Source organism: Bombina bombina, chromosome 4, assembly GCF_027579735.1.
Source record: "Bombina bombina isolate aBomBom1 chromosome 4, aBomBom1.pri, whole genome shotgun sequence".
In the NCBI taxonomy this organism is placed as follows: domain Eukaryota; kingdom Metazoa; phylum Chordata; class Amphibia; order Anura; family Bombinatoridae; genus Bombina; species Bombina bombina.
In genome coordinates, this window is record NC_069502.1 from 327,160,603 (window position 1) to 327,613,092 (window position 452,490).

Consider the following 452,490-nt stretch of genomic DNA (forward strand, 5'->3'; position numbering starts at 1 on the left):
GAATCTTCTAATGACGTCATGATATTATTAACCTGCCTATGTAGTTCTGAAATCCTCATTGTGTTGTTGTATTGTGCTACATTGTTATTGTGTGCTGAATAAAATCTAAATGTATGCTTTGTGGTTGCGTGATGGGTGATGCGTGTTATGTACATGTACGTATATATTGTGATTGTGTCCCACATATGCAGACTTCTATATAGCGGTCTGGCATTGTTGCTCCTTCCCATAAAGTGACATCTGTAATCTGGTGTACTGATGTTCTTGTTGTACGTAATTCCTAATGTTTTCTGGTGATGGAATCATGATGTTAAAAGTACAGTAAAATCCATATGTTGTGTTTTGTGATTCCTCTAGAGAATGTAATGTGTTTTTCCCCCATCATTTGAATGCACATGTATGAGTGAATGTTAAAAGTAATGTATGTGCATCCATGAGTGATCATGTGTTAAGCCTATGTAGATATGCTGTTGCTGCAAGCATATGAGTTGAATAACTGAAATGCAATAATAAAGGTAAAAGAGAATTGTTTCCCATTGTGTACTGTTTGTGAATCCTGAAAAGTTGACATTATTTTTGTGTCCGTTTAAATGTAATATTTTTAAAACAAAAATGTTGTTACTAGTGATGTTGATTTGTAGTTGATGTAATATAAAAGTCTGAAAGAATTTAATGGTGTTGTGAATATTCAAACAGTAAAATCCATAAATCCACCATAGGGAAATAGTCATTTCTTGATCTATTTATCATAGCTGGGTCTAACGCATGAAATCATGTCTTTTCTAGCGCTGGTATTTGGAGTTTTTCTGTCTACGCTATTTGCGTGCGTTAGGGAAATGAGGGTTTCGCGTGCACGAGCACGTCTTCCCAATAGAAGTCAATGGAGGCTCTAAAATTTGTTCTTGTTTTTTTTCTAAGACTGGTTTTCCTCGTAAAGTGAATGACGTCATGAGCTTTTGTGAAAAAGTAACTAAATCGTGTTCTTTTTGTGATAAATAAATATTTTGGGTATGTCATGTGGTGTATATTGTTTGTATGCATCGATGAGTGTATGTTTGTGATAATGTTATTAGTTAGATGTAGGTATATGAGGGTCTTTTCCCGTGTGTCAATGTAAGTCAATGGGAAAATGGATTTGTGTTGTTTTTTTTCTAACACCCGAGATCTCGCAACTTTAATCCTTTGTATTTTGATGAAAAATTATTAAATATTAAAAATAAACATAGTGTAGTGTTTGTATGACTGTAAGTGTAGTTTGTGTAATATTTTTTATTTGATTCGTGGATCTTTTTTTTGTCGGTATATGTTTACTACTGGGTCTGAGGTGTCGGTAGAAATGTGAGCGTTAGGTTTTTTTTGAGTGTCGGTAACTGAACTCTAAATACCGGAGTCCGTAAGAAACCCGCGTTAGGAGCCTCTAACGCTGGTTTTCACGGCTAACGCCGAACTCCAAATCTAGGCCATTAAAAGGTGATCTGTGGTACTTGGATATCTGTAGAAGAAAGGAGCTCTTACCACCCGTTTGGAAATCAGGGTGTCAAGTTCTTTACCAAATAACATATCACTTTTAAATGGTAAGTGGCGTAACCAAAGTACCGTTTTACCAAATTAGCTGTAACCCTGGATTTTGCAATCAATTGTAGCATTGTGCTAGCTGCAAACATCCAAAAAAAAAAAAATAACGTTTGTCAGGTCTGAAAGAAAAGGCATGAAAACTTGGGCCCCGGGCAAAGCAGGTATTGTTTGCATTATATTAAATCAACTCTCTGTGGTTTTAATAACAGAAAAATTTGCAAATAAAAGATGAAACATGCTTCTTGCAGCAGAAATAACTTTTTGAGATTTTGTTCCATTTTTTCTACATGATATCTTTAAAAGCTGCAGAGTCATCAACTGGGAAAATCATCTTTTTTGTTAATCTAGTAATAGCGGCATCAAATTTGGGTGAATTTGAAAAAGTAGTATGCAGAGGAATTGGAAAGGACTTATACATATTTTCTTGAATATTTAAAAGGGATATAAAAGTCCACATTAAACTTGCAAAAATCAAGAAGAGCATGAAATTTTCAGACACTTTTAAAATCACTTCAATTTTCAAATGTGCTTTGTTCTCTTGGTATCTCTTGTTGAAAATTATTTTGCCTATATCCTATACTAGTGGGAGCTAGCTGGTTTTTGGCGCCTGCATTCATATGTCTCTTGTGATTGGCTACCTTTATGTGTTCAGCTAGCTACCAGTAGTGCAATTTTGTTCCTTCAGCAAAGGATAACAAGAGAATTAAGCATTTTTTATAATAAAAGTAAATTTGAAAGCTGTTAAAAATGTTATGTTCTATTCGAATTATGAAAGAATAATTTGATGTTTCCTGTCCCTTTAAGACATGTCCAAAAAAGAGTTTCTCACACAAATGTGTGTTTTCAAATCTAGTTAAATAAATAAAAATAATCATGATATTAATTTTTTTAGCCCATTACAGTCTAATATACTAAGTCCCATGATTGAGACCTCCACATAAAAAGAAATTAGCACATACAAATTTTAGTCAATTCTCAGAAAATTGCTGCTGGAAACATGGTTGGTCTCAGGTTCACCATCGATGAGAGTGCAGCATTGGTCTCTACCCTTGAGGCCCATTTTCGCAGGCTATTTGGGGATCAGAGGAGATTGATGAGTTCTGCATCAAAAGAGAACATCTGGGAGTCTATCACAGCAGCTGTTAATGCTGCTAACCAAAGGACCCTCTTTCAGGTGAAGAAGAGATTGGGGCCTATTTATGATGGTGCGAGCGGACATAATCCGATATTGCAGGTCATGTCCGCTGCACATCGATAAATGCCGACAGCATACGCTCTCGGCATTTATCATTGCATCAGCAGTTCTTGTGAACTGCTGGTGCAATACCGCCCCCTGCAGATTTGCAGCCAATCGTCCGCTAGCAGGGGGTGTCAATCAACCCGACCGTATTCAATTGGGTTGATTTCTGCCGATTTCTGTCCACCGCCTCAGAGCAGGCAGATAGGTTATGGAGCAGCTGTCTTTAGACCGCTGCTTCATAACTTTTGTTTCCGGTAAGCCTTCAGGCATACGGAGCTTGATAAATATGCCCCATTAAGTTAAGGGTCCAACATAAAGTCAACCTCATTGGCCAGAGGGATGATAGCCGTGGGAGAGGGAGACAATCACGGCCCCCAGAACTATGATGTGACTTTATGTTACCTAATTGGCTTGGCAATCCCTTCCTTGCCAGCAACATGGTCCCCTTCTGCAGAATTCTCACCCTCCTCTGGATCTCCCTCCAGGCCCAGGCACGAGGCCAGTGCTTCGCCTGGGGGTGACCTAGGGCCACAGCCTCAGCAAGAGACTGAACAAGGAAAATTATATAATTTTAGTGTACCTGGGTCAAAGTACTGTGTTGCACTATTTCATCTTGTCACCTGGGTCAAAGGACTGAGTTGCACTACTTCACTTCTTTACCTGGGTCAAAGGACTGTTTTTCACTATTTCACCTTAAACCTGGGTCAAAAGACTGTGTTGCACTATTTCAGCTTGTCACCTGGGTCAAAGGACTGTGTTGCACTATTTCACCTTGTGAACTGGGTCTAAGGAATTTATTGCACAATTTCACCTTCTCTCCGTGGTCAAAGGACTGTGTTGCACTATTTCCCAATTTCACTTGGGTCAAAGAACTGTGTTGCACTCATTCACCTTTTCAAGTGGGTCAGAGTACTGTGTTGCACTATTTTACCTTGTCACCTGGGTCAAAGGACTTTGTTTCACTATTTCACCTTGTCACCTGGGTCAAAGGACTGTGTTGCACTATTTCACCTTGTCACCTGGGTCAAAGGCCTGTGTTACAGTATTTCACCTTGTCAACTGGGTCAAAGGACTGAATTGCACTATTTCACCTTGTCACCTGGGTCAAAGGACTGTGTTACACTATTTCACCTTGTCAACTAGGTCAAAGCACTGAATTGCACTATTTCCCCTTGTCACCTGGGTCAAAGAACTAAATTGCCTGTGTTGCAGTATTTCACCTTGTCAACTGGGTCAAAGGACTGAATTGCACTATTTCACCTTGTCACCTGTGTCAAAAGACTGAATTGCACTATTTCACCTTGTCACCTGGGTCAAAGGACTGTGTTACACTATTTCACCTTGTCAACTAGGTCAAAGCACTGAATTGCACTATTTCCCCTTGTCACCTGGGTCAAAGGACTAAATTGCACTATTTCACCTTGTCACCTGGGTCAAAGGACTGAATTGCACTATTTTACCTTGTCACCTGGGTCAAAGGTCTGTGTTGCACTATTTCACCTTGTCAACTGGGTCAAAGGACTGTATTGCACTATTTCACATTGTTACCTGGGTCAAAGGACTGATTGGCACTATTTCACCTTGTCACCTGGATCAAAGGACTGAATTGCACTATTTGACCTTGTCACCTGGGTCAAAGGACTGTGTTGCACTATTTCACATTGTCAACTGGGTCAAAGCACTGAATTGCACTATTTCACCTTGTCACCTGGGTCAAAGGACTGAATTGCACTATTTCACCTTGTCACCTGGGTCAAAGGACTGAATTGCACTATTTCACCTTGTCACCTGGGTCAAAGAACTGCATTGCACTATTTCACCTTGTCACCTGGGTCAAAGGACTGTGTTGCACTATTTCACCTCATGACTTGGGTCAATGCATTGTTTATTTTTCTAATAAAAAATATAATTTAATAAAATTCTAAATCACAAAATAAAGCTCAAATAGTAAAAAGTAAACTCACTCATTTGGAAATATATAAAAAAATATATATAAAACGTTGACTCATTGGGGCCTATATATCAAGCTCCGAACGGAGCTTGACAGCCCGTGTTTCTGGCGAGTCTTCAGACTCGCCAGAAACACAAGTTATGGAGCAGCGGTCACAAAGACCGCTGCTCCATAACCGTGTCCACCTGCTCTGAGCAGGCGGACAGGAATCTCCGGAATTCAACCCGATTGAGAAAGATCGGGTTGATTGACACCCCCTGCTGGAGGCCCATTGGCCGCGAGTCTGCAGGGGGCGGCGTTGTGAGCTGCTGGTGCAATGCTGAATACGGAAAGCATATTGCTCTCCACTTTCAGCGATGTGTTGCGGACCTGATCCGCACTGTTGGATCAGGTCCGCAAGACATTTGGTAAATTGGCCTCATTGTGTTCTTTATTTCAAAGTCCTTTTTATTTAATGTTTTCAAACAATTATATTGATAAAAACTTTAAAAAGAAAAAAAAAACATAATAGTAAATATTTAAAGATGCTTACATCTTTTTTTAAATATTAAATGTAGAACAGGGAAAGAAATGTATTATTATTTATTTCAGTATTCAGATATAGCATACAATTTTAATTTTTTTTAAAGGGATAATAAACCTCCAAATTTTCTTTCATGATTTGGATAGAACATACAATTTTAAACAACTTTCCAATTTCCTTCTAATATCAAATTTGCTTCATTATCTTGTTGTCCTTTGCTGAAGAAACAGCATTGCACTACTAGCAGTTAGCTGAACCCATCTAGTTAGCTAATCACAAGAGACAAATGTGTGCAGGCACCAATCAGCAGGTAGCTCCCACTAGTGTAGAAATTGTGTGTATTCTTTTTTAAGGGATATCAAGAGAACAAAGAACATTTGAAAATAGAAATTAATTTAACAGTGTCTTGAAATTATATGTTCTATCTGAATCATGCAAATTTAATTTTGACTTTCCTATCACTTTAACATTAGCTTATAATATGTATTTTGCTTTGTTCTCTTGTTGAAAAGCATACCTAGGTAGACTTTGCTGCTGAATGGTGGCTGTACACATATGATTGTGGTCATTTGGCATAGGACCATCTAGCTCCCTGCAGTCCTTTGATGCTCCTTTAACCCCTTAACGACCGACGACGTATGCCATACGTCCTCAAAAAAAAGCACTTAACGACCGAGGACGTATGGCATACGTCGTCGGTTAAACAGAGCACTGGAAGCGATCAAAATCGCTTCCAGCTGCTCTAACAGTATTGCAGGCTTGCCTTGAGGTCTAGGCATCCTGCAATACTGTTCCCGAGTGCCGGGACCGGATTGATCACTCCCCCACGAGTGATCACTTCCGGTTTCGCTCCACGTGGAGCCCGGCAGTGTTTCAGAGCATCGGAAGCGATCGGACACGATTCCGATGCTCTGCTTGTGTGCTAAGTGCCTCGGTGGGTCGAGGCACTTATTTAGTTATAAAATAAAAGTAAAAAATTAAAAAAAAAAAAAAATGTATAAAATAAAAAAAAAGCCCTAAATAGCCCCCCCTCCCCCTTCACTAGGCATCCAAGATGGCGATGCCCAGTGCATCATGGGGCCTCTGGGGGTGTCCCTAGCCTGCCTCATCATAGGGGCAAGCTAGGGTCACCCAATCTGAGCCTCCCACCCAAAAAAAATAAATAATAATAAAATACCCCATTTGTCTGATCATGTCAATATTTGTAAATATTGACACTGATCAGTGTGGATCTCCCTCCCTCTCCTCACTTGCCATTTTGTTGGAGAGAGAGAGAGACCTGTTTTTTTTGCAGAGAGAGATTTAATTATTTTATTTGTTAAAAAAATATAGAACCAAAGGCTCTTTTCAGAGCCATTAACCCCTAGCTTGCCAGTGATCACTATAAATCACTGGCATTAGCATAGCTGCACTTTTTTTGCTGTCTGTGCATTTTTTTAGGGGTTAATTTTTGTTGTTGTAATTTTTTAAAAATCCAGAGGCTCTTTTCAGAACCATTTAGTTAATTTAATTTAATTTTCAGAGCCATTAACCCCTAGCTTGCCAGTGATCGCTATAAATCACTGGCAGTAGCATAGCAGTACTTTTTTGCTAGTTTATTTGGGCCTAGATTTGGAGTTTTGTCGGTAACGACCCGAAAAACTAACGCCGGCTTTTTTCTGGCCGCACCATAAAAATAACTCTGGTATTGAGAGTCCACATAAAGGCTGCGTTAGGCTCCAAAAAAGGAGCGTAGAGCATTTTTAACGCAGCTTCAACTCTCGATACCAGAGTTGCTTACGGACGCGGCCAGCCTCAAAAACGTGCTCGTGCACGGTAACCCATAGGAAACAATGGGGCTGTTTGAGCTGAAAAAAACCCAAACACCTGCAAAAAAGCCGCGTTCAGCTCCTAACGCAGCCCCATTGTTTGCTATGCGGTAACCCTTCCTACGTCTGCACTTAACACTCTAACATGTACCCCGAGTCTAAACACCCCTAACCTTACACTTATTAACCCCTAATCTGCCGCCCCCGCTATCGCTGACCCCTGCATATTATTATTAACCCCTAATCTGCCGCTCCGTAAACCGCCGCTACCTACATTATCCCTATGTACCCCTAATCTGCTGCCCTAACATCGCCGACCCCTATATTATATTTATTAACCCCTAATCTGCCCCCCACAACATCGCCTCCCCCTGCCTACACTTATTAACCCCTAATCTGCCGACCGGAACTGAGCGCTACTATAATAAAGTTATTAACCCCTAATCCGCCTCACTAACCCTATCATAAATAGTATTAACCCCTAATCTGCCCTCCCTAACATCGCCGACACCTAACTTCAAACATTAACCCCTAATCTGCCGACTGGAGCTCACAGCTATTCTAATAAATGTATTAACCCCTAAAGCTAAGTCTAACCCTAACACTAACACCCCCTGAAGTTAAATATAATTTAAATCTAACGAAATTAATTAACTCTTATTAAATAAATTATTCCTATTTAAAGCTAAATACTTACCTGTAAAATAAATCCTAATATAGCTACAATATAAATTATAATTATATTATAGCTATTTTAGGATTTATATTTATTTTACAGGTAACTTTGTATTTATTTTAACCATGTACAATAGCTATTAAATAGTTAAGAACTATTTAATAGCTAAAATAGTTAAAATAATTACAAATTTACCTGTAAAAGAAATCCTAACCTAAGTTACAAATAAACCTAACACTAGACTATCAATAAATTAATTAAATAAACTACCTACAATTATCTACAATTAACCTAACACTACACTATCAATAAATTAATTAAATACAATTGCTACAAATAAATACAATTAAATAAACTAGCTAAAGTACAAAAAATAAAAAAGAACTAAGTTACAAAAAATAAAAAAATATTTACAAACATAAGAAAAATTTTACAACAATTTTAAACTAATTACACCTACTCTAAGCCCCCTAATAAAATAACAAAGCCCCCCAAAATAAAAAAATGCCCTACCCTATTCTAAATTACTAAAGTTCAAAGCTCTTTTACCTTACCAGCCCTGAACAGGGCCCTTTGCGGGGCATGCCCCAAGAAATACAGCTCTTTTGCCTGTAAAAAAAAACATACAATACCCAAGCCCCCCAACATTACAACCCACCACCCACATACCCCTAATCTAACCCAAACCCCCCTTAAATAAACCTAACACTAAGCCCCTGAAGATCATCCTACCTTGTCTTCACCTCACCGGGTATCACACCGATCCGTCCAGAAGAGCTCCTCCGATGTCCTGATCCAAGCCCAAGCGGGGGGCTGAAGAGGTCCATGATCCGGCTGAAGTCTTCATCCAAGCGGGGCAGAAGAGGTCTTCCATCCGATTGAAGTCTTCATCCAAGCGGCATCCATCCGGAGCGAAGCGGCAGCATCCTGAAGACCTCCACCGTGGAACATCCATCCTGGCCGACGACTGAACGACGAATGACGGTTCCTTTAAATGACGTCATCCAAGATGGCGTCCCTCGAATTCCGATTGGCTGATAGGATTCTATCAGCCAATCGGAATTAAGGTAGGAATATTCTGATTGGCTGATGGAATCAGCCAATCAGAATCAAGTTCAATCCGATTGGCTGATCCGATCAGCCAATCAGATTGAGCTTGCATTCTATTGGCTGATCGGAACAGCCGGGGGGCTGAAGACTTCAGCCAGATCATGGACCTCTTCAGCCCCCCGCTTGGGCTTGGATCAGGACATCGGAGGAGCTCTTCTGGACGGATCGGTGTGATACCCGGTGAGGTGAAGACAAGGTAGGATGATCTTCAGGGGCTTAGTGTTTGGTTTATTTAAGGGGGGTTTGGGTTAGATTAGGGGTATGTGGGTGGTGGGTTGTAATGTTGGGGGGCTTGGCTATTGTATGTTTTTTTTTACAGGCAAAAGAGCTGTATTTCTTGGGGCATGTCCCGCAAAGGGCCCTGTTCAGGGCTGGTAAGGTAAAAGAGCTTTGAACTTTAGTAATTTAGAATAGGGTAGGGCATTTTTTTTATTTTGGGGGGCTTTGTTATTTTATTAGGGGGCTTAGAGTAGGTGTAATTAGTTTAAAATTGTTGTAATATTTTTCTTATGTTTGTAAATATTTTTTTATTTTTTGTAACTTAGTTCTTTTTTATTTTTTGTACTTTAGCTAGTTTATTTAATTGTATTTATTTGTAGCAATTGTATTTAATTAATTTATTGATAGTGTAGTGTTAGGTTAATTGTAGATAATTGTAGGTAGTTTATTTAATTAATTTATTGATAGTCTAGTGTTAGGTTTAATTGTAACTTAGGTTAGGATTTCTTTTACAGGTAAATTTGTAATTATTTTAACTATTTTAGCTATTAAATAGTTCTTAACTATTTAATAGCTATTGTACATGGTTAAAATAAATACAAAGTTACCTGTAAAATAAATATAAATCCTAAAATAGCTATAATATAATTATAATTTATATTGTAGCTATATTAGGATTTATTTTACAGGTAAGTATTTAGCTTTAAATAGGAATAATTTATTTAATAAGAGTTAATTAATTTCGTTAGATTTAAATTATATTTAACTTAGGGGGGTGTTAGTATTAGGGTTAGACTTAGCTTTAGGGGTTAATCCATTTATTAGAATAGCGGCGAGATTCGGTCGGCAGATTAGGGGTTAATAATTGAAGTTAGGTGTCGGCGATGTTAGGGAGGGCAGATTAGGGGTTAATACTATTTATTATAGGGTTAGTGAGGCGGATTAGGGGTTAATAACTTTATTATAGTAGCGCTCAGGTCCGGTCGGCAGATTAGGGGTTAATAAGTGTAGGCAGGTGGAGGCGACGTTGTGGGGGGCAGGTTAGGGGTTAATAAATATAATATAGGGGTCGGCGGTGTTAGGGGCAGCAGATTAGGGGTACATAAGGATAACGTAGGTGGCGGCGCTTTGCGGTCGGCAGATTAGGGGTTAATAAGTGTAGGCAGGTGGAGGCGACGTTGTGGGGGGCAGGTTAGGGGTTAATAAATATAATACAGGGGTCGGCGGTGTTAGGGGCAGCAGATTAGGGGTACATAAGTATAACGTAGGTGGCGGTCGGCAGATTAGGGGTTAAAAAAAAAATTTTGAGTGTCGGCGATGTGGGGGGACCTCGGTTTAGGGGTACATAGGTAGTTTATGGGTGTTAGTGTACTTTAGAGCACAGTAGTTAAGAGCTTTATAAACCAGCGTTAGCCCAGAAAGCTCTTAACTACTGACTTTTTTCCTGCGGCTGGAGTTTTGTCGTTAGATGTCTAACGCTCACTTCAGACACGACTCTAAATACCGGAGTTATAAAAATCCCATTGAAAAGATAGGATACGCAATTTACGTAAGGGGATCTGCGGTATGGAAAAGTCGCGGCTGGAAAGTGAGCGTTAGACCCTATTTTGAGTGACTCCAAATACCGGCGGTAGCCTAAAACCAGCGTTAGGAGCCTCTAACGCTGGTTTTCACGGCTACCGCCAAACTCCAAATCTAGGCCTTAGTTAATTAATTTAGTTAATTAATTTAATTTAAAAAAATTAGTACATTTTCTCTGTGATAGATACAAAAATGTCACAGAAAATATATAGTGCTGAGGAGGCGTATGCCATCCTTGCGTCAGAGTCAGATGCCTCTATGTCTGACTCAGACCCCAATCCCAATTTTGACCCTGCCATATGCTCAGATACATCACTAGATGCAGTATCAACTGATAGTGATGTATCTGTGGCTGCTAGACCCCCTACCAGCCCCCCTGCTAGCCCCCCTGCCAGAAGGAGGCGTGTTGCTGCCATTGCTGCTGAAGAGGCCAGATATCCCACCCTTCACAGCAAATGCTGGCATAAATATAGATGTGGCAGGTTTTAGCCCCCAGCAGTTTCTGGAAGTGTTTCTGGGCGATGATGTATTGGGGAACATTGTCGCCCAAACTAATTTATATGCCTATCAGTTCCGTGCTGCAAAGCCTGGAACATATTTGGCAAAGCAGCAATGGGCCCCCATCAATGTGCCAGAATTAAAAAAATTCTGGGCATTGACCATGCTGATGGGCATCATAAAGAAACCCTCCATTCGCTCCTACTGGAGTTCTAGCCCCATCTGCTCTACCCCCATTTTCTCCCAGATGTCGAGGAAGAGGTATGAAATGATTCTGCATTTCATGCACTTCAGCGACAACAGCCTTTTCCCCCCTAGGGAGCATCCCCAATTTGACAGGCTGTATAAAATCCGCCCCCTGATTACCCACTTTTCTGCCAGGTTTGCAGAGGCTTATACACCTGGAAGGAATATATGCGTTGATGACTCCCTAATGAAGTATAAGGGAAGGCTGGGATTCAAGCAGTTTATTCCTTCCAAGCGCTCCAGATATGGGGTAAAGGTGTATACGCTCTGTGACAGCGAGAATGGGTATACTCAGGGCTTCCGGGTGTATGAGGGAAAGGATAGCCACCTTGACCCTCCAGGTTGCCCAGAACATATGGGAACCACTGGCAAGATTGTCTGGGACCTGATATTACCCCTAATGAACAAAGGGTATCACTTGTACTTAGACAATTTTTATACAAGTGTCCTTTTGTTCAAGCTACTGTATTGCTTTGATACAGTAGCTTGCGGTACAATTAAAAAGAACCGCGCAGGTTTCCCAGGACAGCTTGTACGCACCAGGCTACGAAGGGGGGAGACCTCAGCTCTGCGCCAAGAGGAGCTGTTGGCACTTAAGTACAGAGACAAGAAGGATGTATACCTTCTTACCACCATCCACACAGAGAGGACGGTGGCGGTTTCTGTACGTGGCAGAGCTGAGATCATAAGGAAGCCAGTGTGCATCAAGTCTTATAACCGGCATATGGGTGGGGTTGATCTGGCTGATCAGCTGCTGCAGCCCTACCTAATTATGCGGAAGACAAGGGCCTGGTACAAAAAGGTTGCAATTTACCTAATGCAGATTGCAACCCACAACGCTTTTTTGTTGTTCAAAAAAGCAAACCCCAGAGTTAAAAAGACTTTTTTACAGTTTCAGCTCCAGATTATTACGGGGATTTTGTACCATGATGCACCTGCTCCCCGGGCGGTGATGGGAGAGAGCAGAGTTGGGGCTACCCATTTTATTTTTAAAATCCCCCCTACTGCCGCAAAGCAGAAACCACAAAAAAAATGCAGAGTCTGTACCAAGAGGGGGAAGAGAAGGGACACCATATATCACTGTCCTGATTGCCCTGGACAGCCTGCACTCTGCATTGGGGACTGCTTCAAGCGGTACCATACAATGGTCAATTTTTAAAAAAATAAATACATTTGCTGTTATATATATATATATATATATTTTTTTTTTTTTTTTTGGTTATGTTTACAGTTAGATGTTTTTTTGTTTTTTTTTACTTTTACTGTGCCAGATTTTTACATTTCACTACTCTATTTTTTTCTAAAATTGGGCCTGTTTTTTTTTAACCAAAACCCCTGTCAAACCTATGCATGGGGGACATAGGTGTTCTCAGGGTGCCTTGCAGAAAACAACCTGAAGTATGTTTTTGTAATAACTTACAACAGTCTCTCCTAAATCATAGTCAAAAAGCAATGTGTCTGTAAAAATGAAAATTGAAAAATTACCACCATACACTTTCTCCAATTTTTTGGGCTAAAACGGTTGCTTCAAAGGCATCAAAGCACACCATATACAATACCTTGGGGTGTCAACATTTAAAAAATATACACTTTGAATGCAATAAATAAAAGTGGGGTATGCGATAGGCCCCAAACTAAAGATAGGCCTATCAGAAGAAATACTCTCATTTTTAAAAACTAAAATCACAAGTCATAAAATTGTAACATAACCTTCCCAAAATCCTGGCAAACCTATGCATGGGGGGCATAGGTGTACTCAGGGTGCCTTGCAGAAAACAACCTGAAGTATTCTTTTGCAATAACTTACAACAATTTCTCCTAAATCATAGTCAAAAAGCAATGTGTCTGTAAAAATGAAAATTGAAAAATTACCACCATACACTTTCTCCAATTTTTTGGGCTAAAACGGTTGCTTCAAAGGCATCAAAGCACACCATATACAATACCTTGGGGTGTCAACATTTAAAAAATATACACTTTGAATGCAATAAATAAAAGTGGGGTATGCGATAGGCCCCAAACTAAAGATAGGCCTATCAGAAGAAATACTCTCATTTTTAAAAACTAAAATCACAAGTCATAAAATTGTAACATAACCTTCCCAAAATCCTGGCAAACCTATGCATGGGGGGCATAGGTGTACTCAGGGTGCCTTGCAGAAAACAACCTGAAGTATTCTTTTGCAATAACTTACAACAATTTCTCCTAAATCATAGTCAAAAAGCAATGTGTCTGTAAAAATGAAAATTGAAAAATTACCACCATACACTTTCTCCAATTTTTTGGGCTAAAACGGTTGCTTCAAAGGCATCAAAGCACACCATATACAATACCTTGGGGTGTCAACATTTAAAAAATATACACTTTGAATGCAATAAATAAAAGTGGGGTATGCGATAGGCCCCAAACTAAAGATAGGCCTATCAGAAGAAATACTCTCATTTTTAATAACTAAAATCATGTAAAATAACCTTCCCAAAATCCTGGCAAACCTATGCATGGGGGGCATAGGTGTACTCAGGGTGCCTTGCAGAAAACAACCTGAAGTATTCTTTTGCAATAACTTACAACAGTCTCTCCTAAATCATAGTAAAAAAGCAATGTGTCTGTAACAATGAAAATTGAAAAATTACCACCATATACTTTCTCCAATTTTTGGGGCAAAAACGGTTGCATCAAAGTCATCAAACCACTCCATGTATAATACCTTGGGGTGTCAACTTTTTAAATATAATCACATTTATGGAAAACAAATAAATTGGGGTATGCTAAAAGACCCCCAAAAAAGACGATAGGCAAAGAAAATATGTTAAATGTGAAAAAAAATCACAAACACATGTCAGACATTTGGCATTGCACCGCCCAAACAAGCCACCAAACCTATGCATAGGTGGTATCACTGAACTCAGGAGATGCTGGTGACCACATATTGGTGTCTTCTTTGGTAGTAACACATAACAGGAGCTGTGAATCCATGTCTAAAGTACAATGTATGTGAAAAATAACACAAAAAAATGAATGCCCAATAGTTTGACAAAGACTAGTGGTTGAATTAGTGTATGGAAAGTGTTAAAATACCTGCATTTGAAATACCCTAGGATGTCTACTTTTCAAAAATATATGGTTTTATGGGGGTAAATTACATTGGCCGGCTTCAGAAATGTCTTAAATAGAACATGGATGCATGGGATGTGAAAATGGGAAGTGTAAAAAATGGAATGCGCTTCCTAAAAATAAGGCCTTCTAGCCCCCAGAGAACCCAACACACCTATACATGGGTGGTATCACTGTACTCAGGAGATGTTGTTGAACACATATTGAGGTGTTTTTTGGCAGTAACACATAACAGGAACTGAGAATCCATGCCTAAAGTACAATGTGTGTGAAAAATAATACAAAAAAATGACTACCCAAAAGTTTGACAAAGACTGGTGGTTAAATAAGTTCATGGAAAGTGTGAAAATACCAGCATTTCAAATACCCTAGGGGGTCTAATTCTCAAAAATATATGGTTTTATGGGGGTAAATTTCATTGGCCGGCTTCAGAAATGTCCCAAATAGGACATGGGTGCATGATGACCGATGTGAAAATTCCAAGTTGAAAAACTGGAATGCGCTTCCTAAAAATAAGGCCTTCTAGCCCCCAGAGAACCCAACACACCTATACATGGGTGGTATCACTGTACTCAGGAGATGTTGTTGAACACATATTGAGGTGTTTTTTGGCAGTAACACATAACAGGAACTGAGAATCCATGCCTAAAATACAATGTGTGTGAAAAATAACACAAAAAAATGACTACCCAAAAGTTTGACAAAGACTGGTGGTTAAATAAGTTCATGGAAAGTGTTAAAATACCAGCATTTCAAATACCCTAGGGTGTCTACTTTTCAAAAATATATGGTTTGATTGTGTTAAATTCCATTGACCAGCTTCAGAAATGTCCCAAATAGGACATGGGTGCATGATGACCGATGTGAAAATTCCAAGTTGAAAAATTGGAATGCGCTTCCTAAAATTAAGGCCTTTTAGCCCCCAGAGAACCCGACACACCTATACATGGGTGGTATCACTGTACTCAGGAGATGTTGTTGAACACATATTGAGGTGTTTTTTGGCAGTAACACATAACAGGAACTGAGAATCCATGCCTAAAGTACAATGTGTGTGAAAAATAACACAAAAAAATGACTACCCAAAAGTTTGACAAAGACTGGTGGTTGAATTAGTGCATGGAAAGTGTTAAAATACCAGCATTTGAAATACCCTAGGGTGTCTACTTTTAAAAAATATATGGTTTGATGGGGTAAATTCCATTGGCCAGCTTCAGAAATTTCCCAAATAGGACATGGGTGCATGATGATCGATGTGAAAATTCCAAGTTGAAAAACTGGAATGCGCTTCCTAAAATTAAGGCCTTTTAGCCCCCAGAGAACCCGACACACCTATACATGGGTGGTATCACTGTACTCAGGAGATGTTGTTGAACACATATTGAGGTGTTTTTTGGCAGTAACACATAACAGGAACTGAGAATCCATGCCTAAAGTAAAATGTGTGTGAAAAATAACACAAAATAATGACTACCCAAAAGTTTGACAAAGACTGGTGGTTGAATTAGTGCATGGAAAGTGTTAGAATACACGCATTTGAAATACCCTAGGGTGTCTACTTTTCAAAAATATATGGTTTGATGGTGGTAAATTCCATTGACCAGCTTCAGAAATGTCCCAAATAGGACATGGGTGCATGATGACCGATGTGAAAATTCCAAGTTGAAAAACTGGAATGCGCTTCCTAAAATTAAGGTTTTTTAGCCCCCAGAGAACCCGACACACCTATACATGGGCGGTATCACTATACTCAGGAGATGTTGTTGAACACATATTGAGGTGTTTTTTGGCAGTAACACATAAAAGGAACTGAGAATCCATGCCTAAAGTACAATGTGTGTGAAAAATAACACAAAAAAAATGACTACCCAAAAGTTTGACAAAGACTGGTGGTTGAATTAGTGCATGGAAAGTGTTAAAATACCAGCATTTCAAATACCCTAGGGTGTCTAGTTTTAAAAAATATATGGTTTTATGGGGGTAAATTCCATTGGCCAGCTTCAGAAATGTCCCAAATAGGACATGGGTGCATGATGACCGATGTGAAAATTCCAAGTTGAAAAACTGGAATGCGCTCTCTAAAAATAAGAGCTTTTAGACCCCCGAGAACCCGACACACCTATACATGGGTGGTATCACTGTACCCAGGAGATGCTGCTGAAGACATATTAGGGTGTTATTTGGCAGTAACCCTTAATATTATCAGTAAATGTATTCTTAAATTGCTATTTTGTCAAAAAATCTAATTATTTTTTTTTCCCCCAAACTTTGGCATAGATTGGTGGTAACATGGTTGCATGAAAAAAGTCAAAATACCCCAAGTTTAATACCTTAGGTTGTCTTCTTTTAAAAAATATATACATTTGAAGGGTTATTCAGGGATTCCTGACAGATATTGGTGTTACAATGTAACTATCGCCAATTTTGAAAAAACATGGTTTTGAAATAGCAAAGTGCTACTTGTACTTATTGCCCTATAACTTACAAAAAAAGCAAAGAACATGTAAACATTGGGTATTTATAAACTCAGGACAAAATTTAGAAACTGTTTAGCATTGGTATTTTATGGTGGTTGTAGATGTGTAAGAGATTTTGGGGCTCAAAGTTAGAAAAAGTGCATTTTTTTAAATTTTTTCCTCATATTTTATATTTTTTTATAGTAAATTATAAGATATGATGAAAATAATCATATCTTTAGAAAGTCCATTTAATGGCGAGAAAAACAGTATATAATATGTGTGGGTACAGTAAATGAGTAAGAGGAAAATTACAGTTAAACACAAACATCGCAGAAATGCAAAAATAGCCTTGGTCCCAGATGGTCAACAAATTGAAAAGTGGTCTGGTCACTAAGGGGTTAATAAATACCAGGAAAATTAAGTTACTTTGACACTAAAGTAAATGGAAATTTGATTAACATATCTATGCTCTATATGAATCATAACTTAATTAATTGTTAAATTATGTCCATTTAACAAATTAGATTTAAAAATATTACAAATATCTGCAAATCTAATCTCAAATATTTTTCAGGAACTAAATAATATGGTGTTCATGTTCAAATATATATATATATACAGTACATCAATGTGCCCTTTCTTTATATTACATATTATGTTAATATATCATTTACTAAAACATATATTTAAGTGTTTATTTTTATATTAGAAATGAAATTTCTCAAAAATAGCTGATTAAGGTCGCTCTTCACAGGCAGTGCTCCTTTAAACTGTTGCTTCATTTAGAGCCGCCGTCATTTTTGCAGTTGAAGCGTTCTTGGTGAGAAACTTGCCTGGGGATATGCTTACAAGGTGAGGCTTGTGCCGATATGCTGCCTCCCCTTGTCAGCGCTGTGGTGAATCTGCAAGCGCAGTGCTTATTGCAGGTCTTAGTAACTAAAAGACTGGATGCGTCTGTGCACTGCTTAGATCAGCTTGTGATATCTAATCATAAACTCTAATACCTAGCTTTCTCTGCATTCATGAACCCACAGAGTAAATAGTAAGCGGACACTTAAAAAGTTGAATTACTTAAATGATGGTAATTACTGTATGTTGTTGCATGGGAAGGGCAGTAATTGTTTTAAAGTGTATTCTTCTTTCCCTCCCTTCCTCTTCTCTCTCTTCTTTCCCTTTCTCCCTCCCTTCTTCCCTCAACTTCCTTCCTCCCTCAACTCACTCCCACCCTCAACTCCCTCCCTTGCTCCCTTCTTTCACTCCTTTCTTTCCCTCCCTTCTTTCCCTCCCCCTTTCCCTCCCCATTTTCTCCTCTCCCTCCCCACTTTTCTCTTCTCTCTCTCTCTCCTTTCCTTCTTTCCTTTCCCTCCCTTTTCTCCCCTCCCTGCTTCTAAGCTTCTAAGTAAGTTTGTAAACAGTTTTATACTAGATTTTTATATCGGTATCTGTGCATCTTATTCTTTATAGTAGTGTCTATTAAATGCAGTTATATGAAAATGAGTGTATACTGTCCCTTTAAGAATACAAATAAGAATAAATCAGCAAAACAGAGAGACATTTTAAAGAGCATTGATATTGGGATTCCTAACGTGTTTATTTTAGATTTGTTACATTGGGCAGCTACTCTGTCCCTAAAATGGAAAATATCCCACATACAACATCTGTTTACTAACTGTAACAACACACCACAAATTATACAAGACGCTTAATGAGATAACACTAGATTTGTTACATTGCGCGGCTACTGTGTCCCTAAAATACGACATGGGGCGGTTGCAATATTCAGATGTCACAATATTGCAATTACAGTATTCATGTCATAACATTGCGATCACAATGTTGCATTTGCAAAATTCATATTTCACAAAATTGCAATTATGATGTTGCGTTTACAATATTCATATTTCACAATATTGCAATTATGATGTTGAGTTTACAATATTCATATTTCAAAATATTGTGATGGCGATTGCGTATTCTCAATATGAATATTGAGAATTCATTATAATCTTAAAATAAGTAAAAAGCACACAATAGAAGATTAGTACCATCACTCTTACATTTTACATACATATTCTAAAAATATACTATACAATCTTAGGAATTAACACCAGCTCAATAACTTATTAGCTTGTTCTATGGTGATTTACCACCTGGATGCAATTTCTTTTATCCCAATTGAAGTATATCAGTCTAATCCCTCCTAACAAGGTCAGTCCAGCCCGAAACACCAGGCAATCCCTCTCTGAACAAGGAAAATGGCGACCCCAGATGATCGTTTTGGCCTCTATCAGGGTTTGTCATCGAGTTACCTATAAACAGGTAAATGGGCAGTGGTCATTTCTGTGCACGCCCTCAGAATGATAAGTATAAAAAAATAAAACCGAAACAAAAAAAGTCACTTCAGATAGATAGGAATGGGGGGCACAGGGGATGAATGCATAGTTATAGGGACAGTTCACCCAAAAACTTTCTCCCCTTTAAATTATTCCCAATAATCCTTTTTACCTGCTAGAGTGTATTAAATTGGTTGCAAGTAGCTCCTTTACTCATATTTTGGCATTTGAAATAGCTGATTTAGCCTGTGGTTTCCCAACCTATACTGAAAGTTTTGATACTGGCGTATACACTATTGACAAGCCTAAGTAAACACAGTCAGCAGAAGGAATTAAACTCACAGTGGGGGGCAGGATAGTTAAGTAATTAAATGATAATTCTCCATTGTTCTCTCTATGTATTGAGCTTTGGTGTTCCAGACAAATATAAGATAAGGAAGCAAGTCTGTGTACACAAAGTGATAACATAATGAGATCTGATATTACCTGAAGCTCAACCCATTGTAATAGGCTGTGGTTTCAAAGAACAAAACCAGCTACTTCATATACACAAATAAGCATGAAAATGGAATTTCTCAAATATTTTATACTCTGCAGTTGGTATAACAAGTCATTTAAATTACATTTATCGAAAAACAATTTTACAGTGTACTGTCCCTTTAAAGTCAGCTCCATAACAGCATTGTACTACAAGGATTTAGTTGAACACACCTGCTTATCCAATAACAAAAGCCGTATATGTGTAGCCACCAGTCACCAGCTAGTTCCCAGTAGTGCATTGCTGAAACTGAGTCTACCTAGGTCTGCTGCTTAACAAAACATACTAAGAGAAAAACAAAAATGTAATAAAAGATGGAAACTGAAATACTGCTTGTTCTATCGTAACCATGAACGTTTAAATTCAACTTTCATATCTGTTTAATATGTCATTGTATATTAAAGTCAGTAGCAGATTCTATCCACAGTATTTCTTGTTTAGGAATAAAGGAAATATTTTATAGCACATCATTCTTAAAACAGAATATTCTTTAGATATAGCAGACTTTGAAAGGGATTTTCTAAACATGTTTTTAGCGAGCATCTACCAGCATCAGAAATTTAATCACAGACAGTAAATTATAATTGCACATCACACCTCAATAGCACATTCAAAAAGCCCTAAATATGGTTCTTTGACACAGATGATCCATTAAAATGTATCCCAATTCACAACAAACCGTGTCTTCTTTGGGACCAATACAGTAATAATTAAGATATGTGACCTAATTATGATAATGTAATAATCAAAACAAATATATGGACAAGTCTAGTGCTAACCAACTCTATACACATAATTGTCCTATATATTATAAATAGAATACTTTAATTTGTGCTTAAGCTTTTCCACCAATGCTTGTTGTTTTGAGATCATGTTTGTTTATGTTTGTTTTTATAATATTATATTATGGCTTCTTTGTTAAATACAAGGTGTGTGCATTTTAAGCCGTAGGGTGTTTCTTAATTTCCATAATTTGAATATAAACTTAATTGTTGCTGGTTTTACTTCAAGTAACAGCTTGAATATTCTGTCCATGAAATGTTTTTAATTATGTAATTGCCCTTCTTGCTTAAAGAGACAGTGTACTGGGAAATTAGTTTCTCCTTAATGTGTTCCTAATTACTTGTTATACCAGCTGCAGAGTTTAAAGTGCATGGAAAATTGTTCCTTTAGCTATATTTATGTATATGAAATAACTGTGTCTGCTAACTGAAACCCCATCCCAATACAGTGGGTTGATATTGGGCCAGATTACAAGTGGAGCTCAAGCAATAAGGGGTTTATTGCGGGTGATTGAGCTCGTTGGGCTTACCGCTGGTATTGTGAAACGGGATCGCTTGAGCATAACTGTGATTTACGCTACAATGATTCCCGCGATTTGAGAGCTCTAGTTTACTGTTTGGCAAAACTAAGAAGTTGCACAAAACACATAAAAAACATATTACAAAGTACAGTTACACATATAATAACACTATCTAATAAAAATGATTTAAAAAAAATATTGCACACAAAAGTTATAAGGGCTCAAAGATATGAGATCCCAGGTGTTAGAAAAAAAGCCACGCAAAGGGCTTTAACATAGACATACATACATATACATGTCTAAAGATGTATACGTACATATATATATATATATATTTATATATATATATATATATATATATATATATATATATATATATATATATATATATATATATATATGGAAAAACCGAAGAGGGAAGGGTGTATATAAACAAGAATCCTCTCTGGTGTAGTATGTAAATTGCAAACAAAACAATATATAGAAAGTGCCAAATGAACACTCACGTTTAAATATAACACATGAGGTATTGTAACAGCAAGGGGGGCATTAAGCCTCTATCTCTGTGGATTCAAGTCCTCGCTTTCCCAGTTGCAGGTTCCTCTCCAAAGGAATATCCACGCCTCTCCTACAGAAGATAAACTGTTGTAGAGAGGGGTTCCTCAATCCTGTGAAATGCTCATATGCAAGCAGATGATCAGGGGAAACGTACAGGGAGTGCAGAATTATTAGGCAAGTTGTATTTTTGAGGATTAATTTTATTATTGAACAACAACCATGTTCTCAATGAACCCAAAAAACTCATTAATATCAAAGCTGAATAGTTTTGGAAGTAGTTTTTAGTTTGTTTTTAGTTATAGCTATTTTAGGGGGATATCTGTGTGTGCAGGTGACTATTACTGTGCATAATTATTAGGCAACTTAACAAAAAACAAATATATACCCATTTCAATTATTTATTTTTACCAGTGAAACCAATATAACATCTCAACATTCACAAATATACATTTCTGACATTCAAAAACAAATCAGTGACCAATATAGCCACCTTTCTTTGCAATGACACTCAAAAGCCTGCCATCCATGGATTCTGTCAGTGTTTTGATCTGTTCACCATCAATATTGCGTGCAGCAGCAACCACAGCCTCCCAGACACTGTTCAGAGAGGTGTACTGTTTTCCCTCCTTGTAAATCTCACATTTGATGATGGACCACAGGTTCTCAATGGGGTTCAGATCAGGTGAACAAGGAGGCCATGTCATTAGATTTTCTTCTTTTATACCCTTTCTTGCCAGCCACACTGTGGAGTACTTGGACGCGTGTGATGGAGCATTGTCCTGCATGAAAATCATGTTTTTCTTGAAGAATGCAGACTTCTTCCTGTACCACTGCTTGAAGAAGGTGTCTTCCAGAAACTGGCAGTAGGATTGGGAGTTGAGCTTGACTCCATCCTCAACCCGAAAAGGCCCCACAAGCTCATCTTTGATGATACCAGCCCAAACCAGTACTCCACCTTCACCTTGCTGGCGTCTGAGTCGGACTGGAGCTCTCTGCCCTTTACCAATCCAGCCACGGGCCCATCCATCTGGCCCATCAAGACTCACTCTCATTTCATCAGTCCATAAAACCTTAGAAAAATCAGTCTTGAGATATTTCTTGGCCCAGTCTTGACATTTCAGCTTGTGTGTCTTGTTCAGTGGTGGTCGTCTTTCAGCCTTTCTTACCTTGGCCATGTCTCTGAGTATTGCACACCTTGTGCTTTTGGGCACTCTAGTGATGTTGCAGCTCTGAAATATGGCCAAACTGGTGGCAAGTGGCATCTTGGCAGCTGCACGCTTGACTTTTCTCAGTTCATGGGCAGTTATTTTGCGCCTTGGTTTTTCCACACGCTTCTTGTGACCCTGTTGACTATTTTGAATGAAACGCTTGATTGTTCAATGATCACGCTTCAGAAGCTTTGCAATTTTAAGAGTGCTGCATCCCTCTGCAAGATATCTCACTATTTTTTACTTTTCTGAGCCTGTCAAGTCCTTCTTTTGACCCATTTTGCCAAAGGAAAGGAAGTTGCCTAATAATTATGCACACCTGATATAGGGTGTTGATGTAATTAGACCACACCCCTTCTCATTACAGAGATGCAAATCACCTAATATGCTTAATTGGTAGTAGGCTTTCGAGCCTATACAGCTTGGAGTAAGACAACATGCATAAAGAGGATAATGTGGTCAAAATACTCATTTGCCTAATAATTCTGCACTCCCTGTAGAGGGAATGACTGGGCCAGAGTGGGGTATAAACACAATATTTATTGCAACTAAACAGATCAAATAAAATACTTACATACCAAGTAGCACATAAACTTATATAGCTATAAAAGCTCTCTTACATACAAGAGAGTAAGTAAAATCGTGCCGTAGCACAAACAGTGTGAGCAAACAAGTGAGGGGGCGTGGTCGCTTCATCAGAGGTAGGGAACGCCCCCCCCCCCACTCCTCCTATTTATATCCATCTTGTGTTTTGGCTTCTATTAAGCTGTTAAGCTATACTCCATCTTTGTTGTGGGTTAGTGGACCCCCTACTACGACATAACCACTGCCTAATAACTCCTGCTGCAGAATTAAAATACAAACAATTACAGATCCGTTTAGCTAAAAAAAAACTCTAGCTTGTATACCCTATATATTGTTTTGTTTGCAATTTACATACTACACCAGAGAGGATTCTTGTTTCTGTGCGCCCTTCCCTCTTCTGTTTTTCCAGATTTCTCTTGGGATCTCCCCTGCTTGGGTGTTTTCCCATCCCCCTCTGGGATTAGGCTGCGAGTTTACTTAGAACCTCTTCTCCTCCCCACAAAGAATTACATCTGTTAGGGGTCAGAACTGAAAGGAGGACTGTTAATTCAGGTTTAGGACTGGTACACATTGTTTTTGGGACTCTATACTCTATATAGCACTGTATTTTTCTGTGTGATATATATATATATATATATATATATATATATATATTTTAGATCCAAGCACTCACTGTACGTTGAATTGCCTGGGTGCACTCTATGGTAGATAGGTAGAAACTTTTCATGTAGAGAAGAGGCACACACAGGACTTGATTAACAGGGACCTTTGTCAAGACTGTTCTCCGTAAGAGGCTATGCGAAGCAGTCAGCGGTGACTGCTTCGCATAGCCTCTTACGGAGAACAGTCTTGACAAAGGTCCCTGTGAGGACCAAAATGTTGACTGAATTAATAAAAACTTATGTTAGTCAAGTCATGTGTGTGCCTCTTCTCTACATGAAAAGTTTATATATATATATATATATATATATATATATATATATATATATATATATATATATATATATATATTTATATGTGTATACAGTGGGGGCAAAAAAGTATTTAGTCAGCCACTAATTGTGCAAGTTCTCCCACTTAAGAAGATTAGAGAGGCCTGTAATTTTCATCATAGGTATACCTCAACTATGAGAGACAAAATGTGGAAACAAATCCAGACAATCACATTGTCTGATTTGGAAAGAATTTATTTGCATATTATGGTGGAAAATAAGTATTTGGTCACCTACAAACAAGCAAGATTTCTGGCTCTCACAGACCTGTATCTTCTTCTTAAAGAGGCTCCTCTGTCCTCCACTCATTACCTGTATTAATGGCATCTGTTTGAACTTGTTATCAGTATAAAAGACACCTGTCCACAACCTCAAACAGTCACACTCCAAACTCCACTATGGTGAAGAGCTGTCGAAGGACACCATAAACAAAATTGTAGACCTGCACCAGGCTGGGAAGACTGAATCTGCAATAGGCAAGCAGATTGGTGTGAAGAAATCAACTGTGGGAGCAATAATTAGAAAATGGAAGACATACAAGACCACTGATAATCTCCCTCGATCTGCGGCTCCACGCAAGATGTCACCCCGTGGGGTCAAAATGATCACAAGAATGGTGAGCAAACATCCCAGAACCACACAGGGGGACCTAGTGAATGACCTGCAGAGAGCTGGGACCAACGTAACAAAGTCTACCATTAGTAACACACTACGCCGCCAGGGACTCAGATCCTGCAGTTCCAGACGTGCCCCCCTGCTTAAGCCAGTACATGTCCGGGCTCGTCTGAAATATGCTAGAGAGCATTTGGATGATCCAGAAGTGGATTGGGAGAATGTCATATGGTCAGATGAAACCAAAGTAGAACTGTTTAGTAGAAACAGAACTCGTCGTGTTTGGAGGAGAGAGAATGCTGAGTTGCAACCAAAGAACACCATACCTACTGTAAAGTATGGGGGTGGCAACATCATGCTTTGAGGCTGTTTCTCTGCAAAGGGAACAGGACAACTGATCCGTGTACATAAAAGAATGAATGGGGCCATGTATCATGAGATTTTGAGTGCAAACCTCCTTCCATCAGCAAAGACATTGAAGATGAAACGTGGCTGGGTCTTTCAGCATGACAATGATCCAAAACACACCGCCCGGGCCACGAAGGAGTGGCTTCGTAAGAAGCATTTCAAGGTCTTGGAGTGGCCTAGCCAATCTCCAGATCTCAACCCCATAGAAAACCTTTGGAGGGAGTTGAAAGCCGTGTTGCCCAGCGACAGCGCCCAAAACATCACTGCTCTAGAGGAGATCTGCATGCAGGAATGGGCCAACATACCAGCAACAGTGTGTGACAACCTTGTGAAGTCTTACAGAAAATGTTTGACCTCTGTCATTGCCAACAAAGGATATATAACAAAGTATTGAGATTAACTTTTGATATTGACCAAATACTTATTTTCCACCATAATTTGCAAATAAATTATTTCCAAATAAGACAATGTGATTGTCTGGATTTGTTTCCATATTTTGTCTCTCATAGTTGAGGTATACCTATGATTAAAATGACAGGCCTCTCTCATCTTCTTAAGTGGGAGAACTTGCACAATTGATGGCTGACTAAATACTTTTTTGCCCCACTATAACTTTACAATTCAGATTTGGTCCTTTCAATATTATTACATTCAAGATTTGCACTTTCTATTTTATATGTTAATACATTTTTATTTAAAACCAGCATTGATTGTACAAATTCTGATTATGCTTTGAAAGTTTCTCTGTGAGTTAAACAAATTAGGATCATAATTTGTATATTTCTGTGTATTTTTTACAACTTGCACTTGGTATTTTTCTCTATTGTAAAATAAAACACAGCTTCAGAATGTGGGAGGGGTAGTGGCAATGTATATCCAACGAGTGGCAATGTGTATCCCATAGAAAACGATAGGGATTGCGGCTTTAGCAAAAGTCCGCCAACATTGTTATTCATGTGCAATATCAGCAGAGGAGGGGCTGTATTTGAAGTGTTCCTATATAGAACAGACAGTGCCCTTGCTGAAGCAAAAAGAGTTTTCTGTGTAGGAACACTTCAAATAATGTCTTACTTTTACTGTACATATACTACATTCCCCACACTGGAAAGTCTTGCCACTGAAAACCTGTACCTAACCTGTAGGGCAGTGCTTGGAATATATTGCACTACTGGCAATGTTTCCCAATTAAAACGCCCAACTAACTCCCACTGAACGCCTATATCTACATCATGTCTGCGATTTACCTTGCTAATAAAGACAAATAAAAAAATATCTATAAACTATAGAAGCTATGTCGATACATGTATATACAATGTTTCATGTATAATATTTATTTTTTGTTAGGTAAATTTGTTATAAAATTTGTTATAAAAGACAGTAGCGGCAACTTTATAGATTTACATAACTGCATAATGTTTAACATTGCAAAATTAAACAAATGCAGTTATGTAAAAATGTAAAGTTGTGTCTACTGACTTTTATAACATCTTTATATAATGAAAACTAAATATTTTTTTATTTTTTTAAAAAGCAAAAAAAGCTGTTTAAAATTAAAATAATATGCATTATACAAGAAAATGCATATGAATAAAACATTGTATATACATATAATGTGCCTCTAAACTACTTATGCAGCCTCAACCCCAGCACAACCTAACCCCACTACAATATTAGCCCCTAATCTTAAGCCCCCGTCGCTACTAAACCCTTAACCTATTAAATCTCTAACCACCACAACCCCCATCACAAACTACTACTAGACTACTAAGCCCCCTAACATATACATTTATATAGAGTTGCATATCACTGTACCATTCATCTCTTGCCACATCGAGGTCCATGGTGATGGAAACCGGCATGACAAAATTGTCTTCGACAGAACAAGGAAATGAAAATGAAAAATATAAATAAACTTCTGTTATGTCACTGAGTTGCTATGACGCGATTGCTAGATGCAGTTGCTATGCCAGGTCATACTTTTGACATGCTGTGACGTGCAACGTTTTGTTTTGTCACATGTTCTGTACTCCTCAAGTCATGTTTTTTCATGTGTGGCTTCATTTTCATCATGTCCTCTGCTCGACTCGTGTTTGTGCTGTTATTCTTCAATTTTAGATATTTGTCTTGACCTGTTTCCTCCTCGACTATTCTTCTGCCTACTGATTTTGTTCTGTTGTTTGCCTGTCTGGTATTGAACACGGATCTTCTCTGACTATGAATTTGGATGCTGTTTTGGTACTTCTGCTTCCTGTCTGGTACAGATTCTGGCTAGTCAACTCTGCCTTGATCTGTCTGGTCATTTTTTGATAATCAACTATCAAACTATAAGACTATGCTCTATACCTATCTCCTAGGTCCTAGTGCTATTTCAATTTAGAGATATATCTTTATCAGTCCACTTGACGCCGGTATAAAGAAGACTACTGGCCAGGATTGGTTTGATAGAGAACTAGGTCAGAGGCCTGACAACTCTCTCTATATATCATTCAATTCTAACATATGTAAAAAAAGAAAATCAGAAAACAGATGAAGTGAAATAAAGGAAGAATAATATGAGACAAAATTCAGCTTTGAATGGCAGGAACATCCTTTAAAGAAACTGTGAAAAATATTGGTGCAGTGCTGCATAATGAGTCTCCAACATAAGAGGCCCCTCAGCAACCTCACAAGCATCTATAAATCTATCTCTAGGAGATCTCTTAGGTGATGCAAATTCATCGTAAAATAGCAATGTATAGTTTACTATTTTTTAGTTGTGAAAATACACTGTTTTCTAAACCACAAAAAGTATGGTTTAATGTTAACATTTTTTCTTTATACTATATCATTTCATGAACAATGAGCTCCTGCTTGCTATTTGAAGGAGATGTAGATCCATGAATGTCCAAGAGTGACAGCCAATGGTGTCTGTTTTAGAAAGGCTGCTGTGTTAAATATAAGCATAAGGATTCACGTGATAGACTCTTGGGGTAGATTCATTAATAGTCAAGCGGACATGATTTGCTACATTACGCAAGCATTTCTAATTAAATGCTTGTGCAATGCCGTCCCCTGCTCACTGGCGGCCAATCAGCCACTAGTATGGGCTGTCAATCATCCCGATCAGATCGGATTGGGATGATTTTAATCTGACCCCTAAAAGGTGGAAGACAAGTCTTATGACCGCTGCTTCTTAACTTCCTTTTTAAGCGAACATGAAATGATGGGGCTCTGAAGCAGCATCCGCTGATTAATAAATGGAGCCCTTGATGTCAATCAGACACTGTTTTTAGATGATTGGCAGCTCACATTGCTGCATGTGTTGTCACTGTTATTATTATGTTTAAGACATTTTGCACCCTCCCAAAAAAAACGAAATCCTACCAGTCGCTCATACATAGATTATTTATTTATAAAATATTTTACCAGGAAGGATACATTGAGATTTCTCTCATTTTCAAGTATGTCCTGGGTCCACAAAATATTGCATTGATACAATAAAGTACAATAAAATACAAAAACAATAATAATAATACACAATATATGCTTTCTATTTGTATTGAGGCACGCTAAATAATGTGCTGGTACTGGATCGGGGGTTATAGGAGGTGGGAATAGCCAGGGAGAGCATTCTGCTCAGGTAGGGTGGGAGCTTCCCAGAAAAGCTCTTAAACACAAGGCTGGAAAGATGGAGGGTGCGTCTGGATTCCAGCGACAGCCAGTTTAGTTCATTTAGGATGTCACAATGGTGGGTTCTGTAATTACATTGTAGCACAAAGCGGCAGAACGAGTTATACAATGTATTAAGTTTATTAAGGTGAGTTAGTGGTGCAGGTGCATATACTACATCTCCATAATCCATGATTGGCATAAGCATTTGTTGTACAATCTTTTCCTTTACTGTAGGGCTTAGGCAGGATTTGTTTCTGTACAGGGCACCTAGTTTTGGATAAAGTTTAGATGCAAGTTTTTCTATGTGGAGGTCAAAAGATAGATTAGGGTCTAACAACATACCCAAGTATTTGAAAGAGTGGACTGCGGTCAGTGTGCAATTTGATTTTGTTTTTAAGCATAGATGGGAATTTTGTAGTTTGTGTAATTTAGGTCCCGTTCCAAAGATCATTGTGACAGATTGGTCAGTGTTTAGGAAGAGTTTGTTTTTCGATTCTTGGTAGGTCAGCAATTATTCCCTTTTGGAGCAGTTAATCTATGGTCTTATGCTTAATGCAAAGATTATGTCCAAGTATTCCTTTGTATTCATGAGTTTTACTTTAAAAATTATGACCCATCATATCCTCTTTGGGTCATGGATAATTTACCCCCTTTTATTTGTACTAATAATAGTAAACTATGTGCTGACCATAAGCTGTTAATGAAAGATCAATTGTATCTGTGTTGTTCAACTAATAGAACATTTGGCCAACATTAAATTGATTGATAGTGTTAAGAGAAAGGATGAAAGCATTTTTGCAGATGTTTCCTCTATGAGAGTTCATCAGTAGGGAAGTCACTTTGCATCCCTTAAACACACTGAAAAAGACACTGAATGATACTTACAAACTCAGATGATGTAACACCATCAAATCTCCATAGATAGTATACACAATATCAAGTAAAAAAGATAGATAGCAGATCAAATTTATCTGAAACATATTCATACAAATGCTCACAATGTGTTGTATAGCCAAACTTTATTAGTGCTGAATTTTGGATGGGCTTATTGTGACTCAACTGCTACCTATCTGTTTTACTTGATATTGTTCATGTATTTATGTGTTTATATGTATATATATGTCTGTAAATACATATATACACATATAAATACATAAGTACTGCACATATATACACACACACACACACATATATATATATATATATATATATATATATACTGTATATATATATATATACATATATATACTGTATATATATATACATATATATATATATATATATATATATATATATATATATATATATATATATATATATATATAGATATATATATATATATATATATATATATATATAGATATATATATATATATATAGAAATTCAAAGAAGACAAGCACTCCAGAAATCAAGTATTTTGTATGTCTGAAGAAGGGGCTAAACCCCCGAGAACGTTCACATATTTGGAATAAATTTCTGAAAAGTCCTGGCGAGTGCACGCCTTCTTTTGTTTATATATATATATATATATATATATATATATATATATATACATAGACTTTTTAAAGATGTATATGTATGTATCTCAATGTTAAAGCCCTTTACCTGTGATCTCATATCTTTGAGCCTTTATAACGTTTTTGTGCAATATTTTATTTTAATATTTTTTATTAGATGGTGTTATTATGAGTGTAAGTGTACTTTGTAATGTTTTTGATGTGTTTTATGACAGTTTTATTTTTTGTGAAACAGTTAACCAGAGCTCTGAAGTTGTGGTAATCATTCTAACGTAAATCGCAATTGCGCTCAAGCAATTGCGTTTACTTTCAACTTGTAATACTAGTGGTAAACCCGAGGAGCAAACTTTTGTGCTCCACTTATAATCTGGCCCTAAATGTGCAGGGTTCTGCAGTTCTAGTGCAGTTAGAGAATATACCCCTTCATACTCTAAGCAATCACAAAGTAGCCTGTAGCATGATCAGGCAAACTGCATTATGCATCATGCCTTTAGCATCTCTGTGAGCAGTGTGAACAACACATTTTACTACACTTCCTTAAACATTTTTATGATATTTATTATTGGGTTTAAAAGTGTGCATTATTTTATGAATGCCTAGCAAGAACTCCTATTTCCAATCGACTGCATTTCTCTCTTATCTTTGTTTACAAGCTACAGAATATTAAATGTATTGGAAATTGCTGCTTTCGTTAACCACAAAATGAAAATGTTACTACCTAAGTGCTGGCATTTATTTATAGATACTCTAAACAGTTCTGCTCGTCCTACAGGCTCAGTCCATTTGAATGGGCATGTTAAGTTGTGGTTCCAATAAACAAAAAGAGTTATAACACAGACAAAAATAAATTGAAATTTATCATACATTTAATCCTTTGCAGATGGTATAACAAGTCTTTGGAAACACATTAAAGAGAAGAACATTTGCAGTACAGTGTCCCTTTAAATTTAATGTTTATATCTTTTCCAGACATATGTATAGTGATCCCTGCAAAAGGTATCAAAACAATGTTTACTTTGGCCTAATTAGCTATTTCCTTTTGTTTAATCACTGACAGAAAAGATATGAATGACTTGGAATCGTTCTTTAAATGCCAGAACGTGTAATGATTCTGGTGCAGCAGAAAAATAAAATCTAATATCATGTTACATCTTCAGCCTACAGCTTTAAAACTTAATTCCAATTTCTCATCATGATCATGCACTAACAACAGTAACAATATTTTTTGCAAAAATACCTTGAGATCGCTGAATTCCAGGGATCGTTGTCTTAATATGCTAAAAGATTACTATAGACATTTGGGTAAATTCTATCCCAACAGAAAAAATATATCAAAGAATTTGTGTAAAAAAAATCCCCTAGACTTTAAAGAAAATTTTTGTGGGAAAATATTGTAATATGAAAAAAAAATTGTAATCAAACCCTCAATTGGAACATAATTTCTCACTTAACCGTTATGATTTTTATAATGAGAAAAGGAAATTGATAACTAAGCTAATGCTACTGTAAAACAAATTTACCTCACATACATACTTGTGTCCACCATAAAGATAAAGATGAAATAAATTCAGTTTTGTCTTAGATAAAAGCAAATTGACATTTACAAGGAACTGAAATAAAATAAAAACTTTGTATTCTTATTTGAATAAAATTTACAAAAAAATCATGTATTTGTATAAATATATTTTAAAATAATAAAAAGTATTGGGGTTTTCAGCTATTGCCTTCTTTTTTTATACTGTAAGAAAAATAATTTATACTATTTAGATTTACTCTCCTGACTGCTATACATAAACATTAAAAGAACAAAAATGCTAAATTAAACATTCATGATTTAGATAGATCATCTGATTTTAAATAACTTTCCAATTGACGTCCATTATCAAATTATATAGAATATGTATTTTATAGTTGCAGTCTTACATATGTGTACAGTAGTATAAACAAGCAGGACATGATTTCAAATTATTTTGCATAGATAGATTAGCATTAAGATGACAAAGTTATGTCACAATAGAAAACACATTTGTTTTATGAACATTTTAGACATACTATGTAAAAAGCAATATGTTACTGATATTAGGTGCTGTCTTTTTAATCAACTCAGAAGAAAGATAGTCTTCCAGCTTGCTTCTAAAATTTGGCAGTCTTTTTAAAAAGAAACAAACACGTCATGTAACTTCCTCCGATTATGGAGGTTTTACTTCAGGAATCTGAAGGATAGTTGCCACATTTGTAAAAATATGTCAGCACTGGAATGCAGTGAAAGCTAGAGGGAGGTGGGGAATTGCCTGAAGACTATATTTATAAAATATATTTTATGCTTAATGTCCCTTTAAAGGAAGTTGAAAATTAAAGGGGTAGTCCTGTTTACAAAAGCAAGCTGAATTTGCATGATCTAATTTTTTTTTTAAATGTTATATGGATCAATGACACACTGCATTTGTTTTTAGCATTAGCCCTGTTTTTTTTTTTTACTAGTTTTCTGTTCTGAAATACTTCTTTACATAAAGAATGTTGGAGGTGGCCAATTGCTCACAGTTCGGATGCACTAGACCCTACTGACAGTAGGAGCTCCCAGTGTATTCATATATAAGTCTGTGATTTGCTCATGACTGTCACATGATACAGGGGGCAGGGAAATGGAGGAAAATGTAAAATTTGTCAGAAATAAACTACCGCTCCAATTAAGACTAAGGGGCAGATTTATTAAACTGCATATGTATGCAGAAGTTAGCCTGCTGCCACATATTTGAGATTCAGAAACTACTTATTTTTTCCTCTTCACCACCTCAAAAGTGGTGAGATCAATCACTTGACACTCCTTAGTTCATGGTGATTGACATACCCCCTTCTCTAGCGCATTTGTTAGCTCCGGAACAGGGGGCGGCAGTGCACAAGAATAATAAATTGTGCCAGGCAATGAAACATCGCAAGTGGCGATTGCAGGCGGAACTTCTCCACCAGCAGGATGGTAAATTTACCCCTAACAATTACTGCACTGTCTTTTTATTATGCATTTGAAAATTGTGAATTTAAACGCTTGTTTTTTCTAGCATACTTTATTTTTTTTTTTACTTGTTTTTTTTTTTTAAACTCTAAAATGATTGTTGATTTATCTTAGGGAGATACCTTTTGTATATCTACTAGTTAGCCAGCAACCAACCGTCTCTTTTATTTTCTATTCGTAAAAACACAACACATCTGTTAGAACCAATATATGACATCTGTTTGGTATTCAGAGGTGAACAACAAATGCTGAAAGAAGAAACACTGTGTCTTGTACACCAAACAAGAAAAATGGTAAATTCATAAACAAACAAACTATAGCAGGAAAGCCAAAAACGATGTTCTGACTCAATGAATAACCCTGTATGAGTTATAAAGACTATTTTAGCTGTATGAGAAACATACGTGATGTGACTAGATTCAATTATTTTGTTTTCCACAAAGTCAAACAAATCAAAGGAAGTTAAAAAAAAATCTGAAACGTCAACATATTCTATTGGGCACATATAATGCATCTTTTTAAGCATTACTAACAATGTAATGAACAAAATAAGTGATCAAAAGTGTAAATTATTGTCTACGTTTTATCCCTACTCTCTTCAGTTTTCATTCCTCAAACCTTCTAATATATTTAAGTATAAATCTCTTGCGTTTCCTTCTAACATGTAAACATTCTTCTTAAATGTAGACAGAATTATATCTGTGGGTGCAATAACAGTTCTGTTCCAATCATTTGGATTGTTTTTTATATCATTTTTTTTCAACTGCATAAAAATCTCTTTATTTGCACCTTCTTAAAAAAGACTCCTTCCTGGTGAAAGTGATGACTACCCAGTAAAGCCCACCTATATAGTTTTATTTCATCAGTTCTAATTAATTGAAATAATTAAATAATGTGTCACTATAATGGCCCTTTACTCATGCCTAGAGTTAAAGGGATACTAATCCCAATCTTTTTCTTTCATGATTCAGATAGAGCATGCAATTTTAAGCAACTTTCTAATTTACTCCTAGTATAATTTGTCTTTGTTCTCTTGCTATCTTTATTTGAAAAGCAAGAATGAAAGCTTAGTGTCATGAATTCACCGTTCATCGCCGTGTCGCCGCGGCTCCCGGATCTCTTCTGGGTTTCTACGTCACGTTGCTAGGCAACGTGACGCATTCTCTGACAACCCCTATGACGTGGCGGCCTCTCTCTGCCTTTAAATCTCGGCGGGAGATTTACTCGGTGCCCGTTTGTTCTCTCTTCTGCCGGTCCCTGTCTGAGTGAGTACATTCTTATGAAATCTGACCCTATCCTCCTTGACTTTGTTTTGCCAATGCCTCTTGCTTCCAAATCTTGTTTGCGGACACCTGCTTAAAGGGACATTATCTTTGTTTGCTTTAATCCTGCTAATAAGGACATTATCATTTGTTTGCTTACAATCTTGCTTAAAAGGACATTATCATTTGTTTGCGGACACCTGCTTAAAGGGACATTATCTTTGTTTGCTTTAATCCTGCTAATAAGGACATTATCATTTGTTTGCTTACAATCTTGCTTAAAATGACATTATCATTTGTTTGCGGACACCTGCTTAAAGGGACATTATCTTTGTTTGCTTTAATCCTGCTAATAAGGACATTATCATTTGTTTGCTTACAATCTTGCTTAAAAGGACATTATCATTTGTTTGCTGACACCTGCTTAAAGGGACATTATCTTTGTTTGCTTTAATCCTGCTAATAAGGACATTATCATTTCTTTGCTGACAATCCCGCTTAAAAGGACATTAACATTTGTTTGCGGACACCTGCTTAAAGGGACTTTATTTTTGTTTGCTTTATTTCTGCTAAAAGGACATTATTATTTTGTTTGCTAACAACCTGCTTAAAGGGACATTCTTAGTTTGTTGCAAACCTGCAAGAAAGAAGCATATTCATTTATCCACTATCAACCTGCTTAAAGGGACATAAGCTTTGTTTGTTTCTATTTTCCTGAGAAAGGAACGCTATCTCCTGTAAATCAATTCTATCCTCAAGAAGATATTTTGAATTAATATTCTTTTGGGAAGTTCTGATACCCTGCTTATTTTGTTTCCTGAGTGGGTCACGTCCTGGATATTTCTCAGTGTGCTAGCGTGTGTTTTAATATCCACGCTAGCAGTTGGGTTAAATCCTGAACTGACTAAATACGGCTGACATTACAAACGGGCCATAAATGGACCCCACTGAATTATCCATGGCCGTGACTCACCAGGGACAGTTACTGGGATCTCATGCTACCCACTTGCAATCCTTGGATACTAAGCTGGATCAAATCACTACATTATTACAGAGCTTGGTTGCTCCTATTCCTCCCAATCCTAACATTGAGGCATCTCCTCCTCCTATTCCCAACAACCAATCGCAAGGACATTTGAGTCCTAGGATTCCTCTTCCAGATAAATATGATGGGAATCCTGAAGATTGTAGGGGTTTTTTGAATCAATGTCGACTTCACTTTCGTAACAGTCCTACCCTTTTTGCTACTCCCTCATCTCGGATTACATTCCTTATTTCCTTAATGAAAGGAAGAGCTTTGGCCTGGGTATCACCTCTGTTAGAAAAAGATGATCTTATACTTCAGGATGTGGATGCTTTTCTTTCTGTTTTTTCTAACGTGTTTGACAAACCTGGAAGGACTTCCGCAGCTGAAGCTTCTCTATTAGACCTACGTCAGGGTGGTCAATCAGTGTCTCAATATGCCATTGAGTTCCGCACTCTTGCATCTGAAACTAATTGGAATCAGGGAGCTCTTAGAGCAGCTTTTCGCAAAGGACTTTCAGAACGTCTCAAAGATGAATTGGTGTATCGGGAACTTCCAGACTCCCTAGAAGCCTTAATAAATCTTTGCATCAGTCTTGATTCTAGATACCGTGAACGCCAACAAGAAAGAGAAAGAAATCAGAGGTCCTCAACTCGAACTCCTTTTCGTCTGGCTCCTCGTTTTTCTAACCCGGTAACAACTGCCTCTCCTGATCAAGCTGAACCTATGGAAGTAGGAACCATAAAATTAACCGAAACTGAGCGTTTGAGAAGACGTTCTCTTGGCCTGTGTCTATACTGTGGCCTTAAAGGGCATTTATTAAGGGATTGTCCTACCAGGCCAGTAAAAGCCAGGGCTTAACTTCTGTCCAGGGAACTAAGTTAAGCCAAAAACAAGTTCATTCCCTCTATAATAAACTCTTTGTTCCTGTAACCCTTCAATTGGGTGATAACAAAATTCATACCCAAGCTCTTATTGATTCTGGTGCTGGAGGAGTGTTCATTGACTCCACTTTTGTGTCTACTCACACTATTCCCTTACTAAGAAAGAAGTTTTCAGTTTCCGTCTCTACTGTTAGTGGAGATCCTTTGGGTTCCGGACTCATCCAGTTTACTACTATACCCATACTTTTTTCTGTCGGAGTACTTCATTGTGAGAGGATATGTTTTGATGTGATTACTACTCCTCAATTTCCCATAATCCTGGGTCTTCCTTGGCTTCAGTTACATAATCCTACCTTTTCTTGGACCCATGGTGAACTCACCTCCTGGGGATTATCTTGCCATACTAACTGTCTTCAACCACTTACTAAAATACCACTCACTATTGCTCTTACTACCGACACTTCTGATCCTCTACCTACGCAGTATCAAGATTTTGTCGATGTCTTTTCTAAAAAAGAAGCAGAACGTCTTCCTCCTCATCGTTCATTTGATTGCCCTATTGATCTTCTCCCTGGAGCTCCTTATCCTCGAGGCAAAACTTACCCACTTTCTAGGCCTGAAAATGTAGCCTTGGAAGAATATATCAAAGATAATTTGGCCAGAGGATTCATTCGACCCTCCTCTTCTCCTGTAGGGGCTGGGTTCTTCTTTGTGGGAAAGAAGGATGGCGGACTGCGACCTTGTATCGATTACAGAGGGTTAAATCAAATTACCATCAAGAACAGTTATCCTTTACCCCTAATACCTGAATTATTCACATATCTTCAAGGATCCACCATTTTTACCAAGCTCGATCTCCGTGGAGCATACAATCTTATCCGTATGCGCAAGGGTGATGAGTGGAAGACAGCCTTTAACACTCGATTTGGGCATTATGAGTATCTTGTCATGCCGTTTGGGCTGTGTAATGCCCCTGCTGTTTTTCAACACTTCGTGAATGAGATTTTTCGGGATTTCTTGAATATTTTTGTTATCATTTACCTTGACGATATATTAATTTTTTCTCAAAACTACCAAGATCATATACATCACGTCAGGAAAGTACTTCAACGTTTAAGAGATAACCATCTATTTGCCAAACTGGAGAAATGTTCTTTTCATCAAAGGTCCATTCCCTTTTTGGGATATGTAATCTCTGAATCAGGATTTGAAATGGATCCAACTAAACTCTCTGCCATTTTGGAGTGGCCTAAACCTGATTCTCTTAAAGGTCTGCAACGTTTCCTGGGATTTGCCAGTTATTTCAGAAAATTCATCAAAGGTTTTGCTACTATAACGTCACCTCTTTCGTCTCTCACCAGGAAAGGACAAAACTGCAAAGATTAGCCTCCTGAAGCTGTTGAAGCTTTTGATTCTCTCAAAAAAGCTTTCTCTTCTGCACCTATCCTGCGTCACCCAAATCCGGATTTTCAATTTATTCTTGAAGTGGATGCTTCATCAGTTGCTGCTGGGGCTGTCCTTTCCCAACGTATACCTGACACAGGAAAGATCCACCCTGTGGGATTCTTCTCCAAGAAATGTTCTCCTTCTGAATTAAATTATGATGTAGGTAATAAGGAGTTACTTGCTATTAAAATGGCACTGGATGAATGGAGGCATTGGTTGGAAGGCACTTCTTTGCCGTTTACTATACTCACAGATCATAAAAACCTTCTCTATCTTCAAACGGCCAAACGACTGAACTCCAGACAAGCACGTTGGTCTTTGTTCTTCTCACGTTTTCATTACAATCTGTCTTATATTCCCGGTTCTAAGAACATCAAGGCTGACGCCCTTTCCAGACAATTTCAAGACACTTCAACTCCTGAAACTGGTACCATACTTCAACCTCATAAAGTCTTAGCCCAGTTATCAACCTCGTGGTTACATGACTTACAATCTGCTCAAAAGGATCTTCCTTTGTCTTGCAAACCTCCTGTTGGCCTACTCTTTGTTCCTAAACGTCTTCATTCCAAGATTCTATATTGGGCTCATGACAGTCCTCTCTCTGGACATCCTGGCATCAGTAACACCGCTCGAAGGCTCAAGCAACATGTCTGGTGGCCTACTCTGTCTCAAGATGTTACAGATTATGTCTCAGTATGTACACAGTGTGCCAGCAATAAGACTCCTCGTCAACTTCCCTCCGGTTTGCTTCAACCGTTACCCATTCCTCATCAGCCTTGGACCCATTTATCCATGGATTTTATTACCGATCTTCCTCTTTCAGCTGGAAACAACACTATCTGGGTGGTTGTTGACAGGTTCACTAAGACAGCTCACTTCATTCCTTTACCTGGTTTACCATCTGCCAAAAGACTTTCCGAACTTTTTCTCTTACACATTGTGAGATTACATGGCTTCCCTCTGAACATTGTTTCGGATAGAGGAGTACAATTTGTTTCTCGGTTTTGGAGATCACTCTGCAAACACTTTGGAACAACTATCTCTTTGTCTACTTCACATCATCCGGAGTCTAATGGCCAAACCGAAAGGGTTAACCAGTGCCTTGAAACTTATTTGAGGCATTATGTGGATCATCATCATTCTAATTGGACTGGTTACCTTCCACTAGCAGAATTGGCTCATAACACACGTTACAACTCCTCTCTTCGGACCTCTCCTTTTCATGCAGCCTATGGATTTCAACCCAGAACGTTTCCTCTACACACCTCTTCCACTGAAAATCCTGCTTCTGATCTATCCGCCAGGAGGTTAACTCGTCATTGGAAGAAAATACGCCTTCTTCTTTCCAAGGCTTCTGAACGTTATAAGTTCTATTCTGATCTTCGGCGACGGAGGGCTCCCAAATATCGGCCTGGCGATAAGGTTTGGGTTTCTTCACGTCATCTTCGCCTCAAACAGCCTTCCACCAAATTGGGACCACGATATGTGGGTCCTTTCCGAATACTGGGTCAAGTATGTCCTACTGCTTACCGAATTGCTCTGCCCAAGACCCTCAAAGCCCATCCAGTATTTCACGTATCTCTTTTGAAACCTGTATTATCTAATAGGTATTCTAAACCTCTGCTCAAACCTCCACCTCTTTTGATTCAAGGCCAACCTGAATTTGAGGTCAGTCACATCCTGGATTCCAAGCTTCGTGGGAAGAAACTGTATTATCTCATTCATTGGAAAGGTTATCCTGTTACGGAACGATCCTGGGAACCTGCCCGGCAGGTGCGTGCCCCTGCCTTAATTAAGGCCTTTCACAAGTTCCACCCTACTAGGCCTGGTCCTGTCCCCCGGAGGGGTCCTTGAGGGGGGGGTGATGTCATGAATTCACCGTTCATCGCCGTGTCGCCGCGGCTCCCGGATCTCTTCTGGGTTTCTACGTCACGTTGCTAGGCAACGTGACGCATTCTCTGACAACCCCTATGACGTGGCGGCCTCTCTCTGCCTTTAAATCTCGGCGGGAGATTTACTCGGTGCCCGTTTGTTCTCTCTTCTGCCGGTCCCTGTCTGAGTGAGTACATTCTTATGAAATCTGACCCTATCCTCCTTGACTTTGTTTTGCCAATGCCTCTTGCTTCCAAATCTTGTTTGCGGACACCTGCTTAAAGGGACATTATCTTTGTTTGCTTTAATCCTGCTAATAAGGACATTATCATTTGTTTGCTTACAATCTTGCTTAAAAGGACATTATCATTTGTTTGCGGACACCTGCTTAAAGGGACATTATCTTTGTTTGCTTTAATCCTGCTAATAAGGACATTATCATTTGTTTGCTTACAATCTTGCTTAAAAGGACATTATCATTTGTTTGCGGACACCTGCTTAAAGGGACATTATCTTTGTTTGCTTTAATCCTGCTAATAAGGACATTATCATTTGTTTGCTTACAATCTTGCTTAAAAGGACATTATCATTTGTTTGCTGACACCTGCTTAAAGGGACATTATCTTTGTTTGCTTTAATCCTGCTAATAAGGACATTATCATTTCTTTGCTGACAATCCCGCTTAAAAGGACATTAACATTTGTTTGCGGACACCTGCTTAAAGGGACTTTATTTTTGTTTGCTTTATTTCTGCTAAAAGGACATTATTATTTTGTTTGCTAACAACCTGCTTAAAGGGACATTCTTAGTTTGTTGCAAACCTGCAAGAAAGAAGCATATTCATTTATCCACTATCAACCTGCTTAAAGGGACATAAGCTTTGTTTGTTTCTATTTTCCTGAGAAAGGAACGCTATCTCCTGTAAATCAATTCTATCCTCAAGAAGATATTTTGAATTAATATTCTTTTGGGAAGTTCTGATACCCTGCTTATTTTGTTTCCTGAGTGGGTCACGTCCTAGATATTTCTCAGTGTGCTAGCGTGTGTTTTAATATCCACGCTAGCAGTTGGGTTAAATCCTGAACTGACTAAATACGGCTGACACTTAGGAGCCGGCCTATTTTTGGTTCAGGGTTGCACTTGCTGATCGGTGGTTAAGTTTAGCCACCAATCAGCAAGCACTATCCAGGGTTCTGAACCAAACATAGGCTGGCTACTTAGCTTAGATTCCTGCTTTTTCAAATAAAGATAACAAGAGAACAAAGAAAAATTGATAATAGGAGTAAACTAGAAAGTTGATTAAAATCGCATCCACTGTCTGAATAATGAAAGAAAAAAAAATGGGTTTAGAATCCCTTTAAATGGTCTTTACTGGGTAGTCATTACTATTACCAGGAAGAAGTCTCATTTGGGGAGGTACAAATAGTAGATTCATTCAATGAAAAAAACAAAATGATTTTGATGCAACTGAATAAAAGTTCTGAAAATAAAATAACTAATACTAATTAAAAAAAAGCCTTTTGCAAATAGCTGGTACAATCACTCATAACTATAACCTATAACACCTGTCTGACTACTGCATCTCATTTGCTATGTGTAGAATCTGTCTTCTCACATAGATTACGAGGGGAACGGTAACAGTTATGCGTGAGCGATAAGAGGTTTATCGTGGAAGTTTGCGCTCGTCGGGCTTACCGCTGGTATTACAAGTTGAAAGTAATCGCTATTGCTTGAGTGCAATCATTATTTACGCTAGAATGATTACGGTGTCCTCAGAGCTCTGTTTAACTGTTTCGTAAAACAAAAAAGTGACACAAAACACATCAAAAATACATTACAAAGTAAAGTTACACTCATAATAACACCATCTAATAAAAATGATTTAAAGAAAAAATACTGCACAAAAAAAGTTATAAGGGCCCAAACATATGAAGTCTCACATGTTAGAGAAAAAAGGCAAAGTGATTTAATACAGAGATACATACTTATATATTACTAAAGATGGATATGTATATATAATATATATATATATATATATATATATACAGTATATATATATATATATATAGATAGATAGATAGATAGATAGATAGATAGACAGATAGATATACAGGGAGTGCAAAATTATTAGGCAAATGAGTATTTTGACCACATCATCCTCTTTATGCATGTTGTCTTACTCCAAGCTGTATAGGCTCGAAAGCCTACTACCAATTAAGCATATTAGGTGATGTGCATCTCTGTAATGAGAAGGGGTGTGGTCTAATGACATCAACACCCTATATCAGGTGTGCATAATTATTAGGCAACTTCCTTTCCTTTGGCAAAATGGGTCAAAAGAAGGACTTGACATGCTCAGAAAAGTAAAAAATAGTGAGATATCTTGCAGAGGGATGCAGCACTCTTAAAATTGCAAAGCTTCTGAAGCGTGATCATCGAACAATCAAGCGTTTCATTCAAAATAGTCAACAGGGTCGCAAGAAGCGTGTGGAAAAACCAAGGCGCAAAATAACTGCCCATGAACTGAGAAAAGTCAAGCGTGCAGCTGCCAAGATGCCACTTGCCACCAGTTTGGCCATATTTCAGAACTGCAACATCACTGGAGTGCCCAAAAGCACAAGGTGTGCAATACTCAGAGACATGGCCAAGGTAAGAAAGGCTGAAAGACGACCACCACTGAACAAGACACACAAGCTGAAACGTCAAGACTGGGCCAAGAAATATCTCAAGACTGATTTTTCTAAGGTTTTATGGACTGATGAAATGAGAGTGAGTCTTGATGGGCCAGATGGATGGGCCCGTGGCTGGATTGGTAAAGGGCAGAGAGCTCCAGTCCGACTCAGACGCCAGCAAGGTGGAGGTGGAGTACTGGTTTGGGCTGGTATCATCAAAGATGAGCTTGTGGGGCCTTTTCGGGTTGAGGATGGAGTCAAGCTCAACTCCCAGTCCTACTGCCAGTTTCTGGAAGACACCTTCTTCAAGCAGTGGTACAGGAAGAAGTCTGCATCCTTCAAGAAAAACATGATTTTCATGCAGGACAATGCTCCATCACACGCGTCCAAGTACTCCACAGCGTGGCTGGCAAGAAAGGGTGTAAAAGAAGAAAATCTAATGACATGGCCTCCTTGTTCACCTGATCTGAACCCCATTGAGAACCTGTGGTCCATCATCAAATGTGAGATTTACAAGGAGGGAAAACAGTACACCTCTCTGAACAGTGTCTGGGAGGCTGTGGTTGCTGCTGCACGCAATGTTGATGGTGAACAGATCAAAACACTGACAGAATCCATGGATGGCAGGCTTTTGAGTGTCCTTGCAAAGAAAGGTGGCTATATTGGTCACTGATTTGTTTTTGTTTTGTTTTTGAATGTCAGAAATGTATATTTGTGAATGTTGAGATGTTACATTGGTTTCACTGGTAAAAATAAATAATTGAAATGGGTAGATATTTGTTTTTTGTTAAGTTGCCTAATAATTATGCACAGTAATAGTCACCTGCACACACAGATATCCCCCTAAAATAGCTATAACTAAAAACAAACTAAAAACTACTTCCAAAACTATTCAGCTTTGATATTAATGAGTTTTTTGGGTTCATTGAGAACATGGTTGTTGTTCAATAATAAAATTAATCCTCAAAAATACAACTTGCCTAATAATTCTGCACTCCCTGTATATGCGTACATATGTATTTATGTATTTATATGTGTATTTATGTATTTACAGACAAATATACACATATAAGCACATAAATATATATGTACACAGAAATAGACATTTATATAAGTGCATTGGAGCCCTGTGCAGTTAAGTAGATGTAAAGATGTAAAATCATATTTATGCAATATTCATATTTAATAAAGTGGTATACTGTGCATTTACTGTAAATATTTCACATTCCAATGTTCTGCACATATTTTAAATATATATATATATATATACACATACACACACACAGAGGCGTAACTAGAAACCTCAGGGCCCCGGTGCAAGAATCCATGAAGGCGACCCCCCCCCCCCTTAAACTTTTTGATTTTTATACATTCAATTTTTCTCTTTTTTTTTTTTTCAACTTAAGGAGAGAAAGAGGGATTGGAGGTAGGGAGAGAAAGAGAGATGGGAGAGAGGAGAGAGAGAGACAGGGAAGAGAGAGACAGGGGGAGAGAGAGAGAGAGAGAGAGAGAGAGAGAGAGAGAGAGAGAGACATGGGAGAGAGAGAGAGAGAGAGAGAGAGAGAGAGAGAGAGAGAGAGACAGACAGACACAGGGTAGAGAGAGAGAGAGAGGGAGAGACACAGGGGAGAGAGAGACACAGGGGAGAGAGAGAGAGAGAGAGAGAGAGAGAGACACACAGGAGAGAGAGAGAGACAGAGGAAAGAGAGAGACAGAGGAGAGAGACAGAGAGTGATGACATCACAATTCTAAGACTGCAATCTGTCTCACACAGATGATGTACACCAGTCTGGTCATAAGAGGGCATGCAGGAAATGAGCAGCATCACACACTCTGTACCAGATTCAGTAAAAGGTGAGTAAAATGGCTGCCAGCAGCACATGTCAAACAAATCAGGGAAAAAACTCTGACAGTACCCTCCCCTCAACGACCCCTCCCCCACGGGAGGACAAAAAGCTTATTGGGGAAACAGGCATGGAAGGCGCAGAGAAGGGTGGGAGCATAAACACCAGAGGAGGGAACCCATGAATGCTCCTCTGGACCGTAGCCCCTCCAGTGAAACAAATACTGTACATGGCCCCTGGACATACGAGAGTCAATAATGCTGCTGAGATAGGACGGGGACGAGGCAACACAGTGGTAAACCGATTACAAACCGATGGTTTCAAGAGGGAGACATGAAAAACATTGGAGATGTGCATTGCAGGAGGAAGGCCAAGAGCGTAGGCCACAGGATTGACCCATCAGAGTATTTGAAAAGAACCAACATAACGGGAAGCCAGTTTATTAGAAGGCACACGAAGGTTCAAGTTGTGGGAAGAAAGCCAAACCCTCTCACCAACCTGGTAGGAAGGCGTGGGCAGATGCCTACTATCAGCCTGGAACTTTTGGCGCTGCATAGAACGATGAAGGCAATACTGAATCTGCACCCACATCGAATGGAGTTGCCGGAGATGCTCCTCCAAAGCCGGAATACCCTGAGACATGAATGAATCGGGCAACAAGGATGGCTGAAACCCATAATTTGTCATGAACGGGGATAACTGGGAGGAAGCATTAATAGCACTATTACGAGTAAACTCTGCCCAAGGTAACAGTTCAGACCAATTATTGTGGTTATCTGAGACATCGCAACAGAGGAACTGTTCCAGAGCTTGATTAGACCATTCCACAGCCCCATTGGATTGAGGGTGATATGCCGAGGAGAAGGAAAGCTGGATGCCCATTTGAGCACAAAAGGAACGCCAAAATCTGGAGACAAACTGGCTACCCCAGTCCGAGACTATCTCCTTGGGTAACCTATGTAAACGGAAGACCTCTCGGGCAAAAATTGAAGCAAGCTCCTGAGCGGTAGGCAGCTTCTTCAAGGGAATGCAATGTGACATTTTAGAAAAATGATCAACCACCATTAGGATAACAGTATTGCCATTGGAAACAGGGAGCTCGACAATGAAGTCCATGGAAAGATGTGTCCAAGGACGCTCGCCATTAGCAATAGGTTGAAGAAGACCCACAGGAAGTAGTTGAGGAGTCTTATTCTGTGCACAAACTGAGCAGGAGGCAACATATGCAGCAACATCAGAACAAAGACCTGGCCACTAGAATTGTCGAGTGACAGACTAAATCATTTGGTTTTTGCCCTGGTGACCTGTAGCTTTAGGATAGTGGTAAGTGTGCAAAAGTTTAGTTTGAAGATTCTCAGGAACAAAGCACTTACCACTAGGTTTCTCAGGAGGTGCATTGGTTTGTGCAGCCAGGATCTCCTCCCCCAAGGGAGAAGTCAAATTAGTACGTATGGTAGCCAAAATATGGTCAGGAGGTATAACTGGAGTAGGTACAGACTCCTCCTTAGGTGTAAGCTTTAATTGTGATGATATATGAAGAAGCAAATTACTGTTGGAAAAACAGTTTAGTTAACTTTATGTACATATTGAGAGTGCGAGCGGCATGCATGTGCAGAAAAAGCATAGAGATTTGCTACCTACCCGTCAAATTTTGCTACCCCTTTCTGTGCGCATGAGCGCACATACATCACCGCCTTCCACACATTCTTTACAACATATGTGGAATGCAGAGACGTAATGTGTGTGCATGCACAATGAGAGGGTAGCAAAATTCAACAGGTAAGAAAAATCGACAAAACACCGGCACATTTCTGGAGCACTATATGACAGCAGTTTTGCAAGCATGTTATCCATTTGCAAGAGAACTAGATGGCAGCATTATTTCCTACCTAGGTTTCTCTTCAGCACAGAATAACAAGGGAACAAAGCAAATTTGATAATAGCAGTAAATTGGAAAAAAAAAAAAAAATTGAAAGCTCTGTCTGAATCACAAAGAAAATGTTGGTACTGTGGTAATAGTAATCACCTGGCATGTGCATTTATTTGAGTACAGGCTCATGGGATCCCCTATGTACAGATCAAAGAGATATGCCCAAAGGTCCGTTTATCTATTTATCTACGGATACATTTTTCACAATAGAGTTTAGAAAACATACACAATTGGGAACAACCTTGTTTATCACAAATTTAATATATATAATTCACACATTTTGTTGTACAACTGTCACATGTTATGATATATACATAAAATAATGGTATAGTCTGAATCTGATAGGTCTGCTGAAAAATACAATACATAATTTGGTGTTTTTCACCAAAAAAAAATACCTGCTACAGTAGGACTTGTGTGAGCAGCACATACAACTCCAAAACAACTTAGCATAGGGGTGGAAATGGCTCAGCAATTAAAAGGTTAAATTATAAAAATAACTTTTGTAGGATTCTACATCACACATTTTGCCACTAGAGGGCAGTAATTCATAGGACAGACAGAAGCAAACTAGTTCTCACAACTCGAAGCTATGATTATAGTCTGGAACCCGATTAGTATTGAGCAGCATTTAACAGAGAGTTTCTTATTCTGGTTGTTTACTTCGGTCAGTAGGTGGATGTTTTCATTGTGCAACCTGGGAGACCAGATCCATATCAGTTTTATGTCATACTCAGTTTGATTAAGACATTTTGGACTCTGATCTTTAATGCCTGTGTGTTCCCTCCCATTGTGAAGCCGGAGGCAGCAGTCCCAGCCGTCCTGGCTTCCAGGCAGGTGGAGCTGCGCCTGTCACAAACTGACCTCTTCAGCTGGCGCCCACAGACAGTCGCTGATCCGCAGCTTCCCATACTGCAGTGTCCTGGTGCCACCAGGAGGGACAAGGCAGCTCTGTACAGAGGGTCAGAATGTAGCGTGACATCTCTAGACTCAAGTAAGTTACAACGCATCAAGCTGGTTTCTATAAGTGACATTTTCCGCAGATTACTTAGAAATACTTACTAAACGGAAAAAAGAATTACATTCCCTGTATGTTTTAAAGACACGTCTTCTGGTCGTTAATATATATATATATATATATATATATATATATATATATATATATATAGCATTTTACTTTGTTCCAACTTTACTATATGACACACCGCAGATTAGCTTTTAAATGTGTTCAATATATAGAAAAATACAATTTACATCACTTTATATATTGTTCAATTAATTGTATGCATGATCCTGAGATAAAACTAGTTAATTCCAAAATTCCAAAGCAAGTTGCAGTCATTAAACATATTTTCAACAGCAGGTGTGCAAACGTAACCATTACTGCAAATGGCTTGACTTGGCAAAGGTGGAATTAATTAGGACTGTAGTTTTTACTCTCTTAAAATGTATATTGTGTGTCTATGTAAAAAAATGCTGATGATTTTTTTTAATGATTAAAATCAATTGTTTGTTGCTTTTATTGTAATTACTTACAAATGTTGCACTTTCCTCTGTTGTTTTATAGACACAAGAAGTTACTGCTTTCGTGTTTCCATAAACTTTTTTAATTTAATGACAGATCAGTTGTCTTAGCTGCCAGATAGAAACTGGAGTATCTTGAAGTTAATTGAAATGCAGTGGTTCTTACCAAGGTTGTGTGAGAGAATAATCCTATTAAGCAACAAGTGAAAGCTTTTAAAACCCGCATACCAGGAGATTTCAGCAGTGATGTAAGAACTAAAGTGCATGTGTGTTTAAATAGCTTTAATAGATTTTCATATTTCTGGGATAAATATCGGCTCTAATATAATTTGACAGTGAGCATTTAGATTCTAAAGTCAAATGTACTAGCTGACAGGATATTTTAAACCAGATTGAAATTTAACATAAATGTGATGCTTATTAGTTGTTGGTGCATTTTTGTAGTAAGTTTTAGCTTTTTTATTGATCAAGGTTATTATTTTTTAATTGTTATTAAATATTTGCATGTTGAATATAGTGCTAATAAAATTGTGTTGTTCATTTACAAATCATTTGGGTTAGTCTCTGGTTGTCTTATTAAGGAATACAAATATTTATTACTCTGATCTGTGGAATGTGACATCCTCTTTTTCTAGGCATGACACAGGGTGGTTGGATCATTCCTGTCCTTTGCTAGGTTTGGTGGATTATTCTTTTTTAGAAGGAAGATGAGCAGACGTTGCTATGGAAGCAGAAAGTGAGGTGGAGTTTTCCAACAATGATGTCAAGTTCATTCCACTGTGGAGGAAATCAAATGCTCACTCTCATCAAGCAGAGGGACATTATTACAGCCACAACCCAAGACCCAGACCTCAGTCTTATCAGAGCCCAAATGGATTGCTGGTTACAGATTTTCCTGTGGAGGACAAGCACTTTTTTACAGTAACACAGCCTGCAGAAAGGATTACAACTTCTCCAGAAAGCAGGATCCCTCAACAAAGGGGGGCTTTATACCATAATTCCAATGGCCGACCACCCTTACCTTCATCATTGTCATTGTCATCTCTGGAATATACAGCAAGGTCACCAAGTAGCAAACGATCTTCTCAGGTATTAAAGGTGGTTTCAAATAATTCTATTACTTTTACTGCCAATGGAAACCTGACATCCCCAAACCAAAAATCAAAATATTCAAACAGGATAACTCATAATGTTAGTTTAACACCTGACAAAGAACAAATTGTTTTTGGGTCCAATTCTGGTTTTTCAGTTAATGGAATGGTGGCGAGCAATAGCCCACCTCTGCAGATGCAGGCCAGGATGAGTACAGCAAATGACCAATCAGATTCTTTATCAGTTTCTCCAAAATCTGTTTCTGAAGAAAAAACAAAGCTCCAAAGGACATCTTCTAATCCCTCTACTTTGACGGAAAAGCAGTCCATAATATTAAGCACAAATAGTACTCCTGCCCTCAAAACAGGGGTTCAACAAATCATCCCCAAGAGTCTAGCTTCAGGAGTAAAAGTGGCCAACAAATCTAGTGTACAGAACAGTCAAAATACTGAGCCTAAGAGAAGGGTTTTAAAGACTCGAAGTATGGTGGAAACCAGCACAGCCCCTTTGGTGGTGGTTGCTCCAGATGATGGAGATGCAGAAGCTGATACAGAGAGTCCAGGAGCTTTGAGGAGAGGGCTAAGGTCTACCTCTTATCGCAGAGCAGTTGTGAGCGGTATTGACTTCAGTGACCAGACAGAGAGAAAGAAAAGCAACAGGATGTCTCAGCCAGTGCTTAAATCGGTTGTAGAGGACAAAGAGAAGTTTTCTAGCTTGGGAAGGATAAAGGTAAGATTGATTCCCCTAATATTGTGTGTCATTAAATAGCAAAACATTATAAGTTTGCAAGATTTTGTTACAATTTGCATCTTTATTTAAAAACATAGTGTGTATACCCATAGAGTACTTGTCTTGTTATTACAAGAACGTATTATTCCCATTACTTCTTTAATTAGTTTGGTTTGGTAAATTCAGCAGTTCATACTTAGATTTGTAAAAAAAAAAAAAAAAAAATATTCTAGATTTTAAGCATGTAGTTTTATACAACTTTCAAATTTTACCTTTTATTACGACACATGGTTTGTTCTTTTTGTATCCTTTTGTTACAGAGAAAACCAGGTTAGGCTTCTAGGAGATGGAAAGCATGCATGTGACTCTAGCAGTCTATGGAAGCAGTGTTTGCAAGAGTGTATAACATTGCTATAAACATTGTTGCAAACACTGCTGCCATAGAGTTTTTAAGACGTGTGCACGGCCCTTGGGCTCCTATCAGCCCATGTAAGCTTAATCTTCAACAAAGCATACAAAGAGCAGAAAGCAAATTTAATAATAGTAGTAAATTGGAAAGTTGTTTAAAACGGCATACTCTTAAGTAAAATTTTGACTTTACTGTCACTTTAGGTACAAATTAGGTTATAAGTATGACAAAATTAACATGTTTACTTGTGAATATTTTTGTGCACACATTTTATAATTTTCTGGTGTTCTTATATTAAAAGAAAAATGGCAAAGCACTAACTAAAAGCTTCAAATGTACTACAGGTATCTATAGACTTACTCTCCAGTACTAATCCTGCATTTATACTCTGATTAATTTACTACACATTTATTTACACACCATTGCCTTGAACAGCCAATTAGAGGCTGCTTAAACTTCGTACAAGGCTATATTGCTCAGGTGATTCAGCCTCTTGATTTAGTTTACTGAATAGAGCTGCCTAAAAATGTATAAAAATCAACCTAAATGAGGGGTAAAGATTAGGAGCAACTACTGAAATAAATGGGGATTTGAATAAGATAAGGTCCACTCTCTCGTTTTATTGCAACAACCCAGGAGATAGGTACACCTCCCCTAAAGAAGCCCAAACAAGCTAAAAAGAATGCCTGGGGTTAGCAAATAGATGAATCCAAAAAATTGGAAGCCAGAACTAGCTGGCCCCTGGATTTGCAAAGCCTGGGGTGAAGAGGTTGTCCTATAAAAAGTCAATGCTCATACCCCTTAAAGGGACATGAAACCTACTTATTTTCTATCATGATTCAGATAGAGCATGAAATAATTTTCCAATTTATTTATATGATCTAATTTTGTTCGTTTTCTTTTTGTATCCTTTTGTTCAAAAGTATTTATATTTAGACTCAAAAGCTGCTGATTGGTGACTGCACATACTGTATATACATCTTATCATTGGCTTTCAGCTAGCTCACAGTAGTGCATTGCTGCTCTTTCAGCAAATGATACCAAGAGAATGAGGCAAGTTAGATAATAGAAGTGTATTGGGAAGTTGTTTAAAATTGTATGCTCTGTCTGAATCATTAAAGAAAAAATGGATTTCAAGTCCCTTTTAAATATTGTTTTAATGAATCACATCATTACAAAAAATACTCTTACATAAGTGCAGTGCTTCTTTTACACTAAATATGTTCATCATAAAAAGTCCTAAAGGTAACTAATTTGACAAAACACCCAGTGTAAACTGCAGAGGCTGGAGAAACTGCTATGTGTCCATGTAAAGAAATAAAGCAGATGTGTTCCTGACTGGAACTTCAGCAGTGGTTATAAAATCAGGGCTGAATTAATTCCATGACTGGAAGTGAGAACTACAGGACATTGTGAAGTTGTGTTGTGGCCCTTTTTAGCAGCCAATGAGTTAATCTCTTCCAGTGGATATCTTTTGCCTGATGTAATTGGTTTCAATAAACATTTTGACAGGAAGCCTAAAATGAATGGCCTATGCATAAAGTTTTTGGGTTCAGGGAACATTAGTTCATATAACTTTCATTGTGCTGTTATTTACACATACTTTCTTAGAAGAATCCTGTTGTGGGGAATTGTCATTGCACAGAAGCATATATGAAATGTCTGTAGAACATACTGATTCCTTGTATAGCTGATGTGTTGTTTTAAATTGACATTGGAATGATGCATGAACTTTAATGCATTCCTTCCGATACTCTGAGGGCTACATCACAGGGAAGTATTTTACAGTATGCATGTTTTATTCATCAATAAACTATTCATAAATGTTTCCCTGTAATGCAGTGCTCATAGGAAATTGAAACATTAATACTTCTCCGGAATCTCCCATGTAGTGCCCAACAATTACTTTTAACTATCCCATACAATATGTCTGTGACTTAAAAGGATATTTAAGTATTTTTTTCTGTGTTGCATCTAAGACATGGTATTTTAAAGTATAATTATTTATTTATTTTAAATCCTATGTTAATTGGTGACTATGCACAAATTACTCTTCCTATGAGCTCACCGGCCATATGCTATTCATGGCAGAAGTGTATAGCTGCGCTGGATCAAACTTTAACTATGTGTTTAACCCACTATGCAGAGGTTAAACAAACAGTGCCATACCGGAATGTAACAGTAAAACGCCCTAGAGTATTAGAGCATTTTTACTATTACATTATTAATCCATTTAAGGCCTTCCGTTTATAATACAACTCTCCAGTGCAACTTATGTGGTACTCCATTTTCTCAAGTACATCTGCATGTATGTGCCTGTCTGGGTTTGATTTGCACCAGTAGTAGATGTTTCAGGACTTTGACCTTATAATAGCAATAGATGTTTTCATGCAAATATGTCCTGTTAGAGATATGAGGAAGGAAGAATATATAGAAGATCCTATGTATCTGCCAATGCCATTGCATTTCAAGGGTTAGATTTAGGGTAACTGTATATGTTCTTTGGTTGGTAACATTTTGAGAATTAGCTCCCTGGCCATACAAGTAAAAAATCAATTTTAGGAGCCACAGTGGTTCCCAGGCTTCTGGGTTTGTCAAGCCCTGCCATGCTCTCCAGGGAACTTGGTGCACAATTGTAGAAAACAGCATTTGGAAAGAAGTATTCAGTGAGGCAGATATTGAGAATTAATTAAATAATGCAATCTATCATAGATAAGGGGGTTTAACCCCTAAATGAAACCTTTTTTTTTTCTATGCAAACTAAACTATAGGAGTGCTTTTAAAATCATTAACATCAACCTCAGAATTAGATGTAAATACTAAGTACTCCTTTGCAAAAGCAGCTGTGTGTTTTCCAGTATCTCTTCTCATAATATTTTAGGCTCTGTCTATCCAGAAAAACAATTTTAAAATCACATTTGATCACAGGCTATATTTAAAGGGACATTATACACTATTTTTTTCTTTGCATAAATGTTTTGTAGATGATCCATTTATATAGCCCATACAGTTTGTTTGTTTTTTAAATGGATCGTTTTGCTTATTTTTAAATAACATTGCTCTGATTTTCAGACTCCTAACCAAGCCACAAAGATTTATGAGAATCCAAACGTATACCTACTCCAGCTTGCTTCTGTTTGTGTAAAGGGTCTTTTCATATGCAAAGGAAGGGGGAGGGGGTGTCTGCTATTTCCCACTTGTAGTGGGTGTTCCAGTAACAGAGCTAAACTGGAAGCTTCTAAGTAAGTTTTTAAATGGTTTTATACTGGATTTTTATATCCGTATCTGACTATCTGTGCATATTATTCTTTATAGTAGTGTTTATTACATACAGTTATATGAAGATTGGTGTATACTCTCCCTTTAAAGGGACAAGCAACTCAAATCTGAAATGCACATGAATGCATTGCAGGTTTGAATTGAAGTAAACGTTAGATTCAGTGATAGCCTTAGCTGTGTGTAGAGTGTATATATAAATGAGTTTTATGTACCTTTTAATTGCTGCCTTTTTATATGAATGATATTTTTAGTTTAAGTTTATATTGAAGTTTAATAGTTATCAATTTTTCTTTTTTTTTCATAAGAGGAAAATCCTGAGAGGACAAGGAACGTTTGATGGAGAAGGTAAATTACAAAATCTAATGGTAAATCTTGCCATATTATTATTTTTTAAATGTATTATTATTATTATTATTATAATATTAATATTTTGATGTCTTTAAAGAACAAAACATAGGAATGCACAAATGGCAGCCAGGTGTACACCCTATAACAGTTTGTTTAAGGAAACTTAAGGAAGTAATACATTAACTACAAGGCTATAGGTACAGGACTCTAGACCATTTAGGAAGCAAGGTCTGAGTTTTAAAATGTTGTTGTTCATTAATTCTGTTCCACACTCTGCTAACCTGGAATGGAAAGATTGACAGTGCTAATGACTTTCTGTTCACCAGCTGGTTAAAGGGATAGTAAAGTAAAATTTAAATTTAAAGTTTTGAGACAGTGCATGCACTTTTAAACAACTTTCCAATTATCTAATTTGCTTTGTTTTCTTGATATCCTTTTTTTAAAAGCATACCTTGGTAGGCTCAAGAGCAATGAAGCACTACTGGGAGCTGGCTGATGATTGGTGACTTCACATATATGTCATGTCATTGGCTCAACTGATGTTTTTATCAATCTCACAGTAGTGCATTGCTGCTCCTTCAACAAAGGACACAAAGATAATTAATAACATTTTGGTCAGATAGGGCATGCAGTTTTAAGACACTTTCCATTTTACTTCCATTATCAATTTTTGCACAGATTTTTTATATGCACACTTTCTGGGGAACTACTGAGCATGTGCACAAGCTCACAGGTTATATGTATACAAGGCTGTGATTGGCTGATGTCTGTCACATGATACAGGGGCTGAAAAATGGGAGATAAAAGACATTTGTCAGAAAAAAATCTGCTTATTTGAAATTGAGAGTAGGTGTTAAATCCTTGTCTTTTTATTAAGCATGTGTTAATTATGCAATTCTACTTCATTGAGTGGTCCTTTAAGTAAATTGGAAGGTTGTTTTAAATGGCATGCTCTGTCGAAGTTATGGAAGAAAAATGTTGGGTTTCATGTCCCATTAATGCAGATTATATTGCGTTAGGATAGCACAAAATATGTTGGTGCGTACATTCTATATCGTACAACATTTTATATTGCTGTAGAGGAAAACCTATACTCTTACAACAACATTCTAGGACTATTTTAAAATTTCAGCATTGAATTTCAAATTATATTAGCATTATTGTTAAAATACTCCAAACAGAAATTTGAAATGTACTACTGCACATTTCACAGTCTACTAGAATGTCTGTATAAAGATAGTCACTGCTTCTACCAATATACTGAGGTGTGTCCTGTAAAATGTTTCTGAATTTTATTGATATATGTACACTTAACATTACTCTGCATTTTTTAGAAAATAGACAACAACATACAATATTTCCTTTTCTCTTAAACTTTGAAAATAAGACCCGTAGAAGGAAAAGAAAGTTGAATGCTATCACTTGTTTGGGTTGAAAGTGTGATTTCCTATGAAAACAGGCCTTCATTTTTATTTTTACTTAAAGGGACAATCTATACCTTAGTGTTCTTAAAGGGGCATTAAACACTTTGAGATGGTAATATAAAATGATAAATTGTATATAATAAAACAATGTCCTCTTTGCCTGTAATCCCATTCTGAAATTGTGAGCTTTTCAGTTCCTGTTAGAAATGGAAGTGCAGAACACTGTTAAATCCAGCACAACCATTGGCTGCACACTCTAGTGTCCTATTTATAACTGACCCTAATTGGCCACAGCAGAGAAGGTAACACAAGTTACAACATGGCAGCTCCCAGTGTTTTATAGACACTAAAACTTTACACTTTTTTTGTCACTTTTTAAACAACTAATGAAACTTTAATAAATACATCTACATGTTAGTCATGGACTAATCTTTTCTTTGAATGCATCATTCTATCTAGCATGTATTTAGTGTTTAATGTCCCTTTAAAGTCGTACCTTCGATTAAGCTGCAAATAGCCTCCTGCACCTTTTCTGTATCATGCAGCATGAATGGTAAAAAAAAGTTATTTAAATTGAATATTGTTTCTGGCCACTTTGAAATGGCTGCCAAGCTCCGCCCACTAATGATGATCTGGGCTGCATATGGCATCCAATTACAAAAGGCTCACTAGTTTGATTCAACAGATTGCCGATGCTATTCAGCAGAGTGGCCAGAAACAATATTCATTTCAAAATAACTTTTTTACTGTTCCTGCTGCATGATATAGAAAAGGTGCAGGAGGCTACTATGGACTATAAAGCTGTGATACTGGGAATAAAATATAGTGGCACAAGATTCCTGAGGTCAGTGCAGTGCACCTTCTCTGACATAAAATCAGTTTTGACTAGAATGTCTCTTTAAAGAAAGTTTCTTCTTGTAGACAAAGGTTTGCACCATGTTAAGCAGCATATAAGATGAAAGCATTAATTATTTTTATAGCAAAAATAACAAACCTAATATAGAACTGATGTTTAAAAGCCAGCTGAGGGGAAGAAACAGTTGTGAAATTTAAGATGCCATGACCCCAACTTCATTTAGTGCATTTACAGATGAATCTGAGGAATATATATACACAGAATGACAGATAATAGAAAAAGTACACACCAGGGACGTGCAGTCATAGGAGGCAGGGGAGGCACTGCTTCCCCTGCCATATGGGGCCAAAGTTTAGTTAAATTTTAATTAAGAAAAAATTGTAAAAAAAAAACAAAAAAAAACTAAAAATTTTTCCACCCATGTAATGCTATGGAGAGGCATAATACAGGACTGCATCTCTTCATAGCAAAACATGGATACATTTCTTCAATAGCAGCAGCGCCACCCACTGGTGGTAACTTCAAACTACCTGAAGAAAAAATAATGACCAATAGGAGGCATCCCTCATGATGCCTCTTAGGGAGAGAGCCAATCAGAGAAGTAAAACTCTTCTTGGCATGATTAGTTATGCAGGATGCAGGGCTGGCCCTGTCTGATGTTCACTTCCTGTTACTGTGATCCAGTCTGGGACCCTCCCACTAGCACAGGCTTCATTAGAAACAAGAGGGGAGAATAAGGACTGCAGGAAGAAGTGCACAGTAAGGGGTAGGGTTTATAGCTTTACTCATTCTGTTAAATGATAGTGTTAATATTAATGCTTTTATTGTGATCTGTAAGCTTTCTACTTATTAACAATGTTGACTGTTGTGACTGAGGAGTGCTGGTAATGATTATAGCTTCCCACATTTTGCTGGCAGTTTATTTTAACTTTTTATTGCGAATATTTTGTTTTTAATGTGATCTGGTAATTTGCTGCTTTTTAACCAGTTAACAACATTGACTGCAGAGCATGCTTTATTACTACAGCTCTCAGTAAGTGTTGTCACTAGCTGGTGCCCTTGTGCAAAAAAGGAAATGCTAGTGCCTTTTTTATGCAGGAACCTCTCCTGGTCTGTATAATAAATGATGCTTTATTACTACAGCTCTCAGTAAGTATTGTGTTGTCACTAGCTGGTGCCCTTGTGCAAAAAAGTAAATGCTAGTGCTTTTTTATGCAGGAACCTCTTCTGGTCTGTATAATAAATGCTTTATTACTACAGCTCTCAGTAAGTATTGTGTTGTCACTAGCTGGTGCCCTTGTGCAAAAAAGGAAAAGCTAGTGCCTTTTTTTATGCAGGAACCTCTCCTGGTCTGTATAATAAATGATGCTTTATTACTACAGCTCTCATTAAGTATTGTGGTGTCACTAGCTAGTGCCCTTGTGCAAAAAAGGAAATGCTAGTGCCTTTTTTATGCAGGAACCTCTCCTGGTCTGTATAATAAATGATGCTTTATTACTACAGCTCTCAGTAAGTATTGTGTTGTCACTAGCTGGTGCCCTTGTGCAAAAAAGTAAATGCTAGTGCTTTTTTTTTATGCAGGAACCTCTTCTGGTCTGTATAATAAACAATGTACATTCCCTCCTGTAAAACAGTCAGTGCTGAGTACACTCCTATGTCACCCAAGATATAAGGTGAGATCTACTGGGTCTAGACACTTCTGAGTATCTTAGTTATGTGCACTGAAAACTAAAGAGAACAAAACTGTGCTGATTTTGTTTCTATGTATGTGGATTAGATAGACTGATTGAGTTAAGGTCAGTACTTCACTCTGTCATCCTAATGTTGTTTTCCTTCAATAAATACAGTTTTTTTACTGCAGTTTCCCATGCTTTGGGGTTTTCCTGTTTATAACACCTCATCTCATCTGTCTGTCATTTATTAAAAAGCATAGTTTTTATATTTTTAGTATTAAAAAATTATTTTATATGATATATTATTATTATTAGTGGTTTTCATATTAAATCCACAAGTGAGCTGTGATATCTCTCAGTGAATGTATGGGGACAAGGAGTCTTGCATCTTGTCTGGTATATTGTGGCATTTAGCTGGCATTCATGTGAGTAGGGGAACTGATTGGCAGATTTAATATGGTATATGATGAGTGGCATAAATGAGGGAAGGGAGTCATGTGGCAGAAAACTGTAATAAGTGGTTGTAAAAGGCCCTTAATCTTAATCAAATGTAGTGTATTACTGGCACACAGTAAGTAGGAGCAGGGGGGCACTCCATCTTGTCAAGTACAACTGGCATATAATATTAATAAAACATTTTATTCAACTATTATATATTTAACTCATGTAAAAGTCACATGGAAGTGTGTATGTGTGTGTGCTTGTCTGTATATATTTGTGGATTAGCCAGCCTCTTAGTGTGTATTCCTGTGGGTGCTTGTGTATGTGTGAGTGATGATGTATGTGGCTTCTTGTCTGTGCTTTTTGGGTGCCTGTTTGTGTGCATGTGGTGCCTGGTTTTGTGTATGTTGTTTCCTATGTGTATATGGTATCTGATGGTGCTTGCGTGTCTGTGCGTGTCTGTCTGTGTGAGTCTTCTTGTATATTTCTGTGTGTGATTCTGTATGTGTCTGTTTCTGTGTGTGTCACTGTGTGTGTTAGTGCCTCTGTATGTCCTAGTGTGTTTCTGTGTGTATGTGAATCTATGTTTGTGAGTGTGTTTCTATGTATGTGTGGGGGCCCTGAATAATGGTTTTGTAAGGGGCTGTACAAGGATGTCAGTAGTATGTTAGGACTGTACATGGATGTCAGCAGTTTTCTGGAAATGTACATGATGTCAGCAGTATGCTAGGGCTATGCATTGATGTTAGAAAAAATAAATATATATGTTTTTTTCCATTAAAAATCTTTTTTTATAGCCTTATTTCTATCATTTTCTTAGGTGCTTTACTTCCCTTGTAATTTAACTATTAGATATAGAATTTCATAGTGGGCAGGGGTTTAGTACTTGGGCCACTGAATTGTACTCGCCCCCTGGTTCCAAAATTGCCAGTCATCCCCTGCATTTTTATGCATTAGTTGCATTAGGGAGTTTCTGGTTTTAACATGTGGTCAGATTGTTTGGAAGCCTTCTTTGTGTGCTTGCAAGTATTTCATCCTGCCTGGGTCAGAATTCAGTCTACACCAAAATCGCTATTATTTAAAAAGATAGATAACACCTTTATTACCCATTCCCCAGCTTTGCACAATTAACATTGTTATATTAATATACTTTATAACCGTTTAATCTCTAAATTTCTGACTGTTTAAGCCACTACAGACAGCCTCTTATCACATGCTTTTTTATTAGCTTTTTTACAAAAAGAGACTGCTAATTTATGTGTGTCATATAGATAACATTGTGCTCTCTCCTGTGGGGTTGTGCAGGACACAGCACTAACTGGCTTAAATGCAAGTCAATAGATAATAAATAAATAAATAGCCCTGAGATAAGGGGACTGTCTACAGAGGCTTAAATACAAGATATTAGATAATATTCTAATCATCATTGTGTAACCGGCTAATTTAATCGTAAATTTAAGTTACCTCTATTAGGTTCATATATGTGCTTCTCAGGCCTATCATAGCCACTGCCTCACTAGCCTCTGAGCTCACTGCACGTCACTGGTACACACAGATGTCAAGTGAGAGTGACATGATCAAAAAAAATTATATATATATATATTATATAATATATCATTTGAAAAAGCAACAGAGATCCAGTACTCACTTTCAAAAACCAGCTGCCAGGGTGCAATTTAAATCATAACATAAAAGCCAAAAAATCCAGGAAAGCATTCGCCGTTACTATTAATTAGTTTATTAACGTGGTAAAGGTTTTCGGGGTCTCCCCCATCCTCTGACTGAGGACGGGGAAGACCCCGAAAACATTTTCCACGTTAATAAACTAATTAATAGTAATGGCAAGTGCTTTCCTGGAAAATATATATATATATATATATATATATATATATATATATATATATATATATATATATATATATATATATATATATATATATAAACATGGAAGGGAACTGCACTCCAAGACCGGATCAGGTACACATCCTGTGACTCAGCAACATCCAGCCCTGGGTGCTAAATAGCACTCCAAAAAAGCTGTGATGTCACCAGAGCCACAGGCAGTTAACCCCAGTCCGGAATGGGTGCAAGAAACAAGGGGGATTACAAATAAAAAGGTAATACAAAACATCGAAACACCCAGCACTCACCAGCTAGCTCACAGCTAAGATAAAATCACAACTGGAATGGTTAGTAACCGCATCTGGCCAAATGGGAAAGCTCAGGCACCAAGTCAAGGTCCTTTCCATTGCCTGAGTCCCTAACACAGCCACACTATCATGCGAGCTCACAAAGCCAAACAGACTGAGAACAAAGAAGGGGTGCACAGGTGGATGTAATCACCCATAGAAAATACAAAACATGGAAGGGAACTGCACTCCAAGACCGGATCAGGTACACATCCTGTGACTCAACAACATCCAGCCCTGGGTGCTAAAAAGCACATAAAAGCCAAAAAATCCAGGAAAGCATTTGCCGTTACTATTAATTAGTTTATTAACGTGGTAAAGGTTTTCGGGGTCTCCCCCATCCTCTGACTGAAAGCAAGTGCTTTCCTGGAATAATGAAGACAACCATCATTAAAACATATGATATTCCTATAGGTAAACACTTCAATATTCAAAAACCATCAGGAAACTAAAGGTGAATTTCAAAACATGCAAAGGAAGATAATGGGACTGTAAAATTTGATTTCTATGTGGATAAAAGTTGCTTCATTGTTTGAGTTCCTAAATACACTATTCCTGCCTAGATAAGACCCACTACCCACTCAATGCACGTTGTAACTCACTGGAATTTATTGCAATTCGTTTTTCTTGCCCCATTGTGTGCATGATCTAAGGTACAATAACAGTTCCCCGAAGGCCACTAGCCTCTCCACATATTCTTGTAAAAAAATTCCTTTTGATTTTGTTTTTTCACATAACGAATGCTTCCAATATGAATTAAATGTATATTTTTGTTTTTATACTGTATATGTCTGAGCATCATTTGTAAAAGTTCACACTTGTTTTTCTTCTCATCTACTAAAAAGCACATCACTTTTTTGTTATTTTTATTCATGTAGGTATTTATTTTCTGTCACTTTTTACATTTTCTTTGACTATATGTGTGGTTTGCTGCTACATGCACCTGATATCATATTTCACCACTGATTGGTTAAAGGTACATGAAACCCAATTTTTTTTTATCTCATGATTCAGTTAAAAAATACAATTTTAAACAACTTTCTTATTTACTTCAATTATCTGATTTGTTTTATTCTCTATTCTATATATATATATATATATACAGCCACCAATCAACAGCTAGAACCTAGGTTCTCTGCTGCTCTTGAGCTTGCCAAGATAAACCTTTCAGCAAAGGATAACAAGAGTATGAAGCAGATTAAATATTAGAAGTAAATTAAAAAGTTGTTTAAAATTGTATTCTCTATCTGAATCATGAAAGAAAAAATTTGTGTTTCATGTCCCTTTAAGAGTTAACAAATGTATATAAAGTGTAAAAAAACACACACAAAAAAAGTTAGGAGCCAGAAGTAAAATACAGACATCTGACGCTTATTGTAACTTATTCCGAAAATGGTTGCTATGACATTAAAGAAACATAAACAAGTTCCAGTTTGAGTCCCTCAGGGTCCTTAGTTTTCTGAGGGCATGGGGGTTTCTCGTGGATCCCCTTAGGAGGCCCACTCCATGGGAGATCAGATGGAAAAGTGAGTCTAAACACCCCAAACTTTTAACAATTCATTATAACCTTCTTTTATCAGATCTTACTCTGTGGGTACCGTGGCAATATAAAGCGTGGAACAGGGAAATTGGCACTAATTTCTCTGACCAAGATTGGGAAGGTGCTATTGTGTTAACCAAAAGAACTATACACTGCGTCACTATGTTGGAAGTCTACATCAAAGTGCTATTGAAGTGGCATAGGACTCCTGCAAGACTGGCTAAAATGTATCCCACAGCCTCACCGTTGTGCTGGCGAGGATGCGGTATAGTTGGCTCAGATTTGCATATTTGGTGGGAATGCCCAAAAATAGCCCCATTATGGAGAGAGATTAAGGGACTGTGTAACTCATTGAACCTTATCCTCGAGATCTCATCCGCCAACGCTTTGTTACACGTTTTAGGAAATGATACGCCACAGGTGTCAAAGAGATTGCTGATATATATATTTACGGCAGTTAAGTTGTGCATCGCACGAGCCTGGAAATCTCTTGAACCCCCTAGTCTAGTAGAAATATATGCAGTAATTGACTACATGTCCAATATGGAGAGATTTTTCTTTAATTCGATTGATCAGATGGACACCTACTGGCTAATATGGGATACCTGGTGCACAAACGTTGAAAATTCTTTAGGCCAACTTATTCTTAAAAAAAAAATAAGAATTATTTTAACCTCCCCACTCACCACCTCCCTCCCCCCCCCCCCTTTTTTTTTTTTCCTTCTTCTCCTTCCCAGCTCTTACTAATTTTCCCCTCTTTATCTTGCTCAGACCTCTCCAATTACCTATTACCTCTATAGGAAGATCCGAGACTTGACCTATTACTAGCCCATAGTTTCACAGAATTAAACTGCAAACTATAACTATGTTTTTCCTTCTTTTGTTGGACATATTACTAAATTATAGGGACCATGTGCTGTACCATAAGTATATAATATATATGTTTGATACCACCTGAAACAGTTGTGCAAAGTTTATATCTAAGGTTTATCTTGTATACACCTGTAATTAGAAACTATCTACACGGTTATTTATGATCTATATACATAAGGTTTGCTCATTATTTGTATTTTGATTGACACCATGTATATTTATCCACAAAAAGGTTTTATTCTTATCTGTATTTTGATTGACACCATGTATACAATTCTTTATATTGGTTCTTTGTATGACAATGAAAAATCATTCAATTAAAATTATTTGGAAAAAAAAAAAATGAAACATAAACAAACACTTATTTACTGCATGATGACTATTGATTTGATGTTTTCTCAAAGTGTAAAGTACAACCTTGTACTATTTGACATTGTCCAGACAAAAGCAGCTCTACAACCAAATCAATCTGTAGACAATACTAAAAAGGTTTTCTTTAGATGGACATTGTAGGGAGACGGTAAATAGCGTTGGCAATTAGTAAGAAAAGAACAAATATATGTTGAGGAGAGATTCATTGGAAATATATTTTTCTCAAAAAAAAAATGTTTTGTCAGTATGCAATAAAAGTAGATACCTGCATCAGCTGGCTAAAAAAGTGATGATCATATGTGTTTGGGAGTTGATGTCAAGAACTAAACATTGATTCATATAGAACAACTTTTCAATGTATATCAAGCTTTTTTTTTTTTTTTTTTTTTTTGGTATGCTTTGGAGCGTGCACATGTCTAGCATTCTAGGGAAGCAGTGTTTGCAACTATGTATTACATTGTTATACACATTGTTGCAAACACTGCTGTCAGATGTCTAAAGACGTGCATGCTGCTGAGCTCACCTAGGATTACACTTATCAAAATTGATAATAGAAGTAAATTTGAAAATTATTTAAAATTCTATGCTCTTAATTTTGCGTTTAATTCTGACTTTACTGTCCCTTTAAATGGTGACTAAACTCAGCATTTAATCTCCTATTATTTATTTCTGCCTGCTTTTGCTGTAAAATACCTATAAAATGTATGCTAGCTCCACTTACTTCCGGGTAGAATGTAATACCTAACTCATACTTAATAATGGTGACATTGACCTGCTCCTTGATTGATTGGGTGGGGTCATACCAGGAACATGGATTCCATCAGGCTTTTTAAAAGGTGTTTACCTGAAGTGCTCTTGATTTGCAAATCCTGATAACAAAATGAAAGTGTTAAAATGTTATAAGACATTCATTTTCCAGTGTAGTGCTGAGTTGCTGATATATTCTATAAATGTAAAGCCCCTTTCATACAGACTCTTGGCCCATGGGGGAATGGGCAGCGGAAGAGTTGTGTCCTGAAAATAAAACTAATTTATTCCAGTCAGGTTTTTTAAACATTTGTGTTATCGGTCGCAAGTGATGGCCCTTGTGCTTTTCTCCTGGGCAGAAAAATTATCTTCCATTCTTTACCCCCTGAAAAACACAGTCTATATTACCTGCAGTTCCTATTCACTCTGCTTTTTCTGCTTCCCTCTTGGTCTGGGTCATCTTTCTTGCATGTCAATGTGAGACGTCACTTTGTAAAATTGTGTTTTATTTTGTTAACAATCTTTTATATGTATAATATATATTTTTTTATTTTTTTGCAGAGAATGCTGTACTGTACCAAAACTATAAGGAAAAAGCTTTGGATATTGATTCAGATGAGGATGCAGATTCCAAAGAACAGAAAACTGAAGATAGAATTATTGTTGAATATAAACCTTTACGCTCAACCTGGAGTCAACTTTCAGTGGTATGTGTCTTGGAGTGTTATGGGTTAAATGTGCTTTAATAATAAAATATGTAATAATTTGTTGTAGTAGGTACAATTAGTTTCCCACATTACATTTTGTTCTGTTCAGACTGTGTGTGTGTATATTGGTATCAGTCTTAAAGATTAAATATATACTTCTTGTTTCATAGTCTGCGATCCATTATAGCAGGCAGTCTGTGAAACGGTAAAATCCTCCAAATTTTCTCCTAAAGATTTTGGGTTTTGAAGGATATAAAAACATTTAAGCCTAAATTACAAGTGGAGCACACACACATTTTTGTGCTCATATTACAACCCCTATTTTTTTTTTTTTTTTTTAAATATATATTTTTTTTTTTTCAAAACTTCATTGAAGAAGTTAAAATAAGTACAAGTAAATGCAAGAGATCAATGAAAGAAAACAAAATGTTCAGATAACAATATTGGCTAATTGAATACAAAAAAAACAAGTAGGATATTGAAGGCGAGAGTCACCTATTTTTTATTTTTTTATCACTCGAGATAGGGCTCCATTTATTAAAGGTGGGGCAGACATATGATTTGCTGCTGTGAACATATTCGCCGGACCTTGCAGCATACACCGGCTACATTTAACATTGCATAAACAATTGCTTGTTCAATGCTGCCCCCTGCTCACTGGTGGCCAGTCGACCACAAGCAGGGGCTGTCAATCATCCCAATCGGATCAGGATATTTTTACTTGGTTTGGGTCACCACTTTAGGTGGCAGAGAGGTTAATTAGCAGTGCTAAATTTTACAGCAGTATTTTGGATTGTGCTCGAACCAAACTCTTAACTCACCATTTGTAATTTGATAGTAAAGGGTTTGCTAAAAAGTTGGTTTCATTCAGATGCTGTTGTTAACATTTGTAAACATCCACTTGTAATACAATATTGTGTGTTCTTCTTAGTGTGAGATCAAGCGCAAGATGATGCACCCTCTATTTGTAATCTATATCTTATTCAGCATACTAGATGCATCATCTGTAATAGCCAGTTTGTTTCTTTAGAATTACATTGTCTGTCCTCTATCCATCAATACTAAGGAAACATACAGTTTAAAACCATTTTTCATGAATATAACTGTGTGAGGGTCAATAAAATAAATGTATTAAACTGCAATGTTCATAATAGCTGTGACCCTATATTATCAGTGTTTATTATTTTGTAGAGGTTTATTTTATTCCATGCTCCGCACCTATATGTGTACTACAGAATTAGCCATATCATTGTACTCTGTGCAAGTTCACTGTATTGTATTTACAAGTATTAACGCTGTTAATTTTCACAGCAGTTCCTCACAGTGACAGGTTTAATAATGGTGTACACTTTCCCTTCAAGCAACTAAATCTTTATCCTTTCCCTATACATGAAGCATTTTTCCCATCGTTTACACAGTAGAAGAGGGAATAGCTTGCAAAGCACCCATCTATTGTTTCTGAATACACAACAATGTAGATCTTTGTGGTTAGAGAAGTTGGGAGGGAGCGGCTCTGTGCTGTGGGAAGCTGTGAGGGAACCTTGGGAAGTAGCGTAGCTGCAGAGAAGAGTTTCAGTGTACGATGTTCAATGTGTGTAATGGTTTTTGTTAACGGTAATTGAAATGCGGATTTCTTTTGGATGAAGCTTGTGTTTTTGTTGAACCAAAGCCAGCCATTTCATTGAGTAAGGTTGACTCAGTAGGCAGCTAAGCTGTAGCTCTTCTCTGGGCTTAACAGTAGAAAAACACAAATTTATTTTATTATTATGAAATGATTTCTCTGCTTGTTGGAATTCCTTACTGTCAATAGATGGTGGTGAAGATGTGATGACATGTATGGGTTTTAATGTGTTCATACATGTTAGTTGTTTTTTTTTACAGCAGGTTTATGGTTAAAACATAAAAACATCTCTATCTTGAACATGGTTACACATTTCACCAGTCCAATCAAATTATTATTGTTTCTTTAAAGTCCTTTGTTTCATACTTTTGAAGAAAAAAAAAGTGTTAAGTTATCTTTACTGTCTACTGCTATCAAATGTAATCTTGCTCTCTCTTTGTAAATGAATCATAACACACACATATGCTCCTTAGATGTGCCTTAGTGAAGAGTGGGCTTTTAAAGGACCACTAAACCACAGAATGATTGCATAGTTTACCTGATAAAAAAGACAATGCTGTAGCACTTTGAATCTGAAATGAGCACTAGAATATATTTTCCTCCCCTGTATTAGGTGACAGCTGCCAGTCAATCACAAAATGAATATACATATATACTGTACATTATTGCACATGCTCAATAGGAGATGAGCCTAAGCAAGTGTGTATATAAAAGAATATGCAAATTTTATTAATGGAAGTATATTGGAAAGTTGTTTTTATTGCATGATTTATCTGAATCATAAAACTTTCATTTTGACTTTAGTGATTCTTTAAACTATGGGTGTCCAAAGCATTATTATGGTGTTAAGTTGAATAAAACACTTTTAATGGTTTCACTAAATAAAATAAAAAATGTGGAGAGTTTTATAATTAATTGATCAAGCTCAAGAGCTGATTGATATTAACAGGACAGTTTATGCTGTTACATATTGGCTGTCCTGTGAAAATTAGTAAAGTATCTTGTGATAGGAGGGGCTGAAATGAATGATGGTAGAATTTAATTGATGCTGTAGTTTTCCTGGGCATCTTTGAGGTCACAAAAGATCAATGCTAATATAGTGTGCTGTATACGTTAAGTGACATAATATGATTGCCCTACATTTTGCTTGCACAACACACCAAGCTGTGAAAAGTGAGAATCAGGAGGAGACGCATAATAGTAGAAGTTGAAATAGGGAGATAAGGAAATCCCCTTCCTCTTTATTGTCAAATTGTAATGCGTTAGAATCTGACATGTGATGAAAAAGTTATTGCAGAGTTTCTAAATGATTTACTCTCTTAAACGCTAAGAAATTGTATAGTTGTGTTCGGTGATCTTACTTGGATGAAAGTGTTGCTGAGACTTATACTCAATAAGTTGGCTTTTGTTGTACATATGTTGCAGTCTGATGGTTTATTGTGTGTGTAAAAAAAACTCAACCTCTTAAACTGTGTTCTTGTTAAAAATGTAGATTCAGGCCGTAAAAGTAATAAAAGTAGTACATGTACAATTTTACAGCAAGTTTAGAGCCAGATGCCATTTGGGATCAGTACCATGGTTTGTCCCATCCGGAAGTTTGCATATGAGATTCCAACCAGCACATTACTTGCAGATACTGTTTATAAGCTTGAGCTCGACTTATAGCTTGGATGGAATAGAGAAACTGGTCAAAATTGATGGTCAGATCAAAGTGGAATAAAAATACTAGTGTTAATTGGGGATATTACATTAACATTTGGTAGATATTACATTTAAAAATGTTTAATGGATCAATTCAAACCCTTATGTGTTAAAAAAGGTGCAAATTGTATCTATTGTTTTTTTTGTACTCAAACAAAACAAAAAGCGCTCCAGAGATTCAAAGTGTATATGAAAGAGAAAATTAGTTTCTTGTGCTTCTGAAAATGTTGTAATTTCAGTGGGCATAAACCCTTAAGAAAAATTAGGCTGTTTGGCTTCAGTACACTCTAAAAACATCCACCAACTATCAAAGTTAGTAGTAGTAAGTAAAAAATCCAATTTATTGTGAAAATGTGAACATAAAGATGAGTGAAGGTTGGCTAGCAATAGCCGACACATTAGAGAGAGCCATAATAATTTAAAAACTTTGCCCTATATTATTTTTATTATTATTACTATTATTATTATTATTACTATTACTTTAATTATTCCCTTATGTTTGTTTTAGTTCCAGTTGGGTATCTACATGCTTCTCAGCACTGATCTCAAGGTCTAAAAATACATCCTTATATTCAGGGTATAAACAGCCTTTTCTTTTTAGTATTAAATGCCCTTTAAATCTGGTTCTCTGTATGATGGTTTTGGCATTATTAGTTAAGCATGTATTCTAAAAAAATAAAAACACAAATCTCAGAAACACACATTCATTTATGGAAGAAAACAACAAAACCAGAGTGCTCTATCAAGTATGTTCTTCAACTAATGTGTGTTTCTGAGATTTCCCTTATCCTGGGTCTGTTTATGTAATGCTATTGACATAAATCATAATATTCACCAATATGTTTTATAATGTGCATGGGGAGACGATCTAAGGATTGTGTATAGGAGACAGCTGTTACACTGAATGTTTCCTTTCTCCTACTAGAATGGTGTGAATTACTCAAAGCCATTTTGGTCCCTGGTACCAGCTGAAGCAGATAAGAGCACATTGGAATCCGGCCAATGGAGACTTAGAGCAATTAACACAGTGTAAATATGTCATTATGTGCTTAGCATGAGGTGGACCATGAGCTGATAAAACTTTTATACAACAAGATGAGATACATTTGTCTTATAGTTTTATAACCCTGTTCTTAAAATGTTTTCAAAGCATCCGAATAGCACTTTAAATGTCACCATGATACTGTAGCTCAGTTTTACCATGTCAGGTAAATCACACGTTTGATGCAAAAGACAATAATATATAGCCGGGACCTCTGGGTGTGCATTACTGTATTGAAAAGTAAAGCTAGGAGCTCAGGAGTCTCTCGCAATCTATGGCAACAGCGTTTGTTTCCTACAATGTTGCAAGCACTGCTGCCAAATGGCTAAAGACATGTATGCACGTTTCTTAAAGGGACAGTACACTGTAAAATTGTTTTTCCATAAATGTATTTTAAATGACTTGTTATACCAACTGCAGAGTATAAAATATTTGAGAAATTGCATTTTCAGGTTTATTTGTGTATCTGAAGTAGCTGGTTTTGTGCTTTGAAACCACAGCCTATTACAATGGGTTGAGCTTCAGGTAATATCAGATCTCATTATGTTATCACTTTTATGTACACAGACTTGCTTCCTTATCTTATATTTGTTTGGAACACCAACTCAATACATAGAGAGAACAATGGAACATTATCATTTTATTACTTAACTATCATGCCCCCCCACTGAGGGTGTAATCTCTTCTGCTGGCTGTGTTTACTTAGGCTTGTCAGTATACGCCAGTATCAAAACTTTCAGTATAGGTTGGGAAACCACAAGCTAAATCAGCTATTTCAAATGCTGAAATATGAGTAAAGGAGCTACTTGCAACCAATTTAATACACTCTAGCAGGTAAAAAGGATCATTGGGAAAAATTTAAAGGGGAGAAAGTTTTTGGGTGAACTGTCCCTTTAACTCACAGAAGATTACTCTTTAATAAAGGATACCAAGAGAGCTAAGCAAAATTAATAACATTGTTCCTTCTAAGTATTGTATAGAGACAGAGATAAGAAAGGAAAGCATTTGAGTGATAAGGATGTCTGATCAGTCTTAAAGGACCAATCAACACAGTAGATTTGCATAATCAACAAATGCAAGATAACAATACAATACAATAGCATTTACTCTGAATTTCAAGTAAGTAGTAGATTTTTTTCCAACAAATTTCAAAGTTATGTATATTTCCACTCCCCCTTTACCATGTGATAGCAATCAGCCAATCACAAATGCATATACGTATAGTCTGAGTTCTTGCACATGCTCAGTAGGAGCTGGTGACTCAAAAAGTGTAAATATAAAAGAATGTGCACATTTTTTTTAATGGAAGTAAATTGGAAAGTTGTTTAAAATTACATGCTGTATCTGAATCGAAAATTTTATTTGACCTGAGTGTCCCATTTTGATGGGTTGTGGTTTCAAAGAGCAGGGGGGGTAAGAGCTGTTTGGGAGAAATCAGAGAGGTGGGAGGTGTCAGATGAGAAGGCAATTCTTACACTAGAATACTATAACCCTTGCTAGCAAACTAACCCCTTCACTGCCAATAATGGTAGCTGCAATTAGCAGGCTTCTAATTACCAAATAACAATGGCAAAGCCCTGCATTTATGCTATTTGTGACTAAAGGGGACCCCAGAGAAGCTTTTACATCCATGTGTGTTATAACTGCACAAGTGGCATGTAAATAATTTCAGTGAGAAACACAAAGTTTGTGAAAAAGTTAATGATTTTTATTATATGATCTAATTTGGCACCAAAACAGTGTCATAAAATATACCAAAATGGGTGTAGCTTAATACCTTGAGTTGTCTACTAGAAAAAATATAAAGTTTTGATAGGTAAATAAAAAAAGGCTCTAGTCTATTTCTGTTTAAATACAGTAATAGCAAAAATGCTAAAATTTCAGTGGTGTTTTGGGCAAAATAAATTGTCTAAAATTTCTGGTAGCAAAGGAGTTAATGTATGAAAACGTTGGACACCTGCAGTATACTGTTTCCATCTTCATATGCTAGTGTGTAATAATGAAATGTGAGCAAAATTTAACCATTAGACCAATCACATATGTGAATTAAAACTTCCGGTAAAGTTTGTGTTTTTTTTAACCTATTCCGTGGATCCTTTGTTTTATTTTCATGTGGATGTACCTATCCCTTCCGACCTTATGAATATATCTATAAGATTTGTCTGCTAAACGTCTTGTTTTTCAGATTGCGAGTATGTCTGGTGCTAGTTAATAATTCTTTATAATGAAAAATATATGCAGTACGCATAGGGTTAGTGCTGAATACATCCAACCTGTAGCAAAAAAAGGAACATATTTTTTTTTCTGCTGGGATTATATTGATAAGATTTGTACTTATGTACTTAAGTATATGAGTCACTTTATGTATCAGAAGCTAACACAAGGAAGTAAACATGAAAAATCGACATATTAAAGGGACAGTAAACATCTTGAAATTTTTATTCAAACAGTTTAGTTATGCAGAATAAAACAAATTTACAATATCATTTTTTTTAATTTAATTTGCCCCCTTTACATGTAGTTTAGCTCTGAAAATAGAGCAATTTCTAACTCTCCGCTCTTAAAATGCACCTGCTGACTTCTGAAGGCTATAACCATGTTACATATCTATTTGTAATTGGCTTTAACTGATAACCACTGCAAAACAATGCACTTTATACTAACATTATGATATTGGCTAGCTTTGTTGTCTGCAAATTAAATCCCTGATTGGCTCCTCCAAATAAAGCAAATGGTGGGTGGACTTTGGCTATTGAAAAATATTTGCAGTTAAAGGATGTTAATTTGTTTTAAAAATATTAAGACTTGGCTGATTATGTCTTTCTTTAGCAACACAACATAATCCTGTAATAACAAGGTGTTTACTGTCCCTTTAAGATGAGCTGGCTTTGCTCAAGGAATTTTGTTAAACAGGCTTTTCAGCATAGTACTTAGATTTAAATTTAAAAAAATAGCTTCCAGTCAGTTACAGCGCTATACTTGTTTAATAAAGCATTTGTCATAGAAGGGAATGTTATTCAACACTCACTGTTGATGATATATTTTTGTAGACTAGTGGCCGAGCCATGGTTTTCTGAAAATGTTAATATTAGCAGCACTTTTTATCCCTTTTTGAGAGTTCAGTAGGATTCCAGTTGTTATAATTCTTTTACAGGTATTATGTAGACAGGGCATGCAATTTTCAGAGACTTTTCATTTTATTTTATTGATCAAATTTTCTTTGTTTAAAAGCATATCTAGGTAGGTGCAGGAGCAGAAATGCTCTTTTTGGAGTTAGCTTGTGATTGGTGGCTACACACACACACACATGCCTATTGTCATTGGCTTAACAGATATGTAGTAGTGCATTGCTATGTGGAGCTGACTTTAAATATGTGTTTAACCCATTTCCAGAAGTTAAACTCATACAGAATTTTGTAATCCCATCATTGGGTGAATATAACAGAGCATTTTCTGTTTTGCATGCTTATGTCTTTTTAAAGGGACAGTCTACAATTTATTTGTTATTGTTTTAAAAGATAGATAATCCCTTTATTAGCCATTCCCCAGATTTGCATAACCAACACAGTTATATTAATACACTTTTTACCTCTGTGATTACCTTGTATCTAAGCGTCTTCTGACAGCCCCCTGATAACATAACTTAGTATTATCTATTGACTTGCAGTTAGTACTGTACTGTGTTTTAACTTCTTGGGCAGGAACACATTGTTATCTATATGGCCCACATAAACTAGCAATCTCCTGTTGTGAAAAGCAAATAAAATAGCATGCGATTAAGAAGCTGTCTATAGAGCCTTTGAAACGGGCAGAAATTTAGAGGTTTCAATGTTATAAAGTATATTAATATAACCATGTTTGTTATACAAAACTGGGGAATGGGTAATAAAGGGATTATCTATCTTTTTTTTTAAACAATTAAAATTCTGGAATAGACTGTCTCTTTAAGTGTGGAAGAGTAGTATGAGATGAGAATGGTGAGGGGGCTGATAAATTGCACTATGTGTCCCCAGGCTGTATATTTGGGGGGGGGGGGGGAATAAATAGAACAAATAACATTGTGCTAAATTACACAATTTCTGCATGTATCTCTGATCATGGGAAATCCATAATCAGTTGTTTAGTCTGTATGTGTATTTAGAAGACTGCATTCCAATCTAAACGTCCAATAACAAACCATCATGATGTTTTTTAGAAACATTTCTTCAAGAAACTATTAGATTCCCAGCACTGTAGCCAGCACGCAGTAGCCCTGCCACTCTCATAAAGTGAATTATAAACTTTTAACGGGAAATTAAAGCCTTTTGTGTAAAAAGAATGCTTTCTCCACACTCCCTAGAGAAGCTGAAAAGCAAATTCTATAACCCAGGTTTCCCTCAAAATGCTGCCTAAAACATCTATATAATAAAGCGATTGCATAGAACAGTGGACAGATTCGTTTACCACTAACTAGCCATTATTAAAGCGATTGTAAAGTTGAATGACTTACAGTGAAGGTCAATTTTCATGTGAAAGTGCCCGTTTTTAAAAAAAAAAAACTATTAATAACAAGGGCACTTTCATTCATGAAAATGGACATTTCAGCCGTTTTTTAAAATATACTTACCTTTTCTTCTTGAAGCCGCTCCAGTGCTTCACTAGCCCGTCGCAAGCCTCTTCATACGTCAGCAATGACGATTCTGGCATCCTCCAATCACGGCTTCCCTCCCGGGGTAATCATTGCCTGAGGCAACGCCATGATTGGAGGAAGCCGGTTTCGTCATTGCTGGGTAAGTAAACCAGGAAGAAGCAGGAGGGGCATCGTTTCAGAACGGCGATCGGGCGTTTCAGAAGAACAGGGTATTTTTAAAATACAGGTATACCTCACTTTACTGCGCTTCACTTTACAACGATTCGCTAATACAGCGCTTTGTGGAGCTGAAGTTCAACCTCCAAGCATTTTGAAACAGTGCTGTAAATCATTGGGAGATTGCGAGAAAAGTGACTGGCACCATTTTGTTATGCTTAGTTCACTCTGTTAACTGCATTACAGTGCAATCTGTGTCTCAGTGCTATAGTCTGGCAAATTTTACTACAGTAATTGTCACTATTTTACAGGTACAGTATTTATTGAATACTAATTGAATCCTTGCTGTGCTAGTGTTAAACTAAACGTAACACTATTGCACCCATAATATATGTTAGTTCAAACATGTTTTTAAGATTTTAAACACTGAAAAGAAAGCTAAAACTGCCTTGTTTCACTTTAAGGCGGTTTTCACTTTACAGCGGGGCTCCGGTCCCTAACCCGCTGTATGAGCGGGGTATACCTGTACAGTGCCATGTCAACTTTCATGAATAAAAGTTCCCCTGTTTTTAATAGTTTTTTTAAAAAAACGGGGACCTTCACATGAAAATTGACCTTCACTTTAAAGCCCATTATTTAAAAATACTCTTAAAAACATGGGCCGTTTAAGTCATTAAACTTTACAATTACGCTTCTTTTTTTAAATACTAACCTTTTTGTACTGTAAACTTACCGCCTATCCTCCGCCTACATCTCCTTCAGTATTTAGCATATGGACGACAATCCGGATTCGTCATCTATCTGCTCAATACTGAAGGAGAAGCGGGCGGAGGATCAGCGGTACGTTTACAGTTACTAAAAGGTAATTATTTTTAAAAAGAAGTGTAATTGTAAAGTGTAATGACTTAAAGTGCCCATGTTTTTAAGAGTATTTTTAAATAATGAGATTTAAAGTGAAAGTCAATCCTAGCGTTTTTGAAACGCTAGAATTGACTATTGAAACAAATAAAGGGGACTTTTATTCATGAAGTATAAGATACTTCATGTAGAAAGATCCTTTATTTGTTTCAACTGGTCGCCGTTCTGAGCTGCTATGGAAGCCCACAGCAGATCACTGTTTTGCTTAAGAGGTGACGCTTTCACTTCTTATCCAATAGCCGTGCGGTAAATCTGGCTTGGCGCCCTTGGGATTTACCACACGGCTATTTGCTAAGAGGTGAAAAAGTCACCTCTTAGCAAAAAATATTTTTTCCGTGGGCTTCGTTAGCAGCTAAGAATGGCGATCGGTTGAAACAAATACATTTTATACTTCATGAATGAAAGTCCCCTTTATTTGTTTTAATAGTCAATCCTTGCATTTAAAAAATTCTAGGAATTATCTTTTACGTTGTCATTCAACTTCACAATCAGTTTAAGAGATATTAATATATATTACTTTTGCAATTGACAGTGCCGTTGCTCCACCCTCGATTGACTTCCTGGTCAGTGCTCTATCCCATGTAGAAAGCGGCCCCACCCGCTTTCTACGTAAGCAGCCAGGCTCACTCCCTATTAACTAAGATGTGCGCATTGTGTTGAGCATGCGCTGTAGATAGAGGGGGCGGTTTGTCTACACTCGTGGCCGCCTAACGGCCAGGATGTCAATTGGATGCCGGCATTTAGGTCACCATAACAAAATATGTGACACAGAGCTGGGCATTCCGCTGGACTCTAGGATTTAAGGTATGCAGTGTCATTATATTGTTTAATAATCAAAATAAAAAAAAATGATGAATTAAACTTATGTTTATTTTTATTGATCTGTCAAATCCTTCTTTTCATATGGCGCAACTTTACCTTCACTTTAAGATGAATATACTTTCTAGCAGATTTTTTTTATTCTTCAACCATTAGTAAATTGTTAGTTGTAAATGATTTTAAATGTTGTATTTTAAATGCAAGTTGTTTGCAAATTGTGCTTAAAGGGATAGTCTGCTAAAAAAAAATGTATTGTTTAAAAAGATAGATAATGCCTTTACTATCCATTCCCCAGCTTTGGACAACCAACATTATTATATTAATATCGTTTATAACCTTTAAATCTCTAAAATGCCTTTCTAAACCCCTGCAGGCCACATTTATCTCCGTGCATTTGTATAGCTTTTCACAGCAAGACACTGTTAGTTCATGTGTGACATATATAGATAACATTGTGCTCACTCCCATGGAGTTATTCATGAGTCAGCACTGATTCGCTAAAATGCAAGTCTGTCGAAATAAGGGGGCAATCTGCAAATGCTTAGATACAAGGTAATCACAGAATTACAATCAATAACAATTAAACTTTCATTATTCAGATAGAGCATGCAATTTTAAACAATTTTCCAATTTACTTCCATTAAAAAAATGTGCACAGTCCTTTTATATTTAAACTTTTTGAGTCACCAACTCCTACTGAGCATGTGCAAGAATAAGTGTGTATGCATTTGTAAATGGCTGATGGCTGCCACATGGTACGTGTATGCATTTGTGATTGGCTGATGGCTGTCACATGGTACAGGGGGAGTGGAAAAAGACATAACTTTTAAAATTGTCATAAAAAAAATCTACTACTCATTTGAAGTTCAGACTAAGTGCTATTGCATTGTCTTATCTTGCATTTGTTGATTATGCAAATCTACTGTGTTGACTGGTCCTTTAATATAACCGTTTTGGTTATGCAATAAAGGGCAATGGGTAATAAAGGGATTATCTATCCTTTTAAACAATAACACATTGGTAGTAAACTGTCCGTTTAAAAGGATAGTAAAGTTAAATTCATTTTAAACAACTTTACTATTTCTTTTATCAAATTTGCTTCATTATCTTCTCTTTTTATCCTTTGCTAAAGAGTAACCCTAGGCAGGCTGATATGAGCTTAGGAGCATGCACATGTCTTTAGCAGTTTTTGTTACTGTGTATAACATAGCTATAAACATTGTTGCAACAACTATGGCCAGATAGCTAAAGACACATGCATGCTCCTGAGCTCACCTAGGATTACTCTATAACAAAGGATATGGCGATAACTAAACAACATTGATTATAGAAGTAAATTGGAAACTAGTTTAAAATTCCATGTTCTATCTAATTCATTCGTTTAAATTTGACTTTACTGTCCCTTTAATTGCTAATATGTATAATCATATATAAAAATGACTTCAGTTTCCTTTTAAAGTCCCTCTAGTTTGTAAACTACTACAATAAATTCATAAATTACACTTTAAAATACAATATCCGATGCATTATTGCTATGTAGCTGTATTTATATATTGTGACTATCGTTCACATGAATGAGCCATTGATCATCACCTGTGATCAAGCAGAGAGTTTTTTTCCATCATAGTGTATTAGCACTTGAGCACTGAGATCACCATCCATGACTTACGCTGTTGTATGGAGCTGGAGACAAATCAGTTATTTGTGTTAACTTGTGTGTAAAGTGTTAAAAAATAAAATAGAATGCTCTACTGTGTAAGAGTATTTTACTTTTAAACAAATTTCCTTTTTTTAAGTGCTTAATACCTGCAAAGAGGTTAAACATACAGTGATAGTCATGAATCGGTCGTACTTCATTGCCATTATGAGCAGAATTTGACTATTAATTAGTGGTTACACATGTATGCTGCTCCTGATTGGCTGAATGTCATTCTTAGTAGCGGCAAGGCACTGTTCCTCGGTGCTTGACTTTAACTACGCATTTCAGCCCTTTGCAGGGACTGATGGAAGTAAAACTGCAATAAAAAATACAAGAGAGATTCATTTGGTTTTGGAAAAAAACAAGTTTGTCCAAAATCATACCAAAAGTACATTATTGGATGAGTAACAACCGATTCCTTAACCAAATCGATTTGTTTATTCATTCGTGCCATGTTTATTTTAGTCATACGGGATTGTCAAATGAAGCCTGAAACTAACAAAGGTAGGTAGGAGACTAAGGGAAGTTCAGCCATTTGCAATCACGTGCAGTTGTGTGACTCATATGCTTCTGTGTGCTAGTCATTGAGTCAAATTCTATCAGCCAGTTATATGTTGTGTTAGCATTGAAAGAGAGGTTCTTATACTTGTTCCAATTCTATAATGTAAGTTTTTTTTTAAATTATTTAAATTCATTTATATATTTCCTGTTCCTATTGGAAATAATGGTAACAAATCCTCAATGAATATTCACCCAAACCAATGCCCACATGAACAAAACTCAGCCAAACCGAACATTGGGAAAAATCTGAAACAGATCTTTCAGACTGAACAATTTTTTTCCTTATGCATAATCTCTAGGAAATACTCTAATGGATTAGAGCATCCTATTACCTTGGATTGGCATTACATTCTGATGCAAAGCTGCACATGGGACTGTCATTGGCAGCTATGCATGTATGCTGCATGTGATTGGCTCATTGGCCTGTGTTCAGGTTAGTGTAAGAAGTGCATTGTTGCTCTGTAACTGACTTTATTAACTATGTGAATGTGTTGAACACATTGTTATTGGTGAGAGTGTAATAAGTGTATTCTCTTGCAACTTGGAGTATTTCCTTATTGCAGTTTCATGTCCCTTTAAACACCTAGGAAAACTGAATTAGCCCTTATTCAATTAGAGTATATTGTTTTAAACTATGTCCCTTTTTAAACGGATAGTAAACCACTAAATTTTATTTTTTGATTCAGATAGAAAATACAATTTTAAACAAATTTGCAATTTACTTCTGTTAGCAAATTTGCTTCACTCTTGTTATCCATTGCTGAAGAAACAGCATTGCACTACTGGCAGCTAGCTGAACACATCTAGTTATCCAATCACAAGAGACAAATGTGTGCAGGCACCAATTAGTAGCAGCTCCCACTGGTATATGATATGTGCGTTTTTGTTTTTTTTAACAAAGTATACTAAGAGAACAGAGCACATTTGAAAATAGAAGTGCATTTAAAAGTGTCTTAAAATTACCTGCTATATCTGAATCATGCACGTTTAATATTGACTTTCCTATCCTAGTTAAAGGGACACTCGATCAAAATTAAACTTTCATGATTCAGATAGAGCATGCCATTTTAAACAACTTTCCAATTTACTTCCATTAACAAAATGTGCAGTCTTTTTATATTTAAACTTTTTGAGTCACCAACTCCTACTGAGCATGTGCAAGAATAAGTGTGTATGCATTTGTAAATGGCTGATGGCTGCCACATGGTACGTGTATGCATTTGTGATTGGCTGATGGCTGTCACATGGTACAGGGGGAGTGGAAAAAGACATAACTTTTAAAATTGTCAGAAAAAAAATCTACTACTCATTTGAAGTTCAGACTAAGTGCTATTGCATTGTCTTGTTATCTTGCATTTGTTGATTATGCAAATCTACAGTGTTGACTGGTCCTTTAACCACTAATTCATTCAAGAGATGTCCTTAAAATCAGGTATGTCTCCACTCCTTTAGGATAAGCACTGGGAAACCCTAGACACCAGCTATGCCTGAAAGGCTCACTGGGATCCACAGTTAGATCTCTGTGAACTAATTAATCTGTCACAAGAATGTTATTTCTTTGTTTCCCTAAGACCACTAGTGATGAAATCCCTCAGGTTAAAACAAATGTGTAAATATTCTTTACAAGCTGGGGCACAGCTATGATCTCAAACAGAAAATAAGTATTGTGATGAGTATGTCCTTAATAAGACTTTGCCTATCACAGCAAGATTTAGTGGTTGCCGCACATTTTGAGGGGTAGTTCTATATCATTGTGCCTTCTCTCTACTATACTATTCAGATCTTTGATTTATTAATTTTATTAGCATTCACTTATTTAGCAGTAATCCTTGGTTATCAGGTGAAGGGGTTAAGTCTCTTCATAGATCTCTGTCCAACTGTGAGAACTATATCAGGCAAATGAAATTGAAAATAGTTATTGTGGGTGGGGTTCTGGTATCAGCAGATTGCCAGAAAATGAAATAAATGACTGATCACCCTTACCTTATAAAAAGTATTGCTATTTAATGCTAATAAGCAGCTTGTTTTGTGTATAAGACTTTTTTTATCTCCTGAAAATGATTTGTTCCTATTAATTCCTTTTAACTGTGCGGTTACTTTGATACTTTTTGTAACATTTTACTGTGAGTGGTGGCATTTTAGCAGGATTTCTAAAGCTTGGAAGTTATAAGCACTTGGCAAGACATGGAAAATGTCTGAAAAATGCTAGAACATAGTTAATTTATGTGTTTTCTTGCTATGCTTGGAGGCAGACAGTATGAAACTAAAAGGGGGAATAGAGTTACTGTTATTGTACTAAAGCCATGGCTGCTGATATTGAATGTAACTCTGTGTCTTACAAACAAGGATTGAATTGTAGACCACCATTGTGATGTCACTAGTGAAATATGCTTTTGATTTATATTTAAGGATTTAAATTATACTTGGAGGTGCTGTATGATGAGTGCTGGGAAGTCAAATCACTTTAGAACTTGCAAAGCGAAGCCAAACACTGTGTATGTTTTGTAGTGTCCCTCGTGTAGCTCTAACCGTGAGAAAATCAGAAACTCATAAGCTGACCCTAGGAAGATCTGCAATTAAGTGATGTAAACAGATCTTAACATGTCCAGTCCAAACACTCTCTAATCCAACAGACTTGAGTTGCCAATGAAGTGGGAATGATTATGATATTTTGATGTTTAAATCTGTATATACAAATGAAACACTGATGTGTAAAACTATTAGTTGTGTTTGCAGTGTCTGAAGATATTTCCCAGCTGCCAACTCTTAAAGGAAAAGTCTACTCCAGAATTTTTATTGTTTAAAAAGATAATCACTTTATTACCCATTCCTCAGTTTTGCATAACCAACACAGTTATATTAATATACTTTTACATTGTATCTAAGCCTCTGCAGACTGCCTCCTTATTTCAGTTATTTTAGCCAATCAGTGCTGACTCATATGTAACTCCACGGGAGTGAGCACCATGTTATCTATATGGCACACATGATCTAGTGCTTTCTAGCTGTAAAAAGTTGTCAAAATTTAGATGAGAGGCTACCTTCAAGGGCTTAGAAATGATCATATGCGCCTACCTAGGTTTAGCTTTCAACAAAGAACACCAAGTGAACAAAGTCAATTTGACGATAAAAGTAAACTAGAAAGTTGCATAAAATTGCATGCACTAACTGATTCATGAAAGTTTATTTTTGACTAGACTGTCCTTTTTAAATATAAGTCCAGGATTTTCCATCCAACCCCTGGTAGACCTTACATATAGAATTCAGGTCACTTTGACATGTTAAAAGGCCACTAAACTTTAAAGGGACATCAAGCACTAAGTATATTTTAAAAGCATAGTATTGATGTTATACCCTGCCGCCTCCTAGCCATGGGTGCCGCTATATTAACATCTAACTTTCACTGTATTCCAGTGCCGACATGTTTGCACATGTACAGAAGCTTTCCTTAAAAAAACCTTCAGTGAAACCTAGGTTTCAAAATGGCGACACCCATAATTAGAGAGGGGGTAGGAAATATATTTAATGTTTAATGGCCCTCTAACAATTTGGCAGTAGTTATAAAGTGACTGAAAAGTGATTTTGAACCAGCGTACAGCACTTTCCTCTGCTATTGCGCCAACTCCATAGTCTAAAGCTCACTCCTGTAGTCACTGTTAAAAAAGCATCGAATTGTAAACTGCCTATTTGAGAGTAGCTGCTAGACGTGTAGTTTTGTTCACTACCGAATGCAGAAGAAGATGGCCGCTTGTTGCATTTGGCTCTTATCGGAGCTGGCTTTCTTCTTCTGAAAGTGCAACACACGAAGATCTGTGGACATTATTTTATATATATTGACTCGCAGTATACACTGGCAAACCTTTAATATAAGCCTTTACATTTATGTAAATTTGCCTGTTTTATTACTTAAATCTGTGACTGTGTTTAGAGTAGGGAGGTAATGACATTAAATTAGTAGAGCAATCTGACACCATTTTGGTTTGCAGCTGCATTCCATTTGGCTCTTGAGCTTAAAGTGAAGGTAAAGTTTGAATCTTTTGAAGACATAAATTCATTACTTAATCTTAGCATAATCTAATCGCTAATTTAGAGTTTCTATTACTTTTAAAATTATCAATTTATATACATTTATCTAACGCTACGGTTTCGATAGTGACCCCTCCCTACCTCTATTTCCTGCTTTGTTGGTCTGTGACGTATAGAGCAGTCCCACCCGCTCTATACGTCTCTCAAAATCATGTGCACGATGATCAGATCAGATGCTCTGATCAACTGCACCTGGGCAAATCGGTGATTGAACTCTACTGTGCATGCAAAGCCTTATCCAAATGTGAAATGGGAGCGCGCAAGGGATTCCATATGAATAAAAAAGAATAGTGCATGCGCAGAGGATAAATAAAGGAGGCAGGTGATGTGGAGTGACGGCCGCCTAACGGCCAGATTATCAATTGGATAATCGAAACACGTGATAGAGCCAAAAGAGGATAGATAAAGGAGGCAGGTGATGTGGAGTGACAGCCGCCTAACGGCCAGATTATCAATTGGATAATCGAAACACGTGATAGAGCCAAAAGAAAAAAAAACGGGTTGAATTTGTGGGCAAACAGTAATTGATTTAGAACGTTGATAATTCAATTTACACTAAAAGTTATAATATTTGATAAATAAAAGTCATACTGGTTTTCAACAAAGAATGACATACTGGATCGGCATCAAGGTAAGTTTACCTTCACTTTAAAGTGATTGTAAACTTTGATAAATTAAAGCCCAGTGTTGAATCATAATCTTAAAAAAGGGGCACTTTAATACATTAAAGTTTACAAAGATGCTTATTTTTTAAAGTTTACAAAGATGCTTATTTTTTAAAATAGCTTTGCGTTATGGTAAACATCTCCTGCTTTCCTTAGCATATTTATGACGAATCTGGCTTCCTCCAATCTTTGTGTACCTCCTTTTGTGTCCAGCTTGTTGGGCACGCAGCGATTGGAGGAAGCTGGATTTGTCATCCATGTGCTAATGAAAGCATGAGATGCGGGAGGAGGATTGGCCTTATGTTTACCGTAACGCAAAGGTAAGTATTTTAAAAAATAAGCGTCTTTTTGTAAACTTTAATTAATTAAAATGCCCCTGTTTTTAAGATTGTTTGATACTGGGCCTTAATTCATTAAAGTTTACAATCACTTTTTAAATCAGTAATAGAAAAGAAAAAAAATAAAGAAAAAAATATTCCAAGTAACAGGTAGCTGACTTCGTTATACTGTAAGTGAATTATTGTTTTGAATTTGTGCACTTTTTTTTTAATAGAACTATTTTAAGCATTTCTACTTGTTTAATAAGTTTTTTTTTTTTTTTTTTTTTTTTTTATTAAAACTTGTAAAAATTAAAAATACATTTTCTATAGTAATTTAATGTGTAAACATTTTAGCCCTAGTTAAACAGATATGAATCTCTGTAACCGTAAAATTTAAATTTTTAACAATGTTAAACCAATATAAGAAAATGTTTGAATCGCATTACTGTATTCCATAGAGAACTTTCTGAGGTAAAATAATTACTCTGAACACAAGTGCACTTTGTTGTCTAGTACATGCTTAAAATGTGTCTTCTGTCCATCTCTTCATTTATACTATTGTATTCTTGTTAGACCAATATTATATTTGTCTCTTTCATAGCGGTTTACTGATAAACCTAATGTGAAGTTGTTGAACCATGTGGAAAATGACAGAGTGAGAAAGCTTTCTTGTGTCTAATTAAATATTTACTGACAAAATATCATTTACATAATGTTCTCAGCTTATGAGTGTTTACGGTTTTGTAAGTCTTGCAGTCCTTAACATAATATGCGAGTTGGGGCAAAGGGATTCTCTGTTCAGTATTAATCAGCAATCACAAGCTTTTTTTGTGTGGATAACTTGTTGAATTTACAGTAAGACTTGGCAGCAAATATAGAGAATGAACTAGCCTTATCTTCAGTTGCAGAAACTGCCTTAAAGGGACATGAAACTCAATTTTTTTTATTTCGTGATTTAGAAAGAGCATGCACATTTAAACAACTTTCCAGTTACTTTTAGTTTGGCTAATTTGATTAATTCTCTTGATATCGATTTGTTGAATTCATATCTAAATAGGCTAAATAGCTGCTGATTGGTGGCTGCACATAAATGCCTCTCGTGATTGGCTCACCCATGTGCATTGCAATTTCTTCAACAAAGGATATCTAAAGAATGAAGCAAATTGGATAACAGAAGTAAATTGGAATGTTGTTAATCATGAAAGAAAAATTTGGGTTTCATGTTCCTTTAAAGGGACAGAAACCCCAACATTTTTCTTTCATGATTCAGATAGAGCATACAATTTTAAACGGCTATCCACTTTGTATTATATCATTTGCTTCATTCTCTTGGTATTTTTTGTTGAAGGTGCAGCAGTGCACTACTGAGAAATAACTGAATGAATGAAAAAATGCATATATGTGCAGCCACCAATCAGCAGCTTCTGATCCAACCTAGGTATACTTTTCAACAAAGGCTTCAAAGAAGAGTACAACACATGTTAGATAATAGAAATACATGGGCAAGTTATTTAAAAATGTGTACTCTATCTTAATCATGAGAGAGAAAAAATGGATATCCCTTTTAGTTATGATGCCTGTTTCTATGCAAAGAGTACTCCAGATTCACTGTGATTTATTATTATTATTATTCTACAATATATGTATTTTCAAAAACTGATAACAACCTTTAAACGGACAGTAAAATCAAAATTAAACTCATGCTTCAGATAGAGAATGCAATTTAAAAAAAAACATATCACATTTACCTCAAATTTTTGTTGTGTTTTTGTTTTTATTTACTTATAGATTTTTTTGTATCCTTTGTTGAAGACAAAATCTAGTTAGGCTCAGGAGTGTGGATGGTCAGCCTGCCTAGCTTTACTCTTCAGCATAGGATACCAGGAGAAAGAAGTCGCTTTAATAAACTTGAACATTTAAAAAAAAAAAAAAAAAAAAAACACTCCTTTTTATCCATGAAACTTTAATTTTGACTTTCACTCTCCAGATGTTCGAAACATGCCAGGGACACTGAACTTAAAATGTTGTTGTTCATAAAAAAATTATATATTTTCCTTATTGATTTATGCCTGCATTTCCTGCAATTTAGTCATTAAAACTTTTTTTTCACTGCCTCCCATAGAGGCTGCAATTTATCTGCTGGATTCAGAATCTATTCCCGCTACTTGCTATCCAGTGATTGCTTGATCCGTGCAGGAGATTATTTACTAACTGGACACAGCAAATAAGATGCATAAATACTGCAGAAGCTTTTCAAATGTATTTTGTGTGCAGATCTTTTGTATATATATAGACACAGCTTTAATGTTCCTTTACATATAATCAGTTACACTTTATCTGTATGCTCATAATATAATCTGTTTATTATTTTTATTTGATTTAGATGCTGTATGTTAAACACATCACATATATTTCACAACATGATTGTTATGCTTAAGCATTGTTTTAAATAATTCTATGTTTATGTTTATCTTACACTGATGACGCACTGTGCACTATATATTTGTTTCTGTTTAGATTACTTTAATATCCCTTTTCTTTTAAAACAAATACATTGTTTCCTTTCTTATAATACAGGAAGTAAAGTGAGTAATCTTACCTAAGTATATGTGCATCTCACGTGATATTTATAAGCCTCTTCCTGATACTAAAGAATAGCATGCCATATCTACATTTGTACACAATGTAGCAGTGCAGCCAGTAAGGCTAGTCGAATACTTGGTTGCATTGGGAGAGGTATTAGTAGCAGAAATAGCAATGTTCTTATGCCACTTTACAGATCACTAGTTAGGACTCATCTGGTATACTGTGTACAGTTCTGGAGACCATATCTCCAGAAGGATATAAATTAAACTAGAAACCCTCCAAAGGAGGGCTACTAATACGGTATATAGTCTAAAAAATACAAAACATACAAAGAAAGACTCTATGATCTAAAATTCTATTGTTTAGAAGATAGAAGGTAAATAGGTGAGATGACCAAAATCTTCACAAATATATGAAGCGGCTTAATAAAGTGGAAGCTGAAAGCATTTTCCACAAAAAAAAAGAAATACTAAACAAGAGGGTCACAATCTTAAAGGGACAGTCTACACTGTTTGGATGCCACGCTACATAACAAATGTGATACGTTATGAACAGAAAGTTGCAGCAGGAATGTTTGGTACTATACAAAAAATGTTCCCTGGCACTTCTGCTATTGAGCTTACAATATTCCAGCACTGTGCATGTGCTATGGCTCACACACAACATTGTGATGTCATAGCACACACACTAGACACGAATATATTGGGGGTCGGCACTCTGTGGAAGGAGGAGGAGGGAGGAGGAGTTTATCAGCTATTTTAGTCACCAAGGTGCCTCAATAAAAGTTTAAAAATGTGTAAATTGTTAAACAGACTTTGTATTATGACACAGTGTAGAAGGATTGTCCAGTGGGAATATTTTGGTAACAGTATGTATGTATAAAATGCAGACGGTCCCTTTTTAAAGGGACGTTAAACCCCCACAAATTATTTCATGATTCAGACACAGAATACAATTTTAAACAACATTCCAATTATTATCTAATTTGCTTCATTCTTTAGATATCCTTTATTAGAGAAATAGCAATGCACATGGGTTAGCCAATCACATGAAGAAAATATGTGCAGCCACCAATCGAAAGCTACTTAGCCTATCTAGATATGCTTTTCAGGAAAGAATAGCAAGAGAATAAAGCAAATTAGATAACAGAAGTAAATCAGAAAGTTGTTAAAAATGGTATTCCTTATCTGAATCATGAAAGAAAAACTTTGGATTTAATATCCATTTAAGTTAGAGGGTAGCAGATTCAGGAGAAATGTGAGGAAATGTCACTTCAGCTGTTCCCTGGGACTTTATCATGTATGGTGTACTGTATGAGATCAAAGAAAGCTTCTCACCATAGGGACCAGAGCTTTAGGAACTGTTCAGTCTTACATAAACAAATTAATCTGACATCCTCTGTACTTTTGACCTGGCTACTTCATATGAGAAACCCATCTTCAGCTAGTGATATGTTCTCTGACACTTCAGCAACTAAAGCTGTCCTGCTGGAAATAGTTTACAAAGCAATTTTATTCTCAAGTTTACCTCTCAAATATAAAATACAAGAGGCCTGAAGGGGAAATCAGCAGACAGAGGGTACCCCACAACCTTACCTAAATCTGGCACCCTGTAGCACTGGAACGGTTTTATTTGTGTGTTTCATAGCCATACATTTATTTATGTGTGACCCTTAATGCTTTTAAAGTACTGACCTGCAGGCCCCATCTGTTAGGAAGTTGGCCATCACTGATTTAAAGCGATAGGGACATCAAAATTAAACTTGCATGATTTAGATTTTAGATAGATCATGAAATTTGTAAGACACTTACAAATGCACTTTTATTTTCAAATGTACTATGTTCTCTTGCCATCCTTTCTTGTTGAAAAAGAATATGTACATATCCATTCTACATTACTGTGAGCTAGCTGGTGATTGGTCGCTTCCCACATTTGTCTCTTGTCATAGTGCATTGCTTCTGTGGAGCTGTTTAATAGATTTTCAGGGGTTAAACACTCAGAATAGTGCAATAATATGTTTTTACCTATTAGAGCACTTGTTTATGCTTTTAAAGGACATAAAACACTGAGATTGTAATATAAAGTATTTAAATAATGTACAGTAAAAAAAACTTAAAATATAATTGAATTATTTATGTTATCCATTTTCTTAAAATGTTATTCAGAAAATTGTGAAATTTCTTTATAAGTGGAAGTGCAGACTCCATTTGGTAAATTCCTGTTAAAAGTGTTAGAGCACACTACAAAGTGCTGTTATACTTTACACTTATTTCAGTGGTCTCCACAAATGGCATTATAAAATAGCCGGATGGGGCAGTGTAACACTTTCTAATATCATAACATTTTATGTAATTCAAAGCACAAAATAATTCCAATTTTAATGTACAAACCTTTAAAGGGATAGTCAATGCCAGAATTTTTGTTGTTTTAAAAGATAGATAATCCCTTAATTACCAATTCCCCAGCTTTGCAAAACCAACACAGTTATAATTATACACGTTTTACCTCTGTGATTACCTTGCATCTAAGCCTCAGCAGACTGCCCCCTTATTTCACTTCTTTTGACAGACTTGCATTTTAGCTAATCAGAGCTGTCTCCATGGTAAATTCACGTGCATGAGCTCAATGTTATCTGTATGAAATACGTGAACTAATGCCGGGCGGTGTGAGGTTGTAGTGCGCTAAGTATAGGGTATCAAACACCTTAACTAAATAACAGATCCTTCGTTCTGTTAAATAAAAACGTTTAGGCAAAAAAAGGGAGGAAGTAAGGGTGCTGAAACGCTTAAGATACCTCTTATAAGCTGACAAATTATTAAATAAAGATGACTAGGAACTTTTAGATAGAATATATATGTATATTTAATACAACTTAAAATTAAACAAACAAATCTCTAAAAAACGGGACGTCTCCCTATATATTTTATAAGTGCACTTGCATAAAAAAAATGACAATTTAAAAATATTTCAACATGAATTTTTTTTTTTAACATGATAAAAAGTTCCAGATACCAGAGTTCAGTAAAGTGGTAGATACTGTATATTAGAGAGAGTTCACTCCTTAGAACATTTCCATTTATAGGATTAAGCGTCTGTACCTTATCTCAGATGTTACCGGTAGCCGGTCTGTATCAGGTTTATAAGATAAAACGTCTGTACCTTATCTCAGATTTTAGGTATACAACTTTACCGGTAGCCGGTCTGTGTCAGGTAGCCTTCGTGTGTGTTCCTCGGCGTCTGACGTCACTACTTCCGGCTTGGGGGCTCGTCTCTATCCAACCAACCAGAACCTCCGTGGATTCCTGTCAGTTACTCCGCTGCTGTCCGATCCAACTCTCGGTGATCACAGTTACAGTTGGAGATTGCTCTTAGTGCTGTGCACGCAACCTCTTTCTTGCTATCCGCCAGGGGATAAAAAAAGTCAAATTACAACCCGGGTTGGTAATTTTTCTTCTGTATACTGATGGTTGATTCTTAGAGTATTGTATATGGTACTAGTGTTTCTACGTGTTTCACTCCTTTCAGAGCTTTATCAAGATCTTGATAAAGCTCTGTAACTGTGATCACTGAGAGTTGGATCGGACAGCAGCGGAGTAACTGACAGGAATCCACGGAGGTTCTGGTTGGTTGGATAGAGACGAGCCCCTGAGCCGGAAGTAGTGACGTCAGACGCCGAAATTTCGAACACACACGAAGGCTACCTGACACAGACCGGCTACCGGTAAAGTTGTATACCTAAATTCTGAGATAAGGTTACAGACGTTTTATCTTATAAACCTGATACAGACCGGCTACCGGTAACATCTGAGATAAGGTACAGACGCTTAATCCTATAAATGGAAATGTTCTAAGGAGTGAACTCTCTCTAATATACAGTATCTACCACTTTATTGAACTCTGGTATCTGGAACTTTTTATCATGTTTAAAAAAAATTCATGTTGAAATATTTTTAAATTGTCGTTTTTTATGCAAGTGCACTTATAAAATATATAGGGAGACGTCTCATTTTTTAGAGATTTGTTTGTTTAATTTTAAGTTGTATTAAATATACATATATATTCTATCTAAAAGTTCCTAGTCATCTTTATTTAATAATTTGTCAGCTTATAAGAGGTATCTTAAGCGTTTCAGCGCCATTACTTCCTCCCTTTTTTTGTCTAAACGTGAACTAATGCCCTCTGGTGATGAAACGCTATCAAAATGCATTTAGATTAGAGGCGGCCTTCAAGGTCTAAGAAATTAGAATATGAACCTCCTAGGTTTAGCTTTCAACTAAGAATACCAAGAGAACAAAGCAAAATTGGTGATGAAAGTAAATTGGAAAGTTGTTTAACATGACATGCCCTATTTGAAACACTTTTTTTGACTTGACTGTCCCTTTAATGATAGTTTGTGCAATAAACATTGAAATATGTTAATATTAGTTCAGTATAGCTTTATATTGGCTAACATTTTAGCGATGTGGTCAGTAAAATCAGCTGGCTGGTGCACCCATTAAAAAGGTTATGGAGAGAACACTATATTTATTATTTAAACAGCGAATATAATTAAAAAATATATCTGCATATTATTCTCAGGGAAGTCTTTGCTTTGGACATATCATTCTATTTAGCTTTCATTTTATTTAGCTTTAACTTCTTATCTCTGATGGTAAAAGGTAAAAAGCCCTACAAATCCAGATATCTGTTCTAATCTTCTTCAGTGCTGCTGCACACCTTAGACAAATGTTCAACCATCATATACCATATGTGTTTAATCCACTTTACTTCTTTCTCCCACATCTGTAATCTGCTCTGTTTCAACTTCTTTATCCTTTAACTTCCTCTGTTTCTTAAAGGACCACTAAATACAGTTCAATTGCATAATTAACACGTATAAAATAAAGACAATGCAATAACACTCGCTCTGAATTTCACAAAAGCAGTAAAAAAAAATTTTAATCCCATTTGCCAGCCCCCTGTACCATGTGACAGACATCGGCCAATCACAGACTAGTATATGTATGCTCTGTAGGAGCCTCAAAAACTGTGTGTGTTCTGTCTGAATCATGAAAGTTTAATTTTGACTTGAGTGTCCCTTTAAACATCATCCCAACTCTACAGTTAATGGTCAAACTATTATATGTATGTATGTATATATAAATGAGATATATATATATCATTGGGACCTATATATATATATATCATTGGGACCTATTGACGTCAGACCAACAGCTACCATTTAAAGATTTCTCCCCACCAAGGATGGGATATAAAAGAGGACGCAACCTCCCAGATATGTTAATGATTACTGACCCAAGACACTCCTACATCAAAGATACATGGTTAAAATCAAAGAGACAGGGTTGTTTTAAGTGCTTGGGTTGCACAACATGCAACTCGATGATACAAAGCAAAACCTTCCACCATCCACACACCACCAAGAGTTTTAAGATCCAACACCATTTAACGTGTTCTACTCCGTTTGTGGTCTATCTGTTGAATTGTACATGTGGGAAGTACTATGTCGGCAAGACGGACGATGACATCAAGAAGAGGATGGCTAACCATTGGAGTGCGATCAGGACAGCAATCAAGGATGGTACATCGGAACAACCAGTGGCACGCCACTTCGTACAGATGAAGCACACGGTGAAGGATTTACGCTTTATACTGATTGATCATGTACCAATAATGCCACGAGGAGGTAACAGAAAGAACAGGCTCCTGCAAATTGAAGCCAAATGGATCCATAGACTTGGAACGGTACACCCGGGTGGACTAAATACAAGTCTGGACTGGCATTGTTTTTTATAAGTCCTGGTAGAATGGATATGATATATCCAGATATACCATTTAATGATGAGAGTCCATGTAATTCCATGGGTGCCCTGTTGGGCACATTGAGAGTCCATGTTGTCCATCCCATAGTAGGGGATTACTATGCTCCAAGAGATTCGAAATTGATTGAAGAAATTCTACCCTCCACTGCAGTAATAATCAGGAGTTAGAGCCATATCAGTACAATGTACTTTTGAGGTGAGAATATACTCTATCCAGTGCTTAGGGGATTTTGGATTTTAACCCTCCATCTAGAACCTCTGTTATGCACATTTGTATATCAGACCAATGTCTTATGCTAGCTGTGTAGTTACTGACCTAACCCCCTATTGCTCTGCCATAATTTCGGGGTTAATTTACCAAGGTACACATAGGGGTAGTATTCTATACCCATTACCTATAGCTAGGACATATTAAAGTGATAGGCGACTATATTCTTGTCACACTCATGCCCCCATGGCTCTAGATCCCTGATTAAGGAATATATTTATCATTTCATTCTGACAGATTATGTCCATTTGACCTCTTTTCATTTAACATGATTCTAATAGGATGTGGTGACACCCTGTATGTACAGAGATCGCAGCCTGACCTCAGGTAATAAATGCAGGCTGGTATACCTAATAGTTGCTAATTGAGCTAGCTCTCAGTAATCACGCCATAGTGTATGAGCATAATAATTGCTTTATAGGCCAATACTAATACCAGTATATTGCTTAGTCCTTCCTTAGGCTATAATTACAGTGTGTATATGCTATGGGGTTGCCATGGCAGCCTGCTGCTGTCATTCGGTTGTTAGCTTCGCTCTGACTAACAAGACAGACTGCGATAGGTTGCCATGGCAACGCATAACAATGCTCTATTCAGAGCGCGCTGATCCGGAAGTAACCCGGATGCTCACACGCCCCTCCTGTGACCACGCTGGATTCAGCGTTCATGGCGGTTTCTGTATTGTGTCTCACATCGCCCAGATTAGGCATAAACAAGTAAGCAGTTCTCTTACAGTTGTACTATATAAGCAATATATGCATCTTTTTTGTTCACGGTCGTTGCTGCAAAGTCAGATATTGATTGACACTGACTATGAGGTTTTTTGCCTAGCTCCATGTCCTTTTAGATTAATTATCACTGATATACACAATGGTGCCACATTAGATAATTTTTATCTGTACATATTTTATTGTTATATATTATGATGGTATCACACATGAATGAAATGTTGATTGTTAATTGACATCTGTTATGTACATCTCTTATGGATTTATATTGATGTATTTTGATTGGCTGATTATGTGATGGGGGAGGGGTTTGATGTGCTATATAACACTGTTTGTATCACAGTTTGGGTTGTCTGAGGAAGGGGTGAATGCCCCGAAACGTCACTACCAATAAATAGTTATTGTACTTAAATCCAGTGAGTGCTTATCCCTATCTTGATTGATTATATATATATATATATATATATATATATATATATATATATATATATATATATATACATATACATACATACATACACACACACAGTATATATATATATATATATATATATATATATATATACTGTGTGTGTGTATGTATGTATGTATATGTATATATATATATATATATATATATATATGTGTGTGTGTGTGTATGTATGTATGTATATACATACATGTATATAATGTAGTTCATTAACAAATCTAGACAGGCCACAAGGCTTGTTTTTTCCACAGAAAACCTCTGAATTACATTGTTTCCAATGGGTAAGATATGCAAATGAGGTTCACGATGACGCACACTTTGTTACTTCAAGTTTGCTTTTACGCAGACTCCCTTTACGCTATTGCATCGCTGTTCACACAGCTTATAAGCTTAGCTAGGGTTAGTGCAGTAATTCAGAATGATCCCAGGACAGCCTGTTTTGTGGTGTTAGCCACTCATTAGATAGATATATACTGTATGTATGTATGTGTGTATGTATATGTGTATATATATATATATATATATAGTTGCAAGAAAAAGTATGTGAACCCTTTGGAATTATATGGATTTCTGCACAAATTGGTCATAAAATGTGATCTGATCATCATCTAAGTCACAACAATAGACAATCAGTCTGCTTAAACTAATAACACACAAATAATGAAATGTTGCCATGTTTTTATTGAACACACCATGTGTACAGCCTGTATAACAGTGTAAATTTGCTGTCCCCTCAAAATAACTCAACACACAGCCATTAATGTCTAAACTGTTGGCAACAAAAGTGAGTACACCCCTAAGTGGAAATGTCCAAATTGGAACCAATTAGCCATTTTCCCTCCCAGGAGTCATGTGACTCATTAGTGTTACAAGGTCTCAGGTGTGAATGGGGAGCAGGTGTGTTAAATTTGGTGTTGTTGCTATCACACTCATGGCAAAAAACTCTCTAAAGATCTGGAAAAAAGAATTGTTGCTCTACATAAAGATGGCCTAGGCTATAAGAAGATTGCCAAGACCCTGAAACTGAGCTGCAGCATGGTGGGCAATACCATACAGCGGTTTCACAGTACAGGTTCCACTCAGAGCAGGCCTCACCATGGTCAACCAAAGAAGTTGAGTGCACGTGCTCAGCATCATATCCAGAGTTTGTATTTGGGAAATAGACATATGAGTGCTGCCAGTATTGCTGCAGAGGTTGAAGGGGTGGGGGGGTCAGCCTGTCAGTGCTCAGACCATACGCCGCACACTGCATCAAATTGGTCTGCATGGCTGTCGTCCCAGAAGGAAGCCTCTTCTTAAGATGATGCACAAGAAAGCCCGTAAACAGTTTGTTGAAGACAAGCAGACTAAGGACATGGATTACTTTAACCATGTCCTGTGGTCCGATGAGACTAAGATAAACTTATTTGGTTTAGATGGTGTCAAGCGTGTGTGGCGGCAACCAGGTGAGGAGTACAAAGACAAGGGTGTCTTGCCTACAGTCAAGCATGGTGGTGGGAGTGTCATGTTCTGGGCCTGCATGAGTGCTGCCGGCTCTGGGGAACTACAGTTCATTGAGGGAACCATGAATGCCAACATGTACTGTGACATACTGAAGCAGAGCATGATCCCCTCCCTTCGGAGACTGGGCCGCAGAGCAGTATTCCAACATAATGACCCCAAACACACCTCCAAGATGACCTTTGCCTTGCTAAAGAAGCCGAGGGTAAAGGGTGATGGACTGGCCAAGCATGTCTCCAGATCTAAACCATATTGAGCATCTGTGGGGCATCCTCAAACAGAAGGTGGGGGAGCGCACTGTCTCTAACATCCACTTGCTCCGTGATGTTGTCATGGAGGAGTGGAAGAGGACTCCAGTGGCAACCTGTGAAGCTCTGTTGAACTCCATGCCCAAGAGGGTTAAGGCAGTGCTGGAAAATTAATAATGGCCACACACAATATTGACACTTTGGGCCCAATTTGGACATTTCCTCTTAGGGTTGTACTCTCTTTTGTTGCCAATAGTTTAGACATTAATGGCTGTGTGTTGAGTTATTTTAAGGGGACAGCAAATTTACACTGTTATACAGGCTGTACACTCACTATTTTACATGGTAGCAAAGTGTCATTTCTTCAGTGTTGTCGCATAAAAAGATATAATAAAATGTTTACAAAAATATGAGGGGTGTACTCACTTTTGTGAGATACTGTGTGTATATATGTGTGTGTATGTGTGTGTGTATATGTATATATATATATATATATATATATATATATATATATATATATATATATATATATATATTAGCATCAACATGAACTTTGCATTGTTTTTCTTTCGCTAAGGAGTATTGGGGTATACTAAGTGAAGAGCATCTGGAGTATGTTTACTCTAGCTCCTATGTGTGTAAGGGACAGTCGACACCAGAATTTTTGTTGTTTAAAAAGAAAGATAGTCCCTTTATTACCCATTCCCCAGTTTTGCACAACCAACACAGTTATATTAATATACTTTTTACCTCTGTAATTATCTTGTATCTAAGCTTCTGCTGACTGCCCCCTTATTTAAGTTCTTTTGACAGACATGCAGTTTAGCCAATCAGTGCTCAGTCCTAGGTCACTTTACGTGCATTAGCTCAATGTTATCTATATAAAACATGTGAACTAATGCCCTCTAGTGGTTAAAATGTATTCAGATTAGAGGCAGTCTTCAAGGTCTAAGAAATTAGCATATGAACCTCCTAGTTTTAGCTTTCAACTAAGAATACCAAGAGAACAAAGCAAATTTGGTGATAAAAGTAAATTGGGTAGTTGTTTAAAATTGCATGCCCTATTTAAATCATTTTTTTTTGGACTTGACTGTCCCTTTAACAGGTAAAAATAAGCTCTTGATCTGGTCAAGAAATCAATGAGGAGTTTGTGGTGGTGGTGGTGGTGCTGGGCTCTGAATCCTGGGGAAAAAAACACATTATAGTAATAGTAAATTATTAGAACACCTGCAACATAAACTACAGAGGTTGATTACAAATTGTATTTATATATAAATAAATAAAAAATAATTCTGGTTTTGTTTAAAAGGACAGTCTAGTCAAAATTAAACTTATATGAATCGGATAGGGCATGCAATTTTAAACAACTTTCCAATTTACTTTTATTATCATTATTTATTATTGCTTTGTTCTCTTGGTATTCTTTGTTGAATGCTAAACAGTTTTTAAATAGTTTTTCACAGCTAGACAGTGCTAGTTCATGTGTTCCATATATATTACATTGTACTCACTCCGGGGGAGTTACTTATGAGTCAGCACTGATTGGCTAAAAAGTGTATTAATATAAGTGTTGGTTATGCAAAACTGGGGAATGGTTAAAAAAGGAACTATCTATCTTTTTTTAACTATAAAAATTCTGGATTAGGTTGTCCTTTCATGATTCAGATAGATCATGCAATTTTAAGCAACTTTCTAATTTAGTCCTATTATCAGTCTTTCTTCGTTCTCTTGGTATATTTTTATGGAAATGCAGAAATGTAAGCTTAGTAGATGGCCTATTTCTTCTATAAGGTACAACGAGTCCACGGATTCATCCTTTACTTGTGGGATATTATCCTCCTGCTAACAGGAAGTGGCAAAGAGCACCACAGTAGAGCTGTCTATATAGCTCCTCCCTTAGCTCCACCCCCAGTCATTCTCTTTGCCTACTCTAAGTATAAGGAAGGGTAAAGTGAAAGAGGTGATAAAATATTAGTTTTCTATTTCTCCAAGCAAGAGTTTATTTTAAATGGTACCGGTGTGTATTATTTACTCTCAGGCAGCAGATGGATGAAGACTTCTGCCTGGAGGCTGATGATCTTAGCATTTGTCACTAAGATCCAGAGCAGTTCCCACAGAATGGCTGAGGAGTACAAGAAACTTCAGTGTGAGGAACCCTTTCATGCTATAAGCAGTGAGGTATGTTCAGTCATTTTTTTTCTGGAGAGACTGTGGTATTTCAGAATTGGCTGACAGTATCCCCATGAGGGAGAGGGTAAGCAGTAATCCTAAAAGATATAGAGGGGTATTACTAAGCTTGCATAAGGGGCTAATAAAAAAAATGGTTGACACTGAGTTTGAATGTTTGTGGGCAAACGTTTAGTGAACTGGGAGTGCTGATAACGTTTTTGAAAACTGAAAGAGTTTATTTCAATAACGTGTTTTTTTTGTGACTTTATTGAGGGTACACTTGGCTTCTGGTTAGGGTTTTAGAACCCACATGGCTAGTTTGGAACCGCTCTGGTGCGGTTCCTTTAGGCTGTAAAAACATTGAGTGAGAGGGGCGGGGCCTATTTTCGCGCCTCAGTTGCGCAGTTGTAATTGCAGATCAAGCAGCAAGCTCCAACTCCGGTGGGCCCTTGTGGAAGTGTTGGGCCAAATCGAAGCTTTAACTCCGTTTTTCCAACCCCTGAGGGCAGGTAGGCGCCACAGCAGGGCTGTGGCGAGGTGCAGGGGGTGTTTTTGTCCGGATTTAGGCCTATTAACGATCCGGTTTTGCACAGTAAGGGGTTAACTGTACCTTTCTTTGTGGGGCAATCTCGGCTGCATTATTTGTATATCCGATCAAAAAATTGAAAGGATTGGTGTATTTTAAGGCAGTTTTGCAGAACGTGTATGCTTTTTTTTCTCTTAAAGGCACATTACCGTTTTTTAAGATTGTTATTTTTTCACTAAATAAAGTGTTTTCAAGCTTGTTTGTGGTCATTACTAGCCTGTTCAACATGTCTGACATTGAGGAAAGCCAATGTTCAATGTGTTTAGAAGCCATTGTGGAACCCCCACTTAAAATGTGTCCCTCATGCACTGAAAGGGCAATAAATTGCAAAGAACATATTTTAGCTACTAAAAGTATGTCGCAGGATGATTCTCAGTCAGAAGAGAATCAAGTTATGCCATCTAATTCTCCCCAAGTGTCACAACCATTAACGCCCGCACAAGCGACTTCTAGTGCGTCTAATTCTTTCAACCTGCAAGATATGGCTGCAGTTATGAATACTACCCTCACAGAGATTTTATCTAAGCTGCCTGGGTTGCAGGGGAAGCGCAGTAGGTCTGGTATGAGAGTAAATGCTGAGCCCTCTGACGCTTTATTAGCCATATCCGATGTACCCTCACAATGTTCTGAGTTGGGGGTGAGGGATTTGCTGTCTGAGGGAAAGATGTTCCCTCAGACAGACTCAGATATGACGGCTTTTAAATTTAAACTAGAACACCTCCGCTTATTGCTCAGGGAGGTTTTAGCGACTCTGGATGATTGTGACCCTATTTTAGTTCCAGAGAAATTGTGTAAAATGGACAGATATCTAGAGGTTCCTGCCTACACTGATGTTTTTCCGGTCCCTAAGAGGATTTCGGACATTATTATTAAGGAGTGGGATAGACCAGGTATTCCGTTTTCTCCCCCTCCTACTTTTAAGAAAATGTTTCCCATATCAGACGCCATGCGGGACTCGTGGCAGACGGTCCCTAAGGTGGAGGGAGCTATTTCTACCCTGGCTAAGCGTACAACTATACGTATTGTGCTTTCAAAGATCCTATGGATAAAAAATTAGAGGGTCTCTTAAAGAAAATATTTATTCATCAGGGTTTTCTTCTGCAACCTATAGTGTGCATTGTTCCTGTAACTACTGCAGCTGCTTTTTGGTTCGAGGCTCTGGAGGAGGCTCTTCAGGTTGAGACCCCATTGGATGATATTCTGGATAGAATTAGGGCTCTCAAGCTAGCAAATTCTTTCATTACAGATGCCGCTTTTCAACTGGCTAAATTAGCGGCAAAGAATTCAGGTTTTGCCATTTTAGCGCGTAGAGCGTTATGGCTTAAGTCCTGGTCTGCTGATGTGTCATCAAAATCTAAGCTTTTAGCCATCCATTTTAAAGGTAAGACCCTATTCGGGCCTGAACTGAAAGAGATCATTTCAGACATCACTGGAGGAAAAGGCCATGCCCTTCCTCAGGATAAGACAAATAAGATGAGGACCGGGGCGTGTCCTGATCACCATCATGGCTGCTAGCATTTTCTGCACTGGCAAAGAAGGATCCTAAAGATTTGCTTAATATCAACTATACACACTATTTTCAAAACTGGAAATCAGCATATTGTGCAGCCCACAGCTAATCGCAACTAATGATTCTATGTTCACAAGAATCAATGGTTCAGCAGACTCATTAGATCGGCGGACACATTTATGGAGGCCTTAACATCCTCACAACTAACGGAGTTAACTAAAGTGCTAATATCGAGTTGGGTACGAAGACTAACTATGACAATCAGCAGTGATGAAAGCTACTGGGCCATTCAGAAAATGTTAGGAGATCTGGCTCAGATGCTGACAATGCCTTATACTAACCCAGCTGAGTCCCTCACTATGCGAATGGAGGAGGAGGATAACGCCTATCCAGATCGGCAGAAGGATATGGCAGCGCTCACAGAACTCAGTTGTATCGAGGAGTCTGATACCCTAATAGCCGCGCCTCAGGTCCCGCAGCTTTTACATGGTGCCCCGTTCTGCATAAGGGGGGATGCGATCGGCCCTCCGGTACGTGACGCAGCTGAAAATTTAACAGAAGTGCAGGGCACCAAGCTACTCAAAGGTCTCGACCGAACTCTCTGACTCTTACTTAAGACGTTGATAGTGAAAGACTCGCCAATTTATGCTGACACAATGGGCCGGGGGACTCCGGCCTCCCTTCACCGGATCGGATCTTTGCTGAGACTGACAGGCCTGATACATCTCTCGCAGAACGGTAAATTGTCCTGTGAGACTCCAGATCTAAAGACAGACAAATACTAAGCCATGCGAGGATCAAGGAGCATAGCTATCTTTCCGGATCAAAACACCTGGACTTTCTACCACGATTTGCTGGCTATAGGCTACAGAGGACAACATCAGATCAGACATGGGATCGGCTAAATATACAAACACTTCAGGACTGATATCCCGGTTTGATTACCAGCCTTGTAGATGGGGTTATTATAATTCAGTATTGATATTGGCATAGACATGTTGATAAGGCCTCAAGTTAATCATACTATTATCTGAGTTAGGTAAACCTTAGTTTGGCCATATGCTCTATTGTTGGGGATGTTCAGTTTAGTTTATCTACATTGTACAGGTTTGATATTATCTAAGTTTGATCTTGTGGCCTCATCTGTGATATTTTGCTTTGCATTAACTATGTGTTTATACCTTTATCTCATCACTTCAGTACACCCTATTCATACTTCAGACTAACCTGTACTACAACCAAGGCCTTTTATGCGCTATTTATACTGCTCAGCACTACTCATGCCCCTTACAGATTAAGAAAACAGAAAATTCCCTAATTGGAACCTCTCACTTCCATAGGAGCCTTAGTTCCTTTAATATCTGGCTTAGCTACAATAACTCTTCACCTACAGACTCTTAACCTTACGAAGTTATACTATACTGGTCATTGTCACTCTCTAGTATATATCAGCGCCTCCGCTAACTAACTCTGACTTGATCTCTATCATTTTACCATATAGGCGCTCAAAATTGGTAGGAATATTAGTGCAGTTTTATGTGTATTTTTTTTTTGTTCTCAGACTGTTTGTTCAGAGTTCTATAATTCAATGATATACGCTATTGTGATTGATACAGAACTATACTCAAATATGTGTCTATACATATGTAATCAATAGCTGTTTGCTTGTGGTACCCTATTCTTCCCCTTAGCACAATATTTATTCACCAATATTTCAGTCCCCTTATATTTATTATTTATTTGAACCACAATATTTATGACATCCCCATTCCTACTTACCCATGCAAGTATGTGTTGTATTTATGTTTTATTACTACTAAAGGTCCTAAGCCATATTTTTGCATAATCCCAATCCTGCCACCCAGTAGCTTATCCTTATCTTAAGCTGATCCTAGAAGTTTTAGTATTAAACTATCACCATCCCATCCTTACTCCTACACGTTATATTTTTCAGACTCCACTTTTTAGTGAGCCTTTTACAAACTTCTCAGATATCAGACCCCTATAAATTAAGTATACTCCTATACCGTCTATCAGACAGAGGCCTTAGTTTACGACTATAAGCTCCACTAACATGTGGGTCTTAGCTCCTACATAAGCCTCACATATCTGCTGCCTTTAGGTACCCACAGTCCTTGCCTAGCAACCATGATTGCTGCCTACTCCTCGTTAGACTCCCATAATCTACCCTCCTGTAGGAAGATTGTCTCATTACGACAGAATGCCATTTACAAGATAAAGCATTATCCCTTATAAGTTAATCTCAACATATCTTTTCTACCTGTCTTTAGTTCCGTCATTATATCTCTCACTATAGAGTACCTCCTACTATTTTCTGAACGTATTCTCCATAAGCCCTAGAGGATGCCTTGTTTTGGCTTATTATGTCATCTCTGCTTAGAGGTCCATTTACTGTTGGCTTAAGAACATGTTTTTATACATTTGTCCCAGAGTGTAACTTCTCAGCTTGATCCTTATGCCCCCTAGGTCTCTTCCCGACTCCTATAGAGCACTACCTTTTAGGACCACCTACTTGGAATCAGCTTACCTTTTCACACGCCCTATATACATTAAATGACCCTATAGCCAGTCCCATTTGTATAAGCACACCTGAACTAATTCTTATAAAGCCTAAGATATCTATATAGCAATGCTTATAGCCTCCTCTAGAAGATCTCTTTTTCAGTATTACTAAGACACGCCCCCCACTCCCCGTCTTATTATATAAGTGGCTCTTGCCCACTGTACCCCTCCCCCTAATATCTTTTACAACAATAACCCTAAGTAACTACCATTTGACATAGCATTCACAGTTTATTTGGCCCAAGAGTGACCAAAGCAGTAGTTATTTTGCATCTCTAGATTAAGAGAAAAATGAGGTTCCATCACTGTTTGTCTAGTTACTGCGTTATTTGTACTTCTATATCAGATATTATAGATGTCATAAAGAATGTCTCATTCTCTAGTAAGTTATACTGTTATTAGCAAAAGCCTACAAGTGTTAATACTCTTATCTAAGAAGTCAATCTTATATGTCTGACAAACTTTGTATTTTCCTTAATACTGTATCACATAACAACCTCAATAAAAATTGTTTATCAAAAAAAAATAAAAATAAGATGAGGACCAAACAAAATAATTTTCGTTCCTTTCGAAACTTCAAAGGTGGTCCCTCTACCTCTTCCCCTGCAGCAAATCAAGAGGGGAATTTTGCTCAATCCAAGTCGGTCTGGAGACCTAACCAGACTTGGAACAAAGGTAAACAGGCAAAGAAGCCCGCTGCTGCCACCAAGACAGCATGAAGGGGTAGCCCCCGATCCGGGACTGGATCTTGTAGGGGGCAGACTTTCTCTCTTTGCTCAGGCTTGGGCAACAGACGTTCAGGACTCCTGGGCGTTAGAAATCGTAACCCAGTGTTATCTTCTAGATTTCAAGGATTCTCCTCCAAGGGGGAGATTCCATCTTTCTCAATTGTCTGTAAACCAGACAAAAAGAGAGGCGTTCTTACGCTGTGTAGAAGACCTATATACCATGGGAGTGATCTGCCCAGTTCCGAAAACAGAACAGGGGCAGGGGTTTTACTCCAATCTGTTTGTGGTTCCCAAGAAAGAGGGAACCTTCAGACCAATTTTAGATCTCAAGATCCTTAACAAATTTCTCAGAGTTCCATCCTTCAAGATGGAGACCATTCTGACTATTTTACCAATGATCCAGGAGAGTCAATATAATACCACCGTGGACTTAAAGGATGCGTATCTACACATCCCTATCCACAAAGATCATCACCAGTTCCTCAGGTTCGCCTTCCTGGACAAGCATTACCAGTTTGTGGCTCTTCCCTTCCGGTTGGCCACAGCTCCCAGAATTTTCACAAAAGTGCTAGGGTCTCTTTTGGCGGTTCTCAGGCCGCGGGGCATAGCAGTGGCGCCTTATCTGGACGATATCTTAATTCAGGCGTCAACTTACCAACTAGCCAAATCTCACACGGACATCGTGTTGGCTTTTCTAAGATCTCATGGGTGGAAGGTGAACGTAAAAAAAGAGTTCACTTATCCCTCTCTCACAAGAGTTCCATTCCTGGAAACTCTGATAGATTTGGTGGACATGAAATTTTTTCTGATGGAGGTCAGGAAATCAAAGATTTTAACTACCTGCTGAGCTCTTCATTCCATTCCTCAGCCGTCAGTGGCTCAGTGTATGGAGGTAATCGGACTAATGGTAGCGGCAATGGACATAGTTCCATTTGCTCGCTTGCATCTCAGACCACTGCAACTATGCATGCTCAATCAGTGGAATGGGGATTATGCAGATTTATCTCCTCAGATAAATCTGGATCAAGAGACCAGAGACTCTCTTCTTTGGTGGTTGTACCAGGATCATCTATCCCAGGGAATGTGTTTCCGCAGGCCAGCATGGGTCATAGTGACGACGGACGCCAGCCTATTGGGCTGGAGTGCAGTCTGGAATTCCCTGAAAGCTCAGGGTGTGTGGACTCAGGAGGAAGCTCTCCTCCTGATAAATATTCTAGAACTGAGAGCGATATTCAAAGCGCTTCAGGCGTGGCCTCAGCTGGCTTTGGCCAGATTCATAAGATTCCAGTCGGACAATATCACGACTGTAGCATATATCAATCATCAGGGGGGAACAAAGAGTTCTCTAGCGATGATAGAGGTTTCCAAAATAATTCGATGGGCAGAGACTCACTCTTGCCATCTATCAGCAATCTATATCCGAGGAGTGGAGAACTGGGAAGCGGATTTTCTAAGTCGTCAGACTTTTCATCCGGGGGAGTGGGAACTCCATCCGGAGGTGTTTGCACAATTGATTCATCAATGGGGCACAACAGAACTGGATCTGATGGCATCTCGTCAGAATGCCAAACTTCCTTGTTACGGGTCCAGATCAAGGGATTCTCAAGCAGTACTGATAGATGCTCTAGCAGTACCTTGGTCATTCAACCTGGCTTATGTGTTTCCACCATTTCTTCTCCTTCCTCGTTTGATTGCCAGAATAAACAGGAGAGAGCTTCGGTGATTTTGATAGCACCTGCGTGGCCATGCAGGACTTGGTATGCAGACCTGGTGGACATGTCATCTCTACCACCATGGACTCTGCCACTGAGACAGGACCTTCTCATTCAAGGTTCGTTCCAGCATCCAAATCTAGTTTCTCTGCGGCTGACTGCCTGGAGATTGAACGCTTGATTTTATCCAAGCGGGATTCTCGGAGTCGGTCATAGATACCTTGATTCAGGCTCGAAAGCCTGTCACTAGGAAAATTTATCATAAGATATGGCGTAAATATCTTTATTGGTGCGAATCCAAAGGCTACTCATGGATTATATTTTTTGATTTTAAACTTTAGTCACCTCTGCACCTTTTAGTTTCTCCTTTTTCTTCCTGTACCTTCGGTCGAGTGACTCGGGGGTGGAGCTAAGGGAGGAGCTATATAGACAGCTCTGCTGTGGTGCACTTTGTCACTTCCTGTTAGCAGGAGGATAATATCCCACAAGTAAAGGATGAATCCGTGGACTCGTCGTACCATAGAGGAAATTAATTTATCAGGTAAGCATAAATTTACTTTTTTTGTTCACCACCCTTAGTAATGCTTACTGATTGGTGGCTACATTTAGCCACCGATCAGCAAGCGCTACCCAGGTGCTAAACCAAAAATGGGCCAGCTCCTAACCTTACATTCCTGCTTTTCAAATAAAGATACCAAAAGAACAAAGACAAATTGATAACGGGAGTAAATATATTGATACACTGTAATTTTAAGGCACTGCAATAACATGATTATAACTAACTATGCTGTTTGTTTTACTGCTTTGCCAGTAGATCTCTTCTATGCTACTATTTTAACTTTGTATTATGTGCACAAGCCGGAATAGTTTAATACAGTTGTCAAAAACCCAGCAATGTTCCTAATCTGTGAGTGTGCACCACTTGACCATCCCTCACCTGTAAGGTGTTAAAATAAAAGAACAACTTTGAAGAGAGCAACAGGCGCAATAGTAACCATGCTATTGTAATTGTGCCAAGAAGTTTCATGTCCTTAACATTTAACATTCCCTTAGAATACTCTAACTATTCTTATAACATACATATTGGCTATTGGGGTAGGTTTGAGAATAACATCACAGTTGAGAAGCTGGAAAATCAAATTAGAAATGCCCAAGAGAAAAAGACAGGTATTTAAAGTTGGCATCACTGTGTAGTTACTGGTTCAGCATACGCTTTAAAAATCATATTTAAGACATAGATCTTAAACTACAAAATTAACCACCACCAGATCTTTGCTTGCTTCTCCATATGGTACTGTGATTGCTTACTTTGTTGGGTGCATGACCCACACTCTTCTTTTAAAGCTTTTTCCCATTTGTTATGGAACTGAATACTTTGTTTATTTAGCCTTCTGGCTTTAAGCAATTTATAAAGTTGATTTTTTTTTTTTTTTTTTTTTTTAAATGAAGTTTACAACTCAACGTGACTGTTTAACTGGTTCCCCTTTCACCCACAGGCATTCACACCTCTTTAAAAAGATCCAGTAGAGGCTGAGTCGTTCCTTATCTATCCTTAAAACACATCTTCCCTGGTTACAAGAAGCTCTTACCATGTTTATATTATGTTTTAGAGTTGGATAGCCTAACGGAAAAAGCAAAAGATGTGGCACCAGTTTCTGTGCCCAGCAGCACAACTTAAGGAGAAGATTAACATGCATTTGCCGGCAAACCTTCAACTGGCAAGAGTAGATGTAGTGGACCAGTTGCTCTTTTCTATTATAGACCATATTCATATATTAAGTAGCACCCTCCAACATATTTTGCAGATGTTTTTTATTGCTGAACAAAATCTTGAACTTTGTTATATTGAAAAGTGCTTTTGTTATTATTGTAATTATTATTATTATTACCATTTATTGTTAAAACTACAAGATATTCCACAAAACTGCCAATATGTCCATACTTATTATAGAATAATATTTATTGAAAGAGCTCATATTTTTTATATTTTCTGTTTTGTATATGTTTGCTTGCTTCTTTGGCTTATCATATAGCGCTGCGGAATCTGTTGGCGCTCTACAAATAACCGATATTAATAATAATAACATGGATAACAGTTCTTTATTATTTAACGATTAGAAGGTTATGATTTAATGTTATCAAACAGAGTGATAACACATTAATTTCTAGCTGTCATGTTCTAGGTGAGAAAGAATGGATTATCACAGACGATTGGCCAGGAGGAAAGAAAAAGACAAGAGGTATTTGCACAAACCATGTTAGAGTTGGTTGGCCATTTATATTTTTTTGTTTAAGGATGTTGTATTGAACATATAACATGCATGTTATTTTTGCACTATTTACTGTGAAACTCTATTTTCAGCCCCCCAGGAAAGGAGTTGAACACAAAGATAAAGTCCCACTCAGAAGCTGTAGAGTATTTTTGGCCAATTAGCAGCAGCAGCAGTTGCACCCCCTCCAATCACTGGCTTTGTTCAGCTCAGCAGTTTGCTGCTCTTGAATGGACCTTTACCATTTGGTAGTGGTTAAACACATGGAACTCCACAGTGAGTGGTGCAAAATTAATTAACAAATTAGAACATGTCATTTCTCAACTGCCATGTCCCTTTAAGTTATGCTTGAATTGTCATTCTTTGTTAAGGGCTTACCAGCATGTTTTTCTTGCTCTAGCTTTCCCTACTCTCCCCCACCATGGGCCCAGTTCCTTAACAAAGTTCTTTTTTCTTTTCTAGAACGCTGATACAGCCACTGATGGCTGCTTAAGCATTCCAGGAAATACCATGCTATCTATTTTTTGCAAGAATATATGCATTTTTACATATTATGTACAATCAATGGACTACTTTCATGATATTTTAAATAAATGATATGTACATTTAATACATGTTATTTTTTCCTCATAAATGGAAAGAGTCCACAGCTGCATTCATTACTTTTGGGAATTCAGAACCTGGCCACCAGGACGAGGCAAAGACACCCCAGCCAAAGGCTTAAATACTACTCCCACTTCCCTCATCCCCCAGTCATTCTTTGCCTTTGGTCCCAGAAGGTTGGCAGAGAAGTGTCAGAAATGTATGATTTGTCTCTTATGGAGGGTAGTAAGCTTTGGCATGGGACTGGAGATGGGATGAAAGTTTAGAGTCCGGAGATGCAGGGAGAGTCTTTCTGCGAAACCATCCCGACTAATTTTTAACAACTCCATAAGCAATCGGCGTTGACAAGTTTTGCTGCCTGCTTTCTTCTCTCAAGTCCATGACAGAGGCGAGGCTACTATCTGTCACACTTGAAGGGCCGTGTTCCCGTTCCACGGCGTAGATTCCGGTAAGATCGTTTCATTTTTCTTTTCGCATGATTGGTTTGTATTACAAATGTTTTCCCGATAGAGTACCACCTTGCGGGATCAACTAGAGTAATCAGGGTCTCAGTGAGGCTCCTTTTGTATCTTGGAATCAAGGGTTAATATCTCCTAAGGGGGGTTATATGAGCAGGGTAGTTTTTAATCATGTTTGTAATGTGATTCGACCTGCTTATGTGTAGTGTTACTTAGGCTTATAATTTTGTGGAACATAACGGCCTTGGAAGTGATGCAGCCTTTGCGGTTGGGCGTACTTTTTCTGGACTGTACGGCTTACCTTGTGACCGGGCGTGGTCACATTTTTAACTCTCCCATTCCGCAATCCTGACCATGTGGCGACTGAGAAATTCTGGTCCGCTTGTGTCTGGTGCATAGGAGGTGGTGAGTGCCCCAGCTATTGTGGGTGTAAGGTGCCGCTTAGATTTTTTTCAAATTTGGTCCATTTTTTGTATTTATATCCCAGTTATGAAGGATTCTGATGTTGAGATTGAAGTGGTCTCTGATTCAGATTCTACTTATTGTAGTGAATATGAATTGGCCCAGATGACACATGACAGTCAGTTATGTTCCATATGCCATGCTAGAGGGCTCAATTCCTCAGGATCATGGAATCTAGGGGCCGCTGAGCCATCTGCCTCTGGGTGTGCTTACTCAAGTGGCAAGTCCCCTACCACTTACTGTTGCTACACGTGCAGGTGACCCAGATTATGCTTATTCTTCCCTGGATGGGGGTTTGTTCCCTCTGGAGGTTGCGGCACATTTCCGTATTCAAATCTTGATGGCGATGGTGCAGCTGCAGCTTCCAGATGTCTGCTTAAGATTATGTTCGTGTCCAGTCAACTCTCCTGGGGAGCGACTGTTCCTGAGGCTCCAGTGGAAGTGTGCTGTGCTTTTCGTTATAGACTGGCGTGCCTTCGTGTTCTGTTACGGAACATTTTGACGTTGTTGGACGTTCCCATCCTTAATGGATGTAGGAGTTCTCAGTCTTCTACTTCGAATAGCTCACAGAATTAAATATAAGGGGATGAAGTAATCTTCTTATAGTCTGGTTATTGAGTATCCTTTCCAATCGAGGTTGGTTGAGCAGGGTTCCGTTAGGCTGGTCCTGCGGGTGTGTCTGTTCCTTTTAGGCAAAAACCTACGGGTTGCCTTTTCTTTTATTTAATCCAGTTAGGGTGACTTTTATTTGATTTCAAAGCTCATGTTTGATTTCATATTCCTTCGGGAGTTTTCCTTCTGGGATCGATACTCGTGATTTCTATATTGCACTGTTACTTCTGTGGAAGTTTTTCTGGGGACATGTTTTAGTCCTATGTGTTGTCTGTTGTTTTATTTCTCCATCCCTGAGGGCGAATATTGCGGCCTTAATAGTAAGAGCTCTGGTTCAGACTGGTTCTGATTGGGTTCAGCTCTTTCACTCTCGTGGCACCTGTTCTACCTGGCTGGTCTTGTTAAGGCTCTGAGTGATTGCTTTATTATTTTGTGTTTTTCTTAGCTTGTTTTACAAGTGTCTTCTAAGCATTCTAAAAGGACCTGTGGGTCCGGGGGATATGGTTCAGCCAGCTGGTTACTCAGCAACCCTTGAGCTGGTCATTTGGGACTCTGTGGAGTTCTAGTGTGTCACGCTCTGTTGGTTCTGATATCGTCGGGATTTGAGTGTTTCCCTCCCTGCGTGGGTTGAAGTTTGGAGGTGTTAGGGCCTCATTGCTGCCGTTATGTGCGGTCTTGCCCTTTTAAGGCTATTGGAATTTTCCTTTTGGACTTGTTCCTTTTTGAGGACTCTTCTTTCTGGTCAAGATCTCTGGACTTTGTCTGTTTCTCCTTAGAGGTTGACCTTGCAATCTTTTCCTACTCTGAGGGTTAGTCGTTCCTTATTAGGAATTATAGGCTATGTGGTTTCTTTATCCTGGTTCCTTCTAGGGGTTCCGGGGTTTGGGATGCTATGCATTCTTTTGCTTTGATGTAGTCCTCTGGTTTTGTACTCTGAGGAGATTATGGAGACTAGCCTTTATCTTGCTCTTCAGGTGACTTTGTCCCCGATGTTTCCCCTGGGGCCTGTTTGGCTTAGAATCTTAGCGGCTGTCACGGATTTGTTCAACATAGGCTTGTCCCTTTAAATCTTACACCTAGTATCGTCGGGATTTGAGTGTTTCCCTCCCTGCGTGGGTTGAAGTTTGGAGGTGTTAGGGCCTCATTGCTGCCGTTATGTGCGGTCTTGCCCTTTTAAGGCTATTGGAATTTTCCTTTTGGACTTGTTCCTTTTTGAGGACTCTTCTTTCTGGTCAAGATCTCTGGACTTTGTCTGTTTCTCCTTAGAGGTTGACCTTGCGATCTTTTCCTACTCTGAGGGTTAGTCGTTCCTTATTAGGAATTATAGGCTATGTGGTTTCTTTATCCTGGTTCCTTCTAGGGGTTCCGGGGTTTGGGATGCTATGCATTCTTTTGCTTGGATGTAGTCCTCTGGTTTTGTACTCTGAGGAGATTATGGAGACTAGCCTTTATCTCGCTCTTCAGGTGACTTTGTCCCCGATGTTTCCCCTGGGGCCTGTTTGGCTTAGAATCTTAGCGGCTATCACGGATTTGTTCAACATAGGCTTGTCCCTTTAAATCTTACACCTAGTACCCTATTTAAGGCCCCTCCTCTCTAAGCTCCCTGCTTGGTAATTTGATCCTGTTACTATACGTGACTGTTCTCTGAGACACCTAGCCCTTTCCTCTGAAATAGGGGATTACTTACCTTCACCTTGTGAATCTTTGCTGAAGTATTGTCATCTCAGCCTTCTCTACTAGAACATCAGAATCGGCTTCTGCAGTTACCGGATTCAAAACGGAACTAAAAGTTTTGCTGCAGTTTCCTTACTTTCGTTACTCCGGGTGTGTGTGACATCACACCCGGCACTTCAGCGTTCCTGCAGCGCCTGTACCGCGCTCTCTCACTCTCTCCTTCCAGGGTAACAGTATTAACAGCATTTGCATCCACGCTGTTCCTGGAGTACATCTTGGAATTGGTCTGTATACTCTTTCTTTCTTTGCTGGATACTATATTGACTTTCATGTTTGTTATTTCATCTCCATTACGCTAAATGACTGTTTGCTGCCTCCATAAGTGAATAACTTCATCACCTGCCATATCTCATTACATGCTTCTATGGATCTCTGAATTCATTGACTCGCTTACTGTTTGCATTTCATCTAACCAAATTGACTGTTTATGCTCATTATTTCATCAGACTTCCATATTAATGATATCTGCATATTCCAAATTAACTATCTGTTTATTACTAACTCCTCAAGTGTTGCAGCTACATACTGTGTGTTCATTTGACAAACTTTATACTATGATTTGATATAAACTTCAACAATCTCATTTTGCGCTAGTGCTCAATTAACCCCTATATACATTATTAGTCTGGCAAATCACATATACTTGGGGTTTATATTCTATGCCTATGCTGCACTTAAGTAATTGCATACTGAGTGTGTGAGTCTCTTATATATACAACCTGCCTACCATATATTGTAGCATTTTTCTATCATATGTACATTCATTTTATAACCTTTTGAGATAGTATTACCTAACATTAGATACATCTCTATCATCTTTATCTAATGATATTTCCCTATCTTACATTTGGTTGCGTGACAGCTCCGTTTTCACTCTGTACCCTGCAGTAGTGACCCTCAGTTCAATGAGCAAAACCGGATTCCTATAAGTTAGATCTGTGTGAATCCAAGGTTAGGTGTGAGGCTGAGTGGTCCTACAATAGTGGATACTAGGTACAAGAACTTTATACACCACTTGTTCTAATACACATCACGTATCATTACAGCGGCTCTGTCGGGCCCTAGCTCCTTTGGAGTTAGACCTTTATAGGGGGTGTTCTCTTCCCTTTGGGTTGGGATTTATCTTTAGACCCTTTTTACGGGTTATTCTTATCCCTTGTGTAGTCTGTTTCTATTCAGATGGGCTATGGTGTTCCCTGGGGTATTGATTGTCTAAAAAATTCTGGGACTCTGGCCATCGTTTGTCTGGATCTTCTGGGCCTAAGCCAGCTGGTCTATTTTGGTGGTTAGCCCCATGGTTCGCAAGCTTGATCCCGCTGTGTGTGGGCACTTTTTCTTCATGGCCTTATCTGGTATTTTTCTGGATTTATATGATCCTGTGGATGGTTCGAGAGCTCCATTTCTCCAGGGAACATAGACTATAACTTATAGTCTCACCAGTTTAGCTACTAGCAGCTTAGCCAGGAGTGCTGTGTACTTCAGCTCCTCATGACCTGCCTTGTTCTGGAACGGTATGTGCTTCCCTTCTTGTGGAGTTTCCTTTTTGTATTCATTAGTGGTGCCTGAATGGGTTTCATTTGACTCAAATTAGGGATTTGGCCTTGTGAGTGTGTGCGCTGATTATTTGTCTGTACTCGTCCATTGGGGGGGTTGTTTTGCCTTTCTAAGAGGTGGGAGTTTTCCTCACTCTGGAGTGTGGTGGTCCTGTCCTGTGTGCAGGTGGTTGCAACAGGGATTTATCCTGTAAGGAGAGCAGTTCACCTTTTCTGGGATTCTGTTCCATCTGTGGTTGCAGTCTCTGTTAGGCCTATATCTATGAGGTTCTTCTTGGGAGTACCTGTTGTAGGTGCTGTATTGAGACTGACATAAAGTGTTTTGGATGGCACCCAAGCTCTGTTGGGGTGTCTGAGACCATCCCTTTCCTCCCTTTGTTTGGGGTCCTTTTCTGTTCCCCTGTTTTTCTGAGAATTTTCTTCTCTGTTCTAATTTCCGGTATCAACCTTGTGGTTCTGTACTGTTTAGGGTTTGGGCGTTGCCTTCCCTTGTTTTCAGGAACTCTTAGGGTCTGTATGAGCTTGCCTCACTTTTTGGGGTTTTCCATTTTTTGGATCTGATTACACCCTGTTTAGGGTCTTCCCGGGAATCCTTGCTTGTTCCTCCATGTCCTCTTCCCTTTAGGAGTTTTCGGATGTTGTCCTCCTTTTTCTCTTGTAAGGGGGTCTGATTGAAGACCGACCTTGAGGCGATGGTGTCTCCTGGAGAAGTGTTGGCTCAGTTTGGTCTGTTCTGCTGTTTCTAGCAAGGCTTGTGGACTATCTGCGGATCAGTGTCCTTTGGGCCTTTTTTTTTTCCTTTTCAAATGTTTTCTTGGCTTCGGGCGAAGCAGGATTTTTGTTGCGTTGTGGTTTCAGGCCTGGTGCCCTCAGAATGGGCCGGCTTTTGTACCCTCCTGTTTTAGCATTCAGTGTCCTCTATAGCTTGGTTATCGTTTTCCCAAAAGTAATGAATGCAGCTGTGGACTCTTTCCATTTATGAAGAAAAACATAAATTATGCTTACCTGATAATTTTATTTTCTTCAGATGCAAAGAGTCCACAGCTCCCCGCTCGAATTTTTCTTTGGGGAGGCTGTAATTTTTGTTCTTCTGGCACCTTTTCACCCTGATATTTTTTCTACTGTGCCTTGATTCTCGGCAGAATGACTGGGGGATGAGGGAAGTGGGAGGAGTATTTAAGCCTTTGGCTGGGGTGTCTTTGCCTCTTCCTGGTGGCCAGGTTCTGAATTCCCAAAAGTAATGAATGCAGCTGTGGACTCTTTCCATCTGAAGAAAAGATCAGGTAAGCATAATTTATGTTTTTGATCACATGAGTGCTGTTGAATGCACAATAATATGGAAACTCATTTATTGCCAGAAACATATGCTCTATTCTGCAATCCTGCTGTGCTTACTGGCAGCACTAATTGACCTTAAAGTGATGGTAAACTCTCCCCTTTTTTAAAATCGGATCTGGAATGTAAGCGCTATTTTAGAAGGAGTTTTATTCATCATGTGCAATAAAGATGCGCTATAACTTAGTTATTAATATAGATATGAAATTCAAATACCCCACGTTACGCCGCCCACTTCAAAAGTCAATTTTCCTGTCAGCTAAATGATTGAATTACTCTCCAATCAATGCTCTAGCTACAACAAAAGTGCCATATGGGGAGAGCGCTGATTGGACAACAATTCAATCTGTTAGCTCACAGAAAATGTTACTTTTGAAGTGGGCGGAGGAGCATGCAGTATTTGAATTTCATATCTATATTAAAAAGCATGTTATACTGCATCTTCATTACAGCTAATGAATTAAACTCCATCTAAAATCGCGCTTACATTCCAGATCTGATTTTAAAAAGGGGAGAGTTTACCATCACTTTAATGTTGGAGCCAGTTGGCCTTGTCAGCTAAATTATTTTACTTATGCATCCTGCTTTTGGCCTTACTCAGGGTTTTATGTGAGTAAGAAAGATTTAGAATATGTCTGGGGCAAAAACTTTTTTCTCTATTGCATTTTACTATGCAATCTAAAATCATGGGAGCAAAGGGCATCTCCCATCTCTTACACATCTGCAGCATGATTCCTGGGTATAAGCAGTAAAAAGCCCAATACTTGGGGGCGGAGTTAGCCAGCCTAGGAGATGGCTGCTGTCTGACAGAGCTCTTAGGCCCCAACTAGGTGAAAATGTAACTGGCACTAGCCACCCTGCACTTTAGGACCAAACATTACTGGTCATGTAAACAGTTAAGATCAGGTACCGGAATGATTATACTTTAAGCCGACAGCTGCAAGAGACTGCCCGATTTATAATGCGCACGCTGTGTGCATGTAAGCATCACATCATAGACCTGGCTGAAGCCTAACCAGAAATCACCGGAGACCGGAGCCACTGTCACCGTGGGGCTATCAGAGAGATACCCCTCAAGCAACAAGCAAACTCACCTGCATACCGGTCAGATGTAACCCGGAGTGAGCCGCACCGGAAAATAGGGGTCGACACGGGCCGCAGCCTTAGCTGGAGTTCAGCTGCGCACATACAATTGTAAACGGCGTGTTAAGATCCGGCTGGAGCCTAACCAGAAATCACCGGTGACCGGAGCCACCTTCACCGCAGGGCTATCAGAGAGATACCCCTCAAGAAACAAACAAACTCACCTGCATACCGGTCAGATGTAACCCGGAGTGAGCCGCACCGGAAAATAGGAGCCGACACGGGCCGCAGCCTGAGCTGGATTTCAGATGCGCACTTCCATTTGTAAACGGCGTTAACGCTGCAGCAGAAGGGGACACCTAACTAAAGGGTAAGAGTGCCAAATTACATAAAGACACTGAGGCAATTAATATTGAAGTAGCCATAATCGAGAGAATAAACCCTTTACCCACAACAGTGACTAAGATATCGCTTGCCAAACAGAGTTCAAAGCCTAATAGCCAGCCTTCAATCACACAAGCGCTTGTTCATTCCCTCATACTTGGGATTTTAGATCTGGGACTTTTATACACTACAATATAATACACTGCTCAGGTGGCCAAAACTTTGGATCTGAAGCCTTTTAATAAGCGACTGCAAATAGCAGCAAAAACTCCCCCAATCAACAATAGCCTTCCTGCCAGCTTATTAAAGAAACAGTGTGGTTGAAGAAACAATAGCCACGCAACTATGTCTCCCAAAAAAATAAATAAACCAGGCAAAACTGCCAAAACACTAAAGACATCTGCACACTCAGTCAGCAGCTTTTTTAAAGCATCTGAGGCTAAAAACTTAACTCCAACAGAAGAATCCATTCCAGACCCAAGGTCTGACCACAGCTCATCTGAATCTGATAGTGACCATATGTCAGAAAACATCACCATTCCCACAGCTCTTTTTAAAACAATCCCATCTAAAAAAGACTTTTCCTCTCTTATATCACAAGTCAAGCAATGCATCAAGGAGGAAATCTCAGACCTCAAAAAAGACATCTCTGACATAGGTCACAGAGTAGAATCACTCGAAAACAGCCAAGACATCCACTCAGAAGCTATCTCAGACCTCCAGGACACCATTCAGAAACAAGACATAACTATCTCTGAACTAGAAGACAAGATAGACAATGTTGAAAATCGCAGCAGGCGACATAATATCAGGTTGCGAGGCATCCCTGAAACTATCCTCCCACCAGATATTGAACAATATCTTCAAGATTTCTTTAGCGCATTAAAAAAAGAGGAAAACCTCTCCAAAATCTCTATAGACAGAGCTCACAGAGCTTTACGCCCCAAACCTCTGGCTGGACAAGCACCAAGAGATATTATAGTTCGTATCACAAACTTTCAAGAAAAGGAAGAATTAATGAAACTGGCGAGAGAACAACAACCCATTAAGTATGAAAACATAGATATACAAATGTTTACTGATTTGTCTCAGAGAACTCTCACAAAAAGAAGGGAACTCAAACCGCTAACACAGTTATTGAGGAAACAAAACATCCTATACAGGTGGGGATTCCCCTTTCACCTGCTAATTCTATGGAAAGGAAGACGTATCACCTGCTCATCTACCAGAGACATTCCAGATATCTGCAAAGAGTTAGATATACCAACCCCTCAAGTGGAAGAAAATGCCACATCTCAAGACAGACGCGCAAGCCCAAGTAAACCAACTCCCCTACCACAAAGAAAAGAGTGGAACCAGGTCTCTCAAAAGAAACCCCGTAAATCTACACAACCTGCTTCTTCATCACCTGGGGATAAAGGATGACAACTTCTTGCTGCACACAAGAACACTTTTAGGCTGCGGCCGACAGAGACTTCTTACTGCAAGTATTATCTACTTTCCGGTATACATGTGGCCCTCAGGCCCATAGAGTTGCTAATATAAAAAAAAAAGAAAAAAAAAATATATAGAAAGAGTCTTAAAGGTTAATTGTTAACAGTTAACTGATGTTGACTTTGTTTTTTGTTGTTTTCACCTAGTCGGGAGATCTTTCTCCCTAGGACAGAAATATGTTGTTTAAATTTAAATCTGTGTTAAAAATATTATGTTTTAATATTTTTCTTATTTGCCTTTTTCTTTCTTTTTCTCTCTTCCCTCTACTTTACTGTCTTCTTCTAGAGCATAGGCCGTTAAATACAAACTAATTAATATACGAATGTGTTATTGCTTCTTAGATCTACCACTATCTATTTTCCATTATGACTAGTCACACACCACAAAACTTAAACATTTTCACGCAAAATGCCAAGGGACTCAATTGCCCAAACAAAAGAAGAATGGCCATATTAGACTTTCAAAAAAAGGGAGGACACATTCTAATGTTACAGGAGACCCACTTCAAAGGGAAAAATGTCCCCAAATATTTTTCTACACACTACCCTTTGCATTTCCACAGCACTAACCCGCACAAAAAAATCAACGGGGTTAGCATTTTAATCCACAAATCTATCCCCTTTGTTAAGACACATGCCATAGGGGACAAGGAAGGCAGATACTTATGTCTAAAGGGCCTCCTATATGGGAAACCAGTAACAATAATGAATATCTACACCCCAAATTCCCATCAAGATAGATTCTTAACCTCTGTTGTAGATTTACTCCTTAAAGAAGCAAAGGGATCCCTGATATTATCAGGGGATCTGAACCTCCCCCTAGACCCCACAGTTGATTGCTCAAATCCTACCACTAGAGCCAAAATCCCAAACCTTCATAATATATGGGGAAAATTCAAGCTTCTTGGCCTACATGATACATGGAGATACTTCAACCCACAAAAAATAGATTTCACCTTCTTCTCCCATCCCAACCGTAATTATTCTAGACTAGATTATATTTTAGTTGATCATCTAGTACTATCCCACACTATACATTCTTTCATCCACCATACAACATGGTCAGATCACTCCTTAGTAGTTTGCACTATAAAATGGCCAACAGCACCTTTAAGAGCCTTCCAGTGGAGACTGGAGGACTCATTATTACTAGATACAAAGCAGAAGAAGTTATTCTCAGAACATATAAGCTCATACTTCTCTATAAATAAGACACCAGATGTTAGTATGGCCACCCTTTGGGAAGCTCACAAGTGTACTATAAGAGGCGAGTTTATCAAAACTGCCGCCCAAATCAAAAGGAAAAATCGCGAGGAAATAAATCTTTTAGCCACAGAAATAGCAGACTTAGACTACAAACACAAATCTCACCCCTCTGACGCCAACATCCTAAGCCAATTGCAATCCAAAAGAGAAAAAATGAACCATCTCTTACATATCAAATCACAAAAACAACTCCTCCATATTCAGCAAAACTTTTATAGGGAAGGTAATAAATCAGGTAGACTCTTAGCTAGAGCATTAAAAAAACAACAGCAGAAAACTTATATTCACGCCTTAAAAAAGACAACAGGTACACAATTAGAAGACACAAAATCGATAGCTAAAGAGTTCAAAAACTTTTACCATAAACTTTATAATCTATTCCCACTCAGAGACCCTCAAAATCATACATTGCACTGTAATCAATATCTGGATAACCTACCCATCCCCAAGTTAGATCAGGACCAACGCACCCAACTAGACAGACCTATTCAGCCAACGGAAGTACTAGAGGCAATAAAACAAATAAAACAAAACAAGGCCCCGGGCCCTGATGGATTCACAGGGCTGTATTATAAAACTTTTGCTTCACTACTAGTACCACACTTAACATCCCTATTTAATTCCATACCAGAAAAACACCCATTTCCTGACACCATGTTACAAGCTAACATTTCAGTTATAGCTAAACCGGGTAAACCGTCAAACACCCCCGCACATTTTCGACCAATCTCTTTGTTAAATCTAGACCTCAAATTGTATGCGAAAATTCTAGCGGCCCGTATTAATCAAATTCTCCCCTCTATAATCCATCAGGACCAGGTGGGATTCGTCCCACGTAGAGAGGCAAAGGATAATACGGTTAAAGTCTTAAATTTATTGGAGTATATCACGCAGACCAAAACCCCGACTGTTTTCGTTTCGACAGATGCTGAGAAAGCTTTTGACCGACTGGACTGGACATACCTACGGACGACCCTACAACATTTCCACTTCCCAGACTCCTTCATTCAAAAAATCTTTGCTCTATATTCCAACCCCACAGCTCAGGTCAGAATTAATGGAGCCCTTTCGGAACCTTTTGAAATCCGAAACGGATCCAGACAAGGCTGCCCACTGTCACCACTTCTTTTTGTTTTATCCCTAGAACCCCTAGCTATCAAAATACGATTGAATAACCAAATTCAAGGAATTTCTATTGCCAATCAGACACATAAACTAGCCATATTCGCAGACGACATTCTCCTGACACTCACAAACCCCAAAATATCCCTCCAACAAGTGACTAATGAACTGACAAAATTTGGGACAGTATCAAATTTTTTGGTAAACATGTCCAAATCAGAATATCTCCCTATAAACTTATCTACTCACACCCTTTCCAACCTTAAATCTACATGCCCCTTAAAACAACAGACAAAATATCTAAAATACCTTGGTATCCACATTACCCCAGTTATATCAGATCTACGTAAATACAATTATGGAAACCTAACCACAGAACTTTTAACTCTAACATCTCATTGGCTTCCTAAAAACATATCGTGGACAGGTAGAATACAAGCAACAAAAATGATCTTACTTCCAAAAGTGTTATACATCCTACAGACAGTCCCTATTCCAAACATACAAAAAGACTTAGCTCACATGCAAAGGATAATAAATGAATATATTTGGAGTCGTAGGCCTCCGCGGATTAACCGCAATACTCTCTTTAAACACCCAACAGAAGGAGGCTTAGGCGTTCCACATCTCCCATCTTATAAACTTTCCATATCTTTGCAGAGAATTCAGGAGTGGTTCCGATTTGATGCATCTAACTATAAAAGTTGGGTGAAAATAGAAACTGACCTTTCCTTTAACCACGACCTAAACACTGCGAGCTGGAACCCTGCATACTTTAATAGATACACTATCTCAACATCTTCAATCTCCAATGAGACCTGGGCTGATTGGAGACATATTTGTAGGGTACCAAATAAAATTTCCTCTAGATACTCACCCCTTACAACACTATTAAACAATCCGGAATTCAAACCTGGTAAAATCACAGATCATAACTCTCTCAAGCTTCCAAAAACACTCATACCCATGTATACTATCACAGATGCGGATAAATTTATCAAAGATAAGTCCCAGCTTGACTTAATAGAACACCCGTTCCTATCTTCATGGCTCCGCATACACCAGACGAGGCACTACATAATGTCACATAAATATAGAAAAGATCTAACCAGATCTCCTACAGTATTTGAACAAATGTGTATAACTAAGGACGAGACAAAAGGAGTCATCTCCAAAATATATAAGATTATCTTAACACACACCTTTCAGGGACTCCCTACATACACTAAAAGATGGGATAACGAGTTGCAACAAACTACCCCAGCAAAAACATGGTTACACAGATTTTCTACCCTTCTACACTCCGGTCATTCCGCCCAGGCAAATGAAACCAATATTAAATTAATGATGCGGTGGTATCTAACACCAGCCAGAATCAAATATATATATTCACAAGCCTCAGGTTCATGCTGGAGGGGATGTTCGGAGGAAGGTCATTTATCCCATATTTGGTGGAGTTGCGATCATATTAAACCTTATTGGTCTGATATTTTCTCAAATATCAACAAAATATTAAATACCCAATTAACACCTAGCCCAGAAATTATAATGCTGAGACAACAGCCAGCAATCACATGTAAAATAAGACTACATCTATACCACATCTTGCTAAATGCAGCTAACCAGATAATACCAAGAAAATGGAAAACGGCAGTAGTGCCTACCACACTAGAATGGATAGAATTAGTCAACAGAAACTTGCTATTAGAAAGATTCTATCACCTCAAACTAGATCAGCTTTCATTACACCAGGATATGATGTTTCTGTGGGAATCATTTAGGTATAGAAAATAAGTTATTCAAGCAAGCCCACGTGTAAACATGTAGGATTAATGAGGAAAACATTCTCAAACTTTTTTGACTGACCTATGCTCTTATTCTCTTCTTATTTCTTATCTTCTTTCTCTTTTCTTTCTCTTTTCCCTCTATGTAATCTCAGTTTAATTTCCATAAGACAATTGATAAGATTTAGAATTCATACTAGAAATAGAAAGAACTAGATTTCTGGAGTCCTCCCTTAACCGAAAGTTGGAAGGCTTTTATACCACATACATCATCCTAGATTCCATGAGCCTACCACTACCACAGCGATACTGTGAAGAGAATTTTAAGCACGGGACAATTCAGAAAGACTTTAAGTAATATGTTTTGCATCATATTGTAACAATTACCTACTCTTGTGTAGGAACTTTGTAATGGTTTTCTTTTTTGTCTTATTGTTAAAGTTTTATGATAAACTTAAATAAAAATAATATATAAAAAAAAAAAAAAAAAGCCCAATACTTATTATTATTATTATTATACCCATGTGATGCGTAATTGTAAAGAAGAGAATGTGTTTTTTTACATGAGGGGGTCACCTGGTCATTTTATGATCAATGTCAATTATTTTATTAGAACAGGCTGATGAATCTGTGTCTCACACGAAATTGAATCTATACACCACATATAACCTTTATTTGAAAGAGAGTGGGTTCCTTTTACAGATGAGTGTTAGTGTGGCCTCCACAATAATACGGTGAATAATTAATCCTATAGACCAGGGTTCTTCAAACTTCTTCCCAAGACCCAGTACCATGATACCACATACCTTTTGTGACCCTATTTTTATGCTTGGTCTGAAAATTTCTGAAGTAATATACAAACAAAATAGCTGTTTTCTTCTGTTAAGTGTGATCAGTCCACGGGTCATCATTACTTCTGGGATATTACTCCTCCCCAACAGGAAGTGCAAGAGGATTCACCCAGCAGAGCTGCATATAGCTCCTCCCCTCTACGTCACTCCCAGTCATTCTCTTGCACCCAACGACTAGATAGGATGTGTGAGAGGACTATGGTGATTATACTTAGTTTTATATCTTCAATCAAAAGTTTGTTATTTTAAAATAGCACCGGAGTGTGTTATTATCTCTCTGGCAGAGTTTGAAGAAGAATCTACCAGAGTTTTTGTTATGATTTTAGCCGGAGTAGTTAAGATCATATTGCTGTTTCTCGGCCATCTGAGGAGTGAGGTAAACTTCAGATCAGGGGACAGCGGGCAGATGAATCTGCATAGAGGTATGTAGCAGTTTTTATTTTCTGACAATGGAATTGATGAGAAAATCCTGCCATACCGATATAATGTCATGTATGTATACTTTACACTTCAGTATTCTGGGGAATGGTACTTCACTAGAATTACACTGTAAGAAATACATAAAGCTGTTTAATAACTAGAGATTATGTTTAACGTTTTTGCTGGAATGTAAAATCGTTTTCATTTACTGAGGTACTGAGTGAATAAATGTTTGGGCACTATTTTTCCACTTGGCAGTTGCTTAATCTGTTTTTCTGATAGTTTCTGTTCTCCCTCACTGCTGTGTGTGAGGGGGAGGGGCCGTTTTTTTGGCGCTTTTACTGCATCAAATATTTCAGTCAGCAACTCATTGTATTCCCTGCATGATCCGGTTCATCTCTACAGAGCTCAGGGGTCTTCAAAACTTATTTTGAGGGAGGTAATTTCTCTCAGCAGAGCTGTGAGAATTATAGTTTGACTGAGATAAAAAACGTTTATTCTGTAATTTGTTTCCTGCTTTCAGAATTTGTTATCTTTGCTAATGGGATTAAACCTTTGCTAAAGTTGTGTTGTTTACAAGGATTGAGGCTATAACTGTTTCAATTTATTAATTTTCAACTGTCATAGATCTTCTGTGCTTCTTAAAGGCACAGTACGTTTTAATATTATTCTAATTGAATTGTATTTCCAAGTTGCAAGTTTATTTGCTAGTGTGTTAAACATGTCTGATTCAGAGGATGATACCTGTGTCATTTGTTGCAATGCCAAAGTGGAGCCCAATAGAAATTTATGTACTAACTGTATTGATGCTACTTTAAATAAAAGTCAATCTGTACAAATTGAACAAATTTCACCAAACAACGAGGGGAGAGTTATGCCGACTAACTCGCCTCACGTGTCAGTACCTGCATCTCCCGCTCGGGAAGTGCGTGATATTGTAGCGCCGAGTACATCTGGGCGGCCATTACAAATCACATTACAGGATATGGCTACTGTTATGACTGAAGTTTTGGCTAAATTACCAGAACTAAGAGGTAAGCGTGATCACTCTGGGGTGAGAACAGAGTGCGCTGATAATATTAGGGCCATGTCAGACACTGCGTCACAGGTGGCAGAACATGAGGACGGAGAACTTCATTCTGTGGGTGACGGTTCTGTTTCAAACAGACTGGATTCAGATATCTCAAATTTTAAATTTAAACTGGAAAACCTCCGTGTATTACTAGGGGAGGTGTTAGCGGCTCTGAATGATTGTAACACAGTTGCAATACCAGAGAAAATGTGTAGGTTGGATAAATATTTTGCGGTACCGGCGAGTACTGAGGTTTTTCCTATACCTAAGAGACTTACTGAAATTGTTACTAAGGAGTGGGATAGACCCGGTGTGCCGTTCTCACCCCCTCCGATATTTAGAAAAATGTTTCCAATAGACGCCACCACACGGGACTTATGGCAAACGGTCCCTAAGGTGGAGGGAGCAGTTTCTACTTTAGCTAAGCGTACCACTATCCCGGTGGAGGATAGCTGTGCTTTTTCAGATCCAATGGATAAAAAATTAGAGGGTTACCTTAAGAAAATGTTTGTTCAACAAGGTTTTATATTGCAACCCCTTGCATACATTGCGCCGATCACGGCTGCAGCGGCATTCTGGATTGAGTCTCTGGAAGAGAACATTAGTTCAGCTACTCTGGACGACATTACGGACAGGCTTAGAGTCCTTAAACTAGCTAATTCATTCATTTCGGAGGCCGTAGTACATCTTACTAAACTTACGGCGAAGAATTCAGGATTCGCCATTCAGGCACGCAGGGCGCTGTGGCTAAAATCCTGGTCAGCTGATGTTACTTCTAAGTCTAAATTGCTTAATATACCTTTCAAAGGACAGACCTTATTCGGGCCCGGGTTGAAAGAGATTATCGCTGACATTACAGGAGGTAAAGGCCATGCCCTGCCTCAGGACAAAGCCAAAGCTAAGGCTAGACAGTCTAATTTTCGTTCCTTTCGTAATTTCAAAGCAGGAGCAGCATCAACTTCCTCTGCACCAAAACAGGAAGGAGCTGTTGCTCGCTACAGACAAGGCTGGAAACCTAACCAGTCCTGGAACAAGGGCAAGCAGACCAGGAAACCTGCTGCTGCCCCTAAAACAGCATGAATTGAGGGCCCCCGATCCGGGATCGGATCTAGTGGGGGGCAGACTTTCTCTCTTCGCCCAGGCTTGGGCAAGAGATGTCCAGGATCCCTGGGCGCTAGAGATAATATCTCAGGGATACCTTCTGGACTTCAAATACTCTCCTCCAAGAGAGAGATTTCATCTGTCAAGGTTGTCAACAATCCAGACAAAGAAAGAGGCGTTTCTACGCTGCGTACAAGAGCTCTTGTTAATGGGAGTAATCCATCCAGTTCCACGATCGGAACAGGGACAGGGGTTTTACTCAAATCTGTTTGTGGTTCCCAAAAAAGAGGGAACTTTCAGACCAATCCTGGACTTAAAGATCCTAAACAAATTCCTAAGAGTTCCATCGTTCAAGATGGAGACTATTCGGACAATTTTACCTATGATCCAAGAGGGTCAGTACATGACCACTGTAGATTTAAAAGATGCTTACCTTCACATACCGATTCACAAAGATCATTACCGGTACCTAAGGTTTGCCTTCCTAGAAAGGCATTACCAGTTTGTGGCTCTTCCATTCGGATTGGCTACAGCTCCAAGAATCTTCACAAAGGTTCTGGGTGCTCTTCTGGCGGTACTAAGACCGCGGGGAATCTCGGTAGCTCCATACCTAGACGACATTCTGATACAAGCTTCAAGCTTTCAAACTGCCAAGTCTCATACAGAGTTAGTACTGGCATTTCTAAGGTCACATGGATGGAAGGTGAACGAAAAGAAAAGTTCACTCGTTCCACTCACAAGAGTTCCCTTCCTGGGGACTCTTATAGATTCTGTAGAAATGAAGATTTACCTGACAGAGGACAGGCTAACAAGACTTCAAAGTGCTTGCCGCACCCTTCATTCCATTCAACACCCGTCAGTGGCTCAATGCATGGAGGTAATCGGCTTAATGGTAGCGGCAATGGACATAGTACCCTTTGCACGCTTACACCTCAGACCACTGCAACTGTGCATGCTAAGTCAGTGGAATGGGGATTACTCAGACTTATCCCCTTCTCTGAATCTGGATCAAGAGACCAGAAATTCTCTTCTATGGTGGCTTTCTCGGCCACATCTGTCCAGGGGGATGCCATTCAGCAGACCAGACTGGACAATTGTAACAACAGACGCCAGCCTTCTAGGTTGGGGTGCCGTCTGGAATTCTCTGAAGGCTCAGGGACAATGGAGTCAGGAGGAGAGTCTCCTGCCAATAAACATTCTGGAATTGAGAGCAGTTCTCAATGCCCTCCTGGCTTGGCCCCAGTTGACAACTCGGGGGTTCATCAGGTTTCAGTCGGACAACATCACGACTGTAGCTTACATCAACCATCAGGGAGGGACAAGAAGCTCCCTAGCTATGATGGAAGTATCAAAGATAATTCGCTGGGCAGAGTCTCACTCTTGCCACCTGTCAGCAATCCACATCCCGGGAGTGGAGAACTGGGAGGCGGATTTCTTAAGTCGTCAGACTTTTCATCCGGGGGAGTGGGAACTCCATCCGGAGGTCTTTGCCCAAATACTTCAACGTTGGGGCAAACCAGAGATAGATCTCATGGCGTCTCGACAGAACGCCAAGCTTCCTCGTTACGGGTCCAGATCCAGGGATCCAGGAGCAGTCCTGATAGATGCCCTGACAGCACCTTGGGACTTCAGGATGGCTTACGTGTTTCCACCCTTCCCGATGCTTCCTCGATTGATTGCCAGAATCAAACAAGAGAGAGCATCAGTGATTCTAATAGCACCTGCGTGGCCACGCAGGACTTGGTATGCAGACCTGGTGGACATGTCATCCTGTCCACCTTGGTCTCTACCTCTGAAACAGGACCTTCTGATACAGGGTCCCTTCAAACATCAAAATCTAACTTCTCTGAAGCTGACTGCTTGGAAATTGAACGCTTGATTTTATCAAGACGTGGGTTTTCTGAGTCAGTTATTGATACCTTAATACAGGATAGGAAACCTGTTACCAGAAAGATTTACCATAAGATATGGCGTAAATACCTATATTGGTGTGAATCCAAAGGTTACTCTTGGAGTAAGGTTAGGATTCCTAGGATATTGTCTTTTCTACAAGAAGGTTTAGAAAAGGGTTTATCTGCTAGTTCATTAAAGGGACAGATCTCGGCTCTGTCCATTCTGTTACACAAACGTCTGTCAGAAGTTCCTGACGTCCAGGCTTTTTGTCAGGCTTTGGCCAGGATTAAGCCTGTGTTTAAAACTGTTGCTCCACCATGGAGTTTAAACCTGGTTCTTAATGTTTTACAGGGCGTTCCGTTTGAACCCCTTCATTCCATTGATATAAAGTTGTTATCTTGGAAAGTTCTATTTTTAATGGCTATTTCCTCGGCTCGAAGAGTCTCTGAATTATCAGCCTTACATTGTGATTCTCCTTATTTGATTTTTCATTCGGATAAGGTAGTTCTGCGTACTAAACCTGGGTTCTTACCTAAGGTAGTTACTAACAGGAATATCAATCAAGAGATTGTTGTTCCTTCTTTGTGCCCAAATCCTTCTTCGAAGAAGGAACGTCTACTGCACAACCTGGATGTAGTCCGTGCTCTAAAATTTTACTTACAGGCAACTAAGGAATTTCGACAAACGTCTTCTCTGTTTGTCGTTTACTCTGGGCAGAGGAGAGGTCAAAAAGCTTCTGCTACCTCTCTTTCTTTTTGGCTTCGTAGCATAATTCGTTTAGCTTATGAGACTGCTGGACAGCAGCCTCCTGAAAGAATTACAGCTCATTCTACTAGAGCTGTGGCTTCCACTTGGGCCTTCAAGAATGAGGCCTCTGTTGAGCAGATTTGCAAGGCTGCAACTTGGTCTTCGCTTCATACTTTTTCCAAATTTTACAAATTTGACACTTTTGCTTCATCGGAGGCTATTTTTGGGAGAAAGGTTCTTCAGGCAGTGGTTCCTTCTGTATAAAGAGCCTGCCTATCCCTCCCGTCATCCGTGTACTTTTGCTTTGGTATTGGTATCACAGAAGTAATGATGACCCGTGGACTGATCACACTTAACAGAAGAAAACATAATTTATGCTTACCTGATAAATTCCTTTCTTCTGTAGTGTGATCAGTCCACGGCCCGCCCTGTTTTTAAGGCAGGTAAATATTTTTTAATTTATACTCCAGTCACCACTTCACCCTTGGCTTTTCCTTTCTCGTTGGTCCTTGGTCGAATGACTGGGAGTGACGTAGAGGGGAGGAGCTATATGCAGCTCTGCTGGGTGAATCCTCTTGCACTTCCTGTTGGGGAGGAGTAATATCCCAGAAGTAATGATGACCCGTGGACTGATCACACTACAGAAGAAAGGAATTTATCAGGTAAGCATAAATTATGTTTTTTTTGTTTGTTTGTTTTTTTGAAAAGTGAGTAAAATTTGTGCATTCCTGATTATAACTAAACTTGAAAGTGTTGTAGAAGGTAATAAAACACACACTCTCTCATACAATACACTCTCATACAACAAACACACCACACCCTCTCATAAAACATACACACCACACACACTCTCATACATACACACACTCGTATTACACAGTCACACACTCTCATATTACACAACACACAGACAAGTCTTGACCCAGTAAACATGGTGTTACAACCAAGTAATGGGTTCCAACCCATAGTTTGAAGAACCCCTGCTATAGACAACAAGTCTACAAAAGTAAGACGAACATTTTTTATTTTTTTCGGCCAATACATACTTGAAAACTTGTGAAAGTTTAGAGTCTCCTCTTCTAAGTGATGGTTGATAAGAATGGCAATTATTTATCTTGCTAGATAGTTACTCCCGTAATAAAAGTGTGACAATTTATTGTATATTTTTGTAGTTACTGATATGGTGAAAATCTAGGATTTACTATTGGAACAAATAAAGGGGACTTACAGTCATGAAGTTTAAAATACTTTATGCTGAAAGCTCCTTTATTTGTTTTCAGCGTTCGCTGCACTGAATAGCAGAACGCTATTAGCCTGAGAGGTGACGTTTCCACCTCTTAGCCAATAGCCGTGTGGGAAATCTGGCGCCAGATGGCGCCAAGCCGGATTTCCCACATGGCTATTGGCTAAGAGGTAGAAATGTCACCTCTCAGGCAAATAGCGTTCTGCCGTAAGCTGCCTGAGCAGCTCAGTGCGGCAAACACTACAAAGTCCCTTTTTATTTGTTCCAATGGTAAATCCTAGTGTTTCACAAATGCTAGGATTTACCATTACTTTTAGAATAGCTCTTATGGTATACATGCACAGAATCTTGTTGGTTAATATATTACATCAATACGTAACCTTTATTATTTTACAGTGTTTAAAATCATTTGCAGATTTATCTTTTACACTTCCCCACAGGCAATGTTTGAAGTAATATCCTCTGAACATTCATATCTGCTCAGCTTGGAAATTTTGATCCGGATGTTTAAGAATTCCAAACAGCTCAGTTCCACCATGACCAAAACAGAAAACCATCACCTCTTCTCTAACATTACAGATGTCTGTGAAGCAAGTAAAAAGTAAGTTCACACAGAATCCAACTCAATTCAGCATGTGAAGAAATTCACTTAAAAATACTGAAGATAAATAGAAATATTGATCTTTGAAATAAGTGTTGTGATATAAATAAGTGTGGTTTTGGTTGAGTGTATAGATATTAAATCTTCTTCATTGCATTTTTAAAATAGCTTTTACCAAAAGCTGTTATTCAATTTGTGTCATTGTTGACAATACAATCTGCTGCTGGATTTCTAAGCAGGAGCTGTGTTTGAATTTGGGTGCACAAATCCTTAAACAATAAAAGCACTTGCTGAAACACTGGTAACGTTTACTAAAAGCAGTTTTGCTAACGCTTTTAATGTAATGATGTACATTTCAGCTTTGATTGTTATGTCCCTTTAACTCATTGTTTTTATAATTGTAAATCTAGAAACAATTATGTATTTGCATATTCTGTTTTATATTATATCTATAGCTGTTGTTGAGAAAAAATGTTTGGGCTGTATGTACCTTTAACAACATTTGCTGGTGACTGTATTATTCAGTCTGCTTGTGTCCACTTATTAAACACATACACTGGAAGCATATTTACATATTTCCTGTTAATTGTAGCTTTATATCTTTTACAAATATACATTTTTGAAAAATCCAGTAGTATAAATAAATAACATATATGGTATCAAAGTGTGCCCTCTTTGTGTTGACTGTACTGAAGAGATAGTCCTAAATGTTATTTTAATGCTGTTCAAATATTCTTCTGCATATAATATACTCAAAGTACATGTGGTCCCTCTTCTGATTCAGAAGTGATGACATCACTGGTAATATACAGCAGCAGGGATTTCCCTTTTACTAAATTTGTGGGGCTTTAAAAGCCCATAGCGCTCTCTCTCTTCAGGCCTCCTAGAGGAAAATGAGACTTCTCTTTTAAAGAAGAGTCTGCATCAATAAGGGGTCTCATACGCCTGTCATTAGTAGGTGATTACCATAAAAATGTAATTAATTTAACTAATGAACTTACTGTAAATAGTGCAATATCTCCAAAGGAACTAATATCCATTAAAGACAGCATACATCACAATCATAATAGCTCTCAGCTGAAAGAGGGGTTGTCTACTTTTAAATGAGGGTTCTCATGCCCCTTTACTTAACAGGTGATTGCCATAGAAATTGTGATTATATGTTTAGCAAGTGAATTTTATGCTATGGGCTTTTATAAGCCCCAAATAAGCACTATATTGGGGCAATTGTTCCATCTTTTGGAAGTGGAGAGCCCCTCTTTCAAATGAGGGGATCACATGACTAGTGGCTTGATTACAATGACCCCAGTGATAATTTGACAGAAACATAGGTGTATCTAACAATATGGGGGGGGGGGGTTTGGGTGTTAGAGAAACTTGAGACGCCTAACTTGAAAGCAACTCCTGCTCCTTCAATTGAGTAGTTCTGTGTCGATCCAGCTTTTAGGTGATTGTCTCAACAGTGACAAATACCTCACAGCATTCGTTTTATTTTGGGATTTTGATGATTTTCAAAAGGCCTTGCTTATTCCCACACCATAGCAATATAAGACATTTAAAAGTGTGAGGTCCCATGGTTTGCATATGGGGTGTCAAGTGTTCATCATAGTAATAATGATCATCTGCCAGCAACTGCTAGCCTCTTTTCGTTGTGGTGTTGATGACAGGGCTCATGGATCCATGTTTATCTGAACTAATAAAACAATACAGAAATCAAAATAAATGGGATAAATACAGTAGCTTTGCATAATGAACAAATGCAAGATAAAAAGACAATGCAATAGCACTTATTCTGAACTTAAAATGAGAAGTAGATTTAGTGTTTATTTCCACTCCTCCTGTTTCATGTGTCACCCATCAGCCAATCACAAATGCATATACGTATATTCTATTAATTTGTGCACATACTCTTTAGGAGCTGGTGACTCAAAAATGTAAATATAAATAGACTTTGCACATTTTGTTAATTGGAAAGTTGTTTAAAATTGTGTGCTCTATCTGAAACAAGAAAGTTTAATTTTGACTTGAGTGACGCTTTAAGAAAAATATGGTATTTTTTTTACATTTTATATAGGAAAATTTCTAGTTCAACTGTTACGAGTGAGTTTGGAATAAGATCTTGCACACACATTGGCCACCCCTTAAGAATATTAAGAATTTGATGCCATTTTATGGTATTCAATATGTTTATGGTTGGATATTTTATACCTTTTAATTTTCTGCATAAATTGCAAAATGATGAAAATAATACACTGTATCTATTTTCAGCTATTAATTTGTATTAAATATTATAGGTTAACATTCATTTTGGTGTGTTGTCATGGTGAATGTGGAACCATGAACTGTTTGTTTGAAATATCTAGGAAATAATGATTGTTATGGATGCTGTTTACAATGCAAACCATAGAAAATGACACTGATATATATTAAATACATTTGCTTGCATTTTATATGGTGACCTTTTCCAATATTTTGCTATTTCTGAAAACTTAAGTTATTTTCTAAAAATGCAAGGTTTAATTTGTGTTGGTACCTCACAAAAGAATACTGCATTTGATGTAGAAATGCAATGAGTTCCATATGACCTGTTGGGGTTACAAAAACAACAGTGAATTGTAATGTTGTTTCACTAAGATTAACAGAGATGATGCTAAAAAAAATTCCCATTTACACTATCTAGAGAGCTATGATCAGCTCTGTTGACCAAGCAAGCTTGCTTATTTTATGTATGTTTACTAAATTAGCTTTGCCATATATACAGGAGACTGGGAGCAGTCCTCTAGTGATTTTTATTGACTATACAGTTGTGCAAAAGTCTTTGTGTATTTTAAAGAGGAATGGATGATTTGGTTATATAATAGCAACATTTACTCCTCTAGCTTTTGATGTATTGTGATAAAGATGTAGGAGACAGACAATTAGAAGTGTTCCTATGTGGGTTTGTGGCTTATACCTTTTTGTTTGGGATTTGTGCCACACCAGAGTTGCTTATGATGCATTATGTTAATGTTAAATGTTTACAGGATGGTTTTGCAGTATACAGAGTGAGTTCTGTTGTAGACATTTGTGATTCAGTCATAATGTCATTTTTACATGTTGAAAAAAATATTTCTGCTTGCTTTTTTAAACTTTGGGGGGGTTCTATTTATGTATTGTATTTATTTTTGTGAAACCTTTATTCTTGAGACTGTTGAACAAGCAACAAAGGACTTCCTCTATCACTACCTTAAATACAGAATATAAACACTATTATATATGATTACAGTTTATTGACAAACCAGATGTTCTATTCTGATGTGATGTTAAACTTGACATGTTTTAAAATCAAATCCGGAATCTAACGATATTTTAGATGGACTTTAAATAATCACTTCTATTGAAGATGCAGCAAATTAGTTTAGTTAAGTTTAAATAAAAAAAAATAAAAAAAATCGGCAAATTAGTTATGTTAAGTTAAATTGTTTTTTCGGATCCATTTTTATTCATATGCATTATTAAAAACAATTTAATTTAACAACTAATTTGCCGGCGATTGCCGAAACAAAATTATTTAAAACCGCTGCCACCCACATTGCCAACACTAAATAAAGCCATTAACCCCTAAACCGCCGCGCCCCCAAATCACCAACACTACCTAAACCTATTAACCCCTAAACCACACACCCCATAGCCGACACTAAACCTATAAACCCCTAAACCATCCCCCCCACATCGCCGACACTATATAAACCTATTAACCCCTAAACCACCGTTCCAAACATTGCCGACACTAACTAAACCTATTAACCCCTAAACCACCATTCCCAAACATTGCTGACACTAACTTAACCCCTAAACCGCCGTTCCCAAACATCGCCAACACTAACTAAACATTTTAACCCCCAATTTGCAGTTCCCCGACATTGCCGACACTTACTAAACCTATTAACCCCTAAATCACAACAACAACAAAAAAAACAACTAACGCTAACTCCAAAATCGGTACTCACAGTTGCTGCACTCTGGCGAAAGATCTTCATCCCAGCGGCGAAGCATCTTCATCCAGGCGACTCCATCTTCATCCATCGCGGGACCGGCATCTTATTTATCCCTGTGGAGACGGAGGTCCATCGGTCTGACGTAGAGGCTGATTTCAACAGCCAATATGATTTAAGCTGTGCTCATTCCTATTGGCTGATTTTAATGTTTCAGCCAATAGGAATGCAACGGTACCCCAATATAAAAGGGGTACCTTGCATTGAATCCTCAGTGTGCGGCGGACGATCGCATGAAGAGGACCTCCAAGTCAGACCGATGGACCTTTGCCTGGGCCTCCGCACATCGACCGCTCCGCCTCCACAGGGATGATGAAGATGGAGCCGCCTGGATGAAGATGCTTCGCCACTGGGATGAAGATCTTTCGCCGGACTTCAGCAACTCTGAGTACCGATTTTGGGGTTAGCGTTAGGTTGTTTATTTTTTTTGGGGGGTGTTTTTATTTTTGTAATGTTAGGTTTAAGTGTAAGCTTAGGTTTTATTTTTATTTCACAGGTAAGTTTGTATTTATTTTTAAATAGGTGGTTAGTTAATAATTGTAACCAGGGCCGGACTGGGATGAAAAATAGGCACGGGTATTTTAAGGCAAATCAGCCCACTACCCCTAATTTTTTATTTAAAAGCCCACATACACACACTCATATCTACGCATACCACACATAGACCCACTCGTATGCACGCACACAACACACATACACCCACTCACATGCACACACACAACACATATACCCACTCAAATGCACGCACACACCACACATACACACACTCACATGCACCCACACACCTTACATGCACACACTCACATGCACACACATATATATTTTACAAAAAAATAACATATATATATATATCTATATATACAGTGTATATGTGTGTATATATATATATATATATATATATATATTGTTTAAACTAGTTTGAGGACAGTGCAAGACTTATGATTTCTCAACAAAGAAAAGTATTTAAAACCTTGCACTGCCTGCCTCTCCCTACAGTGCATAAGCACGGTACAATACATATATCAGAAACAACATATAGGCCTTATCCGTTTTTTCTCTGACACTGAGCTTAGCGAATATTGTGTAGCATGTTGCAGGATCACAGCAGCAATGTATTCAATGTACATTCAAGTTTTTCAAGGGACAGTGAAGAAAACTGTTTTTTTGGAGGTAAACTACAAGAAAATCTAGCAAAATAATGAGTCTGTTAAAGTAATATTTTAATTTATTTTTTATTAAGGATCACCAAGCAGTACATAGCAAACAAATTACAATGTAAGACACTGATATTTAAGCGCCAAATTACATACAATAATATATGTTTAACACCTTATCTTGCTACAAACCTTAGTACAAGTAGTCAATATTTCCAATTGATGGTACAACATCGGAAGGCCTTCTGAGAGCCACTTTTGGACCCTTTCAACCAACACATAATACCTATAGAAGACAAATGGTAAATAGGGGACCACTTTTGGATCCCATCCAGAGGTAGAACCTTATTTTTAATTATTTTTTTTTTGCTGTGAGGAAAACATGATAGGCCACTTATGGGCCATAAACTTAACTCTATAAACCAACTTATGCAGAATTATTTAAAGGTCCAGAATTCGTAAACATAAATAAAGAACAGTGCAGCTGAATACAATAATACAACAAGGTTACATAGGCAGGGCCTGAATGTCTTCAGAGCATCTTAAATCCTCATCTTTAAACTAGAGTGATAAAATAGTAACTGGAACACTGTTATGTATAGAGTTATAAAATACTGAGAAAATTCACAAAAAGGAGCAATCCTATTGTACTAGTTATGAAACTCAAATTGAGGTGTTCAAACAAACCCTATAAGTTTTCAAACAGGCATCAATAGTCAGTACATCAGATTTTGCAGACTTGCCACATGACAAGATTTTCATGCCAAAAGGTACAGTAGGTTCGAAGTACAATATTCTAGAGACACATCAAAACAATAGAAAATATTAGTACGGTACTTCAGAATGGGATGTTTTATGTAGAAAAGAACTTTTTTTAGCACACGATAAGAACCACAGTTTTTTTGTTTCCATAAATTATATTTTAACCCTCATATACAGTATAGGCCACCTCAATTCTCTCTTCTCTCTGATTTAAAGGCTTTAAATAGCGTAGGCCTCTTTTGGGCCTGGATATAAAGAAAAAAAAAGAAACTTTGAATTATCTAATGAACTATATAGTAATAACTTATATTGAACTAAAGGATTGCGCACGATATTCGAAGTCCGGCTTTTATCGCTCATCAGGTTAGCACACAAGCAAAAAAACACTTTACTATCAACTGGTAATACGAGTTTACGTCTAGTGGAGTTGCTGCACGAGCGGGAGTTTTAAATACCACTCCACTTGTAATCTGGCCCTAAGTGTTTAACACCTGAAAAGAAATTAAACACCTAGTTAAAGTCAGCTCCAGAGCAACAATACAGTACTTAAAGAGACACTGAACCCAAATTTTTTCTTTCATGATTTAGATAGAGCATGCAATTTTAAGCAACTTTCTAATTTACTCCTATTATCAATTTTTCTTTGTTCCTTTGCTATCTTTATTTGAAAAAGGCATCTAAGCTTTTTTTGGTTCAGTACTCTGGACAGCAGTTTTTTATTGGTGGATGAATTTATCCACCAATCAGCAAGGACAACCAAGGTTGTTCACCAAAAATGGGCCGACATCTAAACTAACATTCTTGCATTTCAAAGAAAGATACCAAGAGAATGAAGAAAATTTGATAATAGGAGTAAATTAGCAAGTTGCTTAACATTTCATGCTCTATCTGAATCACAAAAGAAATAATGTGGGTTCAGTGTCCCTTTAAGCCTAGCTGAACATATCTGGTGATCCATTGTCAAGAGGTAGATTTCCATTGCCACCAATCACCAACTAGGTCCCAGAAGTGCATTGCTGCTCCTGAGCTTATCTAGATCTGGTTTTATATAAAGGATACTAAGAGAATGAAGTACATTTATAATTCTCTAAATATTTCATGCTCTATCCGAATCATGAAAGTTTCATTTTGGGTTTTATGCCCATTTAAAGTGGCGATTGAAATGTACATAATTTTTGCACTTATAAAAGCATTTGCAAAAATGCTTGTGTTTCAAAACATATAGATGCTAGCTTAATAAAATATAAACGGTGTGTTGTCTCTTTGCGGATACAGAGAAGCAGCACTGATGTGCATATGTTACATGACATCACATGAATAATTGCCTCTGCTAGATTCATCCACCTAAGTCGCCGATCTACATCAGCTGCTTGGCTCTGCCAGTCTCTACACTGGCTCCCCATACACTCCAGAATACAATTTAAAGTATTAACCCTAACTTACAAAGCATTCAACAGTCTAACTCCCAACTATAATTCCTCTCTCATCGTGAAATATTCCCCATCCCGTCCTCTTCGATCAACCTCTGACCTACGTCTCTCCACTCCTGTTTTCTCTACGTCCCACTCCCACCTCCAAGACTTCGCACGTGCTGCTCCTCTCCTCTGGAACTCTCTACCCCGCTTCATAAAACTGTCTCCAACCTTCTATAGCCTCAGACGCTCCTTGAAAACCCACCTATTCAGAGAGGCTTACCATCTCTCCTCCATCTCTCATCCTAACCAAACTAATACATGAACTTCCTGACTCACTACTGCAACTACAACCGATGTGACAAGCTACCCCAACCTTATGTCTCTGCACCCTAAACCTGTAGACTGTGAGCTCTCCGGAGCAGGGCCCTCTTCCTCCTGTACTAGATTTGTTTAGTTTTGTTATATTTTGTATTTTATATCCTTGTCATTGTATACCCCTATCACTGTACCCAGCACTACGGAATTTGGCGGTGCTATACAAATAAATGATAATAATAATCGCATAGTCGTATCATCAAGAGGTTGAATTTTCATTATTAGCATTACTAACCTTTATCAGAAGCACAGTAGCAAATGCATAAATATTTCAAACGCATCTAATAGTGTTTTCTATTTCAAAAATACCTTTATGTATTTTGAATTGTACTTAGATACAGCGATAGAATTAGCCAACTGACAATCATTTGTAACTGACCTTCCTATTTTTTCCTGGTCTTTTGAAATGCAAACTGATTTTATCAATTTGAAGCTTGATTGAATTTTTTTCTTGCTTCATCTGGGCAATTAACTACTATTGAGCTAGAAAAAACAGTACAAATATTGGTATATAAACACCAGACAGGTTTATTTAGTAGTCGACTGAATTTAGTTAATAATTTTTTTACTTTTTGCTTTAATGTACACACACTTTACACATGGGAAGCTTTACTACTCCAGGCCATATTATTTCTTCAATATTTTCTGTATATTATGTAAGAACTACTTGTGAACATGCCAGATCCTTGGTTGAAAAAGTGATGTTATCCACATAGCTATGTGGGATTGTTTTTCTGCAAGTAAGAACAGCTATACTGCGTCTGGTATTTTGGTATGATGCTGCTTGCCTGCAGAAACTTATCCTCGCTTGAGATATATATATATATATATATATATATATATATATATATATAGTATATCTTTAAATGATAACACTGTAGACCTGACTCATTTAAAATTAGAATTCTTGGTAAAATTCAGTGATCTGAAGCACATGACAGATGTGACAGCTTGCATGTATAATTAACGTATGCAGTTTATTCATTTATCTAGAAGTGTGTTTCTAAATCATTGTGTTTCAACAATCACTCACTGTGCATGTGTGGGGTCAAAATCTACTCTATTCTTCTTCTTTTAAAGAGATCTAAAACAGTCTTTTTCATTGTAATAAAAAGCACTAAGCCGTGGGTTATACTTAACAGAAATCATTGCAATTTGTATTATTTATAATTTTAAAAGGATGTTGCCTTTTTTTATTTTTAAATTCATTTGTACAAGGTCAATTGCTTCCTGTCTCAGCCACACAAGGGGAATGGGGTCTCTACAGAAATGCAAGGTAGCAGTTGTTTCTTTAAAGTGTTGCTAATCTACCTGCAATCAGTTTATCCTATGTTCAGTAGAGGATTTTTGTTGCTGAAACCATGTGATAATAGAACCTAAGTTCTACTTGCTTATCTAGCTGTAGGCATGGTCTACAATGAGAATTTATAAGTGTTTATTTAGCAAAAAAAAATCTGTTTCTTTTTAAATTTACTTTTAACACATTTTTTTTTAATAAAAGAGCGCTGCTCATATCCCTTTAATGTTTGCTCAAAATTTGTATTAATTTGAGTGTATTGCAGGCTTGATATTTTGTTCTACTTTCTCCTTCAAGCAGGAAGGGATAGAGCTTCTGCTTAATGAAGCCTGTGACCGTTTGGTGTTTTCCTTTTGTGAACTTATTTCACTTGCAACCTTGGGTGACCCTGCATTGAAGAAGTCACATAGAAGCACTATAAAACACTAAACCTACTAGAATATATATTTAAATGATATAATAATGCAGTGATAAGTGATAACATGTTCTAATTTGTTGTTATTCATTATTATTGCATGTCCCAGGATAAGGGTGTGTTTATCCTCCGTAAAAGGGTTAAAGGGACAGTAAACTTTCATGATTCAGAGAGTATGCATTTTTAAATAACTTTAGAAATTACTTCTTTTATCAAGTTTGCTCTGTTCTCTTGGTATAATTTGCTGAAGTGTAGGCTCAGCAGCAGCAGCAGTACACTACTGGGAGCTAGCTGAGCAAATCTGATGAAACAATGTCATGACTAAAGACAAATATGTGCAGCCACTGTTCACCAACTAGCTCCCTGCAAGACTTTACTGCTCCTGAGCCTACCTGAGTATTCTCTTCAACAAAGGATATCAAAAGAATGAAGAAATGTTGATAATAAAAGCTCATTTGAATTGCATTCTGTATCTAAATCATGAAAGCTTAATTTTGACTTTATCCCTTTTGACTGTATCCCTTTAAACATAGTTATGCTGACATGCTGTAAAGTTGGTCCTTGGCAGGTGATTGCAGCTTCTGTTTCATCTGATTTGCTCTCAATATGTCTCATACTCCTAAGTGGTGTTGCCATAGCTGTGTGTTTAAGCTTCCTTTTTTAGTGCGTGTGTGTGTCTGTGTGTATGTGGTGTGTCTGTGTGTGTGTATGTGGTGTGTGTGTGTGTATGTGGTGTGTGTGTGTATGTGGTGTGTGTGTGTCTGTGTGTATGTGGTGTGTGTGTGTGTGTGTGTGTACTGTGGGTTGAAAACAGTTAACAAATTCAGGCAATAATAAAATGCATATTAGAGCACGTTATTATTGCATTGCCATGTCCTTTTAAGAACAATATTTAAATTATAAAAAATGTTGTTTAATACTGCTCGATTTGGTCTAGCGCTGGCAGAGACAGATACTTATAACAGTTGCCTTGTAATTCCATTCTATGATTATTTGATGAATGAAACGAATTGAAGACAGATTAGCAGTCAGTTTGTAGTGAATTACAAGACCTTGCCATAAATACATGCATATGTCACAGGCTCCTGAATAGAGTGGTCATCAATATGTGCTTAAACAAAGCTATCTTTGTGGTCTTCTGAATATAGACAGAATGCTCAGTCTCTTCCTGGATGCTCCTTGGAATCTTGTTCATCTTTACAAGAGGAGAGTGATTTAAACAGTTGGCTGTTCCCAGCCATGTGTATTTGTAGTGCCCTTCTCATACAATATATTTGTCAATGAGCATTCTTCAGCTTCCATGAAATTTCCCTGGCTTCTCCTTTATCCCCACAACCCCATTTGTGCATTCTTTTACCATTTACAGTGCCAGTGAATGGAAAAGCATAACACAATTGTATTTGTACTTTGTTCCCAAATCTTCCATCAGCTATGACATGATGTCCTAGAACATTTTAACAACAGATGTCTAATAGTTCCATGAAGGTGAGCATACACGCATACTCATGAACACTGTCTATTCAGTGGGTCTTGCGCTACGTAAAGCAAAATTTGTTTTCATTTTGACAAATGTTTTGCTTTTTTTAAGTGATAATAAACCCACAATTACAATTTTATAAAAAATTAGTTATTCATGCATAGAAAAAATGCAATGAATAATTTCCCTCCACATGCTTCACAGTGATTATTTGATCAGTGTAGGAGATCTATTATGTCTGCTCCCAGATGGTCGCAGCAAAGGAAATAAAACATACTTTTTCAAGGGGTGTGTATGTGGACTGCTTTAAAGCAGCAGAAAAAAAAGTGCAAGTTATGCTAACAAAATTTGTAATAATCAAGTATTTAATTATTACTTCACATCAACACATTTTATTTTTCAGCTTCTTTCATTACTCTGATACTTTGTTATAATATCTGTAAATCATAACAGAGCCATCTAATATAGTTATTTTTAATAGTGACATTAATATTACATGGACCACAATTTGTTTTCTTTTATGATTCAGTTAGACCACACAATTTGAAACATTTTCCAATGTACTTCCATTAACAAATGTACTTTGTTCCCTAGGTATCCTTTTTTACAAGCATGTAGGTAGGCTCAGGAGCATACCAGTGTCTTGAGCACTATGGGCTCGATTTATCAAGCCCTTCGCCTCTCTGCGACTGCAGGTTCTCACAAGAGAATCTGCAGTCACAATTTATCAAGCAGTAGTCATCAGACTGACTGCTTCCTAGCCAGTTCTCCCTCTCTTAGGTGGAGAATTTTAATCTCCCAGGTCTTGTCAGACCGGGGATATTGACAGCTCCTACCCGCGCATCATTGGATGTGCACGTGGCGGCATTGCACTCAAGCGTAAAATAGCACTTGCGTGCAATGTTATATTCCACAAGGGGAAATCAGTCCGCCAGAGGCGATCTGTGGGGAACAGGGGCGCATATGTACGCTCCTGTCTGCTCCTGTCCGCTGTAGATTGATAAATCAAGCCCTATATGGCAGTAGTTTTGCAATAATACTCTTAACAGTGTTATAAATTTGAAAGAGCACTAAGTGACAACAATGTATGCTGACATTAGGGTTGCACCGATACCATTTTTATAAGACCGAGTACAAGTACTGATACTTATTTTCTAATACTCACCGATACCAATTACCGATACTTTTTTATGTCCTGACAGTTTACCAAGCACAATACAGACTAATGATTTAAGATCACTTCTTTATAATTATGAACTGTATGGCAAAAGACATTTTGAAATAATAAAACAGTTTTATGTGCTTGTGGTCACAAGGTTTACAGAACATGTTTATAAATAAAAATATTATTATTATAACAGCTGCAGCAGCTAGGGCTTGAAAACTACAATTTAAAGGGGGGATTAATGGATGCAATTGGGTTGTGGTGTGCCTATATAAATCATCAATCTAATATTTGTACTTAATACAAAGTAATATAATTTAATTCTGAAAATAATATTGAGGAAGGAGTATCCCAGTAATCCTCTTTGAGAAAAATGGGGCATTTGCATTCTACTGACTCAACAGTAAATGGGGCTGGTCTTCATATTTTTCCAGGGCTGCTTTTTATTCCCAGTCCAGCCCTCGCTAAGGTTGTTCCTCAGAGTACAGTATGTTTTGAGCATAATTGTGCAAGAGGAGAACTAGTAGTATAACAGGCAATCTAGCAATTAGAATATTTTTTCAAAAGTTAGTGGAAAGTTCTTATTAAGGAACAGAAGCATCTCTGCATGTTCAGCTATAAGTCTGTTTCTGCTAACAGCAAGGACGTTTGACGCTAAGCTGAACAGTCTTTCACTTTTCACACTACTGCATGGGTTAGAAAGATATTTTTGGGCCATTAAATCTCAGTTTATTAACTGCCCAGTACTTCAGGGGTTTGTCTGAATGACTGCTCTGATGTACAATAATACAAATAACAGCAATTTGTATTGGCAGAACAATTTTTAGTTAAGTCTCCACTCAAGCTTAAAATGAAATGGGAACATGCAGTTTGAAAAATGCCACAAGATGGCTTATGGGTAGGAATTTGAGGTATCGGTTTAAGTATTGGTGCATTTGCACGAGTAGAAGTACTCATGCAAATACTTGGTATCGGCACCGATACCGATACTAGTATCGGTATCGGTGCAACCCTAGCTGACATGTACTGCTTAAAACAGGTGCATGCTACCTACCTAAGTATGCTCTTCAACAAGGAATACCATGATAACAAAAGACGTGATAATATAAATAAAATGAAAACTTTTTTTTTTTTTTTTTAATTGTTTGCTCAGACTGAACCATGAAAAATTGGGGTGCGATGTCTGTCTATATTATATATATATATATATATATATATATATATTGTAAGATTAAAAAAGGAGAGTAGATCAAAGACAGAAAAACTAATACAGATTCAGATCATGTAAGAAATTTATATTATTATTATTATTATAATAGCTGGTCAGAGTCTTCTTCTGAATTGAGATAGAAATATATTTTCTTTTTCAAGGATGTGTGTAATTCCAAGATTTAAATGCCATGGTCTAGGTTTCCATTAGAGGACTTTATAAAGTGGAATTATTACTACTGTGTGTGTGGTATGACATTTGGTATCTGAGGATAATGTAAGCATGAATAAATGCTGTAATTGGCTGTAACAATGAAAATCCAGTGATTATCAAGACATCAGTATTGGTGGTCTCTTTCACATACAGATTTCACAACTAGTTCTGTAACCACATTAGAATCATTTCTACTTGCAGCACTTGCGAACAGATTGCAGAAATAATATTTTATTTAAAGGGACAGTAAACCTTAAAAATAATGTTATATAATTCTGCACATAGTGCAGAATTATATAACATTATTTAGGTGCTATAGCCATAAAAGCATTTTTTCCTTTTATATTTTGCTAAAATACGGCGCTTTTACAGACCCGCTCTCTGCTGAGCGGGTCTGTAATATTCAGTGAGCGCATCGGGCCAGCTGTATAGTCAAAGCCTGGCCCGACCGCGCCATAAGACTAAGTGCTGCTCGCTCCTGTGACAGTCTGTAAAAGCGCCGTATTTTAGCAAAATATAAAAGGAAAAAATGCTTTTATGGCTATAGCACCTAAATAATGTTATATAATTCTGCACTATGTGCAGAATTATATAACATTATTTTTAAGGTTTACTGTCCCTTTAAAGCAAAGCATTTATATGTATGTCTCTATACGGTAATTTTAATCAAATAGGTACTCAGGCCCCAATGATCGAAAGTGCTAAGAGGCAGCGAAATATTCAAAGGGATTCACCGCTATGTTGAGCGAGCTTGTCGGAATATTTCAAGCTTCTGACATAGTAACATCGCAGAGATGCATTAACTATACATTTCATTGGTCGGCGATGCTGGCTTAGGCAACACCCAGCATCGCCGACCATATTGGCGAAGTATAGTAAAGGAACCCCTTGAATATAACTGCCGTTTGCCTAACCGCTAATCCTAATACCTCTAAACCGAAGTAACCAACGATCGCAAACTAACACTAAACTAATAAACATCTAAACCGCCACATACCCACAGTAAGTCGCTAACTATTAACCTCTAAACCACCACATACCCACCGCAATTACTATCCTATTAACCCCTATGCCGCCACATACCCACCGCAATAAACTATTAACCCCTATGCTGCTAACTATAAACTCCTATGCTACCATATACTCACCGCTATTATCTAACCCCTATGCCGCCATATACCCACCCCTATTATCTATTGACCCCTATGCTGCCATATACCAACTGCTATTATCTATTGACCCCTGTGCCACCATATACCCCAAATGCAAACTAACCTACCCCCCTCTAAACTAAACCCCCTAAGTTAGAAATTAGAAAAAAAATTGAAGTTAAAAAAATAAATTATAAACCTAAACCGCTAAATCCCCAAACGCAATCTAACCCTACTCTAACACCTAACCCCCTCTCTAAACTAAACCAGCCCTCTATCTACACTAACCCCACTAAGTAAAAAAAAAATTAAAAAAAAATTAATAATAATAAACTACAGTATCCAAAATAATAAAAAAAAAACATTATACCTAACGCTAAACTACATGGCCCATAAAATAAAAATCTTACCCCTAAACCCTAACACTAAAAAAAATTACAATAGCCATTAAAATGGCCTTTTGTAGAGCATTTTAGCTCTTTTGCAAAAAAATAAAAATAAAAAACTACAACCCCCCAAAATAACCAAATCTAACTTTAAAATCCGCCCCCTGCCAAGACTACAATAAAAAAAGAAAAATAACAACCTGCCCCAAAAAAGCCCTAGCCCTAAAAGTGTTTCTCATAGTTGATGTGGATTCTGGCTTATCTTCATCCAGGCGCCGGGGGCCCATCTACTTAGAGGTTGACTTCAGCGGCCTCTTCCGTCGCCTCCGCTTGGCAATCTTCGGCTCTGTTTGGGGAGCCCTGCTCTTCATGCGGCCGCTGCCGCCGCACACTGAAATCACAAGTGTGGAACCCCAATATATAGGGATACTACTTAATTCCTATTGGCTGATTTAAATCAGCAATAGCAGCAACTTTTTAAAATTAAAATTCTAGTCATCCAAAAGAAAAGGATAATTAGAATTTAAATTTAAAATAGTTATATAATATTATATGTATGTATATGTGTGTGTATATATATATGTATGTGTATATATATATATATATATATGTATATATACGTGTGTATGTGTATATATATATATATATATATATATATATATATATATATATATATATATATATATATATATATTAACACAATAACACCAGAGAGTAAATTGGTACTATACTTTTGGCTCAATTTTTATCAACTCCTTCGCTTCCCTATGACTGCAGGTTCTCATGATTTATCAAGCAGCGGTCATCGGACCGATGCTTCCCTACCCTCTTCTCCACCTCTTAAGTGTAAAATTTCAATCTTACCAGTTTCGTCAGACCAAGGAGATTGACAGCCCCTTTCAGCGCTTGATTGGCTGTGTGCCGGCAGGGGGCGGGATTGCATGCAAGTACAAAATAGCACTCTTGTTCAATGCTGAATTTCGCCATCGGATTGCTGCCTGCCAGAGGCGAGCTGCCTGGGACGGACATGGGCGAATATGTATGCCCCTTTCCGACCTTGCTTTATAAATCTAGTCCTTTATGTATTGTATGAATGTGATATTTAAACAAAGCTCTGCAGAAATACAAAAGTCTTAAATTTAGTTTCTAATGAGGTATTTGTTGGCCCTATAAATATATTTTACTATTGTAGTATCTGAGTCTCCTGCACTTCACGTTATAAAAATCTATGAACATTTATTAAAAACCCTCAGTAGTATACAAGGCAAATGCTACAGTTTTTCTGAAGTTGATGAATGGGAATGAATAGATTAAAAAAATAAAAAATAAAATAGTATTGAGGTTTTAGAAATGCCCTTTTGTGAATACCTAATGGGGAAACCCACTTAGTATTTGCTTCACAATTCTGCCTTACTACAATGCTGAATTTTTAATTTATTAATATTGGCAAATGCCCTGCATAGTTCAGCTGCTTTGTTCTTCAGTTTCAATGAAAAATAGTTATATAGTTAACAATTTATCGGATTCCTAACTCTCATAATACAAATTCTTCTTTGATTTAACTGAATATATTCATAATATATAGCTCCTTTTGCTCAAAGAATTCATCTGTCAAACCTGTGCCTAAAATATTAACTCTTCCGCTCATTCCTCTGCTGCAGAGCATCTCCCCCTCAATAAGGAATTCCCAATTGAACAGATATATGTAATGGTATTTATGTCTTCTGTACTGTTGGCTTGGAGCCTGGAATGCCTCACTGTAGGTTTTTTGACCAAAATATACATGCCTTTTTATTTTCATATATTTCTTTTATAGATCATTTTAATGTTAAATCCCTACTAGTAAACTATTTTCAAAAACTTGTAATACGGGCATGGAATTGGCATTATAACTTTAAATAGCAAACATGTTTGTATTGTAATATTTACAGTGGTTGCTAGACAAAAAAATGTATTAAGATATAAATTTTAAATGTTACATTTAGGATAGTTTATGGTTGCACTGAAAAGAAAAAGAAAAGAAAAAAACAACATTAAAGGGACATGAAACCCAAAAATTTTCTTTCCTGATTCAGATAGAACATGTAATTTTAAAAACATTTCTAATTGACTTCTATTATCAATTTTGCTTCATTCTCTTGCTAAACTTTATTGAAGGTGTAGCAATGCACTAATGGGAACTAGTTGAACACATTGGTAAACCGACAAAAAGTATATACTTTATCTGCAGCCACCAATCGGCAGCTAGCCAGCTCCTGAGCCTACCTAGGTATCCTCATTAAAGGATACCAAGAGAACGAAACAAACTACATAATAGAAGTTATTTGGAAAGTTGTTTTAAATTGTATGCTCTATCTGAATTTTTTAAAAAGCTTTAGTTTTAACATGATTTAACTTGATTTATGTGAATAGATGTTGATGTATTTGATTATGTATTTTTTTTTTTTGTATGATGACATTTGTAATGTTTCTGGCCTAACATGTTCTATTTTGGACTACTTTTATTATTTTTATTTAAAAATGTGCTCAAAGATAAATTAAAGAAGCTGAGAGGTACTGGGCCATGCTAGGTGGGGTTGAAATATTACTTTAATATGTGTATAGAGATGATGGGTTGGTTCAGATGACATTGTTATTGCCCAGGTGTGAAAAATAGATAGAAGTAGAATAAGCTTCATAATTAAAAAAACATATATTTTTTTAAAGAAGCATTCAAATGCACACATGAAATACTCTAAATCAGCAGAACATATTATTCTTGCATTACTGTTAGTTAACTTTGTCTTTTAATGCTTGCAAAGGGTTTAAACACATAGGAAAAGTTCCATGTGGTAGCCATAAACAGCAGCTACCAACTGGAATACTCCTTGTGATTGGTAGGTAGTGTGACTGCTATTGATTGGCTAACTATCCATATTCTGATGAGGACTTGCAATGCTTGCTGCCATTTGTTCATAAGAAATTCATTGTAAGGTATTGTATGTGGATTCATCTTCTACTGTTGCAGCATGGTAGAATATCTGCAGTTCTGCCTTTACAGTGTAAATCTGCTTTTATAGTCATTCATGGTGTATTTTACACATCAAAACCTTTTCTATAAAGAATGGTCTCGTCTAAAAGATTTGGCTTTGTGTGGAACCTCCATTAAAAATAGTGTATCATTATAATCATAATTGTATTATTTATACAGGGCTTTTGACGCTAAAGGAAGTCAGGTCACTTTAGAGCGTAGACGTGAGTTTAACTCATTAGCAGCACATGATAAATGATAGTCATCATGACCCAACTCACTAGTACTCAGATTATCAACCTACAACTATCATTTATTAAAAGCTGATTTGACCCAGACACAAATTTAAGTGGTTGTTAAATGCAGCTGACAATTTAATCAACAGACAGTATACAGCTTACCTGATACATTTCTTTCTTTCCGTGCATGGAGAAACATTCTAATTACTAGTGGGATATTCACTCCTGGCCAGCGGGAGGAGGCAAAGAGCACCCCAGCAGAGCTGTTAAGTATCACTTCCCTTACCCATAACCCCCAGTCATTCTGCCGAAGGGAAACGGAAAAAGAATATAACACAAGGGTATAGAGGTGCCTGAGGACTAGAAAAAAAAATGCAGTCTTAATTTGAATAAGGGCTGGTTGTGGACTCTCCATGCCCAGAAATAAATACATTTATCAGGTAAACATTCTAATTACTACTGGGAACCAATACCCAAGCTAGAGGACACAGAATGCATAGGGAGGGAGAACAAGACAGGCAGACCTAAACTGAAGGCACCACAGCTTGAAGAACCTTTGTCCCAAAAGGAGCCTCAGCTGAGGCAAAAGTATCAAATTTGTAGAATTTGGAAAAAGTATGAATAGAGGACCAAGTGGCCGCCTTACAGATTTGCTCCACAGAAGCTTCATTTTTTAAAGCCCATGAAGATGAAACAGCGGATAACCCTTCTCAACCATAGAGAGAGAGTAGTAGAAGTGGCCTTCTGACACCTACGCTTACCAGAGAAAACAATAAACAGGGCAGAAGTCTAACGAAAATCTTTAACACCACGCACAACATCTAAGTTATGCAAAAGATGTTCCTTCTGGGAAGAAGGGTTAGGACAAAAAGAAGGAACAACAATTTCCTGAATAATATTGCGATCCGACACTACCTTAGGGAGAAACCCCAGCTTAGTACGAAGGACTGCCTTATCAGCATTGGTAAGGGGAATCGCACTGCAGAGCCGAAAGTTCAGAAACTCTGCAAGCAGAAGAAATAGCAAGAAGAAGCAAAACCTTCCAAAATAGTAATTTAATAGAATGCATCAGCTCAAATGGAGCCTGCTGCAAAACCATAAGAACAAGGTTAAGACTCCAAGGAGAAGCAACAGATTTAAACACAGGCCCAATTCTGACCAAGGCCTGAACAAAAGACTGAACATCTGACAGACGTTTATGCAGAAGAAAACGCAGAACAGAAATCTGATCAAAGTACTGACTGGCAAACCCATCTCCAGGCCCTCCTGAAGAAAAGCCAAAATTCAAGGGACCCTTACTTTGTTCCAAGAAAAACCGTTTGAATCACACCAATAATTGGTATTTACACCATACCCTATGGTAAATTCTGTGAGTAATCGGTTTACGAGCCTGAAGCATAGTATCTATGACTTTCTCAGAGAAGCCACGCCTAGCCATACTTAGACGTTCAATCTCCAAGTAGTCAGCTTCTGAGAAACCAGATTTGGATGTAGAAAGGAACCCTGAAGTAGAAGGTCCTTCCTGAAAGGTAACATCCACGGCGGAAAGATGACATCATCACCAGATTCACGAACCAGATCCTGCGAGGCCATGAACAGAATCACATAAGCTCTCTCCTCTTTGATGCGAGCAATTACTCGTGGAAGCAACACAAATGGAGGAAACAGATATGCTAGATTGAAGCTCCAAGGAACCGCTAGAGCATCCACCAGAACAGTTTGAGGATTTCTTGACCTTGAACCGTACTTTGGAAGCTTGGTGTTTTGACGAGACGCCATCAGATCCAACTCTGGAACCACCCCACCTGTGAAAACCTCTGGGTGGAGACCTCCACCCACTCTCCGGGATGAAAAGTCTGCCTGGTTAGAAATTCCGCCTCAGAGTTGTCCACCCCTGGTATGTGGATGGCAGAGAGATAGCAATTGTGAGACTCCGCCCACTGGAGAATGTGAGACACCACCTTCATTGCCAAGGAACTCCGAGTTCCTCCCTAGTGATTGATGTAGGCATCCGAGGTTATGTTGTCCAAATGAAATCTGATAAATCGGACCAAAGCTAGTTGAGGCCAAGCTATTAAAGCATAAAAAATTGCTCTCAACTCCAAGATGTTTATTGGAAGAGACAACTCCTCTGGGGTCCACAAATCCTGTATCTTTAAGAAACTCCAAACTGCTCCCCAGCCTAAGAGGCTGGCGTTCGTGGTCACAATCACCCAGGAAGGCCTCAGGAAGCATGTCCCCCGAGATAGATGGTCCTGGGAAACCCACCATGAGAGTGAGACTGTTTTTGGAGAATCCAAATTTATCTTCTGCAAGAGATCTGAGTGGTCCCCGTTCCATTGACTGAGCATGCATAGCTGCAGAGGTCTCAGATGGAACCGACCAAAAGGTATATGTCCATGGAGGCAACCATTAGTCCAATCATCTCCATGCATTGAGCCACAGATGGACGAATAGCAGACTGGAGAGACAGGCAAGAAACATGAAGCTTGGATTTTCTGATGTCCATCAGAAAAATTCTTCATGGACAGGGAATCTAGGATTGTTCCCAAGAAACAAACCCTTGTGTCTGGAACAAGGGAACTCTTTCCCAGATTCACTTTCCACCGGTGGGAACATAGAATAGACAACAACATCTTGTATGAGATATTTCTAGATGAAAAGATGGCGCTTGAAATAGAATGTTGTCTAGATAATGTGCAACATCACTGCCAGAAGAGCCCCCAGAACCTTTGTAAAAATTCTGGGAGCTGTAGCAAGGCCAAAATGAAGGGCAACAAACTGGAAATGTTTGTCCTGGAAGGCAAACCTTAGAAACTGGTAATGATCCCTGTGAATAGGAACATGAAGATACGCATCCTTAAGATCTATGGTCATCATGAACTGACCCTTCTGGACCAAAGGAAGAATAGAACAGATGGTCTCCATCTTGAAGGACGGAACTTTAGGTCCAGAATGGGACAAAAAGTACCCTCCTTCTTGGGAACTACAAATAGATTTAAATTGAATCCTAGAGTTCCTCTAGAGGAACTGGAACAATCACTCCCAGGGTGATAGGTCCTTTACGCAGTTTAAAAATACCTCTCTCTTTATCTGGTTCACAGATAACCATGGCAGGTGGAACTGGCCCCTGGGAGGACAAGATTTAAATCCTTTTCTGTAACCATGGGATACTATATGGCCCAATGATCTAGAACATTGCGTATCCAAGCCTGCTGAAAAAAAGAAAGCCTGCCCCCCCCCCCCCCCACTTGATCCGCTACAGGATCGGGGGTGGCCCCTTCATGTTGATTTAGAATCAACGGAAGTCTTCTTAGCTTGCTTCCCCCTACTCCAACGCTGACTGGACCTCCAAAAAGAATTGGATTGATCCAACTTGGAAGAGGAAGACTTCTGTCCCGTAAAGTTATGAAAGGAACGAAAATTAGAATTCTAGTGTCCCTTAGGTCTACTCTTTTTATCCTGAGGTAGGAAATAACCCTTTCAATCTGTAATGTCAGAAATAATTCCTGCCAGACCTGGTCCAAACAAGGTTTTACCCTTATAAGGTAGAGATAAAAGCTTGGACTTGGATATAACATCTGCAAACCAAGATTTTAACCAGAGAGCTCTACGAGCTAAAACGGTAAAACCAGAAATCTTAGCACCCAACCTAAGAACTTGCATGTTGGCATCACAAATAAAGGTATTGGCTAGCTTAAGAGCCTTGATCCTGTCTTGGATCTCCTCTATAGTAGTCTCTTCTAGGATAAGATTAGATAAATCATCGCACTAATAAGATACTGCTGCCCAACTGTAGCACTACTAGCAACAGGTTGCCAGTGTAATCCCTGTTGAATGTACATATTCTTCAAAAAAGCCTCAAGCTTCTTATCCATGGGATCCTTGAAAGAACAACTATCTTCAATAGGAATAGTAGTTCTCTTAGCCAGAGTAGAGATAGCTCCCTCTACCATGGGCACTGTGCGCCGCAAGTCATGAATAGAGTTAGCAACAGGAAAGATCTTTTTAAAAACAGGGGATGGAAAAAAAGGAATCCCAGGTTTATCCCATTCTTGAGTTATAATATCTGCCATATGGTCTGGAACTGGAAATACTTCCACAGATGATGGTACATCATATACCCTATTAAGCTTAGTAGACCTCTTTGGATTCTCTGCAACAGATTCGGATTCTTCCAAAGTAGCAAGAACCTCCTTCAAAAGAACTCAAAGGTGTTCTAACTTAAATCTGAAATCTCCTCTGAATCTGCAGAATTTGTCACTACAGGATCAGAATCTGACATCCCCCTCAGAAGCCACTGAAGAATCATCCTCATTAGATAATAGAGACAAACTGACCAACGCAGCCTTAGTGGAGTCAGCCTTAACAACATCAATATGTTTAGATTTCCTTTTACGCTTACCAGAAACCGTTGGAAAAGCTGATAAAGCTGCAGAAACAGCAGAAGTAATCTGTGCAGCAAAATCCCCAGGTAAACCCCCCCCCCCAGGAGGTTGAGAGGAACCGCAACACGCTGCATGTGAAGCTTGGGAAGCTTGAGGGGAAATCTGAGGCATAGTTAGGATAACCGTATCCTGAGAGACAGGAGGCTCAGGGAGTGACATCTTATCTTTTAACTTTAAAGTTTTATTTAAATATGAACAGCAAAACTGTAGAGGAGGAATTATCTTTGCCTCCAAACACAATAAGCATTTTTCAAATGAATCAACTTCAGTATTAGTGTCCATAATTAAGTATCAGTTCACAATTAACAAAAAAATGTAAATGCCAAATTAAGTTTATTTATATTAAGCAATACAATATAAATACGCACTTAAAACCCTCTTACTCCTCCAGAAGTTGCAATCCCACTAGCGCAAAAAACACCTCCTTGTTACCGGAACAGCCCAAATCCACTTACCACTGTAGATAGAAGAAAATGCAGCCTCCACACTTGCCGCGGCAAACTTCGATCTGAACAGAGAAGCCGAAAACCGGAAGTGCCAAGGAGCGGTCACGTGACCACAATAAAAAAAAAACGGCTGAAAACCAACAGCAGCACAGCAAAAGTGATTGGGCCAAAAAGCTGAACTGAAAAGTGATTGCAACAAGTAAAAAGTAAAACAAACACCTGTCATACACTTCATACACTCTCCCATCTCTGAGCCCCCAATTAAAAATTATACCTCTTTTCACATAATAAAAGCAGTGCCCCTAAAACAGATTCAAATACTTTCCACAAGGATTTAACCCCTATAGTGCTGGTACCTTCAAACCTAGAAGGGAAAGCACTTACCTGTGGATCCTGCTCTGTCAGGCAGGAGCTGTTTTCTGAGGTGTGGCTTTCTATTATAGGGGTAGCAATAATGTTAGAAGACAGCAAGGTGGTCTTTGCTTAAACTTCTAACTGCTAATAGCCACCATTACTCTTACTAACGAGATTGACATGGACGCAGCATAGCCCCAATCCTTGCTTGCAGGGAAAAGTGCCCATTAAAAGGATTTAAATCTTCAGACACCATATTCGCCATCCACCCGTGATCAGAGGCAAAGAGAATGACTGGGGGTTATGGGTAAGGGAAGTGATACTTAACAGCTCTGCTAGGGTGCTCTTTGCCTCCTCCTGCTGGCCAGGAGTGAATATCCCACTAGTAATTAGAATGTTTTGTGGACTCTCCATGCCATAGGAATGAAATATTTAGTTAACAGGGTCGGATTTCAATATTTTCCTTTAATAATCTGTATGTCATTTTCGGTAAAGCACTTTTGTGTGTATAAGTAAAACTGCTTGTCAGAGAAATTAAATGGTTTGAAGGGATTATGGAGTCTGCAAAGGAGAGAGCATTAGACAGGACAGAACAGTCTTTTGAAAGGATTGCAAATGTAGACAAATATTATATTTTGGTGCTAATGACGGCTCATAGCCGTCACTAGCACTCTTCCACCTTGAGGGAGATCTGGGGGCTCCAACCCGCTCTTATCCTGGCTATAGAGTGACAGGCATCACCGGGGCTTCCCCGTTTTGTGTGGTGACATCACTGCGCAACTTTATTTATACTTAACAATGTTAGTATAGTAGCAGGGGGCATGCTGCTTAGAAGCCTGTATCTCAGGCATCTAAGCAGCTATAGACCCCCAAGACCCACCATTGGAAAGGTAATCGCCTAACCTTTCCAACAGTGTCTTGAGGGTCTGAAAAAAATAAAAATAAAAAAGTTAAAAAAAATTGTTCAAAAAAAAAAAAATCTTAGCACCCAGGTGGGAAAGTGCTTAGCACTCAAAGGGTTAAAGGGCAAAATATTATAAAATGAAAATGCTCCAATGTACTTAGAATTATTTTAACCTTTGAAAAGTGGGTTAAACACATAGTTAAATTCAGCTCCATAGCAGAAATGCACTACTGGGGGCTAGCTAAGCACATTAGGTAAGCCTTGTTCAGGGGAAAATTGCCTGGTATGTCAGGGCTGGACTAATCTTGTTAGGCGGAATCGGACTGATGTACTTCAGGAAAGTTCTTCTCTGTGAAACGCAATATTGGGCTTAAAGAGGCGCTCCCAGGTGGTAAATCGCCATAGAACAAGCTACTAAGCTACTGTTCATTCCTGAGAGAGCGCTTCTCTTTCTGTATGTATGAGTCAATGACAAGAGGCATGTGTGTAGCCACAAATTACCAGCTAGCTCCCAGTAGGGCGTTGTTTCACCTACCTTTAAACAAAAGGGAACCACACATGCCTAACAAAATAAAATTGATAACAGAAGTCAATTTAAAACTCCCTTAAAGCTGCATAATCTATCTAAACCATGTAAAATTGACTTTCATGTCCCTTTAATGATTATAGTTTATATTGAGCATTCATACTTGCTAAGTGTTCAAGAATCCTGTGAATATTTTAAACTCCCATTGGGTACTAGTTTTGTCCCTGCAAGAGCCACCACTCTGTCACAAGCATTTATTTCACATATGATGAGTCAGGCAGTACAGCCAATCATGAGCCTTACCACCTGCCACATTTTATTTCTTCAACTACTTTGTACCAGTTGATGCACAGACTTCTACACAGGATTATTATACCCATCGTCATGTACTTTTATCATCATGGTTTAATATGTGCAATTGTGCATTACTTACCTGTTGATAGACAGCAACCTACATGTGCAAAGACATGTTAAGAGTTTCAGTTTGTATTTAATATTCTACCTTTCTAGTTCAGGAACTGCTTTTTGCTATTTAAAAAAAAAAAAAAAAAAACTGTCCCTGTCTACTTGAAGCTCTTCGTTTCAATTGTGAGAGATCCTGTCAATTCCTTTTTGTCTAATTGTCACATTAGCTAATTTCTAGAAGGACTTGGCGCATTTTGCATGATTTTATTTTACTAATTGCGGATGACTGACACTGCAGTCACTTATCAGAAAATATCCTTTCTGCAGAAAGCTACTGTGCCTACCAAGGAATCCTTAATTATATCAGTTGGAAATGACTTATCGCTGACTTGTTGGCAGTACTTGTGCAAAAGCAAGGAAAGCCCTTCTCTCTCCTTTTTTTTAATATTTCTTTTGAAAACTTTCTGTAGTAAAAAAAAAAGTTATGCAATTGGTGTTTTGTTACTATGCAATACATTGTGGTTTTATCTGTGCCTTTGTAATGTCAAGAATGTTTCTTATATGTAAAGTTTCCATGTAACAGATTTTTGATTGATTATTGACTTTCACCAGCCAACTGTAAACATATGGAGCTCAAGGTCCTATTTCATGGGCAAGGTTTTTAAAGTAGGCTTGAGCTAACACAGATGTTTCTTCCGAGATAATGCTATCACACAGATTGCAAAGTACATTTTTTTTTATTTTTATCTGTTTGATACACAACTCAATATAAAGCAGGAGTGTTTAAAAGTACTAGTACATAGACTCTTCCCATAGCTAAACCTTAAAGTGATGGTACACTCTACCACTTCAAAACTCCTTTAGTTAGGTGAGATAACGGTTTAAACTGTTCTCCAATCAGCGCTCTCGCCTTATGGCACTTTTCTTGTAGCTAGAGTGTCAGTTGGAGAACTGTTTTTAAACCGTTCACTCACCAAAAAAAATGAGTTTAGAAGTGGCGGCCCAAGCACAGGGTATTAGAATGGTGAGGCTAGATTAAAAAGTTCATATTTATTAGAAGTGATCAATTTCCTTGTATAATATTGCTCAGATTCTGGACCTGATTTTAAAACATGTAAAGTTTACCATCACTTTAAATGACTATTAATTACAGTAATTGCATAATCAATGAATGCATTATAAAAAGTCATCACAATATCACTTAGCAGTAGATGTTTTAAAAAAATCCCCTCAATTTCTTTGCCCCTGTATCGTGTGACAACCATTAGCCAATCAGACTCATGTATACACTATGAACTCTTGCACATGCTCAGTAGGAAATAGTGTCTCAAAAAGTGTGTGTATGGTAAGACTGCACACTATTTTATAATAGAAGTAAATTGCAAAGTTGTTCAAACTTGCAGTATCTATCTGAATAATAAAACTTTAATTTGTAATGTAATGTAGGGTGTATTATATGCTGCAATTCATTTCCAATAAAAGATCCTATTGTATGTGCTCTTTCCCTTCCCTTAGCTGGACCCAAATGACATATGTGATAATTCATCTCTGATTAAAAAAAGTTTTATCAGGATTTAGTCCTGTTGTATGTCTTTTTTTTTTTTATTTATTTAATTATTTGCTTTCCATGTTGCTATATCTTTAAAAGAGACATATGAAGTTGCTTTGTTTGTGTTCCATAGCTTTGTCAGAGTATTAAGGTAGTTTTCTCCAACATAGGTGTGTCCGGTCCACGGCGTCATCCTTACTTGTGGGATATTCTCTTCCCCAACAGGAAATGGCAAAGAGCCCAGCAAAGCTGGTCACATGATCCCTCCTAGGCTCCGCCTACCCCAGTCATTCTCTTTGCCGTTGTACAGGCAACATCTCCACGGAGATGGCTTAGAGTTTTTTAGTGTTTAACTGTAGTTTTTATTATTCAATCAAGAGTTTGTTATTTTGAAATAGTGCTGGTATGTACTATTTACTCAGAAACAGAAAAGAGATGAAGATTTCTGTTTGTATGAGGAAAATGATTTTAGCAACCGTAACTAAAATCCATGGCTGTTCCACACAGGACTGTTGAGAGCAATTAACTTCAGTTGGGGGAACAGTGTGCAGTCTCTTGCTGCTTGAGGTATGACACATTCTAACAAGACGATGTAATGCTGGAAGCTGTCATTTTCCCTATGGGATCCGGTAAGCCATGTTTATTACGATCGTAAATAAGGGCTTCACAAGGGCTTATTAAGACTGTAGACTTTTTCTGGGCTAAATCGATTCATTATTAACACATATTTAGCCTTGAGGAATCATTTTATCTGGGTATTTTGATATAATAATATCGGCAGGCACTGTATTAGACACCTTATTCCTTAGGGGCTTTCCCAAAGCATAAGCAGAGCCTCATTTTCGCGCCGGTGTGGCGCACTTGTTTTTGAGAGGCATGGCATGCAGTCGCATGTGAGAGGAGCTCTGATACTTAGAAAAGACTTTCTGAAGGCGTCATTTGGTATCGTATTCCCCTTTGGGCTTGGTTGGGTCTCAGCAAAGCAGATACCAGGGACTGTAAAGGGGTTAAAGTTTAAAACGGCTCCGGTTCCGTTATTTTAAGGGTTAAAGCTTCCAAATTTGGTGTGCAATACTTTTAAGGCTTTAAGACACTGTGGTGAAAATTTGATAAATTTTGAACAATTCCTTCATGTGTTTTTGCAATTGCAGTAATAAAGTGTGTTCAGTTTAAAATTTAAAGTGACAGTAACGGTTTTATTTTAAAACGTTTTTGTACTTGTTATCAAGTTTATGCCTGTTTAACATGTCTGAACTACCAGATAGACTGTGTTCTGAATGTGGGGAAGCCAGAATTCCTATTCATTTAAATAAATGTGATTTATGTGATAATGACAATGATGCCCAAGATGATTCCTCAAGTGAGGGGAGTAAGCATGGTACTGCATCATTCCCTCCTTCGTCTACACGAGTCTTGCCCACTCAGGAGGCCCCTAGTACATCTAGCGCGCCAATACTCCTTACTATGCAACAATTAACGGCTGTAATGGATAATTCTGTCAAAAACATTTTAGCCAAAATAAACACTTGTCAGCGTAAGCGCGGCTGCTCTGTTTTAGATACTGAAGAGCATGACGACGCTGATATTAATATCTCTGAAGGGCCCCTAACCCAGTCTGATGGGGCCAGGGAGGTTTTGTCTGAGGGAGAAATTACTGATTCAGGGAACATTTCTCAACAGGCTGAACCTGATGTGATTGCATTTAAATTTAAGTTGGAACATCTCCGCATTCTGCTTAAGGAGGTATTATCCACTCTGGATGATTGTGACAAGTTGGTCATCCCAGAGAAACTATGTAAAATGGACAAGTTCCTAGAGGTGCCGGGGCTCCCAGAAGCTTTTTCTATACCCAAGCGGGTGGCGGACATTGTTAATAAAGAATGGGAGAGGCCAGGTATTCCTTTCGTCCCTCCCCCCATATTTAAAAAATTGTTTCCTATGGTCGACCCCAGAAAGGACTTATGGCAGACAGTCCCCAAGGTCGAGGGAGCGGTTTCCACTTTAAACAAACGCACCACTATACCCATAGAGGATAGTTGTGCTTTCAAAGATCCTATGGATAAAAAATTAGAAGGTTTGCTTAAAAAGATGTTTGTGCAGCAGGGTTACCTTCTACAACCAATTTCATGCATTGTCCCTGTCGCTACAGCCGCATGTTTCTGGTTCGATGAGCTGATAAAGGCGGTCGATAGTGATTCTCCTCCTTATGAGGAGATTATGGACAGAATCAATGCTCTCAAATTGGCTAATTCTTTCACCCTCGACGCCACTTTGCAATTGGCTAGGTTAGCGGCTAAGAATTCTGGGTTTGCTATTGTGGCGCGCAGAGCGCTTTGGTTGAAATCTTGGTCGGCTGATGCGTCTTCCAAGAACAAGCTACTTAACATTCCTTTCAAGGGGAAAACGCTGTTTGGCCCTGACTTGAAAGAGATTATCTCTGATATCACTGGGGGTAAGGGCCACGCCCTTCCTCAGGATCGGCCTTTCAAGGCAAAAAATAAACCTAATTTTCGTCCCTTTCGTAGAAACGGACCAGCCCAAGGTGCTACGTCCTCTAAGCAAGAGGGTAATACTTCTCAAGCCAAGCCAGCTTGGAGACCAATGCAAGGCTGGAACAAAGGAAAGCAGGCCAAGAAACCTGCCACTGCTACCAAGACTGCATGAAATGTTGGCCCCCGATCCGGGACCGGATCTGGTGGGGGGCAGACTCTCTCTCTTCGCTCAGGCTTGGGCAAGAGATGTTCTGGATCCTTGGGCGCTAGAAATAGTCTCCCAAGGTTATCTTCTGGAATTCAAGGGACTTCCCCCAAGGGGGAGGTTCCACAGGTCTCAGTTGTCTTCAGACCACATAAAAAGACAGGCATTCTTACATTGTGTAGAAGACCTGTTAAAAATGGGAGTGATTCATCCTGTTCCATTAAGAGAACAAGGGATGGGGTTCTACTCCAATCTGTTCATAGTTCCCAAAAAAGAGGGAACGTTCAGACCAATCTTAGATCTCAAGATCTTAAACAAGTTTCTCAAGGTTCCATCGTTCAAGATGGAAACCATTCGAACTATTCTTCCTTCCATCCAGGAAGGTCAATTCATGACCACGGTGGATTTAAAGGATGCGTATCTACATATTCCTATCCACAAGGAACATCATCGGTTCCTAAGGTTCGCATTCCTGGACAAACATTACCAGTTCGTGGCGCTTCCTTTCGGATTAGCCACTGCTCCAAGGATTTTCACAAAGGTACTAGGGTCCCTTCTAGCTGTGCTAAGACCAAGGGGCATTGCTGTAGTACCTTACTTGGACGACATTCTGATTCAGGCGTCGTCCCTTCCTCAAGCAAAGGCTCACACGGACATCGTCCTGGCCTTTCTCAGATCTCACGGATGGAAAGTGAACGTGGAAAAGAGTTCTCTATCCCCGTCAACAAGGGTTCCCTTCTTGGGAACAATTATAGACTCCTTAGAAATGAGGATTTTTCTAACAGAGGCCAGAAAAACAAAACTTCTAGACTCTTGTCGGATACTTCATTCCGTTCCTCTTCCTTCCATAGCTCAGTGCATGGAAGTGATCGGGTTGATGGTAGCGGCAATGGACATAGTTCCTTTTGCGCGCATTCATCTAAGACCATTACAACTGTGCATGCTCAGTCAGTGGAATGGGGACTATACAGACTTGTCTCCGAAGATACAAGTAAATCAGAGGACCAGAGACTCACTCCGTTGGTGGCTGTCCCTGGACAACCTGTCACAAGGGATGACATTCCGCAGACCAGAGTGGGTCATTGTCACGACCGACGCCAGTCTGATGGGCTGGGGCGCGGTCTGGGGATCCCTGAAAGCTCAGGGTCTTTGGTCTCGGGAAGAATCTCTTCTACCGATAAATATTCTGGAACTGAGAGCGATATTCAATGCTCTCAAGGCTTGGCCTCAGCTAGCGAGGGCCAAGTTCATACGGTTTCAATCAGACAACATGACAACTGTTGCGTACATCAACCATCAGGGGGGAACAAGGAGTTCCCTAGCGATGGAAGAAGTGACCAAAATCATTCTATGGGCGGAGTCTCACTCCTGCCACCTGTCTGCTATCCACATCCCAGGAGTGGAAAATTGGGAAGCGGATTTTCTGAGTCGTCAGACATTGCATCCGGGGGAGTGGGAACTCCATCCGGAAATCTTTGCCCAAGTCACTCAGCTGTGGGGCATTCCAGACATGGATCTGATGGCCTCTCGTCAGAACTTCAAAGTTCCTTGCTACGGGTCCAGATCCAGGGATCCCAAGGCGGCTCTAGTGGATGCACTAGTAGCACCTTGGACCTTCAAACTAGCTTATGTGTTCCCGCCCTTTCCTCTCATCCCCAGGCTGGTAGCCAGGATCAATCAGGAGAGGGCGTCGGTGATCTTGATAGCTCCTGCGTGGCCACGCAGGACTTGGTATGCAGATCTGGTGAATATGTCATCGGCTCCACCTTGGAAGCTACCTTTGAGACGAGACCTTCTTGTTCAGGGTCCGTTCGAACATCCGAATCTGGTTTCACTCCAGCTGACTGCTTGGAGATTGAACGCTTGATTTTATCGAAGCGAGGGTTCTCAGATTCTGTTATCGATACTCTTATTCAGGCCAGAAAGCCTGTAACTAGAAAGATTTACCACAAAATTTGGAAAAAATATATCTGTTGGTGTGAATCTAAAGGATTCCCTTGGGACAAGGTTAAGATTCCTAGGATCCTATCCTTCCTTCAAGAAGGATTGGAAAAAGGATTATCTGCAAGTTCCCTGAAGGGACAGATTTCTGCCTTGTCGGTGTTACTTCACAAAAAACTGGCTGCTGTGCCAGATGTTCAAGTTTTTGTTCAGGCTCTGGTTAGAATTAAGCCTGTTTACAAACCTTTGACTCCTCCTTGGAGTCTCAATTTAGTTCTTTCAGTTCTTCAGGGGGTTCCGTTTGAACCCTTGCATTCCGTTGATATTAAATTATTATCTTGGAAAGTTTTGTTTTTAGTTGCAATTTCTTCTGCCAGAAGAGTTTCAGAATTATCTGCTCTGCAGTGTTCTCCTCCTTATCTGGTGTTCCATGCAGATAAGGTGGTTTTACGTACTAAACCTGGTTTTCTTCCAAAAGTTGTTTCTAACAAAAACATTAACCAGGAGATTATCGTACCTTCTCTGTGTCCGAAACCAGTTTCAAAGAAGGAACGTTTGTTGCACAATTTGGATGTTGTTCGCGCTCTAAAATTCTATTTAGATGCTACAAAGGATTTTAGACAAACATCTTCCTTGTTTGTTGTTTATTCCGGTAAAAGGAGAGGTCAAAAAGCAACTTCTACCTCTCTCTCTTTTTGGATTAAAAGCATCATCAGATTGGCTTACGAGACTGCCGGACGGCAGCCTCCCGAAAGAATCACAGCTCATTCCACTAGGGCTGTGGCTTCCACATGGGCCTTCAAGAACGAGGCTTCTGTTGATCAGATATGTAGGGCAGCGACTTGGTCTTCACTGCACACTTTTACCAAATTTTACAAGTTTGATACTTTTGCTTCTTCTGAGGCTATTTTTGGGAGAAAGGTTTTGCAAGCCGTGGTGCCTTCCATTTAGGTGACCTGATTTGCTCCCTCCCTTCATCCGTGTCCTAAAGCTTTGGTATTGGTTCCCACAAGTAAGGATGACGCCGTGGACCGGACACACCTATGTTGGAGAAAACAGAATTTATGTTTACCTGATAAATTACTTTCTCCAACGGTGTGTCCGGTCCACGGCCCGCCCTGGTTTTTTAATCAGGTCTGATAATTTATTTTCTTTAACTACAGTCACCACGGTACCATATGGTTTCTCCTATGCAAATATTCCTCCTTAACGTCGGTCGAATGACTGGGGTAGGCGGAGCCTAGGAGGGATCATGTGACCAGCTTTGCTGGGCTCTTTGCCATTTCCTGTTGGGGAAGAGAATATCCCACAAGTAAGGATGACGCCGTGGACCGGACACACCGTTGGAGAAAGTAATTTATCAGGTAAACATAAATTCTGTTTTTGATACCTATACAACCTTTTTTTCAATAAACTATTGATAAATTGTTATTTGATTTCCATGTATCCATTAATCCAAATGTGCTATGGTTTTGACTTACTGTACTCTCTACAATTTTTGGATTTGTTTTTATATTCTGTTGTGTTTTATCTTTAGAAAAGCATGGTGTTTAGGAATTGTCTACTACAAGGATTAATACATAGGGGTATATTCCAATCAGTGTGAAGAGTTTGCCCCACAGTTTAGTGTGATAAGATAAGCAGTTTAAAAACTTGAAGCTATCTCAGTCAGAAAAACTTGTAAAAAATGTTTCACAAAACTTTGCACCACATTAAAGGGACAACATACTAATTTTGTATGGTTTATATTACACAACAACTTCTAAACATAGTAAATTTGTTTGACTACGTTTTTTTTTAGTATAGTCTGTTTTAATTTAAAACTACTTCAGCTATAACAGTTCAGGTCTTTGTGCTTAATCACACATGCTTAGGTCAGCTAAGTTAGCATTAGCAGGAAGCACCTGTCTGCCAATGAGCTTTAGCAGGACATAAATATTATCCAATGAGCCTTAGCAGGAAATACACAAGTCAAAAAGCTGTATTTCTTTCATGTTAAATGCTAACAACTTTTACCTCACGTTTGTTATTTTCAGTGTCTTTTAAAGGGACATGAAACCCACATTTTTTTCTTTCATGATTCAAATTGATCAATGAAACAACTTTCCAATGTACTTCTGTTATGTCATTTGCTTCATTCTCTTGGTATCCTTTATTGAAGAAGCAATAATGCACTACTGGGAGCTAGCCGAAAAGCAATAAGAGGTGTATATGTAGCCATCAATCAGCAGCTTCTGAGCCTAGTTATACATTTCAACAATGGATACCAAGAGAATGAGACAAATTAGATATAAATAAATTGGAAAGTTATTTAAAAAAAATGCATGCTCTGTCTGAATTATGGAATAAAAAAATGTGTTTTATGTCCATTTTAAGCCATTAGATGATTATGAGAACCTCATCAACCCTGCTGTAGTCTGCCAGAAAACACTATTCATGTAATTTCTCTGAAATATTATTCAACACCTTAACCATGTTTATGTTTAAATATTTTTTATTGAGTTTTTTACAGCATAAATATAACAAATTATAAACTGTTGCATGAGGTAAATACATCAAAGCCCCTTTAAGTGGGGGGAAGTTGCCGTCATAACATCGTATTAATACCTTTCATTATGGCATACAAACGAGAAAAAAGGGAGGAGGTGGGAAAGGAAAAAGAGGGGAAGGGGAAACCAGGAGGGGGAGGGATGGGACAGGGAAGGAAATTGCCCTGAGTTTTCGAAAAAATTAGAACTGAGTAACATATGGGCAGGGCTAGCCATATATCCATACATCAAAGAGATTAAGAGAGAAAAGAAAAAGAAAAAAAAAAAAAAAAAAAGAGAGAGAAGTAACTAAATCTCAAAACTAGGGGAAAAAAAAACAAAACAAATTTTGTACTCACATCAAAGTTGCATATATCAATATCAAATATTTTACGTTACGAAAGAAAGAGGTATTTAAAAATTGCTTTATAGAGGCTACTTACTCTTTCCCGAGCCAACACACCTCTGCTATTGTGTATATATTTTCTTCTGATCCACCCCCAGATCAAGCGTCTGTACTATGTAGTGTTTAAATGGTAGTGGCGTTATTCAGGGCCCAATAGAACCAAACCCTCTCAAATGACTCTCTAGTATTCATGATCCATGAAGCTGACTCATACATTCTAAACATATTGTTAATTTTATTCCTCACCTCTATCCATGTTGGTGCCCCCGTTTTCCAGTGGTATGCTATTGCTATTCTTGTGGTCGTGCATAGGATTCTGATGAAGGCATTAATATCTTTATTATATTGTTTGAAACCTGTGTGTAATAAGGCCTGTGAAATATCAAGCTCTATCTCTTCCTCTAGGATAGAGCTAAGTAAAGTGGAGAGAGAATGCCATATCTGTTTTACCCCATCACAGTCCCACCACATGTGTTTAAAGGTGATATCCGGGGATAGTCTTATTCTAGCTGCTAGGGGCTCTATGCATAGCGCAAATATCAGGGGGGACAGAGGGCATCCCTGTCTTGTCCCATTCCTTATGGGAAAAGGTTTAGATCTATATCCTGCCGATACAACCTGTGCAGTGGGGCTAGAGTAAATTGCCTGAATTGCTTTAATAAAAGGGACCATCAAACCCCATGTGCCGCAGTACCATCATCATGTATCCCCAATCTATCCTATCAAACGCCTTCTCCGCGTCCAAAGATAGGAGCAGAGAAGGCGTTTCCCTCCTTCCCAGGTGTTCTATAATATTTATCATTCTTCTTATGTTATCCGGGGCCTCCCTATTTGCTATAAATCCCACCTGGTCCGGATGGACAAGTGAGGGCAATATAGTTTTTAAGCGATTGGCCAATATCTTGGTGAATATCTTCAGATCCTGATTTATTAGCGATATAGGGCGATAACTGGCGCAGAGTTTGGGGTTTTTCCCTGTTTTAGGAATGACCACAATTTTAGCCCCCAGTAATTCCTTTGGTATTTCCCGGCCCTCTAAGAAGTGATTACAGAATTTCGTGAGATGAGTTAATAATGTTGTACGAAATAGCTTATAATAATCCCCCGGGAAGCCGTCCGGTCCCGCTGCCTTTCCCACTTTCAATTCTTTTATATCCTGCATAACCTCTATTGGAGATACTGGGGCATTTAAGATAGTTTTGTCCTCATCTGAGATAACCGGAAGATGTGCATCAGTCAAAAAGTTATGTGTGTCTTTTGTAATAGATGGTGAGTGTTTAGTTTTGTGACCATCATAGAGTTGGCCATAGTACCTTGCGAATTCATCTACTATCTCCTGAGGAGATTATGTTGTATCTCCATTGGCTAGCTGTAGGAAGGGAATAGCCATGGCTCTATTTCTTTCATGTAATTAGCAAGAGTCCATGAGCTAGTGACGTATGGGATATACATTCCAACCAGGAGGGGCAAAGTTTCCCAAACCTCAAAATGCCTATAAATACACCCCTCACCACACCCACAATTCAGTTTTACAAACTTTGCCTCCTATGGAGGTGGTGAAGTAAGTTTGTGCTAGATTCTACGTTGATATGCGCTCCGCAGCAAGTTGGAGCCCGGTTTTCCTCTCAGCGTGCAGTGAATGTCAGAGGGATGTGAGGAGAATATTGCCTATTTGAATGCAGTGATCTCCTTCTACGGGGTCTATTTCATAGGTTCTCTGTTATCGGTCGTAGAGATTCATCTCTTACCTCCCTTTTCAGATCGATGATATACTCTTATTTATATACCATTGCCTCTGCTGATTTTCGTTTCAGTACTGGTTTGGCTTTCTACAAACATGTAGATGAGTGTCCTGGGGTAAGTAAATCTTATTTTCTGTGACACTCTAAGCTATGGTTGGGCACTTTGTTTATAAAGTTCTAAATATATGTATTCAAACATTTATTTGCCTTGACTCAGGATGTTCAACATTCCTTATTTTCAGACAGTCAGTTTCATATTTGGGATAATGCATTTGAATCAATCATTTTTTCTTACCTTAAAAAATTTGACTCTTTTTCCCTGTGGGCTGTTAGGCTCGCGGGGGCTGAAAATGCTTCATTTTATTGCGTCATTCTTGGCGCTGACTTTTTTGGCGCAAAATATCTTTTCTGTTTCCGGAGTCATACGTGTCGCCGGAAGTTGCGTCATTTTTTTTTGACGTCCTATTGTCGGCGTTCCGGATGTGGCGTCATTTTTGGCGCCAAAAAGCATTTAGGCGCCAAATAATGTGGGCGTCTTATTTGGCGCTAAAAAAATATGGGCGTCGCTTTTGTCTCCACATTATTTCAGTCTCATTTTTTCTTTGCTTCTGGTTACTAGAAGCTTGTTTATTGGCATTTTTTTCCCATTCCTGAAACTGTCATTTAAGGAATTTGATCAATTTTGCTTTATATGTTGTTTTTTCTCTTACATATTGCAAGATGTCTCACGTTGCATCTGAGTCAGAAGATACTTCAGGAAAATCGCTGTCTGGTGCTGGAACTACCAAAGCTAAGTGTATCTGCTGTAAACTTTTGGTAGCTATTCCTCCGGCTGTTGTTTGTACTAATTGTCATGACAAACTTGTTAATGCAGATAATATTTCCTTTAGTAATGTACCATTGCCTGTTGCAGTTCCTTCAACATCTAAGGTGCAGAATGTTCCTGATAACATAAGAGATTTTGTTTCTGAATCCATCAAGAAGGCTATGTCTGTTATTTCTCCTTCTAGTAAACATAAAAAATCTTTTAAAACTTCTCTCTCTACAGATGAATTTTTAAATGAACATCATCATTCTGATTCTGATGACTCTTCTGGTTCAGAGGATTCTGTCTCAGAGATTGATGCTGATAAATCTTCATATTTATTTAAAATGGAATTTATTCGTTCTTTACTTAAAGAAGTACTAATTGCTTTAGAAATAGAGGATTCTGGTCCTCTTGATACTAATTCTAAACTTTTAGATAAGGTATTTAAATCTCCTGTGGTTATTCCAGAAGTTTTTCCTGTTCCTAATGCTATTTCTGAAGTAATTTCCAGAGAATGGGATAAATTGGGTAATTCATTTACTCCTTCTAAACGTTTTAAGCAATTATATCCTGTGCCGTCTGACAGATTAGAATTTTGGGACAAAATCCCTAAAGTTGATGGGGCTATTTCTACCCTTGCTAAACGTACTACTATTCCTACGTCAGATGGTACTTCGTTTAAGGATCCTTTAGATAGGAAAATTGAATCCTTTCTAAGAAAAGCTTATCTGTGTTCAGGTAATCTTCTTAGACCTGCTATATCATTGGCTGATGTTGCTGCAGCTTCAACTTTTTGGTTGGAGACTTTAGCGCAACAAGTAACAGATCATGATTCTCATAATATTATTCTTCTTCTTCAGCATGCTAATAATTTTATATGTGATGCCATTTTTGATATTATCAGAGTTAATGTCAGGTTTATGTCTCTAGCTATTTTAGCTAGAAGAGCTTTATGGCTTAAAACTTGGAATGCTGATATGGCTTCTAAATCAACTCTACTTTCCATTTCTTTCCAGGGTAACAAATTATTTGGTTCTCAGTTGGATTCTATTATCTCAACTGTTACTGGTGGGAAAGGAACTTTTTTACCACAGGATAAAAAATCTAAGGGTAAAAACAGGGCTAATAATCGTTTTCGTTCCTTTCGTTTCAACAAAGAACAAAAGCCTGATCCTTCATCCTCAGGAGCAGTTTCAGTTTGGAAACCATCTCCAGTCTGGAATAAATCCAAGCCTTCTAGAAAGGCAAAGCCTGCTTCTAAGTCCACATGAAGGTGCGGCCCTCATTCCAGCTCAGCTGGTAGGGGGCAGGTTACGTTTTTTCAAAGAAATTTGGATCAAATCTGTTCACAATCTTTGGATTCAGAACATTGTTTCAGAAGGGTACAGAATTGGTTTCAAGATGAGACCTCCTGCAAAGAGATTTTTTCTTTCCCGTGTCCCAGTAAATCCAGTAAAAGCTCAAGCATTTCTGAATTGTGTTTCAGATCTCGAGTTGGCTGGAGTAATTATGCCAGTTCCAGTTCTGGAACAGGGGATGGGGTTTTATTCAAATCTCTTCATTGTACCAAAGAAGGAGAATTCCTTCAGACCAGTTCTGGATCTAAAAATATTGAATCGTTATGTAAGGATACCAACGTTCAAAATGGTAACTGTAAGGACTATCTTGCCTTTTGTTCAGCAAGGGCATTATATGTCCACAATAGATTTACAGGATGCATATCTGCATATTCCGATTCATCCAGATCATTATCAGTTCCTGAGATTCTCTTTTCTGGACAAGCATTACCAGTTTGTGGCTCTGCCGTTTGGCCTAGCTACAGCTCCAAGAATTTTTACAAAGGTTCTCGGTGCCCTTCTGTCTGTAATCAGAGAACAGGGTATTGTGGTATTTCCTTATTTGGACGATATCTTGGTACTTGCTCAGTCTTTACATTTAGCAGAATCTCATACGAATCGACTTGTGTTGTTTCTTCAAGATCATGGTTGGAGGATCAATTCACCAAAAAGTTCATTGATTCCTCAGACAAGGGTAACCTTTCTGGGTTTCCAGATAGATTCAGTGTCCATGACTCTGTCTTTAACAGACAAGAGATGTCTAAAATTGATTTCAGCTTGTCGAAACCTTCACTCACAATCATTCCCTTCGGTAGCCTTATGCATGGAAATTCTAGGTCTTATGACTGCTGCATCGGACGCGATCCCCTTTGCTCGTTTTCACATGCGACCTCTTCAGCTCTGTATGCTGAATCAATGGTGCAAGGATTACACAAAGATATCTCAATTAATATCTTTAAAACCGATTGTACGACACTCTCTAACGTGGTGGACAGATCACCATCGTTTAATTCAGGGGGCTTCTTTTGTGCTTCTGACCTGGACTGTAATTTCAACAGATGCAAGTCTCACAGTTTGGGGAGCTGTGTGGGGATCTCTGATGGCACAAGGAGTTTGGGAATCTCAGGAGGTGAGATTACCGATCAATATTTTGGAACTCCGTGCAATTTTCAGAGCTCTTCAGTTTTGGCCTCTTCTGAAGAGAGAATCGTTCATTTGCTTTCAGACAGACAATGTCACAACTGTGGCATACATCAATCATCAAGGAAGGACTCACAGTCCTCTGGCTATGAAAGAAGTATCTCGAATTCTGGTTTGGGCGGAATCCAGCTCCTGTCTAATCTCTGCGGTTCATATCCCAGGTATAGACAATTGGGAAGCGGATTATCTCAGTCGCCAAACGTTGCATCCGGGCGAATGGTCTCTTCACCCAGAGGTATTTCTTCAGATTGTTCAAATGTGGGAGCTTCCAGAAATAGATCTTATGGCGTCTCATCTAAACAAGAAACTTCCCAGGTATCTGTCCAGATCCCGGGATCCTCAGGCGGAAGCAGTGGATGCATTATCACTTCCTTGGAAGTATCATCCTGCTTATATCTTTCCGCCTCTAGTTCTTCTTCCAAGAGTAATCTCCAAGATTCTGAAGGAATGCTCGTTTGTTCTGCTGGTAGCTCCGGCATGGCCTCACAGGTTTTGGTATGCGGATCTTGTCCGGATGGCCTCTTGCCATCCGTGGACTCTTCCGCTACGACCAGACCTTCTGTCGCAAGGTCCTTTTTTCCATCAGGATCTCAAATCCTTAAATTTAAAGGTATGGAGATTGAACGCTTGATTCTTGGTCAAAGAGGTTTCTCTGACTCTGTGATTAATACTATGTTACAGGCTCGTAAATCTGTATCCAGAGAGATATATTATAGAGTCTGGAGGACTTATATTTCTTGGTGTCTTTCTCATCATTTTTCTTGGCATTCTTTTAGAATCCCGAGAATTTTACAGTTTCTTCAGGATGGTTTATATAAAGGTTTATCCGCAAGTTCTTTGAAAGGACAAATCTCTGCTCTTTCTGTTCTTTTTCACAGAAAGATTGCTAATCTTCCTGATATTCATTGTTTTGTACAAGCTTTGGTTCGTATAAAACCTGTAATTAAGTCAATTTCTCCACCTTGGAGTTTGAATTTAGTTTTGGGGGCTCTTCAAGCTCCTCCGTTTGAACCTATGCATTCATTGGACATTAAATTACTTTCTTGGAAAGTTTTGTTCCTTTTGGCAATCTCTTCTGCCAGAAGAGTTTCTGAATTATCTGCTCTTTCTTGTGAGTCTCCTTTTCTGATTTTTCATCAGGATAAGGCGGTGTTGCGAACTTCTTTTGAATTTTTACCTAAAGTTGTGAATTCCAACAACATTAGTAGAGAAATTGTGGTTCCTTCATTATGTCCTAATCCTAAGAATTCTAAGGAGAAATCGTTGCATTCTTTGGATGTTGTTAGAGCTTTGAAATATTATGTTGAAGCTACTAAGTCTTTCCGAAAGACTTCTAGTTTATTTGTTATCTTTTCCGGTTCTAGAAAAGGCCAGAAAGCTTCTGCCATTTCTTTGGCATCTTGGTTGAAATCTTTAATTCATCTTGCCTATGTTGAGTCGGGTAAAACTCCGCCTCAAAGGATTTCAGCTCATTCTACTAGGTCAGTTTCTACTTCCTGGGCGTTTAGGAATGAAGCTTCGATTGATCAGATTTGCAAAGCAACAACTTGGTCCTCTTTGCATACTTTTACTAAATTCTACCATTTTGATGTATTTTCTTCTTCTGAAGCAGTTTTTGGTAGAAAAGTACTTCAGGCAGCGGTTTCAGTTTGAATCTTCTGCTTATGTTTTTCTTTAAACTTTATTTTGGGTGTGGATTATTTTCAGCAGGAATTGGCTGTCTTTATTTTATCCCTCCCTCTCTAGTGACTCTTGCGTGGAAAGATCCACATCTTGGGTAATCATTATCCCATACGTCACTAGCTCATGGACTTTTGCTAATTACATGAAAGAAAACATAATTTATGTAAGAACTTACCTGATAAATTCATTTCTTTCATATTAGCAAGAGTCCATGAGGCCCGCCCTTTTTTTGTGGTGGTTATGATTTTTGTATAAAGCACAATTATTCCAATTCCTTATTTTATATGCTTTCGCACTTTTTTATCACCCCACTTCTTGGCTATTCATTAGACTGAATTGTGGGTGTGGTGAGTGGTGTATTTATAGGCATTTTGAGGTTTGGGAAACTTTGCCCCTCCTGGTAGGAATGTATATCCCATACGTCACTAGCTCATGGACTCTTGCTAATATGAAAGAAATGAATTTATCAGGTAAGTTCTTACATAAATTATGTTTTCTTTCCTGTAGTTTGTGTGCCAAATATCTGTCTGGTTTATTGGCAAATATGAAATATTGTACTTTCAGTTTATGTAGTGTTTTAGTGGCATTTGTAGTCAGTAAGTTAGCTAATGTGGTTCTTTTTGCCTGTAATGTTCTTAAGGTATTCTCACTATGTGTAAGCCTGTGTGACTTCTCTAAAGTGGCTATCTCTTGGTGGAGTGTAGATATCTGTTTTTGACATTGTCTGGTATGTGCCGCCTTCCCTTGCATTAGTATTCCCCTAAGATATGCTTTGTGGGCCGCCCATGTGTATAAAGGGTTGGAGGTGGTATCTATATTTATGTCCCAGTACTCTTTGAGATATTTCAGGACCTGGTCCTGTGCTAGGGGCTGCTGGAAATATTGTGGGTCATAAAACCACGACTTTTCCCGCTTATGATCTTGTATCCCATCTAAAGATAGCGTCAGTATGGAGTGGTCAGACCAAACGCAGGGGTATATTTCAGAAGATAGTAAGATCGGGTGAAAGATTTGGCTGGTATAGATATAGTCAATTCTTGTATAAGATTTATGTGCAGCGGAATAATAGGTGGTGTCGTTTGTGGTTCCATATAAGGCCTGCCAGGAATCTATAAGAGTGTGGGACACCAGGTGTTCCTGAATGTGCTTTATATCCCGGTTGTGTTGCTGTTTTTTATGTGATAAAGTCTCTCGACTGGGTGTCTGGATCGGAGATAAGTTAATGTTAAAATCTCCAGCTACTATAATCCTATTTTGGGACCACTGAGTTAGAAGATGCGATATATGGACAAAGAATTCTGTCTGTTTCGTATTAGGTGCATATATATTGCAGAGTACTATGTCTGTGTTATCAATTTGACCTTTAACTATTAAATATCTCCCCTCCTCATCTGTGGTTATGGATTCAAGTTCAAAGTTAAGGACCGAGTGAATCAAAATGGAAACTCCTCTTTTTTTTGGTAGAGGCTGTGGCATGGTAATGTTGTTGAAAGTGTCTGGACCAATATTTAGGAACCTGATTGTTAAGAAAGTGAGTCTCCTGTAGGAAGAGAATATTAGCTTTGATATTTATATATTGGTTCATTGCCACTCGTCTCTTTACATCCGTATTCAGGCCTCTCACATTATGAGAAATTAATTTAATTTTAGGGGCCATCTAAGTGAAAATAGGATGTATCACAAATATATTGGGATATAGTTTGAGAAGATGTGTGCATCTGGAATTTCTCTGACCGGGGTAAGCCTCTGACCATTCTACAACTGTGTCATCTGGGCGTGTGTGATGTGCTACAACAGTATGTGGCTCTAAAAGGGGATTGTAGTGAGTAGTGTGAGTACAATAACAAATTAGTAAATTAACCATAGAAAAAAAACATAATAATTCCCTCACTTGAGGGCAAGGTAATAAGATAAATAACATTAACATTTTAAGTTTAAGTAACTGTGCAAGTGTTATAACTATGCAATAGAGAACAAAAACAATGGACGTGAGCCCTGTCTCTTCTACAGGCACATGGTAACTGCAGTTCATCTTTCACCCAACTCCCTGCTTTACCCCATTACCTGCAGAGTTCTTCATATATAACCTGATGGTCTATACAGGGAGTCCCGTAGTATACCTATTAAGCTTACAAAACTTCCATATCTGGTAGCATGGCTACCACCTACTCATTAGAGAGTCACATAAAAAGGTACTTCATGTGAGAGAGCTATGTTCCTCCTGCATTTGTCGACTTGTGGCTTTCATTTCTTTTCTCTTCCAGAGATAGAGAAAAAAAAAAGGGATTTCCCGGAAGGAAGCTGTGTTTCACTTATTCTTAGAACGTGTTTTCCATCTAGGAATGGTGTTTGATTTCAGAAATGCCTGGGGTTCCAGTTGTAGGGCTGAGACCGGCGGATCAGGCATTTTTGGTGTTTCTAGCCCCAGTCGTTGGCATAAGTCGGGGATGTCTGCCGCTTCCTTGATAGTCACAGTTAAGTTGTCCTTCAAGATATACAGAGTGAAAGGGAACCCCCATTTGTATTGAATCTGTTGTTTCCTCAATAGCTGAGTTAAGGGGCGAAAAGAGTTCCGCCTTTGGAGAGTCCTAAAAGATAGGTCTTGATAGAATTGAACAACTGACCCCTGGAATTTGAACGTAGGAGCATTTCTAGCTGCTGAGAGTATTAGCTCTTTGTCTTGGAAGAGCAGCATCTTCACTATTACATCTTGCGGTGGAGCCTCCCCCTTAGGTTTAGCCCTCAGAGCTCTGTGAGCTCTTTCCATAGTAAAATCACTATTTCCCTTATTTCCAGTTATGCTTCTGAAGAGTTGTTGTAGATAGGTAGGTAGCTCTTTACCATCCACTGTCTCCGGTATACCTTTTAGCCTTAGATTGCTTCTTCTACTCCTGTTCTCCAGATCTTCAATCTTGTCTTGCATCTCTGTGAACAGTTGGTGATGTGAGGCAATGGTTTGTGAAAGTCCATTCATATCCTCCGTAATTGCTTCTGTATGTTCTTCAATTGTATCCATTCTACCTCCTAGTTCTGCTATATCAGACCTGATCTCTGTTAGACTAGCTGTAACTGCCGTGTGCATGGAATCAATTTTAGTCCATAATTTATCAAAGCTAGCTGATATATCTTGTTTTTAAACCAAAGATTGCAGGTCTGCTTTAGTTACTGGGGTCTGATCTGTGTTTGATACTGCAGATTCTGAATCTGAGTCCATTTCTTCTGGGATCTCAGCGTCTGGTTGATCTATCGGTTTTATTGTTTTGGAAGGCTTGAAGTATGTGTTCAAAGATGTAGGCTTGTTTCTTTTGTCTAAGGAGGATTTCCTGGCAGACATTTCGGGAGACCTGTGAAAAAACCCCAGGTTCTCACTATGAAATAACGTAGTGGATCAGGGAGCAGGTGTCAATAGGGTTATAATCTGTTTGGTGAAGAAAAGGAAACTCGTGAGGTTCTTAAAAGTTGGAGGGGGAGGCTCTCACCGCCCTATCTCTGACTAGAAATGCATAAGGATTGTCACGGTGGTTTTGATATAATACTGGTGTTCTCTGTCCCGCTTTGGATGCTATTTTCCGGGATACATGTCCCCAGATACCTTCGTATGACTCATGTTAACAGACTAGCAGGGTATCAGTCCACACTTGCACAGCATAAGGTCAGCGGCTAAAAGTTCGGCATATTTTTAGACTGCAGTCACACCAAATTTAGCTTTGATAGCTGCAGGTTATTTGGACAAAGAGAAAAAAACAGCCGTATGGGCTCTCAATTTTCTGTAGCTTGTTTGTAAATCACCTAAGTGAATAAAGGCTGCGTGGTTTAGAAAAGATTACTGTCCTGTATCAAAAGCTGCAAGACAAGATCACCTTAACCATGTTTATAATCTGTTTTGGCCACTATAGCATGCACAGTACATCTAGGTCATAAATGGCTCCGTTCACATTTTATCAGACAATAAGTCCCTAGCTTTATTTAACTATTAAAAAGGTGAACAAATCGCACCTTTAAAACATGACACATGTTCAAAAATCAAATATTAACATACTAATATTCAGCATTACTGTAATGTGCTTATTCATAAAATTATAATTATTATTATAATAATTGGCAAAAATTAATTCGTTTTTGTTGATTTTTCTCCTTTCCATTTTCTGCTTATTTTTTCCATCTTTGGTCTGTGGAAAGCTCAGGTAAAAAACTCTGTTATATAAAGATTTTCTCTTCTATAAAGTAAAACATAAACAGAAGATGCCTCCTAGTATAATATAGTCAAGCACCAGACTTAAAGGGTTAAGAAACCCCAACATTTTATTTCATGATTTGGATAGAACATTCAATTTTAAACAACTTTCCAATTTACTTCTATTATCAAATTTGTTTTATTCTCTTGTTATCCTTTCCTGAAGGAACAGCATTGCATTACTGGCAGCTAGCTGAACACATCTAGTTAGCCAATCACAAGGGACAAATTAGTGCAGGCACCAATCAGCAGTTAGCACCCACTAGCATATTCTTTTTCAATAAGGGATACCAAGAGAACGAAGCACATTTGAAAATAATGTGAATTTAAAAGTGTCTTTAAATTACATGTTCTATCTGAATCATGCAAGTTTAATTTTGACTTTCCTATCCCTTTAATGCAAAGCACAGCGGGGTCATTATACTCAGACGTGGCAGCACCCAAATGTGCTTAGTAGTAGCCGACTGAGAGCTCCCTGCCCTCCGGAATGGGTGAAATAGCACCTGCTTTTCTAATGCCGTATAATAGGTCAATATAGCCGTGCAGCAGTTGTTAGCTAAAAAGCATTTATTAAAAATTGTGTACATCATTAAAAGCAAATAAGGAAGTAGCATATCACCCTTAAATGTACAAACACATCCACAACGCGTTTCTCGGCTGCATGAGCCGTTTAATCAGACTATATGAATTATTTATTTACATAAATAATTCTACAACATACATCAAGAACTAAAGCTCCTAGAACTGGTTTTAAATCATAATTTGTTTATAATTAAACACTTAGAAGAGGTTTGCCCATGACAATATCTTTATTTCTATATTTAATCTTTATTTCCAACTTTGACCTAAACCTTAAAAATACTGGTTATGTTGGTAAAACTAGAGGCTGATTGGCAACCCTACCTGGATTTAAGAAAATACAGATCATTTGGAATAATTGCTCATATATCTCAGGCAACCTTCTATATTCAAACAATAATGCTTTGGTAGGATTGATGAAATAAAAATTAGAGAACTAAGATTTGTAACAGCAAATTCTAAAAATTTAAACTTTATTATTAGTGACATTTAAAGTACACATCAGTTCATTTTAAATATCATCAGTAGCATTATTAAAGTGTACACTATTACAGTGATAATAAGCAGGGTGTATGCACATTTGCCCCATCATATGTTATGTATACTGCTCAGGATATAAAGAGTGCTCTAACAAAATAGGGCGTTATATTTTTACACTATTGTGCCAGCTTCTGCTCTCAACTCTAAAAAATATATGTGCAGATAATTTTTTATTGTTGTCAAAGTTCAATAATTAAGCTTTGAACTAACTAAAATAATATCCATGTTTGGGACACAGTAAGCTCTCTACAATAGAGCTTTGTTACCCTTATTGAAAGCTATTCTTATCACTTGGATGGACCATGCCAACTGCATAATGAAATTAAAAGCATGCCAGGTGGCTGAAACCTTTGGTACTCACAAGAAGGCATGTAAACACTGCAGTCTTTACCTGGATCATTACTACTGTTTGATTCACATTTAAAGAGACACTCAAGTCAAAATTAAACTTTCATGATTCCAATACAGCATGCAAGTTTAAACACCTTTCTAATTTACTATAATTTACTTCCATTAACAAAATGTACACATTTTTGTTATATTTACACTTTTTGAGTCACCAGCTCCTACTGGGCATGTGCAAGAATCCACAGAATATACGTATAGGCATTTGTGATTGGCTGATGGCTGTCACATGGTACAGGAGGAGTGGAAATAGACATTTGTCAGAAAAAAATCTACTACTGATTTGAAGTTCAGATTATGCTATTGCATTGTCATCATGCATTTGTCCTGGTCCTTTAAGGCAGTGATTTTCAACATTTTTTTTGCCGTGGCACACTTTTTTTACATTAAAAAATCCTGCGGCACACCGCCATCCCAAAATTTTACAAAATCACACATTGTAGCCTAATACAGCATATATTATACATCATAATGATTGTCTGTGAATGAATGTCAATATGTCATGGTTGTAAATGATGCCTGCCTGTCTGCCTGATGAGCCTGTCGCATCAAAACAAGCAAAATTTAAAAAATATGTCTCTGTTCTCAGTCTGCCGCGGCACACCTGAGGATCTCTCACGGCACACTAGTGTGCCGCGGCACACTGGTTGAAAAACACTGCTTTAAGGAATACATTATTGATAGGAAAAAGGGGGCAGGTACTTTGCTTCCTGATGCTGCCGGTCACACAGTGAGATTAAGGAACATGAAACACAATTTATCTTAAATAATTCAGATAGAATGTACAATTTTAAATAACTATTCAGTTTACTACTTTTATAAAATGTGCTTCATTAACTTGGTATCCTTTGTTGAAGAAGCAGCAATGCACTACTGTGAGATGAACTTATTGTTTGCGCCAATGACAGGCTTATATTTTCAGCCGCTCCCAGTAGTGCATTATTGCTCCTCAGCCCATCTTGGTATGCTCTTCAACAAAAGAGGATGAAACAAATTGGTTAATTGAAGTACATTGAAAATACATTTTAAAATCTGTCTGAAATGTGAAAGTTTCATTTTATTGTTCCTTTAACGGTCCCTATGGTACTGAAGGCCGACTTAAATAATCTCAACAGGCTGGAAAGCCTTAGAGAATCCGGTCTTTAGTATGATGAATTTATTGGCTGAGACATACAGTAGTCCTACCTAGAATTTTTTTTTTTTTAAAAACTGCTAGAAGAAAGACTAATTGTTACGAGTAAATATTAAGGATAAATGTGATTGTTAATGGGTACTGATCCTTCAATGTCTTATGTGCTTAAAATGAGCTATTTTAGATTTATTAGCAGCAGTAGATGGTATGTAGATAAGTTACCATGGTCGTTAAGATTATTAAAGGGATAAAAAACAATGCACCTTTAGGAAAAAGAAGTGAAATAAAAGTATTATTATATTTTATTTTTAAAGCGCCAACAAATTCTGCAGCACTGTCTATGGATACAAATTATAAGAGTTCAACAATGATACAATATTTGTAAGAGAAGACACAATTTATCAAACAAATACAAGTGGAATTGAGGGCCCTATTCCAGTGGGAACAAAGTAAATATAAAAACAACAAACAACTTACTTGATTGTTTGTAAAGTAATTCCCAGTGTAGCCACTGCATTTAGTAAGATAAGGGAGCTACCATTATAAAATGCAAGTTCTACTGCCACATGATTTTTGTGCATGGGCAACAAACTGACTGGAGCTAGTGCATGTGTCTATCAACTACTTCAAAGTGAAATATCCTCCTTTGCCATCGTGTAGAGATCACAGCCCCTTAAGAGGCTGTGACAGGAAGTAATGGACCTTGCACAAATTAAGTTTAAAAAAAAAGAAGATAAAATCATTTTAAAATGATGAATAATACATATTGCAATGAGTCAAAACTTTCATGATTTAGATACAGCCTGCAATTTTTAAAATTCGAATTTACTTTTATTATCTAATTTGCTTTTTCCTTGGTTTCCATTGTTCAAAAGCATACCTAGGTAGGCTCAGTAGCAGCAATGCACTACTGGGAGCTAGCTATTAATTGGTGGCTGCACATGCATGCCTCTTGTCATTGGCTAACCCAGGTAAGTGTAAAGGTATAGCTTAAAGGGACAGTTCACCCAAAAACTTTCTCCCCTTTAAATTATTTCCAATGATCCTTTATACCTGTTAGAGTGTATTAAATTGGTTGCAAGTAGCTCCTTTACTCATATTTCAGTATTTGAAATAGCTGATTTAGCTTGTGGTTTCCCAACCTATACTGAAAGTTTTGATACTGGCGTATACGCTATTGACAAGCCTAAGTAAACACAGCCAGCAGAAGAGATTACACCCTCAGTGGGGGGCATGATAGTTAAGTAATAAAATGATAATTTTCCATTGTTCTCTCTATGTATTGAGTTGGTGTTTCAGACAAATATAAGATAAGGAAGCAAGTCTGTGTACATAAAAGTGATAACATAATGAGATCTGATATTACCTGAAGCTCAACCCATTGTAATAGGCTGTGGTTTCAAAGCACAAAACCAGCTACTTCAGATACACAATTAAACCCAAAAATGCAATTTCTCAAATATTTTATACTCTGCAGTTGGTATAACAAGTCATTTAAAATACATTTATGGAAAAACAATTTTACAGTGTACTGTCCCTTTAAGTTACCCTAGGTTTAGAGTCTTTTTTGCATATCTTGTCCCATCTACTGAGGCACGTTAGGAGCAATTATACATAAGTGGATACAGTAACAATCTCAAATGATTTGGTGTCCGTTTTGAATAATATGTTAAAGGGATATAAACATACAAAAAGAAAATTCTTTAATATGTAAGAGCATTTTATAATTGCCCTATTGCTTTCATATAACTATGTGTTAGCAACTGTAAAGGGATTAACCACATAGCTATTGGCAACTCCACAGTAGCAATGCACTACTCCGAGTTAGCTGAAAAAATCTGGTAAGCCAATGACAAGGAACAAATGGGTTCCCAGTAGTGTATGGTATATAAATATTTTACAAAGGATACCAAGTGAACAAAGTAAATTTGAAAACAGAAGTGAATTTAAGTGTCTCTTTCTGAATCATGTAAATAATGTTGACTTTCCCATTCCTTTAAGAATGCTGTATTGGATTTCATATTGGCAAATGGAAGTGCATAATATATATGTAAAGAGAACTCTGTGATACTCATAAAGGCCCAGATTATGAGTGGAGAGCTAACAGTTAAGGGGTTTATCATGGCTGTTTGTGTGCTTTGGATGTAGTGCTCGTATTACAAGTTGAAAGTAAACGCGAATGGTTGAGCACAATTGAAATTAACGCCTGTGCATTTTCAGAGCTCTGATTAACTGTTTCATGTAACAAAAAAAGTGTCACAAAACACATCAAAAATAAATTGAAAACTACAGTTACACTCATATATATATATACAGGATATTTTTTCTCTGTGGAAGGGCATCAACGTGTGCTAAAAGAACGCGCACCCTGAGTTGTAATTGAAATGAACAGGCATGGAAGTTATTCTAGCTTTTTTCTATCTCAGGAGTGCTGTTCTCTCTCTTCTTTGACATATATATATATATATATATATATATATATATATATAGTATATGTGTGTATATATATGTGTGTGTATGTATATATATATATATATATATATATATATATATATATATATATATATATATATATATATATATATATATATATATATAAAAATATTTTTCAAAGTGCACCCTGGGAGCTGTTATTTTTTATGGAGTGCCTTTTCTTCTGACTACGATTTTCATATATATATATATATATATATATATATATATATATATATATATAGCACACAGAGAAAGTCCAGCACTCACAAGCTCACAACTAAGATAAAAAGCAGCAATGGAAGACTTAGTTACCGCATCTGGCCAAATGGGAAAATCCCAGGTACCTCGTCAAGGTCTCTTCCAAAAACCTGTGTGCTATATTAATGTATTTTTTTTTTTTCCCTGCTTGGGCCTTGCACCCAGGCCTGTCTGGGGATAACTGCCTGTGACTCTGGTGACAGTTCAGCTTCCTGAGAGTGCTGTTTTGCACCCTGGGCTGTGCATGTTACAGGGTCATAGGATGTGTACCCAGTCCAGCCTGAGAGTGCTGACCCCTCCCGTGTTTTGTTTATGTTTGGGGAGATTACATAAGCCTGTGCACCCTTCATTTTTACACAGTTGTTTGATTGTGAGCCTGCATTGTGTGGCTGTTTAGAGACCCAGGTTTTTGGAAGAGACCTTGACGAGGTACCTGGGCTTTTCCCATTTGGCCAGATGCGGTAACTAACTCTTCCATTGCTGCTTTTTATCTTAGTTGTGAGCTTGTAAGTGAGTGCTAGACTTTCTCTGTGTGCTACATTAGTGCAGCTTCCTGAGAGTGCTATTTTGCACCCAGGGCTGTGCATGTTACAGGGTCATAGGATATGTACCCAGTCCGGCCTGAGAGTGCTGACCCCTCCCGTGTTTTTATATATATATCTATATCTCAACAATAGATTGCACCGCACCTCCACCTCAGAAAAATCACAGGTACTTCAAATAGTAAAAGGTAAAAAAGATCCAAAAGTGCAGATTAGGACTGAAAGCCTATGTGTATGTGTGTTTATATGTATATATATATATATATGTATGTATGTATGTATGTATGTATGTGTGTGTGTGTGTGTATATATATATATATATATATATATATATATATATATTATGCATAATGTATGTGTGTGTGTATGTATATATATATATATATATACTAGGTGTCAGTTGTGAGTTTAATTCCACGTGACTATGTTTACGAGTTTAAACATCTGACAAACTTGTTTTGCATCTTCACCCACTATTGGCGATGCTATAATATGCTATCATAATGTGTGTGTTCCTTTCTTGGCTGAATTACTCTAATTCCAGCTAAAAACTTTAAACCTTTTTATCATTTCAGCAAATGGATTTTATTTCTATTTTTGTCCTGCAGCCATGGAAGGACACAAGTAGACCTAGAGATAAAAGGCCTCTAAACATTACTGAATGTAAGAATCCTACTGCAATCAATCATTAAGAGAGTTTTTTTATTTTTTATTGTTGCAGCACAGGAGTTAGGTGACGTTTTGTTTGTCACATGGGGCTGTTTTATACAAACCGTTGTATGAGTAACACATTCATACCTGGCGTGAGCAGAACTATATTTAGTCTCCATGCCAATGCAACTCATAAGTACACTTTGAAAAGCCAAGTCACTGTTATCGTTGGGTTGTAAATACATTTTTATGGCTATATAATCAGGTCATGAGAGACAAAAAGAACTTAATGTTCTAACAATGAAAAGAGCAGTCTGCAAACTGTATCAGTGCTGCATGTATTACTCAACATCATACTTAGGATGGGATTAGTACAAGTAAACGTTTCATTTGGCAATCGGTGACGTGCCTTTTTTTTTACCATTTTTCATTATGCTTCTCTTCTCTAGCTTTTAGAATTCTTTAAAGGGACATGCACATTAAAATTAATGGAGCACAATACAGTAGATTTGCATAATCAACAAATATTTTGACAAATGTTATGTCTTTTTCTGCTCCTCCTGTGTCATATGACAACCATCAGCCAATCACAAATGCATATACGCATATTTTGTGAATTCTTGCACATGCTCAGTAGACTGTGCACATTTTGTTAATTGAAGTAAACTGGAATGTTTTTTTTGTTTGTTTTTTAATATGCACGCTCTATCTGAATCATTCAATGTTTACTTTGACTTGTGTCACTTTAAATGTAGCATGCAGTCTTAAAGGGACACTGAACCCAATTTTTTTCTTTTGTGATTCAGATAGAGCATGTAATTTTAAGCAACTTTCTAATTTACTCCTATTATCAAATGTTCTTCAGTCTCTTGGTATCTTTATTTGAAAAGCAAGAATGTAAGTTTAGATGCTGGCCCATTTTTTGTGAACAACCTAGGTGGTTGTTGATGATTGGTGGATTAATTTAACCGACCAATAAACAAGTTCTGTGCAGGATCTGAACCAAAAAATAGCTTAGATGCCTTCTTTTTCAAATAAAGATAGCAAGAGAAGGAAGACAAATTGATAATAGGAGTAAATTAGAAAGTTGCTTAAAATTGCATGCTCTATCTGAATCACGAAAGAAAAAAATTGGGTTCAGTGTCCTTTTAAGATACTTTAAAATGTACTTCTGTTATCTTATTTACTTGGTTTCCTTGGTATCCTTTATTGAAAAGCATACCTAGATAGCCTCATGAGCAGCTCAGTAGTGTATAGCTGAATTTTAAAAACGGTCTAAAACCTACATTATTTCTTTGAGGATTAAGACAGAGTATACAATAAAAAAAAATAATAATTCCAATTTACTTCTATTATCTATTTTGCTACATTCTCTTGGTATAATTTATTGAAGGAGAAACAATGCACTGCTGGGAGCTAGCTGAACGCATTGGTAAGCCAATAAAACAGGCATATTGTGCAGCCACCAATCTACAGCTAGCGCCCATTTGTGATCCTACCTAGGTAAGTTTTTTAACAATACCAAAAGAACAAAACAAATTAAATAATAGAAGTAAATTGGAAAGTTGATTAAAATTGTATGCTCTATCTGAAGCAACTGCTTGTTTAATTTTGTTAGGCGGTTGTTGTCAATGCTCACAGACCCTTTCTTTTTTTCTGAATAAATACACATTTCGTTCTAATGACACAGTGAGTCCACGGATCATCATCAATTACTGTTGGGAATATCACTCCTGGCCAGCAGGAGGAGGCAAAGAGCACCCCAGGAAACTTAAAGGGACATGAAACCCAAAAATTGTCTTACATGATTCAGATAGAGAATACAATTTTGAACCAATTTACTTCTATTATCTAATTTATTTCATTCTTTAGATATCCCTTGTTTAAGAAATAGCAATGTAAATGGGTGAGCCAATCACACGAGGCATCTATGTGCAACCACCAATCAGCAGCTACTGAGCCTATCTAGATATGCTTTTCAACAGAAGTTATCAGGAGAATGAAGCAAATTAGATAATTAAAGTAAATTGTAAAGTTGTTTAAAATTGCATGCTCTGTCTAAATCACGAAAGAGAATTTTTGGGTTTCATGTCCCTTTAAGTATCACTTCCCTTCCCACAACCCTCGGTCATTCTCTTTGCCTGCGTTGCAAGGAGGTGCTTTGCCTCAGCTGAGATTTCTTTGTGAGAGAGATACTGCAAGCAGTGGTGCCTTCTGTTTAGGTTACCTGTCTTGCCCTCCCTTATCATCTGTGTCCTCTAGCTTGGGTATTGATTCCCAACAGTAATTGATGATGAAAATTTATGCTTACTTGATAAATTTCTTTATTTCTTGACACAGTGTGTCCACGACCCTCCCTGTTTTTCAGACAGTTTATTTATATAAACCTCAGGCACCTCTGCACCTTGTGTTGTTTCCTTGCTCTCCTTTTCCTTCGGTCGAATGACTGGGGTTTGTGGGAAGGGAAATGCCTGGGTTGCTCTTTGCCTCCTCCTGCTGGCCAGGAGTGATATTCCCAACAGTAATTGATGATGATCCGTGGACTCACCGTGTCAAGAAAGAAAGGAATTTATAAGCATACATTTTGTTTTTGGGTTTTTGTATGGAAGCTGTGTACAAGATGACTGGTATTTAAAGGGACAGTGAACATCTTGAGATTTTTTATATAAAATGTTTTATGGATAACGCAAAAACTTTGCAAAATATTTTCATTATTTACTTTGCCCCTTTTCATGTAATTTAGCTCTTAAAAAAAAAAGAGTAATTTCTAATTCTCAGAACTTTAAAACACCCTGCGGACTTCTCAAGGCTAACTCGGCTACATATAGGTACCTAATTGGATAATTCAGATAACATCTTCAAAACAAGATTGGCTCTCCAAAAAATAAGGCAGATGGAGGCTGGAGCTTGGTTATTGAAAAATAATTGTAGTAAAAATGTTGTTAATGTGTTCTAAAAAGATTTAGACTTGGGTGAGTATAGTATAGTAAGAGATGACTTGTAATTATGAGGTGTTTACTGCCCCTGTGTTTTTTTTTAATATGTTGATTATCTAAGAGTGTTTTAAGATGGACAAGAAGATAAATATATTATTATTAAAATCAGTATATTGTGTTATTTTTCAATTGTATGTTTTATGATTGGATATTTTATACATACCTATGCCTGCTCATTTGCTACATTAAAGGGACAATCTAGTGTAACAAAATGTTTTTATTCATTTTAACTTTTTATGATAAAATTAAGGCTGGTTTCTCTCTATGGGACTGATGATCAAAAACTCGCCGCCATGGAGAGAAATCGCACAAAAGCTTTTATTTGTTTTTGTTAAACTTTTATTGTAATATAGGAGTCTCCTGTTCACATACAGAACCCTGCATTTTGCGTTAAACATCACTCAAGGTAAAATTTGGGTTTCTAAAATTGATTGAGAGACTTTTCTGTACTGACGAGACTTCTTAGATCATTATGCCTGAGCAGAGAGCTTTAGATCATCGGGTCCTATGTATTTAAAGGGACAGTCTACACCAGAGTTATTGTTTAAAAAGATAGATAACACCTTTATTACTCATTCCTCAGCTTTGCACAACCAACATTGATATATTAACATACTTTATAACCTTTTAAACCTCTAAATTTCTGCCTGTTTCTAAGCTACTAAAGACAACCTCTTATTGCATGCTTTTATATTTGCTTTTCAGAACAGGGGAGTGCTAGTTCATGTGAGCCATATAGATAACATTGTGCTAACGTCCATGAGTTGTAGCAGACACTGCACTAATTGGATAAAATCAAAGTCAATAGATAATAAATGACTAAATAACCATGTGATCAGGGGCTGTCAGAAAAGGCTTAGATACAAGCTAATCACAAAGGTAAAAAGTATATTAATATAACTGTGTTGGTTATGCAAAACTGTGTAATGGGTAATAAAGGGATTATCTATCTTTTTAAACAATATTTTTGGAGAAGACTGTCCCTTTAACACAGAAACATAGTTAAAGAGAGATAAAACCCCAAAAATGTTCTTTCATAATTTTAAGAAACTTTCTAATTTACTCCTATTATAAAGTTTTCTTCATTCTCTTGGTACATTTAGCCACCAATCAGCAAGTGTTACCCAGGGTGCTGAACCAAAAATGGTCCGGCTCCTATGCTTTTTCAAATAAAGATAGCAAGAGAACAAAGAAAATTTATAATAGGAGTAAATTAGAAAGTTGCTTAAAATTGCATGCTCTATCTGAATCATGAAATAAAACATTTGGGTTTCATGTCCATAAAAATACATGCATTGATTGTGCAGTGATTGTGAACTAGAAAGAAGGGACATACATATGTATCTCCTCATGAACCACATTGAAGCTCACTTGGTATGTGAGTTGACTAGATGTTTCGCGTCTTTGTAGGGGGTAAGAAATCTAATAATAAATATATTTTATTGTTACACAAGAATGTCCTAAAAGTACCAGAGGTACAAAGTGCCGTAAAAATAACGGAAAAAAAGTTTGATATCATTTGAATCTTGATACTATTCTAATTGGAAACTATTATTTTGGTGTTTTAGGATGTTGAATTGATTCTTGTCTAATTTCTACAATATCTGTTTTTGTTGGTGACTTTGATGTATCCTCAAACTGAATGTGTTTTCTTGGAATTGCACAATATAAAAAAACAAACAAAAAAAACTGTATAATTAGTAAAGTTAATCCACAAAAAAAAAAAAAAAAACCCTTGAATTGATGTTTAAATGCATTTAATGAAAACTAGTTCAGCACAGTGTTAGAGTAATTCTAATTAAATTAGAATTACATTTTAGGATTTACTTACATTACTAAACAGGAAACAATTTGACCTATACATTATCCTGTGTTTTGTTGACCTTCTTTTTTTTATATAAACAAAGGTAAAATGTAGACGCTGAAATTGTATCTTTTCGATTTTGTCTGACAGGTTTTTTAAAGAACTGGAAGGAAGACATCAGCGAAATATTCTTATTGAAGATATCAGTGATATAGTGGAGAAACATGCAAAGACCACATTTGATCCCTATGTGAAATATTGCACGAATGAGATTTATCAGCAAAGGACACTTCAGAAGTTAATGTATGATTTTTTTATATTTTGTTCCATTCTAAAGTAACTTGTTTTAAAGCACAAGGCTGGGCCAGGGAACAAGTTTGTAAAATATATTGTGGTCAGATCTGTTCTCGTTTTTAAAGACTGTACTACTGTAAATCATGTTTCACAGATCTCTCTGATTCTTCATATCAATTTTTTTTATTTTATTCATCCAGATCCACAAATTCAGCTTTTAAGGAGGTTCTGTCTAGAATTGAATCTCAAGAAGAATGCAGGAACCTACCCATGATTTCCTTCCTTATTCTTCCTATGCAGAGAGTTACTCGTTTTCCGCTGCTCATGGATGTAAGAGCTCCTCATATATATATATATTTTCTATGTTTACTCTAATATATGTTTCAATGAATTTGCTTGATTAACTTTTTGCATTCTAAGAAAAGTAAATGGCATATTTTTTTAAGGGGACATAACACCTACAAGGTTCTTTCATTATTCAGCTATAATATGCAATTTTAAACAACTTTCCAATTTACTTCTATAACCCAATTTGCCTAATTCCCTTGGTAGTCTTTATTGAAGGAGCGGCAATGGCAATGCGCTACATGGAAATAGCTGAAAACATTGGGTGAGCCAATGACAGGAGGCATATATGTTATTTGAAAATCGCAAGTTGTTTATTGACCTTATAAATTAATATGGAATAAAAAGCTGGATTCCCCCCCCCTCTTCCCATTGGAAATAATAGTTGAACGGATATTTGTTTAAAGGGAACTAGTTAAAGGAACAGTCTAGTCAAAATTTAAACTTTCCTGATACAGCAAATTTTGTTTTGTTTTCTTGGTATTCTTTTTTAAAAGCTTAACCTAGGTTGTCTCTGATTTTTAAACCATTGAAGGCCGTCTCTTATCTCAGTGCATTTTAACAGTTTTTCACAGTTAGACAACGCTAGTTCACGTGTGTCTTATAGATCACATTGTGCTCACTCCAGTGGAGTTATTTAGGAGTCAGCACTGATTGGCTAAAACGCAAGTCTGACAAAAGCACTGAGCTAAGGGGGCAGTCTGCAGAGGCTATGATACAAGGTAATCACAGAGGTAATAAGTGTATTAATAACACAGTGTTGGCAATGCAAAACTGGCAAATAATAAATGGATTATTTATTTTTTAAAAATAATAAAACATTTCAACTAGACTGTCACTTTAAATAATATTCAGACTATTGAAAAAGTGACTGTTTCTAGAAGACATACATAAATAGATAAGGAAAGACACAAGATAGCAAAAAGAAGCACAAAAAAAAGACACACAGAAAGATATAGAGAGAAAAGGAAGAAAAACCAAAAGAGGCAAAAGATGCAGAAACAGAGTTGGGGTAAAGAGAAGGAAGGGTGAAAAGGACTTGGGAAATATATGAATAGGGAGTAAAATAGAGACACAGATAGAGAGAGGGAGACACTCATGAGAAGACAAAAAACAGCAGAGATACGAAGAGACAAAACCAGATAGAAATATACATGGAAGGACAGTTACACTTAAAGGTACAGTAAACATTCAGAATAATGTTATATAATTCTGCACACATTGCTGAATTATATAACATTATTTTAGCAGTAACTTCAATTTAGTCCAATAGCGCGACCGGGCATGTTGTGACTAGCCAGCAAGCCCGCAAAGCACTTTGGATATCCAAGACCCGCTCAGTAGATCCTGGAGCGGAGTCCAAAGTTACACTTGAAAATCTAGAAATACTTTTAATTTTTAAAGTTACAGCTAAAATAATGTTCTATAATTGTGCATTGTGTGCAGAATTATATAATATTATTCTGAACGTTTACTGCCCCTTTAAACGGAGGGAAAGTGAAACACAATAGGAAAAGACGGAGAGAGGGTTCCAGGCTCCAAGCAGCCAGAAAACCACTTCATTCAAGTGACATAACAGATATGAAGGCAAGATCAATGTTAACAGACAGGCACACAGTTCTGAATAAAAGTTCTTGTTCTGGCTGCTGGGAAGATTAGGAAGTAGGTTGCAGGCTGCTGTGACAGCCTGGGCAGCTGCTTTCCCTTTCAGTCAGTTTGCTCCATCACTGTAACACTCGCTGAATTAAATCTAGTCCGTAAATGTAACAATCTAAGTGTAAAAACAATCTTCATAAAACAACTTGTTTTATTGACAGAACAATTTTGTTGTGTCGACAAAACAAGTTAAGAAAAAATTACAAATGCATGGCCTCTCTGGGCTTCCATAGTATATGTGTATATCTATTTATATGCAGTGCTTTTATTTAAGAAGAAAAAAAAGGTGCTGGTACTTATTGATTATTAATTGATACATTGTACTCAGTAACAAGAAAAGCAAAATGACTCTCTTGGGAAAACATTTACATGACAATTACTAATATTACCCGTTGTGAGAGTGAAAAGGTTGCGGTACTCAGTACCGGTGAGTACTCCCACAAAAAAGAGATCTATATTAGGTGCACCTCGCTAGTACCGGGTAGGACCCCCTTTTAGCTTCAGAACTGCCTTAATTCCTTGTGGCATAGATTTAACATGATAGCATCACGCAGTTGCTGCAGATTTGTCAGCTGCACATCTATGATGCAAATCTCCCGTTCCACCACAGACAATGGTGCTCTATTGGATTGAGATCTGGTGACACTGGAGGCCATTGGAGTACAGGGAACTCATTGTCATGTTCAAGAAACCAGTTTGAGATGATTTAAACTTTCTGACATGGTGCATTATCCTGCTGGAATTAGCCATCAGAAGATGGGTACACTGTAGTCATAAAGGAATGGACATGGTCCGCAACAATACTCGGGCAGACTGTGGAGTTTAAAAGATGCTCAAATGGTACTAAGGGGCCCAAAGTGTGCCAAGAAAATATCCCCCACACCACCACCACCAGCCTGAACTGTTGATACAAGGCAGGATGGATCCATGCTTTCATGTTGTTTATGCCATATTCTGACCCTACCATCTGAATGTCGCAACTGAAATCGAGACTTATCAGACCAGGCATGTTTTTCCAATCTTCTATTGTCCAATTTTGGGTAGCCTGTGCTAATTGTAGCCTCAGTTTCATGTTCTTAGCTGACAGGAGTGGCACCCTGTGTGGCCTTCTGCTGCTGTATGTATATATGTATGTATGTATGTATATATGTATGTATGTATGTATATATGTGTATATATACAGGGAGTGCAGAATTATTAGGCAAGTTGTATTTTTGAGGATTAATTTTATTATTGAACAACAACCATGTTCTCAATGAACCCAAAAAACTAATTAATATCAAAGCTGAATAGTTTTGGAAGTAGTTTTTAGTTTGTTTTTAGTTTTAGCTATTTTAGGGGGATATCTGTGTGTGCAGGTGACTATTACTGTGCATAATTATTAGGCAACTTAACAAAAAACAAATATACCCATTTCAATTATTTATTTTTACCAGTGAAACCAATATAACATCTCAACATTCACAAATATACATTTCTGACATTCAAAAACAAAACAAAAACAAATCAGTGACCAATATAGCCACCTTTCTTTGCAAGGACACTCAAAAGCCTGCCATCCATGGATTCTGTCAGTGTTTTGATCTGTTCACCATCAACATTGCGTGCAGCAGCAACCACAGCCTCCCAGACACTGTTCAGAGAGGTGTACTGTTTTCCCTCCTTGTAAATCTCACATTTGATGATGGACCACAGGTTCTCAATGGGGTTCAGATCAGGTGAACAAGGAGGCCATGTCATTAGATTTTCTTCTTTTATACCCTTTCTTGCCAGCCACGCTGTGGAGTACTTGGACGCGTGTGATGGAGCATTGTCCTGCATGAAAATCATGTTTTTCTTGAAGGATGCAGACTTCTTCCTGTACCACTGCTTGAAGAAGGTGTTTTCCAGAAACTGGCAGTAGGACTGGGAGTTGAGCTTGACTCCATCCTCAACCCGAAAAGGCCCCACAAGCTCATCTTTGATGATACCAGCCCAAACCCTGTACTCCACCTCCACCTTGCTGGCGTCTGAGTCGGACTGGAGCTCTCTGCCCTTTACCAATCCAGCCACGGGCCCATCCATCTGGCCCATCAAGACTTAATCTCATTTCATCAGTCCATAAAAACTTAGAAAAATCAGTCTTGAGATATTTCTTGGCCCAGTCTTGACGTTTCAGCTTGTGTGTCTTGTTCAGTGGTGGTCGTCTTTCAGCCTTTCTTACCTTGGCCATGTCTCTGAGTATTGCACACCTTGTGCTTTTGGGCACTCCAGTGATGTTGCAGCTCTGAAATATGGCCAAACTGGTGGCAAGTGGCATCTTGGCAGCTGCACGCTTGACTTTTCTCAGTTCATGGGCAGTTATTTTGCGCCTTGGTTTTTCCACACGCTTCTTGCGACCCTATTGACTATTTTGAATGAAAAGCTTGATTGTTCGATGATCACGCTTCAGAAGCTTTGCAATTTTAAGAGTGCTGCATCCCTCTGCAAGATATCTCACTATTTTTGACTTTTCTGAGCCTGTCAAGTCCTCCTTTTGACCCATTTTGCCAAAGGAAAGGAAGTTGCCTAATAATTATGCACACCTGATATAGGGTGTTGATGTCATTAGACCACACCCCTTCTCATTACAGAGATGCACATCACCTAATATGCTTAATTGGCAGTAGGCTTTCGAGCCTATACAGCTTGGAGTAAGACAACATGCATAAAGAGGATGATGTGGTCAAAATACTCATTTGCCTAATAATTCTGCACTCCCTGTATGTATGTGTGTATGTATATATATATATATATATATATATATATATATATAAACTCTTCATGTAGAGAAGAGGCACACACAAGACTTGATTAACATAAGTTTTATTAATTCATTAATTCAGTCAACGTTTCGGTCCTCACAGGGACCTTTGGCTGTGTGAAGCAGTCAGCGGTGACTCACTGCTGACTGCTTCACACAGACTCTTACGGAGAACAGTCTTGACAAAGGTCCCTGTGAGGACCGAAATTTAAGTGTTCCTCTGTGTGGACTACTGGACTTGATTAATTAATGGGACATGAAACAAACATTTATTTCTATTATAATTTGATTAGAGCACGTAATTTTAAACAATTTTCCATTTCACTTCTATTATCTACTTTTGTTTAGTTGCCTTGGTATCCCTTGTGGAAAAGGATATTTAGGTAGGCTTAGGAGCTGCTGATTAGTGACTGTACATATATGCATCATGTTATTGGCTCACACAGTGCGTGAAGTAGCTCCCAGTAGTGTATTGTTGCTTATTCAACAAATAATACCAAGAGAGTGAAGCAAATTAAATAATAGAAGTAAACTGGAAAGTTGTTTAAAATGGTATTCTCTATCTGAATCATGAAAGTAAAAGTCTGGCTTTAATAATAAAACCTCAACAATTGTCAAGTGCCCACTTTGACAGATTTAGCTCACCGTTTTCATGCCTTATTAACCTGATGTAAAAAATGAAAGTGCCAGACATGACATGTAGTAGTGATCAGGTTCAGCAGTAAGCCTTTTGTAAAGTTTTATTTGCACTTCATAAATCAAGCGTGACCCAACCTCATCCAAAGTACAAGGAACTTACAGAGAGTTGCAGGATTATGTAATATCAGTATGCAATTAATATTTCATCTAAGCTACGTTTTTACTATATATATTTCTATTCTAGACAATCTGTCAAAAAGCACCCAAAGGTTCTCCAAAGCATGAAGCTTGCAAGCGAGCCTTAAAAGAAGTAAGCAAAGTAAGTATTTTATTTCTTGCTTTTCTTTTTCTGTTTATTTAGTCCTTGTAGGTTTCATTTACTTCATTAAAAGGATATTGATTGGTTTCAGTTTAATCTGTGTGCCAAGTAGATAAATAATTTGTAAAACTATTTAAAAAGGCAGGCTTCATTTTTACATATCTTAATCTAAAATATGCAACGTTATTTAATGACAATCCAATCCCTTGATTCAGACCCTTTTTTTAATAGAAGCAAGGAGTGATTTTATACATTATTTATACATTATTTTTCAACATTAACCATTTTGCTGCTGGAGTGGGAGTTGCGTATTAAAGGCAAAGCACAACTTCAATGTACTTTTTTTTTTTTTTATTTGGATACAAATTTAATTTAAATTGTATACAAATCTGCATATGACATAAGGCCATGGTTAGTTTGATCATAAACAAATTATTTATTTTTTAAGGAATTTATTAAAAACTCATCCTTTTATTGCAGGGTTGTTCAATCCCAGAAATAATAATGTAGCCATCCTTGGTTTTTCATCTTGCCCCTCACTTCCCCAGATTTATATGATGTTTGGGCCTCAACCCTAGTGGTTGATGCCAAAACTACTCTTCATCTCCATGTGCTGGTCACTGTAACACATCTGTGTATATAAAGCTGTGGAAGATATTGGTCCTTTTTGCTGAAATTTGCTCATACTTTTGTGACAATTATTCCCTTTTTTCAGTTTTGTATGAGATCTGAGGTTCTTGTCTTAGTGAAAATGGAACCACAAGGATCTGTCTTAGAGGATTTTTCTGTTACACCTTTATGAGTTTGTCTTTCAGCCCATAGTTAGAGGAAATCAGATATTTCTTGAGATATATAATAAAAAAAAAATCTATTTGGAATGTTATCACAGAGGTCAGTCTGATCTATTGCATTACGATCTAGAACCATCTCAGCGTTCAGGTTATATAGTCTTTTTGAGTCAACTGTGCTAATAAAAATTCAAGATATCAAATATTTCTTTATGACTCTAAAAACATGGTGCTCCCACATTTCGTATCATAAGAATCTGATTCAACATCATGACTGTGGAAGGTTACATCAGCCTTCAGGGAGAATTTTGCAACTTGGGCAGAGTTCAACCTCAGGATGATCTGCCATTCACATTCCATATGTGAGAAGTTTACTTTCTAGGGTGACATATTAATAATCCAAGAAACTATTGTGTGCATATTAACGTGTATAGTGCAGAAACAGATTGTCAAGAGAAATCTGAAAGATAAATTAATTTTTAGATAAAAAAAGGAAACTTGAGAATACCAGTCATTACTTTAAAAAAGAGGCACCACAATGACAGGTAAATAAGATGAAATTCAACTTTAATTATTTAAAGGGGCACCTTACTCAACAATGTTATGTTATCCCTATGAAAATTCAGCATTTAAACAAGTTGTTTTTTTGTTGTTTTTATTGTAATAGCAAATTAAGATCAGTTACTTAAATAATGGAAAGTAAGAAAGGGGCCTTGTTGATAATCTCTTAATGCTGTTTTCTGTGCTGCTCTTATTGATATTTGTTACCACCACAAACAAAAATCTGGAAGTGCACACAGGCAGAAGGGCAAAACCGCACACAAGAAAGCCTATATAGTGTAGTAAGGTACAAACGTATAAACAAGATACACAAAAGGCAAACTAGTGCCGATACAGGTATCTATAAGAGGCGCCAATTATATAAAGGTTTTATTGATAACTGGATCTATATATATATATATAGAGAGAGAGAGAGAGAAATATATATATATGTAAATGACAGAGTGTAAGATTAGTGGACCTTACTTGAATACACAGTGAGTCTCAAAGGCCCAAAAAATAATAATAATGATCTATAGTATTGTTGTAAAATACAATTCTAATAACAACTATCATATGACAATTAAAAGTCCAAATAAGTAATGAATGAGAGATGGAGTCCTGATACAGAACTTGTCCAATACCAAGGCGGAATCCACGACTTAAGGCAGCTCCTCCTAGTGTGTTGCGCCACATGGTGCAAATCAGACTGTAAAAGCCGAATATTCAGGTACAGATGAGGTCCTACTCACGTGATGACAAGCACAAATGTGCGGTATAGGCAGGCCGGAACCAATGAGTCGTCTGGCAGACTCTTAGGCACACCAGGATCAGATGGTATCCTTTGTCCCACTAGAGGGAGTTCAAAGGGAGTCCAGAGATACTCCTGGATGCCACAGTTGGAAGTATAGGGATTGTCACAGTGTATTATAGATCACAATCAATTGCTCAAATAAGCAAGGTGGTAGCATCCAATGCTACATAGGGTGACATTCAAAGTAAAGTGCAGCAGCGAGATGTCAATAAAAATGTTTATTAAAAGGGTTAAAACAGCAATGCGTTTCTCAGTGTCACAGCACTGTTTAGCCTGAGAAACGCGTTGCTGTTGTTTTAATAAACATTTTTATTGACATCTCGCTGCTGCACTTTACTTTGGATGTCACCCTATGTAGCATTGGATGCTACCACCTTGCTTATTTGAGCACTCCTTCACCATTGATTGTGGTCTATAATACACTGTGGCAATCCCTATACTTCCAACTGGCATCCAGGAGTATCTCTGAACTCCCTCTGGTGGGACAAAGGATACCATCTGATCCTGGTGTGCCTAGGAGTCTGCCGGACGACTCATTGGTTCCGGCCTGCCTGTACTGCACATTTGTGCTTGTCATCACATGAGTAGGACCTCATCTGTACCTTAATATTCGTCTGATTTGCACCATATGGCGCCCTCTATCTTTTGTATTGTAGAAGGTACAAAAGTATTTGTATGAATCGATTTTCGCTTTCCTAGCAATAGTGTGGATGAGAGAGAAATAAACAGTGCAATGCCAGCTCTTTAAAGGGATATTAAACACTAAATACTTTTTATAAGCATAGTATTGAAGCTAGTCCCCACCTCCCTCTAGTCATGTGTGCCGTCATGTTTAAATTGGTCTTTCAATACATTGAATTGCTGACGTTTTTGCACATGTGCAGCGATTCTACTTTAGATACCTGCAGTGTAACTTAAATTCCAAAATGGCAGCACCCATATTTAGAGGTAGGTGCATGAAGTCTTTAGTGTCACTTTAATTCAAACAAATCCATGAATTATGTCTCTGTTAATATAAAGCAGACCAAGCATCGCAAAAGAGACCTAGATTACAGGCGGAGTGGTAGTCTGTTTTTTGTGCTTGTAGATTTGTGCTTGTATTACGAGTTGAAAATTAAAACTTTGCTTGTGTAATAATGTCACTGTAACAAATAGACTTTGAGTAGTCGCAAATGGAAAGTCACATTCCCCTATAGACTTTAATGGAGCTGAGAAAGCTAAAGAAACAACAAAAAAAACACAACTCGCTCAAACAGGATTGTGGTTATTTAAAAGTGCAACATAAGAAAATACTGTATGCATGTCCTGCACATAGCAGAATATGTTCTATATATTTAAATCTAGATCTGATGGATTTTTGCACAAATATATATTTATATAAATTGGGTGGAAAGATTAAAGGGACACTGTACCCAATGTTTTTCTTTTGTGATTCACATAGAGCATGCAATTTTAAGCAACTTTCTAATTTACTCCTATTATAATTTTTTCTCCGTTCTCTTGCTATCTTTATTTGAGAAAGAAGGCATCTAAGTTTTTGGTTTTTTTGGTTCAGACTCTGGACAGCACTTTATTTTTAATTGATAGATACCAATCAGCAAGGACAAACCAGGTTGTTCACCAAAAATGGGCCGGCATCTAAACTTGCATTCTTGCATTTCAAATAAAGATGCCAAGAGAATGAAGAGCATTTGATAATAGGAGTAAATTAGAAAGTTGCTTAACATTTCATGCTCTATCTGAATCAAAAAAGAAAAAAATTGGGTTCAGTGTCCCTTTAAGCATTCGCTGTGCAACTGGTGCAGAAAAGTTAAAATATGATTTGTACTATAAAATAACAAGTACAATTTAGTACATGTTTGATTACTTAGTTTCCCCAAAACATAGTTTTTTGTTGTTGTGCCCTTTCTGTGGTGGTTTCCTTTAATAGCTCTTTAAAAGGGATTTCACTACCTGTTGTCATTTCTACTTTTTGAAGTGTTGTTACTCCTGTTTTTATCTTGTACACATTATTTCATTGTACATTTTCACTCCATATACAACTGCTAAATGAAAAAGGTAAAAACAATACCACAGCTACGTGTTCTGCACATGTTGAGACTAAGCACTCACCTCAAGGCATTGCACGTTCTTGTCAAGGCTATATTAATTAATGGAGGGAAAAGTCCATTTTCTCTAAACTACAAGAAAATTTCAGTATTAATTTACTCAACCCTAAAGGGTAGTTTTTGAACTGAAACATGATCCCAAATGGTAAAATGTGCAGGTTTTAGAACAAATATTAGTGTGTGTAATTGTTATTTTATTTTTATAAATCCGTCCATATAAATGTTAAAGGGAAACAAAACCCACAATGTAAAAACACATGATTGTATTTCAGCTGTTTTGTGAGAAGCATTAATTTCTAGTAAAATTCTAGCTTTTATCTCACCCAAATTCAAATACCAGAGAGATGGCAGGATTGTGTATTGTTAGTAAAAATGACAAATGTGGTGTTTGAAATCCACGTGCACTGTACCTATACTCTGTGCACACTAACGTCTATCACTGAAAGAATGTTTACTAACTTACTAATACATGTGTGCTGTAAAAATGTTTATGTTCAAAACTGAAATGCATTTGTGTGCATTTAAAGGGATACTAAATACACTTCATTCACCTCCCTCTAATCATGGGTGCTGCCATTATGGAACCTACACTGCAGGTGTCTGAAGAAGAGTTGCTGCACGTGTGCAAACAGGTCAGGGCTGGAATATAGTGAAAGATAGATTTCAACATGGCAGCACCCATGACTAGAGGAAGGCAGGGAATAGTACTTAATACTATGCTTATAAATGTATTTGGGGACACTCAAGTCAATTCAACTTTCATGATTCAGATAGAGCATGCAATTTTAAACAACTTTCCAATTTTGCTTCCGTTAACAAAGTATTTTTATATTTACACTTTTTGAGTCACCAGCTCCTACTGAGCATGTGCAAGAATTCACAGAATATGCATATATGCATTTGTCATTGGTTGATGGCTGTCACATGGTACAGGAGGAATGGAAATAGACATAATTTTGAAATTTGTCAGAAAAAATCTACTACTCATTTGAATTCAGACTAAATGCTATTGCATTGTCTTTTTTTTATCACACATTTGTTTATTATGCAAATCTACTATATTTACTGGTACTTTCATGTCGCTTTAAATTTTAAATTGTGTGTCCTTTTAACTGCTGTATGTGGCAAAAAGTATATATATGTGTAAGAAATTGGATGCAATTACAAAACTATGTTTTATTGTTGAGAATCAACTATATTTTCTCCTTCCTTTTTTCATAGTTAGTTCGTCTGTGCAATGAAGGAGCACGTAAAATGGAGAGAATGGAAATGATGGTCACAATTAATTCCCAACTGGAATTTAAAATTAAGGTATACAATTATTTTTTTCATCATGTTTTTTTTAAAATGGTTTGCTACTTAATAAGTTACTTTAAAATCTATAGCGTTCAGCTGCACCTGGTGTTAATGTTTTAAAGTACAGACAATGGGGTCGGTCACAAGCCTTTAGGAAAACATATCTAATGATTTTCAACAGGAAAGCAACATTTAAGTTGAAGGGAATTTTTGTAGATAAATCATTTGATACATTTTTCTAAAGGATTGTTATCAACCCCTATGTTACTTAAAGGGCAGTGGTTTCAAAGCTGTGATTGGCTGTACTTCTATACCTATGAGTACCTGTAGAAAATTGTACAGTACAGCTATGGCAGGGCCAGTTCACTAATTAAATTCCCCCACATCTCTCTGTTCACTAAAATTTAAACACAACCATTGCTGGCAATCTCAAATACAAAACTTAGTGACAAAATCCTAAAGTGAAAGGCACATGAGAGCTGATACTAATACCCAATTCATGAGAGAGATTTCTCTTAACAAACTGTTAGAATATACTTCTCCCCAGTGCCAACCTGTTCCATGCTCCTATGATAAGCTATCTGCAAGGTATAACCCATACCAGAGCATACAAACTAGCATTCAGCTTTTGCAATTCTCTATAATCCAAAATACAAAATTCTGATTGTTATTATAAGGAAATTGTGAGTGTCATTTATTTGTTTTGGTGCACACTCTTTGTACAAGAAAAGACTGGTTTACAGAGCAAAGCATGAGGATTCTATATTTATCACAGTTTTGTTTTGTCTTTGCAAGAGTTTATGGGATAGCCTTGTCCTTGTGTGTTCATTCTCAGCAGTTACTGGATATTGTCTCCCTGCCGGCTACTTAAATATTCACCTTCACATTCCTGGTAATATGATATATAAAACATTTCTCTCATTATGTCCCCTTGGGCAAAGCCAGACAAAGATCCAATTTGATTGTAATCATACTCCTTAAACATAAAGCGGTAACTGTTTGCTTAACAAATAAAGATTTTGCTGTATCATTTAGAAGTCAAACACCGTTTTGGGCTATTCTGTAAAATAGGATGAAGAAACAGGTGTAATGAAATTCCCTGGTTACTGCTGTTTTTAAAGGTTCTTCCATGTTTTAAATTGGTCCCAATTTAAAATGACATAATCCAAATAAGAATAGGGTAAAACATATGTAGTGGTAACCCCTACATTTGTTGGAGGATGAACTTTTAAAATGGGATTGTACCTTACTAGACCAGTATATAACATATTATGATTTAGTCCTCTATAGCAATATTCAGATGATACTCTCCTCATTCATTTTAAAGTAACTTATTCTGCTATTGCTCCTACTCTGCTGGCCACTCCAGTACACAGTGCTTAGATGCTTCAGTCTCTACCATTACCTCACACACTTAAAGGGACAGACTACACCAGAATATTTGTTGTTTTAAAATATAGATAATCCCTTAATTACCCATTCCCTAGTTTTGCATAACCAATACAGTTATATTAATACACTTTTTTTTTACCTCTGTGATTATCTTGTATCTAAGCCTCTGCAAACTGCCCCTTATTCCAGTTCTTTTGACAGAATTGCATTTAGCCAATCAGTGCTGGCTCCTAGGAACTTTATGTGCGTGAACACAGTGTTATCTATATGAAGCACATGAACTAACACCCTCTAGTGGTGAAAAACTGTCAAAATGCCCTGAGATGAGAGGCGGCCTTCAAGGGCTTAGAAATTAGCATATGAACCTCTCCTAGGTTTAGCTTTCAAGTAATAATACCAAGAGAAGAAAGTAAAATTAGTGATAGATGTAAATTTGAAAATTGTTTAAAATTACATGCCCTATATGAATAATCAAAGTTTGTTTTGGACTAGACTGTCCCTTTAAAGGGATATTACAGTGCAAAAATGACATGCTCTTATTCATTATAGCATTATATCATGTAATTTTAGCTCTACTGAACCTGCAAGTCTATGTGTGGTTAACCCCCACAAAGGCAGTAAATACATAGCTAAAGTAGAGCTCCTTGGACACAGAGAACTGCTAGTCCAGCGGAAATAGCTGGCAAGCCAATTTGAAATGATGTCAATTAATAGCTTGGTTTGCTTCTGTAATGTTAAATTGTTTTTGGTACTTTCTACAAAAGTATCTGGAGTTACACTAATTCCTCTCAATCTGAAAAATATTTTATTATTAAAGGGACATTAAACATTTTGTGATGGTAATATAAAATTTAAAGCGAGATGGTACTCAACAGGTTTCTAAAAGAGAATGTTTCACAATGTATTACATCTTTGTAAACAGATTTTATATTTGTTTCTGTAGGGGTTGTACTTGTGAGTCAGTGAGCAGTAAAGTCCCAGGACTCGGTTGTACATAACTATGAACTTTCTTTTAGTTCCACCCTAAAGTTATACAACTTCTGTTTATGACAGGAAAGTAGAAATACAACAATTATGATTCAGACAGATCATGTCATTTTAAACAAATTTCCAATTAACTGCTGCTGTTCTGTCATTTGCTTTGTCCTCTTGTTATCATTTGTTAAAAAGTATACATAGGTTGGCTTAGGATCAGCAATACTGGGGACTAGCTCTTGTCACTGGCTTACCAAATGAGTTCAGCTAGCTCCCAGTAGTGAATTGCTAATTCTTCAACAAAGGATGCCAATAGAATGAAGCATATTTGGTAATAGAAGTAATTTGGCAGGTTGTTTACATTTGTATGTTCTGTCATGAATGCAAATTGTTGGGTTTCATGTTCCTTTAATGGAAAATGTTCAGTTAAAATTAATCACATTGTCCATGATTATGGTTTTGATTGTTTTCCTTTGTAAATGTTTAAGTCCTTCTTGCCTTAGAACCTCCCATCACATTGGTTCTTCACAGGAAATGGCCTCTCTTCATTTAGGAAAGGAGTTACCAGTCCTGGCAGGTTGCCCTGTGTTGGCATAGGTTGAAGGGATTTGATCATGTATTCACAAGCCCCATGGTCTGGCTGTGTACCAGAAGGTCCATTACTTTATTCTTTGTAATCCTGTACCCCTTATTAGAGACATTTTCACATAAAATGTTAGCTAATGGTTGCAATATATTACTTAGATTAAATTATGTTTATGTATTTAAAGCAACACATATTGTCAATGTATAAAGTATGCACTTATTTGCACTTAAATTTGATTACGTTGTGTCATTTCTCTTGAAATGCTGTAACCTATATCTTACTAACTTCTTGAAATGCATACATTTTTTTAATCCTAAACTCTCTTTTCCTCTGTGTATCAGAAGAAGCCAGTTATGGTTTCAAATGCAACATTTAATATGTAACAGAGTTAGGCATGATAAGCCAGCAGGTGCATTTCAAGTTCTTAGATTTAGAAATGGCTACATTTTCATAGATAAATTGCATGAAAAGGGGACAAAATAAATAATAATGTGACGTTGTTTGTTTATTCATAACTTAACATTTTATACAGAAATTTCAAGATGTTTACTGTCCCTTAAACGTACAAAAAGAAAATTTTATAATGTGTTAATGTCCCTTAAATAAATACATAAACATATTAGTTGAAGTAATCCAGTATCTTGTTATCCTTACTATTTTAGATTGGATTTTTATAGTTATAATTTTAAATGGACATTTCTTTTACATCTCTTTATGTCCCGTTCAGTTGGTGCAACCAGTTGGCTGACCGATTGACTTGTACAGTGTGGCTATTTGTGTTTCAGGTGCATATTGTTTCTCTAACGCTATTTGATATATTTATGATGTTGTTTTATGTGCACATATAGTTACACTGTTATTCACTCAGCTGCTCTGCAAGCCTGAATCTTAAATTTAAAGAATACAATTTTAAACAACTTTCCAATTTACTTCTATTATCTAATTTGCTTAATTTCTTAGTATCCTTTGTTGAAGGAGCATTAATGCTCTACTGGTAGCAAGCTGAAAGCCAATGACAAGGCATATATGTGCAGCCACCAATCAGCAGCTTTTGAGTCTACTTATGTATACTATTCAGCAAAGGATACAAAGATAACAAAACAACTTAGATAATAGAAATAAATTGGAAAGTCATTTAAAAATGTTTTTGTGTCCCTTTAAAGCAGTCAGTGAAAATAGACAGTGTACTGAGCACCACTCAACAAGCTCACTTCAATAATACAACGTGTATCTAGTTAAATGATTGTAGTGTGCTTATGTGTCATATCTTTATTTGTATGCATAAAAACATTTTTGTGATCATGTGCTTGATTGTTTTTATGATAAGAGTAAATATTTGTATGTTTAAATGGTGACATGACTTAAAAATATTGACATTAATTAGCTTGTTCAGCAGATACCATATTACACAGTATATTAGCTGTTAAGCACTGCATTGTAAAACCTATACATACAAATGAAATGTTAACAAATAATTTAAATTGTCATGTTGTTAACAAAAATTTAATTGTATTGCAGGTCAATGGCATTACACTATAAAAAGCCTCTTGAGTATTGTGTGTCATATTCCTTTGTGGTGACGAGTTAGGGACAAATGTAAATTAATTACTAGATTGATTAAATAATCACCGTTTAGAATGTAGCAAGGTTAGCTTTCTGAAATCTGGAGTATGCGCTTAAAGTTAAATTACAGTAAAAGGGTGTAAAATTAGATATTTATATTGCACAGTGTTTTTACTTGGCATAATTAAACATTTTGTGGGAAATTCAGTTTGAATTTTACAGACTAAAAATCAATTTAACAGTAAATGAGATTATATATACACACACACATATATTTATTTAATGAAGTAAATAGGTGAAATACTAAACTAAGGAAATAGTCTATTGAAATAAACTGTATTTACAGCCAGCTTGCAGGCACTATATTTTATAAAATACATAATCATGCCTATTTTAATAATATCTTGCAGCCATTCCCATTGGTGTCTTCCTCACGCTGGTTACTGAAGAGAGGTGAACTTACAGCTTATGTTGAAGACACTGGGATATTCTCAAAGAGAACCACAAAACAGCAAGTCTACTTCTTCCTCTTCAACGACGTCCTCATTATCACAAAGAAGAAAAGGTAACTTATTACTGGCATTACTGCAATCTGTTGAAAAGCATACCTAGGTAGGCTCATGATCAGCAATGCATTATTAGGAGCTAGCTCGTGATTGGTGGCTGTGCACATATGCTTCTTATCATTCACTCACTATTCACGTTGAACTAGGTCCCTGTAGTGTGTTGCTGCTCTGGAGCTGATTTTTAACTATGTTTAAAGGGACATTGTACACTAGATGATTCTTTGCATAAATGTTTTGTAGATGATCCATGTATATAGCACATCTGGGAGTGTTTTTGTAACAATGTATAGTTTTGCTTATTTTTTCATAACATTGTGCTGATTTTCAGACTCCTAACCAAGCCCCACAGTGTCAGATGTATATGTGCGTTTACAGACTACTGCTGGCTCCTGTTTGTATTATCTGTTGTTTCATATTTAGGGGAAGTGTCTGCTATTCTTGTTTTCCCATCCCCTTTCAGTGGGTGTCAGCCTAACCTGGGAACTTCTAATACGTTTTTTAAAAGGTTTTATACTGGATTTTTACACCAGTATATCTGCTTATTATTATTTATAGTAGTGTCTATTACATGCAGTTATATGAAATGTTGTGTACACTGTCCCTTTAACTTTGCAGGGAATTAATAGATAATTATATGCAAGCAATAGTGCAATAATAAAATGACCTAACATATTAAAGTATTTTCTTTTAGCCCTTGAGTGGTGGAAAAATTAGCATTGATTTTATTTTTGCTTTGCAATATAGCCCACCAAGCTCTACCTGAATTCCATTTTTCCTTGACAAACGTGAAACTAAATTCTACAGCTGTATTGAGAAGAGTTTTATTATCCACAGCTTATTTTTATGGCATTATCTGAACATGATCCATATTTCTAATTTCTGAAAATATGTGAGATGTAATATTGATGCTATTACTATGGTATGCAGGAAATGGGATCTTACCACACAGTCAAGCACCTGCTTTGAAATAAAGGTGATTGCATTTGGCAGGAAGTGATTAATTATCTGTAATGAAATCATACAATGCAAACCACACCATTTAATGCCTCTGTAATCACTTCACAAATGTAATCTTGGTTATTCAAGAAACAACATGAGCTGAGTTATATTGGGCACCTGTATGTCTCTAATTACAGGGATGCTTTGTGTGTCCTTCTCAATAGGAATCCCTGGCTGGGGTTTGTACTGAAAATAATTAGCATGAGACGCTGTTTGCAGCAATCTAGACAGTGTTTATAAAGCTGAGATTCAGTCCCTTGTGTTCTTTTCCAGGTGCCCTGATTATTCTTTGTTGTTTGTAGACTGACAGCTATGGTATTTGCTTTGTCTAAGACTAAAAAAAAGACAAGTATTGGGACCATTAATGTGGCAGTAAACACTTTTTAATTACAAGACATTTTTGTTATGTTGTTATAAAATAATATGTCAAACAAGTTTAAAAGTTTTTTTTTAAACAAATTAGCATACATTTTACTGCAATTTGTTTTTTACAAGTTAAACTCTGCCCACCCCTTGATCACAACCTTTTATTCAAAATCCACCCTTAAAGGGACAGTAAACACTTTGTTTTATGTTGCTGTAGAACACCAGTTTTCAAACCTGTCCTCAGGCCTCGTTAACAGGCCAGATTTTGAGGATATCTGAACTAGAGCCCAGGGGAAATAATCAGCTGATTAGTAAACATGGTTATTTACCTGCTCTCACCCAAGGTAATCCTTCAAATCTGGCCTGTTGTGGAGGCTTGTAGAATAACAGCCAAGGTAATTTGGAAACAGAATTACTTAAAATCGAATCAGAGACTATATACACTTTACAAACCTTACAACCCCAGGGACTAAACTCAGAATTAGAAATATCCATCTTCCTGTAACCATCTTTCTTTACCATATTGGGGTGTATTATATAGAACTGAGCCCTCCACCACATTATTATATTTTGCACACTTGATCCAATTAGATTTATTATTTATTAGTTATATTTTGTATATTTTTTTTTTTTTTATTCATCTCTTGAGTTGCAGTATACATTTCTAACATCTGAGATGTCATAATACATATATCATTTAGCTTATAAAGATATGTTCGTTGATAATGTTAGAACATTTATTTTCCACACTATTATATCAACATCTTGGATTAACCATTCTAACTTGGTTCTACTTAAGAATTCAAGGGTCCTTATTTATAATTAGAAAGAATCAGAGTTAATAATAAAGCTGATGTCATTGCATAACGTTACTCTATGATTAGCGTGAAAGACATAGCTGGCACTACACTTTAAAAAATCCTTTATATAAAATAGACAAGGTTTTTATTTCATTTTTAGTATGTTAAAAACGTTGATAATTAGTTGACTATATAGGTCTTTATATCAGCGTATTCAAGTGTACATATTTACAGATTCCACCTTTAGGAAAAAAAGAGTTGTTGTTTATTGGCTCCAATAGGACTGGTTATCAACTAGCCAATGAGATCTAAGGAGCACCTTTAAAAGTTGTGTGAAATATACCTGGAGTATCTTGATAAAGCCCTCTCGGGGTGAAACGCGTAGAATTTACTCCAGTGATTTTGTTTTTATTATTGGGACACTACAAGACTTATATCACACTACTAGCTGCGATCCAGCCCCTCTTGTGGACTACCTAACTTAAACAAATTCAACAGCCACTTGAGGACCAGGGATCTGATCAGCGCTAATAAAAGTTGTCCAATCTTGCTGCTAATACTGCTTGGATTGCAGTTTTTATTTATTTTTTTAATTATTTTTTTAATGAATATAAAAAAAGTTACACAATCACAAAAAGATAAATTCACATTTGAAGCAATAAGATCTGACATTACATATCATAGTTTACAGTGCATATTCCAGTTCTCAATGGGAAAAAAAGACAAAGAAAATAAATAAAATAATAAGAAAAAAAAAAAAAAAAAAAGGACAGAACAAAGACAAGGGAGAGAAGAGAAAAAAAAAAAAAAAAAAAAAAAGGGGGGGTGGGGAAAGGAAGGAACTCCCGCCCTCCACCACTGACCCGTTCGTCCGTGTCCCCATCCACCTTCCACCTTCCTGGCGTCTAACCCTCTACCCACTCTCAAGGGAAGTGCCCTGCATAGATATTTGTCGTTATAAACACAGAGTTACGGAATGGTTTTATCACCTTCCTTTGACATGCCAGCGGCAGAGATATAACAAAAGATTCCCACTTCCGGAAAAAAGTGGATAAGTGTTCTTCTTGAGGGTAGGGGATATTAAATTGTTCTACAATGAGTTGGTTTAATAGAGCTTTTTTAAAGTGCGATATTTGGGGTGCATCTCGCGCCTTCCATAATTTGAGAATAAGGATACGTCCCGTTAATATAACTGTATTGATAAGACTAAAATTTTTCAGTGTACCTTGGTAATTTACTAGAAAAAAAATATCGATAGGTTTTAAATGATGGTCTAAGTGTAGGGCTGTATTCATCCAGTAGTTTATCTTCATCCAATATTGGCTAATTTTAGGACAAGCCCACAGACAGTGGAACAAGTCCGCTTCCGCTGCACAACACCTGGAGCAAAAAAAGCTAGACTTATACCATTTGGATAACTGATTTGGTGTATAATACCTCTGTAGGCCTATTTTGATTTGAGACTCTCTCCATGAAGTTGGGACCCAACTTTGTTGTATTATCTTAAAACTACCGATAACCGTCTGTTCGTCTATATCCGGCAAATAAGGCGACCATTTAATTGTCATATCAGTAACCTGCATATTAGAAGGTTTTTGGATAATGAGTGAATATAGTGAAGATATTGCAAATACTCCGGCTGCGTATAAAGTTACCCTAGTCTGGATATCTCCTAAAGACCAATTATTTCCGAAACTATAAAGTAATTCTTGGAGGTAGTGTCTGATTTGCAAGTAAGCATAGAACTCATGTGTTCCCAGGTTGAATTTCTGTACCAGTTCTGCAAATGTTACTGGGAGACCCGTATTTTCACGGATCTGCCCCACAAATTTCAAACCCTTTGCCGCCCAATCTTTAAAAATCCGGTTAGACAGCCCGGGTAAAAAGTTGGGGTTACCGCAAATAGATAAATAGTTTGAGACATGCACGGGGCATTCTAGGGTGCTACATAGTTTCTGCCATGCCACTATGATGTTCTTAAACATAGATAGATAAAAGATATTGGATGGTAACGAGGTCAGAGGGCAATGGAGTAAAGCCTTCAGGCCAAAGGGGGCGACCAATTCTGATTCCCCGGAAAAGGAGGAAATTTGCTCCTTTTCTGATATCCAGTCTATCGCGATCCTGGCGATACACGCCAAGTTGTAAGCCTGGATGTTGGGGAGAGCCAGCCCCGCGGCGAGCTTGTTATTCATAAGTCGGTGGCATACAATTCTGGGTTTAGAGCCTTTCCATAAAAACCGTGAGCATGCTTTATTATACTTAATAACATCTTTTTTGTGCAGAAAAAGCGGTATATTTTGTAAAACATAGAAATTTAGGGAAAATAACTGATTTGATCAGCATCACTCGTGCCGAAAGAGATATGGGCAGTCCAGCCCATTCATCTAATTTTTTACCACATTGTTCCAGGCAATCCGTAAAATTTGCCTTGTACCATTCCGCTGGATTACGGGATAATTTCAGACCTAAGTATGAGATTTGTGGAACTTCTAAGAATGGATGGTCTATAAGGGATGTGGGATCTCTATGTAACCACAGTAGCTCTGATTTTGTGGTATTTATCTTATACCCAGATATCTCTCCAAAATCCGCAACAATACTCTGTAAAGTTGACAGCTCTGTATTCAAATTAGATAGAAATAAGAGTAGATCATCTGCATACAGAAGCAAAACCTGTTTCTTCCCTGCCAGTGGAATACCCTCTAACTCTTGACGCAATAATATAGCCAAGGGTTCTAAACTGATGTTGACTAGAAGAGGGGAGAGGGGGCACCCCTGCCTAGTACCTCTGTGTAAGATCAGACGTTGGGATAAAACATTATTAATAATTAATGCGGATGTTGGAGCGCTATAAATTAATCTAATATATTCAATACATTTTACAGACACACCGAATTGCTCCAGGGAATATAACAAGTGATCCCAATCAACACGGTCAAATGCCTTCTCTGCATCTACCGTTAAAATTGCTTTATCTGTGCTCTTATGTTGATTGGGGAACGCCTGTCTATTCCAGTACGACTCGATTAGTATTAATAATTTGCGCATATTTTTAACAGGATTTCGTCCTGGCATGAAACCTGATTGGTCTCCATGTATTATACTCCCAATGCATGGTTTCAGCCGGTTGGCGAGAATAGCGGGCAGAATCTTATAGTCCGTATTTAGGACAGATATGGGCCGATAAGAATTAGGTGTCTCAGGATCTTTGCCCTTTTTCAAAATTAATGAAATATTTGCGGCAGCGAAGTACTGGGAGCAACTTGAGTTTTCTGAAAAATAATAATTGAATAGCTTTTCTAATACCGGTACCACCTGTGGTTCTAAAATTCTGTAAAATTCGATGGGGAACGAATCGGGTCCGGCAGCTTTATTTGGTTTAGCCTGTTTAATTGCAGCTGTTATCTCCTCTTCAGATATAGTAACATTCAGAGAGTTTTTCATTTCTCCTGAGAGATTTGGAACCTTTATCCTCTGCCAAAATTCTGCTTTTTACTTGGATTTGGGGTCTCAGATTTGAATACCTCTTGAAAATATTCCACAAATACCCTTTCAATGTCAGGATGGTGCATGTAACGAGCAGTGCCCAGTTTAATTGCTGGAATGGGTTGCCTTAAGGCAGGTTTGACCAATCTAGCCAGAAATTTTGCAGATCTTCCTTTATGCCCGCCATAGAATGCTTTCGCTCTGATGTCCTCCTGAACACTATTTTGTTTTATATGAATATCACGCACTGTCTTAGCGTTTACATATGTCTCCCAATGTTGTTTCATGGGATTACTAATATACCTTCTATATGCGTTTTTAACTTGATTAGCCAACTGCCTCTCTACCTGAGTATATTTCTTTTTCAAAGAAATCATATATGATTTTATTTCCCCACGCAGGACAGCCTTAGAGGCTTCCCAAAATACCTCAATCTTGTCAAAGTAGTTCCTGTTATTTTTTAAGTATTCGACCCACTTAGATTTTAACCAATTTTGAAAGCTTACATTGTTATTTAAAAATTTAGGGAAGTAAAAGCGGATACCACTTGTATTTCTTAAAGCCGTATTACATGACAATGAGATAATCGCGTGATGCGATATTATAATTTCTTCAATTTGTGAGGTCCAGTTCCAACCAAGAAGAGAGTCTGAAATCAAAAAATAATCTATCCTTGACAATGCCTGCTGCGCATGAGACATGCATGTGAATGTACGACTATCTGGATTCTGAGAGCGCCAGATATCGATTAGGCCTAGTTGTGAGCAAAATTTATGAAAAATACGAACCTTTCTGCATCTCGCCCGTAGTGATCTTTTTTTCAAATTATCCAATACGGTATCTGAAATCAGATTGAGAACACCAGCGATGATTAAATTATTACCTATAAATTTATGTAATGTACATGTTAACATATCCCAAAAGTTATAGTCTATTTGGTTCGGACCGTAGATATTGCATATTACATAGTGTATTTTATTGATTTCGATTTCTAATATTAAAAACCTCCCTTCCGGGTCTACCTCCACATTATGCACCTGATAATTCAAATTTTTATTGAGTAATATGGCCACACCTCTTTTTCTGGATGTAGCGGGCGCTGCCACCACCTCCCCAACCCATTTGGATTTAAGTTTGGGAAATTCTTGGGGCTTGAGGTGTAATTCTTGCAGCAACACTATATCAGGCCGGAATCTACCCAGATGTTTAATTATAGATTTACGTTTCATGGGGGAGGTTATACCCCCCACATTCCAAGACAGAAGATTTACTTTATTTTCCATAATATTTTAAGCGTATATTGTGAATGAGGAGGCAAAATGCATCCGGGTGACCAGGTCGGGGGGAGGGAGGGAGAGGAAGGAAAGGAGAGAAAGAAAAAAAAAAAAAAAAAAAAGGAAACCAACAACCTTCTCGCAGTAGAGCAGATATATAGTGATCCAAACATAAACAACAACATAAAAACATAAAAACCAAAAACACAGAAATTGCTTAATACTGGCTACTTTATGGGACCCCCTCCTCTCTGCAGAAAGTCTCTGCTTCCATGACATTATTCAATGTAAAGTATTTACCCTCTCTCAGTACTACCAATCTCGCAGGATACATTAGTCTGATATTGTAGTTTCCCTTCTGTAATCTGCCATAAAAGAAAGACATGTCTCTTCTTTTAGCCAGAGTTTCTGATGAAAAATCCTGAAAGATCAGCAGTCTGTGAGAACGAAACACTAAGGGGTTACATTTTCGATAATATTGTAGATATAGCATCTTGTCCTGAAAATTAAGAAATTTAAATATAATTGGTCTGGGTCTATTGCCCTCGTTATCTTCTCTACGCGGCCCTATCCTGTGCGCCCTCTCTATCTGAAAGGGGACAGCAGGAGCCGGAATCTGCAGGGCCTGAGGAAGCGTAATAGACACAAAGGCCATCAGATCTTGAAACTCTGACGTTTCTGGGAGGCCTATCACTTTCAGGTTATTTCGTCTTGAGCGATCTTCAAGATCCTCAATCTTCGCTTGTAATGATGCGATAATTTTTTTATGCGCCTCAGTAATAGGCTCCTGTACATTAAATCTATCCTCTAAATCTGAAATCCGATTTTCCGCTTCCTCCATCCTTGCGGAGAATTGTCTAACTTCTGCAGTAAGATTTGAAATTTCGGATCTAATTTCCAATTTTACAGAATCGAATTGAGGAATTAGAATTTTTGCCACCTCGGCGGCAAACTCTGCCATATTACTGGCCATTAGAGACGGTGAACTTTTGTCTAATGGAGTATCAATGCTAGAGTCCAGCGTCCTGCTGCCCCCCTTCTTATCTTTAGATTTAGGCGGCATATTGGAGGGAGAGCTCTTTTGGTGCATGTACCTATCCATAAACTGCTGGTTACTAATAATTGAATTTATGAGAAGAAAAAAAAAAAAAAAAAAGGGAGTTTAACCAAAAAGTGTACTTAACCCTTACTTGGCCCAAACCTGTATCGTCTTAACAAATAATCAATGATCAATTTTCTGTATAGAACGATTAGGGTCTTATCCTACCTAATTTATATTTTTCAAACTTTTTATTGTGTACTATAAACTCACCCTGTAGCCGTGTATATTCTAGTCTGATATCTTAGATAAATTTATGGTGCATTTATTTATTAAACTTAATATTATGTGTGAGGAGACACAGAGGCAAGGGACTTCACAACATATATTTAAATTACTTCTATCTTGACCCTCGTTATATTATCGTGTTACACACTTTAAATAATTTCTATACAAACTTCTAATCAGTGAACTCTCAAGGGAGAGAGGGAAAAAAAAAAAAAAAAAAAAGGAAAAATTTGTGATTTGTAAGACTTATAGTTTAGTTTGTGTTACGCGGATCTGTAACTTTCCTAAAATAGTGCAAACTTATTAAGTTATTATTAGATAACACTTGACTAAGTGAAAAAATTGTTCTATGACCCGCACTTAGGTCATAAGAACATAAGAATATTATAGACAGCGTAGATCAATGTAATCTAAACAATATAATTATGGACAATATGATCCTTTCTTAAGCAGTGGGAATATTGTCTAGCTTTATAACCTTACATTTAGACACAATGCTATGTATACAGTGTAGCAAAAACACAGACTAAGCAGATAGTAATTAAATTGTCCTAAGCATTTAACCTCACTATCACATATATATATAGTCACAACGTGCTTATGCAATATATCAAGGAGAGCACTGCCTGAACAGATTGTAATTAGGCTATCCTATACAGCTTTTGTTACTTGTATATCAAGGTGCCTATCTTGTATAGTAAACATACTATCTGCCTACAGAATTTTTACAGCTAAGTGTAGCAATGTGTATTCAGTATAGCACACAAGAGAGACAGACTAACTGCATTGTGCTTAAAACTCTCTTATAGAGCTTATTGAAGTGTTTCACCTGTGTGTCTCTCTTATATATCTATACTCTGCTTTTAGTACATCTAATTCCAGCAATCTGTATATATTACAACAAAAAGCCACAGCCCAAACAAATTTAAATTTCGTTATCTTAAACAGTTTAAGGCAATATTATCTCTATGTATGCAAAAACACTCTAGCACCTGGACATTGTAAATCAAGACAAAAGAAAATTTTATAGAGTGTCAAACCTAATACTGTGGTTCATGTATACCGAGCAGAAAGCCCTGTGTTACACTGCACAATATGTTTACTCAGATGATTGTTTTCCAGGCTCAGTCTCATACCACTCTGCTTATATTGACTCAGAAAAGTCTAAGTGCGGGCACCAACTAGCCCAGATTATTTGGTGTTTGCACCCAACTAAGACAGGGTTTGTAAGTTATTATAGTCAAATAACCCAGTCCACATAAACTGTATTCCCAGCAGGAATGGTCTTGAAGGCAAGGAGAGATGTATAACAGTATATCAGGGCATATCATACAGACAAGGGTGCCGATGTATTTTTTAGTGCATTTATGGACGCACATTAGCCTTAAGGGACTGAGTTTAATATCTCACCAGCAACGATCTGTCCTCACCCAGATTCTGTGTAGCCCAGCCGCCCAAACGCTGTTATATCTACCTTCTTCCGTTGTGGTTCTAGGGGTGCATAGTATCCGGATCACCGTAGCTGCCCAGGTAGAGCTGTAGTTTTCAAGCGGGGATGCGCACCCGAGATCTGCAGCCGCCTCTTTGCCCCAAACACACACTACTACACCAGGGAGCAGCGTGTGGGGTATTATATCTGCTGACCGCTCTGCTCCTGAAGTGGGCTGCAAGGAGATCTCCAGAGAAGAAAAGAGAATTCATCTGTTGCCACTGTGATCCTGACAGCACACTCGGGTTCCACCGCACTTTGCGCTCAAATGCTGCCACAGTCCTTCTCCCCAAGACCATCAGCGGGGCCCAGCCTTAGCATCCGCAGCGTTCCCTTCCGTGTCCCACCCGTCAAGGCACCGGCACAAACAACCACCGCAGAGACACCGGCGCACCGGACCCCCGACGGGGGTAAGTAATAGTCTCTGTAGTGGTCTCTGCAGTGAAGGTAGGGGATATATGGACCAATTTAAGCCTGGGTTGAGTCTGGGTTGAGCCTAGGTTGACTGAAGTCGAGCCCTGTATAACTGGCCACAGGGCAGAGGGGTTTCACATATGCATGACAGAACCACCGTGAACTTGCTTGGCTGATTTAACACATGCGGCACATCTTGTCCGTGAGTTAGGGCTGTATATATAGGACCAGGTACTTGTACTGCCCCGCCGTCTATGGAAAATAAAACTTGTGCTTCAGCCAACAAGCACTAACCAGGCTGCTTTGGGGGACTTCTGTTGCAAGGATCCACGGATCCCAAATCCAGGCCGGATAGCGTTTCCACGGCCAAGGATAATTCAGCAAACCGCTGGCAGATAGTTTTTCTCCAGGCAGCGTGTACCTGGAGCGGGAGCTAACACCTGTGCTACCTGTGTGCTCCGCCTCCAGCAGGAAGTCTCTGGATTGCAGTTTTTAAAGGAGCATATCCACCTTATTCAAGGTTCACAGGCATTTTATCGTAAACAAGACTGTTACACCTATCATCAGATGTGCTGATACACTCACTCAGTACGTGGATCTCCCACTACTCTGAGTTCAGTAAAGTACCTTACTAGTTATTAAACTGTGACTCTCTCATCCTACAGGAACTTTGTTCTATCAGCCATACGTGTTATATATTCATTCATCTTGGAGCCAATATTTTGTTTCTTGCTATTAGCACTCAAGGGAGACGTCCCTAGTGTATGTTTTAATACATTTATAACATTTAGTATTATACAGACTCCTCGATTGTTTTATTATTGTCTAATATTAAATATATATATTTTTTATTCTAGTCAGAGGGATTTATTTGCATTATCCGCACCTTAAAAACTCTTACTCATTTTATTCTTTTAACCCAGCAGACCGCTATCACTTTTTTTTTTTTTTTTATTTTGTACACAGTATTACCTTTGGCCTTTTTTATATTATCCGTTGAGGCTATTCCTTGACATAGTGTATCCTACACCACAGCACGGTTTAGACCACAGAGTTTTATTTTTTGCATATTAGGTATTGCCACTTAGTTGCAAATTATCTATCTTAAAGAAAGATATCACTAATTAACATTAGGATTTTGTATATTTTTTATCCACTAACTACACAAGTGCACTTGAGATTTTAAGGTTTTTTCACATTCACATTATTTTTATGAATCACTAGTTGCATCAGACCACATAAATTATAACTATTAAGGTATTTATTTTCACATTTGGTAGTGTAATCCTAGCTATTTGTTTAGCGCCAGTTATCTTCTTCTAATTTACAGCATTCATTCTATATTGAACTACTAAGGAGGAGTAGTTTTTATAACGAGGCTTTTAGGATTACAGTTAGCGCCAACCCTCACTCTCATTACTCACTAGAATAACAGCCAAGCCTAAAGATTTATAAAACAAATTAACATCCTTTTTACTGCTGTCAAATAGAAAATAGCAAAACTTTACCCACCATTTGACTTATTTGGAGGAGGCAACCTGGGTTTTAGGTTGCAGACAGCAAGGCTAGCCTTGGTCATAATGTTAGTGTAAAGTACCTCAGAAAGTATGCATATAAAAATATGGTGTACATTTTAATATTGAAAGTAAATTTGGAAAAAAATGTCAACTGCATGCTTTATATCAGTGGTCCCCAAACATTTTTCCGGCCACGGCCCCTTTGGTTCCACAAACACATTAGCCCACCCCTAACTTAGCCGTAAAAATATTAAATATTTATTCTAATTTTTTTAGTTTCATTAATTAAAATTGTACTATCTTGGTATTGTAATACAAGTGTTTTAAAGTTGATAATCACTGTTCAAGAGTCTTATATACCACATTTGGTAATTAATTCACTTTTCAAAAATGTTAATGTGATTGATGGTCTTGATGAAGTGATACCAGTTTCTCAGTGTCTGGTCTTATATCACTTAGTAGGAGTCTTAACACATTTAGAGATCTGTAGTTAGTTGTTTGAAGCATAGCTGTGTAAATGCACCAATAAACTTTATGAAAATATGTATTCTACTTACCAAAAATGTTATGTAGTGCACACTGCACATTTTATTTCTGGTGACAGAAGACTAAAAAGCTATTGAGCATAGCAAATTAGACAGGCACAACAGACATTTTGCTTTGTTTCCTGCTACTACACAGTATTTAATGATAACAAAATGTGCTAATGTGCAGCACTGGTAAAACAAAGTAGGCAAGCCTTCCGTACAAGGGCTGCAATCTGTTGCAATCTGAGTATAATTTGAGGGTAAACCAAAAAATAAGAGAGCAGTAAAATGTAAATTACATGGCAAGAAAGTATTCGCTTTAGCCATCTAGACTAAAGCACAACTAATTATGATTGTTGAGCTTGAGGGGGCCCACTAGCATTCTCTTCCATTCTTTACCTACTAGTGCCCCCTACGATAATCCCAGCACACTCTTCCATCTCTCATGCCTATCAATGCCCCCCTCAGTAATCCCAGCACCCCCCAGGGGACAGTAACACCCACTTTGGGAACCACTGCTCTATACAAATCATGAAAGTATAATTTTAGTGTCCTTTTAAGGTGGTTTAGTCTCTCCCTTAGAGTCTGGTTTCTTAACCCTTTAAAGACACTGACATACCCTGTAAGTACCTAGTAAATACCACAAAAGTGGCAATACTCCCTATTACTGCATGCCTCATTCCTGTAGTCATTCGGGAATAGCTACTCTATTTAACCACTTAGAATGAAAACGACAGCCGGCATACAGCTTACGTTGGCTTCTGTTAAGGGGTTAAGCAGAGCACCACTGCTATTGTATTGCTGGAGTGCCAACTCAGTTGAACTGATTCTACCTCGTCATCATAGATACATTGGACAGTTATAACAACCAACAAGCTCCAGTTCTTGGCAGATTTTTCTACAGTTTTTAGTCCGAGATGATTTGAGATGAAAGTAATTTTGGTAATTCTTTCACTTTTAAAGTACTTTTGTATTTCCATGTATATTACACAAACCTAAGCAATAGGCAGGTAAATCAAGATGAAAACCAATAACAAAATAACTTTTTTTATTTTCTTTTTTAAACGTGTTTAAAGCAAAGGAAAACCAACACTTATTTCCCTCTTTCAGCAGTGCTCTGCATATAACTTTTAGGACAGCATGACATATTTTGATGTTAAACAGCCAATCAGAACATATTCATTAAATCTGTAAAGACTTTAGTTACAGGTTGCAAAGATTTTAATGCTGGTTGTGCCATAACATTTTTATTTCAAAACAAACCCCAAATAAACCCACAAATGCACTATATCCTTTGAAAAGCCCACAATACTAGAAATTATGAATATTCTGCTATTATATTTTCAGATATATTAAAAGTTTGAACCCTTTCTACCTTAGGTTTGAAATCCCATAGCTGGAATAAATAGTATGTTAAAATGATTAGATAATATACCTGCAGTATTTGTTTCAGGAAAATAAACATTTATAGAAATCAGTATTTTGGGGACAATAACTGTAGATTATGCTGTTTTATATGACTATTTTGTTGCTAAATCTAACAATATATTTCATGGTATAACTGATTTATAATTACAGAAAGTTGCTTAGAAAGGATGTAATAAGAGGGGAAAAAAATAAACAATTAAAATGAAGTGTAAATAAAATAAATGCATAAAATAACTCTAGTATTAAGAAAAATACTGCCCTAAGTGTAATTATGGATGTGCAGATATTATACATTACTTCTGGACATGCCCCAAGATTGTACAGTTGTGGAAACAAATTAACTATTGGAGGTAGATTTAACTATCTTGTCGCAGGATGTTTTTTTTTTTTTTTTTCTAGCCTCGTATCCCGAAATAGGTCACAACCCCAATCTGATTAATACAATTATTCTGTTGGTACGGAATCTTGTGTTAAAAAATTGGAAGGCGTGTCAGGTGCCTAAATTTAGTTATTTTAAAAAGAATTATTTCTGCAAATTATATTAGAACAATATAATATCCAGAAAACGGAAAATAAGAGTTTGAAGTATTTTGTTTATTAAATGGCTTAAAGTGATTCAATCCCTCCCGAGGGACTCCCAAATACAACTAGTTTGGCCTTTTAATAAGACAGAATATGTCATGCTGAATATTTATGCTGGTCATTTTCCTAGAGAGTGGGCACATTAACAACTTTAATAAGAGTCTTCATAAGGAAAATAAAGAGAGGATGAGGGGTGGCCCGGGGAGTGCTAGAGTGTTTTTTTAGTTTTTTTTTAGGGTTTTCATGATATGAACCGTATGACCTTTGCAGAATAAGTCAATTAACTATGTGTAGTATTTTCTTTTTTTTCTGGTCAGAGTATATCTGCTAGAAATACTCTAGGATATGCTTAGCAAAATGCCATGTTTATTATTACACCAATCCAAGTAGGTAACCTTTTTTTTTTTTTGAGCTCCCTTCGAGTTTGTATGTTTATATGCTAATATTTATTTAGGTTTAAGATAATTTAGAAGTTAGAATGAAAAATCCCAACAAAAGGAATGAGAGAGATTTTTTTTTTAATTATTATTATTATCGGTTATTTGTAGAGCGCCAACAGATTACGCAGCGCTATTAACAAAGGCGTAGTACAACAAAACAATTATAGGGATCAAATGGGTAGAGGGCTCTGCCAAGAGTTGCACTGTTGTAGTCAGCTCTTGAGAAGGTGATCAACAAACAGCTGGACTCTTAGGCTTACATACTAAGGGGGTTCAGGGGATAGCAATGTAGGAGAGGAACTGGTATAAAGTAAGGTTAGCGTAGGTTGTATGCATCCCAGAAAGTAGAGTCTTTAGGGAGCACTTGAAGCTTTTAAAACTAGAAGAGAGTCTTGTGGAGCGAGGCAGAGAGTTCCACAAGATGGGAGCCAGTCTGGAGAAGTCCTGTAAACGGGAGTGTGATGAGGTGACAAGAGAGGAGGAGAGTAGGAGGTCGTGAGCAGAGCGAAGGGGACGGGAGGGAGAGTATCTGGAGACAAGGTCTGAGATATAGGGGGGAGCAGTGCAGTTGAGGGCTTTGTATGTGAGAATGAAAATTTTGTGTTTGATCCTAGAGGCAAGAGGAAGCCAGTGAAGAGATTGGTAGAAAGGTGCAGCAGATGAAGAGCGACGTGTAAGGAAGATGAATCTGGCAGAGGCATTCATTATGAATTGTAAAGGAGCTAGGCGGTAGGTGGGGAGACCAGAGAGGACAGAGGTGCAGTAATCGAGGCAGGAGAGAATGAGAGAGTGGATCAAAATCTTAGTTGTGTCTTGTGTAACAAAGTGTCTAATTTTAGAGATGTTTTTAAGGTGGAAGCGGCAGGCTTTAGCCAATGACTGAATGTGAGGAGTGAAAGAAAGATGATATATTTACGCAATGTATGTAAATGCTTTCCTTTGTTTTGTCTGACAACCAATTCAGTTGATATTGTAATTATTTTGTTGGGGATAAATAAATAATTTAAAAGAAAAGAACAATACTGCAGCTTCCCCTGAGATGCATTTTAGTATCACCTCCTGTCTGTATAGGAGTAGACCCAGTTTTTCATTCTGAAGGACCTTCTGCATGTAGGGTAGTATGTAAATCTTTCCCTGAATCGTGACCAGACGTGTCTCTCCATTTGGGACTTTCTGTATATAACTAAAGGGACAATAAAATTAACCTTTCATGATTCAGATAGAGAGTGCCATTTTAAACCACTTTTTCATTTTACTTCTATTATCAAATTTGTCTTTGTTCTTCTGGTATCCTTTGTTAAAGAGTATACCTAGGTAGGCTTTAGGAGCAGCAATGCACTGCTTGGAGCTATCTGGTGATTGGTGGCTGCACTTATATGCTTTTTGTCATTGGCACATTCAATATGCTTAAATAGATTCCAGTTTTGCAATGCTGCGCAGGAGCTGACTGTTCAAAAAGGGATGCAAAAGAATAAAGCAAATTTGATAATAGAAGTAATTTGGGAATTTGTTTAAAACTGCTCTATCTGTTTCAAGGTACAATGTTCATATGTATCTAACATGAATCCTGCTATTAGACAATTTATATAGGAACAAGAGTGCACAATCTTGCCATTATATGACATTCAAATTACTAACAAAGGCATGTTTGTATGTCAAATAGAACATGTCCAGATTAGGCTGTCACTCTTACCTTCTGACGGCCGTGTACTTCTGGTAGTTCTTTCCCACTTTCACTATTAAATAATATTTACTGGGCAGTTTCAGGTTTCATTTATGGTTCTTCTGTAAAGATTACAAAATGTTTAACCACCGTCTTTATCAGTAAAGCGATTTTCACAAATAGTTTAATCACATAGTTGATAATGATCAGTCTACACTGTTTTTATACTCTAATATGACTTATCTGTTGTTACTTACACGGTCTGTCCTCAGGCAGCTTTGAGAGTTGATAAATACAAAAGGGCTGTTGGAAGAATGTTTTTCATGCCAGGATAGAATGAAGGCATGCAAGAAATGATAAATATTCCAGGATAATCATCATGAACTCTTTACAGCAATAAGTTCTCTACTCTTTCAGAATGTTTACACGTATACTCTTTAATGGTTAAAGGGACATGGCAATGAATTAATTAGCAAGAATACATCCAGGAGTGTGCATAATTACATACACACACTAAAATCAATTTTAAAATTATGCATCAATTATACTTTGTTCATGATAACTAGGGATGGGCGAATGTACTAAAAGTGTAATTTGTTTGGTAGAATGAATAGTCCTGTGGACAAGAATAAAAATCCCATTAAAATTCAGTGATCAAATGTTATTTCCGTTTTTCCAATGTTGCTTTCCTTTTCAAATGTTCGTTATTAGATTGAATATCCACATTCGAAATTTCAAATGTAACATTCAATTTAACAAATGCTATTCAGAAGTTCAATAGTTCATGTTGTAGGGGATTTAGTAAAATAGATACAAATATATCAATTTGAAGGTTTCTATTTCGAATATTGCTTAATTTGAATATTGCATTTAAAGAAACACTATTACAACTATATCAATTCAATTTTTTTTTTATTTCGAATATTGCATAATTGGAATCAAATTATTAGAAAAATTAGAATCGAATATTACATTTAAAGAAAGCGTGAGAAATACTATTACATTAAACGAATATTAGAATGTTGTACAAACATTTGAAATTTCGGAACGAACGAATGTGTTAAAATTTGTTTCATTTTTCAAAAGTTGCAAAACATTTGCCCATCCCTAATGATAACAAGTAAAAGGTGATTTCAGTTATGTACTTGCTTTATATGCCACATGCTATGAAAATGTCAGCATTTGTAATGTTCCTATGTTGTTTGTAAACAGCCTTTACGGTGATCAGGTTTGTTCACCATAGATAGTGGCTGATAGATAAATAAATCATTCTTACATTTATCTTAATGACATCCCATAACTTGGTGCTAAATTTCTGTAAGACACTACACACTATAAAATACTATCATATATAGAGCAATAAAAATGTGTATAAATTGCACTGAGAAAAGATAAACTGTGGCACCAGGCCTGAACCCAGACAAGTATATTAGATCAAAAGGACCAGAAGGAATAAAAGAAAGATATCTCTACAGTGGTTTCTTCATATTTCCCCTTGCATGTCCATTCAGCCACTTCCCTCTCCATTTTTTTTATATATTTGCAAAATTGTATTTACTAAGAGAAATAAAGTTCAGTGAGCCCTGATACCAATAACAGAACCACAAGGTGATTGTTATTTCTTTGATGTTTAGAAGTTTAAGAAAGACCTTACTAACATTTTTCAAATGAGTGATCTTAAAATATATTACTCTGGTAAAGGAGGTGGTGAGATTTTTTAGAGATGATAGATCTACTACCGGTGCTCTAAGTTTCTTGCCATTGTTATTACAATCACATGGCTACTGATTTTTACACAGAGGGTTGCCTCTATGATATAAGATTTATAGAAGGTCACATGTCCCTCTGCCCCAGTGGCATATTTTGGCCTAGGCAAACAAGACTCTTGCCTAAGGCAGCAGATATGGGGGTGGGCAGCACTTTTTGAGTCTCACTACACCTACACACATACTGCACCTCACACTCACTGCACTACACGCACACACGTGCGCACTTGAACATGAACATTTACTTTGGAAATGCCATGAAAAAAAAAGATATGTTACACCATCACCAAAAATGTTATGGCCAAAAAAGGCCTAAAACCTGGCAGCAGAATTTTAAGTGCCTAGGGCAGCACAAAAGCCTAAATATGTCACAGCCCTCTGTACATTGTGTGTGTGTGTGTGTGTGTGGGGGGGGGGGGGGGGGGTAATGGCTACCCACACCATCATTTTCTTTTTTCAAGTGATCACCAGAGTATGCTACACTTCAGTCAAAAGACTTTTCCTCTTTGACAATACTTGTCCTATTTAAAGCTTACATGGAAGTGCTAGGGTCGCTTTTATAGCCAAGAACACCATAAAGGTCACCTAGTTGACAGGTTATTGTATTTCCTACGGGATTCAACTACCAACTAGAGAAGTTTGAGGCAGCTCATTTAAGATGGGGAATGAGGGTATTTTGTTGATACAGTTAAAAGTAATGTTGATGGGTTACTGTATATTTGTAAGAACAGACATAAATTTGTGATCGATTTACATGCATTAAATTATGACTGCACATCTGTGTTCTATCATTTTATTATCTAAAAAGCCTCTTACCTTTGGTTTGCTATTTCCTTTGTAGTTTACTCTTTTAGTTTATTCTGTTTTTCACACCTGGCAGGTAATGTGTATGTATTTGACCTCCCTCTATCAGTCCTGTTGTTCAGGTCAGGAATTCTATAAAGCATGCACTCCGCACGTGTGTATGATGCACACAAATTCATTCTGATAATTGCAAAGGTTTTTCCTCTTCAGTGGTAATATTTCAACATATGCTTAGCACGTTTATATTGTAGCACTGTAAATATGTGAGTGGTTCAAGGCCAGCAGTATTTTTTCACTGTACAGCTTGCTGTTCTTTTTCTTGTTCCACTGGGATTCCAGTAAATTGCTGATACATTTGGCTCTCTGCCCTGTTGCAAACAGATATATTTGAGAAAATGCAGCTGGACTTCTTATATTGGACTCAATCCAAAGATCAAACAATACAGAGGAATGTTACCTGTGTACAGCTGCACCCTGAAAATCTTGGTGACTAAAATAGAAATTAGAGACGTGTTTCATAAGTTTCTATTTCACATGTGAGTTTAACCTTAAAATGCAGCCTCATATGGTTTTTTTTTTTTACATTAAACATAGCATTAAAGGGACAGTCTAGGCCAAAATAAACTTTCATGATTCAGATAGCGCATGTAATTTTAAACAATTTTCCAATTTACTTTTATGTAGAAAAAAGGAAATTATAGGCGCTAAAGGACAGTACCCAGCTTAACTAGTGAATTCCCCTCCAAGAATACAAAGTGGCAAAAGCAATGTGAAAAAGTGAAGTTAAGCGCTCAAAGCACGGGTATATCTAAGAGATGTGTATTTAAATAAAGGGAACAGTGTCCAGTATGTAATCAACTAAAAAATATATTCATCAAAGTAATAATATATAATAATAAATAGGAAGGAATATATATATATGTACCAGAACAGAGACAGAGGCGTAAATATAGTACAAATGGAAAATTTCCAAAGGCAATTTATTATACTAGTAAAACAGAAGTGTCAAGATGTCTAAAATGATACAAAATGATACAATGTAAAACAAAGGGACGTCTCCCTTAATAAATGTATAGATACATAAAATAAGCATAAAAGAACAATAAGAAAAAGTACTTGCGCTTTAGCGAAAAATGTACTGATGTCCCAAGATATTGACTTGCCAAGTGACAAGAAAGTAACTGTCCAGTTGTAGGCTTAAATTGCCTGTATATGGTGGTTGGCGTTACTGGATGAGAGAAAAGGGCGCCTTTTTGTGTAAAGGTGACGTGACGTCACGTTTTAAAATGGTAGGTGATGTTGCCGTGGCAACCCCTATTCCTAAATCTGTAAGGAAATCCTGGGGGATCTAAAGATAATCTTTGCGCTCACGAAAGATGATAGCTTTGTTGTCGTGAGGAAAGCTTAGCAGGATCTTGAAATTTAGAAATGGGTCTTTGCGGTCGCTAGTAGCGACTAGTTTATCCTTTGTTGAAGGACTTGGCGGTCGTAAACAGCGACTAGGAGAAATATACAGATCCTTCCAGTTGAAGATAAGGTGGTCGTTAGTAACGACTTGAGGATCTTTTAAGAAGTGTAGGTTGGTCTTTGCGGTCGCCGGTAGCGACTGGTGTATCCTTTGTTGAAGAACTTGGAGGTCGCAAGTAGCGACTAAGGAATTCTTTGGTTTAGGATGAGGTGGTCGTTAGTAACGACTCGCGGATCTTTTAGGATAAGTAAGATGGTCTTTGCGGTCGCTGGTAGCGACTGGGTTATCCTTTGTTGAGGAACTTGGCGGTCGCAGGGAGCGACTAGGAAATTCTTAGGAGACAGTCGGTTTTGTGGTCGCTAGTAGCGACTAGGAGTTTCTTTGTAGCAAGGTTGGTGCCAAACGGCACAGCAGTTGGTGGAGTTAGTTGTCAGTTGGTGCCAGCATGCACATAGAAATTCAAATGGAAAGTCCTTTGAAGCATAAAATTATTAACAGATAATAATAATGATGGATAAAATCAATAGCATAAAACACAGTGTCAGGTCAACGCGTTTCGCCCACAGGCTTTATCAAGACATGTTAGTCTGTGCTGCTATGAGAATATTTAAATGCCTTCAGTTAATCTGATTGGCTATCTCAGACAATTAATTAAAGGTGGAACGTGTGAATAGGGTGTTTGGATATTTAAGGTGGAATTCTTTATCCAGTCAGTGATAAACTACTTCTTATTTATGGTGTTGTAATATAACAGGAGTAATCCTATAGCAGGGATAAAGGGAATATATACAAAGTTGTTATATGATGCTAGGGTGTTATCTATAGACATATATCATAGATGTTACATAAAGACCCATATATGTGGATAGGGAAGAGTAAATCCTTTGAACGAATTATGCTGAATCAATGTAGGGTAGAGAAGAAGTAATAGACTATAGGAACGGGGAGATATCTAACTCTGAGTTAAGTCCTTTTGGATGAAGGGTGTCCATATCATAGATCAATTTTGCTTCTAGTTTTAGGAGTTGTTTTTCCAGATTACCCCCCCTCCAATTAAGTTTAGCTTTGGCTAGGCCCCAGAATCTGAAATGCTTCAGATTATTCTGATGGCTTTCTCTGAAGTGTGAGTATAAATGTGTGTCGAGATTCCCTCTGTCTATGCATGAAAGGTGTTCTCTGATCTTCTCACGGAGGGTCCTAGTAGTTTCTCCTATGTAATATTTTTTACAAGAACACTCAATGATGTAGATGACCCCTTTGACTTGGCATCTTATTGTTTCTCCAATTTTAAACTTAAAATTATTTACTTCTATTTCTTTTAATTTAGAGCTATATTTACAAGAGCGACATCCGAAGCATGGGAAGAAACCAGAAAGTTTAGTTCCTTCTAGGCTTACCTCATAGCTGTTTCTTTTTATGGATTTTAGTTCACTCTGTGCTAGGGTACTTCTGAGGTTTTTTGCTCTTCTGTAGATTATTTTAGGGTATACAGATACTTTGTCTCCAATTATTGGGTCCGACTGCACTAAGTGCCAATGTTTTGTTAGAATTTTTTTGATTAGACTATTATTGCAATTATAGTCTGTAATGAATGATACTTCAATGGTATCTTTTTTATCATCATAATTTGTTACATGTTTGTCAGTCTTATATTTTAGGAGGTTTTTTCGATCTATTTTATCTACATCTTCCTTAGCTGAATTCATAATTCTTTCATCGTAGCCTCTTTCCCTGAATTTATTCTCTAGAATTAATATTTGTTTTTCATAATCTGTGTGTCTAGAGCAGTTTCTTTTGATTCTTTTTAGGTATATTATTTTTCCACCTTTCCAGGTGGCAGCTTTTATAATGTACGAAATTGTTAGCGTCTACCTTTTTAAAGTGTGTCGACGTAATAATTTGATCGTTTATTACTTCAATTTCTAAATCAAGGAAGATTGCTTTGTTGTTTTTTTTTGTGTTAGAAATTGAAGTAATAAACGATCAAATTATTACGTCGACACACTTTAAAAAGGTAGACGCTAACAATTTCGTACATTATAACAGCTGCCACCTGGAAAGGTGGAAAAATAATATACCTAAAGGGCAATATCTAAGAATCAAAAGAAACTGCTCTAGACACACAGATTATGAAAAACAAATATTAATTCTAGAGAATAAATTCAGGGAAAGAGGCTACGATGAAAGAATTATGAATTCAGCTAAGGAAGATGTAGATAAAATAGATCGAAAAAACCTCCTAAAATATAAGACTGACAAACATGTAACAAATTATGATGATAAAAAAGATACCATTGAAGTATCATTCATTACAGACTATAATTGCAATAATAGTCTAATCAAAAAAATTCTAACAAAACATTGGCACTTAGTGCAGTCGGACCCAATAATTGGAGACAAAGTATCTGTATACCCTAAAATAATCTACAGAAGAGCAAAAAACCTCAGAAGTACCCTAGCACAGAGCGAACTAAAATCCATAAAAAGAAACAGCTATGAGGTAAGCCTAGAAGGAACTAAACTTTCTGGTTTCTTCCCATGCTTCGGATGTCGCTCTTGTAAATATAGCTCTAAATTAAAAGAAATAGAAGTAAATAATTTTAAGTTTAAAATTGGAGAAACAATAAGATGCCAAGACAAAGGGGTCATCTACATCATTGAGTGTTCTTGTAAAAAATATTACATAGGAGAAACTACTAGGACCCTCCGTGAGAGGATCAGAGAACACCTTTCATGCATAGACAGAGGGAATCTCGACACACATTTATACTCACACTTCAGAGAAAGCCATCAGAATAATCTGAAGCATTTCAGATTCTGGGGCCTAGCCAAAGCTAAACTTAATTGGAGGGGGGGTAATCTGGAAAAACAACTCCTAAAACTAGAAGCAAAATTGATCTATGATATGGACACCCTTCATCCAAAAGGACTTAACTCAGAGTTAGATATCTCCCCGTTCCTATAGTCTATTACTTCTTCTCTACCCTACATTGATTCAGCATAATTCGTTCAAAGGATTTACTCTTCCCTATCCACATATATGGGTCTTTATGTAACATCTATGATATATGTCTATAGATAACACCCTAGCATCATATAACAACTTTGTATATATTCCCTTTATCCCTGCTATAGGATTACTCCTGTTATATTACAACACCATAAATAAGAAGTAGTTTATCACTGACTGGATAAAGAATTCCACCTTAAATATCCAAACACCCTATTCACACGTTCCACCTTTAATTAATTGTCTGAGATAGCCAATCAGATTAACTGAAGGCATTTAAATATTCTCATAGCAGCACAGACTAACATGTCTTGATAAAGCCTGTGGGCGAAACGCGTTGACCTGACACTGTGTTTTATGCTATTGATTTTATCCATCATTATTATTATCTGTTAATAATTTTATGCTTCAAAGGACTTTCCATTTGAATTTCTATGTGCATGCTGGCACCAACTGACAACTAACTCCACCAACTGCTGTGCCGTTTGGCACCAACCTTGCTACAAAGAAACTCCTAGTCGCTACTAGCGACCACAAAACAGACTGTCTCCTAAGAATTTCCTAGTCGCTCCCTGCGACCGCCAAGTTCCTCAACAAAGGATAACCCAGTCGCTACCAGCGACCGCAAAGACCATCTTACTTATCCTAAAAGATCCGCGAGTCGTTACTAACGACCACCTCATCCTAAACCAAAGAATTCCTTAGTCGCTACTTGCGACCGCCAAGTTCTTCAACAAAGGATACACCAGTCGCTACCGGCGACTGCAAAGACCAACCTACACTTCTTAAAAAATCCTCAAGTCGTTACTAACGACCACCTTATCTTCAACTGGAAGGATCTGTATATTTCTCCTAGTCGCTGTTTACGACCGCCAAGTCCTTCAACAAAGGATAAACTAGTCGCTACTAGCGACCGCAAAGACCCATTTCTAAATTTCAAGATCCTGCTAAGCTTTCCTCACGACAACAAAGCTATCATCTTTCGTGAGCGCAAAGATTATCTTTAGATCCCCCAGGATTTCCTTACAGATTTAGGAATAGGGGTTGCCACGGCAACATCACCTACCATTTTAAAGCGTGACGTCACGTCACCTTTACACAAAAAGGCGCCCTTTTCTCTCATCCAGTAACGCCAACCACCATATACAGGCAATTTAAGCCTACAACTGGACAGTTACTTTCTTGTCACTTGGCAAGTCAATATCTTGGGACATCAGTACATTTTTCGCTAAAGCGCAAGTACTTTTTCTTATTGTTCTTTTATACTTATTTTATGTATCTATACATTTATTAAGGGAGACGTCCCTTTGTTTTACATTGTATCATTTTGTATCATTTTAGACATCTTGACACCTCTGTTTATTAGTATAATAAATTGCCTTGGAAATTCACCAATTTACTTTTATCACCAATTTTGCTTTGTTCTCTTGGAATTCTTAGTTGAAAGCTTAACCTAGGAGGTTCATATGCTAATTTCTTAGACCTTGAAGCCCACCTATTTCAGATTGCATTTTAACAGTTTTTCACCGCTAGAGGGTGTTAGTTCACGTATTTCATATAGATAACACTGTGCTCGTGCACGAGAAGTTATCTGGGAGCAGGCACTGATTGGCTACACTGCAAGTCTGTCAAAAGAACTGAAAAAAGGGGCAGTTTGCAGAGGCTTAGATACAAGATAATCACAGAGGTTAAAAGTATATAAATATAACTGTGTTAGTTATGCAAAACTGGGAAATGGGTAATAAAGGGATTATCTATCTTTTAAAACAATAAAAATTCTGGTGTAGACTGTCCCTTTAAAATTATGTTACTTAAAGGGACAGTAAAGTCAAAATTAAACTTTCATGTTTCAGATAGGGCATGTCATTTTAAACAACTTTCAATTTTAATTTTATCATCAAATTTGCTTTGTTCTCTTGGTATTCTTAGTTGAAATGTATGCTAATTTCTAAGTCCTTGAAGGCCTCCTCTTATCTGAATGCATTTTGACAGTTTTTCACAGCTAGAGGGGTTAGTTTATGTGTGCCATATAGATAGCATTGTGCTCATTCCCATAGAGTTACTTATGAGTCAGCACTGATTGGCTAAAATGCAAGTCTGTCAAAAGAACTGAAAGAAGGGGGCAGTCTGCAAAGGCTTAGATACAAGGTAATCACAGAGTTAAAAAGTGTATTAATATAACAATGTAAGTTATGCAAAACTGGGGAATAAAGGGATTATCTATCTTTTTAAACAATAACAATTCTGGAATAGACTGTCCCTTTTGATTACAGAAAACAATAAATCACTTCAGCTTTCTACTGTCTTGCTTCATCTTCACCCTTGGTACTGGGCAGAATATTGCATCTCCCCTGCTGCACCCAATACCTCCTGCTGTCCCCACTTCTACTGAAACACTCTGCAGTTTTATTATTGTTAAACCTGCCCCTCAATCAGATTCCAAAAATTATTTCCCTTAGTCTTCTACTCTAAAATGGCTCTTTTCCGTTCTCTCACAATTGGAAGCGTACTCTGACTTACAGATTATAAAGTTATTTCATGAGCTAATTTCCCCCTCATCTTTAAATCTCTTGACTCCCTTTGCAAAGCTACAATTGTCTAAAACATCTCATCCATGGGTTTACTTTACCCGTTCTAATTAAGCTTGCACCCTATACACTCACAAACTGGTAACACATCATTTACTTGGTCTTAAAGGGACAGTTAACACAAAATTAAACTTACATGGATTGGATAGAACATGATATTTTAAACAACTTTCCAATGTACATCTGTTATCAATTTTGCTTAGCTCCCTTGGTACTCCTAGCTGAGCTCAGGAGCGTGCACATGTCTTTAGCCATCTGGTAGCAGTGTGTTTACAACATTGTTTATAACCATTTTATACATAGTTGCAAAAACTGCTTTCATAGACTGCTATAGACACATGCACGCTCCGGAGCTCAGCTTACCTAGGTTTACTCTTCAACAAAGGATACCAAGATAACAAAGCAATTTTATAACATAAAATACATAAAATAACAATATCAGAGGTTTTCTAAGAACTGTTTAACTACATTTAACTACATAAAAGGGACTTCCTGGCATGGGGTGTGGAACAAAAGACATCTTTTAAGAATGAGTGATTTATTAAACTTTAGACAGAATAAAGCTATAGTGCAGTCATGGATTGTATTTCGAAATTTAGAGATGAATATAGGGATAGAAGCATTTTTCTTTGAACTTAACCCCTTAATGACCACAATGTACCCTATATGTCACTGGTCGTTAAGGGTTTTTTCAGGACATAATAGCACAAGTCTAGCAAGAACACGCTATTAATGCCCTCCCTCCAGCAGGCTTTGTGGAATAGAGCAGTCTCAACGCTGGTGGCAAGACCACGATATAAAACAATCAAGTCCCAAAAAAAGGCCAGCGACATACAGGGTACGTCGCTGGTCCTTAAGGGGTTAAAATGCCAACGTATTGTATATTGTTACGAGAATAGATGGAAACAACACTTGTTCCTGTTCTAAAAATACCGGCACATGTACAGTGCTAATTTAAATTTACCTGTAACCAGCTTTTATTTAACATTTTTTTCCAAACCTTTTCAACATTTATAATTTGATCTTTCATATAAAATATTATTGTTAGATTTCAGGATCTTTTTAAGGAGGGACAGGCCCAATACTCATAAGGAAAAGGCTTCTAGGACATGCATAGCAAATTAACTTCGTCCACACACCATTTTAAATTAACATTGGTTATTGTTTAATTAAAGGGAAGTTGAACTGAAATTTAATTTCCCATAAAATGTCAAATAATATATAGTAAAAAATCTTCACTTTTATAATTTACTTTACCCATTTTCCTTGTAATTTATCTCTAAACACCCAGTTTCACAACTACTGCTGATTGGGTGAGCTGCAGTTCCTGCCCTGGATTTGCAGTTTCCTGCTGCTCCCAAGCAGTACTATAACTATATGTTTAAAGGGACAGTTTACTCAAAAAATTTCTCCCCTTTAATTTGTTCCCAATGATCCACTTTACCTGCTGGAGTGTATTAAATTGTTTACAAGTAGCTCCTTTACCCTTATATTGGCATTTGAAATTGTTAATTTAGCATGTGGTATCCCCACCTATTCTGAAAGTTTGTGGCCGCGCGTACCAGCTATAGATAAGCTTTGTAAACACAGCTAGCAGAAGAAATTACACTCCCAGTCGGATATAGCAGAGATAAGGTAATAAAATGTTGATTTTCCATTGTTCTCTCAAAGTATTGGTGATTGTTTTAAGGACAGATATAAGATAAAGAAGCAGGTATATGTGCACAATGTGATACAGTAATGAGATCTGATTATACCTACAAGATCAACCCATTGTATTAGGTTGTGGCTTCAAAACACAAAATCAGAGCTTTAATATACAGAAATAAACCTTAAAAAGCTAATTTTCATACATTTTTTACTCTGCAGTTGGTAAAAAAAGCAATGGTAAACACATTAAGGGAAAAACTATTTTACAGTATACTGTCCCTTTAACTGCTTTGTAGGGGGTTAAACACACAAAGTTGGAGCATCGCTAGTGTTAAAATGACAAATTCCAACAAATTAGAGCATTCATTTTTTTTCATTATGGTGGCCCTTTAGTTGCTTATATATATTATGCAGCTATATAAAAAGTACTTAAAGGGACAGAAAAGACAAAATTGAACTTGAATGGTTCACATACAGTATTTAATTTTAAAGAAATTTCCAATTTACTTATTTTCTCTGATTTGCTTTGTTATCTTGGTATCCTTTGTTTAAAAGCATACTTAGGTTGGTTCAGGAGCAGCAATGCACTACTTGAATCTAGCTGCTGATTGGTGGCTGTTGTCACTGGCTCACCCAATGTGTTCAGCTAGCTCCCCGTAGTGCATTGCTACTCCTTCAATAAAGGATCCAAAAAAATGAAACAAATTTGATCATAGAAGTAAATTGGAAAGTTGTTTGAAATTGTTTACATTCTATCTGAATCATGAAAGAAGAATGTTAAAGGGACAGTCAACACCAGAATTTTTGTTTTAAAAGATAGATAATCCCTTAATTACCAATTCCCCAGTTTTGCATAACCGACACAGTTATAATTATACACGTTTTACCTCTGTAATTACCTTGTATCTAAGCCTCAGTAGACTGCCCCCTTATTTCAGTTCTTTTGACAGACTTGCATTTTAACCAATCAGAGCTGTCTCCATGGTAAATTTATGTGCATGAGCTCAATGTTATCTATATGAAACACGTGCACTAATGCCCTCTAGTTGTGAAAAACTATCATAATGCATTTAGATTAGAGGCGGCCTTCAAGGTCTAAGAAATTAGCATATAAACCTCCTTGGTTTAGCTTTCAACTAAAAATACCAAGAGAATAAAGCAAAATTGGTGATAAAAGTAAGTTGGAAAGTTGTTTAAAATTACATGCCCTATTTGAAACATGAAAGTTTTTTTGGGACTTGACTGTCCCTGTAAGTTTTATGTCCCTTTACCATATCCCTTTAATATATTTGACAATGATTATATTAACAATTGAGTTTAACAGTATATGGGTAGATAACCTTTTCAGTTAAAGAGTCAGTCAAGTCCAAAAAAACCTTTAATGTTTCAAATAGGGCATGTAATTTTAAACAACTGTCCAATTTATTTTTATCACTAATTTTGCTTTGTTCTCTTGGTATTTTTAGTTGAAAGCTAAACCTAGGAAGGCTCATATGATAATTTCCAAGCCCTTGAAGGCCGCCTCTTATCACATGCTTTTTTATTTGCTTTTCACAGCAGGGGAGAGTTAGTTCATGTGAGCCATATAGATAACGTTGTGATCACGCCAGTGGCTTGTGGCAGACACTGCACTAAATGGCTAAAATTAAAGTCAATAGATAATAAATAAAATGTGATGTTTTCAGGGGGCTGTCAGAAGAAGCTTAGATACAAGGTAATCACAGAGGTAAAACATATATTAATATAACTGTGTTGGTTATGCAAAACTGGGGAGTGGGTAATGAAAGGGATTATCTATGATTTTAAAGAACAACAATTCTGGTGTTGACTGTCCCTTTAAATTACTACAATGCTATCTTCTACAGTTTACATTCAGTAGATAATTGGGACAGCTGTTTTCTAGCAGTCATTTTCTAGTAGCTCTAAGGTCAGGACAAATACAAATAAATCGTCATCACAACGTGAAATCTGAGTCTAGCAGAATAGCTTCAGCAGCTTCCAAACAAGAAAAACATGTCTCTAAATTTTTGAAATACACCAACTGTCAATTCATAATTTATTATTTTAATGGTTTGCAAGGCTTGTCTGGAAGCGGAGAAAGTTTGTAACCTACTGAAAATGTGTTTCAGATTTTGCATCATTTATTAATAAATACATCTATATATCCCTGTTTTATTGTTGAATCTCCCTTGTGCTTCAGGAAGTTATTGATGTATATTATATACCACGCACCTGTACTAGTTTATTATGAATAAATAACTGTTAAAATAGATTATATTCTATATTTTGTTTTTTATGCCATACATAATTTTTTAGGCATTTTTGCTTAATTTTATATCTGTTTAAATAAATCTTTCTATTAAGCTAATTTTCCTACACCAGTTTTATAGGTCACACATGTGTGAGGTTGATTTTATTCCAGTGGGAAGTGGAGAGACCCCTACGTTAAAGGGACAGTGTACTGTAAAATTGTTTTTCGCGCCAATGTGTTTCCAATGACTTGTTATACCAGCTGCATAGTAAATGTAAGATACATGGTTCCTTTAAGTATATTTTCATATATGAAATAGCTATTTTTGATCATTGAAACTACAACCCAATGAAATGGGCTGAGCTTGCGGGGAAAGTAGACCTCATTAGTTTGTCTACTGTTTACTCAAAATCCTCCTTATTTTACTTCAGTTTTTCACAGTGAGACTAATACTTTTTTACATCCAGAACCCTATATATAGATAAACAGCACTCAGGCTAATATTTGCCTTTCCTAAAATTATTTGAGGGACATCACCATACAAGACCTCTTAGATCATCTCACCAAATTGGAGAGCTTTAGATCATCGGGCCCTTAGAGAGAACAATGTAAAATGAACATTTTAGCATGTCTTCCGCCACTGTGAGCGTTATGTTTGTCTAAACTTGTTTACTTAGCTTTTCTATAACCATTACTTAACCACTTACCTGTGCATGACAAGAACATGTCGGCCTGTTCTTGTCATAAACAGGAATTGTTGATCACAGCACCAGATCAGCTATTCCCATGCACTGCAGGCCTGATTGTTGGTGGAATAGTGGGCAGCACTCCCATGTAGCTCTGTCGGTTACCCATGCGTAATGATATCACAGAGGGGGCGGGACTGCAAAATGACAGGCAGGTAAGGGAGCTGGATGGGGGGGGTTGCATTTCAAACCACTCAATCTCAGCTCCTTCACTAGCCACAGACCTCCAAGACCCCTCATTTGAAAGAGAATTGCCACTGTTGGAAATCCACAAGAAAACAGATGTTAAAAAAATAGTTTAAACACAATACATGGGGATTTGGTTGAGAACGGGACATTTTATGCTCTTTTAACAAATCTTATGTCTAGAGACCCCTAATAAAGTTTATTTTCTGGTAGACAAGTCCCTCTCTTAAAAACATATATGAATTTTCGCTGTATAGCCAGGTGATCACCTTGCAAGAAAAAAGTGCTTTTATTTCTGTTTGGCACAAAAGAGTCTTTAATTATATAATAATCCCAAAAAGCGTGTGTGGGCCCCTATTTGGAAACAAAGGAAAGAAGGATTCGCCAAACTGATAAAAATATTCGCTTTATTGAAAAAATAAGGATAAAAAACAATCCAAAGGAGTGCTGCAACAGCGTACAGGACATGAATACATACAAGGTGGCATAGCACTAATCGGTTTACGCGTTTCGGCTTACACAGCCGTAGTCATAACCTAATGGTGCTAAGATTCACATGAGTATAAAACCACCTAGGTGGTTAATGATTGGTTAAAATTAACAACGCCGATTGAATGTGATATCCTATAACAGAACAAACTAAAGTGTACAAACAATTGAGTGTCCATATACTTCAGAAACAAAACACAAGAAAATCTGTATGTATATGTATGTATATATATATATATATATATATATATATGATATAGCAGAAACACTAAGTAACCCACTTGATGTAGCAGAGTACAGATATGGATGCAAAACATGGTAGTACCTACTGTTGTCATTCTAACACTGGTTATAATCGCCAATTCTCGTGGTTGACTAATGCATTAAATGCATAGTAAATATTATCCAATACTAACAGTCCAATAATGTCAGACTCTACATATCCAGATACTTATTTTTACCTTTATGGAGACTAATACTTATATCAGCTCTCGTATCATCTGTGCACAAGGTGATATACAGGATCTACTGTTACTACCTAGTTAAGATTTATTTAGTTATAGATTGTGTATAACATATGAAGCTTTACTCTTCACGCTTGAATCATTTTGGTATTAGGCATGCTAGTGAAGTTACCAATATCGGTATCTGCACTTCTGCATTATTGTATGGTGGGTAGTTTTTCTCTACAGCTAGCTATTTGTCTCCCTGTTCTATTATACTCATAATCTATTATGTCAGTTATAAGTGAATTACTATGTGTATGCTCTCCACTGTTTCTAATTTTCCAATGTTTTATATGTTTAAATGAAAAACTGCTTATCTTAGACTATAAAGTCACATTACCATGTATTTCGATATTTAGATATGTTATTCTACGTTAGAGCATTTGGAGTGATGTATTTATCTGGATATGTAGAGTCTGACATTATTGGACTGTTAGTATTGGATAATATTTACTATGCATTTATGCATTAGTCACCCACAAGAATTGGTGATTATAACCAGTGTTAGAATGTCAACAGTAGGTACATTGCATCCGTATCTGTGCTCTGCTATATCAAGTGGGTTACTTAGCGTTTCTGCTATATCATATATTTTTTGTGTTTTGTTTCTGATGTATATGGACACTTAATTGTTTGTACACTTTAGTTTGTTCTGTAATAGGATATCACATTCAATGGGCGTTGTTAATTTTAACAAATCATTAACCACCTACGTTGTTTTATACTCATGTGAATCTTAGCACCATTAGGCTATGACTATGGCTGTGTAAGCTGAAACGCGTAAGCCGATTAGTGCTACGCCACCTTGTATGTATGCATGTCCTGTACGCTGTTGCAGCACTCCTTTGGATTGTTTTTTTATCCTTTTTTAATAAAGCAAATATTTTTTCCGTTTGGCGAATCCTCCCTTCCTTTGTTTCCTGATTTGGACCAGCTGATTCGTCAAACCTACTTGCCTGCAGTGAGGTCCGGAGCGGGCCATTACTAGGCTGATCTGGGATTGGATAGGAGCCATCATACAGGATCCACAGGGATGCCAGCATTACGAAGGATACCACGGACACTCAGAGAGGCAGTTAAACTGCTTGTGTCGTTTGAAGATGGTAAGAGGGCAAAGGGCTAGTGGATTCTGAAAGAGGCTCAATCATCACACGGGTTGCTCTCCCAGTTAGCTATGACCCTTGCACACACTTTTGCGATTTTCATTTGTTTGCCGTGCTATGTTTGCAACATGATTCTTATAAATGAATATACAGCTGCTTCCATTATTTTATTTATATTGTAGCTTTATAGGAGTCACTGAGTTACTTTCTTAACCTGGGCCCCTATTTTACATGTGGCTACCCTTGATGACAATTTGCTTCTCTTTCTGCCTTCAATATTCAAAACCTCATCAGGCCAACGAGAAATTTCCTGTTTGGGTTCGCCAGACTCGCAGTCCGTCGGTCTGTCAATATATTCTAAAAAAGTGGCCTGAACCTCGTTATGCTGGCGATGTGTCTCCCATGGATTTAATGAGGATCACAACTTCAGCAATGTCGGTGGCAGGGGGGTTGTCTTTAAAGCGTTTTTTACACAAATAGACTGTGTTTCCGATGTAGGTGGTGGGGGGCTGTCTTTAAAGCTTGTTTATTCAAATAGACTGTGTTTGCGATGTAGGTGGTGGGAGGGGCTGTCTTTAAAGCTTGTTTACACAAATAGACTGTGCGTTTGATGTAGGTGGGAGCAGTGGCGTCACTAGGGGGTGCGGGGGGTGCGGGCCGCATCCGGGTGACACCCTCCAGGGGTGTCTTTAAAGATGTTTACACAAATAGACCTTTGCGTTTGTGATATAGGTGGCTGAGGGGGCTGTCTTTAAAGCTTGTTTACACAAATAGACTGTTCATTTGTGATGTAAGTAGCGGGTGGGGGCTGTCTTCAAGGCTTGTTTACACAAATAGACTGAGTTTGCGATGTAGATGGCTGGGCTGTCTTTAAAGCTTGTTTACTCAAATAGACTGTGGGTTTGTGATGTAGGTGGCGGGGGGGGCTGTCTTTAAATTGTTTCTTACACAAAATAGACTGTGTTTTAGTGTTTTTTCTGTGTAGTAACACTTGAGATTATGCATATGTAAATTCAGTTTCAACGTACATACACTAGATTTGTCAAACAGGGAAATATTGCTACTGAAATAACACGCAATCGTGATTGCAATATTAATATTTCACAATATTGCAATTGCAATGATGTGTTTTTCATATTTCACAATATTGCAATGTTGCATTTTTCATATTCATATTTCACAATATTGTAATGTTGCATTTTTCATATTCAGATTTCACAATATTGCAATTCTGATTGCGCGATTGTGTTTTACCTATAATCTTGGGATTACACTGTAGCAAACATGCTCTATATTACTTTATATCTATATCTGTTGTCATAATGTTAGTATTGTAAGTTCCAAAATTCTGTGAACTAATACTGCATTGAATTGATATATTCATACAAGCCCCAAAACGGAGACCACCTGTTGTTCTGATATCCAAACCATATAAGTACCAACACACAAACGGCTCTTGTTGATAATTAAGTTATAGGTTGCACTGTCCTCTCAATATGGTAAAACACTCAATTTTAGCTCCTTCACTAGCTACTGACCTCCAAGACCCCTCATTTAAAAGAGAATTGCTGCTCTTGGAGAGCTACAAGAAAAACAGATCTTTAAAAAAAAAAAAAGTTCAAACACAATACATGGGGATTTGGTTGAGAACAGGACATTTAATGCTCTCTAAACAAATCTTATGTCTAGAGACCCCTAATAAAGTTTATTTTCTGGTAGGCAAGCCCCTCTCTTAAAAACATATATGAACTTTGGCTGTATAGCCAGGTGATCACCTCGCAAGAAAAAAGTGCTTTTATTTCTCTTTGGCACAAGAGAGTCTCTAATCTATATAATAATCCCCAAAAGCCTTTATGGGCCCCTATTTTACACGTGGCTACCCTTGATGACAATTTGCTTCTCTTTCTGGCCTCAATATTCAAAACATCATCAGACCAACGAGAAATTGCCTGTTTGGGTTTGCAAGACTCGCAGTCCATCGGTCTGTCGATATATTCTAAAAAAGTGTCCTGAATCCCGTTGTGCTAGAGATGTGTCTCCCATAGGATTTAATAGGGATCGCAACTTCAGCAATGTAGGTGGCGGGGGGTTGTCTTGAAAGCGTTTTTTCACAAATAGACTGTGCGTTTCCGATGTTGGTCGCTGGTGGGGGGTGGGTGTCTTTAAAGCTTGTTTACACAAATAGACTGTGCGTTTGCTATATAGGTGGCGGGGGGCTGTCTTTAAAGCTTGTTTACACAAATAGACTGTGCGTTTGCTATATAGGTGGCGGGGGGATGTCTTTAAAGCTTGTTTACACAAATAGACTGTGCGTTTATGATGTAGGTGACGGGGGGGGGCTGTCTTTAAAGCGTTTTTACACAAATAGACTGTGCATTTCCAATGTAGGTGGCTGGGGAGGGGCTGTCTTTAAAGCTTGTTTACACAAATAGACTGTGTGTTTGTGATGTAGGTGGCTTGGGGGGCTGTCTTGAAAGCTTGTTTACACAAATAGACTGTGCGTTTTTGATATAGGTGGCGGGGGGCTGTCTTTAAAGCTTGTGTACACAAATAGACTGCGTTTGTGATGTAGGTGGCTTGGGGGGGCTGTCTTGAAAGCTTGTTTACATAATATACTGTGCGTTTGTGATATCTGCATATGTAAATTCAGTTTCAACGTACATACACTAGATTTGTCACACAGGGAAATATTGCTACTGAAATAACACGCAATCGTGATTGCAATATTAATATTTCACAATATTGCGATTGCAATTATGTGTTTTTCATATTTCACAATATTGCAATGTTGCATTTTTCATATTCATATTTCACAATATTGTAATGTTGCATTTTTCATATTCAGATGACATTGCAATTCTGATTGCGCGATTGTGTTTTACCTATAATCTTGGGATTGCACTGTAGCAAACGTGCTCTATATTACTATATATCTATATCTGTTGTCATAATGTTAGTATTGTAAGTTCCAAAATTCTGTGAACTAATACTGCAGTGGATTGATATATTCATACAAGCCCAAAAATAGAGACTGCCTGTTGTGGTGATATCCAAACCATATAAGTACTAACACACAAACAGCTCTTGTTTATAATAAAGTTAGGTTGCACTGAACTCTCAATATGGTAAACTCAGTCAATATTCCAAGGGCCAGGCATCATCTGCTGCTTATGTGAGAAAACCGCTCCATGGGAAAGTCTTTACTTGGGGCTTTCCATTGTAACACCCTGGTATGTCCTCGCTAGGTTAGCTGCTCCGTTATCCGTATGCCGCCAAACAGACAGGTGAGACTGTGTTTGCTAGGCCACACACCATGTGACCGCAACGTCCAACTAGTTACTCCATCGCTTCACAGGGCTCTGGGGGCTATGCTCAGGGATAGGCAAGGTGTCCGTATACGGACACTGGTGTCCGTGACTGGTCCCTGCAGTGTCCGCCACCCGTTTTGTGGAGGGGAGGGAGGAGTAAGACAGATGAATGCTGGTCCTCACTCCTCCTTGACCCAAGCGGCGCCTCGCTTAGTAGCGGGAAAGTGAGGGAAGAAGGAAGCTGCCTGCAGTTAACTAACCGTGAGTCGTGACTTATCCCAATTCCTTGATCTGTGCGGCAGCCTGGTGCTGGTGTCTGTGTGTAGAAGACCGTTGCCTACTCTGACAAACCTTACATAACCAACCATGATGATCATGCAATTAACATCAAGGTGGGTGGGTTTGGTCAGGAGTTGCAGACTCTCAATATAACCCCCCAAAAATAAAAGGTAATACCACCAGCAGTCTTTATATAAATGTTATTTTAACCTTGTTTGATTAGATAACTAATTTGTACTTGTGGAATTAGACCAGGGGCGTCCAACGTGCAGCCCATTTGACAGCAAAGTGTCGCTTTCCTGACTTATAGAAACATAGAATATGTCGGCAGATAGGAACCATTCGGTCTATCTAGTCTGCCCAATTTTCTGAATAATTTTATTAGTTCCTCACCTTATCTTACATCTAGCATAACCTTATGCCTATCCCATGCATGTTTAAACTTCTTCACTGTCTCTACCACTTCTGCTGGATGGCTATTCCACCACGTATCCACTACCCCCTCTGTAAAGAGTGTTTTTTGATGTTTTTAATTTGAAATGTACCTTGGTGTCCTTCAATAACGTCTGTACTTTGGAAAATGTCCGCCATAGCCTTGGTCTGTGCCTATCCCTGGCTATGCTCCAATCCGTGATCACAGAAAAACAACCGACTCTAAGCTGTCACAATGAAGATAGCCTGAGCCAGAATCCAGTGAATAAAATATAACTTATTTTGAACAAGTAAAATCTAAAACTGTATCACAACATAGAGGGCAAAGAAGGGCCAACACTGCCTTCAAAGCTCAGAAAATAATTGTTCAGATTACTTGACACACTTTGACGTTGATAGCTTAGGTATAGTTGATTGTTCTTGGGGAACCATGGAAATCATTTTGTTTTTCCTAAGACCCCCTTTTACAATTTTCTGGAGAGATTTATAAATATAGATTTGTAATGATTTATTACAAGGCAAGTGATTCTTTACATAAATAAATGTTTATTTTGTAGTCCTGACTGAAAATGAGTTTGAAAATATTTACATGTAAAATGGATATATTCATGTTTCATATTATTAAAAACATTTTATTTAGGGTCAGACTTTTTATTAAATAACTGCCGTTTATACTGGGGTTTGTGCATTATGGAGTAGTTAAATCTCATAGTTTTCTCCTTAAAGGGACATGAAACCTAAATTTTTTTCTTTCATGATTTAGAAAGAGCATGCAGTTTTAAACAACTTTCTAATTTACTTCTATTATCTAATTTGCTTCCTTCTCTTGATATTCTTAGCTGAAAAGTATATCTAGATAGGCTCAGTAGCTGCTGATTGGTTGCTGCACATAGATGCCTCCTGTGATTGGCTCTCCCATGTGCATTGCTCTTTCTTCAACAAAGGATATCTAAAAAATGAAGCAAATTAGATAATAGAAGTAAATTTGGAAGTTGTTTAAAATTGTATTCTCTATCTGAATCATGAAAGAAAAAATTTGGGTTTAGTGTCCCTTTAATGTGTTTCCAATAACTTGTTAAACTAGCTGCAGAGTTTAAAATGTATAGGAAATTCATTCTTTAGATTTCTTTTTAAATATAAAATAGATGTTCCTGTTAATTGAAACCACAACCCAACCAAATGGACTGAGCTTGCAGGGAGAGCAGAAATCATCTAAAATTTGATTGTATTTCTTACTGTTTACTCAAAGAAAAAATACTTAGAAAAATAGAAAATTTAAAAATGTAGCGCCTCTGATACGCTGGGGGCAGATTTCTTCTAAACATTCTTGTTTACATAGCTTTTCTATAACCAGTACTTACAGGAAAATCAGCCATTTCAAATGACAGAATAAAGATAAATTAGCTTTCTTTCTAATGACATGGTGAGTCCCCAGATCATCATAATTACTATTGGGGAATATCATTTCCGATCAGCTGGAGGAGGCAAAGAGCACCAGAGCAAAGCCGTTAAATACCACTCCCCTTACCCACAACCCCCAGTCATTCTCTTTGCCTGTTACAAGGAGGTGTCTGAAAGAAGTTTCTTCAATCAAGATTTTATTATTTTTTTAAGTAGAGCAAGTTTGCTCTGCTTCTTCTTGGGGTCTAGCCGTAGCCCATGTCAGTCTCTTCAGTAGAGCAGTGGTGGCTTTTAAGCAATTGGGAACTTGTGGGGTATAATCCCCACTGCGCCTCCCAAACAGTGTTGCTGCCCTGTCTGGAAAGTCTGATTAGGATTAATCAGTCCTCCTTTATATTTCACAGGTCCGTGTGAGGAGAAGTGCCTCTCAAACTGAGTGAGCTGCCCTGCTGCCGGGCAGTGTCTGTTTTCAAGGTAACTGCCTTTTTATTTTTCTGGGATCAGGGAATATTTTGAATCCTTCTTTGGAAAAGGATTTTAAATGGCAGGTATGCATGCAGGCACTGGGGGTTGAGGAGTTAACTACGGGTGTGTGTTAATATGTTATGGCTCAGCTCCGGTTTGTTTCCGGATTTGGTGGTGTGTGTTTTGTGACTTTATTTCTCAAGAAATGCAGTGTTTTTTGTAAGTTGCATTGCGATCCCTTTTTTTTACTATGATAGGAATAATGGCGACCGGACCGGATCAGTTTGTTACGCCCATGATTAGGAGGGCGGGCTTTCTCTGGCGGCAAGTCAGTGTTGATGCGCACTTCCGGTTTCTCCGTCTATGCGATCCGACCATTGCGGCTCTGCTGGCAAGGAAGATTGTGTCGACTGGTGTCCTGTTTGTCCGGAGTCCGGATCTTTGTCTGCAAATTTGGTGTATTTTCAAGGGACAGGTAGGCACCTCAGCAAAGTCTGCTGAGGTGAAGAGGCTGTCTGAGGTTGTGTGTGGCAACTGCTCTGCGGTTGCTGTTATAAAAATAAACTTTTACGTTTTATTAATTAAAGTGACAGTAGCGTTTTTTTGCTTTATTATTTTAAATATTAAATTTACTTTTTTATTTAATTTCTTGTTCTTTGTATTTATTTTAGTCCAATCTATTATTTTTGAGGTAAAGGTGGATCAAGAGGCCCTGCAAGTTGTAACATGTAGCCTGTGCCTTGATTCTAATGTTGAACCACCAATCTTTTTCTGTTCCTCATGTGTTGAGAGAACTTTACAGTACAGGGATAGATTTTTTGTTTCTGAGCCATCACTTTCTACGGCGGATGCTGTTCAGGAGTTTCCTGTTCAAGTTACGCCGCAGCTTTCTCCTCAGGTGTCCCAAGCATTAGCGGCCCCTTCGGCAGTGCCCTGCGCTTCATCTCATACTCCTGTTGGAGTTACTTTGCAAGACATTACTACCCACATATCTTCTGTGGTAACTGTGATGTGTTGTCTGCTTTCCCCATGTTACAGGGAAAGCACAAGAGGAAACTTACGGAATCAGTGAGTAAGGCTTCTGACACAGTCATGACTACTCAGAATGTTCCCTCCCAGAAGTCTGAGGAGGAGGATACTTCAGTGGCATCTGAGGGTGAAATCTCAGACTCCGTGTCATTCCTTCTGCTGATGCTGAAGTTGTGTCCCTCAGGTTTAAGCTAGAACACCTCAGTTTGTTACTTAAGGAGGTTTTGGCTACCTTGGATGACTCCGACATGACGGTTGTGGTCACTCCTAAGAAGTCCAGTAAATTAAATAAATACTATGATGTACCTTCTACGGTAGAGGTTTTTCCTGTCTCTGACTGGGCTACAGAAATTATTGCTCGGGAATGGGAGAGACATGGGAACCACTATTCCCATAGATGATAGCTGTTCCTTTAAGGATCCGATGGATAAAAAGTTGGAAGGGTTACTAAAAAAGATGTATGTGCATAAGGGTTTACAATGGCAACCTGCTGTATGTATTGCAACCATCACCAGTGCGGCAGCATTTTGGTTTGATGCCTTGCCTGATTCTATTCAGACAGATACCCCCCTTGAAGAGATCCAGGATAGGATTAAGGCCTTAAAGTTGGCCAATTCTTTCATTACGAATGCTTCTCTTTAAGTGATTAAGTTGGGAGCTGAAATTTCTGGGTTTGCAATTCTGGCTCGTCGAGCATTATGGTTGAAATCCTGGTCTGCGATGTGTCATCTAAGTCTAAGCTTTTGGCGATTCCCTACAAGGGTAAGACCTTGTTTGGGCCGGGCTTGGCTGAGATTATTTCAGACATTACGGGAGGAAAGGGTAATTTCTTGCCTCAGGATAAGAGGAATAAACAGAAGGGATGTTAAAGCAATTTTCGTTCCTTTCGAATTTTCAAGGGTAAAAATTCCTCTCCTTCTGCCAAATATGATCAGTCCAAGACTTCCTGGAGGTCCAACCAATCTTGGAACAAGGGGAAGCAATCTAAAAAGCCTGTTAGTGACTCAAAATCTGCATGAAGGGTCCGCCCCTGATCCGGGACCGGATCTAGTAGGCGGACCCTACTTTTTCGTTCAGGCCTGGGTTCGGGATGTGCCGGATCCCTGGGCGGTAGACATTGTGTCCTAGGGATACAAACTCTAGTTCAAAACTTTTCCGCCCAGGGGAAGGTTTCTGCTCTCAAGATTATCTGTAGACCAAACAAATAGAGAGACGTTCTTACGCTGTGTCTGAGATCTTTCTGATCTAGGGGTGATAGTTCCTGTTCCACTTCAGGAGCAGGGGCTGGGTTTTTACTCCAATCTGTTTGTGGTTCCCAAAAAAGAGGGAACTTTCAGACCAATTTTTGATCTCAAAAGTCTAAACAAGTTTCCTCAGAGTACCGTCCTTCAGGATGGAAACTATTCGTTCCATTCTTCCCTTGTTTCAAGAGGGTCAATTCATGACAACGGTAGATTTAAAGGATGTGTATCTGCATATCCCTATCCACCGGGATCATCACAAGTTTCTGAGGTTTGCTTTTCTAGAGAAACACTTCCAGTTTGTGGCTCTTCCATTCGGTCTTGCCACAGCTCCCAGGATTTTCTCAAAGGTCCTGGGAGCTCTATTGGTGGTTCTTCGATTACGGGGCATTGCAGTGGCGCCTTATCTGGGCAATATTCTGGTTCAGGCGCCATCTTTTCAACTATCAAGCTCCCACATGAAGATGTTATCTTTTCTACATTCTCACGGATGGAAGGTGAATTGGGAAAGAGTTTCATTGATTCTAGCTACAAGGGTAGTGTTCTTGGGAACAATAATAGATTCCTTATCAATGAAAATGTTTCTGACGGAGGTCAGAAAGTCAAAGATCCTCGACTCTTGTCTTGCTCTTCAGTCCTCTCCTCGGCCATCAGTGGCCCAGTGTATGGAGGTGATTGGTCTAATGGTTTCGGACATGGACATCATTCCGTTTGCTAGGTTCCATCTCAGACCTCTACAATTGTGCATGCTCAAACAATGGAACGGGGATTATGTGGATCTGTCACCGCGTTTGCATCTGGATCAGGTGACAAGGAATTCTCTTCTTTGGTGGCTATCTCAGGATCATCTCTCAAAGGGAACTTGTTTCCGCAGGCCGTCCTGGGTGATTGTCACCACGGATGCCAGCCTGTTGGGATGGGGAGCAGTCTGGGGCTCGCTGAAGACTCAGGGGTTATAATCTCAGGAGGAATCTCTTCTTCCCATAAACATCGTAGAGCTGAGGGCAATCTTCAATGCTTTTCTGGCTTGGCCTCAGTTAGCTTAAGCCTGGTTTATCAGGTTCCAGTCAGACAACATAACTTCAGTGGCTTACATCAACTATCAAGGAGGGACTCAGAGTTCCTTGGCCATGATAGAGGTATCCAGGATTATTCAGTGGGCGGAGACCCACAACTGCAGCCTGTCTGCGATCCACATTCCAAGGGTGGATAATTGGGAAGTGGATTTCCTGAGCAGACAGTCTTTTCACCCGGGGGGAGAGGGAGCTTCATCCGGAAGTGTTTTCCAGTTTGATTCTCAGGTGGGGTCAACCGGAGTTGGATCTTATGGCATCTCGTCACAATGCCAAGCTTCCGAAGTACGGGTCAAATTTCTGCTTTATCTATTTTGTTACATAAACGTCTGGCGGATGTACCAGATGTTCAGTCTTTTTGTCAGACTTTGGTTAGAATCAGGCCTGTGTTCAAACCTGTTACTCCTCCTTGGAGTCTTAATCTTGTTCTTAGAGTTCTTCAGCAGGCTCCATTTGAGCCTATGCATTCCTTAGATATTAAGATGTTATCTTGGAAGGTTTTATTTCTTGTTGCTATTTCTTCTGCTCGTAGAGTTTCAGAGCTCTCGGCGTTGCAGTGTGAATCCCCTTACCTTATTTTTCATTCGGATAAGGTGGTTTTGCTACTAAGTTTGGGTTCCTCCCTAAAGTGGTTTCGGATAGGAACATTAATCAGGAAATTGTTGTTCCTTCTTTGTGTCCAAACCCGTCTTCTCATAAAGAACGTCTGCTGCACAACCTAGATGTGGTGCGTGCGTTGAAATTCTTCTGCTACGGCTACTTCTCTTTCTTTGTGGCTGAAGAGTATAATTCACATGGCCTATGAAACTGCTGGACAGCAGCCTCCTGAGAAGATCACAGCTCATTCTACGAGGGCTGTTTCCTCTTCCTGGGCATTCAAAAATGAAGCTTCTGTGGAACAGATTTGCAAGGCTGCAACTTGGTCCTCTCTACACACTTTTTCAAAATTCTATAAATTTGATACTTTTGCCTTGGCTGAGGCTTCTTTTGGGAGAAAGGTTCTTCAAGCAGTGGTGCCTTCTGTTTAGGTTAACTGTCTTGTCCCTCCCTTATCATCAGTGTCCTCTATCTTGGGTATTGATTCCCAATAGTAATTATGATGATCCGTGGACTCACCGTGTCATTAGAAAGAAAATTAAATTTAAGCTTACCTGATAAATTTGTTCCTTTCTTGACACGGTGAGTCCACGGCCCAGCCCTATATTTTCAGACCGTTTATTTTTTATAAACCTAAGGCACCACTGCACCTTACATTACCTACTTTCTCCTTTCCCTTTTTTTGTCGAATGACTGGGGGTTGTGGGTAAGGGGAGTGGTATTTAACGGCTTTGCTGTGGTGCTCTTTGCCGCCTCCTGCTGATCGGGAGTGATATTCCCAAAAGTAATTATGATGATCCGTGGACTCACCGTGTCAAGAAAAAAACAAATTTATCAGGTAAGCATAATTTTTTTTTAAGCCATTTAATACACCCCAGCATGTAAAATGGATAATTGGGAACATATTAAAGAAATACATTTCAGTGCATTGTCCATTTAAACATTGAATTTATATATTGGCAAGTTTAGAAAATCTTATTTTTTGTATATTAAAAGCTTTATCTAGCAAATATACACAAACACATGTTTTATTAAATTTGTTAGAACTTTTAAAAAAAAAAACTATACTACATTGTATGTTTTCCACGCTATATAACACACAAACCACAAATATTACAACTAACTTCACAATATAACTTTACAATCAGTTGTTCAGAGGTATCAGGCCTAAAAAATATATATTAAAATATATAAGAATTCCATGACTGCTGGTACTTCCAGCTTTAACCTTGACAATGTGCGAGTATACAGCTTTATGCATTGGATGTCATACCTTTGAGACAGGAATTTGTAACCTGGAAGGCTGCCATATAGGCAGTCTATGCAGAGCAGTGGAAGCCGGTTTGGCAAGTTACGTTTTACTTACCAGTTCTGAAAATCTGTTTAACAGACATGTATATGAAAAACAATTGTAGGAAACCTTTCTTTTAGTATCTTAGTGCCAAGAAAGTATTTCAAGTAATTGTTGTCTCTTAATTATTATAACACGCGCATTCCTTTGGGGAAGTTTCCTCGTGCGTGTTTTCCATGTCATAACATTCTGCATTTTAAATGCTTTTCGGATAAGCTGTTTCCCAAAGTTCCTCTTTGGCCTGACAAACTAATGGGTTATTTAAAAATAGAAAACACAGCTGATAGACTTGATATCACATGTTGCAAGTTCAGGTGTATTTTGTGAGATTCATGGATTCATTCTTAGCTTTCTTGCCAATCACAGATAGTAACATAACATAGTAGATGAGGTTGAAAAAAGACCGAAGTCTATCGAGTTCAACCTATACAAATCTAATCTAGTATTTGATTGATCTGGGAACAACCCATGTGGCTTTTCTGTATATATGATACATTATATATATTTAAAGGGACAGAACACCACAATTAGAAAACACTAATGTATTGCTTAAACAGAAAAAATAATTTCCAGAGCAGTGATGCACTGCCAGTCCTGAGCTGGAAAAAAAAACTTTACGTAAAAAACCTTTCCAGTTTTATTTTATTGATAAGTTTACCCTCTTTGCTACCGCTCAGTTGGCAGATATAACCCCCCGGACAGTTATTTTGGGGTGATTGAAAGGCCCTGAGAAAGCAGGGGCTGTGTTGCACGAGGAAGTTCTTGTGCAATAGTACATGTGGACAGCGGGTGTACAGTGACCACTACTTGTTCGCCTGAAAAGTTGGACAGGTTCCCAAGTCAGGGACTTTGTCCTTCCGCAGTTTAGTTCATGGGGCCCATTGTCGTAAACCCTGCTGCCATAGAGTGCTAAACACACGTGCACACGCCTGAGCTCCTATAAGTTTATCTAGATTTACTATTAAACAAAGGATACCAAGAGAACAAAACAAATTTCATAACAGAAGTATACTGGAAAGTGGCATTTTAAAACTACATGTTCTTTCTAAACCATAAAAGTTTAGTTTTTTACTTTATTGTCCCTTCACATAGGTTTAGTCAAGCAATACAGCAGTATGCACATTAATAACATTCCCCCATGTAATCATTTTTTTTTATTATTGTTATTTTAAATATTCAAGTTAGAGATAAGTCTCTAGAGAAACCTAAAGTTTAAAGAGAGAAGCAGCACTTAGGGTTTCAAGATTTCAAGCCTGTAATATTCTCTGTAGTTTAGACTAATTATTCTTTGTTGCAGAATTGGCAACACCCCGAAATTCCAAACGTCTATACTCTGACATCATCCTTCCTTTAACTCCCTAAATATCAGATACACTGTCACTTTTCAGCCTTCCTTCTCCTGTTTTCATGTTGTGTTTATGTTAGGTCATGGTACCCGGGTATAAACTTGCTAAACACTTTTTGTGCATACAGCTCATAATCTGTTGATATTTTCTTCCTTTCCTGTTTTCTGTATGTTTATGCTTCAGTGTGTCTTGTCTGGTAAAAACAAATAACTTATGTGGCCCTATTCATGTGCCTAGTAACAGTTTGCTTGCCCTATTTATCTCTGACCATTACAGTAACAGATAGGATGACAGCCCCTGGGCTAAAGCAAAATCTGAAAGCTGCACCTAAAATGCAATATTATCAACAGGAAAATAAATCCCTTAAGATGTATTTGGCAACGAATTTCTTTTGCACAGAACTTGAGATTTGTTTCTTTTTTCCTATGGCAATGTTTGATTGATTAGTTTGTTTAAGCAGAGATGCCTTGTGTACATGTTTTCCTGCTTATTTGAAGAGACATCTACTAGTAATTGGCAAAGTATCAGGAATTGCAGATGTTACTGTAATTTATCAAATTAGTGTTTTGATTTCCTTCCTGTGTGTTTCCTCATCTATACTTTGTGCCTTGAGTAGTAAGCAGGTGGTGATTCAATGCAGAAATAAAACACATATACAGCAAAAATAATTATTAACTTATGAGAATAATAGAAAAAAAATGTGCTTGCTGCCAGGAATAAACATCTGCATGTATGTAACCAGGAAAGAGAGCCTTAAAGGGACATGAAACACTTTTTTTTTCATGTTTCAGAACTATAATCAAAATTGCTTTAAGAACCACTAAATACAGAAGAATTTAATAACTGACAAATATACAATAATAAGACAATATAGGAGTTACTTTAAATTTTAAATTAGCAGTTGAATATTTTCTGTCAAAGTTAAAGGGACACTTAATTCATAATTAAACATTCATGATTCAGATAAAGAATACAATTTAAACAACTTTCCAATTTACTTCTATTATTTAATTTGCTTCCTGCTCTTGTTATCCTTTGCTGAAAGGTTTATCTAGGTAAGCTCAGGAGCAGGAAAGAACCTAGGTTCTAGCTGCTGATTGGTGACTGCATATATATACCAATTGTCATTGGCTCACCAATGTGTTCAGTTAGAAACCAGTAGTGTATTGCTGCTTCTTTAACAAATGATACCAAGAGAATTAAACAAATGTGGTAAACTGGAAAGTTGAAAAAAATTGTATGTTCTACCTAAATCATATATGAAAATATTTGGGTTTCATGTCCCCTGAATCCAATATTCCCTCCCCTTGTATCATGTGACATTCATCAGCCAATTACAAAATTAATTTACATATATATACTGTGCACTTTTGCACATGCTCAGTAGGAGCTGGAGCCTCAGAAAGTGTGCATATAAAAATAATGTGCATGTTTTGATAATGGAAGTATATTGGAGTTTTTTTTTTTAAATTGCATGCTATATCTGAATAATTAAACTTTAATTTTGACTTTAGTGGCCCTTTAATTCTCTTGGTAACCTTTGATTAAGGAGCAGCAACGTACTACTGGGAGCCAATGATGAGGCATATATGTGCAGCCACCACCAACACCAACAGCTAGCTTCCAGTAGAACATTGCTGCTCCTGAACTTACTTAGGTATGCTTTTCAACTAAGGATACCAAACTATTCAAAATTTTCAGATCCAGAACTGGCCTGAATGAATTTTCTTTCTTTGGGACAATGAATAGATTTGAATAAAACCTCAGACCCTGTTCCTGAAACAGAACTGGAATGATTACCCCTGAAAGCTGTAGATCTGAAACACACTTCAGAAAAGCCTGAGCCTTCACCGGATTTGCTGGAACGTGAGAAAGAGAAAATCTTCTCACAGGAGGTCTTACTCTGAATCCTATTTGATACCCTTGAGAGACAATACTCTGAATCCACTGATTATGGACAGAATCTGCCCAAATGTCTTAGAATTTTTAATCTGCCCCCCACCAGCTGAACTGGAATGAGGGCCGCATCTTCATGCAGACTTGGGGGCTGGCTTTGGTTTCTTAAAAGGCTTGGATTTATTCCAACTTGAAGAAGGTTTCCAATTGGAACCAGATTCTTTGGGGGAAGGATTGGCTTTCTGTTCTTTATTCTGTCGAAAAGAACGAAAACAATTAGAAGCTTTAGATTTACCCTTAGATCTTTTATCTTGAGACAAAAAAACTCCCTTAACCCCAGTGACAATTGAAATAATAGAATCCAACTGAGAACCAAATAAATTGTTACCTTGAAAAGAGAGAGAGAGTAATCTAGAATTAGATACCATGTCAGCAAAATCAAGCACAAACTTACTTCACCACCTCTATAGGAGGCAAAGTTTGTAAAACTGAATTGTGGGTGTGGTGAGGGGTGTATTTATATGCATTTTGAGGCTTGGGAAACTTTGCCCCTCCTGGTAGGATTGTATATCCCATATGTCACTAGCTCATGGACTCTTGCCAATTACATGAAAGAAAACATGTTTGTCAACAGTTTGCTATGGGCGAATTGCTGACAGAGCATTCTGTGCACAGGATTGTTAAAAACAAAACAAAATGTAAGTTTACCTGAAACATTTCTTCCTTTCCGGATATGGTGAGTGCACGGAATAATCAATTACTGTTGGGAATACCACTCCTGGCCAGCAGGAGGGAGGCAAAGAGCATCCCAGTAAAGCTGCTAAATGTCACTTCCCTTCCCACAATGCCCAGTCATTTGACGAAAGGAAAATGGAAAAAAGGGAATAGAACAAGGTGTAGAGGTGCCTGAGGTTAAAGTTAAAAATAACTGTCTTAAAATAAAGGGCGGGCCGTAGACTCACCATATATGGAAATAAATAAATTTATCAGGTAAGCATACATTTTGTTTTCTTTCTTAAGATATGAGTCCACAGAATCATCAATTACAGTTGGGAATCAATACCCAAGCTAGAGGACACAGATGATTAGGGAAGGACAAGACAGGGGACCTGAACAGAAGGCACCACCGCTTGAAGAACCTTTCTCCCAAAAGAAGCCTCAGCTGAAGCAAAAATAAAGTTAAAATTTGGAAAAAGTATGTAGAGAAAACCAAGAGACAGCCTTACAAATCTGTTCCACAGAAGCTTCATTTTTAAAAACTCAAGAAGAATAAACTGCCCTAGTGGAATGAGCTGTAATTCTCTCCGGAGGCTGCTGTCCATCAGTCTCATAAGTCAAATGAATAATACTTCTCAACCAGAAAGCAAGAGAAGTAGCTGTAGTTTTTTGACCTCTATGTTTCCCAGAGAAACAAACAGGCAAACAAACAGGGCGGAAGACTGGTGAAAATACTTAGTCGCCTGTAGATAAAACTTCAGAGCACGCATAACATCCAGATTGTGTAACAAACGTTCCTTATGAGAAGGATTAGGGCATAGAGAAGGAACAACAAATTCCTGATTAATATTAATATCAGAAACAACTTTAGGAAGAAAAACTAACTTGGTACGAAGAACCACCTTATCAGCATGAACGATAAGATAAGGAGAATCATACTGCAAAACTGAGAGTTCCGAGACTTTACGAGCAGAAGAAATAGCAACAAGAAACAAAACCTTCCAAGATAACAACTTAATATCTATGGAATGCATAGGCTCAAACAGGACCCTGCTGCAAAACTTTAAGAACAAGGTTAAGGCTCCATGGAGGAGAAACCAACTTAAACACAGGCCTGATTCTGATCAGTGCCTGACAAAAGGATTGCACATCTGGCAAGACTACCAGACACTTATGTAACAAAATAGACAAGGCAGAAATCTGACCCTTCAGAGTACTTGCTGACAAACCCTTCTCCAGACCTTCCTGGAGAAAAGACAAAATCCTAGGAATCCTGATATTTATGGCATATCTTATGGTAAATCTTCCTAGTAACAGGCTTGCGAGCCTGAATCATGGTATCAATGACCGACTCAGAAAACCCATGCTTAGCCAAAATTAAGCGTTCAATCTCCAGCTTCAGAGAAACACAATTTGGATGAAGGAAAGGACCCTGAAGTAGAAGGTCCTTCCTCAGAGGAAGTCTCCAAGGTGGAAGAGACAACATCTCTACAAAGTCTGCATACCAGATCCTGCGAGGCTACACAGGAGCTATGAGAATCAGATGCCCTCTCCTGCTTGATACGAGCAATGACTCATGGAAGGAAAGCAGAAATGGATGAAATAGGTATGCAAGACTGAAATTCCAAGAAAAAACCCACCAGAACATCTATCAGGGCGGTCTGATCACTTGACCTTGAACCGTGCCTTGGAAGCTTGGCGTTCTGTTAAAACGCCCTCCGAAATCAACTCCTGAACCCCCTATTTGAGGGTTTACATGAAGAACACCTCCAGATGAAAAAAACAATCCCCGGGATGAATATCTTTCTGTTCAGAAGTCCGATTCCCAATTATCCACCCCTGGAAAGAGGGTGACAGACAGGAAATGTGAGCCTCTGCCCACTGACAATCCAAGTCACCTCCTCCATGTTTATGGAACTCCGAGTTCCTCCCTGGTGGTTGATGTAAGCCATTGAGGTGATCTTGTCCGACTGGAACCAAGCTAAAGACGACTGAGGCCAAGCCATCAGAGCATTGTAAAATGCTCTCAACTCCAACATTTTTAAGAGGAGAGCAGACACTTCTGTGCCTCAAACAAGTCCCAGACTGCTCCCCAGCCCAGCAAGCAGACTGACGTCCATGGTAGCAAAAGGAATGATGTCCATGGGTGACCATCAGACCAATTCCCTCCATACATCATAAGTCACTGAAAAGTGAAGGAAAATTAACTGCAGCTAGATGTAAACTCCCAACCCTCTGGTTGCAGGAATGGTTAAGCTATCTACCGGACCACTAGAGCTTGCTCTTGGCAGGAAAGTAGACTGCAGAGAGAGGAAAGGGAATAAATCCTTAATACTATGACCTCAGTTATAAATCTACTCCTAGATAGAAAATCTATTAAGGTCCCTAAAAAAATCACCCTTGTAGATGGAACAAGGGAACTGTTCTCCCAATTCATTTCCCATCCATGGGAAAGAATAATGGACAAAATCCCTTCTAAGAGGATTTGCTCGAAAGAAGGATGACGCCTGAACCATATCTTGTCCAATAATGCACCCTTGCAATACCCCAAGACCTAAAAGTCTTTCTAGGATGATGAAACTCAGAAACTTGAGAAGATCCTGAATCAAGGGAACAATAAATATACATCCTTTAGGTCTATGTTCGTAATGAACAGGCCCTCTTGAACCAAAGTAGAATGGATACTACTTTGAAGGTCAGAACCAAAGAAACTTGAGGTAAATACCTAGATCCTGATCCCATACTGGGACTGGAACTATCATTCCCAGAGAGGAAGGTCCTGAACCCAGTTCAAGGAATGCCTCACATCATACCTGGATTGCAGATACTCTAGAAAGAGAAATCTGCCCCTGGGAGGAAATCTTAGATTGGACTAAGTTTGGTTGAATTCCACAAGACATGACTGACCCTGCAGAAAGAAGAAAATTACATTTTTCCTTTAGTCTTACTTCCTTGACGTGTGCTAGAAAAAAACTTTTTTCACCCTTAAAGTCAGATGATAGTTCTGCCAGACCAAGTACAAACAAGGTCTTACCCTTGACAGGAAAAGCCAAAAGCGTGGATATGGAGGAAACATAAAATATTGAACCTGCAACTGCAGAACTATAAAGCCTAGGCTGTACCACTAAGCCAGATAGGCTTCTCAGCTGATCAAGATTTCAGCCACAATGCCCGGCGGACTAGCACAGCAAGCCTGCAAAGACAAGGCATTACTCAAAATGAACAATTAAACCTCCAGCTTCTTATCCATTGATCCTTAAGGAGTCAAGCTACCCTCCATAGGGACCAAAGTTCTCTGATCCATAGTAGAAACCTCCTACTAAGGGCATTGTGCATTGTAATGGAGTCAGTGACATGAACAACCTTTAAAACACTGGAGACAGGGAGAAAGGTATTCCCGAGCTTCTCCTTTTCCTGGAAAATCTCCATAGCATGTCTAGAAAGACTTCCTCATAGGAAGAAAAATCATAGAACTGGTAAAGTTTATAAAACTTCCAAGGGTTGTCATCCAAGAAGCTAAAACCTCCTTTAATAGTACACGAGGCATTGGAGCATACATCTGAAGGAGACCACTTCAGCATCAGTTGAAGGAATTATACTGTCCAGGTCTAAAATTTCACCCTCAGAAACTACCGAATCCTCCTCACCAGACTTAGGAGTGGGATAACCTGTGTAGCAAAATGTGAAGCAGAAACACTGTCTGAAACTTAAAATGTCCTCTTGCATTTTCCCTGAGGAAAGGAAAAATAGACCAAGCCACAGATACCGCAGCGGATACATGAGCTGCAAATTCTGTATGCAAATACACTTCCCCTGGAGATTGAGAGGAACCATAGGGCACTGCATGTGATGCCATAGAGGCTTGGGACGTTTAAGCAGAAAACTGGGGCATAGCCAGAACAGCTATCTGTACTATTTAATCGTTATTGCTAAACAATCAGCACAGAAAAATAAACATTTTTAAACTCTCAAAATGTTCCAAATGTGATGGACAGATCTTACAGCACAACAATCTGTTCCTCAAGAGCCTTAAATTTTGTACCTAGGAACAGGCTTTTTGCCCCAAAAACCTGAACACAAGCCCCACATAACTTTAATATATCTTTAATTATATATCAGGGGGAAGATTCTTAAATCAACACCCAAATATATAGCTCTTAAGAGATCAAGACTCTAACCTATATCCTAGGCAAAATAATTACCAGTAGGCTAACAAAGAAATTCATAATAAAATCATTAAGACAAAGGAGAGAAACAACCATGTCCTATTCCCATCTGTAAAAACATTGAGACAAGGATGGCATTTTCTTTTATAACAAAACTCCCCACGACATAGCAGAATAAAAACACTGCTCCACTCTCAGCCGAAGAGCAAGGCGGTGTTCATCTGCCGACACAGCAATCCCCTAAAATGGTGCTACTCTTCACTGAGAAGAAAGAGGCGGAGCCACAAATCATATGGGGAAGAGGCGCACTGAATCGCACTATCTATATTAACTGCCCAAAAAAGGAAAACATATGGCCAGAAGGGAATAAAGTTTTCAAAACTTCCATCATGGAACCGCTCTGCTTTTATAACATAATCCAAAAAACAGCATAGTAATCCCATATGAATAGCGCCTAAAATGTAAAACGGGTTCTCCTAAATGGCTCCAATCGAGAGATAGAGTTTGAAAAAACAAGCCTCATATATATAATAAAGTCTCTCTGGCCTCCGATATCTGTCTGTTCTCACTGTTAAGACTTAGTAATAATGTGTCAGCTCTCTAATCAACACTGATCCCAGTAGAGGGTTAACTCCTTCTGCCTTGAAAGAGATTAAACCCTAGTCTCCAGGTCACATGCCATATAGTGCCTGGTCACTGCCATAAAAAGCTTCCCCCTAAAGAATGTTGTGTCCCAAAAAATTGCAGGTTTAAGAAATAGAGGTTTATCTATTTCTTAACCCCTTCAGTGCCAGCCTCCTAGCCCCAGAAGACAAAAGGCACTTACCTGCTTATCCAGCTATCTGGCAGAGGGACAGCCCACACAGTATGAAAGGATGTCGCTCCTTACAGAGACCTATGGAACAAAGAAAGATCAGAGTAAACCTACTCAGGCTTTTTATACAGGGGCAGCAACATGTTAGGAAAATGAAGTGAGGCCCACCCCACAAGTTCCTAACTGCTTTAAAGCCACCACTGCCTTGCTGAAGAGTAACGTGGAGTATGGCTAGACCCAATCTTAAAAGGGAAGATCAGAGCAAACCTACTCTGGCTTTCAAAATAATAAAATCTTGATTGAAGTGAAATAAATCCAGTCTTCTTCAGACACCAAAACTTCACCTCCTCCTTGCACCGAAGGCAAAGAGAATGACTGGGGATTGTGGGAAGGGAAGTGACATTTAGCAGCTTTGCTGGGTGCTCTTTTCCTCCTCCTGCTGGCCAGGAGTGTTATTCCCAACAGTAATTGATGATTCCGTGGACTCACCATATTGAAAATATGTTTTTATTTTTATAAACTGCAATACATTTTGAAATATATATATTTTTTTTTTTAAAGAACAGAAACAAAGAAATCTATTTTAATGTCCATTCAGCTTAACAGGAGGTTCTAATTGAGTAGTAATAACCTTTAATCCCCCCCCCCCCCATTTAGTCAGTAATTGGTGGTTACCAATTTCACTCCTGATTGGCTCATTGGCTGTGTCCTGCTCAGCAGTGGCAATGTGTTGAGTTTAACCATGTGTTTAAACCTTTTTGTGGGTAATGCAAAGTAACCAAGGAGAATTTGTATAATAAAAATATGCTTTAAGAAGGTAGAGCATTTTATTATTCCATTATAATGTCACTTTAAAGCCATACTGTACTGAAGTCAATTAACAATTTTCGAATTGTACTTAGTTTTATACATTTTTGGTCAAAGTTGCAATTTATTTTATTCCATTTGTTTAAGTTCTATATGTTAATCATGGTATAATATTTGATAGGTAATGTTGAAGAAAAAATTAACATCAGACAGCTGTTCCAAATGAATAAGGTTATAATTGTACAATTAAACATGATTACAACAAAAATGACAACAGGTCACTTTACAGTAATACAGAGTGTGTGTGGCGCGCAGCATTAGATAGCAACAATGTCTCTCTTTTATAGGCCAGGTTCGGTGTTTCTTCACAATCAGCACCTCGTGGTCTTCTTCTTATCTTGTCCATACAAACTTTGGGTGTTACTTTAGCTGAAAATACTTACTTTGCATATACAGCAGTTTCTGTACTAGCTGAATTGACAAGTAAATGTAACTGTTTAAAAATATCACTTGTCAGTCCCTTATAACACATAAGTAAAATATATATACTGAATTAAAAATATTTTTCCTTAACATTTCTCACCCTTTTGATAATTGTATTATCACATATATTTATCTATTACCTTGCGTTTATTATCACGCCATTATTACTTTGTGTCTCTCACTTGACTAACAACCTTCCTACCTGGAAATGACCCCTTAAACAGACTGTATATCACTGAGTATACAGATAAGCTGCATAGACAGTGGGATGCTGAGCCTCCATTCCAGATCTGCCTACATAGTTATCATTTCCTCTAAGCATTCACACATCTTTATTGGTAACACGCAAACACAAAATATGCAATCTCTATCTAAACAGATAACAACAGCAGCCAGAACTGCATCCCTTCACAGGCCTAGGTCCAAATCCTGTAGTAGGCCCAAAGCTGATGAGGTGCAATTGTGGGACCCCCTCGCAGAGATGAGATCTTCCACCTGTCTCCTAAAATGACTGGAGGGTCTGCAGGGAAGGCAGGTATCTGAACTAAGTTATCAGTCGGTCATCTCTGTAGCTGTTGTATCATCACCCTAAACAATCGGTATCTTCATCTTTTTCTGCAATGAGAAACACAAATCATTAACAATTTCCAAACAATTAGTCACATTAGAATTACTCCTATCACTACCACTATGGGTTTTAAAAGATTTGTAAGCATATTGTTAAACCAGGTTCCAATCGATCCCATCCTTCCTTAGATATATCTCTAGATCTTTGTTGTACTACTTTATTCATGTGTAAAGCTTGTAGTCTCATTAATAATCCCATCCATAATACTAGCATATTTGTTAATTCTATTTGCTAGCTCAATTCCCCAACCTGTCCAGGCAGGAAACTACATCCAGACTTTATCTGCAGATGAGAATAATTCTTACTTATACCTTGTTTAAGGACCATTGGAATAATCTTACCATCTTTCCCAGCCATAGTTGAAACCATCTCATATTGTTATATAACTGAGTTTGACAGGTCCATTCATCATTGTCTGTCTGTTCAAGACAGGCACACCTAGTGGTACACAAAGCTTTTAACGTTGAACAAAAACATAAACTATTAGAATCAGCAGTTACTGTATCACATGGTACTTTGTTAGGTTCCTTATTAATGTTAAAAGTAGCATTTCTACAATCTGTTTCCCCCACATATACCTTGGGCAAACTAAATATGCAACCTTTCATGTTTGCTATGTAATTAACATACATTGGCCCAAAACACATTGTAGCTATAGAAACTATACCAGCAAGTTTTAAGTATGTACCTTGATCTGAGATAGCATTATGAACAGAGTGATCTATATCTATTTGAACATCATAGCTGTAATCTGTCACATTTAAATCATTCATTGATATTGGTACACCTATTAAAGGGATTCCTTTATGATTGGCAGGAACATGAGAGCATATCCAACAGTCTGTGGCATTCAGTTGCTTGGTGGTTTGTTGGTGTAAAAGCCAGATTGGAATTTGTCCGTTTTTCACCCTTCACTGGTGTATAGAGGTATAAAACACAAAGAAAAGGACACAGAAAAAAAAACAGGACAGTATATGCATCGTGGCAGTTAGTTAACCCACTTTGTCCCCAGTGGTCTCACCCTTTTGACACAGGTTTTTATCACCGGCCTGGAAGTTCACTTTCTTACAGTGAGAGGCGTGTATCCAGTTTGGTTTCCCTTCCACTTTGACTGAGGTGGGTGTTGTCAGTAACACCTGGTATGGGCCGTCAAACCGGGGCTCTAAGTGTCTCCTCACGTATCTTTTTATCACCACCCAGTCTCCAGGGTGCAGGTAGTGAGTTCCAGTTATTTGTTCTGGATCTGGTAATGAAGAGAAAACTTTTCAATACAAATTAGTCAGTTGCTCATGCAGCTGAACAACATAATCAGTTAGAGAAGCATACTGCCCATGTAATTCTTGTGGAAAGAAAATACCTATTAGTGGTCTACCAAACAAAATTTCAAATGGTGAAAGGCCATGCTTTTGCCTTTGGGGTGTCTTTACTGCAAAGAGGGCTAAAGGTAAGGCTTGTACCCAAGTAAGTTTTGTCTGCTCACAGATCTTAGCTATTTTATTTCTTAAAACACCATTGGCTCTCTCTACTTTCCCAGATGATTAATCTGCAACCCTTTCATCATTTCTGCAAACACTTGCCCAGTAAAATGAGTCCCTTGATCAGATTCTACTGTTTCAAGTAAACCATATCTGCACACAATTTCAGTTATCAGATTTTTTTTTCTGTTACACCTGCTGTTGCCTTGGCAACCGGCCAGGCCTCCACCCAAGAGGAAAACATGTCTACACACACCAAAACATACTCATACACACCACATTTGGGCAGCTGAATATAGTCTATTTGCAGTCTTTGGAATGGATGGTCAGGTTTTACAAGGTGTTTCATCTCCACCTTTGTCAATTTACCTGAATTGTATTTAGCACACATCATGCATTTCTTGCACAATTCAGTTACAAATTGTGAGAAACCTGGTGCAAACCAAAATGTATTAACACTTGCAATCATTCCCCCTTTGGAAACATGGGAAGGGAGATGAGATAAACTGGCTAAAACAGGATATAGCACTGTAGGTGCACATAATCTACCATCCCCATGTTTCCAAACCTCATTTTCCAGTTTGCAACCAGCATTTTCCCACTTGCAATGAGTTAGGGAACCTGTTTGGTTTTTGGAGGGTTTCTAAGACCTCCATTGTCAAATTCTCCACAGTTTCAGAGGACTGTTGGAGTATTATGAGAGCTGCTTCATCTACCCTATTATTACCCATAGTGATAGGATTTATTGCTCGCTGATGTGCCTTTAATTTCATAACAGCTATAGCTTTTTTTTAAAACGCTGCAGTCTGTTCCAGTGTCCACCAAACACTCCACAAAATGGTATGGCATGTCAGAGAGGGTCAGGCGAACAAAGGCATCACCCCCTCTGCTCTCAGACATGATTGGTAGCACTGGAAGCCCAGTCCATCAAATGTTCTCCCACAGTTATAACATTTACCCTTTCTGGGTTCCCCCTCATTTATCCCTTAAACTGTTTCTATTGGGGTTTCCCAGGGGCACATACTGGCATTACCCTTAGTGTTTTCTTTTTCTATACTTCTATGTTCCTTTGTATTGAGCTCGCTAAGCTCATTAGTGTTGGGACTGATTTATCTCGCCAATCAGAATGGGCGGAAACCAATTGAGAAACCAATTTATTATGGATTTCTTTATTCAGTCCTGACACCAATGTGGCAGTGAGCATTTTTCCCATACCTTAGTCATCAAGGTTACCTCCCCTTGGGGCATATACATCTTGACATGAGGTGGTATTGGGCACAAGGGAGGGGGGTTGGAAGCCCCCACCCAGTACAGTAGCTGCAGCACACATACTTTGTCTTCTACAGAAAAAATACATTGGGCTGTTTCTGATAGGATTCTACAGTTATTTTTATAGAGATTTTGCTAGTGGAATAATTCAAAGGTTCCCCCTTTGGAAACCCAACATCCATTCCCTTAGTCAACTTGCACCATTCAGGCAGATGCCAGCTGACCCACATACTATATTCTTTATACATTTCCTCCTGTGGGCTATTGAGGAAATTTTGGACGTCCATTGCTTAAGGATGACCTCATGTCACCCTTTCTAAGAATCGTTTCTCATAACCCAGTTATGATGGAGGGGACTCTTACCCTTCTCTCTCGACTCTTAGCAATACTGTGGCTGTCAGGGAAAGTCCCACACTATAAATCCCACACTAAAAATCCCTCCTAATAATAAACAGTAGGGAGACAAATCCTAAAAGTACTTGGCCTCTTATATCATCAAAATCAAAAATGGCATTTAAATCTACAAAGAAAAAGAAAGCCCTGAATTAATATATAATATACTATCTTATATGTTGATAATAGGCCTGCCGTCCTCTATATACGTTACAGGCATCTATCAATAGTACTTGTACAAGTTGAATGGCCACTTCTCATTCTGGATATATTTGTATTGTTAATATTTGTGCTTCTGTCTTTCAGTGAAGAAAGTTACAATGTAACAGATTATTCATTAAGAGACCAGCTACTTGTGGAACCCTATGATAACGAAGAGCCAAGCTCTCCAATAAAAAATAGCACACCAATGCTGTACTCAAGACAAAGCTCAGCCAACCATCTATTCACACTAACTATACGCAGTAACTATGCAGGAGAAGAGGTGGAAATATTACTTGGAGCAGAGACCTTGTAAGTAAATGGCATAGTGAGATATGTCTAAGTTTATAACCTAAATGCATCAGGGGAATATCCTATGTATGAAACATATAGAATAGCTTATACTGGTCCATTTATTTGAGCCAATGGACAATAATATAATAAAGACTAGTAATGTAAGTTCTTTATTGCGGTGTAATAATGGTTGCTTGTATGTCTGTCTTTTATCAGTACATTGTCTATTTTGCTGTAAGGAGTTTTAGTAATGACCTGTTGTAAGTGACAAAGTGACTGTAAATGTTTTAGTGCCTTCCCCACGCCTCACCATTGATAACAGATATAACAATTTGCTTTGAACTAGACTGCTAAATTTAGAATGTTAATAATCTTATATCTCCATGCTAAATGTAAATGCATATAAACTAACAAGAGACAATGACTTGCAAAGACAAGAGCACTGGACGGATAAAGAAACAGAAAACGGGGAAGAATGTTTTACAGTTAAATACAAATGACCATTTAAGCAATTGTTTTTTTATTTTACACCTCTTCTAATAAAAACGCTTATTGTAGACTTGGGAAGTCGTTCATTTGTTTGCTCCCCAGTTCCACTCTTAGAAAAATACTATAGGTCTCAATTAACTAGAATCCGTGGCTTATGTTTTTAAAACAATATGGCCTAAATTACAAGAGGAGCGCTATTTTAACCTGCACCCTTAATGGGGCAAATTTGCCCGTTTTACGGGTGCACGTTAAATAACCAGCCATTACAAGTGGCTTTATAATGCTTCAGCGAGCTCACAGGAGCACTTAACGCTTAGTGCAATTAACCAGAGGTCAGACCTCTGGTTAATTAAAAAAATGTGCCCCAATTGCCCTCTAAATAAAGTCGACAGTTTCTTTCTTTAAATAATAAATATTAGCATCTTTATAAAAAAAAACTGCACAAAGCAGTTATAAAGAGTTAAAGGGACAGTTTACGCAAAAAAATGTCTCCCCTTTAATTTGTTTCCAATGATCGAGTTTGCCTGCTGGAGTGTATTAAATTGTTTACAAGTATTTCCATTACCCTAATATTGGCATTTTAAATAGTTTATTTTGCCTGTGGGATCCCCACCCATACTGAAAGTTTTTGGCCTCAAGGCCAAGCTGTGTTAAAGGACCAGTAAACACAGTAGATTGCATAATCAACAAATGCAAGATAACAAGACAATGCAAAAGCACTTAGTCTGAACTTCAAATAAGTAGTAGATTTTTTTCTGACTATTTTAAAAGTTATGTCCATTTCCACTCCTCCTGTACCATGTAACAGCCATCAGCCAATCACAAATGCATATGCATTTATTCTGTGAATTCTTGCACATGCTCAGTAGGAGCTGGTGACTCAAAAAGTTTAAATATAAAAAGACTGTTCCCATTTTGTTAATGGAAGAAAATTGGAAAGTTGTTTAAAATTGCATACTCTATCTGAATAATGAAAGTTCAATTTTAACTTGATTGTCCCTTTAACAAAGCCTGTAGAAGAAATTACACCCAGTGGGTTATAGAAGAGATAAGGTAATAAAATGTTAATTTTCCATTGTTCTCTACAAGTATTGGTGATTGGTTTACGGACACATATAAGATAAAGAAGCATGTATATGTACACAATGTGATAAAGTAATGAGATCTGATTTATACCTGCAAGGTCAAACCATTTCCATCTTAATGGGAGGAGAGTCCACTGCATCATTCATTACTTGTGGGAAATAAGAACCTGGCCACCAGGAGGAGGCAAAGACACCCCAGCCAAAGGCTTAAATACCTCCCCCACTCCCCTCATCCCCCAGTCATTCTTTGCCTTTCGTCACAGGAGGTTGGCAGAGAAGTGTCAGAAGATTCAGAGTAGTCTCTTATGGAGAGTAGTACTCTTCGAAATGGGACTGGAGTTTTAAGTAATCCTGTCAGCCTCTCAGTGAGTGCATGGATAAAAGTTAGAGTCCGGAGATGCAGGGAGTGTCATCTCTGCGAAACCATCCTGACTCATGTTAACAGCTCCTGGGCAATCAGCGTTGACGTGTTTCACTGCCTGCTTTTGTTCACTCAAGTCCTTGAGCGATGCTACTAACCTGTCACACTTGAAGGGCCGTGTTCCTGTTCCATGGCATAGATTCTGGTAAAATCATTTAATTTATACACACATGATTACACAAGAAGACAGGGTCACAGTGTGTCTCCTTTTATCTGTATAGAATCAAGGGTTAATATCCCTGGTAAGGGGATTATTGAACATGGGGGGATTTATGCATAATATCTTTATTGTGTTAATGCTACGTCATGTGTGAGATGAAGCTCTAGCAATGTGTGAACAGTCGGGTGAAGATCGGCGTGGCTTTTTTTGGTGCATTTTCTCTATAGTGCAGGGGCAGTCCTGCATGGTACTCCATGTGACCGAGTGTGGCCTCTTCAACTTCCTCTTTCCTAATCGGCATTTGTGGGAGATGTAACGGTTTCTCCTTGATCCGGGTCATAGGAGGTGGTGAGTGCCCCGGCCATTGGTGTATAAAGGTGTCATTTAGTTTATCCCAGTCCGCATTAAAGGCACAAGCTATGGAGGACTCTGTTAGAAGATACTCCCTCTTTAAATAAATCTAATACCTGCGTTTCTTGTGAGGAGGTTCAGGTTGATCCACTTGCTCAACTGTGTTTCACATGCTTTGATAAGATTGCAATATCTAAAAAAAATAAGATATTTAGTACTACTGAGTCATCAACCTCTGAGGGTTCTCCGTCCTGCAAGGTACGCTCCCAACATTCATCTCGGATTACACATGTAGCTCACCAAGGCCCTACTAATCCTCCCATGGGAGGGGCATCGTGGCCGCCAGATTTCACTGCCCAGTTGCAAGAGGCGGTTTCTGCGGCCTTCCATGCCCTACCTGCAAAGGGAAAGACATAGCCTCCCATCCCAGGGGTCAGCTACTCCTTTGGATGTCTCTGAGAGATTATCCGATGAGGACGCCTCCAATTCATCGGAGGGCGCTCTCTGGAACGGAGTCAGCGTCTTCTATACCTCCGGCTACGGAGAAGCCAGACTTTAAGTTTAAGATTGAGCATTTGCACTTTTTACTGAAAGAAGTGCTTGCTACATTGGAGGTTCCAGAACCGAAGCTTCCGGAAGAACCTTCGATCCGTAAGCTAGATAGGGTTTACGAGGACAGGGTGGTGCCTCAGACCTTCCCAGTTTCCAAGGATGATGGCTGTGATTATTAAGAATGAGTGGAAGAAACTGGGCTCATCCTTTTCTCCCTCTACCTCTTTTAAAAAGCTGTTCCCCGTTCCAGACTCTCTATGGGGGGCCATTCCTAAGGTGGATGGAGCTATCTCCACACTCGCTAAGCGTACAACTATTCCCCTTGAGGATAGTTCGTCGTTCAAAGAGCCCATAGATAAAAAGTTAGAATCCATGTTGAGAAAGATGTTACAATTCACAGGGTTTGTTTTTGAGGTGGAGACTCCCCTCGCTGAGATACAGGAAAAGATTAAGGCGTTAAGGGTCACAAATTCTTTTATCCATGATGCAAATATGCAAGTTATTTGCCTGAATGCTAAGACATCAGGTTTCTCCGTTCTAGCCCATAGGGCTCTGTGGTTAAAGTCATGGTCTGCTGACATGACTTCCAAGTCTAGATTACTATCCATTCTGTTTCAGGGGAAGGTTATTTTTGGTCCAGGCCTGGAATAAGGGCTCTACTTTTCGTCCCTTTTGTTTGGACAAGTCTCAATGCCAGCAGCCTGCAGCGAAGACTGAGCAGTCCAAGGAATCTTGGAAGCGAGCTCAATCTTGGAACAAGTCCAAGCAGAGCAAGAAGCCTGCCGAGACAGTCGACATAAAGGGGCGGCCCCCAATCCGTTGCTGGATCACGTAGGGGACAGACTATCTCTGTTCACAGAGGCTTGGATGAGAGACATACAGGATCCTTGGGTTCTGGAGGTCATCACCCAGGGTTACAGGATAGGGTTCAAACCTATCCTCAAGTCAAGATAAGAGAGACGCCTTTCTAGAGTGCATAAGGGATCTCTCATCTCTCGGAGTAATCGTTCCAGTACCTCTAGCAGAAAGGTGTCTAGGGTACTATTCAAACCTTTTTGTGGTCCCAAAGAAGGAGGGCACGTTCTGCCCAATTCTGGACCTAAAATGCCTAAAAATGTTTTGGTCAGTCCCATCGTTCAAAATGGAGACAATCAGATTGATTCTGCCCCTAGTTCAAGAGGGGCAATTTATGACAACAATAGACTTGAAGGATACCGACCTTCACGTGCCAATCCACAAAGACCACGTCAGGTTCCTATGATTCACATTTCTGGAGTTTGTGGCCCTACCGTTCGGTCTGGCGACTGCCCCACAAATCTTTACCAAGTTTCTGTGGGTGCTTCTCGTGGTAGCGAGAGCCAGAGGTATTGCGGTGGTTTCTTATCTGGACGATATTCTGGTCCAAGCTCCGTCCTGCAGTATCGCAGTGGACCATTCGAGGGCTCTTCTTCTCCTTCGATCCCATGGATGGAAGATTAATGAAGGTAAGAGTTCTCTGGTTCCCAGAAACAGGGTGGAGTTCCTGGGTATGATAATAGATTCCATATCTATAAAGATATTCCTGACAGATCAGAGACTTTCCAAGATTGCATCCAGCTGTCTTGCCCTTCAGACCTCCTCAAGGACATCTGTGGCCAAGTGTATGGAGGTTATTGGGATCATGGTATCCAGCATAAATGTCATTCCATTTGCCAGGTTCTATCTCAGACCTCTTCAGTTATGCATGTTGAGATAATGGAATGGCGATCATTCAGATCTATCCCAACAGATCTCTCTGGACAACCGAGTAAGGGAATCCCTCTCTTGGTGGATCCGTCCGGGACATTTGGCAAAGGGGACATCCTTCTTTAAGGCCATCCTGGTAGATTGTGACCATGGACACAAGTCTATCAGGATGGGGAGCTGTTTGGGGTGCCAGAAGGGCACAGGACAGGTGGACTCAAGAGGAGTCGACTCTACCAATAACTATTTTTGAACTTTGAGCGATATTCACTGCTCTGAGGGCTTGGTCCCTCCTGGGGTCTTCCTGATTCATCAGATTCCTGTCGGACATCATTACCTCAATGACTTGCATAAACCATCAGGGGGAAACGAGAAGCTCCCTAGCCGTGAGGGAAGTATCTTGGATTCTGGAATGGGCAGAGACTCACAATTGTTCACTCTCAGCGATCATTCTGGTGTGGACAACTGGGAAGTGGACTTCCTCAGCAGACAATCGTTTAATCTGGGAGAATGGTCTCTCCATCCTGAAGTGTTTGCAGAGATCTGCAACAGATGGGGGATGCCGGAGATAGACCTCATGGCGTCCAGATTGAACTTCAAGCTACCCAGATATGGTTCGTGGTCCAGGGACCCACAGTCAGAGCTGATAGATGCCTTAGCGGTGCCTTGGGAGTTCAACCTAATTTACATTTTCCCACCGTTACCACTTCTTCTTCTCTCTGAGGCTGACTGCGTGGAGATTGAACACCTAGTCTTGGCCAAGAGAGATTTTTCTGAGAGTAATTGATACTCTCATCCAGGCCAGGAAGCCGGTCACTCGTTGCATCTATCATAAGGTGTGGAGGACCTACTTATCCTGGTGGGAGGAACGTGGATATCCCTGGCACAAGGTTAGGGTATCCAGGATAGACTGGATAAGGGTCTTCCCGCCAGTTCCTTAAAGGGACTGATTTCAGCGCGTTATCGGTGCTGTTACACAAGAAGCTAGCAGAGCTTCCTGATATTCAGTCCTTTGTTCAGGCTCTGTCTAGGATCAGACCTGTCTTTAGAAATTCTGCTCCTCCTTGATTCTTTCCTGGAAGGTTTTTATTTCTTCTGGCTATTGCATCAGCTCACAGAGTCGCTGAGTTAGTAGCCTTGCAATCTGAGCCCCCTTACCTGGTTTTTCACGCTGATAAGGCTATACTTCGCACTGGGTTGGGATTTCTTCCCAAGGTGGTGTCAGATCATAACATCAATCAGGAAATAGTAGTTCCTTCCTTCCTTCCTTCCTTCCTTCCTTGTGTCCTAACCCTTCTTCGTCTAAGGAAAGGTTACTGCATAACTTGGATGTTCGAGCCTTGAAGTTCTATCTTCAGGCCACAAAAGATTTCAGACAGACTTTGTCCTTATTTGTGATGTATTCAGGGAAGCGTAGGGGGCAGAAGGCCTCTTCCACTTCTTCTCTGTCTTTTTGGTTTAGGAGCATTCTCCGTTTGGCTTATGAGACAGCGGGACATAAGCCTCCTCAGAGGATTACAGCTCACTCAACTAAAGCTGTGGCCTCTTCTTGGGCCTTTAAAAATGAGGCCTCTGTGGAGCAGATTTGTAAGGCGGCTACTTGGTCCTCCTTACATACTTTTACAAAGTTTTACAAATGTGAGGTTTTTTCTTCGGCGGAAGCTGTTTATGGGAGAAAGGTTCTGCAGGCTGTGGTGCCCTCAGTAAAGGGTCCGCCTTCTTTTACCCTCCCGTTTTTGTTCATTCAGTGTCCTCTAGAGCTTGGGTATTTGTTCCCACAAGTAATGAATGAAGCAGTGGACTCTCCTCCCATTAAGATGGAAAACATAAATTATGCTTACCTGATAATTTGATTTCCATCTGTGGGAGGAGAGTCCACTGCTCCTGCCCGTTTGCTCCAGTGGGCGGATCTAAATGTAATAATCTTCTGGCACCATTTATTCCCTGATATTTCTTCTACTGTTCCTTGTTCCCTTGGCAGAATGACTGGGGCATGAGGGGAGTGGGGGAGGTATTTAAGCCTTTGGCTGGGGTGTCTTTGCCTCCTCCTGGTGGTCAGGTTCTTATTTCCCACACGTAATGAATAAAGCAGTGGACTCTCCTCCCACAGATGGAAATGAAACTATCAGGTAAGCATAATTTATGTTTTTATTAGGTTGTGGCTTCAAAACACAAAATCAGCTAATTCATATACACAAATATGCCTTTAAAAAATCAAATCTCATACATTTTATATTCTGCAACTGGTAAAAAAAAGAGTAATTGCAAACATATTAAGAGAAAACAAGTTTATAGTATACTGTCCATTTAAAATGAGGGGATGTGGGGTGTTTTGTAGGGAAAAAAAACAGCACTGAAAGTGCCTTTACATTGAAGCGAATGGGGACTGTGTTTTTACTGTAAATATATATGTATATGCATATATATTTGTGTTTAATATGTGTACATACACATATAAACACATAAATATATATGTATACAGGGCTAAAAATTCCAAGTCCTAAATTACTAGCCAGCCCAAAATGTTACCACTTTTTATCCCACTCACACCACACACACTACTCTACCCCCTCTTTTCATATGTTTAGCCATTGTCTAACACTTTATTGTGCAATAATTATTTAACACAGTTTTTTTTTTATACTATAAATTAAATAATGCTACATACAGTAATACATTGACAAAAAAATAGTGCATAGCAGTTATCAACATCAACTAGGGTTCTGAAGAAGACAACAGCTGGATGGAAAAATTAAGTTGTTGAACTGAGCGAAATCAGAGAATGCTGACATTAATGTGAGGTCATAGCAGACCTGGAATTTTTTTTTATAATTATCTTGCAACTATATTTATTCATTACCTCCTCTCTTCAACCTCTCCTTTTACCCTCTCGCTTCTATAAGAGGCCATACCTACTTATTACAATCTTTCTTTCGCCTCTTTCATAAATCTCCACTCTTTCTTAACATTATCTTTTTCTCCACTTTCACTTTTCCTCTCCATCTCTCTCTGCCCCCATTTACCCTCTCAGAAGTAACAGTCTAAGCACTAATGGGGTCCCTATAGCCCTAGAAGAAAAACATATCCTTGCCCTAATCCCTTTAGATAATAGTAGCGGGTAGCCCAAAATTCACTCACTAACTTTCACTCGCCACCGTTAAATTTCCACTCGCCAATGGCTAGTGGGCTAGTGGAAACTTTGAGCCCTGATGTATATATTCATATACATTTTTATTCTGCTGCCCAACGCTACACTTACCCCTTGCGCTGCACTAGGTGCTTTGCCGTGTCTCACAACCTGAGAATGAGGCTCCCATTGGAGCCTATGGAAGGGCTTTGGTGCAAATTTTTTTTGTTGGGCCCCCCCAATGATAACTCATTAGTAAGCAATAATAATAATAATATATATGCTGCTCTGTATGATGATTTCAAGGATAGACAGACCTGCTTACCTGCACTAGGATTGCACACATTATTCACACCCCTATGTATAGATTGGCTGCTATGGACCCCCCAGCACAACATTTTTTTTTCTTTCATGATAAAGATAGAACCTACATTTTAAACAACTTTCCAATTTACTTGTATTATCTAATTTGCTTTGTTCATTTGGTATCCATTTTTTAAAAGCATGCCTAGGTAGGCTCAGGAGCTGGGAGCTAGCTGTTGATTGGTCACTTCACATACAGTACTGTGATAAAATGCTGTAATATAAGAATGCTTTCAAAAATACAAATGTGTTTTTTTGTTTTGTTTTGTTTTTACTATTAACAAAATGTAAAGTGAGTGAACAGAATTTTTTTTCAAATTAAATAAATATTTGGTGTGAACGCCCTTTGCATTTAAAAATGGCATAAATTCTTCCTAGGTTTACTTGCACACAGTTTTTTTTAAGGAACCCGGCAGTTAGGTTGCTCCAAACATCTTGGAGAAATAACCACAGTTCTTCTGTGGATTTAGGCAGCCTCAGGTACTTCTGTCTCTTCATTTAATCCAAGACAGACTCAATGATGTTGAGATCAGGGCTATGTGAGGGCCATACCATTATTTCCAGGACTCCTTGGTCCTCTTTAAAATGAAGATAGTTCTTAAAGGGACAGTAAACACCAGAATTTTTGTTGTTTAAAAAGATAGATAATCCCTTTATTACCCATTCCCCAATTTTACATAACAAATACAGTTATAATAATATACTTTTTACCTCTGTGATTACCTTGTATCTAAGCCTCTGCAGACTGCACCCTTATTTCAGTTCTTTTGATAGACTTCCATTTTTAGCCAATCAGTGCTTGCGCCTAGGAGCTTCACGTGCCTCAGCTCAATGTTATCGATGTGAAACACATGAACTAACGCCCTCTAGGGGTGAAAAACTGTCAAAATGCTTTCAGATTAGAGGTGGCCTTCAAGGTCTAAGAAATTAGCTTATGATCCTCCTAGATTTAGCTTTCAACTAAGAATATCAAGAGAACAAAGCAAAATTGGTAATAAAAGTAAATTGGAAAGTTGTTTAAAATTACATGCCCTATTTACATCATGAAAGTTTTTTTTTTTTTTTTACTTGACTGTCCCTTTAATGACTTTGGCTGTATCTTTGGGGTTGTTGTCATGCTGCAGAATACATTTAAGCCAGATGCCTCCCTGATGGTATTGGATGATGGATAAGTATCTGCCTGTACTTTTCAGCATTGAGGAGGCCGTTAACTCTGACCAAATGCCCAACTCCATTTGCAGAAATGCAGCCCCAAATTTGCAAGGAATCTCCACTATACTTCATTGTTGCCTGCAAACACTCATTCTTGTACCACTCTCCAGCCCTTCAGCGAACAAACTGTCTTCAGCTACATACATATATTATAACATCTGATAGTCCAGAACACCTGCTGCCATTTTTCTGCATCCCAGTTCCTGAGTTTTTCGTGGATAGTTGAGTCGCTTAGCTTTTTTTTTTTTTTACCTTGGAGGTATGCCTTAATGGCTGGGAGTCTTCCATGAAGACCACTTCTGGCCAGAATTCTCCATACAGTAGATAGGTATACCAGGCTCCCTCTGGATTCTGCTAATTTTGAGCTCATAGCACTGCTCGACATCTCCTGATTGCAAAGGGAAGTAAGCATGATGCGTCTTTCATCTGCTTCACTGTTTCTTTGGCTGGACACTTTGCCTACGGTCATCAACGTAACGGTTGGTGTATGACTTTTCCCCTTGTTAGCAGAGTTTTGGTTGTTCCTCACCCAGTTTTACTTCTCCTACACAGCTGTTTCTGTTTCAGTTAATGACTGTTTCAACCTACATATTAAATAGATGATCATTAGCACCTGTTTGGTATAATTGTTTAATCATACACCTGATTACACGCCAACACAATCACTGACTTGATTTCACTGTTTTTCTTCTGCTCGCTCAAGTGCTGTACTTGCCTTGTGCACCTGCATTTAAGCACAGCACCTACTCATATGTTTCATGTCAGTAATTACTTGTCACCTGATCAGGTGTGGTAGTTAAATCTGCTCAGAATATTTACATATGCCCTTGAGACAGTAATAGTAATGCAATTCTCTTTGTATCCTGGCCTTGCAATGTTTGTGTGATCTTTAGGATGAATTGCCGTGGGGGAATATTCAGCAATAGAGTTGAAGCTCACTTTTTCCATTTTAATTTATAAACAAATTAATGGCCAAAAAGATGAGAAATTCAGACTTATTATTACATCTTCAGGGTAACAACTTTCCTCCAAGAGAGGAAACAGATTCTTGAATATTTAATGGCCATAATCATATCCATACATTCAATGTCAATTTTAATAGCCATCAAGTCACACTTATTTGGCTCACCACTTGTCATAATCCAAAAAATAGACTGTGTCTCTCCAAACCATATAGTAGTTACAATAGGATGTTGGTATAGTGAATATATTTCTTTCAGTTCTCTATAAAAAAAATAATTGTAAAACACAAAAAATAAGTAGAAATTACATTTAGGGCACAAGAAAAATGGGCCGACCCTCTTTTAAAACTGTTGTGTACGGGTTTTGGTGAACATGGTTTTTGCACAAATGCTTCTGTTATTACTTCATGCTGGTTTGCTGACCAATCATCCTCCAAGCAACACAACATAAGCACTGTGGCAAATACATAAACCTTGCAGAGATGCTTGCAATGGCATTTAAAGGAACTTCTGTACATTTGTACATTTCCAAAATATTTGTATGCCTATTAACCCATTAGAGACAGTGGTTAATTAAAATATACTGTGTGTATGTGTATGTGTGTATATATATATATATATATATATATATATATATATATATATATATATATATATACACACACATTATTAGAATAAATGTAACTTTTTATCATACGTGTTCACAGGGAGAGAAGGATGGGGATCAAGACGAGCCATTTAAAAAAAAAAATATTTTATTTTATAGCTCAAACAGTACAAAATAGAAACTGCTTTACAAAAATCTAAACAAATACAAGGAAGTACAAATGTGATATCTCGTTACACAATAGCTATATAAAGTAAAATCAATTTATTTATAGACATAAAGTTCCATTTGTACTGTACCAGTAAGGCCGAGAATGTAAACCTACACAGATACAAGACAAGCTATTTTTGACATGTAATCACTTTGACTTGTCATAGTAATTGTATACTAAGTAATAGTAATGTTTAACTGTTACTGTACTGTTGCTGGATTGCCTCATATGAAGGCAACCAGCAACAGCATGAGATACACATCATGTAATAGGGACACCCCACTGACAGGCATCTGATCACAAGAACAGAATGTACCTGTGATCCCTAGCCTGGGATGGCCTCCATTATGCAATTTTTGCAGTGCGTCACTTGTAAGGCATGCATAAATAGCATAGTCTCACCGCTGACAGTGAGACCCACTCTATGACTGACCAGAACACAGCTGATATACAGGGTAGGGTGCATGTTCTTAAGTGCATATACGGAGGTGCGGTTACCTTACTGGGTCAGTCGTTAAGGGGTTAAGAGAGAGATGGAAGTGACGTATAAAGGTTAATGCATCACTTCTAGAGCATGTGTTTTTAATTTTAAGTATTTAAAGCATTTGCATTTTTTAAAATTAATTTACCAGTTTATCTGCAGCAGTTCTGAAACCATATTAAACAAATATAGAGAATAAACCTGAGAGTTCTTATGTTGCTCTTTGCCTAGAACATTATATAGAGAGGACTTGCTTGATGCTGGGGTTCTGTTCTTAAAGGAACAGCTGGGGGAAAATGGTGGAAAATAAACCTCATTATAATACAACAGGATTATGGGAAATCAACGACTTATGTTCCAAAAAACCTCCCAAAATGTACAATTACATAAAAATATATTTAAGGTGCTAAAATGTATGGTATGAATGATAAATGTGATTTATGTGATAAAACAGTATTAGCCATATGAGTTTGCACACTTAAATAAACTTTAAATATAAAAAAACACTGTTCAAAGTTCAAAGGAATGGTATACTGTCCCATTAAGTGTAATCCCTCTTCCATTCCTATGTAAAAATGTATTAATAGTCTCTCTCACAGATAATTACTTATTGCAGGTAATTAGTCTTTTAGAAGAGCTCTCACATAAAGTGGCATATGTCATTTTCCTGTGTTCCACTTTTGGAAAAATGCTGTCAGTGTTGAAACGGTTGTTATTGTAATGTTATGTCATTATGTAAAACATGTGCTCCCTGTACAGTGCTAAAGCATAGACTGGAAGTGATGCACTAAAGCAAATGCATAGCTTGCATGTCCTTTTAAGGTGGTCCTTGGTAGCTGCAAACCAAAGCCAGGCCAGTAGAACTAGTTTATTCATTTTGACATCTGTACATAAGCAAACTCCTGGCTTATTGGCAGCTGCTATGTGTCCCTTATTTTAATAAAGAGGTGTATGGTGCAATAATAGGTATTTTATACAGAAAATGATAGGTAAAATGATTCAGAATAACATACAAAAATAATAGAGATGAAAATGCATGATCTGGTTTAGAAAAAGATATGCACATTCTGAACGTCTATCAAAAATAGTTATAGTATATTATTGTAATGAAACTGAATTAGTAGCACAATATAGATGTACTAGTCCTAAAGCCCATGTACACGGGCCATTTTTTGCAGTACAGCGGTCCCACCCTTGCTCTCTCCCCCCCCTCTTCTTTCCCCTCTTTCTCCACCCTCTTTTGCTCTCTATCCCCCTCTTTTGCGCCCCCACTCCCACCTAGCCATGCCCCCAATCACAGCAGCTTCTGTCTGGCCACGCCCCTATCACTGCCCTTCCTGTCTGGTCACGCCCCTGTCACTGCCCTTCCTGTCTGGCCACGCCCCCCCCACAGGGCTCCCGCCTGGTCACGCCCCTGCAACAGCCACTTCCGCCCACTCTCTGCTGTCTGATCCTCAAGGCCAGGTATTTTTGTCCTTGCACAGTCTCTACTGCGCATGATAGCTTTGTACAAACATACCTGGCCTTTTATTATATAGGATGTTAAATATAATGTATATTGAAGAACTTAATGGGACATTCTAAAATAAAAGTAAAATAATTGTTTTGTTAGTAAAAAGGGAGTTTGTTTAGAATAAAAATGCTCTGTGTGGGTAGCCCCTGCAAATACATAGACAGCATTGTTCTCCATTGCCATATGATGATGACACAGTTTGTGTGCAAATGAGAGGTAGGCATACTTATATTTGCTCCAATCACTGACCGTATCCTCATCTGGGGCAGAATGGGGGTGTTCCAGGCGTTAAACAGAGAGTATAAAAAAAGGAATTGATGAGCTCTATTGCATTGTATTTTTTATAATATAAAGTAATTTTTTGCAAAGAACTGAGCTAAATTAATTTCAGGAATATTAATATGTATACATGTTTAGATGTCTAGTTACACATCTCAGGTACAAAATAATATAGTGCAGGAATCAAAGTTGTGCCCATAAGGGTGAATATAATTAAAGGAACCGTAAAGTAAAATTAAACTGCATTGGTTTAGATAGAGCATGCAATTAAAACAAAAACAGTAAACATTTATAGTTTACTTTCAATGGCAAATGTGCTTTTTTTCTCTTAATATCCTTTGTTGAAGAGTGTCTTTAGCACTCTATAGCAGCAGTATTTGCTACGTTATTATATATCAGAATTTTGCACTCTATTTAAATAATGAACGTTTAAAGGGACATGAAACCCAAAACTTTTATTTTATGATGCAGATATAGCATACCATTTTAAACAACTTTCCAATTCACTTTTATTATCTGCCTCATTCTCTTGGCATCCTTTGTTAAAGGAGCAGAAATACACTGCTGAGAGGAAGCTAAAAGCCAACAAAGGATACAAGGAGAACAAAAGAAATTATATAGAAATAATTTGGAAAGTTATTCAAAATCACATGCTCTATCTGAATCGTACAATAAAAAAAATTGGGTTTAATGTCTTGTATTTACTGTCCCTTTAGGCTATGAATTGAAGCCACATTTACTGCTTCCAACAAATTTTGGTCATCACATCATATATGCAGAATTTCTGTTTACTTTCTTCCAAGTTATTGTTTTTTTTGTTTGTTTTTAAAGTAGCGGTACATAATATGCATAACATTGTACTTGTCTTACAAGCATTAGATCTCAAGAGTAACTGTAGAACATGTTTTTCAGGAGTGATAGAGCCCGCTGGATAACTTCTTTGGTGCAGAACAATGACAAGCCAGACACGGATAGGACGAGTAAGTTAAGAGAGCATTTTTACTGTACCACATTGCCACCTTGTGGATGACTTAGTAAGATTGTATAACTAACTTGTTTAATAGATCTAGTGATGTGCATAATATTTTATCTACTTTTTATGTGTTTATTCCTTCTGTTCAAAATAATTTGTTTGCATGTGTCAAGTATGCAATAATATGTATATTATACTGTAACATTTGTAAAGTAACACATTTTATAGTTTTAATATAGAGAGATCTTCATATTTAAAACATGAATATCAGATGCAGAATTAATAGTTGTGGACCATAGAATGGTTGAGAAAAATAATGTGAACTTATACTGGTAGGCTTAGAGGAAAACCACAATTTCAAATGTCGCTTTTATTGGCAATCCTAAATAATACTATAAGAAGTATCAATAAAACATAAAATACTGGATTGTTGTAGGGTTTAATAACCAGACCATCAAAATTCCTGTAGTGTATATAAAAAAAAAAAGTTTTGTACTACCTTAGTATATGTACTATCTATTGCTGTTTAAAATAGTAAAATGTGTAAATGTTCCTTAGCTTTAACTCAGGTGGAAATTACAAGGACATACACAGCAAAACAACCAGATGAGCTCTCTCTACAAGTTGCTGATGTGGTCCTAGTTTATCAGAAAGTTAATGATGGTAAGTAAACCTCTATCACTTACATTTGTTCTCTTTCATGGTTCAGATAGATCATACAATTTTAAATAACTTTCTAATTTACTTCTAATATCAAATTCCTTTGTTGAAATAGCAGCTATGCACTACTGGGAGCTAGCCGGCCACATAAATGTGCAGTCACCAATCGGCAGTTAGCTTCCAGCAGTGCACTGCTACTCCGGAGCCTACCTAGGTATGCATTTCAACAAAGGATACTAAGAGAACAAAGTAGATTAGATAATAAGTCAAATGGAAAGTTGTTTAAAATTGCATGCTCTATCTGAATCATAAAAGCTTAATTTTTATTTTATTGTACTTTTAAAGGGACATGACACCCAAAATGTTTCTATGATTCAGATAGAGAATACAATTTTAAACAACATTCCAATGTACTTCCAATATCTAATTTGCTTCATTCTTTATGTATCCTTTGTTGACTAAATAGCAATGCACATGGGTCAGCCACTAATCGGAATGTTACTGAGCCTATTAAGATATGCTTTTAACCAAAGGATATGAAGAGAATTAAGCAAATTAGATAATAGAAGTAAATTGGAAAGTTTTTTTAAAATTGCTTGCTCTTTTTGAATCATTAAAGCAAAAATTTGGGTTTCATGTCCCTTTTAATGTTTAACATTCCTCAAATGTAGTGATGGGTTTAATGGTTAGCTTTGTCATTGTGATTAGGGCTTACACTTAGTGTCTGTGTTATCTGTAGGTTTACTATTAGATTTGGGGATATAGTTTACATTTTTATAGTTGGGGATAGGGTGATCGGTAGAGGGTTAACCCCCTTGGATTCTTGCACTCCCTGCAGTGACAACAATAAGCAAGTTTATGTCCTCATGTGATTTTACTGTCTTGGGTGACATAGCTACACAGATGAAAACCATGCAGAAGTGGCCATCTGTGTCACCTCAAACGCATAGTTTTAGTAAAATTCTAATCATGTGTGTAATTAGACTTCAAGGCAGTAGGATTCTAAAACCATGCTGTTATTTTTTCTTTCTTTGTGTCCTGTTGTTTTATAGCTCTAGTCTGTTTGTGTTTCTAAAAAGCAAATGGGATCACAGCAATATATAATATATGTGTTATCTCTAAAGTACCAAACATTGCATTGTCCAACATGTAACAGTTGTGTGTTCTTAAGTATTTATGGTGCCTTTAAAATGTTGTTTGTGTTTTTAGAGATCTATCATTCTGAATAAGTTTATTACTACATTGTCCACCTTAGGAGGAGAAATTCAAATACACTTTAAAATTCAAATACGCTTGGCATTAACACTTTCAGACATGATTATTATTTTGTTTCTTTATAGCCATAATCAGAATTGTCAACTTTGGTTGATAACATCTAGTCTTGTTTCACACAATGAAATAATAGGTTGCTTGATAGTTTTTTAATGTATTATCCGATTTATCACTACTTAAAGGGTAATCTGGACTGATAAGAGTAGGCAACAGTAGCAAAATGAAACAAATACATTTCTTCACCTGCTTTCTTTGCGTACCAGGACCCTTATTGTGTTAGATTCTATTTTAGTTGTACTCCCCTTTAATGTGCTCCGAATAATACGTTTTACGTGCTGTGGTGTATGGAATTGTTTACGAATAGCTGCTTTTTCGTTTGTTTTGTTGTTTTCAATAGTTGCGTTTTCTTTTGAAACCACCACACAAATTTCTGTACTGCAGTATTGGCTATAGGAGAGCTGTGTAAGCAAGAGGCAATCGCAGAAATCAGCATCTTAGTGGGGACAGAGAGTTCATCTCATTTTAATGATTGTTACTACAGCAGTTTTAAATACAATGACATCTTCACAGCTCGTTGCTTGAGTACATTTGTTCCTACAACACCCTTCATTAAAATCTATGGATAATTTTCAATAATTATTCTTGTGATAAGCTGTTCAGCTATGGATGCTGTTAGTACTTTTATAACAAAATAAGCTTAATCTTTGAGACTAAAAAATGTGAAACGATTATTGGGAAGACATTTTTGCTTTATTTTATAGGATGGTATGAAGGAGAGAGACTTCGAGATGGAGAAAGGGGATGGTTTCCTATGGAATGTGCTAAGGAAATAACATGTAGGGCTACAATAGAAAAGAACATGGAGCGGATGGGTCGTTTGCTTGCACTTGAAACTAATGTCTAAACTCCCGTGTCGTGTTGTCAGCCATTTCTTCACTACTGCTAAATTTGCACTACAGTAGCAGCACTGGGAGTGGGAAAGTGTACAGGGACGTGAAGCTCTTCCAAGCATTTGAACATAAGTACAACTTTTATAAGGGGCTTGGTCCAAGGAAAAACTCAATTCCCTTACAGCTTCCTTTGCCAGACAAGACTCCTCACACTCCCTGATTGTCAAATTCAGATTGACCGTCTGCTTCTTCCTATTCTCTTTGAGATTCAAAAGGGAAAGTTCTGTTAACATATTTCCTGGACAAATTGTGGCCTCTTCAGTTCAATTCTGCTGTATCATTTACTGTGTGTATAAAACTCAAAGGCTAACATTTCTTTTTGTGAGGATGTTTACTCATTTTGAAGTGATTAGGCAAATGTTTCAGCATAACAAATATTGGTCACATTCGTTCATTCAAAGCAAATATCGACTGACAAACTATTTTTTTTTTGTTGCTAAATCAATTGCAACTTTTAGATATTAACATTAGAATATCTTGATTCATAGACTTTATTATAAATCTTTTGGAATCAATTTTCAGATGTTGCATTTAAATGTTAACGTTTGTTCTATAGAAACGTCATGTGGGTAGATCAAATGTCAAGGGGAACATTCCAACATATGCCTATCCCTAGAAGTGATGGAGAAGGGAAAATTTGATCCCTATGCATTTAGCATGCAGAAAGAAAATTATAATTTGGACGATATTCCACCAGTATATATTTTTTCAGAAAATGTTTTTATAAGCACATTAGTTATAAAACTGGTTTCGAGCTTTTGAATGTAATCAATTGTTGAACTTTGAATTAATTGTAAGTGCTTTGAATTGTGGTCTTAATAGAAGAACATACACTACTGAAAGAGAAATGTATTAATATTCATTCTTAGCACATAGGCATGCCTCACAAATATAAACATTACATTCCTCTGATAAAAGAAGACAAAGCAAATATAATTACCATGTACTCTGCTTATCATATTTCATGGTCAGAAATTAAGTAGTGTGTTTTGTTTAAAACATTTTATTTTATTAATCAGATCTATAAAAAAATAAATTCAAATAGCAAAAGCAGTCAAAGCCTTCAAGCTGAAATATTTAAAACTATCACTGGATAATCATTTTAATATATGTTGTAAGTTTACAAGTTTTAAATATGTATTACAAAAACATAGGACATTTTCATTAAAAACAAAAATAGGTTACATCTTCAATTACATTTTGCCAAAAATGATTTTAGTAAAAATTTAATGTCAGGTTGTTGTTTTTGTTGTGTGTGTAAAATAGTCACAGTATTAGGTAGGGCAAGTTAAAGTGATGTCATTGCTCAATGGCTGATAACAGAACATAATTTAAAGCTGTCCATCATCAACTTAGTCTTTAGGAATAACTTATCTATGCTCAACAAGGGATTTCTTTGAAACCTGCCTTATTTAATGGACTCTGAGTGCAACCGTTGGATGAACATGTAAAAATGAGATTTGTTTTGATGCATTGAATTACAAGACTATCCCTTCCACAGCAAACAAGAGCATTAATGTGTTTACAGTAGAGTACATCTGTATATATGCACACTTTACATGGTTTTCTGTTTTTTCTTCTAAAAAAAGAGGTCAGTGACAAAATAAACAAAGGCAGATATTTGTACTTTTCTGAAGTGCCTTGTTTCTTGTATTTAACATTGCTGCAGGGTATTAAACTGGATATATGTCTCTGCATTTTTATGTTAGATAAATATCATATGTAAAAGTTTTAATACAGAATACTGTGACATTTTATAATTTTACCTTTGTAAATAAAAAAAGATTTTAACTATGTTAGCCTTGAACTTTATTTAAATTATTTTTGAAATAACCAAATCTGCAAAAACTGCGATACCTATTATATGTCCCTTTTAATTCTGACTCATCTCAATCTAGTGTTAGCACATTTCAGCTATCATATATCAGGGCTGCAGAGAGATCCCACCTATAACTCCAATTACCTGGTTAGTAGTCTTTTTATCCCAGTGTCAGGTGAAATGATAGGCAGGAAATCCCACAGCCAGGAATAACACGGGGACCCAGATAATGAGATTAAAAAATGAAACTACATTCTCTGACAAGGCCTAGGCCTATAAAAGGCAAACTGATGATTCAGGGATTAACAAAACTCATGGCCAAGAACAAAGGATCAGCAACAGGTAAGGCGAATATTGAAGTTCCAAGGGTTAAACAGATCAAGTTCAGAGTCCAAGCTGGGTAGGCAACAATTATTAGAAAGCAAAGGTACAAGTGGATAATCCAAGAGCAGGGGAACAGGAAAGCCAAAGGCCAGCAACAGGAAATGCAAGAAAACAACAGTAAAGCGAACCCAGGTAACACAAAGCAAAAACCTATACACAAGCAATGTAAAGGAAGCAAGAAGAACCTTATAAAGGTAACAAAAGGGCACTACACACAAACTAGGCCTGGAGCATAAAAGAAAAATAATAGCGCCTGCACTAATATAATTAATAACATGCCTGAGTATAAAATAATAGTGCATTCCCAAATATACAAAACAGTGTGCTTGATTGATTTCAATATAGCATGCTCACAAATACAGACCCAGCGTCCTGAGTCAATACGCAACCTCACCACAGCACACCTGCCCTAAAACCTACAATGTGCGCCACACCAAAACAGCGCTCAAGTCCTCTGCAATTATATCATAAACATTTTTATTATATGCATAGTGTTCAGCTTGCATAATTATTTACTATCTAGATTGTTATAACTTTACACATAGATACATTTCTTTCCTAAGACATGGAGAGTTCACAATGTAATTCCAATTACTAGTGGGAATTCAACTCCAGGCCAGCAGGACGAGGCAAAGAGCACCCCAGCAGAGCTGTTAAGTATCACTTCCCTTACCCATAACCCCCAATCATTCTCTTTGCCTCTGTCAAAAGAAGATGTGAAGTTGGTGTCTAAAGATATTTATTCCTTTTATGGGTACTTTTCCCTGGAAGCAAGGATTTGTGTTTAGCTGTGTCCACATCGATCTCTTGAGTAAGAGTAGTGGTGGCTTTTAAGCAGTTAGAAAGTGGTGAGGTTGTCCTTGCTTTGTTTTCTAACATATTTGCTGCCCTAGGTATAGAAAGCCAGAGTTGGTTACTCTGTTCTTTCTTTTTCTACAGGTCTCTGTAAGGAGTATGTGTCCTTTCATGCCTTGTGAGCTGTCTTCCTGCCCAACAGCTGGATTTGCAGGTAAGTGCTTTTGTCTTCTAGGTATGGGAGACTTGCACTTGGAATAAATTTTTCTGCACTATTATTTTGGGACATATTTAATCCTTTGTGTAAGATTTACTTACACAAAGACTAAAGGGTTAATACTTCCCCTTATGTTTATGGGACTGTTGACCTTGTGGCAAAGACTTTTTTTAAACATGTAATTTATTTAAATGGCTGCTTTGAGTTTTTACTATTAAGAGCAGGAATGCATGCATTTTTCTTGATGCACAGTTCTTTTTACCGCCGCTCAAGTGACCTCCTACTTTTCTGCTTGCAAGTTGGAGTGGAGCGGCATTAGTCCTAAGTGAGCTATCTGCTATGGCAGTTGTTTGCTCAATCTACAGAAGGTTTTTGTGCTTCAGGTTCAGGTAGGGCACCTCAGACTGTAGATTTTATCCTTTCCCTAAGTAAGTGTTAGCGCTAATTTAAAGTGACAGTACTTGTTTTTTGCAATTTAATTTTACTATGGACTTCTTTTGATAAATGTCCATTGTGCTTAGAGGCCCAAATTGTTTTCCCTATGCAATTTTGCTCCTCTTGCTTAGATAAGACCTTAAAATCTAATGATAAATTACTCTCTTCTGAGCCTATAGTCTCTCAGGATAATGCTGTTCAGGATATGCCACAGCTTTCTCCTCAAACGTAGAAAGGGAACAGAATAGGCGCGCCAAAGGCTAAAGTTTACTATCAGGGCTAAATAAACCTGCAACAGATTATCTTGAGAAAGGCCAATCATGGGCTGAAACACGACGACTATTGCAGGCTTATATTCTTCCCTGGTGAGTTAATTTCCCATTACACTCACTTTGCTAGATGGTTTTTGCATTTGTTTTCTATTTTTATTTTACAGGCAGAGCACTTCCAGGTCTCATGACCACAGGCTCAGTCACCACAACTGTCTCACTTCTAAGGCTGTTGCAGCACTACTAAGGATACCTTCTAAGGATTTATTGATTTTGCAAGATGTACTGAGTCCAGGGATTCATCCTAACTTGTGGGATATTGTCCTTCCTGACAGGAAGTAGCAAAGAGAGCACCACAGCAGAGCTGTCTATATAGCTCCCCCCTTAACTCCACCTCCCAATCATTCTCTTTGCTGGCTCTAAGCAGGAAGGGTAAAGAGAAGAGGTGTTAAACTGTTAGTTTTTATTTTATCTTCAATCAAGAGTTTGTTATTTTTAAATGGTACCAGCGTTGTACTATTTACTCTCAGGCAGGACATAGATGAAGATTTCTGCCTGGAGGATGATGATCTTAGCATTTGTAACTAAGGTCCACTGCTGTTCCCACAGAAGCTGAGGAGTACGGGAAAACTTTAGTGTGAGGAACGGTTCTTGCTATACAGCAATGAGGTATGTTCAGTCATTTTTCTGCAGAGACTGTGTTAACTCAGAAAGGCTGACAGTATCCCTTTTAGGGGAAGGGTAAGCAGTAATCCTAGTGTTTAAGAGGCTTTACTAGCTTGCATAAAGGGCTTATTTTGTTTTTTGGGCACTCAGTTTGTATGAGAGATTGGGACAAACGTTTGGGTGTTTTGGGAGTAACGTTTTTTTATTGATGGGACATTTGCATGAGGGTTCATTTGGCTTATTTGGGGTTGTTATAACCCACATGGCTTTCAGACAAGGTTTGTTGGATTTGTGTAGGCCCCAGCCACATTGAGTGTGGTGGGCGGGGCCTATTTTTGCGCCTCTGTTGCACATTTAGTTATACTGTCAAGCAGCAAGCAACTTCTCCTGAGGTCCTGATATTCTCCTGAGGGCCTAATCGAAGCTTTAACATCATTTTATCGTTCCTTAAGGGCAGGTAGGGCCACAGCAGAGCTGTGGCAAGGTGCTAATAGGGGTTTAAACCGGTTTTAGACATTTTTCAATCCGGTTTTGTCATTTGGGGGTTTATTGCTTATTTACTTGTGGTGCAATCCTCCTAAAGCTTAGTAGGTACACTGTTAAAATTTCAGAAAATTTGAAGCTCTTTTAACCTGTTTTGCAGTTTGTGTATGCCTTTTTTTTCTCTTAAAGGCACAGTACCGTTTTTGCAAATTGTGTTTTTTTCATTAAATAAAGTGTTTTCCAAGCTTGCTTGTCTCATTACTAGCCTGTTAAACATGTCTGACATTGAGGAAACTCATTGCTCAATTTGTTTAGAAGCCATTGTGAAACCCCCTCTTAGAATGTGTCCCACTTGTACTGATATGTCTATAAATTGCAAACAGCATGTTTTGACTTATAAGAGTTTGGAATTGGATGATTCTCAGACAGAAGGAAATCAGGTTTTGCCATCTAGTTCTTCCCAAGTGTCACAACCAGTAACACCCGCACAAGCGACGCCAAGTACTTCTAGTGCGTCTAATTCTTTCACCTTGCAAGATATGGCCTCAGTTATGAATACTACCCTTATAGAGGTTTTATCTAAACTGCCAGAGTTGCAAGGGAAGCGCAGTAGCTCTGGGTTAAGAACACATACTGAGGCTTCTGACGCTTTAGTAGCCGTATCCGATATTCCCTCACAATGTCTGAGGTAGGGATGAGGGATTTGCTATCTGAGGGAGAGATTTCTGATTCAGGAAGGATATTCCCTCAGACAGATTCAGATATGACAGCATTTAAATTTAAGCTAGAACATCTCCGTTTATTGCTCAGGAAGGTTTTAGCGACTCTGGATGATTGTGACCCTATTGTAGTTCCAGAGAAATTGTGTAAAATGGACAAATATTTAGAGGTTCCTGTTTACACTGATGTTTTTCCAATCCCTAAGAGGATTTCGGACATTGTTACTAAGGAGTGGGATAGACCAGGTATTCCGTTCGCTCCCCCTCCTGTTTTTAAGAAAATTTTTCCCATATCTGACACCATGAGGGACTCATGGCAGACGATCCCTAAGGTGGAGGGAGCTATTTCTACTCTGACTAAGAGCACAACTATACCCATTGAAGACGGTTGTGCTTTCATTGATCCTATGGATAAAAAATTAGAGAGTCTCCTAAAGAAAATTTTTGTTCATCAAGGTTTTCTTCTTCAACCTATAGCGTGCATTGTTTCTGTAACCACTGCAGCTGCCTTCTGGTTTGAGGTTCTAGAAGAGGCTCTTCAGGTGGAGACCCCACTAGATGATATTCTGGACAGAATTAAAGCTCTTAAGCTAGCTAATTTTTTTTATTACAGATGCCGCTTTCATCTCGCTAAGTTAGCGGCAAAGAATTCAGGTTTTGCCATTTTAGCGCGTAGAGCGTTATGGCTTAAGTCCTGGTCGGCTGATGTGTCATCTAAATCTAAGCTTTTGACCATCCCTTTCAAAGTTAAGACCCTATTCGGGCCTGCACTGAAAGAGATCTTTTCGGACATCACTGGGGGGAAGGGTCATGCCCTCCCTCAAGATAAGTCGAATAAGACAAGGACCAAACAAAATAATTTATGTTCCTTTTGAAACTTCAAGGGTGATCCCGCTTCCGCTTCCCCTGCTGCAAAGCAAGATGGGAACTTTGCTCAATCCAAACCAACCTGGAGAACTAACCAGGCTTTGAACAAGGGTAAACAGGCCAAAAAGCCTGCTGCTGCCACTAAGACAGCATGAAGGGGTAGCCCCCGATCCGGGACCGGATCTAGTAGGAGGCAGACTCTCTCTCTTTGCTCAGGCCTGGGCAAGAGACATTCAGGACTCCTGGGCCGTGGAAATTGTAACCCAGGGGTATCTTCTAGATTTCAAGGATTCTCCTCCAAGGGGGAGATTCCATCTTTCAAAATTGTCTGTAAACCTGACAAAAAGAGAGGCGTTCTTACGCTGTGTAGAAGACCTTTTTACCATGGGAGTAATCTGCCCAGTTCCGAAAGCAGAACAGGGGCAGGGTTTCTACTCCAATCTGTTTGTGGTTCCCAAAAAAGAGGGAACCTTCAGACCAATTCTAGATCTCAAGATCCTAAACCAATTCCTAAGAGTTCCATCCTTAAAGATGGAGACCATTCGGACTATTTTACCAATGATCCAGGAGGGTCAATATATGACTACCGTGGATCTAAAGTATGCGTATCTACACATTCCTATCCACAAAGATCATCACCAGTTTCTCAGGTTTGCCTTTGCATTACCAGTTTGTGGCTCTTACCTTTGGGTTGGCCACGGTGCCAAGAATCTTCACAAAGGTGCTAGGGTCCCTTCTGGCGGTCCTAAGGCCGCGGGGCATAGCAGTGGCGCCTTATCTAGACGACATCCTAATTCAAGCGTCGACTTTCCAACTAGCCAAGTCTCACATGGACTTAGTGTTGGCCTTTCTAAGATCTCATGGGTGGAAGGTGAACGTGAAAAAGAGTTCTCTTATTCCTCTCACAAGAGTTCCATTCCTGGGAACTCTGATAGATTCGGTGGACATGAAATTTTTTCTGACGGAGGTTAGGAAATCAAAGATTTTAACAGACCTGCCGAGCTCTTCATTCCATTCCTCGGCCATCAGTGGCTCAGTGTATGGAGGTAATGGGACTTATGGTAGCGGCAATGGACATAGTTCCGTTTGCTCGCTTGCATCTCAGACCACTGCAACTATGCATGCTCAAACAGTGGAATGGGGATTATGCAGATTTATCTCCTCGGATAAATCTGGATCAAGAGACCAGAGACTCTCTTCTTTGGTGGTTGTCACAGGATCACCTGTCCAGGGGAATGTGTTTCCGCAGGCCAGCATGGGTTATTGTGACGTCGGACGCCAGCCTACTGGGCTGGGGTGCAGTCTGGAATTCCCTGAAAGCACAGGGTTTGTGGACTCAGGAGGAGGCCCTCCTACCGATAAATATTCTGGAATTAAGAGCAATATTCAATGCTCTTCAGGCGTGGCCTCAGCTGGCTTCGGCTGGATTCATCAGGTTTCAGTCGGACAACATCACAACTGTAGCTTATATCAATCATCAGGGGGGAACAAGGAGTTCCTTGGCGATGATAGAAGTTTCCAGGATAATCCGATGGGCAGAGACTCACTCTTGCCATCTATCAGCGATCTATATCCCAGGGGTAGAGAACTGGGAGGCAGATTTTCTAAGTCGTCAGACTTTTCATCCAGGGGAGTGGGAGCTCCATCCAGAATTGGATTTGATGGCGTCTCTTCAGAACGCCAAACTTCCTTGTTACGGATCCAGGTCCAGGGATCCTCAGGCAGTACTGATAGATGCTCTAGCAGTAGCCTGGTCATTTCTACCATTTCCTCTCCTTCCCCGTTTGATTGCCAGAATCAAACAGGAGAGAGCTTCTGTGATTTTGATAGCACCTGCGTGGCCACGCAGGACTTGGTATGCAGACCTGGTGGACATGTCATCTCTACCACCATGGACTCTGCCACTGTGACGGGACCTTCTAATTCAAGGTCTGTTCAAGCATCCAAATCTACTTTCTCTGCAACTGACTGCTTGGAGATTGAACGCTTGATTTTATCAAAGCGGGGTTTCTCTGAGTCGGTCATAGATACCTTGATTCAGGCTCGAAAGCCTGTCACCAGGAAAATCTATCATAAGTTATGGCGTAAATATCTTTTTTGGTGCAAATCCAAAGGCTACCCATGGAGTAAGATCAGGATTCCTAGGATTTTGTCCTTTCTTTAAGAAGGATTGGAAAAAGGATTGTCAGCTAGTTCCTTAAAGGGACAGATATCTGCTTTGTCTATCCTATTGCACAAGCGTCTGGCTGATGTCCCAGACGTTCTGGCTTTTTGTCAGGCTTTAGTTAGAATCAAACCTGTGTTTAAACCTGTTGCTCCGCCATGGAGTCTAAATTTAGTTCTTAATGTTCTTCAGGGGGTTCTGTTTGAACCCATGCATTCCATAGATATTAAGCTTCTATTTTGGAAAGTTCTGTTTCTAGTTGCTATCTCTTCAGCTCGAAGAGTTTCTGAACTATCTGCATTACAATGCGACTCACCTTATCTTGTTTTCCATGCTGATAAGGTGGTTTTGCGTACCAAACCTGGGTTCCTCCCTAAGGTTGTTTCTAACAGGAATATCAATCAAGAAATTGTTGTTCCTTCTCTGTGTCCTAATCCTTTTTCTAAGAAGGAATGTCTGTTGCACAACTTGGACGTGGTTCGTGCCTTGACGTTTTATTTGCAGGCAACCAAAGATTTTCGCCAATCATCTTCTTTGTTGTCTATGCTGGAAAGCGTAGAGGTCAAAAGACTAAGGCTACATCTCTTTCCTTTTGGCTGAAAAGCATCATCCGTTTGGCTTATGAGACTGCTGGACAGGAGCCTCCTGAAAGAATTACAGCTCACTCCACTAGAGCGGTGGCTTCCACATGGGCTTTTAAAAATGATGCTTCTGTTGAACAGATTTGTAAGGCTGCGACTTGGTCTTCACTTCATACCTTTTACAAATTTTACAAATTTGATACTTTTGCTTCTTCGGAGGCTATTTTTGGGAGAGAGGTTTTGCAAGCAGTGGTGCCTTCCGTTTAGGTTCCTGTCTTGTCCCTCCCTTCATCCGTGTCCTAAAGCTAGTTTTGGTATTGGTATCCCACAAGTTAGGATGAATCCGTGGACTCGGTACATCTTGCAAAAGAAAACAAAATTTATGCTTACCTGATAAATTTCTTTCTTTTGCGATGTACCTAGTCCACGGCCTGCCCTGTCTATTCAAGACAGATAGTATTTTTTTATGTAAACTTCAGTTCCCTCTGCACCTTATAGCTTCTCCTTTTGTTCCTTGGCCTTCGGTCGAATGACTGGGGGGTGGAGTTAAGGGGGGAGCTATATAGACAGCTCTGCTGTGGTGCTCTCTTTGCTACTTCCTGTCAGGAAGGACAATATCATACAAGTTAGGATGAATCCGTGGACTCGGTACATCGCAAAAGAAAGAAATTTATCAGGTAAGCATAAATGTTGTTTTTTTAGGACACTTTCAAGGACACTTTTCAAGGTGTTTATCATATGTATATATACATTTTTTTAAAGAACACCAGAGACATTTATTTTTTTGTACACGTGTACCATTTTCCTTTTTCACATTTTTTTTCCCCAGGAGGGGTGTATATCCATCTGGGTATACAACAATATCTGTACACTTTGAATCATTTGTATACTTTCTATTATTATTTGTAACTTATTTTTGTTGAATTACACCTCTAGGCAGTGATTACTTAGTACATTCTTCATGTATGCTAGTTCATAATGTAAATTCTTTATATATGCTAGTCCATATTTTATCTGCCCATGGTTGGCTTGATTGAGTCAATTGTGTAATAAATTACCAGTTTTTATATTTGCTTTTATCTTTTGTTTCTACATCTGTTTTTACATTTGCTTGTTAGGTCACATTTTGTCGTATATCTATTTCACATTGATTAGTGGCCCACAACAACATATCTTGTTGCAGGTTTATTTAGCCCTGATAGTAGACTTTAGCGCTCCTATTTTGTTCCCTTTCTACATGTATTTAGTCGGGATCTTTGTTAGGAGGTCCCATGATAGTGAGCTTGTTTACTTACCCAGGCGCAGTCTATTACCCTTGTCTTGTTTGATATTTCTCCTCAAACGTCCCAAGCCTCAATGGCATCACATACAGTGCCCTGCAATTCCTCTGTCTCCTAGAGGAGTGTATTTGACAATAGATTTTGCTGCATAGATATCTTCTGAGGTATCTGCACCTTTATCTGCTTTTCCCATGATGGGGAAGTGCAAGAGGAAATCAAAACATTTTTCTGATAGTAAGGTGTCTGTCCCTCCTGCTGGGGGTTGACCTCCCTCATAAGTCCTGTTGCTGGCCTTTGGCTTTCCTGTTCACCTGCTCTTGGATTATCCACTTGTACCTTTGATTTCTGACAGTATAAATCTTTTGACTGATTCTGAAGAAGTAAATTTCAGATTTAAGCTTGAACACCTTCGTTTACTTCTAAAGAAGGTACTGGCTACTTTGGACGACTCAGGTTCTTCTGTTGCTCTCAACCCTAAAATGTCTAGTAAGCTTAACAAATTCTATGATGTTCCTTCCTCTGTGTAAGTGTTTCCTGTTCCAGACTGTGTGTCGGAGATCATTGCACAGGAATGGGATAAGCCAGGGATTCCTTTTTCCCCGTCTCCTGTCTTGAAAGAAAGATGTTTCCTGTTGCTCACTCCATTCGGGACACATGGCGCATTGTGCCTAAGGTAGAAGGGGCTATTTCTACTCTGGATAAGAGAACCACGATTCCTATAGAGGATAGCTGTTCTTTTAAAGATCCCATGGACAAAAAGCTGGAGGCTTATTTAAAGAAAATGTATGTTCATCAGGGTCTTCAATGGCAACCTGCAGTTTGTATTGCCATGGTAACAAGTGCAGCATCTTATTGGTGTGATGCTTTGTCTGAATTTATTTTAGAGGAGACTCCATTGGAGGAGATCCAAGATAGGATTAAAGCTCTCAAACTGGCTATTTCCTTTATCTCTGATGCTAACGTGCAAGTCATTAGGCTGTAAGCCAAGATGTCTGGCATCACTGTCCTAGCTTGCAGGGCTCTGTAGCTTAAATCTTGGTCAGCTGATGTTACCTCCAAGTCCAAGCTCCTGTTGCTACCTTATAAGGGCAAGATCCTGTTTGTCCTGGTCTGGCAGAGATAATTTCTGAAATTATGGCTGGAAAGGGGTCCTTTCTACCACAAGACAAGCGGAATAGACCTAAGGGACAACAAAATTCTAATTTTAAGTCTTTTCGTAACTTCAAGGGTCAAATGTCTTCCTCTACCTCTTCCAAGCTGGAGCAGTCCAAGTCCTCTTGGAGATCCAATCAGACTTGGAATAAGGAGATGCAATCAAAGAAGCCTTCATCTGAGACTTTCAACATGAAGGGTCTGCCCCGGTCCGGGATTGGATCAAGTGGGGGGCACTTTCCTTGTTTCAACAGGCTTGGGTACGAGATGTTCCAGACCCTCTCAGGGTTACAAAATACAGTTCAAGATTCGTCCTCCCAGGGACCGATTCCTCCTTTCAAGTTTACCTGCAGATCAGGTAAAAAGAGGCATTCTTAAGCTGCGTTCAGGACCTTTCCTCCCTGGGAGTGATTGTTCCAGTCCCAGTAAGGGAACACGGTCTAGGATTCTAGATCTGTTTGTGGTTCCCAAAAAGGAGGGAACTTTTCGACCAATTTTAGACCTAAAGTGTCTCAACAAATTTCTCAGGGTACCGTCCTTTAAAATGGAGGCCATTCGTTCCATTCTTCCTATGGTCCAAGAGGGTCAGTTCATGATGACCATAGACTTGAAGGACGCTTATCTTCATGTTTCCATCCACAGGGATCATCGCCAGTTCCTGAGATTTGCTTTTCTAGACAAGCACTTTCAATTTGTTGCTCTTCCATTTGGCCTTGCCACAGTTCCCATAATTTTCATAAAGGTTCTGGGGGCTCTCTTGGCACTTGTCAGGTCTCAGGGAATTGCAGTGGCACCTTACCTGGATGACATATTAGTTCAGGCGCCATCTTTTCAACTAGCAAACTCTCGTACAGAGATCATTTTGTCTTTTCTATGTTCCCACGGATGGAAATTGAATCTGGAGAAGAGTTCCCTTGTTACAACTACAAGGGTGTGTTTCTTAGGGACCATCATAGATTCCCTATCTATGAAGATTTTTCTGACGGAGGTCAGAAAATCCAAACTTCTCTCCTCTTGCCTCTCTCTCCAGTCTAGTGTTCATCCATCAGTGGCTCAATGCATGGAGGTAATTGGTCTCATGGTCGCTTCCATGGACATCATTACCTTTTCTCAATTCCATTTGAGTGCTCTACAATTATGCATGCTCGGACAATAGAAGGGAGACCATTCGGATCTGTCTCGGAGGATAGATCTGGACCAGTTGACAAGAGACTCTCGTGGTGGATTTCTCAGGGCACATGCTTCCAGAGACCCTGCTAGGCTGGAGAGCAGTCTGGGACACATTAAAGGCTCAGGGTCTATTGACTCAGGAGGAGTCTTCTCTCCCCATAAACATCTTGGAGTTGAGAGCAATCTTCAGTGCTCTGATGGCTTGGCCTCAGTTGTCCTTAGCCCGGGTTTATCAGATTCCAGTCAGACAACATCACCTCAGTGGCTTACATCAACCACCAGGGAGGTACTCGGAGTTCCTTGGCCATGAAGGAGGTGACTCGCATCATTCAGTGTGTGGAAGTTCACGGTTGTCTCCTATCTGCCATCCACATTCCAGGAGTGGACAACTGGGAGGCAGATTTTCTGAGAAGACTGACCTTTCATCCCGAAAAGATGTGGGCTCTCCATCCGGAAGTGTGTTCTCCAGGTTAACCTTCAAATGGGGTGTGCCGGAGTTGGATCTGATGGTGTCTCGTCAGAATGCCAAGCTTCCAAGGCACGGTTCAAGGTCAAGAGATCCTCAGGCCGCCCTGATAGATGCTCTGGCGGTTCCTTGGGAATTCGGTCTAGCTTACCTGTTTCCTCCGTTTGGTCTCCTTCCACGAGTCATTGCTCGTATTAAACAGGAGAGAGCGTCTGTTATTCTGATAGCTTCTGCATGGCCTCGCAGGATCTGGTTTGCAGACCTGGTGAGGATGTCTTCTCTTCCACCTTGGAGGATTCCTCTGAGGAAGGACATTCTAACTCCATCCAAATCTAGTTTCTCTGAAGCTGACTGCTTGGAGATTGAACACTTAGTCTTGGCTAAGCGTGGATTTATTGTCGGTTATTGATACCATGGTTCAAGCTCGCAAGATTTACTATAAGGTATGGCCTTATATATAAGGTATACCTTTATTGGTGTGAATCTTGGAGCAGGGTCAGGATTGCTAGAATTTTGTCCTTTCTCTAGGAAGGTCTGGAGAAGGGTTTGTCAGTAAGTTTTCTGAAGGGTCAGATTTCTGCACTGTCTATTCTTTTACACAAACGTCTGGCGGATGTGCCAGATGTTCAATCTTTTTGTCAGGCCTTGGTCAGAATCAGGTCTTTGTTTCAACCTGTTTCTCCTCCTTGGAGCCTTAACCTAGTTCTTACAGTTTTGCAGCAGGCTCCGTTTGTGCCAATGCATTCGGTAGATATTGTTATCTTAAAAATTTCTGTTTCTTATTGCTATTTCCTCTGCACGCAGAGTTTCTGAACTCTTGGCTCTGCAGTGTGATTTGCCTTACCTTATCTTTCATGTGGATAAGGTGGTCCTTCGTATTAAATTGGGGTTTAACCCTAAGGTGGTTTTGATTGAAACATTAATGAGGAAATTGTTGTTCCTTCCTTTTGTCCTAATCCTTCTTCTCATAAGGAACGTCTTTTGCATAACTTGGATGTTGTGTGTGCTCTAAAATTTTACCTACAGGCTGCTAAAGATTTTTGTCAGTCTTCTGCCCTGTTTGTTTGTTTCTCAGGAAGGGTCAGAAGGCCAATTCTACCTTTGTTTTCTTCTGGTTGAGAAGTATGATTCGTTTTGCAGCCTCCTGAGAGAATTACGGCTCATTCCACTAGGGCTGTCTCCTCTACTTGGGCTTTCAAAAATGAAGCTTCCATAGAAAAGATTTGCAAGGTGGCAACATGGTAATTTTTCCAAATTTTATACTTTTGCCTCGGCTGAGGCCTCTTTTGGGAGAAAGGTTTTTCAAGCGGTGGTGCCTTCTGTTTCGGTCTTCCTGTCTTGTTCTCCCTCCCTGTTCATTCCGTGTCCTCTAGCTTGGGTATTGGTTCCCACTAGTAATTGGAATGTTGTCGTGGACTCTACATGTCTTAGGAAATAAAATTTATGCTTACCTGATAAATTTCTTTCTTTCCGGACATGGATAGTCCACAACCCCACCCTTTGGATTAGACAGTATTTTATGTTAAACCTCAGGCACCTCTACACCTTTGTGTTATCTACTTTTTTCATTTCCCTTTGGCCAAATGACTGGGGGTTATGGGTAAGGGAAGTGATACTTAACAGCTCTGCTGGGGTGCTCTTTGGCCAGGAGTTGAATTCCCACTAGTAATTGGAATTATGTAGTGGACTCTCCATGTCCGGAAAGAAAGAAATTTATCAGGTAAGCATACATTTTATTTTTAAAATGATATGGTGTGATATAGGATTGTTTGGTTAACATAAGAGGTTCACTTGTTACATAAGGCCCGAAAAAAACTTTACCAAGAAGGTGTGAAAAACATGTCAATACTTACAGAGGCTGCCCTCAGGCAATTGTCTTAAAAAAATAAATAAAAAAGGAAACTGTCTCTTACAGTTGCAAGATGTCTTCTCCCATAGAGTGACTGGGGAGAGTGAAGTTAGCGGGGTGTAAGGGGTGCGCTATAAAAATTAAATACTGGGGGCGGAGCCTAACGCAGCATGGAGTCGGAAGTGTAGGTGAGGAGCTCTGTGCAAACGGCAGAGTTCAGGAGAACATGAGGGGTTGATTGCCACTGAAACTCCCCACAGACAGCTCCTAGCACGTTGCCAAGGCTCCATCTAACCTCCGCTGGACGCAAAACGGTGCTCTGAGCGACCCTGACTGCAGATAAGGCACTACACACAAGGAGGAGGTACGGACTGACGCTATCTTGCAGCAACATGTGGCAGGAGCGCCTTAACACTATAAGTCGGTACTGAGTGGAGGCTCACAAGGGATCAGCTGGAGCAGGGCAGTTTTCTGACAAACGGCCTGTGAGCCGCACACATATACCCTTTGGGGACAAATACACATATTAAACGTTCATTCTGAAATGGGGTATAATAGACATAATCTGGATGGGGGAGGTTATATAGCGGTCTAAGATGTTACAGAAGGCTGGGAGATTACCAGTCAGAGGTTGGGCTAAGGAGGATTAATATGCTGTCTCTAGCTACCGGCAACTAAACATAGCATGAAGAACAAGAGGGCATTTCCTTCAGATACCCATATGTAAAAGCACATTGTTTTCTGGAAATAGGGGAAATAAGCTATACTAATCAATAAAGAGAGATAACCCTCTCCTCTCGTGCTCCTCACACAGAATAAGGGAAGCAGAGGGCCAAGCCCTGCCATAGCCTGATAACACATAGCACCCCCCATAACAGCCTACAAGGGGAAAGGAGAGGATCTATATACAGAGCCATAACAGGTGGCCTTCATATACAGCCAGAGAGGGGCCAGGGGGCGTGCACTCCATATCAGTAAACATGGCGGCGAAGAAGCCACCCAAGCACTCACAAGGGGTGAAGGCGCCTACGGTAAATATCTTTTTAAAATCCTCTAAGGGAGAAAAACAACAAGACTCCAATCCTGCCCTGCAAGAGGATGAGGTTGATTCTGACACAAACTCCACTCCAGTACAGGAAGAATACATCCCAGTCACGAAAGCAGATCTTAAAATGCTGGTCTCGAAGCAGGATATCTCTGTGAACTTTGATAAATTATGTGAAAAAATGGACGCGATGCAACAATTGGTAACTAGCAGACTCGCAGACATCAAACAAGACATCCAGGAGCTGGGCACCCGTGTAGCTTCTTTGGAGGATAACGAAGAATTGCTGAGGGAAGAGGTCAAGTCAGTTTCTCAGCAGACTACCACCCACCAACTGGAGTTGGAGTCAATACAGGACAAAAAAAAGAGGATCTTGAAAACTGGGGGCGCCAGTGTAATATTAGCTGAAGGGAATTCCTGAAGAGGTCACGGCAACTAACCTGGAGAATTATCTACAACAACTTTTCAATTTTATCAGGACCTTTGCTCCAGGACCCTTTAGAGGAGGGGCGCTTTGAGGCCTCTCACGACCTTACTCCGGAAACACCAAATCACATATAGATGGGGCTTCCCTTTTTGCATTGACTATACTACACTCTGGGATCACTTACACCCTACGGGAAGCTAAAGACATTAAAGATATATGCAACCACCTGGGGCTGGAACCTCCCCAGGTGGCATACACTACGCAATGAGGGGGTGCAGAGTGGCCCAACAATTTCAGAAGCCTCCAGCAAAGACAGAGCTGGACAAGGGTCCCTAAGAAGAAGCAGAAGAGCTGAGAGACCCCCTTATCCTGTCAATGGTGTGCGGTTGCTCCGTACTGCTCCACTAACCTGGATGGACGCTACCCAGATAAGTATACGTACACTGTGATGGGTCACAACACGACACAAAGGTAGACTTAATTCATAAAAATAGGACTCTTTAAGGTCTGAGAGGGGAGCCTAGTAGAGGCAAGACTACCAATTGATGGTCATGAACGCTGAAGAGTCTAGTTTACTGATGCAAACTCAATGTAAGGACAAAACGATTTGCCATACCCAGAAATAGACGTGGTTATATTCCAAACATTCAATATATAACAGCTTTAAAAGCTGAGGCGTTTAGACTGTTCACTACAAACTTTCTCAAACAGGCTCATGGGATGTTACTTAAATCTCCTGAACTACACTTGAAATGTTCACATGTAATAATTCATAGCATGGAAGATTTTTCATCCGTTTTGTAATTGTTTAGATAGTATATCTATTTTGCTCGTTATAATGTTTAGTCTAAAAGTATTGATATTTGCCTTCATTTTTTTGTTGCATGTTCTTTTATTGTATGTTTTGTTTTTTTACTGTAATGGTTTGTTACATGATTTTTTTCAATGTTTCTTTTGCTAGGTTAGCTTTTTCAGTGGCGGTCTATGGTTCTACTTCAAAAGGGTGGGGGGTATAGCCAGAGAGGGCACCCTTAAGACTCACTCACTATGACTCAACCTATCAGAATTATCTCACATAATGTCAGAGGGCTTAATACTGATATCAAATGAAGGACGGCACTGACTCAATACATTAGGGCACGGGCAGACATTATTATGTTACAGGAGGCCCACTTCACTAAGGACATAATGCCTAAATACTGGGCTAGGAATTTTAATTTGGCATATAACTCAACCACTGATTCGAAAAAACGGGGTGTGTCTATCCTTATTGACCAATCCCTACAGTTTAGCACTGATGAGGTAATCACAGACCCATTGGGAAGATACCTGATAGTAAAGGTCGTATTCAAGACACCCCTGTCATTATCTTCAACATGAAGCAGGAGCGTTTCTTTCACACTATATCCCAGTTGTTGACTGTGGTTCCAGATCCAAATTATATTGGCAGGTGACTTTAACATTTCCCTAACCCCTTTCACTACTAAAACGGCCAAAAGTCTAACTAGAAAGCAACATAGGCATAATGACCAAATAAAGATAATTAAAGACTACCTAGCTATGCATAACATGTTGGACTCCTGGGAAGCTCTTTATGGGGTTCCTACAGATTATACCTTTTACTCAAGTGCCCATGGAACTTACTCCAGACTGGACTATATATGTGTTAGAGATTGATCCCAAATATCACGTTGTCTTCGATTCAGCCCTGTGTTTGGTCGGACCATTCCTGGGTTCAGTTGGAGTTGACGGGTATTTTGACCATACATAGACAACGTTCATGGACCTTTGACCCATCGATACTTAAACACCAGCCGACACAACTCAAAATATCACAGGCTCTAAAGGAATATTGGCAACTGAATAAAGGCACGACAGGGGCAATTAACACATGGTAGGCACACAAACCCTTTCTCAGGGGACTATTAATTAAAGAAAAGTTGATAGCTAATAAAAATTGTAGAGCCTCGATAGATAAGCTACATGTTGAAATAGCCGAGCTGGAGAGACAACATCAGCTCTCACTTTCTAGTAGAATAGTCCAGCTACTTCAAGCTAAAAATCCTAGAGGACTCCTCACTAAGGGCAGCCCATATGCAGAGGACACATTATTACTTATATTCCAATAAACCAGACAAATACCTTGCACACACGCTTAGAGAAAAAATTTCTCTATCCCGGTCATTCAGAAGTCAGACGGTAGGCATACTTCACATCCGCAAGAAATAGCAGACATTTTTGCAGATTATTACGCCTCCCTATATGATGGTCAGAAGGTGGAGTGGTCCCTACACACAAGGGAGAGACTTAAGTCTTTCCTACGGAACGCTAGTTTAAATAAATTAGAACCCCAGGAGATTGAGGGACTCAATGCGGAAATTACAGAAAAGGAAATTATACTAGCCATAAAAGCTGAAACCAGGTAAAGTGGCGGGGCCAGATGGGTACTCGGGGAATATTATAAATTATTCAAGAAAGAATTGGTCCCTAATCTACAAGAGTTTTGTAATAATATAATGAAAGGAGGGGAATTACCCTTGGATTTACTAAGAGCTAAGATAGTGGTCATCCCTAAGTCGGGTAAGAATGTAGAAAGGTGCCAAAGTTATAGACCAATTTCATTGATCAACCAGGACCTTAAAAACAGAATTTATGCTTACCTGATAAATTACTTTCTCCAACGGTGTGTCCGGTCCACGGCGTCATCCATTACTTGTGGGATATTCTCCTCCCCTACAGGGAAAGGCAAGGAGAGCACACAGCAAGAGCTGTCCATATAGCTCCCCCTCTGGCTCCGCCCCCCAGTCATTCGACCGACAGGTTAGGAGAAAAAGGAGAAACTATAGGGTGCCGTGGTGACTGTAGTGTATAAAGAAAAAGAAAAATTTTTCAAACCTGATTAAAAAACCAGGGCGGGCCGTGGACCGGACACACAGTTGGAGAAAGTAATTTATCAGGTAAGCATAAATTCTGTTTTCTCCAACATTGGTGTGTCCGGTCCACGGCGTCATCCATTACTTGTGGGAACCAATACCAAAGCTTTAGGACATGGATGAAGGGAGGGAGCAAATCAGGTTACCTAAACAGAAGGCACCACGGCTTGCAAAACCTTTCTCCCAAAAACAGCCTCCGAAGAAGCAAAAATATCAAATTTGTAAAATTTGGCAAAAGTGTGCAGAGAAGACCAAGTCGCTGCCTTACATATCTGATTAACAGAAGCCTCGTTCTTGAAGGCCCATGTGGAAGCCACAGCCCTAGTGGAGTGAGCTGTGATTCGTTCAGGAGGCTGCCGTCCGGCAGTCTCATAAGCCAATCGGATAATGCTTTTCAGCCAGAAAGAAAGAGAGGTAGCAATAGCTTTTTGTCCTCTCCTCTTACCAGAGTAAACGACAAACAAGGATGAGGTTTGTCTAAAATTCTTTGTTGCTTCTAAATAGAACTTTAAAGCACGGACTACATCTAAATTGTGTAACAAACGTTCCTTCTTTGAAACTGGATTCGGGCACAGAGAAGGAACAACTATTTCCTGGTTAATATTCTTGTTGGAAACGACTTTTGGAAGAAAACCAGGCTTGGTACGCAAAATAACCTTATCTGAATGGAACACCAGATAGGGTGGATCACACTGCAAAGCAGATAATTCAGAAACTCTTCTAGCAGAAGAAATAGCAACCAAAAACAGAACTTTCCAAGATAGCAACTTGATATCTATGGAATGTAAGGGTTCAAACGGAACCCCCTGAAGAACTGAAAGAACTAAATTTAGACTCCAAGGAGGAGTCAAGGGTCTGTAAACAGGTTTGATTCTGACCAAAGCCTGTACAAAACCTTGTACCTCTGGCACAGCTGCCAGTCGTTTGTATAACAAGACATTAGAGAACTCGCTGACAATCCCTTATCCAAACCTTCTTGGAGAAAGGAGAGGATCTTAGGAATTTTAATCTTACTCCAGGAGAATCCCTTGGATTCCCACCAACAGATATATCTTTTCCATATTTTATGGTAAATCTTTCTAGACACAGGTTTTCTGGATCACTGAATCTGAAAACCCACGCTTGGATAAAATCAAACGTTCAATTTCCAAGCAGTTAGCTGCAGAGAAAACATAATTTATGTAAGAACTTACCTGATAAATTCATTTCTTTCATATTAGCAAGAGTCCATGAGCTAGTGACGTATGGGATATACATTCCTACCAGGAGGGGCAAAGTTTCCCAAACCTTAAAATGCCTATAAATACACCCCTCACCACACCCACAAATCAGTTTAATGAATAGCCAAGAAGTGGGGTGATAAGAAAAAAAGTGCGAAAGCATATAAAATAAGGAATTGGAATAATTGTGCTTTATACAAAAAAATCATAACCACCACAAAAAGGGTGGGCCTCATGGACTCTTGCTAATATGAAAGAAATGAATTTAACAGGTAAGTTCTTACATAAATTATGTTTTCTTTCATGTAATTAGCAAGAGTCCATGAGCTAGTGACGTATGGGATAATGACTACCCAAGATGTGGATCTTTCCACGCAAGAGTCACTAGAGAGGGAGGGATAAAATAAAGACAGCCAATTCCTGCTGAAAATAATCCACACCCAAAATAAAGTTTAATGAAAACATATGCAGAAGATTCAAACTGAAACCGCTGCCTGAAGTACTTTTCTACCAAAAACTGCTTCAGAAGAAGAAAACACATCAAAATGGTAGAATTTAGTAAAAGTATGCAAAGAGGACCAAGTCGCTGCTTTGCAAATCTTATCAACCGAAGCTTCATTCCTAAACGCCCAGGAAGTAGAAACTGACCTAGTAGAATGAGCTGTAATCCTTTGAGGCGGAGTTTTACCCGACTCGACATAGGCATGATGAATTAAAGATTTCAACCAAGATGCCAAAGAAATGGCAGAAGCTTTCTGGCTTTTTCTAGAACCAGAAAAGATGAAAAATAGACTAGAAGTCTTTCGGAAAGACTTAGTAGCTTCAACATAATATTACAAAGCTCTAACAACATCCAAAGAATGCAATGATTTCTCCTTAGAATTCTTAGGATTAGGACATAATAAAAGAACCACAATTTCTCTACTAATGTTGTTAGAATACACAACCTTAGGAAAAAATTCAAAAGAAATTCGCAACACCGCCTTATCCTGATGAAAAATCAGAAAAGGAGACTCACAAGAAAGAGCAGATAATTCAGAAACTCTTCTGGCAGAAGAGATGGCCAAAAGAAACAAAACTTTCCAAGAAAGAAGTTTAATGTCCAAATGAATGCATGGGTTCAAAAGGAGGAGCTAGAAGAGCCCCCAGAACCAAATTCAAACTCCAAGGAGGAGAAATTGACTGAATGACAGGTTTTATACGAACCAAGCCTTGTACAAAACAATGAATATCAGGAAGATTAGCAATCTTTCTGTGAAAAAGAACAGAAAGGGCAGAGATTTGTCCTGTCAAGGAACTTGCAGACAAACCTTTATCTAAACCATCCTGAAGAAACTGTAAAAAAATTCTCGGAATTCTAAAAGAATGCCAGGAAAAATGATGAGAAGACACTAAGAAATATAAGTCTTCCAGACTCTATAATATATCTCTCTAGATACAGATTCACGAGCCTGTAACAGTATTAATCACAGTGTCAGAGAAACCTCTTTGACCAAGAATCAAGCGTTCAATCTCCATACCCTTAAAATTAAAGATTTGAGATCCTGATGGAAAAAAGGACCTTGCGACAGAAGGTCTGGTCTTAACGGAAGAGCCCACGGTTGGCAAGAGGCCATCCGAAAAAGAATCCGTCCATGCTGGAGCTACCAGCAGAACAAACGAGCATTCCTTCAGAATCTTGGAGATTACTCTTGGAAGAAGAACTAGAGGCGGAGAGATATAGGCAGGATGATACTTCCAAGGAAGCGATAATGCATTCACTGTCTCCGCCTGAGGATCCCGGGGTCTGAACAGATACCTGGGAAGTTTCTTGTTTAGATGAGAAACCATCAGATCTATTTCTGGAAGTTCCCACATTTGAACAATCTGAAGAAATACCTCTGGGTGAAGAGACCATTCGCCCGGATACAACGTTTGACGACTGAGATAATCCGCTTCCTAATTGTCTATACCTGGGAAATGAACCGCAGAGATTAGACAGGAGCTGGATTCCGCCCAAACCAGAATTCGAGATACTTCTTTCATAAACAGAGGACTGTGAGTCCCTCCTTGATGATTGATGTATGCCACAGTTGTGACATTGTCTGTCTGAAAACAAATGAACGACTCTCTCTTCAGAAGAGGCCAAGACTGAAGAGCTCTGAAAATTGCACGGGGTTCCAAAATATTGATCGGTAATCTCACCTCCTGAGATTCCCAAACCCCTTGTGCCATCAGAGACCCCCACACAGCTCCCCAACCTGTAAGACTTGCATCTGTTGAAATTACAGTCCAGGTCGGAAGAACAAAAGAAGCCCCCTGAACTAAACGATGGTGATCTGTCCACCACGTCAGAGAGTGTCGTACAATCGGTTTTAAAGATATTAATTGATATATCTTTGTGTAATCCCTGCACCATTGGTTCAGCATACAGAGCTGAAGAGGTCGCATGTGAAAATGAGCAAAGGAGATCGTGTCCGATGCAGCAGTCATAAGACCTAAAATTTCCATGCATAAAGCTACCAAAGGGAATGATTGTGACTGAAGGTTTTGACAAGCTGATATCAATGTTAGACTTCTCTTGTCTGACAAAGACAGAGTCATAGACACTGAATCTACCTGGAAACCTAAAAAGGTTACCCTTGTCTGAAGAATCAATGAACTTTTTGGTAAATTGATCCTCCAACCATGATCTTGAAGAAACAACACAAGTCGATTCGTATGAGATTCTGTTAAATGTGAAGACTGAGCAAGTACCAAGATATCGTACAAATAAGGAAATACCAATACCCTGTTCTCTGAATACAGACAGGAGGGCACCGAGAACCTTTGTAAAAATTCTTGGAGCTGATGCTAAGCCAAACTGTAGAGCCACAAAACTGGTAATGCTTGTCTAAAAAAGAGAATCTCAGAAACTAAAAGTGATCTGGATGAATTGGAATATGCAGATATGCATCCTGTAAATCTATTGTAGACATATAATGCCCTTGCTGAACAAAAGGCAGGATAGTCCTTACAGCTACCATCTTGAATGTTGGTATCCTTACATAACGATTCAATATTGATAGATCCGGAACTGGTCTGAAGGAATTGACCTTCTTTGGTACAATGAAGAGATAGAATAAAACCCCAGCCCCTGTTCCAGAACTGGAACTGGCATAATTACTCCAGCCAACTCTAGATCTGAAACACATTTCAGAAATGCTTGAGCCTTTGCTGGGTTTACTGGGAAAAAAATCTCTTTGCAGGAGGCCTTAACTTGAAGCCAATTCTGTACCCTTCTGAAACAATGTTCTGAAACCAGAGATTGTGAACGGAATTGATCCAAATTTCTTTGAAAAGAACGTAAACTGCCCCATACCAGCTGAGCTGGAATGAGGGCCGCACCTTCATGGGGACTTAGGAGCTGGCTTTGGGTTTCTATAAGGCTTGGATATATTCCAAAGTGAAGAAGGTTTCCAAACTGATACCGCTCCTGAGGATGAAGGATCAGGCTTTTGTTCCTTGTTGTGATGAAAGGAACGAAAACAATTATTAGACCTAAATTTACCTCAGATTTTTTATCCTGTGGTAAAAAAGTTCCCTTCCTTCCAGTAACAGTTGAGATAAAAGAATCCAACTGAGAACCGAATAATTTATTACCCTGGAAAGAAAGGGATAGCAAAGTTGACTTAGAAGACATATCAGCATTCCAAGTTTTAAGCCATAAAGCTCTTCTAGCTAAAATAGTTAGAGACATATACCCGACATCAATTCTAATGATATCAAAGATGGCATCACAAATAAAATAATTAGCATGTTATAGAATAATAATGCTATGAGAATTATGATCTGTTACTTGTTGCGCTAAAGCTTCTAACCAAAAAGTTGAAGCTGCAGCAACATCCGCTAAAAATATAGCAGGAGTAGAGACAGCCCCATTAACCTTAGGGATTTTGTCCCAAACTCTAATCTGTCAGATGGCACAGGATATAATTGCTTAAAACGTTTTAAAAGGAGTAAATGAATTACCCAAATTATTCCATTCCCTGGAAATTACTTCAGAAATAGCATCAGGGACAGGAAACACTTCTGGAATAACTACAGTAGATTTAAAAACCTTATTTAAACGTTTAGTTTTAGTATCAAGAGGATCAGAATCCTCTATTTCTAATGCAATTAATACTTCTTTAAATAAAGAACGAATAAATTCCATCTTGAACAAATACAAAGATTTATCAGCATCAACCTCTGAGACAGAAACCTCTGAACCAGAAGAACCATTATCAGTATCAGAATGATGATGTTCATTTAAAAATTCATCTGAAAAAAGAGAAGTTTTAAAAGACTTTTATGTATACTAGAAGGAGAAATAACAGACATAGCCTTCTTAATGGATTTAGAAACAAAATCTCTTATGTTATCAGGAACACTCTGAGTATTAGATGTTGACGGAACAGCAACAGGTAATGTAACAGTACTAAAGGAAATTTTATCTGCATTAACAAGTTTGTCATAACATTTAATACAAACAACAGCTGAAGGAACAGATACCAAAAGTGATACACTTAGCTTTGGTAGCTCCAGCACCGGGCAGCGATTTTCCTGAAGTATCTTCTGACTCAGTTGCAACGTGGAACATCTTGCGATATGTAATAGAAAAAACAACATATAAAGCAAAATTGATCAAATTCTTTAAATGACAGTTTCAGGAATGGGAAAAAAAAATGCCAGAACAAGCTTCTAGCAACCAGAAGCAATAAATAATGAGACTTAAATAATGTGGAGACAAAAGTGACGCCCATATTTTTTTAGCGCCAAATAAGACGCCCACATTATTTGGCGCCTAAATGCTTTTGGCGCCAAAAATGAAGCCACATCCGGAACGCCGACACTTTTGACGCAAAAGAACATCAAAAATGACGCAATTTCCAGTGACACGTATGACGCCGGAAACAGAAAAAAATTTTGCGCCAAAAAAGTCTGCGCCAAGAATGACGCAATAAAATGAAGCATTTTCAGCCCCCGCGAGCCTAACAGCCCACAGGGAAAAAGTCAAATTTTTTAAGGTAAGAAAAAATGATTGATTCAAATGCATTATCCCAAATATGAAACTGACTGTCTGAAAATAAGGAATGTTGAACATCCTGAGTCAAGGCAAATAAATGTTTGAATACATATATTTAGAAATTTATATAAAAAAAGTGCCCAACCATAGCTTAGAGTGTCACAGAAAATAAGACTTACTTACCCCAGGACACTCATCTACATGTTTGTAGAAAGCCAAACCAGTACTGAAACGAAAATCAGCAGAGGTAATAGTATATATATAAGAGTATATCGTCGATCTGAAAAGGGAGGTAAGAGATGAATCTCTACGACCGATAACAGAGAACCTATGAAATAGACCCCGTAGAAGGAGATCATTGCATTCAAATAGGCAATACTCTCCTCACATCCCTCTGACATTCACTGCACGCTTAGAGGAAAACCGGGCTCCAACCTGCTGCGGAGCGCATATCAACGTAGAATCTAGCACAAACTTACTTCACCACCTCCATAGGAGGCAAAGTTTGTAAAACTGATTTGTGGGTGTGGTGAGGGGTGTATTTATAGGCATTTTAAGGTTTGGGAAACTTTGCCCCTCCTGGTAGGAATGTATATCCCATACGTCACTAGCTCATGGACTCTTGCTAATTACATGAAAGAAATTAGATTTGGATGTTCGAATGGACCTTGTACTAGAAGATCCTGTCTCAAAGGTAGCTTCCATGGTGGAGCCGATGACATATTCACCAGGTCTGCATACCAAGTCCTGCGCGACCACGCAGGAGCTATCAGAATCAATGAGGCCTTCTCCTGTTTGATCCTTGCTACAAGCCTGGGAAGGAGAGGGAAAGGTGGAAACGCATAAGCTAGGTTGAACGACCAAGGCGCCACTAATGCATCCACTAGAGTGGCCTTGGGATCCCTGGATCTGGACCCGTAGCAAGGAACCTTGAAGTTCTGACGAGACGCCATCAGATCCATGTCTGGAATGCCCCATAATTGAGTCAACTGGGCAAACACCTCCGGGTGGAGTTCCCACTCCCCCGGATAGAAAATCTGACGACTCAGATAATCCGCCTCCCAGTTGTCTACTCCTGGGATGTGGATTGCAGATAGGTGGCAGGAGTGATCCTCCGCCCATTTGATGATCTTGGATACCTCTCTCATCGCCAAGGAACTCCTTGTTCCTCCCTGATGGTTGATGTAAGCTACAGTCGTCATGTTATCTGACTGGAATCTTATGTATCCGGCCTTCGCTAGATGAGGCCAAGCCCGAAGAGCATTGAATATCGCTCTCAGTTCCAGGATGTTGATCGGGAGAAGAGACTCTTCCCGAGACCATAAACCCTGAGTTTTCAGGGAATCCCAGACCGTGCCCCAGCCTGATAGACTGGCGTCGGTCGTGACAATGACCCACTTTGGTCTGCAGAAACTCATTCCCTGAGACAGGTGATCCTGTCTACTGGAGCATGCACAGTTGTAATGGTCTTAGATGAATTCGAGCAAAAGGAACTATGTCCATTGCTGCAACCATCAACCCTACTATTTCCATGCACTGAGCTATGGAAGGCTGCAGAATAGAGAGAAGAACTTGACAAGCGTTTAGAAGCTTTGACTTTCTGACTTCTGTCAGGAAGATCTTCATTTCAAAGGAATCTATTATTGTTCCCAAAAAGGGAACTCTTGTCGACGGAGACAGGGAACTCTTCCACCCGTGAGATCTGAGAAAGGCTAGAACAATGTCTGTATGAGCCTTTGCCTTGGAAAGAGACGACGCTTGAATTAGAATGTCGTCCAGATAAGGTGCCACTGCAATGCCCCTTGGTCTTAGAACCGCTAGAAGGGACCCGAGCACCTTTGTGAAAATTCTGGGAGCAGTGGCTAGTCCGAATGGGAGAGCCACGAACTGATAATGTTTGTCCAGAAAAGCGAACCTTAGGAACTGATGATGATCTTTGTGGATAGGAATATGTAGATATGCATCCTTCAAATCCACGGTAGTCATATATTGACCCTTCTGGATTGTAGGTAAAATTGTTCGAATGGTTTCCATTTTGAACGATGGAACTCTGAGAAATTTGTTTAGAATTTTTAAATCCAGAATTGGTCTGAAAGTTCCCTCTTCTTTGGGAACTACAAACAGATTTGAGTAAAAACCCCTGACCTTGTTCCACAGTTGGAACTGGGTGTATCACTCCCATCTTTAACAGGTCTTCTACACAATGTAAGAATGCCTGTCTACTTATTTGGTTTGAAGATAAGTGAGAAATGTGGAACCTACCCCTTGGGGGTAGTTCCTTGAATTCTAGAAGATAACCCTGAGAGACTATTTCTAGTGTCCAGGGATCCTGAACATCTCTTGCCCAAGTCTGAGCAAAGAGAGAGAGTCTGTCCCCTACTAGATCCGGTCCCGGATCGGGGGCTACCCCTTCATGCTGTCTTGGTAGCAGCAGCAGGCTTCTTGGCCTGTTTACCCTCATTCCAGCCTTGCATTGGTTTCCAAGCTGGTTTAGTCTGGGAAGCGTTACCCTCTTGTCTAGAGGCTGCCGAGTTAGAAGCCGGTCCGTTCCTGAAATTGCGAAAGGAACGAAAATTGGACTTATTCTTAGCCTTGAAAGGCCTATCCTGTGGGAGGGCATGGCCCTTTCCCCCAGTGATGTCTGAAATAATTTCTTTCAATTCTGGCCCAAAAAGGGTCTTACCTTTGAAAGGGATATTAAGCAATTTTGTCTTGGAAGATACATCCGCCGACCAAGACTTTAGCTAGAGCGCTCTGCGCGCCACAATTGCAAACCCTGAATTTTTCGCCGCTAATCTCGCTAACTGCAAAGCGGCGTCTAAAATAAAGGAATTAGCTAACTTAAGTGCGTGAATTCTGTCCATGACTTCCTCATACGGAGTCTCGAACCAGAACCACGCCGCTGTAGTGACAGGAATAATGCACGAAATAGGTTGAAGGAGGTAACCTTGCTGTACAAAAATCTTTTTAAGCAAACCCTCCAATTTTTTATCCATAGGATCTTTGAAGTCACAATTGTCCTCAATGGGAATGCTCGTGCGTTTGGCTAGTGTAGAAACCGCCCCCTCGACCTTAGGGACTGTTTGCCATATGTCCTTCCTGGGGTCGACCATAGGGAACAATTTCTTAAATATAGGAGGAGGGACAAAAGGTATGCCTGGCTTCTCCCACTCCTTATTCACTATGTCCGCCACCCGTTTAGGTATCGGAAAGGCATCAGGGTGCACCGGGACCTCTAGGAACTTGTCCATCTTGCACAAGTTTTCTGGGATGACCAGATTGTCACAATCATCCAGAGTAGATAGCACCTCCTTAAGTAATGCGCAGAGATGCTCTGATTTAAATTTAAATGTCACAACATCAGGTTCTGCCTGCTGAGAAATTCTTCCTGTATCAGAAATTTCTCCATCTGAGAAACCCTCCCTCACTGCCACTTCAGACTGGTGTGAGGGTATGACAGAAAAATTATCATCAGCGCCCTCCTGCTCTACAGTGTTTATTTCTCTGAAATGCTGGAATTTTGGATAAAATATTAGCTATGGAGTTATCCATTACTGCCGTCAATTGTTGCATAGTAACAAGCATTGGCGCGCTAGAAGTACTAGGGGTCGCCTGAGCGGGCATAACTGGTATAGACACAGAAGGAGAAGATATAGAACTATCTCGACTTCCTTCATCTGAGGAATCATCCTGGGCAACCTTACTATTTGTGACAATACTGTCCTTACTGTGTTTGGACGCTATGGCACAATTATCTCATATATTTGAAGGGGGAACCACATTGGCTTCCATACATACAGAACATGATCTATCAGAAGGTACAGACATGTTAAACAGGCTTAAACTGGTTAATAAAGTACAAAAACCGTTTTAAAACAAAACCGTTACTGTCTCTTTAAATGTTAAACAGGGCACACTTTATTACTGAATATGTGAAAAACTATGAAGGAATTGTCCAATCTTTACCAAATTTTCACCACAGTGTCTTAATGCATTCAAAGTATTGCACCCCAATTTTCAAGCTGTTAACCCTTAAAATGTGGAAACCGGAGCCGTTTGCAATTTTAACCCCACTACAGTCCCTGCCACAGCCTTTGTTGTGACTTCAACTATCCCAGGGGGGTATTTCAAGCCTTCTAGGAACTTTTTCAGTGGACACCAGACCCTCTCACATGCATCTGCATGCACTGTACTTAAAAGAAACTGCACAATAATGGCGCGAAAATGAGGCTCTGCCTAATACAGTGAAAGGCCCTTCCTGACTGGGAAGGTGTCTAAACTAGTGCCTGGTGATAAAAAACGTTCCCCAAATAATAAAAGTGTGAAATCCACTTCAAACTTTAAATAAAAACTTAAATAAACAATCGATTTAGCCCTTAAGAGTGTCCACCAGTTAATAGCCCATAATAAGCCCTTTATTCTTTCTAAGTCTAAGAAAATGGCTTACCGATCCCCATCAGGGAAAAATGACAGCCTTCCAGCATTACACAGTCTTGTTAGAAAATGGCTAGTCATACCTTGAGCAGAAAAGTCTGCAAACTGTTCCCCCCAACTGATGTTCTCTCATCTCAACAGTCCTGTGTGGGAACAGCAATCGATTTTAGTTACTGCTGCTAAAATCATACTACTCTTTTAAACAGAACTCTTCATCTCTTTCTGTTTCAGAGTAAATAGTACATACCAGCACTATTTTAAAATAACAAACTCTTGATAGAAGAAATAAAAAACTACAACTAACACCACAAACTCCTCACCATCCCCGTGGAGATGCTACTTGTTCAGAGCGGCAAGGAGAATGACTGGGGGGCGGAGCCAGAGGGGGAGCTATATGGACAGCTCTTGCTGTGTGCTCTCCCACAAGTAATGGATGATGCCGTGGACCGGACACACCAATGTTGGAGAAATTTTAACTAAGATTCTAGCCAACCATATGAAGAGTATTGTCCTGAGGCTGGTCCACCCGGATCAGGTAGGTTTCGTAAAAGAGAGGGAGGCCCCAGATAATGTTAGAAGAACCGTGACATTGGTCTACTACCTGGTGGGGACTAAAACGCCTTCTCTGCTCCTCTCTTTGGACGTGGAGAAGGCGTTTGACAAGATTGATTGGAGATATATGGAAACAGTCATGCTCGAGATGGGGTTCGAGGGGAATTTTATGAAGGCTTTGAGATGCATTTATTCCACCCCAACAGCGGTTGTGAGGGCAGCTGGATTCCAATCCAGACATATTGATATCCTGAACGGTACGCGGCAGGGCTGTCCCCTGTCCCCAGTGCTGTTCGGGCTCTGCATAGAGCCGCTCACAGCTTGCATCAGGAATACCCCTGAGATTTCAGGGGTTAAACTGAAAAAAACTATAAGACAAGCTATCGCTATTTGCGGACGATGTTCTCTTGACACTGACAAGGTCCATGGAGTCACTACCGAATCTTTTTCGGATTATGGGTGACTTCTCCCTGATTTCCGGATATAAAATTAACATAGATAAATGTGAGGCTATCCCTTTGGCCCTACCACAGCACACAAGGAAATTAATCAAAATCAATTTCGATTTGATATGGGCTAAAAAAGCCATTACCTACCTGGGAGTTAAAATAGCCAACAATCCTTTGAAATTATATGACTTAAAGGGACAGTAAACACCAGAATTGTTGTTGTTTAAAAAGGTAGATAATCCCTTTATTACCCATTCCCCAATTTTGCATAACCAACACAGTTATAATAATATACTTTTTACCTCTGTGATTACCTTGTATCTATGCCTCTGCAAACTGCCCCCTTATTTCAGTTCTTTTGACAGACATGCATTTTTAGCCAATCAGTGCTTGCTCTTAGGAGCTTCACGTGCCGGAGCTCAATGTTATCTATATGAAACACATGAACTAACGCCCTCTAGTGGTGAAAAACTGTCAAAATGCTTTCTGATTAGAGGCAGTCTTCAATGTTTAAGAAATTAGCACATGAACCTCCTAGATTTAGCTTTCAACTAAGAATACCAAGAGAACAAAGCAAAATTGGTAATAAAAGTAAGTTGGAAAGTTGTTTAAAATTACATGCCCTATTTAAAACATGAGAGATTTTTTTTTTACTTTATTGTCCCTTTAAATTATGGCCCTTTGCTCGCGGCGATCAATAGGGACCTGAAAAAATGGAGATTGTATTGATTCTCCTGGTACGGCAGGTTGTCAGCGGTTAAAATGAATATTCTCCCCAGTTTACTATACCTGTTCAGAGCACTTCCGATAACAGTCCCCAAATCAGAACTGCACAATATGCAAACAAGTATCAACACCTTCTTGGGGGGAAACAGGCAGGCCCGCATAGCATCATACACTTTAACCCTACACAGACAGTTGGGAGGAGTGGGCTACCCAAATCTGACTGACTATTACCAGGCGGCTAGACTATCCCAGGCGTCCTTGTTAGGCAAAAACAATAGAGACATCCTCTGGACCGGTGTTGAGGCAGACATGGGAGGATTTGAGAGTCCGGCAGACATTCTATGGGACAATACACAGATACAGGATAGACAGTATTACAGATCCAGAGTAACTGCCGAGACGGCTAAACTGTGGAGGTCCCTATCAGGAACATTGGCATTGACTCATCAGAGATCACAAGCAATCCCAGTGAAACTTATATTACATAGAGACATACAACAACAAATTGTGAAGTGGGTTAACAAAGGGCTATATAGGGTTGCAGACTTCCTGGTGGGGGGAAAGATATTAATGTACACTCAGTTGCAAGAGAGAATCCATCCAGGGAGGCTGCAATTGTTCTTATACCTCCAAATTGCTTTGGCTATAAATGCATATTGCTCCCCGTGGACTGCACAAACATACACCACACTTGAACGCCTATGATCTACCCCTTTCAGACAAAAGAAGATGATCTCCACTATCTACATAGCCTTTCAAGAGGCAAAGAGGAGAGATTCCTCTCCACTGGTAGAAAGATGGACAGCAGACACAAGCTGAAATTAAAGGAGAACTGTATAAAAACGGTTTTCAGATGGTACCTTACCCCAGTGAGAGCTTCCCACTTTTTCAGCGGATGCTCAAAGCTTTGCTATAGAGGCTGTGATCAGGAGGGAGGTTATCTTCACATGTGGTGAGACTGCCCTAGGTTTAGAGTGATATGGGATAAACTACAAGAAATGTTGAGTGAGATCTTACAAGAGCCTATCTCCCTTGGTGTGGCCCAGGCTCTCCTCAATCAAAGGCTGGACACATTTAACAGAGCAATTAATACGTTTATCAAAATGTTAAGCACAGCTACCAGAATCTGTATAGCTAGGCGTTGGAAGGTGGGGTCCCAGACTGGCAAGAAGTCTTAAATAAAATTAAATATATATACCGTATGTCATAGCTGGTAGCCACAATTATGGGAAACAGGGAGCAGTTTACAAAGGTCTGGTACTTCTGCATCATACATAGAGGAGAGGGCAACACCAGTGAGAGTTAGGGAGTCTCTAATATGATTGCCGGCTATATCCTATCAATTAAATTGCCTGTCTATGAGGTTATAAGGAGATTGTAGCAGGGGCTTTCCCATCCACACTTTGGTAAGGAGATCATTAGCCTTTAGTCGCTTATGGAGTAGATAACCACACAAACAGACCACCAAAGTTTTAAGTAGTTTTAAAATGTTTTATTTGTTAAAAATGATTGGTTCTTTGTTTATTGGGTACATTTTCACTATCTGAATACATTGTAAATTTCAGATGTCAGATATATTTATAGGACAGGGTTAGAGGTGGGGATCTCAAGGATAGGTCTCCGGAGGGAGTGTCCCCAAGTTAGGGATTGAATCTTCTCACCAGGAGGATGAAACAGATCCCCATTTACTTCAATCTACCCTGGAAAGACATAGGTCAATACTGACTAATAAAACAGCATTATGTTAAGCTTCTCAAATCTGAAGTTAGGGGCTATCTAATGGGACAGGGGGTCACCTTGGTTCTCCTCCCCATAGAAGCTCTGGGAAATGTCGCTCCTCTTCTTTTTTTGTTATGTTGGGACATTTGCTGACCATATGTTGATTAAGAAATATATGTATGTTATGATCTGATAATTACTCTGCCCTGTATATCTGTTTATCCTGCTCTGTGTTTTACCTCATTTGCTGATGTGAATCAATAAAGAAATATTTCACCCTAAAAATTAAATACTGCAGCCAATACAAATCAGATTACTGTTCTTTCAGTCTAAAGTACTTTACAATCATCTCTGTATTTGTTTATGTGTGTTTTTCTAATAAAGTTATGTGTTTTGCTTAATTTGACATACCTTTCAATTTGTGAGAAAAAAATAACGAGATCTAAAGGGGCAAATGCTTAGAGAATACACCAGACCTGGTGGAGAAATTTCACCTACACCCATGGAAACAACAGAGGTGGGGAAAGCAATATACTTTCAATTTTGTATTATATATATATATATATATATATATATATATATATATATATATATATATATATATAAGATAGCTTTGTGGATGAAGGGCACTCACAGGACTTGTAGAAAAGGTAAAAGAATACAATCTTTATTTTCAAAAAACAGCTTTATATCAAACAGTGTCGACGTTTCGGCCCATTCAAAGGCCTTCTTCAAGACAGATTTTTATCCTCTTCAGTCCACGTAGCACATTGAGATTCATCGGGCTCCCAATAACTCAATCGGAGTTATTGGGAGCCCGGTGAATCTCAATGTGCTACGTGCATTCAAAGGCCTTCTTCAAGACAGATTTTTATCCTCTTCAATGCACGTAGCTTGAGTTATTGGGACATTGTGTAACCTGCGGACACTTCCGGTATGGAATCTTGGTGGTGGGTAAGGCTATATATGCTTGTTATTAATGTATATATTTGTTATGGTCTGAGGACGGGGCTAACTACCCCGAAACGTCACTACTTGATATGGTGTATTAAATACACTAATTGCTAAGACCCGGCGAGTGCGTCTCCTTTTTTTATGTATATATATGTATATATATATATTTCAGTGTTTTTGGCATATGCAGTGTAGTTTTATTACATTTTCTACTGTGCATCTTAAATAGTTTTTTTCCTGCATAATTTCAATGGGAATTATTATTTTTTTTCCTATGGCATAGAGAGTCCACGATTCATTCCAATTTCTAGTGGGATATTCTCTCTTGGCCAGCAGGAGGTGGCAAAGAGCACCCCAGCAAAGCTGTTAAGTATCACTTCCCTTACCCATAATCCCCAGTCATTCTCTTTGCCTTGATCACGGGAGGATGGTGAAGATGTCTGAAGATATTAATCCATTAATGGGTACTTTTCCCTGCAAGTAAGGATTTGGGGCTATGCTGTGTCCATGTCAATCTCCTTGGTAGAAGTCATGGTGGCTTTTAGCAATTAGAAGATGACAAGGTGGTTCTTGTCTTATTTATAACACGTATGCTACCCCTTTGATAGAAAACCAGAGTTGGTTACTCTTTTTTCCTTTTTCTACAGGTTCCTGACAGATGTTGGTTTATCAGTCACACCTTAGAAGCTGTTCCTGCCCTGCAGCCGGATCCACAGGTATGTGCTTTTGCCTCTTAGGTATTGAGGGCAGCACTTTAGAGGTTAATCCTCTGTGGATCTTTTTTATGGGTCTCAATTTATTTCCTGGGTATAGGAATTTGAGTTTGGACTGTATTTAGGGCATCTAAGTGTATTTTATTTTTCTTTAATAAATATATCATTTAAAAATAAAGGACAACTAGAAGAGGAGAATCTTAAGGGGTTAATTTTTAGCCCTAGATTTTGAGGCCGAGAAAGGATGGATGTTTCAGGGTTATTTTATTTCCCGGATTTGGTGTGTTTTATTTCGATTTTTCGGGGCAGTTTTTATTTTAAATTTGGCGCTTATTTTGTGCGCTAGGAGCCGGTGACATTGGGTCACGTGTTTTTCCGCTTTGGTTTTCACAGAGTCCTGAGTAGCAGAGTGGCGTGCTGCTTGGTGCTGCTGCTAAGGGTATTTATTATCCTGTCGACAGGATGTTGGAGGGTTCATCTTGTTTCTTTTCAATCCGGTTGCTAGTAGGAGCTCCTGGTTCCGTTGTGGTGAGTTACCACAGTCAGTCTGAGGATATAGAGGTAGCGTTTTTACTTCTGAACTCATTCTGCAGTGGGGTGTTGTAATTCTATTTTCTAATTTGTTTATTCTGTGAAAATGTTCAAATACATTTTGCTACTATGGACACTGAACAAGATGTTGCAGCTACCTTAGTTAAATGTTTAGAGGCTCAGATTATGCCTCTTATGCCATTGTGTTCCACATGTTTATATAAGACTTTACATTTTAAAGATAAAATGTATCCTGAGCTTGTCTCTCAGGATAATGCTGTCCAGGCCGTGCCTCGGTTAACTCCTCAAACGTCCCATTCTATTTCACATGAAGTGCCCTATGGTTCCTAACAAGTCTCCTTCTGGAGGTGTTTATTTACCTACGGATTTTGCTGCACAAATATCTGCTGTGTCTGCAGCTTTATCAGCTTTTCCGGTTTCTGGTAAACGTAAGAGGAAATCCAAGTATATTAATGTTGGTAAGGATTCTGACTCAGCTAAGGTTGCATTAGTCAGTCTTTCACAGTTATCTAAGTAAAACAAAACTATATAAACTTGCTAAAATCACAATCAAATACAACAAACAAATGGGATAGTGCACAAAAGGATAAATGAAAAAAGTCCCAGGTGGGGGAGGAGCCAACTCTGTAGCGTAACTGTTGCATAATCTAAAAGCTCCTGCTATACTATGAATAACAGCAAATTTAACGACCGTTCCAGCTCAAATATGTGGACATTATTGTAGAACAGAAAGCCCAGAGGATCTACGCAATTAATTTTACAGTGAGCCATATAGGATTGAAGGGATTTCACGACCCTGGTGTGTATGCGGCTGACAACAGATCCTGGGAGCAGCCATCTTGCGGCCTGTGCAGCACTTGTTGTGGAGAACGGGACCGGCCAAAATCTACTGCTATAACCTTTAGGCTAGGCGACCACTACATTACTTAACTATGGAGGTTCCGGAGCGCATTATGGAGGAGATACGCAATTTTTTAGATGGCTGCCGGGAGGTGTTTGAACATCCATCTGTGTTGGTGCCTCGGCAAGTGGCAGCAGCAAAGCATATGGAACACACTGCCTATACATTTCTCCCTCTAAATACTTTTAAGATAGAGACTCTGAAAGCGATAGCTCCGTGCAAAAAAAAGATGGACACCGCTGACAACCCGACTACAGCTGCATTTTAAAACTCTTTCAGCATTGCTGGCACGGCTTTCAGGGTGCCGGATACAGCGGACCGATTTACTGCATCGAGACACCATGTGGCCGCAATATCTATGGTGAGGACATGTCCTCAATCAGTAATGGAGCTACCCCACATCCATCATCGCTGGAAGCACATTTTGGGTGAGAGAGACACGGTCGGTCTCTGCAGCAGTGCCTGAGACCAACATACCAGTGACTCTAACTTTCCAACACGGGACCCCTAATATGGTGGCAGAGACACCTACTCCAACAAAACTAGAAACTCTTCTTCCATACCAGGTAATCGCGGAGGGTGAGGAGGCGACACACAACTTCATCTTTGATTCCCTGATCGCTCCCCTCCCGAGATTTGAGCTAATACCTACAAGGCTCCGACTTCACAAGTGGACTCCCTCTTTGGTGCTAATAGACTTTAAGGCCACTTTAGCTCCGATATTAGCGCTGCAAAGAAGAACATTACATTCTCACAGGTCTGGTGTTGGCTAGAGCATGCTCTCCTGACTGGCCCCCTGCGGCGGGAGTACAATCTGGGATAGTCAGCTTTGCATTTTGCCAGTTTGTTGTATAGTTAAGTTTGGTATAGTATGGTAATACCCATATAAATATAGTTCCTTTGCCTCAATATTTACTTTATCATTATTATGGGGTCTCTTTGCACAATAGTGGGAGTTAGTGTATCGATGATTTATATGCATCCTGTCTCCTGTACTGATTTAACGTAATGGGGTCATATTCAGGAGTCTGGTATGTCCCTTTGTTTTGCATACAAGTTTGAAAGCCCGGGATAACTCATCTAGGCTATAAATCTACTGAGGTGCTATACATAATAATAGATTAGTTTAAAGCAATTAATAGTTTTATGGCATTACAGTTTAATGTGTTAATGGTATGCTTATTATTTCATAATTTGATCGATTATATTTACAAGTCACGTGAGAGTACTTAAGATCCCCTTATCTCTGACTTAACCTGTACACATATATTAATTTCCTTCTTCTGTTTTTCCTTACTACCTTATTAGGTAATACGAAGTGGGTTGCTTATAATTAGAATTATTATTTATCCATACTACAAGTCTGCTTTGTTACTAATTTATCCACTAATTAGAGATTTAGCTGCTCATTGGTCCTGTACAATATCCGCATATCTATGGTCTCCTATACTTTATTCATTCAAACTGGTACTGGCAAGCAAGCTATCTTCTTTGCTTAAAGGGACAGTCTACACCAAAAAATTTCTTATTTAAAAAGATAGCTAATCCCTTTATTACCCATTCCCCGTTTTTGCATAACCAACACAGTTATATTAATATGCTTTTTACCTCTGTGATTACCTTGTATCTAAGCCTTTGCAGACAGCCTCCTTAGCTAAGTGCTTTTGACAGACATGCAGTGTAGTCAATCAGTGAAGACTCCTAAATAACTTCACGGGAGTGGGCACAATGTTATCTATATGACACATGTGAACTAGCACAGTCTAACTGTGAAAAACTTTCAAAATGCTCTGAGCTAGGAGGCGGTTTTCAACTGTTTAGAAATCAGTTTGAGCCTAGCTAGGTTTAGCTTTTCAAAATTACCACAAAGGGAACAAAGCAAATTTGATGATAAAAGTCAATTGGAAAGTTGTTTAAAATTGCATGCCCTATCTGAATCATGAAAGTTTAGTTTTGACTTTACTGTCCCTTTAACACCGAAAACTCATATGCTAATTACCTTATTGAAGCCTGACATGCCAAAGAGTCTGAATATAAGTGATGCAGCCCCTAATACAGAACCTTTTGTTACTGCACTATAGATAATTAGCAGATACTAGCTTTGTAAATAGTCTCTAAATACATATTGAAATAGCCTCTACGTGTTCATGTGCTGGATTCCAAAATTACACGTCAGTATCTTCATTGACATCTGCATTTAAGTAATTTTAGACACAGAAGTGGTTTACTGGTGATATTTCATAATATTGTCTGTTAGTATTTTATTTATCTAGTGACTCAATCTCAGTGTTGTCTCCTGCATTCTCCTCTTATGTCAGTTCTAAACTTCAGTGGGACTTGCAATAACTCTCCATGAAGATTAGTATGATTGCATTATCCCATCTTGTTCTGTAATAGTGATGTATGACGTTTCTATGTATATACAGTTCTCGGATAATAACCTTACGTTATAAATGTAGTATTAGGTGAAAAAGCTTGATTTGATGCTATCCGGCTTAGTAGTGTACGTGTTGCCTTTTGTTGTAATATTCTTTTGTTGTCTAGAGCAGGTACCTGTTGCGGGGTATAGGGCCCTTACCCAGACAACAGGACCAGTGTAGTTTATAAAATAGAAAATAAAAATGTAATGTTGTAGTGTTGACTACAATTGTCTTTTCACACTGAGGCAATGCTACCTTTTCAGAGGAGACCCTAGCCCTCTATTACATCCTGAGATTACACACATTTTGATCTCCACCTTTTAATCATCAGTACGTAAACAGATATAACACAACAAGCCCACTGGTATCCCTTGTATTAGTAGGCCCTACAAGAGTTATTCTTTAAAGCTGAACAGCTGACCTCATATCTCTCCCCCTCCCCACATATAGTACACTGACAAGTTTTGATATCAAGTTAACCTCCTCTGTGCCAGACGTATAATAGTTCAATCTTTTAGTCCCTGCAATCCACTGCAATTAAACCCCCCCCCCCCCATGCAATGAGCCTCCTAGATTAGGAGGACTACATATGCGGTTTCTCTTGCCTATACTGCAATCTCAACTGCTCCCTTAGTATTTATTCTTACATAATACCATAGTATTGAATCTATCTATTCTACCTAGATCAGCAGGACTGATCAATAGTACTTACCAACTGAGTCTTCAATCCTAAAGCATCTCTCGGTTGCCTCCTTTAAGGCCACTGAGATCAAGACAAAGCCCATAAGTGTCTTGATGTACTAGTTTGAAGACTTCGCTACAGATTCTATTTATAACTAAGGGAGTATATATCATATTATATATTACATTCTATACTTTATATTATATTCTACACTTTATCAGTTCTAAGGAATGTGATACTTACTTGCTAATGTTAAGAAAAACTGAGGTTGATTTAATGTTACCTTGCTATATGTGCAGTATTACAGTATGAACATCTCGAAATTTTATATATTACAATGACCTTGTTGATTGTTACCATCTGTTTTATGCTGGCTGTATATGCTGCAATTTTGTACTGTCTTCATTTTTCAATAAAAATATATTTAAATTAAAAAAAAGTCCCAGGTTAGGTAATCACGGTGGTTACTTGCAGGTGAACCTCAGGGGAAAAAAGGAAAGTCCTATGATTATTCAAATATTAAAAAAAAAGGCAATGAAGTGTACTCACATACCTTAGAGCTTCATAATCAAGCTCTAGATATTTAGGCACAGGAAAACTCCTAATTGGAGACAAAGGCAAAGATCGATATCCCAGCTGGGTTTGAGCTCCACATGGAATGAATCAGAAGTGGATAAAAGAATATAACACTTTATTTTAAAAACAAGTTAATCACAAGGCATACATATGAGACTGTCCCAGTCGGAAACTACTGCAAACAAAGACCATGTTTTCACAATGTCTACTGAATGCTGCCTCTTTTGTAATGTCACTCCTCTCCGACGTACATTTTGCCAATCACAGCTTTGCTTTTTCGAGTTATCTGATAGATAAATAAATATATATAAAATAAATCAGTTATCTGATAAATCCTTAGAGGCTTCTGAGGGCGAGTTATCAGATTCTGATACTGTAATGACCAATGCTACAGATTCAGAGGAGATTAATTTCAGATTTAAGTTAGAACACCTCAGAGTGCTTTTAAAGCAAGTTCTACTCTGGATTCATCTGTTGCAGAGAATTCAAAGAGGTCTAGTAAACTTAATAGGGTATATGATGTACCTGCATCCGTGGAAGTATTTCCAGTTCCAGACCGTATGGCAGATATCATCACTCAGGAATGGGATAAGCCGGGGATTTCTTTTTCTCCGTCCCCTGTTTTTAAGAAGATGTTTCCTGTTGACGATGCTATTCGTGACTCATGGCGCACAGTTCCTAAGGTAGAGGGGGCTATCTCTACTTTGGCTAAAAGAACAACTATTCCTATTGAGGATAGTTGTTCTTTCAAAGATCCTATGGATAAGAAGCTTGAGACTTTTTTTAAAGAAAATGTATATTCATAAGGGTTTGCAGTGGCAAACTGTTGCTAGTATTGCTACAGTTGTGGGTGCTGCATCTTATTGGTGTGATGATTTATCTAATCGTATCCAGGAGGAGACTACTATAGAGGAGATCCAATATTGGATCAAAGCTCTCAAATAAGCTAATACCTTTATTTGTGATGCCAATATGCAAGTTCTTAGATTGGGTGCTAAGATGTCTTGTTTTACTGTTTTACCTCGCTGAGCTCTGTGGTTAAAATCTTGGTCTGCAGATGCTACATCCAAGTCTAAGCTTTTATCTTTGCCTTATAAGAGCAAAACCTTGTTTGGTCCAGGTCTGGCTGAGATTATTTCTGACATTACAGGTGGAAAGGGTTCTTTCTTACCTCAGGATAAGAAGAATAGGCCTAAGGGACATCGGAGTTCTAATTTTCTTTCCTTTTTGTAACTTTAAGGGATAAAAGTCTTCCTCTTCCTCTTCCAAATCGGATCAATCCAAGTCCTCTTAGAGGTCCGGTCAGACTTGGAATGGAGGGAAGCAAACCAAGAAGTCTTCCACTGATTCCAAAACAAAATGAAGGGGCTGCCCCCGATCCTGTAATGGCAGAACTCAAAAAAGTGAATAGCAGCACTCCAATAAACTTTTCAATTCTTTATTGCATATCCAGGAGTACAAACAGATAGCAACGTTTCGGACTACATGTCCTTCATCATGCCATACTAACATCACTTCCTCTCCCTCCTTATATACCCCTAAGGACACACCCACATTCTAGTTAACTCTTTACCAACTACAAATACTACTTAATTACTTCTGCATACGTGGGTATCCTATATTAATAATTACTAAACTAATTCACAATCTACCTATATTTAATAGGAAGGTGAAAAATACACAGATTTTTATGAAGGCATCAATATTAATTACACAGTATTTCATTTAAAGAAAGAATATATATCAATTACAATTCCCAGTTTCCCATAACATTACTCTTTTTCTTTTGTCTGAATTCTTTTTTTCTTTCTTTTTTTCTTTTTTTCATATATATCACCACACATTCTCAGATTCTGGGTGCCATCAAACTTTGTACACAATACTGATTATCCAAAAAAGAGAAAAAGAGAGACAAACATAAGCATTAGCCATCATATATAATTTTTCTAAAAAAATAGTACCTAAAGAAAAACAGACAGATCATAATCCTTATTCATACCACATGGAACTAAAGAGTTCAAAGTAAAGATCCAAAATGCCTCTCTTTGTTTCAAATGTTGTTCCCTATCCCCCCCTCTTCTACCAGGGGGGATGTGTTCCAAGATTTGGAATCTTAGTTGGCTCACCCCATGTTGTGCTTCTAGGAAATGAGTCGCTACTGGGGATTTTAGATTTTTTCTCCTAATATTTGATTTATGCTCTGTAATTCTATCACGTACCCTACGGGTCGTCTCCCCTACATAAATCAAACCACATGGGCATTTAAGGAGGTAGATGGCATACTCTGTGTTACAAGTTAAAAAATCTTTAATCCAAAACTTTTTCCCTGACTGTGGATGTACAAATGTAGATCCCTTGATCATACTATTACAGTGGGTGCACCCCAGACAAGGGTAACAACCTAGATTTTTGCTTGTAATATATTTCTGTTTATCACTCTTGGTACTCCCAATGTCTGCCTTTACCAAAGAATCTCTAAGGTTCCTACTTCTTCTATACGCAGGCATAGGTGTCTGCTGAAATTCTGGTATGTCTGAATTACAATTCGATAAGATGTACCAATGTTTGCAAATGATCTTATGAATTTGTGTACTTAATTCATTATATCTGGAGACAAACACCAATTTTTCCCCATCTTTCTTTTTAACTTTTTCTCCAGGTTTCAAAAGACTCTCTCTTGTCATCCCTAATATCTTTTCAATTTCTTTGTGGATCAAATTCTCATCATATCCTCGATCCAAAAAGAGATCTCCCATCTATCTCAGCCTTTTTTCACTTAAGTTGTCTTCTGACACGATGCGGCGTACCCGCATCAACTGGCTTTTTGGTAGGGAGTTTTTTAAGGATTGAGGATGAGCACTGCTTGCTAATAAAAGATCATTCCTATCCGTCTCTTTCTTATACAAATCTATCCTGATTCCATCCTTATCTTTAAACACCAAAGTGTCTAAAAAGGCAACACTTTCCTCACTGTGGACCAGGGTAAACTTGATATTCCTTGTAGAGAAATTTAGTGTGTCCACAAACTGCAATAGGCTACCAATGTCGCCCAGCCACATGCCAAAAACATCATCAATATAGCGCCACCATGTGGCGCCATATTGTTTAAAAAGTTTATTATTATAAACCAGTTTCTCTTCATATATACTCATATAGATGTTGGCATATGTAGGGGCGACATTGGAGCCCATTGCTGTACCTTGCTTTTGAATATAAAATTGATCTTGGAATAAAAAGTAATTGTACAATTACTTTTTATTCCAAGATCAATTTTAGTGGACACACTAAATTTCTCTACAAGGAATATCAAGTTTACCCTGGTCCACAGTGAGGAAAGTGTTGCCTTTTTAGACACTTTGGTGTTTAAAGATAAGGATGGAATCAGGATAGATTTGTATAAGAAAGAGACGGATAGGAATGATCTTTTATTAGCAAGCAGTGCTCATCCTCAATCCTTAAAAAACTCCCTACCAAAAAGCCAGTTGATGCGGGTACGCCGCATCGTGTCAGAAGACAACTTAAGTGAAAAAAGGCTGAGGGAGATGGGAGATCTCTTTTTGGATCGAGGATATGATGAGAATTTGATCCACAAAGAAATTGAAAAGATATTAGGGATGACAAGAGAGAGTCTTTTGAAACCTGGAGAAAAAGTTAAAAAGAAAGATGGGAAAAATTGGTGTTTGTCTCCAGATATAATGAATTAAGTACACAAATTCATAAGATCATTTGCAAACATTGGTACATCTTATCGAATTGTAATTCAGACATACCAGAATTTCAGCAGACACCTATGCCTGCGTATAGAAGAAGTAGGAACCTTAGAGATTCTTTGGTAAAGGCAGACATTGGGAGTACCAAGAGTGATAAACAGAAATATATTACAAGCAAAAATCTAGGTTGTTACCCTTGTCTGGGGTGCACCCACTGTAATAGTATGATCAAGGGATCTACATTTGTACATCCACAGTCAGGGAAAAAGTTTTGGATTAAAGATTTTTTAACTTGTAACACAGAGTATGCCATCTACCTCCTTAAATGCCCATGTGGTTTGATTTATGTAGGGGAGACGACCCGTAGGGTACGTGATAGAATTACAGAGCATAAATCAAATATTAGGAGAAAAAAATCTAAAATCCCCAGTAGCGACTCATTTCCTAGAAGCACAACATGGGGTGAGTCAACTAAGATTCCAAATCTTGGAACACATCCCCCCTGGTAGAAGAGGGGGGGATAGGGAACAACATTTGAAACAAAGAGAGGCATTTTGGATCTTTACTTTGAACTCTTTAGTTCCATGTGGTATGAATAAGGATTATGATCTGTCTGTTTTTCTTTAGGTACTATTTTTTTAGAAAAATTATATATGATGGCTAATGCTTATGTTTGTCTCTCTTTTTCTCTTTTTTGGATAATCAGTATTGTGTACAAAGTTTGATGGCACCCAGAATCTGAGAATGTGTGGTGATATATATGAAAAAAAGAAAAAAAGAAAGAAAAAAAGAATTCAGACAAAAGAAAAAGAGTAATGTTATGGGAAACTGGGAATTGTAATTGATATATATTCTTTCTTTAAATGAAATACTGTGTAATTAATATTGATGCCTTCATAAAAATCTGTGTATTTTTCACCTTCCTATTAAATATAGGTAGATTGTGAATTAGTTTAGTAATTATTAATATAGGATACCCACGTATGCAGAAGTAATTAAGTAGTATTTGTAGTTGGTAAAGAGTTAACTAGAATGTGGGTGTGTCCTTAGGGGTATATAAGGAGGGAGAGGAAGTGATGTTAGTATGGCATGATGAAGGACATGTAGTCCGAAACGTTGCTATCTGTTTGTACTCCTGGATATGCAATAAAGAATTGAAAAGTTTATTGGAGTGCTGCTATTCACTTTTTTGAGTTCTGGAATTTGAATTCTGGGTCGTGCAGTGCCCAGCGATAGCGTGCACCCATCTTATAACAGTGTGAGCTGGACTTGTTGGATTGCCCGATCCTGTAATGGATCAGGTGGGGGGCAGGCTTTCTTTTTTTCCATTAGGCTTGTATATGAGATGTCCTGGATCCTTGGGCCATAGATATAGTTTCCCACAGTTACAGAATAGTATTCAAATCTTGTACTTCCACCTGTCAAGGTTATCTGCGAACCAAATAAAGAGAGAGGCTTTCTTAAATTGTGTAAAGGACCTATAATCCTTGTGAATGATTGTTCCAGTCCCTCTACAGGATGTAGGATTGTATTCAAATCTTTTTTGTAGTTCCCAAAAAAGAGAGCACTTTCTGTACCATTTTGGACCTAAAGTGTTTAAACCAATTTCTCAGGGTTCCGTCCTTCAAAATGGAAATCATCCGGTCCATTCTTCCTTTGGTTCAAGAGGGTTAATTCATGACTACTATAGATCTGAAGGATGCGTATCTTCATGTTCCCATTCACAGGGATCATTACCAGTATCCAAGGTTTGCCTTCCTAAAAAAACATTTCCAGTTTGTTGCCCTTCCATTTGGCTTTGCTACAGCTCTCAGAATTTTCACAAAGGTTCTGGGGGCTCTCTTGGAAGTGGTCAGGTCTCAGGGCATTGCTGTGGCGCCTTATTTAGACATCTTAGTTCAGGCACCATCTTTTCATCTATCAAAATCTCATACAGAGATGTTATATATTTTATAAGTTCCCATGGTGGAAAGCGAATCTGGGGAAGAGTTACCTTGCTTTATGCCTTTCTCTCCAGTCTGTGATTCATCCATCAGTAGCTCAATGCATGGAGGTGATTGGTCTGATGGTCTGATGGTAGCTTCTAATGACATCATTCCTTATGCTTGGTTCCATCTGAGACCTTTGCAACTATGCATACTCAGATAATGGAATGGAGACCATTGAAATCTTTTGCAGAGGATAGTTCTGGATCCTCTACCAAGAGACTCTCTCTTTTGGTAGTTATCTCAGGATCATCTGTCTCGGGGCACATGTTTCCAGAGACCTTCCTGGGTGATTGTGTCCATGGATGCCAGTCTTTTAAGCTGGGGAGCATTAAAGGTGCAGTGTCTGTGGACTCAGGAAGAGTCTTCTCTTCCTATAAACATTTTGGAGTTGAGAGCAATCTTCAATGCTTTGACAGTTTGGCCTCAACTAGGCTTGCTCCATTTTATCAGATTTCTGTTGGACAATATCACTTCAGTGGCCTACATCAATCACCAGGGAGGAACTCGGAGTTCCTTAGCAATAAAGGTGACTCGCATTCTTCAGTGATCAGAATCTCTAGATTGTCATCTCTCTGCCATCTACATCCCAGGGGTAGACAACTGGGAAGCGGATTTTCAGAGCAGGCAGACTTTTCATCCAAGAGAGTGGGCTCTCCATCCAGAGGTTTTCACAATGATAACCTTCAGGTGGGTGTTCCTGAGTTGGATCTGATGGCGTCACGTCAAAACCTTAAATTTTCAAGGTATGGTTCAAGGTCAAGGGATCCTCAAGCCGTTTTGATAGACGCTCTGGTGGTTCCTTGGATCTTCAATCTAGCATACCTATTTCCTCCATTTGCTCTTCTTCCATGAGTCATCACTCGTGTCTAACAGGAGAGAGCGTCTGTGATCCTAATAGCTCCTGCATGGCCTCGCAGGATCTGGTTCGCAGATTTGATAAGTATGTAATCTCTTCCACCGTTGAGGTGGACCTTCTAATTCAGGGCCCTTTCCTTCATCCAAATCTAGATTCTCTGAAGCTGACTGCTTGGAGATTAAACTCCTAGTTTTGGCTAGATGTGGTTTTTCTGAGAAAGTCATAGATACTATGCTTCAGGCTCATAAACCTGTTACCCGTACTATTTACCATAAGGTATGGCATAAAGAATTGTTCATTCTTCTGCATAAACATTTGACAGTTCTGCCAGATGTTCAGTCTTTTGTTCAGGCTTTGGTCAGAATTAAGCCTGTGTTTAAAGAGCCATAATACCCAAATGTTTAAACACTTGAAAGTGATGCAGTATAACTGTAAAAAACTGACTAGAAAATATCACCTGAACATCTCTATGTAATAAAGAAATATATTTTACCTCAAAAGTTTCTCAGTAGCCACATCCCATTGTAAAGGACTTCTAAGCAGCAAATCAGTATGTCTGTCCCGGGACAGCGGAAGGGGCGAGCTTACGTGCACTCTCATGTTATTTCCCTATTCAGTGTAAGGAAGTTTACAATGAAATCTCATGAGAGTTAAAGGGACACTGAACCCAAATTTTTTCTTTTGTAATTCAGAAAGAGCATGCAATTTTAAGCAACTTTCTAATTTACTATTATTATTAATTTTTCTTCTTTCTCTTGCTATCATTATTTGAAAAAGAAGGCATCTAAGCTTTTTTTTTGGTTTCAGTACTCTGGACAGCACTTTTTTATTGGTGGATGAATTTATCCACCAATCAGCAAAGACAACCCAGGTTGTTCACCAAAAATGGGTCAGCATCTAAACTTACATTCTTGCATTTCAAATAAAGATACCAAGAGAATTAAGAAAATTTGATAATAGGAGTAAATTAGAAAATTGCTTAAAATTTCATGCTCAATCTGAATCACAAAAGAAAGATTTTGAGTACAGTGTCCCTTTAAGTAAAATCTCATGAGATCACAGTAAGAGTTCATGACCTCAGCACTGCTGATTGGCTGCTGTTCATTTCTTCATTTATTTATTTTTTTTACCTGCAGCTGAGCAGCAGCGGAGTATAACTTTTTACACATAATTTATTCTGCTGAGCTGAGGAAATTGTGAGGTAAAATATCTTCCTTTTTTACATAGAGATGCTCAGGTGATAATTTCCTGTCAGCTTTTTACAGTTATACTGCATCAGTTTCAAGTGATTTAGCATATGAGTTTTTTGTCCCTTTAAGTTGGTTGCTCCTCCTTGGAGCCTTTAAGTTTTGCTGCAGGCTCCGTTTGAGCCAATGCATTCTGTTGGTATTAAGTTGTTGTCTTGGAAGGTTTTGTTTCTTATTGTTATTGCTTCTGCTCACAGAGTTTGAGCTTTCGGCTATGCAATTTGATTCCCCTTACCTCATTTTTCATGCTGATAAGGTCCTTCGTACTAAGCTAGGGTTTCTCCCTAAGGTAGTGTCGGATCGCAATATTAATCAGGAAATTGTTGCTCCCTCTTTTTTTCCTAACCCTTCTTCCCAGAAGGAACGTCTTTTGCATAATTTGGATGTTGTGCGTGCTCTTAAATTTTTTACCTTCAAGCAACTAAAGATTTTGGCACATTCCACTAGAGCAGTCTCATCTTCTTGGGCTTTGAAGAATAAAGCCTCTGTGGAACAGATTTGCAAGGCGGCCACATGGTCCTCCATTCATACTTTTTCGAAATTTTACAAATTTGATACCCTTGCCTCAGCTGAGGCTTCATATGGGAGAAAGGTTCTTCAAGCGGTAGTGCCTTCGGTTTAGGCCTTACTTTCTTGTTTCTCCCTCCCTTTTCATTCTGTGTCCTCTTGCTTGGGTATTGGTTCCCACTAGTAATTGGAATGAATCGTGGACTCTCTATGCCACAGGAAATAAAACAAAATGTATGTTTACCTGATAAATGTATTTATTTCCGGGCATAGAGTCTCCACGACCCACCCTTGTTTAGATTCAGATGACAGTTTTTCTGTACAATCCTCAGGCACCTCTATATCCTTGTGTTACTTCTTTTTCCGCTCCCTTTGGCCAAATGACTGGGGGTTATGGGTAAGGGAAGTGATACTTAACAGCTTTGCTGGGGTGCTCTTTGCCAGCTCCTGCTGGCCAGGAGCGAATATCCCACTAATAATTTGAATGAATTGTGGACTCTCTATGCCTGGAAATAAATAAATTTATCAGGTAAGCATAAATTTAGTTTTTGCATAAAATACTGTTTGCAGAACAATTTGGTTATGATTTTTTAATGTGATTTAAATAATACATTTGTTTTTACACATTTTTATTTTAATATGTCATTTATTTGTTTTCTGTGATTTTTAAATGATGATTTTTTTTGTGAGCCATATCATAAATGTGTGTATGCATCATCGTCCTCACATACTTAAAAGCAGGGAACACCCAGTGTCAGTTCTAGATCTTAATTTGCTGGGCTAATTGGGAGACTAACAAAGGAAGTGAAAAAGCTGAGAGACACAGCACACAAAATATATCAATAAGGCTGCTACATGTGCATTTAGAACCCCATAGAACCACAACTAGGAACACCCAGAATAACTGTCTGAGAGCAGAAGAGTTAATATTAGCCTTGGCTTATATGGCCCCTAAACGTGGATATATATATATATATATATATATATATATATAGTCCTTAAAGGGTCATACAAGTTCAAAAATAAAATGTTGTTGTATGTTACATCATTTATTATTGTTGTTTATAACTTTGTGTTTAACCTACTGTAATCTTAGCTTCTGTGAGCTAGCTGAACACATCTAGTGAGCAAATGACAAGAGGCATATGTATACATCATAGTTTGTAGCTAGATGCCAGTAGTGCATTGCTGCTTTCCTCATACTACTTAGGTAAGCTTTTCAATACATGAATAAACTAGCGGCCAGATTACGAGTTTTGCGTTAGAGGCTGTGCAGTGCTAACGAGCAGTTTTTTCTCACCGCTCAGTTACCTACAGCGCTGGTATTACAGATTTTTACAAACCCGGCGTTAAAAGGCAAGAAGTGAGCGTTGAGCAAAATTGTGCTCCATACCGCACTCCAATACCAACGCTGCTTAAGTCAGCGGTGAGCTGGACGTACGTGCTCGTGCACGATTTCCCCATAGACATCAATGGGGAGAGCCAGCTGAGAAAAAGTCTAACACCTGCCAAAAAGCAGCGTAAATCTCAGTAACGCAGCCCCATTGATTCCTATGGGGAAACACATTTTATGTTTACACCTAACACCCTAACATGAACCCTGAGTGTAAACGCCCCTAATCTTACACTTATTAACCACGAATCTGCCGCCCCCGACATCGCCGACACCTACATTATATTTATTAACCCCTAATCTGCCGCTCCGGACATCGCCGCCACCTACATTTTACTTATTAACCCCTAATCTGCTGCCCCAACATCGCCGACACCTACATTATATTTATTAACCCCTAATCTACCTCCCCCAATGTCGTTGCAACCTACCTACACTTATTAACCCCTAATTTGCCACCCCCAATGTTGCCGCCACTATATTACATTTATTAACCCTTAAACCTAAGTCTAAGCCTAACACCCCTAATTGAAATATAATTTAAATAAATCTAAATAAAATTACTATCATTAACTACATTATTCCTATTTAAAACTAAATACTTACCTATAAAATAAACCCGAAACCAGCTACAATATAACTAATAGTTACATTGTATCTAGCTTAGGGTTTATTTTTATTTTACAGGCAAGTTTGTATTTATTTTAACTAGGTAGAATAGTTACTAAATAGTTATTAACTATTTAATAACTACCTAGCTAAAATAAATACAAATTTACCTGTAAAATAAAATCTAACCTAAGTTACACTAACACCTAACACTACACTACAATTAAATAAATTACCTACATTAAATACAATTAAATAAATTAAATGATCTAAATCACAAAAAAACCCAGACTAAATTACAGAAAATAAAAAAGAAATTATAGATCTTTAAACTAATTACACCTAATCTAATAGCCCTATCAAAATAAAAAAAAGCCCCCCCAAAATAAAAAAAACCCTAGCCTAAACTAAACTACCAATAGCCCTTAAAAGGGCCTTTTGCGGGGCATTGCCCAAAAGAAATCAGCTCTTTTTCCTGTAAAAAAAAAAATACAAACACCCCCCAACAGTAAAACCCACCACCCACACAACCAACCCCCCAAATAAAAAACTAACTAAAAAAACCTAAGCTCCCCATTGCCCTGAAAAGGGCATTTGGATGCGCATTGCCCTTAAAAGGGCATTTAGCTCTATTGCTGGCCCAAAGCCCTAACCTATTTTTTCTACCTTAATTCCGATTGGCTGATGGAATTCTATCAGCCAATCGGAATCTAAAGGACGCCATCTTGGATGATGTCACTTAAAGAAATATTCATTCAGCAAGAAGACTTCGTTGGAAGAGGTTGCTCCTGGTCGGATGTCTTGAAGATGGACCCGCTCCGTGCCGGAAGGATGAAGATAGAAGATGCCGTCTGGATGAAGACTTCTGCCAGTCTAGAGGACCACTTCTGCGCCGGCTTCATTGAGGACATCTTGTCGCTTAGATGAAGACTTCTCCCGGTAAGTGAGTCTTCAGGGGTTAGTGTTAGGATTTTTTTAAGGGTGTATTGGGTGGGTTTATTTTTTAGGTTAGGGCTTTTAATATTTGGGGGGTTGGTTGTGTGGGTGGTGGGTTTTACTGTTGGGGGAGTGTTTGTATTTTTTTTTTTTTACAGGAAAAAGAGTCGATTTCTTTGGGGCAATGCCCCGCAAAAGGCCCTTTTAAGGGCTATTGGTAGTTTAGTTTAGGCTAGGGTTTTTTTTATTTTGGGGGGGAGGTTATTTTGATAGGGCTCTTAGATTAGGTGTAATTAGTTTAAATCTCTTGTAATTTGTTTTTTATTTTCTGTAATTTAGTGTTTTTTTTTTGTAATTTAGCTAATTTAATTTAATTTATTTAATTGTATTTAATGTAGGTAATTTATTTAATTGTAGTGTAGTGTTAGGTGTTAGTGTAACTTAGGTTAGGTTTTATTGTACAGGTAAATTTGTATTTATTTTAGCTAGGTAGTTATTAAATAGTTAATAACTATTTAATAACTATTCTACCTAGTTAAAATAAATACAAACTTGCCTGTAAATTAAAAAATAAACCCTAAGCTAGCTACAATGTAACTATTAGTTATATTGTAGCTAGCTTAGGGTTTATTTTATAGGTAAGTATTTAGTTTTAAATAGGAATAATGTAGTTAATGATAGTAATTTTATTTAGATTTATTTAAATTATATTTAAGTTAGGGGGTGTTAGGGTTAGGTTTAGGGGTTAATAAATGTAATATAGTGGCGGTGACGATGGGGGCGGATGATTAGGGGTTAATATTATTTAACTAGTGTTTTCAATGCGGGAGGGCCTCGGTTAAGGGGTTAACAGGTAGTTTATGGGTGTTAGTGTACTTTTTAGCACTTTAGTTGTGTGTTTTATGCTACAGCGTTGTAGTGTAAAACTCATAACTACTGACTTTAGAATGCGCTACGGATCTTGGAGGTAGAGGGTTTACCGCTCACTTTTTTTTTACGAAGTTTACGTAAATCGGTTTGCGGTAAGGCCAAAAAAGTGTGCGGGGCCCCTAAACCTGCAAGACTCGTAATACCAGTGGTAGTGAAAAAGCAGCGTTAGGACCTGTTAACGCTGCTTTTTTACCTTACCGCAAAACTCATAATCTAGCCGAAAATTTGTTAATAGAAGTAAATGGAAAAGTCTCTTAAAATTGTATGCTCTATCTGAATCCTAAAACCAATATGTATGCTTACCTGATACATAAATTTATTTTATGATGGTGAGAGTACATGAGTCATCATGTTAGAAATTCCGTCCTGACCACTAGGAGGCGGGAAAAGACACCCAAACACACCAGAGCTTTAAATCCTCCTTCAGGAAGATGAAAGAAACAAGAGAGGCGTCTGTGTGTACCAGTAGATAACCAAATGATAATTTTCAAAGAGCCCTAATCAGGGTACTCACATTTGCAAAGAGCACTCAGACAGTGCTATTGGAAACAGGCTGGATGTTTGACAGCAACCCAGCTCACTGATTCCAGAAACAAAATGACATCAAATCTGGAGAAGATAAGACAAAACAGGGTGCCTGTGTGTACCAGTAATAGACCAAAAAGATATCAGTGTAGATTCTCATTCAGTGTACTCACATTTGTGAAGAGCACACAGACAGTGCTATTAGGCACAAGCTGGATATTTAGAAGCAAAACAGCTTACTGATATAATGGTAACACAGGCACTGGAACACAGAGACACAGGTAATCCAAAATATATAGAAAAGTTTCAAAGGATAGAGACTATAATCTAAAACTGCAGAATAGACTGCAACAAATGCAGCCTATAACTCCCTAAGTAGTAACAGGTAGGTAGGAAAGGCACGGTTCCAATGTATAATGAACAAAATTTAAAATTGATTTATTGTAAATCAAAAATACAAAAACTACAAATAAAAATATAAAACAATGGAACCAGAAGGCAGGGGTTGCTAGCTACCCTCCTTAAAATATGCAACGCGTTTCTCAGTGCTTTACCACACTGTTTCATCAGGCATCTAAACTGAGCTATGAATAGCCTTTAAATAACTTTCCTAACTAAACCAATACTAACAAATCTGAAGCCTGTACAAATTAACACACACACCTGTGATCAACCCCTCCTTCCATGGGGAGTTCCACAGGATTTTTAACCCTTTGTATGTTGTGTATGTTTCATCCTCCATAAATGATTCATAAATGGTCAGATATTGTTAATCATATTGTTGTTTACATATAAGTGTAAAAAAGGTTTTGAATAAAAAACTAAATAAAAAGTAAACTAAAACTAATTAAGGGGACTTTGAATATTCACCTATGCACAGAGTCTCAAGGTAATTATATCAACACTCATGCAAGGGAATTATTTATTATTTCCAAAAACTCCCCACCTTTTTAACCCTATGATGTTGTCTGGGGTTCCATTCCTAATGAATATTGTTTTAAATGTGTTATTCAAACACCCATGCTCCCATGGCTCTATTTTGTGTTGCAGAAAAACAATCATCTGTTGTGATCTTTATTAATATAGTTTTAGATACATTAGAAACATTCTTACTGTAAACCTGTCTCAATGTAAAGACAAATGGATCACTCATAAACTCTAAAAGTAACATAAAATTACTGAACAAAATTAGCAGTGACCAACCAATCTGTGTAAGGATAGGGGTGTGCCATGTATGTGCTAAAATCATTGGATTCTGGCAGTTAATATTAACTCTAAGAAACTAAATACAACTCACCAGCAGTAAACGCTATATTGTATTAGAATAAAGTTGTATTTACACTGATACCACCTTGATAGGGGATACTAGCACTTAATATCAAATATTAATTGTAATAAATAAATATATTATTGGTATCAGGATGTGCAGATTAAAGAAGCCATAAAAGTGTGTACATATACCAGTGGGGAAATATAGTGACCCAAATCTCACAATTGAGATCTCCTATTAATAAGTGCTATGGTCTCAACTGAATTTGGAAACTGCAAAACACACACACACACACACACGTACCGACACACACACACATATGCGCCTATATGTACACACACACACACATATATGTACACACACACATATGTACACACACACACACATATGCGCCTATATGTATACACACACACACACAAACACATATGTACACACACACATATGTGCCTATATGTACACACACATATGCGCCTATATGTACACACACACACGTACCGACACACACACACATATGCGCCTATATGTGCACAAACACACATATATGTACACACACACACATGTACACACACATATGTACACACACACACATATGTACACACACACATATGCGCCTATATGTACACACACACATATGCACCTATATGTACACAGACACACACATATGCGCCTATATGTACACACACACATATGTACACACACACACATATGCACCTATATGTACACATATGTATACACACATATGTACACACACACACACACACCTATATGTACACATATGTATACACACACCTGTGAGCAAACACATATATACACGTAAATCAACACATCAGTCTGATGTGTCTGTGTGTATACCTAACTTAACTAAATCAAATAATAATAATAGTAACTACAAAGCGGGGGAGATTGAAACCACAACCCATATACATGAAGATGCACATACATGAATCGTAAATCAATACATCAGTATGATGTGTCCATGTATATACCTAGCCTGACTAAAATCAGATAATAATAACAACTAATAAAAAAAAGGTAAAAAAACAAAACATAATTTATGTAAGAAGTGGCAAAGAGCACCACAGCAGAGCTGTATATATAGCCCCTCCCCTTCCCCTCCACCCTCAGTCATTCGGCCGAAGGTATAGGAAGAGAAAAAGGAAAGGCTAAAAGGTGCAGAGGTGACTGAAGTTTACAAAAAATATAAAGAAAAACTGTCTTAAAAAGAACAGGGTGGGCCGTGGACTCGTCATATCGTAAAAGAAAGTAATTTGTCAGGTAAGCATAAATTTAGTTTTTAAAAGCCCATGTGGAAGCCACAGCCCTAGTAGAATGAGCCGTAATTCTTTCAGGAGGCTGCTGTCCAGCAGTCTCATATGCCAGGCAGATGATACTTCTCAGCCAAAAAGAAAGAGAGGTAGCCGTAGCTTTCTGACCCCTACGCTTTCCAGAATAAACAATGAATAATGAAGATGATTGACGGAAATCCTTAGTTGCCTGTAAGTAAAACTTTAAGGCACGGACCACGTCCAAGTTATGTAACAGACGCTCCTTCTTAGAAGGCTTTCTAGCCTGTATCAAAGCATTGATAACTGAATCAGAGAATCCTCGCTTCGATAAAAACATAATTTATGTAAGAACTTACCTGATAAATTCATTTCTTTCATATTAGCAAGAGTCCATGAGCTAGTGACGTATGGGATATACATTCCTACCAGGAGGGGCAAAGTTTCCCAAACCTTAAAATGCCTATAAATACACCCCTCACCACACCCACAATTCAGTTTAACGAATAGCCAAGAAGTGGGGTGATAAGAAAGGAGCGAAAGTATCAAAAATAAGGAATTGGAATAATTGTGCTTTATACTATACTATATATAATTTAAATGTCCAAAGAAAGCATATGCTCAAACGGAAGAGCCTGTAAGGCCCTCAGAACCAAATTAAGACTCCAAGGAGGAGAAATTGGCTTAATGACAGGATTGATACGAACCAAAGCCTGAACAAAACAATGAGTAACAGAAAGATTAGCACATTTTTCTGTGAAAACAGCACAGAAAAAGCAGAGATTTGTCCTTTCAAGGAACTTACAGACAAAAACCCTTATCCAAACCATCCTGAAGAAACTATAAAATCCTAGGAATTCTAAAAGAATGCCAAGAGAATTTATGAGAAGAGTATCATGAGATGTAAATCTTCCAAACTCGATAATAAATCTTACTAGACACAGATTTACGAGCCTGCAACATAGTATTGATCACTGAGTCAGAGAAACTTCTATGACTAAGTACTAAGCGTTAAATTTCCATATCATCAAATTAATAATTTGAGTTCCTGGTGGAAAAAAACGAATGTTAAGATATAAGGTCTGGCCTTAAATGGAAGTGACCAAAATTGGCAACTGGACATCCGAACAAAAACCATATACCAAAACCTGTGCGGCCATGCAGGAGCCACCAGCAACACAAAAGATTTCTCCCTGATGATTTTGAAAATCACTCTAAAAAGAAGAACCAGAGGCGAAAAAATATAGGCAGATTGATAACTCCAAGGAAGTGTCAATGCATACACTGCTTCCGCCTGATGATCCACGGACCTGAATAGGCCCTTGGGAAGTTCCTTGTTTAGATGAGATGCCATCAGATCTATTTCTGGAAGCCCTCACATCTGAACAATTTGAAAAAAACACATCTGGGTAAAGAGACCATTCTCCCGGATGTAAAGCTTGATTGACAGAGATAATCCGCTTCCCAATTGTCTATACCTGGGAAATGGACCACAAAAATTAGACAGGAGCTGGATTTAGCCAAAGCAAATATCTGAGATACTTCTTTCACAGCCTAAGGACTGAGAGTCCCACCCTGATGATTGACATACGCCACAGTTGTGACATTTTCTGTCTGAAAAACAATAAACGTCTCTTTCTTCAAAAAGAAGCCAAAACTGAAGAACTCTGAGAAATGCATGGAGTTCCAAAATATCAAATGGTAATCTCGCCTCCTGAGATTTCCAAACCCCTTGTGCTGACAGAGATCCCCAGACAGCCTCCCAACCTTAAAAGACTCGCATCTGTAGTGATCATGGTCCAGGTTGAATGAACCGAAGAGACCCGTAGAACTAAATGATGGTGATCTAACCACCAAATCAAAGATAGTTAAACATTGGGATTCAAAGATATAAAAAGTGATATCCTAGAATCCCTGCACCATTAATTCAGCATAAAAAACTGGAAAGGTTTCCTATGAAAATGAGCAAAGGGAATCGAATCCAATGCTTCAGCCATGAGACCTAACACTTCCATGCATATATAGCAACTGAAGGAAATTATAGAGACTGAATGTTCCGACAAACGGAACCCAATAAAATTGTCACTTGTCTGTTAGAGACAAAGACATTGACACAATCTATCTGGAAGCCTAAAAAAGGTGACCCTTGTGTGAGAATCAAGGAGCTTTTGATAAAAAGATCCTCTAACCATGTCTTGAAGAAACAACAAAAGTTGAATCGTATGAAATTCCGCAGAACGAAAAGACTGAGCCTGTACCACGAGACCGTCCAAATAAGGAAACACTGAGAACCTTGAAAAGATTCTTAGAGCTGTCGCTAGACCAGAAGGAAAAGCAACAAATTGGTAATGCTTGTCAAAAAAAGAGAATCTCAGAAAATGAAAATAATCTGAATGAAAACAGAAAATGAAGATATGCATCTATTGTATCTCTTGTAAACAAATAATGCCATCACTGACCAAAAAGGCAGAATAGACCATATAAACACCATTCAAAAAGATGGTACACTTATATGATAATTTAAAAAGATTTTTGAATAAAACCCCCAAACCCTGTTCCTAAAAAGGAACTGGTATAAATACCCCAGAAAACTCCAGGTCTGAGCAGCGCCTTGAGCCCCAACGGGTGACCAGCCGCGCTTCACAAGTACCCAATACATACAGGTCTAAAACATACTTCAGGAAAGTGTGAGCCTTACTGGAATAGCCGGAATATGTCTCACAGACGGTTTTACTCTGAATCCTATTCTGTACCCAAATCTAAGAAGTTTGGACCGAATTGAACCAAATTTTTAAAAAAGTCTTAACCTGCCCCTTACCAGCTAAGCTGGAATAAGAACCGCACCTACATGCAAATTTGGGGAGCTGACTTTGATCTTCTAAATGGCTTAAATTGAATGAAGAAAACTTCCAATTATAAACATGTTACTTGGGGAAGAATTTAGGATTCCGTTCCTTAGTAAAAACAAAAACTAATATAAGCTTAAAATTTAGTCTTAGAACTCAATCTTGAAGCCCAGAGTAACAGTTGAAGAATTGAATCCAATTGTGAACCAAATAATTGATTACCTTGGAAAAAATATGGAATTTAGAAATCAAATTAGCATTCCAAGATTGAAATCACAAAGTTCTTCTAGCTAAAAAAGATAAAGACATAGATTAAACCTCATTTGTGAAAATATCAAAACAATGACGACACAAATGAAACTATTAGCATGTTGAACAACTCAAGAATGCTAAACAAATCATAATCCGATACTTGTTGCACTAAAGTATCCAACCAGAAAGTTGAAGCAGTTGCAACATCAGCCAAATAAATTACAGGTCTAAGAAAAGTACCTGAAAATAAATAATTTTCCTTAAATAAGATACAAGTTTCCCATCTGAAGGAAAAAAATAAATACTATTTGCTATAGGAATAATAGTATGTTTAGCAAGAGTAGAGATAGCCCCATTAACTTGGGGAATCTTTCCTCAAAACTGAAAACTAACTGCCGGCCAAGAATACAATTTAAAAACCTTAAAGAAGGAATAAAAGAAATTCCCGGCCTATTCCATTCCCTAGTATCAGGAAACTGGAAAAAAACACAATTTATGCTTACCTGATAAATTTATTTCTCTTGTGGTGTATCCAGTCCACGGATCATCCATTACTTGTGGGATATTCTCATTCCCAACAGGAAGTTGCAAGAGGACACCCACAGCAGAGCTGTAATATAGCTCCTCCCCTAACTGTCATAGCCAGTCATTCGACCGAAAACAAGCCGAGAAAGGAGAAACCATAGGGTGCAGTGGTGACTGTAGTTTAAATTTAAAAATTACCTGCCTTAAAATGACAGGGCGGGCCGTGGACTGGATACACCACAAGAGAAATAAATTTATCAGGTAAGCATAAATTGTGTTTTCTCTTGTAAGGTGTATCCAGTCCACGGATCATCCATTACTTGTGGGATACCAATACCAAAGCTAAAGTACACGGATGAAGGGAGGGACAAGGCAGGTACTTAAATGGAAGGAACCACTGCCTGTAAAACCTTTCTCCCAAATATAGCCTCCGAAGAAGCAAAAGTATCAAATTTGTAAAATTTTGAAAAAGTATGAAGCGAAGACCAAGTCTCCGCCTTGCAAATCTGTTCAACAGAAGCCTCATTTTTAAAGGCCCAAGTGGAAGCCACAGCTCTAGTGGAATGAGCTGTAATCCTTTCAGGAGGCTGCTGTCCAGCAGTCTCATAGGCTAAGCGGATTATGCTTCTTAGCCAAAAAGAAAGAGAGGTTGCCGAAGCCTTTTGACCTCTCCTCTGTCCAGAGTAGACAACAAACAAAGCAGATGTTTGACGAAAATCTTTAGTAGCTTGTAAGTAAAACTTTGAAGCACGGACCACGTCCAGATTGTGTAATAGACGTTCCTTCTTCGAAGAAGGATTAGGACACAAGGATGGAACAACAATCTCTTGATTGATATTCTTGCTAGATACCACCTTAGGTAAGAACCCAGGTTTGGTACGCAGGACTACCTTATCCGTATGAAAAATCAGATAAGGAGAATCACATTATAAGGCAGATAGCTCAGAGACTCTACGAGCCGAGGAAATAGCTACCAAAAAAAAAGAACTTTCCAAGATAAAAGTTTGATATCTATGGAATGAAGAGGTTCAAACGGAACTCCTTAACACAGGCTTGATTCTAACTAAAGCCTGACAAAATGCCTGAACGTCTGGAACATCTGCCAGACGCTTGTGCAAAAGAATAGACAGAGCAGAAATCTGTCCCTTTAAGGAACTAGCTGACCTTCTTGGAGAAAAGATAATATCCTGGGAATCCTGACCTTACTCCATGAGTAACCCTTGGATTCACACCAATAAAGATATTTACACCATATCTTATGTTAAATTTTCCTGGTGACAGGCTTTCGTGCCTGTATTAAGGTATCAATAACTGACTCGGAGAAGCCACGCTTTGATAAAATCAAGCGTTCAATCTCCAGGCAGTCAGCCTCAGAGAAATTAAATTTGGATGGTTGAAAGGACCCTGAAGTAGAAGGTCCTGTCTCAGAGGCAGAGACCATGGTGGAAAGGATGACATGTCCACTAGATCTGCATACCAGGTCCTGCGTGGCCACGCAGGTGCTATCAGAATCACCAATGCTCTCTCCTGCTTGATCTTGGCAATCAGTCGAGGGAGCAGAGGAAACGGTGGAAACACATAAGCCAGGTTGAAAGACCAGGGTGCTGCTAGAGCATCTATCAGTGTCGCCTTGGGATCCCTGGACCTGGATCCGTAACACGGAAGCTTGGCGTTCTGGCGAGACGCCATGAGATCCAGTTCTGGTTTGCCCCAACGATGAATCAGTTGTGCAAAAACCTCCGGATGGAGTTCCCACTCTCCGGGATGAAAAGTCTGACGACTTAGAAAATCCGCCTCCCAGTTCTCTACACCTGGGATATGGATAGCTGGTGGCAAGAGTGAATCTCTGCCCAGCGAATTATTTTTGAAACTTCTAACATCGCTAGGGAACTTCTTGTTCCCCCTTGATGGTTGATGTAAGCTACAGTCGTGATGTTGTCCGACTGAAATCTGATGTACCTCAGAGTTGCTAACTGAGGCCAAGCCTGAAGAGCATTGAATATCGCTCTTAGTTCCAGAATATTTATTGGAAGGAGAGATTCCTCCTGAGTCCACGATCCCTGAGCCTTCAGGGAATTCCAGACTGCACCCCAACCTAGAAGGTTGGCATCTGTTGTTACAATTGTCCAATCTGGCCTGCGAAAGGTCATACCTTTGGACAGATGGACCCAAGATAGCCACCAGAGAAGAGAATCCCTGGTCTCTTGGTCCAGATTCAGTTGAGGGGACAAATCTGTGTAATCCCCGTTCCACTGACTGAGCATGCATAGTTGCAGCGGTCTGAGATGTAAGTGTGCAAATGGCACTATGTCCATTGCCGCTACCATTAAGCCGATTACTTCCATACACTGAGCCACCGAAGGGCGCGGAATGGAATGAAGAACCCGGCAGGAATTTAGAAGCTTTGATAACCTGGACTCCGTCAGGTAAATTTTCATTTCTACAGAATCTATCAGTCCCTAGAAAGGAAACTCTTGTGAGTGGGGATAGAGAACTCTTTCTTTCATGTAATTAGCAAGAGTCCATGAGCTAGTGACGTATGGGATATACATTCCTACCAGGAGGGGCAAAGTTTCCCAAACCTCAAAATGCCTATAAATACACCCCTCACCACACCCACAAATCAGTTTTACAAACTTTGCCTCCTGTGGAGGTGGTGAAGTAAGTTTGTGCTAGATTCTACGTTGATATGCGCTTCGCAGCAGGCTGAAGCCCGGTTTTCCTCTCAGAGTGCAGTGAATGTCAGAGGGATGTGAAGAGAGTATTGCCTATTTGAATACAATGGTCTTCCTCTAGGGGATCTATTTCATAGGTTCTCGGTTATCGGTCGTAGAGATTCATCTCTTACCTCCCTTTTCAGATCGACGATATACTCTTATATATACCATTACCTCTACTGATTCTCGTTTCAGTACTGGTTTGGCTTTCTACTACATGTAGATGAGTGTCCTGGGGTAAGTAAGTCTTATTTTCTGTGACACTCTAAGCTATGGTTGGGTACTTTTTTTATAAAGTTCTAAATATATGTGTTCAAACATTTATTTGCCTTGACTCAGGATGTTCAACGTTCCTTATTTCAGACAGTCAGTTTCATTTTTGGGTTAATGCATATGATTTAATCATTTTTTTCTTACCTTAAAATTTGACTTTTTTCCCTGTGGGCTGTTAGGCTCGCGGGGGCTGAAAATGCTTCATTTTATTGCGTCATTCTTGGCGCAATTTTTTTTTTCTGTTTCCGGCGTCATACGTGTCGCCGGAAGTTGCGTCATTTTTGACGTTTTTTTTGCGCCAAAAGCGTCGGCGTTCCGGATGTGGCGTCATTTTTGGCGCCAAAAGCATTTAGGCGCCAAATAATGTGGGCGTCTTTTTTGGCGCTAAAAAATATGGGCGTCATTGTCTCCACATTATTTAAGTCTCATTATTTATTGCTTCTGGTTGCTAGAAGCTTGTTCACTGGCATTTTTTCCCATTCCTGAAACTGTCATTTAAGGAATTTGATCAATTTTGCTTTATATGTTGTTTTTTCTTTTACATATTGCAAGATGTCCCAGATTGACCCTGAGTCAGAAGATACTACTGGAAAATCGCTGCCTGGTGCTGGATCTACCAAAGTTAAGTGTATCTGCTGTAAACTTGTGGTATCTGTTCCTCCAGCTGTTGTTTGTAATGAATGTCATGACAAACTTGTTAATGCAGATAATATTTCCTTTAGTAATGTTACATTACCTGTTGCTGTTCCATCAACATCTAATACTAGTGTTCCTGTTAACATAAGAGATTTTGTTTCTAAATCCATTAAGAAGGCTATGTCTGTTATTCCTCCTTCTAGTAAACGTAAAAGGTCTTTTAAAACTTCTCATTTTTCAGATGAATTTTTAAATGAACATCATCATTCTGATTCTGATAATGATTCCTCTGGTTCAGAGGATTCTGTTTCAGAGGTTGATGCTGATAAATCTTCATATTTATTCAAAATGGAATTTATTCGTTCTTTACTTAAAGAAGTCTTAATTGCATTAGAAATAGAGGATTCTGGTCCTCTTGATACTAAAACTAAACGTTTAAATAAGGTTTTTAAATCTCCTGTAGTTATTCCAGAAGTTTTTCCTGTCCCTGATGCTATTTCTGAAGTAATCTCCAGGGAATGGAATAATTTGGGTAATTCATTTACTCCTTCTAAACGTTTTAAGCAATTATAACCTGTGCCATCTGACAGATTAGAGTTTTGGGACAAAATCCCTAAGGTTGATGGGGCTGTCTCTACTCTTGCTAAACGTACTACTATTCCTACGGCAGATAGTACTTCCTTTAAGGATCCTTTAGATAGGAAGATTGAATCCTTTCTAAAAAAAGCTTACTTATGTTCAGGTAATCTTCTTAGACCTGCTATATCTTTAGCGGATGTTGCTGCAGCTTCAACTTTTTAGTTAGAAGCTTTAGCGCAACAAGTAACAGATCATAATTCTCATAGCATTGTTAATCTTCTTCAACATGCTAATAACTTTATTTGTGATGCCATCTTTGATATCATTAGAGTTGATGTCAGGTATATGTCTCTAGCTATTTTAGCTAGAAGAGCTTTATGGCTTAAAACTTGGAATGCTGATATGTCTTCTAAGTCAACTTTGCTTTCCCTTTCTTTCCAGGGTAATAAATTATTTGGTTCTCAGTTGGATTCTATTATCTCAACTGTTACTGGAGGGAAAGGAACTTTTTTACCACAGGATAAAAAATCTAAAGGTAAATTTAGGTCTAATAATCGTTTTCGTTCCTTTCGTCACAATAAGGAACAAAAGCCTGATCCTTCACCCACAGGAGCGGTATCAGTTTGGAAACCATCTCCAGTCTGGAATAAATCCAAGCCTTTTAGAAAACCAAAGCCAGCTCCCAAGTCCACATGAAGGTGCGGCCCTCATTCCAGCCCAGCTGGTAAGGGGCAGATTACGATTTTTCAAAGAAATTTGGATCAATTCAATTCACAATCTTTGGATTCAGAACATTGTTTCAGAAGGGTACAGAATTGGCTTCAAGATAAGGCCTCCTGCAAAGAGATTTTTTCTTTCTTGTGTCCCAGTAAATCCAGCGAAGGCTCAAGCATTTCTGAAATGTGTTTCAGATCTAGAGTTGGCTGGAGTAATTATGCCAGTTCCAGTTCTGGAACAGGGGCTGGGGTTTTATTCAAATCTCTTCATTGTACCAAAGAAGGAGAATTCCTTCAGACCAGTTCTGGATCTAAAAATATTGAAACGTTATGTAAGGATACCAACATTCAAAATGGTAACTATAAGGACTATCCTGCCTTTTGTTCAGCAAGGGCATTATATATCCACAATAGATTTACAGGATGCATATCTGCATATTCCGATTCATCCAGATCACTATCAGTTTCTGAGATTCTCTTTCCTAGACAAGCATTACCAGTTTGTGGCTCTGCCGTTTGGCCTAGCAACAGCTCCAAGAATTTTTACAAAGGTTCTCTGTGCCCTTCTGTCTGTAATCAGAGAACAGGGTATTGTGGTATTTCCTTATTTGGACGATATCTTGGTACTTGCTCAGTCTTCACATTTAGCAGAATCTCATACAAATCGACTTGTGTTGTTTCTTCGAGATCATGGTTGGAGGATCAATTTACCGAAAAGTTCATTGATTCCTCAGACAAGAGTAACCTTTTTAGGTTTCCAGATAGATTCAGTGTCCATGACTCTGACAGACAAGAGACGTCTAAAATTGATTTCAGCCTGTCGAATCCTTCAGTCTCAATCATTCCCTTCGGTAGCCTTATGCATGGAAATTCTAGGTCTTATGACTGATGCATCGGACGCGATCCCCTTTGCTCGTTTTCACATGCGACCTCTTCAGCTCTGTATGCTGAATCAGTGGTGCAGGGATTACACAAAGATATCTCAATTAATATCTTTAAAACCGTTTGTACGACACTCTCTGACGTGGTGGACAGATCACCATCGTTTAGTTCAGGGGGCTTCTTTTGTTCTTCCGACCTGGACTGTAGTTTCAACAGATGCAAGTCTGACAGGTTGGGGAGCTGTTTGGGGGTCTCTGACAGCACAAAGGGTTTGGGAATCTCAGGAGGTGAGATTACCAATAAATATTTTGGAACTCCGTGCACTTTTCAGAGCTCTTCAGTCATGGCCTCTTCTAAAGAGAGAATCGTTCATTTGTTTTCAGACAGACAATGTCACAACTGTGGCATATATCAATCATCAAGGAGGGACTCACAGTCCTCTGGCTATGAAAGAAGTATCTCGAATACTGGTATGGGCGGAATCCAGCTCCTGTCTAATTTCTGCGGTTCATATCCCAGGTATAGACAATTGGGAAGCGGATTATCTCAGTCGCCAAACGTTACATCCGGGCGAATGGTCTCTTCACCCAGAGGTATTTCTTCAGATTGTTCAAATGTGGGGACTTCCAGAAATAGATCTGATGGCTTCTCATCAAAACAAGAAACTTCCCAGGTATCTGTCCAGATCCAGGGATCCTCAGGCGGAAGCAGTGGATGCATCGTCACTTCCTTGGAAGTATCATCCTGCCTATATCTTTCCGCCTCTAGTTCTTCTTCCAAAAGTAATCTCCAAGATTCTGAAGGAAAGCTCGTTTGTTCTGCTGGTGGCTCCAGCATGGCCTCACAGGTTTTGGTATGCGGATCTTGTCCGGATGGCCTCTTGCCAACCGTGGACTCTTCCGTTAAGACCGGACCTTCTGTTGCAAGGTCCTTTTGACCATCAGGATCTCAAATCCTTAAATTTAAAGGTATGGAGATTGAACGCTTGATTCTCAGTCATAGAGGTTTCTCTGACTCCGTAATTAATACTATGTTACAGGCTCGTAAATCTGTATCTAGGAAGATATATTATCGAGTCTGGAAGACTTACATTTCTTGGTGTCTTTCTCATCATTTTTCCTAGCATTCTTTTAGAATTCCGAGAATTTTACAGTTTCTTCAGGATGGTTTGGATAAAGGTTTGTCTGCAAGTTCCTTGAAAGGACAAATCTCTGCTCTTTCTGTTCTTTTTCACAGAAAGATTGCTAATCTTCCTGATATCCATTGTTTTGTACAAGCTTTGGTTCGTATAAAACCTGTTATTAAGTCAATTTCTCCTCCTTGGAGTTTGAATTTGGTTCTGGGGGCTCTTCAAGCTCCTCCGTTTGAACCTATGCATTCACTGGACATTAAATTACTTTCTTGGAAAGTTTTGTTTCTTTTGGCCATCTCTTTTGCTAGAAGAGTTTCTGAATTATCTGCTCTTTCTTGTGAGTCTCCTTTTCTGATTTTTCATCAGGATAAGGCGGTGTTGCGATCTTCTTTTAAATTTTTACCTAAGGTTGTGAATTCTAACAACATTAGTAGAGAAATTGTGGTTCCTTCATTGTGTCCTAATCCTAAGAATTCTAAGGAGAGATCATTGCATTCTTTGGATGTAGTTAGAGCTTTGAAATATTATGTTGAAGCTACTAAGAATTTCCGAAAGACTTCTAGTCTATTTGTTATCTTTTCCGGTTCTAGGAAAGGTCAGAAGGCCTCTGCCATTTCTTTGGCATCTTGGTTGAAATCTTTAATTCATCATGCTTATGTCGAGTCAGGTAAAACTCCGCCTCAGACGATTACAGCTCATTCTACTAGGTCAGTTTCTACTTCCTGGGCGTTTAGGAATGAAGCTTCGGTTGATCAGATTTGCAAAGCAGCAACTTGGTCTTCTTTGCATACTTTTACTAAATTCTACCATTTTGATGTGTTTTCTTCTTCTGAAGCAGTTTTTGGTAGAAAAGTACTTCAGGCAGCTGTTTCAGTTTGATTCTTCTGCTTATAATTTCAGTTTTTTTCATTATAAGATTTAAACTTTATTTTTGGGTGTGGATTATTTTCAGCGGAATTGGCTGTCTTTATTTTATCCCTCCCTCTCTAGTGACTCTTGCGTGGAAGATCCACATCTTGGGTAGTCATTATCCCATACGTCACTAGCTCATGGACTCTTGCTAATTACATGAAAAAAACATAATTTATGTAAGAACTTACCTTTTAAATTCATTTCTTTCATATTAGCAAGAGTCAAAGAGGCCCACTCTTTTTGTGGTGGTTATGATTTTTTGTATAAAGCACAATTATTCCAATTCCTTATTTTTTATGCTTTCGCACTATTTTCTTATCACCCCACTTCTTGGCTATGCGTTAAACTGATTTGTGGGTGTGGTGAGGGGTGTATTTATAGGCATTTTGAGGTTTGGGAAACTTTGCCCCTCCTGGTAGGAATGTATATCCCATACGTCACTAGCTCATGGACTCTTGCTAATATGAAAGAAATGAATTTATCAGGTAAGTTCTTACATAAATTATGTTTTTCCTCGTTCACTTTCCACCCATGCAACCTCAAAAATGCCAGTAGTAAGTCCGTATGAGACTTGGCCATTTGGAAGTTTGACGCCTGTATCAGGATGTCATCTAAATAAGGGGCTACTGCTTAGCCCCGCGGCCTTAGGACCGCCAGAAGCGACCCTAGATCCTTTGTAAAGATTCTTGGGGCTGTAGCTAATCCAAAGGGAAGAGCTACAAACTGGTAATGCCTGTCTAGAAAGGCAAACCTGAGAAACCGATGATGATCTTTGTGTATCGGAATGTGAAGATAAGCATCCTTTAGATCCACTGTAGTCATATATTGACCCTCCTGGATCATTGGTAGGATGGTACGAATAGTTTCCATCTTGAATGATGGAACTTTGAGGAATTTGTTTAAGATCTTTAGATCCAAAATTGGTCTGAAGGTTCCCTCTTTGCTTGTTGAGAGTTGCAAGAGAATGACTGGCTATGACAGTTAGGAGAGGAGCTATATTACAGCTCTGCTGTGGGTGTCCTCTTGCAACTTCCTGTTGGGAATGAGAATATAAAATACAGACAAGGTGGTCTCCTTATGATATTCCTTCTTTATTAGTGAACATGAGGAACAGGAACAAAAAGTCACGACGTTTCGGGGCTATGCCTCTTAATCATGTGATAACATCACTCATTACACACCTGTGATTTATAGGCAGTACCTGGGAATTTTAACCCTTACATTCTTAAAGTATCACAAAATTTTTTGTATATAGCGCCATCTTGTGTCACAATTAGTGTGAAATGAAAGAATTAAAAACAACAGATAAGAGGCCTCAATGGACTATTGTATACATATTATCAAGATTGATGGTAAATTTTGCAACAATTTAACAATTCACAGCTACAGTGGATCAACTTCGCTAAAAAAATAAAACAAAAATGAATGAATAAAAAATATAACAATGTATTTGTATTGCTGCAGGGTCAGCAACAGCAACTCGAGGAGATCAGGACTGGCAATGGTCATAAAGATCTAAGATGCAAAAAAATACAAATTATATTATGTAAATAATAAATGGACATAAATCCCAATAGCAAAAAACTTTTTTTAAAATAAATGTAATAACTTATAAGTAGTAATTTATAAGAAATGAAAATTAATAGAATTTAATAAAAAGGAGTCCAATCTATTTCACGGTTCATACCTTTAGGTTCCAGGGTATCGAGCTTAAATATCCAAAATGTTTCACGCTGTTTGAGCAATTGCTCCCTATTACCACCACGTCTGGGGGTACGGATTTGCTCGATAACCTGGAACCTAAGTTGATTAACCTGATGGCCTGCAGACAAAAAATGGTGGGCTACGGGTGCAGATAGTACCTTGCATCTAATATTACTTTTATGTTCCGTGATGCGGTCCCCTATCCGTCTTGTCGACTCCCCCACATAGACACGCCCACATGGGCATTTGATTAAATAAACCACAAATTTTGTATTACAGGTGAAAAAATCTTTATAAATAAATTTATAACCAGTATGTGGGTGCAAAAAATGGGGACTTTTAATGATAGACCCACAATTGCTACAGCCTAGACACGGGAAACAACCTAGGTTTTTCTTTGTAATGTAAGTCTGCCTACAAGTTTTACTGGGACCCAAATCGGCCTTAACAAGAATGTTGCGCAAATTTTTAGACCTTTTAAAGGCAGGCATAGGCAATTGTTGGAATTCTTTTATCTCTGCATTGCAGCTCTTCAAAATGCCCCAATGTCGGCGAATGATATTTGTTATTTGTTTGCTCTGTCTGCAATATTCAGAGACAAAAGTCATTCTACTTTGATCAGTTCTAGAGGGTTTAGGTTTCAAAAGTTCTTTTCTCTGCAAGGGTAAAACATCCTGAATGGTTTTATTGATCAAATCCAGAGGGTACCCGCGTTTCAAAAACTTATCACCCATTTCTGTCAATCTTATTTTTGAAATGTCATCATTGGCAGCTATTCTCTTTACGCGTAGCATTTGGCTGCGTGGTAAAGATTTGACAAGAGATGGGTGGTGAGCACTGTTGAAACATAAAAGGCTATTGCGGTCAGTTTTCTTAGTATATATGTCAGTAAGAAAACCATAACCATTCTTAATCACAGATACATCCAGGAAATCAATTTTAATTTCACTGCTGACCAAAGTAAGCTTAATATTAGAAGTGGATAAATTAAGATCAGCGACAAAAGACTCCAGGGCCCCAACGTCGCCCAGCCAAATCCCAAAAATATCATCAATATAGCGCCACCAGGTGGCGCCATACTGATGAAAAAGTGGGTGTTCAAAAACAAATTTTTCCTCATAGGAATTCATATAGATATTGGCATAATTAGGGGCGACGTTGGAGCCCATGGCAGTACCCTGTAATTGTAAAAAGAAAGAATCTTCAAATAAAAAATAGTTGTTATATAAAATAACCTCTAATAACTGTAAAAGAAAATCAATCCTATCAGTGGAATAAATGCCTTTAGATTGTAAAGTGTTTCTAACTGCACCAATACCACTGGCGTGTGGTAATGAGGTATAAAGACTGCTGACATCTAGACTGAACAAAATAAATTTGTCAGTCTGTAGTTGTAAATTATCTAATTTAATCAGAAAATCGTTAGTGTCTTTGATGAAAGAAGATGACTGCTCAACCAGGGGTCGCAATACTTTATCCAAATAAATGGCTATGTTTGAAAAAATTGAATTGGTACCAGCGACGATTGGTCTCCCTGGTGGAGCAGTCATAGATTTATGCACTTTAGGCAGTACATACAGGACCGGAGTAATGGGATTTTTGACCTGTAAGAAAGAACTAGTTTTTAGATCAATAAGGCCATTTGTCAGGGCTGTCCTAATAATGCAAGAAATCTCCTTATTGATAAGGGAAAGTGGGTTACCCAACATTCTGCTGTACACTTGTGAATCCCCCAATTGGGAACAAATTTCTTTTCTATAATCACACTTATTTAACAGAACGGTGGCCCCGCCCTTGTCTGCCTGTTTCAAAATGAGATTGTTGTTATCTTTAAGACATTTAAGTGCATTTCTATCAGCAGTGCCAAAGTTACGCATACCCTTAAATTTGAACGAATGTCTAGTGTTGAATGATCTCATTTTATCAAAATCAGATAACACTAACTTCTCAAAGGTTTCAACACTGTGATTAGTATTATGAGGCATAAAATTACTCTTGTTGCGTAACCCAAGACTTTTTATATTCAATAAATCTATGTTGGCAATGTTGTTACAGTTAGCATTAGATGGTAAGGTGCCAGTAGGCACAAAATTATTAACATTGTTGTTATGCCAAACCTTAAGTCTGACATTCCTGAAGAACCTTTGTAAATCAGTCCTTAAATTGAAAAAATTACAGTCAGTTTGTGGGCAGAATGATAACCCCCTTTGTAAAACAGCCCTTTCACCTGAACTGAGGGGGTGATCCGAGATGTTGATTACTATGTCTTCTTCCTCGAGCGAGTTGATCGTGGTTGCTGGACCCCTGCCTTTTTCTGCTGCTGTGCCTTCTTGTTTGGGGCGATGATGTTTTCGGCCGCCCCGCCGCCTGGGCCGTTCTCCCCTTCGCTGTTGGAAAAATCCGCTGAATCGGAGCTAGTGATCGATGAATCTGTATTCCGCTGCTCACATCTGCGTCGTCTGAAGCCGGAACTGGCCTGACGCTCCTTCCCCTGTGGATCATACACCCAGCGGTAGACTCGATTAGTCGAGTAATCCTGTTCATCACGAAAGAACTTAACCCTTTTGCGTTCCTCAATTGTTTTACGCAAATCTGTTAGGGCATTCTTGTTCTCCTGAATCAATTTGTCAAATGCCTCAGTTGACAAGGAGCTCCGAATCTCTTCCTGCAGTTTATCAATGGTGAGTTTCAAGGCATCAATTTCTATCTGCAGATATTCAACGGTCAGTACAATTATATCAAGAGAGCATTTGTTTAGGATATACTCGAACGTGCGGCAATACTCTTGGTTGTCTTTAAGAAGGCTATGGCGGGTATTCATCCGTAAACCACGGGGAATGCGTTTCACTCTGAAGTATTCCGCCAAAGTATTGGCATGCAGATCATAAGCCAATAGTTTTCTGGTCTGTTTGTCATATTGTACATTAGCCAGTTCCACTGGTGCAGAGATAAAAGAATTCCAACAATTGCCTATGCCTGCCTTTAAAAGGTCTAAAAATTTGCGCGACATTCTTGTTAAGGCCGATTTGGGTCCCAGTAAAACTTGTAGGCAGACTTACATTACAAAGAAAAACCTAGGTTGTTTCCCGTGTCTAGGCTGTAGCAATTGTGGGTCTATCATTAAAAGTCCCCATTTTTTGCACCCACATACTGGTTATAAATTTATTTATAAAGATTTTTTCACCTGTAATACAAAATTTGTGGTTTATTTAATCAAATGCCCATGTGGGCGTGTCTATGTGGGGGAGTCGACAAGACGGATAGGGGACCGCATCACGGAACATAAAAGTAATATTAGATGCAAGGTACTATCTGCACCCGTAGCCCACCATTTTTTGTCTGCAGGCCATCAGGTTAATCAACTTAGGTTCCAGGTTATCGAGCAAATCCGTACCCCCAGACGTGGTGGTAATAGGGAGCAATTGCTCAAACAGCGTGAAACATTTTGGATATTTAAGCTCGATACCCTGGAACCTAAAGGTATGAACCGTGAAATAGATTGGACTCCTTTTTATTAAATTCTATTAATTTTCATTTCTAAATTACTACTTATAAGTTATTACATTTATTTTAAAAAAAGTTTTTTGCTATTGGGATTTATGTCCATTTATTATTTACATAATATAATTTGTATTTTTTTGCATCTTAGATCTTTATGACCATTGCCAGTCCTGATCTCCTCGAGTTGCTGTTGCTGACCCTGCAGCAATACAAATACATTGTTATATTTTTTATTCATTCATTTTTGTTTTATTTTTTTAGCTAAGTTGATCCACTGTAGCTGTGAATTGTTAAATTGTTGCAAAATTTACCATCAATCTTGATAATATGTATACAATAGTCCATTGAGGCCTCTTATCTGTTGTTTTTAATTCTTTCATTTCACACTAATTGTGACACAAGATGGCGCTATATACAAAAAATTTTGTGATACTTTAAGAATGTAAGGGTTAAAATTCCCAGGTACTGCCTATAAATCACAGGTGTGTAATGAGTGATGTTATCACATGATTAAGGGGCATAGCCCCGAAACGTCGTGACTTTTTGTTCCTGTTCCTCATGTTCACTAATAAAGAAGGAATATCATAAGGAGACCACCTTGTCTGTATTTTATATTGTCTTTTGCAAGTTGGCAGCTACTTGCTTTGGTCCCCTGGTTCCTGGGTTAAAGTGCTGGACACTATTTGTCTTTTTGGGAATGAGAATATCCCACAAGTAATGGATGATCCGTGGACTGGATACACCTTACAAGAGAAAACCTCTGAAGAAACCACAGAAGGTTAATAAGCAGAATTTAAATGTTAGCTAGTCTTAATCAAAAGAACTAGTTACTTCAATATCCAAAATAATCAACACCTTTTCAACAAAGAACGAATGTACTCTATTTAAAAATAAAAAAGTAGATTTGTTAGTGTCAATATCTGATGAAGAAAATTCTGAATGAGAAAAAACACCATCAGAGAAGGATAATTCAGTATGTTGTTGGTCATTTGAAACTTCATCAACTAAATGAGAAGTAAAAAAGACCTAAAAATTTTATTAGAAGGCAGGATGTCAGACAAAGCCTTTAGAATAGAATCAGAAAAATATTCTTATAATTCCTAAGTATATCTTGTACATTAGATGTAAAAAGAATAGCAACATATAATGCATAAATACTAATGGACTCTGCATGTAAAAGTTTATCATAATAACTTATTACAAATCATAGCTAAAGATAAACATTCATAACATTAAAATAAATGAACTTAGCTTTGGTAGGACTGAAATCAGTCATCAGGAATCCCTCAGCATTTTCTGATACAGGAACAGTTTTTGAAATATCTTGCAATATGTAATAGAAAAAAACAACATATAAAGCAAAATTATCAAATTCCTTAAATGACAGTTTCAGGAATGGGAAAAAAATGCAAACAGAACAGGCCTCTAGAAACCAGAAGCAACTAAAAAATGAGACTTAAATAATGTTAAAAATCTGGCGCCAAGAATGACGCCCACATATTTTTTGGCACCAAAAACGTCTGTAACAAACACGAGAGCCAAAAATGACGCAACTACGTGAAAACTTCCGGCGTCAACTACGACGCCGGAAATGACGTCATTGACGTCAAACGTCAATCTCGCGCCAAAAAAGTCTCGCGCCAAAAATGACGCAATAAATTCTAGCATTTTTTGCACCCGCGAGCCTAACAGCCCGCAATTTAAAGGAAAAAAAGTCAATTGAAAATTTAGGTAAGAAAAAACATAATTTATGTAAGAACTTACCTGATAAATTCATTTATTTCATATTAGCAAGAGTCCATGAGCTAGTGACGTATGGGATATACATTCCTACCAGGAGGGGCAAAGTTTCCCAAACCTCAAAATGCCTATAAATACACCCCTCACCACACCCACAATTCAGTTTAACGAATAGCCAAGAAGTGGGGTGATAAAAAAGTGCGAAAGCATATAAAATAAGGAATTGGAATAATTGTGCTTAATACAAAAATCATAACCACCCCAAAAAAAGGGCGGGCCTCATGGACTCTTGCTAATATGAAAGAAATGAATTTATCAGGTAAGTTCTTACATAAATTATGTTTTCTTTCATGTAATTAGCAAGAGTCCATGAGCTAGTGACGTATGGGATAATGATTACCCAAGATGTGGATCCTTCCACGCAAGAGTCACTAGAGAGGGAGGGATAAAATAAAGACAGCCAATTCCTGCTGAAAAAAATCCACACCCAAAATAAAGTTTAATGAAAAACATAAGCAGAAGATTCAAACTGAAACCGCTGCCTGAAGTACTTTTCTACCAAAAACTGCTTCAGAAGAAGAAAATACATCAAAATGGTAGAATTTAGTAAAAGTATGCAAAGAGGACCAAGTTGCTGCTTTGCAAATCTGATCAATCGAAGCTTCATTCCTAAACGCCCAGGAAGTAGAAACTGACCAAGTAGAATGAGCTGTAATCCTTTGAGGCGGAGTTTTACCCGACTCAACATAGGCAAGATGAATTAAAGATTTCAACCAAGATGCCAAAGAAATGGCAGAAGCTTTCTGGCCTTTTCTAGAACCGGAAAAGATAACAAATAAACTAGAAGTCTTTCGGAAAGACTTAGTAGCTTCAACATAATATTTCAAAGCTCTAACAACATCCAAAGAATGCAATGATTTCTCCTTAGAATTCTTAGGATTAGGACATAATGAAGGAACCACAATTTCTCTACTAATGTTGTTAGAATTCACAACTTTAGGTGAAAATTCAAAAGAAGTTCGCAACACTGCCTTATCCTGATGAAAAATCAGAAAAGGAGACTCACAAGAAAGAGCAGATAATTCAGAAACTCTTCTGGCAGAAGAGATTGCCAAAAGGAACAAAACTTTCCAAGAAAGTAATTTAATGTCCAATGAATGCATAGGTTCAAACGGAGGAGCTTGAAGAGCCCCCAGAACCAAATTCAAACTCCAAGGAGGAGAAATTGACTTAATGACAGGTTTTATACGAACCAAAGCTTGTACAAAACAATGAATATCAGGAAGATTAGCAATCTTTCTGTGAAAAAGAACAGAAAGAGCAGAGATTTGTCCTTTCAAAGAACTTGCGGATAAACCTTTATCTAAACCATCCTGAAGAAACTGTAAAATTCTCGGAATTCTAAAAGAATGCCAAGAAAAATGATGAGAAAGACACCAAGAAATATAAGTCTTCCAGACTCTATAATATATCTCTCTGGATACAGATTTACGAGCCTGTAACATAGTATTAATCACAGAGTCAGAGAAACCTCTTTGACCAAGAATCAAGCGTTCAATCTCCATACCTTTAAATTTAAGGATTTGAGATCCTGATGGAAAAAAGGACCTTGCGACAGAAGGTCTGGTCATAGCGGAAGAGTCCACGGATGGCAAGAGGTTATCCGGACAAGATCCGCATACCAAAACCTGTGAGGCCATGCCGGAGCTACCAGCAGAACAAACAAGCATTCCTTCAGAATCTTGGAGATTACTCTTGGAAGAAGAACTAGAGGCGGAAAGATATAAGCAGGATGATACTTCCAAGGAAGTGATAATGCATCCACTGCTTCCGCCTGAGGATCCCGGGATCTGGACAGATACCTGGGAAGTTTCTTGTTTAGATGAGACGCCATCAGATCTATTTCTGGAAGCTCCCACATTTGAACAATCTGAAGAAATACCTCTGGGTGAAGAGACCATTCGCCCGGATGCAACGTTTGGCGACTGAGATAATCCGCTTCCCAATTGTCTATACCTGGGATATGAACCGCAGATATTAGACAGAAGCTGGATTCCGCCCAAACCAGAATTCGAGATACTTCTTTCATAGCCAGAGGACTGTGAGTCCCTCCTTGATGATTGATGTATGCCACAGTAGTGACATTGTCTGTCTGAAAACAAATGAACGATTCTCTCTTCAGAAGAGGCCAAAACTGAAGAGCTCTGAAAATTGCACGGAGTTCCAAAATATTGATCGGTAATCTCACCTCCTGAGATTCCCAAACTCCTTGTGCTGTCAGAGATCCCCACACAGCTCCCCAACCTGTGAGACTTGCATCTGTTGAAATTACAGTCCAGGTCGGAAGCACAAAATAAGCCCCCTGAATCAAACGATGGTGATCTGTCCACCACGTTAGAGAGTGTCGTACAATCGGTTTTAAAGATATTAATTGAGATATCTTTGTGTAATCCTTGCACCATTGATTCAGCATACAGAGCTGAAGAGGTCGCATGTGAAAACGAGCAAAGGGGATCGCGTCCGATGCAGCAGTCATAAGACCTAGAATTTCCATGCATAAGGCTACCGAAGGGAATGATTGTGACTGAAGGTTTCGACAAGCCAAAATCAATTTTAGACGTCTCTTGTCTGTTAAAGACAGAGTCATGGACACTGAATCTATCTGGAAACCCAGAAAGGTTACCCTTGTCTGAGGAATCAATGAACTTTTTGGTGAATTGTTCCTCCAACCATGATCTTGAAGAAACAACACAAGTCGATTCGTATGAGATTCTGCTAAATGTAAAGACTGAGCAAGTACCAAGATATCGTCCAAATAAGGAAATACCACAATACCCTGTTCTCTGATTACAGACAGAAGGGCACCGAGAACCTTTGTAAAAATTCTTGGAGCTGTAGCTAGGCCAAACGGCAGAGCCACAAACTGGTAATGCTTGTCCAGAAAAGAGAATCTCAGGAACTGATAATGATCTGGATGAATCGGAATATGCAGATATGCATCCTGTAAATCTATTGTGGACATATAATGCCCTTGCTGAACAAAAGGCAAGATAGTCCTTACAGTTACCATTTTGAATGTTGGTATCCTTACATAACGATTCAATATTTTTAGATCCAGAACTGGTCTGAAGGAATTCTCCTTCTTTGGTACAATGAAGAGATTTGAATAAAACCCCATCCCCTGTTCCAGAACTGGAACTGGCATAATTACTCCAGCCAACTCTAGATCTGAAACACAATTCAGAAATGCTTGAGCTTTCACTGGATTTACTGGGACACGGGAAAGAAAAAATCTCTTTGCAGGAGGTCTCATCTTGAAACCAATTCTGTACCCTTCTGAAACAATGTTCTGAATCCAAAGATTGTGAACAGAATTGATCCAAATTTCTTTGAAAAAAACGTAACCTGCCCCCTACCAGCTGAGCTGGAATGAGGGCCGCACCTTCATGTGGACTTAGAAGCAGGCTTTGCCTTTCTAGAAGGCTTGGATTTATTCCAGACTGGAGATGGTTTCCAAACTGAAACTGTTCCTGAGGATGAAGGATCAGGCTTTTGTTCTTTGTTGAAACGAAAGGAACGAAAACGATTATTAGCCCTTTTTTTACCCTTAGATTTTTTATCCTGTGGTAAAAAAGTTCCTTTCCCACCAGTAACAGTTGAGATAATAGAATCCAACTGAGAACCAAATAATTTGTTACCCTGGAAAGAAATGGAAAGTAGAGTTGATTTAGAAGCCATATCAGCATTCCAAGTTTTAAGCCATAAAGCTCTTCTAGCTAGAATAGCTAGAGACATAAACCTGACATCAACTCTGATAATATCAAAGATGGCATCACAGATAAAATTATTAGCATGCTGAAGAAGAATAATAATATTATGAGAATCATGATCTGTTACTTGTTGCGCTAAAGTCTCCAACCAAAAAGTTGAAGCTACAGTAACATCAGCCAATGATATAGCAGGTCTAAGAAGATTACCTGAACACAGATAAGCTTTTCTTAGAAAGGATTCAATTTTCCTATCTAAAGGATCTTTAAACGAAGTACCATCCGACGTAGGAATAGTAGTACGTTTAGCAAGGGTAGAAATAGCCCCATCGACTTTAGGGATTTTGTCCCAAAATTCTAATCTGTCAGACGGCACAGGATATAATTGCTTAAAACGTTTAGAAGGAGTAAATGAATTACCCAATTTATCCCATTCTCTGGAAATTACTTCAGAAATAGCATTAGGAACAGGAAAAACTTCTGGAATAACCACAGGAGATTTAAATACCTTATCTAAACGTTTAGAATTAGTATCAAGACGACCAGAATCCTCTATTTCTAAAGCAATTAGTACTTCTTTAAGTAAAGAACGAATAAATTCCATTTTAAATAAATATGAAGATTTATCAGCATCAATCTCTGAGACAGAATCCTCTGAACCAGAAGAGTCATCAGAATCAGAATGATGATGTTCATTTAAAAATTCATCTGTAGAGAGAGAAGTTTTAAAAGTTTTTTTATGTTTACTAGAAGGAGAAATAACAGACATAGCCTTCTTGATGGATTCAGAAACAAAATCTCTTATGTTATCAGGAACATTCTGCACCTTAGATGTTGAAGGAACTGCAACAGGCAATGGTACATTACTAAAGGAAATATTATCTGCTTTAACAAGTTTGTCATGACAATTAATACAAACAACAGCCGGAGGAATAGCTATCAAAAGTTTACAGCAGATACACTTAGCTTTGGTAGTTCCAGCACTAGACAGCGATTTTCCTGAAGTATCTTCTGACTCAGATGCAACGTGAGACATCTTGCAATATGTAAGAGAAAAAACAACATATAAAGCAAAATTGATCAAATTCCTTAAATGACAGTTTCAGGAATGGGAAAAAATGCCAATAAACAAGCTTCTAGTAACCAGAAGCAAAGAAAAAATGAGACTGAAATAATGTGGAGACAAAAGCGACGCCCATATTTTTTGGCGCCAATTAAGACGCCCACATTATTTGGTGCCTAAATGCTTTTTGGTGCCAAAAATGACGCCACATCCGGAACGTAACCTGCCCCCTACCAGCTGAGCTGGAATGAGGGCCGCTCCTTCATGTGGACTTAGAAGCAGGCTTTGCCTTTCTAGAAGGCTTGGATTTATTCCAGACTGGAGATGGTTTCCAAACTGAAACTGCTCCTGAGGATGAAGGATCAGGCTTTTGTTCTTTGTTGAAACGAAAGGAACGAAAACGATTATTAGCCCTGTTTTTACCCTTAGATTTTTTATCCTGTGGTAAAAAAGTTCCTTTCCCACCAGTAACAGTTGAGATAATAGAATCCAACTGAGAACCAAATAATTTGTTACCCTGGAAAGAAATGGAAAGTAGAGTTGATTTAGAAGCCATATCAGCATTCCAAGTTTTAAGCCATAAAGCTCTTCTAGCTAAAATAGCTAGAGACATAAACCTGACATCAACTCTGATAATATCAAAAATGGCATCACAGATAAAATTATTAGCATGCTGAAGAAGAATAATAATATTATGAGAATCATGATCTGTTACTTGTTGCGCTAAAGTCTCCAACCAAAAAGTTGAAGCTGCAGCAACATCAGCCAATGATATAGCAGGTCTAAGAAGATTACCTGAACACAGATAAGCTTTTCTTAGAAAGGATTCAATTTTCCTATCTAAAGGATCTTTAAACGAAGTACCATCTGACGTAGGAATAGTAGTACGTTTAGCAAGGATAGAAATAGCCCCATCGACTTTAGGGATTTTGTCCCAAAATTCTAATCTGTCAGACGGCACAGGTTATAATTGCTTAAAACGTTTAGAAGGAGTAAATGAATTACCCAATTTATCCCATTCTCTGGAAATTACTTCAGAAAACATAATTTATGCTTACCTGATAAATTTATTTCTCTTGTGGTGTATCCAGTCCACGGATCATCCATTACTTATGGGATATTAACTCCTCCCCAACAGGAAGTGCAAGAGGATTCACCCAGCAGAGCTGCTATATAGCTCCTCCCCTAACTGCCATTACCAGTCATTCGACCGAAAACATGCAGAGAAAGGAAAACCATAGGGTTCAGTGGTGACTGTAGTTTAATGGAAAAATTACCTGCCTTAAAGTGACAGGGCGGGCCGTGGACTGGATACACCACAAGAGAAATAAATTTATCAGGTAAGCATAAATTATGTTTTCTCTTGTTAAGTGTATCCAGTCCACGGATCATCCATTACTTATGGGATACCAATACCAAAGCTAAAGTACACGGATGACGGGAGGGACAGGCAGGCTCTTTATACGGAAGGAACCACTGCCTGAAGAACCTTTCTCCCAAAAACAGCCTCCGAAGAAGCAAAAGTGTCAAATTTGTAAAATTTGGAAAAAGTATGAAGAGAAGACCAAGTTGCAGCCTTGCAAATCTGTTCAACAGAAGCCTCATTCTTAAAGGCCCAAGTGGAAGCCACAGCTCTAGTAGAATGTGCTGTAATTCTTTCAGGAGGCTGCTGTCCAGCAGTCTCATAGGCTAACCGTATTATGCTACGAAGCCAAAAGGAGAGAGAGGTAGCCGAAGCTTTTTGACCTCTCCTCTGACCAGAATAAACGACAAACAGGGAAGACGTTTGTCGAAAATCCTTAGTTGCCTGTAGATAAAATTTCAGGGCACGGACTACATCTAGATTGTGTAGCAGACGTTCCTTTTTCGAAGAAGGATTAGGACACAAAGATGGAACCACAATCTCTTGATTGATATTCCTGTTAGTGACCACCTTAGGTAGAAACCCAGGTTTAGTACGCAGAACTACCTTGTCTGAATGAAAAATCAGATAAGGAGAATCACAATGTAAGGCAGATAACTCAGAGACTCTTCGAGCCGAGGAAATCGCCATTAAAAACAGAACTTTCCAAGATAACAACTTGATATCAATGGAATGAAGGGGTTCAAACGGAACCCCCTGTAAAACATTAAGAATTAAGTTCAAACTCCATGGTGGAGCAACAGTTTTAAACACAGGCTTGATCCTAGCTAAAGCCTGACAAAAAGCTTGAACGTCCGGAACTTCTGACAGACGTTTGTGTAAAAGAATGGACAGAGCTGAAATCTGTCCCTTTAAGGAACTAGCGGATAAACCCTTTTCTAAACCTTCTTGTAGAAAAGACAATATCCTCGGAATCCTAACCTTACTCCATGAGTAACTCTTGGATTCGCACCAATATAAGTATTTGCGCCATATCTTATGGTAAATCTTTCTGGTAACAGGCTTCCTAGCCTGTATTAAGGTATCAATAACTGACTCAGAAAAACCACGTTTTGATAAAATCAAGCGTTCAATTTCCAAGCAGTCAGCTTCAGAGAAATTAGATTTTGATGTTTGAAGGGACCCTGGATCAGAAGGTCCTGTTTCAGAGGTAGCGACCAAGGTGGACAGGATGACATGTCCACTAGATCTGCATACCAAGTCCTGCGTGGCCATGCAGGCGCTATTAGAATCACTGATGCTCTCTCCTGTTTGATTCTGGCAATCAATCGAGGAAGCATCGGGAAGGGTGGAAACACATAAGCCATCCCGAAGGTCCAAGGTGCTGTCAAAGCATCTATCAGAACCGCTCCCGGATCCCTGGATCTGGACCCGTAACGAGGAAGCTTGGCGTTCTGTCGAGACGCCATGAGATCTATCTCTGGTTTGCCCCAACGTCGAAGTATTTGGGCAAAGACCTCCGGATGAAGTTCCCACTCCCCCGGATGAAAAGTCTGACGACTTAAGAAATCCGCCTCCCAGTTCTCCACTCCCGGGATGTGGATTGCTGACAGGTGGCAAGAGTGAGACTCTGCCCAGCGAATTATCTTTGATACTTCCATCATTGCTAGGGAGCTTCTTGTCCCTCCCTGATGCTTGATGTAAGCTACAGTCGTGATGTTGTCCGACTGAAACCTGATGAACCCCCGAGTTGTTAACTGGGGCCAAGCCAGAAGGGCATTGAGAACTGCTCTCAATTCCAGAATGTTTATTGGTAGGAGACTCTCCTCCTGATTCCATTGTCCCTGAGCCTTCAGAGAATTCCAGACAGCGCCCCAACCTAGTAGGCTGGCGTCTGTTGTTACAATTGTCCAGTCCGGCCTGCTGAATGGCATCCCCCTGGACAGATGTGGCCGAGAAAGCCACCATAGAAGAGAATTTCTGGTCTCTTGATCCAGATTCAGAGTAGGGAACAAGTCTGAGTAATCCCCATTCCACTGACTTAGCATGCACAATTGCAGCGGTCTGAGATGTAGGCATGCAAAGGGTACTATGTCCATTGCTGCTACCATTAAGCCGATCACCTCCATGCATTGAGCTACTGACGGGTGTTGAATGGAATGAAGGACACGGCATGCATTTTGAAGCTTTGTTAACCTGTCTTCTGTCAGGTAAATCTTCATTTCTACAGAATCTATAAGAGTCCCCAAGAAGGGAACTCTTGTGAGTGGAAAGAGAGAACTCTTCTTTTCGTTCACCTTCCATCCATGCGACCTTAGAAATGCCAGTACTAACTCTGTATGAGACTTGGCAGTTTGAAAGCTTGAAGCTTGTATCAGAATGTCGTCTAGGTACGGAGCTACCGCAATTCCTCGCGGTCTTAGTACCGCCAGAAGAGCACCCAGAACCTTTGTGAAGATTCTCGGAGCCGTAGCCAATCCGAATGGAAGAGCTACAAACTGGTAATGCCTGTCTAGAAAGGCAAACCTTAGATACCGGTAAAGATCTTTGTGAATCGGTATGTGAAGGTAAGCATCCTTTAAATCCACTGTGGTCATGTACTGACCCTTTTGGATCATGGGTAAAATTGTCCGAATAGTTTCCATTTTGAACGATGGAACTCTTAGGAATTTGTTTAGGATCTTTAAATCCAAGATTGGCCTGAAAGTTCCCTCTTTTTTGGGAACCACAAACAGATTTGAGTAAAACCCTTGTCCTTGTTCCGACCGCGGAACCGGATGGATCACTCCCATTAATAAAAGATCTTGTACGCAGCGTAGAAACGCCTCTTTCTTTATTTGGTTTGTTGACAACCTTGACAGATGAAATCTCCCTCTTGGGGGAGAGAATTTGAAGTCTAGAAGGTATCCCTGAGATATGATCTCTAACGCCCAGGGATCCTGGACATCTCTTGCCCAAGCCTGGGCGAAGAGAGAAAGTCTGCCCCCCACTAGATCCGTTCCCGGATCGGGGGCCCTCGATTCATGCTGTCTTAGGGGCAGCAGCAGGTTTCCTGGCCTGCTTGCCCTTGTTCCAGGACTGGTTAGGTCTCCAGCCTTGTCTGTAGCGAGCAACAGCTCCTTCCTGTTTTGGTGCAGAGGAAGTTGATGCTGCTCCTGCTTTGAAATTACGAAAGGAACGAAAATTAGACTGTCTAGCCTTAGATTTGGCTCTGTCTTGAGGCAGGGCATGGCCTTTACCTCCTGTAATGTCAGCGATAATTTCTTTCAACCCGGGCCCGAATAAGGTCTGCCCTTTGAAAGGTATATTAAGCAATTTAGATTTAGAAGTAACGTCAGCTGACCAGGATTTTAGCCACAGTGCTCTGCGTGCCTGAATGGCGAATCCGGAATTCTTAGCCGTAAGTTTAGTTAAATGTACTACGGCATCTGAAATAAATGAGTTAGCTAACTTAAGGGCTTTAAGCTTGTGTGTAATCTCATCTAATGGAGCTGATTCAAGTGTCTCTTCCAGAGACTCAAACCAAAATGCTGCTGCAGCCGTGACAGGCGCAATGCATGCAAGAGGTTGCAATATAAAACCTTGTTGAACAAACATTTTCTTAAGGTAACCCTCTAACTTTTTATCCATTGGATCTGAAAAGGCACAGCTATCCTCCACCGGGATAGTGGTACGCTTAGCTAAAGTAGAAACTGTTCCCTCCACCTTAGGGACCGTTTGCCATAAGTCCCGTGTGGTGGCGTCTATTGGAAACATCTTTCTAAATATCGGAGGGGGTGAGAACGGCACACCGGGTCTATCCCACTCCTTAGTAACAATTTCAGTAAGTCTCTTAGGTATAGGAAAAACGTCAGTACTCGCCGGTACCGCAAAATATTTATCCAACCTACACATTTTCTCTGGTATTGCAACTGTGTTACAATCATTCAGAGCCGCTAACACCTCCCCTAGTAATACACGGAGGTTTTCCAGCTTAAATTTAAAATTTGAAATATCTGAATCCAGTTTGTTTGGATCAGAACCGTCACCCGCAGACTGAAGCTCTCCGTCCTCATGTTCTGCAAATTGTGACGCAGTGTCTGACATGGCCCTAATATTATCAGCGCACTCTGTTCTCACCCCAGAGTGATCACGCTTACCTCTTAGTTCTGGTAATTTAGACAAAACTTCAGTCATAACAGTAGCCATATCCTGTAATGTGATTTGTAATGGCCGCCCAGATGTACTCGGCGCTACAATATCACGCACCTCCCGAGCGGGAGATGCAGGTACTGACACGTGAGGCGAGTTAGTCGGCATAACTCTCCCCTCGTTGTTTGGTGAAATATGTTCAATTTGTACAGATTGACTTTTATTTAAAGTAGCATCAATACAGTTAGTACATAAATTTCTATTGGGCTCCACTTTGGCTTTAGCACATATAGCACAGATATCTTCCTCTGAATCAGACATGTTTAACACACTAGCAAATAAACTAGCAACTTGGAAATACTTTTCAAGTAATTTACTATAATATGAAAACGTACTGTGCCTATAAGAAGCACAGAAAAAGTTATGACAGTTGAAAATTAATAAACTGAAAAGTTATAGCATCAAATCTTTGTAAAAAACACAATTTTAGCAAAGCATTGCTCCCATTAGCAAAGGATAACTAACCCTGATAGCTAACAGTGAGAGAGATCAGTAAACTGTCATAAATTAAATAAAACGACTGCCAAGTGGAAAAAAATAGTGCCCAAAACATTTTTTCACCCAGTACCTCAGAAAATTAAACGATTTTACATGCCAGCAAAAAACGTTTAACATTAATAAATTGAGTGTTATTAAAAAGCCTGTTGCTAGTCCCTGCAAATTAGGCTAAAGTTTTATGCATACAGTATAATTCCAGTGAAGTGCCATTCCCCAGAATACTGAAGTGTAAAATATACATACATGACAGCCTGATACCAGTTGCTGCTACTGCATTTAAGGCTGAGTTTACATTATATCGGTATGGCAGAATTTTCTCATCAATTCCATTGTCAGAAAATAATAAGCTGCTACATACCTCTTTGCAGATTAATCTGCCCGCTGTCCCCTGATCTGAAGTTTACCTCTCCTCAGATGGCCGAGAAACAGCAATATGATCTTAACTACTCCGGCTAAAATCATAGAAAAACTCAGGTAGATTCTTCTTCAAATTCTACCAGAGAAGGAATAACACACTCCGGTGCTATTATAAAATAACAAACTTTTGATTGAAGGTATGAAACTAAGTATAATCACCACAGTCCTCTCACACATCCTATCTATTCGTTGGGTGCAAGAGAATGACTGGTAATGGCAGTTAGGGGAGGAGCTATATAGCAGCTCTGCTGGGTGAATCCTCTTGCACTTCCTGTTGGGGAGGAGTTAATATCCCATAAGTAATGGATGATCCGTGGACTGGATACACTTAACAAGAGAAATAGCATTAGGAACAGGAAAAACTTCTGGAATAACCACAGGAGATTTAAATACCTTATCTAAACGTTTAGAATTAGTATCAAGAGGACCAGAATCCTCTATTTCTAAAGCAATTAGTACTTCTTTAAGTAAAGAACGAATAAATTCCATTTTAAATAAATATGAAGATTTATCAGCATCAATCTCTGAGACAGAATCCTCTGAACCAGAAGAGTCATCAGAAACAGAATGATGATGTTCATTTAAAAATTCATCTTTAGAGAGAGAAGTTTTAAAAGATTTTTTATGTTTACTAGAAGGAGAAATAACAGACATAGCCTTCTTGATGGATTCAGAAACAAAATCTCTTATGTTATCAGGAACATTCTGCACCTTAGATGTTGAAGGAACTGCAACAGGCAATGGTACATTACTAAAGGAAATATTATCTGCTTTAACAAGTTTGTCATGACAATTAATACAAACAACAGCCGGAGGAATAGCTACCAAAAGTTTACAGCAGATACACTTAGCTTTGGTAGTTCCAGCACTAGACAGCTATTTTCCTGAAGTATCTTCTGACTCAGATGCAACGTGAGACATCTTGCAATATGTAAGAGAAAAAACAACATATAAAGCAAAATTGATCAAATTTTTTGGCGCCAAATAAGATGTCCACATTATTTGGCGCCTAAATGCTTTTTGGCGCCAAAAATGACGCCACATCCGGAATGCCGACATTTTTGGCGCAAAAGGACGTCAAAAAATGACGCAACTTCCGGCGACACGTATGACGCCGGAAACAGAAAAGATTTTTTGCGCCAAAAAAGTCCGCGCCAAGAATGACGCAATAAAATGAAGCATTTTCAGCCCCCGCGAGCCTAACAGCCCAACTGAAACTGACTGTCTGAAAATAAGGAATGTTGAACATCCTGAGTCAAGGCAAATAAATGTTTGAATACATATATTTAGAACTTTATAAATAAAGTGCCCAACCATAGCTTAGAGTGTCACAGAAAATAAGATTTACTTACCCCAGGACACTCATCTACATGTTTGTAGAAAGCCAAACCAGTACTGAAACGAAAATCAGCAGAGGTAATGGTATATAAATAAGAGTATATCGTCGAACTGAAAAGGGAGGTAAGAGATGAATCTCTACGACCGATAACAGAGAACCTATGAAATAGACCCCGTAGAAGGAGATCACTGCATTCAAATAGGCAATACTCTCCTCACATCCCTCTGACATTCACTGCACGCTGAGAGGAAAACCGGGCTCAAACTTGCTGCGGAGCGCATATCAACGTAGAATCTAGCACAAACTTACTTCACCACCTCCATAGGAGGCAAAGTTTGTAAAACTGAATTGTGGGTGTGGTGAGGGGTGTATTTATAGGCATTTTGAGGTTTGGGAAACTTTCTCCCTCCTGGTAGGAATGTATATCCCATACGTCACTAGCTCATGGACTCTTGCTAATTACATGAAAGAAAGGTAAAAAATTGAAACAACAACCCATATACATAAAGATGTGCAAACATATACAAAAAATATATAATATAATAAGCACCTCATATATCTATATTCTATTATGGACAATTACAAAAGAAGGAAAAAGAAAATTAAAAAAGAGTTTTGTTAAAAGATGGGGATGAAACATACACAATCATACTCCGGTGTACATGTGAGTACCTATGTTAAAATAAATAGAGACAGAGTTAATTAAAATGCAGTAGAGTCAATAACTTCATTTAGACCTGTGGGATATAGGGATTGGAATTTATATATCCAGAATGTTTCTCTCTGTCTGAGTTTAGTGTACCTATTATAAGTGGATGAAGATGTGATATATTCAATTGGTGTAATATTGAAACTACAAGGTTCTCCATAATGAGTCTGCACATGATGTCTGGGTACACTATGGAGAAGAGATTTTTTCATCCTCCATTTTATTACTAATAATATTAAAGGGCTGTCTGAAGATATCAGAACAGAATACCTGTTTGCCATGAGCATAGAATATTTTAGATTGTGATATCTATTCCTTTACCCTAGATTACAGAGTAGATGTCTAAGTCTGGAACTACCAGACGCCTATACCTTGTAGTTAACCATTGGTAGTTAAAAGTTCCTATTGTTACCTTTGGGGTTGTGCACAATTAGTTGAAAATGAATTATGAGCGTGACTGCTGGCTAAGTAAAAATAATTAAGTCTAAGTAAGTAAAGAGCCGCAACGGGAATTGCGGTAGCGCTCAGCACGGTCAAAATAACCTAATGTCACACAGTTATCCTAAATCATGCGGTAGACATAGTGTTAAAAAAGACATGGAACAACAAAGGAGGGGAGAGGGGGGACGCCACTGACACGTTTCGCCATGGTGGCTGTATCAAAGGGCAGTCTCACTCTGTCCTTGTGAAGTTTAAATACCCTGTATTGTGAGTGGATTGGCAGAATTTGGAGGCTTGGCTTTTTTCAAGGCCATTGATTGGATGAGATGGTGGGCTTATTCTGTTAATGCGTTCACATTGGTTCACTAAACGTGTTTCTTTCCGTATATATTTGCAAATAATTAAAGTTCAGATCTATTGATTACTGTGTATGTGATGATAGTTCACTGTATACCAAACATAAAATGTACCATATCGTTTGGTCTTCATTTGATATTCCTTGTGATATATTCGTCATTGTAACATTCGTATAGGTGGTTCTGCTATTACTATTGGGTAGTATGAATGTCATTCATCATGACGTGGTTATTATTGGATCCTGCGATTGTCTAACAGCATAGATGTGTTGTGAATCTATTGGCAGAATTCGAAGGTTTGGTTTTTACAGAGACATGGATTGGATAGAACAGCGAGTCTATTCTTAATATGCTCTTATTGGTTTATTTACGTAATGCATACCGTGTATTTTTTAGTTAAATAAAATCCTTAATCAATTGCGGTATATAAGATGATTGTAAAAAATGGATTAACATCCAATGCACTTGTCCCCATAACACAAACATGAATATATCTACTACCGCTGTCAGTTCATATAAGTGTCAATCATAGTGGCATAATCGCTCATTTATTGCCCGAACTTCCGATTGTAAAAACCTGACTATCACCTCATTATGTACGGGACATCAATGTAGCTTGCCCTTATGATGAAAATTTCTATGCAAGATTGTACTTAGCAGTTTTAAAAGACATGTTCAGTGTCATGATTTTTCAGTTAGTTGAAACTGCTACTGTTATGTCTGCCAATTGTCATATAAATATATATCTAGAAAAGATGACTTGATATATCGATTAATAATATTGATAGGAGACTTTATTTAAATCATAATATGTAGTGAATGATTGTTATGTAAGAACGAATATATTAAATACAAATATTATAACTATATGTGATTAAATCAATCTAATGAAAAACCTAAAGAAGTGGATAAGTATAAGTGAGATAATGTGTGTTCTGACTTATTGTTGTGAATAAAAAATATGTGCTAAGGAAGTGAGCAAAGTAAACAACTGAAAATAGGACCGGGATAGAGAGGGGATGTGATTTGAGTCTGGTGATGTGGGTGTGTATGTGTGTGGATAGGTTGTGTGTGGATAGGTGTGAGTAGGATAATGTGAGTACTTAACTTGTGGTTGTGAATAAAAGAATATGTGCTGAGGAAGTGAACAAGTGAACATCTAAAAATAAGACAGGGATAGTGGGTGGATAAAAATTGGATGTAATGTGATGTGTGTGTTTATGTGAGAATGTGTATAAGAAGGGAAAGATAAGTGATGACAGAAAGTGAATGATGTCTAGTGGGTGACCCAATTGTGAATGGGTTAAGTCTGAAAAACTAAATTTATGCTTACCTGATAAATTACTTTCTTTTACGATATGACGAGTCCACGGATTTCACCCTTACTTGTGGAATATTAACCTCCTGCTAACAGGAAGTGGCAAAGAGCACCACAGCAGAGCTGTATATATAGCCCCTCCCCTTCCCCTCCACCCTCAGTCATTCGGCCGAAGGTATAGGAAGAGAAAAAGGAAAGGCTAAAAGGTGCAGAGGTGACTGAAGTTTACAAAAAATATAAAGAAAAACTGTCTTAAAAAGAACAGGGTGGGCCGTGGACTCGTCATATCGTAAAAGAAAGTAATTTATCAGGTAAGCATAAATTTAGTTTTTAAAAGCCCATGTGGAAGCCACAGCCCTAGTAGAATGAGCCGTAATTCTTTCAGGAGGCTGCTGTCCAGCAGTCTCATATGCCAGGCAGATGATACTTCTCAGCCAAAAAGAAAGAGAGAGGCAGCCGTAGCTTTCTGACCCCTACGCTTTCCAGAATAAACAATGAATAATGAAGATGATTGACGGAAATCCTTAGTTGCCAGTAAGTAAAACTTTAAGGCACGGACCACGTCCAAGTTATGTAACAGACGCTCCTTCTTAGAAGAAGGATTAGGACACAAGGAAGGAACAACAATTTCCTGATTAATATTCTTATTCGAAACAACCTTAGGAAGGAACCCAGGTTTGGTACGCAAAACCACCTTATCAGAATGAAATATGAGATAAGGCAAATCACACTGTAATGCTCAAAGCTCAGAAACTCTTCGAGCAGAAGAAATAGCAACCAAAAACAGAACTTTCCAAGATAAAAGTTTAATATCTATGGAATGCATAGGTTCAAACAGAACCCCTTGCAGAACTCAAAGAACTAAATTCAAACTCCAGGGAGGAGTAATAGGTCTAAATACAGGCTTAATTCTAGATAGAGCCTGACAAAAAGACTGAACATCTGATACATTTGCCAAACGTTTGTGAAACAGAATTGACAAAGCTGAAATTTATCCCTTTAAGGAACTTGCTGATAACCCTTTCTCCAATCCTTCTTGGAGAAAAGACAAAATCCTAGGAATCCTAACTTTACTCCATGAGTAACCCTTGGATTCACACCAATAAAGATATTTATGCCATATCTTATGATAGATCTTTCTAGTGACAGGCTTTCTAGCCTGTATCAAAGCATTGATAACTGAATCAGAGAATCCTCGCTTCGATAAAAACATAATTTATGTAAGAACTTACCTGATAAATTCATTTCTTTCATATTGGCAAGAGTCCATGAGCTAGTGACGTAGGGGATATACATTCCTACCTGGAGGGGCAAAGTTTCCCAAACCTCAAAATGCCTATAAATACACCCCTCACCACACCCACAATTCAGTTTAACGAATAGCCAAGAAGTGGGGTGATAAGAAAGGAGCGAAAGCATCAACAAGGAATTGGAATAATTGTGCTTTATACAAAAAAAATCATAACCACCACAAAAAAGGGTGGGTCTCATGAACTCTTGCCAATATGAAAGAAATGAATTTATCAGGTAAGTTCTTACATAAATTATGTTTTCTTTCATGTAATTGGCAAGAGTCCATGAGCTAGTGACGTATGGGATAGCAAATACCCAAGATGTGGAACTCCACGCAAGAGTCACTAGAGAGGGAGGGATAAAATAAAGACAGCCAATTCCGCTGAAAAAACAATCCACAACCCAAATCAAATCTTTAATCTTTATAATGAAAAAAACTGAAATTATAAGCAGAAGAATCAGACTGAAACAGCTGCCTGAAGTACTTTCTACCAAAAACTGCTTCTGAAGAAGAAAAAAACACATCAAAATGGTAGAATTTAGTAAAAGTATGCAAAGAAGACCAAGTTGCTGCTTTGCAAATCTGATCAACAGAAGCTTCATTCTTAAAAGCCCAGGAAGTAGAAACTGACCTAGTAGAATGAGCCGTAATCCTTTGAGGCGGGGATTTACCCGACTCCACATAAGCATGATGAATCAAAAGCTTTAACCAAGACGCCAAAGAAATGGCAGAAGCCTTCTGACCTTTCCTAAAACCAGAAAAGATAACAAATAGACTAGAAGTCTTACTGAAATCTTAGTAGCTTCAACATAATATTTCAAAACTCTGACCACATCCAAAGAATGTAAGGATATTTCCAAAGAATTCTTAGGATTTAGGACACAAGGAAGGAACAATAATTCCTCTATTAATGTTGTTAGAATTCATAACTTGAGGTAAAAATTTAAATAAAGACAGCAAAAACCGCCTTATCCTGATGAAAAATCAGAAAAGGAGACTCACAAGAAAGAGCAGATAATTAAAAAACTCTTCTAGCAGAAGAGATGGCCAAAAGGAACAATACTTTCCATGAAAGTAATTTAATGTCCAAAGAATGCATATGCTCAAACGGAAGAGCCTGTTAAGCCCTCAGAACCAAATTAAGACTCCAAGGAGGAGAAATTGGCTTAATGACAGGCTTGATACGAACCAAAGCCTGTACAAAACAATGAATATCATAAAGATTAGCAATATTTTCTGTGAAACAGCTCAGAAAGAGCAGAGATTTGTCCTTTCAAGGAATTTGCAGACAAAACCTTATGAAGAAACTATAAAATCCTAGGAATTCTAAAAGAATGCCAAGAGAAATTATGAGAAGAGCATCATAAGATGTAAGTCTTCCAAACTCGATAATAAATATTTCTAGACACAGATTTACGAACCTGCAACATAGTATTAATCACTGAGACAGAGAAACCTCTATGACTAAGCACTAAGCATTTTAATTTCCATACCATCAAATTTAATAATTTGATTTCCTGATGGAAAAAAACGAATCTTAAGGTCTGGCCTAAATGGAAGTGACCAAGGTTGGCAACTGGACATCCGAATAAGAACCATATACCAAAACCTGAGCGGCCATGCTGAAGCCACCAGCAGCACAAACGATTGCTCCATGATGATTTTGAAAAATCACTCTTAAAAAGAAGAACCAGAAGGAGCAAAAATATAGGCAGATTGATAACTCCAAGGAAGTGTCAATGCATACACTGCTTCCGCCTGAGGATCCCCGGACCTGAATAGGTACCTGGGAAGTTTTCTTGTTTAGATGAGATGCCATCAGAACAATTTGAAAAAACACATCTGGGTAAAGAGACCATTCTCCCGGATGTAAAGCTTGATTGACAGAGATAATCCGCTTCCCAATTGTCTAAACCTGGGATATGGACCGCAGAAATTAGACAGGAGCTGGATTTAGCCCAAGCAAGTATCCGAGATACTTCTTTTACAGCCTAAGGACTGAGAGTCCCACCCTGATGATTGACATACGCCACAGTTGTGACATTGTCTGTCTGAAAAACAATAACGTCTCTCTCCTCAAAAAGAAGCCAAAACTGACGAACTCTGAGAATGCACGGAGTTCCAAAATATTGAATGGTAATCTCGCCTCCTGAGATTTCCAAACCCCTTGTGCTGACAGAGATCCCCAGACAGCCTCCCAACCTAAAAGACTCGCATCTGTAGTGATCAAGGTCCAGGTTGGATGAATCAGAGACCCGTAGAACTAAATGATGGTGATCTAACCACCAAGTCAAAGATAGTTGAACATTGGAATTCAAAGATATTAAAAATGATATCCTAGAATACCTGCACCATTAATTCAGCATAAAAAACTGGAAATGTTACATATGAAAATGAGCAAAGGGAATTGAATCCAATGCTGCAGCCATGAGACCTAAAACTTCCATGCATATAGCTACTGAAGGAAATAATAGAGACTGAAGGTTCCGACAAACTGAACCCAATATAATTGTCTCCTGTCTGTTAGAGACAAAGACATTGACACAATCTATCTGGAAACCTAAAAAAAGGTGACCCTTGTCTGAGCAACCAAGGATCTTTTGATAAAAAGATCCTCCAACCATGTCTTAGAAGAAACAACAAAAGTTGAATCGTATGAGATTCTGGAGAACGAAAAGACTGAGCCAGTACCACGAGATCGTCCAAATAAGGAAACACGGAGAACCTTGAAAAGATCCATAAGATACAAGTTTCCCATCTGAAGGAAAAAAATAAATACTATTTTCTATAGGAATAGTAGTATGTTTAGCAAGAGTACAGATAGCCCCATTAACTTTGGGGATCTTTCCTCAAAACTTTTAAACTAACTGCCGGCAAAGGATACAATTTAAAAACCTTAAAGAAGGAATAAAAGAAGTCCCAGGCCTATTCCATTCCCTAGTATCATGAACTGGGAAAAAAACGTCTGAAGAAACCACAGGAGATTAATGAGCAGAATTTAAATGTTAGCTAGTCTTAAATCAAAAGAACTAGACTCCTCAATAAATATAATCAACCCCTTTTCAACAATGAATGTACTCTATTTAAAAATAAAAAAGTAGATTTGTTAGTATCAAATATCTGATGAAGTATATTCTAAATGAGAAAAAACATCATCAGAAAAGGATAATTTAGTATGTTGTCGGTCATTTGAAAATTCATCAACTAAATGAGAAGTTTAAAAAAGACCTATAAATTTTATTAGAAGGCGGGATTGTCAGACAAAGCCTTTAGGATAGAATCAGAAAAACATTCTCATAGATTCCTAGGTATATCTTGTACATTAGATGTAAAAAGAATAGCAATAGATAATGCATAAATACTAATGGACTCTGCATGTAAAAGTTTATCATGATAACTTATTACAAACCATAGCTAAAGATAAAATTCATAACATTAAAATAAATGAACTTAGCTTTGGTAGGACTGATATCAGTCATCAGGAATCCAACAGTATTTTCTGACACAGGAACAGTTTTTGGAATATCTTGCAATATGTAATAGAAAAAGAACATATAAAGCAAAATTATCAAATTCCTTAAATGACAGTTTCAGGAATGTGAAAAAATGCAAACAGAACAAGCCTCTAGAAACCAGAAGCAACTAAAAAGTGAGACTTAAATAATGTAAAAAAAAAACTGGCGCCAAGTATGACGCCCACATATTTTTTGGCGCCAAAAACGTCTGTAACAAACACGAGAGTCAAAAATGACGCAACTACGTGAAAACTTCTGGCGTCAACTATGACGCCGGAAATGACGTCATTGACGTCAGACAAACGTCAATCTCGCGCCAAAAAAGACGCAATAAATTCTAGCATTTTTTGCACCCGCGAGCCTAACAGCCCGCAGTTTAAAGGAAAAAAGTCAATTGAAAATTTTAGGTAAGAAAAATATTTCATCCATATGCATTTTCCCAAAAAATGAAACTGACAGTCTGAAAGAAGGAAAATAAACTGATTGACCTGAATCATGGCAAATATAAGTATAAAACATATATTTAGAACTTTACATATAAAGTGCCAAACCATAGCTGAGAGTGTCATAAATAAAATAAGACTTACTTACCCAAAGACACTCATCTACATAAAGTAGATAGCAAAACCAGTACTGAAACGAGAATCAGTAGAGGTAATGGAATATAAGAGTATATCGTCGATCTGAAAAGGGAGGTAGGAGAAGAAATCTCCACGACCGATAACAGAGAACCTATGAAATAGATCCCCTAGAGGAAGACCATGGTATTCAAATAGGCAATACTCTCTTCACATCCCTCTGACATTCACTGCACTCTGAGAGGAAAACCGGGCTTCAGCCTGCTGCGAAGCGCATAGCAACGTAGAAATCTAGCACAAACTTACTTCACCACCTCCATGGGAGGCAAAGTTTGTAAAACTGAATTGTGGGTGTGGTGAGGGGTGTATTTATAGGCATTTTGAGGTTTGGGAATCTTTGCCCCTCCTGGTAGGAATGTATATCCCCTACGTCACTAGCTCATGGACTCTTGCCAATTACATGAAAGAAATCAAGCGTTCAATCTCCACGCAGTCAGTTGCAGAGAAATTAGATTTGGATGTTGGAAAGGACCTTGAATGAGAAGGTCCTGTCTCAACGGAAGTTTCCACAGTGGCAGAGAGGACATGTCCACTAGATCCACATACCAAGTCCTGCATGGCCACGCAGGCGCTATCAGGATCACCGAAGCTCTCTCCTGTTTGATTCGAGCAATCACGCGTGGGAGGAGAGGAAACGGCGGAAACACATAAGCTAGGCTGAACAACCAAGGTACTGCCAAGGCATCTATCAGTTCAGCCTGAGGATCCCTTTACCGGGATCCGTATCTTGGAAGCTTGGCATTCTGACGAGATGCCATCAAATCCAATTCCGGTCTGCCACATCTGAGAATCAATGAGGCAAATACCTCCGGGTGAAGTTCCCACTCCCCCGGATGAAAAGTCTGTCGACTTAGAAAATCTGCTTCCCAGTTCTCTACCCCTGGGATGTAGATCGCTAACAGATGACAAGAGTGGGCCTCTGCCCAACTGATTATCTTGGATACTTCTATCATTGCTAAGGAACTCCTTGTTCCCCCCTGATGATTGACATATGCCACAGTCGTTATGTTGTCCGACTGGAATCTGATGAATTTGGCCGAAGCCAACTGAGGCCACGCTTGAAGCGCATTGAATATTGCTGTCAGTTCCAGAATATTGATTCGAAGTAGAGACTCCACCTGAGTCCAAACACCCTGAGCCTTCAGGGAGTTCCAAACTGCACCCCAGCCCAGAAGGCTGGCATCTGTTGTCACTATCACCGGAAACAAGTCCCCTGGGACAGATGATCTGGTGACAGCCACCAAAGAAGAGAGTTTCTGGTCTCTTGATCCAGAATTATCTTTGGAGATAAATCCGCATAATCCCCATTTCACTGACCGAGCATGCACAGTTGCAGTGGTCTGAGATGAAAGCGAACAAACGGAATGATGTCCATTGCCGCTACCATTAATCCGATTACCTCCATACACTGAGCCACTGATGGCCGAGGAATGGACAGAAGTGCTCGGCAAGTATTCAAAATCTTTGATTTTCTGACCTCCGTCAGAACTACTTTCATGGCTACCGAGTCTATCAGAGTTCCCAAGAAAGGAACCCTTGTCTGTGGAACAAGTGAACTCTTCTCTATGTTCACCTTCCAGTCGTGAGTTCTCAGAAAAGACAACACTGTGTCTGTGTGAGATTTATGTGTAGTGTGATAGGAGCGCCTAAAGGTGGATTCCTGCTGCTAAAAAAGTTCTTCCCTCAAAGAGAACTAAATGGTGGATAAGAAGAAAAAATGGGGTTTATTTAGCAGCGCTAAAAAAAGCTAGGAAATGATGATACCAATCTAATTTATGTTTTATACAATCTATTTTATTTAAAAATTCTTATAACACATAAAAACAACAGCAAATGCTTTTCCTAATTAATAAAGGGACGTCTCCCTTATACAACACTTATAAAAACAGACTAGAACCATATAATCCTAGAATTTCAGGTATAAAGGAATTAATTCTATAGATAACATATGGCAAGCAACAAATTTCTAAGATAAATGGTGAATTAAATATTTAAAAGGCACAAATGTATCAATCCTAATAGCTTTACAGTTCTTCAGTAACAAATTCAGTTATAAAGTTACACAGTTACTTTCCTTGGACATATAATTGGCTCAGGTGTGCTGGATAGTTAAAAAGGCAAAAAACAGCCAATATTCTGATTTAGGTGCCAAAGCAATCGTGGTTAATGGAAATGGTTAATTTAACAGATGAATACCTTGATGTCTTTAAAGTTCAGTTTGCGTGTTTTAAAAAACGTAGTGCAAATTAGTGTAGAGGTACCTTAATCTGTCCTGGTTGCAACCGCTGATTATCTTCACTGTGAGGGATTCACAGACTGTTTGTTCCTGGTGCTTCTGATAAGTCACCTGACCTTCTCTTTGATTCAGAGGTCAGGGGTGATGATCCGTTCTGGTGATGTAGTTATCCTTTTTTTTGTTTTCCTTTCTTCTTATAGCCCAAATATTGTTTTCATCTGGGTTCCCTCAGACTTCTTAAGGTTTGAAGAAATCTTTGGTCAGTGTTTAGCAGTAACACCGTATTCCCTGAAGTTACCAAAGGTAGATTTTAACTTGCAGGGTCAGGAGAAAAGTTTAAAGTTGCAGGGTCACACAGCTTTGTGACAGTAGTAAATGAAGTTTAGTAGAGTGTAGCAGGTCCCATTCAACGCGTTTCACCCTTCTGGGCTTTATCAAGAATGCTTATCCTGCTAGCTTCTGGCTTTTTAAAGGTATGAATGTGTTTTGATTGGTTCCTTCATTTCCTTTTGATTTCTATCAACACCTGTGTGGCTTCCAATGTAAAGGTGGACTTTATTTAAGTTGGTAATGATTGTTTCTGTGTTGTTATTTAGTTACATGATACACAAGGAAGAGAACTTATCATTTCTGCTTTATTAGCATTCACACAATTCAACTTATATATTTCAATTCTAAAGTGCCTTTATTAGATAATATACATTTAGATCGTGCAAACTTAAAATTACCTAAACTGAAACGAAAATATAAGAATCAGAATTACCATTCCCATATCTAGAATTATTGTAAGTGGGTAAAAATTAATGATATATATATATTCCTTTTCAACAAAGGATAGTAAGTTCAACAATTTATAAATTTGTAACAATTTAAAAATGGACGAAACGAAAATATAAGAATCAGAATCATCATTCCCATATCTAGAATTATTGTTAGTGGGTAAATGTTAACGATATATACATATTCCTTTTCAACAAAGGATAGTAAGTTCAACAATTTATACATTTGTAACAATTTAAAAATGGACGAAACGAAAATATAAGAATCAGAATCATCATTCCCATATCTAGAATTATTGTTAGTGGGTAAAAATTAACGATATATACATATTCCTTTTCAACAAAGGATAGTAAGTTCAACAATTTATAAATTTGTAACAATTTAAAAATGGACGAAACGAAAATATAAGAATCAGAATCATCATTCCCATATCTAGAATTATTGTTAGTGGGTAAAAATTAACGATATATACATATTCCTTTTCAACAAAGGATAGTAAGTTCAACAATTTATAAATTAACAATTTAAAAATGGATGTACAATTAAATCAGAAATTATCAATCCCATAACTAGAGTTATTGCTAGTGGGTAAAAATATGGCTTATTCAATTAATTTATTTATTTTAGGGGGATAAAAATTCCTTTTTAATTACTAGAAAAATGAATTTATATAGGGCTTGTACTATCTTTGCCCAAGATAAATTGAAATGTTATTGCTTATTTAATGTATGTGAGTATTTTCTATATAAGTGGCTGATTTAACCTGGAAAATGTTCGCATATTGTAAGAGACTTTTATAAGAAGGGGGAAATGTCTATCTCAGAGTTCAAGCCTCCAGGTTGGAGGGTATTCATTAGGTATATAATTTCAGCTTCTGCCTTTAGGAGTTTATTTTCCCAGTTTCCCCCTCTCCAGTCGGGGTGAACTTTTTTAATTCCCCAATATTTAAAATCTTTAAGGTTGTTGTTGTGTACTTCCCTAAAGTGGCGATAGATATAAGGGTCAAGGTTACCCCTATCTATGCAAGAGAGGTGCTCCCTTATCCTTTCACGGAGCATTCTGGTTGTTTCTCCTATGTAATTTTTTTTACATGAACATTGAATGGCGTAAATAACGCCTTTATCTTGACATCTAATTGTGTCTCTTATTTTGAAAGTAAAGTTTCCACTTTTTGATTTTAAAATCTTTTGTTTACTACTAAATTTACAGGCCCGGCATCTAAAACAGGGGAAAAAACCATTTAAAGGATTTCCGTCTAGGCACCTTTGAGTGTCTTTCTTCTTTATGCTTTTCAATTGACTGGGAGCTAGTAGGCTCTTCAAATTCTGTGCTTTCCTATATATTATTTTTGGGTTTTTCCCCACTTTTCCCCCTATGATGGGATCAGTTTGTACTAAGTGCCAATGTTTTTTTAAAACTCTTTGGATGTTTAGGTTGTCATGACTGAACTCAGTTATAAAGGGCACATTAATTTCATCTCGATTTTCTTTGATATCTTTTGTTTTATATTCTAAGAGGTCCCTCCTTACTTTCTTATCTACCTCTTGTTTAGCTTCATTGATTACTTCTGGACTATATTCTCTTTCTAAGAATTTCCTTTCTAAGATCTTTATTTGATCCTGATAATCTGTCATTCTTGAGCAATTCCGTTTAATTCTTAAATATTGCCCTTTAGGGACATTGTCTTTCCACTTTTTCATGTGGCAGCTGTTATAATGGATTAGATTATTGGCATCCACCTTTTTAAAATGTGTTTTGGTTATTAATTGGTTTTCTACAATTTCGATATCTAAGTCCAAGAAGGTGATTTGGCTTTTGCTATAGTTACTGGTAAAGGATAGTCCCATTTCATTTTTATTCATATCTGTCAGAATAGTGTTTAGATCAGTTTCACTACCCCCCCATATAAAGAACAGGTCATCTATGTATCTGCTATAGAGCACAAGATCCGCGCCCAGACTATGCCTAGGGAAGAAACCTTCCTCCCAATATCCCATAAAGAGATTGGCATAGCTGGGTGCGAATCTTGTGCCCATAGCTGTTCCCTTCTTTTGAATGTAAAATTTGTCCTCAAATGAGAAATAATTATGGCCTAGGATGAATTTTATTCCATCCTCTATGAATTTCTTTTGTTCCATACATAGTTTGTTGTCCCTATCTAGGGTATTTGAGATTGCCATCAGTCCCAAATCATGACTTATATTGGTGTAAAGCGACAAAACATCGCATGTCACTAATGTGTAGTGTGATTCCCACTTAATTACCTCTAATTTTTTCAAGATGTCAGTGGTATCCTTTAGGTAAGAGGGTAATTTTTTAACATAGCCCTGTAGGTATCCATCTATGTATTTCGAGAGGTTGGAGGTGAGGGAGTTAATACCCGATATTATGGGTCTACCGGGGGGATTATTTAGATTTTTATGAATCTTTGGTAAGAAATATAGAATTGGTATTTTTGGAAATTTTGTAAATAGAAAATCAAATTCTTTTTTATTTATAATTTGTTTTTCTCTTGCATCCTCTAATAATTTGGTTAGTTCACCCAGAAATTTCTTGGTTGGATTTAGTTTTAGTTCCTGATATGTATCCCCTTCATTAAGTAATCTTTGTGCTTCTTCTATATATTTATCTCTGTCCATGATTACAACCCCACCCCCTTTATCTGCCGGTTTAATTACTATGCTGGTATCATTTTGCAATTCTTTAAGAACTGTTCTTTCTTTGTAAGTTAAATTTTTTGGTATCTTATTGTTAGTTTTTATTTTCTTAATATCTTCCTGAACCAATTTTTCGAATAATTCAATATTCCTTCCTTTTTCATTTGTCGGATAAAAAGTGGATTTCGGTTTCATTTTTGAATGAATTACTTGTGGTATTACTATGTTACTATTTGAGGCCATAGGCGATATGGTGGGTGTCTCTTTTGGTTGTTGCCAATTTCTCTCTATTGGATCCCGTAGGAAATATTTTTTCAAGGTTAACTTCCTTACAAACTGGCTCACATGTATGTGTGTGTTGAATTTGTTTAATCTCGTAGAGGGAGCATAGCTAAGGCCTAAGTTTAACACTCTTTCTTCCTCTGTGGTTAAAGTTTTTTTACTAATATTGAAAATGCCACTTTTTTGTTGTATTTTTATTTCACTCTTTTTATTTCCCTGTCTTTTTCTTTTTCCTCCTCTACATCCTCTCTTATTCTTTTTCTCATTCCCACTGGTGGGTCTTTTGAATGTTCTGTTTGTTTTGAAGTGCTGGGTCTTTGTGGGCTCATCTCTAAAAAATAATTCATGTTTTTTTGTTGTTCTTTCTCTTCTAATAGTGTAAATCTATTCGTGGTGTCTATTCTCCATTCTTTTTCAGGTTCTGTTTGTATTCGTGTGTTGTAATTATGTTCTCTATTATTTCTATATTCCCAATCTCTATTACGGTTGTTGTACCCCTGGTATCTTGGTTTATTGTCATTTGGCCAATAACTATATGCTATGTGGCCCCTTGGTTGGTTATGCTCTTCATAATAATCATCCTGTCTTCTATAGTGGTTATAGTTATGGTTCTCAAAAAAGTTACGATTTGTATGGGGTCTTCTATAGTCATTATAGCTTGGGTGTTCAGGTGGGTTTCTATTTGTATTTGTCATGTATTGTGGTCCCCTAGGTCTATAATAGTTTGTTCTGTAGTTTGATTTATATTGTTGAGGTCTGAATTCAGTAGTTTCCCTATAGTTTATCCTTTTTGGAGTTCTGTCATATGGTGTCCTATTTTCTTGATTTTGATCATTGTATTGATATGACTTGGATTGGTGATAAGGGGAATTAGAATAATTTTCCCTTATGGCATGTGCATTGTGTTTGTAATTACCTGTGTTACCCTCAAAATGTTGATTTTTCTGTCTCTCTTCCCTATTATTTATTTTCTCCTCTTCTCTGTTTGCAACTTCATTATAATCTTCCTTATCCCTCTTTAATTTTCTTATTTTAACCTCCTGTAATTCCATACTTAAATTGTCCAATTTTTTCATAATGTCTATCTGTGAATTTTTAAAGTCAACATTTTCTTTTTCATTACTTAATTTATTTTTTATGGTGATTATGTTCTTCTCAACTATGTCAAGTGAATCTTCTCGTGATCTCTTTAAAATTTGTAATAGTGTTGTGGATGCATTTTTTAATGTCTCATCCCATTCCTTTTGGAATTTATCTTTTAATTCAAAAGTGCAATTTTTTCTCAACCTTAATCCTCTTGGTGCAATCCCTAAACTAATATATTTATCAAGAAATTTTAGTTCCATTTTTTGCTTTAATTCAGTCGTCATAAGTTTTTCTAATTCAAACATTATTTCAGTGATATTCAGATAGGGGCTTACTTTTATTCTTTCCTCATTCTCTACTATATCTTTGAGAGTTTTTTCTCTCCATGTGAAAATGTCATCTTCCATCTTAAGACAGCTCACTAGTCTGGAGTGTTAAAAACACCCCAAGAGGGAACAATAGGTATTTATGTGTAGTGTGATAGGAGCGCCTAAAGGTGGATTCCTGCTGCTAAAAAAGTTCTTCCCTCAAAGAGAACTAAATGGTGGATAAGAAGAAAAAATGGGGTTTATTTAGCAGCGCTAAAAAAAGCTAGGAAATGATGATACCAATCTAATTTATGTTTTATACAATCTATTTTATTTAAAAATTCTTATAACACATAAAAACAACAGCAAATGCTTTTCCTAATTAATAAAGGGACGTCTCCCTTATACAACACTTATAAAAACAGACTAGAACCATATAATCCTAGAATTTCAGGTATAAAGGAATTAATTCTATAGATAACATATGGCAAGCAACAAATTTCTAAGATAAATGGTGAATTAAATATTTAAAAGGCACAAATGTATCAATCCTAATAGCTTTACAGTTCTTCAGTAACAAATTCAGTTATAAAGTTACACAGTTACTTTCCTTGGACATATAATTGGCTCAGGTGTGCTGGATAGTTAAAAAGGCAAAAAACAGCCAATATTCTGATTTAGGTGCCAAAGCAATCGTGGTTAATGGAAATGGTTAATTTAACAGATGAATACCTTGATGTCTTTAAAGTTCAGTTTGCGTGTTTTAAAAAACGTAGTGCAAATTAGTGTAGAGGTACCTTAATCTGTCCTGGTTGCAACCGCTGATTATCTTCACTGTGAGGGATTCACAGACTGTTTGTTCCTGGTGCTTCTGATAAGTCACCTGACCTTCTCTTTGATTCAGAGGTCAGGGGTGATGATCCGTTCTGGTGATGTAGTTATCCTTTTTTTTGTTTTCCTTTCTTCTTATAGCCCAAATATTGTTTTCATCTGGGTTCCCTCAGACTTCTTAAGGTTTGAAGAAATCTTTGGTCAGTGTTTAGCAGTAACACCGTATTCCCTGAAGTTACCAAAGGTAGATTTTAACTTGCAGGGTCAGGAGAAAAGTTTAAAGTTGCAGGGTCACACAGCTTTGTGACAGTAGTAAATGAAGTTTAGTAGAGTGTAGCAGGTCCCATTCAACGCGTTTCACCCTTCTGGGCTTTATCAAGAATGCTTATCCTGCTAGCTTCTGGCTTTTTAAAGGTATGAATGTGTTTTGATTGGTTCCTTCATTTCCTTTTGATTTCTATCAACACCTGTGTGGCTTCCAATGTAAAGGTGGACTTTATTTAAGTTGGTAATGATTGTTTCTGTGTTGTTATTTAGTTACATGATACACAAGGAAGAGAACTTATCATTTCTGCTTTTGCCCTAGATAGGGACAACAAACTATGTATGGAACAAAAGAAATTCATAGAGGATGGAATAAAATTCATCCTAGGCCATAATTATTTCTCATTTGAGGACAAATTTTACATTCAAAAGAAGGGAACAGCTATGGGCACAAGATTCGCACCCAGCTATGCCAATCTCTTTATGGGATATTGGGAGGAAGGTTTCTTCCCTAGGCATAGTCTGGGCGCGGATCTTGTGCTCTATAGCAGATACATAGATGACCTGTTCTTTATATGGGGGGGTAGTGAAACTGATCTAAACACTATTCTGACAGATATGAATAAAAATGAAATGGGACTATCCTTTACCAGTAACTATAGCAAAAGCCAAATCACCTTCTTGGACTTAGATATCGAAATTGTAGAAAACCAATTAATAACCAAAACACATTTTAAAAAGGTGGATGCCAATAATCTAATCCATTATAACAGCTGCCACATGAAAAAGTGGAAAGACAATGTCCCTAAAGGGCAATATTTAAGAATTAAACGGAATTGCTCAAGAATGACAGATTATCAGGATCAAATAAAGATCTTAGAAAGGAAATTCTTAGAAAGAGAATATAGTCCAGAAGTAATCAATGAAGCTAAACAAGAGGTAGATAAGAAAGTAAGGAGGGACCTCTTAGAATATAAAACAAAAGATATCAAAGAAATTCGAGATGAAATTAATGTGCCCTTTATAACTGAGTTCAGTCATGACAACCTAAACATCCAAAGAGTTTTAAAAAAACATTGGCACTTAGTACAAACTGATCCCATCATAGGGGGAAAAGTGGGGAAAAACCCAAAAATAATATATAGGAAAGCACAGAATTTGAAGAGCCTACTAGCTCCCAGTCAATTGAAAAGCATAAAGAAGAAAGACACTCAAAGGTGCCTAGACGGAAATCCTTTAAATGGTTTTTTCCCCTGTTTTAGATGCCGGGCCTGTAAATTTAGTAGTAAACAAAAGATTTTAAAATCAAAAAGTGGAAACTTTACTTTCAAAATAAGAGACACAATTAGATGTCAAGATAAAGGCGTTATTTACGCCATTCAATGTTCATGTAAAAAAAATTACATAGGAGAAACAACCAGAATGCTCCGTGAAAGGATAAGGGAGCACCTCTCTTGCATAGATAGGGGTAACCTTGACCCTTATATCTATCGCCACTTTAGGGAAGTACACAACAACAACCTTAAAGATTTTAAATATTGGGGAATTAAAAAAGTTCACCCCGACTGGAGAGGGGGAAACTGGGAAAATAAACTCCTAAAGGCAGAAGCTGAAATTATATACCTAATGAATACCCTCCAACCTGGAGGCTTGAACTCTGAGATAGACATTTCCCCCTTCTTATAAAAGTCTCTTACAATATGCGAACATTTTCCAGGTTAAATCAGCCACTTATATAGAAAATACTCACATACATTAAATAAGCAATAACATTTCAATTTATCTTGGGCAAAGATAGTACAAGCCCTATATAAATTCATTTTTCTAGTAATTAAAAAGGAATTTTTATCCCCCTAAAATAAATAAATTAATTGAATAAGCCATATTTTTACCCACTAGCAATAACTCTAGTTATGGGATTGATAATTTCTGATTTAATTGTACATCCATTTTTTAAATTGTTAATTTATAAATTGTTGAACTTACTATCCTTTGTTGAAAAGGAATATGTATATATCGTTAATTTTTACCCACTAACAATAATTCTAGATATGGGAATGATGATTCTGATTCTTATATTTTCGTTTCGTCCATTTTTAAATTGTTACAAATTTATAAATTGTTGAACTTACTATCCATTGTTGAAAAGGAATATGTATATATCGTTAATTTTTACCCACTAACAATAATTCTAGATATGGGAATGATGATTCTGATTCTTATATTTTCGTTTCGTCCATTTTTAAATTGTTACAAATGTATAAATTGTTGAACTTACTATCCTTTGTTGAAAAGGAATATGTATATATCGTTAACATTTACCCACTAACAATAATTCTAGATATGGGAATGATGATTCTGATTCTTATATTTTCGTTTCGTCCATTTTTAAATTGTTACAAATTTATAAATTGTTGAACTTACTATCCTTTGTTGAAAAGGAATATATATATATCATTAATTTTTACCCACTTACAATAATTCTAGATATGGGAATGGTAATTCTGATTCTTATATTTTCGTTTCAGTTTAGGTAATTTTAAGTTTGCACGATCTAAATGTATATTATCTAATAAAGGCACTTTAGAATTGAAATATATAAGTTGAATTGTGTGAATGCTAATAAAGCAGAAATGATAAGTTCTCTTCCTTGTGTATCATGTAACTAAATAACAACACAGAAACAATCATTACCAACTTAAATAAAGTCCACCTTTACATTGGAAGCCACACAGGTGTTGATAGAAATCAAAAGGAAATGAAGGAACCAATCAAAACACATTCATACCTTTAAAAAGCCAGAAGCTAGCAGGATAAGCATTCTTGATAAAGCCCAGAAGGGTGAAACGCGTTGAATGGGACCTGCTACACTCTACTAAACTTCATTTACTACTGTCACAAAGCTGTGTGACCCTGCAACTTTAAACTTTTCTCCTGACCCTGCAAGTTAAAATCTACCTTTGGTAACTTCAGGGAATACGGTGTTACTGCTAAACACTGACCAAAGATTTCTTCAAACCTTAAGAAGTCTGAGGGAACCCAGATGAAAACAATATTTGGGCTATAAGAAGAAAGGAAAACAAAAAAAAGGATAACTACATCACCAGAACGGATCATCACCCCTGACCTCTGAATCAAAGAGAAGGTCAGGTGACTTATCAGAAGCACCAGGAACAAACAGTCTGTGAATCCCTCACAGTGAAGATAATCAGCGGTTGCAACCAGGACAGATTAAGGTACCTCTACACTAATTTGCACTACGTTTTTTAAAACACGCAAACTGAACTTTAAAGACATCAAGGTATTCATCTGTTAAATTAACCATTTCCATTAACCACGATTGCTTTGGCACCTAAATCAGAATATTGGCTGTTTTTTGCCTTTTTAACTATCCAGCACACCTGAGCCAATTATATGTCCAAGGAAAGTAACTGTGTAACTTTATAACTGAATTTGTTACTGAAGAACTGTAAAGCTATTAGGATTGATACATTTGTGCCTTTTAAATATTTAATTCACCATTTATCTTAGAAATTTGTTGCTTGCCATATGTTATCTATAGAATTAATTCCTTTATACCTGAAATTCTAGGATTATATGGTTCTAGTCTGTTTTTATAAGTGTTGTATAAGGGAGACGTCCCTTTATTAATTAGGAAAAGCATTTGCTGTTGTTTTTATGTGTTATAAGAATTTTTAAATAAAATAGATTGTATAAAACATAAATTAGATTGGTATCATCATTTCCTAGCTTTTTTTAGCGCTGCTAAATAAACCCCATTTTTTCTTCTTATCCACCATTTAGTTCTCTTTGAGGGAAGAACTTTTTTAGCAGCAGGAATCCACCTTTAGGCGCTCCTATCACACTACACATAAATACCTATTGTTCCCTCTTGGGGTGTTTTTAACACTCCAGACTAGTGAGCTGTCTTAAGATGGAAGATGACATTTTCACATGGAGAGAAAAAACTCTCAAAGATATAGTAGAGAATGAGGAAAGAATAAAAGTAAGCCCCTATCTGAATATCACTGAAATAATGTTTGAATTAGAAAAACTTATGACGACTGAATTAAAGCAAAAAATGGAACTAAAGTTTCTTGATAAATATATTAGTTTAGGGATTGCACCAAGAGGATTAAGGTTGAGAAAAAATTGCACTTTTGAATTAAAAGATAAATTCCAAAAGGAATGGGATGAGACATTAAAAAATGCATCCACAACACTATTACAAATTTTAAAGAGATCACGAGAAGATTCACTTGACATAGTTGAGAAGAACATAATCACCATAAAAAATAAATTAAGTAATGAAAAAGAAAATGTTGACTTTAAAAATTCACAGATAGACATTATGAAAAAATTGGACAATTTAAGTATGGAATTACAGGAGGTTAAAATAAGAAAATTAAAGAGGGATAAGGAAGATTATAATGAAGTTGCAAACAGAGAAGAGGAGAAAATAAATAATAGGGAAGAGAGACAGAAAAATCAACATTTTGAGGGTAACACAGGTAATTACAAACACAATGCACATGCCATAAGGGAAAATTATTCTAATTCCCCTTATCACCAATCCAAGTCATATCAATACAATGATCAAAATCAAGAAAATAGGACACCATATGACAGAACTCCAAAAAGGATAAACTATAGGGAAACTACTGAATTCAGACCTCAACAATATAAATCAAACTACAGAACAAACTATTATAGACCTAGGGGACCACAATACATGACAAATACAAATAGAAACCCACCTGAACACCCAAGCTATAATGACTATAGAAGACCCCATACAAATCGTAACTTTTTTGAGAACCATAACTATAACCACTATAGAAGACAGGATGATTATTATGAAGAGCATAACCAACCAAGGGGCCACATAGCATATAGTTATTGGCCAAATGACAATAAACCAAGATACCAGGGGTACAACAACCGTAATAGAGATTGGGAATATAGAAATAATAGAGAACATAATTACAACACACGAATACAAACAGAACCTGAAAAAGAATGGAGAATAGACACCACGAATAGATTTACACTATTAGAAGAGAAAGAACAACAAAAAAACATGAATTATTTTTTAGAGATGAGCCCACAAAGACCCAGCACTTCAAAACAAACAGAACATTCAAAAGACCCACCAGTGGGAATGAGAAAAAGAATAAGAGAGGATGTAGAGGAGGAAAAAGAAAAAGACAGGGAAATAAAAAGAGTGAAATAAAAATACAACAAAAAAGTGGCATTTTCAATATTAGTAAAAAAACTTTAACCACAGAGGAAGAAAGAGTGTTAAACTTAGGCCTTAGCTATGCTCCCTCTACGAGATTAAACAAATTCAACACACACATACATGTGAGCCAGTTTGTAAGGAAGTTAACCTTGAAAAAATATTTCCTACGGGATCCAATAGAGAGAAATTGGCAACAACCAAAAGAGACACCCACCATATCGCCTATGGCCTCAAATAGTAACATAGTAATACCACAAGTAATTCATTCAAAAATGAAACCGAAATCCACTTTTTATCCGACAAATGAAAAAGGAAGGAATATTGAATTATTCGAAAAATTGGTTCAGGAAGATATTAAGAAAATAAAAACTAACAATAAGATACCAAAAAATTTAACTTACAAAGAAAGAACAGTTCTTAAAGAATTGCAAAATGATACCAGCATAGTAATTAAACCGGCAGATAAAGGGGGTGGGGTTGTAATCATGGACAGAGATAAATATATAGAAGAAGCACAAAGATTACTTAATGAAGGGGATACATATCAGGAACTAAAACTAAATCCAACCAAGAAATTTCTGGGTGAACTAACCAAATTATTAGAGGATGCAAGAGAAAAACAAATTATAAATAAAAAAGAATTTGATTTTCTATTTACAAAATTTCCAAAAATACCAATTCTATATTTCTTACCAAAGATTCATAAAAATCTAAATAATCCCCCCGGTAGACCCATAATATCGGGTATTAACTCCCTCACCTCCAACCTCTCGAAATACATAGATGGATACCTACAGGGCTATGTTAAAAAAATTACCCTCTTACCTAAAGGATACCACTGACATCTTGAAAAAATTAGAGGTAATTAAGTGGGAATCACACTACACATTAGTGACATGCGATGTTTCGTCGCTTTACACCAATATAAGTCATGATTTGGGACTGATGGCAATCTCAAATACCCTAGATAGGGACAACAAACTATGTATGGAACAAAAGAAATTCATAGAGGATGGAATAAAATTCATCCTAGGCCATAATTATTTCTCATTTGAGGACAAATTTTACATTCAAAAGAAGGGAACAGCTATGGGCACAAGATTCGCACCCAGCTATGCCAATCTCTTTATGGGATATTGGGAGGAAGGTTTCTTCCCTAGGCATAGTCTGGGCGCGGATCTTGTGCTCTATAGCAGATACATAGATGACCTGTTCTTTATATGGGGGGGTAGTGAAACTGATCTAAACACTATTCTGACAGATATGAATAAAAATGAAATGGGACTATCCTTTACCAGTAACTATAGCAAAAGCCAAATCACCTTCTTGGACTTAGATATCGAAATTGTAGAAAACCAATTAATAACCAAAACACATTTTAAAAAGGTGGATGCCAATAATCTAATCCATTATAACAGCTGCCACATGAAAAAGTGGAAAGACAATGTCCCTAAAGGGCAATATTTAAGAATTAAACGGAATTGCTCAAGAATGACAGATTATCAGGATCAAATAAAGATCTTAGAAAGGAAATTCTTAGAAAGAGAATATAGTCCAGAAGTAATCAATGAAGCTAAACAAGAGGTAGATAAGAAAGTAAGGAGGGACCTCTTAGAATATAAAACAAAAGATATCAAAGAAAATCGAGATGAAATTAATGTGCCCTTTATAACTGAGTTCAGTCATGACAACCTAAACATCCAAAGAGTTTTAAAAAAACATTGGCACTTAGTACAAACTGATCCCATCATAGGGGGAAAAGTGGGGAAAAACCCAAAAATAATATATAGGAAAGCACAGAATTTGAAGAGCCTACTAGCTCCCAGTCAATTGAAAAGCATAAAGAAGAAAGACACTCAAAGGTGCCTAGACGGAAATCCTTTAAATGGTTTTTTCCCCTGTTTTAGATGCCGGGCCTGTAAATTTAGTAGTAAACAAAAGATTTTAAAATCAAAAAGTGGAAACTTTACTTTCAAAATAAGAGACAATTAGATGTCAAGATAAAGGCGTTATTTACGCCATTCAATGTTCATGTAAAAAAATTTACATAGGAGAAACAACCAGAATGCTCCGTGAAAGGATAAGGGAGCACCTCTCTTGCATAGATAGGGGTAACCTTGACCCTTATATCTATCGCCACTTTAGGGAAGTACACAACAACAACCTTAAAGATTTTAAATATTGGGGAATTAAAAAAGTTCACCCCGACTGGAGAGGGGGAAACTGGGAAAATAAACTCCTAAAGGCAGAAGCTGAAATTATATACCTAATGAATACCCTCCAACCTGGAGGCTTGAACTCTGAGATAGACATTTCCCCCTTCTTATAAAAGTCTCTTACAATATGCGAACATTTTCCAGGTTAAATCAGCCACTTATATAGAAAATACTCACATACATTAAATAAGCAATAACATTTCAATTTATCTTGGGCAAAGATAGTACAAGCCCTATATAAATTCATTTTTCTAGTAATTAAAAAGGAATTTTTATCCCCCTAAAATAAATAAATTAATTGAATAAGCCATATTTTTACCCACTAGCAATAACTCTAGTTATGGGATTGATAATTTCTGATTTAATTGTACATCCATTTTTAAATTGTTAATTTATAAATTGTTGAACTTACTATCCTTTGTTGAAAAGGAATATGTATATATCGTTAATTTTTACCCACTAACAATAATTCTAGATATGGGAATGATGATTCTGATTCTTATATTTTCGTTTCGTCCATTTTTAAATTGTTACAAATTTATAAATTGTTGAACTTACTATCCTTTGTTGAAAAGGAATATGTATATATCGTTAATTTTTACCCACTAACAATAATTCTAGATATGGGAATGATGATTCTGATTCTTATATTTTCGTTTCGTCCATTTTTAAATTGTTACAAATGTATAAATTGTTGAACTTACTATCCTTTGTTGAAAAGGAATATGTATATATCGTTAACATTTACCCACTAACAATAATTCTAGATATGGGAATGATGATTCTGATTCTTATATTTTCGTTTCGTCCATTTTTAAATTGTTACAAATTTATAAATTGTTGAACTTACTATCCTTTGTTGAAAAGGAATATATATATATCATTAATTTTTACCCACTTACAATAATTCTAGATATGGGAATGGTAATTCTGATTCTTATATTTTCGTTTCAGTTTAGGTAATTTTAAGTTTGCACGATCTAAATGTATATTATCTAATAAAGGCACTTTAGAATTGAAATATATAAGTTGAATTGTGTGAATGCTAATAAAGCAGAAATGATAAGTTCTCTTCCTTGTGTATCATGTAACTAAATAACAACACAGAAACAATCATTACCAACTTAAATAAAGTCCACCTTTACATTGGAAGCCACACAGGTGTTGATAGAAATCAAAAGGAAATGAAGGAACCAATCAAAACACATTCATACCTTTAAAAAGCCAGAAGCTAGCAGGATAAGCATTCTTGATAAAGCCCAGAAGGGTGAAACGCGTTGAATGGGACCTGCTACACTCTACTAAACTTCATTTACTACTGTCACAAAGCTGTGTGACCCTGCAACTTTAAACTTTTCTCCTGACCCTGCAAGTTAAAATCTACCTTTGGTAACTTCAGGGAATACGGTGTTACTGCTAAACACTGACCAAAGATTTCTTCAAACCTTAAGAAGTCTGAGGGAACCCAGATGAAAACAATATTTGGGCTATAAGAAGAAAGGAAAACAAAAAAAAGGATAACTACATCACCAGAACGGATCATCACCCCTGACCTCTGAATCAAAGAGAAGGTCAGGTGACTTATCAGAAGCACCAGGAACAAACAGTCTGTGAATCCCTCACAGTGAAGATAATCAGCGGTTGCAACCAGGACAGATTAAGGTACCTCTACACTAATTTGCACTACGTTTTTTAAAACACGCAAACTGAACTTTAAAGACATCAAGGTATTCATCTGTTAAATTAACCATTTCCATTAACCACGATTGCTTTGGCACCTAAATCAGAATATTGGCTGTTTTTTGCCTTTTTAACTATCCAGCACACCTGAGCCAATTATATGTCCAAGGAAAGTAACTGTGTAACTTTATAACTGAATTTGTTACTGAAGAACTGTAAAGCTATTAGGATTGATACATTTGTGCCTTTTAAATATTTAATTCACCATTTATCTTAGAAATTTGTTGCTTGCCATATGTTATCTATAGAATTAATTCCTTTATACCTGAAATTCTAGGATTATATGGTTCTAGTCTGTTTTTATAAGTGTTGTATAAGGGAGACGTCCCTTTATTAATTAGGAAAAGCATTTGCTGTTGTTTTTATGTGTTATAAGAATTTTTAAATAAAATAGATTGTATAAAACATAAATTAGATTGGTATCATCATTTCCTAGCTTTTTTTAGCGCTGCTAAATAAACCCCATTTTTTCTTCTGTGTGAGATTTTGTCAGATGATATGTTGATGCCTGAATCAGAATATCGTCCAGATAAGGCGCCACCGCTATCCCTTGCGGTCTGAGAACCGCCAAAAGAGACCCTAGAACCTTTGTGAAGATTCTAGGTGCTGTGGCCAAACTGAAAGGAAGAGCCACGAACTGATAATGTTTGTCCAAGAAGGCAAACCTTAGAAACCGATGATGATCTTTGTGGATTGGAATATGAAGGTAAGCATCCTTCAAATCCACGGTAGTCATATATTGACCCTCCTGGATCATTGGCAAAATCGTTCGAATTGTCTCCATCTTGAATGATGGAACTCTTAGAAATTTGTTTAGACACTTGAGGTCCAAAATGGGTCTGAACATTCCCTCTTTTTTGGGGACCACAAATAGGTTTGAGTAAAACCCTTGTTCCTGTTCCAATTTTGGAACAGGACAGATTACTCCCATAGTAAAAAGGTCTTTTACACAGCGTAAGAACGCCTCTCTCTTTATCTGGTTTGCAGATAATTTAGAAAAAGATGAAATCTCCCTCTTGGGAGAAAATCCTTGAATTCCAATTGATAACCGTGGGTCACTATTTCTAGTGCCCAGGAATCCTGAACATCTCTTGCCCAAGCCTGAGCAAAGAAAGAAAGTCTGCCCCCTACTAGTTCCGGTCCCGGATTGGGGGCCACCCCTTCATGCTGCTTTGTGGAAGAAGAAGAAGCGGGGGGTCCTCCTTTAAAGTTCCAGGAACGAAAATTATTCTGTTTACCCCTCATTTTAACCGACCTATCCAGAAGAAGGGCATGGCCGTTGCCTTCTGTAATATCAGAAATGATCTCCTTCAATTCTGGCCCAAAAAGGGTCTTACCTTTAAAGGGAATAGCTAAAAGCTTTTGTTTTGATGACACATCAGCAGACCAAGATTTGAGCCACAATGCTCTACGTGCTAAAATAGCAAATCCTGCATTTTTTGCCGCTAATTTAGCAATTTGAAAAGTGGCATCAGTAATAAAAGAATTAGCTAGCTTAAGAGCCTTAATTCTATCTAGAATGTCATCTAATGGAGTCTCAACCTTAAGAGACTCTTCTAGAGCCTCACACCAAAAAGCTGCTGCAGTAGTTACTGGAACAATGCCAGCCGTAGGTTGTAAAAGAAATCCCTGATTAACAAATAATTTCTTTAGCACAACTATCCTCAATGGGTATAGTATTACGCTTAGCTAGGGAAGATATAGCTCCCTCTACCTTAGGGACCGTTTGCCATGAGTCCCGAATGGTATCTGATATAGAAAACATTTTCTTAAAATTAGGAGAGGGAGAAAACGGTATACCTGGTCTATCCCATTCCTTACTAATAATTTCCAAAATTCTCTTAGGAACCGGAAAAACATCAGTGTAATTAGGAACTTCCAAATATTTATCCATTTTACACAATTTCTCTGGAGGAATCACAATAGGATCACAATCATCCAGAGTCGCTATAACCTCCCTAAGCAACAGGCGGAGGTGTTCAAGCTTAAATTTAAATGACATAGCATCCGAATCTGTCTGTGGCAAAACATTCCCTGAATCAGAAATTTCACCCTCAGACAGTAATTCCCTGATCCCCAACTCAGAGCACTGTGAGGGAACATCGGAAATAGCTAATAAAGCATCAGAGGATTCAGTATTTACATTAATACCTGACCTACTGCGTTTACCCTGCAACACTGGTAATTTAGACAATACCTCTGTAAGGGTAGTTGACATAACTGCAGCCATCTCCTGCAGAGTAAAGGAATTAGACGCACTAGAAGTACTAGGCGTCGCTTGTGTGGGCATAAAAGGTTGTGACACTTGGGGAGAATTGGATGGCATATCCTGATTCTCTTCAGACTGAGAATCATCCCTAGGCACACTTACTTTATTTAAAATATGATTTTTACATTGTAAAGCCCTTTCAGTACAAAAGTTACACAATGTTAGAGGGGGTTGCACAATAGCTTCTAAACACATAGAACAATGATAAACCTCAATGTCAGACATGTTGAACAGACTAGTAATACCACAAAAGTCGTTTAAACATTTATAGCATAAAATAAACATTAGAAAAAATGTGTACTGTGCCTTTAAGAAAAGAAAAAGTGAACAATTTTTCCAAAATGCACAAAAAACGTTAAATTATTCCCAAATTTAACTTAATATCGTTGGTTAATCCAAAAATTACTGCACCCAGAAGCAAGGGCAGAAATAAGGCTTTAGAAGTACTTATATCAACATGTAGTCAAAAGATAGATAAAAATACACTCTGCAGAGCTGTGGCGCCTACCTTCCTACAGGGTACTTCGAATCAAGTTTGCAACCCTTCAGACCAGCTACACAGTCCAGGAGCCACCGAGTTACTGTTTGCTGCTGCTAAGCCTAAAGAAATTGCGCCAAAATAGGCTCCGCCCCTTAAGGTCAAAAGTCAGAGAGGGCCCAAACAACACCACATGGAAATGCAGTTTTGCACTAAAGTAAAAATACACACACAATATAACCCTCAAGCATAAAACCAATAAGTTTTAAGTTCCAAAAATAAAAAAAAAAACATAAAACATTATTTTTTAATATTGTCTCCCATGTCACATAATGCCCAAATATCAACTAATGATAAATATAAAATAGGGACTCCAGTAACACCCCTCTTATTAAAATAGGTTTTACTGCTTACCCCATTCCCTTACAGGGAAATAATGCCAGCCAGTTCTGATACACCAAGTCTCCTCAGAAAAAAAGGCTGCACATACCTTAATGCTGCTTGTAGCATGAAACCGGTCTCCACACTGAAGATGTCTCATGGTTACCTTCAGAAGTCTTGTGGGAACCAGCGTGGATCTTAGTTACAAATGCTAAGATCATCAAACCTCAGGGCAGAAATCTTCTTCCATATCCCCCTGAGGAAAATAGTACGCACCGGTACCATTTAAAATAAAAAACTTCTTGATTGAAGAAACTAACACCTCACTTTACCATGTCTTCCTAGTATAACACAGGCAAAGAGAATGACTGGGGGTGGAGGGGAAGGGGAGGGGCTATATATACAGCTCTGTTGTGTGCTCTTTGCCACTTCCTGTTAGCAGGAGATTAATATCCCACAAGTAAGGATGAAATCAGTGGACTCGTCATATCTTTGTAAAAGAAAGTGGATAAGTTAAAGTGAATAAAATTGGAATGTGAAGGATGAGACAAAAAATACTCATCAAGGGTAGTCAAATTAAGCAGTGCTTGAGTGCCTTAAGGAAAAAATGTAAAACAGTTCCTCATCAATTGCACAAAGTCAAATAAGAATTAACTAAATAATGATTGGTTAAATAAAAATATTTATCACTTATATGTAATGATGAAAAAAAAGATGAAATAAATTAAAAATGCCCAAATTATATTTTGGGAAAATGTTATTGAAATTTAATTTGGAATAAGAATCTGTAAATACTTATATATATCAATATTATAAATTTGGTAATCTGGATCATTTATTTTATGAAGGTATAATAGTGAACTATATTTAAAATGTGTGTTTATTTAGGTAAAAAAACATAATAGTTATTTTCGTTTAATCCATTTGGATTAACAGAATTTAATAGGTAAATCCATTTGCCCTCGGACTGTAATAGTGCATCTTCTAAATCCCAACCTCTGATGCCCAATGAGATTTTCTCTAGGCCAAAGAAAAATAGAGCCTCTGTTTTGGATCTATGATTATGAAGGAAATGTTTAGATAGTTGGGTAATTTTTTTTTACCTTTGTGTAAATCTGATTCAGCTTTTTTTATATTACTTAGGTGTTCACCTATTCTTTTCTTGAGCGGTCGTGTGGTCATTCCGACATAGTACAGTTGGCAACTGCATTGTAATGCATATATTACACTCATTGTGTTGCATGTAATATAATGTCTCATTTTGTGTATTTTGCTGAATCTGTCTATGATCTGATTTGTCTGAATGGCATGGGAGCAATAAACACAATTCCGGCATGGATAGTTGCCTGGGTAGGCGATTTTAGGCTTCTTTTGATGAAATTACTTTATACTAATCTGTCTTTAAGATACTTAGATCTTCTGTAACAAATAGAGATTCTATCTCCTAGACTTCGATTCAGATCAGGATCATTTTTAAGAATGTTCCATGATTTATGTATGATGTTGGTTACATCTTGAATTTGTGAGTTAAAGGTAGTTATCAGACTTGTTTGATAAAACATTTTTTTGGGTTTCGGAAATAATAAATCTTTCCTGGAGGTATATAGAGCTCTGTATTTTGCTTTTTTCAGACTCCTGTTGCTGTAACCTCTTGCTTTGAGTCTGATTTCCAATTCTTTAGCTCATTTGAAAGATTGTTTCAGAGGAACAGTTTCTTCGTATTCTTAGAAACTCCCCTACTGGTAATGATTTTAGAGTACTTTTGGCATGTGCACTACTGTGATGTAAGATAGAGTTGGTGGCAGTTTGTTTGCCAAAAAGATCAGTTGTTACATTGCCATTTACATCCTTTGATATTTTCAGATCAAGAAAATTTATCTCTGATTGACTACAATCGTATGTTAATTTAACCCCTTAATGACCGGACCATTTTTCAATTTTCTTACCCTTAATGACAATGGCTATTTTTACATTTCTGCAGTGTTTGCGTTTAGCTGTAATTTTCCTCTTACTCGTTTACTGTACCCACACATATTATATACAGTTTTTCTCGTCATTAAATGGACTTTCTAAAGATACCATTATTTTCATCATATCTTATAATTTACTAAAAAAAAATGATAAAATATGAGGAAAAAATGGAAAAAAACACACTTTTTCTAACTTTGACCCCCAAAATCTGTTACACATCTACAATCACCAAAAAACACCCATGCTAAATAGTTTATAAATTTTGTCCTGAGTTTAGAAATACCCAATGTTTACACGTTCTTTGCTTTTTTTGCAATTTATGGGGCAATAAATACAAGTAGCACTTTGCTATTTCCAAACCACTTTTTTTCAAAATTAGCGCTAGTTACTTTGGAACCCTGATATCTGTCAGGAATACCTGAATATCCCTTGACATGTATATATTTTGTTTTAGAAGACATCCCAAAGTATTGATCTAGGCCCATTTTGGTATATTTCATGCCACCATTTCACCGCCAAATGCGATAAAAAAAAAAAAGTTCACTTTTTCACAAATTTTGTCACAAACTTTAGGTTTCCCACTGAAATTATTTACAAACAGCTTCTCCAATTATGGCACAAATGGTTGTAAATGCTTCTCTGGGATCACCTTTTTCAGAAATAACAGACTTATATGGCTTTGTGGTTGCTTTTTGGTAATTAGAAGGCCGCTAAATGCCGCTGCACACCACACATGTTTTATGCCCAGGAGTGAAGGGGTTAATTAGGGAGCTTGTAGGGTTAATTTTAGCTTTAGCGTAGTAGACAACCCCAAGTATTGATCTAGGCCTATTTTGGTATATTTTATGCCACCATTTCACCGCCAAATGCGAGCAAATAAAAAAACAGAATTTATGCTTACCTGATAAATTACTTTCTCCAACGGTGTGTCCGGTACACGGCGTCATCCTTACTTGTGGGATATTCTCTTCCCCAACAGGAAATGGCAAAGAGCCCAGCAAAGCTGGTCACATGATCCCTCCTAGGCTCCGCCCACCCCAGTCATTCGACCGACGGACAGGAGGAAATATATATAGGAGAAACCATATGATACCGTGGTGACTGTAGTTAGAGAAAATAATTCATCAGACCTGATTAAAAAACCAGGGCGGGCCGTGGACCGGACACACCGTTGGAGAAAGTAATTTATCAGGTAAGCATAAATTCGGTTTTCTCCAACATTGGTGTGTCCGGTCCACGGCGTCATCCTTACTTGTGGGAACCAATACCAAAGCTTTAGGACACGGATGAAGGGAGGGAGCAAATCAGGTCACCTAAAATGGAAGGCACCACGGCTTGCAAAACCTTTCTCCCAAAAATAGCCTCCGAAGAAGCAAAAGTATCAAATTTGTAAAATTTGGCAAAAGTGTGCAGTGAAGACCAAGTCGCTGCCTTACATATCTGGTCAACAGAAGCCTCGTTCTTGAAGGCCCATGTGGAAGCCACAGCCCTAGTGGAGTGAGCTGTGATTCTTTCAGGAGGCTGCCGTCCGGCAGTCTCATAAGCCAATCGGATAATGCTTTTAAGCCAAAAGGAAAGAGAGGTAGAAGTCGCTTTTTGACCTCTCCTTTTACCAGAATAAACAACAAACAAGGAAGATGTTTGTCTGAAATCTTTAGTAGCCTCTAAATAGAATTTTAGAGTACGGACTACGTCCAAATTGTGTAACAAACGTTCCTTCTTTGAAACTGGATTCGGACACAAAGAAGGTACAACTATCTCCTGGTTAATATTTTTGTTGGAAACAACTTTCGGAAGAAAACCAGGCTTAGTACGCAAAACCACCTTATCTGCATGGAACACCAGATAGGGCGGAGAACACTGCAGAGCAGATAACTCGGAAACTCTTCTAGCAGAAGAAATTGCAACCAAAAACAAAACTTTCCAAGATAATAACTTAATATCTACGGAATGTAAGGGTTCAAATGCTTGAACATCTGGCACAGCTGCCAGTCTTTTGTGAAGTAAAACAGATAAAGCAGAGATCTGTCCCTTCAGAGAACTTGCAGATAATCCTTTCTCCAAACCTTCTTGTAGAAAGGATAGAATCTTAGGAATTTTTATCTTGTTCCATGGGAATCCTTTAGATTCACACCAACAGATATATTTTTTCCATATTTTATGGTAAATTTTTCTAGTTACAGGCTTTCTAGCCTGAATCAGAGTATCTATTACAGAATCTGAAAACCCACGCTTTGATAAAATCAAGCGTTCAATCTCCAAGCCGTCAGTTGGAGGGAAACCAGATTCGGATGTTCGAATGGATCCTGAACAAGAAGGTCCTGTCTCAAAGGTAGCTTCCATGGTGGAGCCGATGACATATTCACCAGGTCTGCATACCAAGTCCTGCGTGGCCACGCAGGAGCTATCAAGATCACCGAGGCCCTCTCCTGATTGATCCTGGCTACCAGCCTGGGGATGAGAGGAAACGGTGGGAATACATAAGCTAGGTTGAAGGTCCAAGGTGCTACTAGTGCATCTACTAGGGTCGCCTTGGGATCCCTGGATCTGGACCCGTAGCAAGGAACCTTGAAGTTCTGACGAGACGCCATCAGATCCATGTCTGGAATGCCCCATAATTGAGTTATTTGGGCAAAGATTTCCGGATGGAGTTCCCACTCCCCCGGATGGAATGTCTGACGACTCAGAAAATCCGCTTCCCAATTTTCCACTCCTGGGATGTGGATCGCAGACAAGTGGCAGGAGTGATCCTCCGCCCATTGAATTATCTTGGTCACTTCTTTCATCGCCAGGGAAGTCCTTGTTCCCCCCTGATGATTGATATATGCAACGGTCGTCATGTTGTCTGACTGAAACCTTATGAATTTGGCCTTTGCTAGTTGAGGCCAAGCTCTGAGAGCATTGAATATCGCTCTCAGTTCCAGAATGTTTATCGGGAGAAGAGACTCTTCCCGAGACCATAGACCCTGAGCTTTCAGGGATTCCCAGACCGCGCCCCAGCCCACTAGGCTGGCGTCGGTCGTGACAATGACCCACTCTGGTCTGCGGAAGCTCATTCCCTGTGACAGATTGTCCAGGGTCAGCCACCAACGGAGTGAATCTCTGGTCTTTTGATCTACTTGAATCGTCGGAGACAAGTCTGTATAATCCCCATTCCACTGTCTGAGCATGCACAGTTGTAATGGTCTTAGATGAATTCGTGCAAAAGGAACTATGTCCATTGTTGCAACCATCAATCCTATTACTTCCATGCACTGCGCTATGGAAGGACGAGGAACAGAATGAAGTACTTGACAAGAGCTTAGAAGTTTTGATTTTCTGACCTCTGTCAGAAAAATCCTCATTTCTAAGGAATCTATTATTGTTCCCAAGAAGGGAACTCTTGTTGACGGGGACAGAGAACTTTTTTCTTTGTTCACCTTCCATCCGTGAGATCTGAGAAAGGCTAGGACGATGTCCGTATGAGCCTTTGCTTTTGACAGGGACGACGCTTGAATCAGGATGTCGTCCAAGTAAGGTACTACTGCAATGCCCCTTGGTCTTAGAACCGCTAGAAGGGACCCTAGTACCTTTGTGAAAATCCTTGGAGCAGTGGCTAATCCAAATGGAAGTGCCACAAACTGGTAATGCTTGTCCAGAAAAGCGAACCTTAGGAACTGATGATGTTCCTTGTGGATAGGAATATGTAGGTACGCATCCTTTAAATCCACGGTAGTCATAAATTGATTTTCCTGGATAGTAGGTAGGATCGTTCGAATAGTTTCCATTTTGAACGATGGTACCCTGAGAAATTTGTTTAGGATCTTTAGATCCAAAATTGGTCTGAATGTTCCCTCTTTTTTGGGAACTATGAACAGATTGGAATAAAAACAGAATTTATGTTTACCTGATAAATTTCTTTCTCCAACGGTGTGTCCGGTCCACGGCGTCATCCTTACTTGTGGGATATTCTCTTCCCCAACAGGAAATGGCAAAGAGCCCAGCAAAGCTGGTCACATGATCCCTCCTAGGCTCCGCCTACCCCAGTCATTCGACCGACGTTAAGGAGGAATATTTGCATAGGAGAAACCATATGGTACCGTGGTGACTGTAGTTAAAGAAAATAAAATATCAGACCTGATTAAAAAAACCAGGGCGGGCCGTGGACCGGACACACCGTTGGAGAAAGAAATTTATCAGGTAAACATAAATTCTGTTTTCTCCAACATAGGTGTGTCCGGTCCACGGCGTCATCCTTACTTGTGGGAACCAATACCAAAGCTTTAGGACACGGATGAAGGGAGGGAGCAAATCAGGTCACCTAAATGGAAGGCACCACGGCTTGCAAAACCTTTCTCCCAAAAATAGCCTCAGAAGAAGCAAAAGTATCAAACTTGTAAAATTTGGTAAAAGTGTGCAGTGAAGACCAAGTCGCTGCCCTACATATCTGATCAACAGAAGCCTCGTTCTTGAAGGCCCATGTGGAAGCCACAGCCCTAGTGGAATGAGCTGTGATTCTTTCGGGAGGCTGCCGTCCGGCAGTCTCGTAAGCCAATCTGATGATGCTTTTAATCCAAAAAGAGAGAGAGGTAGAAGTTGCTTTTTGACCTCTCCTTTTACCTGAATAAACAACAAACAAGGAAGATGTTTGTCTAAAATCCTTTGTAGCATCTAAATAGAATTTTAGAGCGCGAACAACATCCAAATTGTGCAACAAACGTTCCTTCTTTGAAACTGGTTTTGGACACAGAGAAGGTACGATAATCTCCTGGTTAATGTTTTTGTTAGAAACAACTTTTGGAAGAAAACCAGGTTTAGTACGTAAAACCACCTTATCTGCATGGAACACCAGATAAGGAGGAGAACACTGCAGAGCAGATAATTCTGAGACTCTTCTAGCAGAAGAAATCGCAACTAAAAACAAAACTTTCCAAGATAATAACTTAATATCAACGGAATGTAAGGGTTCAAACGGAACCCCCTGAAGAACTGAAAGAACTAAATTGAGACTCCAAGGAGGAGTCAAAGGTTTGTAAACAGGCTTGATTCTAACCAGAGCCTGAACAAAGGCTTGAACATCTGGCACAGCTGCCAGCTTTTTGTGAAGTAATACCGACAAGGCAGAAATCTGTCCCTTCAGGGAACTTGCCGATAATCCTTTTTCCAATCCTTCTTGAAGGAAGGATAGAATCCTAGGAATCTTAACCTTGTCCCAAGGGAATCCTTTAGATTCACACCAACAGATATATTTTTTCCAAATTTTGTGGTAAATCTTTCTAGTCACAGGCTTTCTGGCCTGAACAAGAGTATCGATCACAGAATCTGAGAACCCTCGCTTCGATAAAATCAAGCGTTCAATCTCCACGCAGTCAGCTGGAGTGAAACCAGATTCGGATGTTCGAATGGACCCTGAACAAGAAGGTCTCGTCTCAAAGGTAGCTTCCAAGGTGGAGCCGATGACATATTCACCAGATCTGCATACCAAGTCCTGCGTGGCCACGCAGGAGCTATCAAAATCACCGACGCCCTCTCCTGCTTGATCCTGGCTATCAGCCTGGGGATGAGAGGAAATGGCGGGAACACATAAGCTAGTTTGAAGGTCCAAGGTGCTACTAGTGCATCCACTAGAGCCGCCTTGGGATCCCTGGATCTGGCCCCGTAGCAAGGAACTTTGAAGTTCTGACGAGAGGCCATCAGATCCATGTCTGGAATGCCCCACAGGTGAGTGACTTGGGCAAAGATTTCCGGATGGAGTTCCCACTCCCCCGGATGCAATGTCTGACGACTCAGAAAATCCGCTTCCCAATTTTCCACTCCTGGGATGTGGATAGCAGACAGGTGGCAGGAGTGAGACTCCGCCCAAAGAATAATTTTGGTTACTTCTTCCATCGCTAGGGAACTCCTTGTTCCCCCCTGATGGTTGATGTACGCAACAGTCGTCATGTTGTCTGATTGAAACCGAATGAACCTGGTCCTCGCAAGCTGGGGCCAGGCCTGGAGCGCATTGAATATCGCTCTCAGTTCCAGAATATTTATCGGTAGAAGAGATTCTTCCCGAGACCAAAGACCCTGAGCTTTCAGGGATCCCCAGACCGCGCCCCAGCCTATCAGACTGGCGTCGGTCGTGACAATGACCCACTCTGGTCTGTGGAACATCATCCCTTGAGACAGATTGTCCAGGGACAGCCACCAACGGAGTGAGTCTCTGGTCCTCTGATTTACTTGTATCTTCGGAGACAAGTCTGTATAGTCCCCATTCCACTGACTGAGCATGCACAGTTGTAATGGTCTTAGATGAATGCGCGCAAAAGGAACTATGTCCATCGCCGCCACCATCAACCCGATCACTTCCATGCACTGAGCTATGGAAGGAAGAGGAACGGAATGAAGTATCCGACAAGAGTCCAGAAGCTTTGTTTTTCTGGCCTCTGTTAGAAAGATCCTCATTTCTAAGGAGTCTATAATTGTTCCCAAGAAGGGAACCCTTGTTGACGGGGATAGAGAACTCTTTTCCACGTTCACTTTCCAGCCGTGAGATCTGAGAAAGGCCAGGACAATGTCCGTGTGAGCCTTTGCTTGAGGAAGGGACGACGCTTGAATCAGAATGTCGTCCAGGTAAGGTACTACTGCAATGCCCCTTGGTCTTAGCACCGCTAGAAGGGACCCTAGTACCTTTGTGAAAATCCTTGGAGCAGTGGCTAATCCGAAAGGAAGCGCCACGAACTGGTAATGTTTGTCCAGGAATGCAAACCTTAGGAACCGATGATGTTCCTTGTGGATAGGAATATGTAGATACGCATCCTTTAAATCCACCGTGGTCATGAATTGACCTACCTGGATGGAAGGAAGGATAGTTCGAATGGTTTCCATCTTGAACGATGGGACCTTGAGAAATTTGTTTAAGATCTTGAGATCTAGGATTGGTCTGAACGTTCCCTCTTTTTTGGGAACTATGAACAGATTGGAGTAGAACCCCATCCCTTGTTCTCTTAATGGAACAGGATGAATCACTCCCATTTTTAACAGGTCTTCTACACAATGTAAGAACGCCTGTCTTTTTATGTGGTCTGAAGACAACTGCGACCTGTGGAACCTCCCCCTTGGGGGAAGTCCCTTGAATTCCAGAAGATAACCCTGGGAGACTATTTCTAGCGCCCAAGGATCCAGAACATCTCTTGCCCAAGCCTGAGCGAAGAGAGAGAGTCTGCCCCCCACCAGATCCGGTCCCGGATCGGGGGCCAATATTTCATGCTGTCTTGGTAGCAGTGGCAGGTTTCTTGGCCTGCTTTCCCTTGTTCCAGCCTTGCATTGGTCTCCAAGCTGGCTTGGCCTGAGAAGAATTACCCTCTTGCTTAGAGGACGTAGCACCTTGGGCTGGTCCGTTTTTACGAAAGGGACGAAAATTAGGTCTATTTTTTGCCTTGAAAGGCCGATCCTGAGGAAGGGCGTGGCCCTTACCCCCAGTGATATCAGAGATAATCTCTTTCAAGTCAGGACCAAACAACGTTTTCCCCTTGAAAGGAATGTTTAGTAGCTTGTTCTTGGAAGACGCATCAGCCGACCAAGATTTCAACCAAAGCGCTCTGCGCGCCACAATAGCAAACCCAGAGTTCTTAGCCGCTAACTTAGCCAATTGCAAAGAGGCGTCTAGAGTGAAAGAATTAGCCAATTTGAGAGCATTGATTCTGTCCATAATCTCCTCATAAGGAGGAGAGTCACTATCGAGCACCTTAAGCAGTTCATCAAACCAGAAATATGCGGCAGTAGTGACAGGGACAATGCATGAAATGGGTTGTAGAAGGTAACCCTGCTGAACAAACATCTTTTTAAGCAAACCTTCTAATTTTTTATCCATAGGATCTTTGAAAGCACAACTATCCTCTATGGGAATAGTGGTGCGTTTGTTTAAAGCAGAAACCGCTCCCTCGACCTTGGGGACTGACTGCCATAAGTCCTTTCTAGGGTCGACCATAGGAAACAATCTTTTAAATATGGGGGGAGGGACGAAAGGAATACCGGGCCTTTCCCATTCTTTATTAACAATGTCCGCCACCCGCTTGGGTATAGGAAAAGCTTCTGGGAGCCCCGGCACCTCTAAGAACTTGTCCATTTTACATAGTTTCTCTGGGATGACTAAATTTTCACAATCATCCAGAGTGGATAATACCTCCTTAAGCAAAATGCGGAGATGTTCCAATTTAAATTTAAATGTAATCACATCAGATTCAGCCTGCTGAGAAATGTTCCCTAAATCAGTAATTTCTCCCTCAGACAAAACCTCCCTGGCCCCCTCAGATTGGGTTAGGGGCCCTTCAGAGATATTAATATCAGCGTCGTCATGCTCTTCAGTAACTAAAACAGAGCAGCCACGCTTACGCTGACAAGGGTTCATTTTGGCTAAAATGTTTTTGACAGAATTATCCATTACAGCCGTTAATTGTTGCATAGTAAGGAGTATTGGCGCGCTAGATGTACTAGGGGCCTCCTGAGTGGGCAAGACTCGTGTAGACGAAGGAGGGAATGATGCAGTACCATGCTTACTCCCCTCACTTGAGGAATCATCTTGGGCATCATTGTCATTATCACATAAATCACATTTATTTAAATGAATAGGAATTCTGGCTTCCCCACATTCAGAACACAGTCTATCTGGTAGCTCAGACATGTTAAACAGGCATAAACTTGATCAGAAAGTACAAAAAACGTTTTAAAATAAAACCGTTACTGTCACTTTAAATTTTAAACTGAACACACTTTATTACTGCAATTGCGAAAAAACATGAAGGAATTGTTCAAAATTCACCAAATTTTCACCACAGCGTCTTAAAGCTTTGAAAATATTGCACACCAATTTTGGAAGCTTTAACCCTTAAAATAACGGAACCGGAGCCGTTTTAAGCTTTAACCCCTTTACAGTCCCTGGTATCTGCTTTGCTGAGACCCAACCAAACCCAAAGGGGAATACGATACCAAATGACGCCTTCAGAAGTCCTTTATAAGTATCAGAGCTCCTCTCACATGCGACTGCATGCCATGCCTCTCAAAAACAAGTGCGCAACACCGGCGCGAAAATGAGACTCTGCCTATGCTTTGGGAAAGCCCCTAAAGAATAAGGTGTCTAAAACAGTGCCTGCCGATATTATTATATCAAAATACCCAGATAAAATGATTCCTCAAGGCTAAATATGTGTTAATAATCAATCGATTTAGCCCAGAAAAAGTCTACAGTTTAAATAAGCCCTTGTGAAGCCCTTATTTACAATCGTAATAAACATGGCTTACCGGATCCCATAGGGAAAATGACAGCTTCCAGCATTACATCGTCTTGTTAGAATGTGTCATACCTCAAGCAGTAAGAGACTGCACTCTGTTCCCCCAACTGAAGTTAATTGCTCTCAACAGTCCTGTGTGGAACAGCCATGGATTTTAGTTACGGTTGCTAAAATCATTTTCCTCATACAAACAGAATTCTTCATCTCTTTTCTGTTTCTGAGTAAATAGTACGTACCAGCACTATTTGAAAATAACAAACTCTTGATTGAATAATGAAAAACTACAGTTAAACACTAAAAAACTCTAAGCCATCTCCGTGGAGATGTTGCCTGTACAACGGCAAAGAGAATGACTGGGGTAGGCGGAGCCTAGGAGGGATCATGTGACCAGCTTTGCTGGGCTCTTTGCCATTTCCTGTTGGGGAAGAGAATATCCCACAAGTAAGGATGACGCCGTGGACCGGACACACCTATGTTGGAGAAATCCCATTCCTTGTTCTCTTATTGGAACTGGATGTATCACTCCCATCTTTAACAGGTCTTCTACACAATGTAAGAATGCCTGTCTCTTTATTTGGTTTGAAGATAATTGAGACCTGTGGAACCTTCCCCTTGGGGGTAGTTCCTTGAATTCCAGGAGATAACCTTGAGAAACTATTTCTAGCGCCCAAGGATCCTGAACATCTCTTGCCCAAGCCTGAGCAAAGAGAGAAAGTCTGCCCCCCACTAGATCCGGTCCCGGATCGGGGGCTATCCCTTCATGCTGTTTTGGTAGCAGTGGTAGGCTTCTTGGCCTGCTTACCCTTGTTCCAGCCTTGCATTGGTTTCCAGGCTGGTTTGGGTTGTGAAGTATTACCCTCTTGCTTAGAGGATACAGAATTAGAGACTGGTCCGTTTCTGCGAAAGGGACGAAAATTAAGCTTATTATTAGCCTTAAAAGACCTATCCTGTGGGAGGGCGTGGCCCTTTCCCCCAGTGATGTCTGAAATAATCTCTTTCAAATCAGGTCCAAATAATGTTTTACCTTTGAAAGGAATGTTAAGCAATTTTGTCTTGGAAGACACATCCGCTGACCAAGACTTTAGCCAAAGCACTCTGCGCGCCACGACAGCAAACCCTGAATTTTTCGCCGCTAATCTAGCTAATTGCAAAGCGGCATCTAAAACAAAAGAGTTAGCCAATTTAAGTGCTTGAACTCTGTCCATAACCTCCTCATACGAAGATTCTTTACTGAGCGATTTTTCTAGTTCCTCGAACCAGAAACACGCTGCCGTAGTGACAGGAACAATGCATGAAATTGGTTGTAGAAGGTAACCTTGCTGTACAAAAATCTTTTTAAGCAAACCCTCTAATTTCTTATCCATAGGATCTTTGAAAGCACAACTATCTTCGATAGGAATAGTAGTGCGTTTGTTTAGAGTAGAAACCGCCCCCTCGACCTTGGGGACTGTCTGCCATAAGTCCTTTCTGGGGTCGACTATAGGAAATAATTTCATAAATATAGGGGGGGGGGAACAAAAGGTATGCCGGGCCTTTCCCACTCTTTATTTACTATGTCCGCCACCCGCTTGGGTATAGGAAAAGCGTCGGGGGGCACCGGAACCTCTAGGAACTTGTCCATCTTACATAATTTCTCTGGAATGACCAAATTGTCACAATCATCCAGAGTAGATAACACCTCCTTAAGCAGTGCGCAGAGATGTTCTAATTTAAATTTAAATGTCACAACATCAGGTTCAGCTTGATGAGAAATTTTTCCTGAATCTGAAATTTCTCCATCAGACAAAACTTCCCTCATGGCCCCTTGAGATTGGTGTGAGGGTATGTCAGAACAGTTATCATCAGCGTCCTCTTGCTCTTCAGTGTTTAAAACAGAGCAATCGCGCTTTCTCTGATAAGTAGGCATTTTGGATAAAAGATTTGCTATGGAGTTATCCATTACAGCCGTTAATTGTTGCATGGTAATAAGTATTGGCGCACTAGATGTACTAGGGGCCTCCTGTGTGGGCATAACTGGTGTAGACACAGTAGGGGATGATGTAGTATCATGTTTACTCCCCTCATTTGAGGAATCATCTTGGGCAATATCATTATCTGTTGCATTACTGTCCTTACTTTGTTTGGACACTATGGCACAATTATCACATAAATTTAAATGGGGAGACACATTGGCTTTCATACATATAGAACATAGCTTATCTGATGGTACAGACATGTTAAACAGGCTTAAACTTGTCAACAAAGCACAAAAAACGTTTTAAAATAAAACCGTTACTGTCACTTTAAATTTCAAACTGAAAACACTTTATTACTGAATATGTGAAAAAGTATGAAGGAATTGTTCAAAATTCACCAAAATTTCACCACAGTGTCTTAAAGAAAGTATTGCACACCAAATTTCAGAGCTTTAACCCTTAAATTAACGGAACCGGAGCCGTTTTTACATTTAACCCCTATACAGTCCCAGAATGAGGCTCTGTCTATAACTAGAAAGGCCCCCATCTGAAAAAGGTGTCCAACACAGTGCCTGACGTTTTTCTAAACGTTCCCCAAGATTATAATACCAATAATTAGTTAGAATCTGCATAATATGCCTAGTAAAGCAATTGTTTTAGCCCAGAAAAATGTCTACCAGTTTTTAAGCCCTTTTTGAAGCCCTTTATTCTTTTATGTTTAACTAAGAAAATGGCTTACCGGTCCCCATGAGGGGAAATGACAGCCTTCCAGCATTACATGGTCTTGTTAGAAATATGGCTAGTCATACCTTAAGCAGAAAAGACTGCTAACTGTTTCCCCCAACTGAAGTTACTTCATCTCAACAGTCCTGTGTGGAAACAGCAATCGATTTTAGTTACTGTCTGCTAAAATCATCTTCCTCTTACAAACAGAAATCTTCATCCTTTTCTGTTTCAGAGTAAATAGTACATACCAGCACTATTTTAAAATAACAAACACTTGATAGAAGAATAAAACTACATTTAAACACCAAAAAACTCTTAACCATCTCCGTGGAGATGTTGCCCGTGCAACGGCAAAGAGAATGACTGGGGTGGGCGGAGCCTAGGAGGGATCATGTGACCAGCTTTGCTGGGACTCTTTGCCATTTCCTGTTGGGGAAGAGAATATCCCACAAGTAAGGATGACGCCGTGGACCGGACACACCAATGTTGGAGAAAAAAACTTTACATTTTTCACAATTTTAGGTTTCTCACTGAAATTATTTACAAACAGCTTGTGCTATTATGGCAGAAATTGTTGTAAAAGCTTCTCTGGGATCCCCTTTGTTCAGAAATAGCAGACTTATATGGCTTTGGCGTTGCTTTTTGGTAATTAGAAGGCCGCTAAATGCTGCTGCGCACCACACGTGAATTATGCCCAGCAGTGAAGGGGTTAAATTAGGTAGCTTGTAGGGAGCTTGCAGGGTTAATTTTAGAGATCAGCCTCCCACCTGACACATCCCACCCCCTGATCCCTCCCAAACAGCTCTCTTCCCTCCCCCACCCCACAATTGTTCCCGCCATCTTAAGTACTGGCAGAAAGTCTGCCAGTACTAAATAAGAGTTTTTTTGTTTTTTTTAAATAAAAATAATAAAATATTTTAGTTGTGATGGACCCCTGCCTTAGCACCAACCTCCCTGATCCCCCCTCCAGCTCTCTAACCCTCTCCCCTACCTAATTACCGCCATCTTGGGTACTGGCAGCTGTCTGCCAGTACCCAGTTTGGCCCCACAAACCAAAGTATTTTAATTTTATTTATAACTTTTATTTTTAATTATTTCTGTAGTGTAGCAGCCCCCCCATAATACAGCGGATCCATAGTGGTATTTGTTGCATATACATGGCATGGTTATCAGAAAAACATAATTTATGCTTACCTGATAAATTTATTTCTCTTGTGATGTATCGAGTCCACGGATTCATCCTTACTTGTGGCATATTCTCCTCCCCTACAGAAAGTGGCAAAGAGAGCACCCACAGCAGAGCTGTCGATATAGCTCCCCCCTTAGCTCCACCCCCCAGTCATTCGACCGAAGGCTAGGAAGAAAATGGAGAAAATATAGGGTGCAGTGGTGACTGAAAGTTTTAAAATAAAAATATATATGCCTGTCTTAAAAAACAGGGCGGGCCGTGGACTCGATACATTACAAGAGAAATAAATTTATCAGGTAAGCATAAATTATGTTTTCTCTTGTAAGATGTATCGAGTCCACGGATTCATCCTTACTTGTGGGATACCAATACCAAAACTTTAGGACACGGATGAAGGGAAGGACAAGACAGGTACCTTAAACGGAAGGCACCATTGCTTGTAGAACATTTCTCCCGAAAATAGCCTCCGAAGAAGCAAAAGTATCGAATTTGAATTTTTTTTAAAAAGTATGAAGCGAAGACCAAGTCGCCGCCTTACAAATCTGTTCAACATAAGTCTCATTTTTAAAAGCCCATGTGGAAGCCACAGCTCTAGTAGAATGAGCAGTAATTCTTTCAGGAGGCTGCTGGCCAGCAGTCTCATAGGCCAAACGGATGATGCTTTTCAGCCAAAAGGAAAGAGAGATAGCGGTAGCCCTTTGACCTCTCCGTTTACCAGAATAAACAACAAAGAAGATGTTTTGACGGAAATCTTTAGTTGCTTGTAAGTAGAACTTTAAAGCACGAACCACATCAAGATTGTGTAACAGACGTTCCTTCTTAGATGAAGGATTAGGACACAAAGAAGGAACCACAATCTCTTGATTGATATTCTTATTAGAAACAACCTTAGGAAGAAACCAAGGTTTGGTACGTAAAACCACCTTATCTGCATGGAAAACAAGGTAAGGTGAATCACATTGTAAAGCAGATCGCTCAGAAACTCTTCGAGCTGAAGAGATAGCTACTAAAAACAAAATTTTCCAAGATAGAAGCTTAATATCTATGGAATGCATAGGTTCAAACGGAACCCCTTCTAGAACTTTAAGAACTAAGTTTAGGCTCCATGGCGGAGCAACAGGTTTAAATACAGGCTTGATCCTGACCAAAGCCTGACTAAATGCTTGAACGTCTGGAACATCTGCCAGACGTTTGAAGTAGAATAGACAAAGCAGATAATTGTCCTTTTAGGGAACTAGCAGATAATCCCTTCTCCAAACCATCTTGGAGAAAAGACAAAATTCTAGGAATCCTAATCTTACTCCACGAGTAACCTTTGGATTCACACCAAATCTTATGATAGATCTTCCTGGTGACAGGCTTTCTAGCCTGAATCAGGGTATCAATGACCGACTCAGAGGAACCACGCTTTGATAGAATCAGGCGTTCAATCTCCAAGCAGTCAGACGCAGAGAAATTAGATTTGGATGCGTTAACGGACCTTGGATTAGAAGGTCCCGCCTCATTGGCAGAGACCACGGTGGAACCGAGGACATGCCCACTAGGTCTGCATACCCTGAGTCCTGTGTGGCCACGCAGGTGCCATCAGTATTACCGAAGCTCTCTCCTGCTTGATTCTAGCAACCAGACGTGGGAGGAGAGGAAACAGTGGAAATACATAGGCCAGATTGAAGGACCAAGGCACTGCTAGAGCATCTATCAGTACCGCCTTGGGATCCCGGGACCTGGACCCGTAGCGAGGAAGTTTGGCATTCTGATGAGACGCCATCAGATCCAATTCTGGTGTGCCCTATAGCTGGATCAGCTGGGCAAATACCTCCGGATGGAGTTCCCACTCCCCCGGATGAAAAGTCTGACGACTTAGAAAATCCGCCTCCCAGTTCTCTACTCCTGGTATGTGGATCGCTGAGAGATGGCAAGAGTGATCCTCTGCCCACCGGATTATTTTGGTTACCTCCATCATCGCTAGAGAACTCCTTGTTCCTCCTTGATGATTGATATAAGCTACAGTCGTGATGTTGTCCGACTGAAACCTGATGAATTTGGCCGCAGCAAGCTGAGGCCACGCCTGAAGTGCATTGAATATCGCTTTCAGTTCTAGAATGTTTATCGGAAGGAGAGCTTCCTCCCGAGACCATAAGCCCTGTGCTTTCAGGGAATTCCAGACTGCACCCCAACCTAGCAAGCTGGCATTTGTCGTTACAATGAGCCACTCTGGCCTGCGGAAACACATTCCCTGAGACAGCTGGTCCTGAGACAACCACCAGAGAAGAGAATCTCTGGTCTCCTGGTCCAGATGCAGTTGAGGAGATAAATCTGCATAATCCCCATTCTACTGTTTGAGCATGCATAGCTGCAGTGGTCTGAGGTGTAGGCGGGCAAAAGGAACTATGTCCATTGCCGCTACCATGAGTCCGAATACCTCCATACACTGAGCCACTGATGGCCGAGGAATGGAATGAAGAGCTCGGCAGGTGGTTACAAGTTTTGATTTCCTGACCTCCGTCAGAAATATTTTCATTTCTACCGAGTCTATCAGAGTCCCTAGGAAGGAAACTCTTGTAAGAGGGAAGAGAGAACTCTTTTTTTATGTTCACCTTCCACCCGTGAGATCTCAGAAAAGCCAACACGATGTCTGTGTGAGACTTGGCTAGCTGGAAAGTCGACGCCTGAATTAAGATGTCGTCTAGATAAGGCGCCACTGCTATGCCCCGTGGTCGTAGAACTGCCAGAAGGGACCCTAGCACTTTTGTGAAAATTCTGGGAGCCGTGGCCAACCCGAAGGAAAGGGCCACAAACTGGTAATGCCTGTTTAGAAAGGCGAATCTGAGGAATTGATGATGATCTCTGTGAATAGGGATGTGTAGATACACATCCTTTAAGTCCACGGTAGTCATATATTGACCCTCCTGGATCAGAGGTAGAATAGTCTGAATAGTCTCCATCTTGAATGATGGAACTTTGAGGAACTTGTTTAGAATTTTGAGATCCAAGATTGTTTTGAAAGTTCCCTCTTTCTTGGGAACCACAAACAGGTTTGAATAAAACCCTAGCCCCTGTTCCTCTTTTGGGACTGGGCGGATCACTTCCATGGTATATAGGTCTTCTACACAGCGTAAGAACGCCTCTCTCTTTGTCTGGTTTACAGATAATCGAGAAATGTGAAATCTCCCCCTTGGAAGGGAGCCATTGAATTCCAGAAGATATCCCTGGGACACAATTTCTAAAGCCCAGGGATCCTGAACATCTCTCGCCGAAGCCTGAGCGAAGAGAGAGAGTCTGCCCCCTACTAGATCCGGTCCCGGATCGGGGGCTACCCCTTCATGCTGTCTTAGAGGCAGCTGCAGGCTTCTTGGCCTGTTTACCCTTGTTCCAAGCCTGGTTAGGTCTCCAGACTGACTTGGATTGGGCAAAATTCCCCTCTTGCTTTGTAGCAGAGGAAGCTGAAGCGGGACCACTCTTAAAGTTCCGAAAGGAACAAAAATTATTTTGTTTGGTCCTCATCTTATTTGATCTATCCTGAGGGAGGGCATGACCTTTCCCTCCAGTGATGTCTGAAATAATCTCTTTCAGTTCAGGCCCGAATAGGGTCTTACCCTTGAAAGGAATGTTCAAAAGTTTAGATTTAGATGACACATTAGCAGACCAGGACTTAAGCCATAACGCCCTGCGTGCTAAAATGGCAAAACCTGAATTCTTTGCCGCTAATTTAGCCAGTTGAAAAGCGGCGTCTGTAAGAAAAGAATTAGCCAACTTAAGGGCCTTAATTCTGTCCATAATTTCCTCTAATGGAGTCTCCATTTGAAGAGCCTCTTGATGAACAAAAATTTTCTTCAGGAGACCCTCTAATTTTTTATCCATAGGATCTTTGAAAGCACAACTGTCCTCGATAGGTATAGTTGTACGCTTAGACAGAGTAGAAATAGCTCCCTCCACCTTAGGAACTGTCTGCCATGAGTCCCTTATGGTGTCAGATATGGGAAACATTTTCTTAAAAACAGGAGGTGGAGTGAACGGAATACCTGGTCTATCCCACTCCTTAGCAATAATATTCACAATCCTCTTAGGGACTGGAAAAACAACAGTGTAAACAGGAACCTCTAAGTATCTATCCATTTTACACAATTTCTCTGGGACCACTATAGGGTCACAATCATCTAGAGTTGCTAATACCTCCCTAAGCAATAAGCGGAGATGTTCAAGCTTAAATTTAAAGGCTGTCATATCAGAATCTGTCTGAGGAAGCGTCTTTCCTGAATCAGAAATTTCTCCCTCAGATAACAAATCCCTCGCCCCTTCAGAGCATTGTGAGGGCATATCAGATACGGCTACTAAAGTGTGAGACGGCTCAGCATTTTTCCTTAACCCAGAGCTGTCCCGCTTTCCTTGTAAACCAGGCAGTTTGGATAAAACCTCAGTGAGGGTTGTATTCATAACTGTGGCCATGTCTTGTAAAGTAAATGAATGTGACGCACTAGAGGTACTTGGCATCACTTGTGCGGGCGTTACTGGTTGTGAGACTTGGGGAGAGCTAGATGGCGAACCCTCATTTACTCCTGACTGAGAATCATCTATTGCCCTATTTTTAACTGCTAATATATGTTCTTTATAATTTATAGACATATCAGTACAATTGGGACACATTCTAAGAGGGGGTTCCACAATGGCTTCCAAACATATAGAACAAGGATTTTCCTTGGTGTCAGACATGTTAAACAGGCTAGTAATGTAACAAGCAAGCTTGGAAAACACTGTAATCAAAGTAAATAACACTTAGAAATAAAACGGTACTGTGCCTTTAAGAGAAAAAAAGCTGCACAAGTTCTGCAAAACAGTGTAAAAAAGCAGTAAACTTAACAAAAATGTTTACAGTAGTATCTTATAGCCTTAGTAACTTTGCACAGCTATGCAAATAAACAATTAACCCCTTAATGGCAAAACCGGATTGAAAAAATTTCAAAACCGGTAAAAAAGACCTTCAGCACCTTGCCACAGCTCTGCTGTGGCGCCTACCTGCCCTTCAGAACGATTTGTGGGGAAAAACACTCCTTTACAGCCCTCAAACACAGCAGGAACCTCTAGAGAAGCAGTTGGATGTCTCTAAGGAAAAGAAACTGCACAACTGAGGAGCGAAAATAGGCCCCTCCCACCTCACTCAATGTTTTGAGGCCTATTAGAAAAACACCTGAGTGTCTCTTAATTAACCATGTGGGTTAAAAAACCCTAACACAAGCCACAATGACACCTTTAATCCCTTCAAAAAACGTTATAATTGCATCATTTACTGAACAAACAAAAACATTTTTCCTAACAGTGTCACCAGTAACAAATGAGCCCTTCAAGCAAGCTGAAATTCCTATCCAAGTGTCTGAATACAGCTTACCCTACCCTCATGGGGATATTGCCAGCCTTTTCTAGAATAAACACAGACTGTCTAGAAAAATATAGACTGAACATACCTCATATGCAGCTTAGCATGCAAACCGTTCCCCCAACTGAAGTTTTCCTGTACTCTTCAGCCCTTGTGAGAACAGCAGTGGATCTTAGTTACAAAGTGCTAAGATCATAATCCTCCTTGCAGAAATCTTCATCTCTTTTCTGCCAAAGAGTAAATAGTACACACCGGCACCATTTAAAATAACAAACTTTTGCTTGAGAAATAAAAAACTAACATTTTTGTCACCACACTCGCTCTGCACTTCCTAGTTACTTAGAGTAGGCAAAGAGAATGACTGGGGGTGGAGCTAAGGGGGGAGCTATATAGACAGCTCTGCTGTGGGTGCTCTCTTTGCCACTTCCTGTAGGGGAGGAGAATATCCCACAAGTAAGGATGAATCCGTGGACTCGATACATCTTACAAGAGAAATACCATCTCTTTCTCCCACTATCCTAAAAACAGATTAGCATATGTGGGTGCACATGCCGTGCCCATCGCGGTTCCGCAAATCTGTAGGTAATGCTGGTCATTGAATACAAAAAAGTCATGATTCAATATAAATTTAAATAGTTCCAGAATAAAAGAATTATGTTCTTGGGATTCAGAAGGATCTAGGTTAAGAAAATGTTGTACTGCTTGAATGCCATATTTATGCTCTATACTGGTATATAACGATTCAACATCTACAGTGACTAGCCATGTATCTGAAGCCAATTGAATATCGTCTAGACGTTGAAGTACTTCTTTTGTATCCCTGACATATGAGGGTAGTTCCTCAACAAAACATACTTGCCTTTTCTGTTAAACAGCCATTGCCAGATACGATAGGACGGCCTGGAGCGACAGATAAAAACAAAATATCTTAAGTAAGGGCAGCTCCAGGAAAAAACAGAGACAAAAGCATTCTCCACTTATGGAAGAGTTACCGTCATCAAGGCCTCAAAAAATACAGCCAATAAAAATACCATAGAGGAGAAAATCGCCCCAAGAGGTACCCTAGATGTCCAAGGAGTCATCTAACCTCCAGTCCCATTGGGAATGGAGAACCCTAGCTCCGAGGCAAAGGACCTCCGGAACCCTCGAGTAACCTTCAGCAGGATCCGCTTCTGGAACCCTGCCAACAATCAGGAACAGGACAATGAGGACTGAGTACTATCCCTCTGATGTCCCACCCAAAAGAAGAAACGAGAACCAGCCTGACGTCTAGGAACGAAAAGCCTCCTCTACAATGTTTTAGCCCTGCAAGGGGCAGGGCCTCCAAAAAATTTTTTTTTTTTAAAACTCATGGATGTTCCTCTCCACAGAAATCTTTAGTAAAAGCTAAAGCTTTATTCGATCTGAAGAGAAACCAGAGTATAACCAACTCCTCATCCGAGTGCGCAACTCACCACACAACCAGGACAGCCAGTTAAACCGGCACCACGTGCATGATATAGACCTTAAGGAACAGAAAATAGTGCCCGACCAGGACCAACCAGCTACATAGGGCACTCAGAACTCAGGCCACAGAAAAATCGAAACCCCAATAGGAATCGACAAAAGGAACTATAGACATAACAATGTACTAACACCTTAACATGCGACCACAAAATCACTAGTATCAAATTCCAGAAGAATGCTTCCCAACAGAAAAATTATAACAGACATGAGCTTCTCACAAAGAAATAAAATACATCCTAACTGGACCAAAGAAAAAGAGGGCAGCACCCGCAGATGAATGCCCAAGGAGAATGGGCACACTAACAGGACCAGCCAATCAGAGACCCCATTCTCCAGAAGCACAAAACTGGAATAAGATACCCCAAAAAGAAAGTAAATTGGAGACAAGGAGATTAACTGCACCCCCCCGCGTCTAACCCAGCTTGCTGTCTGGAACAGAAGACTGAGGATCCCTCAACCCATTAGGATCCTCAAGCACCGCCAAAACATGCCGCAGTAGGACACAAAGGCACTCCAGTCTATAATGAAAAGCAAGAGTTACCTCCGCCGGGGCAACTGACGACCCCGAGGGTTGGGCCCCTGAAGCTTCAGAGGAAACCGCTTCCACAGAGGCTGATCTGAACCAGACGATCCCACGCCTGACAAGCCCTGGTTAACAGAACACGGACAGTATCTCATCAACATGTCCCTCCCAGGAAGATGTAAAAGTGCCAACACCATATATATGGCCATGCAGAACCGAGCCGTAACCTCTGGAGGAAACAAACCGCCTTCCGGAGAAGGGGTAACGGCATTAGAGACACCTGATTGCGTAGCTAAGGAAGGATCTAGGGTACGCGCCTCACGGGATGTGGCATCTCCAGGGGCGGATGGCTCGGCAGACTCCAAGTTCCCTGTTGCAGGAGAAGACAACACTCTAAAGCGTCATTCGGAACATAACTGATGGGCATGGATAACCCAGGCCATCTCATACTCTTCGCAAAAAGTAGAATCTGAATCAGAGACATCCATCTCCAAAAAAACAGAATCCTCCATAACTTGGATAGAAATTATGGATAGAAGAAAAATAAAAACGGCACCTTACACCCCAATGGCTGGGGCACTCACCACCTCCTGAGATCCAGATAACTAGCGAAACACTCTCTCCATTGCCACACGGTCAGGAATACGGAAATGGAGTGCAGAACGTGACCACGCTTAGTCACAAGGCCAGAGAAAAGCGTGCCAAGGCCACAAGAGCCACGCAGTTTGACAAAAAAGGCTGTTATGTTCCGATATAGCCATGAGCCCAAGCGTCACTACACATTAGCAGACAGAATCACATATACATGATTAAAGTCCCCCCTGTTCAATAACCCCCCTCAGGAGATATTAACCCTTGATTCCATAAAGATAAAGGAGTCCCACTGAGACCCTGACTTCTTCGATTACATTACATTCACACATCAAAGTAAAATTAAACAATCTTATCGGAATCTACACCGTGAACAGGAACACGGCCCTTCAAGTGTGACAGATAGTAGCCTCGCTTCTGACATGGACTTGAGTGAAGAAAGCAGGCAGCGAAACTCGTCAACACTGATTGCTAAGGAACTGTTAACATGTAAACAAAAAAAAACGGGAAAGGAGTTGCACACTACTAAATTAATGAATTAAATCACTTAAGAACAGGTGCTTCCTAGAAAGAGTACATATGAAACAACATAGAAAAGAAAGTGGGAACTCCACAATAAGGAATTCCCAAAAGTCTAGGTAAATCCAGCACAACTGTATAGATAAAAAAATTAATTCATTCATCAATTGCTCTACCAAGGGAGTCATATATCTTCTCTATTGTTCTTGTAAATATTTTTATGTGGGTAAAACTTTTAGAGAACTACGCTCCCGTATTACAGAACATAGAGACGATATAAAGGATTTCAATATTGATAGCCCAGTAGCGAGACATTTTGCTCAATTTCACAAATCTAAAACGGATGACCTTCTTTTTATTGGAATAGAATCTGTCAAGTTGAGTATGCGTGGAGGTGATATCGATAGAATTCTATTGCAAAAAGAAACAAGATGGATGTATAAATTGAACACATTGTCTCCCAATGGTTTAAACAAAAAATTGGAATTTGCTTCCTTTTTAGGCTAATTCCTCGCACCTAATTCTGTCTGCACATCTCCCTTTATGTATATATATCTATATAAAAAGTGGGATCTCCAAATAATTATTATTTGCCATAAAATGAAATATATATCTCTATGATGAGCTAAATTGCACATATTAGTTGTTAAACACACATATCTGTATATATTTAGTATTACCTTTTTCTTCGGAAAATATTGCACAATTGTGTGAATTAGAATAATAAGAATAAAATCGTATTTTAGATTTTTTTTGTATATGTGAATTGTTGTGGATGTGTGTGTGAGTGTGTGTTTCTTATATTTGTACCTATACAATTAATTTCTGCTATGAAATGCTTCACCTTGGTTACACATGAAGAGCCCTGCATATAACTAAAAGTAACCATTTGAAAACAATGTAACAGCGGCGCAGTGGCTAGCTGTGATTGACACAGACTTTAACAAATGGGAAAAGAATGTTTGAAGCCGGCATCCAATAAAATAGGATGGTAATCAAGGTGACGTCAGCACCTGGAAGAATCTCCACGCTGCACTGACTGAAGGAGCAAAACGAGCGTTTGGACTCGCCGTGCTTAGCAGCCCTCTTTACAGCGGATTCCCTGCTTACCCCGATTTACCCCTGAAGTTTGGATGTTATGGGAGTGATGCAGCTAGGAGGAGCAACCGCGTGAACAAATACAGGTATAATATGTGATCTGCATCCTTGTATTAAGCATTACCTCCTGGCAAAAGATACCTGTGAACAAAGACGCGTATTTTCTTAGCTCCTCCTATGCTATGCCCTAACGCAATTATCTTATTCAGTGACACTTGGGGTTAAAGTCTGGATTGACTGGTCTTGCAGCACTGGGGGTTATATAACTGTACTAACTTTGTACCTGTTGGATTACAAATATCAGCAATTTTTAAATGGACTGAACACTATCTATTTTCCCCTGGTGCACCAGATGATTTTGGCCAGTACTCTTTACTCTCTATATTGCGGGATCCCCTGTATGAATGTGATTGTATGTTTGGTGTATTTATTAAATATTTATATTGTTTGACATAAAATCTCTTGTGCATTTTTTATCGATACAGTTGTGCTGGATTTACCTAGACTTTTGGGAATTCCTTATTGTGGAGTTCCCACTTTCTTTTCTATGTTGTTTCAGCTGTTAACATGAGTCGGGATGGTTTCGCAGAAAGACTCTCCCTGCATCTCCGGACTCTAACCTTCATCCATGCTCTCACTGAGAAGCTGACAGGATTACTTAAAATTCCAGTCCCATTTCTAAGAGTACTAACCCTCCATAAGAGACAATCTTTAATCTTCCGACACTTCTCTGCCAACCTCCTGTGACGAAAGGCAAAGAAATGACTGGGGGATGAGTTAAGTGGGGGAGGTATTTAAGCCTTTGGCTGGGGTGTCTTTGCCTTCTCCTGGTGGCCAGGTTCTGAATTCCCAAAAGTAATTAATGCAGCTGTGGACTCTCCACGTTTAAAAAGAAAACATTTTATTTATGATTTCACATATTACTTTAAACAGTAAAACAAATTAAAATAGCATAGACAAAGAAATTGGTACTCAATCTAATATTTCTTAGCAAAGCCTTTGGAAACAAAAACTGTAATCAAGCGCTTCTGTAGCTCTAAATAAGATTTCCACACTTTTCAACCAGGATTTTAGCCTACTTCTTAAACAAACTACTCTAGTTTTCTCAGGTTTGATGGGTGCCACCTCCCAACTGCAAGTTTCAGCTCTTTCCACATATGTTCAATGGGATTCAGATCTGGACTCCTAGAATGGCCCAATGTTTTATTCTCATCCTTTCTTTGGTGCTTTTAGAGGTATGTTTCAAATCATTATCCTGTTAAGCTTTAAAAAATGTAAGAGGGCAAAAACATGATGCATAATTATAAATACTTTCTCTGTGTGCTATATTAATGTATTATTTTTTTGTAAATTTTCCCTGTTTGGGGTTAACTGCCTGTGACTCTGGTGAAAGTGCAGCTTCCTGAGAGTGCTGTGCATGTTACAGGGTCATGGGATGTGTACCTGGTCCGGCCTGAGAGTGCTGACCCCACCCGTGTTTTGTATATGTTTGGGGAGATTACATAAGCCTGTGCACCCTATTTTTTCACAGTTGTTTGAATCTGAGCCTGCATTGTGTGGCTGTTTAGGGACCCAGGTTTTTGGAAGAGACCTTGACGAGGTACCTGGGCTTTTCCCATTTGGCCAGATGCGGTAACTAACTCTTCCACTGCTGCTTTTTATCTTAGTTGAGAGCTTGTGAGTGCTGGACTTTCTCTGTGTGCTATATATATATATATATATATATATATATATATAAAACAATAACCTAACAGGCGTACCATTTAAAAAAATAAAGTACTTACCAATAGTTACTCTACTACTGGAAGAAACCAGTAGTAAGCCAAAACCAGTGCTGAAACATCAGCCGAGGATCTGGAATAGGAGCATTTAGACAAATCAACATAAGGAGGCAAAGGAAAAGTCCCTGCAACTTCCATAAAAAGGCTTGTGACCAAATCCTAATAGGTGAAAAAAGAAAATTTATGCTTACCTGATAAAACAGAATTTATGTTTACCTGATAAATTACTTTCTCCAACGGTGTGTCCGGTCCACGGCGTCATCCTTACTTGTGGGATATTCTCTTCCCCAACAGGAAATGGCAAAGAGCCCAGCAAAGCTGGTCACATGATCCCTCCTAGGCTCCGCCTACCCCAGTCATTCGACCGACGTTAAGGAGGAATATTAGCATAGGAGAAACCGTATGGTACCGTGGTGACTGTAGTTAAAGAAAATAAATTATCAGACCTGATTAAAAAAACCAGGGCGGGCCGTGGACCGGACACACCGTTGGAGAAAGTAATTTATCAGGTAAACATAAATTCTGTTTTCTCCAACATAGGTGTGTCCGGTCCACGGCGTCATCCTTACTTGTGGGAACCAATACCAAAGCTTTAGGACACGGATGAAGGGAGGGAGCAAATCAGGTCACCTAAATGGAAGGCACCACGGCTTGCAAAACCTTTCTCCCAAAAATAGCCTCAGAAGAAGCAAAAGTATCAAACTTGTAAAATTTGGTAAAAGTGTGCAGTGAAGACCAAGTCGCTGCCCTACATATCTGATCAACAGAAGCCTCGTTCTTGAAGGCCCATGTGGAAGCCACAGCCCTAGTGGAATGAGCTGTGATTCTTTCGGGAGGCTGCCGTCCGGCAGTCTCGTAAGCCAATCTGATGATGCTTTTAATCCAAAAAGAGAGAGAGGTAGAAGTTGCTTTTTGACCTCTCCTTTTACCGGAATAAACAACAAACAAGGAAGATGTTTGTCTAAAATCCCTTGTAGCATCTAAATAGAATTTTAGAGCGCGAACAACATCCAAATTGTGCAACAAACGTTCCTTCTTTGAAACTGGTTTCGGACACAGAGAAGGTACGATAATCTCCTGGTTAATGTTTTTGTTAGAAACAACTTTTGGAAGAAAACCAGGTTTAGTACGTAAAACCACCTTATCTGCATGGAACACCAGATAAGGAGGAGAACACTGCAGAGCAGATAATTCTGAAACTCTTCTAGCAGAAGAAATTGCAACTAAAAACAAAACTTTCCAAGATAATAACTTAATATCAACGGAATGTAAGGGTTCAAACGGAACCCCCTGAAGAACTGAAAGAACTAAATTGAGACTCCAAGGAGGAGTCAAAGGTTTGTAAACAGGCTTAATTCTAACCAGAGCCTGAACAAAGGCTTGAACATCTGGCACAGCTGCCAGCTTTTTGTGAAGTAACACAGACAAGGCAGAAATCTGTCCCTTCAGGGAACTTGCAGACAATCCTTTTTCCAATCCTTCTTGAAGGAAGGATAGAATCTTAGGAATCTTAACCTTATCCCAAGGGAATCCTTTAGATTCACACCAACAGATATATTTTTTCCAAATTTTGTGGTAAATCTTTCTAGTTACAGGCTTTCTGGCCTGAACCAGAGTATCGATAACAGAATCTGAGAACCCTCGCTTCGATAGGATCAAGCGTTCAATCTCCAAGCAGTCAGCTGGAGTGAAACCAGGTTCGGATGTTCGAACGGACCCTGAACAAGAAGGTCTCGTCTCAAAGGTAGCTTCCAAGGTGGAGCCGATGACATATTCACCAGATCTGCATACCAAGTCCTGCGTGGCCACGCAGGAGCTATCAAGATCACCGACGCCCTCTCCTGATTGATCCTGGCTACCAGCCTGGGGATGAGAGGAAACGGCGGGAACACATAAGCTAGTTTGAAGGTCCAAGGTGCTACTAGTGCATCCACTAGAGCCGCCTTGGGATCCCTGGATCTGGACCCGTAGCAAGGAACTTTGAAGTTCTGACGAGAGGCCATCAGATCCATGTCTGGAATGCCCCACAGCTGAGTGACTTGGGCAAAGATTTCCGGATGGAGTTCCCACTCCCCCGGATGCAATGTCTGACGACTCAGAAAATCCGCTTCCCAATTTTCCACTCCTGGGATGTGGATAGCAGACAGGTGGCAGGAGTGAGACTCCGCCCATAGAATGATTTTGGTCACTTCTTCCATCGCCAGGGAACTCCTTGTTCCCCCCTGATGGTTGATGTACGCAACAGTTGTCATGTTGTCTGATTGAAACCGTATGAACTTGGCCCTCGCTAGCTGAGGCCAAGCCTTGAGAGCATTGAATATCGCTCTCAGTTCCAGAATATTTATCGGTAGAAGAGATTCTTCCCGAGACCAAAGACCCTGAGCTTTCAGGGATCCCCAGACCGCGCCCCAGCCCATCAGACTGGCGTCGGTCGTGACAATGACCCACTCTGGTCTGCGGAATGTCATCCCTCGTGACAGTTTGTCCAGGGACAGCCACCAACGGAGTGAGTCTCTGGTCTTCTGATTTACTTGTATCTTCGGAGACAAGTCTGTATAGTCCCCATTCCACTGACTGAGCATGCACAGTTGTAATGGTCTTAGATGAATGCGTGCAAAAGGAACTATGTCCATTGCCGCTACCATCAACCCGATCACTTCCATGCACTGAGCTATGGAAGGAAGAGGAACGGAATGAAGTATCCGACAAGAGTCTAGAAGCTTTGTTTTTCTGGCCTCTGTCAGAAATATCCTCATTTCTAAGGAGTCTATTATTGTTCCCAAGAAGGGAACCCTTGTTGACGGAGATAGAGAACTCTTTTCCACGTTCACTTTCCATCCGTGAGATCTGAGAAAGGCCAGGACTATGTCCGTGTGAGCCTTTGCTTGAGTAAGGGACGACGCTTGAATTAGAATGTCGTCCAAGTAAGGTACTACAGCAATGCCCCTTGGTCTTAGCACAGCTAGAAGGGACCCTAGTACCTTCGTGAAAATCCTTGGAGCAGTGGCTAATCCGAAAGGAAGCGCCACGAACTGGTAATGCTTGTCCAGGAATGCGAACCTTAGGAACCGATGATGTTCCTTGTGGATAGGAATATGTAGATACGCATCCTTTAAATCCACCGTGGTCATGAATTGACCTTCCTGGATGGAAGGAAGAATAGTTTGAATGGTTTCCATCTTGAACGATGGAACCTTGAGAAACTTGTTTAAGATCTTGAGATCTAAGATTGGTCTGAACGTTCCCTCTTTTTTGGGAACTATGAACAGATTGGAGTAGAACCCCATCCCTTGTTCTCTTAATGGAACAGGATGAATCACTCCCATTTTTAACAGGTCTTCTACACAATGTAAGAATGCCTGTCTTTTTATGTGGTCTGAAGACAACTGAGACCTGTGGAACCTCCCCCTTGGGGGAAGCCCCTTGAATTCCAGAAGATAACCTTGGGAGACTATTTCTAGTGCCCAAGGATCCAGAACATCTCTTGCCCAAGCCTGAGCGAAGAGAGAGAGTCTGCCCCCCACCAGATCCGGTCCCGGATCGGGGGCCAACATTTCATGCTGTCTTGGTAGCAGTGGCAGGTTTCTTGGCCTGTTTTCCCTTGTTCCAGCCTTGCATTGGTCTCCAAGCTGGCTTGGCTTGAGAAGTATTACCCTCTTGCTTAGAGGACGTAGCACTTTGGGCTGGTCCGTTTCTACGAAAGGGACGAAAATTAGGTTTATTTTTTGTCTTGAAAGGCCGATCCTGAGGAAGGGCGTGGCCCTTACCCCCAGTGATATCAGAGATAATCTCTTTCAAGTCAGGGCCAAACAGCGTTTTCCCCTTGAAAGGAATGTTAAGTAGCTTGTTCTTGGAAGACGCATCAGCCGACCAAGATTTCAACCAAAGCGCTCTGCGCGCCACAATAGCAAACCCAGAATTCTTAGCCGCTAATCTAGCCAATTGCAAAGTGGCGTCTAGGGTAAAAGAATTAGCCAATTTGAGAGCATTGATTCTGTCCATAATCTCCTCATAAGGAGGAGAATCACTATCGACCGCCTTTATCAGCTCATCGAACCAGAAACATGCGGCTGTAGCGACAGGGACAACGCATGAAATTGGTTGTAGAAGGTAACCCTGCTGAACAAACATCTTTTTAAGCAAACCTTCTAATTTTTTATCCATAGGATCTTTGAAAGCACAACTATCCTCTATGGGTATAGTGGTGCGTTTGTTTAAAGTGGAAACCGCTCCCTCGACCTTGGGGACTGTCTGCCATAAGTCCTTTCTGGGGTCGACCATAGGAAACAATTTTTTAAATATGGGGGGAGGGACGAAAGGAATACCGGGCCTTTCCCATTCTTTATTAACAATGTCCGCCACCCGCTTGGGTATAGGAAAAGCTTCTGGGAGCCCCGGCACCTCTAGGAACTTGTCCATTTTACATAGTTTCTCTGGGATGACCAACTTGTCACAATCATCCAGAGTGGATAATACCTCCTTAAGCAGAATGCGGAGATGTTCCAACTTAAATTTAAATGTAATCACATCAGGTTCAGCTTGTTGAGAAATGTTCCCTGAATCAGTAATTTCTCCCTCAGACAAAACCTCCCTGGCCCCATCAGACTGGGTTAGGGGCCCTTCAGAAACATTATTATTAGCGTCGTCATGCTCTTCAGTATCTAAAACAGAGCAGTCGCGCTTACGCTGATAAGTGTTCATTTTGGCTAAAATGTTTTTGACAGAATTGTCCATTACAGCCGTTAATTGTTGCATAGTAAGGAGTATTGGCGCGCTAGATGTACTAGGGGCCTCCTGAGTGGGCAAGACTCGTGTAGACGAAGGAGGGAATGATGCAGTAGCATGCTTACTCCCCTCACTTGAGGAATCATCTTGGGCATCATTGTCATTGTCACATAAATCACATTTATTTAAATGAATAGGAATTCTGGCTTCCCCACATTCAGAACACAGTCTATCTGGTAGTTCAGACATGTTAAACAGGCATAAACTTGATAACAAAGTACAAAAAACGTTTTAAAATAAAACCGTTACTGTCACTTTAAATTTTAAACTGAACACACTTTATTACTGCAATTGCAAAAAAACATGAAGGAATTGTTCAAAATTCACCAAATTTTCACCACAGTGTCTTAAAGCCTTAAAAGTATTGCACACCAAATTTGGAAGCTTTAACCCTTAAAATAACGGAACCGGAGCCGTTTTTAACTTTAACCCCTTTACAGTCCCTGGTATCTGCTTTGCTGAGACCCAACCAAGCCCAAAGGGGAATACGATACCAAATGACGCCTTCAGAAAGTCTTTTCTAAGTATCAGAGCTCCTCTCACATGCGACTGCATGCCATGCCTCTCAAAAACAAGTGCGCAACACCGGCGCGAAAATGAGACTCTGCCTATGCTTTGGGAAAGCCCCTAAAGAATAAGGTGTCTAAAACAGTGCCTGCCGATATTATTATATCAAAATACCCAAATAAAATGATTCCTCAAGGCTAAATATGTGTTAATAATGAATCGATTTAGCCCAGAAAAAGTCTACAGTCTTAATAAGCCCATGTGAAGCCCTTATTTACAATCGTAATAAACATGGCTTACCGGATCCCATAGGGAAAATGACAGCTTCCAGCATTACATCGTCTTGTTAGAATGTGTCATACCTCAAGCAGCAAGAGACTGCACACTGTTCCCCCAACTGAAGTTAATTGCTCTCAACAGTCCTGTGTGGAACAGCCATGGATTTTAGTGACGGTTGCTAAAATCATTTTCCTCATACAAACAGAAATCTTCATCTCTTTTCTGTTTCTGAGTAAATAGTACATACCAGCACTATTTCAAAATAACAAACTCTTGATTGAATAATAAAAACTACAATTAAACACTAAAAAACTCTAAGCCATCTCCGTGGAGATGTTGCCTGTACAACGGCAAAGAGAATGACTGGGGTAGGCGGAGCCTAGGAGGGATCATGTGACCAGCTTTGCTGGGCTCTTTGCCATTTCCTGTTGGGGAAGAGAATATCCCACAAGTAAGGATGACGCCGTGGACCGGACACACCTATGTTGGAGAAATTTATTTCTTTTTTGACACGATGAGTCCACGGATCATCTTAATTACTAATGGGATATTCACCTCCTGGTCAGCAGGAGGCAAAGAGCCCCACAACAGAGCTGTCAAATAGCTCCTCACTTCCCTCCCACTCCAGTCATTCGACTGAAGTTAGGAAGAGAAAGGAAAAGCTAAGGTGCAGAGGTGTCTGAAGTTTAAAATAACCCACAACCTGTCTAAACACACAGCAAGTTGTGTAGTACAGCAACCAACCGGAGAATAATGCTCGTGAAGACAGGGGCTCTGCCAAGGTCCCCCAACATCAATTATACAAACAGTCTTGTCCACAGCACTATTATATCAAATATTCTTTATTTTCTGTTTAAGTTACAGACATAAAATGCACTAAACACACAGGGCGGACCGTGGACTCATTGTGTCAAAAAAATAAATACATTTATCAGGTAAGCATAAAACAGAATTTATGCTTACCTGATAAATTACTTTCTCCAACGGTGTGTCCGGTCCACGGTGTCATCCATTACTTGTGGGATATTCTCCTCCCCCACAGGGAAAGGCAAGGAGAGCACACAGCAAGAGCTGTCCATATAGTCCCTCCCAGGCTCCGCCCCCCCCAGTCATTCGACCGACGGTTAGGAGAAAAAAAGGAGAAACTATAGTGTGCCGTGGTGACTGTAGTGTATAGAGAAAGAAATTCTTCAAACCTGATTAAAAAACCAGGGCGGGCCGTGGACCGGACACACCGTTGGAGAAAGTAATTTATCAGGTTTTCTCCAACATTGGTGTGTCCGGTCCACGGTGTCATCCATTACTTGTGGGAACCAATACCAAAGCTTTAGGACACGGATGAAGGGAGGGAGCAAATCAGGTTACCTAAACAGAAGGCACCACGGTTTGCAAAACCTTTCTCCCAAAAATAGCCTCCGAAGAAGCAAAAGTATCAAATTTGTAGAATTTGGACAAAGTGTGCAGAGAAGACCAGGTCGCTGCCTTACATATCTGATGAACAGAAGCCTCGTTCTTGAAGGCCCATGTGGAAGCCACAGCCCTAGTAGAGTGAGCTGTGATTCGTTCAGGAGGCTGCCGTCCGGCAGTCTCGTAAGCCAATCGTATGATGCTTTTCAGCCAAAAGGAAAGAGAGGTAGCAGTAGCTTTTTTGACCTCTCCTCTTGCCAGAATAAACTACAAACAGAGAAGACGTTTGTCTGAAATCCTTTGTTGCTTCTAAATAGAACTTTAAAAGCAAGGACTACATCTAAATTGTGTAACAAGCGTTCCTTCTTTGAAACTGGATTCGGACACAAAGAAGGCACAACTATTTCCTGGTTAATATTCTTGTTGGAAACAACCTTTGGAAGGAAACCAGGTTTAGTACGCAAAACAACCTTATCTGAATGGAACACCAGATAGGGCGGATTACACTGCAGAGCAGATAATGCAGAAACTCTTCTAGCAGAAGAATAGCAACCAAAAACAGAACTTTCCAAGATAACAACTTGATATCTATGGAATGTAAGGGTTCAAACGGAACCCCTTGAAGAACTGAAAGAACCAAATTTAGACTCCAGGGAGGAGTCAAGGGTCTGTAAACAGGCTTGATCCTGACCAAAGCCTGAACAAAAGCTTGAACATCTGGCACAGCTGCCAGTCGTTTGTGTAACAAGACAGATAAAGCAGAAATCTGTCCTTTTAGAGAACTCGCTGATAATCCCTTATCCAAACCTTCTTGGAGAAAGGAAAGGATCCTAGGAATTTTAATCTTACTCCATGAGAATCCCTTGGCTTCACACCAACAGATATATCTTTTCCATATTTTATGGTAATCTTTCTAGTCACAGGTTTTCTGGCTTGTACCAGAGTATCTATCACAGAATCCGAAAACCCACGCTTAGACAAAATCAAGCGTTCAATTTCCAAGCAGTCAGCTGGAGAGAAACTAGATTTGGATGTTCGAATGGACCTTGTACTAGAAGATCCTGTCTCAAAGGTAGCTTCCATGGTGGAGCCGATGACATATTCACCAGGTCTGCATACCAAGTCCTGCGTGGCCACGCAGGAGCTATCAAAATCACTGAGGCCTTCTCCTGTTTGATCCTGGCTACCAGCCTGGGAATGAGAAGGAACGGTGGAAACCCATAAGCTAGGTTGAAAGTCCAAGGCGCCACTAATGCATCCACTAGAGTCGCCTTGGGATCCCTGGATCTGGACCCGTAGCAAGGAACCTTGAAGTTCTGACGAGACGCCATCAGATCCATGTCTGGAATGCCCCATAATTGGGTCAACTGGGCAAACACCTCCGGGTGGAGTTCCCACTCCCCCGGATGAAAGGTCTGACGACTCAGATAATCCGCCTCCCAGTTTTCCACTCCTGGGATGTGGATCGCAGACAGGTGGTAGGAGTGATCCTCCGCCCATTTGATGATCTTGGTCACCTATCTCATCGCCAGGGAACTCCTTGTTCCCCCCTGATGGTTGAAGTAAGCAACAGTCGTCATGTTTTGCTACTTGTTCAGAGCGGCAAGGAGAATGACTGGGGGGGCGGAGCCTGGGAGGGACTATATGGACAGCTCTTGCTGTGTGCTCTCCTTGCCTTTCCCTGTGGGGGAGGAGAATATCCCACAAGTAATGGATGACACCGTGGACCGGACACACCAATGTTGGAGAAATTTTCTTTTCTTTTTTAAAACACGATGAGTCCACAGATCATCTTAATTACTAATGGGATTCAATACCCAAGCTAAAGTACACAGATGATACGGGAGGGACAAGACAGGGAACCTAAACGGAAGGCACCACTGCTTGAAGCACCTTTCTCCTAAAAGCAGCCTCAGCCAAAGCAAAAGTGTCAAATTTGTAGAACTTTGGAAAATGTGAAGAGAGGACCAAGTTGCAGCCTTGCAAATCTGTTCCACTGAAGCTTCATTTTTGAACGCCCATGACGAAGCAACAGCCCTCGTGGAATGAGCTGTAACTCTCTCGGGAGGCTGCTGCCCAGCAATCTCATATGCAAAACATATGATACTCTTCAACCAAAAAGAAAGGGAAGTAGCCGTAGCTTTCTGTCCTTTAAGTTTTCCTGAGAAAACCACAAACACAGAAGACTGACTAGGAGAGGGAGAAAAGGGAATGCCTGGTCTCTCCCATTCCTTAGTAACGATCTGCGAAGCTCACTTTGGCACAGGAAATACGTCTGAGTAAGAAGGGACTTCAAAATATTTGTCCAATTTACTAGACTTCACAGGGGTGACCACTACTGTGGAGTCATAGTCGTCTAAAGTAATCAAAACCTCCCTGAGCAACAGGCGGAGGTGTTCTAGCTTGAACCTAAAAGTTACAACCTCCGTGTCAGTCAGAGGCAATGAACTTTCTGAATCTGAAATTTTGCCTTCAGATGGAATCTCAATACCCTCCTCCTCAGGTCCTAGGAAGGGTACTGCCGAGATTGCCACCATTGTACTAGAAACCTCACAGCATGTCTGGCTTTCCTCTTACGTTTGCCTTGCAGCATTGGGAAAGCAGACAAAGCATCGGAAATTGTGGAAGACATGAGATCAACTATGTCTTTTAAGGTAACTCCAGCGGGCGCTAGAGCAGAAGTACAGGGCACTGCTTGAGCGGGCATTAAAGTTTGGGACGCTTGGGGTGAAAGCTGCGGCATACCCTGAATTTCGTCATTAGACTCTTGGGAAGCATCCGCTTTTGAAAAGTTTTGCTCAGGAAAAATCTTTTCCCTATAACTTAAAGCCCTCTCAATACATGAGGGACAGAAAGGGATTGGTGGTTCAACATTTGCATTCAAACACATGGAGCAAGTAACATTTTGCAAGACTCCTATGTCCATACTAAATCACAATAATATGAAAATGTAATAAAAACTTTACTTTAACCCAAAAAAGTTTGATTACAAAAAAACGTTACTGGCCCTTTAAATTTAAAAAGGTAACTTTTTTACTGCCTGAAAACGTACCCAAAAATAAAAAGGATAATAAACTAACCAAAATGCATTAGATAGTATTCAGACACCCTTACACCTCAGCAAATCTGCTGAGGTGCCTACCTGCCAACCGGACTCACTATCCCCGTTATTTGTAAGGACTGGAACGATCCGGATCTTCAGGACACCAATAGCACTAAAACCGCCTGCTTACTCTTGTAAAAAAAATGTGGTGCTAGTGCCATGCTCTGCAGTCGTCTATGCGACAGAAGAAGTGCTGAAAACTGCGCAGGTTACAGGAAGTGCGCAAAGCCGAAAGCCCCGCCCATCGTGGGCGTTACTAAAACCTCATCATCGGCTTATCTACTTGTTTAAGCCGTTAGGGAAAATAACCACCATTTAAAATAAAAAAAAATGAGCTTAACTCCCAGCCCCAGTGCCTGTACTTATGGCTTTCCAAATACCCTCCAAATAAAGAGAGCTTGATGTCCCAAACATAAAGAGCCCCCTGTCTGAGCCTTATATGTTAACAGAGATAAATTAAAGTGCCCACTTTTTTCGGAGTTTGTTTCTCTTCCCCAGAATAAAAAACAAGTCAGCACTTACCTTTAACTCTGCCCGACAGCAGGGCAGCCCAGCAGGTTTAAGAGGTCTTCTCCCTCCCATAGCCCTGTGGATAATGATAAAGCCTGAGTAATCTTGCATAGGCTATCAGGATTAGGGCAGCATAAATGTATGGGAGGTGCAGTGAGAATTATGTCCCACCAATTCCCATTGCTCTAAAGCCACCAAAGTCCTACTGAAGAGACTGATATGGACTACGGCTGCACCCTAGAACAAAGCAGCACAATCTTGTACTACTTTAAAAATAAAAAAACTCTTGATTGAAGAATTTTTTCTAACACCTCACTTTACCACATCCTATCACTAACGTAGGCAAAGAGAATGACTGGAGTGGGAGGGAAGGGAGGAGCTATTTGACAGCTCTGCTGTGGTGCTCTTTGCCTCCTCCTGTTGACCAGGAGGTGAATATCCCATTAGTTATTAAGATGATCCCTGGACTCATCATGTCTTAAAAAAGAAATATGCCATTACCTATACTCCAAATACTTCCTTCCACAATCACTGTGCTCTGAGGGGAAATGGACCTCAATTCGCTCTGAAAACCCCTCTCACTGAAGAATCAAATGCACATCTTCAGTCTTCACCCTCCTCCAGCAGAGGCAAAGACAAGACTGTGGTGCCAATGAGGTTAGTGGGGTTTTACGGAGTTCTTGGGGTTTGGGAGTAATGGATCGTGGACTGTAGACCACCTGTTTGAAAGAAAACCCTTAAACAAATAATAAATCAGACCATAAGATATTTTAATATTCCCCAAGCTCTTGGTGACTAGGGTACTCACCCCTCCAAAGAAAGGAAACTTTCAGTAGAATATTACTGCTGTTAGAAGCACTGACTACCTGCAGCAGCACCGAAGCATGAGCACACGCTACTCTCGCTCTGCCAAACTTCCCTGTGCAGCATGCACGAACTGCCGCCTCAAGAATTTAGCCACCTAAGAAAGTATTAAAACACACGCACAGGAGTGGGCAAAAGTCACACCTTAAAAAAAAAAAGAAAAAAAAAAAAGAAGCTACCAGACCTTGGGAGCGAGCTCTCTAACTCTCTAAAAACATGCAACAACGTTACAGAGCTAAAGTGTTAAAAGTAATATCAGACCCCAAAAAAGCAGTAAAAAAAATAAGCACTGTTTAATCTGCTACTCTCTATAGTAGTAATACATCCCCTCAACAAATGTGACAGCACTACACATATATCAAAGACATATAACACATAACTAGATAAATGTGTTTAAATACAAATAAGTATGAGCGCTTCATACTTACCAGAAACAGCACACATTCTACCATGCTTACCGCTTCTAAGAAGACTCTATCCAGTAGAAAAGCCCATCCAGTGCTGTGCAAGTAACAGCAGAGGATTTTGAGAGGAGTACGATGACAACCCAACAGGAGGAGGCACAGGTCTCACATAGATCTAAGAACTCCTTTCAGCTTAGAATCTGGAGCACCTCAATTGTTCACCTACTCCTGTGGCGGCAAAGAAAGAATAGGATATGCTGTGAGGTGGGAGGGTTGAAAGCTTTTGGTGTTTGGGTTATCTTTGCCTCATCCTATTGGCCAGGAGATGAATAGCACCTGTCAAGGCTCGTGGACTCTCACCACCTTATGAAAGAAAAATATATAACAAACAAATTGAACAGGTGTTTCTTCTACATAGAAGTGTCTGTGCTAAAACTTTTCACACTTGACCCTATGATCAAAAATCACATGAAGAGAAATCATGGAAAAACAGAATTTATGCTTACTTGATAAATTTCTCTCTTGTGATGTATTGAGTCCACAGATTCATCCATATTTGTGGGATATTCTCCTTCCCTACAGGAAGTGGCAGAGAGCACGCACAGCAGAGCTGTCTATATAGCTCCTCCCTTAGCTCCACCCCCCAGTCATTCGACCGAAGGCTAGGAAGAAAAAGGAGAAACTATTGGGTGCAGTGATGACTGAAGTTTTTTAAATAAAAATATACAACCTGTCTTAAATAGACAGGGCGGGCCGTGGACTCGATAGATCGCAAGAGAAAGAAATTTATCAGGTAAGCATAAATTCTGTTTTCTCTTGTAGGATGTATCGAGTCCACGGATTAATCCATACTTGTGGGATACCAAAGCTTTAGGACACGGATGAAGGGAGAGACAAGAAAGGTTCCTTAAACGGAAGGCACCACTGCTTGTAGAACCTTTCTCCCAAAAATAGTCTCCGAAGAATCAAAAGAATCGAATTTCTAAAATTTGGAAAAAGTATGAAGCGAAGACCAAGTCTCCGCCTTACAAATGTGTTCAACAGAAGCCTCATTTTTAAAAGCCCATGTGGAAGCCACTGCTCTAGTAGAATGAGCAGTAATTATTTCAGGAGGCTGCTGGCCAGCAGTCTCATAAGCCATACGGATGATGCTTTGCAGCCAAAAAGAAAGAGGTAGCCGTAGCCTTTTGACCTCTCCGCTTACCAGAATAGACAACAAACAATGAAGATGTTTGACGGAAATCTTTGGTTGCTTGTAAGTAGAACTTTAAAGCACAAACCACATCAAGATTGTGCAACAGACGTTCCTTCTTTGAAGAAGGATTAGGACACAGTGAAGTAACAACAATTTCCTGATTGATATTCCTATTAGAAACAACCTTAGGAAGGAATCCAGGTTTGGTACGTAAAACCACCTTATCTGCATGGAAAACAAGATGGGGCGAGTCACACTGCAAAGCAGATAACTCAGAAACTCTTCGAGCCGAAGAGATAGCTACTAAAAACAAAACTTTCCAAGATAGAAGCTTAATATCTATGGAATGCATAGGTTCAAACGGAACCCCTTGAAGAACTTTAAGAACCAAGTTTAGGCTCCATGGCGGAGCAACAGGTTTAAATACAGGCTTGATCCTGACCAAGGGCTGACTAAATGCTTGAACGTCTGGGACATCTGCCAGACGTTTGTGTAAAAGAATAGACAAAGCAGATATTTGTCCCTTTAGGGAACTAGCTGATAATCCCTTCTCCAATCCTTCTTGGAGAAAAGACAAAATTCTAGGAATCCTAATCTTACTCCATGAGTAACCCTTGGATTCATACCAACAAAGATATTTGCGCCAAATCTTATGATAGCTTTTCCTGGTGACAGGCTTTCTAGCCTGAATCAGGGTATCAATGACCGACTCAGAGAAACCACGCTTGGATAGAATCCGGCATTCTGCATACCAAGTCCTGCGTGGCCACACAGGCGCTATCAGGATCACCGAAGCTCTCTCCTGCTTGATTCTGGCAACCAGACGTGGGAGGAGATCAGAGGAAGAATAGTCCGAATAGTCTCCATCTTGAAAGATGGTACTCTAAGGAATTTGTTTAGCATTTTGAGATCCAAGATTGGTCTGAAAGTTCCCTCTTTTTTGGGAACCACAAACAGGTTGGAGTAAAAGCCCTTGTTCTGGTATGTAGGTCTTCTACATAGCGTAAGAACACCTCTCTCTTTGTCTGGTTTGCAGACAATTGAGAAATGTGTTGGGGAGTCTGAAGTCCAGAAGATATCCTTGGGACACAATTTCTAAAGCCCAGGAATCGTGAACATCTCTTGCCCAAGCCTGAGCAAAGAGAGAGAGTCTGCCCCCTACTAGATCCGGTCCCGGATCAGGGGCTACCCCTTCATGCTGTCTTAGAGGCAGCAGCAGGCTTCTTGGCCTGTTTACCTTTGTTCCAAGCCTGGTTAGGTCTCCAGACTGACTTGGACAGAATTCCCCTCTTGTGCTGCAGGGGAAGCTGAAGCGGGACCACCCTTGAAGTTCCGAAAGGAACAAAAATTATTTTGTTTGGTCCTCATCTCATTTGTTTTATCCTGAGGGAGGGCATGGCCTTTCCCTCCAGTGATGTCTGAAATAATTTCTTTCAGTGCAGGCCCGAATAGGGTCTTTCCTTTGAAAGAAATGTTCAACAATTTAGATTTTGATGACACATCAGCAGACCAAGACTGAAGCCATAACGCCCTGCGTGCTAAAATGGCAAAACCTGAATTCTTTGCCGCTAATTTAGCCATTTGGAAAGCGGCATCTGTAATGAAAGAATTAGCCAACTTAAGGGCCTTAATTCTATCCATAATATCCTCTAATGGAGTCTCCACCTGGAGAGCCTCTTCTAGAGCCTCAAACCAGAAAGCAGCTGCAGTAGTTAGAGGAACAATGCATGCAATAGGTTGGAGAAGAAAACATTGATGAACAAAAATTTTCTTTAGGAGACCCTCTAATTTTTTATCCATAGGATCTTTGAAAGCACAACTGTCTTTGATAGGTATAGTTGTACGCTTAGCAATAGTAGAAATAGCTCCCTCCACCTTAGGAACAGCCTGCCACGAGTCCTGTATGGTGTCAGATATGGGAAACATTTTCTTAAAAACAGGAGGGGGAGCGAACCGAATACCTGGTCTATCCCACTCCTTAGTAACAATAGTCACAATCCTCTTAGGGACTGGAAAAACATCAGTGTAAACAGGAACCTCTAAGTATCTGTCCATTTTACACAATTTCTCTGGGACCACTATAGGGTCACAATCGTCTAGAGTAGCTAATACCTCCTTGAGCAATAAGCGGAGGTGTTCAAGCTTAAATTTAAAGGCCGTCATATCAAAATCTGTCTGAGGGAGCGTCTTTCCTGAATCAGAAATCTCTCCCTCAGATAACAAATCCCTTACCCCTACTTCAGAACATTGTGAGGGTATATCGGATACGGCTACTAAAGCGTCAGACGGCTAAGCATTTGTTCTTAACCCAGAGCTGACACGCTTTCCTTGTAAACTAGGCAGTTTAGAGAAAACCTCTGTGAGGGTTTTATTCATAACTGTGGCCATGTCTTGTAAAGTAAATTAATTAGACACACTAGAGGTACTTGGCGTCACTTGTGCGGGCGTTACTGGTTGTGACACTTGGGGAGAGTTAGATGCTAAACCCTCATTTCCTTCTAACTGAGAATCATCTATTGCAATATTTTTAAATGCTAAAATATGCTCTTTATAATTTATAGACATATCAGTGCAAGTGGGACACATTCTAAAAGGGGGTTCCACAATGGCTTCTAAACACATAGAACAAGGATTCTCCTTGGTGTCAGATATGTTAAACAGGCTAGTAATGTAACAAGCAAGCTTGGAAAACACTTTAATCAAAGTAAATAACACTTTAAACAAAAACGGTACTGTGCCTTTAAGAGAAAAAAAGCTGCAAACTCTGCAAAACAGTGTAAAAAAGCAGTAAACACAACGAAATTTTTACAGTAGCATCATAAAGCCTTAGTAACTTTGCACAACTATGCAAATAAACAATTAACCTATTAATGTAAAAACCGGATTGAAAAAACTTCAAAACCGGTAAAATAACGTTCAGCACCTTGCCACAGCTCTGCTGTGACGCCTACCTGCCCTTTAGGAACGATTTGTGGGGAAAAAAACCTCTTTACAGCCATCAAATACAGCAAGAATCTCTGGAGAAGTAGCTGTATGCTTCTGAGGTAAATAAACTGTGCAACTGAAAATAGGCCCCACCCACCTCACTCGATGTTATGGGGCCTAAAAAACACCACAGAGTGTTTCTTAAACTAGCCATGTGGGTTAATAACCCTTAAACAAGCCACAAAGTCCCCTTAAAGTCCCTCAAAAAACGTTTTATTTGTAATTAAACCAAAACGTTTTTTCCTATTAGTGTCACTAGTATCTAATGAGCCCTTTATGCAAGCTTGGATTCCTCATTTACTGAATACAGCTTACCTTTCCCTCATGGGGATATTGCCAGCCTTTTCTAGAAATAACACAGTCTGTCTAGAAAAAAACAAAATGTATGTTTACCTGATAAATTTCTTTCTCTTGTGGTGTATCCAGTCCACGGGTTCATCCATTACTTGTGGGATATTCTCCTTCCCAACAGGAAGTTGCAAAGAGGACACCCACAGCAGAGCTGTCTATATAGCTCCTCCCCTAACCCCCACCTCCAGTCATTCGACCGAAGACAAGTAAGAAAAAGGAGAAACTATAGGGTGCAGTGGTAACTGTAGTTTTAAAAATAAAAACACCTGCCTTAAAGTGACAGGGCGGGCCGTGGACTGAATACACCACAAGAGAAAGAAATTTTCTCTTGTAAGGTGTATCCAGTCCACGGGTTCATCCATTACTTGTGGGATACCAATACCAAAGCTTTAGGACAAGGATGAAGGGAGGGACAAGGCAGGAACTTAAACAGAAGGCACCACTGCCTGCAAGACCTTTCTCTCAAAAATAGCCTCTGAGGAAGCAAAAGTATAAAATTTGTAGAATTTAGAAAAAGTATGAAGCGAAGACCAAGTCGCCGCCTTATAAAGCTGTTCAACAGAGGCCTCATGTTTAAAAGCCCAAGTGCAAGCTACCGCTCTAGTAGAATGAGCTGTAATTCTTTCAGGAGGCTGCTGGCCAGCAGTCTCATAAGCTAACCGGATTATGCTTCTCAGCCAAAAAGAAAGAGAAGTTGCCAAAGCCTTTTGGCCTCTCCTCCTCCCAGAGTAAACAACAAACAATGCAGATGTTTGACGAAAATCCCTAGTAGCTTGTAAATAAAACTTTAAAGCACAAACCACGTCAAGATTGTGTAACAGACGTTCCTTCTTTGAAGAAGGATTAGGACACAGTGACGGAACAACAATTTCCTTATTGATATTCTTATTAGATACTACCTTAGGAAAAAATCCAGGTCTGGTACGCAAAACTACCTTATCTGCATGGAAGATCAGATAAGGGGAATCACACTGTAAGGCAGATAGCTCAGAAACTCTTCGAGCCGAAGAGATGGCTACTAAGAACAGAACTTTCCAAGATAAAAGCTTGATATCTATGGAATGCAAAGGTTCAAACGGAACCCCTTGAAGAACTTTAAGAACTAAATTTAAACTCCATGGCGGAGCAACAGGTTTAAACACAGGCTTGATTCTAACTAAAGCCTGACAAAACGCCTGAACGTCTGGAACATCTGCCAGACGCTTGTGCAAAAGAATAGACAGAGCAGAGATCTGTCCCTTTAAGGAACTAACTGATAATCCCTTTTCCAATCCTTCTTGGAGAAAAGATAAAATTCTAGGAATCCTGACCTTACTCCATGAGTAACCCTTGGATTCACACCAATGGAGATATTTACACAATATCTTATGATAGATTTTCCTGGTGACAGGCTTTCGAGCCTGAATCAAGGTATCAATGACCGACTCAGAGAAACCACGTTTTGATAAAATCAAGCGTTAAATCTCCAAGCAGTCAGACACAGAGAAATTAGATTTGGATGTTTGAATGGACCTTGGAGTAGAAGGTCCTGCCTCAGCGGCAGAGTCCATGGTGGAAAGGATGACATGTCCACCAGATCTGCATACCAAGTCCTGCGTGGCTACACAGGTGCTATCAAAATCACTGAAGCTCTCTCCTGCTTGATCTTGGCAATCAGACGAGGGAGGAGAGGAAACGGTGGAAACACATAAGCCAGGTTGAAGGACCAGGGCACTGCTAGAGCATCTATCAGTGCTGCCTGGGGATCCCTTGACCTGGACCCGTAACAAGGAAGCTTGGCATTCTGACGAGACGCCATCAGATCCAGTTCTGGCTTGCCCCATAGTTGAATCAGATGGGCAAATACCTCCGGATGGAGTTCCCACTCCCCCGGATGAAAGGTCTGCCGACTTAGAAAGTCCGCCTCCCAGTTCTCTACTCCTGGGATATGGATAGCTGAGAGATGGCAAGAGTAAACCTCTGCCCATAGAATTATCTTGGAAACCTCCATCATTGCCAAGGGACTCCTTGTTCACCCCTGATGGTTGATATAGGCTACAGTCGTGATATTGTCTGACTGAAATCTGATGAATCTGACTGCAGCTAGCTGAGGCCAAGTCTGAAGAGCATTGAATATCGCTCTGAGTTCCAGAATGTTTATCGGAAGGAGGGCTTCCTCCTGAGTCCACGAACCCTGAGCCTTCAGGGAGTTCCAGACTGCGCCCCAGCCCAGAAGGCTGGCATCTGTCGTTACTATAGTCCACTCTGGCCTGCGGAAACTCATTCCCCTGGACAGATGGACCCGAGATAACCACCAGAGAAGAGAATCCCTGGTCTCTTGATCCAGATTTAACAGAAGAGACAAATCTGTGTAGTCCCCATTCCACTGATTGAGTATGCAAAGTTGCAGTGGTCTGAGATGTAGGCGAGCAAACGGAACTATGTCCATTGCCGCTACCATTAGGCCGATCATTTCCATACACTGAGCAACTGACGGCCGAGAAGTGGAATGAAGAACACGGCAGGAAGTTAGAAGCTTTGATATCCTAACCTCTGTCAGAAAAATTTTCATCTCTACTGAATCTTTCAGAGTTCCTAGGAAGGAGACTCTTGTGAGAGGAGAGAGAGAACTCTTTTCTCTGTTCACTTTCCACCCGTGAAACCTCAGAAAGGCCAGAACAATGTCCATATGGGACTTGGCGAATGGGACTTGGCGATTTGAAAAGTCGATGCCTGGATCAGGATGTCGTCTAGGTAAGGAGCCACCGCAATGCCCCGCGGCCTTAGAACCGCCAGGAGGGACCCTAGAACCTTCGTAAAGACTCTTGGCGCCGTGGCTAACCCGAAGGGAAGAGCCACAAACTGGTAATGCCTGTCTAGGAAGGCGAACCTGAGGAACTGATGATAATCTCTGTGAATCGGAATGTGGAGATAAGCATCCTTTAAGTCCACGGTAGTCATATATTGACCCTCCTGGATCATAGGGAGGATGGTTCGAATTGTCTCCATCTTGAAGGATGGGACCCTGAGAAATTTGTTTAGGATCTTGAAATCCAAAATTGGTCTGAAAGTTCCCTCTTTTTTGGGAACTATAAACAGGTTTGAATAGAAACCCTGCCCCTGTTCCTCTCTTGGAACTGGGTGGATTACTCCCATAACCAGTAGGTCTTGAACGCAACGAAAGAATGCCTCTCTCTTTATCTGGTTTGCAGATAGTTGTGAGAGATGAAATCTCCCCTTTGGAGATGAACCTTTGAATTCCAGAAGATATCCCTGGGAAACAATCTCTAGTGCCCAGGGATCCTGGACGTCTCTTGCCCAAGCCTGTGCGAAGAGAGAAAGTCTGCCCCCGACTAGATCCGGTCCCGGATCGGGGGCTACTCCTTCATGCTGTCTTAGAGGCAGCAGCAGGCTTCTTAGCCTGCTTCCCTTTGTTCCAAGTCTGGTTAGGTCTCCAGACTGGTTTGGACTGGGCGAAATTTCCCTCTTGTTTTGCATTAGAGGAAGCCGAAGCTGCGCCACCCTTGAAGTTTCGAAAGGAACGAAAATGATTCTGTTTGGTCCTTAATTTATTGGACCTATCCTGAGGAAGGGTGTGACCTTTTCCTCCGGTAATGTCAGAGATGATCTCCTTCAGGCCAGGCCCGAATAGGGTCTGTCCTTTGAAGGGGATGTTAAGAAGCTTAGACTTCGAAGTAACGTCTGCTGACCAGGACTTAAGCCATAGCGCCCTACGCGCCAGAATGGCAAAACCTGAATTCTTAGCCGTTAGCTTGGTTAAATGAAAGACGGCGTCAGAAATAAAGGAATTAGCTAACTTAAGAGCTTTAATCCTGTCTAAGATATCATCTAACAGGGTCTCCACCTGTAGAGCCTCCTCAAGAGACTCGAACCAAAAAGCCGCTGCAGCAGTAACTGGAACAATGCATGCAAGAGGCTGGAGAATAAAACCTTGATGAATAAAAATTTTCTTAAGGAGACCCTCCAATTTTTTATCCATAGGATCTGGGAAAGCACAACTGTCCTCGACAGGGATAGTTGTACGCTTAGCTAGGGTAGAAACAGCTCCCTCCACCTAAGGGACCGTCTGCCACGAGTCCCGTATAGCGACATCTATGGGAAACATCTTCTTAAAAACAGGAGGGGGAGAGAACGGCACACCTGGTCTATCCCATTCCTTAGTAATAATTTCCGAAAACCTCTTAGGGACTGGAAAAACATCAGTGTAAACAGGCACTGCAAAGTATTTGTCCATTTTACACAATTTCTCTGGAACTACAATGGGGTCACAGTCATCCAGAGTCGCTAAAACCTCCCTGAGCAATAAGCGGAGGTGTTCGAGCTTAAATTTAAACGCTGTCATTTCAGAATCGGACTGAAGTAAAGCCTTCCCTGAATCTGAAATGTCACCCTCAGATAGAAACTCCCTTGCACCGGCTTTGGAGCCTAGTGAGGGTATATCGGAAACAGCTATTAAAGCGTCAGAAAGCTCTGTATTTGTTCTAGCCCCAGAGCTGCCTCGCTTCCTTGTAACCCTGGCAGTTTGGACAATACCTCTGTGAGGGTAGAAGTCATAACTGCCGCCATGTCCTGTAAGGTAAAAGAATTAGATGCGCTAGATGTACTTGGCGTCACTTGGGCGGGAGTTAAAGGTTCTGACACATGGGGAGAACTAGATGGCATAACCTCCCTTTTTTCAGTCTGAGAATTCTCTGGTGATAAATCTTTAAAAGCCATAATATGGTCTTTATAGTTTATAGATACTTCAGTACATTTGGTACACATTCTAAGAGGGGGTTCCACAATGGTTTCTAAACATATTGAACAAGGAGTTTCCTCTATGTCAGACATGTTTAACAGACTAGTAATGACACCAGCAAGCTTGGAAAACACTTTAATAAATGTGAAACAGCAATTAAACAAAAACGGTACTGTGCTTTTAAGAGAAAAAAACTAGCACTTAAACTGCAAAACAGTGTTAAAATGTAGTAAAAACTTTGAAATTTTTACAGAGTGTGTAAGGGACTAAAGCAACATCGCACCCACTTGCAAATGGATGATTAACCCCTTAGCCCCCAAACCGGATTAAAAAAATGTCAACCACCTGTAAAAGACAGTTAAGCACCTTGCCACAGCTCTGCTGTGGCTCCTACCTGCCCTCAAATACGATTAGGGAAGAAATAAGCCCTCTATAGTGGTCCTCAGATGCAAGAGGACTCCTCTAGTGAAGCTGGATGTCTCAGTCTGAAAGAAACTGCGCAACTAAAGCGTGAAAATAGGCCCATCCCACCATGCACTCAATGTCAGAGGGGCCTTAAGGAAATACTCCTAGGAGTATCTGACTATGCCATGTGGAAAACTAGGCCCCAAATAAAGACTTATCACCTCAGAGAAAAAAACGTCCCAATAATGAAAACATGTAAACGTTTTGACAGTAATTAATATGAGTATTACCCCATTTTGTAAGCATGATCCCAGTCGTTGTAAAATCACTGCATCTAGCTTACCTCAATATACACAAGGTTCTGTCAGCATTTTCTAGAACTTATTCTTTCTCTAGAAATAAAAGTACTGAACATACCTCAAAGCAGGTAATCTGCAGACCGTTCCCCCAACTGAAGTTATCCCATACTCTTCAGTTATGTGTAAGAACAGCAATGGACCTTAGTTTCAAACCGCTAAGATCATCAACCTCCAGGCAGAACTCTTCTTTTAATTTCTGCCTGAGAGTAAACAGTACAACGCCGGTACCGTTTAAAAATAAACTCTGGATTGAAGGCAAAACTACACTAAGTCACCACATATCTCTTTATACTTCCTATCTTGCCAAGAGTTGCAAAGAGAATGACTGGGGGTGGGGGTTAGGGGAGGAGCTATATAGACAGCTCTGCTGTGGGTGTCCTCTTTGCAACTTCCTGTTGGGAAGGAGAATATCCCACAAGTAATGGATGAACCCGTGGACTGGATACACCTTACAAGAGAAAATATACTGAACATACCTCAAAGCAGTTTAGCCTGCAAAGTGTTCCCCCAACTGAAGTTTTCCTGTACTCTTCAGCCCTTGTTAGAACAGCAGTGGATCTTAGTTACAAAATGCTAAGATCATCATCCTCCTTGCAGAAATCTTCATCCCTTTTCTGCCAGAGAGTAAATAGTACACACCGGTTTAAAATAACAAACTTTTGCTTGAGAAAATAAAAACTAACATTTTTGTCACCACACTCCTCTTTGCCCTTCGTAGCAGTTAAGCAGGCAGAGAGAATGGCTGTGGGTGGAGCTAAGGGAGGAGCTATATAGACAGCTCTGCTGTGGGTGCTCTCTCTGCCACTTCCTGTAGGGAAGGAGAATATCCCACAAGTATGGATGAATCCGTTGACTCGATACATCTTACAAGAGAAATCGTTTTTGTTGTTGTTAGAATTATAATGTATGTGTATCTCATACACATCCAGAGGCCTTCATAGCAAGATAAACAGCTCTCAGCTTTCTAAAAATTTTTGAGGGACCTCACAGTATTAACAAGACTTAAGAGATAATCTTGCCAGACCAGAGAGCGTTGAGCTGTAAATACAAAAAAGGCCATTTGACAGCAATGACCTCCCTCAGTATAGTTTCCACTTCACTGTGGTCTCAAAATGTGATATATCTGTAAGAGATGTGCAATATATGCAACTGCAGGAGGTGGTTGTGTGAATCATATTGTGCATTCATACATCATAACCAAGAAAGGTACTGAACGGTGTGGTATTTTTATACTCTTTAGCAACTGCTTTAACCGAGTATGTTGCATGCAACCTGCAAAAGATTTTTTTTCTCTCTTAGTGAAATCTGAACAAATAATTAGTCACAATTTTTTTATTTTATTTTACAACATTTAATATTATTTTTATGCAAATATGATTATCTTATGTGTTACAAGAAATTTGTATATACTATTTATATGGCCTAGATTACAAGTGGAGTGAAATTGATAGCACTGAGTATAACATACAATCTGGTTATAATGTAACCATCCCATTGTAATACCAAAGTATCTTAACACAGCAGAAAATATTTAATGCAGTATTTGTGTAATGGGTAATGAAGAGTATACTATTAATGTGCTCAGTGGAGTCGTATTACAAGTGGTGAGTTAAAGGGCCATGATACATAAATGTTGAAACACTTGAAAGTGATGCAGCATAGCTGTAAAAAGCTGACTAGAAAATATCACCTGAACATCTTTATGTAAAAAAGAAAGATATTTTACCTCAATATGTCCTAAGTATTCAAACCCCATTGTAAAGGACTTTAAGCAGCAAATCAGTATGTCTGTCCCGGGACAGGCAAGGGAGTGAGCTTCGTGCACACTCATTATTTCCCTATTCAGTTTAAGGAAGTTTACTATGAAATCTCATGAGTGTTAAGTCAAATCTCATGAGATCACAGTAAAAGAGTTCATGACCTCGGCACTGCTGATTGGCTGCAGTTCATTTTTTTTTTTTTTTTACCTGCAGCTGGACAGCAGCTGAAGTATAATTTTTTTTTACACAGAACTTACTCTGGTGAGCTGAGGAAATTGTGAGGTAAAATATCTTCCTTTTTTACAGAGAGATGCTCAGGTGATATTTTCATGTCAGCTTTTTACAGTTATACTGCATCAGTTTCAAGTGATTTAGCCTATGAGTATTATGTCCCTTTAAAGGGACAGTCTACTTGAAAATGTTTATTGTTTAGAAAGATAGATAATCCCTTTATTATCCATTCCCCAGTTTTGCATAGCCAACACAGTTATATTAATATACTTCATACCTCTGTGATTACTTTGTATCTAAGGCTCTGCAGATTGCCCCCTTATTTCAGTTCTTTTGACAGACTTGCATTTTATTTAATCAGTGCCGACTCATAAATAACTACACGGGAGTGAGTGACACATTCTCTATATGGCACACATAAACTAGCACTATCTAGCTGTGAAAACTGCCAAAATGAACTTAGATAAGAGACGGCCTTCAAGAGCTTAGACATTAGCATATAAGCCTACCTAGCTTTAGCTTTTAACAAAGAATACCAAGAGAGCAAAGCAAATTTGATGATAAAAGAAAGTGGTTTAAAATTGCATGCCTTATCTGAACCATAAAGCTTAATTTTGACTGGACTGTCCCTTTAAGTGTTGCACTCTAGAACAATCCCAAATACCACTGTAAATTTAAGAGCTTTTTTGAGACCTGCAGTAAACCATTATCACATACTAGTTTGCATAACAAAAACATGACAATGCCAAGGAAATAAAGGATTAACATTATATTTAGTTATAATGCTTATGAAACAAAATTATTTTAATTAAATTAATTAAAGGGATATGGTATCTGACAAGGTGAATGACTGAGAAATGGCCAAAGGTATATGTGTGAGCGTATATAGAGTTTTCTCCTTAAAGGGACAGTCTAGTCCAAAATAAACTTTCATGATTCAGATAGGGCATGTAATTTTAAACAATTTTCCAATTTACTTTTATCACCAATTTTGCTTTGTTCTCTTGGTATTCTTAGTTGAAAGCTTAACCTAGGAGGGTCATATGCTAATTTTTTAGACCTTGAAGGCCACCTCTTTTAGAATGCATTTTAACCTTTTTTCACCACTAGAGGGTGTTAGTTCATGTTTTTCATATAGATAACACTGTGCTCATGCACGTGAAATTATCTGGGAGCTAGCACTGATTGGCTAAACTACAAGTCTGTCAAAAGAACTGAAATAAAGAGGCAGTTTGCAGAGGCTTAGATACAAGATAATCATAGAGGTAAAAAGTATATAAATATAACTGTGTTGGTTATGCAAAACTGGGGAATGGGTAGTAAAGGCATTATCTAGCTTTTAAAACAAAAATTCTGGTGTAGACTGTCCCTTTAAACACTAAATGCTAGATAGAATGATGCATTCAAAGAAAACAGTGCGAGTATAATATGTAGATGTATTTTTTAAAGTTTTTTTAGTTGTTTAAATATTGACAAAATAAGTGTAAAGTTTTAGTGTCTATAAAACAACAGGAGCTGCCATGTTGTAACTTAGGTTTCTTTCTCTGCTGTGGCCAATTAGGGACAGTTATAAATAGGTCACTAGAGTGTGCAGCCAATGGCTCTGTGGGAATATAACAGTATTCTGCACTTCCATTTCTAACGGACACTGAAAATCTCACAATTTCAGAATAAAATTACAGGAAAAGGGGTCAAAATAAATAATGAAAGTATATTGCAGCGGTTATATGTATATATATTTTATAATTTTACATTACCATATAAAAAGTGTTTCATGTTTTAATGTCTCTACCTTAAAAATTACTATAGCTCAACTACTTGAGTGGATTTTCTGCACCCCATCAGTTTAGAGCTTGAGAGCAATATGAGACATGAATTTTACATATAGAAATTTATTATAATGTGAGGGATTTACCACATTCCCAATGATATGGAAATGTTTGGGCACATTAGACTTTCAATTGACATTGAGATTAACTTCTTTGTCAGTGAAAGATTATGTAAATGCATTTTTAAAACAATATTTTGTAAGCTTTTTGTATTGATAGTTTGGATAAGAATATGTAAGAATCGGAAGGAATGCTCACAAAAATGAAGTCTCCAGATGTGTAAACATATGCAACATTAATTTTAACCAACCATTTATTGTCTTTACAGTTTATTTTATTAAACTAGGGGACATGCAATGGTAGCATGTGACTGAAGTCATATTGATAGGGTATTTGAATTGTATAAATTACAAAACAACTTGGTAAGAAACAAGGGCCAGATAGGAACTGTTTTTAAAGAACTCAATTTTTGAAAGGGCATAAAAAGTTACAGCAAACAAAAGGAGGAACATTTCTAAGCAGAATGTAAACTAATCTTGAAGGAAAATAAGTTTCTTCCATTACCAAGTGCTGAACGCACCAATGCTTGCAGATGTTACATCCGCCCTCCAAAAGGTCCCTCAAAACTGTTATTGGCTGTGGGAACGTTTACAACCAATAACAGTCTACTTCACAAGGGGCGTGCTCTGGTTGGGTATTGGAAAGCCCAAGAAGCTGCATTGAATATGGTGCTTAATTTGAGGTAAGTTTTAATTTCTGTTAGGAAGTACACCTGCTGTTATATGCTGCAAGTTATAAACACTTTAATGCCTCTTAAATTCCTTTACTGAGGTCACTTTAGAATCACCAAACAGAAGGGAAAGCTTGGATAACTGCACCTTGACTAGTACATTAAAGATAAAGGGCCAGTTTACAAGTGGAGTGCTATTTATCGCTTTCGCCCGCTTGCTAACTGCGCTAAAAGTAAACTTTTTGCGTGCGTCGAGGTTGTGCTCGTTACACACACAAACACACATTGTATGTATGTATGTATCTCTATGTTAAAGCCCAATTTCATATCTTTGAGCCTTTAACTTTTGTGTGACATTTTTTTTAAATTTGTATTAGATGGTGTTATGAGTGTAACTGCATTTTGTCATAAAACACATAAAAAATGCATTACATTTGTTTTGAGAAACAGTTAACCAGAGCTCTGAGGTTGCGGTAATCATTCGCATTTACTTTCAACTTGTAATACGAGTGCAATTGAACGTGCGCAAACGAACATGAAAACAGAATTTATGCTTACCTGATAAATTACTTTCTCCAACGGTGTGTCCGGTCCACGGCGTCATCCTTACTTGTGGGAATATCTCTTCCCCAACAGAAATGGCAAAGAGTCCCAGCAAAGCTGGCCATATAGTCCCTCCTAGGCTCCGCCCACCCCAGTCATTCGACCGACGGACAGGAGGAAATATATATAGGAGAAACCATATGGTACCGTGGTGACTGTAGTTAGAGAAAATAATTCATCAGACCTGATTAAAAAACCAGGGCGGGCCGTGGGCCCGACACACCGTTGGAGAAAGTAATTTATCAGGTAAGCATAAATTCTGTTTTCTCCAACATTGGTGTGTCCGGTCCACGGCGTCATCCTTACTTGTGGGAACCAATACCAAAGCTTAAGGACACGGATGAAGGGAGGGAGCAAATCAGGTTACCTAAACGGAAGGCACCACAGCTTGCAAAACCTTTCTCCCAAAAATAGCCTCCGAAGAAGCAAAAGTATCAAATTTGTAAAATTTGGCAAAAGTGTGCAGTGAAGACCAAGTCGCTGCCTTACATATCTGGTCAACAGAAGCCTCGTTCTTGAAGGCCCATGTGGAAGCCACAGCCCTAGTGGAGTGAGCTGTGATTCTTTTAGGAGGCTGCCGTCCGGCAGTCTCATAAGCCAATCGGATGATGCTTTTAAGCCAAAAGGAAAGAGAGGTAGAAGTCGCTTTTTGACCTCTCCTTTTACCAGAATAAACAACAAACAAGGAAGATGTTTGTCTGAAATCTTTTGTAGCCTCTAAATAGAATTTTAGAGCATGGACTACGTCCAAATTGTGTAACAAACGTTCCTTCTTTGAAACTGGATTCGGACATAAAGAAGGTACAACTATCTCCTGGTTAATATTTTTGTTAGAAACAACCTTAGGAAGAAAACCAGGCTTAGTACGCAAAACCACCTTATCTGCATGGAACACCAGATAGGGCGGAGAACACTGCAGAGCAGATAACTCTGAAACTCTTCTAGCAGAAGAAATTGCAACCAAAAACAAAACTTTCCAAGATAGTAACTTAATATCTATGGAATGTAAAGGTTCAAACGGAACCCCTTAAAGAACTGAAAGAACTAGATTTAGACTCCAGGGAGGAGTCAAAGGTCTGTAAACAGGCTTGATCCTAACCAGAGCCTGAACAAATGCTTGAACATCTGGCACAGCTGCCAGTCTTTTGTGTAGTAAGACAGATAAAGCAGAGATCTGTCCCTTTAGAGAACTTGCAGATAATCGTTTCTCTAAACCTTCTTGTAGAAAGGAGAGAATCTTAGGAATTTTTATCTTATTCCATGGGAATCCTTTGGATTCCCACCAACAGATATATCTTTTCCATATTTTATGGTAAATCTTTCTAGTTACCGGTTTTCTGGCCTGAACCAGAGTATCTATCACAGAATCTGAAAACCCACGCTTTGATAGAATCAAGCGTTCAATCTCCAAGCCATCAGCTGGAGGGAGACCAGATTTGGATGTTCGAATGGACCCTGAACAAGAAGGTCCTGTCTCAAAGGTAGCTTCCATGGTGGAGCCGATGACATATTCACCAGGTCTGCATACCAAGTCCTGCGTGGCCACGCAGGAGCTATCAAGATCACTGAGGCCCTCTCCTGATTGATCCTGGCTACCAGCCTGGGAATGAGAGGAAACGGTGGAAATACATAAGCTAGGTTGAAGGTCCAAGGTGCTACTAGTGCATCTACTAGAGTCGCCTTGGGATCCCTGGATCTGGACCCGTAGCAAGGAACCTTGAAGTTCTGACGAGACGCCATCAGATCCATGTCTGGAATGCCCCATAATTGAGTTATTTGGGCAAAGATCTCCGGATGGAGTTCCCACTCCCCCGGATGGAATGTCTGACGACTCAGAAAATCCGCCTCCCAGTTTTCCACACCTGGGATGTGGATCGCAGACAGATGGCAGGAGTGATCCTCCTCCCATTGAATTATTTTGGTCACTTCTTTCATCGCCAGGGAACTCCTTGTTCCCCCCTGATGATGATATACGCAACGGTCGTCATGTTGTCTGATTGGAACCTTATGAATCTGGCCTTTGCTAGCTGAGGCCAAGCCCTGAGAGCATTGAATATCGCTCTCAGTTCCAGAATGTTTATCGGGAGAAGAGACTCTTCCCGAGACCATAGACCCTGAGCTTTCAGGGATTCCCAGACCGCGCCCCAGCCCACTAGACTGGCGTCGGTCGTGACAATGACCCACTCTGGTCTGCGGAAGCTCATTCCCTGGGACAGATGGTCCAGGGTCAGCCACCAACGGAGTGAATCTCTGGTCTTCTGATCTACTTGAATCATTGGAGACAAGTCTGTATAGTCCCCATTCCACTGTTTGAGCATGCACAGTTGTAATGGTCTTAGATGAATTCGTGCAAAAGGAACTATGTCCATTGCTGCAACCATCAACCCTACTACTTCCATGCACTGCGCTATGGAAGGACGAGGAACAGAATGAAGAACTTGACAAGAGCTTAGAAGTTTTGATTTTCTGACCTATGTCAGAAAAATCCTCATTTCTAAGGAATCTATTATTGTTCCCAAGAAGGGAACTCTTGTCGACGGAGACAGAGAACTTTTTTCTATGTTCACCTTCCATCCGTGTGATCTGAGAAAGGCCAGAACGATGTCTGTATGAGCCTTTGCTTTTGACAGGTACGACGCTTGTATTAGAATGTCGTCCAAGTAAGGTACTACTGCAATGCCCCTCGGTCTTAGAACCGCTAGAAGGGACCCTAGTACCTTTGTGAAAATCCTTGGAGCAGTGGCTAACCCGAATGGGAGGGCCACAAACTGGTAATGCTTGTCCAGAAAAGCGAACCTTAGGAACTGATGATGTTCTTTGTGGATAGGAATATGTAGGTACGCATCCTTTAGATCCACGGTAGTCATAAATTGACTTTCCTGAATAGTGGGTAGAATCGTTCGAATGGTTTCCATCTTGAACGATGGTACCCTGAGAAATTTGTTTAGGATCTTCAAATCCAAAATTGGTCTGAAAGTTCCCTCTTTTTTGGGAACTACGAACAGATTGGAATAAAATCCTATTCCTTGTTCCTTTATTGGAACTGGGTGTATCACTCCCATCTTTAACAGGTCTTCTACACAATGTAAGAATGCCTGTCTCTTTATTTGGTTTGAGGATAAGTGAGACATGTGGAACCTTCCCCTTGGGGGTAGTTCCTTGAATTCCAGGAGATAACCTTGAGAAACTATTTCTAGCGCCCAGGGATCCTGAACATCTCTTGCCCAAGCCTGAGCAAAGAGAGAGAGTCTGCCCCCTACTAGATCCGGTCCCGGATCGGGGGCTACTCCTTCATGCTGTTTTGTTAGCAGCGGCAGGCTTCTTGGCCTGCTTACCCTTGTTCCAGCCTTGCATCGGTTTCCAGGCTGGTTTAGGTTGTGAGGCATTACCCTCTTGCTTAGAGGATGCAGAATTAGAGGCCGGTCCGTTCCTGAAATTGCGAAAGGAACGAAAATTAGACTTATTTTTAGCCTTGAAAGACCTATCTTGTGGAAGGGCGTGGCCCTTTCCCCCAGTGATGTCTGAAATAATCTCTTTCAATTCTGGTCCAAATAGGGTTTTACCTTTGAAAGGGATGTTAAGCAATTTTGTCTTGGATGACACATCCGCTGACCAAGACTTTAGCCAAAGCGCTCTGCGCGCCACGATAGCAAACCCTGAATTTTTCGCCGCTAATCTAGCTAATTGCAAAGCGGCATCTAAAATAAAAGAGTTAGCCAATTTAAGTGCGTGAACTCTGTCCATAACCTCCTCATATGGAGTCTCTCTACTGAGCGACTTTTCTAGTTCCTCGAACCAGAACCACGCTGCTGTAGTGACAGGAACAATGCACGAAATTGGTTGTAGAAGGTAACCTTGCTGTACAAAAATCTTTTTAAGCAAACCTTCCAATTTTTTATCCATAGGATCTTTGAAAGCACAACTATCTTCGATAGGAATAGTAGTGCGTTTGTTTAGAGTAGAAACGCCCCCTCGACCTTAGGGACTGTCTGCCATAAGTCCTTTCTGGGGTCGACCATAGGAAATAATTTCTTAAATATAGGGGGGGGGAACAAAAAGTATGCCGGGCTTTTCCCACTCCTTATTTAATATGTCCGCCACCCGCTTGGGTATAGGAAAAGCGTCGGGGTGCACCGGAACCTCTAGGAACTTGTCCATCTTGCATAATTTCTCTGGAATGACCAAGTTGTCACAATCATCCAGAGTAGATAACACCTCCTTAAGCAGTGCGCGGAGATGTTCTAATTTAAATTTAAATGTTACAACATCAGGTTCAGCTTGTTGAGAAATTTTTCCTGAATCTGAAATTTCTCCCTCTGACAAAACCTCCCTCATGGCCCCTTCAGATTGGTGTGAGGGTATGACAGAACAATTATCATCAGCGCCCTCCTGCTCTTCAGTGTTTAAAACAGAGCAATCGCGCTTTCTCTGATAAGTAGGCATTTTGGATAAAATATTTGCTATGGAGTTATCCATTACAGCCGTTAATTGTTGCATGGTAATAAGCATTGGCGCACTAGATGTACTAGGGGCCTCCTGCGTGGGCAAAACTGGTGTAGACACAGTAGGAGATTATGTAGTATCATGTTTACTCCCCTCATCTGAGGAATCATCTTGGGCAATTTCATTATCTGTGGCAGTACTGTCCTTACTTTGTTTGGACGCTATGGCACAATTATCACATAAATTTAAATGGGGAGACACATTGGCTTTCATACATATAGAACATAGCTTATCTGAAGGTACAGACATGTTAAACAGGCTTAAACTTGTCAACAAAGCACAAAAAACGTTTTAAAACAAAACCGTTACTGTCTCTTTAAATTTTAAACAGAAAACACTTTATTACTGAATATGTGAAAAAGTATGAAGGAATTGTTCAAAAATTACCAAAATTTCACCACAGTGTCTTAAAGCATTAATAGTATTGCACACCAAATTTCAGAGCTTTAAGCCTTAAAATAACGGAAACGGAGCCGTTTATAAATTTAACCCCTATACAGTCCCAGCTATAGTCTTTGCTGAGACCCAACCAAGCCCAGAGGGGAATACGATACCAATTGACGCCTTCTAGAAGCTTTTCCAGCAATTTTTAGATCCTCACACATGCATCTGCATGCCCTGCTCTCAAAAAACAACTGCGCAGTAATGGCGCGAAAATGAGGCTCAGTCTACAACTAGGAAGGCCCCCTGACTGGAAAAAGTGTCTAACACAGTGCCTGCCGTTTAATAAACGTTCCCCAAGTTTATAAATGCAAATTGTCAGCATAAATATGAATAAAATGCCCAAATAAAGCAATCGATTTAGCCCATAAAAATGTCTGCCAGTTTTTTAGCCCATAATAAGCCCTTTATTCTGTTTGTTTGACTAAGAAAATGGCTTACCGGTCCCCATGAGGGGAAATGACAGC

The 452,490-nt window shown here is 38.7% G+C and overlaps 1 protein-coding gene and 1 pseudogene across 2 annotated transcripts; one reads left to right on the forward strand and one right to left on the reverse strand.

Moving 5' to 3' along the window:
* Window positions 1–47,256: 47,256 nt before the first annotated feature.
* On the forward strand, window positions 47,257–279,354 carry ARHGEF26 (Rho guanine nucleotide exchange factor 26). 2 transcript variants are annotated; one of them, XM_053710064.1, is made up of 15 exons: window positions 47,257–47,644; window positions 48,810–49,995; window positions 53,989–54,028; window positions 64,708–64,853; window positions 106,164–106,220; window positions 127,907–128,067; window positions 185,111–185,263; window positions 185,455–185,584; window positions 190,921–190,995; window positions 196,467–196,556; window positions 201,468–201,622; window positions 259,982–260,188; window positions 274,618–274,685; window positions 275,237–275,341; window positions 277,372–279,354. In XM_053710064.1, exons 2-15 carry the CDS (start codon window positions 48,898–48,900, stop codon window positions 277,512–277,514), a joined length of 2,628 nt encoding a protein of 875 aa, XP_053566039.1. In that variant the 5' UTR covers window positions 47,257–47,644; window positions 48,810–48,897; the 3' UTR covers window positions 277,515–279,354. The 2 variants fall into 2 exon arrangements, with proteins under 2 accessions (XP_053566039.1, XP_053566040.1); XM_053710065.1 differs by lacking the exon at window positions 47,257–47,644 and adding an exon at window positions 48,289–48,422.
* A 135,963-nt stretch (window positions 279,355–415,317) lies between these two features.
* On the reverse strand, window positions 415,318–415,439 carry LOC128658551 (uncharacterized; annotated as a pseudogene).
* Window positions 415,440–452,490: the final 37,051 nt, after the last annotated feature.

Bases quoted from the DNA above. Each gene is read 5' to 3' on its own strand.
- ARHGEF26 (XM_053710064.1), top strand. From the start codon at position 48,898: ATGGAAGCAGAAAGTGAGGTGGAGTTTTCCAACAATGATGTCAAGTTC. The intron at 260,189-274,617 runs GTAAGTAAATGG...CATGTTTTTCAG, and splicing joins TTACTTGGAGCAGAGACCTT to GAGTGATAGAGCCCGCTGGA. The intron at 275,342-277,371 runs GTAAGTAAACCT...TTTATTTTATAG, and splicing joins TTATCAGAAAGTTAATGATG to GATGGTATGAAGGAGAGAGA.